This window comes from Lutjanus erythropterus, chromosome 12 (assembly GCF_056507025.1).
Source record: "Lutjanus erythropterus isolate fLutEry1 chromosome 12, fLutEry1.hap2, whole genome shotgun sequence".
Taxonomy (NCBI): domain Eukaryota; kingdom Metazoa; phylum Chordata; class Actinopteri; order Lutjaniformes; family Lutjanidae; genus Lutjanus; species Lutjanus erythropterus.
In genome coordinates, this window is record NC_139328.1 from 23,009,273 (window position 1) to 23,584,992 (window position 575,720).

Consider the following 575,720-nt stretch of genomic DNA (forward strand, 5'->3'; position numbering starts at 1 on the left):
ATGAAACCTGACCTTCAGTCGGCATGAGGGTGAGTAGATAATGACTGAAGTTTCATTTTTGGGTGAAATGTCCCTTTAGCCTTCTCATCTCCTACATTTTTCTGTTCACATTAAGTTCTTTGTTGCTCTTTATTTCCCAGTGCATATATCTTCAGAGCAGTCAAAGCTGTAACCACTGCACCTGAGTACTTGGACATGCATGTTAGGCTACACTAATAAAGAACCTTTATAGTTCTGTATTTATGACATTTTATATGAAACATTCAACATATAATCAATGATCACTTGGTTATTTTCTGGATGGTTATACACACAAAGGAAGGCTCATCAATCTGTTCATGAATCACAATAAAGAAGCCTGCTCACACATTATTACTGTTAATCACATTTAATTACACAATGTTCTCATCCTACCTGGTGCTTGTATGCAGACCAGCACTCCCAGTATCACAAAGATGGACATTGTAGAGTCTCTGTCCATTTGTTCTGCCTGACTACAGTAATGTACTCGTTCTACAGACACACCACTGGGTTAGAGGCTTGTCACAGTTACGATTTCCTGTCAAAACCACAGAAACTTTAAAAATGTTACCTCGCTCATGATGTGACCATGATTAAAATCTGTCAACAGAGGATGTGATAATGTGTCTCAACTCATCCTGTAGGCCTCTTTGTCACATCTGAATATATTTATGTTTTATTCTAGTTTCATATGTTACACCAGAGTTAGCTTGAAGATTTCTTTCACATTTGGTCCCTTGAACAAAAATTATTTAAAAGAAAAAATGACAAAGAAGGAAAAACTGTTACAATTGTGTTAATACATTATATAGAAAACTACAAAATGCTGTAGTTTGTGCTGTATATTTTATTTAGGAATTGCTTCACTTGAACATTTGAACTCATCTGTGTGAAGTCAAATTATCAAATGATAAAACAAAGTTGTGTTTTGTGACTCTATATTGTAACTGTATTTTAGCTTGTTGAAAAGAGGATGAAAAGAAGACTTCAGACAAAATATCAACCAGTTTTCAACTAGAAATTAACCATGAAATCCTGATTGGTGCTCAGTGGCATGCAAAACACAATACAACTGAATTAGCAGATAGAAATGTGTCAGGTCATCATTTAAATTATTTATTAATTACAACTCTCATTAAAGAAGAATTGAATCAAAGTTTTCTTTTAAAAAATCTTTATGCTCTAATTGTAACATCTGTGCATTATTATTATCAGGTGTTTGTCTTTCAGTCTTACCAGCATGACAGGAACAGAAAAAATCAATCTGCTTCTTGTCCTGTTCCCAGCTGACTTGGTTGCTATGGTTACAGATGATATGGTCATCCTCTACGTAGACGCTGATAGATGAAGGATGGGTTTTGATCTCTGATCTCTCTCGTCCCTCCTGAAAGCAGGTTTGGTTGTCACATCTGAAAGTGCTGCTGATGTTAGAGTCCACTGTACTACAGGTCACTGTGAGGTTACAGGAGCTGCTGGAGTTCACTGTCAGCTGAACTGGGGACACTGGATCTGGAAGAAAAGACAAAACAGGTGTGAAGGGTTTTGAAACAGGGTTCTGCTGTGTATCAACATTTGAAATGTTAAGAAACTTACCCTGAACTGTGACCTTGTATTCAGCTACAGGGATGATTTTCTCACCAGTAACTTGTGCTCTGTAATCTCCACTGTCACTGTGTTGTACATTCTTCACACACAGAGAGTAATTTTGTCTATCTATTTCAGCTCTTCCTTTATAAAGACCGTAAATTGTTGTTTTATCAACATCAGACTTTCCAATATTTTTACTGCCATTGATACTCCATGTTAAATCATAATCTTCTCCAAGAGTAACTTGTTCATTCACATACAGAAATAAATCCTTTCCTGTCTCCACAAAGACATGAGTCCCAGTGCTGAAACCTGCAAAAGAACAGATATCAAAATCATCTGTATGATCAAAGCAGCTGTAATCAATATGTTTAGGTGAACAATACATCACTTGAAGGGTGTCGCTGGTACTGACAAACACACAGAAAATTATAAGCATTTCCCTTCAGGTCGTCTTTCAGCTCATTGTTTTGGTTTTCCAGACCACTACTTTAATGTGTTCACAACTTGAAGTTCTTTACCACTCTTCTTCTAATTACTACAAATATGACAATACTACAACAGTACTATTGTTATTCCCATGCTATGCTACCTTATAATAACCATCATTAAAAAAAGGTAAATTGATAGTTCATTAAAATTTAGTTAATAGTTATTTTACTGTTAATAAACACTAATATTTTTTCTATATGCTTTGCAAACCATTTATTAAACCATTTTTCAGGAATCAACATCAGTTGCAACTTAATAGTGCCATCCAAATAATGCTTGTAGATGCTATACACGGTATTTATTAACCATTTATGTTATTAAGTATTATTAAGTATTATAAATGAATTATATGGGTAGGTTTAGAAAAAGAAAATGCTTTGGCTTAAAATAAGTATTTTACTTCAAATTTGTTATGTAAAATATTTAAGTTACATATATAAGTGACCTACCTAAACTATTCTAGACATCGCTTGCAACTTTACAATAGCTAACCAAATACTGTTTAAAGACAATTTACAAACTAATTATTAACCATTAACAAAGTATTACAAATATCTGGTCCACCTCTCTATGTAATGATTTCTTAAAGGTTTACAAATCATTTGGTAATGATTAACAAATGTTTATTATAGCGCATAAAATGTCATAATGTGTACAACAATAAAAGCTTAGTATAATCAGTGTAATTGTGATTGTCTCTTAATAGCTATGATGCAATACTTTATTTATAAAATAATTATTTTATATTACAACTAGCAATGAAGTAACATAAATTTTAGCATTACTAATAATGATTAATGAGGGTTATTATTGTGTTACAAGTACGATACAAGTCTGTTTTTCTTTTCGACTTTTTTTATTTCCACTCTGTTCCCTCTGAAAAACACTGGACTTTCTCCCACATTTCCCCCCTCTTCTGCTCCTTCTGTCCATGTGTCAAAGTGGTCTTAAACTTGTTGTCAATGGAGGTGTATATGAGGGAAAAATATAAGTCCCTTTGGACAAAAGCACCTGCCAAATGAACATAATGGGTCAAAAAAGCTCAGAGGACTTTACATCATGATAATATTCACTTCAATACGCAGTATGTTTTTTTTAAAGAGATGTCAAAAATGTGTCCAATGTGTACTTCTGTTGACTGCAACACTGAAAATTAAACCAGGCTATTTTTTACATTATATGAAGCTGAATTCCTGCTGGTGGTATGAAGAGAAAAATTTTACTTCACCACGAACCTAACAAAACTTCTTCACGTCCATCACGATATCACCTTTATGACATTACAATGTAATTTTCTGCTCTTCTCGACTGTAAATCTGGAGTAACTTTATGGTGGTCAGTTCATCAATCACAATTAAGAAACCTGCTCATGCATCATTAGTATATCTGTTAATAACATTTAAATATAAAGTGTTCTTATCCTACCTGATGCCTCTCTGCAGACCAGCAGCCCTAGTATCACAAAGATAGACATTATAGACTCTCTGTTCATTTGTTCTGTCTGACACAATGGGTGTGTTCTGTTCTGCTCCTGCAGATACACTACAGGGTTAAAGTCTTGTGACAGATGTGTTTTTCTTGTCAAAACCACATACCACGCATTTCCACATAGACCTTCCACATAAATTTTCCACATAAGCGTTCATGATCTGGTCATGATTCAGATCTGTTAATAAAGAGAGTACAATTATCTGTTACAACACATCCTGTATGCCTCTTTGTGTAATTTGAATAAATGTTAGCACTATATTTATGTTTAATTTATCCACTTGAGATGAACCAGTTTTGTATGTCATATTTGGTCCCTGTAACAAAAGCAAACCCCCCTTACAATTGTGTCAATACACTACATATAAAACTGCAAAACGCCATAGTTTGTACTGTGTATTTGTTGTTGCTCACTGCAGGTTGATGAAAACCCACTTCCCTTTTTGTAGCTCTATATTTAACACCCCTTCAGCTCACTCTGAAAAATGAAAGAAACTCATGTTAAATTGTAAATGTTCTTACCAACACTGCAGGACAAAGAAAAAGGAACCTGCAGAGACATATTCAGTAATCATTCTGTACTTGAAAACAGGAAGAAAATGAAAAGAAAGCCAAACAAAAGTTAAAAAAAAGTCTTTATGCCATATATTTAATTTGACATTTAGACATGTGTTTTTACTCACAGTCATACAAGTCACACAAGAAACTGATCCTCAGTCCATTTTATAAATGAGGATCTTGATCTTAGGTTAACTCTAGGATAGCAATAGACACATGTCATACTCTGTAAACCACACCTGCAGGAGGGGAGATTGGTGCCAAACATTACATTTCAGCACCTTAACAGATTATTTTTGCAGCCTATGTCTACCAAAGAGGAAGAGTTAAGCTGATAAACTCAATATTTCTAGTAAATCTCAGTGATTGGCCTCCTTAGTTTTCATACTTTGGCATGACAAGGTAAAATCATCATTTAACCACACAACGATCCAAACCAGGCCTTTTATAGCTGGGTTATCATAAATTTGTACTGTTTGTCTGGTCATATCAGCAACTGTGATCTCGACATAACATTACTGAGTGTCAGGATCAGTTTCCCTGTTCATGCTGCTGACACCTTACATCTGTCTCCAGTTTTGTCTTCTTAAAGACACATTTTTTCAGTTCGGCAGCTTATAGAAACTTGGTACTAGGTTCTATAACTTATTGTTGGTGCATCCCAGCACATAGCAGCTTTTAAACATTTTTCTGTTGTTTGCTAGCAAACAGAAAGTGACAAGAAACACTGTCACACGATACAAGTCAATGGAGAACCATAGATTGTTTCCCCTCTGGTGTGGGCGGGTCTTAAGTGTGCTCTGTCTCTATGGGCCGAGTTATCCCAGGGTCAACTCTTAGCATTGGGCTAATGATAACCACAACTCTAGAGTGACTAAAATGCAGGTGATCAGCTGGAGTTGTACAGCATGTAGCTATGAGCATGTGAAGCAGAGTGAGACACACTCCCAGAAAACCCTACTCATGGATAAACGAGTAGAGGAAGAAGAAGAATGCAGTTGCAAGGTGTGGTTAACTGATGATGCTTGTTTGTCTGCCTTGGATGTCACCACACACCTCTGTTGCATTTCTCTACTTCCCTATAGCCTATATGCAACTTTATCACATTTTCTCTCCAGTTAGGGCACCATATATCAGTGGTTCCGGGAACACTGACAACTCCTGACTAAGTCACATGTTTTATGGATATCTCATTTTATATTCAACGCATAACAATAACATCACAGAACAACAGATGAACTGTACAGTTAACTCAAATAGTGAACACAATAACTGCAGAAGGTTTGTGTGAAATAAATGATTTGAATGAAATTGCAGATTATTTCCTGTTCATACTGCATTGAAAATGAGTTTTCCTCATATTTTTTGGAGTGTTTACACAGAGTACAATTCTCTGTCTGTACTATGTATTTCTTTTTTAATTGTTAACAATTGTACATACTCTTTTTTTTTTTTTTGACAAATTCTGATTTTTTTTTTTCTCACTGATGCTTGGCTGTTGTTCTTTTAGCTTGTTGGCTGTTTTAACTGTTTTGACTGGTTGTTTTAACTCTTTTCTAACGTAGGATGAGGATGTTTAGCAGAGAGTGAGTTCTCTGTTAGTCTAAGTTTGTATCTTAAATAGCCATAATCTAAATTTAAAAAGTAGCAACTTAATTCAGTTACCTTCACAGAAATGGGTGAAATACTGAGATATAGATCCAATGTATGCTCAAACAAACAAACAAACAAACAAACAAACAAACAAACAAACAAACAAAAAGACTTCCTAACACAACTTAAAATCAAGATAACCTCATGCCACCCAGTGAGGCTTTGGAGACCTCTAGTGGTGTTTGGGAACCAGTCCTCTACAGCAGAGGTTGTTAACCTTCTGTAACTGCCATTATCTATTCAAATTTTATGTATTCAGTCATGTTTCCTCACCATAAGCTATTTACTAGCACAGGTTGTCTCCCATATATATCACTGGGATGTTGTGACTGGCGTGATGATTTTCATGAACTTAACTGTTCACTGAAATTCTATTTTAATTTGATGTTGTTTATTTATGTGAATTCTTGAGGACATTTAGATAATTAGTGATTACATAAATTGTTGTTGGAGATAACTGGATTATTTACTGTAATAACTGTCTTGGTTAGCTTAGCATTTTTTACTAATGTTAGCCAACACTCAGCCACTCAACCTTACAATGAAACCAGTATTCATGAACTGCAGACTGTTACCAAGGAAATATTACAGTGCACTAGCACAGTGGTGGTAACAATGATGACAACAACATAACAAGAAGAATATCACATATTTTCTTTCTCATCTTTGTCATCATGTTTTCTACCATAGAGGGCACTGTTATGGCATTTGTGGAATTAAGTTCAGCAGCTCTCAGGTCTGTTGACCAAACATGATTCAGACAAACAATTAACTGTTAATCCAAATTGTACAGTCAAGTTCACTATATTTCTCTGATGTATTCATCTTTAACCCTGTTGTAATTCATGCCTGCTTTTATTTACAGTTTATTGTATATGAAGTGGGAAGTAGTTTTGGTCACAGTATCACAACATCTGCCAGTGTTTACAGTGTGAAGAGTTTTTCTTTTGAGAATCATTTTGTTCTGATTTACAGTGAGGAGTGAGTGAGAAGAAGGCAAATCTGTCAGACAAACAATGACAGATTTTTCCTTTGATGCATCATCTGCATTTTGATGACATACAAGTCACTCATAATCTTTCCCGATCCGCAATCCAGAGACCTCAAACCCACAGAGCTGAAGAACAAATCTCTCTTTGCTTCACTCCAGGTAGGAATGCCAGCATGATGTCTTCCAACAGAATACTCAGTGTTTGCATTTATCTTGCCAACTTGCAGAGTTTTGCTGCTCTCATGTTAATCTATCTGCTGTCTTTTCAAATTCACAGAAGCTGCAGGAGTTTAAGGAAGTGCTTTAAAGGCCCAAACTCTGCCTGCCTATTTTAAAGGACCAGTGTTGGAGGCCAGACTCCTGGCCTGCCAAAGCCTGGATTTCAACCAGAACAGTTCACAGACGTGCTGGTCTGTTTATAGCCTCATCAGATGCATCTCTGCATCTAGAAGAGGCTTTAGCAGCATTAACACTGAGGAGAAATAATCTGCCAACAGTTTCCACTGATCAGCCAGGGATTTTTAGACCAGGACTCGAATAATCCATCTTCAAATAGAGGACGGATGCAACTCTGAATACATTTGCATTATAAATTGCTGATAAAATATGTACATCAACTTCCACAAGAGAAAGATTAAAGCCAGGAATCCTCATTGTCATCCATTTAATTTATTCATGCCATTTATGGTAGATTTGTAAAATATTTGTATACTTTGATATTTTGTTCTGGCTTGCAAACCTTTTTCTCATACAAGATGTCCAGAAATTCAAAACTAATGTGTTATAAAATGTTTTCTGTGACGGGTAGTAGGACAAATACAGTTTACTTTACCAGCATCAGGCAAATCAATGGTGTTATGTTCATTAAACCAGAGGAAAATGTTGCAGTGAATCTTCCCTGAAAATCAGATGTCTGATGTCTGAGATCATAACAGAGATTCTTATTTGGATCATCAGTTAAAGGGTGATCAGTGTGATTTTATGAGGCTCTCCAGATGTAAGTAGAAAGGTCAGTGTTAATTTGACTAGAGTAGGAGTTTCAGGTACTTCAGGTAAGTTTGACTTTGACCTTTAACTACAGCATCCCAGTGAGGTTATTTTCAGCACTAAAAAGTGCCTCAACATTTAATCAAAACCTGCCTCTGTTGAGCTATTTCATTTAATGAGTAAAGGGCAGAAAAGTTTTGAAGAATCACAGTACAACAGTATTAGGATTACTAACTGGGCAACTCAGGTAACTACACAGGGCTCCCCAAAGCTCCAGGCTTACCGCATATTAAGTGTTTTAATTTTTGGGTTAATTTAACTGATGATTTGTTTGTGAATGTCCTGTAGAAATTTCATTTCTCTAATTTCTCTACAACTAATTTGCAATTGAAATAAGTTTCCTATTAAAATAATGAGGAAATGTAGTTAATTAATGTATCTGGCAAATCAGAAAAATGTTTATACCCAACATATTAGTAAAATGTTCTTTGACAAAGTTTTTCCTCTTTTTTCTGACAAAATAGGGACTCTTCCAAAACAGTGTCCAGTTGTATCGAAGACAGCATTGTTCAAAACTTCAACACCCTAGGATGCCCTTTTAGTGGACAAACCTTGTTAAGTGCCCTCTACTGTGTCCTGTCAGTGGATAAAACATGATAAAATATCATTGAGGGTGCTGTTCCAGAGGCATGCCAGTGCCTCACTGCATACAGCTGGTACCCTATTTAAATACATATATAGTTTCAAAGAATAATTGCTTTGGCAGTAATTACGTTTGTCACCACTAAATAGTTTTGAAAAATTAGTAATATACAAACATAATTTCTGGGAGAAAAGGGTTGAATGAAGCACTGATAATTCGTGGTGCTTTTTAAAGATTCTATTTAAATATATCTTAAGTTAAAAGATATTGAAAGATATTCATTATTGATATGATTTACCAGCTATCAACAGCTTTCATCCAAAAAAAATTATATATATAATAAAAAGTTTGTCATTGGTAACAAGCTCCAATAATGCATATCAGTCAAACCCTAATTTGTAATCAAGTCATATCCAACTTGTCTGTCTCTCGTCTTCTGTCCCTGACCCAACAGTCCACGTCAGTACAGTTAGACCAAGGACATCTATTATGAGTCACATTATCCTCTGCATCAGTAATAAATAATTGCCTACATCCTAAATGTACTCCCTTCCCTTGCTTTCCACTCACTCAGTACTGCTCTCCAGCCACAAGATGGCGACAACATCAAGCAAGAAAACCCCCACCAACCACTTGACAACTTCTCTGCCTCGGAGACACAAAGCCAGTGACATCATCTGCGGAGGGACAGAGGGTGTGCGAAGGACAAATGTCTTGAAATGCATTACATCATTCTCCACTAATATGATAATATATCTCAGGCGCTGAGTGCAGTGCCAAGTATGAGAGGGGCCATAATCCATACAACGGCCGCTTCAAATGTGAACAAGGGGATAAAATGGAAGTGGTGGAGAAGGAGGAGGAGGAGGAGGGGTCCAGTGGAGTCGGGGGTGCAGAGCTGAAGGTTATTCCAGACATTATTCCTCAGTGAGAGCAGGAGGAGAGAGGAGACGATAATCACTATTACACACTAAGTAAAGATGAGGAAGGGAGGCTGTAATGTCTGTCTTCTGTCCTTGTCTTTCTTTTTCCTGCCATATCTGTTATTTATTTCTTGCTTTTGCTTTTTCTCCTCCCTCATTTCTCTTGTCATTCACGAGAGAGGAAAGGAGGACTGAGGAGGGACATGTTTAAAGGAGGACTGTGGAGAGACAGGAGGGCTGAGGAGAAGCAGACTGAGGTTCCACCTGGAACCATTTGCTTCTGAAGAACCCTTTTTTGAGGAAAGCCTTTGGTAAGACTATGGGTTCTATTAGGAACCCTTTTTACCCAAAGAAGCCGTTTTGGGGAAGAGTTCTTCACAAATTGATGAAATCTCTTCTATTAAGGGTTTGTCAAGGGTTTTTGGTCCATACAATAAAAGGGTTCTCTGTAGAACCCCATTGGTGGGTTCTTGATAAAACTCTTGGAATATAAAAACATTCTTGGTAGAATCCCCTCGGTTGGTTCCAGATAAAACCCTTCAAACAAAATTCTCGGTAGAACCCTGTTATTGGATTCTCAGTAGAATCAGTAGAAAGTGAGTTCTAGATGAAACCCATCTTGGTAGAACCCCCAGAATGTGCTCTAGATAAAACCCTTGGAATATAAAAAACCCTAGGTGGGTTCTTGTTGGCACCCTTAGAAGATGGAAAGGCTTTGGATAGAACATCCAGAGGATGATGAGAGGATGACTGAGGAGAAAAAGAAGAAAGGAAGAGGGAGGGAGGAATGATGAAAGAGGAAGAGAGGAGGAAAAGGTGGCAGTGATGTGAGAAGGGCTGACAACATGAGGTGTCAAAAGAGGAATGAAATGATAGTAGGAACAGCGAGAAGAGGGATAAAGAGAGAAAAAGAAGAGAAGAGAGGGCAGGGGAGGTGAAAGGGGGCAGAGGAGAGAAGGATTTAAATTATGAGAGTACAGAGACAAGACAGCGAGAAGATGTGTGAAAGGAGGACTGGGAAGAGAAAAAGGGAGGAGAAGAGAGGAGAGGAGAGGTGAGAGGAGGACTGACAACATGAGGCGAAGAGGTGAACAGAGATAAGGTGAAATGAGGAGTAAGGAGAGAAGAAGACAGGGCAGAGGAGGTGAGAGAACAACTGAGGACGTTTGACTGGAAGAGTAGAGCAGAAGAACGGGGAATGAAAGGAAAAATGCAGAGAAAAAGTGAGAGGAGGGCGACAGACAAGATGGAAATAGAGAAGACATGAGGGCAGAAGGAGAGGCGAAGGTCTGTGATGTGAAAGAAGGCGAGATGAAAGGTAAGGAGATGAGAAGAGCAGAGGTGGCAAAAGTACACACATTCTTAACTCAAGTAGAGGTACTCATAGTTGTGTGAAAAAAGACTCTTCTGAAAGTACTGATTCAACGTCTTTACTCAAGTAAGAGTGAAAACTTCAGGCTCTGAAATGTATTCAAAGTACAGAAGTAAAAAGTTGCCCTCTGAAGGACATTTCTACTGGCTGTTTCTGAGCAAAGCTAATCTCTGTTTCATCATGTTACACCCATTACATCATTTTCATTGTGTTGTGTCTTTTATGTAGTTATTTTTATCCTGTTTCCATTTTTCCAATATTTTCGCCTTATTATGTTGTTTACTGTGTTTTCATCTTGTTATGTCATTTTTGTTGTTGTTTTTGTCTGTTACATCTTTTACATTTTTATCTTGTTAGGTCATCTTCTTCTTTTTATGCATTGCTATATTGTTTTTGTCTTGTTACATTGTTTTCATCTTATTATGTCTTGATACATCACTTTGATCATGTTACATATTGTTACGTCATTTTGGTTGTGTTATGTCTTGTCACTTCTTGTCAAGTCATAGCACTTTTGATTTGTTTTTGTCTTTTATGTCAACAGCAACTAGAACTTTAGATCTGTGCCTGAACCCGACAGGACCTGATGGGACCTGACGGGTTTGGGTCAGGTTGGGCCGTATTTCTCACATATTTCATGAGCTTATATTGGTTTTGGCTGAATTATTATTATTGTTGTTGTTGTTGTTGTATTAATTTTTTTCTATCCAATTTTTTACATGGAAATTTGTTAAGAAAAAAGAAACTGCCTGAAATGCTAACAATTTCATCTAGTTATGTCATTTTTGTCTTGTTACATATTGTTACATGAGTTTCATCTTGGTACATCTTGTTACATTGTTTTCATCTTATTACATCTTGTTGTCATTTTTGTCTTGTTACATCTTTTACGTTTAGTTTTGTTATGTATTTTTACATTGTTTTCATCTCATTACGTCTTGTTATGTTGTTTTCATCTTATTAGCTGCTGTTATAGTCATATTTTGTCACATCTTTTGCAACATTTTCATCGTGTTACGTCTTCTATTGCGTTTTCGTCTTTTACTTTGTTTTCATCTTGGTAAGTCTTTTACGTTTTGTCGTTACATCTCGTTATGTCATTCACATCTTATTACAACTGGTTGTCATTTTTGTCTTGTTACATCTTTTACATTTAATCTCATTACATATTGTTACATTATTTTCATCTCATTACTTCTTGTTATGTTATTTTCATTTTATTACATTATGTGATTTTTGTCTTGGGAGGAAAGGAGAGGAGAGGAGGACCAGTGAAAGTAAAGTTGTTTAGAAAATGTTATGAGATTATTATATAGGAAAAGAAGTGACAAGGTGAGACAACAGAAAAGGAGAAAAAAGAAGAAGTGGAAAAAGAGAGCAGCAAAGCAGAACATTCAAATAATAGTAATAAAGAAATTAGGTACAGGGGCAGAAGGAAGGAGAGAAGGAGAAGGAAGGGAGAGGAAGAGGACAGACCATAAATGAGTTTAAATCAGATGAGAGACTGAGACTCCGCAGACATTTGTCTTGGTGTTGTTCTCTGAGCTGCACTGTCACACCCGGGTAAAAACACTCTATATGCTGTCATGCACGTGTGCTATACATAGACACACACTTATCCTCAACTTGAGCTGCTCGACATGAGAAACTGTCATAACAACTGTTTGGATGCCGTCATTCAAAGTTTGACCTAAATAAACAGCAGCAGGTGTGTGTAATGCACAAATTTCTGTCAAAGTAAAGAGTTGAAATCACATCCTGGAGCCTCACTTATAAAAATACAAACTATAATTTAATAAAATGAACTTACTGTAAACTAGGTGTCAGCATACACTGTAAAAAAGTTTATTTCAATAGCAATTGAAGTAATGTCACGTTTTGAATGAGTTTCTGCTTTCTGCTTTAGTGATAGCAACTTGAAATCTCACCCTGTTCTGTTAACCTGCTATTCTTACTTCAGAAAAAGTGCATCAGTAACTGTCTCTAACTTCATGATCTTTTCCAGATCTCCCAAATTATATTAAACAAACTAAAATAACACACTAAGATTTCTTTAGAAAGAACAGCTATGTTCCCTGAAGCCATACTGTAAGGTTGTTATAAGGAGTGGTCATCTTATCCTTAAGTAACGCAAATAACTGAGCTGAAAAAGTGGAAACTTTTAAGTTAATCTGCCTTAAATTGAGATTAAGGAAACATGTCAAAATTAAATACTCTTTGGCAACAATATCACAGCCGAGATATCCTCCACTGAAATTTCTATTCTGGGCTGGAATACCTGTTTTTGTTTGCCTGTTTCACTTTAAATAGAGCTCAAATCCCAAATGTTCACCAACTGAATAACTGTCTGTTTTTGAGCTGTGAGAAATCATTAATCTTGCAGAAGCTCTAGATGTTTAAAACAATTAATTGACCAATATGTTAAAAGAGTCTGGCAGTGAGACAGGCAGTCACTAAACTCCAACTCCAGAGTGTGTATTTTCTTGTTTTCAGGATAACTTTACACTGACAGACATTTGACAGTTATTTAACAGTCATTTAACAGCTGATCAACTTACAGTGTTGGACTCATTGTTGCATGTTGTTTTCAGCTCATGATGTTGTGGCCGTCCTGCGCTCCTGGGGTCTGCATAGCTTCCTGAAGTCTAGAGAGGAGGGGGTGAGGGGAAACAACTCACTTCAACCACAGATTTCACTGTTTTATATACAGTCTTTGGCTCCAACTCCAATTTTGACCACTGTACACATTTTTGCACAAGCAATTGCTACATAATGCCCCTTTAAGTTGCATTAATGTGAAATGTTGATCAGCTTTAGTAGTCTTGACTTAAAGTAATTATATTAATCTAACTTGTTAACTTGTTTTGAAAAAAACATTCATTTGCATGTGATCAACTGAAGTAATTATTTTAAGTAGGTCCCATAATTCTCTTCTTTCTGTGCAAGTCACCAAGAGAGGATGGTGACTCAGCTGCACAACTGGAAAACAAGCATATGCAAATACTGAGAGAAATCTAACTGACACCATTTTACTGAAATAAGAATTACAAGTTAAAGGAATGGGGTGTAATTTCAAGTTGTTATCCATAAAAGTAGACTGCCGCCACTAAAGCAGAAAACTGAATGACTCATTCAGATCATTACATTACTTAAACTGCTTAAAGAAGTACACTTTTTACAGTGCTTTAAATAAATGCAAAATAAAGGAGCCTTTGCTACTGTTCTTATGAAAGCCGTGTCTTCTTTTATTTTCTGTAATACTGTGGAAAAATAATTACATACATTTTGAAAAAAACAACAACAAACAGAAATCGAACAGAGAAACATGAAAATAAATGAAAATTTCAATATCTTGTATGTTTTATACTTTTTTTTTTTAATAAAAGGGATAAACAAGTACTCAAACCCAACGTGAACATAATACACGTGAACAATATATAAGGATAAAATAAAGAATTGGAGTATGGAGAATATATGCTTATTTGAACACCCACGCTGTTCCTCTCTCACCCACATGCACACCTTCACTTCAAACATGTACAAGTGCAATATGGAATCCTTCTCACTGCTCTGATCATTGTCTTCGTCTGCTCAACGACACCGAGCTGAACATCAATTAATCCTGTTCACTCGTGCAGCTGTTTCAGAGAGCAGACAGGCTCAGCAGCTGGGTGAGGGATGAGCGGACTTGCTCGCCTCCTTCCTCGTGTCCTAAGGCCATGCAATGTCTCCTTCACTCTGGTCTTACCAGCTGGCCTGCTTTATACCAGGGTTTGACTGATATGGTTTCTGTGCTGACAACGGTCAATGTATTTAAAATGTACTGTTTTATTCCAAAAACAAATATGCAGCTTTTCAGACTGAACCTTCTTGACAGGGGGGAAATGCCTTTAAAGCATCCGTTGACAAAAATGTAGATTAAACTCTGTTTGCTGTTTAAAGTTAGAATTCTTCAGATTAAAGACGTCTTTTCTGTATTTAAACATTACGAGCAAAACACTTCCCTAAAGACATTCGCAAGCACTATCTACCAAGTTTTGTTGGACTGTTTCTTAACAATGGATGAAGAAAATAAAAGCTTTTTTTAATATGTATGGTCACTCACTCTCTAGGACTGTGAGTGTTATTTGTAAAAGTTAGTATATTGGTGTTAAAAAAACATCAGTAAAAGCACAGATCAGTCTTCTCAAAAACTACTATTAATAATTACTAGTTAGTATTAGTTACTTTTTAACCGTTAATGTTTAAAGCAATAACATTTATCAATTGCATGTCTTTTTTCTAATTTTTCTCAAGTTTCCTCATTCAACACATGGCTCTGCTAGAGAAAACAAACCAAGTTAAATTAGAATTGACTAATGATTAATTAGCAATTCTTTCCTTTTTTATTGGCTTATATTCTTAACAGCAATTAACTGGTAAATGATTAATCATTAACATCCGTACTCCCAGGTCCTGTGTTGTACTGGTCAGAGATCAGGGTGACCCCTCCAATCAGATAACCTTATTGGCTACAAAGCTGCAGATGAAAGGTTTGGATATTAAATCAAATTGTACTCTACTTAATTTTGATTTTAAAAGTAACTAAGTAGTGTCCATGGTGTAATGCATACTGACATATGAGTAAAAGTGCAGACTTGAAAATAGTCATAAAAGTACAAGTAACTAGACAAATGAGTTAATTACAGTAATTTGAGTACTTGTAATTAGTAACTTACACCCTTGAATCCTGTGTGGGAAAGGTGGATGCCGTCAGTAATACTGACAGACAATATAACGAGAAGAAATTACAGTGCTGTAAAAGTGGGGATAAATATCAGAAAAATCTGAAGGATTATAACTTTAACAACAATTAGGTATAATACTGCTGTTTAACTAACTAAAAATGATCATGAAATTTCAATGCAGGTTTTTCAGACTACTGATTTAAAGCTTTGGTCAGGAGGAACCTCCATCATACCAGCAGGTGACAACATTACTGGTTGATTTCTGATATTTGTGTGAAAACAATCAGTCAAACCCTAATTTGTACAGTCCAGCTGCCCTAGCACATTTCTAATGATATGACAACACACGCGTACACGCACATGTTCACAGATGGATGCATACAGTACATGTGCATGTATAGAGACATAAACTGGTAGCTTTCGTACACACGCGCACACACATCCACGCACGCATTCAAACACTGTCACCAATGAGCATTCATACACATAAACGCGATAAACACAAATGGCTGCTGCATTTGTTTGTCTGCTCAGTTCTTTTTTTTTTCTTTTTCTTTTTTTTTGCACAGTCTTTTGGCACTCACTGAAGACTCCAAAAGGTAAAAACGGACACCGAGCCACTCGAGTCAGTCTTGGCCAGGGATGGCGCCACACAGCACAGCATGGAACAGAGCGGTTAGCTGTGGGTCTGGCCTGGTTCTAGCCTGGGTTGGCCTAGTTGAGACAGTTTTGGCTATTTGTGGCCTGGCTGAGCAGTCGCTTTGGCCACAGACGCACACACACACAACCCCTCTCTCTTATTCTCTCGGTTGATTAATCAGAGCCCCCCTATCTGATGCATACAAAATAAAGTAAGCATATAAAAGTTTAAACATACACTTTTGACCACAGGCATTTCTTCCACTGGTGATGAAACACCACAAAGTAATAACAAGAAAATAAAATTTGAAATACTGATTTTCATAGAAATAAAATGAACACTGAGGATGATGTCATGAGCTCATGAAGCTATATATTCTCTAAGAACAGACTCCCAAACCCCGAACATACACACATTAATGCAAGCTAGATTGCTATACCTACTCCATATGTTATCAGCTTGAAGAAAATTTGGAAGAAAGCTATGGGAGAAAGTTTTGCTATGTTGCAATGATGAAAAGACAGGTTCAACCTCTAAATTTGGAAGCTGGTAGGTGGCTATTAATATGACATAGTAAAGCGTGACCGCAGTGTGAGGTATGTATGGAAAAGAGGGAAAAAAAGACATGAAATAACAACCTGGGGGAGTAAATACTTCCAGATTCCCTTCTGAACTGCATATTTTTTCATTACTGAACCAAATCTAAACATCTGTTTTGCATTTTTGGCATCTATGGTGTCTTTTACATATTTATGTCTCCCCACTGTCAACAGACTGTAAGTTAAGAGGTAATGACTAAGTACCTGGATGGCCCAGTCGTGTATTTGTTGGCCTCAGTACCTCCTGTGTGTCAAATTTACTCCTTCTACACAAGGTCATAACGACATTTCAAGTCAGATGCAAAATACTGCACAGCTACAACTTTGTAAAAAGGTTGTAAAGAGGTAATAGTATGCAGTACCAAGGCTGTGATAACCATATAAATTTAAAAGGGTGCTCCATCTGCTGTTCTTCTCCCTATAACTACTCAAATGGTTTATATAGTGACCTTGGAGCTACAAGGTTCCATCTGATATTCTAATCAGAAATGGCGTGACTATAGTTTCCTGTCTGAAAGTGTTTATTCAAAACAGGGGCAATAAATACAATTTTTACTGCCCCTTAGCACAAAATTACCATAATATACTGTATCAGCGAGGGGTTGATAGGGTGGCTGATAAGTATAAAGACTCAATGATTACCTCGAGAGGTGGTGAGATTTCTGGCTTCGTGTTGCAGCCTCTGGTCTTTTGTGAAGCACCGTCTCATCTGCTATCATTTTTAACTGCTCACAAATGTAAAGCAGAGACAGAAGTGGGTAAACGTTTGTTGCATATCTTCACTTTGACTATCCAAAATAAACATTCGCCTAAGAAGAGGTAAACATGAAATCGTGATTGTTGGCAAATCGGGTTTAAAAAAAATTAGATATTTAATGTCCTTTACGAATGAAAACATGCAATGGAACCTTATAAATTCAAGCTCAGTATATGGTAAAGATTGGTGCTGCTGCTGCAGAGTCAACACATGATTGTCACCATAAAAGGTGAAGTTGTACAACGAAGAGTGCAATCCAATCCAATCCAATCCTAGTAAGGGCGGGTTCACACCTAAAGGCCAGTTCCTGAATCAAACCAGTGTGAGGATGATACAATGTATAATTTTCCAACTGGTCCAGTTTGCGTTCAAAACTCAAAACTCAAATGGAAACACAAGTCATGTGGTGGAAATGTTGTTTGATTATTGGCCGTACAATCGTTGGGCAGTAAGACAACAAACAGGCCAGTTTCTACCTGGATATTACACATCATGAGGCACCGTCTGGTTCACTTCATATTGGTGTTGGTTGGAGTGCATGTCAGCAGGCTTTAAGACAAACCATTCTCATCCCAGCTCATCACAGCAACGTTTCGTCACCACCCATCGGCATCTCATTCATTCATTCTCTCACACAGTGGCTGTATCAGATGGTTGCAGTTTGAGTGAGATTTGGAACAAAAACTGCTTGGGTAGGTTAAAGGGATAGTTCACCCAAAAATGAAAACTGAATCATTGTCTACTCACCATCATGCTGATTTAAGGTCGGGTTTAGTTTTGTAGTTGCTGGAGTTTCACAGGAAAACAGCATTGCAGAATCTCGTAACAGTGTAAGTGAATTGTAACCAATTTTCAAACATTAAAAAAAAAACTTAAAATGCCTCCATACAGCCCGTCTGGTGTACTCCAAATGTCAGTACTTCAGGAGACTTAGATTCATTGGCATTCATTGTATTCACTTGCCATTTTATGTTTTTGTTTGTTTGTTTGTTTGTTAAATAGGGAGAGGGCAAAAAACGAAGGGAAGTCTACTGGGGAAATTGTGAAGGTTGGCAAGTATTGCATAACGTTACACATCTTACAACGGGTCTCTTGGGTGAAAGTACTGTGTTCATTTGAGCCATCGATTCACTCCACCTCCCCAAATGTGAACTTCTCCCTCTCCACTACAGCGAAAGCCCACCGTGTCTCATACAACCAAGGATGGGTTTACACTGAAGTCACTTGAAAACCCAGTGTGTCAGTTTTAGCCGCTAAACAGCACCAGGTGCATCTGTGTGTGTTGCTGAGGGGTGGTGACAACACGTCAGTGTTTGATGAGCTGGGAATGAGGCCAGGCTGCGTAAGACAGCCAGTATTAAATATCTTAATAATGCAGGCGTTTCTCACTAAGTAGCAAATGTGCCACTGGTTCGCCAGTCATCAAAACAGAAAACCAATGAAAAAACACATATGATGGTATGCTTCTGTCATTGGTTGGTGATCACACCAGAAATAAACCGCTCCAGAGTTCATCTGATAACACCATGACCAACACCAGACCTTCATGGTGGACCAGAGAGAGCTTATTCACACCAACCAAAACAAACTGCTCCAAGAGGGTGAAATCTCCAGGGTTTGGTTCAGCCCAATTAAACAAGGCTGGTGTGAACCTGTCCTAACAAAATGTGAACCACTTTGGAACAAATGTTTGGACCTCAACTGTTTATCAATGATCTTACTTAAGCTTGGGTTGCTGCCTTAGACAAGTGTTCACACTGTGTGCAACATTTTAAGTAAGTGCCCAGAAGTAAAATGATCTCTGGTAGGAGTGACAATCCGGAGAACCATCTCACGTAAAATGGCCAAAACTGAATTTGTTGTGCTCACTGCTAATCAACAGCCAATCATGTGTCTGTGTTTGTCTCCCAAGAGATGTGATTTTGTACCAAAAGAAAGAAATGCAGCAGTCAAGTCTCAAACAAGTATCTTAAAAAACAATCTGGGTCAATGGTCGCAATGGAAGTCGGTAAGTAAACTGTTGGTAAGTGCTAAAATAATTTTGTATGGAAGCCAACAATGACAGGGCTTCAATTAAAAAAAATGGTTATGTCAACATCACAAGTTAATTATGCTCTTATCTCAAGATAACAAAGCTCTTTTCCTTGTGATAATGAGTTGATTTATCTTCTTCTCTCAAGACAAAAAACTGCAAAATTCTTGAGAAAATTAGATAAATTATCACAAGAAAACTGTTTTTTTCTTAAAATCACAGGAATATTATGGAGAACTCAAACATGAGAGTACGTTTCATTTGATCACACCTTATGTCAGTCTTCAAGATCACTGTCACGAGTCATCTCATTAGATGAAGATCAATATAATTTGTTTAACATTCTGACATTTTCAGCTTAGGTCATCTATGCATGCATGGCAATCCTGATCTCTGATAAATAAAAGGAAACAACCTTTTGTTTTCTTGTGATAACAGGTTGATTATCTTGTTATCTCAAGATAACCAAGCTTGTTTTCTTGAGATAACGGATCATTTAAATATGATTTTAAAAAATAATTGCAAGCATGGCTGTTCTCGGCTGCTGTAATTTTGAAAATGAAACAACTTAAGGCTTTTCTTTACCTTTGTAACTTAACTTTGATGGTTAAATCTTTGCAGTTGCACTGAACTGCTTCAGTAGGCACATCCAAAACTGTTTTTGTGAACATTTTGTAAGCTGATCGTAGTGTGAATTCGGTGTTGAGCAAGTAAGCAAACTACTAAACTGCTAAAAAAGAAAAAAAAAAAGATTTTTTCCAACGGCTGCAGATTTTTCAAGATCCTACAGTGTATAAAGACTAAAGAGACAAATCAGGTTTTCTCTCTTGGTGGAAAGAATGTGGCAGAGATTCGTGAAAACATGGGACTTGAACAGTAGCTGCATTAGTAGAGGTGAGAGTAGAGAAGCAACATTTTAAACACTGACTGAATTATGAACCTGTGCGGTTAAAGGCCAATCACATGTACCAAAGCTGACAACAGTAATGCAAAAATCTCAGACATAAAATACCACCAAATTTTCTGTTGCAGTGAACAAACCAGCATACTTACATATAAATGTACAAAGTACCATATGAGCTAGATAGAACCATCTTCATTTTGATATGTTAGACTACACTTGAACCTTCTCATTGCTCATTAAGTTCACAGCACCGCTCAAACTGAGCAGCTGCCAGTTCTCCATCCATCATTTTGAATGTCGTCGACGTTTGAAAAAGGCAGTCCAGTCAGAAGACTGGAAGTCAAAGAAAGAGTTTCACACCAAGCAGAAATATCCACCAAACAGATTCCCTCTTGCTGGATATTTATCATTTTGGAAAGAAGCTCTTCGAAATTTTCTAATTTAAGTCTACAACATCCACTTTAAAAACAGCATCCTTCGCTTTTTAAAGAAACTCAAAACGTTTCCATTAACGATCACGTCGCCACGTACACATTAAAAAGTGAGTTTCACCCAAAACGCTGAACCTTTGGTCCACAACTCCTTATAAAAATACTATAAAATGTTTCTGAATGCCTTTTTTTTTTCATACGTTTCGGTATAAATATGGAAAAAAATCTATCCTACTGTGCAAGTGAGAGAAACAAATACTTTTTGACACTTGAGGGTAGGGGAGGTATCTTTTTGTACAAATTGCAGAAATTCATCGAATGAAAAAGCGCTCCCGCCACACCTCGTTTCACAAATACTGTATACAGCATTGACCTCGAATGAAATGTTACGCGTAGAAATGTGTCATGATGATAAAAAATGAGCGATGAGGAGGAGAATGAGCATATAGAGACACTTGCTACCACTCCTTTCCTTTTTTTCTCAGATGTACAAAACTTCGTTGTCCAGAGCATCTCATCATCCACTCTTTTTACAAAAGAAGACACACCTTAATAGTTTGTGTGTGTTGGCACATAAGCATTGGCACTCTGGCCACTAACTGTACCGCTTTAAGAAGCTCTGTCCCATTTAAATCAAGGTAGATCTTGTAAGCAATGGCCACTGGGCAGTTTTTAAGTGAGGAAAAGGGATCAAAAAGTGCCAGATATATTTATAGTCCAAGCTGCCCCGTTGCTGCAATACATCGAAACAAATAAGTCTTTAAAGATCTGTGTGTGTGTGTGTGTGTGTGTGTGTGCGTGTGTGCGTTTGCAATATGTGAGAGTCAGAAAATGCAAAAACAAAAAGTGTGGATTTGCTGTGGGTCACTGTACTGCATCACACTGTATAGGTTTGTACAAGGAAATAACTTTAAAATGACCCAAATCTCCATATGCACTTATTTACAGAGATGGGGTGAGAGGGAAATGTGATGCAGGGAGATGATCCGAGAGCAAGACGAGGACCACAGGAAGAAAAAAAGGTTCCTCTGCTCCTCCTTCAGCTCCTGGCACTCTTCTCCTTCTTCTTCTTCCTGTCTTCAAAGTGCTCTCCTTCTCTTTTGTCTCTTTTCTCTTGATTGTGGCTCTCGCTGTTGCTTTCGTTGGAGCAGAAACGCTGCTCGCAACAGAGGGTCTGCGCAAACGTGTGTGAATGTCGCTTTGCATGTGTCATATGTATTGCTGCTAACTGTATTATAATGCAATGCTGCTAACTACTGTGCGTTGTTGGGATGTTTTATTGGTTCAGAAAATGAACCAGATTCCATGCACTGGATGCTATGGAAACAAAAACTGATTTGTTTATGTTTTTTTTTATATTTATTAATGTTTTTGTTTTATGTGTAATAAGTACTGCTGCTGCAAAAAGCAAGTCAAACTGTGTGTGTGTGTGTTTCTCAAACATGAGTCTGCATCCGCTGTGTGTGTCTTTGGGAATAGTCAGAGGGTGGCGATGAGTATGAGAAGCGAGTGGAGCTTCCATACTGCCCAAGCCCTGTTTCAGGACTTTGTTGTCCTGGTCCTGGCCCCGGTCCGGTCCCTTGTCCTGTTGGATACATCTCATAGGCTGGCCCTTCCTCTATGGGTGGAGCAAAGCCCATGCGGTAGCTGGGATACTGGGAGGGGTACCCATAGTTGTCATAAGCCAGTTGGGTCGTGCTGTCCAGCAGGCCACAGTCTCCGGGGTAATCTCCAGGCGACTGGAGAGCTGGGTTGGGAGGTGCTTGCTGGCTCTGTGGCGCCCTGGTGAAGGTGTTGAACTGGGCGTAGGTGGCATGGGACATCCTGGAAGGAGGACGGGGGTCATAGCAGCCTGCTCTCGAGCCTGGCACTTGGCTAGGGGGGACGGCACCGCTGGCGGCAGCCGAGGGTCCGCTGGAAGTGGCACCGGCCGGTCCGCTGCTTGGGTTCGGCGAGCGGAACTCACCCTGGTAGTGGATGGCACGGGACTGGGGGCGTGCCTCATCATGGGTGGTGGCTCGGACATTGTAGTAGCCATTGGTTGGATCCTGTGATCAGAGAGGACAAAATTAGTCTTAAGTGGTGAAGACCCCTAAACATCTGGTCTGTTATTCAGTTAGGTTGGCATGACATACGCAATGAATACAACAACAAAGGCAAATTAAAAACACTTAAAATAATAATATATTAATAAATAAAAGAAATAAAATAAACAAAAAGACAGCTGAAGTTAAATCAAGAACAAAATTCAAGAACAATTACATGCAAAGATACTGACTCAGCCAACTTGATCTAAAGGTATAGTTGTGTAATTGTATGAGGGTACTTATTGAGAATCAGTGAATTACTTTCAGTAGGTGTTGCTCAGAGGCACAGAGGACTGTCAGCATGGAAGCTAAGAAATTTATTATGTTTTCACTGCTTTACTTTGTTGTCAAACAACCTTTTATGATGGGAAACCGTAATTATACAAGCCAAATATCACTCTTTCCTCACTAACCAGGCTCCTTGAGAGAACTATGTAATTTTAGCTCACAGAACACAGGCACACATGAGTTGCTGGTCTACTGTTGCCTCAGTTGGTTAGTCTGTTTGTGTTATTGTGTGACCTAACCTTTTTAAACACCAAAGTCACACAATGACAAAATCAATGCAGCGGTGGACCAGCAACTTCTATATTCTGCAAAGTAGAATCAGTGATTTCTCCAATGGAGTTTGGTTGGTTTGGAGCAAGTGATATAACGTCACTGTTGGAAGAAGCTGTCTGATGGCAAGGAAAAGTATTGAAAATGTTAATAATATCATACACCTAAGCTGATATTAATTTTTTTTACATATGGACTTTTTTAAGGTGGCTAAATTACATGCTGCTGGTGACTCTTACCATGGCAGTACATTGCTTAGCTTCCATGCTGGTGCTTCTCTCTGTTTCTACAAACTGGGGCCTATTGACCGCCATCTATTGCAGATAATACTCTGACTATTGATAAGTACCTCATACAACCTCACACCAAATAAACTGAACGTCTCCCATTATTTCATGATTCATACTTCTCATGTTGTCTGCACTTTATATTGTCAGTCACAATACAGGCTGATATGGTCGGCGATGTTGGTGCAGTTGGTGGTGCGCCGTTCATGCTATGTCCAAAATGTCATAGTGTGTGAGTAATGCAGTGCACAGTATGATAAATATGGTTTCCAATACAAAGAGACCAGAAGCTCACCTGGGCTCACAAACCTGGAATAAAACTTCTAAACTGTTTGGTGAGCTTGTTAAAGGACAAAAGGTTTTGAGAGCTCCACTCCACTTTGGGGTTAATCATGCTCTGACCTACCAGAATTCTGCAACTGATGCATAAAGAATCACCAACATCTGGATTATGAATAATAGTGGTTTTTTTTTGTTTTTTTTTTATGAAAACCAAGCTTTTAACTCCAGTGCAAACGTTGAACCTGAGGAAAAAGTAGGAAGTGGTAATAAGCACTTCATGATGGATATGACCACAGAGTTCATGACATATGATATGTCTGTGCACCATGCAGGATTTAATGCTCAGGATGTTGCAAAAGTAAATGCCAAAATGCTGAAGTGTCTCTGTGAGCAGGCAGCCATCTCACCTTGAGCTCATACTCCTCCCTGGTGTCGCTCTCGCTCCTGATGTCCTGCTTCAGGTCCATGTCGTCTTTGAACGGCTGAGTGGAGGGAGAGAGGGAAACAGAGGGCAGAAACTAAACCATCAAACAACGAAACACACACACGGAAAGAGGGAGGGTAAGAAAGGAAAGGAGAAGGAAGAGAGGGAGGGGAGAGGAAAACAGAGTTTCAGGTTTTTCATCCCAAGAGAGTGGAAGACGAGAAACGGTTAGTCGTTTGGAAAAAAAGGTTTCGGACCGAGCTTTAAAACCGCTCCAAAAGAGCCTCGTCAATTACATTCTCCAGGACTTCCAGGTGTGAACGCTTTTCGAAAAGGAAGGAGAGTGTGTCTGTCTGTGGTAACGTCTCTTATTTCTGTGTGTGTACAAGTATTTTCAAGTGCACCAATATGTGTAATTGATATATGCCCAATCTTTTTCTCTCTGTGCTTCAATAACAGCAAGTTTGGTATGCGATGGAACCTCAGTCAACTTTCTCCTTTGCTCTCTCCTTTACTTAGATATGCTATGTGCTAGGCTCATCTATATTGAAAAAAAAATGTTGAAGATAGTGAAAATTTCTTTTTGGGGGATCTGTGAAGGCAACATATATGTAGTCACGAGTCAATACTAAGCTAAAGTTAGCAAAACGATATGTAACTTGCTAGCTGATCTACATCAATTGATAGGTAGCTGGTTACATCTGATAGCTGTTAGCTAAACATGGGCTAACTAGTCTGTGCAGATTTTCAGTCATCTTGTACCCTGTTGCCATACACACATGCTGGCATGGCTTGTCTCGGTTTGAATCGACTCCTCAGCTCAGCATAGTGGAGATTTGCTTTTTCATTCCAATGGTACTACCTGCTTGAAAGTGTGTCTTTTAACTGAATATGATCAGCTCAAGGGGAAGAGGGTCATCGCAGGTTGGCTGTGGTTGACAAGAGATCACCACAGCCCGCTTGGAGGCGGGTCAGGCTCACTTTGGCCCTACTCTGCAGAAAGTCCATCTCGGGTATGACCCTGCAGAGCTTGGCGTGTTAAAAGTGATAATGGAAATGCAAATCAGTGTGGTGTGGTTTGACTTGGTGTAGCCAAAAGAGCCAGAGGAGAGGTCCCACAGGTCACGGTATCTAGGAAGGAATATGAAGGCAACTGGACTTGCTTGAGGTTCTTGAAGACATTTCACCTGTCATCTGACAGACTTCACTAATATAAAAATATACATTAATGACCTCACAAGAGGACAAAAGTGAGCGGAGTTTCTTATTAGTCACTTAGAGTTTAAGAAGCCTTTTGGATGGGAGGTGAAACATCTTCAGGAACAACAAGCAAGTCCAGCTGCTTCAGATAGCTCCTAGAGCTAACTGACTACATCAATTATTAGCTAGCTAGTTGGCCAGCCACATGCTAACATTTTACAGGTCCCCCAGCAATATCTTTTGACCATCTTCAAAATTTGGTTTTCTTTTAAACATAAATAAGTCTAGCACATAGTAGTACAGGAGACAGTTAACTGATGTTCCACTGGATACCTTACTCAACTGTTATTGGAGCAAAAAGCAAAAAGTTGCGGGACTTAGGCAGGATCAATTTACAGAGTGAGAATGAATTTCCATTATGTCTGTTTTGTGTATTTATGCTCTTTCTTGTCCATCTTTGTACTGCTTCATCTGGGTGTATGTGCAGTCCAGTAGGAGCTTTCTTGATTTTGGCTCGAGTGTGTGCTTATTTATGATGTGCCAGAATGTGTTTTTTGTGTTTGTGTTTACAGGCCGGCTTTGTGCACACATCTCTTTTTTTACTCTGTGTATGTGTGTGTGCCTCTGTTGCCATGTTGCCCTTTGTGTCGGTGCATCTGTACATTTAAGGCCATTGACCCATACGCCTCCTCTCCACGGCCCCCGGTGACTCAGATGGGTGTCTACTCACGGAGTACATGGCCTTGACCATTCGGGTTGCCGTGGAGACGTCAGCCGCCTCCTCCTCCAGGCTGTGGGTCTCTTTGTTGACCGTCTCTACCTTGATGTCTGGTTTACCGAGGGTGACACCTCGGCGACCTGGAAGACAAACACAACCTCTGGTCATATTCTGGGTCAGTGTCAAGATGAATTATTGATTTGTTTGGTTAAAAACAGCAACCAAACAACAGCAACACTTTGTTCTGCTTAATGCTGTTTTCATCTGGCTTATTTGCCTTGTTGCTTTTATTTTCTCTCCGTTGATACTGGTTAAGCAATTTGGCAGGCTGGCAGCCTCAAAAGGCAGAAAGACGTGATAATTTGAATTTTGAGGACTTCACTATTCACTGTGTAGAAATGAGATGTCAGAAAACTGCACATTCATTTGGCATAAACATCTTCTTAGAGGCTACAAGAGTCTATAATAGAGATGAACATTTTGAAGCAGATCTTTCTATCAGGAGGCCTTATGAGTGTTGATTCTTTTTTTAATCCACACACTACTACTACTACTATAACTATGGTATTTTTCTCACGTTTTTGTGCGTAAATGACTAATGGGGGAAAACAATTTTTGAAATTGGCCCAATATTAAGGGGGACCACTGCAGTCGGTGAAACTAAGCTACAACATAGTCCTTCCGGGCAACTGTGCATTATCAAAGTACATTCACCACAAGTTCCCTACTGAATCAGCATACATTTGCTTTATTGTGAGCCAAAAGGTGATTGAATCTATAGCATTTTAAGTCTCTTTAAGACATGTACCTTGTATATAAATATGCTAGCAAATTTACATGTTTACCTCATATTTGTAAGTTCCAGAGTCACTTTTGTCATGACAGCAGTCTTATTACGTTGTACTGGTTATATTTCTGTTACACAAGTCTGAACTGAGTGCTGAGTGACACTTCATTAAAAGTGTTTTAGTTAGTGGGATACGACAGTCCAGTCCAATCAGTGGTTCCCAACCTTTTTTCCTTGTAGCCCCCGGCTTGTATCTGAGGAGAGCTGAAAAATGTGCTTAATGTGGTGTTTACAAGGTTCTAAAAAGTGCTTGCATATTGGATAAAGTGCTTGAAACTGCTTGAAATTGTAATCAGATTACTGTTTGCAAGCCAAGTCTACTTACAGACGTGAAACATTTTGAAACGTTAAATTCAATCACAAATCATATGTGATGAAGACGTAAAATTATCACTTTGTATATACATGACATTTACCACCAATAAGGTGCTGGAAAAGCTTGAAAATGAACCTTGAAAATGCTTGAAAAGTGCTTCAATTGGACTTCTGAAAAGGAGTGCAAGCCCTGAAGTTTTTGAAGAAGGATTTCAGAGCAGTGAAAGTCTTGGGGACCCCCTGAAATTTCTGGCGCCCAACTGGGGGGCCCGGATCCCAGGTTGGGAAGCAATGCTCTAAATATCTATATATTCAAATCGGAAAAGTTTGTGAGCTCCCAACTCCAAAACATAGCCAAAAATCCATTTTGGGCCAATAAAACAGATATATTTCTATTTTAAACTCTGCCTTGTGCAACCTAAAACGAAAACACTACTTATTTTAATTGATATATCCCAAGCACGGAGTAGTCAATACGTGTCAACGTGAACAATCCTCTTCCACAAGCAGAAACCTTAAAAGTAAAGATTTAAATCTGTGAAGTCTTGAGCTGCATTGCACAACAAACAGGAGACAGCTTATCTGGAGCCACAACAATGTTTGTTTGAGTTTCTATTTCCAAACGATATCTCTTCTGTAGTGGTGTTATCAGCTCTGAACCAGAAAATATACTCTTATCCCCAGAAAATCCCTCCAGGGACTCTGCCAGTCACCTTCATTGTCTTTCCTGATTCTTTATTTGCAGTGGAGCAGCTCAAAATTAAACAACTTAAAGACGCTGCACGTTCTTAGCTCCCTGCTTTGCAGAAGTGTGGTTTGTGTTCATAAAAGCTAATTGGATTGCTGCAGGCTGTAGAAATAACATATAGGAATTCATAATTTAAATACTATTCACCTTTAAATGCTCTTGTTTTCTGCTCTGTTATTTATGTACTTTATCTAGTGTACGAGCGGCATATAAATACGATTTATTTAAAAAATAATCATACAATTCCATGTCAGTTGAATGAAAAGGGAAACGTACAGTAGGCGTTTTAAGGCAGTTTGCCATATTATATGAATATTCATTAATCTCATTTGAATAAAATGCTATACAGCTGGCATATGTTCCTTTCTTCAGATGTGGAGAGGCAGAATGACGGATAGGGAGAGTGGATGAAAGAAAGACTGATAGACATATACAGTATGTGTGCGTGTGTGTGTGTGCGTGCCCTACACGCACGCACACACGCACACACACACACACACACACACACACACACACACACACACACACACACACACACACACACACACACACACACACACAGACACAGACAAGAGAACTACTGTGTGCACTCACTGCCTTTGCGTTGGCGGTAGAGGAAGAAGGCAAGCGCAAGTAGAAACATAAGCAGCAGAATGGAGGAGCCCACCGTACCACCGGCGATAATTCCCACTGGAACAATATCTGAAACAAACACAAGCAGAAAAGTGTCGGGGTTGAGGGACGGCTGCTGCCTCATTGTTACTGAAACCTGCACAGATATTATGTCATTTAAGCATAAATCCTGTTGTGTCCTACAGTAGCTTAATACCGGATCTCTGAGGACTGCTTATGATGATAAGGCATGCATGTCAGACGAGGGATAGAAACGCTGTTAAGTGTAACATGTGAGGACAAATCCAAGCTCTCTCTCTCTCTCTGTGTGTGTCTCCATCTCTCTTGAAGATGTTTTGGTAGATTTTCTGAAGCCTGCGAAATCTGACAGCTGAAAGAATAAGAGCCAGATAAGACTGACAGAGCATGAAGAAATCATTTTCTCAATGTAATGTGACGTGCCGAGTTCTCAAAATAAAATGCATAACCATCCAGAATGGACTTATAACACTCTATCTACAGTCTGTCCTCCAGCTGAGGCCGCTGCGTAATCATGTTGCTCAAGGGCACTTCAGTTTGTAAGAGAGAGAAGAGCAGCTTTCTCGGGGATTTTAAAGATGCAGTGTGGAATTTTCATTGTAAACAAACACTTCTGCTTACAGTGTGTGTTTCTCAATAAAATGCAAACATGATGAATACATTTTTTTCCTCATCAAACTTTTGCAAATCTGATTTTATCTCCACAGATGTAAGCTTAATTGGGATCATGAGGGGGGACAGTTACATCTGTCCATCTTTCATAGGCTGTATAGCGGGCTCAGTTTTCAAGCTAGTGAAGATACTGCTCCAAAGTTACCACAAATTTTGGTGTGAGAAAATCTGGTATGGCTGTTCCTTAACATCTCACCTGAGGATGGGTTCAATGGGTACCCAAGAGTCTCCCCTTTTATGGACATGGCAAATACCATGCACTTTTTAACATGTGGGATAAAGGCATTATATTCGCCTATTCTACAAATGATCTAATAGAATATTCCTGCATACCGGGGTCCCTAAACAGCATTAGAATTGCATTAATTACTACTGACTGGAAAGCTGAGACTCAAGTGTATTCATGTTTAATGATGTTTGTCCAGATAATAGCTATTTCATTGTAGTGACACCATTTTATAAAACTTGGGGACTGGGGATGATCTAATCAACTCTACATGAAAACATAAACCTTCTGAATAGCCAAAACATTCACTGGGACATGCCGACTCTGATGAATGTGAATAGACACCATCAAGTGTAAATTATTCAGAATCTCAACTTTTGTGAGCTTCTCCAAAAATGTAGATTTCTGTATCCATCAGCAGCCACTTGGTTGCTTGTAAAGTTCTAAATGAATAACAAAATATTTAAAATAAATAACTATGTTTACATCGAGAAGTTTGGACTCATCATCAAACTTTGCTGGCAGCTGTGGTGGCATTGCAGTTGGTGCTTCACTATCTCTTGCCTGGCTGAGATCGGCACTCTACTAAGTGACCTCTGTGGTTATTTATTCATTTATTTATTTTGGATTGTCTGCATTGTTAACAGGTTTTCAATGTGTACTGGCCTCAGGTAGAATTTTGCTCCGTTGCAGTACACAACTATATATTACGTCACCTGTGTGCTCATTTACATGCTTTACGGTATATCAAACAACTTGAATGTGTTTCCTATCTTTTAGAATATTTGCAGAAACTTTTCTTTAGAAACAGTAGCTCACTTAGTGAGCCTTGCACCCCATACAATGGATGTATTAAGAAAGCTGGATATCGTGTGGTGAGTTAGCCATGTTCTGGGTGGGCAACTTTGGGAACCATCAGCGCTACTAACAGAAAAAAAAAACTCACAGGGTGCCCTTACAAAACTGTGGTGGTCCTTGTGACAAATATCATTTTCCATAAAAAGTTAGCTGTCGTCAGCTGATTTGTTATTTTAAATCAGAGCAACAACTGATGACATGACATTAATAATAATCTTGATCTGTTCTTTTATGATAATAAACACTGTAAGCTGCACTCAATGACTAAGTACCTATGACATGATGACAATGTTGCACTGCCATATCATTTATTTTTCCATACCCGTCTCTTCCAGGGTGATGATCATGGTGCCGGGTCCGAAAGAGTTCCATGCGGTGCAGTTGTAGGGCGAGTGGAAGTCAGACTCCATGACGTTATTGATGGTTAGGGTGGAGAGGACGGCCCCGCCCTGAGATGGAGGTTTGCTCTGCTCCACAGTGTACCTCTCCATCAGGGTTCCCTTCTCCTTCTCCCACACGTTTTCCTTCCATGCCCAAACCTGAAACATACATTTTTAGAAAGCTTAGCTTTTTTTCGTGGATTAACAGCAGGTATTGGACGTAGGAGTTGACTCAAGCCTCATTGGGATTCCTGACATGTTGGTTTTCGGGAACTTAACCAAATTTATAAATAGAAGCAAAAAGCCAGACTGTATGAGGACATAGCCACTGTGACATCACCCATTAGTTTTGAGGCTTTGAGTTCAGCATTATGACCACTGCCACCTTGTTTTTTTGGAAACAGAAATGAGGATAGAGCTGGAGATGTGCAAGGGGTGGATCTGACTGAGAACCCCAGAACAGGACGTGGTAATGACTTGTCAAGACAAGTAGCGACACGAGGCAGCCACGCCCATGCTTTATCATCTATTTTTCTTTAAATGGCACCATAATTTACAAAATGAACATCATGCTGTACTGAAGATTTGAAACTAGTGATTGAGACTATAAACTCATTGGAAAACTGTTTACTGAAGTCATAACTCAAGTGAGAAGTACGGTCATTTTCTCAGACTTCCATACAACCTGAATTCTTTCTGCAACCAGTGGAGTTTGGGTGCATCCTTACTGTCAACTCCCTTCTTTGACCAGACAGAGTCCAAGTCCTAGGTAACTTGTGATGGGAAAATCAGGTGGACCACATACTTATCTCAGTTAACAGGATGCTTTTGCTCTAGCCTGAAGGATTTCAGTGTCTACGACCCTGAACTGGTTTCCATCTACACAGACTACATGCCTCCGGTGCTGGAGTATGCAGTCCTCATCTGGCACAGTTCCTTGACTGCAGATCGGGCTAAAAGACTGGAGAGCACGCAGAAACAGGCTTGTAAAATCATACTTGGCTAGAGATACTCAGGTTACCCAGAGGCTCTCTGCACTCTTGGATCGCGTATTCTAGCAGAGACACACATTCAACTGTGTCTTGGTTTTGCCAGAAAGCTGTTTAAGTCCACCTTCAGTGACTTGCTACCCTCCTTCAGGGAGGACCTCACAGGTCATCAGACAAGGAAGCCAACAAACTGACCATCACAAGATACTGAACTGAGAGATCATCAATCCAATCACCAGAACCATCACAGCTATAGCCTGCCCTACTCTGCCTCTGATTGGCTAGCAGTAATACTCATTGCCTTCTTTGATTGGGTTTGTTAGATTTAGGCATAAGGGGTGATTGGTTGAGGTATGGTAAGCCAGTTGGAAGCAGTGTAGATCCTTGTCCTCTTTGTCCTCCAAGGGAAAAAAAGGAAGCTGTAGCTTGTAGTAAAACAGCCATAGTGCTAATAAATGTGTTTTTTGGTCAATATTAAACTGCACATTTTAGATTGTCCTTTTCTTATGACCAGTCCAAGGCAAACCGGTGCAATAATCATGCTGTTTAATCAGCACCTCTATATGCCACACCTGTCAAGTGGATGGATTATCTTGGTGAAGGAGAAGTACACACTAACATCAAAGGAAATAATTTTGTGCACATAGAAAAAGTCTTTTGCGGTCTATTTAATGTTAATGTTTCATAGTAAGGTCTGTATGACCCTTGCTGAAAAGCAAATAAAGTAAACTAACACATACACATGGTTGGAGACAGGCCACTAGAAAACACTTTGTAGGCAAAACCAGCTCTCAGCCTCTGTGTGATCAGCCACTTAAAAGGGGTTGCATTAAAATGGTAAAGCAGGTGTACGTCAATTCGGGATTAAGGTAAGATCAAAGGCTTGGTACATCTGTACACCGACACACTTGTAAATCTATAAATCTGCTCCTAATCAACACAGCAGGAAAAGTCCTTCAAGGCAATAGCAGCTCTGTATCAGTGTGATGGAGACGCAATTTCCAATATGTTTTATTTGTTTGATTTTTATCTAAACTCCTCTCTTTACCACTGCAATCATTCCATGTCCCCTCGGGGATCAATAATGGTAATTTCACTTAATCTTATCTTATGTTGTATTAACCACACATACAGACACACACACATTATCAGAGGTAAACACTGAGTAAACAGATGGGCTGGTGTTCAGAAAGGTTACACAAGTCTGGGCAGGAAATATATTTTAAGCAAAACAAATTATATTCTCACACCTTGGTGGCTATTTTTTTTTTCCTCCTGGTGCAGTATTTGCCTAATTAAAATTTGTGCAGCAACTTTTCAGGCTGGAAAAAAAGAAATTCCTCACAAATAAATCAGAACACACACACGCACACAAACACACAGTGCGGTGTACAAGAGCGATAAAAACCCAAGCAGGTTTTTCTACTTAAAATCTGCTGAGCTAGAAATTTGAGGCTATTAAAAATGGAGCATGACGATATCAAATATACATAGAGCCATATGTTGGGCTAATGTACCTTTTAACCTGGTTTGAAAAAAATGAAAAAAGAGAGAATGTGATCAAGAGGGGATGACTGAGAAATTCAAAAAAAATATCTGCTTTTTTCCTCTAACAATCTTACATAATGCGTCTTTTCTGTCTCCACAGACTGCCTCTCAAAATCCCTTACATTCTTTCTTTATCACTTTTCCTCACAGTAATTTAGGTGCACCTCTACTGTCTATATTTCTGTCTCTCTATCTCAATTTCCCATTGCCTTTTTTTACACGCAAACACACACGCACACACACAGCATCATACTCCATATTTTATAAGTCCTTGTGTCTCTGCATTAAGCCGAGACTATAATGTCGTATCACATTATACGCTCTGAGCTCCCTGCCAGTGCAGCAGGGGGGCTGAAGCTTCCTAAAAGCTCTGATTTCTGTCATGTCGGCACTGCACAATTGGATAATTGACGCTGAAAGGTACAGAATTTCACTCTCCCTCCATCTCTCTCCCTCTCATTTCAATCTGTTTCACCCTCACACTCTTCCTCACTCATTTTAGCTGTCAAACTCAAATGTCTGCACTGGATTTATTCCCATTTTCCACCTTCTTTTTGTGATTTGTGAGCATTCTGGTATTTCCCTGGTATTTTAAGGTTTATATCACACACAATACCACTCATTTTGCAACTTCTATAATGCACAGACACTTCATATTAAACTGGAGTTTGATCAAGTATTGCACTCAGCGACTTCAAGAAAAAGCAGGAATGAAAGCCCCGCATACAGTTCTGCAGTTGAGGCACATTCAGGATTATATTCCATTACAGTTTGCTGCTGAGGCAATCTGTGTGAATGCTTTCTTTTAAAGAAGAGATGGCTGACACTTTGAGAAGAATCACTGAATTGGAACAGTTTTGGCTGGTAGGTTCAATTGATACTAAAATCAAGATGGTACGGATGCTGCACTGACTTCTTCCTGGTGACGATAACTAAATAACTGTTACTGTAAGTGATCTAAAAGCCACCATATGTAGGATTTTATGTGTGTTTTGTATCTTTCACTTTGTTCTGACTGCTTGTTTAACTAATGCAATCCTGGTAAAAATTAGTCTAAAGCCTAGATTCTCAAACTACCGGACTAGTACCACTGGTAGTACTTGAGCTCCCTCTAGTGGTACACTGAGGAATCTACTAAAATTTAAAAAATAAAGTAAATTCACTCAAAAACATCAAAATACTAACAAATTTCACATGACAATACACTGGCCTTTCTGTATTTTTTTTTTATTTCAATATCAGCCTGCTATGTAGTCACGTTCATGCACATGATGTGTGCATACGTCATTGTGATTAGTTACGAGCTAAACAGTCTTACTATGAAGGCAGTGTGGCTGTGGTTGATAGAAGTCAATGATAAATAATCTCCTTGAAAATAAACCTGCCTCCTGCATGAACTGTCTGAGAAAACTAAACTTCTGTCCTGTCCAATTTTTAAAAGTTCTTTGTCATTTCCTATGGTTGCATTGCCCTTATCAGCTACACTGCCGGCATGACTACTGGTGGTACTACTCTGTTTGTCCACATCTGTCCACACAGAGTCAGGACAGAAGCCTCCATCCATATGTGCATCTAATGTACTGTAAAAAGATTCTCAATAATACAGGATTCGAATTTTTCCCGAACAGATCTCTCACAAGAGGTCAACAGGGTCAACAAAAATATCTGCTTTTTTTCTTTCTTTTTTAAAAAAATTCCTTGCGAATCACTGAAGAATTTGACCTCTTTTGGCTTCAAATGGCATCAAAACAATATGAGTAAGAAGAACCTTTGGTTGAACTGACTGAAGCCATTTACTCATCTGTCACAAACCACCGATGAGAGGTCCCATGTAGACAAAGCTTTAAAGTTTTAAAGGGTTGCAAGACAAAAAGGTCAGAAAAAACAGCCCATTTTCCACAACCTGTTCAAGGTGGGAATGTTGGACTGTTGTTTGGCCTTGCCATCCTTTATGGACAAACACGGAGTGTGGGGGTTGTTGTTGTTCAGCCTTTGAATAAACAGTGAAGGCAGTCACAAAGACGAATCGATGTCAAAAGGGTGAGACGGCAGGATGGGACACAATGCTGTTGTGTTACACATTCACTGCTGTTCATGATTGTGTTTTATGAAAACATATTTATTCTTCAGATTTGTAAGAGCAGAGAGCAGGACAAATGAGCAGACACACATACACACACAGGCAGGCAGGAGAGAAACTCAGACCATCACACAAGGCGAAGGTCCTTTTAACTTCATTGTTGCAGAAGAAGCAACATCCTGCTTACAGTAACACATAAAAAGCTTCACTTTAGAAATTCATGAGGTTGCAGCTCTACATGTGATTAGAAAAGAGTAGAGGAGCAGTGTCACTTGTTGACCCATGCGTCACCAGTTGCGGACGCTGTTATGTTACACATTACGCCTCATTGCCTCCGGAACGCCAGCATACTGTCTAAAATCACACAATTGGGCAGCATTATGCCAGCGTCGTTTGGTTCAGTGTAAAAAAGCGAAGCTGGCGTTATGACAAGGCTTCATTATGGCAGTATTGGAGGCTCCCTGTTAAAAAGGGAAGAATGTTCTAGACTGCCTTCCCTGGAGGAGACAAAATCCGTGCCCCCCCTCTATACTCTGTATAGTCTGCCACAGCCCCTGTATTGTAGAGCCTCAAAGAGACTATATGTAAAATAACCTGAAAAACTGAATGCAATCTGTCTGTCGATGGGGAAGTCTGCTGTCAATACTATGGACAGCACCACACCAATACAAGCAACCCCCAAGTATGCCTTTGGTGTCAAGCTAGCTAAGCCACTTATTTCACCAATTTTACAGCACAAATACCCACTTAGCTATGGGTCTTTCAATAATCATCAGATAACATTAAATATTAAACACTTTATTTAAAGATTTTGACTGTGACAAAGAAGGTACTGGATCCAATTAAATATGTGCCGATCCCAAGTCTAGGAGGTCCCCGATCCTGTTCTGGCAGGATCCAGCCAAAAAACCTCAAAAAGTTCTGGAAAGGGGTATTTAATGCTGGCATGTTAGATTACCTTTTGTTCTATTGTCTGTATGATCATATCACCTATGTGTCCGTATGAGGAAAACACAAGGCATGCAAGTGAAATTATTGAACTGCTTCATTATTAATTTTCCTGCAAATGCAGTGTTAAACTCACAATTCCTGAATTGTTTTATTAAGGTTCCTAATTAACGTAACATTTATATAATATAAATATAAATATCTGCAAGGAATATACCAACAGGCTTCATCATCTATAGGCCCATAGAGTCATACAATAATGATTCCCAACCTACCTGGAAATATTGTGCTGTAGCTCAGCTGAGTCAGTTGTCAAATAGATACAACCATGGCTGGATTCCTGAACTGGCCAACCAGGCACAGACCCAGCCCAACTAGTGACCAAGGCTGGACGCAGACAATCACTACGTCAGAAAGTCACATATCTTAGATGGATTGTCAGGTTGAAATGGTGAAAATGTTTGGGAACCACTGTCTTATAAGAGCCAAGTTATGTCTTACAGGCTTGTAAGATCAGAAAAATAAAACCCATGTTGATAACACTATAAAGGATGCTGGATGGTGGCTAGAAAGAGGGTAGTAATAATGTAAGTTAGAAGGTTATGTTTGTCTATTGGCAAACAAGATAACCCAGGGATTTGTTGGACAAGTAAATAACCTTTCCTTTCAATATTTCCATATTAAGAAACACAATCTAATGTACTCATCCAAGATTCTCCAAACATTAATATAAAACACAGTAGTAATCGCGGTAACATTAGAATCATAATTTCTATCTTATCAACTGCACTCCCACATTTCAGTGGAACGTGTGTACTGTGCTATGTGTCTCCTCTTTCATTTCAGCCAAACACTCCAGCAGCTGTTTTTGATGAGTCACACCTTCCACCACAGAGGAGGAACAGATCGTTCTCACATACTCGTGACACAGTTGGAGAACAATGCCACTTGTGCCAATCGTTTTGCTAGAAACACAAGCTGAAGAGGAGGAGGTGAAAATCGTTTTGTTTTCAGGGTGGACGAGGAACTGCTGTGATCAGGATTCTGTCGGAGACAGATGCAATCTGAAAAGGTCGAGCACCTCTGCAGCAGATAACAACTTCCAAGGCTGGACTTACAATCTTATCAGGTGGGGGGGTGCTGGCAATGTAACACTTGATCTCTCCTCTCTCCCCTCTGACAGCATACTGGACTGGATCACTGGAGATGATGGGGGGACCTGAGACACAGAGACGTAAGAGGATTACTGCAACAATCATAAGGTTTGAGACGTACACGAGCATTCAGCTTGACAACACATCAACAAGTCATTACTACAGATAACCACGGAAAAGACTGGGACATTTTTCACTATACTTGACAATGAGAAAACTTAGGTCCATACGTGTAAAGCAAAGCCTGCATTTAGGATTTTTTCAGCAATTCATAGTGTTTCAGTGTTCATTGATGTCTCCCAGTTGGAAAAGCAACCAACCCAATCAGAGGTAGATGTTGCAAGCTAGGTTTTCCAGGGATTACTGGAGGGCTCTGCACGGTATGCAGGCATTACAGGATGTTTATTTGTGGTTTAGAAGACAACCACAGTGAAACAGCCAGAAAATAATGCTTTATTTCTCAGATTCACTGATCTTCTTGCTACCACTGCTCCCTCTCCTGATTCTCTCACAGCTCCCTCAAACAAACAAATGGACACAAGTCAAAGGAAGGTTCTTGTTGTCACAGCATAGACTATACGGCAGACCCAGACGTTAAAGCTAGGTACACGTAATAAACCCAGCAAGGACAACAGTTCAAAGATTACCATTACTTGCAGTGTCACATCAGAGCTGCTTTTCTCCAAAAGTTGACTGTTTCAACTTTTCACAATAGAGCCACTGCATCTTTGTCCAGCATCCCCTGTGGTCTTTACCACCACAGCCTAAACAGACTACCCCATTCAAATTAAAGTAACACCTGATGTGGTCTGAATACAGTGGGGATGTCATCATGATCCAGAACTAGAATAGAAATTCCTGTCTACTGATCAGTCAGTCTCTACTGAATTGCTAAAATAGGACCAGGTCACACCAAACTTTATGAAATAATTTCAAATTTTATGCGCTGCTTTGTAGCGGTGGTCAATTCTGGTGAAATTTGACTGTAGAATTTGCCTTCAAGCAATTGTGAATTGTCTTGCTAAAGTGACAGAAAAGGTGGATTTACTATGCTGTACTATAGACACATGGAGGGAGTGAGGCTCCATGGCTTTCTACTAAGAATCTTTCTGTCAGAAACATCAGAAAGCTGTTTTGCATGACTTTCACACTTTTGGATCTGGCTGTAGTGGATAAAAGGGTTAACCGGGCTGGAGTTTTTGGCCAATGCAGGGCTCTACCAGTACGTCAACAAGTCCAATGTAGTCAGAGGCTCATCAAGGTTTCAGCACCACATACTTTGCAAGGACGTGCCAACGCTGTCTACGTTTTGGTTTGCCCGGCCACTTTGTCAGTTGGTGAAGATTTAAGGAGAGTTTGTGAACTCCCTTTTCCTTATTGTGTTCTTGGTGAATCAGCTTTGATTTATTGAGTAATTTGCTCTCTCAGAGAGAGGGTTCTGACATTGAAACATTGGCTTTGGGCCTGTACAGGCCTGAAAAATTATCTGTTGGGTTTGGGTCAAGCTGGGGATGGAATGAATCAGACTGGGTTGGTATAAATACAAGGCTCACACAGCACTCTACTCTGAACATTTAGTGGCTTCTTCAGGTGTCAGACAGATACAGATTCATGCATGATGTACAGAGTATAGATTAAACAAACATCATGGAGGATTGTGTGGTTTATAATTCATGTTTGACACAGAAGCAGAGCTTTGCTGTGCGTAGGAAGATCTGTTCTACATGTTTTTTAGTATTTTTGTTATTAATATCAGAGTAATTGGACAGTAACTGACCGTTGACAGTGAGGGTAACCTCAGTCTCTCCCACTCCGATCCGGGGCACGATGGCCTTGCAGACATACTGGCCAGCATCAGCCTGGCTCACTGACTTCAGATACAGCTGGTTGTTGTTGCTGAGTACCTGGACACACACACACACACACACACACACACACACACACACACAAATATGAGTCTGCATAAAAAGCAGAATAGTTTTGTTAAGTGGAGAGCGAAGATAGACAGACGGGGTGAGACATTAAAAATAGGGAGGGAGTGAGTGAGAGGGGGAGATATCTATATTTAATTCATAAAACATGTTGATTTACTCAGCAGGCTCCATTAGTTTTTCCTGGAGCTTTTCTTAACTTGTTAGGCATGAATTAAAGATTTAAGATATGAAGACGGAGATTCACTTCTAATGGTCTGCTTTACAACTGAGCAAACATTTATGAAGTCTGGGTTGCAGACGTTAATATAGGCCAGGGTTGAGGTTTTCCGGGCGATTTGGCTGTAAATCCTGGAATGGGATTTACACAAACATGTTGTGTTCAGACTTTCTCTTTCTTACTGTGTAAATGTAAATACATGACATTTTAGTGGAATAAAAACGTAAGTCATATAGACATATATAAAAAATGGCTTCAAGGTCAAAGGTCAGGGGAAGGTTTGATGGTTTTTCTCACCATGTTGGAGCCCTTCTTTGTCCAGGTTAGGGTCAGAGGGGGGTTTCCAGACCACTTGCAGTTCAGGGTAACATCAGAGTCCACATCTACTGTGACTGGCCTGGGCTCCACTACCAGTATTGGGCCAACTAAAAGAGAGAACACACACATTTTTATAAATGAAATACAGACTTGGTGATCATCAAGCAGTGGTGCCCCTTTGACCTTTTGACTTCAGTTGGAAACACATCAACAAAATCTATAACATGGGTCCTGGCAGCCGTGGGTTCGGCTCTGCCCTTCCCTATCTATTAAATGCATAAAAGCCTCCCAAAAATATTTAAAAGATAAATCAATAATTTATATTATTCACGTGAATGAAAATGACAAAAATATAGCTCCACTCCACCCTGTACTGATGTGCCAGATTCACTTCAGTGGACAGAAAATAAAGCTGATGTCAAGAAATTTGACAACCTAAAAACTATAAACCAGCACCAAAGTGACAGTCAACATAAACCACCACTAGACAACACTAATAAAAGACAGCCTAAAAACACTCCTAAAAGTATCTATCGTTCACATTTTAGAACATAAACAAAGAACTTGATCCAGAAAACTCAAAACAGCACTGCATGATGGGAAATGTGTTCCATCACTATATTTTAACCGACATTACAAATTGGAGCAGGAAGCAGCACACCCTGCTCCCAGATTGCAGCATGTGGCTAAATATATTATTTAACACCTTTTCATCGAGTACCAACCTAGAGTTTAAACACGTACTGTCGGAAAAATGGACTTGGAATAAATAAATGCTTCAGGTTGCAGTTAGGCCCAGTGGGGCACAGCTGAAATGTGAGCCTGCAGGGGCCAGTGCAGACAGCACCAAATAAAATAAAGGCAGTGTGTGGGAACTAATGCTTCTGATATTCTTGCAGTCTATAAATGCACGGGGTGGACGGGAATGACTGAAACGTCTTTTCAGTATAGGGGGATTTGCAGGGATACAGTAATTCGTGACTTAAGAAGAATGTGGAACAGGGCCATAAGTGTGCATGTAGGAGGGCTAATGGTCCCTTGGAAAGTCGTCTTCTGGTGCATTTGACCCAAAGTTTTCAGGCCACCACTATGAGCAAAGTCAGGGGGCACTGCTGTCACCAAATGGCTAAAAAAACTGTCCAACAGAAAAAAAATGATTGAAACTGAAACTGTTCATCTAGCTGGAAGGAGAATAAATAACCTTTCAGTTTTAATTCTATATAATATGACATAACATTTTTCTTCTGTCCTTTTCTGATTCAGTATATTCTTCGATTCATTTGATTGTTTTATTTAACTACTTTCAGTAATAGTTGTTTTTAATACCTAGTTGTGACTACTCTTTTTACATTCTCTTATTTCATTTTTATCTTACACTGTCTATGTGCAGGCTTTGACAACAAATCCCATAATGCTTTGTTGAATTGGACTGAACTGAGAGAACAGAATATACATTAACCAGCTATTGTAAATTTATTCTGTGCAATACACGAATATAGTGTATTAACAAAGTAAATCCAGTGTGGCATTTGATCAAATACTGACAAATACAGCTACGAGAGCACACACACACACACACACACCAGAGTCCCACTCAGCTCAGGAGTGTTTGCACTCTACTCACAGTGCACGTCCACCAGGATGCTGACGTTGGTGCTTCCCACAGCGTTGAAAACTTGACAGGACACGGGCTCTGTGAAGAAGGAGTGATCCGCTGTAGTGACAAACACACTCTCTCTGGCCCCCTCCAGCAGCACGCCACCTTTTGCCCACCTGACAGAGAAACACACCTCCATTTAATGACACGTTTTTAAGCACTGCAAATCATTGTTATGTCTGTTTGTCAGCAGGTGATCTCAAAGGCATGATGGGTTTTATAATGTCTTTATAATGGATTTCCAACATTAGACTATGAGTGTTTTTATATGATCAATTAAAGCTATTAAACTAGCATTTAAGAAGCACTGATGTCAAAACCTCGTGAATGATCACAGGGAACGATTGCAAGTTAAAGAAATAAATTTCTCTCCATTTCTGTTATCCATACTGTATCTTGCCAGATATATAGCTGAGAATCATATAACCATATTGTACATCTGCCATTAGATGACATTCTAATATACGCTCAATAGGCTTAGTGCCTAAGTGCCTGGCAGTGCTCCCACACTGGGACCCTCTGGTGGAGTCTTAAACCTCAGATTAAAACCAGACCGTTAAAGTCCAGCATTTAGTGATTTCAGTGCTTCAGTGCTGTCACTTAAGATAAAAGTCAGCGTTTAATTGTTCAATACTTTCAACAATTCTGTTCTGTAAGCAGAAATTACAGTTCAGGATGGTGGATACAAGCGGACTGGAACAGAGGAAAGAAAATCTATGGGCATTAAACAGAACTGCAGTCTGGCTCCTGATGTTAGACTGCAGGTACCAAATGAAGAGACCTTCAATATCATTAAAAAGTCCATCAAATCCTGAACTGGGCATAAAGTTGCTATTATGCTGTCAAAGTGAGTAGTGACATATTGTTTGTTTGATAACAGTCCAGAGATAGATATTAAAGTAAATTCAGCTGTTATATTTAAAGACCCCTTCCAATGAAAAATATATATTAGTGGAAATATTACATGCAAAAAAACACTCAAAGCCATGGCTGAGAATTTCCATTGTGGAACTGCAGTTTACAAATGACAGTGTCAAAAATGCAGAATCAGACAGCCAGGGTTTGGGGCTTTCCATATCCATAGCTGTGGCGAAATGAGTGGGAGCTGAGTGTGGACACATGTTGGGGTATTGTGCAAGCTAAATTTCACTATCTTCAAAATGATGGAAAAAAAGTGTTTTGTTTGCAAAGTTGCAATAGGAAAAACAGTGAGCCTTCATGTATTACCAAAGGATCTGAAAATATGAAAGAAGTGGGTGCAGTTTATTCCACTCCGAGCCAAACTTCCAGAGAAAACTTAAGTGTGCAGGAGTGATTTTCTAAGAAGAACTGTTTGGAAATTTTTACCCCAAAAGAGATGGATTTTGCAACAAAACTCATTGTGAAGCCTGAGTGATGCTGTTCCATTCATTCATGCGGGGGACACAGAGAGTAGGGCATGAGCCAGCATGTTGGTCTACCCACTGGCACACAGTAAAAGTTAGCATGTATGGATGAATTACTCCTATATTACTCCCCCATTAACAACACATCCTTATACCTGTACGACAAAACAGGTTGATTACTGATTACACCCAAAACAACATAAATTACCAGCAGCAGCAGGCTTACCGGACCCTTAAGTTTAAGGTTGCAACACTATTGCAGTTTGATTAGGTTCAGGCACACAAACTACTTGGTAGGTTTAGGAAAAGATTAGATTTGGTATATAAATGATTATATAACATATGTCACGTGACATGATTGATCATCGAAGGTGAGCAGGTACGCTAGAGCTGCAGGTGAGCGGTGGAGGGGCGGGTGCGGATAGATGATGGGACTAGTTTGCATATTCATTGATCTATGCATTCTAAATGAGTAAATTCTGGTTAAAACAAAATCATCCAGACCTGTAGCCCATGATGGGAGGGTTGGCAGTGGCCTGGCAGGTGAAGGTGACTCTCTCGCCCTCCAGGACGGAGCGAGGCTCGATGGACAGTGTCACCATGGGAGGGTCTACACAGAAACAGATCCATATTCAATGTACAGCTGAAGATAAACAGAATTATAGTGTAAATGACTGCATGAAGATTGATTTCCCCCACAAATAAGTCACACAAGCTATAAACCTCACAATCAAATCTGCTGTTCCAAAACTCTCACTTCTATACAGCCCTCTGTACGAACGCAGCACTAGTTTCACATCTACTCTTACTGCAGTTATTCTGCCAGTAATTACTAATTACACTGGGCTGGAGAAACACATCAATCTTCTTGATTGAAAATTCAAACTACAGTTTCCTCGTGAGCAATCATTTCTCATTCCTTCAGGGACATGGATGAAATTCTTCTGAACGCATAAAGTTTCCGGTCTTCCGTCTGTTGAAGAAAATTAACATGTTGTGAACTGCTTCTGGAGAAAAAAGATGCCAAATCAACGCAAACAGCTAAAACAAACCTGGAACCATCCCAAGTTTGAGACAAAAACAAAGGTAAATTCATATACACAGTATATGTGTTGTTTTTCATGAATAATGACTTCAAGTTGACAAGTGTTGGGGCAGCTGATTCAAATCAGGCTGTGACAGAGAGAGAGAGGAACAGCAACATACGGTGGACGTTCAGCATAACGGTGGCTCGTTTCCCCATTGGCACCGCCGGGTTGCTGGCAACACAGGTGAAGTTGCGGCCGCTGTCAGTGTCAGCTGGTGTGATGGGCAGGTAGCTCCTGGTCGTCACCCTCTTCCTGTCTGGTAGCACCTCCTGGGAGGGAGAAAGAAATAGGACGGGATAGGAGAGGAGGTTTGAGGGTAGTATTTAGGGAGAGGAGCCGACAGAGAAAGATCAAAAGACAAAGAGGAGGAGCACAGTGGATGGGGAAGGACGAAAAGGACAAAAAAAGGAGGGAATCAGAAATTTCATAGCAGGAGTAAGAGAGAAGAGAGGGAGTAGAGAGAGAGGAGATATAAGAGTGTTACTAATGGAGCCAAGAGAGATAAAAAAAAAAATAACTACAATGAAAATAGAAACAGCAATCTGAAAAAAGAAATAAAATAAACATTTTTAGACATGATGCAGGAGAAACAGGAGTCGGAAAAATTGCTAAGCATCGTTTAAACAGAGTTTAAAGGAGACATTTTAGAGAAACCTGCGTTCTTGTACTTTATCTTCATAATACAGAAGTTTAATGTTGGCACAGGAAAATAACTGCCTACAAAATGTTCTTTCAATTAACACAAGCAATTCAGTTTTAAAACGACTCTGGACTTTGCATTCAAAATGAGAGCTGAATAAAGTAACAGAGTGAATCTAAAATGTTTCACTAATTTATCAGTTAGTGCAACTATTTTGCTGCTTTTCTCCCTTTTATATCATTGCAGTACAGATATATAGATGTTTGGGTGTTGGATAATTATTCAGACAGAAGAAGCAATTTTGAAGACATCATCTTGGGCTTTAGGAATTTGTGATGGGCATTGTTCACAGTTTTTGACATCTTCTAGATTAAAGGACCAGTCTGTAGGAATTAGTAGCACCTAGAGGTGAGATTGCAGATCGCTGTCTCATGCTCCGCTTCCAAGTGTGTAGGAGAAACTATGATCGTCCAAATAATTTTTATCCCAACTCCTCAGATACAGATGTTTTGTCACTTCCCATCAGCGCATCATACAGGCACACAAGGTAAACATTTGCAGCTGTATGAGACACTGCCAAAAAGCCTCTTATACCACATGGTTAATGTTGTCAAATGGTCATAGTTTGGGTAGGTTTAAGCACAAAAACTACTTGGGTAGGTTTAGGATAAGACCACGTTTGGGGTTACAATACATACTATACATATGTCACTGACACAACTCGAAAAACAAAAGTAACATAAATCATTAGGTAAACAATGTTTAGTTTTTCACATGGGACATGAACTTCGGTCTCCTGAGTTAAAAATCCTGTGTTTGATTGAGCCATCCATCCACCCCACCTCCTCCATGCTTGGACTTTCTTGCTCTTGTGGAAAGCCAGACATCTCAAACGGCTGTGGATGGATTTACACTGACATCACTTGAAGTGCTATTAACTGATAAATTGATGAAACATTTCAGCTTCACTCTGGTACTGCATTCAGCTTTCATTTGAGAATGAGATCGGGCCTGTTGGCCGAGAAACTTGCACAAACCGCATTTGCTTTATCGCTCTGGGCTACTGTAGAAACAGGAGCTTATTACACTAATGAAAACATACACACATATTCAAATGTAACCTCTTTGTAAACACCAACATTTTGATCAGTAACTGTAAATTAATTACATATGTTCGCTCTATAACATAGGCTACAGTTACATTTATTTTACATTTAATTACATGGAATTAGAAAAAAAATTTAAAAAAAATTGGGGATCACCTGGGGGTCCTGGAGCATACAGTCATAAATGTGCACTTCTGTTTTTTTTTCCACAGAAGGCTGCTAGAGAGCTTCAAGTGTTTTTGCAGAAAACACTTTGTGATGTCACAATGAAGTTGATCTTTTGAACTTTTGCATATAAAATGTCATCAACTCATTACTCTATCCTATTAGATATTTAGGGGATATTCTGTCATATTTATGAAATCTTGAGGTATGGCCAAAAAGTGTTTTGTAAGACCTCAGTGACCTTGACCATTGTCCTTCAGCCACCAGACCCTTATCAGTTCATTCTCGAGTCCAAGCAGACATGTCTGCCAAGTTTGAAGAAATTCCCTTATGGCGTTCTTTGTGCGGATGGATGACCTGAAAGCACACTGCCTGAGGCCACGAAAACACATTTTTCAAGTTTTCTTGTAGATTAGAAATCACAGAGGTCTTTCAGTTTACAGTCATGAATGTGTGAAAAAAAAATATTTGGCTGCTCTGTTTAAAAGTATGCAAGATGACATATGGACAGTACCTCCAGTCCCACTGATCACACACACACACACACACACACACACGCCTGGCAGAGATAACAATCTTTAGCTGCATTAGTTAGACATCTTTTCTGCACAGTACAAACATATAAACGAGTCTTGTTGGATTCTGGAGGTGGGGTGTTTTGCAAAAATCTGTCAAGAAAGTGTGTACAGCTGCCACTAGGGTGTAAATGCGTGGTCAGTAGCACAGTAACATAAGAGCAGCATGTAATATGTATGAGCATGTGTGGGGGGCATAAAACTGGCTGCAAGAGATGTAAAAACATCTGTGTTTGAGTGTGTGTGAGTCAGTGTTTGCTGTGGCTCCTCTATGCATATGAAAGCATGAGTGTGCATATGTGAGTGTGTGTGTCTGTGTGTGTTCGTGCTTGCAGGCATGATTTCATGTGTGTAGGAGAGCATACAGGAGCATGAAGACTGTGAATGTAGGAGAAAAGAGTGCAAAGTATATCACTGTTATCGTGTCACCTAGTGCAGTTCCTGCCTAAATGTGAATGTGTGTGTGTGTATGTGAAAGAGGGAGAGAGAGAGAGAGAGAGAGAGAGAGAGAGAGAGAGAGAGAGAGAGAGAGAGTGTCAGTTTCGCATGTTTCAAGTTGTGTCATGACCGTAAATCATGGAAAGTAACTGAAGTTTAAGATTTGTGTGTTCAGGATCCACATTTACTTCTCTTCTCTTGTGTGCAGACACAGTTGACAATGGTGATACAAAGTTTATTGAAGGAGTGTAATTATCTTGAAAAACGCTGAATCATTGGGATCAGGTCAAAACCGATCTGAAGAACTGATTGCGATTAAAACGTCTTTTTCAATGAATTTGTGGTTAAGCGCGTGATGTGTCAGTAGTAGGCATTATTTTACTCATGTGCCACAAGAACCTACCTGCTGTGCACTACATACTGTAGAACTTACAACTTATTATTATGTCCAATCCAAACTTTTATTCAATTTTAAACATTTTAAATGTGAAGAAAATAAAAGTACAGTTACTTTGATTCTCCCATGTTGTCATCATGATCAAACAGTTAATTCATAATTGACTTGAGGTGTTACAGTGGTTGGAGTCAACACATTGCAGCAGAGGGTGTCACTGTACGCTCACTACGCAGGTTGTGTTGGGGCCTTGCAAATTACGCACGGGCCTAAATATTTAATTTAAAATTAGTCGACTGGACTTATTACCAGGCAGCAGAGCCACAGCTCAGTCTTATACTTTATTACTTTTGACATTTTATATTTTCTAGAATTTCTTGTTTATGTTAATGTTAATGTCAATGTGTCTTAAGATTCTGTGGAAAATATTCAAGAAATACTTTTGTTTTCCTTATTCTGCTCTGTATAGATTTACTTATTCTTAGGGCCGATACATGCAAACTGTTGTAAAAGATGAAGGACTGTAGCGGGACTAGTGGTGTCAAGTATAAATTTGTGGCAATGGCAAAGTCTTTAAATGGCTCATGGGTCAGGTAGGAGAGCAGAATTTGGCAAAGAGGTCAAGACCAGCTCTGCAATGCAGCGCCAGACATAAACTGATATGATAAATGAATGAATGATGTGACACTCTCACGTCACGCTGTTGTTTCTCTCATCGAGTCTTAAAAAAGTGTTTCATTTTTGTCTAACAGATTAAACGTACAGCATGCTGGGTCTACATTGTTAACTGTGCAAGGGAAGTTTGGTAAAGTTTTGTCAAAATCCACTTTATATTTATTGACGCTTTCTATTATTTGTCTCGTCTTGGTCCAGAAATGAGTTCATGTTTTGTTTCACTAAATGTGATATCATATGTTGGTACTTTGCATTTTATTGCATTTCAGTGATGTTTATGTCCTTTCTTTGCCACTATGGAAAATAAACATTGTTTTAGCTTCGCAAATGCTTGATGTCTCCTGCCAGGTTTAAAGGCACAGAATACTGCTGCCCACTGGTCAGCAGATTACATCCTCTAATTCTTGAGCATTTAAAAGCATCATTTTATAAAAATGGTTCCCTTTCTGCTGAAATGTTATCATTTTGTCAGCCAACTGTGTCCACTGCACACTGTATTTCCCTAATGCAGGACTCCAGGAGTGATGTGAGGCCTAAGGTGTACATAGTGAATCTCCACTTCATAATGCCTCAGGCAAAACGCATAAAAACAAACAACAAACAGACTGAATGTGGCTGCTAGTGAGGAGCAGATTGCAGTTGGTGTTACAAACTCTTCTGAATTCAATAGTAGCGTGAGATTATACACGTCATTTCTATTAAATAAACTTTTAAAAAAGTTCCTTGTGTGTTTTATGTTGCATGATTTGTACATGTGTGTTTTCTGTAATCTGCATGTGTACGTGGGTGTGTGTGAGTCACCGTGGACTGGTAGGCCCCCTCCACAATGACTCCATCCTTAGTCCACTGGATGTGTGCTGCAGGCTTGGCCCCGCGGGTCACACAGGTCAGGTTGTATGGAGTCCCGGCCATCAGCAGGAGCTCCGGGGTTCCATCAACCACCGGGTCCTCAGGGGGGACTGGAGGACAGACGCACAAATCCATAAAGGTGCAAATCCACTCATGCATACAGACAAATCTACACATGTATATATGCACACACAAAGTACTCTGTGTAATATAACATCTTTCTAAGAGAAGTATGAGAAATTCTTTAATCCAAGTGTTTTCTTTTACCTCTAATACCAATCAACCCATTTAAAACCCAAAAAACATTAGCATCATATGTAAAACTAAACAGTGTTCCTTAAAAGTTCACATTATTGAAATACAGCATGGTTTTAACCAAACAACAGCAAAATGTGATGTTAAACTGTTCCACTATTTGGAGAATCAGGATGAAGTTTACACCATATAGTTGCGATATCCAAATCTGCTCTGCAAAGAAGACTCACTAAAAAACTAGTGATGGAAACCATAAACTCTATTACTCTATTATAAACTGTGTACTGCAGTAACAAATCAAGTGAGCAGTAGGCTTCCATACAATTACACTTTTTTGCAACCAGTGGAGTCACCCCCTGGTGGCCATTAGAAATGCAGGCACTTCCACACTGGCTTTATATTTCAGACCCAGAATCCCCATCCACTTCTTCTACTGTCTATGGTTATGGTTAAAGTAAGCTGGTACATTTCTCAGTGTGGATTCCTGTTCTTTCTTTGACCATATTTTTTTGTTTTTGTTGTAATATTGGCAGAATCTGTCTCCCACACCAAAGAAACGCATGAATTCTGGAAGTCGACTTGCCAAGAGAGATGAAAATTTTTCTGATGGTAACAAAGAGAAAATCCAAAGATTTTATGCAGGGATGACACATCAGTTACAGTCAGAAGTCAAGTATAGAGATACTTGAACCACGTCTGTGTGCATCCATTGTTGTGCTTTTAACCACAGTGCTCATTCATAAAGGCGCTTCTGAGTGTGAATCTCAGCCTCTCAACTCAGGAAACTCCTTCTTCACAAGGACACAACTATGAACTTGGCATTCTTTGATTTGATAATAATCTCCTGAAAAAAGTCCTTTGCTCAAACTACATGTATGGCAGTTAAAAGAGAATCTGAAAAAAATATCTGCAACCAGTTCACTTACTGAGTACATTAAGTTTGGCCCTCCTGGAGCGCAGGGCGGCCTCCGTGGCCTGACACTCGTACAGAGAGTCATCAGACAGCTCAGCGTTGGAGATCTCCAGGTTGTACTGGCCGATGTCCAGAGCCCGCAGCACACGATACCTGGGCCAGGCTGCAGGAGTCAGACACACACACACACACACACACACACACATACACACCAGGTTTACAGTCAAATAGATGGAGAGACATTAGTTGAAAACTCACTGATTCATGCGCTTGTCAGAGTTTCTGTTCTGGTTCTGCTGTAAGTCATGTGTGTTTATTTGCAGGTCAGAGAAGCCTGACAGGTTTGGAAGATGAACTTCTGGAATGCATTTTAAAAATAGTGCATCACCTGAAAAACATGACCTACTGTTTTAAAATGATTGCTGGCATGAAGGAAGAGGCACATTACGCGCTGCTATTACAGTCATGAGTCATCATAATAGCACTGCCTTCACAACTGATCTCTGTCTGAGTATAATAGCATCTTTATTTTAGAAACACTGAGTGCAGTGCTTCAGGTACACGGAAAGAGAAAACTTTATTTCAGGTTTTGGGACAAAACTTTTTTTTTTCCATCTACTGAAAAGAAAACTAGATGAAAATGGAAATTCTCAGGGGAAAGACAACTGCAGTTTTTTAGAGCCATCCATTTTAGAGCCAGATTTTTTTCCCCTATGATGTGTTTTAGGGATACACAATGTTATCAAACATCTGTCTGTCTGTCTGTCTGTCTGTCTGTCTGTCTGTCTGTCTGTCTGTCTGTATGTCTGTCTGTATGTCTGTCTGTATGTCTGTATGTCTGTCTGTATGTCTGTATGTAACCAGTTCTCTATAATCCAAGGGACATACAAAGGGAGTCCTCAGTATATTTATATCCTTGGCTGAGAAAAGATTGAGAACTACTGGCATAAGAGACACACCAAAAAAAAAAAAAAAAAAAAAAGAGGGAAATGGAAAAGAAAACCTTTGAAAACAATTATACATCTGCTTGTCATCTTCTTTTGTTTGGTGTCACTGACTGTATTTCTGTACTCTGCTGACACTTGACTTGTTTACAAGAAAAAGCAAATGTAAAAGCTCTTATGAAAATGAATAAAAGCTGAATCACAATCACATTACCTCAATCAGAGAGAGAGAGAAAAAGAGCAGCAAATGGGACATGTATTTATGTGAAAATGTCAAAGCTTTTTATCGTAACACATGGATAGCATTTAGCATTAATAGCATTTACTTCAGACATTTTGAAGACCTTTATGGGTGACGCAGAGCCCCTGGAGATGATAGCATGTCCTTTACAGAAACAACAGAGGAAGGTAATAATGAATGCAGAAGTGTGCACATGCACACACACACGCGCACACTCACACACATGCACACACACAGGGTCGTGTTTCCATTGCCTCAGAGGACAGTACACTGACTTCCATCCACTTCCTGAAGACTCTCCATATCCTCAGACCCTACCTACCATAACCCTAACCCTGATTTATGTCATGGGGAATTGAGTTTTCTCAGATTAGAAGGAGGCAACAAGCACACTACTTGCTTGGTCTCTTTTGTGGTGCAGGGAATCAAAGGACCCAGAAATGCATTTCAAAGAAAAAAGTCAAATCCTGCGCATACTTATCACCTCTGCATCAATTTATTTAAAAAGTTCCAACATTTTGTTCACAAGGACTTTTCTAAAGACTTAAATACAGCCCATAACTGCAATGTCCAATGACAAAACAAGTGACAAACAAGCATGAGAGTTCTATGACAAAACAAAATAATAAATAAATAAACAGAATAAAATGAAATAAATAATATTGATATATATATACTTACATATATGCACATACATTTACATTCATACATTGCAAACAATCAATCAATGTATTGAAAAAAACCTCACCTTACAACCTTGTTGTGAATGATAAATAAACCATCCTTGTATCCTTATTAAAATAAATTAATCAATTAAAAAGTAAAATAAAAAATAATGACAACCAATAGCCCAAAAATGACAAGTTACTAAATAAAAATAAAAATAATTATTTAATAAAAAAGTGAAAAATAATTAAAAATGAAAAGAAATAAAATAAAATAAAATAAATAATTGAATTTATAAATTAGTGGTATTTATGTATATATATGTGTGTGTGTATATACATATATGTATGTGTGTTTATATATATATATATATATACACACACACACGCATATAAGAAAGGTCACTACATACACCGGCTCTCAATAATCCAACAAAACATCAAGAAGTTCAACTACATGTCGATTAATTTGTACCATAATAGAAAAATCATCAGTGAAAAATACACACATAAGAAGTATCTAATATATCTGTGCGTCATCTGAACTTCTTAAATAAATTAATTCAAATTCGATAAGTTTGTGCTAGGGTCAACTTTTTTTTAATCTTGCCTTTTATCACATAAGAAAGACTTCACAAATGAGTGTGTAAACAGATTTATGTCCCTACAACATGAATAATACACACACACACACATACACACACGCAGCAGTACAGTCAGAGATAAACAGCTGAAGGGTTTCTCAACAAACACTGATCAAACATCGTCACATATACAACGATGCAACATCAATTCCTGTATGGCACACAAACTGCAGAACTACAGGCAGCTGCGCCGTTCCAATTACAACACCCCCTTTTCTCGCTGTTTGAACCCTCGCCTCTCAGACAAAGACATAATTGAGCGTGACGTCCCACTAGGGGGCACTCATTGATCCTCCGTGCCCAATCCTAACATGACATCATGGATTCAGATGGCAGAGGCAGGCAGGCAGGCAGTTGGGGTGCGGAGAGGAGGAGGAAGGAGGGTGGTGGGGGACAAAAGTATTAGTGGAGATTACATCATCCACTCCAGCACCTCGCAGCATAGCAACCACAGAGGTGAAAGCACCCCGGGGAGAAGGAGAAGAAGGAGGAGGAGGAGGAAGACGAACAATAAACTGCCACCACTGATGCCTGCTGGTAGTGAGTAGATGAGTGTTTTAAGTGGTTGCATTGATGTAAACATGATGCACACATGTTGGTATGCACTGGTCATATATTTAAAGGGTTTTCTTCATATTTCAACTGCATGATGTCGAGGAAAACTGTTTTTGGTGGTGAATGAATGCACATCTCCTGCATGTGATGTGTGGGTGTTCAAACTGCAGGTATAAATTTACTGCACTCCCACACTGTCATCAACAGCTGTATAAAATCATACAGGGCACAGAACCACAACCTTTTATATGTCATTTTTCATGCACCAACAACACCTTGCCAGATCAGAACAAATTAATATGATCTGTTGATACTGTTAATAAAGGCATAATATACAACATTTTTCTGAAAAACAATGTATAGACTCATATAATGACTTTCAATCATCACTTATGACCCAGTAGACATGTGGTGGTGTCTGCAGAGACCCTGCCTTCTGTCTGTATTTTCTTATTTTCTCATTATTTTGCTGTGTTTGTGACAGTTTACCAACCCAAAACATCGGTTTTTAACCCCCTGTGAACGAGACTCGAGAATTAGGCATCTTTCTGCTGTGTTTACAAACAGCTTAAATAAATCCTCCTGATTCTACCTTTAAAAACTTGAAAACTCTCCTCCATACCTGACATAAAAATGGCTTCATGTCCACAGCATAAACAAGAGAAGCAAAGAGACTGAGAGACAGCGTGTCAGGGATGAAGGAGAGGAGCTGCAGCACAGACAACTTAAGGATAAATAATGGACAGAAGGTGATGATGGATGGCTGAAAAGCAGACAAAAAGAGACAAAGAGGACAACATGTTTATCAAACGCCGGCGTGTTTGTCAGCGGGACCGTGCTCGCGAAAAGGCTACAAGGACAAAGAGAGCATTACCGACAGAAAGAGAGAAGGAGGGAGGAGGAGGAGGAAGGGATGAGAGAAGAGGAGAGGAAGAGGAATGAAAAACAATGAAGAGGGGAGCTGGGAAATACATAAAGCAAGTGATGATGGAGCTGTAGTTTGAAAGACGGGGGGGGGGGCAGGGAGACATGTTGACCTTTACTGAACCTGTGAATTTAATTGAGTTGAACGCAAGATTCCTGTCACATGTCAGATTATCACTTTTGTGCATGACTGTGCTTAGTGTGTGTGTGAGTGTGTGTGTGTGGGAGGATGTGTGTGTGTGATATGTTTGAGTGCTACGTGTAGCTCTTTGTGGATTAATTTACGGTGTGATGAGAAATGTAATGTGTGGTTTAGAGCTGAAAGGGCACAAAGTATGCAAATGCTAATGTACTGTTTTGTTGAGGACTATTAGATTGTTCCTTAAAGTAAATATCCATGACATTTTCATATATAAATATATAGTATATGTATTTTTTTCACCCTTGGTGGGAATGATTTTGAAAGCAATGAAATTAAAGCTTTGCCTAGTGTTAAAAGCATTTTCAGCCACAGTTTAATGTTTGGACGGCAAACTGTATTTCACCTGAAGTTTGTGTCCTTACAATTCAAAATTTAAAAACCAAGATGTCATAGTCCTTCTCTCAATTTGATTGACTGGTGCAGATGAGTGCAAAAGCCATTGGTGAATAAAATGTTTATCTATTGATAGGTAAAGAAAAAAAAGCAAACGGTCTCAGTCATCAGTGTTGTTTACCCGCCATAATCATGTAAACTTTTGTTTGGTGCAGCACTTAACTACAGTTCTGAGATACTTGTATTTTTCTTTAGTAATTACATTTTATGCTACTACTATTACTTCTACTCCACTACATTTCAGGGGCAATTATTGTTTTTCACAACATTTATTTTACTTTAGATACTAGTTACTTTGCAATTCCTAGTTATTCATAAAAAATGTGAAAATCTTCTCACATTGCATGTTGTTTCTCCCTGCTGCTTCTTTGATGTCTGACCTCCCTCTCCCTCCTTTCCTGATTTTTTTTTCACATCTAACTCTGTGAATAAAGGGTTAATTTCAACCAAACCAGATCTGGAGTTTGTTGTAACAATGGAAAGACAAACCAAGACAGCTTGGTGAGTTTTATTTTGTTTCTGTCAAGTTTGAACGAAGTCTTCTTCTATGATGATATAACTACTGTTTCTGGTTAAAGAAAATGCCTCTCTCTGTAGGCATAATTTCCACTATGTTGTCAGACACTTAGAAAATCAATCTGAGCTTGTCAGTGTCAAAAACAAGCACTTTTAATGGTCGTACTTTGACGGTTTGCAATTGCCCATAAAGATTACATTGCCGCCTGTTTCGCACCTGACAACTGCAGTGGTCTCCCTCAGTATTGGACCAGTTCCAAAAATTGTTGTCCCCATTAGTCACTTAGACAGATAGTCTATAAAGTCATTAAAAATAGATGTATGTTCAGCTGCAGCATTAAGGTGATGTACACATTTATGCATCAATAAATACAATCTAACAATCGACTACATAACATTACTCTGAAATGACATTCTACATAATGAGTACTTTTACTTTTTCTAGCTTATTTTTATTAGCTTTTTATTAACTTACAAGTATGCTAATACTTGTAAGTTTGCTTGAATAAAAAAATGACTTTTACTTACATGGAGTATTTTTATACATTGGTATTGTTACTTATACTTAAATACCTGTGAGAAGGGTTTGGTGATATCTGTGAGCTTGCAGACTGCAAACATCTCATATTACTCCCCCCTCTGTGTGTAGAAGAATCTACAGTAGCTGCAAAACTCCTAAAAAACACAAAAGGCTATATCCAGAGCCAGTGTTTAGTTTGTGTGTTCTGGGCTACTGTAGAAACTTGTCGGTTCAACATGGCGACCTCACTGGAAGAGGACTTGCACCCTTGATGATTCTTATTTTCAGGTGATTATACACTAATAAAAACATACTTATAAATATAATATTCAGTTTCTGCCATAATTCTGATCCCATTAAATTTTACACACTGGACCTTTAAGCTGTATTGTATAAAAGTTAAAAGTAGCCCTATCTTTACCACTTGCATCATTAAAGTGATGTACACATTTATGCATCAATAAATACAATCCTGAAATCTACCAGATAATGTTATTCTGAAATGAAACATTCTGTATAATTAGTACTTTTACTTTTTGTATTTTGAGTACACTTTGATACATATTTTTATAGTTTTTCAGTAGTATTTGCTACTTTCCTTAAAAGATGCACCACAGTTAATGACATTATATAATCTGATTCAAAAAAAGGTAACTGTAATCCATTAGAGCTGCAGATAAAAAGACGCAAATAGATACACTTAGTAAAAATGGGACGTATTAGCAGGATTACAATTTTAGAATAAAGAATGACATGGTACCATGCACAGTGCACATACAATGCAACACATCTCTACAGCAAATCATAGCTAATCTTAGGTGCCAATTCATTATCATGCTTTATTTGTGTGGAAATTTTGCCATTTTTTGGTCTTGAAGCCAATAAATCAATAAGTTGCACACAAAGAAAGAAGGAATAGTTGGACAAACATAAAACATGTTATGCTAAACGGTCCCACCATATTTTATATTGAGGTAATCCAAAAGTAATGTAAAGTAATCAGTTACATTGCTTTAATATCATGATACTTGGATTAAATTACTGACTACTTTTTTTTAATTAGTAACTGTATCAGAATACATTTCTAAAGTAATCCTCAAAACCCTGTACATCACAGGCATAGTTTTCTCTCAGCACACTTGAATTACATTATGCTTAGATTATTATGGATTTTTTGAAGAATGTCACCAAAAATAATCTGCCTTCTCCATCTTTAAGTAAAAGATCTGAGTTCTTTCTCTACTACTGCTGTCAAACTCAAGAACCTTATATAGGTCTACTGTATAATCATCCTTCAGCAAAGTTTCTCACTTGTTTTAGAGACCTCTTTTTGTCTTTTCATCTTTTCAAAGTCTGCAATAACTTCCATTACTGAAATTTTTGCCAAAACGTATCATGTGCAAAGAGTAAGAGCAGTCAGCAGCTGCAGTCATAAGATTTCAATACTGGCAGTCAGAAAGCCACAGCAGTCAAAAGCTCTGAATATTTTTGCCAAATGTGGCTAAGGTCAATGAAGAGGGACATTTATACTTTTCTTCTTCTTCTCTTCTTTTTGTACTTTGAGTTTCCTTGAACCATTTCTTGAATGAAGAAAAAAAAATCTTTGTCTGTTACGGCTTTGACCCTGTGACGCTCTTCAGTTTTGGTTCCATGTGATGTTTCCCATCTCTGAAATGAAGTGTATTCTACTGTTGCACTCACAGTAAGTCACTCGGGATGCGCGTGTCGGCTTAAAATGTAAATGCGAATGTGCGTCTGCTTTTGTCAGCAGTGTGAGGGATTTTCTCTAATTCAGCATGATATACAGGACTCATTTTTGCCCAGATTGTCACTCACACGCCTCTTGGCTCTTAACTCTCTCTCCCTCTGTTCAGTGTTCATTCCCTTAATGTTAAAAAAACCCCTACACTTTTCAGGCATAATAGCTTTTGTCAGGGTTCTTACAGTCAAAACTGAACCGAAACCGTGGCTGAGTTATTCCCCTTCTTCACTTCACTTTGATCCCTGCAGCTTGGTGAAGCTGCAAGGTTTTTTTTCTCTCTCTCTCCCGCTACAGGATTTCTCTCCCCTCCCCTCCTGTCTCCTCACCTCGGAGACCCTCTCCGATGCCGAGGGCCAGGCCATCCTTGGTCCACTGGACGATGCCGCTATAGTTGAAGACCACGCAGGACAACACCACCCGTTCTCCCAGCACCACCGACTGGTCTGCGGGCTCCTGGGAGAAGCGAATACACCACACTGCAACAGAGGGGACAGAAAGGGAAATCAATTTTAAGTTCCTTTCATTGTGACCCGGCCGTGAGCTGCCATCTTTTATTGCACTGTATCGAGCTACACAGTCCCTCTCCGGTCTTATCGACTCCGGCTTGTCCATATGGTGACTGTTGGGGTGATTTGTTATGCGTCTTTATTGTGTATAGGGTGTTTTTATTGTCCCTTTTTATTATGTGTTTTTATTGTGAGTGTGTTTTAATATAAACTCTGCCTGTGAGTGAAATTTCTCTTACGGGACAGTCAGGTTTTGAATTGAATAGCCTCCTTTTATGCAGATATGCACTCCCTGAGGGTCACAGGAAAATTTACAGATTTGGGCTTTGATGATAACCGTATGACTGCAATACAGTGGTCATGTGATGCCTCCCGCAGGGTTAAGCCCATTACAGTCATCAACGCAAATTTTATTGATTTCATCTTTATTATGTAGGTTAAATCTGTTATTCCATTGTGCAAGGCATCTATGATCAGAGGTACCCACATGGCAAGTCTGGAACACTGCCTCTGATTGGTCAAAACTCAACCCAAGGCATCATGGGATGGCCAGTGAGCAGCTAACAACCATAGACATGAAATAGAACCAAAAGCCTTTTATCCATAACATAAAACTGTTGAAAGGACACCTGCAGGTGTGAATTTTTGATACTTGGACTTGTTTATTTGTAAAAAGTACTGCTTTTTCATTGCAATCATAAACAACAAAATGTCACAGCCCTATTGTAGATTTTATTTTAGAAAATCATCCCAGTCATTTCTCTTTTTAACTGGACCCAGGCGAGTCCAAGCTCAGTGGCTCGGATTTGCATATGTGTCATTCTTCTGTGCCTTCTGCCTCTGTTTCGTCTCTTTCTTGCCCCCTTTTCAAGTTTTTCCCTGGACTTTACAGAGACTTGTGTGTGTCTCTGCGTGGGTATGTGTGAGTGAAAGTGTGTGTGTGTGCATGTGTGTGTGTGCTTGTGTAGCAAGAACATCATTGCCAAGCTGTGATACAGCCTGCTCTTTTTCATCACGCAGTACAAAGGATTTTGCTTACACACACACATTTCCTCCAGCAAAATAAGCCTTTTGGCTATTGCAGTGCCACTAAAATGCACGGATATAAAAACTACAAGTGTAGCGCCCGCATACATTAACGCTCTCGCATAAAGAGAAAGTGTCAGGTGAGGAGGCGAGGCACTAACCAGCCGCTGTTTTCAGCCGTTTGCATCATCAGGTAAAATTGTTTCATATTCCAGAGAAAGTCTTGCAAGAAGGCGCGTTAATTAAGGCAGAGAAGGAGACTGTGGAGCCTTAGATGACACATGCACACGCACGTGCACAAGCACACACACACTCAAACACTGCATTTACACAAACAGAAGCTCCCGCACACATGCAGCATCGAATCACACCCTATTTATGCACTCATACACACACACCTCACTGAGTCATTCACTCACATGCAGTTGCACACACAGCTGAGGATACTCTCTCTCTCTCACACACACACACTTCCACAGAGTTGGTGTTTGTCTTCCCGTGGGCTATTCTGTTCTTGGATCATGGTTAAAACAATCCTATTAGCTAATTAAGGCAAAACTGGTTAATAAAGCAGGCCGTGGCTCTGAGGGACACGTCTCAGCGGGATTCAACCACAAAGGTGCAAACAACAGGGAGATTTACTGATTTGTCAGGAGGATTACACGACCTGTCATGTTATTTGTGCAGAAGACTCCTTTAATGAAAACAGGAATCTCCAGACTTCACAAGAAGCACTTTGATGTTTCATCAACTTTCCTTTTGAATACCGAATCAAGGAGACAACTGCTGTGACTGCGAGCTGATAGCTGTGCTTTCTGTTTGAACTTAAAGGGAAAATCCACCTTAAAACACATCATTATTGCTGTTGTTTTGCTGTGTTTTTATGCTCATACATGAAGCAGCTGCTGTGATGTTGAAATATCATCTCTAATACAGGATAGAGTGAAGTTTTACGACAGCGCTCTCAACCATTTTTGTGTTGACTGAGATTTTACTGTCTTGGCTTCCTCACTTTAAAGGGATAGTTTGGATTATTAGTAGGGTTGTATGAGATATTTATTTATAGTCAGTGTGTTACCTACAGTAACGGTCGGCACAGCCCTAGTTTTAAAGCCTCGAGTATGTCGGTCATCGCCTTGGTTTTCTGCCTACCAGAACGCAATACTGACAAAAGTGTGGATCTCATCTCATGTATGGCAGTTTGATCTGAGCTTCGGGAAGGCTCCGTTGGAAACCAGAAACATGATAGGAGCTGCCTGGTCATGATTTTTCTGGTATTACAGCTACACAGTACACTAAAATATGTTTCTGAAAACATTTTAAGTGAGACACGGGCGATGCAGTAACATAATCTTGAAAGATGTTTGATCAGCGCAGCCTAGTTTCACAGTTTGATCTGCATTTCATGAGCCCTGTGTATTCACTGGATGAACTCAATAACAATGATTTGTTAATCACACTGTAGCCCTGCCCTAAAACATACCCAGCTTTACTGTCTGTTAACTTCAAATAGGACCATAATTTACAAAATGAACATCATGCCGTGTTGAAAAAGGCTTGAAACTAGCGATTGAGGCCATAAATCCATTAGGAAACCATTGACTGTTGAGTCCATGAATCAGGTGAGAAGTAGGGTCATTTCCTATGAGAGAACCTACAGTAGGATATAATTTTGCAGCCAAAGGAGCTGCCCCTGCTGCCCATAGAGAGAAGGCAGTTTTAAGGTACTTGCCCACTGACTTCACTTTTTGGACTTGGAAGCACTGTCTACTAATTAATATACTGTTTATTATTCCAGTATACAACCTGCCACATAAAGAAAAAGAGAATGACACACACATAGGCTCAGAAACAAATATAGGAGGCTCTTCCACTGATTGAAGACAGAGACAGAAAGACACGAGTAGGCTCAGTAACCTAATAGTAATACTGTAATAAGAATACACCATTACGCCACCATTACATTTTTCCTCTCACACAGCCCCCAGAGGCAGCTGATGTACCCAGTGGGTGCACACACCCCACTTTTGGCAACTCTGAGTTAGACAAACCTGATGAAGGTGCAGAAATACACATTTTTGTATTTCTTATCACTTGACAGGTAAAGCGATCGTGACTTTCTCAACCTGGAACTATCTACGTGTGTCTTTCTGTCTTTCAGGAGTGAAAGACAGAGGAAGTGAGACACGACAGTGAGAATGGAAACTGCAGCTGTCGAGAAGAAGAAGACGAAGAAGAAGAAGGAGCTGCTGGGATGTGATATCCTGCTGACATGAGTGATTTACATGTGGGTCATGTTATGCATGATTTATGCAAAATTAACAGCTATTACGAGCTAGCGCCCTCGTCTTCGTGTATAACTCTGTACAGAACAACGCATGTCCTCCTGGGACACACTGCGGCGTGTTATTGTGTGTGTGTCTGAGAGAGAGAGAGAGAGAGACAGAAGAGAAATAGTGACAGGAAGACAAAAAGGAGGAGACAGAGAACATTTCTGTTTTATGTTGTGATATATGAATGTGCATGGATGTGTGTATTTATCTGTGTTTATGTGTGCGTGGGTATATATTGTGCGTGTGTGTATGTGTGTGTGTGTGTGTGTGGCCTGTCAGCCTGCAGCAGGGACTCAGATCGCGGAGGAGAAAGCCGCACTGACAGAGAACAGAGATGTAATTAACCCTACGGGATACCCACCCTCCCCCTCCTCACCCCCAACAGACACACACACACACACACACACACACACACACACACACACACACACACACACACACACACACACACACACACAGTCCTGTATCTCTTCTGCCCCCCTCCATTTTCAAATTCCCTGTCTATCTCCTCTCCCATGTGCTCTTCTTTTCTCTTCCTTCCTTCTTGTCTCTCTTTCTCTTGTCTCTTCATCCACTTTCTCCTTTTCTCTTTCCAGGTTTACCCTCCTTTATGTCTCTCCTTCCCTTTCGTCCTTTTTCTTCTCTCTTCTTGCCTAACTTTGTCTGTCCTGCTGTTCTCTCCTTTGTTTCCTACTCTTTCATCCTCTCTTCCTTTCTTTCTTTTTGTGTTTTTTTCATAATACTAACTATGCAAACAGGGTTCTTCTCCATAGGAGAACCATTTTTTGCTCCTGGTAGGTTTCACTTGGAACCCTTTTAGAGGGTTCAGTCTGAACCCCCAAGGGAATCATCTAGAACCGACCCTGGGGTTCTAATAAGAGCAATCTTATACTCCAAGGCTTCATCTAGAATCCACCAACGGGTTCTACCAAGAATCCTTTTATATTCCAACTTCTTATGGGAGGTTCTACAGAGAACCCAGAACAATTTCAGCACACTCAGGGTGTTCTACCAAGAACCATTTTATACTCCAAAGGTTTCATCTACAACTCACCCAGGGAATTCTACTGAGAACCCTGTTATATCCCGAGGGTTTCATCTATAACTCATCCATGGAGTTCTGCTGAGAACCCTATTATATTCCATGGACCACAGAGTTCTACTGAGAGCTCTTTTATAGTCCATGGGTTTTATCTAGAACTCACCAAGGAGCTTCAACTTAGAACCCCCGATTCTACCAGGAACTCTTTTAGATTCCCAGGGTTTCATCTACAACCCACCAGGGAGTTCTACTGTGAACTCTTTTATATCCCAGGGTTTTCATCTAGAGCCCATGAGTTGGTTCTGCAGAGAACTCTTTTATATTCCAAGTGTTCCATCTAAAGCCCACCAGCAGGTTTTGCCAAGGATCATTTTATATTCCAGGGGTTTCATCTAGAACCCACTTAGGACTCTTTCTTCCAAAAAGTGGTCATTGGATGAAAAGGGTTCTTAATGGAACCCTTAGCCTTACAAATAACTCTCAACAAACATTTTTAAAGGGTTCTTCAGGAGGAAATGGTTCTGAGTAGATCCCTTTTAGAACCTTTATTTCATAGAGCGCAGCAAGTCTTTTACCAGCTCCTTTTCTCTGTTCACCATCTGTTTCTCTTCCTTTAGTTCTCCATCATCTCTTTTACCTAAATCTGTTTTTCTGTCATTCTTCCCACACCGTCTTCTGTCTTTTTCTATCTCTGCAGTCGTTTCTGTTTGTAAGTCTTGTCTTCCCAGCCTCCTTCTTCCTCCTCCTCCTCCTCCTCCTCTGCCTCCTCCTCCTTTCTTTCATTCTTTCTCTTCATCCTTACCGCCCTGCATCATTACCCTGAGGGATGATGTTAGGTATATCTTCTCTTCCTCTCTCTCATTGCATAATGACCCAGTGGTACAATAGACAGAGCTTCACAATAACAGCCTCTGTGTCCACACATATTACCCTTAATGTCTTTAATATCTTTTGTTCACTTGGTCTTTTTTTTTTTTCCATCAGGCTGAGCTTTATTAAACATCTTTACAAGTACTATCTAACCAACCCTTATCAATTTACACACTTTGCATTTAAGTTAAGTACACACATTGCACTGTATGATGAAATTTTCTACATATTCTATTATACATGAGCTGAAGTATTAGGATTCAGTGGGAAACACTGACTCTCTGGGAAAAGATGGGCTGTACTAGAAACTAAACTGAGTGCAGGTTCAATCCTGGGTGACTAGCAAAGTCTAACAGTGGACATGATTTTTAAGTCATAAGTCTTAATGTCTAACTTCATCACACTTTTAAAAAAAACTGACATGGGTTTAGATGTAGGCCTATGCTTCTAATTTTTAATAATAACAATTTACTCTGGTTTCTGGTCAGTTTCTCTAAATAATCTTGTAAGCCTGTTCAGGTTGGGAACATTGTTTGTGCATGACACAGTAATAAAGATTCAGTCATTTACTCCCATGGAACATATCATTAAAATGTTCACTGCCAGCGTACTTTGTTTTCCATCAAAATATCCGGTCTTGCAATTGTGACTGCAGCATTATTTCACTTTTTTATGGATACATTCAGGCACTCACAGCAGTTGGTGAAGGTTAAGGAAAGATCATGCCCTTGGTTTAAGACACATATAGTCTGCAGTGACTTGAGATTCAGTTCAAAGTATTAACTAACATTTAACCAAAACCACAAACTTTCCCCTAACCTTAACCAAAGTGCATTTATTGCCTAAAGCAAGCCACAGATGGAGGTCTGGGAGTGAACACTGGACTATAATTTATACAATCACCATAGATTCCAGTGTGCTCTACACATCCTGCTGTTTTGTTGCCCTTTAGTGCCTGACACTGTTTCTTTAGATTACTTGTCTTTGCTGCGATTAACAGAAGTGAATCTTATCAGGTAGCTGCACAACTTCCAAGCAGTTTGTAAGCTTTTAGTTGGCTAAAGGATCACAAAGAACCCTGTGAAATCCCAGAACCAACTGGGATTTCAACTGGGATTTCTAGTTGAAAACCAGTGCTTGTTCTGTTTGAATGTCAATCAGCTAAAATACAGGTGCAACTAGGAATGGGCGTGATTACTCGACTACATAATTAAACCACCACCACCCTCACTAGTCGGCACCAGAAATACTATTTAGTTCAACTATTTATCAATATTTTATTCATGCACAATCCCAGTTTATTGTTGCCTCTGGTATTATGCAGCCACCCTCCATTAGTTGGGGCTGCAGCCCCATCAGACAGCAGCCCCTATGCCACAGTGGCCCACCCAACCTCATCTCAGCAAAGTCTGACAGATGACAGCTCGTAAAAACCAGCGCGGTTTGGTAGTGTGTTGAGACAGAAAATGGAAATAAGTTTGAATGTAGGCTGGGTCCAAATAAACTTATATATAACCACTTGACAGGAGCAATGTGTGACCACATTCAGCAAAGACATGAACATTAACGTGCAAGCAGAGCAGCTGCTGCTAATGTTAGCCACACCGTGTAGCAGCATCAGCCGTAGGTAAATCATGTTGTTAACCCAGACGAGGTGATCCTTTTGGGTCTGAAAAGGTGAAGCATTTAGTGAGTTGCTCTCATGTTTTGTAGGTTAATGTGCAATGTTTGTACTGCATGGCACAACACGCATTTAAAATACAATTTGGCGATTGCCAATGGCTCTTAATACACAGTATTTTTTGGACAGCGTTTAACATGTTCAGTTAATAAGTTTTAACTGTTTTCTTACTGTTAGACTAGTCAACTAGTCAAAAATAAATTTGGCATTTAATCGAGAGGGAAGTTAGTCGCCAGGACCATCCCTAGTTATAACAACAGTTTTTTAATAATTTTGATAATTTGTTTAGTTGTAGGTTAAAAGAGAGACAATACTGATGAGTGTGAAAGTATTTCTCCAAAGTTATATTTCACTGGTAGGTAATATGGTCTACACAAAGATGTAATTTAAATGCATTTAATATTTAATATTAAACATCATAAATATGATATAGGCTGTGTGCTGCCAACAAGAAGCTTCCAGGACATCATAATGCTTCTTTATGTAAATTAAAGAAATTACCCTTCTTGCTGTAGTCTAAGGTGCATGTTTAAGTACTGGTTAAAGCTTTGACTACTCCAGGGAGATGTGGTGGATGAGTCAGTTTAACGCAGGACTTCCATGCAGGTAACTTGGGTGTAGTTTTTTAGTGAAGGTCCAAAATGACGATGGCTATTATTTGCAAAACTGGTTGAAAAATGACACTGTTGCAGATCTCAACATTCAATCAACGTCTTCACATTGTGAGAGAAAAAACTTGGAGCTATGTCTGAATGTCTTTGACCATGATCATTTAAAAAAAAGCTTACTAGCAAGAATCAAAGACTTGGCAAACTGGTATTCAGGGCAACAATTAGAATACTGATCACTCAAATCATACCTCTCTTGCATTGCTATTGTTAGAATCTGAAAATGAAAAGGAAAGAACTGAAAATGTCTTTGTAAAACACAAAAAAGTCAGTAGATTTTTTAATTTCTTGTACTTCACAGTGGGAAGTCTTGTCATATTATCAGACATGGTCACAGTATTCAGTGAAGAATGAACCCACTGTATCCAAAGAACTGGAGACCTCCAATGTGGCCACCAGAGGCCAAATACAATCTCCTGCAAGCAAATCTTTCCTGTGTAGAAATGAAAGGACAGTTTGTGAGGTTTGTAACCCTAAACTGAAGTCCTCCACACCCCGAAGCCTTCATCCTCCTAACCCCCGCCCCCAAAAACTGCCACGCTGACCCTCTCTGTGTATTCATGTCCCAGCTCTGCCTCGAGGCTACAGCTCGCTCCCATTTCAACTGCCGCACACCACTCTCAGGCAGCAGAGAGCACGCTGTGTCTCAGTGTGTGTATGTGTGTGTGAGTATTGTCCGTGTTTACACGCATGCCTGCATACATATCTGTCATTGTTGTGTTGTGTATGCCGTGTGCATATATTTGCCATTTCTGAAAAGGCAGCAAAGGGCAACGTGTGGAGAAGGAGAGTGGAAAAAAAAGGTGTTTGCACGAGAGAGAAAAGAGAGTGAAAACTGTGTGTGTGTGCGTGAGGGGGAGAAAGAGAGAGCCACACAAAGAAAGAAGAGAAAGTGAAGGAAAAGTGAAGATGGAGAGACATAGAAAGACCAGCAGAGAAAAATAAAGTCTCCTCTGTTGCTGAGTTTCTCTTCAAGTATTTTTGTGACATTTCCTGGCTTACCATTGTGCTCAGAAAGTTGAATGGAAATAGGAAGGTTCATTAAAATCATCCTTTTACAAATCCTCAGCACTGCAGAAAAAAAGTTTTGACACTTCTAAAAGTGGAAAATGTTTTTGTTGATGAGGCATTTTCTGAATAATTACTGGCACAGGTTCTGTCTCATTGCACAAGTGGTTGGAAGAAGCTTTAAACTTTTTGAACTTAAACCTGCAGTGCAGATAAATGATAAATCCATTACATTCAAGCCCTTGTCAAACATCGCAGAAAAACTAAGGAGGCTTCCAAAGAAAGTTTCTGATTAGGAGTGTTGCAGTATACTAGTACTGATGGTAACTGTGATATGTATAATTATGTAAACAATCCAGTATCTAATTAAAAAATGCTCGAAAATCATTTCTATTTCTTGAGTTTCTTGCCAGTCTCACTTTGTCTCTCTCCCCTAATATACACACACACACACACACACACACACACACACAGACACACACATACACACACACACACACACACACACACACACACACACACACACACACACGCTCACACACACAAATACCTCTTTACTCTCGATTAAGTGTGATTTCACTTTTTGTGTGTGTAGAATTTCATTTCAAAAAAAGAAAGTGATCAACAGCAAGACAAAAACAGATAACCACTGGTGTAGCAACTTGTAGTTAGGTAGAAACAGATTTAAGCCTCTTTCCAGCAGAATTGTACTCTGTATGAAATTCAGCACCTCCATTCATTTCAATTGGGATGACTGACTCGAACGTCGCAGGGGTGCAAGGGCACGAGCGAAAGAAATGCAGCGAGGCACATTACTGGCCATACATGCAAGTGAACTTTATTGGGAGATAACATTGTAACCTGAACACAGTGTTTCTACTTTTGGGTGCCCCTGAATACTACCCGTTTCAACAAATTTGCAACAGTCAAGCTGCCATTTGCAACATGAGATAAGTTGTTCCTCCATTTTGACATGTTTCATTAATCAAAACAACCACCAACAACTACCTGATACCCAGGCATGAGCATGCAAAAGCCTTTTTGGACTCTCAGTTTATGAGTCACAATCATTTGTGAAATGTGAAGTTGCCCAAATTTGGGATCAGCATGTGAGCAGTGCTCGCAAATCGCTCTGTGCCCGAGGATCTGAAACAGTGTTGTTCTACTGATGCACGTCCTTGACTTGTTTTTAACACAGCAATGACGCTGACTTATAGATGAGAGAAAATGCAAGCTGGGAAAAGTGTTGCATGAAAGAATGTCATCATATGACAGCAAAGAAAGGACAGATTAATAATAGATACAGAATGAGAGACACAATAGATGCGCATGCAAACAATGTTTCATGCATCACTGCATCTTATTAGATCTTTTGATTAATTGGTGTTTGCTATTTAAATGTTTCTGCTGTATTTGTTTTCCTTAAAGCAATGCATTAATGGCCCATTATGGTTCTGCAGTGGGGTATACAGCAGAGGACACAACACACACAAAGTTACCAGAGAAAAGTAATCTGAGTTCTGTGTCACATTACAAAGCAATGTGTCCCTCAAGTCATTTACAAACAAAGGTCAGAATACGGCGACCTGCTTGTTTCTGATTGGCCGTGAGGGACGACTGCATCATTCCTGTGGGATGATATGTTTACGGCTGCCTTGTTTATTCTAATTTTTTGGGAAAAATCATTCATGTACCATTGATGCACCCGCAGCACACAGCATGAAACTGACAGAGACAAACACGAGAGCAGACAGAGAGACAGAGGACGACTGAGTGAGACAGACACAGAGGGACAGACAGAGGGACCATAACTTTGTCACTGTGTGTCCCGGCTCGCTCCATGTTTGCTGTAAACAGAAGCTCAGTGATTTCCCAGTGTCCCCCTCGCCACCAAACACTGCTTTTATTTCCCCTCACAAACACTTCCAGCGGAACAGAGGAGCAGCGTGACGTCGACCGCCGAGGAGATGCTGAGCAAACCCAGCAGTTATTGGAAATCACACACACACATGCAGGCACGCACACACACACTTACAAGCTCAACCAGGGGCAATTACTGACGGATAGACACAGAACCACACATTCTCATACACACAGACAACAGCATACAGTCACGCAGACAACAGCGTGCATGACTCACAAGCACACAAACTAGAGACAATTACCAAACCACATACACACACTCACGTATACACACTTATTGCACATTTTTTTCACAAAAGCCTGCAGAGTTGAATGCACTCACACACAAATATACTCAATTACACTCCCAAAATCACTACGAGGGACAGCACGGCTGGATACAAACATGCCGTCATTTTCCTCCACCTACACCCACACATCCACACACACACACACACGCGCATACTGTGCAGCACAAACACATGTAAATACAGTTAAAGAGTGACATTAATGGGATAAAGTTTAAGGATCACATGTGAGCATAGCACTGCTATGTCTGTGTGCCTCCTTTTGTTAATTGAATGTTTTTAAATTTCAATGGCTTGACATATAAGATTTCTACAACCAAAACATATAGATAGTGACATAAGCATGAAGTACAATTATCGGTCATTACATGTATCTGCTGAGATCTGGAAACACAGTGTAACACGTGTGCTCAGATGTTCAGAGAGGTTTTAAATAAGCCAACAGTTTAGCTGGATATCACTAGTCTTACATCACAAGACTAATTCAAATTTGTCTTGCAGAAATGTGAATTACTCAGAACTCAGAGTTCATTTTCGATTTCCAGTGGGCGCAAACCAAAATGCCTCTGAACACAACTGGACAGAACAACACCCAATCAGATAAACAAAACATGTGACTTAGCGCTCAGTGCCACGTGCATGTTGGGGCGTTGCTTGGTCCTCTCTAAAATTAAAACAGTACACTAAAACGTGTTTCTGAAAATATATGAAGCATGAAATAGGCAACACAGTAGCAGAATCTTGATTCATATTTGATCAGCGCTGCCTAGTTTGACAGTTTATCTGAGTCTAGACTGGTGATGCTCCTCTCAGTGTTGTTTCAAACCCGTACCATATTAAATAGACAGTTGTGATTGGCCCAATATGAGCTGGAACTGGTTGAAATACGTCTGAACATGAGGGTGGCCAGAGATATATCTGCCATAGCCAAACATGACTTTGCAGATTCATCTGGTTCCCACTTTATGTTAGGGCAAAAAAGATGTTTCTACAGGAAAACTGCAGACACACAATGATAGTAAATACAGTCACTCATTTCAGGATGTGATACAGTGCCAGTACTCCCTCACTGTGTGAAACCAATTTGAATCATTTTAATGTAATGTGAGGCAAACGACTTCTGTGGTGCTAGAAACAGAGTCAGTGGCCTACCACACCTGAATAAATGTCAATGATAGTGGGAAAACAAAATTTCATAATGTGTTGATGAGGGATCAATTAAAAACATCAGGAACAATACAAATCTGGTGTTTCACCAAATTCTGTGACTCATCAGATTCTGCGCCCTGAATAGGACTTTTAGGATTAGGGTTAACTGGTAGAGGGTCCTAAGACATGTAGTGGTTGGGTCACAAAATATGATGAGTCACAGAAGTTGGTGTGAGACTAGCATATTGGATCAGTGTATTTCTATAAAGTTTGGGTTCACTTTCATTTTCTCTTCTGAATAGGTGTAGTTAACCTACAACATGTCTGATTGTTTGATTGCTTGTGTTTGTAGCTGAGTCTGACTTTTTTTTTTCAGTGAATTCACCACATTCCCAGATTCTAGCTGCTAACTTAGTGTGTGCAGTGTTATCATTGGAATGATGACCAGCACTATAAAAATACAATCCAAGTTGTGAGGTGAAAAATAATCTAAAATCCAAATAAATTGTGAGCCCTGTACTGTTTCTCCTGTATATCTAATCTGATTTTATAAATACATGTATGTATCTATGAAGATCCAGATGTAACTGACACATGTGGCACATTTCCTCACCAGTTAATTTTGAGATGTTTCACTAATCAAAAACTAATGCTACATTAGTGAGTCATATGACCATGCAAAAGATGTGTATGTAGGGCTGACACCACCTGGCCGGTTCGTCGATTGGCTGGTCGAAATGCTCTTGTCTGATCAAATAATCACTGGTCAGACAATTGGCTTGTGTTACTTATAACTGAGTTTTGGATGACAGCGTGTGTGTGCATTTTTCTCCACCAGCCAGTAACTATTCAAGCTCAATGATGGATCAATACTGGCTGTCCATGTTTTATGTTGTTTGGGTGTTTATTTTGTAGGTTAGCTACAAAGCTAGTTAACTTAGTGTTAGCATGTTACAAGGCTAATGTGGCTATTCCCACTGGCAGCGGCGATGTTGGAGAAAAGTTGTAATATTGAGGGACAGTTAAGAGAAAGTTTGTGAATGTTAAGCCTCATTTAAAGCAACAAAATAATGAGAGTAGTAGGTTGCATGCACATAACTGATGTTTCATGTTGCTTTTTGTGCTACATTAATTCAGCAAGTGTAACTTGATGAACTTGTCCTGACGGTAACAATATAGCCATGTGTCACAAAGAAATGGTCAAACTGCAGAAATGTATTTGCTTGGCAATGCTGTGCAACTTTGATTAACACCTATTTTGGCTAACAAAACCACACTGAGTTGCACTGTGGCAAACTTCATTAATCTAGATGATATAATATAGATAATCTAAATAAAATTAAGATTTTTTTCCCCATTAAGCAATTAACTGGTTTACTTCCTTAGCTTGACTACAGCCCTTCCTGCATGACTCATAAATTTATTTGTAATTTGCAAGTGACACTCGTTTGTTAAACGTGACCCAACCATCATTAAGCAGTGTTCACAATTTGCGTTTTGGAAACGGTCACACATACAAATTTACACATATAGAAGCACAAACTCATACAGAGTGGCCTTCACTCCTGCTGAACTTGAGCTTCGTAAAAGAGAACACGTTCTAATCATCACCGTACTGCACCCAACCTGATTATGCTGCTGTGGACTTCAAACAACTGGGTTGTGTTCGTTGACTCTTTTCCGGAAAGCAGGAGAGACACACACACAAACACCATGTGCACATGCTGGCAAACACACACAAAAACACACACACACACACACACTTGCAGCAATCCCTCCCCTCTCTTCCTATCTGCTTCTCCCTGCAGCTCTCTCTCAGTCTCTCTAATTGACTTCTGCTTTCTTACATTTCATTTCATCTCTTATTTCAGTTTTATTTCCCCTTTTTTTATGATCCCCTCTGTCTTCAATTATTCATACCTCTCTCTTTCTCTCTCTGATTTCTTTCCATCTGGTCCTGGTGATGTTTAATTCACCTCTTCATTTGGAGGAGGGGGGCGGCTGCTGCTGTGTGCTGTTAATTGGTTTTTAAGAGCGGTAAGTACACACACATGTACGCACACACACTTGCATTTGCACATACCCACATGTGCACTCACGCTCAAACAAACACACACACACACACACACACCCACACACACACACACACACACACACACACACACACACACACACACACACACACACACACACACACACACACTCCCCTCCCTCCGCTGTTAAAGCACACTGTACATGTCTGCTAGCATTAACATCAGCAAATGAGCACGAAGTGAAAAAGCATGTGAGAAGAGGAAGGCGATTGTGTGTGTGTGTGTGTGTGTGTGTGTGTGTGTGTGTGTGTGTGTGTGAAAGAGAGAGGGAGAGAGGGAGAGAGGGAGAGAGAGGGAGAGAAAGAGAAGATGGTGTGGGGGGGCTGGATTATGTTTGTGTGTATGTGTGTTTTTTGGTGCATGTGAGAGCGAGTGCGTATGAGTGAGCAGGTCAATGTTGTGAATGCTGCATTCGATAAAAATTAGACCAAGTGCATGGATGAGTGTGTGTGCGTGTGTGTGGTGTTGTGCTTTGTATCTTTGTGAGGACCTGCTGGACAGTTTGACCAGTCCTCACTTCCCCAACATGTTATTTGGGAGTTTAGACTTGGTTTAAGTCCAAGTTTAATATTAAAATTATGTTTGGATAAGGGTTGATGAGGTTGTGATGACTGAAGTTATGTCGATGAGGGTCCTTACAAGCATACAAGCACAAAGTGTGTGTGTTATATGGAGGCATGCAGTGGAGCGTAAACCTACCAAAACTCAATCTGAGGTTAAACCTCTTTTTAGATTTAAAATTCTTAGAACAAATTATGTAAGTTATAAACAAAGTTACGTCAATGTACTTAGGTTTGTGAGGGTAATATTTTATTTAGGGCTGTGGTGGGTGAGAAGCATCTTAGTCTCCCAAGTTTTCATTTGTCCATTAGTCACAGGAAAAAAAAACACCCCAAACTCCCTTCATGGAGCTGCGACTTGTCTGTAGGCGTGGGATGAAAGTATCAGGGGATTGTTGCCACACAGACCTTTTCTCTTTTAACACTGCAGTCACAGCACACTGCTGCTAACTGAGCTGAGGCTGCCATTAGCTAGTTAGCTCAGTTAGTGGTCCTATCAGACTGGGACACAGCCTCTGAGACCAATGGAGGCCAGTTTGATGACTGGAAATACAGTACCAAGGTGATTTACAGTAGCTCCAACCAGGACTCCAAGGACACCAAGGGATGATGAAGACACGTCGGGTTCAGGCAGGGACAGGAGAGGCGTGAGAACTGAGTTTGTAGCCATACAGAGTCTTGTGTGAAGTTATAATGTGTTGAAAAAAATTAATTAATTTTATTTGATAATAATTAATGCTTTTCAGCTTTTTTTCCAAAAAAAAATGGTCTTTTTACACAGTTATAAACACAATTACATTAAGATTCATCTGCAGTCCAACATTAATTTTTCTTTTCATCTTTATTTTTGTTTCCAAACAATTTTTGACAAAAATATACAGCTTTTAAACTGTCAGATGTTTTACTTTTTTCACCAGCTACTTGCTAACTTATGTTTTTCAGCCATGTGGGGCTGAGCAGTTAGTATACAGTGTACAGCTGCCCACTGCTGCTGCAAAACAAGGTTGAGAGTGTTGAGATTACAGCAAAATCCTAAAATCAAAACTATGAGTGGAGAGAGAGAGTCAAAAACCTATAACAAAAGTTATAAAGTTAAAATATTGCGTGGGTTCATTGCTGCAAGCAATCCCTTTCACATTAGATGCATTAATTTGATCCAACAATATAAAAATATTGATTGGTAGAGCTTTAAAGTTCTTAAAAGGCATTGTTGAAATCTCACATTATCTTTATATCTTTAAAGCCTAAAGATCTGGTCCAAATCCAAAGGTTTCCAGAGATATTAAATATGTCATCTTTAAACGCATAAAAAGTGCGTAAATGTCTCTTCAGTAACTTTTCTCCATTTCATGTATAGAGGCGGTCATAAAGAATGTGTCCTGTTTGAATATTTCACTAAAAAATGAGCAATGAAGCGCTGGGATGAGAGGATTTATGACATAGTGGAATAATGTGGAAAATGCTTTTGCTAAGTTTCTTTAACAGTGAATTTAAGAGGAAAAAATAGCACATGGGGTTCAGGCCAAACGTGTGTGTCAATGCATGACATTAAAGAGAACATATAAGTGCTTACAGTATGTGAGCAAGTGAGTGACTTCTGAGTGAATGTCTGCAAGTATCTTCTGTGTGTGTGTGTGCGTGTGTGTGTATTCTGCATTCCCAGACAACACTGCAGCCACATCATTAGCCACATCCTCTGACTCCAACCTGGACGTCGGATCAGAGGAATGGAATTAAGTCGAGAGCAGATTAGTCATTATCCAAATAACGACCTCGCTCAGCAATGGCTGTGCGATTTCCCCTTCAATAAGAATTGGTGATGTGAACTCCACTGAGGCAGAGGAGATGAGATTCTGCTGTGAAGTGAAACGGTGAAAAGAGAAATAACCTCGCTGTAGCCCTGTGAGGACACACACACAAAAAAATCCTCGGCTGCAAACAGGGACAAGAAGGACACTTTAATCTTAATGATGACGGGAGAGAGAAAAAAAAAAAATCCAAGCGGCTGCTGCTGCCACATGGACAAAATGTTCATACGGTTTAATCTAATTGTTAATAAGTTACGGTGGTAATGAGTGAATTTTCATGGAGTTACTGCAGTAACATGGCATGCACAAGAGCTGGGCTTTCTTCCAAGACCTAGAAAAGCTGGATGTAAATGTCAGGTTTTATGCTCACTGGAGTTAAAACAGAAAGGTCTGCAGGTTAAAAAAATTCTTTGTGAGGTGTTCTGCGTAAAGCGTGACCTCTGAGTGAAGAGGAACTGTACATGTTGTCTCTCTCAAGTATGATGCTCCAGTGAAGCTGCAGTCGGTGCCTTTACAGTATGCAAAGTGCATCCCATGATTTCCATTCTGAAAATGAAAGCATGAAATATCACTTACACTATCCGACACGAAAGCACGATAACAACTTGCCAAACAGAAATCAGTTGTTGAAAGTCTGTGTGGAAATTCAATTTATTTTCTTCAACGTGGCTGATGGAAACACACCTAATTTGCATTTTATTTTTCCCCCCTGCATTTCAAAAATTCACTTTAGATTCCCTTCTCTTCCCACAGCGACTGGCTGACATTTTTCTTGCAGTTCCTACACTTCTTAATGCACAGATATAATAGAGCTGCGTAGAGAGGGTGTGAAAGCTTGCCAAAGCCGTGCGTTGGAGGCCCCTTTTTTGTCAGAACTTCACAGCCGAGCAGCATTCAACATTCATAATTTCTTTTTCCTCTGATGTAAGTGCAAGATACAGATCCTGCAGACTTTGAAGATCTGATCTCGCTATCGCAAAGAATGTAAAATATGAAAAAAGGCCTTTCAGGTCTATATGTGCTAATTTGGACTCCGTCACACGCTGTATGTTTTAGATCTGGCATGTGGAGTTAAAGTTTAGGGAATCTCTGTATTCCCTGCCTAATGCTTAATTCAGCAGCACTGTGTTAAGGCAATATTTGAGAGTTTGAACCTTTCAATCATCCTAATTTTCAATGTTACGAAAAGTTAAAATAATGATCTAGCTTGCATGAGTCTGTCAAGCAAAGTTATTAAGAGACAAATTAGAACATTAGGCTGTTTCTTATGAGAAAAAACCTCAAGACGTGTGTGTTTTCCAGCTCATTCTCATTGCTAGGTTGTTGAATACTGACATTTTGCGTCTGTATGAAACTAGAGTTGCGTATCAAAACCCTTCCAGATGCCCACTGGACTCCCAACGCAGACTCATTATGGCAACACTCTCTGCATGACTCTGGCAGCAGGTAACATTAGCCTACCGTTAGTTAGTAGGTATCTGAAACACAGTTAAAATGCCAAGATAAAAGGTTTAAAGTGCAGCTGTATTTCACTCGAAAGGGTTCCAACACGACACTAAACATGCAACAAATGTTTAAAAATGAGTGAGTGTAAAGGGGGGAAGCATCTGGTGACACACAAGACGCAGTTGCAAGCAGAGGGATGTACTGTGCTTGAATGCTTGTGTGACCTCACGCCGAGCACATCAGCTGGCAGTGTGAGGGCCCCTGGACCCGACAATGAGGTGCACAGATATTAAACACTAGAAGCAACGTGTCGCAACAACTTGACATTTCTATCTATGATGGGGAGACCACTGATGATGATGACAGCAGACTTTCTTCAAGTTAGCAAACATAATATTATTTGTGCAACAGAATTGCAACTAGAATACCAACTGAAAACTATATATTTCTGTTATTAGTACTGTAGCTGCTATATAGTGTTTGTGTAGTTCAATTTTATTCATTATGTAAATGTATCAAGTGTTTTGAATCTATTATCTATATATTTAAGTATACTTTAAATGTTAATACTCAATACATTGTTCAATTTCAATTCCTTAGTGATGAAAATAAAAATGTTGTTGTTTTGTATTTCTTTTTTAGATATCCAACACTATATGAACGGCATTGGACTTTCAAATTCAATTTAAACCTTATTGTGTCAGGTGAGAAAGTCCACATATGGATGAGGTGGGGTGAATGGATGGGCCAAACAACCACTGGGCTTTCACCAATGAGCTGGTTTCTAAAGTTTTAAATTATGTAACGTTACCTGCATTATCTTACATGTGTCACATGGTTTATGTCACACACCTTTTTAACAAAAGCCATGATCTTTTCCTAAACCTAACTCTAAATCCCTAAATTTAACTAAACTGCAACTGTTTCACAATGTTAAGCAAATTAAAAAGTAGCAGCATAATGCTAGAGAGGACCTTGTGCAGCAGTATGAGATGCTGGTCATGTATTTTATGGCCTGGGATGAGAATGGATTGTGTTTTTGGTAAATGTAGTTACATCCAGTTTCAGGGTGGAAAGTGTTAGGATTTTGTCAATACTGGTATCAATACTACTTTGCATTATTTCATGCAAAAACAAAAACATGACATGCAAAGATGTGAAAAGATTCAACTTCTTCTTTTAACTGGGGCAACTGATAACTGTGGTTTTGGGCTATGGTCATCTCCTGAGCACAGGAGGAGCAGATTGTCACTATAATGAGAAAAGCTGGCCTGGTCCACCTTAAAGGTCAGTCTACTTTAAGTGAGCCTGTAGCAAATTTGTTACCAACTTCATGGCTAACTACCTTGGGTCATTAGGAGTTGTAGCAATTATTCACCAAAAAAATCCTAAACTGCTGACACACTTTACTGCTATGTTCAGAGTCCACATTAAGGCTCATTTATGCTTTCTTTACACTGGAAAATAGACATGTACGTTTTAAATGATATATCAATCACTGTCCACATACTTCCATGTATCCTTTATGTTGGCATGGATGTTAAGCAATACAGCGCTGCTCAGAGTCAACCCAGAAGAAGGGTCCAAAGTTGCTCTGAAAAAGAAGAAGAGTCAAAAGTTTCTAACAGCAAACATGGCAAGAATGGAGGAGGTTTTAATAACGTACCTCTCGAGAAATAGGCAAAAGTGGAGGCAGTATGTTGGATGAAGGTGGTCTGTATCAGTATCGGTATGCAAATATAATGCTGAGCATAAATGAGCCTTTAAAAGTCAGTGCACCTTACATGAGCCTCAGCCTCAAAGTTGTTGCTTACTTTGGAGCTAACCTTCAGGAACATGCAGGACACGGTAACTTGGCTTGAGTCTTGAGGAGTTATGGCATTTATTCACAGACAAATATACAACTATACACAACTATAGCGTCACACACATGCTCTCTCCCGACTGCACACACTAATGGCTATGTTAGAGCGAGTAATTGTTACATAAATATTGATAGCAGCATCCGTTGTACAGGAGCTATCAATATTTTGGTACTGACCAATCAGGAACTGGCAACAATTTACTACAGACTCTCCATACCCATCCCTATCCAAGGTTCCTCAGAGCTCAGCATTGTGCCATTACTGTGCTGCATTTCCCAGAGATCATCTGTCAATCTAACAGTGTTGCGGTACAGTGACTAGGCATCACAATCGTATCAGGGGACTCCTGATTTCCAACTGTTTGTCTCCAGGGGACCAGGACTCCCTTTGCCCTGATAATTAGGCTGAATTAAGTTTGTCTTTGAAAAAGGATTTTTTTTTTTAAAGCAGTCTTAGTGAAAATTGCTGCCAGGGCAGAATTAAGGTAATAGGTTGGATCACTGCACTAAATGGAAACTGTCTTTTTCTTATAGGCCTACTCTCTCTCACCATCAAGGCAGCAGTAGTGAGAAAAAAGCACAGCTGCAGCCTCTCAAAGCAAAGACAGTCTGACAGAAAGGCAGAGCTAAGACTCCTGCACAGATTTCCTGTGGATTATGTTTTATTTTCTGGTAATGGAAGTTGAGTGCTCACCACCATCTTGCTACTGTTGAGAAGCCAGAAAACCCCGACTAATCACAACAGGGAAGCATGGGTGGAGCTCAGGTGGGGCAGCCAAGCAGCAACCACCACATCTACACCCTTTTCATGCATCTACATCATCTGCATCTGAGGAAATATATAGCCTTTAGTTTTAATCAATATGGCCGTCCACACCTGCTGTCAACCATGCACTTCACTTGGACATGTGCAACTGTGAACATCATATTTTCACATAAGTAATGAACAGCAATACAGTGGCTGAACGGATCCAGTATTGACACTGACAAAGCATCAAACCTGCTGCTGATGTGGTGTGGTCGGTGTGGACAGGGTGTAAGACACCTGTAAATCAAACAAGCCTGCTGTCAAACATAGTGTTTCTCTTTAAGCCTTAAAATCTTCAGCTAATGATTCAAACTTTTTCATTGATCGTCTATCAATTACTAGACAGAAGTTCAGATTCATACCCTTACCGTCAATAGAGTAGCAGGAAGTCCCATTCAGGGGATCCCCTCTTTAAAAGATGCAGCCCATGACAGGCCTATCCATCAAGCTTGAATGTACGCTTTATATGGAGACAGTCTAGCCTTACAGAGACCAAAACTGAAGGTGCATTCAAGCATTCCTTGTCAACTCTTATTGTCAAATATTTTCATGTTTATCACTGGGATTCTCCTCCAGAACTGCTGACAAAGTAGTATATCAGTGTCAGATTTCACGTCCCAGATTTTACAGTCTGAGCTGTGATGTCTCACTTCAACACATAACAGAAAACACGTAAAGCCCTGTGATTATCTACATGGACAACAATACACTAGCACGAGCAGAGCAAACTGCTCATTTTTTTCATGAATATGAGACCTAATTTTATATCCTCAGAAATATCTTTTAACATGTATAGACAAAACGATTTATCATGAAAATAATCAGCAGTTATTTGCGGGCCTGGTGGTGACTTTTGTCTTCTTCTAGTTGGTGTTATATTCACCAGTGACTGATGATTATATGAACACAACAAGAATAAATGTGGTCATCTCATCTTCCTGTCTTTGACAGGAATGTAATAATTTTTTGCCCGGTTCATCAAGTAATTCTGTTTTTTCATACTGTAGTTTGGTTACCTCTGTCCACATTGCACATGCAGCATGTTTTTCTGTCCTGGAAGAGGGAGCCCTCCTATTTCATTTTTCCTGAGGTTTCCACTTTTTTGTTTGTTTTCTTTTCGGTGGTGTTTCCTTGTCCAAACAAAGGTTTTAAGGAGTGGAGGGTGCTGATACTACTTACTGATACAGTACTTATCTACACTCTTACTGATACTACTCACCATATTTGGTGCAAAAAACAAAGACATGAAATGAAAAGATGTAACAACATTCAACAGGTACTTTATATTTACTTTTTCAAATAAATAAATACAATATTTCCTGAGTTGCTGCATTTAGATGCATTTTCATCAAATTTAGTAAAGTGAGCTCACACATCAGCTGTTTATTCAATGTTACATAAATACCATTTGACCAGGAGCTTATCCATATCTTGGTACTGATTAGTCTTGATACCCATCCCTATAGAGTGTTATTAATGACCTGCAATGATTTGTGAGGATTACAAAGGACACAATGGTCTTTCAAATTTTTAGACAATAAGGCTCCTTTACTCTACCCTTCAGAGAGTCTTTAATATGAGGTGGCTCTTGTCAATGTGTCAGGACATTAACCGTCAAGAAATGCAGATTTTGAAGGGTGTAACCCCTAAACTGGGACACAGAATTAGCCTCCTTAATGCCAAAATTCAACAGAAATGAGACATTTCCGCATTGGCCGCAACATTACGCTGAGATGGCTGCAACTTGAGTTCTTCTTCTGTTTATTCAAAACAAACAAACAGAGAGAAAATGCATCATTTCCTGTGCCGCAGATGATTTCCCTGCAAAAAGCCAATATCACTAAACACTGAGAGTTTGGAACAGGCCCCATGAAGTGGGTTTCCCTCATGAATCATTGCTGTCGAGGCAGAACCAATGTTTGTGACCAAACCAGTCGGTCACAAGGTGTTTAACGGAGCAACCGAGGACACAAACAGACAAATACAGCAAGTGACTGTCACTCGGTCCGTCTGTCTGTCTGTCTTTTTGTTTGTCTCTCTGCTGTCTGTTTCGATTTGTATGTGGCTGTGGATCACTGCGTCTCTCTCCGTCTTTCCCTCTCCCTCTGTCACTCTCTTTCCGCTCATCCTTTTTTCAGTCTGTAGGCGTGTCTGTCGGTCTCTGTCAATCACTCCCTGCTGCTGCTGCTGTGTGTGTGTGTGTGTGTGCACGTGTGTATATGATTTTTTTTAAAACTCGTCTCCTACTGTCTTCATCTCTCTATCTCTGTGCCCTCTCCAGCTCATGTCTCCTCTCTGTTATCTTTCCCCGTCTCGCTGTCAGTCTGTCTATTTCAATCCGTCTATTTATCTGTTTATCTCGATCTGTTTTGGCTCATTTTTTTTTCTCTTCGAGGTTGTGTCGCTGTGTTTCACATGCACACACATAAACATGTAAACACACACACACACACACACACACACACACACACACACACACACACACACACACACACACCAGCCTGCCTTCCTTCTCTGGGCTCCATGGGGACATGTAAGTGGGACAAGGGGGGAGAGAACAAACAGATCAAACTTCAATCTAGGCTTTTCACTTTTTCCTCCTCCTTCTACGAACCCCCCAACCCCTGACACACACACTCAAACACACACACTCTCCTCCTCCTCCACTTCTTCTTCCCCTCCTCCTCTTCCTCAATACACCCTCTCTTCTTTGCCCAGACCCAGCAGCCTGTTTGGCAGGGTCGGCTTGTTTCAAACACACAAACACACACACAACCACTAGTATAAGTGCACGCACTCACAGAGATTGAGAGGGAGAGAAGGGGAAATATGCAAAAACTTCACAGACAAGCGCACGCACACACACACATACATAGAAACACATGATGAAAATTGCAACTACACACACATACACGACACACTGGCTTCTAAAATTGCTAATTGGCTTGTTGACAGTGAAATATTTAGAATGAAGCATGAATTATATAAAGAGACATCGATTGTATATTTGCTGTGTGAATAAAACATGAACGCTCTGTGTTTCTTCTCTCTCTTGCGTGCTTTTACATCCCCTCCTCCCTGTCTCTCAATCAAATTCATCTCAATTAAAAAAACTTTACTAACATTAGGCTTGGTCAAAAAACCAGAGTTAAGTAAATAACAAAAAATATAGATAGAAAAATGCAATGGTATTCACATGCAATAAAACTACTCATCTCTCTCAGCTCCCACATTCCCTCCACACATCCAGGTCATTGTGTCTCCGTATGTTCACACTTTCACACTTTCACACATTTGCTGACCTCACTCCAGCACTTTCTCCTTTTCTCACTTACTGCCTCCCTTACTTGCTTTCTGTTCTTTCCAGACCTGTCAACAGTTTTAGCAGTTTTCTCCTATATTTCAAAGCCTTCTCCCTGCACCTTCTCATTTTGTTGTTTCTCCCAGGGAAATCCCACAATGTGCACAGACTTCAAACTTTATTGGGAGTAATCATTAGGGTTGTGCACCGAGAACTGATTCCAAATTAGACTGATTTCCCGTTTAATTTTGATTCTGCTTATTTATTCCTAAGTCTAGTTACAAATTAAACTTTTATGATTTTGTGAAGCATAAATGCACTCACCAAAAGTAAAAAGCTAACATTAGGCTATAAAAAAAACTACACTACAGCTGTGGGACTCATCGTCACCCCCACTAGGTGATTAGTGTTTGGCGTGATGTTGTTTAACATCCGCAACAAGTACTGTTTAGCCACTTGTTAGCAAACACCTTTTTAAGACCTGTAAAAGCTTTAAAATTCAGGAGCGGGGTATTTACTGGTGTTTTTATGTCATAAAACAACATGTGAAAATAGGCTTTTGACAACAGACTTTATTTCAAGCAAACCTCATTCAACAACCTACTGACTTTGAGATAAGACAACCAGAAGTGCTAATCTGCTAATTCATCTATCTACACCTACAGACATGCAAGTTGAACAGTTATTTTCAGTTTACCTACTCAATTGTTGCTAAGTTGTTTGATTTACAGGCAAATGGCACAAATTGCGTGAGTCTTGTAACAATCACCTCAACTTAAGAAAGGCTATGTTACAAAACACTTCACATGGACAGGATATTCACTATCGTTACAGTAAAGTAGCATCAGTAAACCCCAAGCGGGTGCAAACTCTGGGCTGACGCTCTGAGTAAAACCAGGTAGCACGTGTATGAAAAAGCAGCAAAAAAGTTGCAGTAATTACTGACAAAGCCAGCAAGCCTTCACTGCCTCAGCCGATTGTACCCTTTCCCATTGACGTGGGTGTTAGCTGAAGATATGACAGGAAACGGGGAGAGAGAGAGAGAGGGGATGGCATACAGAAAAGGGCCAGAGGCTGGAATCTAACCCACAGCCACCGCTAAGGACTCGGCCTCGGTACATGCAGCGCGTGCTCTATCAACTGAGCTACATGGATGCCTGGTAGTGTTTTGTTTTTTTTGACCAGTGTAAAGGTTTTTTTTTTTATGCCAACACACCCTGAGGATTTCTCTTTTGCTATATCTTCCAAACTCCTGCATGGAGCTCAGCAGGTGCCAACAAGTTGGTGTTTTGGTATGAAGGTTTTCTATGAATACTGAATATTGTTAGGGGCACATATACCACTGTGAAGTTGTTGAAGGCAAAATGCAATGTTATTTTGGACAATAGCTCTCTACGAACTTTGTGGCAACAGTTCGGGGAAAACCCTTTCCTGTTTCAGCATGATATGCCAGGTCCATTAAGAAAAGGTTTCCCAGTTTGAAGGTGAAAAATTTGACTGGCCTGCACAGATCGCTGACCTCAACCCCATGCCAACACCTTTGGGATGAATTTGAAAGTTTCCCAACATCAGTGCACAACCTTACTAATGTGCTTGTGCCTCAATGGGAACACATCTCTGCAGCCTGGTTGTGGATATTCTTCCAAGAAAAGTGAAAGACTGTCACAGTAGCAACAGAGGACATATTTTATGTGTAGATTTTGCCTGTCTCTTATCTTTGAAACCTAATGTTTCATAAAATTGAGACTGTCCTCCAGCAAGTGCCATAAAACAACATATGTTTACGTGCAGGCCCTCTAGCAGCAGTCGTAAGCATGATGGAAACAAAAGAGGAAGTCAGGTGAAGTTATTATGGAGGCACAAAGTTTGTGCTGGGAGGAGGCTGAGATGGATTGATGTGTCGACAAACCACTGGACTTCAGCTGGTTCAGGCAATCAGCTTGGGCTGCATACACATGTGACATGCCTCACTCTCCGCAACTGTCTGCCAACCACACCTTCCCAGTTATCTTTTTAAGCTGCCCTGTCGATGCACTGCTGCCCTGGATCTATGCTCTCAGCACAAGATTAAGAGGTTAAGATGTTCACTCTTCTCTCTCCCAGTATCTCTATATAAACATATGTGCGGTAAAGACATCACTTTCTGGTTATTGTATGATATTTCTTCTTCTTCTTTTACTATTTTTCTTATCAATATTTGGTTTCTAATGTTGTTGTTCCTAAGATGAGTAGCAGCTGGTCGTTAATCACCCGAAGGTTTCTGGCTTGTATTTAATAAGGGTCACAACCACAAATGTCATAGTCACACTTAGGAAAGCTTAGGGCTGAAACACCTCAATTTTTCTGCTGCCATGTTGCAGTAAAAATGTTTAATACTAACTGACAGTTTAATTTGAACATTTTGTGGCTTTTTTTTTAGATTTGAACCAATCACACACTAAAGACATTTTGTTGAGCACAGCACTTTTTTGTTTGACTTATTTTAACCCAAACCATGATCTTCACCTTAACCTAATCAAGTAGTTTTCGTGCCTAAATCTGACCAAACCTTAACCAACATGATGTCACACCATAAAACAAATTTATTTTGATAGTTTGGAAAGCACAGACTATGTCCTGCAGATAAGGGTGTCAAATTCATAAGGATATGGACACACTTGTTGGTACAATTTTTACAAAAGTGTTTCATTTTATGTTCTATTAATTGATTAGCACAAATGATTAAGGATGTAAAAATATATCAAATACTGTGTATTACAATATTAGTATTACAATAAAAAATGTCTCAATACTGTACCAACTGAGACAATAATAAAATGTTAATTGTTTTATTTTATTCTTTTTATTTTATTTTATTTAATGGACTATTTCTGGGTTTTATTTTAAGTGTCATTTTTTAAAATATTGCAATAAATATTGTATTGGGGACTTTTATTGTGGAGTTTTTGATGTTGTTACATCACTACAAATGATTCATTTGGGAGCATGAATTCATTTGTGGACAATTTTACTTATAAAGCACAAAATCACAAGTTTGTCACAGATGGCTGTGCAGCAGACGACAGGCTCTGCCCTTAGACCCTCAATTAAAATAAGGAAAAACTCAAAAACACTCAGAAAACTCTGTCTCATTCTCTCTCCGTCTCTTTGCCTTCTAGTCTTTTTCTCTCATTTCTCCTTCCTTCGCTCTGTCTCCCTGTTTTCAATCTCTCTCCTATCTACTCCTCTTTCTCTATGTTTTCTCTCCCTCCCTCATTTCTCTGGAACAGTTTTAATTAGCCGGTAGCCTGAGGTCAACCTCTGCTCCTCCGCATTAGCACACACACATACACACACACACACACTCCCACAGACACAAACACACCAGCACACACACACATATACATATACTTTCTATGTGTGTTATGACAAGCAGAATTGATTTTCTCTACTCTATTTCAACGGCAGATATGTGCACTGATTCCTCCCTTAATGTTCAGAGAGGGGAAGGGTTTGAGCTCCCATGATGCCGAGCAGGAACATGACATGAAAAGTGTGTGTGCATTAAGATTCTGAAACCTTTGAGTGTCTGTAAGTGAGTTGTGAGTTGTTTGTGTGTATAGGTGAAAGTACATTTGAGGATCTGTGTTTATTTGAGTGAGATGTGTGTGTGTGTAGTGCATGAGTGTGTGTACCATATGTATAATGATGTGTGTGCATGCATGTGTGTGTAGACTGCAGCCCCCTGGAGGTTCTTGCGACATGCGACATTAGCAGTGACACAGAAAAGATGCATCAGTTCCATTTCTTGTTGCACACACACACACACATGCACACACTCAATTCCATCACCACCTCTTCCAAAAAAAAAAAAATCCTGGACTTCTCCAACTTGATGAATTTTTCATTTGGTTTTTTTACTCTAAAATCATCAGTGAGAGAAATCGTGTTTTTGTGACCGACTGCTGCAGGGAGAAGGGAAATGAAAGCGATCTCTGTGGAGTTGAACCGGAGGACTCACTTTTTAAAGGCGGCTCTTTGCTCCCAGACGTGGAGCTGTGGGACGACTGTGTGTATGCGCACTTTACACATGTATATGTTTTCTGAGAGTGTGTGCTCTTCTATTTGTGTGTATTCATGTGCTTTGTTGTTTGCGCACCCATACTGTAGGCTTGTTTTTCTGTGGCTGCATATCAGTAAATGGATCTGTGTCTGTCAGTGTGTGAATGCACATGGTTCTCTGTGCTCAAATATGTGTGTGTGTGTGTGTGTGTGTGTGTGTGTTTGTGTAAAAGAGATAGAGACGAAAAGAGACAGGGCAGAAGGTTCTTCATTAAACAAAGTATGAAGGAGGTGGAGGAAGATGTGGAGGAGGCAGGAGGGAGGAGTTCCCAGTCACAGGACTATCAGCAGGGAAGCAGCACCTCGAACTATCCACACACATGTGCACAGAACACACACATATACTGAACACACATACACACACTACACAAAGGAGCGCTGCAGCATCATGTGTGTCTACATGAGACAAAGAAAAAAGTGAAATGTTCCACACTGAGTCTTTTGTTTGAGAGAGAAATTTACCTTAACGAGCTGCTGCATGTTCTAATGTTAATCTGAATTAAAAATAACTCATTGTCTCGTGCTGCCTTGAGAGTAATCATTAGTGTCTGAGAAGCAGCACAAGAGAGTTGGTCTGGTTTTCAGTGTTGGAAGAGGTATCTCTGTACAGTAAAACTAGAAATAAAGAACTCAGTGACGAGTCTGGCAGGGGATACACCAATTCTTCCCATTTACTTATGTGGAGTGCGGATACTTCCAAATGCCACAAATAAAAAATGTCAGGTGATATAGCATAAAGAGCCACATATGGAGTAGCTGAAGTAGGTGAATGGCTGGGTGAAACAAACACAGGTCTTTCACACAGGTATCAAGGTTCAGGTCCTGTGGAAAACTTGTATTTTTAAGCTACATAACGTTACATGCATCACATGACTAATGAAATATACTCTTTGAATCTAAACTGATTTTTTCCTAAACCTAACCAAGTTTTTGCCTAAACCCAATCAAACTGACTGTTTAATCATGTTTATTTTTGTAACCATGACTATGGATCTGCTCTCCACAGAAGTGAGGGAAGGGATTCATGGATCATCTGCACGCGAAATTGGATGTTGGCATCTGCACTACACGCATGTGTAACAGTGTGCTATTTGTATGCAGACTGAGGAGAGTGGATTGGTATTACATTTATTTACTAGATTAAGATTCACACACGTGTGTTTTGATGAGAAAAGTTGTTCACAATAAAAATCGCACAGGGTACCTTCCTTCCATGTGTGAGCATCACTTTCATGTGCAGCTTCTCAGCTATTCTAATTGTAGCTAGTTCAGATGGGGCTGTAGGATGCTGGGTAGTTATGGCAATGCATGAGCTTGCAGCATTTGTTAGATGAAAAACCTGGAAATTTACATTTTCAAGTAAGGTACAACTACTGCAAAACTACCTGTTTTGGTTTTAAATTAGTTGTAGCCAAATCAAAGCATTCAAATTTTGTTTGAAATACATATGTTTTGGTGTCAAAATGCTATTTTCCCGTGCCCTCTTGACCTGATATACTGTAGGTTTCTTCATGATGACATATTGCTACATATAAACCACCCAGGTTCATGGAGGGGATGAGAGAGCATCAGTACTGTAACCTACCTGAAAAACCTCACAAAAACACAGATAGAGTATTCTTTTAAGTGCATCTCTTGTCCATTTCTTGTTTTAGCTACACTAAATATCAGATATCCTCCTCTGTGTCCTTTTTTACTTTTCTTTTGTACTTTGTGAAATTTCTGCTTTGTGAAAGTGAACTAAAAGTATAAAGTATAAAATATGTGACTAAAAGAAAATCTGACTCAATAAAAGCCTTTAAGAGTTGGAAAAAGTAAAATGTCAAGTTATAACACTCAACACAAAGAAGCAATCTGTGTATTCGGGTTCTGTGTTGCCTTGATCACTGCATATTGACAGTAAGTGTGCTCACATGTACTTTATCTCTTTATCTCATTTCACAAAACACTTTTTTGCCAACGCTCAAACAAACCTGTTCCAGTGTTTACCCACAAAGCCTTTCACATACAGTACACACTCAAACACACTCTCACACACTCCTAGATATCAAACGCTCAGAGATATGAATCACAAATAGCTCACTTCCTCTTGCGGCCTGAATGAGCGTCACGCTTCAATCAGAAACACCAGAATAAAGCAAAGTTTTGTTCTTTTTCTCCTTCGAACAAAACACACCGTCACAAAATCAACTGTTTGCACACTGCAGGGAGGCAACAGTGAGATCTGCCTGTGTATCATTTACTGCCTTTCAGTATGCATTTTGACAGATTGTTTGTAGTAACGTCTGGTACCAGGTTTACTTCTAAAGCTTTTTAACTCTGTGAGAAGGTAAGCCTAAGACCATTTAACCATTTTAACACCTGATTTTCACTAGAATGTTTGTCAAATTATGAAAAAAGGTCCCCCACATAGTCCATAGTTGTTCCAACACTTTACTGAAGCTCTGTGGTGCACATATTGAGTGAAGTATTAAAACCCCAAGATGCAGCATTTTTATGGCTGCAATGTTACATCAGATGCAAATATTCTTGCTGTCTTGTGCATCATTTATGCACATTTCCACAAAATTTACGCTGACATGTTTGGCAGACTTGGAAACTTCTGGATCTCCAGCAGAATTTGAAATAATTATGGGTCCATATAAGTTTGCAAACGCGGATCCACTTGCAAATGCAGCAAGTTTAGGAAGTCAAAATCCTAAATGCAAAAAGAAGCTGGCAAAAACAAACTATTATAGCCAATGAATGTTCAGAGATTAGACAGTGTATGCGTGCTAAAACACTTCAAAACCATTTACTTCTTTGGGTGAAACAAGCGGCCTCCTCTCAGACTGTGTTTCAACCAGATATCTCTGGATGCACAGAATCTGTTACAACCAGGATCACTGTGTGTCCGTGGCATTTGTTCAAGGCTTGCCTAAGTCTCATTCTGACTCATCTTGGCCCGAATCCTACTAGGAAATTGTTACTGGGCTACAGCAATGAGAAAACATCCTCTATCTCTTTTCCTCCACCTGAGCAGGAACAGCTATAGTATCAGTGCAGCTACAAGACGATGAAATGTATTTGCTGAAAAATGGCATCTCGATTCAAGGTCAGCTGACACAGGCAAATGTATTGGAAGATAACATATTTTTAGATTGAAAAAGCGAAAGAGAAATGAGCAAATGGATTCTTGTAAGATGTGGAAAACCAAACAGCTATTTACTGAAACACAACCATAGTACTATCACCACAGACAGTAAGAGCACTGTGAAGTTACCTCAACCTGAAGGCCATTGATCTGAGCGGAAATCATTTATTTGAAATGTCTCATAGATGATCCACTGTGTTGACTCACAAAGGTCATCTTGGAGCTATGGTTGTGGCCATGTTCCCAGATGAGGACATGCTCTCTCTGCCTAATTAGTACCCTAAATATCACAATGTTATTGTTGTCCACACGTTAGATTCACATTTTCATTTCCTCTGACAATTTCCAGATATTTATGAGTGGCTGAAAACAGAAAGAAATCATAGTATTGCTGCTTCCTAACATTAAAAAAGAATGTGTCTGAAAATAGACACCCACACACACCATCAACTAATTTATCAAACAAAAATTACAATTAAAGACTATTGTATATCACCATGGTATCTTCCACAGTCATTAAAGCACACCTTCATTTAGGAGTGCCTGTGAAAGCGAGGTCAGGTGATACTGTGGTCACCAAAAACCACCACTAGGTGCTGCCTAACTATCTATATTGCTTGAGATGGCCAGAATACATGCTTTGGGTTAAAATCACTTTGTTTCGCTTGGGAAACAAACCCTGGTTTTGTGTGATGAAGTCCTCTGTTTGACCCATCCTTCCACCCTGACTTACTCACTATGTGTTGCTCTTACTACATTCATCCTTTGCTTTATGGACTTATGGATCTTCATCCAAACTCTCATCTTTTCCTAAACCTAACCAAGTATAGTTTTGGTGCCTAAAAGTAACCAAACCAATCTTAACATAAACGGTGCTCTAATGAACAAGTTCCATTCTTAGCCTGTTCTCAGTACTGTGTTCTCAGCAAACAGGTATTATCCCATTCAACAGACCCAACCATCCTGCCAGGATTGTGCAATACTCGTGTAATTGTTGCATACTGCAGCATATTTACTATCCTCACCTGTATACACAGCATCCTGCAATGCCAGTTATAATGTGTATCAGAGTCCAGCATACTTATTTCTCTTAACTTGTTCTATACTTATTATTGTTAACTCGTACTGTACTTTACTATATATCACTGTATAAACTTAAGTTAGTCTTAGTTTTATCTTTTCTTGCTCCACTGCACTGTATCACCTTGTCAAATTCTTATACACTTTGTACATTTGGTGAATAAAGCAATCCTGATACTGATACCGCTCATTTTGTGTGTGTGTTCTATTTGTTTTTGGTGGATTTTTTTTCTTTTTTGCAATCAAACTCTTCATTATCAAAGTACAACTGCTTTTATGGATATTATGATGGGCACCACTACTGACCTTTTTAAAGTGAACTGGGTATTGGTCAGATGTCACAATTACATGAAATACAGTTAATGTGAATAATGTTTCTTCCTATAGAACCAATCACACAACAAATGACTTCCGTGTAGAAAACATGATGAATGTTTTCTTTTTTTTTTCACGATGTTATTTCAAAGTAGCAGTGAGATGTTGCTGTTGGTCAGATTTGGTTTATCAAAGGCGTTAGCACAGCAACACAGTGCATAAAATACAGAAACATCAGATAGATCACACCACTGTGTTTAACCTTACTTGATTAATGTAATTAATCTTTCAGCATCACAGTAACAGATGAAAATAACAGAAATAAGACTAATAAGACTTCACGTCTCCACAATTCAAATCAGATGCCTGTTATCTACCCACATTTTCGACCCACTATTGTTGTTAGTGTAACGTCATGATGATTTGGTCAAATGTTTTGTTTTGTTTGTTTGGTTTTTTTTGTAATGTCTGCACTCTTGATACATTATTTTAAACTTTGCATAGATGAATTACATATTATTCCAAAACTTTATGATGGAGAACGGCCCAGGAAACAACGACTGATTTTACATCTCATTATCAAAGAACTTTTAGCAACTTGGAGGAGCTACATGTGTACATACATGCAAACAAGTAATCACAACTAGGAAAGCCTTTTCCATGTGGACACAGAGGACAGTAAATGCACCATCAGCTTTTATCTTCTTGTGCAGCTCAGAGCTGTTTGTAAGTCTGCATCTGTGCAAGAAGAAGCTGATGGTGTGTCCATCTTAGCAATATAAATACAGTTTTCACAAGTCTATAAAGCATGTTAGTGTATGCAACTCCACTTACAGCATAAGGTTAGATTATCTAAAATAAAAAGAGAAGGAAAAGGGCACCATATCGATATTTAGCATCAGCTAATAACCTGTATTTGGGTATCAGAATGAGCAACAGGGGAGAAAAAGTACGATCCATGCATCCTTAGTTGCTTTCTACCTTGTACCTATTATTAGTTTGACTAATGTTACTAATGTAGGATGCTTAAGATTTAAACTTTTATTGACTGTACACTTCTCACGACAATGATAAAACATTTTGATATCTAGTTTCAGGCAACAAACATTTCAACACTTCTCTGTTGCATCATTACATCACACAGGCTGGTGAAAGACAGCCTTGATCTCCCGAGCAGTTTCTGAGATAAATCAGCCTTGTTTTGAGCTCACTGACCAAGCATTTCTGGAGTTGTGTACTTGCTTTTTGTAAAGACTGAATAAGCTCAACAGTTATGCAATTTTCTCAGCTCAGAAGATTTCCACAGAAAATGGCCTGCCCTCATTTTTCATGTTAAAAAAAAGACATGCACAGTCATTTTGTCCCTCTGGCCTTCCCCAGACTTTGCATTTTCCACATTGAAATGAGTGAAACAGAAAAGTTAAGTAAGCCTGGCCAGTGTTGTCTGGAATTCAGGCTATTTTTGCTTGTGACAGATGTTCCACTAGTTTTATGCACTGAAGTAATTTTCTCTTATTAGATTTCCTACATTTTAAGATATCAAAGTGGGTTTTCTTCACTTATATGTGATGGGAAAGTCTCTCCCCTTGATTATTCAAGTTTATCATAATAAAGGTCCTAAATGTATTAAATCAAAATTTCAGAAAATTTGAATTTTGGTAGATTTTAAAATGGCTCAAGTCATTTGTAAAATTAGACATAACTACTATCGGAAAGCTCCTAAAATGATGAGATAAAACCCATCATGACTTGACACGACCACGTTTAAGTGACAACAATTAAAAAAGACGTTTGACATGACGTGATGAACTTAATACTTGTTGAGCAATTTTAAAGAAAAAAACAAAAGCTCAAATTTCACTTTTACTGTTGATTTGCTTTTATAACATAGAGCAAAAGTATCCAGTACTGATTTTTTACTCAGTAGAGAAGTATCACCATTAAAATGCAGGTGCATTAATCACGATACCTCTCAGGGGCTGACATTAGTTTAGTTTGTTGTATACTCGCAACAAATTCCATGAAAACACCTACGATGTGTTAGTCCATCAATACTTTTCAACTTCCCTACCCTGTGAGTTCATGTCAAGTCCACTCATTCTCAGCATTGGCTTAACACTTTAAAAACGGGTCAAATAATGTAGTAAACAATGAATTTATTGGACTATTTTCAGCTTTGAATCAATACACATTTGGTGCTCTAGTGTGTATTTCCAGCAGCAGGACAGTCAGTTCAAAATAAACAACAACAGCCATGTTCATGGTAATGAAGAAACATGTCAAATAGTTGACTATGCTCACTGGCGTGCTTTTTGAAGCAACATTAGAGGTCTAACATCGCTTTCTAACACACAGCAAGCAAGCAAACTTGAGCAGATGGAGCATGAAAAATTGTCCTAATATACTATGAGCGATGTCGCAGAGGCGCTGCTTGTGATCGTTCCCTCTGTAAATGAGTGTCTAAGTTATTTATTCATAAGTCAGGCTTGTTTCTATATAGTTGGGGGACAGTTTACTTGTTACTCTCAATAGCTTCTCGCTTTCCTTCCAAGCCTTTTCCTTTTTTAAGGATATCCTTATAAAAAAAGGCGCTGTGGACTAGAGATGCTAATAATTAATCATAAATAATTGAATGCTTTTAAGAATTTAATCAATTAAAAAAATCAGTGGTTTTCTCACAATTTGGTTTGATCTGCAATGTTAGAATAGAAATGGTAGTAATTGTGCTCCATTTCCTTACTATTTTATTATACTGTTTGTTTAAATTGTGAATTTGTGTTACACATAACTGTGTGCAGCTAGGATTGTTTAAATGAAACTTAAACAGAAAAAGATGTGCTTTTGTATCTTATTATTAATGATTAATCAATTTTGGATTATAAACATGTTCAACTCTCAGTTAAGGAGTATACTCATAATTTGCAACTCTACTGTGTATCATATACGATTTGCCCTGTAAGTTAGTCTCTCGTCATCCATGTTGGCTGCTGAATTGAGGAGAGACAGATATGCCAAGGATCATAATATTGATATTGGCCAAAGAAATAAACTCAAAGGAAGAGCACAACACTTGCAAAGGTAGAACCAGAGCAAGTGTTTTTTTTTCAAATAAACTACACGTGGCTTATGAATCATAATCAGCATAAGTTCAATCAGAAGGACCAGTGTTATGCTTCATTCATCTTTTACTTCTCTCAGCTGACTATGGGTGTTCCCTTTTTATAATCAAATTTTGCCACGATCTCCATCAGCCAATCATACTGCTGCTGTCAAACTTTAAATCTGTCACAAGACACAAATCAAGCTCATCAAAGTCCACTCCTCATTGCTTTTAGATCTTCAGAATTGTCTTCATCTCATCACCACCGCTGCCAGACTACTCTTCTACACCTCCATCATCATGGGGACTTTACTCTTATTTTTTTACTGTCACCTCATTTAAATCGTGTTTGCTGATGCACAGAATAGATTAGGACATCTTTATTGGCAAAAACTGAAACAATCTGATGTTTGTACATTTGCATGGTTTCCAGTCAGGAAAGTAGTGTGAGTCACACAGCAATAAAATACATTGGGCTTTGACTAAGACCTAGCAGGACGAATTCATTGTTGATTTTGGGATTTCTTAACAATTACAAACAGAATATCACCAGCCTTATCTTCTCAGATCAGAGTGTGAAAGACTTTTATGTCAACTTATTATCCTTCAGCGAGAGCATTGTAAAGCCATGCAATTTCTAGATCAACACAGGCCGGTGGTAATATGAGGCTCTGCCTTGACAACTTAAGAACAAACATGGAGGCCATCAGAATGTTAAGTGCTGCCTTGTCTAACATTAACTCCATTTTCAAAGGTCAGGACCACAGTTGAGGCGGTGATGAATCGAGCACTTCATTCCTCCGCTTATAAACCCCCCTTTCTGTCTCTATCTGTCTTTATGTATGGTGGGTTAATCCCTGTCCACCCCCCTCCTCTTCTTCTCCTCTTTCTCCTCCACCTCTCCTCCTCCGTTTCCTGTATTTCTCTCTCATTTCTCTCGTTTCCTCCCCTCCCCTCCTCCTCTCTCTGTGGTTTTCTCTGGCCACTTAATGGAATGCATGGCATTTCCTCCCTCACTCCCCCCCCCCCCCCCCCCCCTCCCTGTTCTTCTCCTCCTCCTCCTCTCCTCATCCCTCTCTCCATCCTCTCTCCCCGGCCCCCACCTCCTGTAATGAAATGTAAACTTTGACATTTGTCAACTTAGTCCTCCCATCAACAATTCGCAGCGTCCGGGGGTGGAGGGTTTACTGTAGCGTGGCGTCTCCAGGCTAAAGCGCCACTCGCGGCAAGCCCTGACCCCTTCGCACTGTTCTCTCACTCTTTAGTTTATTTGATCTTTCTCTCATTCTTCTGTGTTTCCTTTGGTTCCTTAATCATGTCTCTCTTCTTTCTTTCGTTCATGCGTTCTTTGTGCTTGCGCTTTCTTTCCTTTACTTTTGTTCTACTTTGTCTCTTTCGCTCCCCTTCTGTGTTGCTTGATAATCTCCTTTTCCCTTCTTCAACCACTCTCTCCTTCTGTCTCCCTTTAATTCAATTCTCCACTGACTGATAATCTGCTTTTTCTTTTTTTTTTCTTCTTCTTCTTCCACTGAGCACCCCTCCTTCTCTTTCACTCTCTTTCATTCTCCAAGTTCATTGATAAGGTCTTTTGCCCTTTTCCTCCTCCCCCCCTCGTATTTCATATTCCAGTCCTCACAGCTTGAATCAATAGCAGTTTCGCAGCTAATTCCACAGCTCTACATCAATACCCAACGGCTCCAGTCTCCTCCATCACCCCCCTGCCTGTGCCTACTATGAATATTCAAATGCGTATTATAATAAAGTGGTTTTTCTAAATGCATTAGCACTCAGAGGGGAGGGCGGTGGACTCAATCCAAAATGAAAATTTCACCATTTTGAAGGAAGTGACAAACATGTTTTGATTCACAGAAACAAAGAAGAAGAAGATTTATTATAGGGGATGACAGGTTAATTTGGCTTTATTTAGATTATCGTCAGGGTTGCGGCCAGGATTTTAGATTTACTGAGGTCAGGAGCCCAAATCAGAATCTAAAATACTCGATCCCAGGGGGAAAATTAGTTGCATTTTTCCATTCAAGAATAGAACTATATATAACCATAGAGAAATCAGAAGAGTAGAAACAGCAATAGTTAGTATTTAAAAGAAAAATATGTACATGCTACTATTATATACAACAATATATAGAAAAACATGGAAAATAAGAAATATGTAAATATATGTATTCAATATATACATTATGCTAAAATTGGGGTAAATAAAAAGTGTGTTAGGAGGAAAAGTTTATGATTATTAGAAATTCTTTCATACTTAGTAACTAATTTAACTGTAATTCAATTATATGTTGTTTAAATTTTTATCAGCCTACATAAAAGTCTAAATGATGATGTGAAAGTCTTTTTATTTCAATTTATTTTGTCCACAGTGCAAAGAGTCTCAATGTAATTAAGTAATTTATTTCCAAAGTGCACTATAAAATTACATTTTTCTTGAAGAGATAATCTTGCATGAATAATTCCTCTTTTCTGTAGAAATCAACTTTTCTCCAGAAATATAGTTCGGGTTGTTGCATTAGAGTCGAGCAAAATTTAACGTGAATTCAAATATGCCTTCTAAACTGTTTTCTGTTTGTTTGTTTGCATGTTTAAAAAAACAGGACTCAAGAAAAACTAAAATAAATAAATATTTTTTTTCTCAAATTTGAAGATACTGAGTCTCAAATAAATACTAGAATCAGCCATAAAAAAGACACCATGTATAGTCTGTGTAACTGAACAATCTAAATAACTATTTACATTATTAAAGTCATCTAAATGTACAAAACCAACACATGACCTCAGTGTCCTCTGTGGTAGATGCAGCCCTGATTCTCTTTATTTTAAAAATGATTTCAACATGCTGTTCTGTTTTTTTTTTTTTGTTAAAACTGCAGGACAGGCAGAACAAAGCAAAGCCAGAGTGTACCACTGAGAGCTTAATGAAGTGGTTTTCTACATGCATTAGCACGCAGAGACAGGCTTCATCTCAAAAGTGAGGTTTGGAAAAACTGGCACGCACTCATACAGAGTGATTGACAGCACAAAATTTAAACAAATGATGGTAGTTATAAAGGGAGGCTAAGAATGCTGTTTTTTGTTTTTTGTTTTTTTTTATAAAACTAAAAAAATCGCAACCGTTCTAGATTTTTGATACTTAAAGGACAGCAGGTTCTCTGCAGGTACAGACACCACCACACACTTTACAGGGGGTCATAGGTCATGACTGAAAAAGATCATGTTTTTACACTCATAGAAAAGAGGGTTCCAAAACAGCTCTTCCAAGAACCATTTGCTTCTTAAGGGTTTGTCAAAGGTTCTTTGTTAGACTATGGGTTCCATTAAGAACACTTTGCATGTGAAGAACCCTTTTTGGAAGAAAGAGTTTCATCAGGGGTCCTCTGTACCATAATATAAAAGAGTTCATAGTAGAACCCCCTGGGTGGTTACTAGATGAAACCCTTGGAATATTAAAGGGTTCTTGGTGGAATCCCCTGGGTGGGTTCTTGATAGCACCATTAGAAGGTCAAAGAATTCTGGACAAACCCCCTAGAGAGGGTTGTTGAATTGCTTGAAGAACTATTCTGTCAAGTATTTTTTGTACCAGAAAATAAAAAGGTAGAACCACCTGGGTGGTTTCTTCTAAAATGGTGCTTGGTAGAACCCCTTGCGTGGGATCTAGATGAAACAATTGGAAAATAGAAGGGTTCTTGGGAGAACAACCTTTGTGTGTTCCAGACAAAACCCTTGGAACATTGAAGAGTTTCCAGTAGAACCCCCTGGGTGAGTACTGGATGAAACCATTGGAATATAAAAAGGTTCTCAGTAGAAGCCACTCTATCAAGGAGTTCTTGGTAGAACCCGTTGGGTGAGTTCTTTTTAGCACCCTTCCGAAAGTGGAAAGATTCTGGGTAGAAGACTCAGAGAGGGTTCAGGGTAGAACCATTACACCATAGAAGGGTTCTCCTACAGAACCTTTCATAGTAGGTTCTGGGTGAAAGCTTTTACAGATGGTTCTACAACTCTTTATGATGGATTGAAGGTAAAATCTTCTGAAAGGGTCCCACATTGAACCTTATATAAATGTTCTACCAGGAACCAAAAAAGGTTTTCCTACGGGGACAAGCTGAAGAACACTTTATGGTTCTAGGTAGCACCTTTATTTCTAAAAGTGTGTTTATTTTTTCTACGAAAAAAATGTTCCATATTAATACTCCGCGGGATACTGAATCTTCAGGTAAGGCTTTTCTTCCTTAAGTGTCTATGTTTTGGATAAAAATCTCACGGTGCTGAAAGGACGAACCAAAGGCCAGCCTGTACCACCACGGCCAATGACATGCCTTTCTTTCTTGCTCCTTCTTCTTTTTTCTATCCTCACACATTTTCTCTTCCTCCTTCTATCCCTCTATTCATCCCTCGCTCTCTCCCCAGCAAATCCAAAAGTTGTGTCGCCATAGCAACAGCTGCCGTCTGCGAAAATTACCTAAATCCCTCCCTTTTTTTTTCTCTGTGTGTTCCCAGTGACATTCAATGGATACTGTTTTGATGTTGGAGCACACAATCGAGTCGGGGGTGAAAGAGAGAAAAAAAAAGAAGAAGAGGGTAGAGAGGTTGATGTTAGGGGGGAACAACAGAGCAGAGCAGCAGAGCAGAAAGAGGAGAGGAGGGATTAGAGGTGGAAAAGCCTGGTGGCCAGACAGGCAGCCAGTCAGTCAGTCAGCCGGAGAGAAACTGAAAGAAAAGAATGAGACGGAAAGCAAACACAGACACGGACGGACGCGGGAAAACAGCCAGACAGACAATCACCCAGATATATGAAACAGAAAACAAATAAACAAACAAAGAAACAAAGAGTAAACAAAGAAAGGCAAGCCAAGGGCGCACAAACACCCATCAGCAGACAGACAAACAGAGAGGGAGACAGACAGAGCGAGAGACTGACCCAGTGAGACAGGGCAGCATGTGAAACAGGTAGCAGGCAGAGAGGAGACAGACATGTGTCGCCATGGTAACACTGAAACCAGTGAGTAAAGGAGAGAGGGAAAAAGAGAGGTGGTGATGATGGTGGTGGTGGTGGGGGGGGGTGGGGTTAAGAAGGAGAGAGATATAGGAAGCATGCCGTCCCCATGGTAACACAAACGGAGGGATCCTGAGAGAGGAAGCGAGGCCGACACAGACACAGACACACACAAAAAAAACAACACAAAAGGCACATTAAGAAAGTGGGAAACATCCTTCTTCATATCCCAGCATCCATCTCCAGTCTCCGTGCGGCGCTCCAACCTGATTTGCATCACTGTGTTTACGTTGTATGATGTTTTTATGAGAAGCCTGAGCTCACTTCTATGTGGCCAATTAGTGCCTCCAACATGCCATTTATGATCCTCCGACTTTGCCAGCGAGCAGCAGTTTTATCTCTGTGATGAAGAAGGCATGTAGTTGTGGAAAAACCCTGACGGATGGTGTAAATTATTACAGCTTGCAGCATTATTCTTGGTTGGATGGCGTACAAGGCAATCTGTTGTCTTATCATGTGTGTGAGACAAGGCCAGTTTCCAGGATCATGGCTGAGCCAATTCGGCAAAGACAATCACATTCAATTGAGATAAAGCCTCGGTGGAAATCATGTAGCTGGGAAACTTCCCCAGAACGCTTATCAGACACTAGTAATTACTCTTCAGCAAACACGCCAGCAGATTTGCAACTATTGTACCACTTAATCAGAGCATTGTGAAAGCAAAAAGGCTTGTGGCAGAATGTGACGAAATGAGTCAAGTTGCTTGACCTGAATGTGCTGCTGACTACAGCGACTGTCATTGCCAGGAAAAGAGTCACCAAACACAGCCTGTGGATTTACACTGAGAGCGAGTAGTAACAGGCTGGTCTCAATGAGCCTACTTTCATTGAACAGAGCAGACCACAACATGGGAAGTAGCACAGACAGCTAGCAGCTAACAGCTAACGTGCTACTCCAGTTGGCACCCACTGCTTTCGAAGCTCATCAGGAGCAGTTTACAGCTGAGCTCAGATGGAAATATAACTTTGTGGAGTATTAAAGGGACAAATTCGGATTATTTGAAGCGGGGTTATAGTCGGTGCATTATCTACATTAGATGGTCCACCTAAAAAAATCAGTATCTCTTTAAGTCTATACTGCAGGACTCAAAAATAAGGATTACCCTGTGCAAGTAAAATGCCATGTTGGGCTAGCAAATCTCACAACTCACTTGCCAGACTGGGCAAGTGATAGAAAAGTATTGAACAATAAAACTATTTTGAAAAAAACCAGTCAGATGTTTTTTGAAAAAATGTCAGAAAATGCTGTGTTTAGCCTGTCAAAAACAGCAATTTCCTGCTTTTCTCCACTTATCGTGATTTTAAACAGGGGTTTTCAAGTGACTAAGACATTTAAAGCGTTCAACTTGGATTTTGGACACTGTTCACTATTTTCTTACATTTTATAGATTTTGCATTAAACATAATAATTAACTTTAGTCTTTGTGGCTTGATAATTGCTAATAAATAAAACAGTTTGAACAGGGGTAACTAAAACATTGCACCATGTAGAAACCGCTGTTATATAAGCCAAATATCACTCTTAATGTCAACCATAGGCAAAATGAGTAACTTTACCTTGTAGAAAATGGGAGTTGCTGGTCTACTGGTGCCTCAGTCAGTTTGTTTGTGTTATTGTGTGGCTTTGGTGAATCCAAACTATACTTTTAAAACACCGCAGTCACTCAACAATACAAACAAACTAACAGATCGAGGCAGTAATAGACCAGTATCTCCTACGTTCTGCAAGGTAAAATTTTGCCTGTGGTTTTTGGTTGTTTTGGAGAGTGATATTTGGCTTATATAATGTCAGACTGCTACTCATGCTACGTCTCCAAACTGGGGCTGTGCCAATTGTCATCTACTGTAGGTGATACACTGACAATCAATAAGTACCTCATATAACCCCTCAAGTAGGCCAAACTATCACTTTAAAATGCTTTTGGACAGTTAAAGGTTAATTTGTCGCAACAGTAGTTTTTGTCTTTTATTTACAAAATACTCCATATTAACAAACTCCATCAGTATTCACAAAGCTTACACGCTCTTCAGAACACAGATTGTTACTGCAGGTACCATTGAAAATTCCCCCCTTTCCCCGACGTATTTACCATTGTGTTGGTCATTAATGCATGCTCAACTCATAATTACTATATTTCCAACAGCACTTTAAGGCAGCATAATTGCAGTGTGCGGCAGATGGCTGTTGGCTAACTGGCTTGCAGTTACGCCTAATGGCTATTTGCTATCGGTGTAAAACAGGCTAATGGTTCGCTGGCCAGCAGCTATAGCTTAAAATAGACAGCTGTCCTGTGTGGGCTCAGCCAGAATTGAAATGACTATGTGCTCCTCATTATCTGCTGCACTGAATTCACCACACAATCATTGTTCATAAAAGCAAAAGAAGAAAGTGATAAACATTTCTCTCCTGTCTGATGAGTACAGTGAGGCTACATCCAAAAAGGATAATTTATGCAGAAAAACTGGACCATGTTTATGTCTAATTAAAATGTACATTGCTCTCGGAAAATAATTATCCTTGTGAAGCTGAGTATAACAAATGTAAACCGTTAATGATTGTATATAGCATAACTGCTGTTCAAAGCCAAACTGTGTGGATGTTTATAGGCAGCATGCTCCACAAAAGACATTCATGCTGTTTTTGTCTGCAATTTTATCTTCCAACTCAAGAGGGAAAAGATGGGGAGACGGAGAATGTATATTCCTTTTCAAACAAGGAGAGTAATTACAAGGGATTAAGTAATTGCATGGGGAATAGTCAGGAAAATCTTTCGCAAAACCTTTTGTTCCAAACCCCATTAATTTCACCCTGCTCCGTCTCGTGTATAACAGCTTGACTTTGTGTGAGCGGTTTCAAAGGACAAATCTACAAGATAGCTTCTGTGCTGTTAAGAAAACAGCGACTCATGAAGGCAAAAGCACAGAGAGCTTCAGTGTGGAAAACTTAGATTCAATTGAGGCTGAAAAGTCGTGCGCCCACACTATAACTTTTACAGAGGAAGCTTTTTATGTTGGAAAAAGTTTGATGAAAGTATACTACCTTTTTAATAATTTAAAACAAAATAATTCTTAGGCTGCTGGTGTGCTTTGCAAAAACTCTTTTAACAGTATGTGTGAAAAGTATGAAACGTGTGAAAGAGTTAGTACCACTTGTTTATATGATTTTTTTTTTAGTGGCTCTTGCATCAAGGTCTAAAAAAAAGTATACTATAGTTGAATACCTGCATTTGAATTGGAATAGAAAATACCGGTATTCACATGAAATTACATGATGGTATTGTTGATGAACGCAACAACGATGACTGGTGCCGCCATGTTTGTAAAAACAACACAAAAGTACCCTCTTGGATGTCTCTGTTGTAGATAAAACATGATAAAATGCCCTCTAGTCTGCCCTTCCAGTGGACAAAACATGGTGAAGTGTCCTCTAGGGTGCCCTTACAGTGGACAAAAAGTTGTCAAAAAATGGTAAAATTATGGTGTAAAAGAAGAACACAATGCAGCGCCAAAAAGGCTGCACTTACTGAAAAATGATTTGGCATCTATGTGCCTTTAAATGGTTAAGTGGCTCTCTGTGTCATTTTATTACAGACAAATTAAAAGCATTTTAATCTAAACCAGGAATTGGAACCGTTTCACGGTGAATGCATCACAGCTTCTGCAGCGCTGTTTACCTGCCGCATACAGCCGGTGCCCTTTTTATTTTTTCGCCGCTGCCCCTCAGACAACCTGAGCCCACCACTGTTGTGCAAGGCAGTGCAAATAGAAATGAATGAGATACTTGCATGTGGAAAAAGACAGCACAGAAGCTTCAAACACAGTTCAGCTCATTTGTAGGAGCATAAAGCAAAACTCCGAATTTACTGGTCAATGGGGTGAGTAAGGACTTGAGTGACTCAGGATTCAGGAACACATCAACTTGCTTTTGTATTGACAGCGGCCAGTAAAGGTTGTTCAAACACAAAGGGAGAGCTGTTGAAACTTGCTCAGGAGAAGAATCATTCAGCAAATAGAGCACAAACCAACAGGATGACGCACATCACAACACCAGCACCTGTTTTTTTGTTTGTCTGTAAGCCCACACACCTGTGGCGTCAATCCTCATATCACCATGGACTGATACATGTCACCATATCAAGATACACTGGGATCTATCTTCCAGCACTGATGCACACCAATGGTCTGGAAAACCAGCATTTTATATCATGTTCACTCCCAAAGCTGCTGTGCCATGACTACCTCCTCTGTCTGCATGCATATCTGGTATCTAATGACAATATCATGCATGACATGCCTGGTTCATGTTTCCCTTAAGTGGACCTCAATGTCTACAGTCACCATATCATTCACAATCTTTATCATATGATGATTCCAAAACTAAAGAGTGAATATCCAGACTCAAACTAGTAGAATTTGGTCTGTTTTATGGGTTACATAAATGCTCATTTTTAAGGCTGTTCCCATTCTCAACACTTCAAAGGTGGAAGATTGGTCAGTGGCCCTATGCTTCAATCTATGACTCTGTAGGGACCCCTTCAGTGTAATTTCTGGATGCACCCCTTTAGCGCAATGTTTGTGCTGTCAAAATCAGGTGACGTAATATGAATAACAAAAAAGTCCACACATGGAGAAGGCTGGGGTGGATGGATGAGTCAAACAAAGTGGAGTCAGCTTCTATAATAACAATCACACATTTTTTAGCAGTTGGGGTGCCTAAATCTAACCAAACTATGACCACTTTATATTGTTAAAGTTAACGTGCTTATTATGTTTCTCAGCAAGCTTTATTTTGAAATTTAACCGGACTTTGTGTATCTATTGTTACTATTGACAGTGGAGTCCTGCAGTGTTGGGCAAGCTACTTGGAAAATGTAGTGAGCTCAGCTACAAGTTATTCAACATTAAATGAAGCTTCACTACACTGGAGCTACACACCAGAGAAATGTAGCAAGCTAAGCTACAATAAAATGACAAAAGTAGCTTAACTACATCAAAGCCATTTTTTTAAGCAAAAACAAAGTATCTACGTATCTGTCTGTGTTTAGTAGTATATTTATTTACCCCCTTTTTGTACTAGGAGCCATCTAAACAAATATCAGATTATTTATTTAATTGACCACAACAATTTGGTTTTGTAGAGAAGTTTGTAAAACAAAAAAACCCGCACAAGTATAATATATATAACCCAAAGTTATACTTTTCAGCTTCTCCTGTCTTCTCATTTTTTCTGCCTCTTCCTGCCTAAATTCCCCCCCCACACACACACACACACACACACACACACACACACACAGTTATATTCTTTTGCTATCAAAGGACATGTTGCTAGCTAGCACCCATGTTAGCTGCTGGTGTTTGCTGACTGAGTTGTGATGATTAGCTTAACTAGCGATTGTTGTGTTAACTTCGGGAAATACCTGAATGTGACGTCTTGGATGTTGACAGGAGCTTTCTTTTTTAGGGTTCCACAGTAAACACCGGAACGTGTAACTGTTCTGTGAGGACTCGATAAGTAACATGAACTTGTTAAGGTTTGGCCATGGAGACTCACGACACGTACATGTCTCTGTCCCCTCCTCTGCCACTGTCTCCTGTTGTGCCCGGTCCATCTTGCCCCGCTGCAACAATTCGCGGCCATTTTTCTACCCAGTCTATGGGGGGCATCAGCAGGACGGCAGGTACGTGACGTCACATGGACGAGACGCATTTAAGGTTTAGAAATGCGTGGGGAAATGTAACTTCTGTGGACGCTACCGCGTTATGTGATCACTAAAGTAGCTTTACTACTGAAAAGCTATTTGATGAAGAAAACAGCGACGTTACGACCACGTTACTGAGAAACGTAGTTAAACTAGTAACGCCGCTACTTGTAACGCCGCTACTGCCCAACACTGGAGTCCTGCATGTGCAAAACTGATGCCATAGAGTTTTGTACAGTGTCATAGATTGAAGTTCAGAGCCACTCACTGAGAGAACATGCAGTTTTGGAGTATTATCTCTTGACATAGCATATTTTCTTTATACTGTGAACATTTGCAGATTCCTTGGTCAATATTTTGCACATCCATCCTCTGCTTCAAATACTGCGCAGCTCATTTCATCTTGAAAACATATATATTTTTCAGATTTTTTTTTAAAAGACAAACTGTCTTTATTTTACAGTAGAATTCTTGCCTTTTGCATTACTTTTTTTCTTGTCTCTATATATGCTCTTATGCACTGAGATACCAGGGGAAATTCCTTGGATGTGAAAACCTACTTGGCAACAAACCAGATTCTGATTCATAATAAACTAATCTGCTCTGCTGAAAAACACATTTTATTGTGAAACAATGAGCTCGAAACTATACTATATTCAGTGTGAATGGAGGATGAAGAATTTGGATACATCCCCCCTCCTGACATGACCCATGTCCACTCTTATTTTGGATCAGCGTGTAGCTTCAGTGCTTTCGGGGGAAACAGATCGAGGCCTCTGTGGTCAGAGCTGTCTGAACTCTGGGACTCCCAATCAATCCTCTCCCTCTCTCTCTGTCTCCCCCTCTGTGTTTCTCATTGCTCACTCGCCCTCTCCACACAGTGATGGAGGTCATGTGTGGTCAAGAGCTGAGAATGGACAATCAGGCAGCAGCCAGACCCGCTATTATCACTGCAGCTCATATCTCTCCCTCTCTCTGCGGGTTCTATACAGTACAGCCATATTACCCTGCTCACTCAGTCTTTATCTCCCATTTACAACACTGAGCAATACAGCAAGGTGATTACTTTTTTTTTCTAAAGAGTAATGGAAGGGATTACTGTTGAAATTCAGTAATAAAGTAACAGTAACTAATCCTGATAATAGACTACTTTGACATTATGGTGGGAAAGCTTGTTTGTCGCCTTATCAGAACATGGATAAGAGGTATTTGATCAATTTTGTCTCAACAGTTGGTAAACTTTCATTCCAGAATCAGGAAAAACTCTAGGCTGACTGCTCATTAAACTCATTTTCTATTCCTACACATGTTAAATACAGAAGATGGCAATTATTTCTCCCAAACTGTCCCAGTCCAAAGTTTTTTTGTTTTTTTTTAAATGTATGTCTTAAATTTTCTTCAATATAGAAACAGAAAAGTCTCCTGGATTATTTAACAATACTATAAGTTTGTGTTATTGGCAGTTATCAGTTTTAATTATTTCTGAGAGAGACTTTCCTGCAGTTTGATATGGTGAGCGACTTTAAAGGGACAGTTAAACCCAAAATCAAAAATACATGATTTCTTTTCTTTTAACCCAAATAGCTATTTTTTCCATCTGGATGTCTGGATATCTGCCTTTTCTCAGATGTAATCATTGCTCAAAGCACCAATAAAAAAATTAAATATTACAAAGATGTAAAAAAAAAATAAAAACAACTGAAAAACTCAACAGCAAAGTCTCTTTCCAGAAATCATGTCCCAGTTACTCAAGATCAAAATAATCCACACATGAACAAGAGGTCACAGCTCAGCCGAGGGGGACGCACTATGACAAGCATCCGCCTCTTATGCAGGAGTAGATGCAGGCTTCCTTCTGTGCTGTGATACAGTTGCCAGGTGTGGTTTGGAAGTTCCTATACAAAACCGCTTTCAACAAAGTCTGCAGATTATTTTGAGTAGCCAGGCCATGATTTTTAGAAAGAGATGTTGCTGTTGAGCTTTTCAAACAGACTGCAAACACCACAAACCTGTGTCATCTAGTTTCATTAAATTCAAGAAAAGTCAGACATCTCTATGAACAATATCCCCAAAATTCAGCAACGCACACCAAAACAATATAGATGGAAAAATAGCACTTCAGGTAGTATGTATTTTTAAATCTTTAAATACTAGCAAATTTATGATAATTTGTTGTTGCATTTGGGAACAAAATACCATGTCAAAGTTGTAGCCTGGTTCCAGAACTCTGAATTGCCGCCCACATCTCAGATTTGTTTAGACATTCAAACAGGGCGATATCATGCCTATTTCTGCCAGCTGAAGATGCAATCAGTCAGAGTCTTGTGCAATGGATTAAGAATGGGAACATCATCTTCCTTCACAAGAATCTGGCTACAAGATGCGACCATGAAAACCAGCGATTAAAGTATAAATAAAATAAGGTGTCAAGCGATTGATTTAAGTCAGCTCACAGAACTTAAAGGTGAAGTTTAGAGGGGATTTATTGGCAGAATATGGCAGAAGTGGATATTGTCATTAGTTTATAATCACTTGAAAGTAAAATTCATTGTATTTTCATTACCTTACAGTAAGCCATTTATATCTTGGTTTGGGTCCTTTTCCATAGAGGCTGCTATGTTGCACCATCATGTTTCTACGGTAGCCCAGACCAGACAAACCAAGGGAGAGACTTTCACCTTTTTTTTGCAAATTTCATGGCCATCCTAGGTCGTCCTACATGCTTGGAACGGGAGAGTGAAACAAGCTGTATTCAGTTTGTTGCAATCTACATCCTCACTGACAGATACCATTTAATCCTGTACGCTGGTCAATTTCTTCATCACAGTTTCCCTGAGCCCAGTGCAGCACCTTAAGATTACTTCTTTTGACCAACCAATCGTCCAAAACCCAAAGACTCTTCATAACATAAATAACAAAGAAAAACAGCAAATCCTCACTTTAAGAACCTGGAACCAGCACACCAGTTGGACACTTGTTTGAAAAAAAATCTGAAACAATTAATAGCTAATCAAAATAGCTGGCAACTAATTTTCTTTCAATTAACTGATTGACTGTTCCAGTTCTACTTTGATCTTTGTGAAAAATGTAAATGTATGTAAAATGCAAAAGCTGCTACATTTGCCACCTTTGCCACTTGACTTTCTTGTTTGTTTGTTTGTTTTTTGTTTTTTTTTTTTCTTTAACACAGTGGCTCCTCTTTTGTACTGAATATTCATCCAGGAAGGGTTTTATGCCCATTGAAGCCTTGGAATTGGTCCAGTTGACAGTAACCACCTCGAAATGTTTATGCAGAAAATAATATACAAATTTTACAACCTGAAGCATGACAGTGTGAAACAACTCCTCCCACTGCTCAACTCTATAAGTAAAGTAATATAATCACTTTTTCACTGAGTAATGAGTCATTAATTAAATCTTTTAATTAACTCGCCCGACGCTGCCTGATTACCCTTCATTGTGGTCCTGTAAATTCACTCTTCCTTTGCTTATCTTGCCTTTTACATTTTCTCCCTATATATTTTTTTAAAGTTTCTCCAAGTCCTTTTTCTCCCTCTTCTTCCGTTGCCATGGTAACCTTCTCTCTCTGGTGCACCCCCACTTTCCCCTCTCTCTCGCTATCTCTCTCTCTCTCTCTCTCTCTCTCTCTCCAGCAGCTGGTTGGATGGTTGCTATAGAAACAGACTTATTTAAAAGAAGAGCTAAGAAATTATCTTTTTCTCTCGCTCTCCCCAACATGCTCGCTTTTGCACCCTTGCTTCCTCCTCTCTCTTTCACTCACCCCATCTTGCTCGCCCTCCCCCTCTTCCTCCCCACCTCCCTCTCTCTCTCCCCCTCTCTCTCTCTCGATCACAAACCAGCAGACCTCCTCTTTTATTTTCCTTTGGCCGTTGCCGTATATTGAGGATTTACACACACACACACACACACACACACACACACACACACGGACACACAAATCTGCAATCTCTCCCTTTCTTCATCTCTCTTAGCTGAGAGCTACACACACACACACACACACACACTTTTTCAATGGTCTCTCTCTCACACACTTACACAAGCATCATAGTACCTTTTTTAAGGAACATACACACACTTCTTGTTTTCTGTGACAGTTGTCTCTCTGTCTCATTCACACACACACAACTTTTGTTTTTCTTGCTCGGTGCTGGTCATGCAAGAGGGAGCCAAATAACATTCTTTCAACATAACAAATTTGTGAAAAACAAAGAGAAACAAGCAACAGTGGACAAAAACAACAACAAAAAAAAAAACTGTCAGCAGTAGTTCAGAAGGCCAAAATTAGTTGGAAAATATTGGTATATCAGATGGACATTTATCATAACACTGAAGTTGAGATGAAATGAAAAATGGCATTTTAGATCACATCTCAGGTCATATTGTGCACCTATTTAACAACATATACCAAAAAACCCCACAAAAAATCTATCTCTGTGTATTCTTAAATCAAAATCCTATCATGTTTTCTTCCTGTAAAACAAATACGACATCTGCTTAGGTATAGACTTGAAGCAGCCAGTTTCAACCAACAATATCATGACATCCACCAATGAATCATTCTTCAACATTTAGCCGCACAGAACTGACTAATTAATCAGCGCGTTATCACCCACATAGTACGTCCTCCATGTTTGTTATGACACACCCACTTTTCAACAATTCCCCCCGCTTATCCTGTTTCACTCACTCAATACAGAAGCTAGATACTTTCAAAATGCTGTTACATCTGGACTTCTACCCAAAACCAAATCCTGAAATTATTGGTTTACCTTGTGGGAACTTGACTTTTGTCTCCTGATTGGACTTGTGTCCCTGTAATGTGAGTGTACTGACTGACAAACAAAAACTAACATATATTATATCAGACATATGAATAAGTAGCTACAGTGCAATCGGTTTAATCATCTGTATAGGGTATATGTCCTCACAGCATAAAATTCAATAAGCCTTTTTTCACAGACATTTTGACATGTCACAGTAGAGAAAGCACCAACATAAACAATAAAATTAATGATGGCTGAATTCCAATTAGCTGCATCGGCGTCAGGATCATGGTATTGTGTGTTTGGCTCACTGTCACACTGTCAGGATGTACTGGGACACGTGAATAGAAAAGAACCTTCTTTCATTTATTATTTACACCCGAGCTTCTCCTGCTGTGACAAGTCAAAGTGTCTGCGGTGGAAAAGGCCTCTGAGCACACATCCCAAAAAATGTGGCGTCACACTCTCAGTCTCATCTCCTTCCCAGAACAATGACAAATCTCACTCTGACATAATCTTCACCTGTGACGCCATGACTTCATTACCGCCACGGGAGCGAGAGACAAGCAGCGTGACGTCATTGTCCTCCTTCACCACCACCATTGCGAGCTGCTCGCTTATCTCCCCTGTACCCGGGCATATCAGGCTTCACTGAGGGGAGATAGTGTCACCCTCCTCTTCCCCTCCACCACCACCACCACCTCACCCAGGCCTGCTCTCGCCTTCTCCTCTCCTCGCCTCATCGAGCCTCATCAAGCCGAGCGGAGCCCGGGGTGTTATCAGTTCCTGATAGTTATCGACTTACATTAAAACATAAGAGGGGAGAGGGAAGGAACGGGCAGATAGACAGACAGAGGGAGGATGGAAACACAAACAGAGTGGGTGGTGATGGATACCGGCTTTCATCATCTGTAATCATGTTGTCCATCTCCATCTTCAAATCGCTGCTTCTTCTTTTATCACCGTTTAAAATCCACCAAAGGAGAAGAAATAAAAGGGATAGAGGGATATATTGAGACTTCAGAGAAAAAAAAAAAGAAAACTCGGTCGTGGTGCCCACGCAATAAAATCATTTGGTTACACAAGTTCAGTTTCTGATAAGGGAAATAAGTTTGGAAAAGCCTCTGTGGGGAAGATTGGAAGGCACTAAATGTTAAATTAAGTGAAAGTGGAGCCAGTGGATACTGGGTCTGTAGGGTGTTTAAAATTAGGATTATGATCGTCACACATTTTGAAAGAGAAAGTATTAAACATTACAAACTTTTCCTTTAGCAGAAGCTTTAGTTTGGATAAGATATGCTGTCTTAATAGAATTAGTAACTGCCTGGTTACTCGAGGATGAAAGGAATGACTTGATATATAATTATATGGTAATGTATATACAGTTTATCTAGTTTAATATAATGTAATGTGGTATGACAGGGAACCCAACCTTTTTATTATACAAGTGCCAATACGATACCTAAGTTTAGTACCAGTACTTTAAGTACTTTAATGTCCTACTGTGAGAAATATAAATTCATTCTTCAGCAAAACCCTATTTTCTTATTGAACAAAAGAAAAAATGTTCTAAAATGTTAAAAGCAGTCTAAACACACTACTTTTTCTAAGATCAAACTGTCTAAACTTGGCAAAGTGTTTATTAAAATCAGTAAATATCTTATCAAAGAACAAGTAAAAATGACCAACCTGACATCTAATAACAACTTTAAGTACTTGGCAGTTTTCAACAGTTCTTTTAAGATTGTTCTTGAGGTTTATTTTGGCTTTACTTTCTATAATGTATACAAGTCTGTCCACACAGAGATATATAACTATAATAACTATATCATTTTAAAAAATAATTCTAATATATCAGCATCATGGGTTTGACATCGCAAAGTACATGATACCGTTTCAAAACAGTGATAATACTGATAACCTTACCCAATATCCAACCCTTATAATATACGATCAAAACTGTAATTGAATAATCTGTAGTCAATTAACTGTTTGATTGATGACATGAGACAGTCCATTACAATGTTACATTATGTATGGAATCAGTGAAAGTACACACACACACACACAGACACACACACAGACAGTTATCCAGCAGCATGCATAATCCAGGGCAAAGACAAAAGGGAAAACCTTGTGATAGCGATCTTGTAATGGATCAGATTGATTAAATTCACTGCGCCGGACAATTTCTCATTCTTAATCCTCAAGATGTCTCTGAATGGATTTCATGTGGGAGGCCCATTCAATTGTTCTCTCTCACCTCCACACATGAGACTCTCAGACAGCCAGCGAGCAAGCAAGAGAAAACACAGGCAGACAAAGAAACACAGAGAGGGAGAGAGGTAGAAACATAAACTACCTCCACACTAAGCTTATTTGATCTCACAGCCCTTTTTGTTGACATTTTTCCTCATATAAAAGGAAGCACTTTTATGCTTTCGGTGCTTTTATGCTTGATGTCTGCATTTCTTTGAAAGCTTATCCTTGGAGAGGGTGGCCAGTTTGGTTTCTCACTTTCCCTTCCAAAAAAGCTAAGATGGGTTACTTCCAGCCTTTTATCACTTTTATTGAATACTCATGCGGAGAAAGGAGACCCACTTTATTTATCCGTAGAGGGCTGAGGACTCTGTCGGGGGCGGAGCGTTGTGCATTGCAGCGTGCCGCTTGGAACAGCGGTGAAATATGCTGGAAATGCCTGGAAAACTCCAGGCCCTGCTCTCCCAGGAGAGCCCCATCTATAATAGGCCTGGCTGTTTCCCTCTGCTCCCTCGCTGCAACCCTCTCCACACATAAATCTCTGCTCCCCAACCCTGCTCTCCTCCTCCTTCACTCCTGTTAGTTCCCTCTCCTCCTCCTCTGTATTTCATCCTGCCCTCATCCACACTACTGCATCCCCCTTCTTCTTTCTTTCTCTGCACTCCTTCCATTAGCGCTCATTCCTCCATTTCAACTGGTCCTCAAGTCTCCTTCACTCCTCTGCCCTCTCTCCCCCTCTTCTCATCCTCTTTTCTTCTCTCATCGGATCTCTTTCTCTGTTTTCCTGCTCTTTCGCTCAAGCCCTTGCCAAACAATAAGTACGTGCACTCCTCCTTCTTCTTGTTTTTCCTCTTTTCAACATTTCTTCCATCCTCCTCTTTCACTCCTCTGTGGCCCTACTACCCAAATTTCCCTCCTGCCCTCATTCTGTTGTCTTCTTCTCTCCTTTCTCCTTGTGTTGTAGCACTTGAGATCTGTCTTGGTCTCAAGACCACTTTTTGAAGGTCTCGTTTCAGAATTGACCACAGGTTTTCTCAGTCTTTCTCGATCTTAGACACAGAAGACCACAACTGCAAGGATATCACTAAACTGTCTGTGCATTGTCTGATTTATTTGAAGACAAAACAGCATGAAAATTTCATATCACAGTTAGAGTGATTATAGCTTAATTATCACAGTTATCAATATTGTTATGGTATTGTTAAAATGTGCTGAAAATGCTGAAAAAGTACTGATCACACTGAAATAATTTTGCCATTGAAAACTTTGCAACATTTGAAACGGCATGTCCTTTGCAATGTCAGTGTTGACACAAAGCAAACCAAGGTTGCTGATGCAACTGCATCTGGGAGACTATTGCAAACTTTGGTTGACACTGGACAATAACTACCATTTTTCAAAGCATGGTAATCAAACACAGATTATGATAATTATTTGAATATGAATAGTCTGGAATTTTATCACAGTTTATCGTGAAAACAATTAGTTTTTCATCCCTAATTATCTGTTAACATTTTTAATGTGAAATGCAACCAATCACTTAACTCAATTCTAATTTTTGTCTCCGTTAACAGCTCAACTAAGTCTTCTGTAATAAAATTTGGCTATCTAAACCACAGGTCATCTGCAAAACAAAAGAAAACACACACGGTCTGTAAATTCTGCAATGCAGCACTTACTACTGGGATCAGGTCAAAGTTTTATCGGCACTTAGAAAGGAAGCGTAAGTGTCAGTGATGCAAAGAAAGCTAGCTAATTTATGATTTTTCTTGTGATAAACGACGATGAGACGCTATTCAGCTAATGTATAGTTATGTTACATCAATAGTACATACCTGTCAACATTGGGATTAGAAAATAAGGGGGGGAGAGGGCTGGTCGGTTACTGGTCAGGACCAGTCACACTGAAAACCGGTAAATTAGCATCACATATCAAATTCTGTTCCAGTCAAATTCACACACATGCGCAACAAGATGGTCACGTCACACTTGCAGAGACACAGACAGTGACCTCATAGCCACAACAACACTGGTCACAGCCACTCAAACTCAGACACATGCTTGGGCATTAGCGATAGACTTGCTGTAACCTGGAGCACTTTTGGAGAAAATGTTTATTATGAAGATCCAATTTAATTTCACATTAAAGAAAAGCTACAAAAATCTGCATGTATTCTGTCAATTATAGTTCTCAGAAAGAATGAAAATCAGAATCGGCCAAAAACAGAATCAGCAGGTCAGACCCTTAAAAAAAGAAAAGGAAATCGGCCAAGAAAATGGCATTCAGTGCATCACTAAAAATGACTGAAGCAACTGGTAAAAAAAGATTCAAGTTGAATTTTAATGAAATAAAAGTCAGCATGACAGCATCAGTGAACGCTGTTGACTTAACTGTTAATTTTCCCGACATCAATCATACTCATTCAACTTTATTTCACTCTGTATTTCTCCACTGGATCATTCACACCCCACCACCAGTGGCTCCACGCCCCCCAGTTTGGGAACCACTGCAGTAGAGGAAATGAAGCAAATACATCAAATAGGGCCAGTGGGCTATTTACGGGAAAATATTTCGGAATGACGGCAGGATCCCGGGAAAAAACAAAAGGGTTGACAGGTATGCAGCGGTAGTTCATGTCAGCTCCGACTTAAATGCTACATGTCGCGGTGTCACTCCCTCACTTGGGCGAGAGAGCTTGAGATGTGACAGCAATTGGTCACGCCTTGGTCTCGGTTTAGGTGGTCTTGACTGCAACACTGCTCTCTCCTCCATTCATGCTCCTTTCCCCCTCAAGCCAGAATTTCCTCCATCTGTCTCCACACCTCCTCTGATCTCCTTTTCGCTGCCCTCCTTTACTCATCTTCTCTCTTTCTCCCCCGTCATCCTCTTTTCTTCCCCTCTCACCTCATTTACTCCTCTATTTTCCTCTCATATCATCTGTTCCTCTTTTTTCCTGATAAATCTCTGCTCCTCAGCTCCACTCTCCTCCTTTTCCTCCTACTGCGCCTTCTTTAACTCCTTTGCCCATTTCCTACCCACATTTCTCTGTTGTCCTTATCGTTTATTCTCCTCCTCTCTTTTCATCTACTCCTCCATTCCTCGCTCCCTTGCTCTGAACTTTCTCTCCCCCTTTAGTCCTCCTGACTCATTCTTCTGCCCTCAACTACACTTCTGAATCCCCCTTCTTTTTTCTTCTGCTCTCCCTTCTATCAATGCGTGCGCCCACAGAAATCTGCTGCCCTCTTTTGCTCCTCAGCCCTGTCCTCCTCCTCCTCCTCTTTCACTCTTGTTAGCTCCCACTCCTCTAATCACCTCATTCTCTGCCTTCTTCACCCGTTTGGCCTCCTCCCACCTGAATTTCTCTCCTTTTAAACCACCACATATCTCTCTTGCACTCTTCTTCTGCCCTCCTTCCACTCTGTCCTCCTCCATTCACCTGAACTCTTCTCCTCTATTTTCCTGCTCCAACCATTCCCAGCCCTGCTCTGCTCAACCTTAACTCCTCTTAGCGCCCTCTCCTCTGCATTTCTTGCCCTCGTCCTTTCATCTTCTTATTTTCCATCATCTACTCCTTAATTTTCTTTCCGTTCTTGTTCTCTGCATGTCTTCTCCTCCTCCTCCCTCCCAGTCCACTCCTCCTCCCTCATTCAGGCTGACATATCAGCCAGATTGACGGGTGTCAGTCCTAATACCGGTCGACGCTCTCTCTTAGGATCTGCGTACTCTTCAGTCTTTCACTCCCACAAACACACACACACACACACACACATCCGCCTGAGCAGAGGAGCGAAGGGGTGAATTTGCCAATGTCGTTTTAGCAGATTACTAGATTATCGGGACATTGTAGTAAATTAGCAGCGGCTAATTGTGGTGGTTATTTTATTTATTTATTTTAATTGCTGTTCCTTGTCACCTCAGATTACGCTTCCCACGCCATAAGGATATCAGATCTGTCAGGTACTGGAGGGCTTTGGGATGAGGCCCACACACACACTTAACTCCACAGCCACCACTGTGTTGTTTGAACCTCCGCTCTGCTCTTAAACAAGGCTTGTCATGCCATTTTTAATTATCTTCATTTGAGAGTACAGCGTGTTTTATTGAAGTGGATTTTTTTTTTCAACACCCAATTAGAGCAACAGAGTCAGTCAACCTTTTATATTCGCTTTTATGGCGCGATCAGTACAGTATGGCACTAATGACCAAGGTTGGAGGGTTGATTCATCCTGAGACCACTGATGCAAGCAATGCTCATCATCAGCGGTGTTGCAGATGATAAAATCCTCCAAGAAGAAGACAAAGAACATGTTTAGTTCCTTTGCATAATGAAGAGCAGTGATTGTATAAAATCAAACTGCAGGGACCTTGTTTTTTCTCAGTTTGTTGGATTTTTAAGTCTTGATTGAGAGCGCAGGGCCACAAGGTAATTCTTACATCTGGTCTACTGACAAAAAATATTTTTTAGTGCAATTCAAAACAGGCCACTGCCCTCGGGCCTCAGACCTTCAGGCTTGACTTTTGTTTGCTGTAATTTGATTAACTGCAAATTTGTTTTTGAAATCTACCAAAATCAACAAAATTGGTACAAATCCTGAATTTTAAAATGATCTTGGCTTCTTAGTGGGCATTCAGGTGGAAAACAGCTCTGCATTTAAAGCATGCAGGCTGCACTGATAGGGACATGTTGTTCAAGGTGCTGGTGAGGCAAGGAATGATCCAAGAGGAATAATTTTACTACTCTGAAAAACCAATCCGAGTATCTCTGATTTTGACCCTGGGGGAAACAGCCACTGCTTCAGAGGCTTCCATTGTAGCCGGCCATGATCATTCTTTATGGTTTGATTAGCAACTTGAAATGCAAGTATAATGTCTATTAACAGACATTTGCACCCTTCTCTCTCTCCCCCTTCCCTGTCCTATCTTCAGCTGTCCTATCTTAATAAAGGCAAAAAGCCCAAAAAATAATCTTTAAAAGAAAATATCAGTTTTGCATTGTAGTTTTCCTGTTCACTAGAAAAAAACATTCAGATCATGATGATGTGATATTTATTCAAACAAACATGTTTTCTTCTTTTTTTTGTGTGTCAAAGTTCTCTGCGCTGGCACCCCTGCCACATTTTGGCTTCATTCATTTTTTCACGTGGGGTTATTGTTGTTACGAACTTGACCTCAAAGAAAATAAACATGTTCATACCTAAAAGATGTAACAGATCATTGCCAATGATTCGCAAAACAATATATATGACAATTGGAGAGGACCAGCAAGAGGCCTACCAGGCCCTCGACTTACTGGACCTTTGTTTTCACTTGGTTAATACTGTGAAAAGGTTGCAGTTTGGTTTAGGCACCAAAACCACTTGGTTAGGTTACGGAATCAATCATGGTTTAGGATAAAATAAGTGTGTAAATTACATAAATTAAATTATATTATAAGTGATGCAAGTAAAGTAACCTGCATAACTTGACTTCCAAAGTTAAAACAAGCCCACACTGACTTTTGGTTTTGCCTCTGCATCAACAACCAGGTTAATCCAGCCATGCAACAGTGGGTATCCCCTGCAAAATCTCCGAATCAAACAGCTGAATGAGTAAAAAATTCTACAATCACTATCTTATCTTACAGTATGCACTATATACACTAATGCATCCAGTGTTTAAAAAAGAAGCCTTGCTGTGTGAGGTTTTGCTTGTGAAATTTAATACAGAAGTGGTTCCTTATACAGAAACAATAAAGATGCTGGTGAGTTGTTGAGCATTTTCTCCAAATTTTTACATGCTGTAAATGCCACGGTTCTTACTTAACCCACAAACCCCCATCTGAGAGTATTTTTGTTGTTAGATGATTCAGAAAGGAATTACACAACGGTTTGAGGGCGGAACAGTGGAGAGCTTGAAACTAATGATCAAAGACAATCTCGTCTGTCCCTTATGTAAGTTATAGCAAGAAGAAGAAATCATTTTGGCGCTGGTCCTTCAGGTCAGCAGCATGGAAAGGAAGCTTGTGAATATGATAAGTGTCACTGTAACCTAAACTTACATTGATCATGAAACCAAATATTACGCAATGCAGCAGACTTCAGACTCTTAATGGTGACAAACCAAACTAGAAAGAAACTTTTTAAAATAGAGAAAAACTTTCTTAATGTTATTCAATGACTGTTTTGGGAAAGTTTCTTATTATTTTGAGTTGCAAACTCCATATCTATCACACACTATTTAGTATGATGTCCTTATAAAACCTGACCTCAGACTGACTTCCAGTGTCCCTGTGAAAGTTAAATTCATTACAGTATTTTTGTGGACTTCAAATCCTTGTTGCTGCCCTGGTATTTGCCCTTTGTGCCCTCAAAAAACTGACAGCACCAAAGGCCAAGTGACCTTGCCCCTAAAAAATGATGAAATTCCGGGCCTGAATTAACCTGGGATGAAGTTTTTGCCAGAAATTTACATGACGAGCTGAAAGAGCGCTTGTTTTTTCCCCGCGAAAGCGATGTGTGTGCTTCAGACCATTGAGCAGGATACAAAGTTAGAATCTCAAAAATTAAACAATCCAAAAAAAAATGTTCATGTGTGAACAATTTTAAAAGTGGAGCTGGCTTCTATTAAATATATATTTTAAGTGACAGTAATTTATTTAGAAATAATTTACTGGAGGAGATCTGTGCCCAAGGTGCTAAGTCAAAGGTTGGAATTTGATTTCCAACTGGATTCACTTTAGATTATTGAAGATGTTTTGGGTGAGAATCCAAAGAAAGTCCAGTAGGCTTTGAGTTTGCATTTCTAGACACATCTTCAGAGACCTTTCTGAGGAGCCCTGGTGCCCCTGGAGAACACTTTGGTGTAAACCTGTGCTGATGTAAACCATCAAACATTGATGGTCCAGCTGGGTTTCTGTTGAAGAAGAGACTCAAGCCAACAGGGCCTCCCTCTTTATTTCTCTCAGTGCTTCCTGAGCGCTCCTGGTCTGCCTCTGTTTATCCTCAAACATCCCCTCTTGTCAACAGATTAGGACTGAACCCCGCTGTCTCTTCCTTTCTTCGTCTCTCTCTCTGCCTCCATCTCTCTGTCTTTTGGCCTGTCTCTTTACATCTGCGCCTCAGCTCTATTCTTGTGACGGGAGAAAAGAGTGGGAGGAGGAGGAGGGGGGGAGAAAAGGGAGAAAAAGAAAGTCTGTGTGTGTGTGTATGTGTGTGAAAGAAAGAGGGGGGAGATGGGACAGGTGCTTGCAGTGCAGGAATTGCTTTGCTTGCTTTGCTTGCATGATCAGGCTGCAAAAATGTTCAGCTCAAGCAAAAGTGCTGTTCAAGAATCGACTCCCTCGCCAGTGGCCAGACCGGCGCTGGCAGCGCGGTGTCGGATCACAGCGGCAACATGCTACATCAGACCCACACGCACATATACACATACAGAGCCGAGTGGTAATTACAGGGGCCCACAGACGCGCGGTCAACCACACAGAGATGTAGTGGGCCTGTGTTAGGAAGCCAGGCACACCACTGGATTGAACAGTGAAGCAGGCTGCTCAGAGAAAAGCAGGCAGTCAGTCAGTCAGTCAGCCAGTCAGTCAGTCAGTCAGTCAGTCAGTCAGAGCTGTGAGCAGAGGAGAGCAGCCAGAGACACCTGGAAGACTCCAAACAGGCTAAACACACATTAGCCTGCAGCTGCTGCATGTAGGGGACGGATTCACTCTGATCACATTTACAGGCTTACACCAGCTCAGCAGGAGACACTCTACTGCTGCTTGCCACAGTTCTCTGCTTGGTTCCTCACTGTTCTTTACTGTTCTTTACTGTTCTGTTTCTGTTCTGTCTCTGTTCTGTCTCTGGTTCTGTTTGGATTCACTGTGATCACATTTAAAGGCTTACACCAGCTCAGCAGGAGACACTCTACTGCTGCTTGCCACAGTTCTCTGCTCCGTTCTGCACTGTTCTCTGCTGTTCTCTACTGTTCTGCTCTATTCTCTGCTCTGTTCTGTCTCTGTTCTGTCTCTGGTTCTGTTTGGATTCACTCTGATCACATTTACAGGCTTACACCGGCTCAGCAGGAGACACTCTACTGCTGCTCGCCACTGTTCTCTGCTCGGTTCTTCAGTGTTCTCTACTGTTCTGCTCTGTTCTCTGCTCTGTTCGGTTTCTGTTCTGTCTCTGGTTCTGTTTGAATTCACTGTGATCACATTTACAGGCTTACATCGGCTCAGCTGGAGACATGCTGCCACTGCTCACCACTGTTCTCTGCTGTTCTGCTCTATTTTCTGCTGTTTTCTACTCTTCTGCTCTGTTCTCCACTGTTCTCTGCTGTTCTGTCTCTGGTTCTGTTTGGATTCACTCTGATCACATTAACAGACTTACACCAGCTAAGCTGGAGACACTCTGCTGCTGCTCGACTCTGTTCTCTGCTGTGCTCTGTTTGTTCTGTGTCTGTTCTCTGCTGTTCTGTTACTCTTCTTTCTCTGTTCTCTGCTCTTCTTTGCTGTTCTGTCTATGTTCTCGGCTGTTCTGTTTTTATTCTGTCTCTGTTTTATGCTGTTCTTTGCTGTTCTGTATTTGTTCTTGGTTGTTCTGTTTCTATTCTGTCTCTGTTCTCTGCTGTTCTTTGTTTTTTTATTTCTGTTCTGTCTGTTCTCTGCTGTTCTGTTTCTGTTCCATCTCTGTTCTCGGTTGTTTATTTCTGTTCTGTGTCTGTTCTCTGCTGTTCTGTTTCTATTCTGTTTCTGCTGGGTTCTGTTCTGTTCCTTCTCCATTTGGTTCTGTTCTGCCTCTGTTCTATCTCTGTTTGGTTCTGTTCTGCTCCGTTCTCTGCTGTTGTGACCCGTTCAGGTTTCTGTTCCACACTATTTGATTCTTTTCTCCTCTGTTCTGTTTGTCTTCTCTTTCTGTTCCCTCTGTCATGTTCTGTTTCTTTTCTATTCTAATTGGTTCTTTTCTTCTTGGTTCTGTTTTTTCTGTTGTCCACTGTTTTCTTTTGTTCTGTTCTATTCAAGTCTTTGTTCTGTTTCTGTTCTGCTCTGTTTGGTTCTGTTCAGTACAGTTCTGTTTCTGCTGGTTTTGGTTTTGGTTTCATTGTGTGCTGTTCTTCTTGGTGTCTGATTTGTTTTGTTTCTGTTCTGTTTGTTTCTTCTCTGTTCCGCCCTGATTTCTTTTGTTCTGATCTGTTGAGGGTTCTGCTTGATTCTGTTTGGTTCTTTTCTATTCTGTTTGGTTCTGTTCTGTTTCTGTCCTGTCTGTCCTCTCTTTTCTCTTTTCTTTTACTCTTTCTGCTCCACTTATCATTTTGTTCTGTTTGATTCTCTATAGCTGGAATAATAATTTTACTCTCCCTGTAATCTGTTCTCTTTCATCCGATTACAACCAACACTCTCGATATCTTTAGCCCTAATTAATCTGAGCTCTTGATTGATAAATTTACATTTATCTTAATATTAACTGATTGAATCTGATACATTCTGTTCTCATCCAAACACAAATGCACCATTCTTCAAGCCAAGATGATCAAACTTTTTACTTTTTTTCATCAAGTATTTCCTACTTGCACAGTGTACTTTGACATCCGTGTTTATGAGCTGCGTTTTGGTTTACTTCCTGTCACCGCTATAGTAACATCTGCAAACTTAGTGATTTTTCATCCTTAAATTAGTGACTTTACTTTATCGTATTAAAGTGATTACCATTAATTTTGTGGCGCTTCTATGGATTCTGATAATACCCTCAGTGTCCTAGATAACCATTAGCAATGTAAGCTAGCTCGCTAGCTAGTATCATCATCCTCATTCAAACCTGACAGAAACAAAATAAAACTCACCATCTTGGCTACAATCACAATCATCAACTGTGCTTTGGTCTAAATATACCCAATACCCATATACCAAATTGTGAAAAGTGAAGTAACTTACGTAAGGATGAAAACTCACTACATTTGGAGTTGAAGGTATCATTACTATAGCATTGACGGACGTTTAAGCGGAAATGGCATATAGAGCAAAAATGTTTTCACATCCAACTTGGTAAATTTAGGGTTTATTTCAACCAAACCCTTCACGGTGTGAAAGACAGAGATGATGCTTTCGGTGAGTTTTATTTTTCATCCGTCAAGTTAGAATGAAGATGACGAGTCTAGTTAGCTAGCTAATGTTGCTAACGGTTATCCAAGACCCTGAGGTGATTATGAAAACGTTCAAAAAAATACATACAGAACAAACAGGAAATACTATCAACGATATGGACCAAGCAAACTGTTAAAAAGTGAAGTAATCAACTTAAGGATGAAAAAACAAATTTTTAGGTGAAGGCAACATTACTATAGTGTTGACAGGAGGAAAACAGACGGATGTGGATGGATGTGTCATTTTACTTTGTGCAAGTAGAGATTTTTACTAATTTTAAAGCAATAATAAAAGGTTCAATGTTAATGGGATGGGTTTTTTTCAGGACAGGGTCAGAAATTTACTTGCCCAAAGCACCTGTACAAGATTTATTATTATTTTATTAGAGATTATCAAATAATGAGAAAGACTACAGTTAATTGTCATCTTTAATCAAGGACTGCAAATGCAAATGCATTTAAAATGTCAGAAAACAGTCCAAGGTGATGTCTTCAAATGTCTTGTTTTGTCAGTCTAAAACCCAAATATCGAGTTTAATATGATCTCTATATTTGAGACGCTGATAACAGCATTTTCTGCCATTTCGCAGGAAAAATCAAAATATTTTTTTCAGGTTTACAGCCCAACACGACATTTTACTTACCCCAGGCAAGCAGGCAATACTTATTATCGCCTTAGTCTATTCTATTCTATTGTGTTCTGTTCTGTTCTGATCATGGTGGTCAGCTCTGCTCCAGCCTGGTAGCTCCTCTGACTGTCTGTCTCTGCAGATCACTGTCTGTGCTCTCATCACACCGGCGGCCTGCGGCACCGGGGACCCAGGTGCTGAGGCAGGTACACACACACACACACACACACACACACACACACACACACACACACACACACACACACAGTTGAACTGTTCACATCAGGCCACCTCAATTAATCACCTCTGCCTTTGGAGCCGTGACTGCCCTCAAACACAAACGCACACTCATCCTCTCTTTCACTGAGGTGTGTGTGTGTGTGTGTGTGTGTGTGTGTGTGTGTGTGTGTGTGCGTGCGTGTGTGTGTGTGTGTGTGTGTGTGTGTGTATGTGTGTGTGTGTGTGTGTGTGTGTGTGTGTGAGACAGAGGGCAATCTATCAAGGTGATCGATAAATAGGGGTATTAATATTAGTAATGGGGCTCTCCTCCAGTCCAGTGAATATGTATCTGTCTTTACGGTAAAATATGATTTTTTTTTTGGCACCTGCACGTTTTGCAGCGGGGACGCGCGCACGGGCACGAGCACGGGAAACTCTACCTGCATGCTGAAGAGGAGGAGGATGCACTGCTCTCTATGATCACACACACACACACACTGACTTTCTCTCAAGGGTCACTTCTTTCGCTTTACTCCACTCTCTTTCTCATACACACACACACACAGATTAAAGAAATTAACGAGCCTTGCGCGTGCGTGTGCGCGCGCACGTGTTGGAAATTGATCTAGTGTGACTCATGTTAAAGCCCGCTGGTGACCAGACATGTGTGCATTGGATCCTCGCCTCATCAATCATCCCCCCGGCTGGCAGTCTATATGCGCAGTGTGTGTATGTGTTTGTGCGCGGGCGTGCGTGTGTTTGACCCACACTGCGTTTGTTTGTGTCACCCAGATCTATCTATTCATGCGTTTCAAAGGTCACGTCAAAGCAATGTCGGGTGCAGATGCTGCACATCTCCCTCATCAACGTGAAACTGGAGGAAAATGAACGCACTGTTTGTGTGTCTGCTCCCCTAAAACCTCATTTTTCCCCCAGCGGAGCAGAGACCCTGAACACCCCACGACTCTGCTCCCTCCAGTGTAATGATGATGTCCAGGGCGGCACAAATCTATAACAACATAACACATTCACACACTCACAGAGCCAGACACAGGCTGTAGATGCGCGCACACACACACACAGCCAGCCCAGACTGAAAGACACCCACAAAGCGCACAGACGCACCAAAGAGGATAAAAAAAGGCTGAAAGGAGACAAATTTCGGGCATTGAAGAGAAACTTTCCGCTGTTGTTCAGTTGAGCTTAAATGTGTTTCAACATCTCTCACCTTGGTTCAAAGTGATCGCCAAAGTTATGATCCACAGGACTGGCATGGTTCAGCCGAGCGCATTCAGATTCCTCCCCTCAGCTCTGCTTCTCCCCCGAAGAGACACCATCAATTCCTCCCGACCGGCTGAATTTAACTGGAATCCTCTTTGAGTCATGAGAGTGAAAGAAGCCAAATTTAGAGGAAAAAATCCCGATGCCTCTCTTTTCCTTTCCTCTTTCTCTTCTTACTCGTTTCCCTGTTTCTCCCGTGCGTAAAATAAATCTGTCTCCACTTTTTTTCCTCCTCTAGTCTGCGTCTCTTTTCCTCTCTGCGCTCTGGATTCCCATTTAAACACACTGAATTCCTCTCTCTCCCCCCTCCTCTCATACAATGAGTAGCACACACCCCCTCCCTCAGCCTCCACCACCACCACCACCTCCTCCTCCACGCCTCCCCGCTCCAAATCTCCGTTTTGGACTCCACAGAGAGGAGGTGAATGGCGCCCCAGCGGCCGCAGCGAGAACTGCACTTTAAACAGGAAAACTTCAACCATTAAGTTCAGTGAGTGCACCTCTGGCACACAGAATACTTTGTAGCAGGTTATGACTGTAAATCTTTAGTGATATTTAAATATGTAGATAGTTTAGATGTGCAGCATTGAGATTAAGTAAAGGGCCAATCATATTTTTTGAGAAAATATAGACAGGTCTTCCAGGCGCCAACCTTTCTCTCTTCTTTTATTCTTCTTTTAATCAACACCAAGACACCAGTACAGTACAGTACACCCAACTTCACTCCCTCAGGGTTCTCAGAATACTTCTCCACCCACCATTTGCACATGATAGTCTCCTCTGTCCCAGTCATACCTGTCCCTCCTAACCAATGGTGAGTAGGAACTAATTAACTCATAGTCAAGTGGACATGAAGCATCAAGTTAAAATACTGCACATGAAAATATATAAATACAAAAATTGCAAAGTGCCATAAATGATTATGAAATAATAAAGGTGTTTACCAGTAAATGTAATCCTGCAAATGCATCATCACCTCCCGAGACCTGAAAGAAAAAAAGTTTTGATATTTAGGATTTTTTTTTTTTAAATTTTTTACATCATTTAAATAATTGCAATGTAAGAAACATATCACAAAAAAAAATCTCCAGAATGTTATTTATGTTTTATAGCATGTCCCTTGTTGTGGATATCAGGTCAATATTTTCCACAAAAATTACAAGACATCAATTTGGTAATGATAAATTTTCATTTGCTCTGCATATCTTTTTCATTCTTTCTCATCTGATGAATGTTGGAAATAACAGTGGTGTTTTTATTCAAAACTCTAGTGGGTAAACCTTGACAGTGAAAATCACTGAGAACACATGATATAAACACGCTTACCTGACATTAATTTTACATTGGCAGGCAGTTCTTGATCTCGGAGGCACATGCTTCTCTTTACTCACTTCACAAACATCTTCGCACAACATCCTTCTCTCCTGCACCATTTTTTAACAAAGTGCACACTGTGACCTTTTCTCTGTAGGTCTCCCAGAGGTCTGGTGGTCTGACCTGTGCTGGATCCAGCTCTTCGTAGAAGTCAGATCAAAGAAATGAAAGATGGTGCAGGGAGCTCACTTGTTCCTGCAACTTTGACATTAGATATAGACGGATCACGTGGTCACAAAGAAGAAAAGCTCTTCTGCCTCATTCAGTGTTTTTTGATTTTGGTGTGAATTGTACCTTTAATAGCTGCATCTGCATTTTAGTTTTACATGTTTAGGTCACATATGAGTTATATAACATTTACACCTTAACCAGTACCGGATTTTTGGGGCCTGTTGTGGTCTGATATTGATATACTGGTCAATATTCTTTATTTATAAATAGAAAATCCAAAAAGACCTCAGAGCAAGAACAACTAGGGTACAAATTAAAAAGAATAACATCCAGACAACTTGAATAAAGGCAAGGCAAGGCAAGGCAAGGCAAAGAGAAAGGATCAAATATACAAAAACATGCTGCCCATAAAATTAAAAAAAAAGAGAGAGAGAGCTGGAATCTCGTCTATCCTGTAGTCATTCAAATGTTGGATTTATAAACAGCATATTTAAGGTCTTTTAAATGTCTGTAGGATAATATGCAACTGCCTGAGTAACAGCCAAGGAACATTATTAAGCCTTTGCTAATGTATTAACAAACAAAAGAAATTCCAGTGTGTATTTTCTTTATGAATAAGAAAATCTTTGGTGGGCCACCCAGCACCCTGTCAGGGGTCAGATTTGGCTCATATTAGAACGACAACTAAAGCAAAAAATAACCCCAAAATATAAAGTGTACAGTACTTACAGTTACACAGGTATATTCTCAGAAGAAATCTAGCAGTGTTCACAGTTGTTGTGCTTCTTATGTAAAAATAATAAATAAATGAACACAACAGTTTCTACCAAAGTTTGAACCATTTTGGTCATTTCACATGACAGATTGCTGTAAAACTGTCCTAGTTCCCTTTTTTTCTTTTCTCACTGGTTTTGAAGTGACAAGGCAAAGCTGGATAAAAGTGATGTCAAATATTTCCATGTCCCAATAATGTGGGACAGAGGTGGGACCAAGTCATTGTTTTACACAAGTAAGTCATCTCAAGTCTTTGCACTCAAGTCCCAGATCAAGTCCCCAGTCCTAAACTTTGACTTTAATGTAAAAGTGAGTTTCCACTCTTGTTGTCCAACTGGAGCTCACTAACATGACATTGGTTCTTTATGGTTCACTCCCTGAAAAGGGCAAATTAGCTCCTGGGTCACTAATGTTACAATGTTTTACAGGGGTTAAGACATTTAAATGCCCTGGCCTGCCTCCCCACATGCAAATATTCCACCAAAACATACTACCTTTTGAATTTTTAGTGGTACTGTTCTGTATATATTTGGGTCTCTGTGCCTTTAGTGTTCCTTTAAATAAACTCTTTCTTGTTTCTTTGATCTACTATATGTTACCACTGTTATATTCCTTCACAGTTCTCGGTATTGGACTAGAATCTGACCTTACATTATCACTGTAATCTTTCCATCATGGTACTTTCCTGTAAACTAGTAGGTGTGTCATACTGTATGATTTCAAATGACATATTCCTGAACTTACAGGGAGAACTATGTGAGTGCTTTTATTCTTACAGTGACATGACTCAACACTGCAATCAACATCTTGCAAAACATACGTTTGGTGAAATAGGTATTATAATTGAAACTGTGCTATTCACCAGTCAAATGAGGTCAGCTTTGGCACTGCACACTTGTTGGCACCTACACCAGACCTGTTGTATTTTGTTCTGTTTTAACTAGATTGCATTTACTGTAACAACAGCACAGTTCAGCAAAAACAAGTCCTTTATCCTCAAACAGCTGGACAGAGTTCTGAACATCCATCTGTGTGTTGACTGTGACTTCTCACTGTATAATGAATTAGCAGCATGTGTACAGTGTAAGGCTGATTATTAACTGCCTGTACCAGTATCAACATGTGGTAACAATATTCCCCAAACCACAGTCCATACTGAAGGGGTGGAAAGATAAGAGGGATAAAAGGGAACCAGAGAGAGATCAAGAGACTCAAAGACAGAAAGACAGAAAGAAAGAAACAAAGAAAGAAAGAAAGGAAGGAAGATCAAGAAACGCTTAAGCAGATGTATTACTATATATTTTTTCTGTGAGTGATAGAAAGTATGATTTAATCATAAAATAATAATCATTATTTAGAAATAATCAGGTACCACCAACTTGAAATTTAATTGAACTCAGGGAGAACGTCAGTCAGTTTTTCTAATTTTCCATCCAAGTAACCTTTTTTGGCGTAAGGAGGAACTTTGAATTATTGCATTGTACTGCCCTCTGCTGGTCATTTAATTAAACTGCATAGTAAAAAAATGATGGGAGTGTGGCTTCTTTGAACCTGTTGATAACTTAATAGTCTCACATCCAGTGGTTATTGGTTTTGTTAGTTATTTTATCAAATCTATTATTTGTTGAAAAGATCATATTCAGAGCATTTGTACAGTCAGTAAAGAAAGAATGCTTGAAAAAAAAGGAGATATTTATCTGGGTCAATAAAATATCAGAAAATGGTGACAAATGTTGATCACTGTTTTCCAAAGCTGTTAGGAGAAGTTAGCTTTCAGGGTTTTCTGTCAGAAAGCCCTTCTTGTTTATGTTTAGGGGGGAAAAAATCATGGACAGGATTAAAATAGAAAGATCTCTGGCAGAAAGAACTGAAGGCTAACTTCTTCCAAGTACTTTCCCAAAGTTGAAGGTGATGTCCTTAAATATCTTTTGTCCACAACCAAAAAATATTCAGTTTACTGTGACGGCAGGGTAAGGAAACCAGAAAATATTCAAATCAGAAAAGCTTATTGATTATTATTATACTTACAGATTATTGAAATAGTTGGGAAATGATGAAATAGTTGACAAGTAATCACTTAATCAACCAATCATTGCAGGTACAACAAGAAAATGACTAACCCATGCAAAAAACCTATGGAAACCCGTTTGAGCCAGTGAAACAAAAAATATCCCCATAGATAAGTCGTCACGGAAATTCTGAGATATAACGTCAAAATACGTGACATAGTTCAACTTTTTATCTCATAATTCTGACTCACTATGGGGATGTTCTTTTTCTTTTGGCAGAAATGGGCTTCAGTAGAAAGCAGACTGCCCACTGGATGAACATTTTTAGTATTTTGGATCAGATCTTATTTTGAAAGTTTGTGAACAGGAAGAACCGACGACAACAGGTGAAATTAACCCAAATGCATGTTTATTGAAGTCAACAACTCAACTGGTATTTTAACAAAAAACAAATCAAACAAATACTGTATGAACATAACAGCCAACAGACACAAACCCGCCACAGCATGCGGTTGGGTCTCGTCTCGATGACATCATCAGCCATAGTACAAATTAACATACATGACAGCACTATTCTCGTGTGATATGGATATTTATTCAAAAGGAAGACTTGTCATCCAAAATAATGATTTCTAAAAACAAAGACGTTCGTTTTAGTCGCTGAAATAATAATAACAATTTTTGTGAATGCAACACATGTAAGAGTGTCTCCGGAGTCTGTTTGGGTCAATTAATACACACCTCACACTCATACACAAACACACATACACACACATATGTACAAATACACCATAGTCACAGACATCATGCCTGCCGTGCATATCCAGATATGTGTGTAGATGTGTATGTACCCAAAGTGTGTGTGCAAAGTGTGTATGGTAGTATCCAGTAAAGGCAACACTATATACATGAAATTATATAAAAATGGTTGTTGAAACAATTAAATACGCTAAAACAAAATGTCTAACCTTCAAGTTTTGGAAAATCTAATTTTAAAAAAATGATTATCAATTGAACTGAAAGCAGATAAATTTAAGATTATGCACACCTTTAACAAAACATAATTTAAAAATCAATTTGTTTATTCTAAAAAAATGAAAGGAGATGACGGGCAGCTAGTGTGCGACTGCCTGAAGAGGAGTTGGTGAGAGTCAAGTGGTGGACAGGGCAGGACAGCTCGGTCTGACTGAAGAGGGACAAGAAAAGCTGCTGTTTGCTGGCATCTGGCGACAGCTAGTCATTACTGCAATGAAATATGAGTGCGACTGACTGCATGTCCCAATTCAACGCCTCTGTACGCCTACATCGTTTTAACCTAGCAGTGGTTGAGTGAGTCCTACTTCGCCAGTTTCCTCAGTGTTGTACTGAGGAGGCGCAGCACAGACGGGTTTAAACTGGGACACGGCCTATGTTTGCAGATCAGAGAACAGCAGGGGAGGTCAGTCGGACAGACCGCCAAATCATGTCTCAGGAGAGCAGCTTGTCGGCACTTGTCATCTCCAACACTATCTACATTTCCAACCATTTCTCATGCAAGCTACATGCTAGCACATTAACTAAGACGAAGGACAGGACGATAAATTACAGGCAAATATTACAGGTCCATTAGTTTGTAAAAGACACTACACTTTGTTGAGTATGAGGCAGGTATTCATTTCTCCATTCACAGAGCAGAATTCAACTGGGGTTAAATACAAATCAAAGGTTTACTCTTCAAAGTGGACAATAAACCCTGTGAGACAAAGCCCGTCCTCTGGTCTGCAGACATGAATAAAAGCTGAATGTGTTGCAGAGCAAACATGAGATAAAGAGTGTTCTGAATTCTTCAAAATATTCATCTTGGTTGGTGCATGTCCAAACTGTCTCCAACAGAATTCAAACACTGTTTAAGACAAGTTTATAACAACATTAAAGGAATAGTTAATGTTTTTTGAAGTGGGGCTGTATGAGGTACTTATCGACAGTCGGTGGATTACCTTCAGTAGATGGCGTGGATGGTAAGCAACACGCTACTGTGAAGAGGGTCAGCAGCAAAACACATTTTAGCCACTTAAAAAAAGGTCCACCTAAAAAAAATCAATATCGGTTTATGTGTATGCTTTGTTCAGAATATTTTCACCCTGGCGTCAAACAGCCTTTTCCAACGGGAAACCACCACTATGTAAGCCAAATGTCTGACAAAATAATTTTTCCTCACAGAACACAGGAGTTGATGGTCTAAAACTGCTTCGATCACTTCGTTTGTGTGATTTTGGTGAAGCGAAACAAACCGCTGAAAACAATGAAGTCACATAATAACAACAAGCTAACAGATGGAGGCAGTGGTAGACCAGTGTCTCCTGTGTTCTGCAAGGTAAAATGACTGATTTCGCCTGTGGAGTTAATTTAAGGAGAGCAAGTTTTGTCTCATAAAACTTTGATTTCCCTTCAGGAAAGGCTGTCTGGCAACGAAGTAAAACCATGAAAATATCCTAAATACAGCGTACTCTTAAATTAATGCTGATTTTTACTGATTTTTTTTGTAAGTGGCTAAACCGGGGACATTTCGAAGGTCTCTGCTTTAGGCAATACGCTGACTATCGATAAATACACCATACAACCCCACTTCAAATACTCTAAACTATCCTTTTAATTTAGCCACCCCAAAATCCAACGGAGCTTTCTAGGAAGAAATAAGATAAAATAAAATCAAACAGCTGACCCTGCTTCAGGTCATGTTACCCTTTGTGGTATAGCTAGCTTATAGTCACACTAGCCGGGCCACTTGCTTTCAAAGCAGCTAGCTAGGTAGCAGTTAACGACAATGCGGGGAAAGGTAAGCACAATCCCTGAACGTTCCCAAAAAGGGTGTACAAAAAACTATCACAGACATAACTGTCTACGGGTAAGACTGACAACAGCAAATGGATTCTTCTCCAAAACACTCCCCAAAAAAGAAAAAGTGCTGCAGAGAGCCATCAGCGCACGCCAGCAAATCTAGAGGCGCTACTTCTACTGTACGTTTACATGAGAGAGGGAGACCAGCAAGGAGAATCGGACATCGATCAGAGATGGAGGGGGGCGGAGTGATGAGGAGAGGAGAGACTGGGTGAAGGTGGATGAGGACGCAGACGGGGTGATTGATTAAAGAATGAAAAGAAATGGACGAGCGGAGCGGAGGGAGGAAAAAAAAAGAGGACATTTAAGTTCCTAAATGACTTTCTTCAGTGTTAGTGCAGCCTAGACTCCGGCTCGGCACACTGCCCACCGAGCCAAACCTTGGCATGGGTACAGTCTGGAGCCCAGAGCCTCTTAGTTAGATTGCAATCAATTTCCACAGCCGGGCCAAGTGGAGCTTGTCAGTGCCAAGGCGAACTCCGAACCTTAATAAAACACCGTTCATTTATGGGAACCTTTTGCTAAGCTGGCGAATGATTTCTGCTCACAGTAACACACACACAGAAAAAAAACAATAACATAAAGGGATTTTTTTTTGCCAGGAAGTTTGTCATAATGCATGTAGGCAGTCCTGTTTGGCCCTGTAGTGGAAAGCAAGCAAGCATTTTCACCTCCCTGAAGCAGCGAGCTTGCCAGCTTCTTAGAGGAAGTCGTGATATCACCGCTCAACGAATTTGGCGCCAGGTGGTCTCAACGCCAAGACAAGCAGTGTTCTGTGGGGGTGGAGTCGAGTGCTGCGGGGGCCGAGTGGAAGGAGGACCAGAGCGGTCCACGTGCGCTGGGCAGTGATACTCCAGGAAAACTCCAACAAACACTTTGACACCTTTCGAAGCTGCGTTCGACCGAGGTTTTGCTACAGTTTGGTGTTTGGGAGCAGAGGACTGACAAAGAAGGGAGGAAAAATGGTGAACCTTGATGCTCGAAATCAAAATACAAGTTGCAAGTCATATTCATGGACTCCTGGACTGACAAACTGACAGACACTGCAAACCGTTAACACTGACAGTAACACACTGAGACACTGAGGAGCAAAAATCTCTCATAAGTCCCCAAAAAACAAAAGGAACAAAAGAATAAAATTAAGAAAACAGGAAGGAAAACCTCATACAAATATTTGCTGTTAAGGTTAGTTTTCATCGCAACATAGTCGTTGTTATTTTTATATTTTTTTCCCCAGATATTGATAGTTTTCGACTGCATTTCCACGCATGTAATAAAAACAGGCAGGCTTCTTTTTTAGAGTATATAAGTTACTGTAATGCAGTAACAGACTGTATGAGATACAGGAGAGAAGAGGGATAGAAGACAGAAGGTAGAGAGAGAGTGTATTTACAGCACACCAAACATTTTCTGTCAAGTAAAAAGAATGCTATATAATTCTATATATATATATATTTATATATGTATACTGGAGCCCCTTGGCTTGGTAGCGCAAGGCGGGAATGCTATTTTTGCATGAGTGTTTGCATGTCGTGTGGTGCTGCATTTGTGGGAAATCCGACGGCTCGTACCGGGGGGGTTTGTGAGGAACGCGGGGAAGAGGTTTGATGGCATAAAAAGATTAAACCATGAGAGGGGGAGATTATGTTTGTCAGTCATAATTTGCTTTGGATGGATTTCTCTGCCACTCGGATGTTTACAGAGGGATACTGCCTTGTTAAAGATGGAGAGAATGAGGACACAAACGTGAAAAGACAGAGCTGGTTTGGGTTTGAATGTCGAGGAGACATTTTTGCGAGAAGTGAAGTATCAGCTCGGGATGCCGGAATGTGAGTTACAATTTTGCTTTTTCGAGGCGCTAACAGTTAGAAATAGGATGCTTGTGTAAAAATGTGTTAATATGTCAGTCGGAAATGTTAGTAGGAGGCTTGTGTGTGTTAATCTGAGCGTCTATGAGCATTCAAGTCTATGTGAGAAGAGTTTTTCCCCAAAACTGACTCATGTATGTATGTATGTGTGTGTGTGTGTGTGTGAGAGTGTGTGTGTGTGTGTGTCTTTAAATGTGTGACTTCAGTTCGTCTCCGTATGTCAGTGCAAAATCTCACTTCCCTGTATCAATGTAAAGAGGGTAGTACCAGTTGAAGCGTTGCTTTATCCTGCCCACAGTTCCTTCTTTCCCTCCCTTCCCCACCCATCATCCCTCCAACTGAGTGAAGAACTGAAGCGTCGTGAAAACAAATGGAGGTTTTATTCCCCCTCACTCCTCCCCTCGCCTCTACTCCATGTCCTCCTCCTCCTTTCTCCTCTTCCTCCTCCTTCCCTCCACCGCTCCACGCTCTGTCTAGATGAAGTACTCCTTCTTGTCCTCTGCTCCGGAGTGGCCTCCCTCTGCGTTGATGATGGCCGTGTCGGCGTCAGGGGCGTCGTCTGAGCCCTTGGCCTCATGGGTCAGATACGTTCCTGTGGAAGAAGAGACAGAGTGGGGGGGGTGGTAAGCTGAGGCAGTAAAAGTCAAACACTGGAACTGTAAGATGGCTAAAGGCCAGCAGACAGACACTGTTATAAACAGTAGAGTGGCAAGATGTTCCCATATGATGTCTAAATGATCACTTCAGGTGTTTTTGGTAACTTTTGCTCTTTTTTTGCTTTTAATGTGAGTGAATTACTATGTTGTAAAGTTTTCTTTAGGTTGTGGCGATGTTAGGAGACACAAAGTCCTGAGGACAGCTGATGAAAAGGTGTTTATCTGGCTGCCTTTGGAGAGGTTTTATGTGAAGGTTTCTTTGTGTATAATGGGTCAGAACTAAGGCAAAAAGTCAGTTCAAGTCAATTTTTTTGTTATTACCTGACATTTCCTTGTGAACATTAATTTGATCTGCAGGTCAAGAGATGTCTACGTGTCTAGGTTAAAACTGGGCTAAATTTAGTTGAAGAGTTAAAGTTTTTAGGCATCTAGGTTACATATCATCGTTTCACCAGTATTTCAATGACTGTATTTCAATATTTAATTAAAACCTGCATCCCAGTGAAACATATAGTATAATCAGAGGCTCAGAGCAGGGTCACTCAGGTAAACTCAGTTTATTCACTTCTTTGAAATGATGTGAGAAGTTTAGTCTTCTGTTTCTGGATCAGCTGTATCCAGTTGGTGATTTGAAAGGGGATGAGGGGGGATGCCATCGTTTATATCAGCAAGTGACCAAAATACATCTCCGATGTTAAAGAAGCAATCTATAATATATTTGTTGTAATAATTCATAATACTACCATGATATGTCATCAGAGATTAAGGAAAAAAGTTAAAATATTTGCTACAATGTCCTGTTTTGAAATTTCTATTCTGAGCCATATCTTGACTTTTTCTTTGCCTGTTTCACATTAATTAGAGTTCAAATTCATGCCAAATGTTTGCTAAATGAGTCAGTGTCGGTTTATGAGTTGTAATAAATCATTAATAATCTTTTAGAAGGAGCAGATGTTTATAGCGGTTAAATTGAGTATTATGTTAATGGAGTTGGCCAGGCAGTGAGACAGGCAGTCACTGAACTGAAACTCCAGAGTGTGGATTTTCAGGATAACAGGCTTAACTTTACATTAACAGCCAGCTGACAGTTATAAACAGCAGAACAACTTACAGTGGAGCACAGGTCAGCACTCGTTATTGTCAGTTTACAATGTTGTGCCCATCTTGTGCTCCTGCCATGTTCCTACAGCCTGCCTGAGCTTCCTCAAGTCTGTAACACACAAGTGTTACATATTGCTTGTTTAATCTGCCATCCTATGCCCTCTCTCATCCCCAAGTATCCCCGAGTGCAGGGACAGAGGGTTTTTCTTGTTGAATATGTGGCCCCAACCATGGCTGGGGAAATATCAGTAGCCAAACTGTGATGTGTATTGATTAACTAACGGCGCTGTCCGTAGTTCTGAAGTGGCAGACAGATTTGTAATTCCAATTTATTCTCAGAGTCCCACAATTCTGTCATTTTTATCTTCAATCTATAATATTGTTTAAACCATAAAGCTACAAGAGTTGTTCATGAGTCAGTTAAATAGTCACCTTGGGAGTGAAATGAATTGGGTCCATCCCCCTGTTAAAAATGAACAAATCACCTACTGCCCGTATCAATCGATGAGGGGGAAACAAGGCAGGTACGCTACAGTTAAACCAGTAGGGTCTGGATCCACTCGAAGCTTCTGCCTTTTGAAAGTTTTTCCTTCCAGCTGATGCCTTACTGCTTGCTCTTCATGGGAACTATTGGCTCTCTAAATATAATATTGTAAAGAGTACAGTCTATACCTGCTTTATGCGAAAAGTGCCGCGACATAACTTCTGCTATGATTAGATGCTATACATACATAAAATTGGCTTGACTTGCCTTGACCCACCTCTGTATTCATCACTACACCCCAGAATATAATATAATTAAAAACAGTGCAGAGGTTATACATGACCTGGACATCTAAAAAGCTTTTTCTTTTCAACCAATGTTAGCTCAGTTTGAACTAAGGTGTCTAGACATCTTTTGACCTCCGTCAAGTCTTTGTCGTCCAAGCAAAACTCTCAGTAGGATTTTATTATTTGATTCTCCTGCTAAGATCAAGAGATAAACTTCATGACTCAACTTTATATTCACAATTTTGCTCATAATTATCATACTTATACTTTAAATATTGCTTTTAAAGCGAGTAGGAAAGTACTTTCTTGACCAGAGAAATACAAAATAAGCTTTATAATAATCAGTAATAATAAAGGTCCACTTTGAAACTTTTTCTGGAGCATTCAGCCACAAGTCACAGTCTTTATTACCTATTAGACCTTAACTAGCTGTAATCAAGTTGATTGAGTTGTCATCAAAAGGCTTACCAAATTAGGCATAGAGCTTTGGTCATGAAATGACAGGCGGTTGAATACAATATGGGAAGATGGTACAGATGAGGGAAACGCTTTTTAACAGCGAGGACCCTGGACAAGACGCTGAATGAGTAACAGGAAAAAAACGGTCACAGCATCGACTGGGAGGAGGTCGAAGTCATTGACCAAAAGTCAGCGCACAGCCGGAGAAAGATCAAGGAGGATGTCCACATCTGACTCCAGAGACTCTTTGAACACATCATGACCACCTGCTTCTGTAGGACCTGATTGAATTTCTATACTTAGACAGATTGGGAGATGGTGCTGAAAGCTCTGGAAAAACCTGGAAAGTGGAACCAAAGTTGAGATCATTTTGTCTACTTTCAAAGTGATTTAAACTTTGGTAAAACTTTAGAAAGCGTAGCTGTCTGGTCATTATATTGTAAGTGCCCATAATGTCTGTTGTTTCATCTGTTGCTTTTGTGCTTCAGTGGTGGGAACTACCTGCATTTACTCTCACATAATGGTAGTGAAATGACACATAATCACCAAGTTTTCATGTCCTATACAGTCCTTGTAATTCCTCACTCCTCTGTTGGCCTGCAGACTTGTACATATTCACTGCCCACACAGTGAGGAGCTTCACACACTATCATCTCCTGATCCTTCTCTGCTCTGGACAAGCGCCTTAAAGGACCAGTGTGTGCAAATGTGAAAGGCCATATAAAGACCAGTGTTTGTTTGTCTTTTCTGGACTACTGTAGAAAGAAGACGGTGCACCATGGTGGACTCCATGGAAAAAGATCCACACCTACTGTAGATATAAACGTTCTGAGGTAATAAAAACAACACAATTCTTTGGGCAGGTTAGCATTTACAAAGGCAAAACTGTCCAGAAACAAAATCTAGAAACAAGTTAGGTGGTAGTGATGTCAACAAATGGCCCAATTTCTACCAGGATATTGTGGATATCATCTTGTTCATACTCCGTAGGAACCGTGATATGAACATTTCATGACACAGCAGATATTAAAAATATGTACTAATGCAAGCATTTCTCAATTTGTTATGAGTCAAGGTTTGCCCGCTGCTTGTCTACACTTTGGTATCATGTTGCTAGTTCACCAGTCACCAAACAAGAAGAGAAAATATTTTTAATCAGTGAAATGGCTCGTACAATGGTACGCTTCTGTGATTGGTTTGAATGGCTTTCATATCAGAAATGAACATCTCATTTGACAGCGGTCTGAGACCACTCCTTCAAAGTGGACCAGAGACCGGCTGTAAGGTCCAGATCAGAGTTCTAGTCCAGCATTCACACCAACCCAACCCGTACCAAGGGGGTAAACGCTCCAGGGTTTGGTTCAACCAAACTAAACACAGTTGGTATGAACCTGTCTTACTTTCAGGTGATCATACACTAATGAAAACATGTTATTATGTTCAATTTCTGACATATTCTGCAAATAAACACAAGTAAATCTTACAGACTGGACCTGTAACCAAACAGAGGGAGTCACTAATGCAGTGACATGGACATGATCCCTCACACACCTGGCATCTGTGACCACTGGCCACCAAGCAATTCAACATACTGAACCAGCTGGAAGCACCAGAACTGGGGATTGAATCTGGTGCACTGTGGTGGTGACCAAGTGTTTATCCAGAGCATCACAGGCGTGCTGAAACATTCCTTAAAATATGTCTTAAGATATTACTCGCCCCTTGCTGGAGGAATCCTGTTCTTATGTCTCCCACTCACAGAGCAACAGAGTGACAAACTTACAATATGGCCAGGAAGCTATTATACTTCTACCGCACTCACTTTAAATCCCATATTTGACCATATAATTGAAAATATGCTGCTGAAACATCGCTGACGTCAGGAAATCTAATCTCACTGGAAGTTGTGTGAACCAAAATATATTAAAAAGGCAATGAATAAACATTCACTTATTGACATTCATTAATTTTCTTATTCGGCTTTGAGAGAAAAAGAAGTGAAGCTTATGCTTGGAATCCACTTTTAGGTATGAGTGCATTTCTGTGTGTTGCCGCATCTGTATGCATATGCATGTTTGTAAGTGTGAGATCCTGTCTCGCTACGCGTGTATCCATATTTATGCAAGTGTATCTTGCTGTACGCTCATGCATGCATGCATGAGTGTGTCCGCGTGTGTACGTGCGTCTGCGTGGGCGAGTGTGTGAGCAGTTGACCTTTGTGTCTGATGAGGTATCTGCCGAGGACGATGAGGAGGCAGAGCAGAATGAAGACGATAACGGCCACCACCCCTCCGATCACGGCGTGGTCCACCCCTGAAGAGGTCGACATGGCTGTGGGGTCTTAAGAAGAGGGCGGAGGGACGGGGAAAAGAGGGGAGAGGAGAAAAGGAAGTCATGTCGTAAAGATAAGAAAATGGGAGACATAATAAGAGGGAGGCAAGGAAAGAATGGATGAGAAAGAAAGAGACAAAGTGACAGAAAATGAGGTAGAGACAGTGAGAAATAGAGGAGGATGGAGGGACAGAGAGACAGAGATTGAGAGCACAGAGGGAGGAGGGGGTGGAGGATGAATATTGGTGGAAACGGGAGACGGATGATGAAAGGCAGCAGAAATAGAGAGAGAGAATAATGGGGAGAGTGACAGAGAGGAAAGAAAAGAAGAGGGGAGCGGAGAGGACTTGTCAATATATAATACCCAGGCACAGCAGCAAACCTTCAGAAGACAAAGACAAGGATATGAAAAAAGCCAGGCGAAAGAAAAGAGAAGGGGGCCACTGCGTCACCCTCTATTAAAAATTGTTCGTGACTAACATGCAACAGGATTCTGTGTGGTTTACAGACCCAGTCCCAATCAGTTGTAGGTACCCTCTGGGCAGAACACACTGTTGATGTCAGGTGAAATCCTTGCCCCTTCAGTCAGCTGTGGTTATTTCCATCTTTTCACTTCATCTGAAGGATTTTATGTTCCTCTAAGGATTGAGAAACCTTCACAACTCTGTTATAGAGTCTGAGGCTGGATTTAAAACCGGGGAAGATGGGCAAATACACCAGAGCCCAAGGCACCCAATGTCCAAAAGCCCCAAATTCAAAATTTCAATTAAGTCCAGAATTCAAAATTTGTCTAGTTTAATACAGCTATATGGTGGGTCCCTGATAATAACTGGAAGATACTCAAGTACATTTTCTGAAAGAATGTTTAATACATTTAGTACATTTTGCGTTTATTTAAAAATAAAGTAATTTTGTTGTATTTATTATACTAGTATGATAAAAGCTGCATGTAATAATTCATTTATATTTACACCATCTACTTTTGGCTACCAAAACAGCTTTCTATTTAAAGTATCAGATGTGCCTTTTTGCAAAAAACAAACAAACAAACAAACAAAAAATCAATTACCATTGATAATTAAGAACTGTACTGTCAAAGCATTTTGAACTGATTTAAGGAATTCAAAATATGTTAAAATTATGCTCAAAATGAAGAATAAAAATATTTGAGCATATTTTCTGAGAGCATTTTACTTTAGTAAACTTTTCTGTACTGAATATAAGAACACATTTTTTGTGTTGTATGAGTCTCTGTGTAATACATAATAATATAAAAGGGTGTAATTACAGTAAGAGTTATTACATATAATACAATTGTACAGGTCAGATAATTTAAGCTATTCAGTGCTCCCAAAATATAACACTAGTCGTTAATGTATTTAATGGGTCTGAAGCATGATCTGAAATTGAAATCAGAAATACACAACCAGTCTGTGTGTAAAATATGTAAAAAAAAAAAACATGCAAATAGTCTTTTTTTAATTGACCTGGGTATAATATATATTACTCGGTAATGAGTTATTTATTTGAGTACTGATACCCAGCCCTGCTGACACAGTTAGCAGGTGGCAACTCAGGGTTAACTTGTCAGCTTGATGCAAACATACAGTTGGATTACTTTCATTAAGTATTATGCGAGTAAAATTGTATTGTGAAATAGATATTAAAACACTTTTTAAAACTTTACTTTGGCACATTCAAAAGTATACTTGCATTTTAAAGAGAAAGTTGATTTACCTTTGCTATGAATTTAACAGCACTTCAGCTTTAAACTAATACTGACAATGAGTTTAAAAAGGTAATCAGTATATGGCACATTTTAAAGAAGCACTAAAAATACATTTAATAAAAATAAAATAGGTTACCAAGAAATGTGTTACTTTTATACTGACAAAATATGGTTGTATACTTTGTATAGTCTGTATACTAAAAGTATGTTTTTATTATGGTAAAATATACCAATTTTTCCCTTGGGTAACCTTGTGGGTAAAGTCTGTAATTCATGGCAGTGAAGCCGAAAGCTTCTTTTCCTCGTATCTGGAAAGCTGGCACTTTTTCAAGATCCAAGTTTTTCACCCAACAGCAGAGATTTTATATTTTCCCTCTCAGTTCGCCTTGCTTCAGCCACTTCAGCTACTTGCCCCTCAGACAAGAGAGCAATCTAAGGGAAATAATTTGATACATCATTTATTTCGCCTGACTTTTCCAGACCGGATCAAACGCTGGGTGTCAATTTGAAAGTCACTCAGATAGGCACAACTCAAAAGCAGCACTTCTCATACCAAAAAGACAAAAAACAGATAATGGAGGAATATAAAGGGGAAAGGGAAGAGGTGGAAAGAGACACTTGCTTGCACTTGGTGAGTGTTTGAAGGGTAAAAACCAATACTGAGGGCAAGGATTCAACCAATCAGAGGTAGAAACAGCTGGTTTAGAGAACAGGAACGTGAGAAACAGCCACTGACAACCAGACAAAACTGAAACTGAGGAAGGATGGGATACATTCCAACCAGCTGGGGCACAATGATTTTGTTCAGCGTCCAAATTTGGGGGAGAAAAGTCACATTTCAGCCAGTTTAGAGAAGTGAAGGGGCATGACAACAACCAACCAGAGGCCAGGCATACACAGAGAACAGGGAGAAGAGGGGGAAGAGAGAGGGGTGGTGCAAAGGGGAGCACCAGTCAGAATGACACACACGCACAGAAAGTCGAACACACACTCTGGCTGGCCGGCGTGGAGGTGAGAGGGGCATGCTGACGAGGCGAGACTGAGAATGAGCCCATAAATCCTGCTGTCAGCATCAAAGGAAAGCAGACAAGACCCAAGAACACCTCGAAGCCTGACCCCCCCCTCCACCCCACTACCCTCCACCCCCCCACCCACTCTCCCAGCACTCACACACACACAGAAAAACACACACATAAAGAAACACACACACAGGAAGTGGAACACTGTGTAAATGACTTGTACCACTTAGGAGGTCATGCTTGTGTGTGTGTGTGTCTGTGTGAGATAGATGTGAGTGAGTGCCTGGTGTGAATAGCGCCAAGATGAATGCAAGTGTGTGAAAGAGTGTGTGTGAGAGCTTGTGTTTTTGAGGCTGTCTGTGCATGTATGGGCAACAACAAAGCATTACGTGGGCAGGAGGAGTATGAAATATTCATCCCTCTGCTTTCAGAAGTTCAAAGTGTCCCCACACTGTTTCTTTTTTCTCCCAGAGTGACAGACAGACTAAAACAGACAGAACAGACAGAACTACAGACAGACGGCTGGACGGACAGGCAGACAGACGAAAAGTTAGAACGACAGAAAAGCCAGAACAACAGGTGACTGGTGGAAAAGTTATACCTGGACTGTTGTCTCCAGCATCTTCTGAAGTGGATGAGTAGATGGATTGTTGGATGTTTAGATGGATAGATGAGTGGATGATGGATGGATGGATGATTAGATGAGTGGAAGAGTGTGTTTTGGAGGGTTTGGGGGTTAGGGGTTATTAAAAGGAAGACAGAGGAAAAGCAGAAATAAAACATCAAACAGTTGTGACAAGGTCACACGAATGCCATTTTTCCCTTCATTGTGAGTTTCTTCAAGGGACTCCCTAAAAACTTTCACCCAGGGGTGGGGCCTTACGTCCTGCGTCACACAGATGGGGCTTTTCCATTGGTACTTTTGGCCATGCTGTGCTGTTTTGTATTCCCGTTACCATTTTAATTGTGCCGAGTCATGCCTGAGATGGACGCTATGTGTTTATTCGTTTTACAGCCGTTTCACTCAAGCTAAGCTTGTCTTCAGTTAAAAATCACACCTTCAAGCATGTAGAAATGGAAATGCAAATTCTTGCCATACTGGGCTGATGTGCCGAGTCATACTGAGTCAAGCCAAACAAGAATGTGTATGGAAAAGAGTGTGTTGTGTTTTATCAACCCACCTTTGCCTGAGCACTACAAGACGATTTTCTTTTTTGTGATTTTCGATTTATGCAGTTACACTTAGATTTTTACTCCCTGTCCTGCTGCCGCAGCTGGACTTCATTGTCTCAAATTGACAATCGTAACAAAATAACATTACTTTACTGTAATGCAGGCCTTAAAACCAGGAAAAGACAACATTCATGCCATATCATGATACCAAAAATCTAAGACGATAGTTAGTCTCATATCACAATATTTATATAATACCGATATATTGCCCAACCCTAGCTAAAATGAAACATGAATAGTGTCTTCTGTATGCCTTCATACTTGATGTGAATTAAATAAACTGATCTCATATTGTATGCGTGTATTCCAGTGTGCGGGCTGAGACAGTTTCCTACAACCACGCCCATCTGCATGAAATACAAAGATTTCAGGGAGTCCCCTTTCTTCAAATCTGTTCTTGCTGTCAGCTTTGAGTATGTGTTTGTGTTTGCATGTGTGTGAATGTGTGTGTGTAAAACAAACTCCCAATGTCTTTGACTGCTCCACAATGCAAGCACAGTTTGTGTATAGAAGAAGAAAATAGCAAAGTAGTAACTTGAATGGTGTTTGTTTTTCCACTCCATTACTAAGCTTCTCGCATCTCGTTTGTTTGCAAGTGTGTGTTAGTGCGAGTGTGTAACTCAGATGGTTTTACCTGTGAAAGTGTACACTCCGTTCAGCCGGACTGAAACTGAGGGGGTAAGGGTGGAGGAGTCAGGGGAGGAGGGGGGAGTGGCAGTGGAAGGAGCGATGCTTGTGAAGGGAGAGGAGTCGGGAGAGAGCGACAGGTCGGGGAAGAGGGCATTGGAGAGCGTGGTGGTAGAGAATTGGGGGGTGGCAGTTGCAGCGTCGGCTGTGGGAACAGGGGGAGAGTCAGGGGAGACGAGGTCGGAAGTGGAGTCAGAGCCGGAGCCGGAAATGTCAGGAGGATAGGAGGACAGGAGGGAGGGAGGAACAGATGGGTAGGTGGAAGAGACAAGGAAAGGGGAGGTGTAGTCCAGGGAGTCTGGGTCAGTGAGATCTTGGGAGGTGGAGGAGGAGAAGGAAGATGAAGTGGAGGAGTGGGAATGAGCAAGCGAAGCGCAAAAAAATGGCCATGGATCGAATGAACGGGACACATGTAAGTGAAGGGGAAGAAGCGCCAGAACGAGCAAAAGCGGTTGGATGGTAAAGTGGTTGGCGGTGGTGGTTGTGGTGGCGCAGTTGGATGAGAAAAACAAAACACCAAACAAAAACAGGAGGAAAGAAACGAAAGAAAATCAGAAGAGAAAAAAGATGGAAGTACCAGCAAAAGCCACAACAAACGACAGAAATAAAAAAACGTGATGAAGAAACGTAAAAGAAGAAGACATCCCAACTCTTCATCTACGTCAGTCCCCACCATACATCCCTCTTTCTGGCTGTCTCTCCTTCGCTTTTTGCTTTTTCTGATTACCTTGCACCAGGAGTGTGTAATCCCCCGAGCTCTTTCCAATGCCGTTGTCAGCGTGGCAGAGGTAGACGCCATTATCAGATTTGTTGAGTGTCTCAAAGCGTAAGTAAGCACCATCAACTTTGGCCATAGGGGGGAGCTCTCCATCCTTCTTCTCCCACACATAGGAGGTGGGCCTGAGAAAGAAGAGACAGAAAGAATGAGAGTCCTGAGCTGAACTGTATACTCTGCACATTTTGCAAAAAAAAAGTAACTAAAAGTGAAAATCAAAAGACGAACGAGGTGATGAGAGGAGAAGGGGGCTGTGACAAGTGCTGCAGGAGAAAGAAAAAAAAGATGAAATGATCAAGGGTGAAGTGGAGATGGAAAGGAAAAGAGAAGAAATGGTTAGAGGAGAGGAGGTTAGGCTGGGGGGGACAAAGATGGAAAAAGAAAAGATAAAAGCAGAAAACAAATGAGAGAAAGAGATGGATGTTACAGTAGGAAAACAGAGAAAGGGATGGAGCAGAGTTGTTGCAGCAGACAGTAAAAGTGGGAAAAAAAAAAGAAATGACAAAGAAAATGATGGGAGGAAGAGTGCCGCAGCTTGAAAAAGAAGAAAGGAGATTAAAAGAGATGAAGGGAGAGGAAGACAACAGAACAAAGATCAGCATTTCAAATCAGCCGGCGTTAAAAAATCCATTCTGCATAACAGATTGTGTATGAGAGAGATAGCGAGACGTGCCTTGATAAAAGAATCAATTATGTAAATGCGCGAGTCCTTAAGCGCTGTACAGTAATTACAATGATGGGGAGTCTGAATCGGGGACAGATCTGAATGGGCCGGACTGATTAATCGCTCTTCGAAATGTGAAAAAACTCTCAGCGACACCTAAGGGTGCAATACGTAAATTCATGGTGGAGGCCAGGCGGCTATTTGTGGCTGTACAGTAAATGTTAAAGGCAGGAGCAATACATCTCTTAGAACAGTGGTTCCTAACCTTTATCCTTAAAAGAAGCCTTTTTCTACCATTAAGTAAACTGACGATCCCTAAAAAAAGCAACATATTTTACGGATATTTCTTATTATATTCAATGCATAACAATAACAGCACAGAATAACTGATAAACTGTACAATTAAACCAAGTAAAGAACGCCATAACTTCAGGAGGTTTTGTGCAATTTTGAGCAGATTATTTGCTGTAGATATTGCATCAGAACTGAGTTTTCCTGATATTTTTTGAGAACGTTCTATACAGTTTTCTGTCTTTATTATTATTATTATTATTATTTTAATGTTTAACAACCATACAAACTTAATAGCCTTGTTTTTTTGACAAAGTCAGTGATTTCTTCTCCCTGACACTTCATCATTGTTCTTTTAATTCTTTAATTGTTTTAACTGCTCACTCTTCTATTGCAGGATGAGGCTGTTTAGCAGAGAGTGGAGGCTCTGTGTATCAAAGTATCAAGGTCATTTATTATCATTATTATTATTATTATTAACACAGGGTTGTACAGCAAAATGAGAACTGTAGCTCTCTCGTGCTACATACATACGCAATTAAGATAATTAATTCAATTCAAAATTGAATGAAATAAAAACAAAAAATAAAACAGTTATACATATATACAGTTATTTACATATACTGTAAATAGCAGCAACAAGGTCGTGCTTATATGATCACCACAGAGGTCCATATGACTATAAGTTGACATACATCATAGGTCAATATATAGTGTTCAGGTTGTCACCGTGCCCTTATACTGTGAGAGTTTATATGTTAAATGATCATCTTTAAAAACAACAATTTCATTCAGTTTTCCACCCAGAAATGAATGAAATGCTGAAATATAGGCCCTCTAGGGATTTAACAATACCAAACACCAAAAACTCACAGCATAATATTAATATCATTTATCACAGTATTAAAAATCAATCAGAAATGATGACTTGAAAACATTTTCTTGATAAAATAATAAATCTGATGTGTACAACATTTTTGTTTGCATAAAATTAATTTCTCCTTTCAACTTGATGTACTTTTTCTTTCCTTCTTCAATGAAATAAAATAAAAGTAGCCAGCAATGATCACAACATGTTGGAAAATTCAGATATTGATATATTAGCTAATGTTTTTTAAACAGAAGAATACATACATCCAAACAAAGCCAATACAGACATGTGACCAGTAGAGCTGTGATAGGCCGATATTTGATTGATAAATCGATCGGGCTCTAATCACAATATTCAATCCCTGAAAAATTTTGCTGGGACCCTCAGATTGGGACCCAGTCTCTTAAACCAGGCTCTGCTGGATGAATATTTTAAAATATAGCTGGATGTTTCTGAGAGGCAAAAACCTACAACAACTCTTTCTGTTTCTGCTGCTGGGCAAAATTCTCCCACTGAGCGAACACTAATGAGAAACATCGTCTGCTCCCTTGACACCTGCTGCTGAGCAAACACATGGGAGACTTACTGGGAAGCTCAAAGTTATGAATATATGTTATTTGAGGAATGTAAAACCTAACAATGCTAAAAGAATGAGCTGTAGTGTTCAGTCAGCTGTCCTGAGGCAAATAAAAAAAATGAATATTCAACCATAAAGCATTTAAAAAAAGTGTGTCTGGACCATGTCTGGATACATCGTCTGGTTACCTGCCATAGAATGTAATCAGCTGTTGTATTACACCGCCTCCAAATGCTAGATAATATGCAATTAACTGAACAATTAACTTCACATTTACAGGCTGTAACTGGTGTGGTGTTATTAAACATAACGCTCAAAAGTCAATCTCTGTTATACAGCGGGTTGTTTAAGTGCATGAAGCTGATTGGTCAGACAGTACTTAATAATTCTCCATCATGCATGTCTAAAGTCTGTGTTTTATTCTTGGCTATGAGCTCTGCTAAAGTGGAAACTTTTCAATTAGCATGCATGCATTAGTAAACACTGCACAAAAGTCATGATACGCTTGAAGACATTCTTTATTGCAATTATGGGTACTTTGGCGCTGCATATTCCTCCCTCTCGCCTCTATACTCATTATCCAGTAAAGAATTAGCCATTGGGTGTTTTTGTTAAATTATTAATATAAGAATTACTAAGTTATGTTAATGTCCAAAATCTCTGTAATCCAACACTTATTTCTGCAAAACTATCTGTCATCTGATTAGTGTTTTTACAGTTAGAGATTATCAAAGAATAAGCCTGGTGTTTTTTTGTTTTTTTTTTTAATTATTCTTGATTTCAACAAATCCCTGAAAAGACCAGCAATACATCAGTCCAACTCTCATCACTGTCTGACGTCCCTACACTGTCTGTGGCACTCTGTCTCAAGGCCACTGATTCTTACAGAAGATGGACATATTTCAAGCTCCTCTTCTCAGTTTTTATATATCAACAATGGATGAAATAACTAATCACTTGACCTGATATGGTTTTCAAAAGGACTTTTCCTAAAACCACTAGACATGAGCAAAAGTAACTTAGACAGGAGTAAATAGGGCTTTTGTCAGGGACTAGTGAGTCTTTATGGCAGCAGGACAGTGTACCTCAACTTTTAAATTCAATCAACTTAAAATTTTAAGGCATGCTGGACACTGCACTTTTGCCTTTACACTGTAAATGCCAATTTGTTCACTCAACTTAGAAGTTTAGTTTACTTTATTATTTTAGTTCATTTTTTTTTTTTAGTTCATTCAGTATTCGGGTAACACATATAGTGCGTGCTTAAGACTGTTCTTACACTGTCATAAGCATGTCATGACACCTGTCATGGATGTGAAGGAGTCTTTGTGGCAAGGTTTATGACTATTGTTATTAAGTGTCATTCATTCAATTATTTCGTTTTTAGTGCAAACTTGATGGCTTGATAGATGCCTTTGTCATGACAACTTGACATTATTAAACCTTAGTACAATGGGTTACTCTGTTATAACATTTAATGGCAACTTTATGACATATTTATAACGGTCTCATGATGGCAACTGTCAAAACTAACCACATGTGACAGTTTATTGTAATGTTAAAACATAAAGCTTTACAGTTTTCTAAGGTCAAGTTGTCATGACAAAGACATTCACAAGTTATGTTATCTTTGTTTATTGTCAAATTGTCATAACAGATTTTTTTTTCTTGGTTAAGGTCAAATCATCATAATAGAGCCATTTTTCTTGGTACATGTCAAGTTGTTATAACAAAGACATCTCAAATAATGTCAACTTTGCATTAAAAATGAAATAATTGATCAAATTATACAAAATGACAGAGATGGTTATGACAGTATAATATCAATCTTATGCACCCCCTCAAATAAAGTGTTACCAACTGTCAAAATATATTTATATATTATATCTGTTTTTAATTGGTCTTGAAATAATCAGCTTCATAAATGTCCATAAAATGAACTCATAAATCAAACCTTGTTGACCTAACATAAAAAATAAGCCAGTCTAACAAGGGATGAGTGTTTGTGTCAAGTGAACATAAGGTTCTCAAAACATTTTTGGACAGTCCTCAACATTTGTGTGAACTCTACACTAAAACAACAGATGAATTATCCAGGAACAGGTCACTGAGTGCAACTCATTTATGAGTATTAGTAGCTGCTGGAAGACACCAGAGTGGAATCAACTATACCAGGCACACAGACAGTACTTGTTGGTGGGATCAATTCATTGTTTGTTTTGTTGTTTTCATGGGATTTGTTAAGACTAAGAGAAACATACTGCAGAATATGTCTGGCCTTAACCTCTTACAGGTTACAGATTAATGTAATCCTGTTACCTGTCACCTGCTGTTTTCTAACCGTGGCTGTGACCTTGAACACATAAGGAAGCTTGCACTTACTAGGTCAAAGTTATGCAAGGCTTTTAGCTGTAAATGTGTTAAGTGAACGGTCTTAGGGAGTCTAACTTGGTTAAACGACTTCAAACGCAGAAATGTGATGCAATTGCAAGCACTCCCGGGCCCTCGCTGATCGAATAGATGGGAAATATAATAGAATGTAGAGCACGAATTCTTTTCTCTTCTATTAGAAAGCTCTTGCCGCCGGGCGTCAAGGAAACACAGTATAGAATTTGATACGGTAAGTTATTCTTTTGAACCTGACAGGATGTGACCGCGTGGAGAAAAGTGTGTATCACGGAATGGAGTGTGACGTTCATTGAGTTTGATTGGGGAGGGCAGCTCGAGGGGAGGAGAGGGATCCGAGTGGCTGGGAGTGTCGGAGGAAAGGTGTCGTTGTGGTGATTGGGTTTTGACTGACAGCTGCGGGGGCAACCTGTATCTGATTTGATTGGACACTAGCTCATCCACAAGCAGCGGTGCACATAACTGAGCACACACACACACACACACACACACACACACACACACACACACACACACACACACACACACACACACACACACACAGAATTTCTCTTGTTTGCTCTTCCTCTCTCTGTCTTAGTCATTCGCTGCTTGTCACCAAATCTTTCTGTCTCCTCTCTGCCCACGCTTTTCTCCGCTTCCCTCCACCTCTCTCTCTCCTGTCGGTTTGTTTTCCTTCCCTCTCTACCTCTCCCCTTCCCTTGTCATTTTTTTTTGCCTCGATCTCACAATTTCACTCTTCTCTTCCACCGAACCCTCATTTTTTTTTTTTTTACATACAGCCTCCGCCACTCAGCTTTTCAGACTCTTTTATCTAAACCCTCTGCATGTGCTGTGAGTTAAGTACATTTTGAGAATGGGTGATCCCGGTGGAAGCTGAACCCTTGCACTGTCTCAACCATTCTGAACCATTTATTACCATAAAAATGACTATTTGTTACATCATTTAATGGATGCTTTCAACCACAAAGTATAATGGTATCACAAATAAAAACATTCCTAGCAGAGGTGGTCCCCGTGGGAATTTAACCTCTGACCACGGCACACTGTTCACGTCTTGCTTCTCTCCTATCTATAATTTATCGACTCCCTCAATGTCTGTAAAAGCACGTACATGCGATGACAGTCACCTCCTCCCTCCCCGCCCCCATCTGTTCCACCTGCCAATCAAACTAAACGGCTAGCCTTATTCCTCACCACTGCTGTGATGAGCTGACAGAGGGGGAGAGAGGGGAGGAGAAGGGAGGGGTTGTGGTGATAGGAGAGCTGAGCAGGAGGAGGGAAAAGGTGTGGGGAGAGATAGAAGAGAGTTATAGGAAAGGACGGGGAGAAGTGGAGGAGGAGGGCAAGGAGGCGTCGTGACAAGACGGAGAGGAGCGAACGAGCCGTGAGTGACACAGCGGCCGAGAGTTACCCGATGATGGAGGGATGGAAGGAGGCAGGGATGGGAGGAGGAGAGCGAATCGATAGGGCTGGTTGGCTGGAGGTTCATCTATAATGCAGAAAGGCCAGGGGAAAGAGTGTATTTGTGTGGGCAGGATTTAAGGCGAGGGGTGCAGTTTGTTTCTCTGTGTGTGTGAGAGAGTATCAGAATAATTGTGTACACACAGTAACAGTGAACACGTCAGAGCTCGTACAAGCAGGTGTTTTCACTAACTGCACCCATGTGAGTGTTTATGTACGTGTCATGTTTGAACAAGCGAGTGCTCGCACGTGAAAGTGTCACAAATTGAACATGCTAATGTGTGATTGTTTACAAGTGTTTCTGTGTGAGTGTGTGCAGATTGTCAGTGTTACTACTTGCACATGTAGCCTGTAGGTGTGTGTGCATGTGCATTTTTGAAGGATTCTGATGCGTTTTGTGATTTTGTACCTGATGTTTAATTTGACACCTTCTCAGTAACCAAATGTGGGGGTATTTTCGTGTGTGTGCGTGCTTCTCTCAACACGTCCTCATAAATATCAGAATAGGTTGATTCCTAGTGACTCCCAAAACAACAACATTTAAGACTGTTGGAGAGTACCAGCGACAGGCATAGTGGACCTTAAAGGGGTAGTTCAGAATATTGGGTGTGGGGTTGTATGAGAGGAGAAGCAGAGAGGAGTACCAAGCTAAGGAATGAACTGTGATGGACAGGGTCAGCAACAAAATAATGGTTCAAACTCACTGAAGTCACACAATGACACAAATAAACTAAGAAATTCGGGGAGCAGGAAACTAGCAAATCCTGTGATCTGTGAGGTAAAATGACTGTTTTTGCCAATGGAGTTCAATGTTAGAGAGACTGCATTCATAGAGGCAGAGAAGAGATGATAGAAAGCCTACAAGCGCTATAGGAAAGACAGTACATAAAACCTGAATTAACTTTCCATCAAGAACAATCGTCACCAGAAAAATGTCAGCATCACTTGTATGTTTAAGTACTCAAAAATATTTATCTTGTCATGTGTGTCCTCTTCTTTATGTCTACATGTTTACATGACTGATGACAGATCTGATTGGAGCAAGGAAAGCAGCACCCAACCTGCCTTCTTTATTAGTGTCAGAGCTTCCATCAGTCCATGCTTTAATAAGAGAAAAGACAAGCCAAGTTCTTATATTTCAAGACTTGGCTTGATATAAATGATAATCTATTTAATTATGTACTCAGATTTACAAGACAGATGAATAATATTAAGAACTCACACCTGGTTCAAGTTCAAGGTGAGACATTACACTCGTACTGGTGAAGAAGAGATGATAAAAACCACTACAACCACATAAGAACAAGAGTACATAAACCCTGAATTAACTGCACATGGAGAAGGTAGCCCTCAGGGCTTGAGCCAGAAAGCAGAAATCTTTTCACCAGAAAACCTTTCTAAAACGCTAACACTTTCTAACCATGGCCACTGCCTTCCCCTAACCTCAGCCAAGCTGTTAGGGGGGTCAGTTACCTCAACTTAACCAGTCCAGGTCAGAAACAAGAGTCATATGAGTATTTTCAAAGGGCTCTGATGGATACATTTTGTTGTAAAGCTATGTGGATTTGTTGGTCCATCTGCAGTAAACAAACAGTAAACCCTTCACTGAAGCTCATTTGAGAATTGCATTTGCAAAGTTCTGCCTCTCAACAACTCTTGTGCTGGTGTGATTCTGGCAGACAGAATGTACTAAATGTACTATAAAGTCCTCCAACTCACGAATGTGAGTACAACTCAAATCATCTTAATTCACTAGTTGTTAGCACAGAGGTGAAAACCTTATCTCTGTTGCCTGAAAATGTTGGACCGTGTTGTTTAGTCCTTTTACTTATGTGCTGACAAAATGATGTTGCATAAAAGATACTGTTTGGAGGTTCTGTTTATTTAATTACTTAAAGTTGTGTTTAATACTCTGAACAGTTATAGTGAAGTCAATAAACTGAGTAATAATTGTGTCTTTGCACATGTGGAGAAAATTAAGTTGCTAATGACTGTGTATGCGTGCAAGAGTAAAATCTGCTGGGCTTGTTAAACCATATGTGTAGAGTCCAAAAACCAGGAGCCCACTATACTCAGTCTGAGTGCGCTCAGTCTTCACTCACCTTGAGGAGAACAACACCTACATCAGAATGCTGTGTGTTGGTTTCAGCTCTGCATTCAACACAATCTCGCCCATGCAGCTGATGGACAAACTGAATACTCTGGACTTCCTCACAAACAGACCTCAGACAGTTAGGACTGGCAGTCTCACCTCCCCTACTATAGTGCTCAACACCGGAGCCCCCTAGGACCGTGTGCCCAGCCCCCTGGTGTTCACCCCGTACCCCCATGACTGCAGCCCCCTGACATGGAGAAAACTCTATTGTGAAATTCACAGATGACGCCACCTTATCGGCCAGATTTCAAACAACGATGAAACTTAATATTGGGAGGAAAACAACAGTCTTGCTGAATGATGCACAGAAAACAACCTACTGCTCAACCTCTGCAGAACCAGGGAACTGATTGTTGATTTTCAGAGAAAGGAGGCAAAGACACACACCTTTGTCTACATCATTGGAGCTGAGGTGGAGAAGGTTTTAGGTCCCTGGGAATCAACACTACAGAGAACCTCACATCCTGGTGAAGATGGCTCAAAAACAGCTGTATTTCATAAGGAAACTTATGCAAAATTCCTGTGTTATGTACACCCACTCCAGCCACAGCCTGTTCACACTGCTGCCACCAGGCAGGAGATACAGAAGTGTCCGCTGCCGCACCACCAGACTGAAGAGCTGCTTTTTCCCTCAAGCAGTGAGACTGCTCAATTCATCCTCAGTAAGTTTGTTCTATATTTTCTATTTATCTCTACAATCGATTTCACTTAATCATTCAATCAGAGTGGGAACTACAACAAAATCTCTTTTTATAACCTTGTCTGACTGGCTTTGTGGGGCCAAAACGCTGATTTTGAGATATAGTTTTATGGTTAGATTAGAGGCAAGCAGAAAATGCTTTCTCCTTGACATAATTTTAGAAGGAGTTAGCTGTGGACTTTTAAGAGGGTAATGTAGAGAATAATATTCATGGGGAATGTATGATGAATTGGAAAAGGTGTATTATATGCTAATTAAAACGTCTCCAGTCAGGGGTAAATTATTTGAATGAGAATGGCTGTAGGCTGGGAGAATACGAGTCAAAAGGCCAGGCAGCAGAGACTTGTATATACCTGCCTCTCTAGGTTAGGTTTAGGTTTAGGTTTAGGTTAGGGTTAGGGTTAGATAGGAAGGGGCTGTAGAATGCATTAAGTCAATGATGGATCCAAATGAATATAGTAACACAAGTGTGTGTGAGTGTACATGCATATGAGCAGACATGAAACGTGTGTGTGTGTGTGTGTGTGTGTGTGTGTGTGTGTGTGTGTGTGTGTGTCTTACTCGGGGTTGCCGTTGCCCAAACACTGAAGATGAAACCTCTCTCCCTCTCTAGGCAGATCGGTCCCGGGCATGATGTGCACATTTGGGGTATCTGCCAAGTGGAGGACAAACATACACACGCAGACACACACACAGACAGAGACAGACACAGTATAGTTACATAACACAGGACTCATCTAACCATACCGACATGGACACAGCACCAGTAGTCTCATTCATCCCCGTCTCCATCTACTCCCGTCTGCATCCTGTAGGCGTCACCATCTCTCTGCCTCCCACAATGACATAACCCCCCTTACACAACGACATCACTCTCCCTCGGCGATGCAGTACCGCCGTCTCGCCCACAGGGTGGCAGCATCGACACAGACTGGGACGCGGCTCCATTTATAGTTTCATTTTAGATGATAACCTGCTCTTCTTATTCACAGTGACTCAACTCTGGGCGAGAGGAAGGTTAAATTCCTGTGTGGTCATTATTATAGGTAGCTAATGTGGAATTATTGGAGCAGAGATCAAACTGCAAAGGGAGGAAAATGTGGCCATACTGCCTAATAAAAGAGAAATAAAAAACAAAGCAGTTTGAGGTTTCACTTTGCATTTCCCCCTCACATCCGTCTGTCCTCTACTCACCCCTTTCTTCCCCCATCATTCTCTGTATCTCCTCTCCTCCCCCACCCCCCCATTTCCCAGTTGACTCACAATACACCCGCAGAGCCTGCTCGCTCCTCTTGTCCCCTGGGGCCAGAGAGGGATGGTCGACAGCGCAGGTGATGAGGGCGTCGTTGTCGCTGCGGCTCACCTCCAAGGTGAGCTCGCTGCTCACGTTGTAAGTGGGATCGTCTGGAACGGGCTCCACCACGTCTGGACGTCCTGAGGTGAAGAGGGACGAAAGGGGAGGGGACAGTCAAGAGGAAGGCGTCTGCATCTTAACAGGGGACTAATACAACACTACAGTAGTACTACACAGACACAACACAATACACACCAAATGTACACGGATACGAAAATACACACCAAACATAAACTAAAGCACAGGAAAAGGTTATTGTGCTGTAATTACGATGTGGTGGTTTCATGTTGCAGAACTGTACAGAACTGCAATGACCCCCATTTGTTCCCATTAAATGAAAAATGCCTTTCCTGTGCAGTTACCTTTGTGCCCCTGGGTGTTTTGTTCTGCTATCTATCACTACATGCCACATGTACTGTACGTCTAACAAAGCGTTTCCACACATTCCTAAAGCAATATCGCACATTTTCTCACTAAAAGGATCAATTTTTTCGGCAGATTCATTCACTGACGTATACAAACATTTCATCTAATAAAATGTGATCATACAGACCCTGCAGGGTTACCTTCAAGGTCAAGGACTAGCAGCAGTAATGTGGGTCTGAGGAGTGTATTTCTCTGACTTTGACAAAAAAAAAGCTGCAATTATTTGCCAATTAGTGAATCAACAGAAAATGAATCAACATTTTTTTCTAATTGATTGATGTTTTAAGCCATTAATCGAACTAAACTGCCAAACATTCGCTGGGGTCAGCTTGTCCAATGTGAGGATTTGCTGCATTTCTCTGTTTTATGTTGTAAACTGAATATCCTTGGGTTTATGGACTGTCATTCAGAAAAAAAAAAAGTGATTTGAAAACACCATTTTTGGAAAATAATGATGAGCATTTTTCTGTATTTGCTGACATATTAAAAATATCAAAGACACTTCACACCAAAATCAAAAACCCTAAACCCCAAAAACCTAACCGTTACCTGTAATGTTACTTATACTTCTAGATTGTTTTGGTGTGAGCTGCCAAGTTTTAGAGATATCAGCCATAGAGAGCTCAAAGCATTAAAAAAATAATAATTTAAGAAATTCAACAGCAATGTCTCTTGCCAGACATCATGAACCAGTAACTCAAGACAATCCACACAGCTTGTTGTGAGCAATTTCCTGTTCAAACTTTTTCTTTCTAGCAACACCTCACAGAAGGACGTGTATATCTACTCATCGGCACGAGGCTCATGTTTGTTACAACGCAAGTTGACGTCCTCCTCGGCTGAGCTGTTATCTCTCGTCCATGAGCAGATACACAATTCCTTCTGGTTCCTTTGAGCATTACGAACACCATCTAGAGTTCCATCTAGTTATATTATAATCAAGTCAGGTAAGTTTAGCATAATTTATCACCTTATTTAAAATGCTAAAATGGTAAATAGATCATTTAAGAACGGGATTTATTTATTTGTTTATAAATTTAAAATCAGTGTCAAATAAAATGGCAAGATTCTTTGTGTAGGTCCAGCATAACAAGACAGTGGTCCCATGTAGCAAACTACGTTATATTCCAGAGAAAGCAGACATCTCTGGTATCTCCAAAACTCTGCATCTCACACCAAAACAACCCAGATGGATAAATAGCACTACGGGTAAGAGGAGAAATATGTATTTTGGATTTTGGGGTGAACTGTCCCTTTAATCAAAAAGCTAATCTTCAGATGAATCACTGACAAAAATAATGGTTAGTTGAAGCCTGTTTGTTCCATTTTTCAAAATGCTGCAGTTGACTTCACATGAATTTCTTCACGTCTAAAAAGATGGAGCCTATGTAAAACCACCAGACTGTTTCAGTCTTTCAGTCTACCACAACATTCCTGTTCACGTGGAGACGTGCAAAGAGTGACAGTTTCACTTCCCTCCAACCTTCTGTAATGCAACATCAGTAAACCACATGCACCACATTCATGTTTACTAACCAGGCATGTCTGTGATGTTTCATGCTGAAGGACACCAAAGGTAAGAGAGGGAGGCTAAAGATCTAATGTTGCTAAGTCCAGCTTTCTTTGGACTCCCTCATTTGCTGTTGCTTAGGAGACAGCTTGCATTTCACATGATGTAATCCATCACCGAGGACAGACACAGAGGCAACTATACCCAAGAACACAGCTTCATTTTGGCAAACAAAGAAAATCTACAACATCTTAACGGCAAGCTGTCCCAGCCATATTTTGTTATTTGGAGTGATAAAACACGTCTGCTTTTATGGTTTAAGTTTTACGTACAATATGCACAGATTTTCATATAGACACTTTCACATTTGCTGCTGTTTCCCTTCCTCTCCTTTATTTTACATGTCTGGCAGTGTCCACAGCAGTCTGTGCAAAATAAAAAAGAGGAAGAAGAGCTGGGCAGGTGCGAATGAGTGTGTGCAGCAGCAGCAGCAGCCACTAGAGAAAGACAAAGTATGAAAGCATAAACACAGTGGAGACTGTCATCCGGAGATCGCACTCTATTGTAAGAGAAAATATCAAACTGGGTGGTCAGACCGTGAAAGTGGTTGGTGAATCTTGGAAAGTGGACCGGAACCTTATCACTTTCTCCTGACACACACACATGCACACACGCACGCATGCACACACAAGCATGGGCACATGTAGGTCAAGCTCATGAATAACAGAGGAGACAGAGATAGTGGCAGGGGAGCAGATAGGAAAACACACTCACACACGCACACTTTTTCCCCTCTATCTCACTCTTTCTCTCTCAAACACACAGATATTACAGATCCCTCCTCCTCCTCCTCCTCCTCCTCCACCACCTCCTCCTCCAGAGAACTCTTCAAATACCACTGAATCTAATGACATCTCTCTTTTTATTACCATAACCAGTCCTCTGACCCACTGAGAAAATTAGTTTACTTTCCAGGTGCATTTCAATAATCCTACGCCACTCAGAGGACTCTTTTCGTCACTGTCCTCTTCCGCTCTCTCGGCACACACAAATATAGACAGTATATCGCTTTTTATTAAAGACAATGGATCTCCCAAACCAGACCTTGGAATGAAGAAATCCTATTTGTTTACTCCTTGACTCTTGTGTACAGTATTTTCCCAATCATACAATTGAGTTTTAATAAGTTTTTCCAGCCCAAGGGGTCACGGAACATACTCATTAAGGCAAAAATAAGATGCAGTCGGTTTAAGTGTTTTTTCCCCAGACAGCAGTGATGCACATTTACTCATAATTCACATTTCCTCAGTTCATTATTAGATAATCAGGCTAGATTTGCATGTCAGCTGCTGCAAGCAGGAGCAAGAAGCCAGTCAGACCGGAAAGCAGTAACAGGTTGTGTTAAACTGGATTACATACAAGATAACAAATTCTAAAGGGCTAGTTTACCCAAATTGCAAAACCCTTTTTCATTTTTGTGTTGTTTTTTTTTTTTTTTTGGTTTGGTTTTTTTTTTGTCCAGGTTTTGAGATATTCAAGCTGAATGCAATTTTGATTGTGGCACACACAGCATATCTCCCCAGAAACAGGGTCCTCATTACTCCACAGAATCCACAGAGCAGGCTGTGAACAGTTTTTCATACCGGGGAATATTTCTCTGTTAGAAATGAGTTCCAATTATAACAGTTCTCTGTGTGTTTGGTGGATTATCCAGAGTAACCAGGAGGTTGTTTCTGGAAATAGAGGTTGTCATTTTTTAATGCTGCGAGCACCAAAAACAAAATTATATTCACCACTATTGTCTTGGGGAGCAGCAGAAATGTTGGCAACATCTCAAAACCTGGACAAATACAAGTAAAACTATCTGTATGGCTATAAGCTACTAGATATGAGTGAAATGTGTGATTTGGGTTAACCAAGCTTTAACTGTATTTAAAATAGCTATAATCATTTTATATTAAGAATAACTGTGGTTACATGGACAACACATTGGCAGTTTATCAAATTTTAAGAGGGAGAATGGATCTGATTTGTTTCATTCACCTGCAAGTCATGCACTCACTCATTATCGACATTTTTGGTTGTCTATTTTTGAAGACAGAACGGCCAGAAGGGCAGGACTGAAGGGCGGAGTGCAAATACAAATTCATTTGCTACTTCAGCACCACGGACAGCGCCGTGGGTTTCTCATTACACAGCACAGTCAGATAAAGAATCAATTAGTCAGGGAGACTAGACTAACATATTCAATGTAATGTTCATGTTTTACAGTACTATGTGAAACAGGTCACTCACAGTGATAAATAAACAACCTGACTCCATTGTATCGCTATCACTGCTCTCGTAGCATTATTTCCAGCTGCAGCAGGCAGCTGTTTTCAGGGCCAATAAACCCACTGTACACTACCTGTCCAACACCAAACATCAGACAAACACAGTTAGCAAACAGCTGGTAAACATAGTGGGAGCATTAAGCAGCTCGAGAGCCAGATATTTACCTCAGGAATTAGTGAAGACTAAAACAGAAGTGGATACAAACATGACTCCAAATGAATGATAATGCAGCTCCACTGCTGCTGGATATATAAATATTGCTAGTGCACCACAGTCGACATATATGTTTTTATGGTTCAGCTGCTTCAAAGTGGGAAAAAAATCAGTTAGTTCTGCTTTAATTTATGTGCAAAATATGAAACCTGGTCACTTAAGAAGCTGGGTCTCTACATATGAGTGGAACAGACCCTGCAACAGAAAATATTATGCAGAGCTGATGGTGAAGAGATAAAAATAAAGGTGTTAAAATGAGGGTTATTCGATGTTAAATATAAAGAAAACCCAACATAAATTATAACCAAGACATAGCACAGATATATTCTTACCTCTTTTAGAGAGCCTATCAGGTTATAAACAACTGAGAAGTGCAGCAGGTTTTAATGTAAATCAGCTTAAAGGTAGAATAAGTAGGTTTGTTAACACATCAGGAACACATCAGAAAGATAGTTGATTGCTGAGTCTCATTCCCAGGACGTCAAATACTGATGTTTTGGGTGTGCAAAGGCTAAGGCATAAGTCTGAAGTGTTCCTAGAAAAACAGCAAAATAATGGGAAAATCTGGCAGTCTATGCATTGTTTTTTGGGAAAATCCTGCAGTTTGCCTTAAAAAAAAAAAACTGTATTATTGAACAAGAGAAGGCAAAACATTGGTACTCAAGTTTCCACACATTCACTCTATGTCCTCAAGTCATCATGCATGGTCAAATTATGAAGTCAATTTTGAATTTCCTTGCCTTATCATGTGATTCTTTACTATCAAAAACAGCTCAAAAGACTATAACAGCTCACAAAAATACCAAATCATTAGAAAACCATATCATATCATCAAAGTTATGTTTTTAATGGCCAATAAATCATTAAAAATAAATATCAATATTAAATAAGTGGGAGTATGTGCAGCATTCTCCTTCTTTAATATTTAAGCTCGAGTGTATACTCCAGCACCTGCTAAAGATTTAATGGGATGCCCGTACTTTTTTATTAAAACTCCTATTCCTCGAATAAAAAGGTGGGCAAATGGCACATCCTTGAGACTAACTTCCCCCAAGGTGGTGATGTGATGCAGATGAGGTGCTGCTGCTTCCGATGCTTCAACCCTCAAGCGTACAATCCGCCATAAAATAATCATATTAGGAGAATCAAACAACTGGATGCAGCAATTACTGCGTCCAGCATGTTTGGGCCTTAAAGGCTCGAGAAGAGTGCTTGTGACCACACTGAGGGCCCTGGATTACAGCTGAAACAATTAGTGAAGGAATCGATTAGTGGATGGAACCAAAATCATTTAGTCCAATAATGAGATGTAAAATGTTGTTTTTTATAATCAAAGAAATTATGCCAGCAGGAGGAGGGTGCTTCATGTTTTTAATGTAGATTCAACAGGGTGACATCTTGTGAGACATGGATGAAGCAGTTTAGATTCATCATAAATGAATCATAGTTACCTGAGCCAGGCAAATTATTAATTACTTTTTGATCTGTGTGTGGAATAAGTGATCATTTTTCACTGTAAAAAAAATCAGACAGGGATCTAGTGGAATCAACTAATCTTTTGTCACCCACTTAAAATAAATATACACGTTTTGTTTATTTAAGTTAATTAAACTTAAAATTTCTAGTTTTGATTTTTTCCAGAACACTTTAGAACTTATAAGCATGAGTTCTTCTAACTTGAAGTCTCCTGAAGTCTACAACCATACATTCAAAAAAAAAAAAAAAATCACTGGGAGATGTTTCACATTTTGTCTTTCTACACTGAAATAAGATAACTGCTTGAAGGCAGGTCAATTTAAAAGTTTCCAATATTCCAACTCAGTTCAGTTGCTTTGGTGTGGTTTAAATATTTTTTTTTTTAGCATTTTAGCATGACTTAATGTTACCCTGACCTAATGATAGCTAGTTTTGCTCAGTGAGTTTACTAAAACTTAAATGCCACAGGTTAACTAACTCAGGTGGTCCATTTATATCTAGCATAATACATTACTTGGTCACAAAATATTATTTTGTCTTACATTTGACTTAACCTTCTTTCTAAGTAACCAAGAGAAAGTGGTGGCTCAACAGCAGTGGGAAAAATCTGGGAAAAATAATGTCACGATGTCAGAAGCACAACACTAAGAGAAACCTACATAGTAAACTTTTACTGATATAAGAACAGCAGGTTGAGGTAACAGGATGTAATTCAAAGTTGTTATAATCCACAGAAATAGACCTCCACAACTAAAGCAGAAAGCTAAGTGGTACTCATTCAGGATATTACTTCAACTACAAGTGATATACACATTTTACAGTGTATCAATGCTGGAACAAAGTACCTCCAACAGGAGTGTGAAATAAAGAACTGAATCTTTAAACTAAGAAAATGGAAAAGGAAATCAAATTTGTTTGTGATGTTCATCAGTGTGACTGAAGAGGTATTGGTTCAACTTAATATGTTAAGCTTACTGAATATTTTCTCAAGTACAAGTGAATAAATATCTCATTTATTTGACTAGAAAGGTTCATTTGTTTTGAATCATACTCATTATTACCTGAACTTGTCTTTTAAATTTCAGTCAGCTTAAAATTTTAAGCTCAGCTGAGAGTTAAAATAAATAGTTCATTTTTATAATGTTTAAGTTAGAAAACATCCTAATGCAGAAAATACAAACATTTACAGAGAAAGATTTATTACAGTGAAACTTTTTTGCAGTCTTTGCTGAGTCCTCACCATTTTATCCACAACTATTTAATCAATTTTCAAATCATTTTGAGACATTTATCAAGTAAAAATCATGAACTGGGTTCATTTCTCAGAAGCTGAAGCTATTCTCTGTTTCATATTGTTGCTGTTAGGCAAAGTAATCAAACTGAAGACCTTTTAAAATGTGACATTTACTGCTTGTCTTGAATATCTTTGTGTTTTGGACTGTTAGTAGGAGAAAACAAGTAATTTAAAGTTGTCAGTTTGGGCTCAGTTGAAGTGTGATCGGCATTTTTCCCTACATTTTGACATTTTATAGGCACACCGTCCCTCAGAAAATAAGATTTATCAATAATGAAAGTAATCACCAGTTGCAGCCCTATTCTGGACCAAAAATAACATTAAAAAAAGACCAGCTGGACCACTGTGAGAAGACGAAATGAATTAGTGAGTAAAATCTCCTTATTATTCAACAACTTTGCCAACTGAACAAGGCGCTTAACCCCCAGCTACTCCAGTGAAGCTGCTCTGTCGACAGAAGTGGAAGACTGGTTCTACTTGGCCTGTCCGAGGTGTGAAAACGTGTAACTGTGAATAGACAGTAGCAAATGGCTTAACAGCACTGTGCATACTCAGCAGAAGCCCTGCTTCCCTCCTGGATAAGGGGGGAGGCTTTAAAATAATCAAAACAGTCATCACTTTGAAGCTTAAATCGGATTACGGCCGGTGAAAGCGCTCAAGTCTGATTCGAGTGTTCATATGAGGTCATCTAATTTGGAAAGAGGTTTAATTAGTCCTGTTACTGGATTACCGGGTGAACTTAGTTGCTGGGACTGACTTCAGTTCTGTCTTACTATGTCTGTCTCTACTCAATGTCCACTGGTAGAGATGAATGGGTTCATTTACTCAAGCACTCTGGTAAAATTTTGATGTATACTGGAGTATTTGCCTTTTTTTTTACTACTTCCTTCTTTTGATATCGCTCAATTTCAGATGTTAACAATGAACTTTTTACTTAACCAAATTTATATTATAATTGAAATGGCTAATCCAAGAGAGCACCTGAGGTTAGGTGGGGAGCTGCCAACACACACTATTCATTAGGCATGCATAGCCTGTTCGAGATAACTAAATAATAAATTATTAAGCTATAAACTGCGGTTGACTTTTCAAGAAGAAAATAAAACAGGATCTAATGCAGGATTCAAAATACTCTCATGACGTGCACTGTGGTCGAAAAACTAGTTCTCTGCCGTCTAACCCACAAACAAAAATGTTCATTTTGTTCATACCTGTCATCAGGTATGTATCAGGAAAGTGACCAATCTCAATCTCCTGTGGACGACACAACATGCAGCATGTACAAAGTGATGCATTGTTATAAAAACTTCACAACTTCCTGAACGACAGCAGTATTGTTTGTGCAGGAGGAGGATGCCCATCCCTACATAGAATAGATCCCCCTAAATCTTACACACTGGTCCTTTAAGTAACTCATAAAGCAAAAAATAACAATCATTCACTGGCTCCAACTTCTCAAAATTGATGTAAAAGTGTTTCTTTTTATTTTTTATCACTTCAAAATCTAATACGATTGGGTTCTGGATGGTTGATATGACAAAACATCCAATTTAATGACATAATTTTGAGCTTTCAGAAACTGTGATGGCAATTTTTCACTATTTCCTGACATTTCATAGAATAAAAGATTATGAGATTAATCAAAAAATATGTGACAGATAAGTTGATAATGAAAATACACATTTGTTGCAGCCCTGTATTTGTTCCATTACCCAAAGTGCTGTGATTATGGTTGACTTGAATTTATTCCTTTCTAAAGAGGTTTAATTGACAAATCCAGACTGTGAGAACTGCCTCCTTTGTTAACATTTAATTTTCAAATCTCCTTTATCTTACATTGTTCTCATTTTATATCCCAAAGCTACTTCATATTCAAAGCTGCAAAAGGCAGGTGTTATATAATATATATAATTATAAAGCTATCTCAGAGGTGTCATCGTGTAAAATGAGTACTTCTACTTTTTTTACTTGAAGATTCTGAACTTTTACTTAATTGCAAATTTTAAACTTTTACTTGCAAAGATGAATTCGGCATCACACTGCTATTTTAAAGGTTTTGAACTTCCACCACAGTCTGCTTCTCAAATCTCTCTTTCTGTCTTGTCTCTTACATCACATTGCTCCATACGGACACACGCCCATGTACCCTTCGCCAACCGCCCCACGTCCTGCATTATGACAATTTGGGCCGGTATTCAGCCGGTATGGCCTTAAGTGCCACCATAAATCCCCATTATCCCCAATCCAATACATCGATGTCACTAAATGATCCACAGCCCTTTCACACAGTACAACTAATACAGTCTTCAAAGCTCTTAGCCTTTCATTCTTCTCAATTACCACTCCCTTTTCCCGCACTCTCTTGCTCTCTGTCTCCCCTCGTCCCCCCCTCCTTCCCTCTTTCTAAATCCTCTTTCCGGATTTCTCTCTCCATTTCATCAGCCTTTCCTCCTTTCCCCCCCCCTCACTCCTGTTGCGCTCTCCAGTCCCCCTCTTCTTTAAAAACTGGTCCCCCTTCGCTTCATCCTCTGCCCCCAGTCTGCGCTCCCACTCAGCCGCAAAGCCGCCGCGCTTCTTCTTCTTCTGTGGTTCTCTTAATTCCCCTCCTGCTCTCCCTTTCTCCACCAGTCTCTCTTTTCTGTTGCCTCTTTGTGACTTCCATCACTCTCTCACAGACACGCTCTCGCTTATTCACTCACTCCATCTGTTCTCTGTTTTCTCTGCAGCCGCTCACTTTCTCTCTCTCTCTCTCTCTCACACACACACACACACATGCATTCTTAGATCCTTACTAGATCCCCGTAGGTTCCTGGTAGAACCTTTTATAAAAGTTCCACTTGGAACCCTTTCAGAAAGTTATAATTGGAACCCAAAATAAAGAGATTTCAACAATCCATGAAGAACTCTTCTTTCAAAAAGGCTTCTCTGGATGAAAATGGTTCTTAATGGAACCATAAGTCTTACAACGAACCCTTGATAAACCCTTTCTTCAAAAAAAGGTTCTTTAGAGGCAAATGGTTCTGTGTTTAACCTCAGCCCTTCAGGAAGAACCCTCTTGGAACCCTTATTTTCTAAGACATGCGGTATCTGAAGTTCTACTCCATGTGATTCTGTTTTGTTAAGGTGAAAAAGGTCTCTAGGTCAAACCTCAAGGGAGTGTTAAGAATGTGGTACTTCTCGGTTTTAAGAGGTCTTCTTCATGTTGTGACCTTAAAGAATACTGTGTGTGTGGGGTTGTTTTTGTGGACTTATGGACACCCAAATGTATATAAGCCACGTTACATGACTTGTGGGCAGAGATTCATATTGGCTTCGAATCCTCTCACAGGTAAACCATGGTGCCTGATCGATACAGAACTTTTTTGTAATAAACTTTTTATTATGTAATCATCACTACTCACTAAACAACAGACACTCTGCATATGTGTCATCCTCATTCCCATCTCTCTCTGTCTCCTTTGCTTTTACTGTCAGTGAAGTTGTCAGAGGAGCAGGAGTGAGCAGCAGTCTATGGGCTCATGTTTCCAACACACACACGCACGCACACACACACACACGCACATACACTATAACTGCATGAATGAGAAGCTGTAATAATAGCACATTGACCCGTAGTGCTCTGCTGTTATGTAGTCGGAGATGAGCACTGTGTGACAGTGTGCGTGTGTGTGTATGATTATCATCTGTCCATTACCATTGTGTTAGTGTGTGTCTGTGTGTGTCGTTCCAGCAGTGACTGATTGGTGTTGTGTGGTGTCAGAGCGGCTGGGCGAGGCCTCGAACACACCATCATTCACATCCAGTTGATCTCCTTCAAATCTCTCTCTGTCTGGCTCCATTTTTCTCTGTTCTCCCGTTTTTTTAAAGGGTCAGCTCACCCAAAATTGCTAAACAGAACCAATGTCCCTGTTACTCTGGATGCAACCCTCTTGGCACACAAGACAGACGTTGATTCAGCAAAACCCTGGATTGTATTCAATGAGCGTGTTTTTTAACAGTCAGTGCCAACGTTTTTAAAAGTGTTTATTTGTGCAATATATTTGCATGGGAATTGGAAGCATTATGGCATATAAACTGCAGTAAAGGGACACTCAACAAAATTTGCACCTGGTGCTTAGTTTACTATTCATGAGGTTCTCACGCCTGTGAAAACAATTGTATATAATAAGACTTTATAATGTCTTCTGTGTCTTTTTTTAATGTCTTTAACAAAGTCTGAAAAAGTAACCTAGCTAACCTTAGAGACTTTTTAACAGATAGCTTATTATGATGTTGTCAAGTTACATCATGGGAAAGGTATGGATTCAGTGTTTTAGTGTCAGTTCCTTTGATACTTCAATTTTAACCAGTCTGTCTCTTGTGAGTCCATTAATTATATGGATGTGTTTGTTAATTTTCCAGCTAAGACAACTAAAACAGTTAGGGAAAGATTGTGGTCACACTGGAAAACGTATAAACAGGATATAAACTGAGGTCTCCTACATTACAGTCGGATGTGCTAAACACCCAACCAGCTCCTAAACCTCCACAACTTCACTTTCTTTCTTTCCACATAAAGGGCAACCCACTCTCTGCACTGCTGCTGGATGTAAATCATTAGGTGCAGATAGTCTAACATAAACATAATTCCTGCAGGATGGGACGTTTCTACAGCGGAGGTAGTTCCCATGAACTGCGGATTATCCAGAGCAGGCAAAACATTGTTTCTGGAAAGACATGTTGCTGAAAATCTTTTTAAATAAAACTTTTCAGTGTTGTTACCGCCACAAACAAAATTGGATTCACCTCCATTACATTGGATATTTGGCAGAGACCTCTAGAGACGGATATCTCACAACCTAGACAAATAAAAACCAAAACTATCTGCGTGGATGATACTATTATAGGTACAAGGAAAAACACATCTTTATTGTATTTTTGGGTGAGCTGACCCTTTAAACAAAAATCCAATCTCTTTAAAAAGCAACAATCTCTCGGCTCCTCTCTCTCCCTCCTCCCGTCTCTCTGTTTTTAGTTCAGCTGTAACAAAAAGAGCAGATAATCTGTCTTTAGGCAGGCAGCTCTCCCATTCCTCCTTCTCTTTGTAGCTTCAGTCCATTCTTTCGATTCATTTCAATCCATAATTATAGCAAACACTAACACTGCCAAGGCATCAGGACACAAGACAGGCATTTTTTGCATTACAAAGCCCGAGAGTAGCATTTTCACATCAATAAATCATTATAATATTATATCACCATATTATATTAGTGTAATTACTGTATAAAGGGCCATTGCAAAGAAGATCCACCAGTTTGATCGCTGCAGTGTACAAACAGTAGATTTGGCGGGACATCTGCTGGAGAGCTTTGCAAACAGACAGAGGGCGCTGTTCTGTCAGCACAAACAGAGCTTAAAGCTTATAGAGTTTCTGGTAATGGCAGATGGTGGAAGGAGCGAAAGGGCGACAGAAACAACACTTCCAACATGTTTGTTCTGCTCGGTAAAGCTAAACAGAAAAACCTCTGACTGATGAGGCAACAAGAAGCAGGGGGGTTTACAGGAAACATGGCAGTAATTTGGAGAAACGCCGCTGCTGCCAATACCAGTGGTGTGAGTCAGAGGCTGCCAATCGTCTCCTTGATTTTCAGTTGATCTGTAAGAAGAAAGCTGGTTAATTTGTCCTCTCATGGTATCCTAACTGCGCTCTCATTCTACCGCCTCTCTCCTTCTCTTCCCTGCTCATTTCTCCCGTTTATCTGCAACAAAAGACCAGCCAGTCTGACCTCATGCAAAGCTCTCGCTATCTCTGTTTCTCTGTTCGACCTCATCCCTTCATCCTCTCCTCCGCCCTGCCTTTTATTGCTGGATTCTGTCGTTATCCCCGGCTAGATCCGACCCACGCTATCTCGCGCTCTCTGTTGTGTCACTCCCAGTTGCAGATATGTTGCAGCTCAGCGGATGACACAAACACACACACACTTTCACAAATAAACTCACACACAAAAACAATAAAAGCAAACAGTTCCTAGCTACATGCATAGGCACTAATTTACAGGATCAGGACATGAAGGGATGATGGGATAGAAGGACACACTCGCAGCGTGTTTCTGCACTCACACACACACAAGAGCAGCATGCTCTTGCACTTGCACACGCACATATGCTCTCGCGCTTGCACACACACACACATATGCAGGCGCAGGTTTAGGACACACAGAGAGACAGCAGGCAACGTGGCAAGGACACAATACGTACACAGCAGGATCACACACACAAGCTACGTTCTCTCACACACACACACAATCAAAAACCCAAATGCTCAAATACACACTTGCAAACCCACATATACACTGATTACTGCAGGATCACACAAACACTTACTGTAAACACACAAAGAAACACAAGCGCAAACCACATCCTCGCATTCTTGTGAAATATCTTTGCAGCTACATACTCAAAAACACATACACATAACCACACCCTCGCCACACACACAGATCCAGCAGCAACAGACGCGTCAAACACACATTCTTCTGACCCCACAATGCACACAGAGCGTCCAACACACTCCCTGTGTCTCTCACCTTCCAGCTCCTGCTCTCCTCTGTACCAGCGCAGCCTGGCGGGGGGTTTACTGCCGGTACTGGTGCAGGTCAGGGTGACTTTTCCCCCCTCCTTTACGGGTTTCTCAAAGCCAAAGATCTGAGGTTTACCAGGCACACCTAGAGCGAAAGACACACACACACACACACAAAGAGTTATAGAGTTAGAAAGAGCAAGAGCAAACTTTTATGCTGCAGGGCTCACCTTGAAGCCAGAAAAAGCAAAAAAGTTCAGGGCCATTGGCAGAGCTTCTAACAGGCAGAAGTGGGAAGTAACAGAGTACGAATACTTGTTTCAGGTATCTGTACTTTGAATGAGTATTTTTCTGACAACTTTTAACATAAATATCTACACTTTCTTCTCCATCATTTTCAAGACAGTTTTGTAACTTAAGTTTTAATGCATTTGAAGGGAATTATTGCTCATTTTAATTTTGCATTGTTGCACGCCACCTTCCCAACATGAGGACTGAGTTCAACCTAAACAGATGCGACATCGAATGCATGGAAAAGACGATCACTTGGTATATCCATCAGGGCATATCGTGCACTACAGACTGGGGCTGTGATGATAATCACATTACAGTAATACCGTGGTCATGTGATGCCTACTGCAGGGTTGAGCATACTACTGTCATCACTGCAACTTTTATTTTGAAGGCTCAGTCGCATTTTGAGATCAACACTTTGATCTATTAATACACCTGAGGATCGGTCGACAGACTCAACCCAAGGCATCTTGGGCTTGTCAGTGGGTGGCTAACAACTTTTTTCAAGACAGAAAAATGGATAAATAACTACAGAAGACACTGGGTGTTGGATCTTTAGGGATTTATTTTACCACCTCTCCAAAAAAAGAGGCTGGAGTTCAAGGCTGGATTACAAAGCTTCTGAAGGGGAAGAGATCTCACTAGAAGCAACGTTATAAAAGTACAATGCTGGCATTAGCATTAGCGTAGCCTTTCCTGGTTATAATTATGCCATAGCTATTAAAGCAGTTGTGGTAAATTGCCTTTCATGGGAATGTGCTGCTTTGTCACCGTGGTAAGAAAAAAATCCACAGCCCTACAATAAATGTAATAAGATGAAAGAGACAAGAGAGGGGGATTCAACCACAGAGACAAGGTGACGATCAGTTCGCTTTTCACAGAAATAGCTGGCAGAAATGTCTTTTTACTTTTGTGTTTGGAGTACATTTAAGAGCCTGTACAGTTATTTTTCACTTTTACTTGAGTTAAGATCTGAATCAGTACTTTATTACTTACCAGTCTTTGTTTTACATTATCTACAGCGTCTGTGCTTCTACTCGAAAAAAAAAAAGTACTTTGCCAGCTCTGATAACAAGTAGCTACTGCAATTTTTTTGTTAAGTTATTGCGTATTGATATACGATATGTGATATATGATATTGAGGAAATTATTTGGTCAGTTCTGAAAGCTGTCATGGAAACTATCTAGGAGGAAAATAACGATGCAGTTACAAGGATTTGCCCCTGTAGTGGTCCAGTCATTGCACAGAGGTACAAATGTCAAGCTGTAAATGTAAAGCTTGCAGAAACATTAAACCCGCCTCTCCATCAATGTCCATCAGGGCAGGGGTAATGGAATATTTCTATGTTTTACTGAAAAGTGACCACTTATGGCTGCCCAAATAATGACTACTGTGTCTCAGGAGCAAAGGTGAAAGTAGCTTGTTTTTACAGCACCACAGAACCTTGTAGGGAGGTTAGGTTGTTAGTGTAACACTATAGAACGCTGTTTCAATCCGTTTTTCCTAGTATCATGATACCAGAGATCTCGCTGCCTACCAATCGTTGATTTCTTAATGCAAGGTAGTTGTTTGAATGGTGGCTACCAATTATGCACCTTACATTTTTTTTCGAGGACATGCCTTTCTGGACACGACGCTCTCCCACCAGTCTCCTCAGTGGTAGGCACACAACTTCTGTCACCGTCCCAATATGAAGGAATGCCCTCAGGACTTTGGATTAGTTCTGCAGAGCAGTTTTTTTTTTAACTCTCCAATTGTTTCCATCCAAACAAAAGCTTAGAGATTGTCCTCAGTCTCTATTGAGGAAGTTTTTAGAGACTGAATTGTCCCAGTTTTTTCTACCAAAATTTAACCTTGGGACCACAACCTTTAACCGACTGTGACAAGTAGTTTTTGTGCTTAACCTTAACCAAACCTCAATCATAGTGGTGGTAGATCAGAAACCAGACATGTAAAAAATCATTTATGACAGATTAGAAAGCACTGAAAAAAAGATGTCATTGTGACGACAAGGGAACCAGATCAAAGACTCATGTCAAATGTTGTTTCTGTTGACTTGTTCTGAGGTTGAGTTATAGGATTTTTTGGACAATAAAATATAGTTAGAAAAGCAGAAAAGTTCAGGGCCAATGGATGAATTTCTAACAAGTACCTACTATACATTTTTGCAAAGTTTTTGCATATCGAATTGGGGAAATTATTTGATCAGTTCTGAAAGCTCGGATGGAAACCAGCTAGGAGAAAAATAATGATGCATGCTTGCAATTATTTGCTCCGAAAGTGGTTCAGAGTTATTGCACAGAGGCACAGACATCTTTAAAACTTGTATCCACCCTGACCTTCAACAGCATCAAACCTACTCTCTCTCCATCATTGTCCATCAGGGCACGAATACTAGAATATTTCTATGTTCTTCTGACAAGTGACCCCTTAATGCTGTGCAAATACTGGCAGCTGTGTCTCTGAAGCAAAGGTGGAAGTAGCTTAATGTTATTACAGTGCCATAAAACCTTTTAGGGAGGAGGTCAGGTTGTGAGTGTAACACTGCAGAACACTGTTGGAACCTTGTTTTTCCTCCCAAGCTCAATATTGTGACTATAACTGTTCCCTAACAGTAACCCAGCAGTTTTTGTGCTTGAACCACACCTCAACCATTATGGTGGTAGATCATAAACCAACCACGTGAATCATTTCCTCAATCTGTAATGGATTTTGAAGGCACTGACAAAAGATTGTTGCCAATGACTTGTTCTGTGGTTCAGTTATATGACTTGTTAGATAATAAAATGTATCCAGAAAAAGCAATACATGTTTGGGGGAAATTGCTGAGTTTCTAATAATGTACCTATTTAAAGTTGCTGTGTATTGAATTTGAGAGATTATTTGGTCTATTCTGAAAGCTCTGATGGAAAGCAGGAGAAAAATGATGACGTAGGGTTGCAATGATTTGCCCCAAATGTAGTTTAAAGTCATTGCACTGCAGCTGAAATGTGAGGCTTCTGTGCACCCTCAACTTCCAGAAGCTTCAAACCTACTGTCTCACCATCAGTGTCCATCAGGGCAGGAGCACTAGAATATTTCTCTGCTGACAACTGACCACTTAAGGTTTCACAAATAATGACTACTGTGTCTCATATCTGCCAAAAAACCTCTTAGGGAGGAGGTCAGTTTGGAGAATGCAGTTTTAACCCTGGTTTTCCTACCATTAAGCAATGTTGTGAACACAGTCGCTCCCTAACTGTAGCCAAGTAGTTACTGAACTTAAACTTAACCACACCTCAACCATAGTGGTGGCAGATCAGAAACCTGTCATGTTAGGCACTGAAAAAAGATGTCATCAGGACAACAGGGGAACCACATAAGAAACCCACACTTCGACTGTTGTGGCTGTTGACTTATTTTGTCAGTGAGTTTATAGGACTTGTTACATAATAAAATATAAAAACAACAGGTTGCTTGTAATGTTCTTGTAAAAATCTAGAATGTTTTATGTCCAGCAACAGGAATCAAGTATTTATGTATGGTAAGTGACACTAAAAAGTCAGCTGTGACTAATGCAGAAACTAGATTTTACAATAATATAAGCAACATATATTTATTTATTGCAGATAAGTTATATCTTGCAGATACCAGATCTGCTTACTGTAAAAAGGTAAGTATCAGGCCCAATAATAATCTGGAATGAATTGTAGCACCCCTAGTTTTATGAAAATGTATGTCTTTTCATTGTTACACAAGTGGTTTGATTGTTTTTTATATCTATGAGCACTCTTAAGTACTGTGATTCTTTTTGTTACAATTCAGAATTTATATACATATATATATATATATATATATATATATATATATATATATATATAACAATAATATATATATAACACACATAATGGGAATTACTATGCAGTAATATATCACCAAACAGATCCATTTTACTTCACATACTTAACATCAAAAGACATGTGCTCATATTTTCAGGCATTTATTTCCTGTTCTGTGGAATTCAAACTTAGAATTCCTATTGAGTTTAAGAAATACAGCCAAAGACTCTTATTTTTGGCCAACATCTTATTTGAATTCGACATTTTGTATGCAGTACATTAATTATGATATACAATCTCTGGAAGTGTGTGATTTAACTTAACTTGAGTTTAAAAAAAAAGAAAAGAAAAGAAAAAGGAAACAATTGTAATGCTTAAGAATCACAATACAAATCAAATTGGCACCCAAGAATCATGATGGTACTGAATCAAGAAATAATTGTATGGTCCCAGCCCTAATGAACACTATCGATGAACTGGCCTATCAGTGAATAGGTTTTGAAATTGTGGTTCATTCCAAAAGGTTTCAGCTGATTGCAAAAATGCTATTAGCAACTAATATTTCACAGGGAAAAAAACAGGATAACATAGTAGACTCTTACTGTGTCTGCACTTCTAAATGTCTTAAGGTGAATCTGGGTAACTGAAATGTTGACCACATTTGTAGTAAGACTTGACAGAATCATACAGAAGCTGAATACAGTATAGAGACAAAACTATTGCCAAAACAAAATGATAAAATCCTTTACTAACCTATCATTCCAACAACTGCCACATATAGTAAGTATTCTACCATGAGCAGTGAAGCCCTATAAGGTAAGATGGCTGTCCGCTGAAATGAACACGGAAATGCAATTAATTCAGTGGAAAAATAATAATGCGCTATCACTTTAAAATCAGCAGCATGAGGTCTGCATTAACTCTGACGGCTTTGGCATTTTCACAATTCAAGTCAGTCTGGTAAATAATATTGTGTGACTGTTCATTCTCAGTACTTCAGGTCAGTTCAAAATGTCAAGTAAATTAAATTTTGCAAGGATTATTAAATACGACTCCCAGAATTCATTAGTAAAAAGCCAAGATGGGAGTTAGAATGATTCAGTCAGACTTAATGTTTTTTGGGGGAGAACACTGGTGCCTGGTGTGATAGTTTGCAAGACAAACCGAGAGCGACAGACGGATGAACTGAGCCAAAGGTCAGATTCTATCTGGCTTTAGCCAAGTGAGCCACCAGGGCATCCTCCCAGCCAAACCAAAATTTTATGATACTTCTTCCTCTCCCAGAGGTGTTCTTCCAGATTCCGGAACAGTCGGTTAAAATAAGGAACATTTTTCCTTAATTACTACTTTAACTGACAAGTGAAAACAACACAAGCAGGTGAAGGAATCTACACATCCACTCTGCCAAATATTTCTGAATCAACGTCTTCACCGGCACGGTCAAAGGCAAGAGTGGAGAAAATGAAACTTTTCTTGCCGTCCTCCATCTGGAGCTGCTGTGGGTGGCACTTTTCTCCACGAGTTGGTGGAAATTACTGTCATTCTGCTTTTAAAAATAATGAATATTCGGTTTGCCGTCTACCACATACTGCATCCCTGTGCATTAGTGTAAGGGAGGAGAAGGAGAGTGATGGACAGAGAAAAAGAGACATAGAACTGAAAGACTAGAAGCAGAGAGAGTTAGAGAGAAAGGTAAAGATGGAAACTGATATATATTTTCATTACAATTGACAAGGTTTCATACCAGTTATTATAATTTTTTTAAATGTGACATTTTCAGGGCAGAAAATTTCAGAAATTTCTGTTATTACAAGTATGCAGGGACTGAGGAATTAGATAGCTGAATGCTGGTTTAGCATGTTGTTAATGTGGCTATTTCCACAGGCTGGAGCGATGTCAGACTGACGTTTGATTTCACCAGGCACAATGCTTGTGATTCCACCAGCAGCGCCTTGGCATGTCCTAGAAGTGGACACTTAAAAGAAGAAACTATTTAACTAAGTAGCTTACTTCTCCATGGTAGAGCAAGGAAAGGGGCCCAAATCAACAAAATCTGTGCAACTCAACATAATCAGGCAGGCAAAATGCTCCGCTGCTGAAATGCTGCTGGTAGAATTTGCAGCTGTGTGGAGGACGGATCTGTGGCACAGATGTGCTGTGCTCAGTGGATAAAGTTGTAATATGGAGTGACAGTCAAGAGAAACTGTGCGAACATTGTAATGAGTTGGATCATTCATGTTGCATTCTGTGGAGGTTTATGGTGCAGCACTATATTAACCCAGCTAGCATTAGCTTAATTGTTCTATGGAAGTCAGTGGCTCTGCTTTGTGATCCTACATAGATAAATAGATACAAATCTGTATGTTTTGCCATATTTTGTGTTGTTTTAGTGTTTATTTTGAAGGTTAGGCTGTTGAACTTGTGGTTAGCATGTTGCATTGATTAGCATCCGTTTAGGTTACCAGGTAAAGTGCATTCAGTGCACTGTGGCAGATTTATTAAATCTAGAGATAATGTGCAATATTTTTTCCCACATTGACCAAACTGGTTAAAGAGTTGATAGAATTTAGATCAGTATTTTTTGACTACAGCCATAATAGACAGATAGACAGATAGGCGCGAGGCATTTCTTTTGTCCTGCAAACGGCCAAACGGACATGGACGTACAAATAAAAAGTGCCGTGAACTAGCCATGATATAGATCAAAAAAATAAAAATGTGGTCAATTTTTAATGTAGCAGTATTTGATGTAGTGCACTGTGTGCGGAAGCTCCCTGGCAGTAAAGTAGCATTGAATATTAATGAGGGAATAATACTGCACGTATAGAATTGGTTGGAGAAGCCCTGTCGAGACCCTTTCCCCTACAAGGAGAATAAAAGAGAATAAAGCCATTATAAATTATTCTCTGCTTAGCTCAGGAGATAGCAGAGATGCATGCCACACATTTTAACCTCACAGACACACAAGCATTTGAAAACTGACCATACTCAGCAGTTATGGGCTCATTTGTTTGTGTATGTGTCCGTCTAAAACATTGCACATGTCAAAACAAGAATGTATTGCACACATGAGCGCTTCTGTGCCAAAACTCGATATCTTTGGCTGATTTTCCCATAGGGGCTTGTGCGTTTTAGACATTTTACCATACATTTTTAATGGTTTGGCTCCCTCTCAGGGGTCATGAAATATTTATTGAACGCAGAATACAGTGTCACAGCTGTCAATTACAGCGAATAAAAAATACTTGAATCACAATTACTGCAAAATTGGAAGAAATATGGAGGAGTGATTCTCATGTTAATGTGAACGTAAAGAGCCGAAATAGACCCGCCTTCACCCTCACTTAGACACACACACATTCCCCTCCCCCTCTTACACACATACACAGACATCACATTAACATTTCAGGCGTTCTGCTCATACTGTTGTCCACAGCCACTATGTTGAATTCTTTTTTAATACACTTTTGCAGCACTGCCAAAACATTTGAATAAATATCATCAAAATGATTTATTCAAGGATGCTTTCACAGCTGCTGACTGACAAACCCCAAATTTGAGGAACAACCCTGCGGCCTTTCAGTCACAGAACAGCCGTTGTGAACATAAGCTGCCCTGCCCCACCCTAAATTTTAAAATTTCAGCATCTCTTGTTTCCACTTAGTGCATTTTCCGAGGGAATTAGGCAGAAACCCTCTGCAGCTCGGTTTTCATCCAACAATTTGTTGGCAAATTATGGCATATTGAATTAGAAAAACTGAGAGTAAATGGCATAAATTGATTTTAAAAAACTCCTCAATATCACAAGTTAGTGAGACAGCAAACTTGTCCACATTCGTCCAAATGAGGACGCAGATTTTTCGTGATCAGCACAAAGAATAACTCAATTTTGTTACACAGCGATTAAAAGTAGAATTGGATGGCCTGAATTGTTGGCCGTAAATCTGCTCACCACAACCTCCCAGGAATATCAGACCAGCTGTCTCTCCCATGCATACAGTAAGTCTCCATTGTGGTTGTATGGTCATTAGTTGGTGCATTACAGTATTGCCAAGCACATTGCTTTGTTCTCATCTTCAAGTGAAACCATGAAATACGGCCAGAATGAGCTGACACGGAGGAACAATAACAATTCGACTAATAAAAATCAGTTCTTGAAAGACTGTTTGTGGGGGTCCAAAGCCGATTAATCCCAAATCCAATCAATAAACAGGCACAACTGCCACTGACAGGAGCGGCCGCAATTTATTGCAGGCTGCAAGGAAGCGTCACACATAGGTAATAACATCCATCTCGAAGAAGATGAGTGGATCCTGTTTATCTCAACAGAAGAGTAATATGAGGTCGCAACCTTAGAGAAAGGTTAACATTATAGGGAAGGATCTGGATCGGACTGGATGAGGACATCATGAGGAATGCTGTGGAGCCATAACATTACCATGATCCACTGTTTTTGCAGCTTTATCTACACTAGGGAATAAATGTTGCATCTCTGCTTTTGCTGCATTGAATGAGTCCTGCACTGGGTCAGATACCCGCAAGCAGAGGAGCCACTGTCACTAATTTATAGCCATTTTCACTCAATATAATAGAAGAAGAAAACAGGTTGGTTTTAACCCATCTTCCTACGTTACTTTAGGCTGTTAGAAGGCTCATTATTAGAGGGTAGGTCAGCACAATTAACAAGAATTATTAACGTTAAAATACCCTGTAGTCCTGATGGTCTTTCAAATGGAGAGAATGGTACACCAAACTCCATTCTAAAAGCAGGTGTTTTATGGTAGGGCCATATTTTTACATGGTAAAAACTTTAGTTCCACCATCACAAACATTCGTTTCTGATTTGCTGGGATCTACAGGTACAATCAGTTCACATATAATTTACTTAGTAACATCATCAAGTACGATGTCATGTGTTTACCACAGAGGCACATGCACTGACTGGCCCTGTACTTTTACACCACTTGCTTTCACGAAAAGAAGGGACATGTACGGCTCTGACCACTTAGCAGGATAGACGGGAGGACATAAACAAAACCTTCCAAATGATTTGTGTCTATGTTCAAATTATTTATGACTGGAGTCAGATGGTATTAATGAAGATATATTTTAAATCACATACTTTGAAATAATTTATTGGGAAAGGGGCAACTTCATGTTTTTTAAATGTGAAGGTGGCCTTTCTCCCCTAAATTCACATCAGGCCAAGCAATAGGATGTCACTGATCCGACAGTGAGCTGCTAGCTAATACATCAAAACGGATGACATAAAGGCAAAAATAGCCAGTGCTGTATATAAGATTGTGGAAAATACATTGTTGAAGGCCAAGACAAATATTTTGGAGAAATTTGGTGTGATCAGAAACTGTGAGAATAGCATTGTCAGTCGCTTTGCTGCTCATAAAAAGTGCCAAAATTTATTAGCTTTTGATAGGTGCAATCTAGGCATATCAACAACTACAGGTGCTACACCAATTAACAGAAGTGAAGTTTAAACTCAGGTTGGGTCATGGGGTTTATATCAGCGGGTCTGGGTGGATCTGGATTTGACTTGGAGGTAACAAGTCGGTTCCACAGACACTAGAATTAGTGGACGGAACCACCATGATGACACCCATTAGTTTGTGCACTACAGTTTTGAAGCCTCATGTTTGATATTATGGGGGTTGTCATCTTGTTTTTTTGAAACCAGAGCTTGTTTCAACTGGAAATAATGGCACCATGCCTAATCACAATTTTTCTTCTATTACAGCTGAACAGTGCACTAAAATATGTGTCTGAAAATATTTTAAGTGAGTAATAGGCAAATTTGTAACAGAAGCTTGATCGATATTTGCTTAGTTTTACAGTTTGATGTCAGTTTTCAGGTGTATGTTCTAATTAACTAACTATTAACTACCTCTAACTAATTCTGCCATATATGGCCAGGTCTGATACTGAGTTTTGCAGGTGCAGTTTTGCAAAACTGGTCCTGTTTTCTAATGAGTCTTTCATAAGTCCTCTAACTTCACAGAGGTGCTCCACTTAACTGCTAGATTACCAATACTGTGCCTCATGCCAACAGGCGGCCTCTCTTAGCATGTCACACTTACAGGGTCAAACTTCCCTCTGCTCTGGGAGAGGGTAAACTCTGCAGGGTAGGTCAGGCTGACACAATGCCACAGCGGTGTTTCAAGGTGAATTTGAGGCACTTTTTCTATATTCCCTGTGTGTACTCTAAAACATTCTGGCAGAAAAAGTAGACGTTGTAAAATTGTTATAAACAACATGACAACTGAGGGGAAAATAAGAAAAGATTGTAAAAGCTTCGTATCATCCATTTAAATTTGTCACAATCCTACAGGTTTGGGAGATAAATGAGGACAGACTGCAGTCAAGCTGATTTGTACAGCCGTCAATCAGTCTCAAAGACGACATGTCAGAGTATGAAGACAAGGAAGGCAAGAGTGTCTTTCTGCACCATTAGGTCTCAGTGAGAACAGAGAGAACATGTTTAGGAAAGCCTACATAAGAAATAAACATCTGAGGAAACCTTAGGATGGGCCTCAGATAGAGTGTCCTCCTTCAAGGACAAACAGGAGGTAGGAAGGTTAGAGTTAACAGAGTAAAGACAGTTTTACTAAAATTATAATGTAAAAACAAAACAATTGATTTTTGTGTTTTTGTCAAGAAAACTGTGAAGCTGTTAGAGACACATTATTTGCACTTTCATTTCCAGGGTATATTTTCAGGTGTGGAAAAGTTGCAACCTCTGTTTTTGGCAACATCGAGATGACAGATTTTCCTCCCGTATGCACACTGTGTGAATATGTACTGTGTGTGTGTGTGTGAGTGTGTTTTGTGTGACCCACCTAGCACGGTGACGGTGGCTCGGGCGGTGCGGACTGGCATGGTGAAGATGGAGCAGGTGTACTCGCCCTCGTCGGACAGCTGCACTTCGGCAATGGTAATGGAAAGCTCGGTGGGTGTGGAGCGATGCAGCTGGATGCGGTTATCTCTCAGTGCTGCGGGCAGAAGACAAGCAGGATATCAATAATTAGAAATGTGCATATTTAATTGATTGTCTTTATGAGTTGTTTAAGGAAATTTAAGGTATTCAGTCCTTTATTTGAAGTGTTCTCTGCTGCAATGGATGTCTAACAGCAGTCATGTTTTATGTGTTGGTTTCTTTTTCTAATAAATAAGAAGCGAAAGAGGAAGAAGAGGCAAAAAAGGGGGGCATAGTATGAGTAAGGTAGAAGGGTATGAAAGACAGAAGACAGATAGAAGATAGGAGGAAGGAAATTGGCAGAGATTGGATGAAGACAGAAGAGAAGAAAACAGTGTGTGGGGGAGGTAGGAGAGGAAATATAACATAAAACACGGAAGAAAAACATGGCAAAAAGAAAAAGGGAAGGGAAGTAAACATGATGTGAGGAGAAAGAAAAAGGGAAGTGACAGAGAGATGGTGAAATCACATGAAGAGGGGAGGAAGATGAGAGACGGGAGGATAAAAAGGGGTGAGACAGTGGGAGGATGTGAAGAATGAACATGGCAAAGGTGACAAAGATATTGAAGGGATGGCAAGAAGAAAAGCTTGAAGGAAGGAGGAAAGGAGGAGTTAACAAGGGAAAGGGGAAGACAGGGAAGAACAGAAAAAAAGGGGAGGTAAACAGAAAACGGAGAAATCGGGAGAAAAGATGGTGAAAAAAAGAGGGAAGGGATGAAATGTACAGGCGAAAAGGGAGAAAGGGAAGAAAAGAATTATGCATGAGAGGATGTAGTGATGAAGAAGAGGAAGAGGAAGAAGGAGGACTGAAGGAAGGAGGAAAGTTGAGTTAGGGAATCCTAAACCAATGTCCCTGCAATGTCGCGACTGCAATTTTGCAGTTACAATGTTAACTTTAGTTACACTGCTGCTATGTTGTTGACATCAGGTCAACGTCCATTCAATGTCCTCTGCATGATGTTTCCTGTACTTTATATTCATGATGTTGCTAAAATGTTGCTAAAACATGACAGTTTACCATGGATCCCTACACAGTGTGCTTCATTCATTCATGATGCAACATTACACTTGAAATGTTACGTTGCAGTGATGTTCCTGCAACATTACAATTAAAATATTACATTGAGGCAACACTCTGCAACACTAAACTTTAAATGTTACATTGTGGCAACGTTACCGCAACATTATGTTCAAAAAATTATGTTGCAGCAACGTTCTTGCAACATCGCGCTTGAAATGTTACGTCGCAGCAGCATTGTGGTAGTATTGTGTTGCATGCAACATCCCAGCAATATTAAGTGACATTCTCACAGCATCTCCAAAAGGTGATACACTGAGACAAGATCACAGCAACTTTTAAAATAATGGACTGGCAACAACACCGGAATTTCACTTGCCCCAGTGTCACATGTCACAAAAATTATGTTGCAACTACATTTCTACAATCACTTTGTGTTGGTAGGGGATGGGTGAGAAAGTGAAGAGAGAGAGAAAATAAGTGAATTACATATAGAGGCAGCAGAGAAATGAGGAGAAAAGATGGCAAAGAAAGCAGATGGTTAAAGTGAGAAAAAGGATGAAAAGTAAAGGGGTGATGGGGAAGGAGAAAAGGAAGTACAGAGGTACACATGAGAGAAAGGAAAGAAAGGAAGTGAGGTGACAGAAAGATGGGAAGGGAGAGATCAGTGGTGACATTATGTGAAGAAGGAAGGAAGATGAGAGACAGGAAGGTAAAAAGAGATGAGACAGTGGGAGGATGGGTAGAATGAATCTGGCCAAAGGGATGGAAAAATATATAGAAAGGAGCACGAACAAGTGAAAGAAGGAGAAAAAGGGGAGTTAGAAAGGGGAGGGGTGAGAAAAAAACAGCAGAGAGATGGGGAGAAAAGGAGAAGGCAAAAGGTGAGAAAAGGGGTGAAAAGAGGAAGGAACGAGGAAAGATAAAGGAAAGACTTTGGAAGTAAAGAAACAATGAGAAGAAAAGGAGTAATAGTTGGGATGTAGGGAGAAAAATAAGGGAAGCAGGAAGAAAGGAAGAAAGCATGGGAAGGAGCGAGGATAGGGAGGGCAGAGTAAGAGGGAAAGTAAGAAAGATGATGTGCAGAATTTAAATCATGGGAAAGAAAGGTAAAATGGGAAGGAGGAGGAGAGGGAAGGAGTGGGGTGTTTAGAGAGAAAATGATGTAAGAGGGAGAGAAAGAAGGAGGAGGAAGAGAAAGTGGAGTGATGAAGATGAGGTGAGAGAGGATGGAAAAAATAGAGATGTGAGTGTGAACAAGGCAAAGAAAGACAAAGAGGAGAGCAAAAAGAGGAGATGCGAAATGAGAATGAGAGACGAAAGAAAGTGCAAGAAAAAAAAACAAAAATAAAACAGAGGATGCATAAATAGCAAGGAGAATAAGGGAGAGACAGAGAGGGATGGGTGGGGGAGGAGGGAGGCAGTGGGGAACATAAGAGAGACATAAATGGCTTTGTCATCAATGAGAAATCCAGCCATGAAAGAGGGAGAGAGAGCGCAAGCGACCAAGATAGATGATGATGATGAAATGCTACGAAATAACCGCTCGTTTCCGTGATAGCATTGACCTCTATGGTGTTTGTGCTGCGTGATTGCTGTCTGTCTTCCTGCCTCCCTATCTGCCTGTCTATCTCAATGTCTATCCGTCTATCTCTCTGCCTCAGTAGAGGCTTTTCAGCTTTGTTCTCTGGCGCCATCACACAGAGCTGATTCCCAACAAAAAAATGACTTAACATATAACAAACACAGTAAAAGAAAACAGATACCTGCAAACAAATACTGTGGTCAAGTAAAGTGAAAGGTCCGATAGATTTGTTTCCACAATCAAAGCTGTTTTGCGTTACTGTGGTACTATTCTTGTCTTATCCCAAGTCTCAACATTGAAACACGAGGAGTTGAAAATTGAGAGGACTCAGCTGAAGTACCAGCTGGCTATTTGCTAGTTTTACTAGAAGTATATGGGGGAGGCTTCTGAGAGCCTCATATGACACAAATGTGAGGGGAATCGCCACAGGTGAGTGGATGAGTAATAGACAAAATGGCCCCTTAAATTTCCTACAGAGGAACATCTCTTCACAGATGGCAATTTTGGACATTTTGAGCACATGGGGATGGAGGGTGGAGGTTGAAGTCATAGCTCTGGTGTAGATGGTTACAAGACAACCTTTGTCAGTACCTGGTTCAATTTCAGTCATCTATGCACCAGCTTGCTTTTCCACAGGCTAGGGAGCCCAAGTTGTTATGTAACTTTACACGCCTCCGGTTTCCCAGCAACACTAACTTCAAGGACTTCACACTCTGACACAATAGGTGGCGGTAATGGGTCATAACGCTGGTTGCAACACAGGATAAAAAGGGCGAAAAAAAGAAGCACAACGACTTCTGACCACTTTTTAACTACTACTAACTACTACTACTGCCTACTAAATGAAGAATCACATCTGCCATTACCAGCAGATTAATCACACTGAAGTGGATTCCAGTAAGATGTGACTGAATCACGACTGACTGCTGCTGTCTCACTCGGTGTTACTCTATATTTAGGAACCCAGTAGATTATATGACCTGCCGTGTTGGAAGATGTACTCAGATCGGGCTGCAAGTGACTGATATATTGACATGTTGCTTATGCATTAATAAATGCATTAACTCGTCAGTATTAATGAAGTACTCTGTTAAGTGTACTTAATATATCAGATACTTTACTTCGGTAAAGGATCTGAGGTCTGATGCAACGCTGGCCTGCAACCCCTCACATCGCCAAAACGCGCTACAGCAAAAGAAACACAAAGAAATAGTTCTAAATTAGGTTCTGTGTCCGAACCGGCCCTGGAACAACCATGGTAAAAAAAAAAAAAAAGGGGGGGATGGGTAAGAGACAATCAGAAAAAGAACTGTTAGCCAGCCAGCTTACTTGCTAGCTTACCCACTGATTGATTGTTTTATCAATTTGTTTTAAATCTGTTTATGTTTTATCACCAGACTAATTTGTAAATGTGATTTACCAGAGCACAAGCTCTGCAGATTTTTGGTTCCCAGGCTGTGTTTATATGTCTTGTACCAGCAGACTTTTAGTCTTTCCTGCTGTATCAACAGCAATCTTGGAACCCATCACCTATGATGACTAAGCCTCTGAGGACAACGGACAGTGATTTAAAGACAGAAACTGGTGACATTTCCACCCAGTGAAGCATTTTTTCACTAGAGGCCATGATAATGAATCGGTAGCTGTGTGCACTGCGCAAGGTAGTATACTGTTCTTTATGTTAAAATTGTAATCCTACTAATAATGTGTGTCCGTAATCTGTCTTTTTACCTGCAACTGTAATGGAATACAGTTACCTTTTTTTGGTATCCAGATTATGTAATCCTGTTACATGTAAACTGCCCAAGCCTGGCACTGACCACACCGCAGGACACTGCTGCATCACTGCAACAAACCAAGAACTTTTACCAGCGAGTTCCCGTTAGTCTTGAATAACTCATTAAGTCATCTTATCCTGAAAATCTTAAGCGCGCAGAGTGGTTGGATGAGTGCAAATGTGTGTGCAGTTTAATAGTGCCTTATGTGTTTTTTTCATATCTTATTGTTTATTTGCTTTTGTCAGTATTGAGCCACATCTGTGTCTGTTTGTCTCCTCATCCTTTTGTCTTCCTCTCTGTCTCACTATTATCTCCCTGTCTCTGCATCTCTCCATCTGTCTCTTCACCTGTCTGTCTCTATTGCACTCCCACGCACGCACATACACACATGCGTGCACACACATACACACACACGCTTCTGTTTCTCTTGATATTTTTCAGTTATTTCATCCAACACTACTTTATCTTCATGCCTTATCACTAAGCAAGGTCACTACATTTGTCTTCATGAGCTACCCTCTCCGTGTGGGTGTGTGTCTGTGGGTGTGTGTGAGGCATACGGTCACTCAAACACTCACACACTCACTCACACACACACACACTTATCCATGCCCCCTGGACTCTGCGCTCAACTATCAGTCTCCTTAATTCTCTTCCCCTCATCTCTCCTCAATCTCCCCTCCTTCTCTCACTCTTGTTCCTCTTTGTCTTTCTCTCTTACATCTCACCCATTTCTAATCTTTTCTGACTTGCGGCTTTTGTCTCTTCTTTTTTTTTTTTTGTTCTTTCTTTCTTTCATTATAAACAATGTATATTGCTTGCAAGTACAGGTATGATGGATTTTCAAAAACAATATGATATCTAGTTACGGGGGCCTATCGATCTGGAGGCCCCTAGAAATTGTACGTGCGCTTGGCACTGTTTAGCCTGCGATGTGGGCAACATAAATAGTCTGCCAATAGGTCACACTCTGCTGTTTGGCTTTTTTTTTTTCTTTGGAGGGATGTAATGAATCTCTTAGTATTGAGATGAACTGGAATATTGGAGGAGGGGTGTATGTGTGTGTGTGTGTGTGTGGTAGGGTAGAGGAGTAGTGTAGTTGCCAAGTTGAAGTCCTGTTTATTTTCTCATAGAGGATTTTAGGTGACTGATATTTGGAGCACATCCAAGTCTTGGATGGACATGAAAAACTCTAAACATCTAAGCATTACAGTTCACAATTTCTGACATTATTAGAACTTTAAAAATCAATGAAAGTTTGTGTTCTAGTCTCATCTTCTTATTCCTTCTGTTTAAAGCCAGAAAGTACAAATTCTGTCTGTATTTTTCAGCAGGCAAAAAGGTGTTCCAATTGAAATCCTCCTGGGTGAATTACCCGTACAAAAGATGAACAACTGCATAAGAAAATATGAGCATTAGGGATTATGTCCCAGAAATAATACTGATAATAAAAAAGGAAATAGGTGGCTCTTTAATAAAAAGCCAAAAGTACAAGCCTGTGTACAAACTGAAGGAAAGAAGACTCCACGACTCCCAAGGAGCACTTTGTTAAGAAACATTCAGAGCCGTATCTTACACCCAGCACATGTGCCAGTGGCACATGTGGTATTGCTATCTTTCACCAGCACAATTATCATTTTTGCCAAAAGGTCTACAAATGAAGGCAAAATGAAGGCGTGGCAGGGAGCATTTGGTATTTTGTCCACGGCGCATTGGAGTCGAAACCACTTGCACCTTAGATCAGCTAAAACCTAATCGAAGCACAAAGTCTGTGATGCAGTACGGCCATCTGCACGCGATAGCAAACGGTGTGTTTGGCTGATGCACACATACACATCTTCACAATCACAGAGTATGACTTAGTATAGTGTCTTTTGAAATTATTTTCTATCAGCAATAAAGTGTAAATATTGAAGTGAGCAGTGTGTGTGTAACTTGTGCTTGGCTCAATTGAACACACAACTCCACAACCACAAAACACCTTTCATATATGTTAAACAGTATCTGTCTAAAAGCATTCCCACTAATAAGGAATAAGTAATTATTCTAGTCTAATAAATTTCAGCAGACCTGCAAAGTGTGCATGGGATGCAATCATAGCTGCCAGATCATCTTTAACAGATCAGTAAGCATGACAGCTGGAGCAACTGTAGTGTTTGTGTCAGCATTTTATTGGGATACAGAAACAATTAAACAAATATGATCTATAACATACAAACTGTACAAGACATTATATCTGACCACGAGACTGGTCAGACCCATGGAGAAAAAGATGTGTGTGCTTCTGTCAGAGCCTGATGCTGGTTGGATATACCTGTTGGATAACACGTGTAATTTTGCACAAGCATCTCCTGTGTTCTGCAAGGAAAATTACTGTTTTTGCCAATGGAGTCTGGTGGCTTTGAAGACAGCAATATTTGGCTTAAATAATTGCAGTTTCCCATTGAACAATGCTGTCTGATCACAAGGGAAAGCAGTGAAAATACTTTAAATATAGTGTAGACATAAATTTGTATAGATTTTTTTTAGGTGGACCTATTTTTGGGTGGCTAAAATAGGTCTTGCTGGTGACCCAGCCCACAGTAGTTCATTGCTTAGCCTCCTACACTGAAACTGCTGCTTCTCCAAACTATGGAAGACTATGGATAAGCATCTCATAAGCCAATTCTGAACATCCCTTCAGGTTAAAATGTCTGAATTTGTAGAAAACTGATAAAACATACAGCAGTTCTCATCAGTTCACTTTTGGATTCTACTTTGGAAACCCCCATTAGTTGCCTTTACCACCCAATCTGCTTGGGGGAAAAAGACATCCAAAACAAACATCTGTTGTCAGACTTCACTCAGCAGGTTCCTGCATGGCACCAGGATCCCAAGGAAACCGTGATTAACGCTCAACAGATTCAGGACCGACCACAGCCCCCTCTGTATTCACAGGTGGGACAGCAGGCCAAGCCCACTGTGTACTTGTGGAGAGGAGCAAACAATGGAACACATCACTGGAGCTTGCCCTCTCCAAAGACTAAAAGGAGGATTAGTCACCCTCAATACATCAGATCAGGAGGCAACTGCACGGCTCGAGGACTTTGCATTCGTTAAACAAACAAAGTTTTGGATTCTGGGTCAATTTTGGATGAATTCAGCAACTATATAATGATGTTTTGTTCCTACTCGTAACAACGGGGCATTTTGAAATTGCTACAGTTTGCTGTAGCTGCTTTTTTTTGTGCCTCTGACTGTGTTCTTCTCCATGGCAACATCAGCTGAGGCTCATGGGTGTCGCAGTGTTTAGAGCCATCTGCTAAGCAGACAGAGAAAGTTGAAATAATTTAAGTGTTTTCAGAAACAGTAAAGCTGTCTTTTCTTCAGCAGCCAAATTTTTCAATATGGTCTGGAGCTGTTCAGCAGACAACTTTGTGTTTTAAAAGCATATTGAAAACACAGGTGCAATGCATTTATGATTGATTGATGGTAAAAGATGCTTTGTAGTTGTACTTCACTTGTTTTAACAAACCATGATGTCTTACTTAAATTTTTACTGTGAACTTCCTGAATGGTGTTTATTAATAGGACAAAAATGTCATTCTTCCTCCTGGGGCTGTATTATAGAAACTTCCTAATTTGCAGATCTTATCTGGCTGTTTGGTAACCATGGTAATTAGAGTTAGGACCTGATTTAAGGGGAAAAAAAGCCATTGGAGATGAACAGCTCCTTAAGACAATGTTTCTATCCTAACTAAAAGAGGAAAAGTATATTACACAGCCATAACTTCCCAAAATCTCATATAAGCTCTCCTAACTTTAAGATAACTGTTAAGATGTCCTAACTTTCACTTGTCCACTAGGTAGTGTTTGCTAATTCAATGAATTAAATCCAACAGAGACTGTATCAGGTAGAAAAAAAACAGACAACAACAACACAGTATCAATTGGGCTGAGTCTGTCCATTAGCTTTCATTGAGGAACTTGATTATTTTGAACGATCAATCTCAAAAAGATCACTATTTTAAAAGATAAACCTCCTCAAAAGTAAGTCTGAAGTTAATAGTGGATCATGTTTTAAATTGGAGTTTCAATTTTTGTTGCAACAGGTCAAGGTTAGTGTAAAAACTAAACACGTTTAAAATGAGTTTTAGATGGATTTTTTCTTAATTTTAAGCTAACATAATTTAAAGTCATGACTTAATCAGGTATAAAAATGAATCCCTGTTGGCAGAACCCTTAAGACTTAAGGCAGGAAGTGAAATGCCTGTGTACTGTATATTCACAAGTAAATGACATGCTTCAGAGATGGATGCTACTCAAAACCAGTGTGTAAAGATAGCAGAGCAGAGAACACAGACACACTTGAGCCTCAAGTGAGACACTCAGCTCATAGGCGACATTGCTGGCACACTGGCTGGAATGACAGCAGCTCATCTCCAGCAGCCCTATGGTGTTGTAAAATTATCAAGGAGACCCCTGTGTTTCAATGTAGAGGAATGCCGAGGATAAAAAACCCAATTAAAATGAGAATTCACAGTGAGAATAAATACTTCTGCAAACAGTATCTTCCTCCACTTCACAGTTCTAGGAGTGCACATATGTGCGAAAGCGTGAGGGGTTTCTAAGTGGTGTCAGGAGGGCGCTGAGCTGAGAAGACGGGACATTTATGTGTGTTGATTACACACCAAGTACAAGATCTGCTTATCAGTGTACAAGGCTTTTTGTACTTCAGTGTTTGGAAGTGTGTCTGCACATCTCTGCTGCTTGTGTGTGTGTGTGTGTGTGTGTGTGTGTGTGTGTGTGTGTGTGTGTGTGTGTGTGTGTGTGTGTGTGTGTGTGTGTGTGTGTGTGTGTGTGTGTTTGGCCAGATAGTGGTTCTTGTCTGCAGCTCAAACTCGAGATTCGATACTCCCCAAAGGTCTAACTGTTGATCTGGTCACAGCAGCTATTTTCGCCTACTTGTCTCCATCCTCCACCTCCTTCTCCATCCTCCTCCCTCAATCTTTCTCATGCTCTTTCAACTTCAAACATTCAGGATGAGGGGGAATTTCTCTCACAACACATACTGAGTGCACATACATATATTCCTTTTTCATCTGCCTCCTGCCTCCTTATACCTTTCCAACCAAGTTTCCACTCTGCCGAAAACTCTCTCAAATTCAAATTTGCTTTATTGGCACGATAGGGGAGAAGAAACCTGTGCTGCCAAAGCAAAAGTACATCCGTTACAGACCAATATTTTCATATTTCTGCCCATATCTCCCTCCCAGCTTCTGCATCTCTTCATCTCTCTCCTTGCCTCAACCTGAATCTGCATTTCACCTCTCCCTCCTGCCTTCCTCTCCTTCTGCCTCTTAGCTAGCTGGCAACGACATGGTAGATCAGGTTATGACACACACACCCTTAAATGTTGAAATCAAATTCTTCCCAACAAGCCTATCCTTTTTCACTTAGAAATACGTAACCATATGGAAGCTAGATGCTCTCGGCAAAATACCATTTTATCTGGACTGGAACCACAGTTACTGAGCTTGAGAGTTGCTGGTCTGATGTTTTTACATTTGGACAGAGCAAGGCAAGCACTTTCTGGTCTTTATGCTAAGCTAAGTTAACCCGCTGCTGGCTGAAGCATCATTTTTTGGTGGACAGACATGACAGTTGTATCAATATTTTTGCCTAAGAAAAAAAAATACATAAAACCATATTTCAAAATATATAAAACTACTGCTTTAACGGGAGGACTCTGGGTCCAGCTAGTTGTGGTAAGGAATTAAACTGTAGAAGAATTAAAGGAAAAATGCACACATGTTCTAGTGATGTGCCAGCAAGATGTTAATTAGTGAGCTGTAGAGGATTTTGTTTTACATTTGGATAAGGAAAACCTTGCTTGTTACGCTAAGCTAACCAATACGTTGTTTGCCAATGAATTCAGAGACAAAGTATATTACCATTGGAGAGTAGCTACCAGTGACAGGTGTACTGGACCTTTGTCATCACATATTTAACATAGTGAAAACTAGTGAAGTTTGGTTAGGTTTAGGTGCCAAACTGACTTGATTAGGTTTAGAAAAAAATCATGGTTTGGGTTAAAATAACTGTTAGTTATGAAAGTTGTGTTACATACATGTTGTGAGTTAAGTCAGTCCCTCCAGGAAGTTGCAGTGTTGTGACTGCAACAATGAATGAAAATTCAACCAATTCCTGTGGATTCTGCACAACTTTGCAATTTTGTCCAATCACAGCAACTTTTCCACAAATCTGTCCAATCATCATCGCTTCCCACAAATTCCACCAATCATAGGAGTCCCCTGAGCAAACATCATACATTTACATCTCACTGAAGAAACTCAGGGTTTTTGTGGTAACTACTTTTTGTATTTTAATTTTTTTTATTTTGTCATGGGTACTGAAAGAACACACTGTTTGTCATTGTCATTGACATTTATCAATGCTCTGTGAACTTTTATGTTCTACTTTGTCCTAGCTAGTTTGACTGAGTTTGAGCCCCAAAAAAGATTTTGTCAAGAACATGTTGCCTTTGAATTTTATTTACTTTGCAATTTTGCAATTTTTACTTGCTCCCACAATTTCATTGCAAAAAAAAAAAACACATAAAAATACTGCAACACACATCAGGTTTTTTTTTAGCAAAGCTGTCTTGAAATCATGCATTTTTGTGAAATCTTGAAGGGACTGTTAAGTATGTTACATAAACAAGTTTTGTTGATTTTGGAGGCTCTCATGGACAAAAGCAACAGTGTTCCATCGTAATAACCATAAAATATAATATAAACTGTCAAAAATAAAATGATCTAAATAAAAATCTCCCCCTGCTTCATTTTAACTTGCAAACATACTACTTCCTGTAGCTTTGCCTGAGAAAATGTAAAAGCAGACTTGGAGAATCTGACCGGGTGACAGCCATTAAGATCAACAGCCGATCTTCTCACTGATGGCCTTGTTAACTTATGTAGGTCTTAATAAGGCATCATTATTGAACTGAGACGGTTTTATAGCCAGTTAAAAAGTCCTTGTAGTGGCTTTAATTTACATATCTAACTTAAAATAACTCAGTGTTAACTTTTGGTTTCACACAGGACACTAACATCAGTCTCATGGGTCAAAGTTGTAGTGTTTGAACCTCCATCTGCCCCAACTCCTTCCCTACGCAGACTTTGTTGATTCTTCTCCCTCCATCTTTTTTTTCCCATCCAACTGTCTTTCTCCTCTCCTGCCTTGTTCTCCTGTCTTTCTTCTCCTGTCTCCCCCTCCCTTCCCCCTATCATCACTCACCCCCCTCCCTCTCATTTTGTTTTACATTTTAGGCATTTAGCTGACACTCACATCCAAAGAGACTGCCTCTCTTCTTCCTCCTCTCCCGCTCTCTCTCCCACACATGTCGCCTCCATCCTCCCATCTGTTTCTGAATATTCTCTCCAGCTCCCTAATTATCCGTCCTTTCCGACAGCTGATCTGGGTTCAGTGACCGCGGGCTTCCCTTGATCATACCGTTCCCACTGATCTAAGAGTGTCAATTGATCCTGGATCAGTGCGCCAACTATGAAACGCTTGATAAACACACACCTCTGTCTGTTTTATCCACCTCCCCCTCCTCCCTCCACCTCTTCCTACCTCTCAATCTCACTTGTCTCTCTTCCCTACCTTCAGACAGAATTAAAAAATAATCATTTACACTCTTAGAAATAAGGGGTCCAAAAGGGTTCTTCAAGGATTGTTGAAGGCATGGATGTGAAAAGATCCTCAATATTGAAATGTTTACTCAAGTTTCAAATGCTATTGTTAAATGTTACCACTTAATCAATTTATTTTACTTGTGGTCTTTTGTTTTTGTCTCATCTGTAGAATATAATTTGGTTCTTTGTAGAACCCTCAAAAAACACTGGATTATAGGTGAAATAGGGTATTTTAGATTCCCCTTGGTGGATTCTCAATGAAACCCTAAAAATATAAACATGTTCTCAATAGAACCCCATGAAAGGGCTCCAGGAGGAACTTTTATAAAGGGATCTACCAGGAGCCAAAAAGGGTTCTCCAGTGCAGACAAGCCAAAGAACCCTATATGGTTCTCGTTAGCACCTTTATTTGTAAGCGTGTAGGGGTGGCAGCCTAAATGTATGCAAAATCAACGGAAGGAGGAAAACAGAGTGAGCTGAACCTAACTTTGCCCAAGGTGGTGCAAATTGAAGCACGGAGGCATTAGTTCCAGTTGAAACTTGAGAGAAAAATGTTCCCAACGGTGTATCAGCTTCAAGCAACATGCCAATGAAATCCTGCCATGTAGTATTTACAGCAGCGAAAAATGTCCATTGGGGATTTCTGGCAAATAACACTGACCGATGACACATCCTAAGAGCTAGATTACCCAGAGAAGACACTGCTCATGCTGGCTGCTCAGCTTGGTGCAAAGGGATTAGAATGAAAAGCACAACGGAGTAAAATGCATAATGCGGAAGCATAGCTTCTTTTCTCATCTTTTCTCACCTTTATAGTAAAAAGAAGTCAAGGAAGCAATTATCATAATGGCTGTCACTATCAGCCCGCTGCTTTCAGCTGCTTTTGGTTGTCTGCGTGCCATCACATTAACTTGGCTGCTCATTTTTTAAGTCAAAGGATCAGACTAATGCAAAGTAAAGTAGGATTTTTTTCACCTCTATTCCTGATGTCTCTTGATGTCCTGTAGTGCTTTGATTTGATTGCCTTTGTTTGCCGGTGTGGTATGTGTGCGCAGCTCTTTTCATTCCTTTACAAAGACCGAAGGTCCATCCTTTGTTGTCCAAGAGGCTAGTTTAACGGAAAAGTTGTACATTCTGGGAAATGTGATTTGCTTTGTTGTCAAGAGTAGATGAGAAGATCGATACCACTCTCATATCTGTCTGTCAGATTTGAAGCTGGAGCCAGGAGATGGTTAGCTTGGATTCGAACAAAGACTAGAAACAGCAGGAAAACAGCAACCATGGATCTGTTGGAAAAAACAGTGGCTTTAAGGCTCCAGCCTTTACCTTTTTCTGTCACATCCTTGGACTTTTTCCTTCACTCCTGATATAATTACTATGGCCACTAGAGGTTGCCACCTAACAATAAATGGAAATATGAGCTGTAAAAAGCTTCGTGCACAGACGACCTATACTGAACAGTTATTCAGGGCAAGCTGGATGTGCTGGTTAGCAGGTAAACATTAGATGAAAGAGAAGAGACCTACACAATCTTCTATAAAGCCCGTGCTTCAGAACAACCTAAAGAAGGCAATATTGGACTCTTTAAAATGTTAAAAAAAAAATGCATCAAAGTTATTACTGTCTCCTTCCTTCAAGGAAAAAAATGCAGTACAAAGCCATACACACAATTACACTAATTCAGTAGCAATGTATGCATGCCTGTACTCTTTTATGTCTGGCTTATTGGTTTTATTTATCTGTCTATGAGTGAGAGGCAAAAGGCCAGTTTCTGAATCACACAGGATGTTTTTTCTTGTATTTACTTCATTAACCTCAAAAATAAATTGGATTTTTAACTTTTAATTCTTTGTACTCTTGTCCCTTTCTTCTCTCCACACTTGTCTTCCATTTCACGTGATTATTTTAGGTACACATGGAAAAATATAGGTTTCAGATGATACAAAGTGAACATGTAGAAAAAGCCTCTTTCAAGTGCTAGATTTCAAAACTCTCTCCTGCAGCCTTCCAGTCCTGTGATGGTTGTTGTTAATACATTCTCCAGAGAGCCTTCCCAGACACCAAGAAAACTTTGACTGATGCGATGTGGATCAATAGTTTTTCTGAAAATGTCAAAAAACATTTCACGCCCTGCATTTGGAGTACCGTCTGGCACTGTGTTTTGAACAGTCATTGTCAGTTTGTCTCGTTCTCGGAGAGGCTGAGAGGGGATCTTACCATCAATTTCAATATTTTCTCTGCTCGTTTCACTTAAGACTGCTTAACACTGTGCTTAGTGTGTGTTTTTTAATGAAATGATTTACGAGTTACAGTCATTTTCACCACATTTAAAGTCTGCCTACTCAATATCCTCCCACAAGGCGAGAGCTTCCCCGTCCACGCTTGTAAATCACCAGAGATCCATTACCTTGCTAAATTGTACAGAGGCAGATAGCCTGTCTGATGTCTGCTGATATGCTTTTATGGAAAGGAAGGAAGCTGCACATGACAAATAAATAAAATTATAGGCAGGGGGAAAGCTAATATACAGATTTTTTTTTTTTACTCATATTGTGAGTATCTGCATTGCTTGTCTACTTTTATTGCCTGCACACACTGTAAAATAATCATATCGGTACACTTTCTTTGTAAGTCTTGTGTGCATACTCTTGTGAAATCATACTGAATGAACAGGAGTTATAAAATAAAAAAAATGTACATACAAATATATATAAAACACATATGTATAACATGGTCCTTGCACATAAAGGAAGAGACATAAGGAAAGTGTCATGTGGTGGGGACGCAGCTGGTAACATGATTGGACTGTGGGAGTCCAGGTGTTAAGGTGGGCAGACACTTTTTCTTACCTCGTTTGATAACCTTGGTTTAGCTCCTGAATCATACAAAAGGCTTTCTGAATGTGTTTTCCCAACAGATTTTAATTTTTAATCAGGAGCAACCAACCAAAACAAACATCTTCATCTATCCTTATTTCTCCGGCTGAAAGTTAATCGTTAGTTCACAAGTGAATATGCAGCGTTCAATTTGTGCTACTGTCTCATAATCTTTAAGAACAGAGGGAACTCATTTTTATGTTATTGCATCTGTGTCATGTAATATGCATTTCAGAGGTTGTGCTCATTTTGTGAAATTGCTTTTGCGATGGCATTGGATTGAACGTTTGACTTTACTTGTGTTGGGACAGTACAGTCCACCTCTGTCCTGCTGTTGAGTCGTTTATAGATCTCAAGTATCCAGAGGGATTCATATTTCAGTTTGGCTATAATATAACTGGCCCATTAGTTGATAGCTTGTTGGCTCATAAATTAATTACAAAAAAAGTTCAGATGCTGTGTAAAAAGTTAATATTTTCAAATCATTTTCAACCCATATTCAGTGGAATACAGTACAAAGACACAATATCTAATTATTCAAATGAAAATCTTTGTTTTGTTTTTTTTATAAATATACTCTTATTCTGAATTTCATTGCATTTTGTGCATTCTGTTTTTATTTACTTTTTACACAGTGTTGCAACTTTTTGGGAATCAAGGTTGTAGCTACATTTCACTATTAAATAGATTAGAAAAGAATAAAATACAGCTTTATTGTCTACCAAAGTGGAAAAGTGTCTTTAACTCACCAAAACACATACACAGATTAAGATTAGGAAACAAATACTGTAATAGGATGTATTTTTAATTTTTTTTTTTTTTTTATGTAATTAGGCATTAGCCTGCTTGTCTGCTGTTAATCTCACATACTACTCAACCCATCAGCCTTAACTCTTTTGTGGACATTTATGACTGTATGTTCAAGGTCCTCTCGTGGTTGTAGAGATTTACACGTTTTGAAAAACCTTGAAAAACCTACATATATAACCTATACCAACTGCTGGCTCTTCACTCCTCTTAACTGACCAGTAAATCCTGCAAGTCAACAGCAACTGCTAGGCTAAAAACAAGGCTTACTTACTTGTGGTGTCGGGGAGTAACTACTTGCATGTATAAGTATAAAGTAAATTTTAATCCATTATAACCACTGAGAAACAATATGCAATTAAATTACAGTTACTAATCAAAATGTCGCTGATTACAAAGGGGTTACATCTGAATATTCTCTTTGGGTTGCCTGGTGAGATGCTCTTCTAGTTGGAGAATGAACCACGGGAGACTAGTTAAAAATATGAGTCAAGTATTTCAAGAAGGGGCGTCAAACTCAAATTCATACAGGGCTACATCAGCATTATGGTCACCCTTAAAGGCCTGTTGTAAATGTAAGATAATATAAATGCATCTATTTATTATCATATGACATAATTGCCTCTGCATTCAATTATTATTGATTTTAGTAATTAATTAATAACTAGCTGAAAACAGAAGGCTGGGTAGAATAACGGGAGGCAATGTGCATTTATTTTTTTAAAAAGGAGCAAGGCTTCAAATCCAAAATGTTTATTTGCTTAATAAAAATCAAATGATGGCATTTTAGTTGGCTGCTACTATTCATGTTACTAGCTCCAACCCCTTGACTGCAGTTCCACTGTATTGCACAAATAATGTTCTTTGCAAGCTCTTCTCAGGCCTTGACTTTGACACGTGATTTAAAGCATCAGACAGTCTATTCATTCTTTCTGTCATTTTGAAGCAAAAATGCCAATCAGTTTCTTGTTTTCCAGTCAAATGTGGATGATTTTCCTGCTTTTCTCTCTCTCTTACCAAGTTTTTTTTTTATTACCACATGGTTAAGATGGTGGAATTAATCGCAGTACAGATGGAATGGCTGTAACAACGAACCACATTCAACACCAGTGTTAACATAAAGGACATAAGTGCAAAAACGAAAAACATACAGCACACAACACCCATCCTTATGGCACCATAGACTGAGTATCTTTGAGTTCCACGCATTTAGTCAAATAAAAAAGGGAAAAAATAAGACATCACATTGTGCTCTGGGAAATTATGATGGACACTTTTCACTATTTTCTGTCATCTTCGAGACAAAATGACTAATCAACAAAATAATCAAGGTTGCCAAAGGCACCCTAGAGCATCCCTCAGAGGTCAGAGTCAAATTGAAGAATAAATCGTGAGGACCGTCTGTCAGGATCCTTATGGCTTTATCTCTTGTCCTGACAGGATACACAAGTCACTCAGCTTCGTCCGTGGTTTCCCAGTTCCTTCACTATTCTAGCAAGCTCACCCTGGGGCAGCACTTCAGATGATCAAATCATAATATCAAGTAGGATATTAGTACACTCAGAGTTTTGTAAACTATTTTCAGATTACAGACTCGCTCTGACGCTGTTGAGTCTCCTAAAAAAAAAAAAAAAAAAACTTAGACAGCCTTCATAGATGCACTTAATTAATACAAGTTATAGGCAAGGTTGTTTTGGATGAGAGCACCAGCTAAAAGCCAGATATGCTAATGTAATGTCCTTGTTTGCTTCCCTTTCTTTGTCTTCATTTCAATGTTTTGCTTTCTCTGCCTGTCTTTATCTCCCTCATGTCCATCTCTTTGTCTCAGTGTCTCTCCGTCTCCCTCGCTGTCTCCTGGTAGTCTCCCATTAACGCAGGAACCCATCTGTTTTCATGCTTTCCTAGCTGTCTAATCTCTTCTATTAGCGGCACTGGGTCTTTTTTTTTTCTCCCCTCATCCTTCCACCCATCCACTCCCACACATCCCCTCCAGGGTATCTGTGGTTCCTTAAAAGGGTCTTAAAATAAATTATCTAGAATTAAGCCCTTAAAATGTATTAAAATATCCCATATTGGCTACAGTTATCAGATCATTTGTTTTTTGCTGTGGAATGACAGGTTCCTTTTGCTCTAAATGTTCACGCTCAGATTAATACGGGACAGGATTAGCTGTACATTTTTTTTTGTCATTGTATCTGCTTTAATAAACACAACTGGGCTTTGTGTCCCTTAACAATTAATTTCCTGTTTTGCTTTATCTTTATCTGGGCAGTTATAGTTGCAGAACTCTCATTAGCTCTGCTCCACTGGAACCAGGCTGGTTGTCGGAGTTTTGTTCCTGTTTTTTTTTTTTTTTTTTAAGTTTTTCTATTCACTTCCATGTAGCTTTTTTTAAAAGTCTCTTAAATATGCCCACACTTTGTTCCCTTCTCTGTGTCTCTGTATCACCTCTTATCTGTGCAGAGCAGGGTCAAATTAAACTGGTATCATTGGCTTTCCTTGCCTGAGTAATGACAAAAGTCAGCTTGAGCTTTCGATCTACCGCCGAGAACTGGATCAGATTGATGTGACCCTGCTATTATGCAACATCAACATCAACATTTCATATAGAAGGAATGCACTGACGTCACTTTCTGACTAGAGCGTGCCCCCTCAGTGAGACTGAGTGTCAAAACATCCACAACATAGCTGCCTCTAGTCAGAGAAACTGCAAAGCTGAGAAAAACAAACTATTATCTGCTTAAATTAAAGGCAGTTAGACCGGACAGTGACTCTTATAACTTACAAAAGAAACGTGGATACATGGATACATGTGGCCAGGTTCAGGTTTCAATACCAGGAAATTACACAAAGCATATGTAATGTTACTTCATTGTTGGCCAAATTAAAGTGTGAAGGACACCATTGGATGTTCTGGTTGTATGTGGACAGGTTTGTACAGATATGTGATGCAATGTGCATTTGTATAACAAAAGGTTCAGTTACATTGAATATAAATGAAAGATGCTGAATGTTTAATTATAAGTTACATAAGAATATAGTATATAACTTAACTCTGATTTAACTCAAATAGACAACATACATGGCACAAAATGGCAACTGAAAATCCATGTTTCAGTGACTGGATTGTTCAGCTGATTGCACTACAGCTCTTTACAATTTAAAGGCTCATTTATGCCCCATTTATGCAAATAGATACGCTGTCCACATGCTTCCATGCGTCCTTTACATTGGCATAGATGTTAAGCAATAAATCCACTAAAAGGCTCTGCTCAGAGTCAAAAGTTTCTGACAGCGACATGATGCTGGAGGAGGTTGTAATAAAGAGGCAAAAGTGGAGGCAGCCCTTCAGTCATTAAATACATCACAACATTTGTACCTTTTCATTGTGTCATGTGGTCGTGTCTCACTTGAACTGTTGGCTACACTGCTACACTGTCACCATGACTTCTGGTGGTACTGTTGCTGTTTTGTCCATATCAGTAAGCATGTGCACAATTGTGCACAAATATGGACAAAATGGGTGCAGAGCATGAACAGAAGGCTCCACCCATTTCCGTATCTAGCATTAATCATAATGAGCATTTTGTGGCATTCAAGATGAATGCTACAGCTGCCACTCAGTGGGTGTAACCCACTGACTATATATTGAAATGGACAACATGAGAGCTCCCCAAAAGTAAAGCCAAAGCATCTCATTCACCCCCTGGTGGCTGGCTGCAGTACAGGTCATTAATGTTGCCTCTGCAGATTTAAAAGGAGGACATGGACCAACCGAAAACATCAAAGTACATGTCAAATAAAATTTTCCCAAAGATGTTTTCTGTAATTTAAGACAGTTATAATGATGCTGATGTTTGTTCAAGTTTTCAGTTTTATTTTTTTATCAGTTTCATGTCATCACTGACAGCGATTGAGTCAGCGGACGGGAAGTGGCGCTCAAACCCTGGTCACTACTACACAGACTCAGACTCCAAATGATGTCATCAGTGCAAGATGGCAGCACTCGTATCCAGGATATTTTTGCAGTGGGAGGAAGTGGAGTGCATTTTTTATTTATGTCAGTGGTTTCTTCCACAAAGTGCAGCATCACAGCTTTGCTTTTGATTGCTCAACTTTTTTTCACAATATTTGCAGATAAGAGGTTTTTATGAATTAAATCCAAGGTCTCTTTCCCTTCATCCTCTGCATCATTTTTACTTTGTTACTTTTCTTCTCTCTATAATGTTTTTTGTTTGTTTTTTATTGTGAAGCACTTTGTGAGTCTGCTCTTGAAAAGTGCTATAGCCTACACATAAACTTATAATTATATGTCTACCACACCCACCTACTTCATCCTCTCTGTCCATTTTCTTCACCACATTTCTTCTTTTCTTCTCCTCTCATCTTTTAGTTATTTCTCTCTCTGTCTCTTGTCTCTCTGGCTTCTGAATTTGCCTTCTCTGATCTTGCCATAGTACAGTTTCTACTCTGCAGTGTGGCGGCCATCACTGTGAGGAGTTGTCACTCATGATTTTCTTCTTCTTCTTCTATCTCTCATCATACTGTTCGTCCATCCCTCGCCCCCCCTCTCCCTCCACCCATCCATTTTTGTCAACTCTCAAAAGTCTGGTCCATGCTGTGCAGTGTTGGATCGTGGCAGAGAGGAGTCCTGATTTTCTCTCCTCTGCCATCTCTGCCTCTCTTCAATCAGCTCTCTTTCCTGTTCTAGTCTATCCTTCTTTTTCTCCTCACTCTCGTCCCTCCATCTCTTGCTGTATCGGCTCTGAAGCACACTGGCTGCACTCTGCTGTTCAGGCCAACTGCAAAGATGACTTGCTGCTCCATCTCGATCTATCATTAATAAAGTGAAGCACGGCGGACTCTTCAGTCACTCTTTTCCCTCAACTCTGCCTCACTTTTCAGATCCCACCAGTCTTTTATTTTACTTTATTAATCTGTCTGTCCTTCCTTCACCTTTCCCTTCTTGGCTGGACAATTACAGTAAACTTCCAAGCAACAATCATTTGGACTGTCATGTGTAAGAGATGGCGAAGTTCCACATCAACTCAAAGGGGCAGAACATTTTCAAAAATGACAAATTATATTGAAACAGCTTTGGAAACTGTTCAACAACATTTGTGTGACTTTGACACAGGAAACTGCCGTTTTGGTTTTCTGGCCCACAACCTAATTATTTCACTTCTTAAAGGGACAGTCCACCCAAAAGTTAATAAAACATATTTTTCCTGTAGCACAATGCATCCATCTTGATGGGTGTGAATGGTGAGCTTTAGAGATACTTCCTCCTATGAAACTTGTGACAACAAGGTCTGTGGATTATCTTAAGGAACTGGGTCGTGATTTCTGGTATTGAATTTTGAAATGTACTTTTTAGCACTTTGTGCACCTGAAACCATTCAGTCTTATATTTGAGGGAAGGTAGACATCTCTGTGGCAGATATCTCTAATGATTAAGTAAGTATTTTTGATTTTGGGGTGAACTGTCCTTTAAGTTGATGCTGGCTAACTAGCTAGGTAAATACTGATATTACAAGTTTGCTAGTGTTTTTTTTTTTTTTAATTAGCTAACTAAAACGTGGCTATATGTCACATTTACAAGCTGTCTAGCATCATTTTAAGCCATTTTCCAACCATCTTAAATCATCAAAATTTGTTTTTCTTTTCAACAGAGAAGTCTAGCACAAAGTATATCTGAGTACAGAAAACATGTAGCTGACCGAGGTTCCAAAATGGAGCATGACTGAGGAAGGGAAGTGTTTGCTAACAAAGTCACCAAAATAAGTTTCTACATTAACAAAATGTCAGTTTTGTGTTTACATTGTGTAGCCCCCAAGTGGCCAAAAATAAGTGAATGTAGGTTTAAGAAAGTACTTTTTTTATTTAAATCGTGAACTTTTCTTAATCTGACCATTATCCCTGAAGTTATTTTTGTGCCTAAACTTACTGAAAAGTTAAACAGGGCTAAGGTGCAGATCAGAAAACAGTCATATGAAAATGATTTGTAATGCTCTTTTGACTTTTCAAAGCCAAACTTATGTAGTTTGTTTACTTTAAGTGACTTTCCACTGATTTTCCAGTGAATAAATACAAGCAGCATGTATGGCTGACTGCAGGCATCATTATGGTTCTTCTTGACATTGCACTCAGTTTTCAACATCTTGTTAGAGTCAGAAAATCTTTCTTGTGTCTCCTTCCTCTATTCTCTCCATCTGCTTCTCTTCCCTCAAAAGATTTTGCCTTTAATTTACAATGTTTCTCCTCCTTCTTCCCTCTCTGTCCATTGTCATCAGTTTTTATCTTTCCTCCTGTACACAGCTCCACCCCTCCCCTATCTCCTCCTTTCTTTAAAAGCCAGGATCTTCATGCCCCCCCCCCCTTCATTCACTATCCATCTGCTGCACTTTGATGAGAAGACATGGTTGAAGGGTTGATATCTGAGCTCCCATCATCCTCCTCTCCCCTCTCTGTCTCTCAACTCTCTGCCTCCCAAAGTACAGCATCTGCTGTGCATGCTGGACCAATGCAGTGGGGACTTTCTGCTCCATCTCACCCTCCATCCTCTCCCCCTTTCCCTCATCCTCCGATTTTTCTCCAATTCCTCCTCCTGCTCCTCCTCCTCCTCTTCCAATACTCTTCTCAATTCCCTCCAAAGTAGAGGTCAGCCTTTAAGTGTTCCATCACTGCAGAGAAGAGCCTCACTTTCTATCTCTCTCTGCTCTCCACTGTAGTTGAAGCTCCATCTGGAGTAAAGACTCGCTGATCTCTCCATTTGTCCTTCCCCACCTCCCTCCCTCATCCACTCTCGCCTCTCTGTTTTCTGTTACAAGAACGTTGGCCCTCAGCAATGATAACTTCTCAGCCTGTATCCGTCCCTCCTCTCGCAATTCTTGAACTCCATCTCTCGTTCACTTCACTTCTGTTAAGTGTTGCATTAGTGGACAAGGGAGTCTTTCTATCCCTCTCCCATCCCTCCTTCCATCTGTAGCAGACTCTCCTCTTTTCACTCCAAAGTAACAAGTCTGTTGTGTGATGTTTAACTACTGAAAAGAGACAGACTACAAAAAGTTGGAGCATTTTTGGTTGTCAGACTTTAAAATTTCCTAAAAATCATTTGACTCTAACTACCATTTTGGGGGCATTTAATTCATCATGTCAAAGAAAAATGAAAACTTTTTTTAATTGCAATCAAAGTGAAGTAACGTTGCTGTCTTTATGCTCAAACCAGCTGCTGTGCATGCTCCTTTTCAGTCCTGACAATGTTTTGAACCATGGGTTTGAGCCAGCACAGTCAAAAATAATCATTAGCACCAAAGCTCCATATTTAAAATGTCAGTCCTTATTTACAGCATCAGTTTTTTCACCTTCTTTTTTCTTCAAAATACAGGGTCTGTTGTGTGATGTTGGACCAGTGCACTGATGAGTGGGAAGTCTCTCGTTTCAAAATATTATTAAAAACCGCCCTGGCTTACGTTAGGCCATCAAGTTGTACAAAATGGATTATTAAAAAGCAGAGACAGTTTCTCTTTAAAAAGTTATTGTTTGAATTGGACACACTGACGTAATTTAGCCCAGTGGACTCTTGAGGTTTATTTTTGTCCTCCGTTTTCATTCACTTCACTTTTGTCACCATACAATATTACAACATGTTGTTTGTTATTTCGGTTCCCTAATGTCTTTGTTTGGGGCTTTTTCTCTGGAACAAAGCTTTTGACCCAGTGTGTACAAAGTAATTATTAGGGCCTTGTTCAGCAAAGATGCAGTAGCAAATATCTCTATTGCAACCATGTCTCCTAAAAATTACAGTCATATGGAACTAATGCACATTAGGATTATTTTTATCAAGTTAGAACCTATTCACATATACTTATACATACAAGATACACTCAATGAAAAAAAGGTGCTTACTAGAACCACAAAGGGCTCTTCAGCTCATCCTCATATGAGAACACTTTTAAGTTCCTGGTAGAACCTTTTGTAAAGTTTTCCCTTGGTACCATTTCGGAGAGTTCAACCTAGAACCTAACATTAAGGGTTACGACTAGAACCATCTGTTAAAGGTTTCACCCAGAACTCCCTATGGGAGGTTCTTCAGAGAACCTTATTATGGTGTTAACTTAATCCTCTCTTCTATCCAGAAACCCTTCCACCTTTTAAGGGTGCTAATAAAAACATACCCCAGGGGTTCTACCAAGAACCTTTTTATATTCCAATAGTTTTGTCTAGACTGCACCCAGGGGGTTCTACAAAGAACCCTTTTATATCATGGTATGAAGAATCCTTGGAGAAAGAGTTCTTCAAGAATTTTAGCAATTCTTACAGAACTCTTTCTTCTAAAAAGGATTCTTTGGATGAAAAGGGTTCTTGATAGAACCCTTAGTCATACAAAAGAGCCCTTGACTAGCCCTTTCTTCAAAAAGGGGTTCTTTGGAAGCAAAGGGCTTGGGGTAGAACCTCAGCCTTTTAGGAGGAACCCCCTTCAGAAACCTTATTACTAAGAGTGTAGGTGTCTGATCTCAAAAGTGTAAATGCATCTAAGAAGCATTTAAGACTTAATTCCAATTTCTCACGACTCGTTTTAGCCAGATGTTGAAAAGGTGTAAATCTGTCTCTCCAAGATGCATAAATAATTTTCACTCCTCCCGACTGGAACTACATCAGTAAGCAGTCTGTAGAAGTAGCCACTACACAGTCTCTCCCTCGTGATAACAGCAGCTAAAGTGACACTAAATTACACCGAAATAAGCCGCTGTATCTGTCAACGACAGAGAGAAAAGCGGCTGCGGTAATTTCAACACATATGATGACACAGACGGCTCACCAAGCTGTTGTAGCGTTTATCTGGGTCTGGACTGGTTTTACCACTCAATGATCTGTGTAGGTGTGAGAGCACTGATCTGTATGAACGTGAGGGTGGAGTGTGAAAGAATGAAGAATATTGAACTTTTGTCTCTCTTGTAGTAAATAAATGTGATTCATTCACATGCTTGCACTAGTTTACAGAATGTTTATTAGCTCACTTGATGCTATTGCTGTTACCGTTCATTTCCGTAACTAAGTGCAGAAGTCATTCTTCTGGTCTGTAGTAGGGTCTATGTTGATTTGTAGCCTGGGAAACCATAAACGGATTGCAATCAGATTTACAATATGGCCAACAGGAATGTGCATACAGTTAGTTGAGTGTAAACAAAAGAGCATTAAACTGCATCTGGATTTTACACAGATCTGTAACATCTGAAATGACATGTGCATGGGGCCATAATCTGCAAAGACTTTTCTCTACAAATTGTCATTCCCTCCAAAACATATTTGGCAAAGAAAATTAGTCATATTTAGTATATTTTGTAGGACAAGGGCATTTAAAAGTCTGAGACGGTTGACCTCCCCTCAGACAAAGCTTTGAAAAAGGCAGTCGCCTTCCTTAGTTTATTTGCCTAGTTTCGCTCAATTCCTGGGATTCTATGAGATCACGACTATGTTATTTGATATCAAAGACACTCAACATGTGAGACAAATAGCTGAATATTGCTGTTTTACATAACTTCAGACTACAACAAATACACAGAAAAGGTCTATCCAAAGGCATTTAGTAGTTTCTGAATGCAGGAAAGTGGCAAAAACAGTACAATTCCATAATATTTTATCTCTGCGCTGTCTTTTTAATCAAATAACACACATTTAAGCTGTTCTATGTGATCTCCTTTTGATAACTAATATATAATTTTCTCATTTCCGTTCACTGAGCCTCCCCTGAAACTGTTTGGAGCCCTCCTGTGGAGGCCCACCTCCTACTTTGAAAACCTCTGCTGTAGGAAATATGATTGCACTTAGACTTTCTCGCCATCCCTTCCTCCCTCTCACCTCTCTTCTCTCCAAAGTAGAGGGTCTGCTGTGCAGTGTTGGACCACTGCAGTGAGGAGTTGTCGCTCTCAGCCACCCGGCAGGTCAGTGTCACTGTGCCCCCTACGGACACCGTCTCATCTGAGGTCACTGGCTGCAAGGGGTCGTCGTCTAGGCAACAGAAGAGAGGGAGACGGGGGAGAAAAATCATAAGACAGAGCGATAGAGAGGCAAAAGAGATGCTCATATGAAAATACAAGCAAAAATAGTAGCACACACCAACACACAAATCAGATAAACCCACAAAATGCATTACTCGCCTCGCTCCCTCTCCTTCTCTCTATCTCCCCCCGCCCATCTCTTTCTCTGCTTGTCAGATTATCTATATATCTCTATCTGTCTTTCTGAAAGCAAAGACAGAATGCACACACACACGCGGACATGCTGTCAGAGGGACAAAAAAGCAGACAAATGGCTATCTGGTTGTATGTCTGCGAGGCCAATGTAAGAGCGATGAGTCAGGAGCAGCCCTGGCACCCAGAGACTGCAAGACCTGAGGGACCAGCCAAGATGAAGAGACCACGGCAGGCAGTGGCTCTCGACAGGTCAAAGCAACAACAAGAGCACTGTCTCATACCTCTAATAGCTTTGTAACCCTCTTTTGTCAATATCTGTGTCAGTTTTTAACGCCATGCATATGTATCGGCTGGTACAGAACAAGCTCAAACGGGACAGGCATTATGGAAATGAGCAGGTCAGAGGGAAAGAGAAAGAGAATACAAATGACCCAGCATAATGAAGGGATTCGAAAGGCTGGAGCCAGAGCTGGAACACCACAAAAACCACTGAACAGTGAACCGTCTGGGTGTGTAACAGTATTCAAATTGGCTCAAATTATGGTATTTAACAGCAGCCCCTTGATAACGGGTGATGGTGCAGGCTAATTCGGCTCTTTGCATTCAGCGAGGGTGGCAGACGATTACGTGAACCAGAGCAAGAGATGTATACTAAAATACACGGGCCCCTCTTCATGGTAAGTCACGTTAAACATGGCCACTCTGGCGCTTTTACTTGAATTTAGAGGAATCAGCTAATCTTTTCCCATTAACTTAAAGGGATAGTCCATCCCAAAATCAAAAATACACATCTTTCGTCTCACAAGTAGTGCAATTTATTCATCGAGATTGTTTTGATGTGACTTGCAGATTTTTTGGAGATATCCGTCACAGAGATGTCTGCCTTCTCTTGAATATAATGGGCCTAAATGGCACTCAGCTTTTGAAAGGCAAAAGCAGTGTCTATTTTCCAGAAATCATGGCCCGGTTACTCAAGATAATCCACAGACATTGTTGTAAGTACCTTCATGTTGTAGTTCCAGTAAATTCTACCATAGAAACTAACCAAAACAGAGGAAAATATGTATGTTTGACTTTGGGGTGAACTGTCCCTTTAAGATAAATATACACGTTCTATTTATTCAAGTTAATTAGACTTAAAATTTCTAGTATTTATTATAAGAACACTTCAGAACTTATAAACATTAGTTTGTCTAACTTAAAGTATTTTGACTCGAAAGGATGGGTTGAATGATTGTATAGATTTTAAAGTTTTTAAAGACACATGGTCAACATATTAACAGACTTCCCAGCATGCATTGTGTGAGACTAGAGACCTGTCTTTTTTAAAGTTTGAAGAACATATGACAAAATGAGAAAATGCGAAAGGAGTCAAATTTGTTTGTAATGTTTGACAGTCTGTATGAAGAGTTGTTGGGTCAAATTACAATCATGAGCTTATTGAACCTGTTTTCTCAAGTAAAATTGAATTAACATTTACTTGACTAAAGAAGTAGTTTGTTTTTTTAATCATTATAAAATTACCTAAATTTGTCTGTTCAAATTCAGTCAAATTAAAATTTTAAGGCAGCGCAGACACTAACTTTTTGTAATGTTTGTGTGACTGAACAGATGTTGGTTCAACTTAATAGCTCCAGCTCATTAAACATGTTTTGTCAAGTACAACTCAATTAATATATACTGTATATTTGACCAGAAAGAAGTTTATTTGTTTTGAATCATTACAAATTGAATTCAACTTGTCTTTTCAAATTCAGTCAACTTAATAATTTCAGGCAGCCCAGACACTAACTTTAAGTTAAAACAAATAGTTTACTTTTACAGTGCAGCCATGCTTTGCGCTCCCCTCCCTTCCTGCTTGCTTTGAAACGTGCCAGCACTCGCTCAACCTAATCTCGAGCAAAACAAAAACGTGGCATAATTGATGACAAGACCAAGCCAATGGAAGGAACATCTCATAAGAAGATATGCCTCAAAGCGGTCTCCTCACCCCTGAAAATATGGCGTGTATAAATAGTTTAATTGGAACCAAATTGTCAAGCGGGAGACAGGTTTATATTCGGTGTGGAGCGTTATCACATCCTTGCACCGGCGGTGGAATTGATTTTTTTTCTGCAGGAAGAACATCTGCTTAAGTGTGCTTCTGCGGAACTCCCATCAAGACATGAAAGAGGGGGGGACACGCAAAGAGAGGATGCAGAAGAGGAGGCGAGCAAACTAACTGCATGTAGCATCAAAAACACACATTTGCACTACATGAGCTCAGAGCAGCAGGCAGGAACTGAGGGCATCTCTCCTCTGTAGTTTTAAAGTTGGACAGACAGTTCAGCATCTCAGAAAACGGAAAGTTATTAGTGCAAGAAGAAACCCCAGGTAAAAAAAAACAAGTATACTACAGGAAACTTAATTTGCAAAACTTAATATGCAATTGGGGTATTTCTCAATTTGAAAAAAAGGCATTTGATACCATTGATCACGACTTGTTAATCAAGAAACTGTGTTGAACTGGCTGAATATCTATATAGGGAACCGTCAACAGTTTGTGCAGATTGGTGAACATAAATATTCATACTTGGACATCACTTGTGAAGTCCCACAGGGGTCAGTTTTAGGGCCAAGATTGTTTGTTTTGTAAATTAATGACATATGCAAAATATCAAAAACATTGAAATTTGTGTTATTTGCAGATGACACTTCTGCTCTGGGGACAATTTACAGCAGCTTTTGGAGGTGGTCACATCAGAAATGAGCAGATTAAAAATGTGGTTTGACTCCAACAAATTATCATTAAATTTGAACAAAACCAAACTCATGCAACAAAAGTCTACATTAAGATAAACAATGTTATTATTGAAAGAGTGTATGAAAACAAATTTCTTGGTGTTGCAGTTCTGGTCTAAGCCAAACACACATACTGGATCAAAAGCATTGTATACTCTATTGTTCTCTGATATTGCCATATTTAAATTATTGTGTTGAGGTATGGGGAATCACCTGCATTACAATAAATTACAAAATTATTAAATAACTGGTAATTAAACATACCTTTGATTGTACAAGAGAAGCTAATTCACCTGATTCAATGTACACTTAAGTGTACATGACTGTGCTATTTTGAGACAGCTATAACATATTTAAGTACATCTTTTTTATATGAATACTGTATTTTAAAAAAAACAACTTTTCTTTCTACTGTAAGTATGTATTAAACCACTTTTCAGATTGGGTTAAGTCTACTTCAGTGTACTTCTTTTGTACCTGGGAAACGTAGGTCTGCTTCTGTGCTGAGATTAGACAGAGCCATAACAGCTGTCATTTCAGTATTAAAACACTCAGCACTCAGAGACTTCCAGAGCCTTTCGTGTCAGAGTCAGTCGCTCCTTTGCTCTCTGTGGTGTTTTACTGCAGCCCTGACCTTGTGGTTAGTTTTCCTAAGCACCGTGATGGCTGAGGACTGAATGTGTGGTCAAGTGCACCACGGATTAGTGTCTCTTTTAATAGCGTCTTGGGCTAATTCTTGCGGCTGATCGCAAGAGCTCTTCTACTTGGCACGAACACTTTGGGTAAATTGGCTGTCCCAGTGCATCAGTCAACAAGCCAACCACAATGAGCTGTGACAAGTTAGCCAAACTTGTGTCTTATCTTTGACTGCAACAGACTGCTGGCATTTCTGACCAAGAACAACCTGTTTGAGGCTCAGAGCGACATTTGTGCTGGTCAAACATTTTCAGTTGTTAATTTGTGACTCTTCAGCAACAACAAGCAGAATTTGGGGAGACATCTGCCTTTTAAGTGGACATATTTTTTTACAAATCTATACACCTAATATTTAGCCTAACAAAATATTTTTCTGCACTGCAACAACATTTGCTTGCCCTATCATGATATTACATTGGTATATTACTTACACTGAGTAAAATATTCAAGCCCACAATGTCATGTTTCATATGGTTTTGGCATTATATCAAATGGAGAAATTCTTGGTAAATTAGGGATCATATTATACACATTTTTTCAAAATTCTGCCTGAAATATCAAGAGTCCTTGGAAACGATGGATCTGCAACTGGAAACAACCTCAAATTAAACAAAGCTTGCTCTTGTAATAAATAATGACCCTTTGATAGATCCAGAAGACCTAAATAGGATCAAGCCCATGACAAACGTAATTTCTACATATTTGTTTCTCTTGTTATTATTTGATTATTTCAGCATATTTTATTTTCATTTCAAATTATTGATCTAGAGCAGTGGTCTGCAACCTTTGAGTTTCTCTAACTTTAACTTTTGCTATAAATTTATGTAAGGAAGAACAGTACATTATCTCAAAAGGACAGCAGAAAGTTTGTAAACTAAAACAAAAATCTATTGCAGTATGTTGTACACCAAATTTCCAAAAAGTGTTAATATTTCATCAACTAAAATAAGCATCAAAGACTGTGTCTATGGCTCGGTGTCTTTTCCTCTAAATTGTAATGGTGGCTCGTTTTCTTGAGTCTCCATAAGCTATGTTTGCCAAAAAAAGTCTTTAAGGGAAAGAGAGAACTTAATAGTTGCGGCTCCAGACAGATTTATTTCCCCCTTTTTTAGCTAATAGGTTGCAGGCCCCTGATCTAGAGCAGTGCTGGCCTGAAGGTTAGATAAGTGAGAAGCTGCCTGGAAGATAAGAGATCCAATCCACAAAGCCTGACTTTGGTAAGGCCTTTATATCCAAACTTAAAAACTCATTTGTTTGCCTTAACTTTCAATTAGTGCTTGTTTTGAAATTAGTTCAGGCCTGATATCATTATCCTTTTAGTGGGTCTGTCTCAGTCTGAATGAATCTCTTAACCTCAGCACTTACAGCCCACATTTGTTCTGCAGATGAAAGTACAACTTTCTAATAACTGCAGCATTTCTCCAACCTTGTGATTCTGTTTCTGTTCCCACATGCCTCCCAGCTGTGTGAGCTTTCCTTCTCCTCTCTTTCTACCTCATTTTTGCTCTCTTTATTTCATTATGTGGCCCGTCCTCTTCCAGGTCTCCCAGGTGAAGAGGTGGTCATATGGCCCACTTGCTACAACTGAGGTTGTTCAATGTCTACATTCTTTACATATTTTATAAACCACATGTATCTGAACGCTAGAAAAATGAAAGCTGAGAAAACTCAACATTTCATGGCAATCTGTATTTAGTTTTAAGTCCAACTCAGACTCTTAAGTTTTGAAAAAATGTTATCAACTAATGTGTTGTTGAGATAATTTACTTTTCTAAATTAGATCAACTTGAATCTTTGAGTTTTAGACACCGCCAAAAATTGTATATCAACAATTGTTGAATAAACTCATTTAAAGTCAAAGTGAATACTGGTTAATAATGTAACACTTTCAATCGCAACCATTTAATTTTCAAGCACTAAAATAATGACAAATCAGTTTCACAGATCACTGTGAACAATTTTTTGTTATGAATGCGCTGAGCGAACCAGTAAAACAAAGAGTGGACCCAAAATGCAGACTGGACAGAGGAAGCAGAGCTCAAAAAAGGATTTAATTGCAAACAAAAGGTCAAACAAACAAACAAAAGCTCAGGCTTACTTTAACAAAGTGGGTATCCTCCAAGAACGTAACAAATCCAAAAACATGAAGACACACAGACAGGGCTCAGGACATCAACGCAGGAGACAACAACAAACTCACAAAGACACCGGGAAACACAGGGACTAAATAGACTAAACTGATGAGACACAGGTGAGAAGGACAGGTGAAACACATGACAATCAAAAGGGTGGGAAACCAGACAAAGACAGGAAGTAAAACAAAGACACACAAGGGAGAACCAAGGCTACAAAATAAAACAGGAAATGTCCAACAAAATTCAAAACCATGACATTTTTGAAATACCTTTTTTGGGAAGTTTCTAAAATTCAAAAACTCAACAAGTTTATTGAAAGAAGAAAAGTAAATTATCTCAACACAAGATTACACGTCGGCAAAACTTTGTTTAGTTTATTTTAAAACTTAAGAGTTTGAGTTTGACTAATACCTCAAAAATCTAGTGAAGGCAGTTGTCACTTGACTTGACAGCACTTGTATCTTGTTCATTACCACGGCTGGAGTTCTTTCAAACCACTCATGTAATCCCCATCTACTCCAAAGGCACTCAATGGCCACAACACTGCATGTAGTAGGTTACACAAAGTTTCTAAATCAATTAATGCAATCTAATAAATAAAGGCTAATCTAACTCTTATTTAACAGGCAGCCTAAATGTTTTAAAGATAATTAAACTGCACTCTGCATTTTAAATTTAAAGCTCCACTAATGCATACAAATCACTTAATGTTGTACAGTATATGAGCAGCATGGCAGTTGCCTTGTTAACGCTATCAGTCAAATATTAATCAAATATATGTTGGGTTTAATTTAGCTGGAGCACTGTGTGGGTAGAATTTAACTGCATCTGGATAATGTATTAATCTTTTTGCAGTATTTCAAACAACTGTAAGCAGTCATGTGGTGAGATGGGTGGGGTTAGCTGCAGTGGGCATCAAAAGTTTCTGTGGTTGACAAATTTAATGAGACATCCAAACTCCCCTAATGGCACAACAACCATCCGTCGCTGGTCCCAACTGGTTTACACAAACACCACAGAGTCACTCGGCAGTCGCATATGACCCCCTATAAGCCTCAGATACAGATACAGCTGTTCTTCTTACCTTTGAAGCTACTTAAGAGCGAAGTTAAAGGGGGGGTAAATTAAGTTCAGGCAGAGTTTAAACGGTTAAGTCAGGCTAAACACCCGAGCTGCAAAAATGAAAGGAGAGACCTATCTATCCTTAGCAGACGTTAAGTTAAACACTGTGGCTTGCTCTTCTTTCTTCTCTCCTTACATTCACTCCTCCACTCCCCCCCACCTCGAGCTGTAAGCCCGAGGAAGACACGGGTATTTAAAGCAACACAATTTACACTTTTCCCTCGCTGACAACAAGGTGAGAGAACGCAGAGGTAGAAGGCTGACTGGGATAGCAAGTTGAGGGAGAGAGGGGGGGAGAAAGATGGATGGATAAGGGTATGTAGAGGAGGGTGGGCGATAAAACAAGGCGGGAAACCGAGTATGCGTGAAAAAACAAGAATGTGGGGAGAGAAGAAGCCAGTGAGACAACAGAGGAAGTGTGAGGAGCTCGAGGGCCCTCCAATTATGACAGACTCAGGAAAAATTTACAAAACAGTTTCAACACTTTTTTGAAAATAGGCTTATTTACTTTCTTTCTAAGACTTATGAGAAGATCAATATCCATTTTATGTCTGCACATTATATAAAGAGCTGCAGTCAAGTCATGCTTAACCTAGCACAAAGACTGGACACAGGTGACGAGAAAATAAACCAACAAAGTACTCACTACTCAAAGTTCTTTTGAGAAGCAACAAACACACCCTGTTTGTTTATTCAGGAACAGTAAAACTGACAATTTGTGGTTTTGGGTTGAATAACTGACTAAAACTGCACCTGAAGGGCAGATCACGTGAGCTGACAGGACTGCGTTTACATCCATGATGCTTCGTGCACAAACACAGTCAGATGTTGAACTTTTTATGTGAAGATGTCAACCATATTATCATCACCATCCCGCTGCTGTTTACATTCAACCAAATGCAAAAACAAAACTAAACAAACAAACAAAAAAACGAATGAATTATTTCCTGGGTGTGCAGGTATATATGCATTTATTTTGCTTTATATTTTTACCCTTTTTGCTTCCAGTCTGAATTGAATTAATCATCTGAAAATATGTTGTATTTTGTGTGTATTTTGAAGGAACTACAACTCTAATTTTGTCATAAAACCCTGTGTTGTATAATGATAATAAATGTCCTTGAACCCTTAAAGGCTGAGGTCCTCTCAGGGCCACTCAAATCCTAATATTTGAGGCTGCAAATTATACTCAAGAAGGTCCCACTTTGTAGTTTCAGGTCTCTGGTGTGTGTGTTAATATGGGGAGTACTGATGGAATACCTGACCACAGTTGCTCATTACCTCTTTCTCTGACTTTCTGAGTCCCCCACATCTTTCATCATGTCTACCTTCAGGTTTCTTTAGAATCAGATTTTTCTTTCTTTCTTTTTCTTTTCTTTTTAAATGAATCTTCGCACACCCTGCGTTTAGGATCAAGTCCAAAGTTTTGGACACATGAAAACATCTAATTGGAGCTATTTCTTGGCAAACAACCCATGGTTTATTATAAGAGCCAGATACCGGATTCCAAGACGACGCCCATGCATTTGAATGAAAATTGCTCACCCAGTGCATAAGCCAAAGCCTCCTGGAAGGGTTGTACAATTAGTTGATTAACTGATGACCAGAAAATGAATCAGCAACTCTTGTGAAAATTAAATTATTTTTTATGTCAGTTTTTAAACAAAAGATGTGATAGTTCAAGGTTGTCAAATGTGAGAACGTTGTTGCTATTCTTGGTCGAACATTACTGCAAATTGAATGTCTTTCGTTTTTGGAAAATTGGACATTTGACTGGCCTTGGGCTCTAGAACACTCTGAAAGGCTGTCTCACTGTTTCCTAAGATTAACTGATAACAAAAATATTCATTGGCTGCCAGCCCTGTGATTCCTCACTTCCTCACTATTTTTCTCTCTGGTCTTCCCTGCTCAGTACATAGACTTTGCTTTGGGATGATGTCATGGACATAAAAATAGATTTTCTAAGCTTTGGGAAGGTTTTGCAAATATAAAACCTTAATGAGGAGTCATGTCGGTTTTACAGACATCTCTTGTATAATGGTGCTCTGTCCTGTTAAAGGAACAGTATGTAGGATTAAGTGGCAAAATAGAAAACAGCTCATCACACCCTCCCCTTCAAGGCCCTATTTGTAACAAGTATTTATCCTAACTAGGCTACTGTAAAATATACCCTGCTTCTATTCTATTTCTGTTACTATAAATGGGACCATAATTTAAAAAATAAACATCATGCTGTCTGGAGGAAGACATGAAACTGACAACTGAGATGATAGAGTCACTAGGAAACTGTTTACTGAGGTCCTAAATCAAGTGAGAAGTAAGGTCATTTTCTCATAAGCTTACATACAATCAGACCTGTTTTTGCAACCAATTGAGTTGTCCCCATTTGGCCATTAGAAAAAAATGTAGGGTTAAGGTACTTCTGCATTGGCTTTGGCTTCACTTTTCAGACACAGAAGCTCTGTCCACTATTTATACAGTCAGAATCATAAGACATATTTAGAAATATTGAGAGGTGTTTTCTTTTTTAATTTCGCCCTCATTTTCAGTCTTTACTATAAGCAAGGCTAGGCAAGAAGTATATTTCATAAAATATGAAACTATTCCTTTAATAAAAACATCTTCCCTCACATTTCACTCCCTAAAAAGAACAAACAGTGAAAAATTCAAATCACCTTGGCCATTTCCATGTTCACCCCGTCTCTTCCTTCCTCCTCCATCTGTCTCCCTCCATCTTCTCCCCCCTCCTCCTCTCCATCTGCCCTGAAGTCCTCCTCGGTTTCCTCTCGTCCTGCCTCACCTCTTCGCCCTTCTGTCGAGCCTCGTCCTCCCCCTCCTCCTCCTCCTCCCCTATTCCCGATCAACTCATTTACTCCTTGCCATCCTTAATTCCTTCTTTCCCTCCTTTTTTTGTTCTCCCAGGGAAGCTTTACTGTGTTGCTGCTAATTAGTGCGGGTTAATGAACTTTATTTACTGTAATACAAGTGTGTGTGTGTGTGTGTGTGTGCACCACCTTCAGCATGTGGGTCTGGGCTAAGTGTGTGTGTTGCTGTGATGAGGTTATTATCCACATGCTTGTGCATGTGTTGGGTGTGTATGCGGTGTGTGTTTTAAGGTGTTTGCACCTAAGCGTGTAGGTGTAGCTGCTTTGCAAGGCGGTAATTATCAGATGTGCACATATTTTCAGGTGTGCAAGTGTGAGCTTATTATCAAAGCTTGTGTGGATCTGTTTGCATGCAAGCATGTGCGAGGTTGTGCTCATTGCAGTTGTATTTGTTTTTCAGGGAGGAATTTATCTGTTTGTGCACAAGTGTGTGGGATGAAGTATCTGTGTGATTTATGAGATGGTTTTTATCTGCATGTGGTTGAGGCTGCGTGCATGTGTGTGTTGGCGTATGTGTGTATCCACATTCTAGCGCAGCTGCACAGAGAGTATACTGTGCTATGGTGTGTGACAGACAGAGTCATGTGTCTCAGTGCTGCTGATGCTGTACACATTTGATGGGAAACTCAGCCAACAGTGTGCGGTTTGATATGGCATGGTATGATACAGGCCATTACACACACACAGAGGCATCCACTCGCGCACAGTGCAAGCATAGTGACACGCCCCCTGAGTCATACACAGGAATGTGCACGCATACACACACTTGCATAAACACATGCAGGAAGACATATTAGTCAAACAACACCCACACTTATGGAACGACATGGAAACGTAACATGAATGTGCTTAAAAATACATTAGATACAGTCAGACACATAAAGCAAACATGCAAACATATGCACACAAAGCACACAGAGGACACATTCGGAAAGACACACACCCAGAAACCTCCCCCACACCATCTATCTATGCCCAGCTGTCCCCGTCTACTACCCATCCCCCTGGGTAAGTGGGTGTGTATCTATCAATGTGTGTGTGCCCTTCTGCCCACCTCTAACCTCTTTTTTTTATCCTTCTCTCACGCCTGTTGTAAGTCAAAAAATGCCAGTGAATGCCAAGAAAAACCAAAACATCTGCAACGTGAAACCCATCCGTGCCCCCCCCATCCCATTTTCACTTTAAAACAAACACTTCTTTGGCCTGTGAAGTGTGGAACGGAGCGGGTGTAGCGAAAGGCTTTGTTTTCCGCCTGATTTTTGCGGCTTCGCAGCCTTTAATAGAGAAATGCTTGTTGCACTACTCATTCTGTTGTCCTGTCACCATCATCTGAGGGCACAGAACAAATTACTGATAATCTGTGAGGGGGGTGGGTGGGTGGGGAAGTGGAGGGGGGTTGGGATTGGGCTGTGTATTTGGGATTTAAGCACCCCCGTCTGCTGTCTTAATACAAACAAAGTCCTTAGCCCTTAGTTTTTCCCTCCAGCCCGCCTTTTTTTTTCAGGGTTTGCAGGGGATTCTGAGAGACCAAAACAGCCCCCACCCATCTCCCATAAGTACCCCCCTCCAACTACCTCCAGCAGCCCTGCTACACCACCCCTCCTCGGCTGCCTGTCAAACATAGTTAGCTCAGAGCTCAGACGATCCCTCTCCACCTCTTCGTCCTCATCCTCCACCAGCAGCTACACCCCCCCCGACACACACGCACACACACATCACTACCACCACAGCCCAGCAGTGTGTCTGCAGCAGCAGTGAGGCGCCAAGCCGACCGCCCCACCCTGCCACTGGAACAGCGCTATGAGAAAGAAAAGAGAGCGCGCGGGTTGAGAGAGAGGAGGTGGGGGGAGAGGAGGGAGAGGGGTTCAGCTTGCAGAAAAGGGCAGCAGCATCACTGCTGACAAAAGAAAAAGAATAATGATTTGCCAGGAAAAGAAAGACAGAGAGAGTTGGGGCGGTGAGGAAAGCACAGGGGAGAAACAGAGGGAAAGAGAAAGAAAGAAGGAGGGAAGGAGAGTGAGAGGTGAGCGAAGGACGTGGCAGAAATAAGCATATATAGATAGATGAGACCAATGAGGAGAGATGACAGGGTGACTTAGAAAGGGGGCGAAAAGACTGAAAGAGCATAAAAACACAATGAGAGCGAGACAGAGTGAAGCAGAACAGAGTGGAAAGACAGAAAAGTCAAAAAAAAGAAGACAGAGGATGGAAAAGGGATGCTGACAGAAGAAGTGGAGTGGAAAGAAAGTGCAACAGTGAGCGGATAAAAGTCAAAGGACAGGTTCACATCTTTTTGTAGTTTATCTTAATACAATAAGCATACTGAAAGAGTTATCGGTTCTTCTAATCATTCATCCCTCCTCTCCATATGGGTCTGAAGTGATCTTCCTCTAAGGCGATTTCACTGTAAGTGATGGGGGACAAAATCTGCTATCCTCATTCTCAAGTTCAGCTGGTTAATATAACGCGTCAGCAGCCTGAGTTAGACAAGTCAAGAGGGTATCTTCCAAAGTTTAAGTCTTTTTAGCACAAAATTCTTTTCCCATCAACATGAAACTGGCCCAGTTCAAGCACTAAATTTTGAACCGTTCAGTTTCCACCAAAACTAAACTGGTTAGGAACCTGAAAAGTTGGTTCTCAGCTGGAACCAAAGGATAGCAGGTTTTCCTTGGGAACCAAAGTGGGCATGTCATGTTCAACAGGTTGTTGTTGTGCCTCTATTCATGACATCCTTGATTACAGTGGTCCCACTCAAAACTGGTGGAAATGTGGGCTGGTTCACTGGATAGGACGAAGGATCTCGAACAGCATCAGAGTGTTTTTTTGATGGAAAAGGGCTCTTTGTGTTTCCTTGTTATGTGTTCCCGTGCTGATCTGAGGTAGGAAGGATACTACCCGGTAATTGCAGGCATGATTGGATTGCTAAGTAAGCCAGGTGGGTAACTGACTGAGGACTCCAAACCCCCAAAAGCCTCAGATTCACTGCATGTCAGCTGGTTTTTGGAATTGCAAATTATTGTTACCAATGTCAAACCCACTCAAACAAAATATCCTGTGAGGCAGGTTCTGCATAGCCCAGTGATCAAGGACCTGCAACCATATTGGACGATTCTGCAACTCACAATTATATCCAACATCAACAGTGCCAGTGCAATAAAGAGTGTATGATCATCTATGTTACATTACAATTTGATACAATACGTTATGATACGATACGATACGATACAATACGATGCGATACGATGCAAGGAATGGGTATCATTTAAAAAATTATGATACAGGCTTCATTTGATACCCTTTTTTCCTCTTAATGCGATACCCATTATGTCACTAGAAGCATTCTTGAAATAATCCTTCCACACTTGATGCATTTATATTATTATGCCACAGGTCAATCACAAGTTGCATTGAACACAAGAATGTTTGCATGATTTTGCTCACAGCCAATCACTACAAACAGTAATTTTTTATAGATCTGGGTACACAAAGGATCAATTGCACATATCGACTGGAGACGTTTCTTGGCACTGGGTGATTTTGGTTGATACCTTAAAGGTATCGAATACCAATACCCAGCCCCACAAGATACGAATCCATAAGATACGATAAAATACACTTAATTGTCCTTGGAGTGTGTCGTATTTGCAGTGACGCAGAAAGAACGGGTGTGGACGTTTGACCTTCATGCAGGAGGCCAATGTTGATGTTCACCTTGTTATTAACCAGAATCTTTCCTTAATCCCATTTTGTTGTTTCCTTGCCTTCACCATGCCATCACCATGGTTTATTTGCTGCAGATGGTGCAGAAAGTGAGAATTGTTTGCATTGAACGTAATCCGTGTTTTTGCACAATCACCCATCAATATTCTTGTCTGGTGATAAGACTTGTTCTGCATTATTTCCTGATTTTGGCACTGTCTTGTAGAGGGGAGTGTGACTGGACAAAACACCAGCAATAAACATCCATGCAGCTGTCAGAACAAAAACGCACAATTGGTTTGGCAACCTAAGACTGCTGAAACTTCATATCAACTTTAAATGAACTTCTGTGCATTTTTGGACGGACCAAGGTCAGGTTTTAGTCCGGTTTGGACGGAATTACTTCTCAGTTGAAGTATGGACAGGAGGAATATTAGAGTGACCAAAAACTCTTTAAAAAAAATCTGAACCTTATAATCAGATATGCCTTTCATACTGAGACCATTAAGCAGCTACTGTTACATCATAATTAGCTCCATAATCATCTCTGTAGTGTTGCGATACCTTGCTTGTATGGTAATGCTCTGTAAACTACTTTGGCAATTGTTCATTATTTGACAGCTGTGCCAGCTAAGCTTCTTTAAAAATGAACCGATTGGACACAGACAGAGACAAAGAGATAGTTTTGATTTTAAAGAGAGGAGCCCTTTACTGCTCCAGCATGCACACAGATCCTAAGAGCCTCACCCATCAGAAATCATCATTAGATAAGAAAAAAGAAAACTGAGCTTTATCTGTCCATCTGCACCAACACACACACACACATCAGGAAGATAAAGAGAGTGAAATCTTTAATGCCTTGGCAAATGCACTGACTGCCCCTGCCAATAGGCCACTTAAAGAAATGAGAAGTCAATTACCAGAAGTCTGCCCTTTTTACGAAGATCGCTGGACCCACTATAGGCAGCCTCAGAACCTGCACTGTCTGTCTCTCTCTCGCTTTCTGCATAGACAACACCCATCTTTCGAAAACAACAATTAACAAGAAGGCTGGAAAAAGTTTATCCTCTGTTCTAGGAAATACATGAGTGTATCACAATCACACATACACACACACACACACACACACTCTTACATAAGCATGAAATTGACGTGCACTCTGGGTGATAATTCAATATAATTGTTTGTGTTTCAGAGGAATCGTATCATGATGATGTTAGTGTTCCACCAAATTCTGTTATCTAGATTAATGATTCTCAACAAACTGTGATTAAAAAATAACAAAGTTAATTCACAAGGTTTTTTCATGTATGAAGAGTTATGTTTGATATAAAGCTTAACAGCAGGTCACAGCTGCACTGATCATTAGCTCAGGTTGTATGTGAGCAGGCAGAATGCAGTACATGTAACAGAATAATTACGATGCAAAAAAGTTAACTGTATTCCTTTAACACTAGCATACCCTTACAACGTCTGCTCCAGTGTGATCATGTCCCTTTCAGAAGCTTTGTAATCCGCACTTGAACTGCAGCTTTTATGGAAAATAAATCTGTAATGATAAATCAAACACCCAATGTATTCTCTAATTATTTATCTGTTTTCCAACATAAAAAGTTGTTGTTGTTGTTAGCATTAGTTAGCCGCCCATGAGCAATCCCAACATGTCTTGGGTTGAGTCTGTCGACCAATCAGAGGCTGTCTTCCTGTCTTGTGCGTGATAGTGCTGATCCTTAGGTGTATTGATAGATCTAAGCAAACCTTAAAAATGAAATTTGTGGTGATTGTAATAAGCTTGACACAGTAGGTATCACATGACCAGAACATTGCAGTTATGCGTCACAGAGCAGTGTCAGTTCTGTCTTCAACCTGCGAAATTGTTGTCATCATCCAAGGACTCGACTGACGGCTAATTTTATCAATACAAAAATCAAGTTAGCTAGCTAACCTGTAGATACTACTAGTACTCAAAAATATTTTAGACTGCACTTTACTTTAAGTTTGAGTGTAGTGTGAATAGCATGGGCCTCCTTAAAAAATTACATTTAGGCAATTGTGTATAACTAATGAAGAAATAACTAGAAAAACAATTAATAAACCTTACAAGTAAGATAAAACATTATAGTAGTCTAAACAATGTCACCATATTTGGTATTGAGGTGGTCCAAACGTAACAGAAAATAATCAAGATATGTTACTTTAATACTATACTAGGTTACTGACTATTAATAATTATATCAGAATACACATTTAAAGTAACCCTCCCAAAACCTGTATGTGAATTTACAAAATTTGCCAAGTCATACACTATATCCCAAGTGTGGAGAGCCTTGTGTATTTTATCTTAGTGCTGCAGTGTGGTTCAAATTTGTGGCTATCGTTTGGGGAGGGCCCTTTCCTGTTTGAACATGAAAATGCCCCTGAGCAAAAAGTACGGTCAAGTTCTTCACTTCACTTTGTGCCCCACATCAGTGTTCGACCTCACTAATGCTCTTGTGGCTGAATGGGAGTAAATCCCTTCAGGCAGGTTGAAAAGCCTTCCCAGAAGACTGCAGGATGTTATAGTAGCAGATTAATGCCCACAGTTTTGGAGTGACATGCTCAGCAATTACATAATAGAACAATGTTTACAGAACATGTCCATTCTTTTGTATGCCATTAAGTGTATATACATTTAGTTCATGATTTTTGAGCTGTTTAGAGTTTAACTACTGGTTTGAGTTGGCAGTGACATTTCTTGAGGCTAGCTGTATTTTGCTTGTCTCTCATGTTGCATGTCATCAAGGGACTGATGTCGCTGAGAGCTACTTCCTGGCTCTCATTCCACGCTGCCTCCCACACTATTTTATTTTCCACAACCATCTGGTGACCCCCAGAAATTATCTCATGACCCTCTTGGGGGTCTCGACCCCCTGATTCAGAACCACCGCTCTATAACATGCTCAGAAATATGTAACTGACACACAGAGGCAAGCAAAGTCACCACTGTCAAACTGCACAAACACATATACACACACTCTGTCACACACACACACCTATCCACTTGTAAAACCTTCCGATAACAGCAGCGACTTATGCACTAGGCAAAAGAAGGATAGGGCTCTCGATGCCCGGGGAAGGGCCGAGATTAGAAAAAGGGGAATCGTCCTAAAGCTTCAGCGACAGAGAGAGGCTGAGGAGGATGAAGGAAGAGGGGGAGAAAGAAGGAGACGGAGGGAGGGAAGGAGAGAGGGAGAGAAGGGTGAGCCAGTGAGCCAAGGGTGACGAGGGAAGATATGCTTCAAATTAAATCATTTGGAACAAAAGAGGATTGTTGCCAAGCAACCCAGCCAGAACGGGGTTACCAGGGCAACCGAGGTGACCCGAAGCTTGACCTAAGAAATGGAGTCGCCCTTGTCGTCCATCGCCACACGCACACACGTGAACACGCAGACATGCACACACTTCTGCCGCTCTCTCTTTCTCTCTGTATTGCTTCAAGGTCCATCCGACAAACGCAAACAGACAGCAGGTTTCTTCTGGAAAATGCAGAGCACAACGGAAATGTCACCCCGTGGCACAAACAAAACGCAGGGCTTTCAATCAAGAGGGCTTTTTAAAATTGAGAGAGTATGAGGTTAGGCAGCTAATGGATGACGTTAGCCAAAATCAACAGCTAGTGAAGCGCAACACATAAACTGTCCAATGTCCAAGATGAGCTTGTAGAATAAATAAATAGAGCTGTATTTTTCAGAGGGTTTTGGCAGCACTGTCTGTACACAAACACTTTTGAAATGATGGATGACGCCCAGATTCTCCTTTAGGAAGGGAAAGGATGTACAATTCTCATTTAATAGACTATTATAGAGGTTTTACAACAGAGGGCATTTACATTGAAATACCATTGCACTGTTTTCTTTTTGTCTTTAACATGAACAAAATAAAAAGACCTAGACCAATAGAGTATATCTGCAATGATTTCATAATCATTTTTAAAAACGGTTTTAAGAAAAAAAAAAAAAAGTCAAAGTTCTCTGTTTCCACTTTCTTAAATGCCAAAATATTTTCTGGTTTCTTTACTCCTCTATGACAGTTAACTGAACACCTTTGTTTGAAAGTAAAACAAAACATTTCAGGATATTTCGGGACTTTGGGAAACACTGATCAACACTGTTTACCATTTTCTGACATTTTCTAGACCAAACAACTAATTGATTAATCAAGAAAAGAATCAACAAGAAAAATTATTGTTAGTTGCACCCCTACTATAGAGTGCTGCAGGAATGAGTCTTAAAACCCAGAAGTTGGCATTTTTGCACTTTTTCCCTCATCTGTAAGTCAGTGGGTTTTTCTTTATTTGCCTGAAATGAGGTCTGTGGTTAACAATTGTTTTTTTGTAGAGGGAACCAGAGAGATGCCTCCAATATGTCATGGCTGTAGCGCTCCATAGAGACCAGATATTATCTATTTTCCTCTCAGTCTGACAGTATCATAAACTTTATATTCTGTACCATGTTGGTCCAGCTCTTCACCAGATGTACATTTACACTGTACACTTACAACCCAATGTTCTTGACGGACGGACCATTTCACCATTGCATATGTTCAGCACATTTATTCATTATTGAAGAACCTCTGACTGCATTGTACATTCAAATCTTTGACTGTATTGAGTAACAATTGTCACTGACTGAACCGGTAGCTTTTACCTGTGGCTGAAAGCACCATTGTCGGCTTAGTTGTAATTCAGAATTTGTTGCTTCCTCATTAAAAGCCTCTAAAAAGTTGTGTGCAGTGCTTGTATAGGCTAGACTTGTACTGAACTGAATGTGAGGGCTTGGACTAGCAACAGATTGAAGATGCAATTGAATTGAAGACAGGGTGCCAGAATGTGATGCGTTCACTTACTGTTGTATTTATAAGAGTGCATTTGACACGACCACTTAGCTTTGAAACTATAGACAACATAATAAATAAGTGGATGGAGCTTTTGGCTCTAAAAAGTAAAGTCAGTGCAAAAGTGCCTCAATCCTCCATTCTTTTGAATTGCCAGCAGGGTGTGACGCCGCTGGTTTCAAAAAGCAGTCCAATAGTACGGCTATGTCAAAATGACCCTGTTCTCACTTGATTTACAGTCTTGCATAGCCAGACCTCTCTTCACGGCGCCATCAGCGCAGGAGAAAGGTCTAGCTTGACAAATACACAGGCAGGACTTATACCAACACATGGCAGGACTTGAACCAGCAGTGTGCATCTGGTGAGTCAGAATACTTGATTCATTATCTCATTAAACAGTATCCAAATCTTCTATAGCAGGCTCCCAGGAATTGCGCCAGGCTTTGAAGCCACTTTGAAATGACAGCACCACCCCGTCAACCCTGTAATGACAACATCACACTGCGGCCACAAAGACTATTTCCCCATAGACTTATATTGTGAAAGAGGTGGCTTTTGTCTGTGTCACAATCCCTGCAAAATGATTCTTTTTAATATTGGGGTTTGACCGCTTTGGTTTTAAAACATTTGAAAAGTCCAGAGCAGTGGCACAATTAAATAATTAAATATGCAGAAGCTCCAGCACAGAAGTTGGCTTTATGTGGCACTGAGCATCTCTCAGGAATGAAACAAGGCCCACGTCACAAAACTCAGATCAAACTGAAAAATTAGACATTGCAGATCAAATATGAATCAAGATTCTGTTACTGCATTGCCTACTTCTTACTCTCTCTTTCTAACATGATTTAGAACCATGCCTTAGCATACTGTTGACCTGCAATACGAGAAAGATCGCAGCTTAGTGGCTGCCATTATGTGACTTGTTTCCAATAGAGCCTCCTGAAACTTTGATCAAACTGTAAAACTCAGCAGTATTCCTCAAATATGGATCAAGTTCCTGTCACTACATTGCCTATTTCTTGCCTAAAATGTTTTAGAAGGATACTGTAGCACAGTGTATAGCTATAAAATGAGAAACTTTGTGGCCAGGCAGGCCATTATTTCTTGCTGAATGGATGAGCCAAAACCAAACACTGTCCAAGTTGCAATATGTCACCCGCCAGCTTCACGCTCTTATTTGTAGAGTGCATGCTCTGATTGCAAAAAAAAGATGCAACATCCACAAGGCTTAAAAACAGTAGTCTACAATCCAGTGGGTGATGTCAAAGTTGGTTCACACTTGTCAGGAACGAATTACAAAGTCAGTGACTGTATATCTTTGAACTTAACTGAACAAAGTGATATATGATTGTCACCTCTATTGCACAGCTCTGCACCTTTCAAAAGCTGGAAGTGAGGCGCTGCATCCAACAACCTTGATATCTTTCCCAAACTGACAATCTGACAACCGCAGTCCACCTCATGCAGAGACTGACCAGACCTGTGTGCTGAGGTGATAAAGTGTGCAGGATCTGGACTTTTCTCTGACATTCATCTCTTTATTCATTCCTCACACGGCCACTTCTGTCACTTTTCATGTGCAACATCATGAATGCCTTTGAAGAGAAACTGTATAAAAGGGTGCATCGTTATCCCCATTTGTACGATTCATCACCTTGAGACTACAAAGATACACGAAAAGACAGAGCACATGGAGACAGATCAGGCAGTTAGTATGATGCAGTCAGGAGGAGGTTATAGACCCCTTTTCTCTTTTTTTTTTCTGTTGAGCAAACTAGAATTAGTGATTGTTATCACAGTGGAAGGACTGACCAGGACGTTTTTGGTGTTTTCTGTCTGTTGAGTTTAAATGAAGAGTCAATTAAACCTAGATTTTCTTTAATTAAAGAGAGAAACTTGAAATCAGAAGGTGATCTGTTGCATTTTGTCTGTTTAATAAGGAAAACAGGTGTGAGAGCAAGATGACCTTTTCATTTGATTATGTGGTCTACAACTAGTAATTTGTGTTTGCCTCCAGTTTTTCCTTGATTTGACTCCAGCTAACACTGTGACGTAACCATGTTATCAGCACTAAAACGGTCTACAATAAAAGGCTTTTGCCCCAGGTTTGAGTGCGGCCATTCAGAAAAAGGTAACACTTTTACCTCTAGATGTGGTCAGACTAATTAATTAGTTTTAACTGAAAGCCTTTGAATACACTTCACAAGAACAGCTTTTAGAGTTCCAATCACCCCTCTTAAAGACTTCTGTCAGGGCAGATTTGATCAGAAATCCATTTAAATTATTTTAGAAATCAGTCTAGCATGCGGCGTTTTAAGGCTTTGTGTTTTTTTTTTCTTCCCCGCACAATTAGAAAACTATCAGAAACTTGTCGTGAAAGTGGTACTACAAACTGTGACACTCGCAGGTGCTACTTGAAGTCCGTTTCTTTGGTAACATGTCAACTCTCCTGTCTGGCAGCTTCCACTTGAAAATCACAAATAAACGCGTCCTCTCTTCTCATCGTGTAATTGTTGCCGAGTTACATGAGACTGGATGTTCTACTGGATGTTTTTTTTGTTTGTTTGTTTTGTCTCAGGCAGACCTCGTTCCTTTCTTCTCATCTCTGTGTCTCTGACTGCTCAGCAACATGACATGAAAGGACAAAGAGTGGTTTTGGAAGTGTGTGTGTAAGCATGTGTGTGTGTGTGTGAGACAGCAGGGAGTGTGTATGGAAGTGTGTGTGTGTGTGTGTGTGTTTGTGTGTCTCCCTGGAAATAGCACAGCATGGCAAAGCAGGGTTGAGAGAAGCAGAAATGTTAATGTGGACCAAAGTTTGCAGTGTCGTGTGTGTCAGAGTGTGTGTGTTTGTGGGAATTGTTTTTCCCTTTTACTGGTAGTGTGTGTTTCTAAGTGTATTGGAATGCAGCCTTCCTTGTATCCAGGCATGTCTGTTTTCTCCAGGGACCACTTTGAGAATATGTGTGTGTCCTCCAGTGTGTGACTGTGTGACTGTGAGTGTGTGTGTGTGTGTTTGCGTGTGGCCATGTAAACCCCCCTCTCTCCTCCCCCGTCATGTCTGTAGGAATGTTTGTGTGTCTTGTAACGACGAACAGCCAGTAACGAACGCAACCTTTCAGATGGCCCCCACGGTTTGTCACTCCCAATCAAGACAATGGAGATCAATGAAAGAACATAGTGAGGGAAAGGACGATGAAGAAGATGAGGAGGAGGAGGAGAAGGGGGGGGGGGCTCGCTGCTTTTTCAACAATGGCTGCATAGACACAGACAGTGAAACAATAGTGGCTGGACAGTGGCGTTTTTTTTTTTTATGTGCGTGCACACTGAGTTGCGTGGCGGCTTCGGACATCGTTAGGGCGCCCCTCGTGGGCTAATTGACTAATTAGGGTCACTCCACGTGGTCTTAACTGACATGACCGCCAACATTGGAGATTCTGGCGGGGCCCTGTGACCATATGGTGACCCACTTGACATGAAAGATGAAATATAAGGGCAGGGCATCGTCATGCATGATGCTGGATGCAGATGTACAACTGGCTGAGATGTGGAGATTCTAGTGGCATTTTTTTCAATGTTATATTAATATCATGATAGGAGACTAGATACAGTCTTAGATATCGTTGTACCATCATACGTCAGATATGTTGTCTTTTTCCGGTCGCTCTATTACCTGCCTTTTACCCACTGGACCAGTATATCCACATTGCTAATGATTACCAAAAATTAATAACAGCAGTGTACAGGCACTCGTACACACATCTACACACACTATAAATAACATTTAAAAAACAAACCAAAAAAAAAGTATCAAGCTTAGGATAATTCATGCATACCAGTTTAAATGGGATGTAAAAAATCAGAAAAAAAGTGCAACCCAAAATTGCAACTGTGACGCACCAACCCCAACCTCAACCTCAAAATCCAAGACGGATAACAAAAAGCAAAAATGTCAATAAATATGTCAAAATGTTTAAACGATCAGAAATGCACTGACACAATAAAGTATATAAAAATAACAACAACAAAATGGCTGCTCATGCATCAACGGTCATGAAAGCTTCATTAGATGCTGTTTATTAGCACTTCTGTCTAATGTGTCTCATTAAATCAGTCATACACACAGTGCTGTCCAAAGTTTATCTGTGGACATGTTATTTTCTCTTTTTTTTTTCTCGTTTTAAGTTTAAGTTTAAGTGTCCTTATTCAACAATTAATTATTAATTAATTAATTAATCAATTAATGATTAATCATTAACATCCCTTCTCGAATGTGACGTTATTAATCAAATATAAGGGCAGGGCATCATTGTATGTGCAGGCAGTCAGAAGCAGATGTACAAGTGGCTGAGATGTGGAGATTCTAGTGGCATTCGTTTTTTCCCACGTCACAAACATGCAAATTATAATTACAATATCCAGCCTTATTCATTCTGATAAATTAATTGCCACCGAATTCAATTTCAGTGATATGAAACCATTTATCATTTTGCAGGATATCTGCTGGAAGCTCCATCAACGACCCCTGGACCCTAATGATTTTAGAAATGCGAGCACAGCGCCATACAGCGCGCTCATACACACACCCACACACACTAAAAATACATATCAAGCCCGGGATAATGCGTGATAGTGATGTTACAGTATAAGGTAAAGAATGAACTCAGGTCAGTGTAAATCATGAGACGAGGCACCACTTACATAAGATGTGATCTATTGTGCTTTCACAGAAAGCCCTGTATTATTCCTTAAAACACTTAATACAACTGGCAACCATATGACACTTTACTGTAATTTATTCAAACAACGTATTCAAACTTAATTCATAGCTGCTCAGTATTTATATTTAAGTCATGTCAGTTTCTTTAACACCACTTAAAGGACTACAGAGCACTAAAAGTAATTTTATAACCATAAAACCTTGAGCAAATCCAGAAAATCAGTTGACACATTACCCATGATTCAACGGGAGCATGGAAGCTATTTAACTGTTGTGGACAGAGTCAGCAACAAGGGATATTAGCTACTTAAAAAAGGTCCAACTAAAAAAAAAACATATCAGTTTCAGTGTACGCTACGTTTAGATTGTTTCCACTGCTTTACTTTGCCTTTTCTGACTGGAAACTGTGTTTATTCAGTCGATTATCGCTCTCAAAAACAGCCAGACTACATGGGCAAAGTCACTCATTTTATCTCGCAGGACACGGGAGTTGCTGGTCTGCCGCTGCCACGATCTGCTAGTTTGTAATTTCGGTCAGATTTAAATGCTTTAAATGTAAAAATAATTCTTAAAACACAAAACAGACGATTAATTAAAAGAATAGAATTTTAATGTAGGTATTCCAGACTGTTTTCCTGCAGCAGTGGACAGGGAGGCCCCATCATTTAGGTGGCAGCTTCACTATCTGATATGAGGTATAAAAAGGCAAATACCAGCCATATATATCATCCACTCCTTAATGTGTGCTATAAATTTGCATCATAAAGGTATATGTCAAGCTAAAAAGCCAGGTAAACACCAAAAACCCATCACTGTATCTCTGGGTATGACAAGCACAGATGCATGACGGATGTACAGTAGACTATGCAGATGTGTGTGCACTCTAGCATCAATGTCATTTGACAAACTCATGCCACCTGATTTGAAACTGTCACAGACTATGAAAAACAGCCTATTTTTTTAGATTTACCACCGTAGTGTTTCAAGTACTGTATATCTGATCAGTTTTGTAAAAGTTTTGCTGAAATTGTTTTCCTCTCTCTGTCTCTTCCCAGGTGTCTGTTTTTTAAGTTCCTCTTTTTAAAAATGTATTTCTGGGTGCTTTGGAGTGGTTGTTATCTTAAATAGGTGAAGATCAAACTCAAAAAGGTATTTTTAAGGTTTTGTTCTACCACAAACCTTCAGAACAGCCTCAGTGGTCCTTGACATAGTTTTTCCAAATCTCTAAAATCTACTGGAAGCATTCTTCTAATTAATAGCCCTTCATTTGATGCTTTAATTATGGTGGTGGAGAGCGTTGTCTAACTTGATTGAGATCTGGTGACTGCAAAGGCCAGAGCATATGAGGCACATCATTTTAATCCTTATCAAATCAGCCTGTGAGCCCTGAATGGAAGCATCTGCATTCTTTATGTTTCTGTACTCATTTATCTGTTTTTTGCCCTAATTTTACCCCCATTAGTATGCAGCACTGTACGTGCTTGCTGTAACTTACATGAACTGCCTGGCAGAGGTTATGAACCAAAGGGTAGCAACAACTTCTCCAAATTGGTTTCCAAAGCAGTTAGAAAATACTGTTGGAAAATTTGTCAGTTTTATGGTGTGACCAGTTACAGTTCAGAAAACACTGTGATTTGGGTTAAAATTACTACTTTGATGAGGTTATTGGACCTTTACCATCATGGTTACAAGAATAAACACTTGGGTAAGGGTAGGGAATGCCTGTAGCCATGGTCAGAAGACCTGGCGCCCCTGTAGCTCAGTTGCTAAGCCATGCATCCCATGTCCTGAGGCCTCCACAGCAGCCATGCTTTTGATTCCAGCCTGTGGCCCACTCGCTGCATCTCATCTCTTCTCACTTTGTCAATTGAACATTAACGTATACGTCATTTTTGGCCACTTGCTTAAACAAATGATTCTGTCATTGTTTCAAATGTAGCTTTCCAATACATGCCAGGCTCATGAAACTAAGATCAGACTGTCAACCTAGGCAGAGCTGATCAAATATCAATCAAGATTCAATTACAGTATTACCTATTTCTCGACTCACATCTGTCCAGAAACAGATTTTAGTGTACTATTTTGCAGTAATACAAGTTTGTGACCAGGTTGCCATTCTTTCCTGCTTGAAAAGGGATGAGCCAAAACCAAGCACAGCCAAACTCACAGTTCATCAGTCAACTGCAGTATTTAATATTTAATTCTTTTGAATACTGTCACTGCATACAGTACCACCCACCAGCCAGAGCATTTCGAAGTCTGGTGCATCCTCATCAGAGGCAGTCTGTTTCCAGCAAAAGAGTCGACTGTGTGCAGGAGCTCATTTCTGACCTTTTTACTGTTTGCTTATTGTCTTGTGCAGTTACCAATCAGGTCAGCAAAGATTACTTTTCATTCTGTAAAAGTTTGAAAAGGAGCAAAAACCCCTTCAGTAGCAAATGAAAATATGAGCAAAAGCTCCCACAAGGCAACCACTAGAAGCATCAAACCATGCAGATAGTTGTTCTGTCTATGAAGTTCATATTTGAGATTTCTGCTACCACCACTGGTCAGTAGAACTGAATAAAATTTTGCTTTGTTGGGCTAAAAAATTCAGCAATAAATTTGGAATGAAATAGTTGTATTACAAAATGTTCACAGTGAGGTCTATTGAACATCCAGAGTAATGGAGACACATTCCTGCAGATTTTTAAAAAAATATAAATTTTCAACACTGTGAGCAGCAAAAAAAAAAAACATTGTACCAAGGTGAAGGCAGAGGTCTCACAGACTGAACCATGAAAAAAAAAATACAAAATCTATCTGCAAGGGGGTAAATATAAACAGAGCAGGCAGTGTAGTTGCACTGGGACCCATGATGTGGGGGTGGGCATACAGAGAGAAGGCCCTCCAATAAAGAATGGGCCCTTGCAGGTGAATCAGTTTGTCATCTCAAAAATATGCCTGTGCTCAAAGAAAAAGGAAAGTTCAATTGAAGACTGTGTCATTTTTTATAAATATATTCTATATGTCCTCAAAAATACAGATCCAACAACAGATCAAGGTTTTCTGTTTTTTTCGTGATATAGTCAGTAGTAACTAGGGATGTCCCGATCCGATCACGTGATCGGAAATCGGGGCCAATCACGTGATTTTCATATGATCGGAATCGGGTGGAAATTATCAGATTTAACCTTACAAAACAACAAGCATGGCCGTGGCAATTCATCCTGAGGTACAAAGAGATCGTCAAATGGAAGGACAATGGCTTAGTTTTAATTTTTATTTAATTAAGTTCCACAACATCAATATTTATTGTTGCACAGACAGAAACAACACCGTAAACGTCACAATTTACGGCAGGCGGGGAATTCAGACAACATAATAGTAGTGAGCTGGTAGTTAGTAGGCTAACGCAGGGCAAACGTGTCACCTCGGGACAGCGAAAATGTCTGCAGTTTGGAGGTATTTTAAACTGGACAGCGAAGTGCAACAGCCCCTTGTAATGTGTGCAAACTGGGCATTTCGCGTGGTGGAAATGTGGATGTGTTCTCTTTTTTTCTTCTTCTTATTAATGCATTGCTGAAGTATCGGATCGGGACTCGGTATCGGCAGATACTCAGAATCAAATGACTCAGACTAGTAGTAACCTATGACTAAATGATATGCTTGTTCTACATAAACTAATAAAAACTATAAATTAACTGTAAAAAAAAAAAAAATCCATTAAATTACTTATTTCTTATTTTCTTTCTGATACACAGATATGCAGTGAAAAGTCAAGTACAAATTAGCTTATTTATTAGCAGATATCAAATAATAATAAAGACTAAAGTTAATTTAAAAATTAAAGTTAAAAATTTTCAATTTACTATGATAATAAACAAAGAAAAGCGAGAAATATCCATACTTGAAGACTGAAAACAGCTATTTTTTTTTGCCATTTTTGCAATGAAAAAATACTTTGTTTAAACAATTGAAATGGTGTAATAGTTTAATTTATAGTGGGCAAGCGGGCCATCCTTAATGGTTAGCCTTGAATGTGATGTGCGATACAATACGATATGACATAAAGTAGCTAGTCCAGCCAAAAAATCTCTCAAGACTGACAAGCTGACTAATTCCCTCAACTATAAAATCCATTAGATTATTAGTCACATGTCATCACATATTTATACACCAAGTGGCGAGTGTGTACGCTTCATAACTAGTAATCACTGTGCACTTGGACCCCTCATTATAGCCTACACTGGGTCCTTTGTATGTACCTTGTCATGTACACCATAGACTATCTACATGGCTAGATATGAGAGAGATGAGTCAGAAAATGTTCTTTGGTAATTTGCATGAACTGACCCTTTTCACACCCTGGTGACAATATACATAAGTACATAGAGTATGAACATCCAGTGCAGATGCTTGCACAGACACAGTGTAAGTAGTTCTTTTCTCCGGGCTGAGCTACAGTACAGCAGCACATTACTATGATATACTTATGCTCTCCATTCATACACTTAGTCATGACGCTGAATCTTATTTAATGTCACGAGCCACATTTGCCTGGAGTGGAGCCCTACAAGCTCAGCTCGGAGAGGAAAGGGCTAAAGTCATCTTTCTTTTCCCGCCGTCTCCCTCTGTTTCTGCTCTCCCTCCCTCTATATCTCTCTATCTCCTTCTCTGCTGTGATCACACCCCTCTCCCTCCCTCCCTCCCTCCCTCCCTCCCCCTCTCTTTCTCTTCCTCTCTGTCTCTCTCTGTCTATGCCTCTCTGCCTCCCTCTCTTCCCCCTCTGCAGTCAGTGAATTCCCCCGGGTTCGACAGCGGGAGACTATTACACTCACAGACGGATTCGCTCTCCTCCAATTTCTCTCTGTCCTCTTCCTCCCAGCTCTCCCCCTCTTTCATCATCCCCCTCTTCCTCTCCTTCTCCTCCTCCTCCTCCTCCTGTGCTCTCAAGCCTCTATATCCTCCCTCTTATTCACTCCCTCCATCAGAATGAATGTGTGTATTTGTGCGCTTTTGTGCACGCACGTACAGGTCTTCCACCCCCCCATCTCCCTCCTTCCCTTTCTCTTTCTCCTTCTCCTTTTCTTCAGTCAATATAATTGGCATCGCAGGAGTGCTCCCTGCAGAGTATGCTAAAACAGCAAGCACAAAAACAGAGGGAGAGCAGAGAAGGAGGCAGGAAGGGAGAGAGATGTGGATAACGGCAAAAAAGACAAAGAGAAAGCGAGAGGACAGGACAGGAAAGCAGAGAGCTTGGAAAAAGGAAGAAGAAGATGAGAAAAGGACTTAAAAGTGATGATAGGGGAGGAGATATAAATATAGAAAATAAAGGGTAAAAGGATATGTAGAAGAGAAGGAGGCAGAGAGAAAGAAAAATCAAAAAAATAAGGTGACTGAGCAAAATTAAAAAAACAAGGGAAGAGTTGAAATGAGAGCAAAATGAGTGGAAAGTGGGAATGAAAGGCAAGGAAGAAAGCACAACAGAAAAGATAACGAGAGGGATCGGGGGGAAAGAAGAACAAAAGAGAAATAAAGCAGGGAAAGCAAGGGTGAGAGCTTCAAACAAACAGTAAAAAGAAGAAAACGGAGAGGCCCAAAATAAAAGAAATTGGAATAAAACAAACAGGAGAAAAACAACAAAAAACAAAAAACAAAAAGAGCCATATACCAGTCAAATACCGCTCTCTCCAAAGCAACCAGATTCCTTTGGAAAAACATAATTTTACCTTGCAGAACACAGGAGTTGCTGAACTACTTCTATCATTTAGTTTGTGTTTTGTGTGATTCCTGTGTTTTAAAGGGTTTGTTTAGATTCAGTTCAGATTCAGTTCAGATGAGTTCAGAGGTTGACCAGCAAATCATGTGTTCTGCGAGGTAAAATAGCTGTTTTTGCCAAAGAAGTTTGGTTGAGTGAGGTTTTATGTGGCTCATTATTTGAAAAATAAGGTGTCTGAGCAAAATAAGAAAAAAGGAAGAGTTAAACTGAGAGAAGGAAATGAGGAGAAAATGGAAATGGAAAGAGGGGAGGAAAGCAAGGCAGAAAAGATAATACAAAGGGAATGAGGATGACAAGAAAAAACAAAGATAGAGGAGGGAAAAAGAGAAATAAAGCAGGGAAGGAAAGCAGGGATGAGAGCTTCAAAAAAAAGCAAGGAAACAGTAAAAAGAGGAAAACAGAGAGGCCAAAATAAAAGAAACTGGGATAAAACAGAGAGGAGAAAAACAAACAAAAGGAGAAAGAGGAAAATTAAGAGAGAAGAGGAGAAAGGAGGACACAAGCAGTAGCAGATGCAGGGAAAATAAGACAAAGGGAGACAGGGAGAAGAAAATGAGGAAGAAAAATAGGAGAGAAAAGTCTTGACCATAGCAATCAGCAACCAGGGAAACCAGAGTGCATCCATTCAGAAACCAGCCAGCCACTCAAGGCAAATTCAGCCATATATCTCCTCCCGACTAGACACACAAGTGCCAAACCACATTAGACTGCAAGACAACCATCCTGAAATAACCCAGACCTCAGTCGCAGCAGCACTCTCTCTGTCTCTGCCTCCACAGGCTCTCTGCAGGTTTCAGAGGGAATAAATTAAGATTTTTTTGAAGTTATAGGCAATATTTTACTGTAAAAGTGCATGTCGTATCAAGCTAAATCACAGATTCTTCACAGGACTCAGCAAAGAGGAGAGCCTCCCACTATTGAGACCTTTTACATTTGTCCTAATTAACCAACACGATGTCAGGAGCAGGAAATGTTCTTGGCAAACTGCACATTAATCAAAACTCAAGTGCAAGAAGCAAACACCAGCAAGATGCCACCGAGTGTCCTCTCCAGAGAAAGTGGGCTGTGCAGCCACCTGCCCGCCCACCAGCCACTCATTTGGCAGAAACGCGGGTCAGAAGAGTGCAAAGATTACTGACATTACAGTACTTACATTACCGAAGATTATGACATCACATGACTTCTTGCTAATGAGACTCGCACTAATGAGCTAATGAATCTCCCGCTGCCACTCTGGGTTGCTGAAATGAAATGTGGCCTTGTGGAGTCTAAATGTGACACATCTTGGGCTGCAACTAACCTTTGTTTTCATTATTTTAATCCATCAATTACTTTTTGATTAGTCGATCACTCATGTAAGAAATAAAATGAAGATGAATGCCCCTTACAACAACGCAGCAGGGCCTTAAAGGGATAGTTCAGGGTTTTTAAAGTTGGGCTGTATAAGATACTTCTTCATAGACAGTGTATTACCAACAGTAGATGGAGGTCGGCACGCCCCCAGTTTGGAGAAGCAGCAGGAGTACTGGTGTAGGAAGCAATGTACTGCTGTGGACAGGGTCAGCAGCAACATATATTTTAGCCACCTGAAAAAAGATCTGTTTAAGTGCATGCCATATTTAGAATATGATTACCATACCTTGCCGCCACACGGTGTTTTCTGATGGGGAACCATCATTATATAAGCCAAATATTGCTCTCTCAAAATCAACCAAACTCCATTAGCAAAATCATTCATTTTACCTTGCAGAACAGAATTGCTGATCTGCCGCTGTCTTGATTGGCGTGTTTGTTTGTTGTGTTATTGTGGGACTTTGGTTATAAAAGCAAAAGAACAGAAAAGTCACACAACGATACAAGCAAACTAAATGAAGAGGTAGTGCTAGACAAGCAACTCTTGTGGTCCGTGAGGTAAAATTTGTGTTTTGCCAACAGAGTCTGGTGGCTTTGGAGAGAGAGCGGTATTTGGCTTATAACAATGGTTTCCACTAAGAAAAGGCTGTTAGACAGCAAGGTAAAGGGGTGAAAATGTTCTAAATATAGCATATACTTGCACCAATATAGATTCTTTTTAGGTGGCAGGTTAAAATATGTTTTGCTGCTGACCCTGCTACTCCTGCTGCTTCTCCAAACTGGGGCATGCTGACTGCCATCTGCTATAGGTAATACACTGACTACCTCATATAACCCCATTTCAAAAAATCTGGATCTCTTTAAAACTGAACAAACATCAAAAACCTTACATATCCTCGCTTTCCCTCCTTCTATATCTATTTCTCTCCCATTTGCCATGCACTTATGTCGTGCTTCATACTCCTGCAACCTTGTGGCGCACGTGTCAGGTGGAACTAAGCTCTGTGGCACTTATTCTCAGTGGCTTCTCCTTGATCGACTGCAGCTTGGATTGTTCTTTTTTTTTCTGTGTTACATTAGACAAAAGCCTCTGCCAAATGAATAAATATAACTTCACAGATACAAAGCTAATAAAAGGCAACTAAATCCTTACACTTAAGAAGTTGGAACCAGCAAATGTTTTCTGATTTCACTTGACAAATCACAAAAATATCAATTGATTGTCAGATTTTAATAGATTAATTAAAGCTAAGAAATTTTCACAATAGCAATGCATCAAAGAACAGTGTGGAAGGTGTTGGGTGTAGTGAAACATATAGAATTATCAGCTGAATCTGTAGCTTTGCTGGGTGAATTTCAGCTTATTGTTTAGCTGTCAGGGCCCAAATTCACTGTTCACTCACTGCTCTCAAAGTGTCGCAGCAGGCAGCAGTTTTCAATGAAACAGTTCCAAAAAGCCACTGTACACTACCTGCTCAACACCAAACAGCAGACAGACACAGTTAGCAGCTAGCTGGTGAACAAAGTGAAGCCTTCAGCAGCTAAAGAGCCTGATATATTTCCCTCAGGAGTTGGTAGAGACCAAAAATGGAGAGAAAAAGAGAGTGAAGGGGTAACAAGTAAGGGAGACAGGTTGAGACTGTTGCTAATAAGAGGAAGAAATGTAGTGAACACATGGGATGACTTCAAATCAAAGACATAGTAAAATCAAATTAAAGTAAATTAAAAATGGAAACAAAAATAGTTACACAATGTGTGCTTGTACAGGTATCACAAGCAGGCCTGTTGCACATGAACCATTGCAGTCATGCTATTTCACAGGAGATAAAATTGCATGCTCTGTGAACTATATTGCACCACTAGATGGATTCTGTTCTGTGAGTTTATCTACTGTCGATCAGGTGTTCCCAGACTTTTTCAGCTTGAGACCCACAACAGAAATTTGGTGTCTCCCTTCGACACTACCGCCTCATCTACATTTATAAAGTGATAAAGAACACTACGGGCCGTGAGTTTTAAATCAATATGGAATGTATCCATTTCATTATAAAAGTACATCACAGCAATAATCAACTTTGCTGAGTGTAATGTTGAGTTTCTCACCACCTCATAATGAACCTGCACTTTCCACTGAAACACTACAGGGCTTTTAAATTGAAAAGTAAGAGTAACTTTAACGGGTAAAATGAGAGTGACAACCAACCTGCTCTCATCCCAGCTCATGGTTAATGTTGTGAAACGGTCGCAGTTTGGGTAGGCTTAGGCACAAAAGTAGTTGGGTAAGTTTAGGACAAGACCATGTAACTGCACTACGTTACGTTAAGTTACGTTACCAATCCACCCTACGTCCTTCATGTTTTCTCCCTTTTTATACTGCATCAAAAGCCTGGTGCATCTCATACAGCTGAGGATGAGTTTACATTCAGGTAACTTTGAACAGATTGACAGACTGTATGTAGCTGCTTGCTGTAGCTACATTAAAGGGCCAATCACACATCACATTTAATCAAAGAATGCTTGGAGTCATTGGTTCTGAGCAAAGCCATATGAACAGTCAATTTTTCCCAGATCTGGGTACAAAAAGACTGAATGCAGGTATTGTTTGACTGGAGAAGTTTTGATACTTGGTATTGGGCTATTTTGAGCAATACCTTAAGGATACTGAATACCGATATCTAGCCCTGTGTATATCTGTATCAGTGGCCGAGGGGCAGTGACAAAACATTGTTATCTGAAGAGGTGGGCATTAGGCCGGGCCATGACAACACATATTTCCCATCCTGCCTGGCCTGAATCTGTTACATCAGCTGTTTTATGATCCAAAATGCAAATGTTTCATTTTGTCAGTGTCTGCTCCATGTTATGTTCAGAACGTGGTGGCTGATGTTTGTAGCCTAATTGTCATTTTTGTAATGGTTTATATTTTTAACTATTAATGCGTTCTTGTCCCCCGTGTTGTGTGATATTAAAGGACTGATGTAGCTGAGAGCCGCAGCAGTTTATCTGAGTATATGTGACAGTATTCAGATATATCACATATATTTTGTGCACAATTGTGTTGTATATCAACAGGCAATGTGGAAAGGGCAATTTACAGAGTTTAAGAATTTATGGAAATAATACAGAAACAAATATAACTCAAATGCTGGGGTGAGCAAATTAAATAAATTTAATTTATGAAAGAACCAATGTTGTATTTGTAATCAAGTCTAAACAATTCATGTCAGCTGTAGGCAGATGTAGCATTTTGTCACTAATATGTGTGTTACTGGTAAAGAAAATACAGCATCTGTTTTTATCCCCTCATGCAAACTCTTTGTGTTGTTAGCAACCTAGCAGATTTCCTGGTAAATCTAACTTGATAGGACACTGTGTAAAATGCAGCACAGAGGCCCTTAGAGGCTGACAATCTTCCTGGTAATAGTGTCATTTGTTTATGGTAATTACTTCATTGTCAAAATGTGGCGAGGTTTTACAGATCTTGCAATGCTACAAACAGAAGACTATAAAACCGCCAAAAGCAACTTATTTGCAATGCAATACAGCTAATAAAAATTCTGAAATTATGAATGGACGGTGTAATAAAAAAGACAACACGAAATTATTTGTTAAGGAACATGAAGTCCAATTTTGTTTGCTAAAGCAGAAATAATGAATAAAACATTACACAGCCTATTGTACTGTAACCCTGGCCTGCTCTGAAATAATCTTAGAGGAGACAAGCAGGACAAAGAAACATATCATAGAGCACTGGAAAAATAAGACCTCAAATACAGACATTTCATGCATTTTCACACTTTTCAAGGCCTTAAATTTAGATTTATTTTAAGGCTTTTGCGATTTTAAAGACCCATGGATGCTCTCTCTTGCTCTGCATTTCTTATTTTCCCTGTGTCTCCTCTGACTCTCTCTTTATGTGTCTCTTTCCCTCACTACCTCTATCTAATCTTGCTTTCTGAAGCCACAGAAGCCAAAAAAAGGAGGACAGACTCTATTCTATTCAAATCCAAAGCTGGGAGAGCAGACTCAAATCCAACCCAATCGCATTTATAGCCGGGTTCCGCTCCAAATGGTAATTTGTCGACTGTCTATTGGCTTGGGCACAGGGCCTCCTGTGATTGACACTCCGACTACAACACAGCTCTAGGGAGACATGGGGGAAGGAGAAGAGGCTGACATCTTGTTGCTGTGATTATTCTGTAATTATTTGTTTTCTTTGTTTTATGATCACTATATTATTGCTGGTCCTTCAGATTCACTGGTATTTATAAAATTAAGCCATACTAGGCCTGGAGCAGTGTGGTTCTTGGGCTGCAATGTCATTCTGTCCAACTCAGTCTAATGGCAGTTCGGCAAAAATTTTCTAAATTTAATCTATTATATTAGTGTACATGGACACAAATTTTCCAATTTTTTTTCCTGACACTGACACTGTTTCATTCTGCAGTCGAATTAGCAATAATAAACATGTAATGGACTCTTTCAAAATAAATGTCTTTGGCCGCTTTAGGCTTCAAACTACTTGGTTAGGTTTAGGAGAAGATCATGTTTTGGGTTCAAATAACTACTTCCTTAAAACAATCAATTCTTACTATTGTTCTCATACAGGAACAGAACCCCAGTTTTCTGTGCGAAGGTCCTGACTCAGCTCACTTGGAACCTGCCAAAACAACTATCAAGTACTATCCAAAATGGAAAAACAAAAACAAACAAAACAAAAAGTAGAGAATCAAGTCAAGCCATACAATATAGTGGAAATGAAACTCTAAACACTAATCTCACATGGTGAACATCAGCATGTTAGCATTGTTTTTGTGAGCAGCTTAGCATGCTGATGGCAGCATTAAAAGCACTGCTATGCTTTAGTACAGCCAGATACCAACTAGATGTCTGAATAAGTCCATGTGTCATACAAAAGCACAAGAGATAAATTAAGTTCTCCATCACATCAAGTATAATGTCTAGTTTAAGGTCAGAAATAAACTCATCACATCTATTTCAAAAAGCGCCGCCTGTTTATGGCAAATAAAGGCACCTAGACAAAAGCTCCTTTTTGGTTTTATGGATGTTTCAAACTCTGAACTGAAAGATTTTACCAATGACAGTTAGCTTGGACACAGTGCTTATGGTTAGGAATTACCATCATTTCAATAAGTACATGCCTGCTGTTCAAACATATGTGTCCCGTGGTTCCTGCTAATAGGAGGCAAGAAGACTGTTTCCCAGAAGACTGACATCCTCTACTGGCCTTTCCAATTCAAATCTTGCATAAAATCTGCTGCATCGCTGTAGTTCTCTGTGGATAGATCTCTGTGCTAACACTGTCATGGTTAGGGATTCCCCCTCGGGCCACCAGTGCTCAAAAATGGATGTAGCCATGGCAGCACTTTGGGAGGAATCATCCGACAAATGGCAGGTGTTGCATCACTGTTCTATTTCTTGTTTTTAATGGATTTACTTTTCTGACAGTGAAGATGTTTGTGACTTTACTTTGAAACTGCTGTATAAATAGTTATTTTATCATACTGTCTGTCATGTCTGACACTCTGAATTATTAATATTTATCTTAGTAGTATCCAAGTGGAGCTTGAAAGGTCCTTTTTCAGTGTGTTTTCAGAAAAGAAAGAATAATATGCATGATGTTTGTCAAGTAAATGCATGTTTTTTAAAAAACCTCCCTACAGTGAGGTGCTTTTCGAATACAGCACACGAGCCCAGTGGTGTAGTCTAGTTTACTGTGGTGGGCATACTGTGATGATCCCTCCATCGACCTCGCACTGAACCGTCCTGGAGCAATATCCCATAAGCACCATCACATCCACTAATGCATACATGCATTCACAAATAATTGAGAGTATTCCAAACACTAAATATGTGTCATCAGGATAAAACCTCATGAAACTATTTATTAGAAGCAACACAAAACTTTGCCAGTCAAGGACGTTTACAGCCGGGGAGATTTAAACGCTTTGGACTCTGAGCTGATTTTCTGCTGTTCATAGTATTATTTAATGTTTATACGGTTTTGTATCTGGAAAAGCTGCATATCTTTTTTGTTTTCATGGAAATCTACTCTATAGGATTATGAGTTGAATGATTTTGAGTTATGAGCGAGTTATTGGTCACATCACGCAAACAACTGAGTTCTGTATGATCGGACAGATGAAGTTCTTGTGATGACAGTCACATCAGCAGTCTTGAGATAGAGATATCATTCATTATGCATGTATGTGTAAAAGCAGACACTAATCGAAGTATTCCTAAAATGTTGCTGATAAATAAATCATGGTACAGTGAACTACTGACATACAATCATAATATAATACAAACATAATGTATGCAAAAATTGCAGAACATTAAGGAATGGGAGTTTCTGAAGAAGAGGTTTTCATTGTGGGAGGTGGCCCACCCATCTCCAAAGAGATCATGTTTGTTATCAGACTCTTGTTCCAGGAAGTACTGTGGTATGAAGCCTGGTGCCTGGACCAGAGACAGTGTAGACCATACAGTGTCTCTGGTCATATTGGCAGCAGGGTGACATTTTGGGTGGGGGCGCGGAAACAAGCCGAGATTTCCTCTGCATTAGCCAACATTTGTTCAGTCTGCCGGCACATCTCTCAACCCGTTACTGCAAAAAATTTCTGTGTTAAAAATTCAGTCACTATCAAAACTATACTGTTACAGATCCTTGCACATTTTTACATGGGTACACGGAAATCCCAGAGCTTTCTTAAGGTCTGAATATACAACTATGTTTTAGCGTCATCTGTTTTTTCATACTTTCCTGACATTTTGCCAGGGTACAAGGTATTATGACTCCACTCCCTCAACACAGGTGGAGCTGATTGTGATGGTAACACTATTCCCACAGTTGGGAAACAACACTCAGGAGCTTTACTTTGGACTTCTGTAGCTATAGCCTTTACTCACTGACAAACTCAAACCTACACTGCACATTTACCGCCAGACTGGCAACATCACTGCTCAACTCCTCTGCTCACTGTGCCACTTGCTCTGTCAGCTAAAGTTACGCACTCACTACACAACGCCACTCTGCCCAATCAGTAGTCTGCAATGTTATCATCGGGACTAAACCCAAAATACTCCCAAACAGTGGCTGAGGCATTTTTCTTTTTAACTAGTCAGTCCTGTAATTTCCCCCAGACACCATGTTTCTCAGCTCAGTTGCACTGCTTTGTCCACCAGTAGAGAGACTGACCTCTGGTAGTACATGCTGTGAACTACAATGCATCACCTCAACATAGTCTCTCTGTGTCAGTTTAATCGAAAGAGGAGCATCTGTGTTTTTGGTGCTATTGAAAATCATACCGTTGAGGTTTTTTAATAGCCTGGTATACCATAATACCTTGATACCGCCCAAGCCTATATACTACTCAAGCAAACACGTGAATGTTCAGCTGCAGTAGTTTTGTTCATACTACTTTCTGGAGTCCACTTGAAGGACATGTTACACACATGCAGTATTCTGTAGCCTGTTGTAGAGTAACAGCCTCACAGACAAGGCATGGAAAGGTCTGCATGGTCATGACAAATTGGACTCTACATGTGCACCCTAATGATGGCAAAATTTATGTCACATGGACCCTAGAAAACCCTCACATACTGGCAGATGTGGAAAGTATCATTTTGACCTATACAGCATACACCTGCAAATGATGAGGACTATAGCTGCACAAGCCACTGTAGCTTTGTTAATCAGATATTTTGTATGGCATGTCTCAGCATTTCTTTTTACATAACTAACATGAATATTAAATAGGGTATTTATGAGTGGTTAATGGCATTATTGTATTATTGGCATGTGTGTGTGAGAGAGTAAGCCAATGACGCCATGTACAATAAATTGATCATACAAATGTTTGATAGTGTCTCACTGATTAATGCTCTGTTATCAGGTATTTCTTGATTGAAACTTAAGATGTCAAGTACGATTCAGGCGAAGCTTTCAGTTTTCATTTCAAACTGTGTGACATCAGCTGACTGAAGGGAGTTAAGTGGCTCAGCTCTGACAGGAAACTTGATAGTTTACTGAGGATGAACCAAATTGAAAGATTGACAATTAAGCAAGGGGCCAGCGTTGGCTCCTCCTGCCTTCTGTTGTCACTGCTTCGCTGTAGTAGCATGTTCTGTAACCACTGGTTACAGGGGACATATGCTGTGACAGACGTCTATTGTTTAGGGAATATGTGCCAGTCAATTTATGACATGCTGGCTGAGGCTAATCGGAAAATGCCAGTAAAAATGATTGGATTTCTGAAGATGGAATTACTGCTCGTCTTAACACGTCAGCCATTTAGCTGATGCTCTTAGACAGAGCCAAGCACAATGACTGAGCAGATACTGGAGGACTCCAGTGTCTCGGCCAAGGACACATTTACAGGACACACAGTGGGGCTCAAACATGTGATATTTCAGTTACTGTGCTGTTTCACCCAGAGCTGTAGAAGTGTGACTTGAGACTTGACTTGGACTTGAGTGCTGTGAGACTTGACTTCCTAAGAGTTTTGATTTAGTTAATTGGTACAACAGCAAATAATTACAGAGGGCAATTATTTTCCTGTTTAATTAGTCTATAAAATCTTTCTAAGAGCCCAAGGTGATGTCTTAAAATTGCTTGTTTTTCCAAGCAACAGTCCAAAGTCTAAACATATTTAGTTTACTTTCACACAGGGCTGGGTAATATTGCTTATAAAACTGTAAATAATATCACAACATTTTTAGGCTATTTTATGATATGATACAATACATATCTTGATATACATATAAAACTAGCATACAATGAGATTTTTAACAAATAATCATCAGTAATGTTGAGAAATGACTAAGTAGGTAAAGGTAAATAACAGAACATCTAGAAAAGTGTCAAGTTCAGAAAATTACATTACTTTTCTGTAATGCAGCCTTTAAAATCAGGAAAACACTTGAGTTGTATCACTATATAATGATATCCAGAATCTAAGACAATACCTAGTCTTACATCATGATGTTGATGTAATATTGATGTATTGCTCAGCCCTACTATCATGTAAGACAAGGAAAATCAACAAATCCAAGTAAGTGAGAAGCTGAAACTAGAAACTCTGTGATAATGCACATTATTATTTGGGAAAAGAAAGTTCACATCCACCTTACTTAATCACTGATCTAATGCCCTACCCATTGAGAATGTCAAATGATACAAATCAAACTCACCAGTGTTGTTCACTAACAGGTGCATTGTGGGTTTGGCTATGTTTCCTAGATTGCTTATGAACTTATGAATATATTTTTAAATAAATCACATGTCAAAATGAAATCAACTTGATGCTTTGAAGGCACAAAATCATTAGCTAATCGTTTCAACTCTGGTAGTAAGTCAGTATCAGACGTATCAGTATCAGAAAGCAGACCTCCTGAGTGTGTATGTTGTTTCCTAGTTGTGGGAACAGCATTACTATGATGATCAGCTCTGTCTATGTTAAGTGAGTACTACAGTACAGTGGAATACAGGCGAGTTGAGTAGTTTTACACAAATTTTACACAAGTTTTGCACAAATACATATCAGAAAGATATGAAGGGATGAAAAAGTAGATACTGTTCAAGCCTATCAGGTAGGCTGTGCATAGTCGCACAGCTTGAATATCTACTTATTAAGCCCATGCACTCAAGGACAGTTTAGTATTAGATAAAATTAATGCTCTAATAAGGGAGAAAGTTTCGAGTGTTGATAGTTGGCCTTTAAATTGCGACCTGTCTTCATTTTCAATTTGCTTGTGAAGACTTCCCACTTGACTTTGACTTTTCCTGAAGGACTTAAAACTTGATGGGAGAATTTGACCCCAGTACTTGACCTGCCTGATCCCAATTAAATCAAATTCTTTGTATCTTCAGCAAATGTCCTTGATTGTAAAGTTTACTGTATAACTAAATAATATTCCAAAACATTTTATATTATTTATATTATATTGAAAGGTGAACTCCATTTAAATAGTGGCAGTGTAGACTAGATTCTACAGCGGCTACACAACCTTCTATTCAATTCTTAAAATAGGATCACTTTTAACACACACACTGCACAGGTGGGTCATACCAAGTTGCCATGGTATTCATGTTTGGTCAATCAAGGTATAACAGACAACTGTACGAAGAAATGTCAGCACACAGTCATCTTGCCACCAGCATCTGACCCTATGACGTAAATGGCCCTTTCTTTTCTCCCTGTCCTTTCAAACAGAACCCCTGTAAACTGCACCACGAGGTTGATGAAACCAGGCCAGCTCTGACTCTTCCTGCCCCTGAGGGGAAAGAACCAGAAAATGTCACAGAAGCCTTCAAACGACAACAAAAAGATGCTCTCCCAGGCACGTCGCCGCACGCTGTCACAGAGTCAGGCGCGACACCTCCCATGTACAAGTCTATACACCGCCCCCTCCCTCCTGCCTGTGAAGATATCAACCTGAAAATAGCTCGGTGAAGCTGAACACTGAGCCACAATAAATAAATCACAATAATATTTAAATATTCATTGTAGAATAAGAGAACAAGCAGAAAAAAACATAAATGTGGAGGGTAAACTCCCTCTTCTTTGCTTCACAAATCAAAACAGTTTGCCTTGAGAAAGTTCGACTGCATTATCAAATTCTCCCTTCAAGGGACTCATCAAACATACAGTAGCCTGTGTAAGAGGCTGATAGTCGTCACGCCTCGGGCTGCCCGTATGAATGAACAGCAGATAAGGGCGTGTAGCTCATTAACTCAATTATATCGTTCACTTGTGCCGTCTGCTGATGTATTTCACAAATGGGATCGAATTTGCCAGTAGATATGAAGTCGTCTTCATTGACATGCAGGCCAAGGGAGAGTGATTGTGTTGTAAATATAGAGAGAGGGGGGTTTTCCATTCAGAAACTGGAGCCACGTGGACTGTTGGAGCCTCACAGCGGGAGCTTTTGTCAATAAATCTGCACTTTAAAAACACCGGTCCATTTGATGAAAAAAAGCGCGGAAAAAAAAAAGGCAGAACATTCAAAAAAGCACTCGACATGCTGTAGCACTCTCAGCGTGGAAAACGGGAGGTCTGGCGTGCTCTCCTCAATCCAGCCCCGCTGTTTGCTTTTGATAGCAAAAGTCATAATGACATTCAAGTACTCACCAAGCTGAGAAATGAAGCAGGGACAGAAGGAGAGAAAAAGAGATAGAGACAGGGAAAAAAGGGGGAGAGTGTGCATGTGCGAGCGGGAGAGTGCATGTGTGAGCTACTGTACGTGCTCGTACGAACGCGTGCTGGGGTCGGGTGAGACATAAGTTGGTCGGGTGCCAAGTGGTGAAGCTAGCTGCGGTGGAGACAGCAGTGTTCCACCGTAACCTAAGTCTGTTAATAAAGCGTGTGATTAATTCGCGCTGTGTCATTTTCCCAGGCCCCCCCCCCGCCCCCGCCCCCGCCCCCGCTCCTTCAACAGAGAGGAGCTTGAAGAGCGTTTAATTACTCAGCACTTTGCTTGCTAGGAAATGGAGCGTCCCCGGTTGGACAGTACCATATGGAAAAAAAAAAGAAGTCCGTAAGCAGTTCGGATAAAGCTACATATCAAATGCCTACAGTGTATATACAGAAGTGATGGGGAATATATATGCATTCATTGGCTGGCCTGCTAAACAAACACACTTATGCATACACACAGATAGTGAGGCGGGCACACACAATTTCTCGCCTGACAGTCAACAGCTCTGCTCACAGGGGTATTTTTGTTTAAGTAAAGGCTAGAAGGCCTTCAGACCTCTATTTGAATGTACGTTTGTGTGTGTGTGTGTGCACTTGTTGTCTTCATGCATAAACATGTACAAGTGTTCTTCTTGAATTGTTTCAGTGAGTGTGTTCGCATTTTTTTAAATGCTTGTGTGTGTCCATCTCTGCAAATCTCTGAATGTGTGTCGAGATGTATGTTTGTCCATGCATGGGTGTGCCAACATACAGTCAAGGACTTGCATGTTCATTGAACAGGGAACATGTTTAAGTCTGCGTGAGAGGGAAGCCGGCTGAAACACAGGAAGATATACTTTGTGTGTGTGTGTGTGTGTGTGTGTGTGTGTGTGTGTGTGTGTGTGTGTGTGTGTGTGTGTGTGTGTGTGCGTGTGTACCAAGGATTCTTAATAGTCTGCTTAGCAGGCTGTGAGAAAGCGAAGTGAAGGAGAGTGAATCAAAACAAGGTGCGTGTGTGTGTATTTTTTTGAGCACTCTGACAGAAGTGTGTGTGTCAGTGTGTGTAGTAGATTCTCATGCGGGGATAAGCAGCTTAGGGAAGGAGCATATTCTTTTCTAAGTAAATCTCATTAATTTTAATTAGCTGTATATTTAGCCCATACACCTGGATTGGGTGTAATTCCGTTTGTATATATAGCGACTAGTGAGCAGAGCAGGTGAAATGACTCAGGTAGCGATTATATTGCCGTAGCAGCCACGCATTTGCATAATGTCCTGTTTTTGATTGTGTCGTGCGCCTAAGGAGGATATCACAGGCAAATATGCATTCCCTTCATTTTCCTATTGCATGCTCTATGTAGCGCGCCATGGCTCGTCCTTTTAAACGTTCACCTTTTTTCTCTTGTGTTTTTTCTTCCTCCCTCGCTCCCTACGCTGTTTCTTTTCATTTTCTCTCCGGTCGGTGCACCCCATCATTAGAGTGCGCTCGCTTTTTTTTTTTTTCTTCCTACCCCTCCTCCTCCATCTCCCTGCCCTGATGCTCCCTTACTGTATGGATTTCTCTTGTTCACGTGCATGCCTCTGTCTTTCTCCCTCTGTCTCCCTCGCCCTCCCTCCTTTCCTGGGTAATCAGCTTATCCTATGTGTGTCCAAGCCTCTATGTCTGCGTTCCTCCTCTCTTTGTTTCGGATTCATTCAGCAGGGAGATTAGAGATGCCTATTTGGTGCCTTTGTTTTCAACCAGCGCGGCAGCGCTGAGTTACACCGCGCAGCAATGGCCTCGTCATAAAAAGCTCCATCCACTCATCATGTGCTCATCATACCCTGATCAGAGTCAGAGGCCAGATGGAGAATAAAGGCCAAGGCAGCACCTGTCTACTGGGAAGAGTGTGAGATTGAAGCTTCTATTTGTATCAAAGTGATTGACTGTTTGATTGATTGGCTGACCTTATTTAATGTTTAAAGGAAAGCAATATATTCACAGCATCATTCGTCACTAGAACACATGGAGGCCTCTTTCAAGACTCAAGGATAAGAGAATAAAGCCAACAAGCTTATTTTTGTGTTCATATTCTTTTCCTTCGCGAAGAGAAGAACAGGTGGGAGCAGAAGATCTTATAAAAGGGAAACGATATCGACTGGAGGTCACAATCACTGTATTCACCAGGTACAATCAAAGTATTCAAACAATGAATATATCCATTACATTAGGTGTACACCTACCTTGGTTGTGGCTTCAATGAAGAAATATAATCAACATAAATGTGGCTGCCTCGTAAGCTTAACAGATGTCCCAAAAAATTCAGGACAGTGCCGAATTACAAGCACTTGTCCCAAATCCAGAATCCTGTCTTGTTTATCCTGAAAATTAGACTAAACCCAGGTTTCGATTAGTTCCAGCCTCATACAACAGGCATTGTGTGCTTCTTTTTCCTAATGACAGCTGACTTCATGAAGAAAAATTATACTTTAAGCTTCGAGTTTTAACTTTAACATGTTTTACTGTTTTTTGACAGTAAAGTAATGTTCTGGAGGCCACGCGATTCTCACCCTGCCTTGGTGGTTGTTCCAACACATTCAAAATCATTATTGCTTTTGCCATTAGTATTTACCAGGTGGCTGACCTGTTATGTGAAAAATATATATTTAGGCTAAATAATTAAATAAACATCATATTATTATAATATTTGAGGGAGAAACATAATCAACCTAACACAACCTTAAAAGAAAATTTAAAATGTGGTGCATGGATAGAGTGCAAGAAAGATAACAGACAATTTACCCCAAGTTCTGTTTAAACATTTAGCAGTCTGACCTCATTTACACCTTGTATTAAAATGCAGTGTCTGTGTGGATATCTTGGATCAGTAAAACACATGATAATACAGCGAGTAAAAGCACATTACGAAGTGAAAGTTATGAGGTCCTTCAGACCACCTACAGAGGTGATCAAGCCTCAGCAGCCGGGAGAAAATACAGTCTACACAGTGTGTATTCACATCTTGTGGAGTAGAGTTCACAGAAGTTTAAATTCACTCCAAAGTTCAGCATCCACTCAGCTTCTCCAAAGACACCTACAGTATCGCACTCCATCCCCATCAGCTCTCACTACTTTCCCTCTTCTATAGCATTTACAGTAGTTTCAAACTGCAGCAGAAAACCACACGTCATCATTTTTGTTGCCTTCCAGGAAAGTCTCATAAAAGACGACCTTTTCTACTTCAATGAAAAGTAAATCCAGCCTCTATAGTATCAAGTCTAATGATCCAGTACCCGTCACGCTTGGTCTTCTTGACAATACAAGCTCTCAAACTGCTTCCCCGCTTTGCAAAGGGTGCATGAAAAATTTTATCCAATTACACTGCAGCCATAAATGGTGATGAAAATACATACACTAAATGCCAGGTACTGAATTAATGTAAAGGACATTTAAATGATACAAACTGCATTTTAATAGTAGATGTACTGTTTATGGGAGCTATGAGCATTCAGGCAGTGTGGTATAGTGTGATTGTGAGGCATAGGGAGTGCAGCAGTGCTGTGGAACTATAAATGAACTCCACTGAGCAGCAGCTGTGTTACAATACACAAACTTTGATAACGATGCCATCCAACAGTTACAATGCTAAATCAATATTTCAGTACACGATAAACATGCACCTGAAACAATAAAAAGTATGCTATGAATAGGAAGCAATATTCAAAACTGCTTCACTGCAATAATACACTTTTTGAATAATTTTGTTATTTCGATTTGAAGCTGCAACTTGTACTCACTTGAATCGCTCTGACAGTTAATCATTCTGTCAAATATGAAACTATCAAAAACTTCACTGCGTGCGCCAAGACAGGACACAGCTTCGAGGACTCTGTCAGTCTGCTGCTGAATCACTTTGACATTGGATCAGCTGGTAAAGCGCAAGTGCCAGATTCTGCTTCAGACTGTAGTGAATTCGCGCTAAACTGGTTTGTTTATCACAAATGATTTCTATCAAACACTCATTTATGTCACGGTTTGACATTAACCCTGGCTGATGGCCTGTAGGCACTGAATATTCCATGTAGATGGCCCTCTGTAGCTACCACGTTTAATCCTCATACTGCAAGCGAGGGTTGGGCCAAAGGGTGATGCCCTCATGATGGCTGACAGTCATTGGCCTCTGAGCCCTCTACAATTGTAACATCATGATTAAAAAGCCCTCTATATTTGCAGTAGTGTGTCATCTCAGGGTTGCCATAGAGTTATTGCCTAAGTTCCATGTGTGACATGTTGGAGAGAAAATAAAAACAAGCTTTTGCTGCAGTTCTTTGCAGCATATCTCTGTGTTGGGTTTATTATTTTCTTTGTGAACACAAGTTATAGACAAGAAGACCTGAGACAAAGACCCTTTCAGACCCAGCAATGATATCATCATCCGTCACAATGATTCACAGTGGATCATATCATGTGTCAGTTTGATAGATATTGCCCAACAATACCGAGATCGTTTGCCAACACAATGTTACAATTCCGCAAACATTTCACTTCCTTCACAACTTTCAGTTCCACAATTTATGAAAATCATCAAACATCTAAGAACGTGATGTGCTGCGCTGTGTGCCGCCAGTTTCCTCAACTAGCTGAGAAACCTAATTCGTTTTTCATTAGAAACAGTCTTCAGGATACACCGCATTGCAATTAGGGTTCCACAATGGCTGACAGTCATCAGCCATGGAGCCCTCTACCATAATGACATTGTGATTTAAAAACCTTATCTATTTGAAGTCAAGCCAAGATGCTCAGCTATATATAATGTTTCTGTGGCAGTGGTGTTTCTTTTCTGTGTGCTGCTGTTAGTTTTTTATTTGCTGTTAGAATTTTTATTTGCACTGTAGTTTCTTTGGCTTAACTTCTTCAGTATAGCTAGCTGACTAACTTTGTTTCAAGCTTCACAGGCTGCACGCAGTTCAGTTACGGACATGTGGTGGTATGGAGGCAAAGACCCTTTCGTATGTCGGATGCTCACCTGAGGATTGTGAGACAATATCATTGTCCATCACAATGTTTCACTGTGGACATTGTCACATATCGATTCAGTAATTCATGGGAAAAGAGGACAACAGTGACACAACTGTCACAGTTAGGGAAGGCTGTGTTAAGTTAGGTTAAATTGTCTTTTCTGCATTGTTTTTACATACGTTTACATTTGGGCCACCAAATGAGTATGTTGGCCATTGAATTTAGGGGTTAGGTGGCCCATAGGGCCAGTGCTTAAAAATATTAGTGTCTATCCCTCTATATTATCGAGGGGGAAAGTGACCAGGAGTACTTGCAGCAAAACAGCATGTTCACAGATATTTCAAGTAAAAATTAAATAATATATAAATTAATACATTTTGCAAGTACCAACTCTGGTTCAAGAGTGACAATGCTATGTTAGGGGTTTGATAAAACTCAGTGAACAGACGGTGATATCCTCAGCAGAAACCAGACCAGGGAGAATTCCCAAGGCAGCACACAGGTGAATTAAAATGGCTTTATGGTTGTGGTATCAGCGATAAGAACCACCCCCCCAGACATACTCCCTACCTCCAGCTGAAGTGATGGCATCATCAAAAAGAGGCAATAAACAAGAGCAACCTCTGCTCTTTCATTGGAGGACCGCCTGCGCTCAGGGGGAACCCTCAGCACTCAGACTCAATCAATACGAATGCTGCGCTTTACAGCCGCGCAGTCACGTCTTCCGGCACCCCGTCATAGCTGGAAGTTTCACACAGCGCACTGATGGGCTTCAACAAACAGATACACCTTTCCAGGAAGCCCTTGGTCTGACCAACCATGCGTCAATGACAGGATGGGTGATTTCCACCCCCGCAGCAATCAATTAAAACCTCCATCAGAGAATTCCAGCAGGTAACTGGAGAAACGGGGGGGTAAGGGTTGGGGGGTGGTGAGAGTGAGGGACCTGATCAAAGGGAAAGCCAGTTGAGCGCGGAGCGCAATAATAAGGGCTCTTGTTGTCGGAAACGAGGTGAATTAATTTATTCCAAGGCTGACGCTGTTATTGTTGTTAGGTTTGTTTAATCTGCGGTGTCTTTGTGAAGTGATGGTTTAAAGCTGACAGCTCTGCAAATGCTGGACCCCTAATTTTCTCGACCCTGAGTTGCTGCAGAGTGATGTGTCTTTTAAGAGCACCTGAGAGGAAGCTGAGTGTGTTACTGCTTTGCAAAATCTCAAGAGCACTTCTCTCTTTCAATTTCCAAATGGCATTTTCTGTTATTATGATGCTAGCAGGCGAGATTGATCTGTTCTGATGTAATCTCACATTCCCTGAGAGGGTCTGGGTGGATGAGATCTGCCTGAGATTGATGAGGTCTAATGGAGTCTTGTTTGGGTGCTCCTGATACCTTTAAGATCCAATGATACTGGTGCGCCACTGAATTCTAATTCTGCTTAATTTAGACACAAATTACTTATCAACACTTGTGCCTTGTTGAGCTGTGAGTGTCTCTTCCTGTCCCTGACGCGTGTGTAACGTTTCAGCATGTCTGAGGAGCTATATGAAGATAACATGAAGACACAGCAATGTGCATAATGTGCGATGCAAATCATCCCCAGGGCTCTAGTGCTCATGGTTGGAGCTTTGTTGGGAGTTTAATCAATCAGCCACAGCTCCTTAATTAATCGGCATGATGAACAGGAGAAATAATTGGTTTTCTGCCAGATGTGAATCTGTTGCAAACTAATGCCAGCCAATCACGATCCAATTTATAATCACAAAACTGATCTGGACGACAAAACACTTAAAGGATCAGAGAAAAATAAACATACAAGACAATGGGAGTAATATGGCTTTGGATTTAAAATCCTGATAGGACGCAGTTGCTTGCAGCTCTTCTGCATATTGTACTGAGTGCATTTTCGATGCCTAATTAGATCTATACAGTGTCAGAATCACCGTCGCTCTCAGTGATTGACATCTAGGATATGAGTTGGAATATGTTGAGTTTTTTCATCAGAAAAAATAAAAATATTGCTAATTAATTGGCATGATCAGCAAGAGAAGAATTAATTGGGCTCCTCCCCAGATGTTTCTGAAAGAATCCGCAGAAAACTAATGAGGGGTGTCTGGTTTTTCATTCAGGCAGCAGATGTCATTAACTGCAGCCTGCATTGACAATACTGATCTGGCCCAATCCAATCAGACCAGGTAACCAGTGGCTGAAACAAATGGAAAAGCACTGGAGCCAGTAAATAGCCAGGGTCGAGATTGGAAACCACTGGTTTAGCCCGATGCCAGCGGAGCCAAATGGAAAAATAGCTTAGGCCTCTTATTAATGTCACAGTGGCTAGGCGGTAATTCCCCCAGGCTCTGTGTACCTCGGCTTGTTAATGAGTCACTGCTTATCAGTCAGCCTTGTTAACAGGCAGAGGCCTCACATCCAAACCGCCTACTGCTATTGTGTACTAGCCGTACTGTGTATTAGCCAAATGTTCCCCCATCTTGGCACACAGGAAGTCAACAGTAAACAACAGCAGCACACACAGGAAGTAGGCATCGAGCCAGCGAGAAAGAGCTGGTCCGGGGGGGAAGGAGCCCATTTTGTGGCAGGATAAAGTGAACCACTGGCAGAGACACACACATGCAGAGCCCTCCCGCCTGTAAATCTTACCACACTAACGATTGGTCCACACTGCTGCTGTCCTTTAATCTTTATTCATTATTGGTCTCAGCTGGAAGCATTAGGGCTTCATTCACTTGTTCCGACCAGCAGAACTCGTCGAGGTAAATAAACTATTAGGCATGTTTCTCGTCACGAATGCAAACATCCTCCTGGGGTCTGAGATCAGGCTGCTGTGGAGTCGAGGGCCAGGTGGCTGATGGGAGGCCGCGGTGCGCTGCTCTACATGCCTGTCTGAGTGCTCCAGCGGATGGACCCTCCACACTTGACAGCAGCCCTGAGGTAACTGGGTCAACAGTACAGAACCAGGGCACAGCCGGCCAATTGCATGCCTAATCTGTGCCCTTCTGAGAGGCACTTTCCATCCGCAGCGCATGGCTGCACATCCAGCTGTGGAAATGGATATGTCAAATGGCGCGCAATTAGTGTCTCCCCGATTCGTTCACTGCCTGGTCACAGATAAATCCAGGAAAAAACAGAGTTAGTGCTGTCCTTTCCCCGACTTTGACATATATCAAATGAAGATGGGGCAATGGAAGCAGGAGAGATGGGAATCCAGGGCTGGTCAGGGATTTAAACGGCTGTGACATGCAGCCTTATGGTTGCTGTATAATAACAAAGCACATAACTCACGTGAGAAGCCTTTTTCTCTCTTTCTTTGATTGGATCATGAATAGAGACAAACAGTCTGCATGATTTTGAATCACCGCGGACTCTGATGAGCAGTCCTGCTCTCTGAAGCCTCATCTGCTCATGGATTGATTTGCTGAGCTGATCGTTTCCTGTCTGATACATAACATTGAATTATTTATGCTAAGTAGCCCCTTCTATTCCAGGGGCCTCTTAGCATGGAGATCTCCATTATAACAGTATTATCTGACAGCCTGCCCCGCCCTGCTCCATCTTCTACTTAACAGCTCTGCTGCTGTGTCACAACAACACCAATCAGACAGATCGGAGCAGATGTGAGCGATGGACCAGTGCTCTGCAGTTTACACACATTTCCTCTGAAGCTGAAACACCACTGTTTGTCACATTGCTCAAATGTCTGGAAACTATAGAACAGTGAATACAAGATTCATGTACAGTATATAGTTTCCTGTCTGCTGGATTTGTGGCATAGACCCTCTTTATTGTATGTGAGGTCCTGTAAGAGTTCCTTGTTTCCCAGCGAGAGTGTCTATAAATTGTTAGTATTTCTTGCACCAGTGCCACCAAGACAAATCCCTGTTCTACACTGATGAAAAAATTATGCATTCTTATTTGATAAATGCCTGACAAAAGTGATTCCACCGCAGAAATGCTTAGCTTTGTTTGAGTGTAATTAATATTAGTATTTGATTATGCTTTGATAGCAAAAAATGAATGACAAAAGGACCTTGACTTCTACTTAATGGTTTACAAGATGCACACAAAAACTGTTAAGCCAGCACTCCATCCCTGCTTCCCTTCTCCTCTCAATTGCACTCTTTGACGTGTTTTCTCATCTCCTAAACACTGTCAGACGTCCCAGGTTTAATTACTCTCCTTGACTGACATGATAATGTAAAACAGCGCTTAGGTGAAACCAAAGCAGGAATTGGTCATGCATGGTCAGGCCTCCCGCTAGGCACACCTTAATCAAATGTGACGTGCGTCTGAATGCGAGCCAAAATCGTTTTCGGACCCAAATAACGAACTGCTGCCTGGGTTTCAATGACGAGCAACACGGTTGGGGTCAGCACTCTGACGAGAGATTGATATTTCATCATCAGCACCTCAATCTGGAGATTGTTTGTGCATTTCTCATCTTCAACAACGTTCGGGGGCCATGACGGGCCCACATTTGCATTTGTTTAGCAGTGACCTCATCAGGGCTTCTTGGCACAGCCGGATTGTTTCTCAGTTTTTACTGCACTGACCACTGTGAGCTCACACTGACAACCCTCCACTTCCCCACATTTCATACATAAACACGCGGAAACACAAGTATGCATAATTCAAGAGAAAGCAAAAACAGCTGATGTGAATAAACGAGGTGGAGGTACAGTGAATGTGGTGCATATATTCGCATATCTGTGTGCATACACATGTACACTGTGCATGTGTCCATGCATGAGCATGCCCCATGCTCTCATAGCTGTATTAAGATTTGTGAATGTGTGTGGGTGTGCACGAGAGAGAGCAAAGGGCCTCTGAGAATCTACAGTATATTGCAAATGCAAATCAGGGAACGTCTATTGGAAGGCTTCTTTCCTGCTATATCGTCTTACGCTTCTTTGCCAAACACTCTGCGCAATTAAATCTGAACTGTAATGAGAAAATGCCAACAGGATTCTACCTGTGTCAATCAATTTTCTATGGACCGAGGGACAATCATGATGCACCTTTTTGCTTTCGGCACAGTTTGCCCTCTAAAGGTTGTATTACCAGTGGCAGCAAGTCACTTGACTGTTATGTAATTGGAAAAGCACATTGGACAGCGTATTCCTGTTCACTCGCTGCACACAGCGGGGATGATATCATTACAAAGTGCTTCTCTCATCAAATCCTCACTTACCATCCGCTCATAGCCACGCCCTGCTCATCACAGATTCAGCTTCAGCCATGACGAGTGTAATGTGTCTGCACTACAGGTGTGTGAAAAGCATGCACACTCCTGAGAAAGAACGGGATGATTACCGGTTATCTCCAGGCTGCGTGAACCTCTGACACAGATCTAAACTGTGCAGACGTGAGGCAGTCAGAGAGATGCTGAGCAGGTGAATATGAAAGAAAGAAAGTCGTGTGAGTGCATGAGTGTGCGTCTGCTTTCATGTGACTGAAGTTGCCGTGTAGAGAGGAAGGGAATGAGAAGAGGACGCCATGGAGCAAGTGAGCTACTCCAGAAGAGACCTGTGGCGCTCATGTGTGTGTGGAGGCCTGCGCCCACGTGCAAGTCACACACATTCCTCAAAAACAACGGCAGAAATTCCACTGGGGTCCGGGGAGGTGGGAGTGTCCCATGTGCTTATTAACGGCTCTTTGATTCCCTTGTCATAGTACAGGAAACAACGAAAGAGCCTCAAGTCAACAGATAAGGGGCACCGGCGAAGACAGAAAGAGAGGGTCGGGGAGGTCAGGGGCCCTGGGAGAGACAGAGAGATAGAGAGAATAGGAAGCGGACAGATAAAGAGGAAGAGAGGTGCTTACCATAGGCAACATTGCTGTGAACCGCAGCAGCGAGCAGGACTGTCAATAAGCTGACACTCCATAATGCAGAGGGGGCTGATGGGAAGGCCATGGTCGGGCGCACAGATCCGCCTGTCTCACTGAATCCTCAGGAGGGCAGAGGGAGCTCTGGAGTGTCACCTGCAGGGAGAGCAGAGCACAGATAAAGAAAACAAGCGGGGCAGTCCGGCTTGCCACTAATTGCGTCCCCTGCCATTGTTTGGCTGCCGCTGAATAAACGCTTGGCCCACCCGTTACTCACGCGTTGCTCCATGGGTATTCATCGATCTGCTTGTGTCATACCATACTGCGAGGCGATTGAGACAGGGGAGGGGGTAGATGGTGGTGATGGAGCAGGAAAAAACAGAGGGTGATGGTGCTGTGGTGTGGTGTAGAGGTGGTAATGAGATGAGGATAGGAGGAGAGGAGGGGCTTCAGATTGCTGTGAATTTATTCATGCGCCTTAACGAGCTGTGCGCATGTGGAGTGAAGGAGTGTTTTGGACAGCTCCAACTAACTCCCACTAATTAGAAATAACGCAGAGGAACATTCCCCCAGTCGGTCGTGGAAAAAAAAAGGAGGGAAAAAAGGGAAAAAAACACACAAGCAGCGTTGGAGAGATGCACCTGTCGCCCGCTGAGAATACTCGGTGCGCTTTGCACAAGACCGAAGACGTACAGACGTGCATAATAGCCGCTCTGGCACTCGTTCGCGCTCTCTCTTTGTCACACACACACACACACACACACACACACACACACACACACACACACACACACACACACACACCTTCTCTCCCTCTTTCTCTCACGCACAGTCCTTAAAATAGCAGCAGTAGCCTGCCTGCACCGAGGTGAGCCTCCGGTCCATCTCCCCTGCTCGTCAGAGAGGAGGGGAACCGAGGCTTGGATGTTGCCTGCGGGACGGGCGGGCGGTTAGGGCGGGGATAAAGGGTGGGGGGTGCATAGGATGGGATGGGATAGGGATGGGATAGGGATGTTGGGAGGGGTAGGTGTGGAGGGCTGTGCTGTGTGTTTATTGTTGCTCCAGCCCTTCCTGTTGAGCGATGGCGAGAAATGAAAACAAAACTAGAACAAGTGCATCCATGGGAAATAACGCGGACACTCACTCTGGGCGTGATTTAACACAAGTTCTTACGCTCCTGCTCTTATGGAGAGTAATAACAGTGATGATCATAATAATAACAACAATAACAGGTCGTGGTGGCCCTGCATCGCTGCGACGGACCGCGGGAGCACCACAACCTGGTTTCTAACACCTTTTCCCCGCACTTGCACGAATATCTGCCGCTGATGGGATGAGATTTAGAGACCGGGAACCTGACTGCACACGCAGCCGAGTTGTGGTGCTTTTCCTGCGAAGCGACAGAGCCGGAGAAGGGGAAGAAGGGGAGAGGAGCCGGCAACAAAACGCATTTCCAGAGTAAATTATAAAACACGCAGGGATTATACAGCTCTCTCCCTGGGCAGGCATAACGGATTACACACAAACTCACATTCACACACACAGCCACCTACCGGGAGTGCGCACACAGACACACACATTCCTGGAGACGGAAAAGCGTCACAGCCACTGACAGGTGTCTCCTGTCCGCCCTAAACAGGCTCCATCCCTACCCTGGACATATGATACAAAGTGCTAAGCAATGCACGGCAGTAACCACACACACACACCGTTATATTCCGCCTCCGGAGTCGGGTTTTTGTCTCCAATAAGGTCCCCAGTAAGGTCCCTCCTTTGATGCGCAGCAGTCGCTCGTCCGGAGCCTCCTCTCAATCTGCTTTTATCGACTTTTTTTTATATCCTCGTTCCTTCTCCTGACTCTTTGTTTTTCTTGCCTTTTTCCTCCGCTTCTCTCCCTCTCTTTCACTCTGTTTGTGTCTCTATCTCGCTCTCTCTCTCTCTCTCCACGGCTGCCGTTCACTGCAGCAAAAACAGTCTGTCTGAAAGACGAGAGGGAGGGGAGGGGACAAGGGAGGGATGGAGGGAGGGAGGGAGGGGGGGGGGTGGGGGGGGGGGGGGACGGAGGGAGGGAGGGGATTTTAATACGATTTGGCCCGTACCATCGGGATAACAGGGCCAGAGCAGGGGCCTACTGACTGAGAGCAACATGAAGGAGATGGAGTAGATAGAAGAAAGTGTGATCTCACCACACCGAAAAATCGCCATAATGTTGCTGTAATACTCCACAGAGTCTGCGATGACCTTATCGGGCTTTATGGCATTTTATTATCTCATGTGTTGGCACAGGACCGTAGGGTTTCCCCATGACAGCTCCGCTCACTTTATCTCAAGGTCTGATATTGAGTAGGTCTGGTATCCCTGGTATAGGCCTACATATCTCCTGAGATGAAGCAGCAGAGGTCATCTCCAGTTGATTGTCACAGCTCTCAGTAGTCTATGATGTGTCTTATCATCGATATTATGGAGCTATTACCCCTATCTTGCAGATAGGCCTCACTGCTATTTCCCGTAGGCCTGGTAATTTGCAATATGGTAATGATATTCTGAGTCCTTGGCCTTGTGGAGTTGTGGGACTTTTTTCTGTGTCTGTATCTGTCATATTTCCCTATAATACTGCTGCAAGCCTGTTCATTTAACGGTGGAATCTGCAGCACTGTTTGCAAACACACCACTCAAAGATGGTCCCTCTTCCTGGGCTCAGTGGACAAGGGGGGATGTAAGAGACATGGGCTGCTTGCACCCAAAGCACCCACAACTTTTAGTTCCAGGAACTACTGTTTTTTCACAGGCCTAATAATTTGCAATATGGTAATGATATTCTGACTCCTTGGCCTTGTGGAGTTGTGGGACTTTTTCTTTGTCTGTATCTGTCACATATCCCTACAACAGTGCTGCTAGCCTATTCCTTTAAAGCTCCTCCAGGGAGTTTTTAACTGGTTATAAAACAGTCTCAGTTTATTACTTATGCCTCTATATGACCTATGTAAAATAACAAGAGAAGACTAGCTACATCTGTATAGGGTTAGCCGTGTAATCGGACGAAACAAGCCTTTGTTTACATTTTCACAGGCTAGGCTACAGTGCATAGTTCATTAGTTAAAAAGAGGCAGGAGGAACTTTTTATTTAGATAATTTTATTTTTGACATATGTTTTGGTTATTATGGTGACAACAATACTGATTTTGTCCATAGGGGCCTCCAAAGTCAACAAAATATGAAAGTTCCTTGTATTAGCTTTAAAGGTGGAATATGCAGCATTGTTTGTAAACAGATCACTCAAAGCAGGCTCCTCCTCCCCGGCTCTTTGAATAAGATGAAGGACAAGAGATATAAGTAGTGTTTTCATCCAAAGTACCGACAACTTTTAGTCTACTTTTTATGTAACTGAAAGTTTCCTTTAGCTTGTTGTTGCATTTCCACTGCAGTTTAAAGAGAAGGTGTGAAAAAGTGATGGCTGTTTTTACGTACAACTCTATAATAACAATGGCATAGAACAATGATGACCCCATATAAACCGATGGACATTATTTGTGCAACACAGCAACAGCATTGCCATTTCCAAATCCCACTGGATTTAGTCCTCAAAATAAATGCTTAATAAGGTCTGTCTATGTGTTGCATGCTTTCCTCTGGAAGTCCATGCTGACATGCCAAAGCACCATGAACAAAAAACTAACTGGTTTGTGGCTGCAGACTTTTAAAAATGGTGGCTGAAGTAAATTGCTGGAAGTATTTGACCAATCATACGTGTTGAGCATTGTAAGACCCACCACCAAGGTTGATGTATTTTTGGAAAGCACTAACCCCCAGGCAGGTACTTTTTGGGGGGTAAAATAATGTCCCCAGAACTTAATTTAGACCTCGGTCCCTGATGTGGAAAGACATTGACTTGCCCCAAAGGTTCCTAGTCATGGGACAAGTTCCTGCAGTGCAAATGCAACTATAGAGTGTGAATCAAATGAAGAAGCGTCATTAGTGAGAACAAAGCAGTGAATCAGAGAAATAAAATGTTATTTTTGGAATGATTCACAGCAGTTACCTTCCGAAGCACAAATAAACAGGCCCTTGCCTTCACACAACATTGGATTTTGTGTGAGTACAATTGAAGAGATCCTCAGTCTGCACTGCCAGTGTGTGTATCGCTTTGCACTTTGACAGACAGAGCAGAAGAGAGACAGAGACTGCAATGTAACCGTTGGTCACTATGTTTTTATGATGACCAGTAGTCTAGTTTATTGTAGTAGGTATACTGTGATGTTATTGCTGGAGAGAAAATTCTGTCAAAAAATATATTATTACTTATCGTTGACATTTTTAAGTGAGCATACAGAAATCCTGGAGTTTTCTTAGTGGGTACACTGCATATACCTGCCTATCACATAGACTACGTCACTGGATCCAACTGTAGATAGAGGTAAATATGGCATTACAGCCTTTCCTCCAATATTTCCCAGTGGCCACTTGTGGGATTATAGCAAAAGATTCACCTGTGGTGCAAAAAAGATTTTCCCTGCACAAGGCCAGTGGGAGAAACACTACTGCACATATTCAGTGGGCCACAAACAGCGGAGGTAAAACCAAAAGCTAGATATTTTTTTTTCATATGCTAATATTTTGATGGCCCAAATGTAAACTTATGTAAAAATAATACAGAAAAGGCTATGTAGTGCAACTTAACACGGCCTCTGTTAACTGTGACACTTGTGTTGTCCACTTTTCCCATTAATTGTGATGTGTTTCCTGAATCTTGTTTTTCTTAGTTAGTTGAGGAAGTTGCTTGTAAGTGTCAAATTCTAGCCATCTAAATTCCTGCTTCCATTCACTCCTAAATTTATGTTGTCATTTCTCTTTTTTTTATAGTCCATCTTTTGTATATCTGGTTCCTCTGTAAGGTTTGAGTTGGGTTAGTGAAACCATACTTCAGTAGCTCTGACATTTTGGTAGCTAGCAGGTGACAAGTATTGTTTGCTGTTTTCGTAGACTGTAGAAATAAAAAGGTGCAAAGGAATCAGAATATTTCTAGAAACTGTAACACTGTGTTGATGAAAGCTCACAATTGAAGATAAAACTTGGTGGCCACTCGGGGGAACCTACATTAAATATTTGGTGGCCACAGACTAACTTTTCGTAGCTACAGTTCATCAGGCCATGGTAAATATTGAACCCTGGGCACCATCTTTGCATCTGGTATCTAGTTAGTACATCCATGCTCCCGACCTCAAAACCTGTGCACTGGCACCTAGAAACTTCCAAAAAACAGCAAAAATAATGAGAAAATAGGAACATACCGTCAGAAGGTTGGGTCTCTGCAGATACAGCCAACATCTCACACTTCTAGTGGGTCATAAGAGATGATTTAGAGTGATTGTGTTTATACATATACATTTCTTTAGGAAAATGCTGCATAGTATGCCTTTATTTACCAGTGACATCCTCTCTTATCACCTCTGAATTTGTATAACACTCTCATAATGTCTAGACATCATAATGTGTATATCCCTGGGGATGACCAGGTGTTGCATAGCTATGCTCGTAAACTTTATCATATCCTATATAGTTCTGGCATTGCATGCATCAGGCATGTTTGGGAACCAGGATCCACGGGATGCAGGAGGGAGGGGCTGGGTGGGGGGTGGATGGGGGGGTTGTTCAACTTGCCAGAGAGGATTAAGGATTAGTTTTACTGGCGGATTAGGTCTGTGTGTGGGGAGGCATGATGGGGTTAAACATGGATGGCGGCAGCCGTACGACAGCCCAATCAGTAGTGGTGGCGACAAACTGACACAAGAGAGGTGGGATTGAAGGCAATACAAAATAATAAAAGCCATGGGGAGCCGGGGAGGGGCGGTTGGAGAAAGAGCCAGGGAGTTTTTTGGGAGATCTTCAAGCAAGCAGCTGCTCTCCACACTGAAAACATAAATAGTGCTGCTCTGGGCTTCCATGATTGTAGGTTTTTCTAAAGCAAAAACTTAAGTCCACCTTCAGGGGTCCTTGAAAGAATTCCAGAAAGGTCCCCCAACACTGATTTCACCAAATTAAAAATACATAATGACTATTGCAGTCCTTTAGCATGGACACATTATAGTCTATAATTCAATACAAAACCTGCATACACAAATCTTGAGACACCATTTTCTGGCACTCTGAGTCATTTATGTTCAAAGTAAACCGGAGTCTTTATCTCTGCCTGTCTCTAAACCAAATGGGAGAGTAGAAAAGCAGCATCTGGCATCATTAAACACTTGTTATGAGGACGGAAAAGGCTTTAAATGTTTTGTTGTTGGCGCTGCATTAGAAAAGCTTTTGCTCGGCCTTAAATGAGTGGACAGCCCCAGGTGCTGAAACTCACGCGCGAACAGGCGTGCGCGCGCGCGCGTCCACTGTCGCTCACACACGCCGAGGCTGCACGCGGCGGCACTGTGTTTGATCCTGCGGTGCCTGCGTGGTGGTGGCCGTGTATAAGACCGGAACCCGTGCAATGAGCACGTAGGCTGGACGGTAATAGGCTGGTAACGAAGGCCGTGCTGTGCTGCTGCACCGGAGCTGTGGTGTCAGGCTCTTTGCCCGTTTGAAATCTGCATATTAAAGCGATGACCTTTGAGCGCTGAAACGGCTCCATGTGCAATTTCGATAAAAATTTGGTCCAGATAAACTGTGTATTAAGCCTCTATAAAATAAACACATCTCAGGAAATATATATATATATATATATATATATATATATATATATATGTATATACACAATATAAAATGTACATACACAGAAGAAATTTGCAAAATAAAATGAAAAATGATGAAAAATGTAGTTCAGTTTAAAATAAATAAGTGAGAATCTGAGAACTATCTATCTATCTATCTATCTATCTATCTATCTATCTATCTGTAGACAGATCACACTCAGCTGCATCAGCAGTTAAGCAGCTCTGATTTTTCTCTATCTCCTCTCACACAAAAATCTCCCGATTCAAAAGAGCAATAAAAAAAAACACAAAAAAATCAGAAAGATGCATTTTGAGTAAAAAATATAAATACAAATAAGTGAGAACTGCATCTCTGCATCTCTGTATCCTGCATTCGCCCATTCATCCCTCATAGATGCAGACAAAGCATCCTTGTCAGCTGCATCTTTGTTGCAGGAGCAATAAAACAGCATCTCTGCCGTTTCTTCATCACTCTATCTCCTCTCATCCAAAAAGCCACGTCATATCATCTACATCTCTGCCGGGACTCGAACCCGGAGCCTCTGGATTAGAAGTCCAGCGCGCTATTCCATTGCGCCACAGAGACTGTGACACATTTTTTTCGATCAAAAGCGGGTTTATACTCCCCCTCCCAGCCCTGTGCAGCATCCTCACCATCCCTCAGCATCAGGACCGCAGCCCTGTGGATAATAATCTGCCGCCCGGTAGGGGGTGCTGCCGCCGCGTAATCATTAAGTCCTCTTAATGCCTCAGAGAGACGGGGAGAGCCCCTGCTCTCCTTCCCCCGCTGTTTTCACTCAGGTTATCTTGTCAAAACATCATAATGGTGATATTATCAGAGCAAAACCAAAAGCTGGAACATCCTACATTGTGTATGCATCAGTAACTATGAGGCAAAGTGCTCACTCCTGGCAAGGAAAGCTCCAGTGAACAGCCCATGTTTTTATTACCTCAGTTTATTTTGACTCTGAAAATGGTGATTCACTAAAACTGTCCTTTGTTTGTCTCCTCTAAAAATAAGAAATATTTCTACTGGGTTTGGTGCGAGAGGACTGTGAGCAAATTCTCTAAAACCCTGCTGAGTCTGAGCAATTTTCCTGTCAATCACAATCAAAAACTGCAGTCCAATGGATCTGTAGCACAGATGGAAATGTGCCTGTATCATGGATTAGATTCAACATGGGAAATTATCTACATGTCAAATTCACTGCAATCAGCAAAAAAAGTTAAAAAAAAAAAAAAAAAAAGAGAGAGAGAGCCATTTTAAGTGTTTTTTCATTGTGCCTAATTTGAGATGGCAGCTGTTAAATATTAGGGATGCAAAATATTGGATTTTTGCCGACATGCAGTATGCCGATATTTTCCATTTCATTGTGTCTGACTGCGATGTATTCACCTCATTTTTCCACCTTTTTGCAATGAACATAAAGCGTCATCTATAGTAGAATTAAAGGGACAGTTCACCCCAAAAATCATAAATACACAGTTTCCCTCGTACCTGCACTGCCATTAATCCATCTAGATTGTTTTGGTGCGAAGTGCAAAATTTTGGAGATATCTGCTGTAGATATGTCTGTCTTCACTCAAATATAATGGAATAACACAGAAAAAAAATACATTTGAAATATTCAACACCACTGTCTCTTTGCAGAAACCATGGCCCGGTTACTCAAGATAAGACCTGGTTGTGAGCAGTCTCATGTACAAAACTACTTTCTGCAGTAGAGTCTACCAAAATTATGTTGTACTAGAAAGAAACACACCAAAACAATCTAGATGGATAAACAGCACTACAGACCAGGGGGAAAAATATGTATTTTGTCTGTCCTTGTAACATGTTATTATGACTACTCTTATCGTGATGGCCCATTGGTAGATGCTGACATCAAATACAGGGTTCCTACACCTTTTCCAAAGGCAAATTCAAGCACCTTTCAATGTGCATTTTCAAGCTTTTACAGCATCTTACAGCTTTGGTAAAAGACATATTATACATAAACACACACACACACACATACACACATACACTCAAAAGTATTAGGCCCTATTTCATTTCTTCATCATATTAAATCAGATGTTATTGTGTTATAAAGAACTAATATTATGTTTAAGTTGTTTTCAAAATGCGTCACTTGTCTGTAAGTACACTTGGCATCCTACATCCTTGGCATCACTCAAACAATGACTAGACAAATAAATTAAATTTCAATAAAATCCTTTTCATGCAACAAAAAAATCATTTTCAAGCCAACACTCATTAGAACAGCAATCCCCCATCATCCCATTCACTGCCACTGTTCCATCTGAGGGAACACATCAACAAAGACTGACAGATCACACCAAATGTAACCATATGTGCAGAGTGTCAAGCAAGGCTCAAGCGGAGTGGTCTTTATTTTGTGTGAAAGGCGTAAACAATTAGGTTCTCTGGCGAATTCTATTTCTGTATCCAAAAAGTAACTATTCAGTCAGAGAGCAATCTTTTATGAAAGTAATGCAATTACACTTTCAAACACTTTATCCAAAATCCAAGCTCTTTTTAAACCTTGAAAACATCATATGAAGCGTTTCCAAGGATTTCCAACACCCACAGGAACCCTGAATGCTCTTGCACACATTCGCAGTGCAAAATAAGAAAACTACTGCTGACAGGCTTTCGCTGCTGCCTATCACCCTTTGTTCTTCAAATATTCCTAATGATAGGGACAATAGCTCTTAAGATCGACAATTAAATTTTCAGTGTTGAAAAATTGTGATTTGGCTCGTCTCTGCATGACCAACACTGAGCAATTATTGCAAACACAGACTCTTGATATCAGTTTAGGACAAAAAAAACAAAACCCTCAACACTGCAAACGTACCCATGTCATGTCAAGCTGTAGTTAGACATTGTGAAGTAGTGTGGGATTATGGGAGTTGTTTTCTTCATTGTTAAACAAGCACAATTTCTGATCAAAATTTATGTGACACAACTATTGTATTAAATTGTATTAAGTTTTATTAATGACCATGTATGTAAACATTTAGGACAATGTTAGTATGTTATCATAGGTATCATGTTTTTTTGGACATTTTTAATGCAGAAATGTTATATATTCTAGCTTTAAAGCCTTTATTATCCAATATAGGTGCCAACATTATGGTACATACCTATATTAAGAGGTGTTTGTCTAGTAACTGGGCTGATGCGGCTCTGGGGAGAATATAAAACTATCAAGAGCATCAAATTAGCTCTTCACTTTTATAAGCACTGACAGTTATTGTAGAGACAGTTTGCTGTGCCCTTTATATAAAAAATGTTGATCACATGACCCACAAATAAATTTCATCAACAGCTATAAAAAGAAATGTGAGTTGACAAGCATTTTCCCTTTGAGCCACCGGTAACAAATTGATAAACCAATTTTTGTTAGAGGTGGCCACATTCTTTCTCTTGATGCATGTTCAGTTGATTTAAACAGACACATTTTCAAACCAGCTCGTTCCAAAACAGTATGGGTGCAGCCTCCTCCCCAGAACATTTACTGTTGTTTTTCTCCCCCTGTGCACTTGTTACTGTACGCTACATAAATGGAGTTGGATCTGACATTACATCACGGCTTGCTTTTATTCACACTGCAGGACAAAAGCTGTTCAGGTGCAGTGTGTAGCTCCTGTGTGGCTCAGTGGGAGGTAAGGCCTGAGGCGGGCTGCCAGTGAGGAGCCTGTTCACATACACAGCTTCCACCGCTGGGCTGCCTCTCCGCATTTCAGCCCTTCTCTTTCCTGATGTTAAAAATGTATCTGAGCAGCTGCGGCCAGGAGAAGGTAAAATATGAATGACAGCCTACAGTAAACAGCCGTGTTGCAGACACAAACACACATACCTGTGGACAAAGATAACTGGCAGGCACGCAGGTCGGGGCTGGCAATGACGGAGCACTTAGGGCAAAGAAAAATGATTAATATATTTGACGTCACTGCACAATTAGACAAATTACATCAGGATAGAACATGTAGGACACGTCTAATTTTGGCCTTCGGTTGTTGTTCACACCGAGAACGAGTGTGAAATAAACTGGGTCACATTTGCATGCACTTTGCACTCTTGCTGCATTTGATGACCCCCAAAGCTTTCCAGGGTATAATTAAATTCCAACGGACAAAACATCACAACACCTTGTCTGCATACAGCATAATATAATTCTTTATTTAATACTTTGATGAAATGGGGCCTGCAGCAGGCCAGAACAGAACATATACACAAAACTTCCACAGTGAATCCAGTCCACATTCCCCTCAACTCTCTCCTCTGCTTTTGTTTCTGCTCATCTCTTCTCGTCCTGTGCTCAGAGAAAAGCCACCACTATGGAGGTGATGATGGACAGAGCAATGACTGTGTAGCCGGTGCGGTAGACCTCTGGGATTTTGAAGCCCTTGCCAATGTCCCACCACTGATTTAAATAATAATGAGCAAATAAAGAGAAAAGAGAGAGAAGAAAATTTAGCATAGGAACAATCTGACACCATCAGCTTATAAAGCTTGGCAAATATAATATATGTTCTAGGAAATAAGTGAAATGAGCAAACATGAAAAAAAAAAAAAATGAAAAACGCATATAGATCTGTCCATGGGAGTCCAGACTAGGGATGCCACGAGAACCAATACCTTGGCAGGGTTCAACGTTAAAGTTTTGTTTTCATTGTTGGGTTAGAAATCTACTTAGACAAAGTCAATTTTTTTCCTTGCCCCTGTACAAACTGTTTTATTAGTGGTTATTAAATAACATTTAAGACCTAAGTTAACCGTCATGTTTAATCTAAAATGTCAGAAAATGGTAAAAAAAAAAAAAATGTACATCCCAGTTTTTCTGAAGTCCAAGTTGCCATCTTTAAATGCACTGTTTTGAATCAGAACCCAAAGATATTGAGTTTAACATGATAATAAATGCAAGGGATGCAATTCTTGCGGACATGACACAGACAGCATATATGCCTACAAGCATTTAAGTCTGCTGTTGCCAAAAAAAGAACAATGCCTACAAGCACAGAGGAAACAACACGTTGAAGATGGCAACAAGTGCAGCTGCGGCAATGGCTCTGCCTCAAGTCATTGAAAAAGCAGCTCATCAGGGAATAATAATACATTCACAAGAAACAGTAAAATGTCTGGAGCCACAACTGTCAAATTCTTTATTTTCCTTGGATTTAGCATCCACAGCAATCCTAGGGACACTTAAGACTACACTGGCTATGATGCACATTATAGCTGACGAAATATTTAAGTTTTTTTTTTAGTGTGTAGGCTACAAATATTTACAATCACTTCAGGCCAACAACACTGATAAATGAAAAATAAAATATTAAAGAAAAAAAAATACATATACATATGTATGTATGTATGTATGTATATATACATATATATACATATACATACAGACACACACACACATATACTTTTTTATAATTCATTTCCATATAATTTTTTGTCAAAGCCCCATGAAGCCACTGGACAGGGGCAAAATTGCCACATGAGGCTCTGGAGCCGCAGATTGCCGACCCCTTGGCTAAACGGTTCCTGTGTTTAGGCTAATGTAATGTAACCATAGCTCATTGTAGTGGGTTACTATCCTGACTCCCTACTGTTGTGTGTCATCCGTTATCAAAATATAAAGTTAGCATTTTTAATAAATATTTCCATACTAATGGTCTGTCTCCATGTCAAAATTAAACAACTGCTTGCACTCTTGAGTTCAACTTATATTCAAAATTCAGCAGCAGAAATCACTTTTGCTCTTCATCACTTTCCAGACATGGGCGACATGTTCCCCTGGCAGTCATTTGTATCAGGCTTAGTAAATAACCCCATCTGTCTTTTGTCCTAGAAGCTCAAAAGAGTCTTATTTCAGGCGGCAAAGAAAAGCAACAATAGCTGAATTTATTTGATTTCTTTTCTTTTTTCACAGTGGTACTGAATTAGGTATTAAGAACTGTGAAATTTAATTTATATTGGTATCGACTACTAAATTTCTGGTATTGTGACATCCGTAGTCCAAAAAATAAACCAAACATGATATTGGTGATGAACTACCAAAGATTATCAAATATACTTAAATATGGGAGGGAAAAGACAAACATTTGCTAAGTATATACATCAAATGAGAACTTCTTACCAAGTGGCGGATGCCATTATAGGTGTGGTACGAAACGGGGAAGGCGATGCCGAACTTGGCCAACCCAATGAGATAGGGCCCGACAGACAGCGAGTGGATCAAGTCCAGGTAGTAGGGGTAATTTCCTGGCAATACCAGCGCTGCCATCGCAAAGGCTGAGATGGCTAGACACAGACAACAGTAATGAGACCAGAGACTGGACAGGGTGTGTATGTGGATGGGTATTGGGGGAGAAAAGAGTTGTGCATCCGTGCCTCTTTGAGAGAAAGCAGTAAGTGAGAAATTAACACATGTCCAAGACCAATATGCTACTATTATTTGTCTTGGCTGGATCAGTCTAAATGAGTCACCAAATCTCCACTGACCAGTCATTTTTAAAAACCTGAATATCTCAGTTATGTAAGGACTTTTTTCCCTGATGACTAAATAAAATGAAGGTCAAACAATGGCTCTGTATCTAACAGCTCCTCATTTGCTGCCTGTTACATTGCAATGCACTGAGTATCAGTGTCTGAACTCCTCTTTCTGTGCTGCCTGGGTGATTAAAAGGCCTAATGGTAGAAGAACAGCTACTATAAGGAACTTTCATGTTGCGTTGATTCTGGATGCCCCTGTGGACAAAGCGGTAGCCACTGCCATAACCACAAAATATAACATCAAAAATTAAATTGAAAATCTAAAAATCTAAAAAAAAATTATTTAAAGAAAAATCTTCTCCTGTTTCTTTTTAACTGAAAAAGTAAACATGGGCTCTTCTAGTTGATATGTGATCTGATTTCAAGGAGAATCTGACCGGGTGGCAGCCATCAAGAATAAACTATATAGAAATTATAATTGTGTAGGTCATACAGAAACAGCAGTATTAAATCAAGACTCCTTCATAACCAACTGAAAAATGCCTTGTAGTGTGTTTAACATTATTTCCTTCTGGAAACACAGGTGTGAATCGATGTCAACTCAATAGGCAGTCTTGCACAAACTCAAACAAAAATAAGCATCCATTTCATACGCGAACAGAAAACCCTTTAAAAACATTTGAGTTTTAATTCCACATGCAAAGTAGCATTGAAACTAGCTGCAGGATATCTGAACCTTACAATAAATCAACAAAGCTCTCAGCATGTAATAGCTTTAGTCTACCAGCCCATTGCAAGAGAAAAAGAAATACTTTGGTCACTGATTAGGCACCAGTGATGTTTTTATAGAAAGATGGGGCACAGTGAGAGTTTTTAAACCGGTAGTTGAGGGTGTTGACCTGTAATGAACCCATTAACATATAAGCACAACTGGAGGTAGCTTTTACAGCATGGTACATCAAGGTCAACAGTACTGATGATGCACAACGTGACAGTAACACAGACTGAACCTTCACATGAAGCAAATGATTAAAAGCTGTTAGCAGTCCAGTGTTAGACTGGATTTTCACATGCAAAGTGTTGAATAGTATTGAACAACGTCTGTTTTATAATGCCAGTAAGTGCTCTTAGCAGAAATCAATAGCAGTGGACTAGAATGCCCTGAAGAGATTTTCAGGGTCAATCAGAAGCTGACAGCAGCAGTGGAACAAGCATTTTATATAATAATAATAAAATGAGCTGAAGGAAAAACAGATGTGTTACCTCCACTGAGCCCCACTCCAGTTCCTCTGTGTGTGATGGACATCATCATGGGGACGGACCATCTGAAACACACACACACAAAACATATAACCAATTAATTATAACAGAGGATGCCATAGCGTGGTACTTTTAAAATTTCAAATGCAAGATAAAAGACAGTTGACACTTACAGTTTAATATGCCTGCTGTTAGAAATGTATCTATCTAATCTATCAATCTATCAATATTTTGGCCAATGTTCTTTATACAGAATATAATATACAGGATTGAGAGTGTATGCATAAACACATATTTTTTGGAAGGATATCTAAAATGTGCTTATCAAATACTTAATAAAGTAATAACAGATATGTAAAAGTAGCAGGATATTTTACAGTTTAACAATAAACTTTATTGTTTATTGTTTCAGTGTTCAGGTCACTGAAACAGCAAACTCTCATTGGTATATTTAATAAATTATAAATAAAAACAAAAACTGGGCAAAAAAAAAAAAAAAAAGGCAGGATCAAATATGCATAAAATGCATAAAATGCTACCTATATAGCTAACAAATTAAAAACATTTGCATTTTATGCCGTTCAAAAGAAGTTTTCATATTGGCAGATATCGAACATCATATATAACAATACCAATATAGCTGTGATAGGCCAATAATGAATGGATAATATCAGCCAATCAATAAATTGGTCAGGCTATAATTAGAATCAGTAGATCACCCGATTAATTAAGTTAGTTGTAGGGATGCACCAATACCAATACCAGCAATGTAAGTACTTACATTGGTATCAGTGCATCTCTTCTTAGGAGTGCATGTGTCAATACAAATGCCCTGATACAAATTAGCAATAAGAGTGATCACAGATGAGACTGAAATCATACGTGAAAATAACTGAGCAAAGAGAAAAACACAAGGCACAAATTGAATAAAAATATTTTCTTTACTGCAGGTTTCAGAATTATAATAACTTCCTGACGATCAAACAAAGCCCTAACTTCATTTAGCAAATTTGTGCAATGGTGGCTTATCCTGCTGTTTTATCAGTATTAAAAAGAACACAACACTGCATGATCTAAAAATTGACTTAAACAATAATATTATTATTAACTTGGATAACGTTCTGCATATTGAGCTGAAATTACAGACCATAAGCGGAGCATATGATTCCACTTAAACAAGTGAGTCATCCACTTGATGATATTTTCTGAACAAGTCACAGACTGCACACTGCCCTGCATGTGACTTACAGTACACTACATACTTGTAAATGGTGAGATGAGGAGACATGGGTCTGTTTAGTCTGGCATTTTTGGACCAAAACTTGTTCATCTCCTCCTTAGCTGTGGTTCCCATTGGAGCAGCACTGCAGTGGAGAGAAAAACGTCATTCATAAAGCAGAAGTTCACAGTATGATGATTTACAATACATCATTTACAATTTTTTCTTGTATTTACATCATTACTATGAATTGTAACACCCGCCCTCGGTCTCTTTTACACAAGCACACATACACAACTTACTGTCTGTAGAAGACACTATAGTGTGGTCTGGAGATACAGACCCCCTGACGGACCACCGTCCTAAAGAGAGAGAGAGAAAAAAAAAGAAGTGTTAGAATTCATTTTTGTGTCTGCAGTCATATCAAAGAAAGCATATTGTATTTTGTTCACATCAAGTTTACAAATAGATCGTTTTCAAGATTGTCCCAAAACTCTGCATTGTGAGCTTAAAGATCCTTTATTAGCTCATGGCTTTTAATCAAAGACTTACAAACAGAGTTTTCTGGATGATTACATAGTTATGTAGTGAATAATGATATAAATGATGCTGTCTACATGATGCTGCAATGTAATTTGTAAGTCATATTTCTGACAGCACAATTTCTAAAACACCCATTCAATTTACTATTCTTGTGCTACGCTAAACAGATATACCTATGGATATACATATCAATAATTATATATCTGTTGATTTGTTTAAAAAATCAAGTCGTTCTAACTCAAACAGAGATCACAACAATTAGACCTGCAACAATTAATCAATTACCTGTCGACCATTACATCAATGACTGATTATATTGATAATCAATTACTCAGTTTTAGTAATTTTTCAACTCACCTTCTTAAATATGAATATCGTTTGATTTCTTAACTCTGCTAAGACAGTAAACTTAGTATCTATGGGTTGTGAGTAAAACAAAACATTTGAGGACGTCGTCTTGGGCATTGGGAAACACGGTTCGACACTTTTTCTAACACACCGACCAGTCATAGACCAAACAAGTAATCAGTCAACCGAGAAAATAAGCGACAGATTAATCAACAATGCAAAAAATCAACAACAACAACAACAACAACAACAACAATGCTACCCCCAGTTTCGAGTAATACAGGCAAACCCAAATCAATCTGATGGACAATAAGGTAAACAGATCGGGAAGGTACAGCTGCCAGTGCCTGTTTAACGTTAGTTTAATTTAAAGAAGGAATAAACTAATTTGTAGGAACAGTGTTAAACATTGGTTTGTTTAGCCTGAAGGGCGCTGTGTTTACCTTCAGAAACCATCTAAGGTCAAAGAAATGGACAAAGTTCGCCCACTTGACTTTCTACTTGGCTAATTCACTGTTGATAAAGGCACTGGCGTGACAGCTAAGTCCACTGTCAGTTAGCTTCAAGCTAAACCAGAAAGACTCAACATTCCCATTACGATGTCTATCATAACACTGGATAATTATGTTATGTGTCATACCATGGAAAGGCTACTTACAGAAAATAAAACCTTTTGAGCCTGTCATTAATGATACCCGGAGGCAAAGTTCACTCTGGTGGCTTTCATACACCCGACAAACAACTAGCATTAGCGGCTAGCTAGCGTCAGCTAGCTCTGGGTCGCACCATATTTCGGTTAGATAAGGATAATAAAAGGAAAGGTTACACTCCGTCGGACTGTCCTCAGGTCTAACGTTGTTGTGCTGTTTAAAAGTCTATTTGACATGACAACCCTGAAAGCAGACACAAAATGCGTTCCCATAGCCCCAAAAACATGTAGCACAGATGTACTGACCTTAGAAGCAGCGCCATGTTTGACAAGCAATGATCGGAAGTGACGTTAACCGGATGTTGCTATTGCTTTGAAGGGTTGTTGAGAAGGTCGAAATGAGGTGAAGACGTTTGTTGGCTGTGAGGTTGTTGGACTTATAAATCATATTACACATCAACAAATATGGGTGAGGCAGAAAAAAATGTCTATTGTCGCTCCCCTGTCCAGTTGCAGCAAACAAAAACATAAATCTTACAGATAAATTAATAATATATAAGGTTATTGTTAAATGGGACATTTCCTGAGGATTTGCATTCTGGAAGAATTTACTGAATCATCCCAATGCCTTAGCTCACAACTTAATACATTTCTATAAACCACAATATACAGATAAAAAAACAAACAAACTAGCAAAACAAACAAACAAACAAACAAAAAAAAAAAAAAAAAAAAAAAAAGAATAATTGAAGGCTCCATCTCAAACACAATAAATTCTGAAACCACATTTTTTCCCCACTGGGAAAATGTCAAAACAGCACACCTTCACTGTCAAATGAAGATCACCATAACCATAATGAAAATACAACAACAAAATTTAGATACTTATTTGAAAAGTATTTTCATTGGTGAAAATGCAATGCGACACAATTGGACACCTTTATGAAATATTTTAAAATATTTATGTCTTTAATATTTATTTTAAATATTATATGTGTTTTATGAGAACAAGTGAAGCTAGGAGTAGCTACAGTTTATATTGATGTGGTAATAGTTTCTAGGTAATCTGGTTAAAGCAGGGCTATGCTAGCTGTTCTTAGCTTACTTCCAGTAAGATAGCTGATGATACATTTAACAGAAATTATATTTGATTCAGTTTAGAAAATAAGTGTCACTGCATGTGTTGCCACGTCTGGGGAATTGTAATTAACTACTATCAATGAAATGTTAACTAATTTCTTCTCAAAACAGTACAATTAGTGTTGTCAGCTATTGAATGTCATCTGAAGAAAAAAAAGATTATTAATATTTTAAGAAAGTCACCCTTAATTTGCATATTGCATAAAACAAAAACAGCGAGAGCACATCAGGAAATCTATGACTGCTGTGTCTGCGTCCCTTGAGTGCCTCCACTCCTGTGATAATGTGTGATACTTTAAATTAGGACCCATGGCAAACATCAACTAATAAATAAATTCCATCTATTAAATATGCATAGGCAGAATTTGGTGCTTTGGATTTGGGTCCCCCAGGACTCTAAGACATTGATATTTTAAAAAGCACTAAGTAAAACAGAAAGATAAAACAGTAATGTATGAGGAACATGAGGAACAAATTGATCAACAAAATCATGAAAAATTGGAATGATAGAAGAATATCAGTAGATGGTAGTTTAAGCCCTAGTGGAGTTACTTTATTAAAGTGTATGTACACAAAACAACTCCATAAATACATATAATATAAAGGAACTGCTAAATGAAACGAGGCACTACAAAATTAATAACAAGGAAACAGTACACAAGGATATAACAAAATTAAAAAAACAAATGCTGGTAAAGCATGACAGCCCAAACCTAAACTGTTGTAACTGCACCACCAACCTTAAAGAGCCTGAGAGAAGAGAAGAGAAAAGTCAAATGATAAACTTTCAATGAGAAAAAAAAACAACTTAATGAGAAAAGTCAATGTTACTGAAAATATAGAAAAGCATGCAGCAGCTCCTACGTCCGCAATCAGTAAAAATAAATGTAGACAACAAGTATTTAAAAGCAGGGAAAAGAGCCACACACACAATCAGATGTCTACATACACTTATACAGACAGTAAACATGTATTAGGGTTTAAGGTATGATACCCAGAAGCAGCCCCAGACTGGGCTCTCAAGGGCCCTTATATTATATAAAGTATTAGAAGAGACTATGAAGGACTCAAAGTATAGTTTAGGTTGGTTACATTAGAAGTCAAACTGCTCCTAACTAATTTTTAGGGTAGTTTTGATATTGCCTTTGACTCAGCATTTAAAGTTTATGAATATATAGTTTCAACAAAGAGCTGCTTCCAGAGCTGAGAAACTTGGGAGAAAAGGCTTTGCTGTCTGTCAATTTTATCTTGACTATTTTGACAGTAAGATAACGAGTGTCCAGGAAATAGAAGACATAAGGACATGCATAATGAATGAAATCAGGAAAATATGAGCATGAGCAGAGCCTGACTGACACAACTTTTTTGACGTGGGTATGGAGAATTGTGACCAACATATCTATTAAGCGGGACATTTTATTTATATTTATATTTTGGACTGCAGTTTCTTGTTACTGAACTTATCGGCTGGCTGCTGCTAATGATGTATCTGTTATAAGCTAATATTGACTAATATATCTGCCCTTGCTGATCGATCTGTAGCATCGCTTAGGCAGCAGTAGTCTAAAGGTTAGAGAATCAGAGCTGGAGGTCACTGGTTCAATCCCTGGACCAGCTGGATAAATCTGGGTGGAGAAAGTGAAAAAACAGTGCTTGCCTCTCTCTTATTACCTCCCCCGAGTTGAACAAGGCCCTTAACCCCAGCTGCCACAGGGGAGCTTCTCAGTGGCCAGGAGATCAGATCAGACTGTGGTTCTACTGGGCAGCTTCCAGGTGTGAATGTGTTTGAATGTGATCAGGGTGTTCCTGCAAAATAGAGGCTTCCTCTCAGTGGAATAAATAAACCATTGTGTTGCATCAACTGATACACATAAAATACAAATCCAGGTCTAATTTGAATTTAGAGCCACTGAGGTTGTGATGTGACTGAAAATGCCTGACAGTGTCACATTTAGTAAGGGTAATTCATGGTAAATATAATAATATGTTGTACGAAAAACATTACAGTCATGGGCAATGTGATACCCTACATGTTAAAACTGACAAATTTAAAGCCACAGTTCACCTCTAAATTAAAAATATATTTTCCTCCTATTTGTAGTGCTATTCAGCCATCTAGATAGTTTTGGTGTGAGTTGTTGATTTCTGGGAATATCTGCCATAGAGATGTCTGCTTTCTCTCCAGTATAATGGAACTTAGCGGCACTCAGGTTGTGGTGCTCAAAAGGCCAAAAAATACATTTTAAAAAACCTAAACAGCGATGTTTCTCTGGTGAAATCATGACCTAATTACTAGAGATAATCCACAGACCTTGCTGTGAGCAGTTTCATGTAGGAACTTGTCTTTCCGCAGCAGAATCTACCAGAACTTTGTTCTTTCAGAGGAGTGCCATCTTGTTCCATTATGATGGAGAGAAGGCCAACATGTCTACAGCTGATATCTACAAACCTCTGTAACTTGCACAAAACAATCTAGATGGATAAAATAGCCCTACAGGCCAGATGAAAAATAAGTATTTTGATTTTAGGGTGAACTGTCCAGGATTTTTTGTAAACACACCATTCAAAGTTGGCCTCTCCTCCCCAGTACAATAAACTAGAGATGGAGACCCAAAGAATGGAGTGAGGGAGTGCCATCAGTGAGAACAAAGCAGTGAACCAAAGAAATAAAATATTATTTTCTGATTGTTTTCCGGCTGTTATGTTCTAATACCTGGGCCACACTAGCTGCGTGTACAAGTGGCTCACATACCTGTAGTGAACACAGACAACGTTGCTGCTGTGGTGCTGCTCCTGCCACACCTATCTTTCTACATTGAGATTGCAAAAGAGTTTTGATGAGAAGGAAGGAGCTGTAACCACAAAGGAGTATAATTTATTTCCCCTCATTCAAAGAGAGAGCTGGGGGGAGGGAGAGAGAAAGAGAGAAGAGTGAAAGAAAAAGGGATTGCACTGGAAAAACACTGCCATTCACCTGATTTTTTCATTTGACATTCTACAAATATAGACATTAGACTACAAACTGTAGTGAAATGTGACATGTGGATGTCATGTGGTATGATGGTGATTTGACTATCAAGAGATCATTCTTCCTGTCTAATTTTGCAGAGAAACATGCATGTCACAGAAAAAATAACTAAATAATCTCTAGATGAAGCGTAGCTGTAGCTGTGCTGCTCACGCAGCCAGTGTGGCCCCGGTGCACAAATAAATTAAACAAGTTGTGCGTGAATACAGCTGAAGTTATCCTCTCTGCTCTGACTGTGTGTGTGTGTATGTGTAAAACTCTTTCTGCAGCTCTCACACTCAGACAGCAGAGGAGATATACGTAGAATCTGACTTGAAAACCTGGACACTGTGTTGGCTGAGGGTTGCAAACTACTGCCAAAAAGGCTGAAAACCTGAAACTGGAAAATATGTCCCAAACACAGCAAGTGATTTGTGCAATAACAGCAATAAGGAACGATACCGAAAAAGGAATATGTTGGAATACATTTTATTTGGTACATTTCACATGATGAACAACATTTGGTATTCCTCTACAGCCAAACAGGCCATGATACATCACTTTGGTAACAGTTTATGTAAGGCACATAGGTGTACATTACCATTGTTCTGCTGGAAATGTTTTCAGAGAAAACAAAAAGGAAAAAACTCAAAGCACAATCAAAAGCCTATTTTCAGCAGTATTTTTTATGATAATCAGATTTGTGAACTGATCCATGCAATATTACAACTGACAGACACACACAGAGCTCTACCCTCACAGGCACACACAAACACACACACTCACACACACACTCCCGCAGACACACAATTCAAACTGACATTTTCTGAATGTTAATAATATGTCTCCTGCTCCACCCAACCTGGAAGAGAGGAAGAGAGAGACAGAGAGAGAAAAGGGGAGAGTGTCAGAGACCCAAATGACAGGCGAGCAGTCCTCATAATATTCTTTTGTATCGCTCTATTTGTATTCATCTCGTCGCCTTTGTCTCTGTACATTTCCAAATGAATCCCCTTATAACTCTAAGACTCTGATCAGCAGCCCGTGACACACAGATTAACAGAAATGATTAACTGTCACGATAAATTGTATTTGTCTCCTCATGTCTTGCCCCTCTCAGCTGAAACGCCATGGCAATGAACAGATTTTGAGCTATTGTAGTATGTCTGTATCATGTATATGATCTTTGGAGCATATCTCAAGAGTCTTCATCAGCCTGCTTTAATTTCCTTTTCTCATCATATGCTCGTGTTTCTGTTGGTGTTGGACAGGTATAATCTGCTTCTTGCTGCCAGTTTTACATATGTTCACTGAGTTGTCAGTGAACATATGTAAGTCTATAAACAGATTGCTAACCTACATGTGAGACATTTCACATGCTGCACACTGATAAAGACTTTTACCTTCAGGCCAAAAGAACAACAACTATGACTGGGCTGCACTAAGATGAATATAATCTAAAATAAGAATCAGAAATTAACAAAAGATTAATAAGAAATAAGCAGAGCTCTGTTGCACAATTCAAACTCTCTGTTTAGTATATCCAAGTTTATGGATGTAAATCAAAACTAAATAGAGTTAGGCCAGAGATATACTTTCCTCTAATTAAATGTTCACATATGCATCCCTACAAATCATGGCTGCCACGTATATTCTGTGTCCACTTGGAGCGGTGGTTGTGCACGTCCTTGGAAACTGCATATGCAAATGTGTGGTTAAACAGCAAGTATATCTCCGGCCTAAATTAGTATGGAGGTGCTTGTTAACCCAATTAAAGCGTTAACTTGGTTTCTAGCTAGCTAAAAAGTTAACAAAAATTACAAGGTTTGTTAGCTAGCTAAAAAGTTACATTGTTTAAGTTTCATTTAATTAAGTTTGACAAGGCAGGGTACACAATCACCAGCTAGCTTCCTAAAGAGTTACCAAATGTTACATTGTTTGGTAGCTAGCTGAAAAGTTAACAAAAAAGTTACACTGTCTGCTAGCTATCTTACAAGTTTGTTAGCCTAGCTAGCCTACTCGTGATAGCTTAGCAAGCTCAACTTCTCCTCCTTTTCACCTTTGTTGGCTGAGTTAATGGAGCAATGTGTCAAAATAATAGAGGATTTAAAATACAGATGAGAAGTTTAAAGAGAGGTTTGAATGTAATCTTTCTTAATTTTAAGATAGTTTTAAAGGTTAATGCAGCATAATCTAAACTAATCAGGATTAAAAATAATTCTTGTTGTTGCAACTCAGATGTCCTTGCAGTAATCTATGATCATATTTCTTCACTGCTTCTATAAACAAAATTGGAGGTGGCTTATGTCTCCACCCCTGTCTGTTTGGGAGCAAGATCTATTAAAGGAATTTGGTTGAAATCTAGTGCAGATGCAGCCGCTTGGCCCAAGGATCAGATCAGATTAGATTTCAGTGGTGATGTGGATGTCTGATTGTCAGCATTTTATGCTCCATTAATCAAATAAAATTCCTGAGCAAACTGCCAGACAGCAGTGCATTTACATGCTACTTTGTCAGAAATCAAACCTGGAAGACAAACAGTAGTCAGTGAAGTGTTGCAGAAGCTGCAGCTTTGTAAGATGGAAAATTGTTCAGCATTGAGTGGTATACTGGATGCTGCATTGCTGTGGGTTATGCTTTTTTGTGGTGAGAGCTAGGCTCGATAACAACTTTTAAATGAAAATGATTATAGATCCTGCTTTGTAATACATGTAAAAATGGGAATGACCGCAATGAAATCTGTCAGAAAAAAAAACTATGCAAATTGAAACCCACATACCCACATTTTCAAAATGACAAAAAACTCAAGCTTACATGCTTTGTCAGTAATGAGCTATAATTGCTGGCAGCATTGTTTTGAAAAATTGATACCTGCTCTTCCCTTTTTGAGCTCAGTTCAGAACTGTTCAAAGTTTTTATCTAATTTTTTTCGTGCTTGTTTGTTCTGAGTGACATTGAACTTGCGCTCTTGCATGTCACCATCTGTCAAACACTTGCTGCGATCCTTCAGGTCAGATCAGCAGAGCAGAGCTGTGGCTACTTTGTCAATCAATGTGTCTTTAAGGAGTGGACAGTGTATTCTTTTAGGATGTGTATTTCTTTTTTTTTTACAAGGATAGTAGGAAGGCTGAGAGAGGTACAAAGGATGGACGAGAAAGGGTCTTGATAGAAAATGGCACACGTGGCTCTGGAGAGGGGTGTCAATCACTACGCCATCACTTGCCAATTTTTTTCTTTGAGCTTATTAACAAGACAAAGAAGGTTGAAACCTTTTAATCTTGGTCTCTCTTAATAACTGCTTACCTCCAGGGTGCCTCCTCAGAATGAATTTACGGACCTCATCATAAACGAAGATGAGAAGACTGTATGGGAAGGCACAGAACCACCACAGGGTCCTGAGAGGAAGAGAAAGGGAGCAGAATGGGGCGGGAGGATGGATAGAGAAGCAGTGAGTCACAGGCAAAGTGCAAATTGTTAAATTCATTGCAGTCATTTTTGAATATTAAGGATAACAACGTGGTGTTTAAGAAGATCACAGACTTCATTTAAAGTCGAGAGTGACAGGCTAATGGCAGCCTATTAGGTATTTAAGAGGTTATTTTTCGGTTCGGTGGAGATATGCATATGCAGGGCGTACTTCAGGGGGTACATGCGCAAGGCGACGTCCATTCCAGGGCAGTAGGAGAGGAAGGCTGCCAGAGCGGTCTCAACAAAGAGGCCAAAGATCAGGATTCTGTTCCTGTTGAACAGGGAAAAAAGAGTACATCAGAGACAAGAAAAGGTTTAGACCAAGGATACTCAAGTTGCTTTGCCTGAGGGCTACTTTTGCAAAGTGTAAAAAATGGAGGCCAGGAGTAAGTTAATAAACAAACATTAATGATGAAGTTATTTTTAACTGCTATTCTGAAGTACACAACTGTGATATTACACCAGATCCTTACCCTGCTATTTTGGACAGCACCCATCACCTTATACCTCTATCCCATTTGCAACATAAAACAATACAATATGGCGTGGTTATTGCAAAAAGGAATATTTTATGGCTTTGGAAAAGTGATGATGTGTCTGTGCCTGAAGACTGATACAGTGTTTCTCTTGGCTCTGCAACATTTGCTAGATGCTAAAATTTGCTAAAATGTGGCACCTATTTTTGTCTTATCTATCGAGTATGGCCAAAAGTGTCTGTGTAAATGTACGTGTGTTTGAGCATATAGGTGTTTAGATAGTGTATGTTGGTATATGTACTGCATATGTTTCTCTTTGTCAGTGTAACATATATTTTGCTTATTGTTGTACTGATATGCATCATAAAAGAGCAGGATTGTTTTGGTTTATTTTTTTCTTTTGTGTAGCTTTGTTTTTGTCTGTTTTACCTTCGACCGTATGGGATGTGTTATTCCTTTGTAGTTGTGCTGCTTATTTATAAATAAAATGAATAAAATATCAAAATGTAATAATAATTATAAAGTTATTTATCAGCTAAGATTATAAATAAAATTTTGCTGTGGTGCTAGCAGACAGGAACACTGCATTGGACCTGCCATGCTTTGACTCATGATGAGGTCTCATATTGGCAAATTTGCATACAGCAATTTTTTTTGTAAAATAAAGGCAAATTCATCTGACCATTTTTCATTGAATTGCCTATTTTCCACATTTGCATTCATTCCTTACTCATCTTTGCAAAGAGTCAAATCTGAATGCAGCAGCCTCACACAGGTCAGCTGTACAAAGAAATCAAGTGTCACCACAGGCAGAAGTTAAAGGGGAAACGGGGGACATCTGGAAAAAACAGTGTGAATCAATTTATTTTCATTTTTAATTTAAAACTGTCACAGCAGAGAGAGAGAGAGAGGAGTGTGCGAATATGGACACAAATGTCAACATGACTTAAAAACTGCAGCTGATCATGCAGCATGACATGTATGAACTATACTACAGACTGGAGTCTGTGTTACAGTGAGAAACAGACAGATTGATCCACATAACATCAGGCTTGGGAGTAATGGATTACATGTAAAAGGATTGTTTTATCTTTTTGCCCATTCATTGAAGAGATAAAGTCCACAGAAGTCCAGTATGTCTTACACTGAAACTGGTTTAATAATACTTGGTGAAGGAGAATGAAGGCATAATCAGTACACGCTTTATCCTCATGTTCCCTTCAATTCTGGAGTTTGGTCCTCCGCAATAGTTTTTAAACATTCACAGATAAGGTCATGATGAACCTATGCCAAATAAGGTCAGACCCAAAAGACTGACAGCATGTAGAATTACCCAAACACAGGAAGTATGAATGCCCAAGTGTGAGACCACAACTTAGCACCCTTTCCTCCCATTTCTTGCAGGATCAGTGTAATGATGCCAGTTATGTCCGCTCCGTTCAGAGTGACAAGACAAATAAGTCTCTGACCTCAGCCACCATAGCAACACAATCAAATTGTTCCCTTGTTTATCTGAAAGGAGAAGACAGCTGCATCTTCTGTTTAGAAGAAAGACAATATGTCTGTTAAAATTAGTGTGGATCTCTCAGTGACTCCAAGATCTTAGTCCGATACCTAAAATTGGAAATTCCCTAACAAGAATTTACGTAATTGGGATGTAAGAAAAAGGTAACTATTCCATTTGCAGTTACAAAAAAATAGGACGTAATCAGATCATAGTTACATTCAGTAAAAATTGGGATATTAATAGGATTACATTTTTAAATTACATTTTAAAATATAGAGCGATATACTGCCACGTGCAGTGTGCACACATTACAACACTTCACAAGTCTCAACATCAGTCTGGTCTAAGTCAAACCAGCTAATCTGACAGTAAGAAAATTCTTTATCCCTTGAAAAAATGCTTTCATTAGGTGAAAATTTCACCATTATCTTGTCTAAACATCTAATTTAAAGAAACATTCACAAGTAAGACTAGTGTTAATGTTAGTTACACTGACAAACTGTTAACTGTTAAGATTAGCTACCAAACTAAAGGCTTTAGCTACACAGACTAACTGATAATGATAGCTACATATGTTTTGTGCTCTGATTGGTTGTAATTCATGTTTTGTTACTCTGATTGGTTTCAGGTCACGTATCATTGTTTAGATTAGTTGTAGGTCTATCCAATTTCTTCCACAGGCATTTTGATCTGCTCCTGTTGAAAATGCCCTTTGGAAATCCAAAATGAACTGAGAGCTTCCAGACTTGTGTTCATATGCAAATGAGTCTGGTGATGCCAGGCTAGGTGAATCTGCCTTTCTAACCACTTTAATTCACGATCTGATTTCACATCAGTCTATCCAGGCTTTATTCCAGCCCTTCTCCCTGCCTCACTTACTTCATGCCCTGCTGGAAGAGGGAGTTCCTCCTGGTCTTGCAGATGATAAGATCGGCCCACTGGACGACCACGATGCTGACAAAGAAGCTGGTGTGGCAGGTGAATTCAATGATCTTCCTCTGCTCGTAGGTCTGCCAGGACGAAACACACATTCTTTTTGTTCTCGCATGAGTGGGAATATTCAAAGGGGTGTGCTGGTTTGTTGTTGTCCCTGCTCCTTACCCACTGCTGCCCATAGCTGTCCTCCAGGTCATTGAATTCACGGTCATCCCACTTGATGCGGACGCCAACCAGATCTGCTGGGCGGAAGCCATTCTCAGCCAAAATCACAAAATAGGTGAAAAAACCACCAAGAGCCTGGATCATCCCTGGAAACAAAAAATGTGAAGTGGATCAATGACACATCTATTCATATATTCTCATAATTCTTAGTAAGGGTTACCTAAACATTATATTTTAGATTTTAATTATAGAGAAAATAGGCACAAATTTCAGTTATTTTAGTCATTTTAGTACAAAATAATATTAAAGGGATGGTTCAGATTTTTTGACACAGAGTTGTATGAGGTACTTATCCATAGTATACTGGACCAGAATTTTACTCATCTGTTGTATCACAGCACGGTGTGGCAATATGAGCAATGTTTTTACAGAACAAGTAGGAAAATAACAGGATTTATAGATAATAGGCATCTTTAGAGCATCTTTAGACAAAAGATATTTTGACAAACAGTAGCACTAATAATACCAACAGCTCAATATTTTTCTAGCACATTTTTACAGGAATTATTCCAAAATATGACAAATAAATTGACAGTCTTAGTCCACCTGGTGTTTTTCTTTTAATAATAGCATCTCAAAAACAGCACCAGTGATTAAATCTTCTTTCCTCTGTCCTCCACAATGTTGCTATTTTGTAAGTAAATGGCTCCAGACAGCTGAAGACAGCAATAATAGCCGATAGTGAGTTTTAATTCCATGTTGGAAAATTTGTTTTGTCAGTGTGGGCGTAACATTTTTAACATGATGGACGTCTTATTTTAGAGCTTAAGTCGTCACATATACCGAACCTGCACAAATACTGATCAGGGATTGAGATGATGATGATCAATCATCTCATTCACCATGTTGTTAAATTAAATCCTTGCACCAGGTCAGTGTTTTTGTTGATGGATGTCAACATCTTCTTCTGCTGATAAGAAATCTGGTTGCATCTCTTTCCTGGATGCTGTTACTTTTATTTGTCTTCTCTGGTGTTTGTTTATAAGGCTGGAAGTTTTTCTCTACTCTCACCTTCACTGTTTGTCACTCTAAATCAGATCATCAGTTAAATGTTCAGGACTTCAAGCTGTAATGTCAGAACAGCGGCTTGTAAATGTGATTTGATGTGACCTGCAAAAGTTTGGCCCCAGTGGTGCTCATCTTGGAAGAATTATGGGAGTCGATGCGAGTTGCCGGCTGTTTTGAGCATGTTCAGCTTTAAATTGTCATCCAATGAAGCCCTGCCATATTTTGACCTATTTAACAGCCTATGAAATTGGGCCAGCCTTTGATTTTCACTATTCCCAAACCATATAAAACCAGAGATAAAAAGCGTGCATTCAAGTGAGGTTCCAACCAGTGAAACATGACCAAGATTAAGTAAAAAATAGTCGCACCCTCTGCTCTCAAATTGCTGTAAATGTCACGACAATTAGAAGGAAATTGTTGGACTCACTCCTGACTGTCTGCTCACCTCTGGATCTATTTACTTTAACTGTACATACCTAAACATTTACAAAGGCTGTAAGAAATTCCAGAACTTCTGATAAATGTCAATATTTAATGTTTTCATGCCTATGATGTTTATTATAACCATAACTTTACAGCAAGAGGCCTGTCACAGTGAGACAGGTTTAAGAGATGAGGTACCAACAGGTTATAAGCATTGACAGTATAATAGTAAACACAGCCACAGTGACATCTCCCATTGGCTTATGGACTGTTTGAAGCCTGGAGTTTGAGATTATGGGGAAGCCAGCTCATATGCTTTGCAGGAAAGAATGGCAGCCCGCCTGGTCACCATCTTTCTCATAGTACAACTAAACAGAGCACCAAAATATATTTCTAAAGTTAAAAATAATCTCATGAAACACTTTTGAATAGTTGATTTCAATACAATTAGCTAACTAGTTTGGTATTTTTCTAAATTATAAATGTTTTCTAGATTACATCAAGTGGGAAGTGTTGTTACTACATTTGCATCTTTGTATCTTATCTTATCTTGGTATCATTTTCTTGCTGGATATTAATTTGGTGTGTTGTTTCACTTTTTCCTCTGGCACTGGCTGACTACATGAATGCTTATTGATATGCTGGAGGAGAAAGCATGATGTCCTGCCTACTCAAAAGAGATCAATGCATCATTTCAAATTCTTTTCAAGAAGCTTGATCCAGTGAGCCTCCAGAAAGTTTCACCTAAGAAAGGGAAGTCCAGACCCACAAAAGATCCTGCGATAGTGATCATTTTAACTCAAACCATGATCGTTCTTTAACTGTAACCAGGTTGTTTTTGTTCCTAAACCTACCCATATCCTAACCACAGCATTGCTACATTATAAAACATAATTATTTTGTAAACTAAACTAACTAAACTTTGCAAATCTTGTCTTCTAGGCCAGACTTCACCACCTTGTCACAGTCTTTGTCATATTACAGCTAGACAGTTCTCTAAGCTATGTTTTTTGAAAAAAAAAAATCATACTTTTAAATTTTTTGGTCACTGTATCGTATTAGACTCAATACTGGATATTAGAAAGAATGCAGATTTAAGGCACGTCCACATAAGCTTTACTTTTAAGACAGGAAAACTCTGTCCACTTCTTGTTCCACTGTCTACGTTTATGAGCCACAAGAGAACAAACCTATCTGTCCGTAGGCCATGCTGATGAGACGTTCATTGACCAGCTTGTCTGATTTGGGGTTCCTTGGCTGGCGTTTCATGATGTCGCTCTCAGCTGTCTCGTAGGCCAATGAGATAGCTGGTACCTAGAGGGGAATGGGCAGATAGCAGAGAATTAGCTCACTTCATACAGCGTGTACAACAAATGTGCAGGAATTTGTCTTTGTGGCAACAGTACAAAGGCATGATGACAGCGCCAGGCACGGTGTACCTGAAGACGTATCACTATTAATGTAATTCAGCATTCAATCACCATGAAGAAGGAGAAAAGACAGAAAAAAGGCAAGGAAAGGGAAAAAGGAGGCAGTGACAGTGACAGACAGAGAGGCGGGGAGAGGAGACAAGAGCAGAGAGACTGATTTCAAGACTCTCATAAAATAGGGAGGTAGAAAGGTCCCTGTAATAAAGATCTTATATTGGCTGGTTTTACCAGGTAAGCAACAGAGCAATATGTGTGACTTAGGGCAGGATATCTCTGCGACTTAGGTGGGATTTCAGGTGGGGACTTGGCACTGTGTGAAACTCAACACCAGCTCTGCGGTCGACAAATCCAGTTTGTTTTGGTGTTACACTCCCCTGACCCACAGCTGTTGAGAAAGACAAGTAGAGGGAAAAGGATGTGACTACGTCTGGCATTGATTTTTTTACACCTCTGAAAGTGTGTGTATGTGTGATGGTGTGCATCATCCAAATTCCAATGTTGAAGCATTCTTAAGTGTGCCACATCGCACTTTGATAAACATCTTTTGCAGCCATCCTTTTCCACATGGCAGTGCTTGCTAAAAATAATCATAGCAGACTCCAAGTGCAGCTTGTCACTGCTAAATCTCAGCAGAGCCCTCGAGCCTGTTGCCTGGAGTTGAACTAAGCTGTTAACAAGCTGTTAACAACCTCACCAGCAGACATGGGAAATTTGTAGTTTTACTCATGTACTGTACTATAAAACACTTTTCAGGTACTTTATTGAATATATAACTATTTTCATTTTCGGGTCCCACTCTTCAAAGCAGACATCCAGCTGTTCACTCCACCAGCGGTTATTAAATACACGCAGACATGCTACTTTGAAGGGAAGGGTTTTTATATGCAAAGCAGGTCCACAAATTAGGTGCTTTTAAACTTCAATCATCACATCTTTAAAGAGAAATCCAGTCAATAAAGACTGCACCATCCCTGTGATCTCAGACAGTTAAGTAAATATTTGTCAACATGAACAAATCTGTCCTGCTGCTAGAAAACCAAACAAGTTCATCTTTGATGTCACCTGAGTAAAATAATTGGAAATACTTTATTATTATGTGAGCAACCTGCTGCCATCTTTAACCTGTAGAGAAATGCTTGGCTGGCAGTTGAATATGAGACCAATATCATGCATGTACCTCATTTCTTGTAAAATGTTTGCTTGTTTGCTCACCAGGATGTATGAAAGCCAGTTTCAGCTGCATGCTACAATCTTGTGTCTGAGAGCAGGAAAAATTAAAGTTAAAGTAATGAACACAAGTGAACATGTCCTTTGAATATATTCATCCTGTGCTTCCTTTTCTTTTGCAATGATGGATTACGCCCCTCAGGCAAGCAGCGTGCCAGCAACTCTTTTTGTTGCTGCTGGAAATACAATGGAGAGACTGGCATCTGGAAATGGCAGAGCTGTGAAATGTAAATCTGTATGTGAGCGTCACCCGGTCTTTGTTCTGCTTGAACAAATGGACGTCGGCAGTGAGCCAAAAGCGAATTTCTCCCACCGACAGAAAGAACAAATTAAACCAGACGTTTTGTTCTTTTTACCTCCAGGCACTCATATTTGACACCAGTATTAACACTGGTTTCCTTAATGTCACCTTTAGCTTGCCTGTAGCTATGCAACATGCTAACAATTAGCATCACTTCTTTAGGAAGAAACACTACAGCAAGTCGACAATTAGCTTTGAGCGTTGAAAGTGCTTTGGAATATCCATTTCTAAAACCGTATGTTTGGTTGTTATGACCTTCAGTGAAACTCCTGTAAATTGAGTGTGTAGAGAGAAATGAAAGTTGGAGTGTAACAGTTCACCAATATCAATCCATTTTATGTCAAAGCTATGACTACATTGTTTTGTAGATCCCCGGATCAATCTAAATGTTCCATGAACAGGTTGCAGCTGCACATGTAAATGCAGCAGCTGGCAGGGTTGGGGAGTAACAGATTATATGTAACATCTGGATATAAAAAGGTAACTGTATTCTATCACATTTTCAGATAAAAAAAAGATGTAATCAAAAAAAAAAAAATCAAATGAAACAGTAGAAATCGGACTCAGGCTTGGACTGTTGTGCCCACACAGAGAGAGCTGCTCCACAACATCCTGGATCAGGCTGATTGCACTTTGAGTTGACAGGACGCAACACACAAGATTCCAGCTGGATGAGGGGAGGAGGACTCTGTTTTTACATGGGTGATGCTTTGTGCACAAACACAGTCAAAGTTGATGGATAGTGTCTCCCCAGTGTTTAACTTTTAATGTGATGATGTTGACCATAGTATCTTCACCATCTTGTTCCTGCTGTTTACATTCAACCTGATGCAAAAGAATTAATTCCTCTGTGTATATGTATATATGTATGTAAGTATTTAATTTTGTTGTATATTTTTACTCTATTGCATTTTGAATGTAATTATCAGTATATATGTTGTATTTTGCATGTATAGTGAAGGAACCACACCTCTAATTTTGTTGTACAACTCTGTGTTGTATAATGATAATAAATGACAATGACTGTATGAAAACCTGTAACTGGGTGACAACAGGTCTGTGGATGTTTGTACAGTTAGAAAAACCAAGAACATGCAAGACAAAGACAAATACTGAACACTTTTTCCAGCCACAACTTAGCAAGGTCTAAGGTAATCACAGCATCTATCACCCATCTATCAGGACGCGCGACCTTCCAGTGTAGTTGAGAGGGATGGCTTTTATGACATGGTAAACAAATGTTAAGAACTGTATGAGAGTCTATCACATCAGACCAAATTGTTCTGTATCATCGCTGAATTGCATCATAGCTCTTGTAGCTACATACGTATTGGATCATCTTATAAAGAAGAGATGCACACCCCTTCTAAAAAGCTATAATTTTTCAAATACAAACACTAGAAACCAGCATCCCAAAGCCCAGGAGGAAAGTGAGATGTGATCAGCAGTTAGTACATCATACACTTAAAGCACAATACAGGCTTGGCAGCAGTCAATATTAAGTGGTCATTTTTCAGAAAGTTAGTCAAAACTATTGAGTGAGATAATGAGATAATAAAGGGAAACTATAGTGGGCTCATCTACAATGGGATTGGCAGACTGAACAAAGTGAGGCTGTTCCCCAGTGTTTACCATGTCAGTGCCCAGGTCGATGCAGAGGATGGTGACAGTTCCCAGCGGAAGAGGTACACTAGCGATGATGAAGAGGAGGAAAGGCGAGATCTCTGGGATGTTGCTGGTCAGTGTATAAGCAATGGACTTCTTCAAGTTGTCAAAGATGAGACGACCTGCAGCAATCAGAAACACATGAATAAAAAATAGTTCCTCGGAGGGATGCAATATTCGTGTATATAGATATATTATTAATACCAGGATATGTGATTAGATTTTGGATGGGATATTAGTTAAATAATACCAAGGTACAGTTTGAATGTTGTTTTTTTCTGATGCTATGGGCTTCATCATGCTCGGCTGAATTTTCCAGACTCACTAAAATATAAATTGATTGACTCTGGCTACTTCGTCAGCATATCCACATTACTAATGGTTTTTCTCAGGTCATATTAGCAACCCCTACTTTAAATTCAATATCAGTCTCTGTGGGAAGACAAATCTGAAGTCTGTCAAAGAAACTCAGTGACCTATGTATTTCTTCTGTGGACCCAGATGTCACCAGTTCAAAACTAGAGACTTGAATGTAAGTCAAGATGTAATGTGCTGATGTCCTCATGTTTGTGACTGCAGTCTGACTCTAGTCCAAGTCACAAGTCTCAGCTCTCCAGCTCTTTTAAATACTGTGTGAAATCAATATCACATTTTCAATTTTTAGGTATTTCATAAAAAAAATATCTCCAGTCTCTATTGCTACATGAAAAAAGAGCATGCTGGCAGAATTTTTAATAAGTTTTTTAAATCTCCTTTTCCCTTTGTTTCTCTGACTTGCTTTGTTTCCTCTTTGTTTCTATCTTTGCTTCCCCTCCTCTTATCACTTCCTTATTTCATTCTTCCATTCTGTCACCCTGTCTCATTTTTTCCCCTCTCTGTCATTGCCCCTCGACACTCACCCTCTTCTACTCCAGTGACGATTGAGGCGAAGTTGTCGTCCAGCAGGATCATGTCAGCCGCCTGCTTGGACACATCAGAGCCGGCGATCCCCATGGCAACACCGATGTCGGCTTTCTTTAGGGCCGGGGAGTCGTTCACACCATCGCCCGTCACAGCCACGATCGCCCCCTGCACCCACAAGGACCGGCGAACAAAAAGTGTCAAAAAGAGAAAGATAAGTACCATGATTTAAGCCTTTCTCTCTGCACTCGCCGCTCTTTCCCCCTCCCCTTCTGTCTTAATAATGTCTTTTCAAAGCAGCTCTGGGGAGATTAAATGAAAAATGGAATTGAGTTGCAATCATTCAGTCACACGGAGTGAGAGTGAGTGAGTCAGGGTGAATTGTAGCATGACCTCAATATACGGGCAAGTGTGCAAGTGAATACACACGTCTATTTTCAACATTTCACACAGAAAAGCTGAGCACATACACTGTTAGAAATAAGGGTTCTTCCTGAAGGGCTGCGGTTCTACACAGAACCATTTGTCTCTGAAGAACCCTTCTTTGAAGAAAGGGTTATCCAGGGGTTCTTGTAAGACTAAGAGTTCCAAGAGAACACTTTTCATACAATAAACCTTTTCTGGAAGAAAGGATTTCAACAATCCTTGAAAAACTCTTTCATCAAGGGTTTGAACCATTATTTAAAATTGTTCATGGTAGAAACTCCTGGATGGGTTCTAGATAAAATCCCTTGTAATATAAAAGGGTTCTCAGCAGAACCACCTCAGTGGGTTCTAGATAAAATCCTTGGAATACAAAAGGGTTCTTGGCAGAACCCCTTGGTGGGTTGAAGATAAAACCCTTACAAACTGGATAGGATCTGAATAAAATCCCCAGACAAGGCTGTGGGTGTGAGCAGTAGATAAAAGGGTTCTTTGTAGAACCTCTCACGTAGGCCTTTTCCACCAACAGAACATCCTGTGTGGGTTCTAGATGAAACCCTTGGAATACAAAAAAAGTTTCTCAGTAAAACCCTGGATGAGTTCTACATGAAGACCCTGGAAATATAAAAGGGTCCCCGATAGTACCCCCTGAGTAGGTTCTAAATGACTCAAATGGAGGGGTTTTGAACTGGGTGGAACAAGTCCTTTACCATCAACAGAGAACCCTGTTTGGCTTCTAGTTGAAACCCTTAAAGTGTAATAGGGCTCTTGATAGAACCACCTGTTGGGGTTTTTGTTAGCACTCTTAGAAGGTGGAAAGACTCTAGATAAAACCTCCAGAGAGGATTCTGGATTGAACCATTACACAATATAAAAGTTCTCCTTTAGAACCTGACTGGGTGAAAGGTGTCACAGATGCTTCTAGGTACAAGATTTTTGTTGGGCTGAAGGTGAAACTCTCTGAAAAGGGTACAAGTGGAACCTTTAGAAAAGATTCTTCAAAGGGTTCTCCTATGGGGACAAGTGGAAGAACACCGTTCTAGTTCGCACTTTTATTGTGTGTTCATCACTACATCCATGTTATAAGATTTTTTATAAGGGTTTAATAGTTAATCATATGCTTTACAGACACACACTTGTATTCAACCATTTACTCACAAATGGACCTCCATAGCAACACACAAACAAGCAAACACACACACATGCACACACGCACAAAAGCCTGTATTCATCCATTCAACCACCTGCACTTACAAGTGGCTCAAACGCACTCATGCACACATAAACAGTTACACACACAGTAAACAGTATTCAGCCTTAAATGGCAAGTGCACACACACACATGCGCACGCACACACACACACCTGCATTCAACCATACCTCCACACTTACACACACATTCAAGCATTCACCCGGACTTCATCACAAACACACACACACTTACATTCAACCATTTGCACACACAAAACTCTATTCAGCTGCTCTCTAAAAAGGCCCAAACACACACACACACACACACACACACACACACACACACACACACACACACACACTGTCTCTCTCTCACACACACACACACACCCATACACACTCCTCTCCTGTCCATTGACCTGTCTCTGGCAGCCCTCCACTATGATGAGCTTCTGCTGAGGAGAGGTGCGAGCGAACACTATCTCAGTGTGGTTCCTCAGCAGGTCGTCCAGGTATTCGGAGCTCATGTCCTTTAGGTCCGAGCCGTGCACTACACAAGCCTTGGCATCTCTGGAAAACACACACACAAACACAAACACAGTGAGGAGTCAGTGGTACTGGGGGCAATTATGCAAAGGGGGGCACTGACATTTTCTTTCTTTCTCCTCAAGTTTGTCTTTCTGTCTCTTTCTCACACACAAACTCACACACACACTCCACTGGCAGAAAACATACACTTTTTAATGTTTTCTGTCTTTAAGGAGCAGTTTGACATTTTGGTAAAAAACACTTATTAGCACACTTGGAGGAGAAGATCAATACTGCTCTCATATCTGTCAGTTCAAAATAAAACTTGAGCCAAACTGTTAGCTTAGCTTAGCACAGGGCTTCTCAAAGTTTTCATGAATGAGTGCCAGTTTAGGGAGCCAGCATATGATTGTCAGCTGCACAGGAAAATCCAACTTGTTGTAGGATTTGTGATAAAATAAGATAATCCTTTATTAGTCCCACAACTGGGAAATTTGCAGCGGATAGCAAAACAGAAAGGAGCATCAATAAACACAATAAATGGGTAAGTAAACAAGCAAGACAAACAACAGGAAGTGTAAAAAATAGGAAACAATTTAAACAAAGGACATATAAAAAATAGGAACAATAAAAAAAGTGTTATTATGACAAAATAGGGACAATATAAACAATAGGGAATATAAAAATGGGAATAAGACTCATTATGGCATTTAAAGTTCTCTTAAAGACAAAATAAATGTTTAATTGTTTTTATCATATATGTCTTGCTCTATTTGTCACTTATGCACCGGTGTCTGGCCCGGCAGCCTCAATCTCCGTCTGTCTTCTGCTTCTGAGCCACTGACAGAGGCAAAGGCAAACTTGCATTAAGCATGTGCAGATAGCGCTGCCAGCTCTTGCTTCTGCCATCTCTTCACATTGCATTGCGGTATACGGGAGAAATAACAGGGTAAACTGTCTATGCAAATGTGTTAAAATCATGATAGTAACCCTTCTCAATTGATTCCTCATGCCAGCATTACATAAAAAATTGTTCCACTTGTCTCTGTATGATGTGCAGTTGTTCAAAAAAAATCCAAGATGCCTGCAAAGATGGACATCAAATGGACCCTTGTGACAATATTTCAAGTTAGGGACATCAAAAAGTGTTTAAAAGTAAGTTAGAGATGTTCCCATAGGGTGTATGGGGACCCCACCTTCCTACTAGACTACAACACAGAACATGACAGAACGTGGGTCCTTTCTACAAGTTGTCATGCCTAACCTGACAGACGATTGTTAGGGGGGTTCAGTTTAACACAGTACCTGAGTGTTACATTAAATGTAGGCTATTGAAGGTTAAAGTGCTGAATTGGACCACACATAATGAAAATATAATGCATGCATTTCGTTTCAGGTTTGGAGGCCACACAAATATTTCTGAGGTCTGCAACTGGCCCGTAGGCCACACTCTGAGAAACTACGGCTGAGCATAAAGATTGGAAATAGGGGAAACAGCTGGCCCAGTTCTGTCTGAAGGTAACAAAATCCACCTGCCAGAAACTCTGACTTTAATTAGCTTTAATTAATATGTTGCTTTACTGTTTAATGTGTACAAAAAACAAATCGTAAACACAGTAATTTGTGGTTTAACAGGGTAATACGTGCCAGACTGTTTCTTGGCAGAGCCCAATCCTGGAGTCGTCCCCTATCTGTTTAATACAGTCATTCTGATTTTCCTTATTGTGTCTTTACTGCTGTTATTTCTATCTACTCTAGTCTGTGTACATGGCATCTAGTTTCCTTAAAGGGATAGTTTCCATCATATGAAGTGAAGACATTTTCTTCTTTGTTGAATGTTTGCAAAGTCAACTCTGTGCATAACAAGTCACTTTTTCAGAGCAGATCTCTCTCTGTTGACTGAGTCACCTCCAGGTAGCATGTGAACACAGATGTGAAGGTATCGCGAGATCTCGTATATCTCGTGTCACGTCGTTTGGGCGAGAGCCTGTGTACCTGCTTCAGGCGCGTGCACGCAGATCCAGTCTGAGAGGCTACAGTTGTCATTTAGGCTAAAAATGTGGTGTAAATGGCGTCTTTTTGGGTCAAATTTTAATGTTGCAGCTTACAGACACTTGGATTACACCACACGAGCAGTGTGGAGACATTTTGTGTTTTGTTTTTTTTTGTTTTTTTTTTACATTTTAAAACTGGTCACCATTCACTTCAATTGTACTGGATTTGGCTGCAACACTGTTTTCTGCTGAAGCTCCAGGAGTGTTTTGTGAACTGGAGATCTTCACCCATCCTCACATCAGCACAGGGGTGAATAGATATTGAGTGAAGCGTCATTTTTGGGTGAACTATCGCTCTAAGGAGTTTGTTTGCTGTGGAGAGAGCAATATTTGGCTTACATAACAGCAGTTTACTGTCACAACAAACTGTCTGACAGCAAGGTAAAGTGGTGGAAATATTCTACATACAGTGGACACTTAAAGTGGTATTGATTTTTTTAGGTGGCTAAAACACATTTTGTTGCTGACCCTGTCCACTGCAATACAAAGCTTAGCTTTTGTGCTGTGTCCTTCTCTGCTTCTACAAACTGCGGAGTGGGGGGTGTTAACCACCATCTACTGTGGGTAATACACTGATAAATACCTCATACAACCCCACTTCAAATAATCTAAACTATCCCTTTAAAAAAATAAGATATAATGTGATCATTAGTGAGCTACAGAGGTGCTAGTATAGGTGGACTCTGTTACCTCAGGACAGAGCAAGCTAGTTGTTGTCCTCTGTTTCCAATCTCGTTTCATATTCAGCAGATAGATCTGAGTGTGCTATTAATCTTCTCGTTTAACTCTTGAATAAACACATTTCCCAAAATGTTGAACTGTGTTTTTTAAACCCACACACGACCTTGCAAGCACACACATCCTGTAGACACATCACTGCCCACACACTCTAACATAGACACACTCACACAAGAAGTTCGTCTTAGATGCTTGGGCACACAGCCTAAACCTCTTCTGACACGCACACACACACACACACACACACACACACACACACACACACACACACACACACACACACACCTGGGGTTAACTTGGCTCAGAGGGATATTCAGTCTCTCAGCGATGTCCTCAACCGTTTCGTTGCCCTCAGAGATGATGCCCACACCTTTAGCAATGGCCTTGGCTGTGATAGGGTGGTCTCCCGTTACCATGATCACCTGATGGCAGACAGATGGTCCAATAAATCTCTGTGCATTATCACGTTAAACCCCTCTGTATCTCATCTGTATGTCATGTGTCACAGCATGTTTGAGCTACAGTGCAGTCTAGGCTTTTAGTCATCCAAATATGTTGTGTAGTTACAGTGGAAAAGAATGGGACTATTAGGGGTTAAGGGTTAAATTTCCTTTAAAAGAAATCTTGTCTAGTGTGTCCCCATAGGTCAAACAGTGGAACTGTTACAAAATCAGGGGCTGTGACCAAAAGCAAGAGCAGCACACGTCTTTGGTCACTGTATTCTACATAGGCTGGTTAATATGTAATAATACAAATACTTAAAAAAAAACTTTTTTTCACTTTCTGCCTGAAAAACTAATGCAAGGCCACATACTGTTATATACAGAGGAATGAATGTATGGAATTGCCTGCCATCAGAAATGACATATTTAAGCAATAAAAGAAGTTTAAGAAACGTTTAATGGGACAGATCATCAGCCCCTCTTCAAATGACATGCTTTGCTATATAATATCTGACTAATAATCATTATTAAGGACCTTTGGTCATGTAACATTTTATTTGACTTTATTTTCTCAGTCACTGTACATGCTGTTTTTAGTGGTACTACGATTACTTTTGAGCGGTATCAAATAATCTGTGACTTACTGACGGGTTTTAGATATAGTTTAGGGATGATATTGCTGTCATTAGTAGTTTTAATGGTGTTGATGTGTTATTTGTTTTTTGTAGTTTTTTTGTTCTCCTTTTGCTTTGGATTTGTAATTGCTCTATATTATGATGTAATGTTTTGTAATGTTTACTTGTGTGCAGGAAGAGTAGCTGGTGCTTTGGCAGTGGCTAATGGGGATCCAAATAAATAAATAAAAATAAATCAACTCCTGGTACTTAGCAACAGGTTAACAATGTCATATGACTAGTTTCAGGCAGTTTATTTTCATTTCTCTTCCAGTTACACTAGTTTCAGTGTTATAGCTTGAGTGTGACTTACAAGCTGCTTCTTGTCCTGAAAACGCATATTGTCTTTTTTTTTTTTTTTGTAATCATCCAAATAAAAAACTGTCAGAAGAAGACCTGACGAAAAAACTCTCTTCTTATTTTCAATGGTAAATCAAGTTTATTTCCTACAGACACGGCTGTACACAATACAACATTTCCATCAGTCATGATGAAGAAAATAAATTTAATATCCACACAGTCTTTCAAGAACTCACTTCTATTTGACAAGTTATTTGTTATCCTGCTTTTGTGTCAGATGGTGTAAGTGATATTTTACCAAAGCTACACTTTGAAGTTTAACCATTGTTATCTATATACAGTAGGGGAGATATCTTTATAAGCCTTTTTCGGATATGCATATATATATAGAAATATATATATGTACACACACACATATATTGTTGGCTCACATTGGGTCATCTTATCATTTTTGGAGAAGGTACAAAAATTGTAACCTAAAAAGTTGTTTTTATCCTAATCCTTGCCTTAACCAAAAGATTAAACATACAAGACACCTCACGTCTGATTGCGACTTCAAACAAAGATGATTTTTTACTTACTGATCATCGATTTACATACACTTTTTACTCCTTGTATTGCTGGCATGGTTGCAATTTCCCTTCAGATTTTCAAATGAATTTTACCTCACTGTAGATAAAATCTGAACAACCCAACATAATACTGGAAACCTGTAGAACTAAATAGTGCTAAAACCATATTGACCTTTAAATGGACTAAATCATGTCCAACAACAGAAATCTACTCAGATGGTGGGTCTGTGTTCTGACATTAATGTATCTTGCGGCCTAAGTGGCTTACAAGGCAGATTATCAATGTACATAGTGCGTGACCAAATATACAAATTATAGGAAAACATGAAGAGGATATTCTGTACACCTTCATCTCTGATATGCATTAGATAAAAACTTATTGTATGTGTGTACTAAAAGCTGAAGTGTGCACTGCTACATCCTGCAAAACTGCACCTATCCGGGTGAAATGCCAAGTTTTTCAGGAGTCCCTACCACATACAGTAAAATCAGCTCTCTGCATTCAACCTAATAGTTTTGATTGGATGGCAGCCACTGAGCCAGCTCCAGCTGTAAGCCACTGCCTTTGGCCGTGGCCTTTTGCTTTTGGCCATGGGCACTGACAGAGGAAATTAACCTAACAGAGATGGCACCTGGAGGAAACCCATGCAAGCACTGGGGCAACATGCAAACTCCACAAAGAAAGACCCTGCGCAGATGGGATTCAAGCCCAGGACCTTTCTCCTGTGAGGCAGCAGTACTAACCACTGATCCACCATGTGGCCTGAGCTTATGTGCTTTAATCACATAAATGACAATAGAACAAACTGCATAATACTGTTGTTGCTTTCTACTGTTTTCTAGTCATTGATCCATGTTGTTCAATGTTTTGTTTTTCTTTTTTCTGTCACATGTTCTTGAGTACTCATTAAAGCCCTATACAAATAAAATGTCTTATTATTATTATTATTATTACTACTATTACTATTATTATTATTATTATTATTATTATTATTATTATTATTATTATTATTATTATTATTATTATTATGAGTTTCAATTTCAGTTTCTCCAAAACCACACATAAGACAAAGGTATGTAAAGTCACATGAGGTCAATGCTCTGGTAGTTTGGGGTTGTACTTGAACTGCATCCATACAAACCACAAGGAATTTCTTATTTTCAATATGTGGTCTATCACACCTTAACCTTAAATTAAGCAATAATGAGCCATACGGAGTAAATCCCCAAAACCATTATAATCTGCAGCGAGACACAGGAGGAATGAAGGTGCAATAAAGACAGAGCACTATATATTGCACTAAAGCCTTTGGACTGATGCAGTGGACCGAGGAGGCACATTGCACTGAAACGTTAGTACTTCATCCGTTAAAAAGTAATTAAAGCAACAGAGCCGTGTTCTCCAGTTTCCTCCTGGGCTCAGCTATAAGGAAATACACCGGATTTGTACAGGTGTGTAAATCTGTATGTATAGAATTGAGTTTTCCCAACTCAGTCAGACAATACACCTACAGCACAAGACTTTATATCTCATCTATTTAGCAGCTATATAAAGCATGTTGACATACCACTGTCACAGCTAGTAAAATTATATCATCTGCATAGAATAAAAAAAACAATCATATCAACCACTTTATATCTCAGTTTAATTTTGAGTTTAGATGTGTAATCATTTCTATATCATAAATAATGACCTAAGAGAGCACATGTCAGTGTTTTTTAGTTTTAACTCATCTAAGCCTCTATTTTCCCACTCAAAAGACATCTATAAAATGTCGCTCTGGCTCGATCAAGTCTTGCTTGTGCATTACAATATGTAATATAGCCTGTATGATGTCAATATTTTGCTTTCCTTAACCATTTTTTAAAATCATTTAAGTTCCCCTTCAGGCATGTTTTAAAATATGCCACTTTGCTATGATTAATATATTGTTTCACATTGTTTTCCCATGTAAAAGGTAAAAAAAAAAACTCTGAAAAAGGAGCTCATTCTCCCTCATTGAGAGATTCTGGATCTGGCCTCATGCCGTGCCGACCACCACGGCTTATACAACGTTGACCACTGAGAGAGCAGCTCACATCAAGATGGCTAGCGTTTGTGTTAGAGGAAACATCAAAAAGATTCAGCAGTACATGTTTTTGGTCTCTTTTCCTTGGTGTTCGTGCTTCTACCACTGGTAACTAGGCCACATAATTAAACAGGTTCTTTTTTGTCTGTTTTTATGATTAGGAGTCTGCAGTATTTTATTTTCAACACTGACCAGCTTCTCTATGCCAGAAGTGGGAGGTTGGTGAGAAATTGTTGCTTTGGAACTAAAGCTGGGTTTTATTTAAAAAATTGCTATACCAGTGCCAGTGATACCTCTACCAACAGAGTATTTCATTCGATTTTTCTTCATTAAGATAGCCTGCAGTGACTGTCCACCAGTAAAACTATATAAATAGCATTGTTCTTTCTAGATCTCAGTACCAAAAGGATTGAATGCAGGTATTATTTGATTGGAAAAGTTTTGATCCTACTTGGTACGAGGTTATTTCAATCACTACCTTAAAGGTACTGAGACCTGAAACCCAGCCCTGCTTCAGACAGATCTTTGATATGTATTTGCAATATTAGGCTATCTTGGCTCAATTGCTGATTTTCTACGGGCTCAAACAGCACAATGAAGATCCCATAAAGAATTGAGCAAAACTAAAGCTTTTTCCAACCTCTGTGTGAGCGCAGGCCCACAGTCACGTGACTTCCTGTCACGCTTGATCTGTCCTGCGCAGCTTGACACAGAATCCACCAAAAAGAGATGTATGGATGTATTCTCCACAGAGTCAAGCTGCAAGAGACAGGCTGCGTCACTGCTGGTGGAATCACAACCACTGTCTACAAGGGCCACATTTAGCTCTATCAGCCGTGGCACAGCTGGAATGCGGCACAGTCATGCACGGTGGAAGACTCAGACTCAGTCTGTTGTGCACCAAAATCGGCTCCTATCAGACGCATCATAATAGTTAATGTAGTTTGCATCTTTTAATTGTTTATGTTTTTTTGTTAGCTTGTAACTGGCAGTGGCTGACACAGCTAAGGCTAACTCTCACTCACTGTAGTGACAAGTCAGCTCTGCGCTGGAGGTTTTAGGTTTGCTGCTTGCATATTAGACAGCAATTGGCACTCAGATTTGTTTAATACCACGTTATGTTTGAAGAAGTGCATAGACATCTTCCTCTTCAGCAAAGGAATGTGAAAACACCTCGCTAGTGACGAATTTTGCACCAATACAAGTAAGTATAGTCAAGGCCTGACATTTAAGGGGAGGTACACATGAGAAAAAACATTTTTGAGTTGAGAAGATCATTAAATAAAGCTGTAACAGCATGACACAGACATGCAGGAGTGCAGTTGTACAAGCATTACATGTAGGTGCAAAGCTCCTGTCCACATTCCTAACTACACATGTATTTAAATAGACACCCAGGAAGATATTTGTCAAGTCAAGAAATACATGGCATGATTTAGAGTCAATACCATGTCTCAGTCAAAAAGAGCTGATATTAGAAACTATACTCCATCTTAGAAAACTTTGCGATTTTAAAATTTTATCAGTTGTTTCATTATTATTATTATTTTTTTTAGCCTTTTAAGCATAAACTCCTCAAACAGTAACATCTTCACTCACTTCTGCCTTCAGTTCATTCTTTAAGGCAATTCAAAAATCCATTATCAAGGGAAACATGATAACTACTGTACCTGAAATTAAATGTGCAAAATCTCTTTCCCATATTTGTAATACTTCCCCCCAAAATGAGAACCACTCATTCTACTCATTATCCTTTTTTATCACTGGTGGAAGTTGTTTAACCTTCCTGCGGCCCGGCTTATTACTTTTCTTGGAAAACATCTGCTCTGTGTGTATTTGCAGTTGATTAATTTTTAATGAAAATTTGTAATAAATGTACTGAATCTGCATTTTATAAAAAGGAACCTTTTCTAAAAATTGATGTGGGAATATACTCAGTTCATCTTTTATCGCCTGTCGTCGCTTTTCCAATTTCACATTGACAATTTGATTTTTGCTGTTCTCAAGATTTTGTCATTTCTGATTTGGGAGAGATACATGTACAGCCCCTGTTAATTTGGCTGGCCTTATTTTTCTGTGTTTGCACAGAATATATTATTAACAGCTTCCTCTAAGCAGCAGAACTTCATTTATCCATCGATTATCATCTATCAGGGCCCCTTGGAGTGATCAGTTGCCATTTGGACTGTATTTTGTGATTTGTAAAAACATTTGACATGCAAATCCCTTCTCTAAAAAGCCCAATAAATGAATCCCCCCCAGAAAAGGCTTTTCAGGAACTACAATGAAGGTTGAATCCATGGAACCAATTACCTTGATACCAGCAGAGCGGCATTTACCCACTGCGTCAGGCACAGCGGCACGTGGTGGATCAATCATGGAGATGAGACCCAGGAAGCAGAGCTTCTCGGTGGGGAAGTTCATGTCGTCGCAGTCGAAGGTATATCCTCGAGGGAACTGGGATGAAGACAGATTCAAGTGGCAGAAGCCTGCAAGAGAGGAGGGGATCAGTGAGGTGATTGTTCATAACTGACTGAAAGTATACTGAAGCTGTTGTGAAAAAAAAAAAAAACTTGTTGTTTTGTTGCTTTGACAACTACTGACAAGTTTTCATGACCGTAAGGATATTTCAAGTTCAAGATGTCAAGTTAAAATAAGGATGCCCTGGTGTATTTTGGCTGCAGCTGGTTACAGTAAAACACTACAAAGACGTGTAAATATGAAAGAGGTCTGAAGGTCCTCACAGACACCCACAGAAAATATATTGTCCTCTGGCTGCAGTGATCCTTTAACTTACAGCATGCATACAAATCATTTTTTAATTTTAGATGTAGATTTGGAGTTTGCAGGTCTGAAACACAAATTGAATCAGACACTTTTATTAATTAATGATCCACAGCCCTTGAAATGTGTACCTCTCGAATCCCCATCGAGCAAAGCAAAACAAAAACGCTTCAGATGAGGAACCAGGCTCAGTCTAAAAAGCAGAGAAATCTTTCTTTGTCACACAAAAAGAATCCCGACCCATCATCATCATCACCTAAGGCATAACTGAGATTTAATAATTTACATGATTTCAGGAGTTTCACTCCAAATATGGCACTGTTCCACACTTCAGTGTGGAATAGTGACACCCACTCTAACAAAATGATGATAGCAAATAATTATTACCTATGGCACTTTTTAAAAGATGCCAGGAAACTTTTTTCCTTGGTTGTCAAAATGATGACATTTACAGAGTCTGGATGCTAAACACTTAAGAGATACTGAAAGCTGAACTTCAGGGTAATGTTTTTTTCATCTAAAATGTGTATATGGTATTTTACAAGGAAAAATGTTATTTCATGTACAAACTATATTACAGTTAAGTGCAGAGTTTGACCTGAATTAAATTATCAGTCCATTAACAGCTCATTATCTATACAAGATTACATATTAAAATCACAAAACCCATATTTCTAACATCTTGTGTAACAATAGTAACTTCAGCTTTAATTCCACATGAGCCTATTACAATTCATTTTAAAGTGAAAGTTTACCTACAGTCAATGGCGGTCAATGTGACCCCAGTTTGGAGAAGCAGCAGGAGTACTGGAGTAGGAAGCTGCGCAATGTAATGCTATGGACAGGGTCAGCAACAAAACATATTTTAGCCACCTGAAAAATTCTATATCAGTTTAAATATTTGCTATATTTTGAATATTTTTACCACTTTATCTTGCCATCGTATAGCCTTGTCTGACCAGGAAGCCAAATAACGTCCTCTCCAAACAAACTGACTTGTATGTATTTCTCTAAACCAGTCAAAATCCTCTTTGGTGGTGCTAAACCCAGGATGCAGCGATGTTGCCCCTGCAAAATAGAAACTTGTTTTGGTGGAACATTTGGACAGGGGGAGGCGAACACTGGCATTAAAATGTCCAAAACCACCACAAAACAAAAGGCAGCAGCTTGTAGCTTCATTACGTTCGTACCGTTAGCGACCCAGGTGCTAATTTGCCATTTTCAGCATGTAGCTTGCTGTTTCGGAGTTTGCTGTTGTTTCCCAGGGATTTTTGAAAAAAAGAAAAAAAAAAACAGCTAGCAGGTGCTGTGCTGCCGCCTGAAACAAGCGACCAATGGCAGGCTTATACCCACAACATACATCTGGTGAGTCAAACTACTGCTGACCCTGTCCACAGTATATTTGTTAACTTCTGTGCTGGTACTCCTCTCTGCTTCTCCAAACTGGGGGTGTGTCACCCGCTATCTACAGTTCATAATACACAATGGATAAGTACCTCATACAATCCCACTTCAAAAAAGTTCAAATTCCTTTAAGACTGCAGTACTAAAATCTTCTCCTTTGTATAAACTGTTGCAATAAAACCATTCCACACTTTTATGGGGACATATGGCCAAACTACCTTGTTTACCAAGGAGATTATAAAAGGTGAGTGCTGTGTCCAACTGCTTCTATTCCCAAACAGGCTGCTAATAGCTGGAGCCGTGAAACATACCAAGCACTCTCTCTCCCAGTCCTCCCAGCTCCATGTAGGCATTCTGGAAAGCATCTCTCCAGTTTTCATCAAGTGGATGTTCCTGGCCGTGCATCATAATGGTGCTGCATCTGTCAAACAATCATCAATTATATTTTTACTACTGCTAAAAATATCATCTCAGTCTCTATGACAACTGTGTTAACAAACTGCTGTAAAGGAAACCGAAGCTAAAGATCAATCATTAATGTTTGAACACCAGGCTGGTGAACAATGATCCCTCATTCAGTAAAATTTATGAAAAGCTTTGTTTGTACTTTTTAAAAAGAAAGTAATTTGTGATACATCATAACATAATTTGAATGGCGCCTACAATAAATTAAGCTGCATTATGAGTCTGTTTTGTACAATGGCCACACTTGGCGTGCACTTAGGTTAAGCAGGGGCATTTGATCTGACTGAAAGGACAAGTGGATGAGTGTTTGGGCTGATCATAAGCGAAACTGGGCCAGACTTGTGCCAACACTGATGTGACATTATACACAGTGTGGCAATATGGCAAAAAAATAAGCATGATAGTGTCTCATTTGGGCAATTTTTAAAAAGTTTAAAAATTGGCTATTTGAGGGCATAGCAGGAGAGAGCAGTAATAATCTCTCTGAAACTAAACTCAAATTGTCACTTTGTTAGTACAAAGATTGATCCTTCTCCACTGGAAGACTCCTCTTGAGAAACTTGAGAATTACACGGCTCCTCTGATGACTCTGAGAGAATTTGGAAATCATTTATGAATCATATTAGGGATATGCTTTAACCGCCGTTTTCCTGACTATAACTTCAAATTAGAGTTGCAAGTTTTGTGCATTTTTCTTAACCGATAGTTGAACACGTTATCAATGATTGATTAATCCTTAAACATTAATAAGATACAAAACAGACGTCTCTTTCACAGTTTTTGAATAATTCTAGCTGCACATTAATTATGTGAAACATTCATTCAAAAAACACAATTTAAACAGAATAATAAAACAATAAGGCTTTCACTCGAAATGGCTGCTCTTGTCTGCCTGAAAACCTGTGAGCTCCAGAGAAACGTTGCACAAAACATACATTATCAGTGAAAATATTTTCAGTTCAGTAATTAACAGCAATTAATTGATTGAAGATTAATCATTAGCATCCCTAATCTCCCAGACTTTTGATTTTTTTTTTCTAATTCATATGACTAATACTGGAAGTTTGACTCTATTCTTGACATTTCCATTTTATTCTTGATTCTTGAAATGAAAAATTTAAGATAACTTGAGATAAGATAAGAATTCTGCCATTTGCTCAAAAAATTACAGTAACATGAGAATAACAATAGAATATTAAATATAAAGTTAAATATATAAAGTGTTTAAGAATACTGGCAAAAATCCAGTACCTAATAGAATAACAATGGAAGTAAGAGAAGTTAAGTACGGAAGTAAGCTAAAATAGAAAAAGTAGTATTGGCAAGTACATTGAAAAGTAACACTGGCAGTGGCAAGTCAAAAAAAGTTATATTGCACCAGATAATAAACGTAAAGTAGCATGATATTAAAAAAAAAAACTATGATATCAAAAATCTTTCTGTTCTCATTTTTTCCTCTTACGCCTGTCCCTAAATCTCTCCTGCAGGACAGTGTAGTCTTTCCAGAGGATTTGTTAACAATAAAAAACAGGAGAGGACAGGACAGTGTATTTTTTCTCACTATAATCCCTGGAACAGAAGGAATAGGTAAATGAAAAACAAGAAAAAGAATGTTGTGCTACTTGTGAGACACATAATCGATCCATTATTGATTAACCAACCTGTCCAAGATTCTCTCCGGCGCGCCCTTCATGACCAGAATATGACCGGAGGGATTGTCCTCTGCCTCATGGATAGAGAGCTTGACAAAAAGGCAGGAGGAAAGGAAAAATGGTGAGGATATAACATTTAAAATGCGACGGTTTTAGTCAGAAAAAGACTCAAGACAGACACGCTCCTCAGTAATACTCAACAATGAATTTCACGTTCGTGACAGCAATCATTTTTTTTAGCTGCTGTTGTCATAGTTTTCCAAGTGTTTTGAAACAGAGTGCACATTGTGAGTCATATGTATTGCCTATGTTGAAAGAGCATTCATTCACACTCTCAAATGTATTCCAGTGGCGTTACACTTTGCATTAGACATTCCCCCACACAAACACACACACACACGCACACATACAAGCACACACACGACCCCAGGTAATTTGTATCTGAGTCACAGCATATCTAATCTCCGAAAACCAGAGCAAAATTGCTTTTTTTCCCCCCTTCAACACAGACGTTCCTATTTTAAGTCAGGGTACAGGTGTACAAAAAACATGCAGGAAGTCCTTTGTTTGCTTCAGCATCACTGTTGTGTTATTCATACGCTGGTTCAAATCTCCAGACAGGATGGAAAAGACGGGATGTAGAAAAGAGAAACAATCCTGCTGCCTTAATTGCTGCAGCGCCCTTGAGCAAGGTGTTAGAGCTCATTGCGATGACTTTTCACAGTTCAGTATTACCTTTTAATTTTAATTTGACTCCCACATGATGTAATAAAGCATGAAGCTTGACTTACGAGTGCCATTTGTGACTTGTAGTGTACAGTAAGATAGGACAAAATGGCAGTAACACCCATGAAATTATACTTTTGTTGTTGTTGTTGTTGTTTATGTAAATTCTGTCTATGAAGGAAGTATTCACTTGGAGCTTTTGTGGCTTTGCCAAAGCAATATGTAAGAATTGCAAGATTTTAGCCACCTGTCAAATTCATACTCGAAATGAAAAGTGGGCACCATATCATCACAGCAGCTGCTAACTGTAGCTGCTGTTAGCTAGCTGAGGTGGACAGTAACAAAGTACAAATACTTTGTTCCTTAAGAAGAATTTCAGGACACTTTACAGAACTTACTTTTCTGATAATGTTTTACTTTTACTCTCTACATTTTAACACCGATATCTGTTTTCTTTTCCTTATATTTTCAAAAAAAAAAAGTACTTCAGTTTAAATGCACTGGAAAGTTTAAATACACTGGTGTATCCATCAGTGTATATATCACGAATGACAGATATAACAAGATGAGACAGACAAGAGGGGGCTGCAAAGAAAAGGCTCAATTCGGTTAGCTTTGCACAAAAACAGCTGGTACAAACGGCCTTCAGAGAGTGATTTTTTTACTTTTAGACTTTAAGTACAATTCAGTCTGCGCTTTTTCACTGCAACTTCAGTAGGAATGAATTGAATCAGTACTTCTACTTTCACCAGTCTTTTTTGTACTTCTATTTGAGTAAAGAATGTGTGCACTTCTGCCACCTCTGGTAGTTAGCTCAGTTAGCCGTGCAGCCAGAACCGATCCTATTAGCTGATTCTACCGAGACTGGAAGCTCAGAGCACCAGGGGAGTTTTGGTGTTTACACCTCTGGCAGAGGAGCTTTGGTCCTCGGAGAGGAGGAAGTTTCCAGGCCCCGGGCGAGGAGCACGCAGCAGGGAATGCTGCTCTTTGTCTGCAATGGAGGACTTCTGCAACGCAACTTGACAATGTGATTGTTTGGAGGGTGAAATGATGGATCTCTATTTCTCATGCTCCCACGCTGACGTTGGCTGACACCCACGTCGTTACCATAACAACCCAAACTGATATGTCAGTGATGTCTGGACACACAATACAAATAACGGTGCCAGTCTGTCATAAAGATCTGAAATAAATCTGATTTGCCTGCAGTCCAAACAAAGTCTTAAGTCTTAAAGAGAAACTTGGATTCAGGAAGTGAATGGTTGCATTTCTCAGTTTAATACTAAAAACACCAGGTCTTCTCACCTAACCCCTCCTAAAACTTACTGATCTTCTCGCCAGAGTCAGTTCAAATAAAAAGGATTTCTGTGCACTGAAAGGCAGCAACAGATCATCCTCGAAGCAGCCAAAACGAACCATTTTGTGATCCACATTTATCCTTCTATCATAAATAACGCACATCACAACACTGCAACATCTTCGCTGCAGCTAAAAGAAGTGTTGTGCTTGTGGCCTGTTTGTTGGGCAGCTTCCAAGTTTAAATGTGTGCACCAGTGTGAATGTAAAGCAGGTTGTCGCTGTGAAAGAGCATGCATGTTCAGGCTGCCTTACCCGGATAGAAAAGGTTAAAAATGAATATGCATGATTCACTCAGAGCATCTAAAAAATGTTTTCCAAGTCTTGGAAAAAACGTCTTTGAAAACACCATAATAATGTCAGGTTAAGGAGCACAAACAGGACATACATACATTTATGGAAAATACATTACTAAGGTCAAACTTTTAACTAACAGAAACTTCCCCAGTTGATTGCTTACATTATTTTTTGTGTGACAAGTTTTCTGAAATGTTATGTTAAAAAAATGCAAATTATGTTCTATCTAATTCAATAGGCACTAATTTTCACGCATTTCCAGAAAAGAAATTGAACATTGGTAAAGCCAGGTTCAAAATTCTTGTTTCATGTTGCTGACTCATTAGAATGAACAGAAAATAGTGTCATCAAAACATTTTAAATAATTATTTTTTTTAGATATAAAATGATATATAAATCAGACTATGAAAAATATATGAACAAATTCCTCTGTAAAATAAAAACCCTTCAGATCATAGACAAAAATAAAACTGGAAAGTTTGTGTTATAGATGTGGATATTCTGCTTTAGAGAATGAGACATAGCAAGTTTTGAGACAACGGTGTTTAAAGATAGGTATTGTAAACTATTGTAAGCTTTTGCAAGAACGTACAGGTGAACAGGGTAAAAAAAATAATTCCCCAGGTAATTACTTGTATAAGACAGTTATTTTTTGTACTACGCATTTTCTGATTTTTTTATGTTAAAGTATGCAAATTAGGCACTATCTAGTTGAATACGCACTGATCTGCATACATTTCCACAACAGATATCTAAACACAGGTAAAGCTGGGTTCAACATCCTTGTTTCATTTTGCTGACATGTTACAGTCAGAAGTTTTAAAGAGGGAATTTTTTTTCAGCACTCCTAAAAAACAGAGAATACTGTCAATGGCCATTAAAAAGAATAATTTTTGCATTGTTTTTAGGAATTAGATGTCTTATATTTCAGGCTATGGATGATAGATAAAAGCTGCTCTGTAAAAACCTTCAAAATACAGATAGGAATAAAAGTTTGGTCTATGTAAGTGCTACCGAAAAAAATTAAAAATAATTGCAAATTACTTTCATGGTAAATGTTTTAAAGATATGGTGTTTAAAACTATGCACTGAATATTTTAAGTCCTTACACACTACACTACACAAAAAATTGTATTTGTAATGGGAAAGGATGGTATAAAATGCACAGCCGCCATGAATTAAGTTGCAAGTGGTCTATAAATGGATGTTGGGATTTCATTGTAGACTTGCATCAGCAGCGCTTCCAGCTCAAAGCCATGATGCAACATTAATCCAGTACCTGGTACTTGTTGGTGGAGTTGAAGGGGATTTCTGCCACTTTGGGGTTTCTGGCTCTCATGTCACGAACACTCCCACAGCACAGCTCGATGCATTTCAACAGAGCTGACTCTGATGCGTCCCCCGCTGTCTCCCTCTGGGGAAACACACACACACAGCCGAGCATTAACACAGTCACTCACATATGCATATTGAGAAATGAGTGTTGTCTGTCTCCCTGCCTGTGTTTATCACACTGTGATGGAAGAAGAGCTCTAACTGATTAAAGCAGCACCTGAGAGGACTTTCTTTACTTCCCTTATGGCTCTCATTTATAATGCAGATGGCCGAGTATCATCTGAATATCACCAACGCTTGTAATCTGGCTGCAATATTGTTTTTAGAGTTGCGTAAAAATTTAATGTAAAAGTAATGAAAGTGCTAAACGTAGCTGCCTTATTCAGTTCAGGAAATGAATAATAATTTGATTAAAACAGCTCATTTTTCTCCTGGAAAAAGCAATGCTGATTGGTCAGCCACGTGAGCAGTTTCCAAGGTTTCTTTTTGTTTTAGCTGCGACCAGCACCTCTATAGATCGCTCTGTTGGTCAGTCGACAAAAAATCTCCACCCTTTAGTGGAGATTTTTTGCCTTAGGAGGCTAAAATTGCATGGTGATCAGGTGTGTCTATGTGTGTGTGTGTGTGTGTGTGTGTCTATGTGTGTGTGTGAAGGTGTGTGTTTGTGTCCATGCCAATTGGCTAAAAGGGAGCATGGCAAAAGAAGTGGCCAATCACAAGAAGGGGCGTTCCTCTTAAATAGATTCACAGACTTGTGCAAGATTTAGCAGAAAGGCTGGTCATGAGTCAAAGGACAGCTGATTAACTGTTCACGCCAAATGGGAAAAGGGGGAGCGGCAGTGGAAGTGGCTTATAACAAAAAGGCACATAACTTCCAAATGGATTTGTGTAATATGACCAAACTCATGAACCATTTGTCGTAGACTTTTGTGTGTGGCATCATTGCACTCAGTAGAGTTCCTTTTATATTAGTGACTTAAGACATGCCCCCTAAAATTTAGCCACGCCCCCATATCTCACAAATGGTTTGTCATACATACTGGCAGCAGATGTCACTGGACTTGTCAGAGCATTTCTTTTTTCCACTGGTATGATTTAGTCTCACTCCTTACTCCTTGCTTCCACCAGGCAGGTCGTGCCTGCACTGCAGGTTTGATCCATCCATCTATCATGAGCAAGTAGGCTATGTAGTTAAAAAGTTTCTTTTTTGTCTGTTTTTATTATCAGGATTCTGCACAGGGTATTTTATTTTGAAAACTGACCAATTTGCTTGATCTGCTCTGCGTGGGTTGATGCAACATCTATCAAAAATAGACTTGATTGTTGTGTAGAATAGTGTAGAATGGCTGCACTCAGCTCCACAGTGACACAGCTTAGCCTGATGGAAATTAAGCCATTATACTTTAGCCACAATGGTCAAGTGCTTATGTATGGATGCGTGTGCATGCATGTGTCACAATAGCTGGTCGTAGCTATTGCAAATTTGTGCTTGTTTTTACACATAAATACATAATAATATAAATGTAACTCAAATCACTGCATTTAGCCTTGTTGAAATAAAGCTTGTCTTCCTTCTATTGCACATCCTTTCATTTAATTTAATTTTTATTTATTTTGGGGTTTTTTTAACAAACGATATGACACACATTCATTTAACCATAAAAAATCTGTTCCTTATAACACAGTCTCCTTAGTAGCCCAGTGGTTATTTTGGTTAAACCAGGTGTCTGTGTGATAACATGCCTAATCCATTCTGATCACACTGCCCTTAATCATCTATTTATTTTCTATTTGGATTTTTATAGGGTATATATAGAGTCTCTGTCATGTAGATTTCATAAATAGTTTTTGACAAATCTTCTAATGTTGCAAGGATTCTTAAAGGCATTTTTTAAGGATGGGTGCAAAAGGTTTTGGATATGAAAAGTTCACATTAGGTTGAAATATATTGTTGGACAAACACATTAGACCACTGCCTATTGGCAATAATCAATAACAAAGTGGTTGCTAAGGTTGTAGCAAACAAGTAAATCTATGCTTGAAGGAATTATGAAGGAGTTATATACAATATATAAGGTCCAGCCTGAGCACAGATGGTGTGGAAGTCTTTTTTTTTACAATGCTCAGAATTGAATTATCCCCTGTCTAGATGCACGTTGCTGTACTATTTGTTTTTGTGGTTTTTGCAGGTTTATCAGCTTCAACTTGTGTGACAGAGTTGCTTGTGTGGAGCTTGGATCATTTATGAGAAAATTCTCCTGTGATAACCCGTAAAATCCCCTGCGATAAAAATTCATGCAATGCAATTCATCCCGCTCTTGGAGCCAATTTATTAAAATCCATGCTGAACTGATTGACCTGACGCCCAATATACCAACGGGGGCCGAACCAATACAAGAGATTTCTCTTTGTTCCTGTTTATTCATTCATGAACAACCGCAAAACAAGGACACGCACTCTGCAAGATTTGTCCTTGTTTGTGCCTTTTCATGAATGAATAAATAGACCAAGGAAATTCCATTTCTCTGTTTTTCCGGGTGCAGACAGGGACTTGTTCTGGTAATGGTAGTAGAGCTTGGGCCTTGACTGCTGTGTTTGAGTGCTGTCAAGAGATATGGCTGTTACTTAATGCAGGGAGGAAGCCTGGGCACGTCGAGGTGCCGAGAAGCTGCAGCGCCAGGCTCTGCTCCCACCGGAGTCAAGAGGCTCTAATCCCTGTCGCTGAGAGCCACACAGAGAATTTCTTCAGGTCAATGTAGCACAGGTTGGAGGATAGCGGCCGGTAGAACACTGCACTAACACTATTGACTTACCCACCCAGCAGTGTGTGTGTTTGTGTATCAGTGTGGGGGAGTTATTTCCAGGGGTGCATTGGATTATCCACTGTGAGCATGTGTTTATGTGTGAGAGGGAGGTAATCGTGTGAGCCGGTGTGCATGTACTGCACCTGTGTCAAGTGGTATTGACAAATTATTTTTATGGGTTGTTTTTTACCCACTGGGTGCCATGTGGGTGAGAATCGATTGGCCACAGAAGAGAATACAAAGTACATTTACTCAAGTACTGTGTTCATGTACAATTTAGAAGTACTTTACTTGTGCATATTTACTTATAATATGATACTGTATATAATATCGTACTATTTGCTCCACTACATTCATTTGACAGCTGTAGTTGCTTCCTACATTATTTAACAAAAAACATACAATCATTTATAAAATATGATGCATTATTATAAAGTGTTTCATATACTCATTGTTATACTGCATACATTATCAATGGTGGAATGTAACTAAGTACGTTTATTCAAGTACTGTACCACAATTTTAATAAGATTTCCAGATTTCCATTCAGGGGGTAGATTGCACTTTTAATTTCAATACATTCACTACTAGCCTGGGAACCAGATGAATCTGTGTGCTCATACTTCATTTGTACTAGCAAATATATCAGACCACCCTCCCATTGAAGCAGATTTCTACTCATCATGGATTTCTTCAGGCGAATCACAAACTTTTATTCGATGTTGGGTGGGTTCAATCACTGAAAGAGGAGCGTCACCAATCCAGATTTATAAGGTCACAAGCACAACATACCGAGCTCAGGACACCAGTATAAAACTGTCAAACTAGAAGGTGTGGATGAAATATGAATCAAAATTCATTGCCTATTTCTTGCCTCAGATGTTTTCAGAAACACATTTTCATGAGTTTGCTATTTAAAAAACTGACCTGACTGCCATTTTTTTCCTGTTTGAAAGCCAATCAAGCACCATCCCAACCAGCATGTGCCACTCAAGCGCTAGGTCACAAGTTTTATCACTCTGACTGGTTGTAGGTGGATCCCATTGGCAGAGGCAATTTTATCTGTGCCTGTTAAATGGGAAATTGAAAATAAGGCGAGAGATTCACATTTGTGAATTAGACTGGTGATGCCAGCCTTTTCAGATAAAGATGTTGGATACAATCCCATACCATCACTTAATAAACTAAAACACATCATTATACACTAGACTATACAACTGTATGTGAGGTAGTTAAAATGAGCTCAAACTCAACCAGGTGCAACATTAAAATGCTGTTTAGATGGTATAAAATATGATAATATAACACTGATAAGGGGCTAATGAGGTGCATAATGAATCATTTTGCTCCTAATACTGAAACACATTATGCTGCACATACTTCTGGACTTTTACTAAAAAATTATCAAAGATGTTCTATGTAACAAGATAATACATTGCATTTATCCTGATTTATCTGTGTGAAAAATACCATTTACGTGTCAGAATGTTCAGAAGATATGTGGCTTGTGAAAAATGGGTCCAAAATTTAATTCAGTGACAATGGGGTGAAAGAATAGGTCACTGTTCTCCCACTGGTTTGATTAGACTTGGGATCTGCTACTACTCACCTAGAATGGCGGGGCAGTATTGAAGCCTGACACAGATACAGGAAACAACTTTAATGTGTGCGGTCTCTTTTCAAAAATTTCGTTTCCGGTAATATTTTGAATTAAAGCATTTGCTTTATAATGCATGCTTTTTAATGAGTTTTTTTTTCCCAGTGTGGTATTACTACTTGTACTGAAGTCACAGGTCTGAATATTTCCTCACTGCCCAGAGTTAGTCAGTATAATTTCCTTCATTTCCATCAGTTAAAAGGTTAAAATGTTGCTTGCATTAGTAATAAAAGTGCTAACATGCATAATGAATTTGTTTACTTCTACTGTAAAATGTTTGCACGGTATGATGTTAATGCTACTGTTCATATTTTGCTGCATTTTAAATTAAAGATAAAGGCTGATGTTATTTTATCCTTCTAATGATAGCAATAAAACCCTGAAGACACACAAACAACAGTGGGTTTAACTTTTGAAAAGATGTATTCCTCAAGCTGTGCCCATTGCAGTAAAACAACATGTCACCCAAGTGTAAAGGTATGGCTCCTTTGTGTTTATATTTAGACTTAGATAGTAGTGAAGTTACGTGCCATGAAGGAATAAACTATATCAAACTATATCATTAATTGTTTTCAGTCTTGTCATGGGATAGACACAATTGAGAGCTGAAAATCCACCCATTTCAAGTACATTTAAATACAAATTTTACTATGAATTTAATTAAAATGGAGTATTTCTCCTACTTTACTTCAGTAAATTATCTGAATACTTCTTCCACCACTGCTTCTTTTTGACTGACAGGTTACCTGACACCGTCCTGATGCTGTTAACTTCACCCAACCGGCAAAACACGTAGGCAAAATCATGTCTTATGAATAATGTGCATGCATTATTTGATTCTAATCTGTAAAAGCCTGCTCATAACGTCCTTGGATTAAACTAAACCTGTCATACCCCATTCCTTTAGAGACTAGAGATAATTCATGAGACGGAAACATCAATGCAAAGCTTTGTGAAGCTGCTGTTTGTGTCTGTGTGTGGTGGAGGGTTATACCATCACAACGGAAAGGTCCTCCTGTCCGGCTTTGAAATCAGCTCTGTTGCACAGGCCGGCCACGCGAGACAGAGCGATCCAAGTAACAGAGCTCTTGTCAAAACCGGAACCTGAGAGAATAGCAGAGGGAGCTGTGTTAGACTTTTTTTTAAAAGTAGGGCTCATGCAGTATTTATGTCACCGACTTAACTCTCGGTTCACAGAGGAGCACTGGACATTGTTGCTAAATAACAGAGGTCAGTTAAGTTGAGCAATCATGTTTTCCATGTGATTTTTCAATTCCCCAGCTTTAAAAATAGCATTCATTTTTAACAAGAATGTCTCAAAAAATAAAAGCTATTTGGAAAATTTCTGGTATCAAAATTTCATCCCTCCCACCCAAGTCGTACTGAAAATGACCCTCACTCTGCTGCCGGCGCCTACATCCATTTTTCATTTTGGTCTCGACTCTCTGGAGTGGTCACTGTCACTGTTATTGTGAAAACAGAATATGATAGCATCACACAACAGACCGTACACAGTGGCAAACTGTGGCTGGAGTTGTTGAACTTGACAAAACGAAGTACAAAAGGCTCCGAAACCTGCAACGACTGCAAAAAAGAGTCTGGTCTCCTGAAAACTGAACACACTGTCTTTTCTTTCAGCACTTGCACTTTTTCAGCAGTTGCATTTTACAGTACACATATCAGACGTAACAAGCTGTACTTTGTACCAAAATTAGACAAAAACTAGGAATAATATGTTGTTTATAAGACAGTATTAGATCCTTATCAGACTTTCTTATAGAGTAATTAGGGACACATTACAACAGAATTGCACTGTAAACTAAAGTGTATTATTTCCCACTGTTAGATCCTTATTAGAAATTTTTGGAAGGTTATTATGGACAAATCAAACCTGAACTGTACTGTAAACTAAAACTTGTTGTTTCTTACTATTAGACCCTTATTATACTTTATTACAGGCTAATTAGGGACACATTACCAAAGAACTTCACTGTAAACGACACTGTATTATTTCCCACTGTTAGACCCTTATTAGTCTTTCATAGAGGGTAAAATAGATCTGTACTGTAAACTTAAGTGAAATCACATATCTGCTATTTCTCCATTTAAAAACCATATATTTTGTCTGCTGTGACTGCGCTTGGAGTGGATTTATTACAACGCTGTAGGCAGATGATGTGATTTGATCGAAGAAGTAGGCATTAGCCTTGGCTACTCTGTCAGTTGTATGGGACCAGTCAAAGAAGGTGTGTCTCAAGTAGCAGATTACAAATTACCCACTCAGAAAGTCTAATAAGGGTCTAACAATGGGCCTACTAAACAATACTTTCTAATAAAGAACGTTATTTCTAGTTTTTCTCTAATTCGATAGAAAGTACAGGTTGTTAAGTCTTATTAGTGTACTGTAAAATAAAGTGTGACTGTTCCAGCTGTATGGCCTTTGGCTGCACTGCTGGCTACTTTTTGTATTATTGCACAATCATCTGACTCAATACGCAATGGTATGCAGAAAGCTCCTGTTTATTTATTATTTTTCTTCCAAACCTTTTGGTTTTTGCTAAAAGCTTATTTGAAATTTGGCTCGATTTGTGGCTGTTTGGTAGGAGACAGGAATCTGATTGGTTCCGCAGCAGCAGCCTTGCCCAGGAACTCTGGGAAAAGACGTGTTTTGTAGCTGAGGGTTGTGCCGCCCACTGCATACCGCTGCTCAATTAATCCAAGTGGCAGTGCGAAAAAGCAATGTTGGTTGGCGGCGTGAACATTGGACAGATGAATTCCGGCAGGTGGTCACACTCCCTCTCTGCATTCCCACACACTCTCTATCTCCCCTTTATATCTCCCATCTTTCCTCCAAGCTCTCTCTTTTCTTTTTCCTCCTCCTCCCTTTCTTTTCCCCACCTCTCTCTGTCTTACCCGTCTGGTCCTCTGTGGTGTCAGCCTCGTGGATCTGGTTGTCGAACCACATGTGGGCCACGGTCATGCGGTTCTGGGTCAGCGTGCCCGTCTTGTCGGAGCAGATGGTGGAGGTGGAGCCGAGAGTCTCTACGGCCTCCAGGTTCTTCACCAGACAGTTCTTCTTGGCCATTCGCTTGGCAGTGAGAGTCAGACACACCTGGGAGGACGGCGGGTGGGAGAGAAAAAGGAAGGGGGTGGTGAGGTGAGAAGGAGGGAGGCAGGCGGAGAGGATGGATGATTGTTAGTCGACGAAGGGGGAGAGCATGTGTACGCACTGGTGCATTCAAGTGTTTGTGCATGTGAAACCATGCGTGCTCCAGGTGCCTTACAGCGTATTAGTGTGTAGGTGTGTGTGCATGTGTGTGCTGCTCACCGCATACTGCTGGTTGGCTGGTTAACAGCAGGTGCACAGGCACATAAAAATACAATGAACAGACACATTCCATATGTTGTAAGAGACACATCAGCACACATTAATTCAAGCTGACCACATTACTCAAATAGCAACAAATGCAGTGCAAACCCACACAAACATTTCCCCACATGACTTGTGATGTGTTTAAAGCAAAAACAACCAAAGAAACCAGTCACTGGAAGTTAATTTATTTTCTGGGACCAGTGAAATGTCGACTGATGGCATTTCAAATGCCAGCTGGCATCCACCTCAGCTCACACTTTGTTTATTGTTGCAGAAAAAGTTAGATGCACTTCAGCATTGAGCGACTCCAACAGTCAGTAATAAATCACCTGCTTTGCTGTGTTCTGTAGCATCATTAGAGCTACAGCTAACATTCACTGAGGGTAAATTTGAGGGAGGAAAGCACAGGTGTAACTAATAGCATTGAAGGTGGCTTTGTTCCATTTAGGTGTGCCAACAAGCCACGACAGTGAGCCAGCAGGCACAATATCAGGGCTTTAGAACTGGCATGCTCAAAGCTGCACTAATCAATATTTTTATGTTAACAATAGATCAAATTACTGCATGTAATGAAGAAACAGCTGCTCAAGACAACAAACCATAGAGAATTAAAACCCAATTCTACATTTTTCCACTTAGTTCTACAGAGTGTTAAGCCTCTTTTAGCTCATTATTTTGGTTTTCAGGCCCACAAACTCCAATTTCATGATCCCCATTTTCAGCAGCATTAGGCACATGGATGTATTACTGAACAGACCAAATGGACACAAGGCATCACAGGGACCATGAGAGTCTATTTGAAGTGACTGTTGTCTTTGCAAAAGTCAATCATGTGACTACAAAGAGATAAAACGACAAAAGTACTATAGAGAGGTATAAAACTACCACAAGGAGACAAAAATTACCACAAAGAGACACAAAAGTACCACAAACATGACACAAAATGACTACAGAGACAAAACAAACTATAAAAGAAGCATAAAGCTATCACAGGGAGACAAAATCAACTATTAGGAGGCACAAAAGTACCACAAAGAGATAAAAAATTACTATTAGGAGACATAAAACTGCTGCAAAGAGACATAAAATTGCTACAAAGAGACACAAATCAACTACAAAAAGACACAAAACACCTTAAAAGGAACACAAAAATACCACATAGAGAAACAAGACAACTACAGGCATTGTGTGTCTGGGTGCGCTTCCTGTAAGATGGGGTGGGAGGCCTTTAACATGTTTTGTGCACAGAGGCCGGTTGTCTCATAATTCATCTATGTTCAGTCAGCTGTTTTCTGCAAAAATCTCATTAAGCCGTGTAAACTACCAGCAGTTAATGACTAGCTGGTGAAGGTCATACATCAAGCAGCCAAAGAACAAGATTTTTTTTACCAACTGTTGGTTGAGACCAAAACAAAATTAAAAGGATAGAGGATATTAGATGTATACTTTCTGGGTGGCTAGAAACACTGATTTCAAAAAGTCTAGACAGCAAAAAAAAAAACAAAAAAAAAACAAAACATGTGACATGCCATTTCTGCAAATTTAATCCAAGCCACATATGGAGGCAGTTTTGAGTAGCAATTCCACTCGGATTTCTATAGATGTCTCTCAGTTCAGCTGTTCAAACTGGATTTCAAAGTAAACTCCCTTCTTCCAAACTCCTTTAGCATTAGTCGTACTGTGACACTCGATGACAAAGTCAAATTCAGAATGAGGTGAGGAGGTGCATCAGAGCAGTTGAGCATAGCGTTGGAGGACAACGGAGAGTTTGTCTGGTGGAGTTTTGCGCCACAACATAACAGCGTGATTGTTTGGAGGGTGAGATGACAGATTTACATTTGCTTTGGAGTTGAAAAACCTTGTCACCAGACATAGTTATCTTAGCAGCTCATGCAGATGGGTTGGTGACGTCTGCACACACACATCTGATTTGATCATTTGCAAATAACAGTGTGGACAGTCTGTCTGAAAGATCTGATATGAGAAACAGATCTGACGTTTCAGTTCCTGGTTTTCCCGCGTCCTTCGATTACCCACACCTGTGTCTCATTAACTCGTCCATCACTAATTTTGCCAGCAGTCAACCCTGTATATATAGCTGTTCCTGTTACTCTGCCAGGTTGTCTTCTTTTGTCTTCAAGAGTTCATCACTTCCCATTTTTTTTCCATTGTTTGCTCCCATAGTTTTTGACTTTGGTCTGTTTATTGGATTTTTATTGCCATCTCTGTACTGGCATCCTGTTTATGACTACCTACCTCTTCAGCAAAGACTTTGCCTTTCTGAACTTTAACTCATATCCTGTGTGGTTCTCTGCACCAACATTTTATAAGGTTATAATAAGTCAGATGTGTTATTTTAAGCTTGTTTCTGCACACCCGGGTGTCAAAAAAACCAATGAATGCAGCTTTAAATGGCCTACAACCATCACCAATCTTATTAGTTACACCTGTGTTTAATAGGACCACTGTCAGAAAGATCTATACTCTGCACACATCCTAATCATACTGTATAAATGTAACCAAAAGCTGCCCTGCTACCAAATGTACACAAATACAAATCAAGTCACACCCTCCTATAACCCACCATCTCCACACAGCTCATTATTACAGCTCTATTTTTTTTTTTTTTTTTTTTTTTTAAAAAGATAATAAAAAGATTTATAATTACCATTTACAACACAAACACTCTTTAACCTTTTTGTTTGTTGTTGTTGTTGCAGTAATTTATAACCTTTCCCCATGGTGCTGTTCACAACTCCCAGCAGCACATTATGACCTGTCCTTGCTACAAGGGGACCTTGTTTACTGTAAACTGAAGTGCACATTGTCTTTTTGCAACAGAAACAAGATAAGCATGTACAGGAACATAAAATGATAAAGAGCGTTTAAAAAATGATTAGTAAATCAGTATAAAGTCCACCAATCATCTCTAAAATCGGTAAAAACTTTATATGATGAGCAGCTCTCATAAAACACACACGGTACTCACAGTGACAGTAGCCAACAGTCCCTCAGGCACATTCGCCACGATGATGCCAATGAGGAAGATGACGGCTTCCAGCCAGGTGTAACCCAGGATGAGTGACAGGATGAAGAAGGATACGCCCAGGAAGACAGCCACACCTGTGATGATGTGGATGAAATGCTCGATCTCTATGTTGATGGGCGTACGCCGGACCTCAAGCTCTGACGCCAGCGTGGCGATGCGACCCATCACTGTTCGGTCACCGGTGGCAATCACGATGCCCCGGGCCGTACCTGAGAGGGAGGGTGAGTCACTGTTAGTCTCTCTGGATAAAAGATTCAGTTGGCAGTCAAGCAGCCATTGTTTTTGTCTTACTGCTTTAGTGAAATGTTTATCTGATTCTCAGATCAATATGCAAAGAGACAAATGACTGTTAACAGTGTGTGAGACACCGTAGGAGTCGAGTGGTGTATTTTGTAAACAGGAAAGAGGCTTGATAGGGAGGTGATAGCTGGATAAGAAGTTGTGATGGATGGAGGTGGATTACAGGTGTTTGGCCAGTGATTAATGGTTGGTTGGACTGAACAGATGCTGCACTGAGTGAGTGAGAAAAGAACCGGAATCACCTAAAATACAACAAATGTAATCCACAGATGTGGCTGGCAGCAGTTTTACAGGGACTATTTTATCAGTAGAAAGTAGTTCCAATTAAAACTGCTCAAAGGGAGATATTGTTTAGTCCAATTCCCAACATAATGTGTTGGTAAAGCATCTCAAGCACAGCAGAATAATGAGAAAATAAGAAGGCACAGGTGGAGGGCAGGGTCTCTGTGGATGCAGGCGCTACCACACACTTCTGGTGGGTCGTGAGTGACGACTGAGAGGGATTATCTTCGTATGAGTCTATGCATTGTTTTTAGGGGAAATTCTGCCTTCAAAGTGCCTTTAAATTCCTCACAAAAAGTAAGGTAATTTATTCATTTTCAAAATTATTAGCATCTTGTTGTCCAGACCACCCATGTTTTCTCCTCACGTGATGGAGTCACATGAAATCTGGTTGTAAATTCTGTCACAGTAGGTGGGAAAAAGTTGAAATACTTTAAATGAAGGAACAGAGGAAGAGGTTGGATGCACTTCCAACTACTCACAAGAACTGCAGGCCTTTTGACATGGATGAAGATGCAGTTGGTGCTGAAACACACTTGTCCATGTGCTCCAGTGTTTTTGGACTTATTTTAATTACAGCAATTTGAGTAGTTGTAATTAGTTACTTCCAGATTTCCCTGATTATGAGTATTATTAGACTTAAAGGACCAGTGTGTAGGATTTAGTGGCATCTAGTGGTGAGCTAGACTGCAAACATGTCACCCCACCCTCCCTTTCCTAATGGGAGAAAATGAAAGGCCACATCTAGAGCCAGTATTTGGCTTGTCCATTCTCAGCTATTGAAACATGGCAGTGCAAGCCCCTCATGCCCTGTAGATGTAAATGATTCAATCTAAGGTGAGTAAAACACAATTATTTGATTATTTTATTTTATTTTAAATATTAAATACCATTTTTGCCATATTCTTCTAATAGATGCCTGTAAACATTACACACTGGACCTCTAAAATTAACATTTTTTTCCAGAATGAATGTACAGCATCTTGGAAACAAACTTTATATGCAACATAGATTAGAAGTTAGATGTAGATGTTGCTGAAGTAGCAGATTCTAATGTAAGAAGCCCATTGAAATCCTTACTGCGTAACTGTTCGATGATTGATAGAAACTGAAATACCAACTGAAATCCCTATGGATTGACACTCATTAATAATCTTTATGCATTCAAAATTCACTAACTACATAGTGGATGTGATGGGATGGAGGAATGCCTGCTCTGATAAATCATACACTGAAACACACTCATGGATGAGTGAGCAATGCAAAACTGTGTTGATGTCCAGATGGCTGAAGAAGAAAGACATTTAGAAGCGATAAGAGACAATCTTGGCCAGATGTGGCCTACTGACCCTCGACACAGTTGGTGGAAAAGAAGCAGATGTTGCGGGTCTCCAGAGGATTTTCGTGTGTGAACTCTGGGGAGCGAGTCTGAGGCTCAGATTCTCCCGTCAGAGACGAGTTGTCCACCTTCACAGGGAGAGAGAGCAACAGAGAATAGCGTTACCCAGATAGACTCGGGGACAGACACAGGAGAGGAGCAGAGGAGGTGAGACTGACAGGGTGGAAATGAGAGAAGCAGCACTGATCAGCAACAAGTGCAAGGATGTAACACTTGTCACGTCAAAACTGTCTTGTCTCTCGCTGATTTTTCACACGTTCCACTACAGGTGAAGGAATGTATACCACTGATCACCACAGTCTCATTACGCTGCTTCAAACTCCAGTGAGATCAATTGGAAAATGAAAGCTGGTGGAACTAAAAGGGTGATATTATGGAGAAATTTTCACCCTTCAGCAACATTAAGTATGCAGAAAGAGATAAAAATGTCACTAATTAAGACAGTCACTATGTTTACATGCATTTTTTTCCTTATTCTGAAACAAACAAAACTCCTACTGAGCAGTTTGCATGATTAATGAAAATTAATCTTCCCCTAATATTCCAGATTATGGACGTTTCTTTGGTTCAAAATAGTTTTTTTTCCCCCAAGGTTTCCACCGGCAGACTTGTTTGATCATGTAAACACAGCCTCCCTTTTTCATTTGTGTAATCACCTTCTTGAAAAGGTCTGCATTGGTGATATTTGCGCATATCCAAAAACCTGCTGATATCCAAGTCTTTCATAATATTTAAAAGTAGGTGTGTGTCTCCCTCCAATCAATTTACAGCACAGAGTTGACTGTAAACAGGCGCAAACGGCAGTAGAAACTCCAGCTGAGATGCATAGTCTAAATTTGCACGTCCAAACAATGCTCCTAAAACCAGAATAATATTGAGTAATGTCTTAATCAGAATATGCTCCACTCAGAGTAAGGCCTAATTCATAATATTGAAGTGGAATACGATGTTAGCCCTGCGATGAACTGGCGACTTGTCCAGGGTGAACCCCGCCTCTCGCCCAATGTCAGCTGAGATAGGCTCCAGTAGCCCTGCGACCCTTACGGACTAAGCGGTTACAGAAAATGAATGAATGAATGAATACGATGTTTACATGGCCTGTGTCACATACATGTATCAAATAATAGTGGAAAATTAGTGTGCATACTGTGCAATATTTGATGCAGGTGAATTTTAACTTCAGTGTGCAAAATCAGTGCTTCATTCAGGTGTATTATCATCATTCTATGTGCAATATTAATATTCCCTCTGTGCAAAGGTGTTAATTCAACTGTTGGATCCATTTATATTGTGCATACTGTTCCTATTTTTATATTTCTGCTTGTTTAAATTGTTCATATTTTTATTTTATGAATTTTTTGTTCACATCCTCTTGCTTGTATTTTTAGATTTCATTTTATATTTTTATTGATGATGCTTTATATTTTTGCAATCCACTTTGCTGCCGTAACACTGAAAATTTCCCTGTCGTGAGACTTATAAAGGATTATTTCTTCTCATCTTATCTGGTGACCCTCCAGCCTTCCCTGCAGCACCATGAGCAGGTTACCATTTTTGATTCCAAGTGAAATGTCTCAGCAACTACTGGATGGATTGGAAATTTGCTACAAACATTCATGTGATACAAGGATGTACAGAATTAACTTCAGTAATCCTATGACTTTTCATCAGGCCAAGTCTTCACCCAATACTTTGTGTATGACGAAAATACCTGCAAAACCAATAATACTTCCATCAGCCTGTGCTGTACTTTGTTTTAGTGCTGATTTAATGGCATCTAGAGGTGAGCTCGTAGATTGCACCCAACTGAATTCTGTTCACCTCACTCTCCCCTTCCAAATGTGTAGGAGTACCTATGGTGGCTGTGAAACTTGTGAAATACACTAAAGGACATATCTGGAGCTAGTGTTTGGTTTGTCCATTCTGGGCTACTGTAGAAACTTGGCTGTCCAACATGGCTGCTTCTGTGAAAGGGGACCCATGCCCTCTGTAGATAAACAGCTCATTCATAGATAGCAAAAACAAAATTATCAATATTTTCACATGATTATACACTAACCCATTTAATCCTGAATTTTTGCCAAACATGAAAGTATCCTAATCTTTTGTCCTTAGTAACCATTTGAAATAATCACTCATTTGTAATTTTTTAAATATTTTTATAGAAAAGTAGGTAAACAACTGGGTTTTATGGTCAGTCACAATAGTGACCGGTGGGATAATGTGTAGACTGATATTAAATGATTTCTCCAAAGCAGTCATCAAAAATATCAACCCAGTTACTAAAACATTTACATCTCATTCACTGGCAGTATGTGGGGTACAGCTAGAATGCTCTATCACGTGGTTTCTTAAAGTGTGACCCGTGGGCTAATTGCAGCCTTCAGAAATATCCAGGTAACTGGAGCAAGGTCGTATCCAGGTTTCTGAAACCAGAAGTAAGGTCTTATCCAGGTTTGTGAAACCAGAGGTAAAGTCTTAACCAGGGGTAACCTGGGGTAAAGTTGTATTCATGTTTCTGAAACCAGGGGTAAGATCTTATCCAGGTTACCCCAGTTTCAGAAACTTGGATAAGATCTTACCCCTGGATACCAGGTTAAGATTGTAACCAGTTTTGTGAAACCAGAATAAGCTGTTTACATACACAAAACACAGATAGTCCAAAAACCCCTTTAGACGCAGGATACTTGTGAGCATGTGAACACACTCAAGCCCTTCTAAAGTGCATGGGTCAAAGCACAAGGTGAAAGGGCTTTAATTTATTCAAGACATGTCCAAATCTGAAAGATTGTTAACAGCACCTTGCTATATACCTAAATACACTGTCTTATCCCACCGGCCACTATTGTTGCCGTCAACATGTTTACTCATTCTGTGACCACACTGAACAAAGTGGAGTAATTACAAATGCATATATCAATACTAGACACCTTAAAGATAATGTCTACCAAATATGTTTGTCCTGTCTTTATGTTAACATACTTTAATAACCTTTTGTTTGCAGGTTTTGATGCAGCCATCTTATTCATATGGTGCATTCATGAAATAAACATCATGTCATGTGACAGTTTACACTAAACATGTGACACTGCACATATTTCATGGGGACTTGCATTGATACATCATTCACTAATATTTTTAGAGCCTTATAACTGAACAAGTTTTTTACAGCCACTATTGTGATCGATGGGGTTAAATGTGCTAATGAAAAAATCCTCTGATATATCCCCCTAACTCTTAAACACTGGACCTATAAAATTGATGAACATGATAAACAGTAATTGATTAAAAAGTATTGAAAGAATTAAAGTTGAAAATAAAAAGTAAACAGCAAATCAGCTGAGCTACTGTAATCCCACACAGACCTGCAGGCTCCCCTGGGCTGAGCCCATAGCTCCCCTCCCCTACCTTGCATCCGCTAGAGGAGATCACTCGAAGGTCAGCTGGGATGCGGTCTCCCCCTTTGATCTCCACCAGATCTCCCAGCACCACAAGCTCAGCATTGATTTGCATCTTCTCCCCCTCCCGGATCACCAGCGCTTGCTGGCATGGGCAAAAAGGAAGAGAGAGATGAGGAGGCAGAGGGAGTACGAGGAAGGGAGAGAGAGTTTGGGAACAGAGAGAGGATTTAGTCAGAGCAAGAGAGAGAAGTGCGATAAAAAAAAAAGTGCCAGAGGGTGTAGAGGTATGTGAAAGGGAGAGATAGAGAGAGGAAAGGGAGAAAGAGGAAGAAGACAGGTAGGGAAAAAGGAGACAAGGAGCGAGTGAAAACAGCCTAAATAGATTAAAGAATTAGGCAATCGAAGTGCTAGAGGTGGATAACGCGAGGGGAGTTTTTATGCAAACACACTCACAATCCGAAGTTGGCTCAAACATTTATTCTTCCTTTGTGCAAGCTTATTAGGTTTCCACTCAGTGAGTGTGTAAGCCCTACTTGAGGGACGGCTTATTGATTCAGAAAGCTCTAAGACTACACCAAACACCAAATGCATCAACTTACCTGTGGCACCATTTTTTTGAAGGAGTCCATGATACGGGAGCTCTTGGCCTCTTGGAAGTAGGAGAAACAGCCGGTGATGATGACCACGGCTGCCAGCACCACACCCAGATAGAGCTGAAACGGGGACAAACCCAAGCCACAGGGGGGAGTCTATGTCATTATCAACTTAGTTTGGTTCATGTAAGGCATTTTTTAAGTGCAGGAAAAGGGGATTTACAAACCTCGAAAAGGTTTTAAAACAGCAAACCCTTCAATTCACCGTGCAAGAGACAAGTTAAGAGCGAGGAAACCTGGGGAAGCTCTCAGTCTTAGTGGAAGATTTAAAAGGAAGAGTCGTCCTCAAGCTGAATTCTCGTGTACTATTCCTGTCATCTTTGACGGCTCATTCAATGTTAGTCCAAGTGAACATCTGTCTCCCAAACCCAGAAAAACCAAGAACTGACACTCTGATCTGCAAGGCCACCAAGAGACACTTTCTGAACTGGAGCCTGGCTCTGCAGACTAAAGCATGGAACATTTATGGGCCATTCCACCGAATCAGTGCCAGAATAGTGTATGCAGAAATATGCATGAAAAGTACTTTTATAATACATTATATTATCAAGCAGAATGTCCTGCACTTTGCCCTAATGGGAAATATTAAGATGTGTGATGTAAAATCTTAATAAAAACTACCTAGAACAGGATCTACTCATAACTTTTGGGGGAAATTCTTAGAGGTGCATCGCTAGAAGAAACTCTTTGTACTAGGAAGCTTTATGAATATGGCCCCAGATCATAAATTCATAATTTGTTGGTTAAAATACACATCTTAGTTGCGTCTCCAGATTTTCATTCAGTCTTGTAACCCTTACACATTTCCATTTCCACATACACATTGACTTTGTGTATTTTTGATCACGTCATAAGTGTGACTGAGAGTTTCAATCTCATCGTTCAGTCTTGTTACATAAATCATTTCTTACATGTTATGTAAGGGATTTTTTAAAATATAGTTTGGACAAACCACTTGAAGGTGCAAAGTGTTCTCATGCTATTAGTATATAGATATCATGTGGCTACATATCAGGTATTTGCTAATGCTGTGCTAAAAACTCAGTCCTGTTAACTTTTTGTCCTCAATTAGAAACTTTGTAATAGGTAAAAAAAAAATGGCATGAGATTGACCATTGCACCCCTTGAATGGTTAAACGTGTTATTGGATGCATTTCTGAAACAAGGTAAAGAAAGCAGTTACAACATGCAAGTGGTACTGATTTGGTGGAATAGTCCTTTTTTTCTGGTGTATGTTATGTTATTTTCAGTGAACATTTTCAGTTCTACCAGTGAAAAAGCTGTTATGACTCAAGCTCTCACTGATGCAAACAAGACAGCGAGACACTTTGGATGAAAGCATCTGCCACCAGCTGGTGTACTGAATGTCCTGGACTCCTGGAAAACAAAATTCTTAAACCCTGAAAAGTTGCCTTTTTCGAAAGGTGCTGCTTTCATTTGACAGCAACAACAGAATGTTTTGCCTTTTTTTTTTTACACTTGAATGCTTTTTTTTTTTTTTTTTTTTTTTACTGTAGCAGTGCAAACTCTTCTGAACCAGGAAATACATCTGTATCCTCAGAAAATCACTTGTCAGTGTTTACAACATTTGCCTCCAATTCAGTGTGCAGGTTGCAGCTCCTTTTTGGGCAGATTTGAAGCTCAGCTTTTGTGCCTCTCCCTGCTTCAGGAAACATTTGCACTCGTTCACCACCTGTACAGAAGTGTAGAAGCAGCATCTGTCCAGGCAGGTGACACATTTTAATCTACTTAAATTTAGAGTTTTGATTTGCCCAAAACTATGGGTTAATCCCACACAAATTGCAGAATAAACAGACTGAAGGGATTTTGTGTCCTCAGTGTGGTCTGAATGAGAGAAAAATAAGTCTTAAGGAATCAGGTCTTGCTAAAAAATAATAAAAATGCCTTAGTACAGGATATTTGTGAGGAAAAAAGGGATGAACCTCATACAATTTACAACAGAAAATCTGATAAATATTTATTATGCATGAAAGTCTCCTCTGTAACATATAAAAGGTTCTAAGAGATCTAAGTGGTGGTTCAAACGTGTTTCATAACCTTAACCTGGTGCCATTTTTTATTTCTTAAAATAATAATTTAAATCATATATATATTTTAAATATCACTTTTATATTAATCAACTAATCAACATAAATATAGGCAATGATGATGATGATGAATATAAATATATTAGCTTTTCAGTACAACTTGTTTTTACTACAAAGATACTGAAAGAAAACTAATCCACTCAGTCATGTTGACCATTATGCATCTAAGGATGAAAGGGCTAGTTTGTCTTATTTGAAGCAGAGTTGTGTGAGGTATTTATCCATTGTCAGTGTGTTCTGGGAGGTAAAGTAACTGATTTTGCCGACGGAGACTGGTTGTGATATTTGGCTTCTTTAATGGCCGTTTCCTGTCAGCAAAGGCTGTCTGACAACACGTTGAAAATGTTCTCATTACAGTGTACACTTTAACTGATATTGATACCTTTTGTTCATTGCTTAGCTCCCTGTAAGTATACACTGACTTTTAGGACCTCATACAACTCTGCTTCAAATAATCCAAATCATCCCTTTGAGAATTTCCTTTTACACATTCACTGTCCTGCATCCATCTCTGTGTCTCATGTAAAATGCAGTTTCTGGTTGATTGTGGACAGCACTGAACTTTTGCATACATAAATCATTTTTTTTTTTTAACATAAACGCAATGAGAAATTGTGGCATCACAGATTTCAGTATTTTTCATAACTTTCTCCCACTTGGATTTCTTAAGACCTTTGATATGTTATAAAAGACATATTCATGAGACTACAGAGAACAGTTGAAAGAGTTTCCGTTGCAGTTTGTGTGGGATCATGTCGTATAATGCCTGCGCTATTAAAGGAAGACTGCAAATATGAATTTTAAAATACGGTAGTACGTTCATTGTGCAAGTTCAGCAGCACTTTCAGGAGCCTGTGAATGCTCAAACATTTTCTCAAACAGAACAAGACAATGCATTCTTTCAGCTCGTACATATCCATAAAAATAATGAAAATTAAGTTTTAATCCAACAACAGCAATGTGTAAAGTTCTGTTAGGGTGGATTTTCATCTTAAATAACTGCTTGTACATTATGCAAAGGCTCAAAGTGCCAAAGCTGCAGGCAGTCAGGGCTTTGAAGTAGCTCACCAGAGCATCCAGCTGTACATACTCAGTACTGAATGTAGAGATTAAATCGTGAGGAGATTAAAGTTATCACGTGTGTGCATGTGCGTGTGTCTATCTACTGTATGTCACTGTATATTATGCAACGGCTTAATGCTTGTCTGGGGTTTGGAGAGCGCTGAATGATGATTGCATAATGACTCAGAGCCATAAAGTGCAGTATGGATGGCTGCTTGGCTCCATTTGATCAGCGGTTGGTCTGAGTATTTATCCGCACTAATGCCAGGAATGATGCCAGTGTCAGCGGTTGTTTTTACGTCACACTCTCTGATGGGAAGGTGGGGGGGCCTCTGTGTTTATTTGTAATTCTATACTAAGGAGGACACAATCCTGGAGTGTTTTAATGGGTTTAAATGCGTTTTATGTGTTTTTCCTTCTATTTAAATGCCCTTAAGTGTCACTCTTTTTCCCCTCGCTGTCTTTACTTTACACATTTCCTTTAGTGAACACTGGCTCTGTGTTGGTTTGTGTGACCTAATTGTGTTTCCATTTTGGCCCAGACTCACGGAAAGAAGATTTAGATCTCAAGAGGCCATCCTGGTTCAGTAAAGGTCATTTTAAAAAAAAGAAGAAGAAGAAGAAGGGTAAGGAAAATCCAGCAAAATTAAGTATTGTCATTCTTGCCTCTTGTTTGAAGTTAAGTTTAGGATTTTTTTTTTAAATTAGGACACACATGTGCATTTGTGTCCATACATTAACATGTGTTTCAGCTTTGTAATAATTTGATAATACTGTTTCTTTGATGCTCAGTGGAATTAGGACATTGTCTTACTGACAGATGGTGTGATCATATTGAGTTATCACTTGATAAAATTCTGTGGTCCAAATTAATGACTCTGCATAAATTATAATTAAAAACAAATGAGTCATTTAAGATTTGTTTTACTTGGAATATTTATCTTCCTCAGAAAAAAATTCTCACATAGCTCAGGATAATATCAAACAGGCTCCATCATACGCAGTTATAAAGAGGCACTGGGATTAAATTCTCCCTCATGCATTAAATGTCATTTAGAAATTGGACACGTGTACATGAATACAATGGGCTGCTAAATGCACAAATTAGGTTACAATATTCTTTAATATTCAAATAAAATATTTAAGTATTTAGTTCCCTTTGTTCATGTTTAGCTGATTTTTTAACAGCATGCTATATGTAAAAAATGTATGTTAAAACTACAACTACTAAGAACTTTAATATTTTGTCAAATTTGGAGGCGCTTGTGGAAAAAAGCAGTTTCCACTGTGATAACCACAAATTGAAGCATCAAAAATGGTCTCAATAAAAATCTCATCATCCATCTCATGTACTATTCATTGTGACTTGGCCTGTGAAAATGTAAGACCAAGAAAGAGCTAATCCTCTTGCAGATGGTCCTGTTAACTTATGTAGGTCATATAGAGGCATCAGTTATAAGTGAGTGAGATTGTTTCATAACCAGTTAAAAACTCCCTGTCATAGCTTTACATGTTAACTCTAAATGGAAAGTGAGCTAAATATTCAGAATATATCAGCTAGAAACTTGTTACCAAATTTTTTACATTCCACACCCAATATAATACAAAGTACGAAAGACAAAGTGTTCACTTTGATCAGATATGATTTGTAGTTTTCACCCTTTTTTTAACTGTCTAAAATGAAGACAGTGCAAAAATGCAAAACTAAAAGGAATATTGTTAAACACAGCTGGACAGATCCTTGACTCAATTTCAGGATTTTTAAAGATGTTCCTTCAGTGAAAGATTGCTTTGGAGAAAATGACCTACTATGTCCTAAAATGAGAATATCAAGAGACTAATCAAGATATAACCAGTCACAGAGGAGGGCCCCTCTGGGCTGGACTTCCTTCTGCTTAACTAACAACCCTGGAACTGACTGTGGCTCAAATTACTTAAATCAGCAATTTGATTCAGAACCTCAAGAAAAAGATGAAAAAAAGGGTTTGTTTTGCACATGTGAAGAGTTTCGTTTGATGTAGGGATGTCATGATATCTGATTTTCATTACATGTTTATCATGGTCAAAATAATTCATGATAACAATATTATGGTGTTTGTGTTGTTTTGCTCACAATAAAAAAAAAACTGTTTTTCAATGAGTGGGAGTATTTAGTATGCTTTTGATCCTTACTATGACCATGCATCTGATATATTGATCAAGATTTGGAGGTGGTAAGGAGGTGGAGTGAGACTCTTTAACCGTAACTATACAAAAGTAAACAAAGAGTGCAATTACACTTAATTGATAATGAAAAGGTGTGTGTGTGTGTGTGTGTGTGTGTGTGTGTGTGTGTGTGTGTGTGTGTGTGTGTGTGTGTGTGTGTGTGTGTAGAAGGCAGGAGACAAAGGGAGGATAGAAAAAAACCCCAGAAATGATAGGATGAGGATGAGGAGAGGATATAGTGTGTCAAATGTGCAGGAGTATTTACACAGTATTATCATATGTGTATTATTAATGTGATATCAATATATTTATTTTTTAAATATCACAGTTTTCATCAATACAGGTAAATTGCGACACCCCTAGTTTGATGAAAAAACTAAGAACTCGGTGATTTACATTTTAACTCTGATCGTTTTATATGTGATTTTGCATATATGTATCATATTGTAATGTATATTTTGATATGGAGAAAATATTATTATTTATATTGTGATATTGGACACAACTACAAGCAAGCAACATCCCCCAAATTACAGAGATAATTCTTGTATTAATATAATAATACTACATCAACCACATGTCATTAAACACCCCAGTATACCATCAATACATACCTGTGACACAATACATTATACTGTGTTTTTGCTGCTTTAAACCCTCGTTAGTTGTTATGTTATTTTTAATTGTATTTCATACTTTATATAACTTAGATTCTGTTGCTGATATTTTATATCATTCCTGTTTTATTTATTCTTTGTAAATATGTGTGAGTCTTATACACAAATGCACCATTTGAGGGTAAAGCAACTGCAGTTCTTAAATCTTGAATTTTTACCAGTTTAGATTAGATTTATGTTTAAGATTGGAATTTGAACTGTGTGTGTTTATTTTGTCTGCTTGCATATGTAAACCTCCACCTTGAAAATACAGATAAATATATCGGAGCATACAGGTGGAACTGTTTGTGTTTGCATGCGTATGACCCTGTTTGTGTCTGCTGTAGCTGTCTTTGTGTACCTGCTCCTCTGCCTGTGTGTGATTAATATGTAAGGTGTGTGCTGGTACACATGCGTGCATGTTTTACAAGCAGTTTCTCACATTGTCATTGGGCACCTCGTCCTCTGTGGCCACCTGGATGCTGTAGGCCAGGAAGCAGAGGATGGCACCGATCCAGAGCAGGATGGAGAAGCCGCCGAACAGCTGACGGCAGAACTTGACCCACTCTGGGGTGGTGGGGGGAGGGGTCAGTGCATTTGGACCGTCCCTGGCCAGAATCTCCACAGCTCTGGCGTTGGTCAGGCCCTGAGGGAGAGCAATTTTTAGGAATGAATGTCTTTCTGCATGCACCGGGAATCTTATTACAACACAACGGCCCCTTTTTCACCACGGCTTAAAAAGCAATTTTACTGCTATAGTTGCAGAACATCAAGTATTCCTGCCTGGCCTATTTAACGCCCCAAGTATAATAAACTGGGTGACTCCTCTCATCTAAGGTTTAATGCCACAGAACTGTTGAATGTAACTTCATTGATTTTTTTTCTGATTTTATGCCTAATAGTATCAATGTCCGGTTTACAGAAAATCCATGTAAAAGCCTGAAATACTATCATTTAATTACACTGGACAAACTCTCTTTCATAGTGTAGCAAGATTTTAATGTTTTTTACAGCTGAGAAATATTTTTGGAGCACCACAGCTTATATTTTTTCAAACACTAATCTTTAAAAGATCAAATCAGTTTCACTACAGCTGCAATGTCAAACTTAGGGTATGCAGCAAATGTGGTTACAGCGCAAAGACTTTTGTGTTGTGTTTGTATCTGCCTGTTTATGGGATTGTAAGAGCTGTTGCATCAAAGTGTGTATGATTGTCTGTGTGTGTGTGATTGAGGGATTAAAGATGAATGAGGCTCGAGGCGAGCTAGGGAGGCCGCGGTGGATCTAACTTGACCAAAGTAACACTCGGTCTCGGTCTGGATGTTGCCTTCCAGTACAGGCAGGCAGAGATTACATCTCTATGGCAGATATGACAGCAACTCTTTGTTGTGTGTGACTTGTGTGCAAGTGTGCATGTGTAAATGAGAGTACTTGTGTTTGTGTGTCATTACCCGTGTGAGGTCCACTCCGTAGCGTTTTCCTAGATCATCCAGAGGTATTTTGTGATCGTCCTGCAGGGATAAAATGTTAAATTTTTATTTGTGCTTCAGTGGAACAGAAACAGTAAACAGAGTCATAGTCATTATAATTGGCCAGAAACATTAAAAGGAATAATCCAGATTTTTTGACGTAGGGTTGAATGAGGTACTTATCCATAGACAGCGTGTTACCTACAGTCGATGGTGGAGAAGCAGCAGAGGTAATGTAGTTGGAAATTTCACAATGTACTGCTGTGGACAGGGTCACCAACAAAACATAGCAACCTAAAAACAGACCCTCCTAAAAAACAAATCAATATAAGATTATGTGTACGCTACATTTAGAATATTTTCCATGCATTACTTTGCCACCTGACAGCCACTTTTGACAAAAAACTGCAGCCAAATATTGTTTTCTCTCTCTCAACCAGACTCCATTGGTGAAATCAGTAATTTTACCCTGCAGAACACAGGAGTTTCTGGTCTACTGCTGCTTTAGTCAGTTAGTATGTTTGTGTTATTGTGTGACTTTTGGGAGTCCGAACTTAACTATTAAAACATAGAAGTCACACAATAACACAAATAAACAAACTAACTGAGGCAGCCGTAGACCAGCAACTACTGTGTTCTATAAGGTAAAATGACTGATTTTGCCAGTGGAGTTTTGTGGCTTTGGAGAGAGCAATATCTGATTTAAATAACATGCAAAAAAGCTGTCTGACAGCAAGGTAAAGCTGCGAAAATCTTCTAAAGGTTACATACTTTTAAACTGCTATTGATTTATTTAGACTGAACTTTTTTTGAGGGCTAACATTAATTTGCTGCTGACCCACAGCAGTACATTGCTTAGCTTCCTGCACCAGTAATCCACCTAATGTAGGTAATACACCTACTATGAATAAGTACCTCATATAACTCCACTTCACATAATCCGAACTATTCCTTTAAAGGGAATTAGTCTTTGATATATCGCAAATGGGAAGCTATTATTTCACAGCAATGCATTCAGCGTTCTGCTATGTGAACTCAGTCTGGCTGCAGCAGTAATGGGAAGTTTAATAACTGACCAGGGTAATGGTCAAATACATCGTCCATCTCACTGAAAAAATACTTTATTCTCTGTGTCTGACATGGATTCAGTAGTTTTATAAATATGATTCATTCCTCATGACAGATCAAACAGGTCAAAGAGTGATGTCCACTCCCCTGCATCTCCAAGTAGGTCTGAGCTAGAGGTGAGCAAACTGTCTGTTTTCCAGGTAAAAATAGAAAGTAAACCAGCTTCAGTCATTAATTTTATCATTTCTTCACATTTATGCATGATGTGCTTTTGCTATTCTGTATGATACTGTGCCTTAAAAAGGAGACATGCTTTGATTCTTGGAGGTGGTACTGTATATAGCTGGAGCCTTCTGGAGAGGAGACCTCCTTACATTAAGTAGAAACAGATGTTTAAGATAGAAGAAGAAGGCTTATCTCACAAGTCTGGGACACGTGAGACTGATCAACCTATACGTCCAACAGTGACGTCAGTGTACAACTAAAAACAAAATCGGTTGTTGGCTGCTACGTGGCTTCAGCCAAGTAGCTGAAAGTTAATTAAAGGGACAGTGCACTCCAAAATCAAAAGTGCACATTTTTCCTCTTACCTTGAATTCTGTTTATCCAATAGTAGATAGTTTTGGTGTGAACTGCAGAGTTTTGCTGGTATTGGTATTTGGTGGTACATAATGATGCCTGCCTTCTCTTGAATACAACTCAACCAGATGTCATTTGGCTTGTGGGGCTCAAAGGTCAAGAAAATACCACCAACTGTATCACTGCACTAGCGAGGTCAGTGGTGCTAATGTTGCAGCCAGGGTCCAAAATTAACTTTTTGGTTGCCAATAGCAGGTCAACTGTGAAAATTTATATTTACATTTACATTTACATTTACATTTACTGGGCATAAAACTATATCACACATTATTTGACTTAAAACACTGCAGTACACACTTTTGTTTTGAGCTGGCTTGATTTGATTCACTGACATCACTATAGGTGATGGAGAGTGAAAATAAATGCATATTAAAGCATGTCAAAATCTAAGGAAAGCAACGACAAAAACTTGTTGAATGTTTAACAGTGACATAGGCAAGTCAGTTAAACACAATAATTGCGTTTGCAATTCTGCAATAAACACTTATAAGTAACTCATAAGGCTTCAGTTGTTAACAAGTTTCTAATAAGTGCTTGTAAATGTTTTATAACAAGCAAGTTTATTATGCTATTATCAACTTTTAAATCATCTTTAAACAATTATTAATGTTAATAAGTTATAATTAGTTCATGCTTAGGGCCTTATTACATACACAACACTTACTACAGGCACCATGATATAAAGTGGTACCTATTTTTGTTTTTGGAGGTGAACTGTCCCTTTAACTTTTGGCAGAAAGCCCAATAGCATGTTAGTTCTTAATTTTGGAAAACTATTAAAGCTGATATTTTTGCCTTGTCTCTGAGACCCATCCCTTTGATTTCTTATACCAAGATTTGTCTTTCTTATTATTGCACAACAATACTTTTAATCCCCATCAATTCTATATTTTATGTGTCCTGAGTGTTTGCATCAACTATCCACAACAAAGTGTGGCCCATTAAAAGCTGTATAAAAATCCATCCTCTGTTGTTTGGTGGCTAGAGCTGTAACAATTAGTCAACTAATTGGTTACTTTTCAAACAAAAATATCAAACTATGCTGGTTATAACTTCTCACATGTGAGGATTTGCTGTCTTTCTTTGCATTTATGGCAGTAAATGAAGAGTCTTCAGGTTTGGGACTACAGATTGGACAAAAGAAGTAATTTAAAGATGTCACTTTGGGCTCTAGGAAATTGTGATGAGCATTTTTCACAATTTTATGATATTTTATAGACTATACAAGTCACTGATTGATTGTAATAACTGGCAGATTAATAGTTAATAAAAAAATAATCATTAGTTGCAGCCCTGTTGGTGGTATATTTGTGTTGTTATTCCTGTGCAACTGGCACTTCGAGATATTTCCACTGTAGCTAAAATAGTTTGGTACAAAAAATTCAGCTACCAGCTGTCAAGGATGGTGTCAACCCACAGAATGAAGGTTACTTTCTTCATTCAAAGATAAGACAGGAAGAATTTTCTCACCAACAGTGGTCTCATGGGACCACAATGAAATGTAGCTCCAAGTGATTTGGCCACAATCACTGCCATGCCCCACTGTTCACAAAACAGTTTGCCACTTTATTTATATGCCCCCACACCCTGTATTGATCAGCCATTGTCTGGTGGTTGTTTATAGGATTTCTGGGACAAAACATGCAGGAAATCACAAACTGAAGAAGCTGAAGAAGAAACCGATGAAAATAAAACACATCGCTTAATCACAAAACTGCTCGTAAGTGTTGACAGTATCCGAGGAATTCTTCTCTTTAATCAGTCACAGGCCGACTTGATAATTGACAAGAGCTGCTTTATCAGAGATACTGCGTGCAGCAAAAGCTACCCCAGTTTTCATGGGCATCGCTTGGCTGCGTTTTGACAGCACCTCAAAGAGCTACAGCTCTGCACAAGACAAAAACTCTGCACTACACTGCTGGTGGCCCACAAATTATTCAGTATCTTTCTGAGTACAAAGAAGAGCAGCCAGAGGGTGGTAGAACAGATAGGAGAGGACAGACTGGCTTAGAAGTCATCTACAACTGACTACACTAAGCAGCTTGGATTGCCATTTTGTTTACGGGCCACTGTTTTCATTTATGGCCCTGTTAAATAACCTGGTGTCTTCGGCGTAACGTTATTTGGGGATCGTTTGGGAGCAGCAGCAATGGAATCAATCACTGTGCCCAGTGAGTGTGGGTTGGGGCGGTGACAGCTTGTTTTTCTTACCAAGGCCACCTCCTTCTTCAGCTCATCCAAGTCCCTGTCCTTCTTCTTCCTCTTCCCTCCATTCTCGGCACCACACTGGAGGGAAAAAGACAGAGAGAGATTACCACACATCAGGGGCCGTATTAGAGAAACCTCCTATCTTAAGTCTTAAAGGAGCAATATGCAACAACTGTGCATCTGAAAATGAGTACTGCAGTCCAAATAGCGAGTGTGAGCCATATACTGTATATTAAATAGGATGACTATTTTATATACAGTGTGTGGGTGAAGTGAATCCTATACTATAAGTTGATAAGTTGATCAGAGCTTGACTTCTGTGACTGCCTGCCAGATTCCATTAACATATTCCTGTTACAAACATCTACTCCTTCTAAAAGATTATTAATAATTTGTTACAACTCATAACCAGACACTAACTCATTCAGTGAACATCTGACATTAATTTGAAGTGTAATTAATGTGAAATGGGCAAATAATAACACAAGTTACGGGCCGGAATATAAATTTCAAAGGAGGACGCTGCAGCAGCATTGCTGTCCAAAAAGCAAGTATTTCAACTCAGCATTTTTCCTTAATTTCTGATGACATATCATGGTAATATTATGATTTATTACCATAAATATATTGCAGATTTCTCCTTTAAGTTAAGATAGAAAGGATAATACAAAAGTTACTGTTGACTACTTTAAGCAAAAACTACCTTTAGTTACTGTTTATTTAACCACTACAGGTGTAAATGTGAAAATCAGGACAGTTTAATGGTTATCCTAAAGTTAGAAGAGATTATTTAAGAAGTTGGGAAGTTAAGATGTTTGTATAATACACTTATACTAAGATAGGAAGTGAGATAAAAGCACCCCAACTTCCCGAAATCATCATTAAACACTTTTCCAACTGTAGTAGCTAACGTACTAACTGGCTACAGCAATGGTAGCCTTTCCTAACAGTAGCTGGTAATGTTTCCTTTAGTGGTAACCATCCTTATTCAAATGGAACTCATGAACTCTAATTGCGACACGGAAGAACATCAGAACAGAAAACTTTTGAACACAACATGAGGGGGCCGTTTACATGAGCTCATGTGGTAAACATGACCCCATCTGAACGCACCATTAGACCCGATTTTAAGAAAAAGGCTGTTACAGATGAACAGTTTCTATAAGTCGATGTTCCTAAGTTAAGATAGCAACATTGACTGTTCATCTATAATGGCTTTTTTCTCTAAAATCAGGTCTAATCCTAATTAGCATGGTTGCCAAACAGCTAAGATAGGATCTGCAAGCTAGGAAGTTTTATGTAATATGGCCCCAGGCCCACAGGCTATCATCCCAAACCTCCACAGGAAGGAAGCAGGAATAGTCACATGCTTGTAGCCACATTGTGTCTTAGCCATTTACATTCACAGCCACATATTACAACATCAGTGAGAGCACAATGGACTTTGTGTACACTGGTTCATTTCAATCTCCCGGCACTATTGGCAAAACCATTCACTGAATATGGAGGAGAAAATATTTTTTTCTCCAAGCGCGAGTCCCTCATTTGTGCGAGCGAGCGAGAGCGTGTGTGTGTCATGAAGAGTTGGAAGAATGGTGCATCATGGAAATCATCTGCCGCTGTCAGTCTGCTCTTAGCAGCACGTGTGCATGTCAGTGACGGAAGGAGCATACACAGAGAGAATGAGCGAGAGGAGAGCGTGAGCAAGTGACACAGTGAAAAAGTAATCAAAAAAGAACCAAAGAGGGAGCACAGAGCCGGTGGAGTGCCTGAAATGTGTCTGGCATAGCAATTTCCCCCCACTGTGCGTGAGGAAGATTACCAGCCTGTCCTCCCATAAAGCTAAATGGAATGGGCCTGATGGAGAGAATAAAAACAAAATTACGTAATTACCCAAGTAAACAGCAAGCCGGGAACAAAACTTATTGAGGAGAAAAGCCATCATCCTGAGATGTTACTGTCTTAAGAAAAAAAAAAAAAGAGGAGCATTGTGACGCTAGGATATCAAGCCCTGCAGACGTGGTTAGTAATCTCAGTATTTTTCCATGATGCATGTCCATGCCATATGGTGTTACTGTACATAATCTACAGTAGGAACACATGTTCGTCCATTTAGTTATGAAAGAAATGAGTTGACTGTAATAATAAAAAAGAAATGGTGATAAGAAAAGCAGTTTGTGCAAGTTTTTTTTTTAAATTAAGAGAACTCACCCCTTTCCCCATGCTGGACGTCCACACGTTGGTAGGTTATAATGTGAAGGACAGTGCTCAGGGGCCCTCCACAGCTGAAGCCTCCCACCCCCCACTTGTGGAATACACTAGTGGCTTTTTTTGGGCCTGGCACCCCCGCACAAAACACCCAGTTCCCTCTCTTCAGAGTAACCTGAGCCATACCCCCCCACTACCACCACCCCTCCCCACTACTCCACTCCTGCACCCAGAAATCCCCACCACCACCACAACACCACACACACCTGCTCAATATGTCCCTCCACACAACACGCACATGCTCCCATGAAGAACAGCCCATCAATCACTGCTGTCAGCACAACAAATGAAACCTACGCTCACGCTTACACACAACATGCAGTATTTACAGCTAACGTGATAATGAGGGACCAATAGCGGCCCTCGAGATTCATCACGAAAAGGAAGCGGTGAATACGGCTGTTTGGATTCCGAGCACAGACCGAATCCTCAGGTCTGTTCTGCAAATAAATCCTGTGATAAACTGTTGAATCATTTGTGAATTGATCCTCAAAGATGAATTGTTAACATTATTTTTATTCTTCCGGAGGACAAAAGGGACTGGAGCACACCAATTAATCTGAAGTGCTCCAGTCCCTTTTGTCCTCAAGCACCTAATTCAGCTGCATTTTAAAGGAAGATGCGCAGAGAGCCCTGTTTCTATTATCTTTATTCTTTCCCTCTGCTTGAATTCAAAGTGACTCGTGGCCAATACAACCGCTAGTAGCTTAAAGTCCGACATATTTACAACATAAGGTGGGTCATCACCACTGCGCCCACACAACAGATGCAGCCAATGATCCTGTGTCAGATAAGTACCAAATGTCTTCTCACTAGTCACTACAGGCTGGTTGCCAACACTTTTAGAGTTGTTTTTACAATTGCAATGCTTACTCCTGTATGAGCTGTATACTTTGATGTATGTATGAGCCCCTGTACTGTGCTCCCTTTCAAGGTTTCAAGATTTTTTTCTCCCACTGAAGGGATTTTTCAAGGATAGCTTATGTCTGCTTGCTTTGGCTGTCCTCATCACTGGAGTTTAGCATTTATTTGTGGCAAAAAGATAAAGTTTGTATGGATAATTCATGTTGAAGATGGTTAATTTACAGAGTAAAATACTGTCGCCTCTTTTTAACTATAGTGTGAGAAAAGTCTGAGAAGTTATCAAACAGATCAATAAAACCACCATGGATCAAGAGGTGAGGGAATGAGGAAGCTAAAGGGAGGCTGTATAACATTTTAAAGAAGAAATAATACAATCTTCCACTTGCAAAATAAGTTGAATATAAAACGCACCATTTCTCAACGCAATACACTCAGGTACGTACAGCCTCTAAACCCAGCTAAAGTTACTTTTATCTTAAGTTTGATATTGAATAATAACAGAGTTGGAACCAAGTCAGCCTTTGAGTTTTGAGTTCTAAACATAACAGTGAATTTCCAGCTTCATTGAGTTACACAGTTATTTGGCTATTAAGCTGACATTAACTAGCATTAACTTGCTAACTGTAATTAGCTTCAACCTGCCGTTCTTTGTGCAACTTCAAATGTGAAACAAGGTCAGAGGTTGTTTTATTTCCATCTGGAATTTTTGATATTAACGATTTGTGTACTGCTATTCCTTTTTGTTGAACACCTTGTAGTTTGTGTTGAAGAACAAAATTATTTTTGGTATCATTTTTTTTCCAACTGGAATTAAGTAATGTAACACTGCATCACTGCTGTGGATCAACTGGATCAAACAAAATCTGATCTGGGGAGTTGAGTGTCAACTTGCTTGGAATTTGTTTGTTTGGAAATGAAGGGAAATTAAACTAATTAATTAGTTCTGGGCTACTGTAGAATAAGGTGACCAGATTCCTTGAATGAAAAATTTGGATATTTTTACAACGGCAGTCTCTTTTCTGTTGGTAAACATTTGACATTTTGTGGGTAGTTAGGTGGTGGCAGAAAATTCCCATAACATGTTAGCTAACATAGCAAGCAAGTTTTGTTGAATTGTTTCTTAACTATGGCTGAAGAAAATCTGAGTTTTTCTGAATATGTACGGTTACTCACTCTCCAGGACCACGAGTGTCACATTAACCAGTGGGACCAGACTGGCTGATCCAAACACACTCAGTCATTGGATGGACAATCTTGCTACAGCTGCCATAAGGTTGAGTGATTGGACGAATAGCTGATTCCATCGATTTGTTTTTTTCTTTTGTGGGGGGATCATTTTTATTTTGCTAATTTAATGGTCTGCAGAGTGACAGGCACTGCTCCAGCTCAGGATGCTGCTGTTGGCCAGAGGACGGTGCACTGAGCCTGTAGGACCAGGCTGGTTTTATACCTAATGTGGTGAATTAAGTATTAATTTCAACCAAACCAGAGATGGTGATTGTTATAACAAGGGAAAGACTGATGAAGATTTTTTTTTTTCTGTCTGACAAGTTAATATGAAGTATTTTATGGAGTTAAAGAGGCAATTAAATATCGCCTTAGTTCTGTAAAAGAGAGAAACTTGAATTCAGAAGGTGATTGATTGTATTTCGCTGTTTAATAAGGAAAATAGATTTAAGAATAATTCCTTCTTAACATCTTGTGAGATCATTTTGTTCATTTTGTCATGCTTGCACACTTCTCACAGCTTATGTCTTTGTTTATTGTTTTGTTTCTTGTTTTGTTTTTTGGCTGGCAGTAACATCTGGTACGTGGTAAAAACACAGCAAGATGACATTTTAGCTTTTTGGCCCATCTTCATTGCTCAGCTTCATTTCACAAAACTCCTCATGGCCAAGTTTCCCCAATAGGTTTTCAGAGTTCAAAAAAAGAGCGCTACAACTAATGCGAACATGTGGTTAGTGGAAGAAGAGTGACATGACACTGTGATAGTGAGCAGCCCCCTCTGTCGGCCAATTTGAGCATAATGCGAAAGACGTCAACTTGAACGCTTTGCTGCTCAGTCCTTCGTGCCACATAAAAAATCTATTCACTTTGGGGGATGTTTTTGAAACACAGGTACAGCTCCAGCTGTGGACTGGAATACAGGGATGTCTGGTCACCCTGCTTGTGGATCTGTGACAGCACGACATGGCGGACTCCATGGAAGGTTATTCTATTTCTGCGATATTCTGCCAATACATCTCCCTAAATCTTGCATGCTATACTTCCAAAGCCCCTTCATGTAGGCACATGTCTAAGTTTTGAAAATTTCTTACAATCAATCTGCTGGTAATCGGTTGGTGACCTGTTTTGAGGAATTGTGAGGTTGTGATTACGCTTGTTCAAGTGTTCAAGTGGTTAAGTTGTGAGTCACTGCTAGGCAACGGCAACTGTCCGTACAGAAGCCACAGAGGCTAACAATTTAGGTTAGCTAGTTAGCGAGCGGGTAACTTAATGCAGGGAAATGTAAGAGCATCGGCTGATGAAAAGATGAGGTCATTGGGATTTATCAACATTTTCCTCAGACATATAAAATTATGAAGAAAAATTAAACATATTAACTTACCATCCACCGAAAAATGAACTTCCATGACCTCCACCATTTCTGCAAACATCAGCAAACATGTCAACACTTGTCAGCTCCGAGCTTTCAGAAAATTTCCACTCTGGCTTGACTCGGGTGACTCCAAGCGGTAGCATCAAACAGACGCTGTGGCAGACAGTAATGCTCTCAGCACCTCGGCCAGACATTCAGGTGCTGTAGCTCAGCAGGTCAGTGGGCATCAGCTGAAGACGGTGGTTGTACTGTGTGTGTGTCTAACTGTCTGAATATGAAGCAGAGCATTTATGAAAAGGTTATGTATGCTCACTGGACCCAGCCGCGAGTTAAGTCAGAAAAAATTAGGTCTCTCTGAAAATTATACCTCATTTTGTCAGCCTGTAAAATGAGAAAAGGTTGTAAATGGTCAGTCAGCGTTTATTTTCAGTTCATCATCATTACTTTTTGGTAGTTGAGTAACAAAGGGCTGCATGAGGTGAAACCTTTTCACCTGCTGCCTTTGAAGCAGAAGTTTCAAAGTTTAATTCCAAAAATGAAACAGCTGGTGCTTTTTTAGCATTAAGTACTTTGTAAAAATGTTATTATTTATGCAAATGCATTAAGATAGCTAATGAAGTTGGTGCTATTCCATCAATAGCTTTGCTTTCATGCCATTTTCAAATGGTGGGTAGCTCATTTTGGAGGGACTTTCTTCTTTTGAAAAGTTCATGAAAGTATATCTTGGCACAATGCTCTAGGACTTTGAACTGAAAGAAAGAAAGAAGAGTAGACATTTTCAGCTGGGTTTACTGTGTCTTCTGTTGACGACAGCTGCGCTTGGGGCTTTTATTTTTATTTACGTTCTCTTTACAACATATTATACAGAGTCATCAAAAGTTGTTAGTGCTCTGGAATTATCACAAGCATTAAAATAAATGTAAAAAAACGTAAGAAGCTCCAGTCATTTTCAAATAAAGGAAGGTTATGGTGCAACTATGACTAATACAGTTCATGATACATACAAAACACTTTTTAAAAGGCATTTTAATGCTGTCTGTCTTATGTCAGGTGTCTGTGTGGCTTTGCGGAAAAAGAAGAAAACATTCTAACTGATCCATGTGACTGGATAGTTAAACAGCGACTAGTGAAACAGATCTCCAGTTATAAAGATGTAGATTTTTAGCACCTCCATTCCCGTTATGAATTTTAAAGGAACATTCAAGTCTACTATCCACCCTGCATATCAAGCACGCAGATCGCAATCCATCTTTGGCTCAGGGTTGGGGAAGGAGCACCTTTAAAAGAAAGCTCTGGGGGGAAGAGCAGGCCCTATCTGTAGCGATACATATGGATTTTTGGCTTGGCTTAACACGCCAGATAAGTCCTCTTCCTCCCAAAGCTTTCTCCCACAGCAAGCACCTTCCTCCCCCTCTTTTTTTTTTCTCCCCAGCCACACTTCGCTGAATCTGAGGCTAAACCGAACCCTTATCCACCCCTCATCTTCTCTCTGACACCACACGACAACCTCGATTTCCCTTCGTCTCGGAAAAAAACGTGCACTAAAAAGAGACAGCCACACAGTACCTTCAATAACACACAAGGTCAGAAATATAATGACATATTCCATCGAATGCTATTACATTTCTTTCCCTCTTACATGTGCAAACATGTCAAAAATGTCTCAGAAAACATTATTTGCTTTACTTAGGGTGACATACTGTCATTTTTTGCTTTATATCAAATTTAACACACATATACATAAAACACGCGTCGTATTTGCGACCAGAAGGGAGCTAGCTGGATTAAAAGTTTCTTTTTGGCGTCTTCAGTGAGAACTAAAGGCGGATTTCTGCCCATGTGTTTGTTTCCCTCGCCAGTGGGGGGCAGAGGAGAGCATTTTGGGATTCGAACCAGCAGAAAAAAGACAGTACAGGGGTCGGAGGGAAGGAGGGCCGGCAGGGGGACATGCCTCTCAGGAGGGGGGTGTTCTGAAGGGCAAGTGAGAGGGCATTCGTTGATCATTGGACAGGACCGAGGGAGGGGAGAGAGATGTCCATCACAGAGTTTGGGAAAGAGAAGAAGAAGAAGGACGAGGAGGACAGAAGAGAGGAGCAGAGCATTGAGCTGTAGGCCTGGCAGTCAGATAAGGAGAGGCTTAAAGAGTGGAGTGGATTGTGTAGAGGCCTTTTCTGTGGGGGAATAATGCAGTGCAGAGTCACTAGACGACAGGAAGAGGAAGAGATAAAGGAGGCCAAAGACGTAAAGAACAGAGAAAGGGGTTTGGAGGGAGGAGATGAATCCCAAGATGGGAGCAAAGATGAAGAGGACTGAAGACAGCAGAGAGGAGTGAGGGAGATGTAGAGAGAGATATCTCATTACCAGCACGTGCTAAAATAATTAGCCCTGGGTTGGCGAGGAGGAGAAACATGCATGCGGATTAACTGGACCTTAAAATAACTCGAGAGCACAGAAGCTGCACCTTTTCCCGGTAAGCCCCTTTGTCAGGCTCCTGAGAGCGTCCGCCAGCCCTCGGGGGGGCCGTGACGTCATGCCAGGTTGTCAGTCGCCGGCCGGCCGTCGAGTCAACAGCGGACAGCCTCATAACAGCACAGCAGGCTCTCCCCCCACACATACACCCACCCTGCCTTGCTTCTGTCTCCTCCTCCCCTGTTGGCTGAAAAATGTGCAGCTGTTACAGTAAGCCTGTACGCTCTTATACGGCCAGAAATAGCCCCCTTTAGCCAGGGCAGGGACACAGCGACAACCTCCATTAGCTCAAATGTGAGAGGATTGAATCACCCCGAGCTCGAGGGCTTGAACCTCTATCTACGCCGGCTGAGAGCAGGAATCATATTTCTCTCCCACTATCACTCTCCTCTCCTTCTCTGTCTCTCTTTTTCTCCATCTGAAGTCCAGAGTGCACTCGCAGCCCTGCTCAGTGTGTGTGTGTATGTGTGTGTGTGTGTGTGTGAGTATGTGTGTGTGTGTGTCTGTGTGATTGAGTCGTAAACATTAAGGGGGGGAAGATTCAGGGGAGGCTAAACACAGAGGGATGTCTTTCGAGTTCCTCTTAAGGATGTTATGTGCATAGTTAGGCCTTAAACAGTTTTACAGTTTGCCCAAATGAGTGCATACAGGGTCTCTGATGAGACGTCGTAAAAATTATTTGACACCGTTGCCGCTGATATAGGAGAACTATTCTTACAGCCAGTGCTGTCTTGAAAGAGTAGAGATAATAGGGAATAATGGGGGTTGCATCAGGCTGGGCAGAAAAGGAGGGAGCAGACTAGAGGAGTGGAGGCAGTCATGGAGAAGTCAGACCTTTATCTATAGGAGAAAGAGAAAAGGAAGAGAAGAGAGAAGAGGAGAGGAGAAACAGGATAGAGCAGTTAGCATATAAATCACTTCTGTAATTTGAATTAACAAGAAAGGCAGGAAATTCACAGTGAAAGAGGAAGAAATGGGATAGGAGAGGAGGAAGAGTGAAGATCAGTGTGAGAGAGGGGAGAAAGTTAGCTTTTTGACACGGCGCCTCCAACAAAAAAAAAAAAAAAGCAAAAAAAAAAAAGCAAATTGGCTTGTCCCCGCAGCTTGGGCTTCGTGATGCGTATCGGACGCACTTGGAGAAAGCATTTTCGCTGGATGGGATCACAATGAAAGGAACCAGAAAGGCAAAACCCGGGGAGCAGCTTTTTAGATTTTGTTATCAAACCTAGCCGTCTTAGGGTCTCGCTTCAAATGGCATATCTTATGACCTGACAAAAGTACTTGGGGTGCCAGCTGGTGTAAGAGATTATCACGACATCTTAGATCTCAGCCCATATAGCTGCGTCTACAGTCATCAGCCTGTGACAGGAGCAGATATGATTTGACTCATTTATTCAGGGACTCAGGTTGGCGTTTGGGGTGGGTGTAAAGTAGGTTTGTGGTGTAAACTCTCCTGCTGTCTGCTCCTGTTGACTTCCCACTCTCTTATCCTCGAGGGCACCCTCCCCCCTGCCTCCCCTGTCTCCCTATTGGTCTATTTTTTAAAGGTGAGCTGATTGGCGAGGTTGGAGAGGAAGCCAAGTGGTTTGAACCTCCTCAACCCTGCGCCCTCACTGCCGGGCCCCTCCTCCCCATTTTTGCGGGTCATCTCCAGCTCGATGGTCATCAGCACCCGGCCCTCCCCTCCACCCCCCACCTTCTCTGTCTTTCTGACTATGGTTCGCTGCTGTTGGTTGGGCTGGGACTTCGCCACCGCCTGGCGCACGGGCTGGAGCAGCCGGCCGACGAGCCCGCCCCAGCCCCTCCCCGTATCCTATTTCTTATCCTTGCGTGACTCCTGCTTCTTCTTTTCCGAGGCGGCCGCCTTCACCTTGGAGGGGTCGGCGGGAGGCACGGGGCCCTGTGGGGGAGGAGGGAGAAGGGGTCGGGGGGAGAACAGGGGAGGAGAGTCACTTCAGGAGGAAAGGAGCGTGAGGGAGACAGAAAGAGAGTGAGGAGGGAGGGGAGGAGTGGTGAGATGGGTGCATTAGAGATGATGAGAGGATGAGAGATGGGGTTAGCAGGACGGGTGGAGCTGTGTGAAGAGGAGAGAAGAAAACATTTAGGAGGAGGAGGAGGTGAGAGTCAGACATACAGAGAGACAGAGAAGGGGGAGGAAGGAGAGAGACAGTCCTTTTAGGGGAGGGGGTAGCAAGTGAGGGGGGGCGGTGTCCAGAGCTGTAAGGGGGTGACAAAACAGGTAACCATGCGTTAGGATGGGACACAGTGGCAGGCAGGCTCCATACACCTGTGACAACTGAGAGACAATTGATCAATAACACACACACACACACACATACACACACACTGTAGTAGACTGGTGTCATATTGGGATTCAGCTATTTTAGATACTGACTGATCGAACATCTTTAAATTTGATCATGCTTACAAACAAAATATTGATTCTTTTTCTTCAGTGTCATTCTCATGCCCAGTGAGTATAATGCCACTTGACTATATGACGACATTTACAATATAAATGATTTATAAATGGTTTATGATTAAGTCATTAATTAGGTTATAAATAAATTATAAATCATTAATAAGTAGTTATGTAAGGCTACAGTGAGCAGGTCATTATTTTAAAATAAATCCTGACAAAATAATAAATAAAAAAAAATATTTCATTGATTTAAAAATGATATTATTGCTCCTCCAGAGTCTATAATTAGAAATGAAGCCATAGCAATGATCTGTTCCTCATTGCAATGGCACAGGAATAGAATTCTATAACACAGTTATTCATACATCGATGTGGAGCCTTATTGTGAAGTTTACAATCCATCACCATTCATTATTGACTTATGTCATATTGACAACTGTGATGATAATAATAAGGAAGTCTGCTTATGACTTGCTGAAAAACATCAAGGAAAACAATAATTTTTTTTACTGTATGAATCTGGTAATCTGGCTATTAAGACATGCTGATGGTGGTTAAATGCTAATAACTTATTTATTAATAAGTATATGATGAAGCTGACAGGTATAAATGCTGCTGATGGAGAAAACTCAGCTCAATAAGTAATGAGATCAGAGACTTAACAGTCCAGATAAATGTGGACTCACTCTTTGACAAGCAACAGGTCACTGTTGCATTTTGTATCTTATGTGTTGCAACAGCTTATTAATGATTCATAAAATCCTTACAACCTTATTATAAACCATTAATAATTTACAAGTGTAGTCTTATAGTTAAGTGGTACCATAAGAGTTAAGTTAGCAACTTGTAGATAAAAATGTTAAAACTATTAGTACAGTTGGCTAAAAAAAAAAGTTACTTTTTTTGGGTTACATTTTAACTGTTGTTTAAATAATTTCACTTCCTGCATTTCATCATGAACAACACAACCTAGATAGTTTACAACACACAAAATTCCTAACCTCATTTGAATAATTCAAGTTTGCCCTTTTTCATGTTTGAAATGAAGTTGCTCTTGCTTTTGAGGCTATTTTTTACCCTCCGATTTAGTGTCATCCTAATGATAATGTTATTGTTATTCAAATTTTGTTCAGTTTTTCTTGTGTCTTTCTTTCTTTCTTGGGTTTCTGTGCATAAATTTTCTGAATACATGAATTTTGAAAATACAATGTCTTGTCAGGAACCTCTTGAAAACAAGACGACGCATGTCTTGGGGCTTATCACCCTGTTGACAGTAAAATTTGTTCCAAACTTTTACCTTTCAGCCAAATTTACACTTCCCATTAATGCTGACTGTCCTGCAAATCAACATGTTCTTGCATACTGGGTCTCTGACACATTCAGACTTGTAGGATAACACACAAATAAATGAAAAGGAGAAAAAATAATGAAATTGTTTAAAGGCTAACTGCACAAGGCATGATGCTCCATCACATTCAGAGACAAACTACATGGAATTATTGTTTACAAATCATATAATTTAACTTTACAGGGAAATAAAATTCATTTTAATAGATCTTCTAAGCCATTTCACTGTGGTCATGGTCAGGAATGGACCTACTTGACTGTTTATGTGATATTTTTCAGCAAACGCCAACATAAGCCTCAAATATTCATCTAACTATTTTATATAATTCAGCCATTCACTCCCACTCATTCTGTATATTGTCTGTGCAGTGTCTAAAAACATCTCTGAGGAGAAATCTATAAAAGGAAGAGGAGGAGGGAGGAAGAAAAAAGGAAGAAGTAAAGTGCGGCTTCACTTGAGTACAACAAATCCATCAGGAAGGAACTGGACAGAGTGGAGATAAGGTCAAGGTAACACTTAACTTTACAATAGCTGCATGCCAGTGCATTAACCTGTGCGTTAACCTATTGAAAAGTATCACAAGTGCACGATAATGCTCTGATGGAGCTTAATGAAACTTCAGCCATACAGTAGCTAATGGTTTGCACAATACTTTTGTACTTTTAACGCTCTTCCACAGGCTGAACTACAGGCCAGAGCACTGTTGTCAAGTATTACTGAGGACAGACAGAGTGAGCATTAAAGGGATAGTTTGGATTATTTGTTGAGGAGTCATATGAGGTACTTATAGATGGCGATGTATTACCCGCAGTAGATGGCGGCCTGCATGCCGTCAGCCACTCTAAGATTCCTAACTGGTTGTAAACCCTTCACACATGCCATCATTATCTGTGCACAGAACTTTGCACTGGTATACCTTTATTTATAAATCCACACTTGGACAGCTGCCCACTTATTTATTCGCTTGCATGTCATGTAAACAGTCCTGTCATAACCTTTGCTCCCAGGGCTTCATTATTCTGTCTCTACTCCCTCAGTCTGTACAGATTTTGTGTAAAAAAGCCATCTACTCCACCCCCTCAACCTGGAACACACTGCGGTGGGAACTGAAGCTGTCTGGCGTGATTCTCCGAGGGGATGTTTAAACTACTTTTACGAGGTATAGAGAGTGTCTGTGGGGGTTTGCTCGTGTTTATAGTATTCAGTTCTGATTATTTTGGCATTTTCGCACTTATTTCATATTTTGTGTTTTGTTTGTTTCTGTTTTGAATGTCTGGATATTGCTGCTGTGTTTGGACCAGGTCTCTCTTGAAAATGAGACAGTGTCTCAAAGAGATTACATCTCTAAATAAAGGTTAAATAATAAATAAATAAAAATAGAATATTTTCATCTTACATTGCCATCAGACAGCCTTTTCTAATGGGATACCGCTGTTATATAAGCCAAATACAACTCTCTTCAAAGCAACCTCCACAGACAAAATCAATCATTCTAACTCTCGATTTTTCATCTATTACTGCCACGATCTGTTAGTTTGTGTTATTATGTGACTTTGGTATTTTAAAAGGTTAGTTCAGGTTTATCGAAGTCACACAATAACACAAACAAACAAACAAGCGATCAACACAGGGATAGACCAGAAACTATGTCCTGCAAGGTAAAATTACTGATATCCCCAATGGAGGCTGGTTGGTTTGGAGAGAGTGATACTTGGCAGTTAAAATATTCTGAATATAGCACACACTTAAAAATGTTTGGGTAGGAGCACTGCCTGGACACAAAATGAGTTTATTTTAGGTGCTCTTTGGTCAGGGACATGTGTACACCAAAATCACAAAAGAACTCCAAGGCACTCTCTTTTAAAACAATTAAAATGCCTTTATTGTCACAGCATGGTCATATTAGACCTTAAAACAAACATCATCAAATCTTTGTCAGGGAGTCAAACAGATCAAACGGTACAAAAGATTCCTAATGGTGGAACACCACTCTAAAAATGCCTTTTGTTCCATTTGATGTGTTTTACTCACTCACAAAGGCTTGATGCCAAAATGTGTCAGAGTTTGTTTGTTTTAGCGTCTAACATGACCATGCCATGACAATAAAGACATTTTAGAGTGCCTTGGGGTGTTTATACCGTATGTTTAAACTGGAAATTTTTTAAGAGGATAAGACATTTTGTTGTGACCATGTCCACAGCAGTACATTACTCCTGTGCTGATACTCATCTCTGCTGGACGTGTCGACCTCCATCTACTGTAGGTAACACGCTAAATATCCATATGCACCTCATACATACCTACATCCATCAAATAACCCAAATGATCTCTTTAAGCATGCTGGATCTGAATTGTGGAGACTGAAATAGTTTCTCCAATACATCAAGTTAGTCAACAGTGGAAAGTACACTGGAGGCTGCTTCTACCCACTGAAGCTTCGACTAATAATACCCCACTGATTGCATTAGAAAATTTATCATCTTTAATTATGCTCCGTGCAAAAGCAGCACACACTCTGATAAGACAGCAATCGAGGCGTGCGCCGCGACTACCATCCGGCGTGACGGGGGCAGCTGCGCGGCCCATCCGGTGTCATTACTTTCAATCATACTTACATTCTCTCATACATCATTGCATTGTTTACCATTATGCATCCCACGGCAGACTCAGTTTTTGTTGCACTGTATTGCAGAGCTCCCACGCTAATGACGGGGCTGCCTCGTAAACACACTCGAGCCTGCTTAGGCAGAACCACCCTTGTTACATGGGGTCTGCACACACTTCAAAGGAAATGTGGGTACAGTGGTGGAATAGGAGGGGAGACTGGCAGGGAGGCAGATAGGTGGGTAAGTGTCTGCGTCCCCCTCTGCATACTAAAAAGAGAGAGACGGGGACAGGTGAGGTGGGAGATTGAGAGGTAGATGAAGAGTGAGAGGTAGTGATTTTCTGTCCAGAACCGAAGCTGATCAGAACCCAGAAGACCTGAGGAGGGAGAGGAGAGAAACTGGGGAAGGAGTCAATGAGGAGGAGGAAGATGAGGGACGATCGACAGAGAGTAAAAAGGGAAGAGGAGAGGGGGAATTACAGACAGATAGATGCTTCTCATGGTCAGCGAGGAAGTCAAAGGCACGGAGAGGTGGAGGGGGGGGGGTGGTTGCGACTGAGGAGAGGGGAGACAGGGGACTGGATAAAAGGAATGCGAATGAGGGAAGGAGGGAGTGGAGTAAAGTGAAGTGAGGGAGGGAGGGTGGGAGGCAATTGGGGGATGGAAAGAAGAAGAATGGGCGGGTTGTGCATGTGTGTGTGCGAGAGAGCTCAGATCGATACCGAGTGCACTCAATTATCATTCCAGTACAGTACGTGTGTGTGTGTTCGTTCCTGTGAGCTTTCTTCTGTGTGTGGCTGCGGGGTAAACTCCTCTCCCACAACTCCACCTAATGGGGAGTAGCACACACCACAGGGTTCCTTTGTCTCTGTGTGTCTCACCCACTCCCCCTCCTCACCCACTCACAGCCTTTTGGAGATTTGTAGTGCAAGCCAAGCAAACAGAAAGTAACGAAGATGGTGAGGCCGATACAAAATTGTGTAGTGTCAGCAGAGCCTCCTAATAAGGGCTATTTGATCAAACAACCACTTATGAGCGCGCTATAAAATCCCATGAGTCCACTGTGTGCGGCATAGCTTCAAGAGAGGATGGAAAAAAATAAAAACAAATAAAAAAAACGAGGGAGCGTGAGCTGTTTTTTGCTGGATATTTCTCTTCCAAGCCAAGACTTGCAGGAGAGTAACTGTAAATGACAACATTGTCAAATATTTCAGTGTCCTTTTGGCGGCGAGTTATTTATTCATATATGCACTGTCACCCGCCGCAGGCACTTGAGAGCAACTGACTGCAGCTCAAGAGCAACCTGACAATCATACGACAGTAGAAAGGAAAGAAGAAGACAGAAGAAGGAAGAGGGGCTCCGGGGAGATGAGAATGAGCGTGCTCCTTGTTTGAGGTAGGAGGAAGGGTTGGCCCTCGCTGCTGTCGCCCCCTAGGTTTGAGCCAGGGGGGCAAGATGGCGCACCCCTAACTGCCAGCAGCCACCAAATGACTCTGTCGCTGTTACACTTATTATAGGTTAGTCAAGATTCACCAAAGCCTCATGATGACACAATGGTGATGTAAACTCATGTTATAAATCCTTATGAACATATATTTAATGAATATAACAGAATAAACTATGACCTCTCTCTATGCATTTTACAGCATAGTTGTATTGAGCAGCCATTTTATTTATTTGAAGTTGTGAAGAGTCTTCTTAATGCTCATCAAAATAGATATTTTTAAACCAAAATTCTTATTTGGCTTTGATTCAGAAGGGCTATGGAGTTGAAATGTTATAGTTAAGAAACATCTCATAGCAATATCATTTAAAAACACATATATAGAAAATTTACCAGTGCCCCGCCTTTTTTAACCAGGAAGTGAGACAAGGGTCCTTAGGGCATTGCTTAACCTTTTTTTTATGCCTGATTCAAAGATGATTATAATAGCACATTTTACACCTCTGTTATCAGTAGGTATTGTAGATTTTGAAGGCTTTTAACATATTTTTTTATTGAAGTTGTGAATTTTTGTCAGGGATAACTGACAATTAATAATTTCAGTTATTTAATATTTGTTCTTTTGTTGTTGTTTTGTCTTCTCATGAATAAACACTATATAACTGACTGCAGCTCAAGAGCAACCTGACATATGACAGTAGTGGGGAAAAGAAGGAGACAGAAGGAAGAAGAGGGGCTCCAGGGAGATGAGTATGAGCACGCTTCTTGTTTGAGGTAGGAGGAAGGGTTGGCCCTCACCACTGTTGCCCTCTGGGTTTGAGCCACGAGGGCAAGACGGCGCACTCATAACTGGCAGCAGATGCTGCTGCTGCCTCGTCTTTACATTAGCTTATACCTGCGGCTAAATGACTCGTTGTCACAGTTACACCCTTGATCTCCTGCCTCTGATATCTTTGCATGCCTCTTGTTTAAAAGCCGATTTTTGATTTAGGAAAACGCCTTGAACTCGAGTCCCTTGACTTCCCTTTTTTCCATTATCAGCATGCAAAGCGTACAGTCAATTACAATACACCCCCGCAACCATCCAGCCCCCACATTACCACAGAGTAATCAAACAGAACTTGCCCTGGTGGCTTGTATTCACAAAAGAATACAAGCCACCAAAATGTCTGATTAATCCACCACTTGAGGCTATCACACTCCCATGAGGGATAGAGGAAAAAAAAATACCCCAAATCCTTGGCGTGCAGCAGTGTAAAACCACTGATAACAGCCCAGACCATAATAGGCCCAGTGATTTTCATTTGACTCCCAGTGAGCAAAATCAGCAGCTCCCGTCCATTTTCCCACTGCGAGCAAATCACAGTCTCCATTCAATACAGCAATAGCATTAGGGCCGTGACATGGCCTCGGCCATTTCACAGTCGCTGGTTTGATTTTTGCCCCGTGGCTGTTTACTTTCGCTGTGCTGTTTGGCCCCCCTGCAGGAGCTGAAGGAGGGGTGAGGACCACAAAGAAAAGAGAGAGGAGGAACGGTGCGGGGCTTTAAAGCACCTCAAACGCTGAGATGGCACTGGAATTTTAACAGCTTGAACACTGTTATTAGTGTTCGCCGGGCAGAGTTTGAATGACATGTTATTTTGTTGTTGATATGTTGCTTCAGGGAGGAGCCGGCTAAGTGTGCGGACACATTGGAGCAGCTTGGACTGGCATTGGGGGAATGCGATTATGAAACTGTGCCGTTATGCACTGTCATGTTGGATGTGTGCTATTGTGCAGCTGCACTGCCACAGAATGGATGAATATTCCCTCTGACAACACGCGTCCTGAGCCGAACAAACATTCAACCACTGAATGCTATTGTAATCTCTCCAAAAGGACGTCAGTTTACGATTTAACGCCTGAATATGACAGCAAACTGAGCTGTTGCATTTCTGTTGTCAGCTGGGTGTGTACATGCAATGGGGTGTGTGAGGAAAGGAGGAAGAGGAGGGAGAAGAAGAGGAGGGGATGAGGAGGAAGGAGAGGAGGGAACTTGCCTGTCTCTGCTGTGATCCCTCTTTCTTTTTCTTGCCATGTTTGCTGGAGGGGACAAAAGAAAGACAATGTCAGGATGTCGAATCTATCTCTCCCTCCAGTGGTCACAGGGCAGCATTGCCTGGCAGCCATCATCATAAAGAGAACATCAACTTAATCTACTGGCTCTGTCTCAAACACAGCCCCCAGGTGCTGGATGCGTCGAGCTCTCATAAGATTGGATAGGTATAAGCAAGATGATGGATCCATCATCTTCATGATCTAGTGGATTATCCACCTGGAAACCTTCGCTTCACCACTTTTAATCATCTTGCTTTGGACCTATGCTGCACTGTTTATAGATTAAATCTAAATGAGAGATCATTATCTGTCTCTTTCCAGCTGACTAACTTGAAATCTAAACCTCGCACGCCTAACCAAATCAAATCGTGGCACAGCAGCTATGCCAGCTTGGCCACGCAGGTGTCAGTGCCAGGGATGGGCTCCGGCCTCAGCTCCAGTCCCTGGCACAGACACGCCTGGCAGAGCACCACCGGCCACAGGCCGGTCACTGACCTGACGCTGAGGCTGAAGACGCGGCGCGCCACCAGGAACCTCATCAGGTAGTAGATGACCACAATGAGCACCAGTAAGCCCAACACCACCCCGATGATGGCTCCTGTGATCACACCAGCCTGGATGGGCACTGTGGGTGGAGGAGAGGAGTGTTAGAAGTCTGATGGTAATAAAGGAAGAAGAGTATGAAGGTATGTGACAGAGAGAAGTATTCAGGAGAAAAAGGAAGGTACAAAGTAAGTGAAACCTTAAAGGGATAGTTCAGATTATTTGAAGTGGGGTTGCATGAGGTACTTATCAATACTTAATGTGTTACCTACAGGAGACGACGATCGACACGCCCCCAGTTTGGAGGTAAGCAATGTGTCCCTGCAGCTAAATGACTCACTGTCACTGTTACACCTTTGATCTCCTGCCTCTGATAATTTTGCATGGCTCTCGTTTAAAAGCTGATTTTGATTTAGGAAAATGCCTTGAACTCAAGTCCCTTGACTTCCCTTTTTCTCTGTTATCAAGCAGGCAAAGTGGCTACAATACGCCCCCGCAACCATCCAGCCCCCACTTTCTCATGGAGTAATCAAACAGAACTTGCAATGTAGACTGGTGTGGACAGGGTAAACAACTAAATGTATTTTAGCCACAAAAAGGTCCATCTAAAAAAAATAATGAATTATACACTATATTTAGCATATTTTCATAGCTTCATAGCCTTTTCTGACAGGAAACTGCCATTTTAAAAGCCAAATATCACTCTTTCTCTCTTAACCATTCTCAGTTGGCAGAATTACTAATTTTACCTTGCAGAATGCAGGCGTTGCTGTTCCACCACTGCCTCAATCTGTTAGTCTGACTTTCACTAAAGTCACATAATAACATAAACAAACCAACAGACCGAGGCAGCGGTAGCAACCCCTGTGTTCTGTGACGTAAAATGACAGATTTTGCCAATGGAGTCTGGTTGAGAGAGCAATATTTTGCTTATATAACATCATTCCCACCAGAAAAGGCTGGTGGGAAGCAAGGTAATGCAATGAAAATTGTCTAAATATAGCATAAACTTAAACTGATACCCTTTTTAGGTGGTTAAAATACATTGTCCTCCTGACCCTGTCAACACCATGTACTGCAAGTAATACACTTACAGTTGATAAATACCTCATACAACCACTCTTCAAATAATCTGAACTAACCCTTTAAAGCAGTGAGAAGGAAAGAAAAGATGGTGTCATTGGTGGTGGAAAAGGAAAGGGAAAGGGAAAGAACAACGCAAAGCTGGCAGGAAGAGATGAGAGCAAGAAGAGCAAAAGTAAGATAAAGGTTGAATGAAAGATGAAGAATACAGGTGCAGTCGAGGCAGAGAAGGAGGTGTAGAGGTGGAGAGATAAGGTGGGATAAAGGTGAGAGCAGTGATGGAGGGAGAAGGTTGGGGGGGAAGAGAGAAGACGAGAAAGTGGAAGACATTGGAAAAGGGGAAAGAACGAAGAAATGGGAGGAGAAGGCAAGGAGGAGGGGGAGAAAAGAAGTGAAAGGGGGGGAGCGATAGCAATCTCAAATAGAGAGAGAGATAAAATTGTAATTGATTTCATTTAACGGGAGGTGCGAGGAATTCTAAACAAGGCAGTGCAACCACGACTGGTCTGAACACAGAACTTGCTTTAGTCTGATGCACAGCGTAAATTGAGATTAATTTCAGAGTTTGGAATGATTATAACAACAATTGAGAACAGTTGGCTTCTGACGAAAAAAATCCACCAAAATATGCCATATGGGCTCAGTGGAAAGCTAATGAGCAGACACAGATGTAAGACAATACACGCATTAGACTTTACATACTGTGGGAATTTGATTTTCCTGAGAAGCCTCCCAGCAAGACTCATTTTACCCCCTCCCGACTCACCCTTCTCAAAGACCAGCAGGCGGACGCTGGAGGGCCGGCCCACTATGTCAGGGGGGTTCTTGGCATCACAGGTGAAAGTGCCGTTGTCGCTGAACTCCAGGTTCTTGAGCAGGATGGAGCCATCGCGGCGGGCCGGGTTCCCCACAAACTCCAGACGGTCCCTGAAGGGGCCCTTGTTGTCGACGTAGGGGACACCACCGGTGTAGTGGAAGATCTGAGAGGACAGAGGAGATTACACTGTTTGTGCATGTGGTGTTGTTGAGAGTACCTACTGCAGTCATACAAATGTATTTTGCATTTACATTGCCTTTTTGTGGAGCTTCATTGATTGTTGCACCCTGTAGTGGTTGACTTGGTATTTTATGGTCATGTGATCATGACAAAACTGTTGGAGTCTCCACCAACAAGCAGGGTTGGGTGTCAAATCACAATACCTTTTTTTTTTAAGTATGAATTGAATGAAATAACTCTGTAGCACAGAGTACTGAACCCTGTCAAACACTAAATAAATAAGTAAACACTTTATTTATAAAGCACCTCTCAAGACCACAGCTACAAGGTGCTGCAAATGTTGCAGGACATATAATAGTAAAAACAAAAAATCAACAACAATAAATAAACTACCTAGTGGGCAAACACATATTAAAGGATAAAACACTAATAAAGTAACAGTAAAAACAACAAAGCAACAGAAACAATAGGCAAAAACAGCAAAATTACCACATGTCATAACACAAAGTACTCATGGAATAAATTAGTTTTTAGCAGAATTTTAAAAAGTTTATATGTCAAACTTTTAAGCAAACAGCTCCAGCTCTGTGACACTCTGCACGAACTCTGGACTCACAGGACTTTAATAGAGACTGAGGACAGTCTCCAAGCTTTCGTTGTTAAAACTAGGTGGAAACTATTAAGAGCTTTCATAGAAAACGTCCATTACAGAACCAAACCAATGTCTTTAGGGCAGCCCCACATATCGTGTGTTTACTTCTGAGTAGAATGGGGGGAGAGTATCATCTCCTTGAGCTGCACTCACGCCCGTTCAAGCTACTATGCATTTAGAAATCTCCAAACTAAAGAAGGCAACAGGATCTCTGACTGTTAGTTATCATAAGACTACACAAACTCCTGGGGGAAATTTTCTGACTTTATAGCAGCTAATCGCTTGAATATGTACAGCTGCAGGTTGCTATCTTTGTCTCTCTGCCTTTTGTTCTTTAGCATGTAGAATACAGTGTTGTTGTTGTTTTTCCTGAAACAGCAGCCTTTTGCAGCTGAAATGATGATATGAGATCACTGAGAGTGAACCAAAGTGGTAAAATGCAGGCTGGAAAACCAAAACAATGAGCTGAAAGACACTTTTTGGAGTTGAGATAAGCAATAGAGTCAGTTATTACACATTATACCCATTTGATCCATTGTTAATCTAAAATATTGTTTAGAGCCACGTTGAGTCAAAAACTTTGCCAATTTTAGACGATTTTATTTTAAATTCTTGTGTGTAAGTATGTGCGCAATTTGTTGTGTAGTTGATTCGACATCGCTATCCTTAAATTTAATTATAACTAAAGGAATTGGTCCCAGTCCAGTCACTCTGCAATGTCAGTCCATTATTCACAACCTCTGTGTGTTCCTGTCACACAGAGGTTGTGAATAGTGATGGTTTTTTGATTCCAGTTTTAATAACCAGCTGCAATATCGCATCAACCCTTCACTATAGCAAAAATATACACAACCTTGTCAAAATGGGTCAGACACAGTCAGTACCGACCAGTGACGGTAAAGTTAGCACTTTTGAATATTATTATTTCTGGCATTGATATTGATATTTCATCCATTGCCAAGGTCCCTGTGTCTGATCATTTTTCTGTCTTTTAATACCACACTTTTGACATTAAATGACTGTACGGAAACTGTTGTTGTGAAGCCCAATATTAACAGTGAAGCTACTGAAAGATTTTCAAACCTGGTGAATACCTTTCCTCCATCCATGAATGGCCTAGCTGACAACCTTGTAGATGATTTTAATAATGAATTAAGATTATTACCAGACACTATTGCTCATGAACTAACAAATAAAAGGCATGTAATCCACCAATCACCGTGGAAAACTGCTGCAATTTGACATTTTAATTTATTAACCCCAGAGTGCCTTTTTCCACAACTGACAGTCTCTTAAATCCTTCCCCTGCTCCCAGTCTTCAAAAAAATAGCTCTTCAACTCGTAATTGTGAGAAATTTACTTAATTTTTTAGAGAAAAATACTTTCAATTAGAGCTAGTATTGTGAATGCAGATACTTGTACTTTTACAAGTAAATTTTCAAGTCAGCACTTTAACTCATACTTAAATATGTGTTACACACTGAATCTGCTTAGTTACTTTTAAACCCACAGTTTAGTACTGAGTACAATTTGAATCAATATCCAAACCTGTCGTCTGCATTTAGAAGCCAGGTGATCTGATCAGAAATGAATCAGTGAGAACATAAAAACGAAAAATAAGACAAAATGCTGTGGGGAAAAAAAAACGTGCTTCGTATCTCATAAATTATTCATCAGTTATTAGCATTTTCACCCATCGGTTCAGGAAAACGCACAAAATTTGTAACCCTAGTTTGGAGAGTTGATGTGTAACTAACACTCTGAGTGGTGTTTGAGATGAATACTTTGTACTTAAGTATATTTCTAACACCCGTACTTTTACTTGAGTAATATTTTAGCAGTGAAACAGTACTTTTTGTTTGTGTCTGTTTAAATCCTGCTCCCATCGTCTCTCCCAAGAAACAACAAGCACAATAAATTCCTCTCTTAATTCAGGCATCTTCCCTACAGCTTTCAAGGCCTCAGTGGTTAAACTCATCCTCAAGAAATCCAACCTAGATTACTCAGAGCTTAGCAATTACAGATCCATTTCTAGCCTAAGTAAACTTTTAGAGAAACTTGTTATTAATCAATTACTTGGTCATTTAACCAACAACTGCATTTTAGAAAAGCTCCAATCTGGTTATTGAGCAAACCACAGCACAGAGACATACCTACTGAAAGTTGTAAATGAATTAAGAATGATTGTTGATGCGAACAGTGTGGCTGTCCTCCTACCCTTAGACTTCAGTGCGACGTTTCATACAATCGACCCCAAAATTTTAATTGAGTTGACAAATGGTTGGGTTTTTCTGACCATGTACTACCCTGGTTTTAGTCTTATTTAACTAGTAGACAGGTTTTTTTGTCAGTTTAGGTGATCATGTATCACAGACTCATTGTATGGAATATTCTTGTACCTTTTATCATTATGCTTCCACTTGGAAACATAAATCACCACTGTGCCAATTACTGTTTTTATGCTGACGACACACAACTCTTCATTTCTGTCTCCCGGTGCACTGCACACACCTGTCTTACTGAAATATATGTTTGGATGAGCAAAGAACTTTTGAACGCTAAATGATGATAAAACTGATGTTCATTTAATTGGACCAGACACGGGATGAGAAAAGTTGCACTCCTGCAATTCTGATTTAAATGCAGTTCTCATCTTAACAACATTATTAAAACTTCCTTTTTTAATTTTAGAAAAAATATTGCTAAAGTTAGGCCCTTATTAACTCTTGTTGATGCTTTTATATCTAGTCATTGAGAGTACTGCAGTTTGCTTTTTACTGGCCTACCCAAAATGTCAATAAAGAAACTACAGCTTGTGCAAAATGCTGCGGCCAGAGTTTTAACCAAAACGAAGAAAGCTGATCACATACTGCTTCTTAAAACTCTACACTGGTTACCTGTCTCTTTTAGAATTGATTTTGAAGTTCTTTTACTCGTTTATAAAACTTTGAATGACCTTGCTCCTCCATACATCAAAGATCTTCTTTCATCACGTCACTGAGGTCCTCCACTGCTTTCTTTTTAAATGCCCCTTATCTGTCCCACAAATGTAGGGGTGCCTTCTATTCTTATGCCCCTAAACTGTGGAACTCATTGCCTTTGGACATTAGCTAGGTAAACTCTCAGTTTTAAGAGGAAAGTAAACACCTATCTTTTTAGTCTAGCGTTTAATTGTTAAATTGAGAGTAATGTTATAACCTAGGTTTTTTAAGCTTCAATCATTTCTTTATGTTATTCTTTTTCTCTATGTTCCTTTTACTTAATTCTAATAACTTTCATTTTATTGTTGTATTGTTGTGATTTTATTCCTGCATTTTTATTTGATTTTATTTGTTTGTATTTTTATCGTTCTTTGCTTGTCTTTATTTATTTCCACTTGTGGATTTGCACTTCGGGCCACATGTGTATGAAATGTGTTATATAAATAAAGCTGAGTTGAGTTAAGTTAATGTTAAATGCTGGTTAATTCTAAAACTAACTACATTCAGCGCAGGCATGTGGACTTTAACCTGCAAGGAGAGCAAGCTGCTGGTGCTAGAACTGCTAACGTTAGCTGCATTTGGAAAACCAATATGTCATCATTTACAGCCCCCAAGTGTTAGACTCAACTAGTCTAAGTTGTTTTAATTAACGGTGAAATTAGTTGTTAAAGAACATCCCTTTAAACTATTGTTTAAAGCAGTCAAAATCTTGCCAATTCTACTTTGAATTATACATATTTGAAATAAAAACTAATTTAATCTAATGTAATCTAAAAATGAGGTACTGTAAAAAGTATTGTTCTAGGATTATACAAAAACTCAGGACTGTAGGACTGTCCGCGCGAGTATTGATTCTGAACAATACCCAGCCCTACCGAAAGGTCTTCTACAATGGCAGACAGACTAAAAGCTAATTGATTTTTGGGGGGAAGCCTAAATGGGCAGAGATGCTGATGCCCCAGACTCCACAAGGTCAAACTTTGTTATTGCGGTAAACGATTAATTAAAATTTTCAACACATGTTTAATTGAGGTTTTAAGGCCTGTGAAACTCAAATGAAAGCCATTCATTAATTATACACAGTTTTTTACATCATGTAACATGACATCTTATAAGGAAAAATGCAGCATGAAAACAGACATATGAAACTGTAAATCTGTCCAGGCGGGTGAAAAATTGAACGACACAAGATAAGTAGAAAAAAAAGAGGAGAGAAATCTAGTTTCAAAGTGAGGGCACTGCAGGAGACGGATGAAAGCAAAGGAGGTGAGGGGAGGAGATAATGAGAGAGGAGGGGAGGGACAAAGGAGGCAGGGCTGGGGAGGAGGAGATTAAGGAAGGTGGACAGAGGGAGGCGCAGTCAGGATGGGGAGATAGAGAGATTAGAGAGATGGCAGGACGATAAGAGCAGGGAGAATGAAATTAAAGAGCAGGAGGCCGGTGAGGCAGCAAGAGGAGCAAGTTTCTGTGTGCTTGTTGTTTCCTTCTTTGAGTAGAGAGATGAATACTTCGCTCGAGTGTATGATGACATTTTAGATACTCACAGTATTCATCAGATTAAACCAGGAGTCCTTTTTGATGATTTTTAAGTATCCTGTTCAGTGAGAGTGCTTGAAAAAAATTACTCAAAATTTATGAATTTGTCCATCCTGTGGTGAAAATGAGTCATGTTTAAATCCAGAGATCCTGATATTAACTGATATTAACTGTCCAACTTACTGATGGCAAAAGTGTAATGTAATGGATTGCAGTCTGGAATGATGTGAGGCACTCTGATAATACAGCAAATGAAAAAAAATACTACATTCATTAATGAATGTGAATTTGTTACTTTACATTTTCATCATCAGTAAGTTGGACAGACAGTGTTTGTTTTATTTTTGTCTCATTTTTGGCTCCATCCTTGAGCACCTTATCTTTTCATCTTTTGTATTGCCAATACTACTTTATTTTGCAGCTCTCACCATGTTTATCTTCAAAGTTTTCCTCTAACCTATACAGCTTTTTTTTTTTTTTTAATCAATCTACTCTGTAAACATGAAAGAGAAAACTCAAAATTTCAAGACAACTGACTGCAATAGTTTTTTTTTTATTCTTTGCTTTGATTCCAACTCAGACTCTTCAGAAAGTTTTAACAACTTCAAAATCTTTTGGTGTGATAGTTTCTTTTAGTTTTCACCATAAACCCCCAAAAAAGTATTTTAAAAAAATATTAAGTAAACCCATTAAAGTGAAAGTGAATAATGGTGAATATTTTTATATTTTCATTTGGACTCATTACTAAAGGTTCACACTGCACTGTGACCCATTTTTGTAAGATCTTTTTTTTAAGTTTCTGAAACTCAAAGATTCAAGTTTATCTAAGGAAGATTTCAACTAAAGATTATAGGACAGCAAAACTTTTTTTTTTAGTTTATTTTAGATCTTTAGAGTTGGATTTGGACTTAAAATCTATTGCAGTAAGTTGCCTTGAAACTTTGAGTTGTCTCAACTTTTTTTCTACAGTGTAAATTGTTTTGGTGTGAGCTGGTGGGTTGTAGTGCTCAAAGCGTCTAAAAATACATTTAAAAAACTCAACAGTAACGTCTTATTCAAGAAATCATGACCCGGTTATTCAAAATAATCAAAACACCTTGTTGTGAGCGGTTACATGTAGATTTTTGGGGTGAACTGTCCCTTTAAAGCTGCACAAACCGATTTTGCAAGATAACTTGTTTTTTGCTGTTGTTGTTGTTTTTGATAGTTTAAAGGACTTGTCTACCCACAGATCATGTCATGTGACATCAGTCCACCACCCCCTCCTGTTCCCCTTCGTGCCTGGTAGGGGCAGCGATGGTGAAAACAAAAAAGGCTTTTGGCAGAAGACGTTGCCATTGTTGGTGAGTGTACATTTTGATTTCTGCACAAGAACTTTTTGTATTTCCCTTTTAAATATTTATTTAAAGCGTCTTGTATGTGAAACAAAAGTTTAAGGAGTACACAATATCAGAATTTAATTTAGGAAAATAAGGATATAACAATATATCAAATATCACAATGTCTCAATACCACACTGTGAAAATATCTCCTGTGATATACAATGGTTAATTATTTTATTTGATTATTTTTTAAACTACCACAGATGGCTGACTTGTTTTAGTTTTGCAACTGTACATGCATAATTTCAGCATTCATTGCCAAAGACAATTCAAGTCAATCTTTTGCATCTCGGGTCATGGCTGACTTCTTTATATTATTTAAGACGGAAAGCAGAAGTACTGAAAGTTAAAAGGAAAGATGAATTTTATGTGAACAAAAAAGGATGTGCATGTATTTCATTATTGTGATAAATATCACATCATAGACTTTTTTTATTGTGGTATAATTGTACCCTTAGTTTTTGGTATTGTTAACATACCTATGAGAATCTTCACCAACTAGTCATTAATGGTGTCTGTCTGCTGTGTGGTGCTGGACAGGCAGCGTACGACAGGCTTATCAGAACTTTTTCACTGAGAACAGCTGTCTGTTGCAGCTGGAAATGACGCTGATGAGGGACTGAGAGCGAATCAAAACAGCAAAGTTGTAGATTGTAAAACCAAATCAATGAGCTGAAAGAATTTTTTTGTAGAACTTACAGCATACAGTATGTACAGCTTTAACGAGGTTGAATTTTTATAGAGATTTATTGATTGCTTTGTGATATTTAAGTAATGCAACTTAAAAAAATAACTAACTTCACAATTCAATCAATTTTTCAGATATATCAAGATCATATTTAAGACATTTTAGGAATTAAAATTCAGGTGATTGATTTTAGACTTTTTCTAAGGACCTGTAGAAACCCTGCTATAGTTTGTGTGTGTGTGTGAGCTTGTGCATTACAGAAATGCTGTCCCGGGAGCCATCGGGTCTGTACGTCCAGGAGAAGGTGACGTCCTCGGAGGTCCAGCGCCAGGAGAAGAAAGAACAAGACAGCCGGACGTCGGCGCCCACCAGAGCGTGGCGCTCCCAGCCAGTGTAAATCACTATGGCCTGGGACTGTTCAGGCACTGGGAGACACAAAAATCACCAGATTAAAATATTGCGGCATGACTTTAGTTTAATATTGCCTTTAATATTGCCTTGGACTACATAGTCTGACAACCAGTTGTGGCGGAAAATGATCAGAAGTGCAACATGCAAAAGCTTTTTGTTGGAGACAGCCAAAACAAAACCATGCATGCTCAGCTGTCTGCATGATTAGACATAAAAATACACTCGTCTGCAAAACACTGATTGACACGATCCTTGTTTTGTTATACTTTTGATGGAAACACACTGTATTTACTGTCATTTTTCTTGAATCACTCCATTCCTGAACATTTCTCACTGCCTACTGTGATCACAACACATACAAAGCATCACTCACATTACCCTTTTCTCCTTGACATCAATCAAATAAATCCCAAATACTTACATATGCACCCAGACACACACAGATAAACTGCACATTTAGTGGTGTCAGATCCATCATTGACTCAGAAATGCACTCAGTAAATATTTGGATTATACGGGCATGTTGGTGCTAGTCTCTAAAAGTCAAAGGGGAACATCATTTTCTCCATTAATATGGATTATGTTGGCTTAATCATGGGCACTGTTTATGCTTGAATAATATTTAATGATCGATGTTAATTTGGTTTTGGCTGCAAAATCAATATTTTACTTCCCTGGAAAATGCACTCAGCATCTCAAACAACCACCGAAGCTGTGGGAGCCGCACACCCCTGCCACTCTAACATCAGCTGGAATAACATCATTTCTGTATTGTTCAGTTTCACTTAAAACATGCGAATGAGGCCACCACGAGTCGTCGTATTCTCACAGCTGCATTCTCGCACTAATGTCCCTTAAGTGTTCTGGAGCTTTCTGCCTCTTTTAACACCCGGAGAGTAAAGTTCACAGCTTTCACTGCGAGCATCCTTGAGAGCGAATGCCGTTAGTGCAGCCAGCCCCCGCACAACTCGTCAATGAAATCACGCCTGACATTTTTAATTAAAATTCTGACAAAAAAAAAGTGCAAATATCTGATGGGAGGGGAGCAGGGAAAGCAGTCTGAGAGGGGGGAAAAATGCTGTCAAAACTCTCAGTTTAGAAGTCATAACATTAGTGCTCTTTAACTTGGCAAGCTTAGAGACACCTGCTTTGTAAGAGCAGCACAGATCCTCTTATGAAGCACGAGCCGTTTATCATAACACACCTGAGGAAGAACAGGTCTCCTAATGGCTTTAAATTCAATCAATAAATATTAAGACATTCATTAAAATGCTTTAGTTTAGTGTTAAGCCAGTGGAGAGGGAGATATTACATTTCAGTGAAAGATCAATTAAATTAATTCCTAAGCCCATTGACCCTGTTTTATTATCAAGTCCATCAGTTTTAAGCGAAGCACTGGAGGAGAAAAAACAGAAAAAGCCCTTGTCTTTATATCCTCATTTAACCTTTAACCCCACATCAGTGCAAAGATAATTTCTACATCTTCAGTTTCAATGGATGAAATTTTGCTTTTGAGACCTCATCAAAACAAAAAAAACGTAACAAAAAGTTCAGAGCAAATCCATTCTTTCTTTTGTTTTTCGTTTTTTTACCTATTCCCAAGAGGACAACCGACGCCAGCGCCAAAAACGTCAACATGGTTTCTGGCTTCTACGGAGCTCCCAAAAGACTGATGCCGCCGCCGCTGCTGCTGCTGCTGCTGCTGCAGACCTGACAGGAGTCAAGTCAAGAAGAGTCCCACCGCTGTGGAGGGAGGAGGAGAAAGAAAGAAAGACAGAAGAGCGGAGGGGTGCAGGATGCCAGGACAGAGGGCAACAACAGGACAACAACAGAAAACCCACTGTCCCTTGGTTTATACCCAACCACACCCCTCAGCCCAGGCCCGGCCCGTCCCATTCCTCCTCTCCACACCCTCCCACCATCACCACCAACCCCTCTCCTGTCATTTCTCTCCATTTCAGCCCCTCATTGAAACAAATTACACATATTATCGTCTGAAGTGGAGGAAAAACGCAGGCGAAAAGGCACCTGTGCTGTACAGTGATGCTGGTGAATTAATTGTGTAAACAATGGGCGACTTGGGGCAAATTTGCAAAAACTCAGTGCAGCATTTCCACCATGATGAATGTAATGTGTTAGATTACACCCTCACTGTGATGTGATTGCGCTGAGAGGGGATGCTAATCAATGCTTGGCATGTTAACACGAGGGAGGGCGTGTGTGATGGGAATCATGACCATCTGCATGTGATCGCGGCTCATATGTAAATATTACAGCACATGAGGCTGTCTCGGCCTGTTTACAGTGCAGGAGGAGGGGATCCTGCAGCGGCGAGGTCATCCCAGTGCTCTCTCCTCCGTCCCCATCCCTCACCCTGGACTTTCACCGCAGTCTGAGGCCAGCGGCCCACAAACAAAGCCGCGACTCTTTGCTCTCTATGTCCTCCCTCTCTCCAGATTCCTGTCGTTTGCTGACGTCTAGCACTCAGAGACAATGGAGAGAGAGGGGGACAGGGGCTGACTAGTGTGTTTGCCCGTCTGTCAATGGCGCTTTCTTCCTCTGCGGCCTCTCCCTTCTCTTTCTTTCTCCCAGCCTCATTCTCTCCTCTTGCCTGGACAAAGCTGCGTATTCAAAGTGCAGCGCCCACTCCTCACTTTTCCAGTAACACAGACAGCGAGAGTGTGGGGAGAGACCTGCTATATATAGATGGGTTGATGCGAGGACAAGACGAGATGCATGCACAAGACATGAGTTGAAGACAGCAGGGAGAAAATGAGAAAAGAGCCGGAGGTGTGAATGAGCGGACACGCTGGAGTGGAATTTCTGCAAAGAAGCTTCATTTCTGAAGGCCTCATTCCATCATTTTGTCACTTGTCATAAATATGCATTCATTTAGCCGCTGGCGTTGTAATAGTGAGTACATGCACAAATTAATGGTCTGCAGTACTCCTGCAGCTCCAGCAAACACACAAGCTGGATTCACTTATTCTCAACATTGAGTGCAAGTCAGACCAGTCATGATTTGACTCCTCCTCTTCCCCCCTTCGGTTTAGGGAAGGTGTATATGATGAGAGCGAAAGAAGAGGAGGCCCTCGACAAGGACGTCCACTCTATCCACTTCAAATCGTTATTTCATTGAGCCTACTTACCCAGCTTTACTGCACTCTCAGAAACAAGGGTTCCAAAAGGGCTGAGGTTCTACTCAGAACCATTTTTGAATAAAGGGTCCATCAAGGGTTCATTGTAAGACTAAGGGCTCCATTCAGAACTCTTTTCATCCAAAAAAAAAAACTTTCTTTGGAAGAAACAGTTCATCAAGCATTGTTGAAATCCTTGAAGAACTGTTTGTTGAGGGTTCGCCATGGGTTCTCCATACCATGACAAAAAAGGTCTCTTGGTAGAATCCCCTGTGTGGGTTCCAGACAAACCCTTGGAAAATAAAGGGTTCTCAGTAGAACCCCTTTGGTAGGATCTTGTTAGCACCTCTTTTGAATAAAGGGTTCATCAACGGTTCATGGTACGGATTGTTGAAATCCTTGAATAACTCTTCCATCAAGGGTTCTAAAGGGTTCTTTGCACCATAATATAAAGGAATATGTAGAACTCTCTGATTGATTCTAGATGAAACCCTTAAAAAAAAACCCATGGATGAGTTCTTGTTAGCACCCTTTTTTTGAATAAAAGGTTTGTCAAGGATTCTTGTTGGCATAATATAATAAGGTTCTTGCTGGGACACCCTAGGAGGGTTCTGGATAAAACTAAAAACGTTCTTGCCGGAATCCCGTCAGTGAGTTCTTTGTAGCACCCTTAGAATGTGGGAAGTTTCTTCTGGGTAGAATGTTTCACAGAGTTATACCCCTTCATGATGGGTACGAAGAGGAGCTATCTGAATGGTTTACACATAACAAAAGGTTCTACGAGGAACCAAAAAGGGTTTGTCTATGGTTCTAGTTAACACCTTTATTTTTAAGAGTGTATGTAAAACCATCTCAGCGAGTGCTCTTGGCCGAGACAGCAGCAGAGCGTTTAGCGACAGATCGACTTTTGCTTACATTTGAGACCACGGCATAAATTCTTGCCACTTGTGATAAATCGCAACCGCTCATTCATCTTAACACCTCAAATACCCCACTGACGGATCAGCCGAACAAAATGGACCATCTGCCAACTTGTTGGCGCCATCGACTGTCTAAGCTCTGGCTTGAATGTCTAAATCGCGACATCCTTAACAATTATGGCAGATCCTGCCTTCAGGCCCCGGAGAAACAGGGGGATTCTTTATGAGCCTGGCAGGTGCAGAACATGGCAAGCTCCCAAACTCGTCAGCAGCGAGTGACGGTAGCAGCAGCAGCAGCAATGGCTGAGCTTGGCAGGGAGAAACTGTATCACATATAGAGCGAGGGCCTCCCATTCCTTCAGCTGGCAGTGGTATAGCACACTAATGTAGGAGAGAGGAGAGCTTATCTGCAGCTAAATTATACAGCGAGGAGAGGTGGAGGAGAGGTACCAGGGAGAAACAGACAGAGAAACTCGAACCGTACAGCCATTTAGAGATTTTCACTAAATTATACATGAGTCCTCAGCTGCACTTTAGTGATATTGAGGTGGACAAGGCTTCATATCAATTGGTGTTATTAGAGATGACTGAATACGCAAAGTACCGCAGGCTTCAGCCACTGTGTGAATGAAACCATCTCAACTGTCTGCCTGTATAACTCATCGAGCTCCTTTTCACGGGTTGAGACAGTGGCCTCAGTTGCATTCGGTGGGGGCATGTCATTAGACACCCGTACAAATTTACAGAGCATATTTTCTTGTGATATTGTAATTTTCTTTGACGTAGAATTATTTCCAATGGGACAGGGGGAAAAAACATACCAAACGCACATTCAAAAGACCAGGGATAATCAGAGTCTGGGAAAGCATCCCGAGCTGGAGATGTTAGGGGCTCTTGTCAGCTGCATCCATGTCTAATTTTTCTGCAATGTTGAGTATGTTTGTCACAGCTCTGAGTGCAGCCGTGATCACAAGGCGGGCTGGCAGATGTGCAGAAGGGGAATGTCTTTTTCTAAATGTGGAGGGCTTCTCTCTGTGAATGGAGAGCGCCTTCGAGATTGGACTGCTGGAGGGCTTCTTGCTGGTCAAGACGGAAAAAAGACTAGGAGAGACAGAGGAGATACACACCACAGAGGCTGGTTCACACAAAGGTCATAAGACTAATGACTGTCAACAATGAACCAATGGAGTGCACTGCAGTCTTACCCCCTTAAGCACAAGCCTCTCAGTGTGGGCCAAAGTGAAGCGCTGACAAGTGGGGAACAACAACTGCCGCCATCATAAACCAATCATAAAGTGGTCTCGTAAACGACTAGATCGGCTCACAGTTTTGCTGCAGGGGTTGGATAATCAAGCGAAACATTTCCATAACCAAATAAGGCAAATGAGCCATGGCGAGCAATTGGCCAGAAAACTGTCAAAAGTTAAGGCTAGAAGGCAGGATTAAATATAAATACAGCAGTGTTATGCCATCTAGGTTTTCTAATACGATGCAGGTTAAAACCCTGCTGACTAAAAAAAGATCTAGAAAAGGAAACTGCCACAAATATGACTCAAAAGCCTCTGTATACATTTACTATCTCAAGCATATAGAACAATGATCCTCAGTGAGGGGTATTTGTATCCCAGGAGGCAACACTGCAGTTGCTTGGGGGGGTACATGGAAAGATCGTGGAACAGCTAGGATTAGGGTACTTTGAAAAAATAGAAATTCCAATTTGAATTAAAGGGTGCTTTCCATGGATGTATTAAGGAGAACTGGATACAGCATTGGAGGCGGGCTTCTGTTCATTCCTATGACAGCTGTTCAGCAGTGCATGAAACCAACTTCCAAGCCAGATCTTTGGTTATACCTCTACATTGTACAGACCATATAGCAAGTGCTACCATGGCTCATTTTGTTTTACTGCATTGTTTCTGTTTGGTTTGGATCAAACTGGAAAATCTAAAAGTCAAGACCACACCTGAACATTACTTGCTAAGGGTATGAAAATTAAGAGTTGAAACAAACAAAATGTAATGGATAACTGTTTGAAATAAATGGTGGCAATCGAAGTTGTGTTGTGGTGACACAAGTCTATTTACATATCATGTTATGTTGTATCGTATATGCTTAACTTAACTGAATTAAAGCACTATGTGGGTTTCTAAACAAATATACTGCAAGGGACTGCAGAAACAATAATGTCAGGCACAGTAGTAGTCCCCCAAGTTTCCAGCAAATATCTCAGAGGAAGATACTCTAATACAACCAAATATGGCCTCCTGGTAAAACAGAAATGCATATAGCTACATTCATCTAAAACATAACACCTTTAAATTTGCCTCAAGTCAGGCATATTCCAATGTGGCACTATTGTTTCCAGACTTGGTGGGAGGTTCTTTCAGAAAACAAAGTGGTGGCTTATCGCAAGCAACAGAGCATGTAATAAAAGAGCTTTCTGGAGTTGAATTAAGTTAATCTCCGGAGGCAACTCAGGATTTATCTGTTTTATGCTTGTAACCCTTTCACATCAGACTTTGCTCAACTAGACTACGTTCCTCCAAGTGTTTTGAGGTTCCAGAAAGAACTTTTTAGGGTATTTTTGACTAAGAGTTGGCAAGACTCCAGATGTTTCCTGAGCCAACAGTTGGTTTCTTTTAACTATGACCATGATACTTCATTACCTTAACCAAGTATTTACATGGTCCCTAACCCTCACCAACTTGTTTTCAGTCATGCTAGCAGCAGGGTTGTAGGGATGGCAATGCAAGTCTATTGGTTGGTCACATACAGAATCACTTGGATGGATGGATGGATGGATGGATGGATGGATGGATGGATGGATGGTCTGGATTGATGGCCATCAAAGTTTGTACAAGCATTCATGGTCCCAAGAGGATAAATCACACTACTTTAGTGGTTGGCAGACTTTTCATCTAGTGACACTGGCAGGTCAATCTTTCAGTTTAGGCTAGGCTGATAAAAACTAAATTTTAATAAATTTTGTAAACAAGACTTACGAAACTAAAATTTTCTTAATTAATAAGACTTAGACTTTGCATGGCCTGGCCCATGTATATCAAAGTTGTTGAGGCCCTATTCTAACTGTTCCGATGATATGATCAAGGCCTTTTATCTGTTTCCTGTTCCCATTTTGAATCCAGAGGTGACTGTGCTCTGGGGATTGTGGTTTGTTGTAAGAAGCTGCTGAAAACTCATTTCTGTAGGTTAGCCTTTTTCCAATTCTCTCTCTTTGCTTTTAGTTTTGTTTAGTTTGGTTATGTGCTTTATTTTTTTTGTGTAGGTGTTTATGTATGTGTAAATACATTAAACTTTTAGTTTTATTTATGACAAAATATCTGCAAAACTAATGACATTCCCATCAACCTCAGCTGTCCTTTGTATTTTGTGCTAATTACCAAATATTAGCATGCCCATGTGTAAGAGCCAGTTCCTTAGTTTGTATTAATTCCTATTCCTTCATTTATATATTGGCCATGTTATATTGTGTGTGTGGTGTGTGTGTGGTGTGTGTGTGGTGTGTGTGTGGTGTGTGTGTGGTGGCCCTGAACAGAAAGATCCTGCAGTTTGGTGTTTGGCTGACTGGAAAAGCATGCAATCTTCAGGGCTTGTGCAACTTGCACATGTCTTGCTTTCTTGCTTATTTTGCATGTTTTCTGTACCGTAACAGTTTAGTAGAAATACCATTTAGTTTATATTCATTATTTTTATGCAATTATAAAAGCAAGGAGCAAGTAAATAAACTGTATCTACTTTAAAACGCACCTGAGCATTACAATTTTCTCAAGCAAACACAAGTGTTTATTGATCTCAGCGAGCCCAAGAGTGACCTGCACAGATGGATTTTAACAAGAGCCCATGATCACTACACAATGTTTGTATTTACCTCAAAGCACCTGTGTCTCACTTCAACCTGACCAATGCTTAACCAATGGACAGTCAGACAACACTGTTTCTATGCTGCGATGGTGAGTTTTAACAGCTTTTGAAGGCACTTTGAGTGATAGCCTCCCGATAGGCGGGCGCTCTGGAGGACATTTATAAACGCTTCATTTTCTCATTTAACTTGGAGGACCCGTTGGCTCAGTTGCACACAACTTGTTCTGGTTAAACTGAGCTGATGAAGTGCCCTGATGAGTCACACAGCGCGCACAATCCTGTACTGTCTCTTATGCTGAGGACCTAAGACCCTGTTAGAGTGGAGACTGGAGGACGAGGGAAATCATATAAAGGGCCCAAAAAAGCGGGGGCCTGACATCATCAAATCCGAAAGGTTACTGGCCAACGCTTGGCGCTCCTGCTCAAGAAAAACACTATTGATATTCTGTGGGTTCGGCCAGGGACAATGGCAGGGCCTGTCCCTCCCTCTCTCCCTCATAGCCTGGCATGGCAGAGATGTCACAGAGAGCACCAAACAAATGGATGGAGGGATAGAAAGGGATGGAGGGATGGGGAGGAGGAGGAGGTGGAGGAGAACAAACGCATTGTTCTCAGGGTGGAGAAAGGGGTATTGTGAAAAAGACAGATAGCTTATGTGGGAGAATGGGGTGGGGGAAGAAGAGAGGGGCACAAAAGGACAGAGAAAGGTGAAACCTGGCATTTTTTTTTTTTTTTTATAGATGCCACCGTTTTTTCTTTGCAGTTAGTAATCCATAACGCTGCTTTAGGGGACAGTTCCTAAAACTTTGAAGAGGAACAAAGCAGAGAGTTTCAACACAGAAAAGCTATCTTCAGCTTTGCTTTTCATCTGTCACAACAGCAGAGATCAGTTTTGAGTAGAGGTGGGAAGTAACTAAGTACAAATTCTTAGTTACTGTACTTAACTTAAAGTATTTATCTTTCTGAGAACTTTTTTCCTTTTACTTACTACATTTTAACACAAATATCTGTACTTTCTGCTCCTTACTTTTCAAAACTGATTTGTTACTTTAGTTTCAATGCATGTAAGCGGAATTCAGTAACTCAAATCAGTTATTGATTATTTATATTTTGGATCATTGCATGCCGCCTTCCCAACACCAACACAGATTTCAACCTAAATGGATGAGACAATAAAACATAGACAAGATGATTCCTTGATGTTTCCATCGTGGCACATCATGCACAAAGGCACAACAAGACGAAAGCAACTTAACAAGATGAAAAAGATGTAACAGGACGAAAACTGTGTTAGATGTACCAAGATGACAACGATGTAAAAGACACAACAAGATGAAAAAGACATAACCAAAGAGAAATTGCATAATTGAAGTAACAAGAGTAAAATTACATTAAAGACCTAATATGCTCAGTTGGTAGAGCGTGAGCCCCATGTACTGAGGCTATTAGTCCTCTGCAGCGGCCACCAGTTTGACTCCCGCCTACGACCCATTTGCTGCGTGTCATCCCCTCTCCCTGCCCTCTTTCCTTTCATATCTTCAGCTGTCCTTTTCAAAGACAAAAGGCAAAAAGCACCAAAAAATAATCTAAAAAAGATGGAATGATTAAAACCGTAACACGATGAAAATTACATTGGATATAACATCACGTGAACAACAAAAATTGGTGTTAAAAATGTAACAAGACCAAGAACAAAAAAAGACATAAGTTGAAAAAGGCCTAAAAAACGGAAAAGGCAAAAAAAAAAAAAAGCCATAAGATAGTAACAAAAACTATGTATCAAGATGAAAATGACCTAAAACACAGCAAAACAAAAAGACAGAAGACATATGACAAAAATTCTATAAAAAAAAAAAAAAGTAACATGTAGAAAACAACAAAAATGACGTGAAAGACATAAGAGAAAAGATGAAAAAGTCGTAACAAGACAAAGAAGACATAACGATGAAACAGACAGAGGGAGACTTAAATGCAGAGAAACACTGAGGTTCAGTTAGCTTTGCACAGAAAACAGCTGGTAGAAATGTTTTATCTTTTTACTCTGAATACATTTCAGAGCCTTAAGTTTTCACTTTTACTTGACTAACAAAGTTGAATCTATACTTTTTTTTTTTTTACTACAGTCTTGTTTTTTTTACACAAGTATCTGTGCTTCTACTTGAGAAAAAAAGAATGTGTGTACTTTTGCCAGCTCTATTTTAGAGGGCATTTCTTTTCAATGATGCTCCACACCCCCCAGCTGTTTCTTAACATGTAGTGAAGCACAGTTCAGCCGAGGCGGCGAGCAGGTAGGTTTGCGACTGCAGCTTCCCCTGCGGGACCTGGTGTGAACGGGTGACTTGATGTGAACTAACAGCACAGCTGTTTGAACATGGGCTACGACCTCAGTGGAGATGGAGTCCGCTGTGCTGCAATGCCCTGCAGGCGTGTGATGTGCGCCAGCTGCCCCCCTTCGTAAACATCAGTGACACATAACACACACACACACAAACACGGCCAGTTAACCAGGCACGCACTCTTTTTTTTTTCCCCACAGAGATGTTAAAAACAACCCCTTTCACATGCACACAAAAGACGACACAAATACAGAAATGTCTTGGCGTGCAGGCACTTACACTCAAAACAACGATTCAGAGACTTTCATGCCTTTCCACTTACACTATCACACGTATACAAATTAGGCAGAGACAACGCTCGCCACAGTCAACCTTCAGAGTAATTCACAACAAAAGCCAGGATCATACAGCACACACAATATGGAATTGAATTCATTACATATTTGCATTTTCAATATTTCATGCTCTGTTGCCTGTTTGATTTCCATTAGGGCCTTTTCCATCCCTCACACTCGCTGTTTCAAGCCCACTTCTAAAGCAACAGTACTGCTGACGACTGGCATTTGAAATTCAGATTTTAGTAACACCATCAATTCCCTTGTTTTTATTCAAAAAATAGCAGAGATGTGATGATGATATTCAAGATAAGTGTCAGATGGACCCAGAGTAGTGTGCAGGAGAAGATGTATTTAAAGTGCAAACAAGAGAAAAAGGAAAAACACATTAAAATCTTCACGAGGGGCTGGAAGTGAATGAAAACTGATGAAAAAATAAGAGTATGGTACAGATAAACAGCAGAGGCAGACGAAAAGGGCATTTTCAGGCCAATTTCCATGATTATACCACCACAATGGTGTCCTTCTCAAACTCCCCTTCAGCAGACACAGGACACAGCCCACACACACAAATAATAGGCAACCAGCAGTCGGGCAGTGTGCATACTTGCATATCGAGACGGCATAACAAACAGTGTCCTTAGAAGCTCTCAGTATAGGAAATACAGACCACTCTGCATGTGAACACAGGGACAATAGTATGCCACATGCAGACTGAGTCACCACTCAGTGGCAAAATCTTAGACGTGATGTAAAATTGCATACTTGATGCCTCCTTGCAGCCACAAGAATGCCAACCTACTAACGCTTGTGATATATTTCCTGCTTTACATTGTGTGCAGCACAACCTCCTACTGCTGCACTGTCAATTTATTTGTATAGTAGCAATTCAAAACCCAATCTAAGGGCACTTTTCACACAGAGCAGGTCTAGACTGTATACTCTAAAATATTTACAGAGACACAATAGTTCCCACGAAGAGCAAGCACAAGGCGACAGTGGCGAGGAAACGCATCATTTTAACAGGCACAAATCTTGATCAGAACCAGACTTTGGTGGTCAGCCATCTGCTGCGACAAGTGTGGAGTAATGTATTACTGATCACCATGGATGGAAATGGATTATATGTAATCTGGATTACAGAATCAAATTACAAAAATAAAACTATAATCATCCTAGATTACATTTGAAAAATGTTTAATTATAGTTATACTGTAGTAAAATTGTGCCCGACATAAGTTTCTCCTCTGAAGTTGCCAGTTTTGTCAATGGTGTCTTTTTTTTTATTGCATGGCTTTAAAGATTCTGATTGGTCAGTTGCAGTATTCTAAGATTTTTTTTTTTCTTTATAGGAGACTGTTGCTATGAAAAACAGGCCATGAACATGATGTACAGTGAGCAGGTCATTATTAATTAAATAAACCCCTTCAGGGTAATTCAAGACCCTGTTGGAGTTTATTTCACAATAATGACCTGTTTACTGTCCATTATCCCTTGCTCCCTTTTTAAAATCTTGATTCATTACGAACAATCATTCTCATTCTCTTTTATTTACACTGGAAATGGTAGATGAGCATTTGGAGTGTGTGAGTTTAAGTTACGTAAAAGTCCTCCATGGGGCCCTTAGCTGAAAAACAGCAGCGACAAAAAAATTACACAAAAGAAACAGCATCCCACATGTTACAGAATACTCACAATAACAATTTGTATCAGCACTGACTTTGTTAAGGTCCTTTGATTTGACCATCTATAAATACTAAATATGCAAATGCATAAGTATGTTGATGGAACTCAGATTTTTGTGGCAGGGTCCATTTTTTAGAATAAGGTCCAACATTTTCAGTGTTTGGTTTTGAAGAAAGTAATGCAAAACTATTTACATTACTTTTTTTTGTAATCCAATAAATTACAGTACTAATTAGAACAAATGCCCTGTTAGGTGTATTCAGAAACTGAGTACATTTCAAGATAATCTGACCCAACCCTGCTGATCACCTGGTACACGTCCTTAGAGATCAAAACGAGACCAAGAGACTACAGTCATGTTAGCAGCTGTGAGGCTGCAGGTACAGTGGTGTTTTAAGCTAAATCCTAAAGTCAGCAGTCAATGACACTGTTAGCATGACACTACCTTGTCTTACATGTCCTCTCTTGCACACAGCAAATTCTCAATAAAATTCAAAATGTTGCAGCCAGACTTTTTACCATGTCCAACAGGAGAAAACACATCTCACTGGTTTTAAAATCCTTTTTAAGGCTCATAGATGGTTACGTTCCAGAATATATATAACTCTGAGGGCCCTGAAGGGGACTCGGTGGGAAGCGGGCCTCTGCAGGGGGTCTACAGAGAGTTTCAGGAGAGGCTCAATGAATGGAAATGGAAAAAAAATACATTAGTTATAAAAAGGAGATCATATAGAGTATCCAAAATGTGTGTGATTTGGTTAAAGAGGTATTTCAGAGATAAAATATTAAGATTTTTTTCCCCACTTCCCCAGAGTCAGAAACTATGGATGCTTTTAGACAGAGTGTTTTTATTTATTTGGTGTAGTCTGAAGCTGTCAAACAGAAACATTAGGCTGTCTTGGATAAACTGTTGCATGTCTATGGGATCAAATAACAATGAAAGAATGAATGAACATAATGAAAACACTTATGAATATTATATTCAATTTCTGCCACATTCTGCTCATAAATCCCTGTAAATCTTTCACACTGGATGTTAAGTCTGATAGAGGGTTACCTTCTCCAACGAGTCGGGTCATCACTCAGTCAAACCTTAAAACTAAAGATGACCAGGTATTTGATACTCCCCCCTTGATTTTTATTGATTTTAAATTTTTATTATGTTTTGTTTTTATGATATTTTAACTGTTCCTATTGCCTTTATTAAAAAAGACTATACAAAGTGCTATATAGATAAAGGTATTACAGTATTAAGATCTTATTTAACATGTTTCCATGCTAACAGCGGAGGTTGATTGGAATGTCATTACAAGCTGGTGGGAAGGCATCCAAAATCTTGAGATACCCATAGCGGAGGTAGAACAAAGCAAAACAATGTTTTTCATATTTTCTAAAAGTCTCCCACATATGAAATAGATTAAAGTGTAAAAATATTTTACTGCAAAGGTTGTTGAATTGATAGATATTGTGACACAACCCATAAAAAAAAGTTTTTTTTCGATTTGTGCAATTGCTGGATGGTGGGAATTATTGAAGTGTGACACATCAAAGGCCTTGAATACTTGACACTTATTTTTTTCCCCCACCTGTACTCTGCCTCTGATGGACTAGTACTCACTGCCTCTTCTGGTTAGGTTGGTTATAGAGGCTGTTCCATATGGATGTAAATACAGGTGTACCTTGAGATTTCGGCTTGCCCTTCGGTGTGCTTTGTGGCCAGAAAGTTTGAGAACCACTGATCTAGAGGTTTAAAAAAAAGCAGAGGATATGAATATCTTAATGCAGTGAGAAAATACAGTACTACAAACAGATGGCAAGTACAATAAGCATGAATATAAAAGAAGCTCTATGATTAATGTGTTTATTTACTTTGAGGCAACTTTGGCTGAGATAGTCACAGAAACACCAAGCAGGGTTTGCTGGAAAGGTATGAATTATATTTGAAAACACAAAACCTACAAAAGATATGATTTTATGACTGATATTTAGCTACCGTGACCAAAGTGCAGAGCATATCCACTCTAAATTTTGCACATTACCTGGATGTACTCAGATCAGTTCTGACCAGGCTGCACAGCTTGCATTCATGTTTATTAGTTCCATGTTGGTTTCATTTTGTAGATGCTGGATTGTGATTAGTAGTTTCCCCAAAATACATTTAAAAGCAAGACTGAAAAATGCAACTTTAATAAAAACATAAAGCAGTTTGAAGACCTTAAGATTTTTAAGGCCACATTATTGGATCTGAAGACTTTTTAAGACATCATAAACCCTGTTACAGGAGTTTATTTGCAGTGATATGAGATGTTGGCAGTCCAACAGTTCTTTGTACTTTCAGTGTAGCCCTGTTGCCCTTATATGTGCACCTCAAATTCTCAAGCAGTCAGCGCCTGCGTGTCAATGTCACCTAAACACTTCCTGCACATTTCCCTCTACTTTGTATTTAATGTGATTCTGAGTTGCTTACGACTCACACAGACAAAAGCACAAACACATCGCAAACCCTAAGTGGTCCAATCTCTGTCGCAGGCACACTCACATCCTCTCACACAGCGTCACTGTGCAGAAAACTCTCAAAATCCTCTTTGCTTCCTCATGAAATAACCGCCGCCGTCCTTGGCTCCTACACTGACCCCCTCCACACATCTCCAACAGTCTTTGATTGATTCAGGCTGGACAGTTAGTGGATTTCCATCATCTAATGCAAGCTGTGAGTGCTTCTCTTTTGTCCTGCTGTTTGAGCAACTGTCAGCCACCGCGTCTTTTTCTACTTCTAATAACGTTTCGGGCAGCCGGCAATCTCCTTGGCTTGTCCTCTTATTACCACACATGCTGAATGCACTTCACCGGTGCTTTTTTTGGAGTGCTCGAGCTGAAATCAGGCCAGCTCAAAGTATTGGTATGCCGCCCATACATTTCATGTTTTGCTGGGTGGTTTTGCACAGTGAATTTTTGATAGGGATCTATTACCAGCAGGTCTGCTGTAACTGCAGAGTCGATTCGGAATTTATGTGCACCATATGCGGCAAGATGTTTATGCAATTTTGCCTCTGAAAGGGAAATCGTTGTCGATAAATCAATACCACAAATGACAGCATGGTTAAAAGTGGCGAGAGCCTTTATTTCCATTCAACATTACAAAAAGACAGAAGCTATTTACAATTATTTCGAAATTGCCATTATTTATTATTCTTGCAGCTGACCGCAGACAATCAGTAGTAGTCCTCTGGGTCAGCTTTCTCCCCCTGGTTCTGAATCTGCTGCTGCTTCTTGTACAAATCAGCGATCTGCAGAGGAGATGGACGGAGATTTAGAGGAAGAGAGATATCGAGAGAGAAAAAGAGAGAGGAGAGGGTTCGCATGAGAGAGCATGCATGAAAGAGAGAAGGCAGGAGGGAGGGGGAGAAGATCATGAAGTCAGGTCAGTAACATGAAGAGGAGAAGCTAAAAATAAGTTTGATTATTCATATCCCGGGCTTTGAAGTCGGTGACTCCCAGCTGCTGACTGGGAGACAGAGGTGGTGTTCACTTGAGCTCATCAGGGTTTGGGAGCGTGGGGGTGGAGGGCGGGACAATGAATAATGTGTGAACAGCAGGCCCACCCAGAAACAGCAGTATCAGTACCAGTGCAGCAGGGTGGCACAGTGAGGAGGAAAACAATGAAACTCCACATTATTTCTCCTTCAAAGAATCAAGGTAAAAAAAATGCTTTGATGCTCAAGCTGAACCTGACTGGGTTCAAACCGGTTCAAGTTCAACGTTTTCTTCATTCCCTCAGACTTGAATGATGTCAGGTTTAATTCAAATTGTCTCCTAAATCACACAAGGTGAGACGTTGTGTTGTGCATCCACACAGAAGTATCATTTAAATGCAGCTGATGTTCCAACCTGACTCCCAACTGACTCCACAGTTAACAGGTGGCTGCGACTTCAAGTCAGTGGAAATTCACATTATCAAGACGATTCTGACCTTATAAAAGTTACACGGGTTTAGGCTCCAGTTTAAAAAAAAATCAAGGCTTTTTTGGATGTTTTGGGCCTCTTAAAAACTCAAAATTCTGTGCTGCATGCTGTTATACAACAACGATCAATGCTTGGATTTACTTATCAGTCAGTCAGAGTTTGTACATTCAGGGTAACTCTCCATGCTTGTGACAGTGGCAGGCATGACTTAACCCCACCGCCATCCAATAAAAAACGAATTTTTATTCTGGCTAACAAACAGACATAAAAGCTAAACCTCTGACATTAGGTAATTGATTTTGGACACGGATACATACATTTTGGTGCATACAGCTATTAGCGTTTACTGTGATGCCAAAATTTAGTTAGATAAGCCCAGGGATTTAAAATACATTTAGGGAACTTTGTGAAATCAAAATGAGAGAATTATTCTCAGTATTAACAATCGGGCTACCTAATCAGAAATACAATAAAATTGTCAAATGGCCAAGTTCAATATTCAAATCACAGAAACAGAACCAAATCAGTTTTTTAAAAATAAAAAAGTAAAAATGTGTGAGAAAACAGTACTGCAGTGCTGCATAGATGACCTGACCTGACCAAACTGTGGAGCCCTAATTAACACTTAAAAAACATCAAATTAACTCTGAATCTTATCAAGCTAAATTCACAAACATTCCTCAGTATTAGCTGCTCAATTGTAACAACCCAATGTGTTCTGGTCACCTGTGATTAGGGACTGACAACAGTGCTGGCGCATCACTGGTATCGAACGAGAGGATTAAAAACGAAATCTCGTATCAGCCTGAAATTAAATTTCTAATAAGACAGCGTTTCCAGTGCTGCAACAGGAACATCAGCCACTGTGAATTGATTTTCTATTTTTAGAGCTGTTAGCCCCTTTCTCAGTTATGTCTAAAAGGGAACCCTTGATTCGCAAAACTCTTGTGAGATTTCTACTTTTTCCTGTTAAAATGACCACTCCTGTGATCTCAGTCTGTGAACAGCAGATCGTTGCACACTCTGCTGTGTTTTCCACACACAGACATTATTTGGGCATGTTACAGTGCATATTTTGTGACCCATTTTGCTATTTTTTTTAATTTTGTACCTGTCTGAAAGAGCAAAACCATGTGCAACTGAATAATGGAGAATTTCCCCTCACCCTCTCCCTCTCTCAGTGTTACAGACCAAATGATTAAAAAATTAGTCGAAAACATGGTTGAAAGATTAATCGATTATAAAAAGTAATGATCAGCTTGTGGGATTAAGGAAAGGCCAATATATAATATATATAGGCCAATACTATAAGAGTTCAGCAAAAAATTAAATGAACACATCTGAGTTTTGAGCACACAACTCAATTCAAGTTAAATTTGACTTGTATAGCCCAACCTTACAAATTACAATTTGCCTTCGGCGGCTTAACAATCTACTCAGTGTGTGACACTGTGAGTAAAAAAAACAAACAAAAAAACAAACATAAACAGTAATATCTGATTGAGAGTAGCAGCATTTGAGGGAATTATAGTTTTTTTAATTCATAAATTGAAATAACTGATTATTTTTAGAACCGAAATGTTGAATGACTTAATTGCAACTATTTTGATAATCTTTGAAACATTTAAGAAAAAAGGCCAAATATGTGCTGGATTCCGCCTCTCTAATGTGTGATTTTTGATCGATTTTTATTCTCTTACAGAAAATTACACATATTTGGCTTTTGGACAGTTGATGTTGACTGGGATTGGATTGGGAAGATGTCGCATTGGGTTTTAGAAAATATATGTGACATTTTAAACCATTTTTTGTGAGTTTTATAGGTCAAATGATTTATTGATTCATTGTTAAGGCCAAAGTCTTTTTATTTCAAGAGAAAACTGAAGGGGTCAGTTAGTTTCTAGAAGGTATTCTATATTATGAACAATAACAGTGATGTGTGCATTGACTTGTAACTCAGGCTGGTTGAATCATAAATAAAAGATGTGCAGGTGGGTGAGCAGGCAGGTCAGAGAGAAGCAAGTAAACAGTGTTTCTGAATAAATAAAATCATCTTAAAGTCATTGAAACTTATGTTATGTCTTTGGCAAAACTTCTCGTCCCTGTGCCGATCACGGAGTCCACTCATGCTCAGAGCTAAAATAAGATTAAGAATAAGAAGATTTGTTAATGAAAGGAACCACAGCTTGGTGCGTTTGTTGTTGGACGGTTGAGTTTGCGTCGATTCAGGTGACGTACAGCTGACCTGCATATCCCTACTGTACAATATAATCCCCCACTGTGTGTTTCCCAGACCCCACCAGTGATCTCCAGAGGTTTACTTGACTGTTATACAGCTTTGTTCATGGCACGGAGGGAGGCAACTACATAAACCCTGCCAGTATTAAAGAGGATCGTCCTTGCAGTGTTCTTCACCCTCAAATTTTTACAGGACAGCTCTCTTGTGAGGTGACCATGATGATGATGATGCAGCATCTCTATACAGCACTTCAAGCAACACGGTCAAACAAACAGATGATTGAATTCTTACTGATTTACAGTCATTATTATATGACACAAGGACGACTTGTTTGACCTCCTGGGCCTCCACACACACTCCAAAGACGTGTATCTGACGTTATTCTGTATTGCACCCTCAGTACAGGTGATGTGATGTACCTGAGCTCCAGTTGTGGCGTCCTCGGGCTTCTTATCGTCTCTGATCCTGAGGAAGCGGGGGAACCTCAGAGAAATGCCTTTTTCTGGATCCACCTGAGGGCAGACAGATTGACACAGTCACAGTCAGTACACAGCCACTGTTTGTCCTTTTTGCTACCGGTGCTGTACTGATCTCCTACATGTGGTGAATAAATGTTTTAAGCAATTAAAATCCACATTAGTCCAAGGTTTTAAAACATCAAAGATTGAATGATTTTTAAACCTTTCAGTTCTGGGACAAAAGTTCTTCCATTTATCGGGCTCTCAAATTCTCTTATTACCCTCAAATATGAATGCTTTGCACTTTTTTTTTTTATTTTTAGAAGATCCAGGGCTGCTTGAGAACTAAAAAATGTTGGATGTGAATAATTACATTCAAGGTTTTGGATGTATTATATGATGTAGACAAGTTCAAATTCAAAATACATTTTATTAACATTCTGAATCTGTCAAAAATGACAGCTCACTACAGAACAACAAGGTGCTGGCAGCATACTCTTTTATATCTGAAGCTTCTATTGAGATTTTCTAATAAAGCTGAGAAGGTCTGTAATCACCATAAAAATCCTCACAAACTCTTGAATTTAAAGTTATTGTAATAAAGTCTGTTTTTTTACTAAATCAGCTTTCTTTAATGAACATAACTAAGTTTTGTCAACATAAATGTAATTTGTGGTGTTGTTAGTCTGTTGCAAGGACTGACCTGTGCACACTGGTATGTGCCTGCTTCTGTATGCAGCCAGCAAGAGAGCAAACGCTTCTGACCACAGCGAAAAATGTTGTTTTTAAAAAGAAAATACACAAATAAATTTTGTTTTGCTGGCTAAAAACACATTATGAATTTTGGAAACAAGTACATGCATCTTGTTTCAATAAGTTTTGATTCTTGGACGTTACAATGGTCAGGAAATATTAGGAAAGTTTGGATCACAAATGTTGGAAACAATCACTGGCTGTACACAGCCACCAATAGATTCTCATTCTACAAATAGTTCAATACTTATAATAATAATCAGTCCTACTCTGTATCTGAAACTGTGCAGAAATGCCAGATTTAAACACAAGTAACCTTTACTCAAAGTCAAACTATGTCTTTATTGTCTCTTCTCCCAGTAAGGAGAAAGGGACACAACCATGTTGCTTGGATCACCATAACAACACATAAGGAGGGGTTACAACCAAGACTGATAGCTCATTTACTCACATTGATCAAGGCTATTGATATATTGACTGACAGCAGCATACACTCATCAGTTTAAGCCTCACTTCCGCAGTGAGGACTGATATCATTGACAAGTTGTGATCAATTGGGAATCTTTGTCCCTGTTGCTTCCATAAAACATCTGTATGAGTAAGAATGGCTACTTTATGAAGCCTGCTGCTTTTTAAAAAGTTTTTTTTGACCCTGATTCAGTGGTGGTGCTTCTTTCAATGTAACTTCTATTGAGTTTTTAAGGGAATGTATTTCTACATTTTGTGTTTGGATGTGCATATTTTGCCTTTTGCATGCAAAAAGTAGACAGTAGGGTTGCAGTGAAATACCAATTTCACTGCAATAATATTGAATTCTACCATATTACTTTGTTTGGCAGGACAAAGTATTTTCTGAAATTATGATAAAGCATTTGCTCAATCAAAGAAACCCTCCATTTTTAGTCTTTTAAGGGTCATTGTAATTGTTAATAATAAGTTAACTTTAAGACTTTTTAAACCCTCTGTAAACCATTATGAATCCAATTAAAAACTTATTTCACATCCATACTGGAAACAAGTATATGCACAGTTTGCAGTTTGTAATTGTTAGTGTGATGATCAATAGCTTGCAATTATATTCCTAAAAACACATTTTAAAAAAAGAAACTTAAGTTAAATTCAACTTTATAACAGTAACCAAAATTATATTTAAGACCTTAAAGGCCTAAAACTCTGTGTTTTAGACCCACAGAAACCCTTTATGTAAAACCAGATACTTGTTGTACTGTGAAAATCTCATGCCATTTCAATCTTAGCAGACATTAATTTTCTGAATTTTTTGGTGTCGTCGTGCTAACGGCCTGAGATGACTAGGATCCAGCGTCTCACATATGTAGAACTGTAGTGTTGAATTTTCCTGTCAAATGTTTGCCTTCTGAAGTTGTTTCTTTTCTGGCTTTAAATCACTGTTTACACCAACTATTATAAGAAAAAAAAACACTGTTACATGAGGTTTAAAGCCATATAAAGTAATCTGACAAATTACCTGGTGGATGATGATATGTCAAGTGCAGATAATACTAATCCTCTTAGCAAGAGGTTCTTTTGTTTACAAGAACTTGTTCAGCTATCTCAAATTCAAGTGTTTAAAAGTAAAACTGTAAAATGAACCATGAAATACAACACCTCTTTAAACATTTAAACTCAGACTTAATACAGTAAAAACATGCAAAACTCTTGTCCGTCTTCCTATAAATGTTTCCAGATAGAATTCATTTATCTCAGTGCAATTTTACTTTAGCTGTGGTTAAAATGTGAGCTGTATACTGTTAATGTTTATGTGCACTGAGGGACTTGTCCAGCATTCAGCCAAACCGCCGGTAATAAACAAGTATCTGTTCCATTAAATCCAGCATCTTTTACAGCATTTTTAATAACTCAATTAAGAGGCGCTAATTGTGACTTTTCATTGCAGGCAACAGACCATAACGGGCAGAATTTATCAGTGAAAACACACGGGGGAGGATTAACACGCTGAACTGACCATTCCCATGGCAGCCTTGTAGACTGGAGACAGCGACAGGTCGGCGCACTTCACCTCCCAAACCTGCACGGCGTCCAGCCACACGTCGGGCTCTGCTGATGGGTCGAAGCGGTAGTAGGCGCGGGGCTTGGGCAGAATGTGCTCCTAGAGAACAAAGAACAGATAATGATCAGTTTTATTATAGCTTATATTAAATGTTTTTATGTGTGTGTGAAATACAACCATTATTCCAAAAAGGTTTGGATGTCGTGGAAAACATAAAAACAGGTGCTCTTGATGTATCTTGCATCGCATAATCTACTACATGTTTTCAACAAGAGACATGTCTGGAGTGCAGACAGGTCAGTCTAGTATCTGAACTCTTTTATTATGAAGTCACACTTCTGTAACACATGCAGGATGTAGTGATGAAATGAGCATACCTTTGAGCATTCATGGGGCCTTCACAGATGTGACAGTTATCTATGATACCATGGGCACTGACATCAAACCCATACCCAGATGTTGGCTCTTGAAGTTTGTGCAGGTAACAAGTGACTTCCAAAAACAATCTGAAGTGTGGACTTCATGGCAGAGTCTTAACTTGCATTTGTAGATGCAGTGCCAAACTGTGTTTACTGACAACGGTTTTCCAAAGTATTCCTAAGACCGTGTAGTATCTTTTATACAATCACGTAGGTTTTTAATACAGTACAGCCTGTGGGGTTAAAAGTCATGAGCATTCAATGTCTCCGGCCTTGTCCCTTATGTACAGAGATCTTTCACTTTTATGAATTGTAGATTGTGAAATCTCTAAATTCATGATGAGTTTTGGGCTGGGAAATGCTGTAGTATTGGATTATTTGCTCATGCAGTTTTCCACGAAGTGGTGAACCTCACCCATTCCTTGCTTGTGAATGAATGAGCTTTTCAAAGACGTTTGTTTAATACCTTAATCATGAACCCATCACCTGTTAAATTAACCAGTTTACCTGTTGAATGTTCCAAACAGGTGATTTTTAAGCATTTCACAGCTTTCTCAGTCTTTTGTTGCCCGTGTCCCAACTTTTTTGAAATGTGTTTCAGGCATCACCATTGAGAGTGACAGTATATATATTTTTTTAAAAAGTTTGAACATTAAATTTTGTTTTTGTATTGTATTCAATTTAATAAAGTCTGTTTTTATTTCTGTTTTACACAATGTCCCAACTGTTTTGGAATTGGGGCTTTAAAAAAAAAAAAAGCCCATAATAAGTTTCCAGAGCCTAAAGTGATGTGACAAAACTGAAAGATGTTGAGAAGATATAAATGAGAAAAGTAGCAAATCCTCAGGTTTTGAAATCTAAACACATATTATATAGTGCAGATACATACAGAGAGAAAAAATAGGTCAATGCATTCACAGAGACCCTGATAAAGAGACAGTGACAGAGTGGCTCTGGTTGCCCTGCTGAATCCTGCTGCTGCCTCACAATCACCTCCCAGGAGACTGCACAGAGTTTGAACGCTCTCATATTCAAATGATACCAGCTCACCCGAGGGGCAACATGAGACGGTGACTTCTAAACCACATTATCATACACCTACATTAAAGATTTCAGTCAGAAACAGCTTGATATACATGGTTTTGTTACCAGATATTCACCTCTTAAGGTTAAAAAAAAAATCCTAAAACCTTTCAGCTGAGCTCAGGTCTCCAAACTGTTCTTGTTCTGTAAGCAAAGCAAGAAAACTGTCAACTTCTAAAATATTTAATAGTTCCTTTTTAACTTTGACGCGAGCAATCATTCTGTCAGCGTAGGTGTCACAATTCTACAAAATAATACCCCTCTTGTTTTTTGGCGTCAAACAACCATTTCAGTACATGTGACTCTGAAACTGTGTGATGTTAACCAGACTGCCGCAGTGGCCACAGAACTGGGTCAGAGTTAAGTAATGCTGGGAAAAAGAAGGCTCCAGCAGTAGTGCTGCTGGTTTTCTCACACGCATTATTTATACTGTAGGCATTCAAGTGACACTCTGATATGGAGTGAATTACAATGAGTGAGCTGGTAGGCGTGTAGAGTCTTATAAAACACTGCTTCTGCTTATAGACACGAGTTAGAGACGCATCTTTATACTTTATTTGACAGGTCGGGGATCAGATAGACGTGGTTGATCCACATTAAATCTAGACTCTTAGAGAAATACAATAATGCAAATGAACACATCATCTAGAAAATTAGAACGTGTAGGAGCCTTTCACTTATATGCAGATATTTGTGTGATTCATATATATACACAACGAGATTTATTTAAAGGTACAGTAATTGATTTTGGACAAAAATAGTTGACTGTTGAGTCTCATTCCCAGGTTTTCAAGTACTTGCTTTTTGGGAATATCGGCTATCTTACTGACCTGTGATTGGCCCAAGTCTCCTGGCACAAGCTAGATTTTCTAAAGCTTGAAAATAGAGCCAAGAGGAGGTGCAGAAGTCTTTTCTTTAGACCGCTTGAATTACAATATGCTTAAAGATTATTATGAAACTTTGGCCCGACAAAAATAACACCGCCTACCACAGTTTTAAGGAGAGCAATTATAATCAAGTTCAGGCGTCGTTTCTGGTGGACAATAATAAACGGGATAAAAAGGTCTGAGTTCTTGTTGGTGGGTAAAAACTCACGATTTTATAACAAAGGCAAATCCAACAGCAGCGACCACTCTGTGACCTCTTTAGTGACCCAAAATGCTCGCCACAGAATGTACCCTGATAGTTTACAAGTAAATTCTACGTTAATACGTGGTGCACACTGGAGGAATTTCAAATCTTGACTTAAAAATGTGGATAACAGACATAAGAACAGATTTAACACATTTTTAATATTTTTATCATAAGAACATGTATATTCAATGTTTCCCCTACCTCCTGCTCCCCTGAAAGAATTACAGTATTTTATTTACGTTAGGCCATTTATCTAATGTATGTGCGATTGTTTCATTTCAGTACAGCATGAGAGCCTTAACTAGATTCAGTCATGCTATTTCTCTCTTCTCTGTTTCACCATAACCAGCAGAGGAGAAATGTTGGTGCTGGTTTCAAACAGATTCAGTATTGAACAACCCACTAATACACTAACAGATTTGGTGTGTTTTAGCTGTTTAGCTATGCAGTTAACACACCAGTCATTTTGTTTTAATGAAAACTCAACTTCTTTTCCCCTGGTATTCTTCACCATTGTTTTGGAAGAAAGTAAAAATGGAAGTAACAGACAAACGTGTTAAAACTGACACATTTTCTTTGTAAATAATTGCTGTGAGATGCATCTAATTCATGCTGATTTGAAGAGTGGTACGGATTCTGAAAAAGTGAAGTATGCAATAAATATTCTGTGGCTAAGTTTGAGAACAGATTTTGGTGTGGTGGTAGCTGGTAGAATGAGAACGCTCACCCCTGGACAGCTCACTCTCACTGGCAATTGCAGGTTTCTGCTCGATATTCCATCACTGTTTCTTTCACATGACAGGATTTTGAAATCCGGGAGACTCCACTACATTAAAACATTAAGATTTTGTGTATAGACTGCTCACACTACGGGATCATTTGGACAGATATCCTGTTCAGATCAGCCTTGAATCAGTAACACCCTTGCACCCTCGTCAGGAGGAGCGAATCAGCCCCAGTAGATGCCCAGGTATCCTCTAGTGTTGAACAATAATACAACCTGGGTCTTAATTAACCTATATAAAGATTATTCTCTTTGGCCAGCAGCTCAAAGGGAGCAATCTTTCTTCTTCTTGTTGATGGTAAAGTTTAAATGTGCACAGAAGTGCAGAGTTTGTTTTGAACAGCACTTAAAAAGAGCATGATTTGTGAATAAAACCTGTATTTCTGTAACAGAGGAAAAACTGAAGAGCAGCAGAATGATGAGTGTGACACTGTTACTGTGCTAATGGAAGTGATGAATAACACTGTCACAATGCATAATACTGGCTGTATCAAGGCCACTGCTTGAGAATTTACAGTATTTCATAGTTTTGGCCGTCATTTCTATCAGTAATAAGAACATTTCACTCACCAAGTTAATATCCAAGATCAAGGAAAACATCCCAAAAAAAGACGTGCGGCAGGGAAGCAAACAAGAGCAGAAAGGCTTCAAGGTTAGCCATCTTAATTTAGAAGAAAAAATGAAGGTGAACCATAAAGTTACGACCAAAACCTGTCGTTGTAAACATCCATCACAGGTAACAGACTGACCTCCTGGTTTAACTTTGATCAACTGTGCTTGCTGCAGTTGTGTCTCGATACATGGCTGCAACAAAAGTGGTTCTTTCTGTGGAAGTCTGTCGTAGAAATGCTGCCACAATCCCAAATCTCAGCTATTTACCTGGTGAGCACAACATTATCACACCCAACAGAAATGATGGACAAGAAAGAGCAAAAATAAGACCCTGTTTAGTTTGGAACATTTTCACATCTAACACAGTGATTTAACGGTTGGCTGAGTTTAACTTTGTTTCTCTAAAGTTTTAAGTGTGTTTTAAGATGGTGTTGACTTTGTAAAACAGCTGTTTCTTTTTATCTACAAGGTCAGTCTGTTGGGATCCTTTCCATAATGTTGGCAGAGACTAGAGTTAACAATCTGAGCCTGTCAGTGGGAAAACAAGCGCTCTGGGTGGACGTACTTTGACGGTTTACAATTGCCCATAAGGATTACATTGCAGCCTGTTTCACAGATGAAGGCTGCTGCGGTCTCCATCAATACTGAAACGATTTCAAAAATCATTGTACTCATTAGTCATTTAGACACAAACACATCAGAAAATAGGTTGAAAATACAAAAGTGGGTAACTTTCAGCTGCTTGTTTAGTCCAATCAACAAAAAATAATCCAAAAATTACTAAAAGACTGAAAAACTAGCAAATATTTATATCTGAGAGGCTGGTTCCAGCACTTTTGCTCAATATCAAAATAGCTGCTTTTTGATTTTCTGTCTAATTGCGGCAGCTCAAGTGTAGTCACAGCCTCATGTTACCAAACCCAACAAAAAATACAACCAGCTCCACACACTGTGTTATGTAGCTTGTGAACTGAAAAGAAAAAAGAGCCCTGGTTTTAGATCAAGTAACAGAATAAACATCGGAACAGGAAAAAAAAGGGGGGATCTGTGTGTCCCTCGTTACAGCACAGCACCTCACCACCCGGAGGAGTGTGAACACAGCCAATTGTCTCCGTGTCTGGAGTCCCATTGGCCTGAAGCACTGCAACCAAAGCAACACGACCGCAGCAGCAGCTCGCCTTAATTCACCATCCATCACTTTCAGATGGAGGGCTTCATTACAAAGCACTACAGTACAAGCTGTATTGGTCTGGGGGAGAAAAAAAAATGTAACACCGCCCTCTCAATCACTGTTTCACTTCGATTCTGCACCGTGCAGCAGTTTGTACCACACAGTCTAAACCCTTAACCTTTAAAACATTACTTTAAGGTTATTTGAACACACCACCCCAGTGTGCGCACCAGGCTTGTACAGTGAATACAATCTCACAATTAGACACTTTCATAAACAGATGGCTGCATTTTTAAAAACCTCTTATTTCTGTAAAAGACGGTCTAAATTTAGCTGATAAAAGTCAACAGAGTACTCAAATGGATTGTGACTCTCACAACAGCTATCGTTTTCAGAGAGCAGTTGTCAATTTCTTCAAATGCCGCTGCTCTGCTGCTCTGGAACGAACCTCTTCAAATGTAAATTGAAAAAGCAATTCATTACCTGACGTCAAAGCACGCCTGCACACACGGTTAGTCCAAATGCAGATTTTGTGTTGGAGAAACAGAAGTAGTTTATGATCTTTGTCCAATATTTTCTAAGAAGGAACTACATTCATATAAGCAAAAACATGTGTTTTAAAGGTGAAATCTGGAATATATATCAGAGCTGAAGGAAACATGCCAAGTTGAAACACTACTGCTGGTGTGCTCCTTTGAAATTTCAATTCCAGTCCATACCTTATGTTATGGTTCGCCCGTTAGTTTAATTAGAGCTCCGTGTTCGCTGGATGAGAAAGTGTCTCTTTATGAGTTGTTAGAAATCCTTAATAATCTTTTAGAATGAGTAGACGTTTATAACAGTTAAATTGAGCTGTATGTTAATGGAGTGTGGCAGGTAGTAAGGCAGGCAGACACCAAACTCCAACTCAAGAGTTGTATTTTCACACTGCCACTGCACAAACTGGTTTGTTTTTTTAGCGGTTACTAAATAAGAACAAAGGCGTAAGTTAACTGCCATGTTTAATCTTAGGCTTTCATGTCTATTAAATGTCAGAAAACAGCAAAGAATGTCCATCCCAGTTTTTCAAAGTACAAGATGATGTCTTTTAATGTCTTGTTTTGTCTAAAACCAAAGACAATCAGTTTATTTGATATATTAAATGGAGAAAAGTGGGAAATCTCTATATTTGAGAGGCTAAAAACAGCATTTTCTGCTATTTTTGCATAAAAAATGACTTAAAGCTGTTTTGATTATCCATTAATCCTAAAATAGTTTAATTCTTTTTTACCACTTGATAGACCATTTGATAGATTTACTAGGTTGACATAGTATTTTACTTGCTCTGCAAGTGAGTAATCCCACTCAACATGATTGTTACATATTGCTCCTTTAGAGCCAAATTATTGATATTTCTGTCATTTCTTTGGGTAATATATGGGACACTCAGAATAGTAGTCTATGTGGACAAGCCTTTGGGGAAAAACATATTTCCTTGTTATACCTGAGCTTATTTCTATGGCCTTAAAATGGTAGCTGCAGGTGTCTCTACCATGACTACAGCATTTGAGTTGTATTTTATAAGTATATTTATGCAGTGGTCATCTCATTTTGGTCTGAAAATCTCAATTTATATCTGAATAAATGAAGAATTAAATGAGGGAATGGTTATTTGTTGAACAAAAAAGGCCCCAAGGACCTCAGCCACACTCATTCAGGCTCTTTTAACCTCAGAAACGACCCTGATGCGGTTTTAAAATGAAGTGCTTACAGCTGCAGAATGTTAAAGACTTAAGTTATGATTTTTTTTTAAATGAAGGCATCAGTGTGGGGAAACAAGTGTTGAAGTTGTGTTTTTTCTGAGGTAGTGAGTGCAACCGTCACGCTGTGCCACTTTACCTTTAAGAACTTGTAATGCTGCTCCAGATCTTCATCCTTGAAGCCTGTCCCGATCTGCAAGAGACGAGAGGAGATAAGAAAGACACACACACTCAGATATACACATACACATATTCCCTCGTGGTGAGACAGCAGATATTTGGCAGCAAGCGGCAAAACACAGAACAGCAAGCAAAACCTCCCCCTCTACACCACGAGCGCCTTGTCTGCCTGCTTCGCCTGAAGCGTCATGTCACCTCTCAAAAGACCCAAACCCGCTGAGACACGAGAATCACCTAGCGGGCTGACATGCACAGAAGGGGAAAGAAAAAAGCCTGATGTATCATGCAAATATAGCATTTTCCAGCTCAGATATATTCTAAAAGGTCTATTCTGCAGGTGTCCAAAAGCAGCTTTATGTTTCTAGAGCCTGCAGTCACCACAGGAAGGTTTAGAGGCGCTTCATTCACTGTGGCACCGTCATGGGCTCAGTTTTATCTTCCTGGCCAGGCCAAGTCCTCTTTAAAGCCAACTGTGGTGCATTTAGGAGTAATATGAAAGAGCTATTTCACTCCATATACAGCAAATAACCATGTTAGTGCCTTTTCTTTGTGTAGGAAAGAGAAACACGACGACATAATCAGAGCCCTGTATCAGCTTGATTAAATCAATACAGGTGTGTGCGCATGCGTGTGTGTTAGCTAACATTACTAAAAGAGAGAGAATTGTTTATTTTGAGGAGTTTCAAGATATTTTTCTACACATCCTTTTATCAATTTTTAGAAAAAAGGTTCTAACTTTCAAAACACACATATACAGAGGTACAGGTCAGATGGGCTTTAATGCAAGTACGTTAAAATCAGCACAGCTTTTTGTATTTGCAAGTTTTGCACATATGGTTTACTATATTTCTCTCATACCTTTGTCAAAAAGGATTTTATGCCTCGTATAAAACGGGAGTTGCTGGTCTACTGCTGCCTCGATCCACAGCAAGTAACATTAGTTGTGATCTGAACTAACGTAAAGCACGCAGTGACACAAACAAGCCAATCAAGGCAGAGGCAGACCAACAACTCCTGTGTTTTAGGAGGTTAAATTGCTATTTTTGTCAAAGAAGTCCAGTGACTATGAAAACAACAGATGGTGACTTCAGTTCCCCATCAGAGAGGACTGTCTGACGGCTAAGTAAAGCAGTGAAAATGTTTTAAGTGTAGACTTTGGTGGATTAAAAACATTTTGCCGCTGACCCTGTCCACAGCAGTACATTGCTTAGCTTCAATGCTGGTAGTCCTGAGGGAGTAAATGTGATCAATCACAACAACACAGTCTTGAAAAATGATCTTAACAGCAAAATTAGCTGTTCTTTGAACAAGATTTTCTAACACTTATGAAGGTTTATTTTCACTCAGATTTCTGTGGATGCTTAATGAGACACTAAACTTTGATATCATATATGCAGTTCTACTATTTCAAGCCAAATTTCCATAGGCTTCAATTTTGTCAAACACGGATGCACTGATAAGTTTGGAATGTCTTAACAAGTAAAAAAAAATAAAAGTCATAATTTAGATCAGGAAATGTATGATCAAAGCAGAAGGAGGGTACTACTCAAAGTATTGACATTATATATCCAGCCCTACAGAGAGAACAGAGAAGAAACATTTCAAACGTTGTTTGCAATTTCATTTCTTGTTATCCAGACTGCAGTTTCTGCTGCGTGTGAATGGACGATGTTGGACAATTTGTTTTTTGAATATGTTTCCTCATTTTTCTTCTTTGAAACTAGCACTCGTACAAGCCTGCTGCTCCAAGTCATTCCTGTCTCCCATAATATCAAGCTACAGACATACATAAAAGCCAATTCCCCATAAATAAATTAATTCAGGTTAGCTGATGTGGGATTTAATCTGATGTTTCCACCGTCTTTAATATAACAGTATGTCAGTACCAATAATAACCAACTATCTAATGAATGAGTCATTTGTGTGTCCATGCGATACTTATGAATTTAAAGTAATGTTGTGAGTCCAAATAACAAGATGTTGCTGTGACTGCAAACTAATTGTCTTTTCCGTTTCATTAGTGTTCCTCGTTCTCTGTTCGGGGAGTCGATATGAACTGTGTCTGAGTGGACTTCACAATAGCAGCAACAGTGCTGCTCCTGGGTCTGCTGAGGACTCGTAGCTCGCTCAAGGACATTTCAGCAGGACGTATAGCTGAGATTACGTTTGGGAAATGGAAATGTGGGTTAAATTCTGCTTTTAGCTACAAAAAAGCTTCTCAAACTGAGGGTTCCTGAAGTTTACCATGTCAAGGACAACAAGATTATTTTTTTATGGGTTTTTGCCTTTGTTTCACGGCTGACATTGAAGACTGAAAGAGAAAAAGACAGATGACAAGCAGCACACAGGAACCTCTGGTGCTGCAGTCACATGATACACACCCTAAACCACCAGACAGTCAAGATGTGACACCAACACCTTTTATTAAACTAATTTTATACCATTTATGTCTAGAGATTTCTCCCCTGTTAATTACTCAAATCACCAGTTCTGTCATATTTTCAGTTAAAGGCCACAGATGTTTATGAAGTGCAATTCTGTTTCCATGATGCAAACCAACAACACATTTGTTCAGATAAGACAAAATAAACAAAACCCACATAATCTTTTGTCTCTGTCAAGCCTTTCACTGTTGTGACAGTGTCAGCAATGTTCACTTAACTCTGCAGAGAGTCAGCCACTGATGGAAGAGATTTTTTTTATGTAAAAGTAGCAATACCACAGTAAAACAATACTCCAAAAAAGTTCTGCCATTAAAACATAAGTAGCATAGCAGCAATATACCTGAAGAATTACAAGTCAAAGCACTAATCTAAAAAAGGATAGAATCTCTGTCTAGGTGCAGTGGTTAGCACTGCTGCCTCACAGCAAGAAGGTCCTGAGGGCCTTTCTGTGTGGAGCTTGCATGTTCTCCCCGTGTCTGCGTGGGTTTTCTCCGTGTTCTCTGGCTTCCTCCCACAGTCCAAAGACATGCATTCTAGGTTAATTGGTGACTCTAAACTGCCCGTAGGTGTGAATGTGAGTGGTTGTCTGTCTATGCGTCAGCCCTGCGATGAACTGGTGACTTGTCCAGGGTGAACCCCGCCTCTTGCCCAATGTCAGCTGGGATAGGCTCCAGCAGCCCGCGACCCTTACGGAATAAGCGGTTACAGAAAATGAATGAATGAATGTCTGTGTGTATGACTGTCCTTCGGATATCTTGTGAACCCTTCATCTGATCTACTTCACACTTTGCAGGTATATTGCTGAGGATCCAAGGCAGTGTGTGTGTGACGAATTTGGTGCAATTTGTCCAAATGGTGGTGCTACAACAACACATTATATTTTGGCCTGTAACTTTTGAAAATATTCATTAGTTGCAGCCCTATTCCACACAGTTTTGCAGTAGCTGGCCCTCAGGCATGCTTAAACTGATGTGGGCAGACCTTTACAAAAAGTGTCATACCTCCACAACACTTTGCTCTATTCCAACCACATTTGGCAGAAAAGTTTAGATATGATGAGGGACCATGACAAATTTGGTGCTATTTGGCCAACTGATGGCGCTGTAATAGCTTCATCTCACTTTAAAGGAAGGAATCTATCTGCACCTACCGGCTTTACTGCTGATAGGTACAGATAGAGTCCAGTGTCGAGTGTGAAGTCGATCAGATGAGCGGTTCAATGCTGCAAGCAACGCTTCTTGGAGGCAAGCAAGCAGCCAGCACTCAGAATAGACACACTTTCACAACGGCCACCAATCACAGTGGTACATTTAGGCACATCTAACTGTAATGTTATTACTGACTCATTATAAGATAAGCAGCTTTTTAATGTTGTATAAACTTTTTATAGTGTTCGCTAGTTTAATTTATAACAATGCATATTTTATAAAGTGATTATGTGTACCTTCAGATCCATATGAAACTGATTTCAATCATTCCAAAAGTGACTTGTAACAAAAGATAACTGTCAGATAAATGTAGTTAAGTAAAAAGTAAATTTTTTCTCTCTTTTCTTGTCATTCCACCACTTCATTATGAAATAAACTGACTGTGGTTCTTGTTCTTGAACACCGGAGGCCTGTATGTACTTTCTGAATATTACTTAAGTTCCTGTGTATGGGGGAGGTGATGCACCAACACAACTTTAAGAACAAGGTGTAACTGCCAAGTTATCCACACATATACACAGATAGGAATACCAGCCAGGACACTGCAGAATGAAAATTCTACTCCATCTTAAATTAGCCAAGATCTGAGCTGAAAGTGTGAATAACAAAGTTAATAAAATTTGGTATGATTGGTGTGATCGGTATGATGCATGATTGGATGCACACTGACTGAGAGGCATGACTGAATCCTTGCATTCTGCAGCTCAGTCAGCGTTTGTTTAGAACTGTTAGTTCATATATAATGCTTAAAAAATACTCTTAGAAAAATATCTAAAAACTGAAGGGCTCCCAAATACCAGAGCTAGCAGCTATCCAAGCAAAGGAAGGTTAATATGAAAATCAATGACAGACAAAAGAAAAAAACAAAAACAAAACATGAGCTCTTCAACTGACGTTTTTCCACAGCAAGTTGTGTCTTCTCTTGTGCAAGTCAAACACAACATCCAGCCTTGCCTCACTTATCCAAGGAAGTCATCTCAAGTGTGAAAAACACTCTCCAATGAGATTTTATTTATAGAAGAAATAGTGAGAACAGAGAAAAACCACCAGCACTGCCTGAAGGAGTTAACACAGGGATCTAATGGGTGCTTTAACCTCCGTCTGCACCAGTGGAGCTGCTCAGTGGCCAACAGCAGAACTCAGCGGTTATGCCAGCGAGCTCCCAGGTGTGCATGTGTGTAAATATGTGGATGTGTAGCAGGCGGTGCTGGGAAAAGCGTGTGCGCTCACTAAATCCCTTTTCCATGGATGTAGACATAAAAGTTACAGAGGGAAAGAAAATGGAGATGGAAGGTTTTTGCAGGATGGAAGAGAGACAAACTTTATGCTCACACTCCAGCTTGTTCAGGCTTTCATTATCCCCAAAACACACAAACATAGATACATATACACACACAAGTGGTCACGCATGCTGCAATACATGCTTACCACTTATCCTAAGATGCACTCAGTCACACCTCCACACATACTTGTAGACACATTAAGATTTTCCTCCAACTCAGATTTTAGGGGAAAAGTGACAGTTCAAAAGCACACACACAAATGCAGAGCAACCACACACACATATACACACAATAAACAACAAACACACCAAAACACTCAGCACAAACATAAAAACACCCTGCAGCACAAACACACCAAAAACAGACGTGAACAGAAAACACTCAACACTATATCGCTCATAAATACAAAGATCTGAAAACATTTTGCAAAAAAAAAGAAAAAAGAAAAACAAACAAGCTGTCAAACAAATCGCTATGTTACAACATGCCAACTTGGAGCTGAAATTTGTTCAGACTATTAACACATTTTTATCAGTCTTGCCTGCCAAAGGTTACATGTTTAAATACATGAACCGCCGGAGGGTAAATTACATAGATTAACATTTTGTACTTCAGAATTAAATTGCTGCCTGAAAATGTTGATGCACATGTCGATGCCAATATAAAAAAATAAAATCTGTGGAGGTGTTTAATTCTGGTATTTTTGGCCTGGCCAACTCCAGAAATTCATTGCCATTTAGAACATTTGTATGTGAATTACTCCCCTGCTATTATTCAGATTGGAAGAAAAAGAAAGTGAATAACAGTATGTCGGTGAGTGTGAGCCTTGATATTGATAACAATAATGCAGCCACATTGAAACAACTCTTTTGTCCAAAAGTTACAGTGATGTCAAAACTCCAGAGTCACTTGTAGTATCAATAATAACTCTTATGAAGGTCACAAGCCAGAACGTGTTAGACTCACAGTGAACTTGTTATTGACTCTGTACTACAGGTGTTGTTTTATTGTAAGGGTTTATGACGGGTTTGAATGTGCTTGTAAAAAGCAGATTCATCTGACAGACCGTATTATATGAATTTTGGGTACTTTCCGTAAATCTTGGAAGACGATCCGTCACACTGGCGGGTAAATGTTTGCACCAAAATAGTCCTGTAATAAGAACTATGCTGAGAGTCTTGGCTGCGATTTGGTGTCCTTTACAAGCATGCTGCTTCTGTCCTTTGCTGTCTGTGTCAAAGGAGAGGGGCTTCATGGTGCTTTCAGGTGCACCTCGTAAATTCAAATATATACTCGAGTGGCCACAAACACTGCTTAAAATGGGATTTTTTTTTTTTTTTTTCATAATTTTCCTTTGTTGAAAAACAAATCTGTCATTACTTTGTTGTTGTTTCACTATAGCCTGTTCAATAAGTAGATACTAAAATCATGATAATGCATATGGGCAAATTTAAAAAACCCTATTTAAATTTTTTCTTTTCTTTTTTCAAATCTAAGAATTAGGGATGATAATGGTCATTAAGAATTTGATTGATCAAGTGAAATTTAAACTTTTACTATCAAATACAGATCTGGAATTTACCATATTTTTATAAGCACACTTCACATGTTATCTGATATTCAAGTATGTGTTTAATAAGCAAATTATTTAATTTTTGATTAACAGTCAATTTATTGATTGTTACAAATGATTGATTAAGGAAAATGTTTATAGTGGTTCCATCTTGTCAGCGCATTTCAAAGCGTCCAGCAGCAAACAAGTGGCCAAACTCTGCAGTGTGCAGTTTTCCTTTGATGTGTGTGAATATTCCTGATCTATTTTTCCAATCAAGGCAATACAAATGACTGTGGCACAAACACTGCGGAGTCTGTGCACGCAGTGGGTGTGGATGAGCAAAAGAGAGAAAGCAAAAAACAGAGTGCCAAGGATTAAAGTTTAGCAGGGAAGCTGGGCTAGTGGCAGTGAATGTACAGTTTTCCCACAAATAAACACTGCAGAAGAAGTTCAAGAAGTTGCTGTGTCTTGCTTCCAAGCTGCTGGATAAAGTGCAGAAAGAGTCTATGGGATTATGAACCAGAGCAGAATGAGCTACTGTCTGGCTGAGGAGCACAGTCTGCTCTGCCCAGGTCACAAAACTGGATAAATAATAAACTGATAATAACTGAAATTAATAATGGATAGAATATGTTTTTGGTGCCTTTTAAGTTGGCACCAGCCTCACGTTTACTCGCATAATGTCAAAAAAATAAACACTTCAGGTCAGGTTCACGAGGTGCAGCTGGGATGCAAGATGCATTTCTTTTGCATGAGATACGCAAATGTGATACAAGGTTATAAGAAATTTTTGAACTTACAAACCTTGTTTGCACCTTTAACTCTTCAGGAAAAATAAATCAGGAATTTTTTTCTGCCATAATCATTAATATTTTGTAAAAAAATATTTTGTAAATAAAATAAACCATGAACCCCATTTTCTGCATTGTATCGAACCATATATTGGATGTATCGTTCTAAAACATGCACTGTACAAACACACACCTTGCAGACGGACTGGAACTCCTCGTTGTCCTCGTCGTAGCAGGCCAGCAGGAAGCCCCCATAGGTGCCCGTCCTCTTGCCTTTTCCCAGGTAGGCACCAATCACACACAGGTCCACTGTGTCGCCCACCCCCTCCAGGTAATCCTTCTTCAGCTGAGGTGAGGATAACAGTGTATGAAAGAGACATTACTGTATATGTCATTATTACGGATGTAACAATATCTCATGGTACAGTGAAGAAATGTGAATAAAATGCATCTAACAAAATGGGCTCAATTATGCCTCTAAAAAGGTACTAACAATCTTTACATAAATTAAATGCCAGAGGCAACAATTAAATGTCACTTATTAGAAATGTTAACTGTCAGAGGTCTAAAAACTGCAGCCTGAAAATCTTGACAAGCTAATAGTCTTAAAAATGTTCTTGTCTCCAGAAATCTGAAATCAATTTCTATAAAAATGTTTAAACCAATGGGTGTTATTAATTGAGGCGTTTGTAAAATATTACTCTGCCAACTTAAGAGATTTGCTCTTTACCCCTAAAGACTCATCATTTTTTTTACGCTACTTTGTTTAAGCTCCTCTGCAAAAAAAAAAAATATTTTTTACACTTAAAAAGATACTATTATTTGTATTTTGCAGTAAATGACCAAGACAGTTACATGTTAAGACTTTTTAATGCCACTGTTTATTTTTGTTGAACAAATGGGATTTAAAATATGTACTCCTCTGAATAAATATACATATTGCCAGTTCAAAATTGTAAGTAAAAATGACAATAACTGTTTGAGTTACACAGCATTTGTTTGCATATCTTTGAGAGACAAAAATTTAAATATTTGTTAAGATATTAAGCTGTCTGAAATGAGGCTATATGAAGAAAGAATGCAGATTTCTATGCTGAAAATTATTTATGTGTCTGCCTCATTACTGTGGTTAAGTGTTATAGTTTATACATAGCTTTAAATAAATAGGTAAATGCCATCCTGTCTCATTTAGCCCACAGACAGTCAATTGTCATTATGAATATAATCAACTTCCAAGTGTAGACTGGAATGATGGTTGCCCCATCACTGTTTACAGCTCATCTTTTGCCCAAATATCAGTGGAGTGGGACAACTGTTTGCCAGGCAATGTTTTTACAGGTTAGCCAACTAGCTAGCTCCTCCATGCCATCCAGACAGACACTACAGTGGTCAACAGCGAACAAGGTTTATGAACACGAATTAAAAAAAAAAAAAAAAACTAGGGATGCACTGATACCACTTTTTTCAGACCCAGTGCAAAGTATTTACATTTGGGTACTTTCAGATACCGAGTACTTGATAATGACATTACAGTTCTTAGAATGACTTTAAAAACACGTTTTATTTTCATCAGATATTCCTCACTTTCTAAATGTAACAAATTGTTGTTGCCATTTTCCGCTTGTAGTGTAATCGTAGTTACTGTACACACATTCCTGGGTGATTTGTATTAAGTTACTGACAGGTATGAGTGCAACAGTTGAGTTTTGACCCTGCTGTGAACGTGAAAGAGTGAAGTTTGGTGTACTGTACTGTCAGGCCATCTTGGTGAAGACTTTACATGGACTATTAAATAATTTTATGGACAGCTTTTCCTGGTATTTTAAGTTGGACAGACCTTTACAGCATGTCGCTGGAGTCATTAGTAGTTGATGTACAGTGAGTCTCTCACTGAAAATGACGGTGCGACCAAGAAAAGAGGGTTAGCATTAGCCTAACTGCTTGAACTCTGCGTCATGTTGGTTCTTTAGATGTTTTATCAAATTGCTTGTATTAAAACAGATACTCTGCGTAATGTGTCATCAGGTGTGGTGGTATCGGAGTAGTTTTATGAGTACATGAACACAGTATCGGACCAATACCCGATTCTGGTGTTGTCAAAGGTGCATTATCAAATTCTCATTGGTCAGACAGCCCGTGATGTTACATTAATAAGGAGAGAAGCACTTCTTAATCCATTACTGGGGCGGGACAAATGCAGACCAGATTTATTTGATTTTTGACAGCCTATTTATTGAACTTTTACTTGGCTCTAAACTAACTGACACCATTTCAGTGAAGCAGCACAAATTGTTACATCAGCCTCCAGCCAGAAAAGACAGATAAACTGAGAGGATAAAAAAAAAATGTATTTTTGATAGCAACCGGTGTGCAGATTTCTTCCACCACACCGCTTTCTTAACAAGTGCTGGCTGGTAACATTTAAATCTAATTTAAAACTTCAAACCTGAAAGTTTTGCAATTTTTCTATTTTGCTGTAGTGTTGATTTTGTAGGTTATCATGTTGAATTTAGCGCTAGTTGTAATACTGAGAGACAATTAAGAGAAACTGTAAACGTTAAGCCTCATTTGAAGCAAGTAAATGAGCTGCGAGCCAGCTGGTTCTGCTGGGTTTCTGTTGCTGCTGTGTGTGTATTTACTTGATAGAAATGCCCTGAAGGTAATGATATAGCTACATGTGAAATCTGCACACATTTAGGTTGTAGGTAGAGCGCACTCTTTGCACTGTGGACAATTTAATTAATGTAGAGATAACGTGCTGATATTTTTCCCCCATCGATCAAGTGACTGGTTGAAGATTAGGGAAAACTTTGGTCAACCAAGATTTTCTTTTGGTTGTTATAAGTAAATGTGACAATCTGAATCTTTCTAAATGACCCACAGCCACCCTGTGAAAAAGTAACATGTGGCACTTACAGTGAAGTAAATTAAAACCTATATACAGTCAGTGTTTCATAAATGTGCTCACTTCTATGCATTTAAGTCACAAGAAAATAATAGTTTTTCAATTGTGAGGCACACGTGTTGTTGTTGGGATCAGTGTGGGTGAGTTACTACTATGTCACACACCTTGAGCCAGTTATGAGAACGTTTGGCAATTTCATAGGTGGCATCCTTCTCCAGAGTCTTCACCATCAGCCCCTCGCAGGAGTCTGAACACACAAGCACACACATTAATACACCAAAACACGATTCTCGTCGTGCAGAAAGGAAATTAACAGATTATCTTTCAGATACATGGGAGGTCTTTGTCTCCTTCTGAGACACACACAAACACAAAGGTTCAAAGAGAGGCAGTAGACAAGGACACAAGCATATAACTCATTCACACACACGTAACACACACGGGGACACACATTTCTATGTTCTTTCTCAAATATAGAGTCAGTCAAACACACACACAAGACACAAGAAAACTCAATTACACAATTCACAGATTCTGTCTCTGTATTTGCCCGTATGGGTGCAACAAACAACATACAGGCCAAACAAAGAGACAGCAGGCAGGGAGGCAACAAGTACACAACTACTACACACACACCCTTCACACAATTTACACATGAAGGCAGCAAGCAAGGGCACAAATGAAATGAAATGCACACGCAGCACACCCACACACAAAAAAGGTTCAAGACGCACAGGGACAGCAGGCAGGGAAACAAGAACACACACACAAAAAGTTCAAGACAAAACAAGTAAGAAAGTCTGTCTCCATCTCTCACACACACACAAACACACACACACACACACCTCGGACAGACTGCTCCAGGAACTCGGCGATGGTGTCAGTGTTGTCAGAGTCGATGGATCGGGCGAACACAAACTCTCCCTCCACCTCTGAGAAGCTTTCTTTCAGCAGAGCCCGACGCCGACACAACGGCTGTCGCACCAGGGACTACACACGCACAAACACACACACACACATCGTTACAAATGGCAAAACTGGGTATCATTACAACCATTTCCTCTTCATAGCTCGGAGCCTTGCAATGACAAGGATGAAATGCAACCCACACACACACAAACAAACACACAGAGTGTACTCACAGATACACAGTCACGACAGCTTTGGACACACATACAAACACCCACACGTGCACAAACACACATACTGTACAGTCTCAAACCAGCAGAACACACAGCCTTGGTTGTACACAATCACTAAGAGCAGGTTTTCAACCACCTGCTGCACATTTGTGAGCTTTTTGAATTAGTGCATTTAAAGATAATGAATGAAACAGCCTCAAATTCTCTAAAATACCTTAAAACAAGTCAAACACTTTGGCAACTTTTTGCTCTAAATATGTAGGTGAGTTTCCATGTCTGCAGATGCACGTTGTTCCTGCTAATGATGATGACTGCTTCGGCTTCCTCTTTTTTCATGTTTAGGGCTACAACCAACAATTATTTTCATTCTCAATTAATCTGCTGATCTTTACAATTAATCTATTAGTTGTTTGGTCCATAAAATGTGAGAAAATAGGAAAAACATTTGATCACGGTCTTCAAAGTCCAAGGAGGCATCCTCAAATGTCATGTTTTGTCCACAATCCAAAGATATTCAGTTTACTGTCATAGTCAGGGCTTCATTCAACACCTTTTTTCAACAGTGAAAACACTTGCAATGATTGGCTGCGAGCAGTTCGAGACTACATGGTACAGGGTTATTTTAATTAATACCTTAATGTACTGGGTATCGATACCCAGCCCTACTGAACTTTGATTAATCATTACATCAAATTTAAGCAATGTGCCTGTATTTGAAGCCTTCTACAGTACGAGTATCTTCAGGGATATGTTTCGCTACTTTCTGACATTTTATAGATCAAATCAATCAAACAAGAAAATATCTGACAGATTAATCAATAATTAAAGCAAGTCATATTTATGTACCTAGCACGTTCTTCCAAATGCAGCACTTAGTTTATTTGGTTGCACGTAATAAGCAGTACTTGGTATCAATTAGACAAAAACTAGAAATATGTTATTTAGATCATTGTTATACCCCAGTTAGACACTATACATCTAATGCTAAATTGTAAGACATAACAAGCCATACTTTGAATGAAATTAGTCAAAAACTAGAAAAGATGTTCTTTATGACTGTATACAAGTCTTTATTAGACCCTTATTTGACTTTAGAGGGTAATTAGAGACAGCATAAACTGTGTATTATTTCCCACTGTACAGTTCTGTTGTAATGTGTCCCTAATTACCCTCTAATAAAGTCTAACAAGGGTCAAATACTGTCTAATAAAGAACATTATTTTCTAGTTTAATTTGATAAAACAGTAGGGCTTATTACATCTTATTAGTCCACTGTAAAATGAAGTGCAACCATTTATTTTGCTCATTTAAATTACATCTGTGGCTATAAATATAAACATATGTATTTTAACTTTTTCCTGCTTAATGTGCTGTTTTTTTACAATATGGATGCAGTCTGAAACTAAAAAAAAACCCTGTATTATGTTAAATGTTAACTCCTCCTCTGGTCTGCCAAATTCCCAAAAATAGCACTGAGGACATGACCTTGATGTCCTCAGTGGTAGCTATAGTCCTGCTGCAGCCCCTAATGGTCAGCTGGGTGTTGATGTGGATGGTTCTGTGAGGGGAAGCATGAAAGAGCCCTTTGCAGGCCACCAATACAGTTAGCAGGGGTGAGGACTGCAGTGCACAAGGAATTTCACACTCGAAATTTGCTGAAGACAGATGTAATCAATTAAAAACAAACAAATGCCTGAATTAAAAAAAGGGCAACCACTCAAAAGAAGACAAAGTATGTGTGTACAGACACAAATTAATTCATAACATTTACATAATGCCATATTAGGTGGGAAGCAGCAATGAAATGGCACAACTTAAGAGTCACTGGTGCTCTTTTAATTCTATAATTTTGTTTCCGTCCACTTGGGAGAAGTCACATAGCATTGGCTGATGGAAACATTCAGTCATTTGCATTTTCTTTAGCTGACTTTTAGGAAATTAGCTTAACAAATGTATTATTTAGATGGAATCATACATACTCTCAATCCCACACACACTGTCAAAATTACCACCCACAAAACAGCCTTAAAAAGGCACCAACTCGCTCTCTCATACACACAGACTCAGAGACAGTCCCAGACACACACACTCAGACACACTCCGCTGGAATTACAATGAGCGTTACAATCATTATCTAGTTACGGCCTCCAGTAGCACCATCATTGGCATTCAGGGACGCTGTTGGCATCTCAGTGGGGCAACGAGCACACGGGCGCGCTCGCAAACAATAAACACGCACACACACCACGTTTTTTTTAAATGACAACGGCAGCACTGAGAGAAATCACTGGGTAATATTTTCCTCATCAGCAGCAGCAGCAGCATCAGGGCCTTACCTCACCGTTGAGATAGAGGAGGTCAAAGGCGTACACACACACTTGGACTTTGATCTCCGCGGCATCCACGTCCTGCAGAGAGGCATCAACGCACACACACAGACAAATAAATTTAAATATTTTTCCCTTGACAAAAATATGCAAATAGACGCATCTTATTCACAAATCACTACATCCAACCTTGGGACTTGTTACAAAGAGCCTCTTTGATTTTTCCCCTGTTCATCTTGAAAGTTAACCACCTTCCTGCCTCCTCCTCTACCTTTTAACAGCATCACACCTCCTAGTTGTCTCCCTCCCGCTCTTCCTGCTCCTTGACTCACTTCACTCACCTCACCTGCTTTTCCATCTCTCACCTCTCTTACACTTCATCCTGTTTATTCCACTCCTGTTTGAACCTGTCAGTCTGTAATGTCTCAGCTCTGCCTTATTAGGTCATTTCCTCCATGACCCTGAAGTAAAATTCCAGGACTTTTCCATAACTGTGCTAATGCAACGTTGAATGCCAAAACTGTGTTCTTTTAATTCTGTGCTATCCGTTAATCCATTACTATATCTGTGTGTTCCTCTTTTTTAGCTACAAGATCATTTCAAACCGGTTTTACCATTAAAACTTAATGATGCTGTGTACAGTTTTTCCACCACAAGTAGCTCTACAGAGCAAAGTTTAGCCAGGTGGATGGTGGGGATGATGATGCTCTTGATGTGAAGACAGAACAATATCAGGTGATGGCAGGTGTTTGCTAGTTCTTTTGTTTTTTAGTTTTGTTTTTCTGACTTCCCATGTGACTGTAATGCCTTTAAACCTAACGTATGTCATTTAAACATTTTGATGCTCAAGGTGTAGCCAACTTCAAATTCATTATCTTCAACAAGCTTAAACCAAAGACTAAAACTGTTGTTTTGCTGCAGTGTGGTCAACACAGTTTTTTCAGCATACACATTTAAAAGCAGAACTGAAATTATTGTAACTTTATAAAAGTAAAACCTCATAGTCCAATCAGTTTTTAAAACCTCAAGATGAAATCCCATGTAGGACATTTTAAGGCCTAAAAGTCAAATCATTGGATTTTAGACTTTTTAAGGACCAGCAGTAACTGAAGAAACACACCACTGCACCAACAACGGGAAGGGAGAAAAAGACTAGTAGCAATTAACAGGGACGTAAACAATGTAGGTTCAAAATGATCAAAAGAGTAATTTCTGTAAATGTTTTATCAGAAAGAAAAAAAACTCTCCAAAGGTCAACTTTAAGAAAGGCCATTAAAAATATTAATTTGTAAATGAGCTGCCAGGAAACATTTGTAGATATTTCAAACCAAAAGCAATCAGCTACTGTATCCAAACAGAATTTGCTGCAGCAGAAAAAGCTGTGAAACCCAAATCTCTTTGGAAAACTTATTAAATCTTGTTAGCTTTAGTACCTAACTCTAAAATAACTACAACTCAAAGATGTACAATTACCTTTTGCCAGCAGGGAAGACAGAAAAACTAGTTTTTAGAGGCCACCTAATTTATGTTCACAACCTGCACCTACAACCTGAAAATAGGCAGCAAAAAGTATGACATGTACCTTAACTGTATTGGACACATTCAACTAACAGTTTAAGAATAAGGGGCCAGAGATCTGTATGTTTTCCACCGGTCAAATCTGGCCATTTTGCAGACTGACACCGTGTCCTAACTGAATACATGTGTCTAACCATCCTGTCACATCAAACACTTTCCGTCCACACTGTATCTGTTAAATATGCACTTTGAACAAGTTTGAATTAGCATTTGATTACATGACAGTCTTTCTTGCATGAAAATTATCAGTACTGACCGACTTCTTCTGTAACAGCACTGCATGCAAATTGTTGACAAAAAGGAGAAAAAATAAGAAATTATTATTTAAAAAATATTAAAAAATATTATTATGTGCCTAGGATCTTTAAGTCCTTTTTGTCTTGGCATTGCAAGAGATACCAAGTATCTTTTTTAAAACTAGCATTGTATCAAAGTTTCAAGTTCTGCTATCACGGCTCCTCTAATTTAAATATTCTTTACAGAAATGACACACATTATAGCCACTAAAAATAAATAAAAACCAGGCATCTGACAAACGTTCAGCTTAAAATGGTGTGCTGTATCACGCTACACAGTGTTGCATCGCTCACATCCAGCAAGAACACTCCAACATAAAACAACGCATTAAATGACTGATGGCGTCGTATTCAGTTAGGACATGGTGTGAGAATTGGATCTCCAAACAGAACCAGCCATTAAAACCCATCTCAAAATAATATCTCAAAATCACCTACCAATCCTCTGTAAATGTAGGTAATATTTATATTATTTGTATATGCACCCATTGAGAAATATGGGTTTTAGAATAAGCAGTATTCATGCTTTTTTTGAATGGGTGAAAAATATCAGATTAAGCTGACTTGTGTTAGCTGATGTTTTTCATAATTTAACAAAATTTTATTAGTAAAATACATTGTTATTCGAGGTACAATGATCTGTTTTTGTAAAATGCAATCTAACTACACTGATCATGAAGTAGGCAAGTTTTGTTGTTTGATTCGGTTAGCTAGGTGGAAGTAACACATGGCAGTTACTGGGTGTAAATATTTAGTGTCAACTAATCCATACAAAATGAATGTTTTTTGTGGAGCTATACGTTTGAATTTAGTGATGCATAAATGTCCACTTAAATTATAATTAGGATGTACTAACAGCTGGATCATCCGGCTCATAATGTCCTTTGAACAAACACCAACATTTGATGATATTCCACAACTTCCATGGAAAGAGAGGAAAGAGATGTGATCAATAACAGAATGCAAAATAAAATGCCTCTGCAGTCTTCAAACCTGAACGATTCCCCTCCTGATTTATCCGTCTTCTCCTTCATTCTCCTTTTCACTCCCTCATTACTTTCCCCTCCGCCCATTAATGATGTTTAATTAGTCTGTATCGGGTTTCATCTCCTCGTCTGAAATATTTCATTTCAGCAAGAACGCTCATGGTCCTAAAACAGTGGCAATGTTGTTACAAAATGCCAGAAGCAAAGTACAATCAGTTTGTGCATCAAACCGTCATTACAAATAATCATGATTTCATAGTGGCGGTAACAGTATCCGGCAAAAAATCATCAGGATAATCATTTTCAGGCATTTTCATCATCCTGTTTGCCATATTTGCACTCTCATTTCTCCTCTCCTAATTTACAAAGAGGTCATCATGCATGCAAAAAGATGAGGTAAAGGGAGCCGTTTCACTCTAATGTGATTGGTGTGGTGGAATAAGGCCGTTATTCTGATCAAAACTGAAAAAACACCTCGCTGGCATTTGCAATCTCAGACCCCCTCCTCTCTCCTCGATCCATTTGACTCTTCTGTCTCATACTTATCAATCTCTCCCTCTTTCTGTCTGCTCCTTCTTCGTCCATCTCCCTCCGTCCGCCGGATCATTTCACTCCATTATCTGCCTCTCCTCTACCTTCTGGTCTTTATCTCTGTCTTGTTTTTCCTCTTCAACCTTTCCACTTCTGTCTTCACTCATCGTCTCCTACTTTCTACCCTTTTAACACCCATCTCGTACTTTAATATAGTCCTCTCTGTCCATACCTTTCTCTTACGGGTGGTGAGGACCTGGAAGGGCTGGATCTGTTTCTTCTCACGATCCCAGGCCACAGCCTCTGAGTCCAGGACGCAGGAGACCACAGAGTCCTTCTTCACCTTTTTAAGGAATGATGAAAATACAGAAAAAGGGAAATAGAAATTAGAAATGAGAACACAAGGGAGTTAACAATACCAAGAAATCATTGTACGATAATACCATATTAAGTCCATGATACGATGCTAAAACTTTTCAAACTCAATTAAATACGGGACAAACACAAATTATTTAATGTTTAAACTGATAAACATAATTGTTTTTTGAAATAAACACTGAATTTGATGCCTCTAACACATTTAAAAAAAAAAGTCTGAGAAACAAAAGACTGGGAAAGTTGGTAACAAGTGTCAGAATCATGATTGGGTATTAAAAGGGCATCTGTCAAAGGCTCATTCAGAAAACATGAAAAACTGTGTGGGCAAATACTCCAACAGTTTAAGAAGAACATTTTTCAACACAACACTGCAGGAATTTAATTTCACCATCTGCAATCCAAAATATCATTAAAAGTTTCAGAGACTCTGGAGAAATTTCTGCATGTAAGGAGCAAGGTTGAAAACACTGAATTTATGTAACCTTTGACCGATCAAATGGCACTGCATTGAAGAAACACAAAATTATATGTAAGATACTACGTGCACTCTGGAGCACTGGAAAATCATTGTCGCTGCATCTGCAAATGCAAGTGAAGGCTCTATTGACCAATGCAAAAGTCATATCAATAACATCCAGAGAAGCTGCTGAATTCTCTGGGTCTGAGCTCATTGCAAGATGACCTGACGCAAAGTGGAAAAGCGCGCTGTGGTCTGATGAGTCTGCAATTCAGATTGTTTTCAGAAGTCATGGTATTATGGGTAACTGTCACATCTGTGAAGGCTCCATTAATGCTGAGAGGTACATACAGGTTTTGGAGCAACATATGCTGCAATCCAGATGGTGTCTTTTTCAGAGACATCCAAGACAAAGACACATTCTGCTTGTGTTACAACAGTGCAGCTTCGTAATAAAAGAGCTCAGTTACTAGGCTGGCCTGCCTGCAGTCCAGACCCGTCTCCCATTTTTTGCACTTCATAATGGACTATACAGAGAGCCTGGACTGCTGAGCACCTGAAGTTATATATCAATCATGAATGAGAAAGAATTTCCCTTTTACAAATTTCAAAATTTGAACAAGTGTCCTCAGTTCCCAAAAACTTACTAAGGGTTAAAAGAAAAGGTGATGTGTCACAGTGATTAATATTGCAGGCACCAAATTCAGGATGAATGTATATTTACAAAAACAGTTAAGTTAATCAGTTTGAAAATTAAATATCTTGTCTTCATATTGTATTCAATTGAATATAGGTTGATAAGTTTTTGCAAATCACTGCATCCTGTCTTTACTTAAGTTTTACACAATGTCCCTACTTTGTTGTAGACTTTCAGTCTGGTATCAACACATTCTGTTATTGCATTATCACAATTTTTGATATATTATTACATCTTATAAGGACATAAGATACTTTATTCAGTAGAAAGACATAAGGAGGGCTTTTCAAGACAAAAAATGTCACATGATGTTATTTGCCAATATGCATATAAGCAACATCTGCTGTAGCAGTCAGAGGCTTTTCTCAAAGTTTCATTGAACTAAATCTAACAAACTTGGAGATTTAAACTCTGTGCATGACTTAACTTGGAGCTCTTAAAAGGCATGGATACAGGCAATCAAATTGAAGTTGTGTTCAGGCTGTTTCAAGACCTTCAGCTGCCCTCAATTTGTTGCCAAATGCTTTGGAAGTCAACACATTAACATTTTTTTCCACACTACATTTATCGCTCCCCTTGAGTAGGCATGTCTACTGCTACCGTCTCTTATCCTCAACCAGTTACCAAAGTGTTAAACACACCCCCTCATTCTTTTGGTTGGATGCCCACGTTGTGCCAAAAGCAAAATGCTTCACCAAGAGACGTTTTGCAGTTTTTCTTCTCACTTTGTTTGTTTTTTCATTTCTGCATCAACTAAAAGGTTTTGGCAGCTGATATTTCCCTGCACAGGAAAAACACTGACAGGGTTTAGGCTGGGGATAAACCATCTATGGGCAGATTATATCGACTATCATTGCTGATTTTCAAGATCAGAAGGAGTGGCTGCTAATTATCTGAGCCACCAAATCCTGTGTGTGGAGCTTAGGGATGTTAATCTCTTGCGTCCTGGTCGATTTAGGGCCACCAGGTTGCTTTTATTTACAGCCTGAACCAGACGGAAAGCAGAGCGACAAGTTAAATCTTAAAGGTGATCAGGGAGCCAATCAGAGTCAAGAGTAAGAGACACATTAGAGCTAACAGGTTGTTTGGAAATCGTCAGATATATAAAATATAACCAGCTAAACTCAAAAGGTCATTAGGCTAAGTAATGCATTAATTGCCAATTAATGCATTTGTATTAATATTGATGTGTTAATGAATTAATATTAATTCAGAATTAGAAGCATTAAGGCACTATGGTAGCTTCGGGAAAATCAGTTTTTTCTCATTAATATGCAAAATAATGCAGCAAGGTGCTGTAAAATCTAATCAGACCATCTCCTCTATGCAGTGTTGGTGTGAAGTTTCATACGGGCTTTGTTCATTTTATTGTGTTCATGAGAATCTGTCAACATACACAGACACATTCATGACAGCATGTAAGGACTATGGGCGCATATTTTAATTTAAGGAATTTCTTTCATCTATTGTCTGCCACGGTAATGATCAACAATTGATTTCCTTGATGAAAGCTTCATTCAAACAACTGACATGGGCTATTTTTACAGCATAATCATGGTAAATTAAAGGTCATAAATTAAGAGTCACGCATTGAATAAATAAGACAATTGTTTCAAGCTGAGATTGAATAAAATGAAATGACGCCATCACTTAAAAATGGGCGCGTCTTTCTCACGGCATGCAAATGAAGCACAAGCAGACAATTTTTTCACGCTGTTCAACTGTTTCTTCGCCCAGGAGCTTACACTTCAGGAAGAGGTAATGGTGAGAAAGAGAGGCGAGAGACAGCAAAGGAGAGAGGTAAAGGCAAGAAATACAAAACAGGTTAAAGAGTGCAGAGGGAGTGAGGGGATGGGAGAGGAGCAAGAGAGAAAAGACAGATAAAAAAAAGTAAAAGAAACAGTTTTAAAAAAGGGAGGGAGATGTGTGGGAAAGGAGTGTGAAAGCCAAACGGTGAGAAGGGAGATGGGGATAAAGAAGAAGCAAAAACAAAACATGTGAGAGAAGAAGCGAAGACAGCAGTCAGGAGCATCGACAGAGTGAATGTGTAAGGTGTGTAGAGGGAGAGAAGACGAGTATAAGAGGCAGAGAGACAGACCAAAAAGGTAAAATTGCAGACAGGCTGAATCAAAGCACTGAAAAAAGATGAGAGGAGGAAAGAGACAAGAGCGAGAAGAGAGGAGAAAGGAAGGTGAAAGGAGAGTAGCGAGTAGTGAGGGACCGAACAGGTTATCATCAAGAAGTAATGAGGAAGAAAGGAGGCAGAAATGATTAGACGAAGAGAGATGTGAGAGAGACAGGTGGACAGAGAGAAGAGACAAAGGTCAGAGTGAGAGACAAAGAGCCATCATGTAGCTTTTAAAGTTCTGAAAAGAAAAAAAGAAGTGAAAATGAAAATCAGCGTGAGAGAAACGTGACAGGGCAGATGTGAAAAGATGAGATCTGCGGTGTGCAAGAGAAAGAACGCTCGACTAAGATGAAAAGAGGGGGCGAGGAGCACTGAAAAGTAAACTTTTCACATGCTGTCATGACCTAATACTGTTTGTCAATAGCTGGAAAGGACAGGGAGGGAGGGTTACTTGCAGTGAGCTGAGCCGTGAGCAACCACAACCATTCATGTCATGCTGGCACAGAACTATTGGTTTGCCACAGGACTGAAGGGCAAGATAAAAGAAGCCTTTTACCTTGATGTGTTGGAGGTGTGCTGGTTCACACAGACTGTGGTATGAGCATCTCTTCAAATCTCACCATAGCAGTTCCTTATTTTACCATCCCTCCTTGCAATATTTAAAGCTCATCCACTGACCAAATAGCGCTGAATACCTCCATTTCTTATTTTGAAGACGATGATGAAACCATTACATTTCCTACAGCTATTTCACAATAAAAGCCTCCCAGTGGTTTGCCATCGGAAAGGTTGCTCTTTAGCATTTTTTGGTGTGTTTTCATATCTTAATTAAAAAAGATGATAGAGGAGAGATGACAGGAAAGGAGAAGAGAGGGAGATGGACAATGACTTGCAACTAAGATTCCTGACCAGCAGCGTCAAACAATGTTTTTGCACTGGTGTGATCAAACAAGTGTGTCAGGAATCTACTTGCCCAGAGAAAATTTCTACTGGCCTCGCCACGGATTTTAATTGCAATTACAATTTCAAGCATTTTACAATATTTTTCCAATAATTATGTCCTTTGAAAAAAAAAGTCTCCACAATGCAAGGAATGTCCTTTTTGCATTTCAACTCATGAGTTGTTTAGGAATGACTGACATTGAAGTACATGAAGTAATCAACTTTGCCCATGTCTGTACTCACTCTATTTTCACTTCACTCTCATTTTCACTCAGACAAAGAGCAGAGTGAAGTCTTAAAAGTGGCAGCACTTATAGTGCAAACATTTCAAAAAATATATTTTTTAAAAGCATTTTCTAGCACTGGCCCATTTGGGCAACTGGCTGATTGTATTTACTGGCCTAACTGGCCCTGTGCCATCAGGCAATCTCTACTGTTGTACCCTGATGACCAGGCACTAACTGAGGATGTTCATGGTCTGTGGCTTGAGTGCCCCACCAGTAAAAAGCTTTTACAGTTTCTGCGGAATTCAGCAACTTAAATTTAGGACCATTTACAAGCTTTTTAAGACTGTTATGACAGCAATTTAAGCACAAAGATTTTAACTATGTCAGAACCAGGGAGTGTGGTTTGAAACAGCTCTTCTATATCCTCACTGCTCCTGAGTTGCAGGAGTTGATGTTAGCACAAAGTGGGTCCATGTTGGATTTGCTTTGTAGTGATTACAGCATGATCAATACACATTCCTCCAAAAAAGCCATTTAAGTGAGACTGAAGTCAATGCAACTTTGAAAATTAATGTCAACTTCATAATCCAATCAATGTTTAAGAGCTGTTGGTGGCCAGGTAATTCAGTTGGAAGAGCATTTTCCCCATGCCCTGAGTCTGAGTCCTCTGCACTCCCGTCTGTGGCCCTTTGCTGCATGTCATCCCCAGCTCTCTTTCTCCCCCATTCCTGTTTTCATAAAAGCCCAAAAAATATATTAAAAAACAAACTTAAGACCTATCAAAATCATACTGAAGACTTTAAGACTTTTTAAGGGCCTGTGGGATCTCTGTTTTAATGTAAAGCAGCAAATGTTAGGTCTGCAGTATCACTAACTTCATACAGCCGTGATAATGCTGTAGAAACAATCTCTAAGCCAAAAAATAGACATATTTATGGAATGGAAGCCCCAGCTTGGTTCCCCGCAGCCACAACAGCATGGTTCAGTGCTATTATCTTGTGGTGTCAGGCCACAGTGGTGAGATGAAAGAATACTGTACTGTCAACTAATTGGTCACTTTGCTTTGACCTGCAGTTGCAGCCTCCCAGTCTGGACATTTTTTTTTCCTCTTCCTCATTTTTGCCTAAGTTTGAAAATGAGAGACTAGAGTACCCAGGCAGCTTATTCATAAACTACTACTTCCTCACTCCACCACTTACAAGCGTGTAGAAGAACCTACACAGACCACGCCATTTGCAAATAAAGCAAATGGCCATATCTAGAGCCAGTGTTTGGTTTGGCCTGCAGAAAAAAGATGATAGTGCAACATGGCAGCCTCCATGGAAGCTCTCTGTAGATATCAACCGCTCATTTTAGAGTATCGAAAACACATCGATTCTTATTTTCAGACAATTACACATTAATGGATACTCAGTAAATGGAAAAATTACTGAAATCGCAAAATGGCCAAGTGCAATATCCAAATCACAGACGCGACAATTTTTTAACAGCATCATAATGAAGCACCGTAGTGATGCAGAGAAGAATCGGCTTACAAATCTTGTTCTCAAGATGTAAGAAAACACGTTTGTTTGGTTCAGACCCCAACAAATGTCACATTATCATGATTTTGTTTTTTTCATTGAAAATTAAAAAGAAAAAAAATAATTCGCGCTAATCTTGAATCATACTGCAATCGCAATATTGCTGAAAAGAGATCTTTTTACCATATTTTGCAGCCCTACAACAGATTTATGAATAGTATATTCCATTTCTGCCATAATCTGCCAATAAATCCCCATAAATCTTACACACTGGACGCTGAAAGTCTCATCTGTGTTAATTCATGAAAACCTTGACGATGCAGTCTGATGGATAAAACACCACGATTTCCTGTAACTGTCCTCACTTTTGGTTTGTTTTTCAGCTTAGAAGAGTTCTAACAGTAGTAATAAATGAGAATTGTCCACTAAGGATGGGTTTGACCTGAGAAACTACAGGCACAGTAGATGCAATTATGTGAAACAGATTGCTGAATTTGTTTTGAGAAACAAGCTGTTCTTATTCTTTTTTTCTGAATGAAAACACTGAGAGAAATTCAGTGCAGGAGAAGCGCACCTATTTCCTTTTATAATCACAAGTTATAAAGTACGTCTTAATAAATTCTAGCAAAGGGACCCATCAGTAAAATGCTCTGACTATTTTCAGAATTGATTCGATTCATTAGCTTGCCCTGATAGGCCAGACAGGAATTCCTTTTAATATTATTGACGTCTGAATAACAGCTGTGTGCTTCGCACAATCTTGAAAACAACAACACTGAATGAGATAGGAGAGAGTGGAGACTTCATTGCGGGTCCTTACTAAAGCAGAAAAACACACTCAGCAGGTGTCGAGGTAGTGAACGCGCTCAGATAACCCCAGGCCAACTGCCAAAGCTTCAGGTACTGGTGATCTCTTTCTCTCTCCCCATGCGAAGCAGAAGCTCCGCTAATTTGGTAAGCCTCCCCACAGCTGCGATTTTAATTTTAACGACCAGTGTTTTTACCATATATTAAAGAGATTAAGCTGGTTCAAAATTTCCTTCCTTGGTAGACACCTCTTTAAATTACAAAATAAGGAAAAAATTGAATGGCCAATAGCAGTTCTTGATGACTGAAGGAGGACAAGAGGACATTGAAGGGTAAGGACAAGCAAAGGAACAAATAAACTTTGAAGAGGCGTTTCAAACTGAGACAGACCAAGGCAGAAAGGAGGAGTGGGCACAGAGAAACCAGACAAATGAGTGATAGGATGAGAAAAAGAGACAAAATGAAAGAGATCGAGCAAGATAAATGTGTGCAGTTGTTATCTGCACTGCTGTAAAAGCCCTCATTTGACAATCATGGCTCAGCCGACTCTGCTCTCTCCCAGGGGCTAAGCTGCAGCCGTTCTGTGTGTTCGAGTGTTTTACCTTGGGAATGCGAGAGATGATATCAGGGTATTTGGTGGTGTTGTCTTCCTGGTTGCGGCTGAAAATTCGAACCTCGCCATTTTCCAGAATGTGAATCTGTGGGGGAAAAGCAAACACTATACAATAAATAAAAAAGAATGGAGACAAACTGTTCTTGAACTGGTCGCTGTTCTTATAATAAGTGAGAGCTCCAATTTTTTGATTAACTCTGATGGATGGATGTGTGAATTATACATGTACTGTAGTAAAAGAACAACTGCCAATTAAAACATTGGTTACATGAAATTAAATTTACTGCCTACAGTTCTGTCTGATGAGATGGTCACTGTGTCATATTGGGCAATCATGAGGTCATAAAAATCTTGCTGTGACTTGGCCGAGAGACATGGCAGAATACCAGCTGGAGCCCGACCAATCAAAGCTTGCTGTCTTTAATGACTTGCGTGAGGTACATGAGTAATTACAATTAGTAGGGACTTCACTGTGTTGCCTGACAGCAACAACAGCAATTGTTTCTGTAGGTAAGTGCTGTTCTCTGACATCTTCAGTGCAACTGTTTTATCCAACCAACAGCTCAAAACCCAAACATATTAAGTTCACTTTCACATAATACAAAGAAAAACAGTAAACCTGAAAACCTTACAATGCCATTTTTGCTCGAAAAGTTAGTTAAAGTGTTGATCAATTAGTTAATTATAGAGGAGGAGAATGCTGAAAGAAACAGTTGGCCAATGGCAGGCTTATTTCAAAGCCTGGTCAATCTATTCTTTCTCTGGCTATTTGAAGGTTAGGTTCACTAATAATGAGAATCATATTACACAGTTGTCACCATCTTATCATCAGTTTTAGTCCTGTCATCCTCAGCTATGCATTTCCTTATATGTTATGTCATTTAATTTTATGTCCATTCTTATGTGACTTTTATTCATTATTGTCATTATTACATATTCTCTTCTCAGTCATGTGCGCAGTATTTGTTATCATGTTCCTCCTTTGTAGCACATTAACTTCACAAAATGTGATATTTTATTCCATTTTAAGGTCCGTTTTTATCACTTTGCCTCGAACAAGAAAAAATTTGCTAATTTCTTTTTCTATTGATCAATGAGCATCATTTGTGATGAATAAACTCATAAAAAAGGACTCACACAATCACTTACTTGACTAAATTATACACTTCCATGAATGCATACAAAGCTATTTTGATTCATCACATGCACACACACAGAAATACACTTTCATATGGCTACTCACAAAATCTGAGCACTAAGACACACACAGAGGGAGTGTTTCACTGAGTTGATGTATCATGAGTCCCTCTGCTGGCAGTTCGAGGTAATGTCCACTGCAGTGAGACCAGGGTGGAGGTGGGGAGTGAGGGGTGGGGTGGTATAGAGAAGAGAAGGAGGACGTCATGTGGCTCGCTTGCTTGCTCCGTCTCCATCCTCCCTCCTTTTCTGTTTCTGTTTCTCTCTCTCTCTCTCTCTCTCTGCTCATCTCTCGTCTTCTTAATTCAACTCAGTTCAAAGCCACTTTATTGGCATGACTGTCCAAAATTAACAATACAGCTGGAGGGGTTTACATTACAATCTCTCTCTTGCTGTGTCTCTTTATGTCTCTCTGTCGAAAATTTCCTCAGCCCTGCTGCTGTCTCCCCCTTGTGTCTTCGTTTTCCTCTCCCTTTTATGTGTCTCGCCTTCACCGTTTCTAGCCTCTTCCCTCACCTCTCTCCCATCTCCCACCACCCCTCCTCCGCCTTCTCTCCGGTCCACAATGGCAGAAGTAGCTTGCTCTGCCTACAGGCCCAGGGCAAAAGCAGCACTACTGTTTATCTTAAAAAGAATAGGCACGCACACACACACACACACACTGTACCAAAACACCATGCATGTGGAAACGCAGTCAAGTGAGCACACAGCGGGAGTCACAGAGCAGCAATACCTCACACTCAAACAACACAGCCGAAAGGTATATGCATACTAAATTCAGCAGGCATATGTTCCCTGCCAAACGCAAGACAAACAAACAGTTGCACTCTGTCACTTCGCCACCTACATGCACACAGACATGCAAAACTCACCTGCGCACGCTCTCCGTCGTATTTGTACTCGCAGGTGAACGCCGCCTCATCGAACTTCTTCATCACCTCGCCAACACCTTTGGTGGGGTGAGCCAACATGGGTCTCAGCGGCACGCCTAGGAGAAGAAAGGTGATGAAAGGTGACGAAAGAATTGGAAGATGCAAACTAAAAACAGTGGGACAGCAAAGCAACCAAAAAAAAATATACATAGTCATGCATTTTTCATGAATCATAAACAGTTGAGAAACTAATTGTGAGTTTGCCCAGGAGAAGTTTGCCGCCACTTTCTGGTGCATGTGATGATTAGGAAGGGTAGGGTTGTCGCTAACGGGCCTCCAGGCAGATCTCAGTTCCGTTGTGCAAAAAAAAAAAAAAAAAAAAAACCCCAGGAGCTGTGAAATTCACTTCACTGACACATTACCCACATGACACATGAGCATCACACCCACAACTGCTTCTGTGACAAAATCACAGTCGAAATTAGTTTGTTTGTACTCTCATTTGGCCGTAATATGAAAGTTCTGACTCACATCCCCCTGGGCTGCGCTGCTAAAGTTAATCTTAAAAAGAAGCAGAGGAGTGATATAACAAAATATATCAACAAATTCCTTTAATTGCAGCTTACAGAGCCAGATATGAGAGGACAGTAACATTTTGTCCAAACTGGCCAAAAATTGAGCCGTTCCTTTGACTAGAACAGAACAGCCATCTGAATAAACGATTGTTTACCTGCCAAAATAACTGCTAGATTTGTGAACTGACCAAAAAGGGCCAATTTAGTTTCCTAATTTAGTAGCGTTCAGATGGTGGCTGGTATTAATTTCCCACCTTGTTGCCAAGTTCCCTTATCACAAATAGCTTGACAACAGTGTAATTGGGAGCTAATCCTTAGTTTAGTAGTATCTTTTATCTTTCCGTGATAAATGACTCAACTAAAATAACTGACTCACCTCCACTGAACAGATCAATAAACACACACACCAGTCACAGTTTGGGACCTTATAGCCTTTCCGCCTCCTGATTGGTTGCTTACCTGGAGTGAGTTTGCAATGATTGGGTAGCTCGTCTATGCCCTCTTTTAGCAGAACAGGGATGAGGACGTCGTAATTGGGCATCTCGCTGGACGGCGGAGCGTGGGGAGTGAGTGGGAGATGAGGCGGCGTGTTTGGGAAGAGAAACAAAAAAAAGAGAAGAAAAGAAAAATCAATATCACCCAAAATGAAAGTGAGCAGAATAAGCGAGGCAGAATGAGGGACAGGGCTTAAGGGGGATGAAGCATTGTAGTGATGCCGAGGAGAGACTGCAAAGTGGAAAAAAACGAGGGGGGTTTGATTAGGCTTCAGTTACCAGTAAGTCTGTTTGAGAATGAGACTCTTCTCTTCGATCCAGGCCCGCCTGCTCTCAGCGCTCATCCCCTTCCCTGCGTCGAGCACAGCAGGAGGGAAACCTATAAGGAAGGAGGGAAAAAATGCATTTCAAACAGATCTGTGTAAGTGTTTGAACATTTGTATGACCCAACATTTGTTGGATGAAAGTTCAGAGGCACTTCAAAGGGCAGGAAATATATACAAGCTGTACAGCAGGGGAATAACTTGTGAACAGCTGCACCACACCAGTGTTTTCTACAATACTAGATGAAGTTAATCTACAGATCAAACTCAACAGGGACAGTTCACCCAAAAATCAAAAATACGTGTTTTTCCTCTTGCATGTAGTGTTGTGTACCCATAGAGCTGCAATGATTTATTGATTATTAATCTCATCACCAACTATTTTAATGATAAATTAAATCAGTTTCTGTAATTAAAAAAAAAAATTAGCATGTCACCTTGGGCTTGTTAAACAGTGATCAACATTTTTAACCATGTTCTGACATTTTATAGACCAAACAACTAACTGCTTAATCAAGAAGATAATTAAGATTAGATTAGATGAATCACAATAAAAATAATTCTTAGTTTATCCAACTAGATTGTTATTTTGTGAGCTGCTGAGTTTTGGAGATGTCTGCCTTCTCTCAAATATAATGGAACTAAATGGCACTGTCAATGGCAATGTAGAAACGACTTTCTTTTTGCAGTAGAATCTACAGGAACTACTTTTTCCACTAAAAGGAAAGCAGTTTCTGCATGAAAAAGCTCACAACACAGTCTGTGGATTATCTTGAGTAACCAGGTCAAGATTTCTTGAAAGAGACATTTCTGCTGAGTTTTTCAAATATATTTTTGGGAACTTTGAGCACCAAAAGCCGAGCGCCACTTAGCTCCATTCTATTGGACAGAAAGCAGACATTTCTATGGCGATTATCTTGAAAACTCTGCAACTCACACCTCTTACCTGTAGCGCTATTTATCCAGCTAGAGTGTCACGTTGTGAGCAGCCGAGTTCTGGAGATATCAGCTGCAGAGTTGTCTGCCTTTTCTCAAATATAATGGAACTAAATGGCACTCAGCTTGTGGTCCCCTAAGTGCCAAAAAATACACCTGTACTCAACAGCAATGTCCCTTCCCAGAAAACACGACTAGGTTACTCAAGATTATGCACAGACCTTGTTGGGGGAGTTTCATGTTGGAACTACTTTCTTTTGGCAGGAGAGTCTATTGGAACTATTTCTTTCTACTAGAAATAATGTAGGTCCTTTATAAAGTGCTCACAACAAGGTCTGTTGATTATCTTGAGTAAATGGGTCGTGATATCTGGAAAACAACATTGCTGCTTTGCTTTTCAAACATATTTTTTGCCTATTTGAGCAACATAAGCTGAGTGCCATTTAGTTCCATTATATTTGAGAGGAAGCAGACATTTCTTCAGCTGATATCTAGACATCTCACACCAAAACAATCTAGGTGGATAAACAGCACTATAGGCCAGAGGATTAATATGCATGTTTGATTTTAAAGTGAACTATCCCTTTAAGTCCCTCTGTGGTTGAAATGGTCAAGATAATATAAGCTTGAAGGGCAAATGAATGACTGTTTCCCAGTTCAACATTAATAATTACAATATATTTAAAATACACCTGAATACTAATTTATTAAAATAAATTATTCATTGTAATGATCCACTTCAGCCCTACAAAGAATTTGCTCTACGTTGACCTGCCTGATTAAATAATGGTTAAATAAATAAATAAAAATGTTAAGAAAAACATTTCCAGACCGGACCACAGATCAATGCAAATTTCCCCACTGAGCCTCTGGTCTAATTGACTCTTATTAAAGCATACCTCCAGTCGCGAGTAGGCCACGAATACTAATAAGTCAGGGCTGAATTTATTTTAATTTAGTGTAGGTGGTGTTGGTGAGAGCAGGTCAGATCTGTGCTGAGAGCAGGTGGTGAGAGAAGGGCTGGAAAAACTTCCTCCAGAAGAGATGAAATCAGCAGCATATTAGTGTGTCAACCTCATGCGCCCAATTACATTCCTAAAGCTGCTTATTTTTGTTGGGTTTTTTTTCTTCAACATACTTTGGAGAAGTGCATAACCAAATGTGTTTGCACATTAACTGTTTCAAATATCATCTATAGCAGTTCTAATGAATGCAAAGAATATTTTAACACTGTTTTAATAAGCATTCTATAAATAAAAGCCATTATTACTTGCTATAACACCCCACCTTCCTCTCCTTTGGTGTGACCTTACAAATTGCTTTCTAATTAAATTTTATGAGGGACAATTACATCATTACAGAAGCATCTCATTAACAGAACAAATAAAAAAGTCTGCAAACTTAAATTAAAATAAGGAAACTGGGTAAAATACCAGCTTTTCCAGAGATGGAAGAAAAAATCCATAGTCCTCGATCTGTGCAAAAATATATTTCAAAGCTCATCTGACAATAATACAAGGTTTCAACAGACTGAGTTACACAAATAAGCTGGTTATCTTCCAAACTTAAGCTTTTTTTTCAGTGAAAAACACCCTCTTTGTGTTTTTACAGTGTTCACTGGCTGGTGGGGATTGTGAAAGAAAAACAGAGATTCTGTACTTACGAAAACGAACTTTGGAAGGTACGAGCCTCTCTAATTCAAACTGTTCAAGCAGGACTGGGCAGTATGGCCTATAATATATATATATTACTGTATAATATGAAGCATGGACATTATGGGTATATATCATGATGTATGCGTTGTTGTTAAATATCAATATAAATGCTTCTGAAGGGGTAAAGACCTGGTAATCAAACTGCATGGCAGCTATAACTGTAGTCTTTTCTCAAGTAAAAGGTTTAAGAATTACTACCCTGTGTAACCACTGTAATCCAACATTATTTGCAAAAAAATCAGATGCACCGGTCTTTTTACCAACTCCTTCTCCTCTTTTGTGTGCACTGCAGTGGATTGTTATAAACAAGCTAAAACCAACACTGTTTGTATACAGCCAAACTGTTAAACTTAGTTTGCCACAAATCTTTAAATTTGGCAAAGCTCTGACGTTATCTGTTCTTTTAACATTTTTGTGTAATTTATTATCATTCCGCTGCAGCCACTCTCTTACTCTTTGGGTCGAGCCTGATCTCCTGCGCAAACACACACAAGGAGCAAAGTCAGCAGAGAGACCTCAGTGAAGTGAACACACTTGAACAAGAAAGAAAGCAATATTTTTATCTGCTCTGTCCGCAGTCTCTCATCCACCACCACTATATTTTACACAAGCACAGCACGCTAGCTTGACTGTGCAACGCTTTGAGCCATTTCTTTGTTTCTAAAGAAAACGTAATCAGCTCTCATGTCTTCTAGACAATTAGCTGGCGCAGGCTGATGACATCAAATCTTGAGAAAATTGACTCCAAGGGGCTCTAGGCTATTCGTAGAGATGGAATGATTACAGCAACCAAAAACTTCTTTAATGTCTCTATGGGCACCTGAGTATTATTTTAAGATAGACTTAGTGTAGAAATTGTGAGCCCATCCTTTAAAATTCAAGATTACCTTGTCCAGGGGGGGTCAGGCACACAGCCTGGCTCAGTGCAGATAGGACACTCAGTTCAGCCAGGCCGATCCTCAGCTTCCCAGCCAGGGACCTGTCCATCAAAACCATAAGACCAGCAGCTGTCAGCGCCCATTTGCACCCACTGTCCATGACAACAGCTACACGCTTCAACATACACACAAGGAATTAAGAAGCCACACCTTTGTGTCTATATACATGCAGGTGTGTGTGTGTGTGTGTGTGTGTGTGTGTGTGTGTGTGTAGTCACACATGCAGCCGAGCCTGAATGTGTATGTGTGTGAGAGTGTTATTTTACCTGACTATGTAGCGGGCCTCGGAAAAGCGGCATGCCACAAAGAGGCCTTTGATGATGTCGATTTTCTTATTCATGGCCTGAGGCAGGCGGGAGGAAATTGAGATTCACAGAAGAGGAGCGAGGAGAGACAGAATGCAAAAAGACTGAGGTCACCAGCGAGTACAAACTCCATGTTCAATCCAAAGTGCAAGAAAAAAAAAAAAGACCCAGCAGCAACGGGGATGAAAAAGGAACTAATTGCTTGAGAGATTCCAGCCAGGTGACGACTTATTCAAGGACTGAAAAATTACCCTCTTCCCTCTGAAGAAGACAAATAAACTAACAATTGCTTGTTCGATACACAATCATGTTAACATTTCCTTTCTTTTCCCTCCCTGAACCCAATACACAGAGGCAAATAGAGTGAAAACAATATTTGCGCAGGACTGCTTTTCCCTAATGAAAATGTTATTCTGTGGCTCACCGAGTTCCCACTCATGCTGGCAATTTCCTTCAATTTCCTGAACACGCCCCCTGCTGTCAGACTGGCCGGTTGGAACATCATGCGCTGGTTGCTACGGGAACTCTCGGCCACAAGGCCCAAATCTCCTTTCTCCTGTGCCTCTGCCTTGATTTTGTCCAATTGTCGCCCTGGAAACAAGAGCGAGACGGTAAATAGCAGCCGTCTCGCCGGTTGATGAGCGAAGAAGGGTGGCATTAGCAGTTAGGCTGGGAATGACAAGCAAGTGTTTGGGTGCAACAGAATGTGTGTGTGTGTGTGTGTGTGTGTGTGTGTGTGTGTGTGTCTTACCAGTTGCTTGAGCAACAGCTTTCATCAGCACCGTCTCTCCAACGCCAAGCTCCATCCCCAGGTGGGCAGGCCCCAGCTGGTTCAAACAGAGGTACACACAGCACAGCAGGTCATCTGGAAAAATTACACACACACACATTTTATTACACAAAAACACACACATTTGGACAGAAAAACACAAACACACAAATACAGGCCTACAAAGAGGAGGACACACTAGGGCTGGGCAATATGGGTTATTAACAATCTCAATATTTTTAGGCTCTTCTGCGATATACAATGTATATCATGATATACAAAATCTCTATAAAATAAAACCATAACTCCTTAAATAATGCAAACAGTACAGCCGGGTGATATGGACCAAATCAAACATTAAATATGATATTTTCATTGTAGGGATGAGTATTGCTGGTCTGATTTTTGATAACAATCATCAATGTGGATAAAATGATTAAGTGGGTAAAGGAGAATAATAGAACAGTTAGAGCAGTCTGACGAGTTCAGAAAATGACATCACTTTACTGTGATGCAGTTTTTAAAACCAGGAAATGCCATATCACAATATAACAATAACCAAAATCTAAAATGATATGTAGTCTCATATCACAGTATTATTTTGATATATTGCCCATGATCTTTCTGACTTTTTTTTCTTTATCTAAAAAGTATACTGTTCAGTCAGATAGCAAATTATCAAAGTAATGCAATTACAACTTCCAAACAAGTTTAAGCATCTTATCCATTTGTTTTCTCCAAGAAGCACAAGAAGCACTTGTATGAACTCTGAATCAGGGTAGAAAATCAGCACCAGTCACCTGACAAATGCTGGTGGCAAAATATGAAATGGGCTGGTAGATTTCAGACACAAAATATTAATTAATATAATATTAATAATTATTTTCTATTGAATGGCTGCTGAATTTGAACTTATCTTTGTCAATGTTCACCTTTTGAAAAGTTAATTTCCCACCATGCCCTGAATATTGCAGGGATGACTGCTGATGCTTTCAAATAATTAGATTTTTGCTAAATAATCAGCAGCAATGTGGATATGATGACTAAGTTCAGAAAATCACTTCACTGTAATACAGCATTTAAAACAAGGACAAAACTTATGCCAATATCCAAACTGTAACATAATATCTAGTCTCATATCGCAATAAAATATTGATATTATCCAGTACTAGGACAGACACAACCAAACACATGTACAGACACACTCGTACAGACTCAGAAACACACTCAAAAGACACGCCAAACACACACAGACATGCTAAGACAAACACCAACCAAAAAAGCAGAGGCACATACACACACACAGAGCAACACTTCAACACAAACACACACATCATCGGAATCCCACAGGTATATGCTCGCACACACACAGCCCAATACACACATTTCAATGAACTGACTCATCCTCCCACTTTTATGTGCAACCTGGCTTCATCATCATCTCCTTGATAGAGTGGCTGGCAGCCAGCTGCCTGTGTAGCTACATCAGCATGCATTATGGGAGAGATAAAATACCATTTACCTGGAGAGAGCAGCAGCACGGAGCGAAACAGGTTCGACAGCGTCTCGATGTTTCTCAGCCTAGGAAATGACAACGGGATTGCTTTGAGACAAGGAAGACGAGTTAAATGAATTTTAAAGCCATCCTGTAAATACCAGGAGGCAAGAAATGAGATTTGTCTGGGGGTTTTAATCGGTAATGGAAGCTGGGGAGGCAGATGAACAGTTCATTTATGAAACGCTATACATCAACTACAGCAGGAGGGGAAAGCACAAGTCATCAAAGGGAAGTTTGTCATTCAATACCCTCAAAAGCACATCTGTTAAGTGTTTTCAATTTGTTGGTAAGAGACTTAAGGCACAAGTCATCCTTCAAATTATATGATCTGGACTCCAAAGGCTAAGAATCATGTGCATTTCCATCACCAAATCTACATTTTGGTTTTTTTTTGTTTGTTTGTTTCTAGTAATTTTTTAGCTTATGAGTTGAAAAATAAGTCATCAGCCAAGTTTCCAATAAAGTTGCAGAGAATAAAAGCTGAAACCAGCATTAAATTAAGCCCAAGTGTAAAAAAAAATATATTAAAATACATTCTTAAGCATTCCTAGAAAGTGACCTAATTGTAGAATTCCTTCATGTTCCCTACCCTCCCAAAGAAAATTAATCCAATTTCTCACTTTCCCTGGCTGGAACACACTTCTCTAATTATATTCCAGAAATTCCCAGCAGGAAACTTAGTCAAAGCTGAGTGGTAATTTTGTGAAAATGCTTTGGTATTTACTATATCCTTTGAACAGAGTAGCGATCACTTTCTTCTAAATGGTGTTTAACTCATTCTGGGATTTAAAAAAACAAAAAAAAACAAAAAAAAAAAAAACAAACACACTCAAACACCTTTTCCTCCATATGGAGCTCTTACCTGCCGGAGTCCTCTTCAATCTTCTCAAAGGTGCGAGCCACCGCCAAGTACGGCACTCTGGAGGGTGATGAGCATGTAGTTAGCAGGCGAAGCATCCACGCTGACAGATTTTTACATTTGCAGCGTTTAGCTGACTCAGCTGTTCAGAGCAACTAGCAATTAGTGCAACAGTTGAATGAGCTTTGATTCTGTGTTATCAAAACTGCATGAACGTAACAAGGGGGACAAAGGTCAGAGCCTCTGTGATGGGAAAACCGGTTCCTTACAATGACAACTGATATGCCAAATATAAAATGTATCATGTCCCATATGAGGGGGAGGGCAGGACAAACAGCCTTGAAAAGAGAAATGTTCTGGAGAGCTTTGCACAGATGAATCATGGGGGATTTAACACTATACAGGGCAGCAAAGCAAAAGGGTTTCGTTTACAATATGAGAAAATTTGGGACCAAAACCTACACCAATACCTTTGTGCCAACTTTTCATTAGTAGTGAAGGTTATGATTAAAAAATTGTACTAAATTGGTCTCATGTGGCATACCTATTTAAACTGATAATGTGTAACTAATTTATTTCACATAAATATTTGAAAAGAACTGTTTTATTTTACAATAGTTTGTGACCCAGTAACTCCAAATTAATACCAAACATTATTTTTACATTTTACATCATTTTGTTATATTTGTACTTAATTAAAATTCAACATTTGTTGATCAACCTGTTGGTATCTCTTCAGTGGTCACATTGTAAAGTTTTTTTTCCTTCATTATTCTTGATTTGCCTTTTATCAAAAATAGAATCAGAAGAATGAAATGTGCACAGAAATAATGCACAAAGATATAATAAATAATGCACTCAAAATCTGCAACTGAGTGATTCTTTTTATCTCTTTGTTTCATCTTAATATAAAATGTGAATCCCTGGTAGAGTAAGTGGGTCAGAAATCTACTAGCCAAAAGTCAATTTTTATTTGCCCCAATACAAACTGATTCATTTATTAGCAGTTATCAATAACACTAAAGATAATTGTCATGTTTAATCTAAGGGTGCATCGTCTATAAAATGTCAGAAAATAATGAAAAATGTCCATCACAGTTTTCCAAAGCCCAAGATGATGTCTTAAAATGTCTTGTTTTGACAAAATCCAAAGATATATTATTTATTATTATAATTACTTTAACAATTAATTGATTATCAAAATAGTTTACTAGTTAGACAAGTGAGTTGCCAGATTTATTTGCCAACTTGTCAATTTTATTTGCCCTGGGCAAGCCTAATTATCAAGCCTTGCTTATGTACACTTTGGTCTGTCAAATTGTGATTTTTGACACTAAGCAAACTGTGCACATGGTGCACGTCATACATGAACTGGTTTTGCATATTTCTCTCAAAAATATCCAGGGATAATCCTGAATTATGAGACTCTTTTTCTGACTAATATGTAGCAGCAGGAGTGTAGCAGCAGGTTAAAACACACAGAACATGACTGTACACAGTAGTTGACCTGACTGTAAGCAACACCATGGCCTCGATGTAAAATGCCATGATTTTTCCATGACTTTCCATTACAAAGTCAGAGCACTTTCCTGGTCTGAAAAAATGATTCCCTCTGAGTTTCTTAATGTTTAACAGAGAAAACCAGGGCAGTTCAACCACAGTTTGGCTCAGAGGTGAAAATAAAAACACTATACAAATATGACTGTCATCACTGTTGGGTGAAAACCTTTTTTTCTCAAAGGGCTGGTGACTGTTTTTGTATATGTATTTTTTTGCTTTTATTTGACTGTCAAAAGTAAAGAGTGAAAATAAATATAAGCAGAGAAAAAGCCATCTAGTTCCAGATTCTCTGTAGTGAAGGTTTGCCTCTTTTCTTTATTTCATGTGAGAGTAAACTGATTATTTTGGGGTTATGGACTGTCAGTCAGGCAAAACAAGCACTGAAGAACTGAAGATGTGACCCCACTTTCAGACACTATGAGGGACATTTTTCACTTTTTTCTAACAATTCATTGAAATTAACTGTTATGTGCAGCCCTTGAAATAAGTGAGTTTCCATTTCGGCACACAGTATTTGAGATTAAGAGGTGAATAGGCTGAGTCAAAGTGGGCTGGATCAAAACTACATCAATTTAATCCTGTTTGCCAGACATAAGCTGTAAGTGTAACAATGCTACAGGAACACTTACTACTATTTATGAGAGTCTAATGAGGTCAAAATTTTTATGAGGTTCAATACTATCACAATACTTGGGTGCCAATTCGTGATTGTGATTCAATATTACAATTTTTCTATCCTTCTTAACACTAGACCAAGTGGGAAAGGTTGAATTAAACACTAAGAGACTGAATATCATGACTGATATTTCCAAAAACAATGTTAATCACCTGTCTGTCAGACTTATTTCAGCATCAATGTAGTAAATAAAGTACTTTTTGAAATAAAAGTTAACTGTTCCTGCTATTCAAGCTAGTGCCATAAGAAAATAATAAACAAAAAAGGATGTTATGCCAGAATTAGTAGAGGTTTTAGTTTTGACCCTTTGAGGTTGGAGGTTGTGGAGGTCAGTGTGGAGGTTGGAGCCAGTTAGCAAAGGCAATTCAGCCGTTATTTGTTTGTTTCCAGAGATCAGAGGAAATATATGGCTTAAAGTCTGAGTACACACATTGTTTTATAAAAAGCATCTAGTAAAATTATCTGTATAAATCTGTTAAAATAAATCTGTTTGTTAAGATAATATTACACAGACAACAATGTTAATTCCCATTAGCACATCAATGGGAATTTCCACTATGTGTTAACATCAAGCCAACAGACCAAGCACTGATTAACTATATAAGTTTAAAATAATCTATTCAGCAATCAAAAAATCTACTCTGGAATTGTAAAAATAAAGAATGACAATTCTTAAGAGAATCTCTTTTCTTCCACCTCTAATAGTTAGCCAGGTAACAAAACAAAAAAATCCAATGTTCACCAAAGTTGTGCATAGGTGATCATCCAAGTGATTTTCTTAAGAAGAAGAGTGATCGTGTACTTACTAGCTATGCAAGTAATAGCTATAGGATGGGGAAATGAGAAGAAACAAAGTATGAATCAGTATTTTAAGGATCTATCAGCATGTGTTGCTTTGGAAAAGCTAACATGCATTAATAAAGGAAAACTTGGATTTTTTTTTTTTTGAAAATATCAGGGGGAGCCTCATGGAGCAAAGACTGGCCTGGTACTTGTGCGGGGCAACTGGAAAAAGTTTATAAAGTGTAGTAGCCCATGTGATCTTAGAGTTTTTCATTATACAAGCATAGGGTTGCTGATTTGGTGGTTTGCTATATTTACCACCAAATCTTACCATTTTAATAATAGTTCAACCCAAATAAAAATATTGGAAAAAAGTGGGCTGGACTTACTTTTGGCCCTGCTTCCAACAGGCATGATCCACGGGATGGTAGTTGGGCCGGGATGGATTGTAGTCTGTTTGTCCTGAGCTTGACTCACTGAAGAAAAACACAGCGAGAAAAACAGTAAATTAAGAGCCTAACTGAATGATGGTGACAGCTGTGGTGACAATCCCTGAAGCCAACTCAGATCTCTTTGTAGACAGAAAGTCATGCACGCCATTATCATAACAATGAGATATTCTGAAGTGTAATGAGTCTTTCTAAGGATGTTTTCAAAGCTTCACCGGTTACTTCAAACTGGAGGAAGCTGAACTACAGGAAAGTTCACCTCAAAAGAAAAACACCCGTACTGGTAAAGAAAAAAGTTAAATGCATTCATTAGAAGAGTGTTTCCCACGTCAGCAATGGTATATGCTAATTTACTCTTGCAAAAAAGAGATTCAGATGGTTAAAAAGTTTTTTTTTACTGCAGTATATGCAACATATGTTATGTTTTCTTTTCCTCACACAAGGTGTAAAAAACAAGTCGAATGGTTGAATTCATTAAAATGAGAGGCACTCTGCCGGTGAAGCATCTTTTGTCTACGACGCCGATCACTCCCACACCGTCATACACAAGGCAGTGATAAAAAAATAAATAGTAGGATGAAAAATGCATTTCCTTACTTCTAGAGCTAAAAATAGTGTGTGACTGGAAAAGCTAACATGACCTCAAAATGACAAAGCAGTAATACGCTGCTGCAGTTGCTGCTAGTGATTTATTTACATGCATTGAAAGCCCTGCTTCATCTGTGACACGCTCAGATAATGTGATGTTATAGTAATAATAATGAACACAGAAACTGATTGACTTAAAGCACCTGAGAGCACATACCTTCAGCTGAGGCTATACAATTGTCCTGTTTTAATAATAAATACCACCTCATGGCTGTATGACTCCATTACATTTAAATTCATGTATGTCCAGCTTCATATGATGCATGGAAAAAGGTATTAAATGTAGTTTTTGGGAAGATGGAAGCAGTTGCAATATTGCTGTTTAATTCCAGTGAGAAACTTTTTTTTGTTATGAAGGTGTATAGAAAACTCCTCTTAGAATTTGTGTCAAATTTTGTCATAATTACAGGGTTGCTACACCTTTACATTTAATGCACTAAAATGAAACTATCAAACATTTTATCAAAATACTTATTGCTATTGACGGAGTGTCTACTGCTGATAGATATGGCTATTGTTTTATCACCCTGGTCAAGTTTCTCTCATCCAAGAGTTTTAACTAAACCTGATTTCTGGGCCAAGGACTTAAATTTCCACGCATTTAGTGCACCAAAGTAGTAATGTTTCAAGCAGGTCAAAGGTTAAGGACAGCACAACATGTGGACAGACACACAGAAGAATAGAAATGGGTAGATAAGGCATCTGGCCCAACAAGCCTGAGCTGTCTGTAACTTCCTGTTATAGTCTGCCTTACCCTTTTGCGTCTTTGCTCTCCTCCACTGAAGTCTTCTTCTCTGGACTCGTCTTTTTCTCTCCTTCACTCTTCTCTAGTTTCTCTGTCTTTACTGCAGCTTTTCTGGGAGCTATTAAAAAAAAACAAATAAAGGGGAAGGTGAGTGTGGAGCAGGGGTTGGGGCAGAACAATATTTTGCTGTCTTTTCTAACTGATAAAAGCATAGCACATTTACGGACACATTTTTTTTGTGCAAGCACAGAGCTATGCAAATTCCTCCTCACCAAAGAAACTGCTGATGGGGGCTTTCTTGGGCGGCTCCTTATCTTTCTGCTCTTTTGCCTCTTTCTGCTTTTCTGCTGTTTGACTTTTTGGGCTCCCTTCTCCCTCTCGCCTGTCCTTTTCAACCACCTCCTTCTTGGCAACGGCAGGCCTTTTCTCATCATCCGTCTTCTCCTTTGCTTCATTTTTCTTTACCGCCCCCTCAGCTTTTTCTTCTTTCTCATCAGAGCTCTTTTTCCCCGCCCGTTCCTCCTCCCTGGCCTTCTCTCCTTCCCCTTTCTTCTTCTTCTTCTTCTCCACCTCCTCATCTGGGTTGTTAGCCTCGGTCACTGCTTTTTCAACTTCTTCTTCCTTTGCTCCCTCCTCCATGGGTTCACCGGGGTTCCCTACACAGGGTGAGACAGAAAGGGAGTACAGTCATTGAAGAGATAAATGCCAGCAGGTTGACTGAGGGCGACCCGGTTTATTTGTGAGCCCACGTTTGAAGATGGTTTTCAACATAACAGCCTTTTTCAATAAATGCCGCAGGTTATATTTTTGAGGTTTCCTTTTCACCCGAGAGTCAGGTAAAGGAGAAATTACTATTGACAAACTTGTAGCACCGAGTCCTGGCGGACGGAGCTGGGGTCATGATACTGTCTGAGCAAAGAGCCTGACATGAAACTTTAATTTTCTCATCCACAAGCTGAAATGACTGGGGAATCCAGCAGTTACTTTTGGTACTTCACTGCCCATTTTAGAAAAGAGAGGAGCCATTTTCCTGTCTGCTGTGCAACTGTAGGTACACATGCTCCTAAAAAAAAAAAAAAAAAACCCTACCAGCTCTCAAAGTGCTGACGGTGGGAAAACTGAATTTTTGCTGCCGGCTTTTGCACACTTTATTGTAATTTTGGCCTGAATAAGACATAATTTAAATACGTGGGCAAACAGATTAGGCAAAGCCATCGTTGGACGGTGTAAACTTCCAAGACAGCTTCTCAATGATGGGGAAAACATAGGATAAAAAATCCTAACAAATGGCAAAGATGTAAAAGTGAAACCTCATCACAGAGCAGGGATCCTACGGCTTGCTTTGAAATGAAACTTTTTCCATCCATAACTAAATTTCTCAAGCCTAACTAAGAGATTTGGCAGATGTTGTGGCATCCGAAGAGAAAGATCAATCAATGACTGATGAGGGCCACAGGTTGCAGACCCCTGTCTTAGCTGGACAAAGCATTGTTTCCTGAACAAAACACATGAGCTGCATCATTTGATGTTAGAGCTGCAACTAGCTACTATTTTCATCAATCTGATTATTCGTTTCTATTAATCCATTAACTGTTTAATTTAAAAAAAAATAAGAAAATAAAGAAAGACTCCTCTCACAATTTCCCAGAGCCCAAGATTTCTACAAATTGCTTGTTGCTTTGGACCAACAGTCCAAATCTTGTTAACTCACAATTTAACAAAAGGAAAAGCAACAAACCCTCACATTTGAGAAGCTGGAACCAAAGAATGTTTGGCATTTTTTTCTTGATAATTGACTCACACAATTAACTGACTATCACATTTGTTGCCAATACATTTTATGTTTATTAACTGCTGATTAATTAATTCATAATTTCATCTCTACTTCAGCATCTACTAATGCCCATAGCTCATACCAAACATGTCAAACAGAGCAAGAAGTGAATTTGACAAAACTACTGCTTTTCTGCCACGTTAATGCACAACAAAAAGCAACGACAAGCAACACTTTTCAGTGACCAACCCAATTTAAAATAGTTTGGAGGTTTTCTGGCCTGCATGTGCAGTAGTGTGGATGAAACTGGGACTTGTGTCTTGAAGGGTACATGTTAACACTGACAGTGGGGCATTTCCATGTTTTGTTTTCTTCTCTTCCCTCTGGACTTTTTCCTGTGTCCTCATCAACTGTACAACAGCATACAGAGTTAGACTACACTACATTAGTCTTTTCTTTTATATATTCTATTTTTTTATTCATGTTAATGTGGATACTGACTTATCTTAAGATCACACACAAAATATTTCATTCTATAAATATTGTTTTTGTGCCTCATTCTGTTCTCTATAGGTTTATTTATTTTCTGACCGACAGATGGGGCAAACTGTTTTAAAGGAGGAGGGGCTGAGGTGGAAGCATCTGGGTGTCAGGTGTGATTCTGTGGCAAATGGTTTACATGGCTCTCTGGTCAGTTAGGAGGGCCTCTTGGCAGAATTTTGCTTAGGACCCCATGGAGGTCAGGACCAGCTCTGACAGAGTACTTGATGTGTGTTTTTGAACCAAAATCCCCTGTAAGACCACCTGCTCCCATTAAGCCCATTTAACTGTGTTTTGAAAGGGGATTTTCTACTCTTTGACCTGTGATATTGCATGGGTCTATTAATTGATATTATTCCACAGTGTTTTTAAATGTGTTTTTCCATTGCTTTAAATTTACTAGCTGAAATGCAGCATGCATTTGTTAAGCAACATTTATCCTACTAATAATCTTCTCATTAAAATACATAAACATGTGCTATATTTGTTGGTTTGTTTTGTTTTTTCCTATGTATCCAAGGTGGTTGGTGAACTTCCCAACTCTGAAAATCCTAGAAAGTCTCCAATTCATTTTCCATTCTCACCATGACTCTCCAGCCCTGTGCAGGAGCTTAACAGTACTCTGTTATCAGACTTGTAGCAGAGGTGAAGGCGTACCTGGGCTGCTGGCACTGCTCTCCACACGGGGTCGTTTGTTTTGCTGACCCTGCTCTTCCTTGGCCTCGGCCTCCTCCTTCTGACTCTCGCTGCTGGTCCTGCTCTCATCAAGCTTCCTCTTTGGGAACATCTTCCTCGCTGCACACGTCAGGACGGGCATCAAATTAAAAAGGAGGAGGGGGAGAAAAAAAAAAAAAAAGTGAGAGGCATCCCAACTGAAATCATGACATGATCAAACAGAAAGAGAATGTGAAGATGAAAACAGGACGAGTCTGCTCCCTTACTGCAGATGTAGGGCAGCGAAAAAAAGAGAATCAGATACGTACTTTGCTAATGAAAACACTAATTCCATCCTGAAAGATATTATGCAGCACAGCCGCTTAGGGTTCCAGTGTAATTTCCTCTGTAATTTTATGCAGCAGTGGTGCTCGAGGGTAATTTTAGTTATGGTTCCACATCCGCCTTTGTTTTGGTCCTTGTTAGGGTTCTAGCACAGGTAGCACTGCTGATGTTTTTCTTCTACATATTATAATGAAAGCATTAATCCAGGACATTAACAATGCAATTTCTGGTCAAATTAGAGTGTTCCTTTAATGTGATGTTTTCTCCAGTGGTGGCAGGCAGGGCGCTTACTGTGGCAACGCACCACTGCTGAAAGCAAACACTGCAGTCATCAAACGGAAAGAGAATGGGATGATGAAAAGAGAATGAGCCGCTTTCCTGCTGCAAAAGTAGGATGAAGGAAAACAAAGTGAGAAAGGAGGTGCTTCCCAAATGAAAACAAAGCTGCGATGCAAGAAAACTGTGTAGCTCTAAGTAGCTTAAATTGTCTGTTCTGCCTGCGAATCCAACATTTCTGGTGTGACATGAAAAATACAGCAAGTACAAAGCTCCACTTAAAATCACTTGCCTATTCTCTTTCATGCTAAATGCAGATAGTTAACGCAGATCTCATTTAGAATTTACAGATAATGAACATGTATGGTAGAGAAACAGCAGCAGCTTTCTTTCGCTCTCATGTTGCATGTGTGAAATGTTCAATCCATCCTGTACAGGCTGCAGCTATAAAATAATCATCACTACAGATGTTTGTGCTGTTTTTTAAGAAGTTACCAAAGCCTGCAAACCAAAATGGAGCCATACAAAACACTGACAATAAGCTACAATAATAAGGCGACTTGCTCTGCTGGTTCCATTAACACCAAGTCAGCAGAAGCTATACATCGCGAGACAATGCAGAAATAATGTTATTATTATCACAATGCAAATACAGGCAGAAAAATAATGATATAGGCTCAAGGAGTGTGTACCCGTGGTTCAGCAGACAATCTTGTCTACCAGTTGTCAGTCAAAAAGGTTGAGACCTTTACAGAGTGTCAAGAGAAAAGTGAAACAAAGAGCGGAGAGTGTGTTTTAGCTGTTTCTGGTGAACAAACTTCTCAAGCATACAGTTTGTGATAAATGTCTTGTTTTTCCCTCATTGTGAAATAATGAGTATTTGGAGCCATTAGGCTCCTGCTAACAAGTAATCAAGAGAAATAGCTCAAGGCAGAAAAAAAACTATCAATCCTCAGCTGGTGTCAAAGTTCAAAAATGCAGCAAACTTTGGAGAAAAAGTCGAGAAGCACAGAGGAGAGAAATAAACTGAAAGAAATAATGTAAGAATATATCTAACTTGATACCGACCAGTCTTGCGTTTTACAATCCCAGAGGGGGAGATGGAGTTCGGGGTGCTGGGGGTCCCAGGAGAAGCCGAAGAGGCTGGGGTGGCTGGAGTGGCTGGGGTTACAGGGGTGGCTAAGGCAGGTGGAGGAGACAGAGGGGTAGGAACGGCCTTAAACACATCGTCCTTCTGAAAAAGACAAGCAGTGTTGATGTTAGTGATGATACCAGTGAGAGGCAGCATAAACAAAAACTTAAATGGCTAGAGTTACTGCAGACCATAGTATTGATTTGAGGAGATTTCTTTTTTTTTTAAATCAATTTCAGGGTTGCTACACCTTCTCCACAGTCAAACTGAAGCACTTTTAAGACACCTTACAGCTGTGGTAAATTACATATTTACAGGCACATATTATTCATCACAACAAATCAGATGTTACTGTGCTATAGACAACCAAACTTGTTTTTTATCTCTAAAAAGTAGGGCGGCAACTAACAATTCATTATCAGTTAATTATCGATCATTTTTTCAATTAATCAATAAGTTCTCTGCTCCATAGGATGTCAAAAAAATTGTAAAAATGTTGATTACTGTTTCCGAGAGCCCAAGATGACATCATCAAAAATCTTGTTTTGATATATCAACCCAAAGATACTGAGTTTACTGTCACAGTGGATCAAAGAAACCAAAAATTATAACAACAAAAATAATAATAACAGCTAGTTGGCAATGGATTTAATAGTTGATGGGTAATCAATGAATTGACTAACTGTTGCAGCTCTTCTAAAAAGCAAATTGTTCAGTCAGATAGCAATTAATTATGAAATTAATGCAATTACAATTTCAAGTATTTTAAAGTACTGCACCCGAAATCGAAGCACTTTTCAAACCTTGAAAACATAAAATTTTAAAAGTGTTTAAGGATTTCCAGCCCAAGTACAAAGTACAAATCCTGCGATTTTAAATCAACATCCTGTTGGCCGCAGCTAAAAATGTAAAGGCAGGAAGTGACAGGAACAGCTGCCCAGCTGTCTAAAACAATACAATCTGGATCACTGTGAACTGTTTGCATCGCTCATCCTTGATGTGGCATCTTCTGTCAAAAAGAGGACAGCTTATTTGTTTATGGACTGTCAATGGAAAGTCGAGCGATGGCCTGTCAACATGAAACAGCTAAAGCAAAATAAAGAAAAGAAGAAACAGCCGAAGCCATCGATCTAGGAGGCAAAGTATCTAAGAGTATCACAAAGTGTTGGAAAAAATACTGTGAACACTGTGCGGCACACACCTCCATCAGTGAGGAAACAAGTTTGTTGGTCAATGAAGCGCATCGTTTAGAGAGGGCTGCTCGGAGAAAAGAAAAATCAGAGAAGGCAGGAAGCACTGTAGCAGACAGGCTGGCAACCACTTCTAAAAGTCAGTGTTGAGGCCTGTACTCCACATGAAATGTCTCAGTATTCCCCATTAATCATTGTTGTAGAGTCGTTCTTGCGTGAACTAAAATGCATTAGTAAGTATACAGTTCTACCTGAGCACTGCGACAAACAGTGGGTATTCACGTACTGAAAAGTTGTTACCTATGGGGGTAATTCTGCAGCTGCCAGGGGGTACAAGGAAAAAAGTAAGTTTATTTGAAAAAATAAAATTATGGAGGCATAATTTCAGAATTTTGCTGATATGACAATATTTTCCCACTACTTTTTGGCCCACTGCTGATACCAAGTCATGCAGATATTAAGATTATAGTAATAATTAAAGTATTATAGGTATAATAATTAAGATATTAATATACCTACTCTTACCGTGATGACCACATAAAATATAAAGCTGTTCAAACTGTAAACATTCAATGGGCAAAATAAGAAAAGCACTGATGCCTGTTTGTCTTTGTTTTTCACAAATTTGTCATAATGATCAGATGGAAAGGCCGAAATCGAATTGAATTGACTTCTTAATTTCAACAACTGAATCAAAAGGCAGAATCAGTGATTCTCCAAGTAGGTTCTGGAAAGTCGTATCAACAAGTCTTGAGGAAAAAACGGCACAGATATTATTGTGCATACCTACATAAAATAACTAAATCTTTTTTTATATATATATATATATCCAAACTGATGCTGATCTGTAGTATACTGTCATAATAACCAATCAACTACCAGCTACAAAAGGTCACCTACATAGGACACTCCTTGAAGACCACATGCTTTATAATTCAGATCATAAAAACTAGAGATCAAGAAAATAATTTAAAATGGAGCCAAAAGTATGGGATAAATGGCTGAAATATCCAGCTTCTGTCAGTCCAAGTGGTAGTAGTATGAATTTGAACCAGAATACAAAAAAACAAACCTCAACATCAACATTGTTTTGTCTTTGATTGAAAAAATGGATTGAAATCAAAAGCAGAATTGGCGACTCCCAGTATTACTGCCTGTTCACCCCACCTATTTGTTTGCATCAAAAACACAATAAAACAACAAAAAGACGACACAGCATAGTTGTCACCTGCAGCTGCACTGTCTGACAATGTAACTGACCACCAGTGATGTGTTCATCTTTACAAATCAGGACTCCATCAGAGATAAAAAAAAAAATTTTTTAGAAGTGAATCTAATGCCGACCTTAAAATTAAAGGTCAAATTGAACCCTGGATTCTTGAAACCCTTATATAATGGTGTCTACTTTTATATATCCAGTAGTGTTAAATAACATCTACTTTAAAATCTGTTAAATTTAACACATTTGGGACTTGACAGGTGGTGCCGATGAGGAGTTATTTGGGCTCATCTGATGAGCTGTGGAAGTATATCAGACAAAAAAGTTTGGGAAACCCCTTCTGACTATTTCCCTTCGCTGTGAACCTTAAAAGTAAGTGAATTTGTGCCAGAAATCCTGATTTCTAAATTGTCAGAAAATTCATCAACAACAACTCTCCTAATTTATGAAGATACCTTTACTCTGCATGAATTTGCCAAGTTGTGATTAAGCCTTCCAATTCCCCAGAAGATTTGGGAGCCATGAGGACCTCTGCTTGTGCTGGGCCTTTTTCACATTTCGTTTTAACTTCAATACACCAACAATTAATCCAAAAAAACTCATCACTGAATCACTTAATAATCACTGCTGAAAATAATCATTAGTTGCCGCTCTGCATTTATCTCTGGTGGAGCTGCACTGTGGCCAAAAGTAAAAGAGTGCATTTATTATTATTACTATTAGCATTTATACCTAATCACAAAAAATATGTAATAAGTGTAACCATATGAAAGTGATGCACGGTGGGTCATGCTGACAAACACCATGTACTGGCCACAATCTCTTCCCTCAATGAACAAATAATGACTAATTCCTGACATATTACAAACAAAATAAAGGGAGCTGTTAAGAGAAGTGTTTATCAAACAACAGGTGGCTGAGCGACAGCCAGAGCCAATAATCAGGTCTTTTCATTATGTGGCTTATTGACAAATGCATTCAACATGGTGATTCACCATACAATTACTGTGCCTTTGTGAAACAGTGTTTTTCCCAACCACTGAATAAACAATAGGCACTGATACGCCTACAGAGCTCTAACAGTATTATTATTTTCAGTTCGGGCAGGTTATGTGGATGGAGAACATTTGATGGGTTACACACTGTTTCAATGACATTTACACCGCACAAGGAAAAAAGAAGCCTACTGGTGAGTGGTATTTTATAATTATAACATCAGACAGTCATTATGTAAAAGTATGACTGCTTTCTTTCCCATCACAATGATGTCCCATGAGACTGTCAGTTTGTTTTTTTTGCACAAATGTCACTGTTGAATTCAATGATTCAGATAGACTCTGATGTCTGAATAAGGAAGTGTAAGCTGCCTTTTACCCTTTCAGGAGCTTCTTTGTCTCCTTGTCCCTTTGTGGCGACTTGTTCTTTAACCGCCGGTGCCTCGTCATCGTCACTGTCCAGGATCTGACGGCTGCGTTTGGCAACCTTCTTGATGGGTGAATCTGCTTCCTGCACACCATTCTGCACCTTCAGAGGGCTTTTGGCAGGTCTGTAGGCAAGGACAGACACACAGGTGAGACACTATGTAATTCAAATAAATAAAGCCATAAGCTTTGTGTATATATAAAAGCATTCAAAAGAGCAGACAAGGTGCTATATCAAGTATTTTAGAAAGGAATAAATTTAATTGCAAAAGCTATTAAAAAAAACAGATATAAAATCAAGGCAAGAGTCATAAAAGAGAGGTCAAAGCGATGATGAAAAGATCATTACATAAAGATGTAGTGTATTAAAGCGAGTTTTAAGACACACTTTAAAGATGGTACAGTCTGGAGATAATGAACACTATCATCAAAGCAGCTCAGAGATGAGAAACAGAAGTTATCGGCTCTTTTGATAATAACTACTGGCCACAAAAAGTGTTACCAAGCAACAGAGATCCATGATTCAGAGTGATTCAAAGATAACTGCCCATACTCCAACTGTCAGTGGGGTCTCAACACAAAAGTGTTTGAAAATTACATGACGCATTGATATGGTTTTCTATTCCTCTCAGGCATATTGGCCATTTTAATTCCCATTTCTCTCCTACAAATGCAGGTACTGTATTTCCAAATATTAAGTTGTGACATTGCCATTATTTTTGCTCATGTGGCAGCTGTAATAAGCAGCATAGCCCTTCAAAAAAGTTCACAAATCTTCAATTCCTCAAACATCCTAACATTGTTAAGTCTGAACAGAACAGGAAGACAACCAGTGGGTTCAGTCGAGAAGGAAGATCTGAGTTTTAAACACCAGCAGCAACAAATTCAATGTTAAAAAAAAAGAAAAAACACAATTTTCTTCTGTAAGTCATTTATATGGGTATGTATGAGGTTTTCAATGGCCTATGCCAATATATAATCAAAACAAAGAACAGTGTTGCAAAATTCCAAATTCCATGCACATTGCAATTTAATATACATAGATATTGTTATTAATTAACAATGAAAAATGAAAAATACATCACAATATTGGTATTTAATGGAGAGTGGGGCAAAACATGTCAGAACCTACTTAATTTAAACACATTATTCTATACATGATAACATAATGTATATTCAACGCTAGTCAATACTGGTTTTAGATAAAAGAAATGTGGGAGAAACAACGAACTTTTTCACTTTGCCAAAACTCACAAGGAGCTCTAACATTTCACAGCAGCCATTCTGACAAGGCTGCCTGCACATGTGTCTACAAACATCTATTGTTTATCGGCTTTCTAAGTGTGGGCATCTGCCAACACCAATTCTTTCAAAATGCCAAATAATCGTGCTTGTTAATCAGCCTATCACCATTTCCTGCAGACCTTGACATAAACTTTTGGAGTTACATGATGGACTTCTGCACATCTTAGATAATATATAACTTAATTTATCCCGAGGGAAACTGCTGTGCAGCAGTTGCAGTAAAAAGTAGGAAGGTATAAATGCAAATATATAATACCAATAGAAAGCTGCAAGTACAAAAATATCAATAAACACATACCGAACCTAAAATATAAACAATGCCAACAAAACAAACAAAGTCAACAGTAAGAATCACAAATGGTCACAACTGAAGTTACTTTTTCCTGCGTAGCATAAAGATGCAGTATATATGAGAAGTGGCATAAAGTAATGCGTGTACACTATTAAATCTGAAGTACAGTTAACTGTATACTGTATGCATTATTTATAAAGAAGGTACTTCGGAAACATTACAGACTGACTCCATTGGTATTGGTATCACTTTAAGAGTACTGGCATCGTATTTTTTTAAACAATACCCAGCCCTAGCCCTAATAGCTATGTATGTAAACAATCTCAAGTACAGGTAAATGTATATGGTTAATACAAATGTTGAATGATTATGTCCATGAAATTGTATGTCACATCTCAATCAAGGTGCAAAGATGATCTTTTTGTTCCCTGGCCAAATGTTTAGTGAATGTTCAAATTTACCAAGCCCCAATAGATTACCATTGTTTTCTGGCCAGTAAACTTCAAATTTTACTTCTGTTTGGCTTGTGGATGGTGCTAATATTGTGCTCTGGTTCATCAGGTGGGTACAGTAAACCTTTGCATATATGTATTTAAAAAAAAGTCCCATTCCTTGTGTATGTGCCTACAAAGAAAAACTTACTTCTTGACTGGTTCATCTACAGTTTTCCTCTGCACATCCTTGTCCTTGCTCTTGGGCTGAAAGAAGGATCTGATGGAGGAGGACAAGCAGACAGAAAACAGTTAATGGGCTGGTGGGTGTTAAATGCATGTGATCAGAGTCAAACAAAAGTAATACAGTGAATCATCAAAACAGTGTATTTTAACCACTGAAAACACAGCTGGTTTCACTGTAATTTCAGGCGAACATGCTGGTAGGTTAGTCACGTACAAAGAGAAGTTAACAGCTCAAATACAGATTACCATCTTGCTAACTTAGCAGACACAGGAAGCCTCATATAACATTAACGCTAGCCAGTCTTACAGTACCTCTATCTTGCTGCTTGGGTCATATACCCTTCCCTTGTCGTATCAAACGGTCAAAGTTTAGGCCAAAGGGACGACACATTCGTCGGATCATTTATCTGATAAGGAGTTTGGTGTCTGACTCCACTGTTGGAGCACAAAGTGGATCTTTTTTTTTTTTTACCAAAACAGACGTTGCTGACAAATGAATGCTAAAGCTAACTTACAGGCAGTGCAGTCAACACTGAATTCCGGTAGTTAGCTGACGTTACGCTTTCCTGCAGTCACTTTCAGACCCCTACAAAGAACTTACACTACACTGAACTAGCTTACAACTTACTTAAAGCTAATACAGCTTCAGACGTCACCAAGCTAACTCAACGCTACCACCAATAGAGAGCTAAGTAGAAACCACTCCTGGTTATCAACTGTGTACTTACGAGATGCTCCGCTGCATGTTGGCTTCAAACTCTTCCTTCACCTGATACTAAATTAAGACTAAAAGTTAGTTTAAATCACTTGTGCGACATTCACACACAGAAACACCAGCTCCCGCGCTGCACAATGACAATACTTGGAATATTCGGCGCCAAAATTGCATCTCAGCCAAAGATCGTCAACAGAGAAGAGGAGTCACTCGTTAGCCAGAATCTGCTGAGCAGTTTTCCTTTCTGCAGACGTGTCCGTTAATGTGTCATCTTAATTATGGGTAAATATCGCATTCAATCATGTAAAGAGAAAACCTTAAAGCCCCGTTAACATGGTTCAAGGAATGTTATTATAATGGTGAAATTTCATACCCATAAATGTAAATTTAAAGTTTGTAGGCCTTTCTTTATCTTCGTTGGTCACAAATGCAAGCAATACAGTTATTGAAAAAGACTGAACCAAAAATCAGTTAAAACTATAGCACCTGGTATGTTGGGAAAAAAATGTATAGGTATTTTATCTATTATTTTCTGTTGATTCTAGTAAACCCTAGCGTTATATATAATCTTTGTTTTTCATTTTTGTTTTCCTTGTATGTAAATATGTATGTATTTCTTTTTTGTGATGCCCTTTGTGTTGTGGAGGCTACATGTAGATTCTTTTCTCATAAAAAATACAGGGAGAATAGAACCATACTGGTAGTTTAAACATAATTTCTATATGGAGTAATATGCAGTTGAAGTCACCAAATAAAGATTTTTAAAAAAGAAAAAGACCGAGTAAAGCCTAAAATAGCTCCAAAAACATGGATCTCTATCTGTCACTTTTCCCAGTAAACTGATTTGAATGTATGATGCCTAAAAAATATCACAGAGTGACTCCTCTGTATGTTTCTTCACATCTCAGCTGTGACTCTCTCCCGGGAAAAACTGTGTTTAGAGAACTTTGTGGATGGCAAAAGATGCCACTGCCCCCTGCTGTGTGGGAGTGGTCACTGCAGCCCCCAGCGGCTGGTCCTGATGCTGCCGTCAGAAGAAGAGATGAAAGCGGCTTTCATGAAAATTTCACAGTGCCTGTTTGAATGCATCATTTATGCAGCTCTTATTATTTTCATGAAGCCCAGAGAAGGAGGGCGAGGAATGCAAGACAAACAGCTGAATAATGTAAGTTGAGTGCACTGCTTTATTTACTCAAACACAAGTGCCATGTTGTTAATTGTTTACAAGTGCAATTCCCCTACTGTGGCGTGAAATGCTGACAAAAGAAAAGCAGCTTCCTCAACATTTCTATCAAAAAAAAAAAAGCACTCTCACGCACATCATGGTCCAACTGAATAAATACAAAGTCAAAGTATCACAGGCTTGTGAATAATAAACTGAAGTACAATGAGCTAAAAGAGGGAGAATTTGAAAGATTTGAGGAGGGAAAGCAGTCCATCTGTTGTGGTTTGTTCCTCTTCTTCACTCTCGCTCCCCCATCTGTGCATCAGTCCCAGCCCTCCTCTCCTCTCCTTGAGTTTCAATCTGCTTCATTCCACCAAACAGGCTCCGACTGATGTGGTTCAGATCCCACCCTGCAGGGCTCTTGAGGGGCCAGCCAGTAGCGCTGACGTGGAGGGCCGAGGCCAGAGGTGGAGGGAGGCCCGACTCCCTCAGCTCCCTCAGGCTGGCCCCTGGACGGCCAGGGGCGGAGATGAAGGGGAAGTGGCTGTGGAGGGCGCGGGGCGTAGGGATGGGCTTGGGGAGGCAGCATGGGAGCAAGAAGGGGTAAGGGACTGGCTGGACTGCTGTCAGGACAACACACAGAGAGAGAAACATCAATCACACAAAATAATTTGTCACAAGTTTTATGATGCCAGACAGAGGTAGAAATGTAGACAGCTGCTCTGAGGTACATGATACTGAATAAAAGAACAAAAAACAAATCTTGAATGTGAAAGTTCATTCTTGACCTCGATAGTTTGGAAAAAAAACAAACAAACAAAACAATTAACACAATTACTACTTTTGTCCCGAGTTTCAAAATGAGTTTCTTCATTCAACAAACTCTGGGAAGCAGAGGAAAACTGTGAGATGTGGTTGAAAACTATGGAAAACAAAAGTAAGGGACAAAGTTGTATTTTATTTATGGGATTCCAACCAATAAATTCTAAATAATAAACCTGCTATATTACAGTTTTCTAGGTGCGAGGTAGTAGAGATTTTTTTTATTGGTGTTGACTTTCAAAAATACCACCATCACATCCCAGATGGTTGAATTCATTAATTGTGAAAAATCCCAGAATTTGTTTTCAAGGTCAAGATTGAACTCCAGTCCTGCATTATTTTCCATCGCACATGTCTTGTTTCACCTTGAAATAGAAGAAATCAAACGAGTGAGACACAGCAGGAGAGCAGTTTCCTTTTGACTTGAACTCAAAGAAACTTCAGCACTGATGAAATCTGCAGAATCTGAACGTTAAAGTGTGAGTTATGCGATGTCAATCCGAGTGAACATGAAGGAGGATGGAAAAGTCTTGGGGTTTCCTGTATATTTTAACAGAAGAGGCAGACGAAAAGCATTCTGATATCAGTCCAACTAAAACTGCACTTACTGGTCTAACAGAATACTTAATCAAGAGGCCTACAAAGATACCAGTGTTGAATTGATCCTACTAACAAGCACTGACTGTGTAGACAAGGCCTGATGTATCTTCTTCCTCTGTACCACAGAGTTCAACTATTGTCCTAAAAATATTAAAAACACACCAATGCGCTGGGTGCCATGTTGCTTTATTACCAGCAATCCAAAAACATCCTGCTGCTGCTATAAATACCTATCACATCCTCACTCTCAATGCAAATATGGTAGCTTGGTCGGAGCCCCTGTGCTTCAAACTATCACGCTGTAGGTATCCCTCTAGCATCATTTCTGGAGCCCCCTCTCTTGTGTTGTGTTTGATTTACCATCACAGTCAGGTGATGAGGTACAGGGAGCAAGAAGGACTGCATATGGAGGAGGTGGGATGGATGGATTGGTCAAACAAATGTGTAAAACCACGTTACATTACGTGACTTGATGTGACACGTTACGTTATATTACAAGAGACACACTGTGCCAGTTTGCACACAGCAGCCGTAACTTCACTGTTTAAAACTATCAGGATTGTTACGATCTGATAATTAATGTTCAACACATCCAAAAGGTCTCACACAAAGTCACAGTTCGTATAGTGAAACTGACTGAAGTAACTCAGAGTATTAATCTTGCCTTCCATCGGAGCTGTGTAAAAATTATTTCCTCTCAGGAGTTTCCTCTGCCCTGTCTGTTATTACTACAGTTTTTAGTTTAGCTTAAATATTAATGGTATCTGCTGCAGTTGGATTACTGTGCACATGGAAATGAAACTGAAAGAAACCTCTGTGATCATTAAACCATCGCTTAAATAATGTTGGGAAGCACCAGCTTCTTTTATTATGTGTTGTACTGTCTTTAATCATTTACTTTAATGCTAAGAGAGGCTGCTGTCAGTAATTAACCTGTAGTAAGGTTTCCATGTGCACTGCAATGTCACAGCAGTCGTCCTTCTGCGCCTCAGATTGTGCAAAAGCACACAGTAAGGACAGGTGGAGACGCTCCATCAGACTTCGCTACCTGCAGCCCAGCCGCTGTTAATCATGATGTTGATTTTTAAGATGTGACCCACCAGGCCTCCAGGTCGCCTGCAGTGCCTACATCACTACATGTGGCTCATTTCAGCATCTCTGCTCACTTCTCCAACTTGCTGAATCTGTCTTTTAAATAGCAATGTGCCAGAAGCAGACGTGCCTGGCTCTCTTAAAGATGAGACGACACTCATTTATGTAATGTCCAAAATGAACATATGAGGAATTAAGAGACTAAATACAACCTCTTTGCAACTTCCTTTGTGTCCAGATTATGCACTGTTTAAAAAGCAAAGTAGAAATGGCCCCTGCGCCATGCACTTTGGACCATGCGCTAACAAATCATAGATCCAAAATCTGTTTATTTCTAGCAGAATCTCTCATGTAGGTGGTCTCCTCCACTCTCAGACTACAGATAAAATAAACACAGGAACAATAAAACCAGAATAACTGGCCTTTTCCAGTTGTAACAGACACACTGTGGGACTTGTTTGGCCCCTGTAGATGAATCACTGATGGGTATGTTCTTACCTCTGTCCATCACTGAGCCTGCTCCTCCACACAGAGGAACACCAGCCTCAGCGGGGAGGAGAGGGAAGGGAAGGGGGCCGCTCTGTACCAGCTGGAGGGTGGACGGATGGAGGATGAGATGGGAGGATGGTTGAAATGAGAACATGGACATTTAAAAACAATACAGTCTGACGCTGGCAATGTGCACAAAACATGAAGAACAGCAGATGAAGTTTTGGATCTATTTCTTATGTGATGTAGTTGAGAGGAAGACAAAAAGTTGAAGAAGCACTTTGGAAGATTAAGACATTAATCAACTTAATAGCAGGAAGGTGTTCTTGATGTTTTGTACACTGTTGGCCTCGTTTAAAATTAAAATATGGTTAAAAAAAAAAAAAGAAAACTTAATCACAATAAGAGTTTTATTCCAAACTGAGGTGGTATTTTTAAATAGACTGCACTTATACAGCACTTCTCTGCCGTAACAGACACAGCACCTCCCTACTAATCCCAACTCTTACAGAATTAATCATTATAATTAAACAAAGTATGGTGCTTTCTAAAGGATATGAGGTAACCTAAGCCCTCAGTTTGCCTGTGAACGTTTAACACACTGACTCTCCTCTATTAGAGTCAATTTCATATTAAATGATAAAGCTTTAATAATGATTTCTATTTGAGTCAGCTGGTTTTATATTAAATGATAAAGCCGAAATAACTGTTTCTATTATAGTCGGTCCACTTTTAAGTATTAAATAATACAGTTGAGGTAATTATTTCTATTTCAAGTTTTTTTGTTTTTTTTTTTTGGAATAAAACTCTTCTTAAAGGACTATACCCATGTTTTGGAAAACTGATCAAGCTGCAACTTAAAGAGCAACTTTGGTATTTTTCAACCAGGACCCTATTTCCCCATGTTTTTGTGTCTAGGGGACTAATTGGTCGAGTGTTGAGCGAGGACACTGCAACCATCAGCCAGTCGAAACAGACTGCAATGTAATCGTTATGTTAACATTTTTGTCGCTGACAGACTCGGACTGTTACTGTCGTGTTTGGCGACATCATGGAAGGGATCCCTCGAGAGACAGACCTTTTTGTTAAAGACTGAGGTCCTTTTGTTTGAGCAAAAACAGCTGCTTTATTGCTCTTGCCAAAGCCACCAGACTCCATTTATAGAGACAGAAACAAAATAAAACTCACCAAATGATAGGGCTTGTCTTTCTACTTTTCCAGCTATTAAAATATATAGAAATGGACGACATGACAGTTCCCTAAAAGTGAGGCCAAAACATCTCAATCGCCCCCTGGTGGCTGGCTGCAGTATTTGTCATAAATCCTACCCCCTCCATTTTAGTAGAGGGGTCATTTTAGGTAGTTCTTATGTATGTTCAAGTGTTCATTTTAATTAGTTATTTGATTTGATGAAAATGTCACCAGTGTAAGATGGCAGTGCCCATATCTGTGATATTTTGGCTTCATTTTTGTACATTGGGAAGAAGTGGAGACTTGTTGTCCATCTTTATTTATGTCAGTAGTTCCAACAATCATCAACGCTGCTTTGGTCTAAATAAACCCTTAATTCACTGAGGTAGATGTGAAAATACAGGAAGAGCAACAAGAGGGAGGACAGACAACAGAGAACAGCGAGGAGAAACATTGTGTAAAACCAACCATAATTTTTCATCAAACAAGGTGAATTAAGGGTTTATTTCAACCAAACCAAAGTGGCTGATTGTTGGATCAATGGACAGAGCCAAGACATCTTTGGTGAGTTTAATTTTGTTTCTGACAAGTTTGAATAAAGTGTGTTTTAGGATGATAAAATTACTGTGTCTGTAAATGGAGTCTGGTGGATTTGTCAAGAGTGATAAATCAGCTGTTTCTTGTTAAATATAAATGATCTTACTGTTAAACACTGTTAAGTCATAAGTGGAAAAACATGGATGCTACTGAGGATAAGGTATGTTCTATACAGATTTTGTTTGTTGAATATCTGGCTTATTATCAGGGTTAATGCTATTCAGTAACTTTTCAAATTAACCCAGGTCACTTTGTGTGGACTGCAACTAATGGTTACATCCTAAATATCATGTTACAAATTATGTTAGCAAAAAATGTATATGTGATAAGTGAATTAATAATAAGTTATAAGCCAAACATTTGTTTATGATGTGTGTATATGATGTGAACAGGCACAATTTTTTTCAGACGTTCTCGTGGAGGCATTCACGTGAATTTTCCCTATTAGGAACTCATTTTTATTAATCCAACACCACATTACACAATTATTACTAAAGTCTTTCATCTCCATTAGTCATTTAGACAAAAAAAAAAGCCAAAAAACATGGGAAAATAGGGTCCAGGATGAAAAATCCCTAAGTTACTCTTTAAGCGACACGAAAATTTGTCTCCCAGAGACAGAAAAAAAATTTTTTAATCATTTTATATAAAAAGTAATGTAACTTAGAAGCCAGTTTTCCAGACGGTTTAGTCCTTTAAGTTGTGAAATGAGATGTGAAGACCTGGTGATGACCTGATGGCCGGGTGGTGGTGGTGCTGGGTGTCCTGGGTAGTTGACCAGGATGAGTTTGCTGAAGTTGAACTTGTAGGTGAATCTTTTCCCTTTGGTCTTGTGCAGGATGCGTTTGTTGTAGTAGTATCTGGAAGTAAAATCTGTGTCAGACTATACTTTGACTGTGTGTGTTCGTACCAGATGTGTGTGTGAGTTCATGCCAGGCTGTAATGTCTATATGGTATGCACTCATGTTCCTGTAGGGCACTTTAGATAAAAGTGCTTCCCAAATGGCATGTATTGCATCTGTGGGCATTTTAGATTTAAAATTTTAATTTGACAACATATGTTGGTGAGGAGAACATTTTATTTACGGCCTCAGCCTGAGGGAGAAGCTGCGCAGAACAGGAAGATTGCACACATTCACCGCTCAAGGAGTGCAACCCAGAGGTGTTTCTGTGTGTGTGAATATGCTACATGAAGTCAAAGACTTTACTCGCATCACCTGAGTGCCCGGCTGAGCTTGTCGTAGTTCATGTGTGGTTTGCCCTTCCTCTCCCCCCACAGCCTGGCCAGCCTCTCGGGGTCCCGGATGACAAACTCGCCCCACTCCCCTCCCCAGCCGATGGCCCCACCCTCACCCCGCCCCAGCAGCTCCAGCAGGAAGTGCCACAGCTGGACCTGTCTGGATCCAGGCGACCAGGCTGGTTTGTAGGCCCAGTCAGGGAACAGCACTGCTGGAGAGACATGGGGAAGTCTTGTAAATGACTGGGAAGTCACTCATATGCTGCTTATTTCTTATGAATGAAAGATGAGGCGGTGGTGTGGTATTAATGAGTTCCTGCCTGTAAGTTTATTTATTCATTTGTTTGTCAGTTGCAAACTCAGTCTCGGGAAACTACAAAAACAATTTTGATGAAGCCTGGGGTCGTTATCTAGCCGCAACGTCCAGGGCTGAAAAATGAAGCCAAAGCAGGAAGTGCCAAAAACTGCAGTTCCTCCAATGGCCACTTGAGGTTGACTCCTAAAGCAAGTCAGTCCCCACAGACCCCCATATTAAAATGCTCAACTAAACAGCAGAAATAAACATGTTTTCAGCCTGGTACGAAACACGGTTTTGGTCTCTGTAGCTAATTTCCCTGTTCATGACAACTGTACAGGAGTGATTTTTATATAACTCAGTTACCAGCATGGCCACTTTGAGTGTCAGGTGAGTACCATCACAGGTGTCCAGCTGCTAAACCCTCCATTTGACCACCTCAGCTCCACTCATGTTCAACATTTTTGGGATTAGCCAGGAGTTAGCAGAGTCACTCCTTGGTTCCATTGGGTATGTCATGTCAGGGACACGATTTTGATCTGTCCCACTCACCAGCGTTTCAGAAACCGAGCATTTCCTCTCCTGATTATGATGATTGGCTTAGATTTAGTTGATTTACTTATTTTTCCTTGACTTTTGTGCTTCTACCATGGGTATATACAAATAATTTCTTTTCTGTTTACATGTGGTGTTTTATTTTGAAAAAAGATAATCTATGCAGTTTCTGTGTCTGACTTCTTGCCTGTTCGATCTGCTCTGTGCTGATGACATGGCATCAATCTAAAATAGACTGGACATACGTCCTTCTCAGAGCTAAGTGGAGAGTCCCTGTTCTGTTGATTTATTCTGTCCCATCTCAAAAATGCTCCTGTACCATGAACTAATAGCAGAGTCTCCATTTTTTGATTATAAAGAGGGCTAAATGTACTATAAGAATATGGGAACATGCTTGATACTCTAATATAACATCTTTATTCAAGATTTCAGGGGTAGAGTATTTCAATAAACCGATATATTTTATCACATAATGATCCTACAACAGAATCATTTTATAATACACCACCACCACTACTGTACTCTGCTGTAAGAATAATGGGAGCATGTTGAAATAACCACTAAGTAGCACACCTCAGTAGGTAGCACATATTGTCAGAACACCGCTTCTGGGACACGCTGTTACTGGTGGAATCACAAGCTTTGTGTAGAAAAGCCAAACACAATGCAGCCGTGCCCCGTGGAGTCAAGCCGTGCCAAGATTAGGACTGACAGAACCAGCACACTGAAAGATTCACAGCAGCTCTTCAGATACCTGAGAGCTGACATCACAGACACTGTGTCCACTATTTATTATGCAGGCTATGCTGGTTAAGCATTTCTGTGTTGTAGTGCAGCAAATTTTGTTACTTTTGATCAGGGTTAGCCGTTTCCTCCTGTTTCCAGTCTTTATGCTGAGCTAAGCTAACCAGCTGCTGGCTGTGGCTTCATATCGACTGTACAGACGTGAGTGGTGTCACTTTTCTCAACTAACTAACTAACTAACTAACTCCATGAACTTTTCCATAAATGTTCAACTATTCTGGTAGAGTAGTGCTGAGTGGTATTTGTATGTTGTATATAACAAAGATCCTTGGTCAGACTCAGACTGGAGACAGAGCGCCTCAGTGTTTCCACTGATGTACTTGGACTGATAAAGTATATATAAATTAGGAATTAAAATTCACCTCATCATTACCAGCTTCGTCATTGAGGTGATGAACACATCAGTAATTATAATATAAATATATTATATACTTGTTATGTCGCATTACCATCAGGCAGAAACCTTGTATGTCCAAATCTGTTACTTTTCAGGACCAAAAAAAACTTAGGAGCTCTTTTTAATACTTTTAAATGGGCTGTAAAACCCACAGACAGACATAAAGGGTGACCAAAGGGTGTCAATACTTATACTTTTTGTACACAGTGTTATTTACAAGATAAGTTCTTCCACCTCTGCTGATGAATCTGAGGTATGATACATCAGTACATTGTTCCAAAATAAAGCATCTCTATCAGAGTAACCCCAGTAAAGTAAAAATGATTTGCTTTATGTCGATGTACTCTGTTATTTTGTGCCTCAGATGTCTGTTGAGTCACTGGTTTGAGCTCCAACCAGACTGATGTGCTGAGATTCCTTCATCCTTATCCTGCGTTCATTGTTTTTTTTTTTTTTTTGTACATTTTCTCATTAATTTGTTTGCATAGCAACGCATCTCAAATTGCTATTTACTATTTATTCAGTGCTGACAAAACGTGGGAAAATGAATTATTTCACTACTCAAAATTAGCAATTACCATGTTTTTTGAAGCAGAGAAGTTTGTGAATAATTGTTTGAACAAGAAGTGTCACGCAAAACATTATGTGGGGCCATGAGAGGACATGTGTAATTATTTCTTCCATTATCTTTGCTAGTGATCATGAAACTTTGTTTTCCTGTGAGCACAAACTAATCACTGCTTCACTATGAGAAAACTATTTCAAGCTCATTCTGTGAGATCACAACATGATTATTTGTTACCAAGTTTCAAGTTTCTCACAGCAAACCAGATATTCTTCATTTAGACATGACCTTTTAAAAAATGAGTTCATACAATCCATATCCTGCTCTTTAATCAAAGCTCCTCGAACAAACCTGGAATTTGAAATAAAAAATATTGTATCTCATGTCTGAATGACAGAGGTGTGTACTCGAGTCTTGAGTCGGACAAATGTCACTAATTAGTTGACTTTAGACTCAACCTGACAAATAAGCTTACTCATAATTACCCATAATTATTATCATTGGTAACACTTGTGTTTGTCTTACTATTTCATGTCATCATCTCATCATCAGACATCATCTGAGCTGCAGGAGAAAACCATGAAGAACTGACGTTAAGTTGCTAAGCTCCAGTTGGAAAAAAAAATCCTACCAAACATAATTTGTTTGTGTACAAAACCTATGCGGTGGGCAACAAAAATAGAACTGCAGTACACAAAATGTGTGAGTCAAAATTTGGACAGAGACACAACAACTTCCAGCTTTGTTTGACATTTGAATTTGTACAGAGAACGATAAGTTAAGGTTAATAATGACATGGAAGCTAGAACTCAAGCTAAACTAGAAACCTATGTTATATTAACAATATAGCTACTATTTATCTTATTATAACATGAAACATTTCATTTTAGAACAAGCTAAATAGTACACTGTTGTAAAAGGAAAAGTTTCTTGTCATAATGTGATAAGTTTGTATGTTGTAATAATGTGAAAATATCTTGTTATAATAATAAACTTTTCATGTCATAATGTGAAATTGATCCTACAACTGCACAGACACTGGCTCAAGTTTACAGCATTCATATCCAGGATATTTTGGTTTTATTTTAGTCCAGTGGGAGGAAGTGGAGACATGTCAGCCCATGATCAAAATAAAGAAAATTTACAGTATCTGTTATTGTAAGGGCAACTTACAATATCTGTTTCTAATTATCAAAGAGGAGGACTGTATCATTTGGCAACAATGACATGTTGTCTGTTGCTCTGTTTTTCACAGTTTTCACATTTTTCTGTGCAAGCAGGTGCACAATACAAAGCATAAATATATAACTCCTACACAAATGACAACCCACTCACATGTAAATACATAACTGAGCACATGCCAAAAAATAAGACTTACTTCTACTCCAGTAAGGCGATGAAACGTGTCCTACTGAAGAGCTGCAGCTGCACTGCATCTGAAAACACACCACAGAACAAAATCTGATTTAAAAAAAAAAAAACTACTTAATATCTTCTTCATCACTGTGATCATCATCAGATTGGAGTTAGAGAGGCAAGACAAGAGTGAAAGCTGCTTAAAATAAATATTAATTATCCATCATGTGGTGTTAAATTAGCCATCACAACAAAGCACAGATGTAACTGATTACAGCAGCATGTGCTCTCACTATCACTTAGAAAATTAAATCATCTTCACAAACATCAATTTAAAGTCAAATCTAAAGACTCTCCAGACTGTATATTGCATCAATATCAGTATAATTGTAAATAAATATAAGGTCATAATGTGCTTGAAATTACATTTACTAATTCAAAAGCTGATTTGTGATTAGTGTGAAAGCATCATTTTCCCTGCAGACACTGTTTAGTATTTTCGATATTTTTCTCCAATTTCATCCCACAAACACACACACATCATCCGCCCACAGACACAATGACCTTCCCGGGCGATTCAGAGCGGCAGCAACACCCACCATCTTCCCTGGAAGGCTGAAAACTCATCTCTTCAAGAAGTACTTCACATAACCCTTTTCCCCTGCTGAATGATGTCTCCTCTGCTATAAGCCCTCTTCCACGGGCTGTAATATCCTCTTATCTTGGAGCAACAAAAAAACGATGTCTCCCCCCTTTAGCTCTTATTTTATTTCCCTCTTCCCGTGCAGCACTCACACTCACACATGGTCATTGCAGGCAGGGTCACAGGGACATTATCAGGGAAATAGGAGAGCTGAGGCAAAGGCATTTTACTTTTAGGGCAAAAACAGGCTCCAAAATTGTCTGCAAAAGCACAAAACTAATTAAAATGTGAGAAACAATAAAAAATACAATCATTCTGAAAGAGGGTTGCAAACACAGAAGAGTAAAATGCAATGGCACTCTGTAATTTCATACAAACTTTGACTCTGACATTTGTAGCCTTCCCAATTTATTGGTTTGTTTGTTGGTCAACTACAAATTAAAGCTTCCTCTAACTGGATGAGAGCATCAGCTACGTGCCTAAACATGCAAATGGAAATCCACCATCGAATTAATGACAGCCAGAATGCTACAATCAAGAATAAAAAGTAAAAATCATCATGCCAGTCAAGCAGGAGGTCAACAAAGAGGGCATTGTTTAAAAGTACGCAAGTAATTTAACTAATCACTTACAAGAACTCTCCTTACAATCATCTTGTTTACAAAGCGCAAGCTAATTAAAGACCCCTGTGTAAGTGTAATAATAATAACTCATTTGGTCCTGTTACCTTGATTGGAGCAGGAGTGGGAAAGAAAAAAAAAAAAAAGCTTCGTTAGATGAATGAACAATGATCAGTTTGTCTGCCGGTCCTCGTCAAGTCTGAGAGGACTGAAGGATGGATGGATGGACCGAATCTTAAACCCTCTATCTCATCTCACCCTCAAACCACACACACTCCCACCTCCCCCCTCTCTGTCTCCAACAACAACATCCCTCCCTCTGTCCCCCAGCCCACAATTAGACAGACTAGGTCAAAATTAAAGTTCTCATGCTGATTAATTGACGTCTTACTGGGGCTGCTTTCGCACGTTTTCTGTTGATTGACAAATCAATTACATGCCAATTCTACTCAGCACTCAGCTACAACTTAGAATTATTTTATTATTAATTCATCTATTCATTATTTTCTAAATTAATCAATTAGTTGTTTAGTCTATAAAATGTCAGAAAATGGTGAATAATGTCAATCACTGTTTCCCATATTCCACAGTGATGTCCTCAAATGTCTTATTTTGTCCACAACCCAAAGATGTTCAGTGTACTATCATAGAGGAGTAAAGAAACCAGAGAATCATAACATTTGAGAAGCTGGCATCAGATATTTTTGGCTTTCCTTTCTTATGAATTTCTCAAACTAATTAATCAATCAAAAGAGTTTGTGATGAATGTAATAGTTCACAAATTAAAAATGTGTCTTTAAAAGTGTCTCAACTTTAAAAACAACATATCACAAATTACCAGAAATTGTTTTCTTGGACGTTGTGATGATCCACCACAATTTTGATAAGCAATAAATATCTTGATGAGTTTATTATCATCTGTGTCAAAGAAAAGCAGCAAATCTTTACATTTGCGGCAGCAAAACCAGTCAATGTTTTGGTGTTTTTTTCAAGCAAAAAATTCTAAATTATTCACTCATTATCAGAAGAGTCACTAATTAATTTTCCCTGAGTTAACTAATCACTAAATACACTAACTGTTCCAACTCTATTTATCATTGAAGTCATTAATCAACCAAAAAATAAATAAAAATGCTTTGATTCTATAGATTCCCAAATGTGATAATTTGCTGCTTTTTTGTTTTAAATAGAGGTTCATTTCTGCTAATGTGATTAAAAAAAAAGACCTTGTAAGTCGTGATAATGAGAAATTTTCTTTAAATAATGACTTAGTAATAATGAGTTAGACTATCTAGAGTTAGAGTTTGCCTATCTGAGAACAATGCAAAACTTTCTCAGGATAAAGACTTAGACACTAACTGATTATTTTGAGATACTGAGTCATTATTTTCACATTGAAAATGTAATATTTTGAGGTTTTTAACTGCAGGATGCACAAAATATGCAATTTAATGATGCCAACTCTGACTCAAAAGAAATACGAAGGGCACTTTTCACTTTTTCTTGACATTTTATTGACTAAACAAGTAATTAATTTATCCAGAAAGGCAAATGAGAAATTAATTAATTTAGAAACTCCAGCGGGACGCTCGGAGTTGTTTGTCAGTGGAGATGAGTGTAGGTCAACTGCTGCTATTATCCAGAGGTTAAAGGGAAACAGTAAAATAGGTTTGGATCGCCATCATTACAAGGTGGAGAATAAGGGGTCACACCTGAAAAGAAGCACCAGGGAAAAGGGAAAAATAAGCTGTGAGGAAATAGGTGAAGGTGCTTTAATACACTGAGGATTGGTGCGTATTACAGTGAGCCGAGGGGGAAGATATGATTGAGCGGAGTGAAGGTGACTGAAGGTTTTCTCCTCACTGAATCAAATAGGTGATGAACTCAATACCAGAGCCACACTTAACTCCACTACAGCTGCTTTCCACTCGACAGGCGTGACCTTGGCCAAGGTCAACAGGCTGTTCAATACTCTGCCACACCGGCTCAGGAGGCTGGTAGAGGCGGAGGAGGCGGCGGTGGTGAGACAATTTTGTTCGAGCGGGAGTCCAACAAGCTGTCCCTCAAGTACTCCAGTCTCAAGTACTTGTCTCACTGCAGTGAAGCTGACTGAGGGGGAAATTCTACAGCTGAAAAGTAAAATGATAGAGCTGAAAAAGCTGCAAATGGGCCTTAATAAATAATAAATACATAATTGATAAATAATTGATTAAACTGAAAATATTGTAATTTTACATTCAAAAGTGGTTTGATAGATGGAAAACCACATGTACATGAAAAGGGCAAGATAGGGACAGAGAAAGTAAAAAGTAAGAGTCGGACAAAATAGGGTGAATTTATAACTTCATCAGCAATTAAATTTAATTTTTCTTAAGTTAAATAGATTTCATGACAGTAATCATAATGAGGCACACGACAATATAGTTTATCATGATCTCATGGAATAGAGTAGCAAGCAACTTTGAGGACATTTTGCAAGTTATTTCTACACATTTTAACTTTTTGCATGTCATATTTGGAGTTCTGGACATGATAACAATAGTCAGGTGACCTTTGTTATCATGGTAATCATTTTTGTGGTTAATATAGTAAAACAGTCTTAATTTTTCTACGTTTAGGCAGTTAAACTACTTGGTTAGGTTGGGGAAAAGATCATGGTTTGGGGTACGTATGTGATTTAAGCTTAGTATGTTACATGACTTACATAATGAAGTTAAAATAACTAAACATAGAGTTTTGACTTTACACTGGAAACAAACTGTGGTTTCCTGGGTGACAGGCTTTATACTACATCACCTGACATTTTCTTCATTATGACAGTCATGTGTAAAATGAAGACCTAAAATGACCTAATTGGTGTGTTATTGTGAGACCAGGTTGAATAACTCAATACATTTTTAGGAGAAAGTGTAATAAGAGGAAATAATATGTCTATTGAAGTGGTTTATTTTTAGTGATCAAAATCTGTTAGTACTAAAGAGTATTAAAAACTTTCAAGCACCAAGAGTTGGCAGAAAATGTGTGAACAAATTTGGAATGTTGTTTACTTATTCTTTGACTAAATATTTCCCTATTTAAATCAGAATATTGGCAATTTTACACCATTTTATTTCGGCAAAGTTGTTAGAGAGCTGCTTCTATTTAGAAAGCAAATTCCATCTGTGCTCTGTCCAGGTTTTTCATATGTAAACTCCCACTCAGCTGCTTGCAAAACACAGTGATGTAGGTTACAGTGCTGATGCCCTCCGTTCCACTCCCTCAACCAGTGGGGTTTATATGTAACAGAGTCAACCTGCATAAACCTATGTCAGGTAAAATGGGTAAACCTTTTTAGAAGAGCTTGGGAAAATAGCATTTTGATGCTAAAACATATGTACTTTGACCAAAATTTGATTCTTTGGATTTGAATAAATAATTCCATATGTATTCACAACTGGGAAGCTAAGGAGTATATTAAATATTTTGGGAAATATATTTATATATTATATTAGATGAGAAGATTGATATCACTCTCTGGTATGTACGGTAAACATGAAGCTACCACAAGCAAGGCAGTTAGCCTAGCATAGCATAAAGTCTGGAAACAGAGGGGGAAACAGCTGACCTAGCTCTGTCCAAAGGTAATAACATCCACCTGTTTGCACTCAGAAATATTACTGATTGACACAATATATCTGATTTGTCAAATTTATACAAAAACCAAAGCGCAAAAAAGACAACTTGTAGTTTTACTGGGTATGTTATGCACTGCAGCCTCACCAGAAAAATGAGCAAGCATCTTATTCTTTCATCATGTTACTCTTGTCTTGTGATGTATATAATGAACCTTTTTTAACCCCAACCATGATCTTTTTTTAAACCTACATGGTTTTTATTACTAAACCTAACCAAACTGTAACCATGTTGCAACGTAAACCACATGTCATGTGACTTATGCCACGTAGTTAATATGCAGTTTAGGGAGTAATTGACCTGTTTTGTCATGTGAGTGTGAGGATGTGTTGGTTGGATTAGGTTTTAGCTGGTTGCCTGGCAACCTCACGGACAGAGGACGACTGGACAGAGACAGGCTAGCTGTTTCTTTCTGTAATGTTAGTATTTATCTCATCTAACTCTTGGCAAGAAAGGAAATGATCACATTTCCCAAAATGCAAAATAATTTCTTTAATGTTCAGATATCTTAAATTTGTTTTGGTATTGCTGCTGAATCCCTGTTATCAGATCCACACTGGTATGAGAAATTGAAAATGATACCTCTTGATCAGATAACAGGTGAAAACAATAATACGTAGATAAATGGAATCTGAAAGCCTGCTTTACAAAGTGATTTCAGTAAGATGTGGGTTACAAGATCACTCTGGAATATTTAACCCAAACAAAGCGCTTTGCCGCTCTGTTTGTAGTTGGATTAACTGTGATTTACTACTGCAGCACGGAGGGAGGACAAGAAGCTCACAGCAGCAGCAGCAATCCAGTTAGGCTTATGATATACATCCATCCCTATATATTCCCCCCCCCGGAACACACACACACACACACACACACACACACACACACACACACACACACACACACACACACACACACACACACACTTATCGTCCCTCAGATGTGATAGCTGACACCGGAGGCTTTTAATTCCAGTGTAAATACAAATACTCTCCCAGACAGCTATCAATTATGCATGCTGCTAATTGAGTTGAATGTTGTGCTTTTAGCAGCCCGGGGACCCTGGGTCACACGCAAAGAGCCTGAAACTAAACACACATGCACACACACACACACGCACATTTGCACTTATACTGATGCAGACTTTTATTTATATCGTGCAGCCTCTAGCCTCTAACTTAAACCTTAATAGACCGTAACATTGATTTTGCATGTTTTAGCTCATTTCCAACACATTAAGAATACTTAATATTACTGATGATGTTTACACCCTGTGGTTTAAATGAATTTTCATATGGTATGAAAATTAATTGGCAGACTCCTGCAACATACTAGAGTTATATAATCCATCAAAGTAAACATTCAGCCTGCATTAATTTTTTATGCTTATTATTGTTGTAAGGTATCGGTTGCAATCAAGCTGTATTACCATGTAAGAATACAGGAATTATGATAGATAAAAAATTGCAGATTTGTGATGGATCTTCGCTGTGATGGATTACTTAAGTCACAGTTTTCCTGATAGTACAAATATTATAATATGCAGCCTGCTTTGGAAACTACACAGTCAGCTAAAACTTGCAAAAACACTGGTATACTCATTTAATCCTTAATATAAGCTTAATTTTAACCTTAACCCTAAAAACCAAGTCTTAAAGGCCCATAAGACCACTCAGAACCAGAAACTGAGCCCCCCTCACTTAGTCTTGTCCTTTTTATTACTTTATTCAGCCTTTTGTTTTTCCTGTAAAAGTGACATGTTTGTCACATTTTAAATTATCTTATATTAGCAAACTACTAGCGAACTAGCTAGTTAATCTTAGTAAAATGCTAGCTAAAGATTTGTAATTAGAAAGAATACACACACAGAAGTCATCTAAGTGACGTCTTCTTCCCTTCAAAAACTGATGTTTGCCACTGAAGCTGCGATGCTTATGTGTTTTTGTACCTGGGTGTTGTCACACTTACTCACTCTGTCTCCTCCCGGCTGATAAAAGCACTAGGAGTCACTGGATAAAATACTTTAGAAAAGATGTCACAAGGCACAGCAAGATTGATGTTGATCATGTAAATTGTGTGAGAGATGTTGTTCACTGAGCTGATTCCCACAAACTAAACCAAACTATGACAAACTGTGACTTTCTTTACTTGTAAAAAAATATCTTTTGATTGACAAACATCATATGTCTAATTTTAGGCACCTTACAAATGGAATAAAAAAAAATGTGTCTCTTGCCATGGACTACTATTCATATATTTTCTGAATTTAGGTCCCATGAGACACACTGGAAGGGAAGTGACTTAGACTGTCTATTGGAACACAGAGCAAAAAGGGGAAGGACTCTTTGTGTACAGAGTAAACAGATTATATTAAATGTTCATAACTGAACTTTAGAGGTTCAGGTGATCAGACTTGTTAAATTTGGATAAAGTCAGGCTAGCTGTTTACCCCCTGCTACCTGCTCCCCAGGTATAGCTCCATAATAAATAGCAAAAATGAGAATGGTATCCTCCTCTGAAACTGAATGAACTTATTTCTCAAAATGTCAAACTATTTCTTCAATCACCTTTTTTATTATGAAATAGGTCCCAGAGGTTCTACACAAATATATGTTATATGCCTAAAGAAGTATTTTCACACGTTTGATATTTAACAATACTATAATAAAAGAAAAATCTGATGACAGCTGTGGTGTTTTTTGCTTATGTTGCCATGGAGACACCACACTGTTAATCAAATCTAATCAAACCACAACCACAGGTGTGTTAAACATTAATTTATAACTGAGACAGTTTTTTTTTCCTTTATTATTATTTTTTATCCACAAATATGTAATGTTATAAAGATTCGGAAACAAGTTTTTAAATTGGCAAATTATTAATAATCTTGGAAGCAGCAGTTGACGAAACAACTCTAATATAAGAGACATTTGCTCAGTGGTTTTGGATGTTTCATGATCTTCATCACCAGGAGGAAAATTACTCAGGTGTCACTGGAAGGCAGATATTCAAACTTTCCACTGTTCTGAGCACCTTAAAGGGGATAGACTGGCTTTTTTTTTTGAAGTAGTCATTCATCATCAGTGTTTCACCTACAATAGATGGCGGTTGACACGCCCCAGAAGCACACAGGCCTGGTGTAGGAAGCTAAGCAATGTAGTGCTGTGGACAGGGTCAGCAGCAAAATGTATTTTCGCCCCCTAAAACAAACCTCAGTACCAGTTTTAACTGTACACTATATTTAGAATATTTTCACTGCTTTACTTTAATGTCAGACAGCCTTTTCCAACAGGAAACCACTTAAACCACCACCATTTTGACTGTGGTGGCCCAAGTGGCATGTGACATGATGTACATTAATGTACAATTTCTCATAACAAATTTAATTACTAACATTACAGTGTCTTACATTGGTATGTTTAATAGTTTTATTTAAATGATAAATAGCCCTACCAGAGTGGCACTGTACACATACATTGTAAACATTATGCACATTTAAAAATACTCATGAAACAGTTGATTCAAAGTAAGGTCCCGCCTCTAACACTAACAAAAAAAAACAGCAGCAGTAGACCAGAAACTTCTGTTTTTACTGATTTTGCCAAAGGAGTCTGGTGGCTTTGGAAAGAGTGATATTTGTCTTTAATAACAGCAGGTTCCCATTGAAAAAGGCTGTCTGACAACAAGGTAAGGCGGTGAAATTACTCTAAATATAGTGTACACTTGAACTGATATTGTTTTTTGTTTTTTAAGGTGGACTTTTTTAAGGTGGCTATAATACATTTTACTGCTGACCCTGTCTACACCAGCACACTGCTTAGGCTCCTATACTGGTACTGCTGGTGTTTCTCCAAACAAACTGCTAGTAATACAAAAGTATCTCATAAAACTTCACTTCACAAACTATCCCTTTAAGGACTTCTCGTCTATTTGGGCTTCAAACTTGGGTCTGACAGTTTTATTCTTGACCTTGGAAATAACAACTGACAAAACAGCCAACATCGAAGGTCCAATTACTTGATTGTTCTGGAGTTTTCAACTGTCCTCTTTCACACAGTCGTTCATCAGCAGCTGTTCAGTTGTAAAGTTGTACAACAAGTTGCCTTAATTGGTTGCATGACATTCAACAGTTTCATGACAAATGAACAAACTTTGCTGATCAAAACCACTGTGCTGCACTGCACTGTAAAAAAAAATTCCAACTCAATTACTCAACCTTTGTGTGTTACTTAAGTTTGCTGAGTATAAGTGCAATATTAGCCTGACTTAATATTTGCTTGACTTAACGATAGTCGGTTTGGTTCAGTGATTTCAAGAAAATGCAATTTGACCAATTCAGGTGGCCCATATATCTATCATAATGCATTGTTTGATCACAAAATCTAATTTTCTTTATAGACTTAACTTCTGAGTCACTAAGACAAAACATTGGTGTAACTGCAGTTTCCCCCCTGGAAAAATCTGGAAAAGACATGGACGTCATGATGTCACCAAGAAAAACCCACCTGATGCACTTTTACAGAAATAAAAGTAGCACGTTAAGGAAAGGGTGTGATTTCAAGTTGCTATAATCCACAAAAATTGACTGCCATCACTGAAGCAGGAAGTTAAATGAGATTCATTCGAAACATTTCATGACTTCAACCACTAATGAAATACACCTCCACAGTATCAAACTCAAAACAAACAAAAAAAATAATAACTTTGCGGTTTATTTTTAGTGAACTATGCAGCAATCAAGCCTCAAGAAATGAGTACAGCAGTCCAAATACTGAGTGGGAGCCATAGACTGTATATTAAATAGGTTGTAATCCTGTTTAATACAATCCATGGTTGAAGCGAGTTGTTTCCTCCTGCCCCCTCCTCCCCAGACTCAGGCAGCTCAGGCAGGCTGCAGGAACACAAGACAAGCACAACATTGAAAACTGGCAGTAACTAGCGAGGACAAGTCAATTGTCTGTCAATGCAAAGTTCAGCCTGTTACACTGAAAACAAAAGCCCACTGCTCTGAAAATACGCACTCCAAAGTTTGAGTTCAGTGACTGCCTGTCTTACTGCCTGTCAGACTCCATTAACATATTGTTCAGTTCAACTGTGATAAACATCTGCTCCTTCTAAAAGATTACTGGTTTCTTATGACTCCTAAACAGACACTAACTCATTCAACAAACTTTTGGCATTAATATTAAATCTAATTTATGTGAAACAGACAAGCAAAAACAGTTATTCCAGCTCAGAGTAGAATTTTCAAAGAGGGAAACTGTTGCGCTGTTGTCATAAAAGAGAATAATTCAACTTAAGATATTTCCCTGATCTCTGATTTTATGATTTATAACAGTAAATATATTACAGAAGGGTTTCAAATTCAAAAATATAGACAGTTGCCTTGAAATTATGAGTGTTTACAGTGTGTTGAAAGCACCAGAATGTGGATCTTAAATTGTGTGGAGATTATTTTGCCACTTTTCCACACTTTTCCATGTGGTCTAACCCTCTAACAACCTTCTGAAGCAGTGAGGAGCAGCAAAATCTTTACAATACTTTCCAAAAATGTTTCCAATCTCAACCAGCAAAACTCCAATTGGTCCACTCGAAGATAGAAACACAATAGAAGACACCACTGCTGCTGATAGATTTACACAAACACATCATTGTCCAGACATTCAAAACACACACACACACACACACACACATACACACACGGACAACAAAGAAAGAAGCCTCACAGTGAGTATAAAAGCTGACAGTTTGGAAATTGAGCCTTCGGACTGATGGAGCCGCCCAGGCAGCATCCAGAACCGGCTGACAGAAGGAGAGATTTAAACAAACGGGCTGAATATTGAGGCGGGCTGCGTTGTCAGGGGAATATTACTGTAAAGATGTAATATAAACACAGAATTGTAAGACGAAGAAAACCCTCTGCAGTGTTTCTGTGCACAGATATTAGCCCAGTCTATCACCAACTACAGAGGAAGCTGCAGAGGCAGAAGAAAAAACAAATATAATGAAGGACTTGTGCCTGGGTGTAATAAAACTTCACATTCCCTGAGGGGCAATTTAGGTAAAAACGGGTTCAGAGACAGGAATTTGCTTTCCATCGAGATCCTCTTTTTTTTTTTTTTTTTTCCTCTTTCTCTACTCTCCTTCAGCGAGTGGCATTATCTCCTCTGTGTGTGTGTGTTTGTGTGTGGATAGAGGAGGATGAGGATGAGGAGCGAGTGGAGGGGGGGTTAAGTCTGGATTTGATCCCCACTAAAAGGACTGTTTGTTTTACAGCTGACGACCCTGGAGTTTAATCTGGTGCTTAGCTGCCTGCTCAATCTCTCCTCTCCTTCGCGACCCCCCCACTGCATCCTCTCATCCTCCCTCTCATTCCCCCTTCATCTCTCTCTTTCTCACTCACTCAATCGTATCATCCTCTCGCAGCGAGTTAACCCCCCCCCCATCCTCACCGCCACCGCCGCCGCCACCACCTCTCCATCATCCTCCTCTCTCCTCTTGTCATCTCCTTATTTTCCTCCTCTCTTTATTTGCAGGAGCCAGGAGCGGTTGTTCACGATTTACATTTAACTGGATCCATCAGGTTGTGTGTTATGCGTAAAATTAAGCGCTGTTACATCATACAGTACAGTGGGTGCGTGTGTGTGCGTGTGTGGGAGGACGGGAAAGAGTGTATTGATGGTTTCAGGCCCTGAAATGTGTCCACGCATGTGTGTGAGGGCCTCTAAATGTGTGTGCGTATGAGAGACAGGAGGACAATAGTGAGAGTGTATGTTAAACAGGATGATGGTGTTGCAGCAGATGAGGGTCATGCTCCGAGACTTAAGGGTCAAATCCTGTTAGAAGTAAGAGGGATCAAGGCTTTAGGCGAGGCGCTGCCTTTTTCACTGCTGCAATATTCACTGACACTGTGCAAGAGGAGCTCTGCGAGTGTGTGTGAGAGACATTCAGAGTGTGTGTCTGTGGAAAATCTTAAACTTAAAACCTCTTAGTTTGATTTGGTTGAGCTCAGTTAATAATGTAAGCAAGAAAACAGAGTAGAAAATTATTTATTGTATCAAGGTAGACTCTTTGAGATGTATCATAAGGAGGGTTGCAAATGGTACAGCACTTTCCTTAATCGACCATTTGGAACACTAACGATCAATTAATCAATTAATCGTTATTAAATTATTATACTATAATAATAATAATAAAAAAAATTATTATACTATAATTATATTATATTATTATATATATTATATTATTATACCCCCCCATCAAAACTTTTTTTCCACAACATATCACAAATTCCCTGACAGCATTACATAACCTGTGAAACATATATAAATATGTAGACCTGCAATGACTAATCGATTATTCATCAATTATTAAATTAATTGTCAACTAATTTGGTAATCCATTAGTGGTTTGGAGTTATTATTTTTAAAGAAAAAAAGTCAAAATTCTCAGATTTCAGCTTCTTAAACTTAAATACTTTCTGTTTTGTTTTTGACATCAAATACCGACGTTTTGGGGTGGTAAAGTGTCCCGAGCACAGTGAAAACATGAGGAAAATAGAAAATACAGGCAGAGGGCAGAGTCTCTGAAGATACGCCCACCACCATGCACTTCTAGTGGATCATAAATGATGATTGAGAGGGAAAATATTGCAGATTATACCTTTAATCTGTTAACTAATACAGATTAGTAAAAGTAGCGCTATCAAACTGTAAAAACACTCTGCTAGAAGCAAAAACTATAGATGAATAATGCTGCTTCAACACCAGGGAAGGTGTTCGACCACTATTTACTGGAAAGGCTTCAGAGAGAAGCTGATGAAAGACTGAAGGAAAACCAGGCTGGCATCAGGAGTGGAAGATGTTGTGGAGACCAAATTGCCTCCCTCAGGATTATCATCTAGCGAGCCAATCCGTTTTCACTGATTTTGAAAAGGCATTCGGCAGTGCTGATTGTGAGACACGCTGGAAACTGATGGCGCACTATGACCTCCGACCAAAGTTCATCAGCATCATGAAGAGCACCAACCGATGAAATGTGGAGTCCTTCATGATGGATGCCTATCAGAGGCCTTCGAGGTCCTGACTGGTGTGTGTTTGCTCTCATTCTTCCTCTTCCTCTTCTACATAGACTGGATCACGAACCAGAAAGTAACCAACATCAGCAGAACCAGCATACAGTGGAGCCTGACCGAACAGCTACAGGATCTAGATCTGACACATAGATGCAGGAAAAATCACACAAAATATAAATAACTGCTGCTACAAGTGATAAACACAACCAACTAGAGAAGTTAGAGAGCTTTACATATCTTGAGAGCATACTTGCCGTGAACAGCGGGACAGAAGATGTCAAAGCCAAGAGCAGTATTCAACAAATCCATTGACAATGACCACCCAAATACTGGACGACCGCTGCCTCTGACACCTCCTGGGAGAGCACTGGCCAGACACCATCACCAACACCGGCCTGTGAGGGCAAATTTCAAATTAGGAGAAGGAAATGGAGTTGGATAGGTCACACACTCAGGAGACAAAATAAATCAATCACTTAGCAGACATTAACATGGAACCTGCAAGGCAAGACGATCTCCAGGGTAGCTTTAAACTATGGCTGACAGATGCATCTATTAATGTTTCCCTCTGAAATGTGTTGCAGTAAAAAGAAAAGTACAATAAAAATATAGAAAATATAATCTTAAGTTCATGTGCCTGAAATGATACCTGAGTTAAAGCTACATTCCACCACAGGTGATTACATTTCATTACAGTACAGTCGTTTGGCAGAGACACATTTGTTCAAATCACACAACTGGGACCTATTTGGGGTTTAAGTGTCTTGTTCGAGGACACTTCAAAATATGGCCCCAATTAACGGACAACCTGCTCCACCATCTGAGGTACAAACACCCAACTGATGATATGATTATGTAGAGATGTCCAAACTACTGATTACTTACAAAAGAAATAAAAAATGTGAAAAGAATGAGACTTAAGATAAAATATGACATAAAGAGGTGACCAAAGAACCTGATAACAAACACTAGTATGATGAAAGAAGGAAAAAGAAAATATGAGGACAATGTCTGTATATAGTTTTGTGCATGTGTGTAAAGTTTGTCATGTACCATTAATATTTGTATGTGTTTGTTTGAGAAACTGTGTGGATGTTTGGAAAAAGCAAGAATACAAGAAAGTAGTTCCATGCAAAGTATGTAGTTTCTGTTGCTATGGCGTTTCTCTCACTTGAAAATAACAAAAGACATAGTTTGATGATGTTGTGAAGTAGCAAGGGATCATGGTAGTTGTTTTTTCATTTTTAAACAACCATCATTGCTGATGAAAATCTTTCTCATGTGACTCAGAAACCATCAATTCGATTCCATTTTATTTTTTAGCGCTAATTCACAACTGTGTGATCTCAAGGCAATTTTAATAACGAGCAGGTCTAGACCATACTCTTTATAGAGCTGATAGTTCCCACGAAGAGCACCTTTGCACTTTAGCTGACTTTATGTTTCGTCTGACTTGATCGATAGATATAATATGATATCATCTGCATAACAGTGAAAGTTTATGAAGCGTTTCTCTGCAATATTGCTTAAAAGAAGCATAGAAAGACTGAATAGACTTGTCGAACTCCACAACTAACTTTGATGAGCATGAATGATTTATTTCATCACTTCATGATTAAATCATGTTAGGAAAAAGTAATGTATTAAAGTTTTATTCATTTTATTACGTTTAGTGATGTTTGCCAAATTCCTTCTTCACTGTCTGGCATATACATCATGTTTCGCAGGAAATTACAACTAGAATGGGTAAAGGGGATACAACGCCATCGATAGGCAACAAATGAAAATAAACCATTACCTTGAATTTAAAATAATTACAGATTTGTCTGAGCTTGAACGTTGTTGGGAATATTTATGATAGCACAAGTGGACAACTCAACAAAATATATAACATAGGTCTGGTTAATTTTAAACATATTAATGTGAAAATGTTGCATATTATATCTTTAAAGGACTAGTTTGCATTTAGCTGTAAATTGTATCCAAATGAATACTGCTTGCCATGCTCTCCTTTTCTAAGCATTTAGGACAAAGTATGGTGGCCTATCAAAAACACAACATTTCTTGTTTTGAGGTGGTTATACACTATTGTACACTAAGAAAAACATACTTCTGAATATTATCCCATTTCTGCCATATTCTGCCAAGAGATCCCTGTAAATCTTACAGACTGGACCTTTAAGATAAGTATATAAAGCTGTTAATAAAAAGGAGGAGGATAATAAGTAAGAAAAAAAAACATAATTTCTGCTCAGCCTTAATTCAACTTCATATTTTGTCACACACTCTAGTACTTTATTAGGCTGTGCTTTCTCTTTGAATTTTGGCATCAGAAACACATGTATCATCCAAAATAAAATCTAGATGGTGCAAAAGCCATTAGCATCCAAACGCTTGGTTTGTTTTTATTGCTGCATTTTTAAAGGCTCTGCTTAATGAGTGGTTTAACCAACTGGCAATTAGCAAAAGGTGCAAAAAGCATTGTCTGCATTCATGAAAATCTTTTGTAGCATAGTACATCAGAGGTGGGAAGTAATGAAGTACAAATACTTTGTTACTGTACTTAAGTAAATTCTTCAGGTATCTGTAATTTACTTAAATTATTTTTTTCTGAAACATATTTACGTTTACTAACTACATTTAACGCCAATGTCTGTACTCTACTTACCACATTTGAAATGTGGAATGAAAAATTAAAATGAAAAATGGCGTAAAAGACATAACAAGATGAAAACGATGTAACGAGATGAAAACAATGTAAAAGACGTAACAAGACAAAAGCAACATAATGAGACAAAAATATTATGGAAAAGATGCAAATAACGTATTGGGACAAAACCATGTAAAATATGTAACAAGACAAAAATTATATAATAAGACAAAAACAACATAAGACAAAAGTGACATAACAAGATGAAAAATGAGTCAAAAAAAATGAAAAACAATGTAAAAGCTGTAACAAGACAATAAATGACGCGAAGTACTTAAAACAAAAGAAACATAACATGATAAAAAAGATGTTAACAAGATGAAAATGACGTAACAAAATGAGAAAAGATGTAGAATATGTAACAAAAGTGACAAAAAAAATGATGTAAAAGACGTAACAAGATGAAAGCTATGTACCAAAATGAAAAACAGCGTAACATGCTAACAAAACAAAACAGACAAGAAAGGGAGAAAAGGTGAGGTTCAGGAACTTTGCACAGAGGCAGCCAGTAGAACACAGGGACACTTTTTCTTTTATACTTTTTACTTGAGTAAAGAAGTTTTATCAGTACTTCTACCTTTTACCAATCTTTTTTTTTTACACAAAAGAATGTGTGTACTTTTGCCACCTCTGCAGTACATACACTGGCTGACACAGTGAATGTAGTGGTGACCGTCATGACGTAAGAAAGGCACAAATAAGACAACAAAGATTTACACTGAATTAGATTTTCTTCTTCCTCCTCTTTGTCTCATAGCATTTTATGAATCTCACATCAGCTGAATTGTCACTGAAGTATCTCACAAGGGAAAACTATCAAGATGGCAAAGCGAGAACAAAAGTGGAGAGCAGAGATGGCAACGTTCCCTAAGGAGGTAAAACTGTATAATATCATGAATGAAAAATGAAGTCAATAAAAATGACAATAAAATGGACCTGAAGCACTATGAGTAGGAGTGTGTGAGTCCATATGAGAATGAGGCTGAGTGTGTGTGTTTGCAGTGTTACAGAATGACGGCCTGCTAATGTCTTCTCATTTAAAAGCAGAAGGGTATGGGACCAATTGTATTCCTCACGTCCTGGGCTTTTGTTTTTCCTCCTCCACTCTCTGGTCTCTCAGCCTCCCTGGTTCGTGCCGCTCTCCAGGGATCTGTGGTTTCTGAAAGGTTTCTCAATGTCCTTAATCCCTCCATCTCTTTGTGTCCAGGCAAAAAATATATCCGCATGAAACTCAAGAGGCCGACAGGGGCCAAGACGTGTGAGAAAAAAGACGAGCTTCTTTCCAGCCATTTGTGGGAATAGACAAAAAAGAGAGTGCTGCTCTTTTTTATTTTAAATAAAGAAAAAACAATTTGGTGTCCTTTTTTAAAGAGCTGCACAAAGCTTTAAATTTGTGGTTCTAAAATTGGAGTCCTTCAGGTTCAACAAAAAAGAGAAATGGTTTGGTCTCACACATTTTAATAACTAGGAATTATCCCAATTAAGAGAGTGGATGACAGCTTTAATCATAGGTTTCTGTTATCAACATTATCCACAAAACTACTCAGTATCAGACAGTTGTTGTTTTAAAAATTAACAGATCTGAAAACCAAGAGAGACGGAGGGTTGTGTCTGTTACGGGGTCTGTGGAAAGATGCTGAATATGAGTAGCCTACATCAGTAATTCCAAATAAGGGGTACTTGTATCTCAGGGGTAGTTGGGGAGAATCGGTGCGAATTGGTGGAGCAGCCCAGATAATCTGAAAAAACAGGAATTATAATTTGATTAAAAAATATATCCACATAATTTGTGTTAGGATGAAAATAAACAGACAAATAGGGCTAAATTGTCTTTTGATAGCATCAAATAACTTATAAAAACCAAACTAATGAAAAAATGAACAGTTGAACAAACATCAGCGTGATAAGAACTACCTACATCTTTGGGAAAAATTGATTTGACTTATACTTGGATGTTTTAGTTTGGATCATGTTCTACCTATTAACACTGGGGAGGCGTGATTTATAACCTATACTGAAGCCAGCCACCAGAGGGCATAGCTAAAAAATAGTTGGAAAAGTTAGTTAAAAGTATTGGATACACAGTTGAAACAGCTAAAAGTCGTGGATAAATTATTGAAACAGTTTGCGAAAAGTAATGGACGTAGGGTTGTAAAAGTTCACTAGAAGTACTGGTTAAACAGATGAAAATATTAAAGGTGGTTGAAACAGTTAGCTGAACACCATGGATAAAGAGTTGAAAAAGTTTTCTAAAAGCACTGGATAAATAGTTGAAACTGAATTGCCTGAAAACTTTTGCTGATGGAACATAATTAATACCGTTAGCTGGAGTAAACAGTTGAAATAGTTAATTAAATGTAAGCTGGGTTGAAATAGCTTAGACTATCTTCATTAAATGTTTCAACAGATAAAATAATGGATAAATGGTTGGAAAAGCGTTAGTTAAGTATCATGGAACAGTCAAAAGAGAAAATCTAGTTAAATAAATGGTTAATAGGTAGGTTTACTGTAATGGATAAACGGCTGAACGTTATCTTGCATATTTTATAAATAGTTGAAAATAGCTAGAAGTAATTGATATATGGTAGAAATACATCGGCCTGGCTGAAAGAAATACGTTTGAAATCATTAGCTAGTGATGGGACAGATGAAATACATGGCCAAAAAACTAATGGATAAATGGTTGAAACAAGTTGAAAGAGTCATAGATAGTTTACATGTTGAGCTAAATGGTTAAAGGCCCCAGCTTCTGTATCTCCAGGTGGTAGTGAAATGGTTGTAGTAATGCAAACTTGGCCAAACTAACCAGAATATTAAACATTTCAACTTATAAAGTGTTAAGACAACATTCAGTTCAAAGTGCTTCAAAATAACATACTGAAAACATGACTGTAATGTCAATCCAGGGCTCATCTGATCAGTGGGGTTACATCAGGGTGGAAAATGCCGGTGCACACATCTAAACCCAGTATGGTGCAGGTGCAAGACAAAAGCTGCATACAAAATCAAGAAACAGAGAGCTGCTCCACACGCCAAGTATTGCAGCCTTCCAAAACATTTATGATGCAACAGTTTAACCTTCAAGATCTTCGTCAGGCAGGTTTACCTCAAGAGTTGCGTCACTGAATTACAGGATTTTCTTACATTAATATTTGATGTTACCTCTACTTTAAGTCAAGCTGGGACTGATGTATGTACTTTTACCCCCAAACATTATAAAAAATGAGAGTTAATTAAAACGAATTGACATTCATGCAAATATCAGATCCTGTGCTTGTAAATAAAATCAACTCAAGGTTTTTGTACATCATCATGTCTTTATTTGTGTGTAAACAAACTCTGAAAAGAGCATCAGCCAGGTTCTTGATATTGGCATTAACATGATTGATTTCTTTTGCAGTCATGGATAAAACATGATCACTCCACTGCTAAGAAGGCCTTATTAAACAAGTCATGTCATCTTAAATTTTGTCCCACAATCTTTTTTTTTTTCCAAACTTGATTCCACCAAAGTTTTGCACTGACCATAACTTGAAACTGGAAAATCATTGTATCGATTTCAAAAAAAGGAAAAAACAATTGCCCTTGGTCCAGTCTTGGAAAAGGTGAAATAATATCACTCCTTAACAGACTTTTCTGACAATAAATAAGATTTTAGGACTTGATGAATGACTTATTTGTTAAAGGAGCCTTTTTTTCAGCGTGTATAATAAATAACATGACACCATATGAACTGTCCGCGACCTCAGTTCAGTCTATCAAGGTAACTTCATCTCATCTTTACTTGGTGTATGCAGTGTTTCTCACTACTGTATAAGGTGCTGGGTGTGTGTGTGTGTTTGTGTTTGTGTGCGAGAGAAAAAGAGATGTCATTGCTTGGGAATGTGATGTTTTGTTGGTGTGTGAGTATGTTGATGTGTTTAAGATTTGGACACGACCGGGTGTCCAGAGGCTTATTAGGTTAGTAGTTCATCAAATCATTAAATATGTAACAGGTGAAGAGTTGCAAAAATAACCTTCTTAAAAACAACAAGTAAAACATCCGCAGCGATCACAGCAGTAGTGTTAAGCTCGGAGTGCAACATAATTCGCTTAGTCACTTCCATTGTACATAAACGACAAATATATTTACAATCAGAACAAAAATTACATAATTCATAAAACAAAAGTAATGTTACCACATTCAGAACCACAGAAGAGTCATTGTGGGACCTACACTGAGTGAGAATGTATAGTGTAGTGTTTGTTTGTGTTACTGACCTATTCTGACACATGAAGCTTTGTGTAGTAGGCAGAGCTTTCCTCCTTTACAAATATTCCACTGGCCTTAAGGTGAATGGTCCAGACTGCAACCATCGGTAAGGAAAGCTCAGGACCAGCCCCCGTCTTCAAAGACAAAAACTGGACATATTTTCACTGCGAATGGCCCCAAATGAAATCAAAATGCTGGAAGGTAGTTTGCCATTGTTCTTGTTTTTTTTCCCTTATGGGCACCAGAAAACCTTGTGTCTGTGCAGGACAGCAGAGAGAAATGTATTTTTAAAAGTCTGTCAACAGCTTTCATTACTTTTGTAGCTTCTAACTGAATCTCTGTGGCTTCGAGTTAAGTTTCTCTCCTGCGTCGCTGTTTATACGTTGAAGGTTATCAGCTTTATTTTACTGTTTCATGTTCACTTCCAGCTGTATAGTTACTGCTCGTGAAAACCCCACACTTCCTGATTTTACTGCTTCATAAATGCCTTTAGGTAACAAAATAATGGGGGATTTTTATTGTGAAGAATCAGGATCAGGAGCAGGAGCTTTAAAAATCTGAAACATTGTGTTTTTTTTAGGCTTACTGTTGTTTGCTTTCACAGAACCTGAACCTCAGTTAGCAAAACACAGACGGGCCTCAAAAATTCAGGTCTTAGTCTTACTCTCCTGAGACAAACATGGTGCAGTTTGTATGAAGGAAAACTAATTCCAAAACACACCTCTTACTCACACGTTTTTGGGGGATATAAGGAGGCAGATATTGATGCTGTAACAGCAAATGGGTCTGGTTGTTTTTTCTTTAATATTTTTGGTCTGTTTCAGGAGGCAGACCAAAGCAAAATCAACTGAGGTCAAAGCAAAGAGACGAATGCAATAATGTAAACCTGTCTGTTGAAAATGGGAGGGTGGATAAAGCCTCATTTAGCCATTTATGATATATCAACTGGAGACGGAAGTTGGCATAGAGGTATAATGGGAAAATATATAATAAAAATATAAAACGATTTAAAAAGTGGCTATAGTTTGGATGTAAGAAAAAGAAAGCTGTAGAAGTTGCTACACTCTTATGGGAGCAGAATAAAACATCCATACTTTTAATGCAAAGCGGCATGCATGTCACTTTTTCTCCACTAAGAACAACAGTATGGAGAAAATCTGTTTGCAGGTCTGTCTTTGAAGAGGGAGGCTGGGATGCCTTTGACAAACTGGTTTCTGAGCTGTTGAAACTCTGAAAGAGCATCCTCCTTTTGTTGTGTGCCGGTATGCATTCATGTAGCTGTGTATGTATGCACGTGTGCATGTGTTCGAGTTTGTGTGTGTGTGTGTGTGTGTTGAATCCTTCTATCACACATCCTTTTAAGGCTTTCAAGCTGCTTTGGATCAAAGTCAGTCCCAGGGGATAATTCAGCATAAACATTGAGTTCAGAAACATCATAGCCTACCTTCACGTACTGCTGAATCCAATTTTTCAGACATTTCAACACCTACTTGATCTTTTGATTCACAAAAGGAGGCCGATGTCCCTCCAGCCAATCACCTTCTACTGGCATCGCTTCGTTAGCTTCATCTGACTTCATCGCCGCTTTTTACAAAATAATTTCTCAGTTTTAAAAAATGTTAAATGCTAAACCTAATGTCAAATTAGGATTGGAGGAGGGAGTGACCCCCAAAACGAAAACGAGGGCAATATTCACATCTAAGATTTAACCTTAAGCCCTCATCTTTAGAGGTTGCTGGAGTGCAACAGATGTGCCACAGACTGAATCCAAAATTTATAAACAGCGCAGGGGGAAAGAGAAGAAGAGAAATTGTTATAATGTTAAAATGAACCCCACACTGGCCACGAGATTAGAACAGATAAACAGTACATTAGGCTATACGCGTCATCATAATTACCGATAGATATATAGCAGTCGCAGCCACCGCCATCCAGTTTTAGAAACACATTTGACTAAAAGGGAAGGAACAGGAGGAGGAGGATTTCTTTCTGGAGTTGGATTTAAATAAATATTCTGTTTTTGTGTGTTTTTCTTTTTCTTTAAAGCCATCTTTCCTCCTGCCTGGTGGGTTGGGTGGGAAGAAGAAGGTGCGGCAGAGTGGGAGGGGGCTCTATGTGAAGTTCTGGAGAGGCTGGCTGACCCTCATGCAGGCCCAGTAGAAGGCCCGAGCCAGGGTGACGAGAACCAGGAGCAGCAGCACAGCCCATGAGGCGTAGATCCCCTGGTAGGTCTGAGCCTTCACCCACGTCCCAGCCTGAAGAGAGACAGAGGGAAGTTTCAGAAAATCAGATGTTGCTGAAAAGGTTTTTTAAGGGAATTAAAAGCACATTGCGAGTGTCTGATGATGATTAGAACGAGCGAGCTCGAGTCCAATCAGGCTGAATGGAAAGAAACAGTGAATTAAAGCTACAATTAGACTTGAAAATGTGCTGTGCATTCATTACGTTACCCATTTATGCAGTTGCAATCTGTGCAAAATTTCAGCTAAATATCAAAAGTTTTTATAGTTAAAGGGATAGTTCTGATCATTTGAAGTGGGGCTGTATGAGCTACATATCGACAGGCGGTGTAATACCTACAGGAGATGCTTTGGAGTGCATCAGTCAACATGAAGGTGAGTAGATAATGACTGAATTTTCATTTTTGGGTGAACTAACCCTTTAAAGCTACTAAAAGGAACTATTATATTGATTTTAGACCAGTAGTGTCTCCACTGTAATAACCACATTATAACGTCAAAAATAAAAATAAATCTAAATAAAAATCTCCTGCTTCTTTTTAACTGATGAACATACTAAACACTGTAACTTTGTGAAAGCAGATGAAGTGAATCTGTGTTTACATTTTTCCAGCCAGAGAATCCAACCTGGTTTTATTAAGAATAGCTGCATAGAAACAGACTTCTTGCTGATGGTCTTGCTTTCTTCTGCAGGTCATTTAGGAGCAACACTATGAAATTGTGACTTCTCATTACCAGTTAAAAACACCTTGCAGTAGCTTTAAAAATGGCTCTGGTATTTTTTTAATGATGTGATGTAACAGATGATTCCATTCTGTAATGGCTCTGTAAATTACAGTAGATTTTAGGAGATATTCAGATGGTTATGTCTGTTGCTGATGGACACCCCTTGGTCAGAAAAGTACAGGGGCTTCTTGACATTTAAGACGGTCCTGAAAAAGATCAGAAGACTGCATTGTAGTCTTTTCTGTATAGTAGGCCATTAAAGATTGCTGTGCATTTGATTAATACTGAACATTAGAATTTAACAGGGGAACTAATCTGGTGGCTTTTTTTTAACAGATCTTTCTTAGCTGCAGATGTACCTCATACAACCCCACTTCAATTAATTCAAACTATCCCTTTAAAATATGAACCAGTCTGGTTTTTATAACAGCATTACATTTTTCTTAGCAAATACAGACTCTCTTGTGAGCGATTTTCATACAAAACAGACTGAAACCTTCAGTGCCCTTTATATATCCACAGTCCTTGATTAATCCACCTGCGCCAGACTGATGCTGAATTTTACTGAATGAAATGCACAAATTTTCATGGAAGAGCACATATTCAGTACTTAAGAGTGACTGAGGGGTAAGAGAGAAAATAGCTTTCCCATCAAGTATTAAGTGTGCAGCTGCTCAGAAGAAAATTATTTAATGAAGATGGCAAAAGTGACTTTGAGAGAACCCACAGGGATTTTCTGAGAATATGGAAATATGAATTCTTGTTTCAAAGTCACAACAGCAGAGCAAAGCTAATATGGGTATAACAAGTCAAAAGGAAATTATGAGACTTGATTCAGGAAGCATTCTTTCATCATATATATTGTTAGACTGCTCTTATGAATGTCATAAATTAGACTTCCAGATAAGGTGTTGTGTATGTTAAACTATATTCTAACCGAAAGCGAGAATCCAACTATTGTGTTGCATGGCATAATCTCTGTCCCTAAAATATGCACCTCTGTCACGTAATCAAACCACGTACTCAGGATGAGAAATTAAGATCAGCCACCTGCCAAATTCTGCTAAAATATTAAAGTGGCTGGTAGATTTCAGACACAAAATAATGATGATGAATGGTAAATTAGAACATTTACCTGTCAGTGGCTGATGAATGTTTATATTTTAAAAAGTTATTTTCCCACTGTGCACATACCTATCAGCTTTGAGCTCCAGATCAGACTACAGACGTGAATAAGTACTTGCTATCTTCCTACATTTGGAAATCATTTTTAATTCACTTTCAAATTCAGGACCACACATTAAAACATACAAACATATCCTGTCACCTACACTTCCCACACCTCTCCCACATCTTCTCTTTATCCACCACCACATGCAGCTCACATAACCTACATGTATTTCATGGCTTCAGAAAGTAATGGTGAATAAAGTAAATGTGGCAATAAAATCATAAAAACAAGAAATAACAACAGCATGACACATAACGCATAATAAAGCAGAGTACAGTAGGGGTAGACAAGTAACAGTGTCCAAAATTAGCACATTTATACAGTTTCTGAAATACAGATGAACTTGCTAAAAAATAGGCGATTGACCCTTGTCTTTGTCTTTTATCTTATGTGCGCTGGAAAGCTGGGACTGAATTCATATTTGTTCAGGAGAGCAGAGAGAAAGGAGTTTTTGTGTCTGGGTTCAGCTCAACACTTCTGTAGCTTCTTACTGAATCTCTGTGGTTTGATCTCTATTTGTACTTTCAGGTATCTGCTTTATTTTACAGTTTCATGTTCACTTTCAGCTGGATAAGAGCGCCAAGTTACTCCTGATAAAAACAAAAAGGGGTGAAAATAGCATGTCCACCTGGTGTCAAGTTTACAATGCTGCCAATCAAAGGTGGATCCAATAAATACCCATGAGTACTGCAGAGCCATTTGACCCAGAAGTGAATGCCATCTATATCCTTTCCCACTACAGACAAAAGCCAGTTGTTTGTGGGTGTTAGTTTTTTGTCCAGTGTAAAAGGGGCTTAATATTGCACAAAAATATAACATAATTCTATTTTACACAGGTCTCCACCATTTATCAAGTTTGAGTTTTAAATGTAAGTAATCGTTTCCATAAAGCACAAATCCCGTAGTTTTCATAACCATATCGCATGAGTAGGAGTTTCTGCATCTAGCCAGTGAAAAGTAATACACTAAGTTTGTACTTTATAAAGAGAAAATGTTGAGAAATTCATGTTGTGATATTTCTTCACTGAAAATGACATACAATATAGCCCGCAGAAAGTAGGTTGCTATTAGTGATGGTATGGTACAGATACCTCATTTTATATTCATAAAATCGACCATTTTGCAGCATTTTCAACACAAGCAATAGGAACAAATTAAAACAGGGCAGCTAACAAAAATTCAGCACAAAATAGCACTTCATTGCTCATGGCCAGTTAGGACATTGACATAGAAAATGATGCATTTATGATGCAGTTATGACACTTCTCCTAACATCCTCATAACATTCATTCTCCTAACCATGAGGTGATCAAAAGAAGTTCATGTGGGCTGGAAAATATCAAATATGCTTCAAAGAAACATACCTCAGCTTTAATGAATTTCTTCCCTCTTCTATAAATGATAATTTAAGTTTTAATGATTGGAGCTGCTCTCAGGGACCTTAACATTTTAACTGGCATCTCTCAGCTCATGCTGCTGAGGTGGAAACACACCACAGCTCCACAACGTTACAGCTGTTATGGGGATGAATCTCCTTAACTACCCACAACTCTTAACTACCTTCAAGCGCTGTGAAACCGCTGCCTCCTTATTCCTAATTAAATGCAGCCTGGAAATGAAGTTTGATCTGGGTTGTTGCCAGTAACATTTATTGATGTAATGTAGAGATTAACCTGTCAAATCCTGTGCTCTTGTGCCATTCTTCTAATTAAAACAACCGGTTTTTATTAAACCTGCTCCCATGCTGTTACATTTATTGCCACTACACTGGCATTATGTAATGCTGTCAATACAACATATTTATTGTCTGCACACAGCTTCTCCATGCTGGCAGTCAGGCACATACGCATCCTGTGTTCAGTGTGTCTATACTGCCCGGCGCCATTTCATGCTCATCTTGCACCCTCTGCTGTTTATAAAGCAGAATGTATCAACTACCCTGTTCTCTCTGTGTATCCATGTTTATATTTAAGCATCCAGCGCCCCTTTTACTTTCTACTTCATGTATATAAAATAATGATCTAGAAGCCAGAGATTAGTCTGCTCATGCACTCGTACATGAACCATTTAAATACGAGCAACAACTAAAAATATAAAAATATAAAATGCATTGTAACCCTTCCATGGTTACATGCACATACAATATCAGAGAATAACAGAAGCTCAAAACTAGCCATGAATTATATAATCTGTTCTGCTATTGAGTGGGTGTTGAAGCTGGTGTTGCAATCTGAACACTGCTTACAGTTAAAAGTAGGTTTGTGCTATATCTCACTGACAAATAGAGGCCTGTCACAGAGTGTCTGGAGAGCAGCAGCTGCGAGGTGAACACCCTCCATGTTAAACAAGCAACAACAAAAAGAGAGATTGGAATTGTTCTGCTTTTTCCTACCAGCTTTGGTTTGTCTGGAACTGTTAAGACTTGACATTATAAACTAAAAAGAGAGGACAGATTTAGAGAAGTTGAGACAATAGTTTAACAACGTTTCTGTCATTTTCAGACAATAAAAATAGTTAATTCCAACCAGCCAGCTATTGATAATGTCTTATTAATACTGGAAAGGTCTCCATCTGGTGGCGTCCACTCACCATCAACCCGGCGGTGGAGATGCTGAATAGCAAGCAGAGTAGAAAACACCACAAGCTTCGCCTCCGGGGATACCTCTGACCAATGGAGGAGCTGAAGGACCAACAGTGGAGAAAAATAATTATAAAATGAAATTAATTACAACACAATGATATGATCTCGTGTTTTTCTTTCACAGCAGGAATTAGGACTTGTCATAGTAGGATTACTGATCATATTAATCTATTCTGTGACACAATACCAGGCCCCAGAAACTGAAGCAGCTACATGGAATTCAGCCATTCCCTATATTGGCAACTGGATCAATATATCAATTTAACATTCAATGATACAATAATACTGATGAAAAGTGAAAACATCAATCTATATCGTCAACTTTGAGACACACCTTTATTTTGAAAATCACATGGCATGCCTGCATCATGTCAATGTCTGGAAGAGTTCAGTCATATAACTTGGTTGCTTTTGGGAGTTGACATAAATGCGACTGAACAAATATATCATATCATGGTGAAACGTATGATTTACAGCCCAATCACAGAAAATCAGAATTGTTAGATCGGTCATTAAAAAAAAAAAAAAAAAATCAGAATTGGCCAAGAAAATTACAATCTGTATATCTGTAGTTTGTATATTTTGGGGATGTATACACTCTTGCTGAAAGTGCTAGGCTGAGATGATACATGAACGATGGTGGTGATTTGGACTGGGTATTATTTAAAAAACTACAATATCAGTACCCTTAAAGTGGTAAGGATAGCACTGTACTTCTTTCAATTCCTTTTTGAAGTTTCTTATTTATGAAGAACATTTGTGGTGATTGGCGGCAAACAAAACCATAAAAATACTCTTTTTTCTAGATCTGAGCACAAAAAGGACTGGTTGAAAGTATCACTTCACTGGAGAAGTGTTGATGCTACTTGGTACTGGGTTATTTCAAGTACTGATAGCCAGCCCTAGTGATGATAGAGCTGCAGAAATTCAACTGTAAGCAGCACCTGTCCAGGTTCAATCCAACTTCTGGAGTCTGATGACTAAAGCTGTTTATAAAGACTGTCACGGCACACCTGTGTATTGCATAAAACATAACTGACACAGCTCTTTGCAACACCTTGGGAGGTAAAATACTGCTGAGGATAAAAGCAAGGCAACCTGATGCTTTGTGTGAGAGATTCGAGAAACGTGCCTCTAAGGGCAGCAAACACAAACAAACTGCAGTATCAAACTGTAACATCACAGATTTTCCATACTTGAAATAATAATAGGAGAATCTACAGAATTGATACAGCAGATCACATCTGATTATACCAGCTATTTCCTGTCCCTAAAGTCCCATAACTTTGCTCACCGAGTTAAGAAGCTTATGCAGATAGATCATATAGGAAATATGGTTTGCAGCAAATTTCAAGGAAAATCCTGAGGAACTAAATCTTGCGGATCAGAAAACCCATGATATTATGAGACGAATGTAAACATAGTGAGGAAACTCTGTTGCAGCACTTGTTAGAGACAAAGTTGCACAAATTGGTTTGATTCACAAAGTGTGTGTCCTGTCCTTAAGAAAGACCATGAGGCCGCTCACTCACTCTTTCTATTTTTTACTCAGTAAAAGCTTCAGCTGGATGCCTGAAGATGTAAATCTACACTGTAAATGTACAGTGAGAATCAGATGATGGATGAATTGCTTATAGCTACTTACACTTTCCTGCAGTGTGGGCACCTGGCCAGCGTCCGGTCTGTGAACTCTGTCCACTGGAATTAAAGAGAAAGACATGTGACTTTCAGCTTCAGCTGAAATCCAACGTGTTTTTGTCAAATTATTAGCGGTGGTGATGACAAAACTTCTAAGCAGCGGTATTATATTACATGTATTTAAGATGGACCTCCATTCTAACATAAAATACCAGTTATTTTGCAGCTGATTACACCTGGCTATGGATTCATAATCAGAAATGTGTTACTTTCTATCAAAAGGCAATGTAAAATAGTGTAAAATAGATTGTTTAAAAAAAAAAAAATAAAGCTGTGCAGGAAATAGAAAAGTGAAAATACATGAAAGGTGTTAAAGGTGCAAAGTCCTCGACTGCATTTGGAATTAGAGATTTATTTGATGTGTTTGTCCCGGCCACAAGGTTTTTATTTTAGTGACCTGATCGGAGGCGTTGGAATGACTAATGGAAGTGTGAAGGGCCCAGTATGATGAGGGTTGTTGCCATCTAACTGACTGGAGTGTCAAGATCAAACCTGCGCATTGCAGTAAAACAGCTGACTAATACATTACCCGTCTTTAAAATCTGTAAAATGCTAGAGAAAAAAGTAAAACCTGCCAAAGAAACTTTCACTGACTTAACGGTGATGACTTCAAACTAGGGCTACTTCAGCAATTATTTTCAATGTTGATTAATTTGTATTTATATTTGTAATATTTTCTCAATAAATCAAGTAGTTTGGTCTACAAAATGCCAGAAAAAGTTGAAAAATGTTGATGAGTGTTTGCCAAAGCTCAAAATGATAACCTCAGATGTCTTGTTTGTTGTTTGTCAGCAACCTAAACAGGTTCAGTTTGCCATCACAGAGCTTTTCTTCCTTCAGAAATTACTTAAAATGATTAATCGATTATGAAAATAGCTTATGTTTAGTTGATAACTAACTTTTCCCCCCTCACCAATGCAATATTAAACTTTCAATTATATAAAATGGAGAAAAGCAACACTCCTCACACTTGAAACTTTGGAGGCAGCAAGTATTGAATGAATTACCTTCACACATTTTCTGTCGATTGACAAATCAATTACATGGAAATTCTACTCAGCACTCAGCTGCACTGATCACTGATCACTGTTTCTCAAAGCCCAAAATGACAACCTCAAATGTCTTGTTTTGTCCACAATGCAAAGATATTCAGTTTACTCAGAGAGGAGTAAAGAAATCAGAAAATATTCACCTTTAAGAAGCTTTTTTTTTTTTTTTTTTTTTTTTACTTTTTTCCATTATTGTTTCTATTTCCATTTGCCTGATTAATCAAGTGGGACAGAAACACACCTGCCCAAAGTCAAGTTTTACTGTCAATTGTTTTACTTGATAGCAGTTATCAAATAACAACAAAGACTTCAGATTATTGTTGTGCTTAATCTGGGGCTGCAATGTTCAAGCGAAAAATGTCCATCTCAGTTTCTTATAGTCCATGGTGATGTCTTTAAATATTTTGGTTTGTCAGTCTAAAATCCAAAGATATTTGGTTTAATATAATAAACTGAGAAAAACAGGAAACATCCATTTCTGAGAGGCTGGAAACAGCAATTTCTGCAATATTTTCATGAGAAGTTACTTTAATCATTAATCAGTTATCAAAATAGTTTAAGTCTTTCGACACTTCAACACTAACATTTGCTGGTTTCAGCTTCTCAAATTTGAGGAGTGCAGGACTCAACAATAAAGACTGCCCGCTTGCCTGGCACAAGTAAAATGCCATGCCAGGCATGTAAATCTAGCATCTCACTTATCCAACATTATCTACTGCTGATTCATTTTCTTTTGATTGACCAATTGATTAGATGGCAATTGTGCTCAGCACTAAATGCAAATCTGCACTGATGGGGCTACTACTTTGACTGCAAGTAAGTTTCTTATGGAGGCAACGTACAACTTAATGATGAATTCCTTGTCAAATTACAGATGGTCTTTAAATTGAACTGTGGATTTAAACACGCCTGCTGCTGCATTAATGGATTGATGACATATTTTAAGCAATTTAAGACAACCAATCACAGTTCTCTTGCCAAACAGCCGCAGCATGCCAGCCAAAAAATGAGGACGAAAAATCATCTTCTTTCAGGGTGTTGACATTTATTCCCTCCCTAACACTGGGTTGTGATACATTTGTAAACCCTGCAGAGCAGAATGCATTGTGCATGCTGTACATTATTCTTGTTCTGAAAAAACATTCTGTATGGGAGGCACAGAGAACATTATCACCAGATCTGCGACAAAAGGATCACTGCGACGCCACCCAGGGCAGAGATTTGTATTTTCAATCAGCGGCCCTGTCTTTAAGCAGGTAGGAAAGGTCCGACTGAATGCTAAACACCCCGAACCATCCATCTAACCTCTTTTATAACTCTATTCTTCTCTTTCTCCGACTCTGCCGTGCTCGTCTCTTCCACCATATATCCAAAATATCTTTAGCTGTCCCACACATTGTTAAGGAGCAGTAAGTTAAAATTTCACTTCCCCTTTAGCACAAAATGGTCCAAATATATCAGCAGAGAGTTGATAGGGTTATTGATCCACACCGGTAACTCAACATTTACTTGGCCTGGCGCTATGATGTTTGGGCTTTTCAATAATTCACTTTTCTGGCTGTGCTACACTAAGTTTCACAAACACACCTCACAGGCCTTCTGAAACTGTCACAAGATATTTCTGCTACAAAATGATGATAAAAGATTAGCTCGAAAGCCAAAAACAAAAACGCCCAAACAGTTTTATTATTCAGTCGTTTTGCAGAGTAATGCATCACCGCTTCATAAACATTTTTATTGGATCTTGGCTCTCAACAGTGAAGGTGATCTTATTGGTTATGTCTTTCTCAGGGAGCGTGGAGAGGTGGGGACCTGTGCCAGACACATAATAAATAAATGATTACTGATTTTGTAATTCCTGGTGATTATCACAGAGCTTGATAAGGGCAATCAATTAATGGATTTTTAAATAAAACCTACAATTGCCACCAATGTGAGGGTCAAATTATTATTTTTTAAATCTGCTCTGAAAATCATAGCAGTCTTTCGGCCTGATTGTATTGTATTTCTTTTGTTTTGGAGATGAAACAGAATGACAATTTTATATCATAACTATAGAGAGCAAAATTTTCATTATCATCATGGTTTTGTTAAAATGCACAGAAAATGTTCAAATAGTACTGATAGATACACAGAAATCATCTGAGCAAGTTTCATATTGAAAACCTCCCTTGATTTTAAACGGCACATTGTTGTTTACAATGTTTTCAAACAAATGACCATTACATGCTCCAACTTTATAAGCGCAACTTTAACTTCATAATTAAATTTTTAAGACCTGTCAAAGTCATATTCAAGACATTTTAAGGACCTGCAAAAAACCTGCATCTGGCAGACTGTTGCAGACTTTGGTTGATGGTGGACAGATTTTCAAAATGCAGTAATCATTTAATGATAATGGTAATACTAACCATCAGGAATTTTATCATGGTTTATTGTGCGTCTAATATGCAATAAGCCAACTTCGACGAGTCTAACCCTCTTTAGCCACACCATTCTTGAGACAACCAGTGCGCAAAGCTTCATCTGTGCTGGCTGGGATCAGGACTAAAACCAAAAGACATTTTTCTTTTTTTAATAGTCCCATAATGTTATCCCTACCATTCACAGTCATCATCTTTCTCAGCTCAGCTGCCTGTTCTAACAGTAAAGACTGACCTCTGGTGTCCATGCTGTGCACTACAATACATCCCCTCAATACACCATCTCTGGATCAGTTTAATGGAAAGGGGAGAGTATTTATGACAGCATTGAAAATTACACCTTCAGAATTTCTAAATACAGTTATACTGCATACTCTGGCAAACAGTAAAACCTTGATACTGAGAGCTTAGTAATCTTTTCTGTATTTTAGCAATATATCTTAAAACCTTTGATAGGAATCCCATGACATTTAGTAGACATATACAGTAGGTTAAAGCTGGAGTAGGTATTTCATTTTTGGCATCGTTGAACAGAAGTTCCACAGTAACCTTTATGAATAATATAATTCAAGGGGTCTAAGAAAAAACTAGACTTCTGCTCTTCTTCTTGGCTCTGTTTTCAGGCCTGAGAAAATCTAGCTCGTGACTGGAGACTTTGGCCAGTTTACAGTCTACAGTTTAGTAAGTAATTGATCATTCATTCCCAGCACTTTGGGGGAAAAGGGTATTTGACAACACAAAGTTCCTCCAGAAACATTTAGCGCACCCTTAAGAGAAAATTAATGTTTTAAAAAAAAAAAAAGGTCAGAGGTCTAGGAAATGAAACATTTAATGAGGCCCTGTGTGTAAAACCAGCTGTAATTGATATATTATGGCCTCTAAATATACCCCAGTTAGAAAGTGTATGTTTATACTCAAACACATACCTGCATACACAAGAAGTAAGATATAAGAAGTACTATAGTAGAATAAGAATAAGTAGAATAAGAAGTACTATCATTTTAGATTCTGAGAACATAAAAGTCAACAGTTGCATGGAACAATGAGTTTTATCATCAATTCTGAAACTACTTTGATCTACAACCCTGATTTCTCAAAGGTTGGGACATTGAGCGAAATTGAAATAAAAACTGAATACAATGATTTGCAAATCTTTTTCAACCTTGGCCAGCTCCATTGGCTGAATGAAGACTATGAGATGCAAATGAAAGCCCCAAAAGCAAAGAAGTAGACCTTTCAAGATCAGATTATTTTGTTATATGTACTGCGACAGGTCAAGAATTTCCATAATGGAATTTTAAGGAGCAGAGAGAGTGTTTTACCAGGAAGGTGTTGCTGCAGTGTCCACAAGAGACTCGGGCTCCAGCTGGCTGGGGGTCAGGACTGGCTGGACCAGGATGAACTGGACCCAAATTAATTATCCTCTTACTAGAAAGAGACAGAAACACAAAGTAAACATTCACAACACAAATGTCTCAAGATATTATCCAGTGTTCGGTGCAAGCTAATAAATCACTGCCTGATGATGTGAGCAACTATCTCATTCTGATGGTGTGGACAGGCTGATGGCTTCACAGTCCACTTATTACCACTGACTGTGCTCTTCTTCAACTATCTTCCTCAGAGAACTAAAGTAGCTCAGAATCAGTGATCAAACAGCAGCACAGAGAGATGTGTCTAGTTTATTCTGCATGTCTGGTTTGAATGCAAAACAGTGACACTGGAGTAAAAAGTCAGTAGGGTGATTTCATGTAGGAAAAATATGCAACCTTTTGGCATCATTTTAACTAAACAGGTAACCTTCGTATAACTAATAAAACAAAAAAGTGAACAGTTTCATACAGAATCCCACAAGTCACCTATGAAGGTACAAGTTTGTTGTTTTTCTGCCAACAAATGTTAGCATCTGTGATTCAAAATCCACCATCCAGAGACAATATTTTTAAGGAAAGTTAAAACTGAAACCTGTTATACGAATAAGACTCCTGCTTTGTTCCTGAGGAATGATATGTCAAAGCAAATTACTGGTTAAAGGGTAACTTGTGGAATATTTATATAATTTATTTATAACGTTCAGGCAAACCTGAATTAGCCTCCAGTCTTTCCTTATGATCTGACGCATGAATTATGTGTTTCAGATCTTTATGACAAGAGATTTTGTGATGTACAGTTTAAAATTAAACACATTTACACATTTAGCAGCAGAGAAATAACCAAAAAAGAAAAAAAGATGGCTAAAAATGTTGCTCTTGCACATTTTATGCCTCAGGCATAAACAAGGAATCTTATCTGTCTTACCAATTACACTAGGCTGTAGCAGCCTGATGTTCAGATGAGCTGCCAAAGCCATAAATTTTCACTGACTGACATCAGCCTTGTGATTTTTATACAGCACATTGGTGTCTGTTTGGCCTATTAAATGTTGTTTTTTTTTAAGTCGCTTTTTGTTGAGCTAATTTTCTGACAGAAACTTTACTTTCTCAAACTGTGTTTGAACTTTCAGCAACCTAGTAATGTTTTCTTGATGCACCGGACACAAGAGACATTTACTATAATTCATGGGAGAGGCTAGTGAGCTCATTCTGCTGTCTGATATTATAATATGAATGAATCTGCTATGTGTGGATTTGGTTAGTAGCTCCTCTGCAGGAAAATACATAATTAAAGCAGCTCAGTGTTTCCCCCAGGATTTTTTTTTCCAGCAGCAGTGCTGAAATGCGTTGAGTTTTATTTTGCACCGGCCTGCCACAAGATACTTTGCTCATCTGCTGATATGAGAAGGGCTTTAGACACATTTTGTGCACAGTTGTAGACATCAAATTACGTTTAATAAAGTGCTTTAAGAGACCCACCCAGACAGCCTATGTCCTGTGGCTCATTTTGCTCCTCCTCCTCCTCCTCCTCCTCCTCCTCTTCTCGTTCCATATTTTCCTGCCTTACCTGTGCTACCTGTCATTTTGTTTAATAATGAAATACATTAATGTTTGAAACTTACAATAATGAAATTAAATAACTCCTGCTTTTTTTTTTTAAACAGGGATTACATTTTGAAAAAATGTATGTGTGTGTGCTATGTAGTCTATGCCAGATTGGTCGACAATTACATTCAAATATTAATTCTAATAAATGAGTTAATATATGTTTGAATTTCTGTTAGCTGTTTAATGAACATGTATTGAAAAAAAATATTGAGAATTATGTTCATGTCATAGCACTCACACCAAAAACGAATCATTAGGCTTACATTAATTTTTAATGGAAAGCTAATCGTCGGTGCAGGATTGAAAAGGAGTTTCATATTCTCTGAATGAGTACAACGTTCATGAACCAATGACCAGATCAGATTATTACAAACAGGAGAAGTCATGCTTGGAGGAAACTCATGGAGATATTCAATGTGAAATTTGACAGCGATTTGATGTAATGTAATGGCAAAGTCATTGCTGAACAGTGTGAGTGAGTTAGCATTGAGTGGATTTGAGCATTTTTGGATAATTAGTGGTCTTTAAGATACCTGCACTGGGTTGCACCAGCTATGTGCAAGTTCTTTACTAAGTTGGGGCATAAAGTCAACATAAAAGGCTCAGTAACTACTTGTTAGTTTGTATCTAAATCAGCTACTAAAATTGTTTGCAACACGAATACTTAAGGCACAACTAATTTGGACCTAACGTCATAACTAACCTGTTGATTCCACTGGGCACGGCACATCTGCACCATTCTCCACACAGCTGCAGGCCCCACCAACAGCATTTCAGAAGCAGAGCATCGTGGTGGCCTGATTATGTTGACTTGCTAAAATTTTGTTGATTTGGTCTTTCCTTGTTTTTTAGGCTTCTACCATGGATAAGTAGGCTATATAGTTTCTTTTTTGTCTGTTTTTATGATCGCAAGACTGCACAGGGTCTTTTATTTTAAAAATTGACCAGATTTTCTATGGTGTTTCTGTGTCTGACCTCCTGCCCACTCAATCTGCCCTGTGCAGATTGACGAGACATCCATCAAAAATAGACCTGGTGCGGATTTGTTGCTGCTGGAATCAGAAGTATTGTGTAGAATGGCCACGATCAGATCCAGAGGACATGGCGCAGCAGTGCCTGGTGGAATCAAGCCATAAGGCAAGTGGCCAATCAACAATCAAAGATAGAGTTCCATCATCATGTTGACCATTTTAGCTTTTTGGCTGGGATGAACCATTTGGCATCCTAGCCCATTGCAGTAAACAAGGTTGATACTACTACATCATACCAATAAATTAAGTCTCTACTGGATTACTGTGTTGCAAAATGGCAGCAATTAATGAAAAAAAAAATATGCTGTGTGGCAGAAAAACTGCTGTTTTACCATTAGTAAGCATAATTTTGTAATATTTTAAGATTTAAACCTACCTTAGGGGTATGTGTAACTACTTAGTGTTTATGTAGAGTTAACTTGGAACTCATCTCCATGGTGCAGCCACTTTTATTTTAGTAATCCATAAATCTCACCCTAGTAATCATTTAGGTTTTAACTAGGGTAAGATTAAACTGAACTACTGATCCTTTTAATATGTGTTAAAATTCACACTTTGTAATGTGAATTTTGAAAAGTGCTCTATAAATAAAGATTATTATTATTATTATTATTATTAAATATCTCTAATAATGCAGTTAGTTAAATAACAGAGGGGACCCCCTTTCATAAAGAGGAGTGGTCGACCTTTGGACTGTTCCATCTTGACTCCATGTCTTTGCTGAACTTCACTGTAATAACTTAGATATCAGAGCCTTGGTTGCTACCAGCAGCCCTTTCCAATTACCAATAACCCATAAGAAACCGCAAAACTGTGGCAGTGTCTGAGAGTGTTCAATTTATAATCCTCACTTGTCCCCGACTCTGGCTGCTTAAAGTAGAGATAGCAAGTTTACTGCATTTGGGGAGATTTTTATATAGCAGGGGAGATTTTTATATAGCAGCAGCACTAATCATTTAGCAGCTCTGTGCTGCTGCTGCTGCTGCTGCTGCATATAGTGGAAACACTGCAGCTACATGTAACATGAATTTTGTGATGTTTTTTTTTTTAGTTAGATTGAAAGTGAAACCCTCAACATAATCCTCATTCCTGAATAAAACCTGTCCCGACACAACCCTTACTGTATATGACCCATACAGGCACGTCTTTTAAATATGGACAATAGTGCTGAGGTGAAACACATGATGTGGCTGTTCTAATGAGGCTGTTATTTCCTCATCCAGCTCGCTGAGCACTGCATGTAAACTGTGCTGGGAGCACAGCCTTAATTGAGGGACTGCTGCTCCCACTGCACCTTGTTTCCTCTGCTTCACTTCTCTCTCACATAGACACACTGTGAACTTGCAATCTTACAATAGTGAGCATACACACACACACACACACACAGAGAAAGAATTTCGCACCAATATGGTCGGGGACAGGCGATCCTCTGGGAGGTGACTTTGCAGATGAGCAGACAGTTGCAGGGGCAGCGAACGTACTTCTTCCCTGCTGGGGCATTCTTAATGGGCTGCAGAGGGAGACAGAGACACGCAGGAGGAAGAGATAAGAAGACAGTAGAACAACGCATTAGAATAGGAGTAGATAACAAGCCAATTATTCTTGATGGACGAGAATTAACCAAAACTACGTGAGGGAGAGAGGTATTCTAGGAGACAGCCTACTGAAAGGGCTGCACTGCAGTTGTAGGCAGAGAACCAAAATACTGTTGGTGCTTTATTGTCTCTAACAGATCAGGAGCTGAGTCTTGTGGTCGACATGACAAATCAGAAATAAATAGGTGATTTGAACTAAACCAAGCATCAAGTCCTCACTGTTTGCAGAAAGTACATATATATTGCAAGGGGAAAAGAGACTAAAGGCCTTGTAGAGGCCTTCGAAACAACAGGTTTATCTAGCACTGCTTCAGACTTAAATATCATTATAGAGGGAGATACAGCTAAAGTCTTCAAAATTGTTTAGGCCCCAGAATTGGATAGGATTCAAAGTTAAAATTATCATGCAATAACATGTTTATTTATTTTATAAAAGTCTTCAAAGTTCAACAAATAATACTTGAATTTTAAATCTAAAACAGTTAATAGTTAATGTCCTAATCTAACAATCTGTAACTCTTAATAGATACATATATGTGTGTATCTATGAGCATTTACATTGACAGAACCCATACTGACACCAATCAAACATATGTCACCCACATGGCACCCATTAACGTTGGAAACTAGTTCTCTTCTTATTTTATTTTGCCTTTATTTAACCAGGCATATCATCAAGAACTAGAAATTCTTATTTACAATACATGACAGTTGTGTCAAGGTGGTCAGTCAGAGATGGTAAGATGAAACAACTGGCTGCTACTGCAACAAATTAAGTTGATGAAAAACAACAAACACCTGTAAGGAAATATACAGTAATAAGGAGTATCTTAAATATGGCTTATATATGGCCTATTCTGTGTTGACATGATGCAAACACTTTTAATGCATGTCTAATGTATTTCTAATACATTTCCCTTGTGTCATTCCTTCACATAACTAGTATTAGTGTATTAGTGTGGAGAAAATGGGTTATGTCAAATAATTCCAAGGGACATACATAAGAGGGTCCCCAGCATATTTTCTATCTTGTCCAGGGTCCTTGGCTGAGAAAAAAACACTGAGATCCTCTGAACCTCTTTAAAACAAAAACCCACCCAATTTTCCTACTTAAAAAGAGACCCATTACAATTGTGTTAAAACTACTCTGAGAACCAACTAACCGAAGACTTGTCAAATTAAAGGCTCTAAAATAAAAATTTAAAAGATTTGGTTGACTTTAAAATTAGTCAAACCATGATCAGAACATCAGTATGATCTGAGAGGTATTTTTATGTTAAAAAAAAAAAAAAACATTTGTGAGGACCATCGCCAAATTAGACTGCAAATATGGCATTTGTTTACTGTAACATTAAACAAATGCTTAAAAGTAAGGCACTGACCAATTATGAAAACAGGATGACAGAAGGACAGAGGATAGGAACTTACAGGATGCAAGTTAGCTTTTGTTTTTGTATTGTTTTGTCTTTATTTTAATTGTTTTTTGTGTCTGTTTTATTGTTGTTTGATCTTACCTTGTTAAATATGATGTGTTGTTAAAGGGGTAGGCGTTACAAGCTGTAGCTTCAGCCTACATCTTTTTTTCAGACTGCAGATTGAATTTCTAAATTATGTTGTCTTATTTTATTGTGCTGCTCTCAAGTGTGGTATTTTAGTATCCGCCAATTTTTTAAGAACTTATATGTGTTTACACATAGAAATTTGTAGATGTATACATCTGAACTAATTTCTATTTGCAGACTGAAATGAATTCTAAACTTAGTTGCACTTTCTAGGCTCCTACTGTATATCTGAAGACCTTTGTTGCTGTACTTAGAATTCACATCATATACACGATACTTCTACAAAACTGATTTGACTTATGCCACAATCATTTAATTGTTATCTTATAAAAGCCATAATGTATGAGTGTGTTATAACAACCAGGCAGGTATATGTCTTGTTGGTACAACCCACTTTCTATCATCTCTCTCGGTCACATAATACTACAGGCCAGAATTGGTTGTCAAGGACATTGTTTGAGCTCACTCAGTGAATGGAAACTTTAATCTGTGTTTCACACAAGTACAGCGATAGGAATCACACACACACCTTCCTCTGGGCTTAATAGAACATCCTGCTGTCTGTCCTGCTGATGGTTCTCTCCACTGCATCATTAAACTCTGACTAACCAGATCAGACTGAGCCCTGCGAGTTTCCTCCTCCATTATCAATTTCACTTACAACAGCTGTGGGAGTCAAAGTTTGTATCCGCACTGCAGGGAGGGAGGTAATGATAGGGAGTAAAAACTAATATTACAAGCAATCATTACACAGCGGATTGCCTATTTTCAGTCACCTTTAATCATCAACATTGTCATTTACTGTAGAGATGTGTCAGCATTAACATTTATATTAATTTGGTGCAGTCCAATACAACAATCCTGCAATAAATACTGCCGTCAGGAAGGTTATAATGTTCAGTTTTTGCTCAGGTTGTTTCAGAGAAATGTTGATTTAACCGTGTGGTCATTTTGGAGACCACGGTTTGTGTTGCTATTGAACTGCTGTGCATTATAATGACGAGTTTCTATGATTATTTTATTATCTATTATTTAGGCCATTGTTGTAACTAAATCTATTAACTCAACCATAGATTCTCAAATAGTGGTACAGTGGTACTTATGCTCCCTCTAGTGGTACACTGAGGAATCCCAGAAGACTTAAAAAAATAAAAATAAATTAATTTAAAAACACTGATTTTAGGAAATGTTCATTTTCAGTCCAGGTGTTCTGATGAATATGTTTGGTATCTTGATGTGCTGGTTGCTTCATGAACCCACCACAATACAGGAGTGGATAGATATAGTAAATGACATTTATGTTCTGGAAAAGATTACTTTTTCCTTCCATCTTAAGTAGGACTGCAATAATTATTTTCATACTTTATTAAATGTGAATATTTTCTCCTTTCTTCACTCTATCTTTGGGTTGTGGACAAAACAAGACAACATTAAGATGTCACAAGAGGACATGATCTTAGGCTTCGGGAAATGGTTATTGACATTTTTCACCATTTTCTGACATTTTCTAGGCAGAACAACTATTAATCAAGAAAATATGGGACTGAATAATCAACTGCAATCAGAGAATTGTGCCTTTTTTATTTAAGAAATTACTCAAACTGATTAATCAATTATCAAAATAGTTAACAATTAATTAATTAATATTAAATCGTTGCAGATTTGGTCTTAGGAAAAATGTCTTCATTAAATACTATATCAAATAGGTCAAATATATAAACAGATTTTGTGGTGGTACTGAATAACTGACCATGTTACATTGTTTTGAGTAAACCTCAAATAGTCTTAAAAAAAAAAAGAAAAAAAAAATCTAACTTAAACTCTGAGACACAGGGTGGGAAATTAACCTTGTAAAATGTGAACATCTACTAGCTCTTGGCAGATAAATGTTCAAATTCACCAGCCACTGCATAGTAAATCATTATTTTGTGTCTGAGATCTACTAGCCGCTTTCATATTTTACCAACATTGACCTGCTGTTAATTCCCCTTCCTGGAGACAGGTGAAATGCCATTTAAAATAGGTTTTGTCTTTCCTGTAATATATTTGTTTTAGTATCAGCCTGCTATGTGGTCACGTTCATGCACATAGCACATGCATAGCTCATCCATGATTAGATGATTATTGTAAACTATATTACAAGGTCAATATGTTGCTTCACAAGTTCAGTATGGGTTCTGTCAATGTAAAGCTTTTTTTGATCCTTCTGCACACCTGTGCATATAGCTCATCTTCGGTGCAGCTACAGGAAAAGTAGTTATACAGAGGCTCACTGTGGCTTACAATGATGCAGTGAGGTTGCTGCTTCAGGTTCCCAGATGGCCGAATGCCAGCCAACTGTTTGTTCTCTGGTGTTCCCACCTGTGAGGCACTTCAAGACATGTGATGTACAATTTCATGTGTCACTTTGATGAGTCAGAAAACAGCGCCATAGAGACTTAAACCAAAAGCCCTTGGAAGAGCTGCTCATATAGGCCCAGAAAACACTGATAAAATAGCCTACATAGGGTCTGTTAAAATTAAAAGATGAATTTCTGTGCTTTTATTTTGTTAAACATAACAACCGAGGCTCAACAATAAAGCTTTCCCACTGCAAGTAAAATGCAAAGTGGTAAAAAATGCTGTTTTCAGTCTCTTGAAGATGGAAAACAATTTGTAAAGGGGCAAGTAATACTGACTTCAGGCAAGTAGTTTCCTTACTCACATACTACAACCAGACAAGTGAAAGAACCTGAACACAGTGCTGGTACAAAAAAAAGTTACTGAACACTGTCTGGTCTTGCTGCAAGCCACATTTCAGAGAGGACAATAAAGACTGAACTGAACAGAGGTTTTGACTGAGCACTTAGATCATTTTTTAAAAAGCTTTAGTACTTTCAATACTATAATTAACTGTTTTAAACACATAACATTGAGTATTAAAGTATCAATACTTCTGACAACCTTACTATGGACCCTATTATGAGTCTGAATTTAAGTTTGAATTTAATTTTCTTTATTACTAAAGCTAATAGAAGGAACTTTTATATTTTGTTGAGTTTGGAGACCCCTGTGAACAGAAACGGCAGCTTTTCCACTGCAATAACCACAAAATCTGATTTGAAAACAAATGAAAAAAATAAAAATCTCTTCCTGCGTCTTTTTAACCGACTAACAAATTACTCACTGTAACTTTGCCGTGGAAAATGCAAACACCGGCTTGTTTCATCTTTCAAGGACAATCTGACCCAGTGGCAGGCATTAAGAACAACTATATAGAAATAGCCAATGTTCTCGCCGATGGTCTGGTCAACGTACGTTGATCATATAGAGGTGCCAGTAGTAAACTGAGATAATTTCATAACCAATTAAGAACTCCTTGTAGTAGCCTGAACTAAGTTTTGCAACTTTGTATCTGACATGTCTGTTTATAATAATTGCCTCTGCGATCTCAGTCTATCCCGTGTTGCTGCTCTGCTTATAACCATTAACTGCAATAGACAGTGTTTGACACGGAAATCTGTGGCAGTGAAACAACAATTTATATTGTTTACTTCCAACTACTTATATCAAATATCATCCCACCTCAACTGTCCAATTACATCTGAGTTAGAAAAAATTATTTTGTCAGAATTCGCCTAATTTATTAGCCTAATTAACAAAGGGAGACAGACCCAAAGAAGTTAACACAACTAAAGACCCTGTTGATCAAACCTACCAAATAATAATTGTTGTCCCACACATATTACAGTTACATATTTTCCCTCCTGTCCACACTCCTGCACAAATCTTTGGATCTGAGCCAATACAGGTTTTAAGATATCTATATGATGCAAACACCATCTGTAATGCCAATGATTCATCTTGCACATCTAGACTAAATTTAGCCTAAATGTAACCTCATCTGTATGTTATATCAGGATGCAGCTAGCAGTCTATATTCATGTAGCCTGGACATATTTCTCTACTCATGCATATGCTTCCTCCATCTGTAAATTGCTCATATTGCCAATTGGTACATCTGGACATATTTTCTCTTCCATCTGCACACCGATCTGCATAACTAGTGATGCACACTCATGGAGCCACCGACAGTGATAGTTGTTAAAAATTATATGCTGCTTTATTTCTCTCTCCAATTGTCCAAATAATTTAGATACTTTTCTCTGTGGGACTTTTTTCCTCAAAGAAATTATTTAAACTTGATAAGTAAATTTGCCTTCACATGTTTTCAATCTTTCGTGAATCAATAATGTAGAAGTGCAACATTTGATTATTTGTTGTTGTGTCTTGTCACACCTGAGCAATTACAGTACATTATTTAGTTACAGTCTAAACTAAATACCTTCTCAAATCAGTCCATGTCAGAAATTTTTTAGAAGAAGACATTTCTGATTAGGAAGAAGCAGTACGTCGTATGAATGTACAGGCAACTTATTTACAATATTTGACTGGTGATGCTAAATTATTATTCAATTTAATGGCATGGTTAAATAAAGTCCAATTTATTCTGACCACTGGCATTAATAAACACTTACATGTGCTTTTAGTCTATTTGTCTAATTGATGGACCCACAATGAGCATGCAAAAAGATATGTTTAGTGCTGCATCATGACAAGACTGTGCTGGAATTCCTAAAATCAACAAGGCAAAATGGATAAGAACATGGGTGAGGAGCGACAGTTTAGCTTCGACTTCTACAAGTGTTAAATATTTGTATCATATATATTTGGAAGAGGACTTGTATCATCTTTACAGTCTCAAGTTTCAATTTGATTGTTTGGTGCCAATTTAAGTTTAAATGCCATCGCACTCACCTGACCAAACCAACCAGATTAAATATATAAACACTTTATGTTTTGATGTTTAATGAACTAAATTACAGCAGTTAGGAGGCTGTGTGTCCCTTGCTATGAAAAGTAAAAATTTATACAGACTGCCCATCATTATAATCAAATTCACTGATGTTCTCATGATGTTTAAATATTATTGACTGTACATTTAAAGAGTTGGTTCACACAGGAACTACTTTCTACCAAAGACGGCCAAAAATGTTTTAATGGGGATTATAGGGACTATTAGTGGCCTCACTGTAAGCTCTGTGGATTAGTAATGAGGATAATAATTTTGTAAATAGATGCTGTTGGATTTTTTTTTTTTTTTTTTGCTTTTAGCAGCACTGTATTGAGGCAGAAACCAAAGAGACACATATCTATTATCTGGCATTTTGAAATGATCTGCATCAGCCGATGCCAGGTCTCACAAAGCCGATAAAGAAATTCAGTGTGGCTGCAACAACTTTGAAAAAACAACTAAATTACAAATATTAAGACTGATATTGCAATTTGCGATATTCTCAGGAATAATCATTTTTAGAGCAACAGTTTTTAACTTAATTTTTTTTAACTTAAAATGGACAGACATTGACTTTCTGAAAATTGAAAGTTGCAGTGGGCCATATTATGTTATTATATATTTTCCATGTCTGTGAAGCAACCCCCACACAATTTATTTTAACCAACGGTCTGTGTGTGCTACATGTGGCTGCACAGATTCCTCCAGAAACCTACCGTAGCTTCATTGCAAACCCCGCACTTCACCACGTGTTGGTGGATCTTTCCCTCCACAGAGATCAGGCTCTGACACACCCTGCAGCTGATAACAGGGGCGCTGCCACTCTCCGGGGAGGTGAGAGGAGAGTAGGGCGGAGGGTCCTCCCCTAGGAGCACTGAAGGCTGAGTGGGGCTAGGGAACGGAGGGAAGTCTGCACAGGGAGGGAGACAAGGAAGGGAAAGAATGATAAATACAAAAGTAATACGAACAGTGGCAAATGAATGGATTGTTGAGGGAACAACACAGTCACAAGAGCTGCGCAATGGACTGAGAAAAAGAGCCTCAATTCTCATGACAAGAAGCCCATTAAGTTACGATTAACAAGATAATAAGATTTGGTCTCGAGTTCAACTGAAAGGAGCTTTAGAAGAAAAACACTCCTGGAATGTGGAGCGGGTTAGTTACAACAAATAAGAGTGTTAGTATGTGTAAGAGACATGAAGAAATGAGAGAAATAATGATTAAGTAAATGGGACAGTTTCATCTATCGGATGCAGCATACAGCACTATAAGGTAGTAAAAAGTATCAATACTTCAATATCACGTTTAAAACAATACTAATGTTCAATAGTATCGAAGAACGTCAGTTCTAAGGCTCCAAGTAACAAATACGTTCATTGTTGATTCATTTGTTGATTAGTTTCTTATTTAATTAATTAGCTATTTGATCCATAAAAAAAAAAACAAGGTCCAAGGTTACATCCTTAAATGTCTTGTTTTGTCCACATCCCAAAGATATTCAGTTTATTATCATAGAGGACTAAAGAAACCATGACATTTTTTTATATTTAAGAAGCAAGAATCTGAGAACTTTAATGTTTCTGTCCTTTAATTGCATCTGAATTTATAAAAATTCAACTTTTAAAAAGTTATATACAAGTAAAGGACAGTGTGCAAGAGTTGTTGCTTCTCTTGCCCATGGATTTTCCTTCTACATGCTTGTCTAGAAGCATAAGACTTTACTTTGACTTTTATTTCTTAAAATGTCTCAAACCGGTTAATTGATTATCCAAATAGTTGGCGATAAATTTAGTGGGTGACAAGTAATCAATTAATTGGAGCAGCTATGATCAGTTCAGTCTTTATTTTTTATTTTCTTTATCTTTTTATCTGTAATCTGGCTTGCAGCCTGGTAAAAAAACAGACAGTGTTCAGTTATTTTTTCTGTAATACCACCATGTGCAGGGTATACATTTTAAAAAAGAAAAAAGTAAAGTGTAAAGCTAATTCTTCTTTTTGCCATGGTATCGAAATAAGTATCAAGTATTTTTTTTATATTAGTGTATAACTCTGGTATAGTGACAACCCTACAGTACTACCTGCTGTACATTTCTATCGAACAGGGTGAATGACAGTGTTTAACACAATAAGGAGCCATATCTCATGCTTTTTCCAATACTGGATTTAGACACGGTCCCGTCTTACGTGAGCTGCCATTGGCTGCAGTCTCTCTTGCAGCATCCCTCAGCAACCTCCATACTGGCTGTCTCATGTGTCAATCATATCAGGTGTTCCTCAGATGCTAGCTAGCTCAATGGTACAGTTATCTAGCTTGTGAGTGCAGTGCGCAACATTCAGTTGTTGAAATGCATGCAACAATATGTATTAGGAAGCATGAATAAAACGTTTCTCAGTGATAATACCAGTGAGCTGCAGACCTGAGGCTTTGCCGATAGTTTGCCGGTGCTAAGAAGGGCTAGCTAGCCGGCTAACTGAACGGTTGCTAGGTTAGCTAGTTGGCAAATTCCCTCAGCCTCAGTCCCACGTCGTGATTGTTTAACTACACAGTTTATCCCCAGGACATGTTAATAAAAGAAATACTCATTATATCCTGCACAGACACGGTCACGACAGGCTGTTTCTTTGTCACTGTCACCGCTGAGCTAGCAGGCTGAGCAGAATGCTCAGTCAGAGGAGGCTAACGTAAGCTAGGCTAGCTGAAGGTGGAGGAGAGAGCTCCATGGATACTCACTCTGTGGTTTGTTGGGCACACAGTAAGGTGCTGCACCGGGAGACACCCCGCCGTTACCGCTGCCGAGAGCACCATCTCCCAGATCTGATAGTAACGGGGACCTCTCGCCGTCCGCCATACCGAGAGCGAGGCGTGGAAGGGGGGAGAGTGGGAGCGTGAATGCAGACTGATACGGTGTTGTATTGTTGTGTCGGAAATGCAGGCGTCACATGATCACACCACCACCGCCGCCGCCGCCGCTGCTGCTGCGGTAACGATGCTCGGAGGTGTGGCACCGACTGCACAGTGCACACACCCAGCAGGGATGCCCTCATACACTAACTACTACACTAATTTAAAAATATGTTTTTTTAATTATTTTTTAACAACACTACTTCATGTGTATAACTTTGCTGTACTGTAGTGACAATATGCAACTTTTATCTCAACCCTTCACAAAACCTATGATTTTTTTTTCTTGCATTCACCCTCATGCCAGTTGAGACTCAGGTTTAGTTTTTATAGCCCACAAAACACTGCTGAGTTTCACAGAAAAACTGTGCTGCACAATCTCCCAAACAAGTGAATGAAGTGAATGGTGACCAGTTTTCAAAATGTACAAAAACAACAGAAAAATGCCTCCATACTGCTTGTCTGGTGTAATCCAAGTCTCCTAAAGCCCAAACATGCTAAATTGACTTCAATTCACACCAAGTTTGTAGTCTAAATCTTCACGGTATGAGCTTGGAGCCACATCCATGTGCATGTGCACGGTCTGAACTGGGTATGTGTGGTGTGGCAGTGTGCAAACAGTATGTCAGGACTTAATCTGACTCAGTGGATGCACGCTGCTGGTATATGCCCTGCCACTGGTCACTTGCTTCTGCTAGTCCCCGGTAAACAAGAACTTCAACCTGCAATCCACACAGTGAAAACGGCAAATAAGTGCCTGGGACACTAATGGTATGAATGTCAACAAACTAACGGCTGTTACCTTTTCTTTTGCAGTGATGTTGTTGTTTTAATGCCAGAGCTTGCCTCAGTGCGCAAATGTTCCACCAAAACAAGTTCTCCCTTGACAATATTTTGCAGCAGCACCATCACTGCATCCTGGATTTAGCGCTGCCCAAGGCGATTGTGATTGGTTTAAAGAAATGCAAACAAGGCAGGGCATTTTTTTTCCCTATAGCAGAATGTGTATGACTTGAGCCAGACCTTTCTCCAGCGCTGAGCACTGTGGAGAGAGGTCTGACTATGTGAGACCACACCAGATGAGCAATGTGGTGGCATTTTATGTTTTGAGTTTTTTGGGGGGTTGTTTTTCACATTTGGAAACTGGTCACCACTCACTTCCTTCCACTTCCGTTTGGGAGACTTGGCACCCCTGTTTTCCTGTGAAACTCCAGCAGTGTTTTGCAGACTAAGAAAATAAGCCTGACCTTAAGTCGACATGAGGGTGAGTAAAAAATTAATGAATTTTCATTTTTGGGTGAACTATCCCTTTAAAATTTTAACAACCAGACTTTAAAGATGTCTGCTTTTCCTTTTAACACTGGGCAGCCTCACTGAATCAGGCAGAGGTAAGGGTACTTAAAGGGACAGTTCACCCCAAATGAAAAATGCATATTTTCCCCTGGCCTGTAGTGATATTCATCCATTTAAATTTTTGCAGTTTTGGAGATATTTGCATAGAGAGGTCTGCCCTCTGTCCAGTGTAATGGGAGTAGATGGCACTTGGCTTGTGGTGCTCAAAGCACCAAAAAATGCATTTGAAAACCCACTGACCTTGTTATTAGAAGTGTCATTTAGGAACTACTTTTTCTCAGCAGCAGAATTGTCTGGAACTACTTTAGAATCTACTGGGACTACTGAACTTTCCATAAACAAAGTAGCTCGTATGTGAAACTGGTCAAAACCAGGTGTGTGGATTGTCTAGAGTAACTGGGTTATGATTTCTGGAAAGAGACAATGCGACTGAATTTTTCAAATGTAATTTTTTTGTGCTTTGAGCACCACACGCCAAGTGCCATTTAGTCCCATTATATTGGAGCGACAGCAGACATTTCTATAGCATATATCTCCAAAACTCTGGAACTCACACCAAAAACAGATAGGTAGCACTACTGACCAGGGCAAAATGTGTATTTTTGATTTGGGGACAAATTGTCCCTTTAAATGTGGGGTTACTTTTGTGTCGTTAGTATGCACTCAAGATAAAATAATCAGATTATTACTGCATGATACTGTACATTTTAATCACATATTTATAATATTCCTACATTTTACTTACTCAGATATTAAGATGTTGCTGCCCTGAAACAATTAAAAGGAGAATAGTATATCTTTACAGAAGCAATACCTGATAGTATATCTTAACACAATGCTTACTTGTGTGGCCATGCTGAAAAAGCTGGTCACCTGTAGTGGATTGATCACTGCCATCAACTCTTATTTTGCAAAAAAAAACTTGCCTCAAATTGCTCATTTATGAAGACTAAGTATTTTTGAATTCAACTTAATTTGTGGTGTCCATATAGGCACTGAAATGACCAGTACCTATACAATGGAAACTTCAAAGCAATCTTTTGTGCAAAGCAGTCCAAAGTTCAGCTGACACTAATGAAGTCTCAGTAGTGAGCGAGCCAAATCAAGTGGGCATCTTCCCAAAGAAAAGGCACAATTAGTCACCACTAACTCTTTCGACATACATATTGGCATGTGAGTATTGGGATGAGTGGGACAAGCTGATTGCAATCTGCAAGTTCACTGCTGGATGTCACTAAATCCTAAAAACTTGGTCTTTAAATACTGCCCACTATTTTAAATATCAGTTTGCTATGGCAAGTATTATGTGCATTATGATTATACCATTCATAATAAAGGTGTCAACCTAAAATAACAGATGAAGTTTACCTGGGTTTACCTCTACAACTATATAGGGTTATCCGATTATAAAGCAGTCACACAATTTTAATACTCATAGAATCAGTGTGGGGACAGGGAGATATTGTAACATGCGGCCGTTGTATCACACTGAATTCCTGTCCTCCACATTTTTTGAGCATCTGTACTTTACTTGAGTATTTGTTTTTTTGGAAACTTCTGACTTTCACTCCACTACATTTCAAAGACAGATATTGTACTTTTGACTCCACTACATTTCTAGGAAGGTTGTTGTTACTTTTCGACTAATCTTTGAAGTCAGCTGTTGGTGTTTTTTCTTTTCTAAAATGCAATTGGTCACATGCTGTGTTCCTCACAGAAGGAAACCAATCACAGCAGCTCCTCTCAAATGGGATTGATGTAAAAGTGGAAATGCGTCATCCAGGCGCTCTCTGTAACAAGAACAAGCAAGTTCTCCCTCTTTCATTCAAACAAAAAGCGGTAATGGTGACGGCAGGAGAAAGACAAAATGAAATCTCAAGATGTTATTATAATTATTAATTATTCCAGGTAGCATTTAAAGTTGGATTGTTTTAATTGGGATGAAAAATACCACATAATTCATGTATATACTGCCTCTGAAGACAGAAAGAAATCTCAGTTATTTAACAGACTTGGAGAACTCCTTACAGTCAGCTTCAATCTAATTTCATGATGTGATTTTAATACAGTTACATCAGAAAATGACAACAGCTGTCCTTTTTGTTTTTGATTGTATTTCTATTCTAAATGTTTTATAGGTGTTTCTATAGGCTTTGTGTAGCAGAGTGGTTCTACAAGCATCAGTGCATCATTAGATGGTTTCAGAGAGTTACAAGGTTCTGTAAATGCATCATGAAAACAATACAGCATGTATTGATATTAGAAAATGTACTTTGTAATTTGTACTTTTGAATACTTCAGTATTTTAAAAACATATACTTTTCAGTACTAGTATTTTTAAAAGCAAGAACCCTAGTACTTTAACTAAAGTAAAATTTTGACTGAGCAACTTTCACTTGTAGTTGAGTAATGTTTGACCAGGAGTATCTATACGTGGACTCAAGTACTGGGGTTGAGTACTTTGTCCACCACTGGTTATTTGTTAAAAATTAACATGAGTAAAGTATGCTAATATATGTGTTCCTACCTAGCATATGAGAGTTTATGACGATTGCAAGATTGGGGGCAATTGTAATACAGTGTTAGAATTGTGCTGACATACTTTTTTGTCAGAAAACAAAATCTCAATGTAAAAATACTTTTAACCCTAATAATTTAAATGTAGTTATCACTGGACTAGTTGCTGGGTCTGCAAACATAGAAATCGACTTTTTTCTTTGAATACATACAGTGTATGAAACTGACACCATATACAAAAAAATACAAAGAGTTTTTAACAGGTTATGAAACAGTCTTGATTTATTAGTGATACCACTATATGACCTACATAAGTATACAATTGCTCCCAATGTCCCCTATAAATCAACACTGAAAAAAATGACAGAAAACAAAAGAAAAAACAAAAAGATTATGCATGTTGATCATTTCTCTTTCTTTGACTTTTAAATACTATGGTTGTACTGTTAAATCTTCTGAACACTTGTCAGGTGTTGTAATTTATTCTCTCTTATTGCATGTTGATAAAATCCATGTCTCGATTCATCAGTAGAGTCACCTCCAGTTCCTCCCTCTCACTGAAGAACTGAGCTTTCCCCCGGCGGCTGTGGACTGGATGTGGGAGATGAAGACCCAGTTTACTGAAGAGAGGACAGAAGATATGGTACAGAGACGGTGGAGGCATAAGGGAGAGTGTGTACATATAAGAGAGGAGGATGTAACAGCGGTGTGAAACAGCAATCAAAGCTCAGATCATGATGTGAACCTCTGATTAAAAGGAAATGTCTGGAAGTTAGAGCTTTCGGTCTGAACTGCTGCTGCCCTGTCTTTAGAGGATTCAAAAATGAAAGAGAACATTTTCAAAGCATCCCTTACTATTTTGGTGTCCGTAGATCAAGGAACTTTTCTGTTACATCCAGGACCACATCTGTTGTTTTCGTGTCAGGGAGTTTGATTTTCACCTAAGGGTGGGAAAAAGTCAGTTTCTTTAATACTGTACACTGTGTACACTTTAATCTTCACCTTTATTCAGACAGGACACAACTGTTTCACATGTATTGTGTTATCCAGGTTATGTGATTTTCTCTCTGTCGTTAATATTCGGTGCCTTTTCACTTTTTATGCGGGGTCTGATAAAAGTCTGAAAAACTGTCAAAGGCTGTAAAAGAACAGAAATTTCTCATCAATGGAAGGCATTGAAGAAAGATTTGCAAAACACTGTAAAACTCAGAATTTCAAGGTCACTATCTCCACAGAAAGAAATCATCTTTTGAATCAAAGTCAACAAACTAAATTTGGAAAATATTTTTTAAATGTTTTGCTGATGTATTATCTTTACTGAGATATTTTACTTTTCTTCTGAGATAAAATTGAACTTGAAAGTGAATATTGGTTAATAATTTGATGACAAATTGGATTCACCACTCACTGTCAACAATTTTTGAAGAGTCAAGTTTATCTAAAGAAGAAAAGTAAATTATCATAAGAAAAAGGTTTTATTTTTTAACATTTTTTCTTTACAGTCTATAATTTATTTGTCCACAAAAAGTTTCAAAATGTTTGTTGAGTCTGACTTGTATGGAAGCCCTGAGAGGCAATCTAATTTCTAAATTGTCCTATCACTAAATAGTTTGCTCTCACATATGGGTGAAAAAAGGGGTTTAGTGAAAAAAGGATTTTGGCAAGACAGCCTTTATAAGTTACCTGTCACCTGTTTTGGCAGGTAATTTTTTTTGTCAGGATAATTCTTCTAAAGCCAGTGTGTGACAGAAAAGTGTGTGATAGAAAAACGATTCTGTCAAAAAAAACCCCTCTGTTTTTAAGTCATAAATACAGGATGGAAAACCAGACCTTACACCAGAATAAGAAAATAGATGATGAGAATACATTCATCATTTACTTCTCAGAGCTTCTATAGAACAGCCCACACATTCTTTATCTATTCTGTTATCTTGCCTGATTTTATGTCTCTTGCTACGAATCAAAAAGGAACATTGAGTGAAGTTTAAAAATCCTGTGACGGTCGATAAATTACCAGCATGGCTTCACAGCACATGGAGGACGGGTCCTTTCTGCTCAAGCCCAAGAACACATCCTCTGTCCCCACACTCTGCTTCAGGATTATTTCATACCTGAAAACAAAAGCACAAAAATTAAACACACACTTATGCAGAGATAGACGATAATCAATACAGTATTCATCTCTCTAAAAAGCATTGAGACAACATCAACAGGACAAACAGTGAACAGAAAGAAGCAGGCGTAAGTGAGCGTCAGCTGAAGTCACTGGAGAGTTGAAAATGTAGTATCCAGATGTGATAAACACTTTTCCCTCATATTTCTATAATTAATCTATAGGAGAAGGGTTCTTAATTAGAAAGTTGTGAGTTAAACCTTAACATGGGGCATTGAGGCTTTTTGGTTTAAAGGCTCAAATAAACTCAGGAAGTGAGAATGAGGGCTTTTTGAATCCAGTGGAAAGTATGGTAAATGAATTTTAAAAATGACTGAAGAGGAGAACTCTGCTTTTCACAGTGTTTGAACACTAATGTGAAGCCTTCTGCCTGTAACTTATGCAGGATTTTTATTCAAATTGATCTTTTGAGAGCTTAATCATAAAAGTTGTTCAACTCTGCTTTCTTCAGCTAAGAAATATCTGAAAAAATAAGTAGTTTCTATCTTAATCATTCATGCTTTTATTTCATCAAATAACTCAAATTCCCTTTGTTCTGGTCTTCGTCAAAAAGCCATCTCTTGCTACCAAATTGTTCAAAATGCAGCCACTGGGCTTTTAGTCAACTCCAGAAGCGGAGACCACATTACTGCCATCCTTGTTTCTCTTCACTGGCTGCCTGTAGGTTTTAGAATTGATTTTAAGATTCTTTTGCTGACTTTTAAAGCTCTGCAGGGCCTAGGACACAATATATTTCTAACTTAGTTGCCCTCATGAACTGGTATGCAACTCAAGATCAGCCTTAGGAGTAACAGATTACATGTAAACTGTATTCAATTGCAGTTACAGATAAAAAAGATATAATCAGATTACAAATACATCGAGATTTACAAATACGATTTAGGTTCAATCAACATTTTCACGATTTTTTTGACATTTCATGGTCCAAACAACTGACAAATGACAAAATAATCACTCGACTGGTCAATGATGAAAACAATCGTTCGTTGCAGCCCTAAACACACTATATTAGGCCAAACAGTTTCACTATATTTTGTACTGAGGTAATCCAAAAGTAATGTTGTCTTTGCTTTTACAAATAACCTGTACCAATAATCCTGCCTTCTTTTAATTCTTTAATGTTTTACTTGTAAGCTCTGTTTGAAAAGAACTTTATAACTATATTTTGAAAGGTGCTATATAAAAAAGAAAAAGTTTTACTCAGGTTGTGGACGCAGATCAGCAAGGTCATCATACTGAGAGCCCTCAGCCACCTCTTCCTCGCTCCAGATATCTTTGGTGTTCTTCTTCACATAGGCAGCTGACACTAAATACACACACACACACACACACACACACACACACACACACAGAAATTCTGTTTGTACCTTTCTTCGGCCATCTGAGTTACTATAACGACTTAAGAGATATTTTTTGCATATATTTGCAAGAAATATAAAGCACCACCTTGTTCATCTTGTTTGGGTGGAGGCCCAACGTGTCCAGGACCCAGCCGTGCACAAGCTGTCACACTCTGTTAAGATTAAGTGATGTTACTGCAAGCCAAGGGTGAGTTTGGGCCAGTGGTGGAAAATAATAAGGTAAATTTACTCAAATGCTGTCCTTAAAGGTATAATCTGCAACACTTTCCTTAAAAAAACAATGTGTAGATGCATATTGCACAACCCCCTTCAGTCATCTCTTATAGCCCAGTAGAAGTGTGTGGTGGTGTCTGTATGTATCTCTGGTATTTGACATCCTAATACATTTACGAACATCTCGGACAAATCCTACTGACTCTCTCTTTGAGTACTATTATGAGGTACTTCTACTTTAACTAAACTAAATGAGCGATGAAAATCAGGGCAGACTAAATGGGGATCAGTTCACCTCTGACTTTACAGTATCTTACTTTAAACTCGTCTTCTTCGTCATCCTCCTGCTGCTCAGTTGATAACAGGTCAGACAGAGCCCGTAGGTTCTGAACGGAAGATACTTCAAGACACTCCATTCAGAACAGGAACAAACTTACGATGTTTGTAATTATAAACAAATCAACAACGAGCTTTAGTACTCCCTTGAAACCACAGCAAGAGAATACTTAGTTACTTAATAAACAAAAACTAGCGTTAGCCTCAATAACATAGCACTCTTGCTAACCAAACGTGAGAACTGTTGCTGTTGACGCTTTCCGTTTCCCTGGAGACGACCAGGCTTTCTGGCTGCCATGGGAACCAGTGACATCACATATAGGGAAAAAAAAACGTCGGACAAATGAATGAATGAATGAATGCATGTGATAAATGAAAACTAGAGAGGCAGATCATTTTAAAATAAGGCCTTTAACCTAAATACGGACGTTACAGAGACGTTACTGGCAGGAGACAAAGTGTAGTAAGCACAAGCCAATAATAACCCGGTAAAAAAAAAAAAAAAACGACGCAAAACAACAAATCACCTTAAAAAAAATACACCATTTAAGTAAAAATTGCTATTTAAAAATATAAGTGTATGTGCATAGTATGACTGCAAACAAAGTCCATCTCAAAGTATTAAATACTGATGCATTTTAATAATGGAGGTGGTTTAAGTCGAGCCTTTTGAGTACTGTATGCCTACTTAATATACAGTTAAATCTATATGTCATGTCTTATAAAAAAAAAAAGATCTTGTTTAGTATTTAAAACTTAATCTGCAAAGTAGCTGTGAAATAAAGGAAGCAGAGCAAAGACTACATTATTTCCCAATCAAATGCAATTTAAAAGAAGATATAAATGTTTATAAAATGGAAATACTTAAATATAAGTACCAAACAGCAACGAGTCCTCATATTTTCCACCATTAGGTGTTATATATAATTAAATAATATCTTAATTCTTAATATACATTTACATTTAATCAATAATCACTTGCAAATAAAAATATATGCTGTTATGTTTTTTCTTTTTTTTGCTTTGTCTCGTTTATCTAGTTTTTAGTCTGGATTATTAGATTATTATATTTATGATCTTTGCTTTAAAACAAGTTTTATTTTATTCTTTGTTTTGTCTTTATATTGGATTTTATCTATAGGTTCTTTCACTGTATTACACTTGCTCAACCTTATTAGTTATTATATTATTATTATTGTTATTAAATAAATCAAATGTATTTTTTTTCATAATTTAAAATATATCTAATATATTAAATTATTCTAAAATTATAAACTGACTACGATAAATGAAAGAAGTTGTGAAATTTTGTGTAAATACGTGGGTCAAAATGTATTATTTATTGTTTCATGCTATTATTATCTTATTATTATAACATAGCAAAACCCTTCGGCTACATCGGTTTGTCATTTATCATTTAAACACTTTTAATCGCACCAACCTGTTTGACAGATAATATGCAAATTAAGTTTTGTGACTGACTGAATGTCAAAGACAGAAATAGCTTGTTTGATGTTTGTGCTTTCAACCGTAGTAAAAACTTTTGTCAAAAGTCAACTGAGAGGTGGCGTGATTATCACTTCGAGTTGTAGTCATGTCCCTCCTCGGCCACCGTAGTAGTGAATGCATGGCCCGCAGGGATCATGTTGAAGGTGACAGGTAGTGCCATGCCGGTGGGAACTCTCAGTTTGTTGCCGATCACCGTCTCTGCTGCTGCCGGAGGAGACGGGGAGAAAGAACCGACTGCCGCTCCGTTACTCCGGGATGAACTGTCTCTGTACACCGCTCCTCAGCAGCAGACAGCCCGGTATGTGGAGCCTGAAGCGGGTCAGCTGGAGGAGACTGTCGCCACCGTCAGGAAGTTTGTAACACCATACACGGATTGGTGTCAGGACACCTACAACAAAATTAAACCCAAAGTTCAGAGTGTCGTCCAGTGTGGGAACGACACTTACACCTACCTGAAGGACCCGCCGAAGGAATTCTATCCCCGGGCGGGAGTCATCGGCTTCGCCGGTGTCCTGGGGCTCTTTCTGGCCAGAGGCTCCCGGATTAAGAAGCTGATCTACCCGGCGGGCCTGATGACCGTGAGCGCCTCCCTCTACTACCCGGAACAGGCTGCGGCCATCGCAAAGTCAACTGGAGACTCCGTGTACGACCGGGCCGTGCGGGGCTACGCTGCCGTGGAGAAGATCCTGTACAACCCGAGCAAACCTGAGAAGGACTCGGAGACTAAACCCTGAGGACCCAAGTGCGCCTCGGCAACAACTCGGCAATAAAAGAAATCAGCATTTCCTCCACGTGTGCTATCTAGACAGGCTCTAACCTGTGTGACTTTCTCATGCCCACTTTTTGCACTAAGCTTCACATGTAACTCAGGCAGGGCATGGCCTGTCACAAGGGCTTTGCTGCTTAAACGATTTACTGCTGCTTCTGATTTGAATGTATATTTATGTAGAGATTTAATAAAAAATCATCTGTCTTACATTTAAAATTTTTATGACATTTTGTTGGTTTTAAACTGTCAAGTGTTAGGACCTTATTTCTGTCTTCAGTAGTGTTAAAACTTAAATTGACATGCATACAAATCAGCAACTAAAAAAATAAATCAAAATAAGTATTCAGCAATCATTTCTATCAGTTGTCAAGGAAAAACGTACTTTTTTTTGCTTCACATGTAACTCAGCCTAGGTATGGCCTGTCACAAGGGCTTCACAATGTTACTTAATTTATTTCTGGTATATATATTTATGTAGAAATCTAATAAAAACCAACTGTCTCATATTAAAATCGTAAGACATTTGTCATTTTTCTAGCAAAACTTTAATTTTTTAAGAAGGGCTGTGCAACTTGACTGATTCACTTCTGCTTCAGATTTGAATGTATATGTATGTAGAGATTAATGAAAAATCAACTCTTACATTTAAAAGCTTCTGACATTTAAAGACATCTGTTGTTTTGAAACTCGTTGACATCCTAATTGTATTTTCAGTAGTGTTAAGACTCACAAGTGAGATGAATACAACTCATATTTATGTATGTAGACATTAATTGAAATAAACTACATGAAAAACAATCTTAAGATATTTGCTGGTGTTGGACTGTCAAATGCTGTTGCCTTAATTCTGTCTTAAGCCCTGTGACAGTTCACTCCTAAATTAAAAATAAAGTTCACACCAGTGTTGAACTGGTAAATAAGTGAAACATGTCTTTGCATTTTGGTTATTTTCCTCCAAACCTGTACTTTAATCGTGGTCAGCACCTCTCCAACACTGGTGTGTGTTCCTCTTTCCTACTCAAACATTAAGGCTGCACTGCAAAGAGTTAACAGCAGTAAATGTGAGCTGTCTAATATGTGACTCTGGAACATTTATTCAAAAAGCCAAATTACATTAGCAATATGACCAAGAGAACCATCTTGCATTATCTGTTACAATAGTATTACCAAGAACAATGTCTGGAAGGCGAGGGTGAACACTGCATGACTGTTTAATGTTTTTATTCTGAGCAGTCAAAAAAAGTATACAAAAATTAAATATGAATCACTTTGCAGAAAACCCCTCAGAGCAGCACCAGCTTCTCATTTAGAGCGATCTGTGCTTGGGTGAGGTTAGACAGGTAGGTCACCATCAACAGGTCCTGCAACGAAGAAAAAGAGTGTTTGATTGTTGTTACAGTCATATCCAGAGTGACAAAAAGTCTAAAGCTCATTCAACAGAGTTAAAAGCAAACAAACATGAAGGACTACATGTTCAGAAAGACAAATGCTCAGTAAGGAAGTATCAGACAAGAGGAGCCAAGAGAGCACTAACAAAGTGTAATTAAATGTTTCCTCTAATCAATGGGAGTGTGCCAATGTGTGGAAAAACAAGCCCGAGTGCAGCAAGTGAACAATGAATGGGAGGCTGAAGGAGATGCACTAAAATCCACTGAGGAAAAACAACCATCGGAAAACAGTTGTTTATATGAGAAATTCTAGTACGTGCAATATTCTAGCTGCTGAGTAGGACTTACATTGATGTTGGAATTGAGCATGTTCTCAAAGTCCTCTGCTGAGATGGTGGGCACCTTGTTGACCAGGTCCATCAGGAAGCGTCCCACGCTGTTGTCCGCTGTCACTTTGCCAGACTGAGACAGATCGAACAGCATTACTTTTATAGCCTCTATAAGTGTTAAACTGATAACCGTACAAATGATCTCTAGAGACACAACAGATTGATACGAAGTGGAACAGCAGGAGGAGAACCAGGAAAAATACAAGCTGGAGGTCTGTCTTTTGTTACTCTGTACTAGGGGTGTAACAAACAGTACACAAAATTCATAGTTTGGTACTTAACTTGGTTTTCAGGTTATGGTTCGGTACATTTTCAACACAACAGGGAAAACAAAAGACATGTTGAAAATAGTACAAATACTTTACAGTGCTTCGCATCATGATACCAGACTATCAGAGATCCTGCCGCCTGCCAATCATGTTGGGATTCATACATGCAAAATAGTTTCTTCAATGATGGCGAGAGAGTTTTCATGGACATGTCTTATCAGAAACAACACTCTTCAGTAGTAAACACAGAATGACAGCACCCCAATATGAAGAGCATCCTAAAGACTCTGGATTGTTTCTACAAAGCAGGTGTTTTTAAACTCTCAGATTGTCCTCGGTCTCCAACAAGTGAAACTGACTTGTGAGTCTATACAGCGCTTCCATCTTTTATTCTTCAGACTGAATATGATCACATCCCAACTCTTGTAAAGCATTAGTCATTGCTTTAGTCTGAATCTACAGCAAGAGGCTGCCAGACCAATGTGACAAGAAACTGTGTGGCTGCAATATTAAATTATGTGCTTCTACAGACAAACTTGACTTCAGTTTAACAAAGTCAACACACAGTTTGACACTAATTTATGTTCATTTTAAATGTAACTGGGACTTAACTGTAACTGGGAGCTGCGACATGAGCTTGACAACCAGGACAGCGCTGACTACCATGCTACTGTTGATACACAACAGCTGGTGCACTGCCAAAATGCCCTGGGTAAAACTCCTGTTCTAGAATTTGTTCCACATGTGCGAGTAGTAGATATAAATAGACTTTTTTCCCCACAGTTTGGGTCACAGGACATGACAAACAAAGTTTTAACCTTACACTCCTATTCTGACTGGAGTCACACCATCATTCCAATTGCTTTTAACACTCACCAGCACATCCTCAATGTAAGCAAGCACAGTAGTCAGCATGTCCTGTATCCTGGCTGCAGAGCCAGCCACCTGGGACAGATCAGAGGTCAGCCCCTTGGTGCGACTTGGAGTGACACGTGTCCTCTGTAGAAGGTCCACTGTAACAAACAGGTGGATCGTTAGTGTACGGTATGACAACTAAGACGCAAGTACTGAGTCAGAATTAGAAAGAGTTAGTTATATTTGCTGTAAAATATACAACAAGCAATAACCAAGTTGACTTTCCATTGACATGAACACCATGAAGTCATTTTAGACACTGATTAAAATATTTTTCCCTATGACAAACTGGAAAAAAAATTCATGATCACATATATTTAGTCATTAAGTATTTATTTCTCAACTGTCATCTTGATTTATTCTTTGTATCCTTACCGCCTATCCTCTCAGTGTCATAGTAGACATACTTGACAGTCAAGGGGGTGAACATCACACCGACTGTCTTTCCTGGCACACCCATCTGTGCACTGTGTAGCAGATAAAAAAGTTTAGTCAAACACACACTCTCGGTCTAGTAGCTGATCGCATAAAAAGTCAACGACAGGGTGATCAGCCGACCTGACGTAAGCACGGATGTTCATCTTGCCACTCTGCAATGCTGTGTCCATGGTCAGGTGAATGGGGTTGGAGGCCTCACGGCTGTAGTACTCGTGGATAAGCACTGAGTGTTCTGTGATGTCAAAGCCTGTGGCATACCTGTGAGGACAGATCTCAGTGTGATGAGAAAAAAAGATTTCCAATTCAATCTTTTAAATTCTAAATTTAATCGACTGACGCACCATCCAATGATGACCTCGGTGGGTGACACCCTCTTGTGGAGCTCGTACATATTCTTAGCAAACTCCATGTCCACGGCAACCTGTTGGCAAAGAGAATGTATGTTCTCTCATTTACAGTGCAACATGAGGCATCCATCTAGGTTTAAAAATGGACAGATGTTCAATTTCTTCAAAATGTATTATCTGTAAAGAACTAGTGTTCTCTCTCATTTATACGATAACTACCACCCCCTTATAAAACTTCCCACAAGGATGACTCAGTTGTGAAAGAGACCTGTGGGAATTATACAGGTTTTGTGCAGATGATACAAAATGTCCAATGGTAAATGTCACTATCTTGCAGGACTTTTTCAAAGATTTTTTTTATGCAATTCCAAGTGATAACCAATAAACATCAGGGCTGACAGTGGAAAACTTATACTATATTAAACTGAAATTATGGCTGATAAATATCAACTATAATATGTGATGTGACATAAATCACACCGTTTAAAATTGGATTCTTAGTTAAAATGCTCTATAATAACCAAAGCAAGTTTGTGATCTCTTCTGAATGCACTTTACTTTAAGAAATGAATCAACATTTAAAGAAATATAAGAATCCTTGTTTTTGTCCCAATGGTGATGTCACTTAGATCTGGTTTGGTTAAAGTTATGGAATATCAAAAACACCCACCGTTGATCATAACTAACTATATCAACAAAATGTTCAATAAGAGTAAATTTATTGAAAAATTAATTAATTTCTTATCTACCTCTTTTGTCCATATAGTGTTTGTTTTATGTGTAAATAATATGATTTAGCCGCAGTAGCATTTTCCACAATAATGAAGCTCATTCATTAACCCAACGTCATTATGAGAATAAAATGGTATTACGACATACCTCATCCTCAGACTCATTGTGGGGGACAGAGAAGCAGTTGGTCACCTCAATAGAGTGCTTGTCAATAGTACCTGAGGACAAACGTTAAAAAAGAGGCATTGTTATTTAGCTAACCGTCCTCCTGTTGTTAGCTAGAGCTAGCTAACAAAAGGGGCTCGAATCATCAACACTGGCTATAACAACATCCTGTTGGCTACGTTTCCCATTAGTACAAAAGTAATAAGAAAACGTGAGATGCGTTGATACATAGTTTAACTACATCTATATACATCTGTATTATCGTTTGAACGGACAGCCAGCTGTTACGAGTGATGATGCTAACTGTTTTGGGTAGCTAACAGTGAGGCTAATGCTAACCAGATGTAGGTTAGGTGGTCGTTTCTAGAAGGGAACCCCAGACCGGAGAAGCTATCACGCGAGTGATGGATAATAAAGAATTCACGATATTTCTCTTACCAAACCCAAGTGTTTCCTGTCATTAAACCTACCCAGATTTTAACCACTGCGTTGTAACACTGTGAAACAGAATTAGTTTGTAAGAACTGTATTTTCAAGACACAACGCACCCAAATCTCGCAAGAGTTATGCAAATCTAAGGTTCCCTTCCAAACCCGACCGTCAGCCAGCTACTACTGGATTGAAGTGAACCAGCATGCGTTAGCAGGGAAGCTAAAGTCTGCCAGCTAGCCATCACCTGTCTCGTCAGAAGGCGGTCCACCCAGCAGAAGATAAATATGTCAAGTTTGTACTCACCCAACAAGGTTCCGATCACACGACTCGCTCCCTCATTTCTCCGCTCGTACGAGTCGCAGATAGAAGCGAGAACGACGGGGTGAATTTTCACCACTGGCCCGTACACCGACATCTTGGAAGAAGAGGCCCGATCACCGGCTCCACTGAAAACATATACTGCCACCTAGAGGCCGGCGGCCGAATAACGGTTAATGAATATGACGCTAATTATAATCAAGTGACTGATACCATTGATAATACAAAGCAGCGTATGATTGGATCTGATATCATTAATAAAAAGGGGTCTACACATTTTGTTCATCAGCTTGTAAGGAGTATGGTCTGATATTTTCGTTTTTGGAGAGCCAAAAATACAGATACATTTTCATTCAAAGGAAATAATATATTAAAAAGAAAATCAAACTGAGCTATATTATACTATTATTACTATCATGAATTTATGTTAACTTTAAATATGAGATATTTATGTTATTATACTATCATAACGTCAAAAAAGGCCTCTCGTCTCCATATTCACATCTGTGTGCAGATGCTGTGCGTCTGACAGTGTGTGCAGAGGAGGGAGATGCCTGCTGTCCCTTCTGTTGTGGAAATGAGAAGTGTGTGAGGCGGGCAGGGTTGATAGGGGCTGGGCTCATGACAGCATCCTCCGCCGCTCAGTGGCTCCACACCTGACTGACTCCATCAGATGCACAGATGATGGAGCTCTCCGTGCCGCTGCCGGGTTATCCTGTTGCCACCATTTCGTATGTCCACCGCACACCGACACATGTTCTACAGATGCCGAAATAACAATTTTTCTTGTTTGTTTTTTTGTGAGTGATTATTCAGTGGACGGGCTGTTCGCGTTTTATTTATGGTGAACGCTGAGGTCGGATCGAGGTGGTCTTTTGTTTTCCTGGAAAAAATCGCACCGGAGCGGACTGATGCTGCGTCGCTGGTAAACACCAGAAATGGGTGTCATTGAACCAATCGCGGTTCGTTTTTGGACCAGATTTTCGTTTTTCTCATGAATAGACATCTGTCCGTTCCAGCTCTGATACATCTACAAGTTGCTCCACTGAGCAGGTAAGATTTTTCTGACATCAATCCTCAAGCTTAGCCTGTCGGTTTGTGGAGCCTATTGGCTGCCTAACAGACACCCTTTAACAGAGGCTATTTCTGATCCATCCATCAGGCGTAGTGCGTCATCTTGATTGTCACCATCGGTCTCCTCTTGCGTCCACCCGCCAGTTGTCCAAATGGACGCACATCAGCCAAGGCTACAGAGGACTAGGACTCCATTTTATTTCAGAGACACACCACGTCTCACAGTCCACATGCATATTTAACTCAGTTTCTTACTTATGTGGGACTTATGTAAGAAATCACAGCAGGCCTGTAGCATAAATCTACCACGTTTAACGGAGCTGTGAGTGCACTTCTACAACAAACACACTCATGCATGAACCACACAGTCCAAAAAATGTCCAGATTCTCTAATTTCAGTTTCTCAAGTGTGATTATTTTCTGTTTTTTCTATGACAGCAAACCGAGTTGGATTGTGGACAAAACAAGACATTCAAGGACATCACTTTAGGCTTAAGGAGACTAAACCTTCCTAAACCTTTTATGATATTTTATGCACAAAAAAATAATCTTTAATCTTTTTTTTTTTTTTTTTTAGGCAAAAATGCCCAAATTCTCTGATATGAGCTTCTTAAGTGTGTATATTTCTGTTTCTTTAGTCCACTGTGACAGTAACCTTAATATCTTTGGGTTGTTGACAAAACAAGACACCTGAGAATGTCACCTTGGGCTTTGAGAAACAGTGATCAATATTTTCTGGATGAAACAACAGATCAAATCAATGACATTATTGACAGATTAATCAAAAGTGAAAATAATAGGGTGCTCCCATAGCTCAGCTGGTAGAGAGTTTGCCCCATGTACTGAGGCTGTTGGTCCTCTGCGGTGGTTGCTGGGTCAATTCTCGCCTGTGGCTTATTTGCTGCATGTCAGTCCCCCTCTCTCTACCCTCATTCGTGTCATATCTTCAGCTGTCCCTTATCCAAATAAAGGCAAAAGCCCAAAAAATAATCTTAAAAAAAAAGTGAAAATAATAGTCAGTTGCACCTATCCCAAACAAGCTTTATGAAACACGCAAAACAGTTGAACTGGCTTTAATGTGCATGTGCAACACTGTGCAAGATTAGACTCTTTTGCTGAAAAATAATGCACATTTATTCTCCCTTCATGTCTAATTCGAATGACAAACAGCCAGGGCTGGGTATCAGTTTGAAATACCTTTAAGGTATCGAGCAAAATAACCCACTACCAAGTAGTATTTAACTTCTCCAGTCAAACAATGGCTGCATTTGCTCTTTTTCGTACCCAGATCTTAAAAATGATTATTTGTATGGTTTTGCTTGGAGTCAATCACTGCAAGTGTTCTTTGATTTAATGTGAAATGTGATTGGTCCCCTACCACAGCAGCTACAACCCATAAAGTCTGTGTTGTGGTGAGTGTGGTGTATTTGATGTATATGTATAAAATGCAGACAATTTCATTCACATGATGGGTATTGAATAAAACAGGAAAAAAAGTCAAAGGAAGTACTCTAATGGTATCGGTATCACTTTATGGGTATATGTATTGTTACTGGTATCATCATTTTTAAATGATAATCAACCCTAAACAAAAAAACCCTTAAGATCAACCCTAACATTGTGATTTACTTCCTCATTTTTTTACATATTTTATCTTTAAAAGAGATGAAGTGATGAAACAGGCAGAGACAGGAAGTCAAATCTGTGTGGCATAGAACCTGCAGGCAATTCATAGATTCATATGGACATAATCCCTTTTAATCATCACTTATGACCCATAAGAAGTGTGTATCTGACAGATAGAGGTGCAAAAAACCTCTTATTTCTTTTCAAAAATCATTTGTCAGTGAATTACTGTGACAGATCATTGTGTTCTTCTCTTTTATTCCAGGCTTCAGTCAAGCAAACAAATGGTCCAATCAATAGCCGCTAGACAGAGTCTGCCATAGGGAGGATATCAATAACACACTAATACACTCAAGACACACACGAACGCTCAGGCCATGGCCCTGGAGAACTCGGTCTTCCCCTCTCGCCCAGACTCCCTCTCGCTCCCTGTGGAAGAGAAGGGGGAAGGGGAAGAAGAAGTGGAAGTGGCCACCGAGGCCACCGCCTCCACCGGAGTCTTCAACCTATCGGAGGAGCTGGGCCACGTCGTCACCACAGAGACGGCGCCGTCCCCTCAGGTCAACAGGTTGTTCCAGGCCAAGCTGGCCGAGCGCGAGGCCAAAGCTAATCAGTGCAGGAAGAAGGCCCAGGGGACAGAGAAGGAGAGGGGACGATTTGGGTGGGGTGAGTTACTCTGCATGGCCTATTTAACGATGAAATTAATGTTTCATAAATGTTACGGCTGCTTTCTGTTCACTTCATTCAGGCGTGGAGAAAACTGGATGGTCTCAAGGACATCATGTCTGACTCCTTTAACTCCTCCAGAGACTGGGGGCTGTTGACAGATTCTAGAGTCTGGATCACCCTCCTTCTTCTCTCTGACTCTCTTACAATAGTCATGATTCTCCTCTAATTTGGACCGTGCTGCAGTGCTACATCCCTCAGTGATTTTGACAGTCTTGCACACCTTTTTTCATTAAGCTTCTTCAGTGGCTCTGCTCTTTGTTTGCTCTGGTTTCTTTCCTCTTCACTGTACGTCTTCATTTCTACATAAAAAAAAAAAATCAACCCTAAAACCTAAAAACACTGTTTGGACATTCAAGGTTTTTGGGTAAGGTTACCTGCCAGAAGCACAGAACAGGACAAATTTAATAACTGAGCCAAAATGGACCTTTCAAAGACAAAAACATAAATGACTACATTTACATGAACAAAATATTTAGCCCTTATTCTGAAAAAAGACAATGCTCCTACTAAGCTGTGTACATCCTGCTGTGAATCCACTAATATTACCTTTTACATCCATCCATCTATCCATCCATCCAGTTATAGCTGGAGTTTCTTGAGCCAGGTTGCTTCTTTGCATCGAAATAGTATTTTTCCACTAATGGTGGACTTGTTTGATGGTATGAACACAACCTCCCTCTTTCATTCCGTCAACCAACTTCTCGCAAAGGTCAGCAATGTGATATTTGCATATATTCAACCTACTGAGATCCAGATCTTTCATAATATTTAAAAGCAGGTGTGTTTCTTTTTCTGACCAGGAATGTGGGCTTCTCTTTTTTTGCATGCATCCGTACCACGGCCTTTCAAACTGAGCTGAACCATAAAAATAGGCAAGAGGCCTTGCATTGCAAGCTGTGGCAAAAATCCCAATTGAGATGCATATTCTAAATGTGCTCTTATGTCTCCAAAGAATGCTCCTAAAACCTGAATAATATCAGCTTATCTCATATGTCTCAATTGGAAAATGCTCCATTGAGAATAAGGCCTAATTAAGAATATCTAAGTGAAGTATGCTGTATATATCAAATAGATAAAGGTCAGAATATTGTCATATTCTGAATAATGGTGGAAAATTAATGTGCATGTAAATGTGTCCATCTGCAATAAAAAGGCTTTTTACATTAAAAAAAAGTATTTACAGTTAAGCTACAGTGGACCCTTTAAAGTCAAAAGCATCAACAGCAGATGTCAAGTTAGGTTTCACTTTCTCAAAGAGCAAGAACTTTATTTCAAGATCCTTCAACTGACACCCAAATATCAACATACAGCATGAGATGCATCTAGAAAAGGCAGAGGGACTGACATTTTGGGCTAAACTATTCATTTCATTTTTACAATTAAGCTACAGTTGGCCTTTCAAATTCAAAACCATCAATGGCAGATGCCAAGTTTTGTGTCACTTGATCAAAGAGCAAAGACTTTATTTCAAGAGTGATACATTTGCATCATAATGTCATCATACAGCAAGCCTAGTAAAGGCAGAGAGACTGACATTTTTGGTTGAACTATCCCTTTAAACCTTAGGATATTACTCTATAGGTTGAGTAGGATGCACGCTGATTGATATCCATTGTTGTCATCAACAGTTTTGCATCCTACATGTGTCATAATCTCAGTTCTGGCTGGGTGCACCCACGATAAAAAGGCTTTTTACACGAAAAACATCAGTTGCCTTCAGGGTTGTACAGTAACTAAAGTCCGATGTTGTAGCTTTTCTTCTCTGAGTGTTTGATGACGTTGTCCTGTCGTACTTCATCTTCTCTCTTTTCCTCACCTGTCTGTTTTCATTTCTGTTATCCCTTCTTCAGCAGCCTGATTTTCCTCTGAGCCACACGCCATCTCTCTAAGTAGTTCTGTCCCCTGGCACCTTCCTCTGTTTATCCTCCAGTGTCTCGACGTGCCTCAATTCAGCTCGCTTCCTCTGACTGCAGTCAGACTTGCATCTTCAAATAGCTAAAGTTTTATGAAATTTAAAAAGCCAGCCTTGTATGCATCTTTGAAAATTTCTAAGGTCTTTTAAAAGGGTCTCTTGGAACCGACAACAGGGTTATGAAACCAGAAACCTATGCAGACTCGTCTTTAACCTTGTTCTGAGCCGCAAAACTCATGCTGCATGTGTTTTTCACAAGAGCAAGATCTACTATTTTCCAGCCTCACATATTCTATTTTCTGTCTCAAACTTCTGTAACCAAATCGTACTGCTTCTCCTCCCTCCTTCCCCTGTTTCACATGATGCCCCACTGCCCCGTCTCTTCACCAGCTCGGACTCGTCGTAAGAGACAGCGCTATGTGGAGAAGAATGGTCGCTGTAACGTGCAGCACGGTAACATGCGAGAAACTTACCGCTACCTGACTGACATCTTCACCACTCTGGTGGACCTCAACTGGCGCTGCTCCCTCTTTGTCTTCGTCATGGCCTACGCTGTCACATGGCTCTTCTTCGGGGCCATCTGGTACCTCATAGCCTATTGTAGGTAAGACTGTTGAGCGACAGGGTGGAAAAAGTTGATTTATTTAGTTCTGAAAACGAAAAAAAATAACAAATGACTGCCTCTAGCCCAAAATGCTAAGAGTATTTCAGAGTTGTAATTTTTACCCATAGTGGCAAATCTGTATTACAAAGAACGGGACTTTCCTCACTTGTTTGCTTTCTTGTAACCTTCTCCTCCTTGCTACTTAAAGGAATAGTTTCACATTTTGGAAAATGCACTTATTTTTTAGCCTGCCAAAACTTAGATGAGAAGATTGATACCACTCTCATGTTTATACGGTAAATATAAAACTACAGTAGATGATTATCTTAGCTTTGTTTAATCCATACAAAATCTGAACTAAACTACAATAAAAAACTATACAAGATCTATTGTGTTAACTGGCAGAGGTGTGGACTCACTCACTCACATGACTTGAACTCAAGTCAGACTCAGGTCACAGATTTGACTATTTTAGACTTGACTTGATAAATTCAAAAAAGACTTGCAACTTGACTTGGACTTTAACAACAATGATTTTGTTAACAGCTTAAGAGTCCGTGGTGGGCAAAACCAGTCTAACTGTCTTCACTTGTTCCCAGTCTTTGTGCTAAGCTAAGCAAACTGCGACTTGGCTATAGCTTCATGTTTTGTGGTATTCATTGAGTATATTTAGTGCTTTGCATCTTTTCATCAAACTTTCAGCAAGAAGGAAAATAACAGAGCTGCAATGATTCATCAATTAGTTATCAACTGCTAAATTAATCACGGTAAAAAAAATCTTATAAATCTCTGATTTCAGCTTTTCAAATGTGAATATTTTCTGGTTTCTTAAGTCCTCCATGACAGTTAACTGAATATATTTGGGTTGTGGACAAAACAAACCCTTTGAGTGTCACCTTGGGCTTTGGGAAACACTGTTCAACATTTTTCACTATTTTCTCTCTTTATGGACCAAACAACCAATCGATTAATTGAGAAAGTACTTGACAGATTAATTGTTAATGAAACTAATCATTAGTTGCAACCCTAGCGAATAATGTTTTCCAAAATGTTAAGCTGGTCCTTTAATGAAACCATCACAAGGCCACATTTTTAACTCCTCAAAGATGGAGGATGATGCTGCAAGTGAGTGACCAGCATTGCAAGACATTTCTGCAACGAAGACAAAAAAAAAATATATGTATTTCAGCCAAAAAAGCTGATGACTAAGCAGTATTAATATTACCATGGATTTCATCATGATGTGTTACCTCTTCACAAGATGTGTCTGCTGGATCCCGGCTCTAATTAGCTAACGTATTTGTCTCATAAAATCTTGCCCTCTTTATATCAATTACAGGCCACCTTAAAGCCGTGCCAGAGAACTGTCGGTGTTGCTGCAATTCCTTGGTCACCAACACAGGTCAATAAAAGTCATAGATTAAATAAATGACTTAACACCACTTTCATTAATTAGCCCTTCCTCTCTGGCTGGAGCGGTGTTAATCAGGGACATTAGGCTGTGTAGTGAGTAGTTTGAAAGAAATTCTGCAGACTCTTAGTGGCACTGGACTGAAAAACCAGCAGATGTAGTGAAGACGCTGTATGTGATGATATATGATGGGAACGGCAGGTTTTTGCAGCATCGAGAAAAAGTGACAGCATGAACGTTAATGGCTGATACGAGGATGGGATTACTTCTTATTCATTATCAGAATGAGCTGAGAGGAGACTGTAAATATGAAGTCAGAGATGAGTAGTCATACATATATTTCCGCACCTCCATTCTTAAAATATAAATCTTCTCGCTCTCTGTCTATTTTTCCCTCTTGACACCCACTCTGTCACCCTCCACCCATCCCTTCCTCACACGTTCTCCTGCTTTTCCTCTGAAGGGGTGATCTGGACCATCTGGAGGATGAGACGTGGACGCCGTGCGTCAACAATGTCAACGGCTTCATCTCAGCCTTCCTCTTCTCCATCGAGACAGAGACCACCATTGGCTACGGCCACCGCGTCATCACCGACCAGTGTCCAGTGGGCACCATGCTGCTGCTACTGCAAGCTATACTGGGCTCAATGGTCAATGCCTTCATGGTGAGCACCAGGACTGGTACATGGCTGAGAGATGGGAAAATCATATTCACTGGTAGATAGTAATAGCAAAAATCATCAGACTGAATATTTTGCAGGTGTTATGTATTATGACTGATATTATTAATAGATTTTGTGTTAATTTGAGGAGAATTAATTATTTTTAATTTTTATTATATAGTTTGGATTATCTGAAGTGAGGTTGTATGTGGTACTCATCAGTACAACAACAAAACTCAACAAACTAAACCCAAACTATCCCTCTAAATCTTGGAGACTTTCATGTCCAGAGGAAAATCTAAATCAAATTTCCATATTTTCTTATGAAACATAAAAATACAGGACATATAACTAGTTTAAATCTATTATTATAGTATATTCTAAGAATGAAACATCATCTGAAATTCATGTAATGACTTTTGTGACTACTTTTGTAATAATTACTGTATTTCAGTTATTTTTGCACCTCTGGTGATTGTCAAACCTTTTACAACACACCTGGATAACTTCTTAATCAAATCTCCAGATGGTCCAGTTTTGTTTGGCAAAATACCTGTCTTTCTGAAAACCTAAATGAGCTACAATGTACAGAAAAGTAGATGTAAACGTGACCGGAGTGAGTCTGTTTAGAAGGAGGCCTCTTGTCAGTTCACGTGCATCAAATAAGAAAGTAAATATATAATTTTTTATTACTATGCAGACGAAATGACACTAATTCAGTGCAGATGGTATGCGTCCTGAAAGAGAAACATGCTGATGAAGCTCTATTTTTTCCACGAAGTAAGCACTCTTTTGATGAGGATGAATCCACACGCTGACGTTGAGGTAGAATCATGTTTATGCATGTTTGCGAGCTGGAAACAAGCCATCTTACAACTAAACTGATAAAATGTGGGCTGTTTTACAATGCATATAAAAAAATGACTGAGTCCAGGGTTAATTCAAGTGTCACAACCGTTTTTGAACATTGAAAACTGGAGAAAGAAAGCTCTATTGGTTTTCACTATTCACAATGAATGTTTGCAACTGTACAGTCTGTGTTAATCATGATAAACAAGAGAAGTTATTCATTTCCCAAACATCCACTGCTTTTCAAGTTATTCCAAATATCTGTGCTTTTTGTCCCCCCTCCGTCTGTCTTTGAGTCTGTTTCACCGCTCCTTTAACCTTTAAACCTCACCTCCGTCCTCTCTGTCCAGGTCGGCTGCATGTTTGTGAAGATCTCACAGCCCAACAAACGGGCAGAGACGCTGGTGTTCTCCAAACACGCTGTCATCTCTCTGAGAGACGACAAGCTCTGTCTGATGTTCAGGGTGGGTGACCTGCGGAGCTCCCACATCGTAGGGGCCAACATGAGGGCCAAGCTCATCAAGTCCAAACAGACTCAGGAGGGTGAGACTACCAGAATACAGAGAGTACATGACAGTACTGGTACATTTTTACTCACTGAGGCTGGGTTGCACCAGTAAGGACACATTTTTAACCCTGATAATTGTTTGATTTAAATTATGTTGCACCAGCTTTAAAACTATCTTGAAAAAAAAAAAAAAACTATTAAAACTTTCTTTAAACCTAAGTTGAGTTTTGACTCTAAATCAAAACTTAATTCCATTGCGTCAAAACTTTACACTTACACAATTTAAAATGTGATCCAATATTAACTTTAAACTAACAGTGAAGGAGGGTTAACTTTTAAAATGGTGACCTTTTTGAGATAGATTGAGCAAAATAATCAAGTTTCTCAAAGAAAGTAAGTCTTTTATCCTAACTATAGTATTTTTTAATCTTCTTATTTGGCCATATTTACTTTGGCAAACAAGTTTTTCCTCAAAGAAACGTTTTGCTAACTATTTAGCTAGCTAGCAAACAATGTAACATTTTATGTTAACTTTTTAGCTGATTAACAAACAATGTAATGTTTTGTTAACATTTTAGTTAACTATCAAACATTGTAGTGTTTTGTTTACTTTTTAGGTAATTATGACAGCAAGCATCTCTATATTGATCAAACTCTATTTAATTTTGTTTTCCATGAATTAAGTGGGAGAGATTAGTTTTTAATTGTGCAGCTGAGCTCTGCTGAATTAAAAATCTGGATTCAGTAATTTTAAACAGTCTTGCTAAACTCTGATTAGACCTAATCTTAGATTAAATTAGTCTTTGTTGGGGCAACCCAGTCTAACAATACTAATGTGACTAAAACAGCCACAACCCCTACTACAACAACAACTTTACCTCTACAAGTACCAGAAGTAGTAGAGGAGGGAATCTTGTTTCTTGACATATATATATTATAAAATGATTAATTATTCTCCTTTCACTTCAGCAGATTTTGTACTCAAATTCTTTTAGATAACAGAGTAGGCACTGGTTAAGCAGGCAATTTGTGCAAAGGCATGTAGAGAAAGAAAAGCACTCATCTAACGTCTCTCTCATCTGTTCCCTTTTTCTCACCTCCCATTTTCTTGTTTCCTCCAGGTGAGTTCATCCCACTGGATCAGACAGACATCAGCGTGGGCTTCGAGACAGGTGATGATCGTCTCTTCCTGGTCTCGCCACTGGTGATCTCCCACGAGATAGATGCACACTCGCCCTTCTGGGACATGTCACAGGCCCAGCTGGAGAAGGAGGACTTTGAGATCGTGGTCATCCTTGAGGGAATGGTGGAGGCAACTGGTAAGGAATGGGTTAAATATAATAATGTGTAAAGCAATAATGTGTAAACGCAAACAGCAGAATGATCCATCTGTCCCCAGTGCTCCATTCTCACAGCTGATTAGTGTTATCTAAAAATATCATACAGAGGGAAGTTGGTCAACTAGAAAGCAATCTTTAAAATTAAGCAGTTAACTGGGGCCCTATTATTATTATTATTCATTTCTTTTCTTTTCTTTTTATTTTTTTTTAACGTATTTTGAAGTGTAAATCCAAAGTTTTAGAATTGCTCCTGCAGATAGTCTCAGTCAGCATCTGAGAAACAGGCTGCAGTGGTTGCATCGTAATCCTCAGGGGTGTTTTAAAGAGATAGTTTGGATCAGAACAAACACATTAAAACATAAAGCCACACAATGACACAAACAAACTAACCAATCAAGGCAGCGGTAGACCAGACTGTAAATAAAGATGGCCGACACATATTCATTTTCTCCTACTGTACAAAACTCAACTATCATAACCTCAAATAATCAATTAAAATCAAACTGATCAGAAAAATGAGCACTTTGAACGTACAACCTAAAATGACAGAAACCATCTTTGGGAAAAACTTATTTGATGTGTACTTTTTAGATTGTAGGTTTTAGCTTCACTTTTAGGGTGCTGACATGTTGTCCATCTTTATACAGTGAATGTGGTAAACCAGCAGCTCCTGTGTTCTCCTGGTAAAAGTACTGTTTTGTCACTTGGTGGCACTGAAGACAGCAATATATTGTTTTCTGTTTCTGATGAAACATGTTGTCAGACACTTAGAATAACAATCTGAGCCTGTTAGTGGCAAAAACAAGCACTTTTAGTGGGCATACTCTGACAGGGCATAATTTGTTTTGCTTGTTTTGTGGCCAAAACCTTTTGTACCTATTAGTTATTTAGGCCACAAAATGTAGAAAAAAGGGCCCAGGTTTAAAAATACCAGAACTCCCCTTTAAGTCTAGTGGTTTTGTGCACTATAATGCTAAAACAGATAAAACAGTCCCAAAATGCAACATAAAAATAACTGAGCAGGAATATATTTGAATGTTTGCATAATGAACTAAAAGCAAAAAAAAAAAAATCAAAGTACAGTTAATGAACATATTTTTACTCACTGGAAACAAAAATAAATGTAGCTATATTCAGCTGATGATCATTACATTTTAAATTTATTATCCAGGTCATATAAATAATACTATTAACAATATTTTATTACTCAAGAGTTTTATATGATTGATTGTTGGGGAAAAATGTTATCAAATATAACAGCTTAACAGCATTGTATTGTATGGGAAATAATACCTTGCAGTTTAATTTAACTGTAAAGTTCTAATGGCTTCCATGTTGTAAATGCATGTTTGGCTGCAACAAGAATTGAGCATTAGGAAATTAATCTTGCAGATCCATACGACTATATGATATTACAGTAATACCATCACTGTTTTACCGAAAGCAAACCCTGTCCAAAATTGTCCATTAGAAAATGAAATTCCCCTTCCAGGATGTCTCAGTTTATATCTGCAGTTTTTTTGTTTGAGCGCTCTCCATCTCATCTCTGTCTGTCAGGAAGCTTTTAGAGCATTATGATGTTGTGATTACGGGGGAAATATACATATATACTTATATAAGTGAAGGTGTTATATAACCAGGAACAACACTGGAGAGTCATCACTGTAGCCAGTGATCTTCTGAAGACGTGGAGGTTTTTGTGTTCTTATACTTTATGTTCTCATCACTTAACTGATGACTAAAAGAGCAGTCTTTTAGTCAGGGTGCATCAGACAACACTCATCTTCCCTTGAGCAAGGCACTGACGCCTCATGGAGACAAACTCACTGTTAGTCACTCCTGATAAATCATCAGTTAAATGCCGAAAAATACAAACGCATCAAAACATTTGCTCTGGCTTCAGATTTAAACACATTTCAGTCTTTATTTCCGAAGCTCAAAACACCCACAGACTCATGACGTTTTACACCAAATTTATCAAAACTTTAAAGGGACAGTTCAGATTATTTTAAGAGAGGGCCGGGGCTATCTGGCTCATAATACAACCATTTCCTGTCAGAAATGGCTGTATGATGGCAAGGTAAAGCATTGAAAATGTTCTTAATATAGCACATACTGATTTTTTAGGTGACTGTGGATAAGTACCTAATACAACCCATTCTAACAAATCTGAACTATTCCTTAAAGAGGTCTGGATTTACAGTATATCAAGTGGGAAAATCATTCATATCAGCTGGGCAACATTTTGCTCATAGCTCCCCTCTGAGATGACACATTTAGGAGCAGCCATGTTACATTTATGGTTGTATTTCATGTTACCGTCTGCACTGACTTGCACTTGTCTCACCATCTGAAAACTACAAAATCCAAACAAGAATAAACAGAGTCTGGCAGGAACAAGTCACCAGGTACCTGTCCCCCTGGAGGGATTTGGACAGGTCATGTTTATCTTTATCCCCCCTTCTCATATCGCCTTATGTCAAATTCACTCTCAGAGGATAATGTACTCAACTGTTCCTTACTGTTTGGCAGGAATTCAGTGTATCAGAGCTATTCATGATGCGTCTCCATGAGCTAAAGGTGGCCTCTCTGCCTACTCCAAATATCGATTCCCTCTGTCAGACCGCTGTGGAGAGTTACAAAGAAGTAGCCGTAGCAGCCATGCCTGCAGAGAATATTCATATAAAGACAAGCAAACGTCTATGCCTCACAGATGTTGTGAGACATGATGAACTTCTGTACTCATCAGTATGCTATTGTTTGTGTGTGTACAGGGATGACGTGCCAGGCGAGGAGCTCCTATTTAGCGGAGGAGGTGTTGTGGGGTCACCGGTTCAGCCCGATGATGTCACTGGCAGAGGGCTTCTTTGATGTTGATTATGGAGCCTTTCACCACACATTTGAGGTAACATCTTTTGAAAGTGGAGTAATAAAGACAAACTACAGGCTAATATACATGTAGGGGTGTTTTATTTGATAACCTGGGTGAGTTGTCTCGTATGAAATAGGGATCAAACCAGCCAGCTCATGGCAATTAAGGACTTGCCCCTGTACAAATTGTTTTATTCATTAGTGGTTACCAAATGTAACAACAAAAACTAATGCTATAATAATGTTTTTCTAGGGCTGTTTTTTTAAGTCCAAGGTGATGCCTTTTGTCAGTCCGAAACCCTAAGTTATTCAGTTAAATATGATAATAAATAAAGTGAGTTGCCAGATTTACTTGCCTGACATGACATTTTACTTGCCCAGGGCAAGTGGACAACCCTTGTTGTTGAGTTCTGATGTGTGGTCAAAAAAACACAAAAAAAAAATCCAAAGCAGTCTCTTTTCAAACAATTAAAATGCCGCCACTGTCATGAATTGGTCATGTTGAACCTTAAACTGACTCTGACGCGTTTCGGCATCAAGAGATCATCAGGGAGTCAAATGAAGGCTTGTCGAAGGTTTGAGTTTGTGTTCAGGTCCAACCTGACCATGCTGTGACAATAAAGGCATTTCTATTCTTTTAAAAGAGTGTCTTGGAATTGTTTGTGATTTTTGACTACACATGTATTCCTATCCAAAGAGTCCAGGAAGTACTCCTACCCAACCACTTCTGGATATTGGCAACATCTGTTGAAATCCTGTTTACAGGAGCACAGATATAGACTACGTAACATCAAGTTCAGATATTAGCAGTATTGTTACAGTGGAGGTTAGAGGCAGAAACTATTTTAAACATGAACAGAAATGTCAGACATTTTTTATCAATTTAACAATTCATCCGAAGGAACATACCAGTTCTTCAGCTGACAATAAACAAGATGGTAACTGCAAATGTTTCAGTGAGGAAAACTCTTGCTGTTATCCCTATTCCTGTCTCCACCTACATGTGCTGTATAAACAACAGCTGAATTCTCACACTTGTTCTCTTGGGGTTGTTTAAAGGCATGCTGGGAAATAGAGGAAGTCTAACTTAAGTGTTTATTTCATGGTTATTTTGGTAGGGACAAATAAGCCTACACAGCATGGACCGGTGCCACCCACCATTAACACCATAACACGTGCCTATCCTGAGATGAGCTTTCATACAAATTTACAGAACTCAACAGGAAAACACACACAAAACAACAACAATACACTCCAAATCTAATAAAAAGCACCTGATAGCAATGACTACTTGTTTGACCTTTCTTCAAAACTGTTATTATCCTGTTCATGCTGCAGTATATTGAAGAGGTGCACAATACAACTGGCCATGTGATCTAAGGGGGTTGAAAATGCATGTTTCATATGAGCTACCACCAGCAGCAGGTTAGCTTAGTTTAGTGTAAAGACTAGACACAGGTTCAAACAACTAGCCTGGCTCTGTTCAAAAATAACAAAATCCTCTGACCAGCACCTCTAAAGCTCACTAGCTAACATATTATATCTCATTTGTTTAATCCAGGGATCAGCAATCAGCTATCAAAAGAGCCATTTTTGGCCCAAAAAAAGTAAACTGTTAAATTTTCTGTTTTCCTTTTCTGGATTTGGTATTATTTTAGTTAACATTATATCATAAAAAGGTTTTTGTTTTTTTTATTGGGCATATAGGCAACACTTTTGGAGAATACAGGAATCACTTAAGACCTACAAAAATGATAAATTAAAGTTAAAAAAGAGCCATTATTAAATTACATATTATGTTTTGTCAAAGCCACTGGAGAGGGGTCACAGGTGACTGCTCTCTGGTTTAATCCGTTTAAAAACTGAAATGTAAAAACTCATGAGGTTTAAGGCAGAGACTAATTCTTGGACAGAAGCAGTGACATCCAGCGTAGAGTTCAGGAAAACTCTGCTCCCATAAACTATAAGGTGTCATTTTTTCACATTTCAGTTTTTGGACACATATACAAAATATTAAATTGTGATCTTAAAAGTTGTTTGATTTTAGTCATGTTTCCACAGCAGGAAATTCTCCAGACTATAAACCTTTGTTTGTATTTGGTGCATTTCCACTACAGGCACCATGGTCTAAGTTTGGTTTCGGGGACATTATTTTACCCTCCAAGAAGTCCCTGGGTCTGAACATTTCTGATTGGCTAATTGTGCTTCAACACACCAACATGGAGTTAGAGAAGAAAGCAAACCACAGATGGACCGAGGTCGATCATTGTATAGTGGTGCACAGAAATTACATATAAAAACAGCCATTGCTTTTTTCATATGTCAGCAGACCAATTGGCTAATCTTCACATTGTCCTTAGATCACACTGGAAACGCAGACAACAATCTGATTAAGGAACATTTTAGTATTAGTTGCCACCACATTAGTTGATTGACAAGTAGTTCCTTGACTAAGTTCCGGGTACTTTGGGTGGAAATGTGGATTTTGTTACCTTTAGACAGTTGCAGGCTTGCTGTTTCCACCTGCTATACTAAGCTGACAGAACTGATATAAATTTTCTCAGCAAGTAAAAAATAGCATTTTCCAAAATGCAGAAATATTTCTTTCGCTAAAATATAACTCTGAGAATGGGGCTTTTTTTTGCCCATGTTGCTAATCTTCATCATGTTTCCCCTCCTTCAAGGTGGACACGCCCTCGTGCTCAGCCCGAGAGCTCTCATTGGCTGCAGCCAGACTCGACGCTCACCTCTACTGGTCCATCTCCAGCAGGCTGGATGAAGAACCCACTCTGACCAATCAGGCGGCCAAGCAGCCGGACAGCGGCTCGGCCAACAGCAAAGGAGGGGAGCCGACCTTCATCGTCGGGGAGATGACCGACATCCAGGAGCAAACGGGACTGGGCGAGCTGAACGGCAGCGTCGCCACCGACCAGTCCGAATCAGAGGCCTAGAACAGAGAATGTTTACAAAGACCTTCAGTATATCACCACCACAGCACAGTTAGTGTTCGCAGACCTTTTCTTTCAAGGCAAATAAGTAGTTTCATGAAGCTCAGTTCTACAATATATGCCATATCTTATGTTACCATATGAAGATTTATTTCTTGATATATTTGTCTTTTATTTCTATGTTGATCTTTGTTACAAGTGTACTGTATGTGTGATATCTCTTCGATTTGTTGTGTTAGATCCAATCACCCTTGCCTATATCTACATTTAAATGATAATACTATGCTTCAGGTGGGGTCAACAATAGTATATCCTGTGGACCAAGGCTGAAATTTAAACAGATAGAAGTAATGTGTCTTGCTGGGCAGAAAGACGAGGTGGTTGTTTGTGCACATTTTGTGGGATTGTTCACATTTAAAATAGGTACAGTGCATAGACGCTTTATTTTCACCTGCGCATGAGTATCACTAGATGGTATTGAGATATAGACTGAAATTGTAGTGACCTAAAATTTCTTTAGATGCAAAGATTGTTCTAAGGTTTATTGTACACCAATCAGGTGTTAACAGGGTGGTAACACCAGCCCACAGACGCAGGTATACTTGCCTACTCTGTTAAAAAACTTCATTTGGCATCAAGCCGTCATTTCATTTGGTGCTAGAAAAATGTTTGAAAAATCTATTTGGCTGACAAAAATATTATAAAAGTGGCCTATGAACTGTGGCCAGTGGACAACAATGCTATTATCCTGCTCTGGGTGTAAATTCATAACTTGGAGGCACACAGTATTATGTCTGTTGAAGAGTAACTTAACATTAGGCTGAAAAGCAGTGTTTTGCAGCACCAGCACCAGCACCACTGTTGGGTGTGGTCAGAAATGCGCCGCTGGGAGAAGATAGCCTTCAAGGCCATAGATATATATACATAGATGCCATTCTGGCCTTTTGATTGTACGTCAACATTGCTGCCATCTGGGAATAGGCAAGACTAGCCTGTATCTTGTTATATCTCGTTTTGCTTGTTTGTTTGTTTGACAGCCTTGCGTGGTCCAATATGGCGGCAACGTTGGCGTATTGCAACAGGCCAAAGTGGTCAATGCAGCATCTACATATGTCTATGTCTATGTTCTTGGTTAGGTTTAAGGGGAAACATACATGGGAGAAGTTAGCCTCTGTCAGAAATGTTGCTATTTTAACACCAAATCGTGATTTTCTCCCCTAAACCATACCCAAGAAGACATTTTGGTCAGAAAGCCTTGGAGGCTAACTTCTCCCAACAGCAGGAAAAATATGGTTTGGGTAAAAATAGCAAGATTTCTACCAAAAAGCCCCGAAGACTCATTTCTCTCATGTTGCGTCTGTAACCACACCCAACAGTGATATCAGCAGGTACAGTATATCACTGCAGTGAGGTGAGAAGTTAAATTAAATTAAAGTCTCGAGCAGAAACAGGTTTTTCAGGATGTGTTAAGTTACTCTCTGATAACTTTAATATGAATTTGCTGACATTCCTAACTGCACTTTCACATTGTGGTGACTAGGGTATCTATCTAAAACCTTTAACATAGAGACAGGTTAACACTCGAGGGTGTCTGTGGTTTCGTTTCACATACAGTGTGTGTAGCACAAGGATAATCTATCTTTTGTCCCCAGCCAAGTAGAAATTAAAAGCACAACAGTGTCCTGCTCAGTTCAGCCCAAACTCCTGCTTCTGCTGCTGCGTATATATGTGGCCATTTTTACTTGATGTTTTTAATATTTAGTATAACACATCTGTTAGAATTAATAAACTGCAGTATATTCCAGACCAACTGTGTCAGATTGTGTGATATTCTGTGGAGGGACTACACACATAAATGTATGCTATATTTACATTCTGTACTGTGCAAAGTAAAGCTTTGAAACTGCTGTTCAGGAGTATAGCTTCAATTAAACTGAGGTGAGATTAAATATTTGGTAAAGACAAAAGACCAGTATGATTGAAAGATTTGTACTTGGTCCTGAAAATAGGCTTAATGCTACAATACATAATATTACAGGTGATGGAATACATCTTAAATATACAGTATACATTTGTCTGCTCTCTCTCTTAGAGTACTATAATTATACTACAACTACTATACCTACTATACTATACTATATACTGCAGTCTAACAATATAAGAACTGTGTTGAAATGAATTAATCAAGCACTACGCTACAGTAGCCTACGCGTTCAAGGCACTTACACTTCATTTGAGAATTTATTATAATTTATTATGTCACTATAGTTTTACCTCATTCCAGTTCAGAGGGAAATATTGTGCTCCACTACTTAAACAAATGATGACTAGTTATTTGGCAGGTTAAGATTTTATGCTGAAAATGAATCTCTTGAATCTGGTAAGATTTTTATGTTATGTTATGTTAAAGTAGCCAGAGCACAATAAAAACATAGTCTGTGATTCAGAATTTTTTTATGTTTCTGCGCCAGCGACAGTTGTGGCCACAGACTTCATGTTTTTTTGGGTCATCCCACTGAATGCAATATCTTAAGTATACCTTGAGGGAATTTCTTCAGACTTGACAAAAATGACCATATAGACTATTCTTTTCTGACTGAGTGACTTCTAGTTTTTTCTATGTTGTGAACCACTGGACTAAACCAGCAAACTGCATATAAAGTAGTTAAAACGAGCTCCACCTTGAGGAGCTACAACAGTAAAATGCTGCTTACCACTCATTGTTGGATCAGTATTAATAATTATGTCACTTATATATCAGTAACATGTGCCAATTTTCTGCAAATGAGCACTGTAATAGAGTATTTTTACATGTTGGTGTTGGTACTTTTACTCAAGGAAAGGAGCTAAATACTTCTCACACCAGTGATTTTATACAGCTTTTAAATAGGCCTATAGCTGGGTATTTCAGTGTGCCGCATGTTTTAAAAGCTGATCATATCTTTCCAAGTAAAATCTAAATATGACAAGTAAATAGCAGCTGTAACCATTAAACACATTTACTGCAGTAAAATGTACATTTATCTCTGAAATGTACTGGTGGGGTACAAGTACAAAGTAGCAAGTAAAAGTACTTGATGATGATTTACCTCACAGAAGAGTAACTATTTTAAAAAGTATGATAATTTGCTCAGACACAAGCTTAGGTGGCCTTAATGCATTAAAAAACACACACTTTTGTTTTTATTTCAGTCACTCAGTGATTACATTGTAGATTACTATTTGACTAATGGTCCATATTAAACTTTTCATCTTGTATAAAGCACCACAAGCACAACGCATCTCATTATAAATTCAGGGCTGTATGTCAGCACCAGGAGAAGTCAGCATATTGGGTTACTAGGCAGAATCTCTGCTTAAAAAAAAAAAAAAGAAACGAAATGTCTTTCTCTGTCTTGGCTGCTAGATGGCGATAAAGATCCCATACTTCTCCCTCCAGCCAGTCACACAGCCCTATTGGTGTGTAATGAGATGGGGTCCCCTTCTCAGCTGTCTCCTAGGCAACCGGGGCTGGGGACAGGGAGAGGGCAGAGTGTGTGCATGTGTGTGTGTTTATGTGAATGTGTGTGTGTGTTAATGTGTTTGAACTGGACCTTCACAACTGATGGAGGAGTTTGTGAGGATTGTCAGAGGACTGATGTGATGTTATTGTTTGATATTTGTGTAAGAATGGGTGATGATGATGCACAGCAGTGACCTTCAGCTGAAAAAGAAAGGATGCCCTTGACATTGAAAAATAAGTCATGAAGGATAATGACTTTTTTTTTATCTATCACAATAAAATACGAGAAATATGAATTTTAGTATCCAAATAAGTCCTTTTTTGGTCACAAAATGAAATGGGAAAGACTGAAGCATCAATGTATGTTTTATAGAGTCCTCTCTAGAAAGAAATAGTTAGACCTTGTTGCCTTTAGCTTTCCCCTCATGTTGAGATGTCATCACCATTGTGTTTGGGAGTGAAAGGCTAAGTGCAAGTTTAATAGTTTCTAGTGATTTTCAACTCACCCCACAGTTGAACCCCATGTGCCATTTCCAAGTTCTAATTATGATTTTAATGAGAGGCTGTTTTGCATGATCCCTGCTGAGCTGAAATCAATGTTTCTCTTCATGGAAGGACATCATGACAGTCTTGTTTCAGTCTAGGGAGAGAGAGAGAGGAGAGGCAAGGAAGATTTTAAAAATAAAAGAAATGAAATATAACCTCCACACTGACCAACAATTTCCCCAAGACAAATAGAAAACTTTATGCAAAATGAGGCTTTTAAACCAGTTTCTGAAGTGCACAAAACTCCTCACACAAAACCCAATCATAGTAAACATTAAAAGCTGTGGTAACACTTTCTATGAAGGACATGTCTATCATGCAAATGACATTACAATGCCTTCATAAGGCTTCATACAACTCTTTATAAATATTTATAACCATGCATGGCATCTTACAACAATTCCTACTAACCCTATACAGTGCTGTCATTTAAAGCTGACAGTCACACTATAGTGCAGAGGTGGACTCAAGTCACATGACTTAATAAATATGTGCATTTTTCTAGATACCGAGAGAAATTATGTTTTGTGTCATGGTTTGGGATTCTGGTTGGTTGTTTCCTGTTTTATTTTGATAGTTTCTGTTCCTCCCTCATGTGTTTTGGTTTTACTTCCTGTCTTTGTCTGTGTTCCCTCCCCTTGTGATCTCTGATTGTTTTCACCTGTTCCTGATTGCCCTCACCTGTGTCTTGTTTTCCTTCCCCTTCCTAGTGTATTTAATCCTGTGTCTTGTCCTCTTCCTTTGTCGGTTCATTGTTTCTGTCACTCTCGCGTCTCGTCTCCGTCTTGGTCAGTGTTTCCCAGTGTTTTCGGATTTATGGATTTTTGGTTTTGTTCCTCCCTACCTGTTTTTGGATTCACCCTCGTCATTCATGTAAGCTTATGTTTGGTTTTTTGTTCATTAAATACCTTTTGAAGTCTACCCCCTGCCTCCTGTGTCTGCATTTGGGTCCTCCACTTAGTCAGACATAACATTTTGTTTTTTGAAACATGATTGGGTGATTTCTCGTGCAATACATGTAAATGTGGCAACCTAATGCAGACCAGCAGAAGCCACCAGGCTGCAGGTCATGGAGGGCTTGTCTGAAAGTTATAAAATTTGTATTCAAGGATCATGTTGTTGATGATGGCAGTAAGAAGAGAAGACAACAGCGGCTTACAGAGGTTTGCAGCTCAAAATTCAGTGACATGACCACAACAACATCCAGTTTCATCTGGCATCACAAAATCTACAAAAAAAGGTAAGCGAATGTGTCTTTTTAGCTAACTTATAGGCTGGTCAAATGTTTGCGAGAAAGCTAATGTAAAGTTTAAGCTATAGACTTGTCTTCTAATTGATTATGGTCTTCAGATAATGTATAGGACGATCAGAGGACTGATTAAGGGCAGTATAACCACTTAAACTATGCAGTTAACTACTTGTGACTTGCTTTAAGACTTGAGACTTGCTTGTAATTTGTACACGTGATTTACTCCCACCTCTAATATAGTGTGTTACTGATGGTTTTAAGACATTATTCCCTGTAAGAAACAGTAGAACAGAACAGTTCTCTATGTGTCTTTATAACTGGCTAAAGTCATGGTTGTTATAATGTGCTGTGTAACTCAGATTCTTTTTTCAGCCACTGTTGTCACTTTGGCATGGAGCTGTAAAGGATTATTATTAGCTGAACTTATAATACATTCCACTATGATGTTTTTTAAGGTATACATAACTGCTCTATATACAGTAAAATATAAATGAAAACCTAAGGCACTGACAATTGAATCTGCAGCTTCCCTCAGCTCTACAGAGCAACAGGCAGCTGTTTCTAGTCAAAAAAAAATCTCAGATAAATCCAATGTACACTACCTGTCCAGCACAAAACAACTGACAGACGGAGTTGGCAACTAGCTGATAGTCAGAGGATCATTCAGCAGCCAAAGACACAGTCTCTGGTTGCATAAACTACCTTAAGTTTCAAACTTAAGTTTGTTTCTTGTGCAAAATATTTCCCTAAGCTGAGGGGTTTATTTAGGAGCGCTGCATAAAGCCTCTTAGGTTGTCTCCTTGTCTGAGTCTTCAGGCTTTCACGGTAGTTACTGTCATAATACAGTACATGTGCACTTCAGTTGACATGGTTACGCTTCACTCATATCATCATCCTTTAATGTTACTTGACAGCATTATTGTGAGTGTTGGCTTGCTTCTCCAAAACGGACAACAGAGATAATACAAAAAGAAAGAGAAAGCCAAACTGGACAGGATGGGAATGTTGTTCTGCTCAAAGAATATGGAAAGTGCAAGCACATAATCCAAAGTAAATTTAACCAAGCTGCCATAACAAATACGCACAAGAAGATGTGGCAAGAATTAACTGCAAGAATCTGTGTGAGAAATCCTGCTGTGAAATGAATCGTAGATTAAGTCATCAAGAAATATGAAAACATTACCGCGTCAGCAACAAAGCAGATGGCAACACATTGATAGAAAAAGACAAAAACTGGTGGGTTTTAAAAAAAATGATATAGCTAATGTTAATATATTAGACAGGGAAGAATCAGACTAGCAAAGATGTTCCCTGGATTAGATGAGACCTGCTCCATCCTGTCATCAAAACGAGGTCACTCTGTACCATTTGTTTTGGAGCTGCCCAAGTGTTGTACCATTCTGGTCAGCCATCTTTGAAACATTCTCTACTACTTGATGTAATGAGATACATCCCGCCCAAGGAACCACATTATTTGGAGTAGTTCCTGGAGTGTTTGCACTTGCAGGCGCACAGGGCGATGCTTTAGCCTTTCTGTCATTATTGGCACAACGTTTAGTGTTCATTCACCAGAAATCTTCCGAAACACCACACCATCATACAGTAACAAAAAAACAGTGGAAAGTGTTAGGGCACCTCTTAAGCTTAAAAAACCTAGATACTACACTAAAGTCTGGAAGCCTTTCCTATCTTACTTTAAACAAAATTTTACATCCAAACTGTGTTCCCTGAACCTCTGTCCCCCAAACCCACCGTGTATGTCTATTTGTGCACTGACCTTAGAATACCATGGTGAGCTGTGATGTTGTTTGCTGTGTTACATGTTGTGATGAAAATGAATATGTTGGAAAAGGTCAATAAAAAGATTTCAAAATAAATATATAAGACAGAGTCATGCTAATGTTTGACCAGCCAGCCACAAAGCTGCTAGTGCAAACTAATGGGTCAAATCTATACTTTCTAACAAGCTGCGCATTGCTGGCAAACCCTTGAATCACCACAGAGACCTTACAACACCAAGGAAATCCTTACGGCAATTTTTTAGATTTTTCTAGAGCTGAGATGATTGGTTGACTAATTGGCTAGTCAATTAAAAGAAAATTAGTTGCCAAATTTTGATAATTGATTAACTGTTTGTTATTTTTTAAGCAAAAATATCAAATATTTGCTGGCTCCAGACAGTCAATTGTCATTTGTCATTTATGATAGCAAGTGAAGAGTGTTTGGATTTTGGACTGTTGGTTGGACAAAAGAAGCAGTCCTATTTTTTTTAAGGCATCCTTAGATTAAATTTTAAGGGCAACCTTAGCCTAAGCGGTTTCGTACACCTTGGCACAGATATTTCTTTCAGGAGTTAGTAGAGACCAAAATAGAGCTAGAAGAAGATGCCATCATCACAGCTGTAAATGAATGCTGGGGTCGCTCCGTGTTTGCTGGGGGTGTAAATAAGCATCTGTTTGCTAACATCTTAACACACGTGATGTCGTCATGTCAGTGTTGTGTTTACAGCTTGTTGCACTGCTCCCCAGTGGGAAAAACATGCACTTTCTGTTTAAAACAAATGTGAACAGAACAACCCATGATGGAAAGACAAAAATAAGGAAAGCATGTCTATACAGTAACTGTCTGTCCTGATGCAGTAAAACCAGCACCTGGAATGGCCAAAGAATTGTTTTCAGATTCAGGTATGGATATTACTTCATGTTCTAGATCACAGTCCTGTGACTGATTGCTTTTCCTGCTCCTTTAAAAGTCCATATTAATGACCGTTTCCTTACTTCAGGCCTCCACTATAACTCTGTAACACCAACCACCGCCGTTCCTTAAGTCTCAAACAACCTCGCCAGATCTTTGCTCCCTCTGTACCACTGCTGGGGAAAAAAAGCAGCAACACCTCCTGTATGTGTAATAAGTTCAATCTAAAGTGAGATATTCACCTCCAGGTAACAGCTGCTCTAAGAATAAGCACAATCAAAGCACAACATTCAGTCAATGTATGGAGTTGTTTAATGTGAAGCTAAAAAGTCCTCGATTGTCAGATCTCAACTATTTCCTGTAAGTTCACCATCTAATACCTCACTTTCACATTTGTGTAGTAAAGTCAAATTTCTTTCACATGTGTGTGAGCCCTTTAGTCGATTATTTTAAAAGCAGTAAATTAGAATCAAAGGCCTCCACAGAGTAAAAGTCAGCCTGCCATGTGAAGTAGAGCAGAGCTGATATGCGTGTTAGACCGCCCACTGTAGCATGCAGCAGGCTGCATGACGGGCCGTGGAAATGGCAGAGTAATTTTTCGTCTGCAATGACATGAATCTACATCACACACTACCACGGCAGGCAGATATAAACCCCAGACTGTTTCTAAATATGGCTCACATTAGGTCACGTCTCTGCCGAGGGCAGGTGTAAAAGTGACCGAGATCAAACTCTGATCAGAGCAAGTTTTACTCTACATCAAGATCAAGAAGAAGATCCAATCTGCTGACGATGGGAAGCAAACATTAATTTAATTATCTGTTTTTTTTTTTGTCCTACTAGTGTAATAAAGTTGAGACAACATCCACCTAAAGACAAGTTAGACTGAATTTCAGCACAGGACAAAGAGACATCAACTAAATAACATAGGTGAACAACAATGAAAGCGTATTTAAACTTTTTCAACAAATTTAAAAGGTAAAACTGGATTAATTCATTGGCATATTAAGGCCATTGTAGAGGTGGAAAAAATACGGAGGTGGGAGAGAGAAAAAAATGTATATATAAAATTTAACACAAAAATTTGTGTATTCACTAAGATTAAAGTGGCAAATTCACAAGAAAAAACTCACAAAGTTACAAGAAAAACCTCAAATATTCTCTGAGATTATAAAGTCATAAATTTGCCCCAAACAATCAAAGATTCTCTGAGATTTAAGTCACAAATCTACATGACAAAAAAGAAAAATAGTGTGTTTTTTGTGAAGGAACCAGAAATTACTGAGCTGGTAATCAGAAAAAAAAGATTAAGGTCACAAATTTACAAGAAAAAGCTCAAATATTATTTGAGATTAAAGTCACAAATTTACCAGATAAAGCTACCAGCTATCATCCAAATCAGAAGCCTATGTCATTTTGCGTATAACATAGATGTTTGGATGTGGTGAGAGCTTAGGAGCATCAGAAGCCACAAGGCAATGGACAGTTGCATGGACACTGCCAGATACATCTATAGGCAATTCAAATGCCTATAATCTGATTAGATAGGTCTGTTGTGTTTTTCCTCTCAAGATTATGACTTAAATTTTGGAAGTTTGGGAGTTTTCTCTTGGAATATCACTCTCTCCTCAGGCTCCATAATTTACACAACACTAAAATGACCCTAATACGCCATCATAGATTAGAGCTAAACAAGCAGCTAATTAATAATTCAGTGTCTCTCGGGTAAAAATATTCTACCAATATTGACCCATTCTGTGCTCAGACCAGAGTGGGATCTTCACTTCCCTTTTGGGCAGCCGTTCTAAAAAAGAGGGACTCAAGTACTATAAGGTACATGAGCGTCCACCAAATGACATGTTATGTTGCCATAGAGATGGGTATTGCTGGCAGTGCCTTGACAGTGTGACAGGAAGCTGGAGAAGAGCTGATACAGTGGTCTGTGTTCAGCAGGTACTCCAGGCTGACAGCTTTTAAGATGACAGCCAACATGAGGCCAGTGCATCGAGTCGAGTGGTGGAATTTAGGTTTTTGAAAATTCTGTACGAGCTGAGACAAATTTATTTACTCGAGGTGTAACAATGCATTGATTCTGAGTCTGTATACTGATTTTTATGCAACATGTATCTATATCGCAAACTGTACTGTTCGATACGGCTGAACTGTATAGAAATAAACTCTCAAACATCTGCATTAGAGCGGGAACAAAGTTGATTAATCAATGGAAAGAAAACTATTTGCTGTTTTATTCATTTTTCAAACAAAAGTATCAAACATCTGCTGGTTTCAGCTTCTTAAATTGTAAGGATTTGCTGCTTTTATTTTTTATTTATGGTAGAAAATTTTAACAAAATTAAAAAAAGTAAATGTATACTACTAAACATCAGTCAAACATCTATGTTTACATTATATACAGTTACACAAATCTATAATTAAACACAACACCTTCTACCATAGTTATACTACAGACGCAGTTCCTTTTGTTAGTTTTTTTTTTTTTTTTTTGGCAGAATGTGAACGTTGTACAGTGTCCAGTTAAAATTTAGGGGAAATAAGACCTTTCTCAGATATACTTTTGCAGGGTTTGATCTTCCAGTTAAAGATCAGTTCTGAAGAAAGCTGGCGATTGTTGAGTTTCATTCCCAGGTCATCAAATACCAACTACTTTACCGACCTGTGATTGACCAAATTCTCCTGTCACAAGCTAGACTGTCTAAAGCCTGAAAACAGAGTCAAGAACAGGAACAGAGGTCTATTTTTCTCTCAGACCACTTGAATTACATTATCCTTAAAGATTATGCCGAATTATGCCAAACTTACCCTGTCTATCCCAGCTTTAATGAACTATCAATGAATTATTACGGTTTAGCATGGTATCAGTTGAAGTGGCTAAATAAATTTGATAAATGATTTGCAAAAAGAAAGTAGATCCATGAAGTTATAGAGGTCATCCCGAAGTTGATGAAATTTCCCTTTTGTTGACTGAAGTGTGTCTCAACAAAACACTGACCATTTAGTAAAAACTTCCCAGACTTAATTAATTAAAGGTAAAATCACATTTCTACATTAAAATACCTAAAAATGTCTGGATCTGTGTTATATACTTTGCTGAATTAGACACTCTCAGTATCCTAAATGTTTCCAACAATGTTCAACCCCAGAGAAATACACAATTTCCAGGTAACAGTGCGTTTCATTTGTGAATTAAACACCAGATGATACGTCAGAAAGTGAGGAAGAAAGTTGGCAAACGTGACTTAAGTGGGCGAATAAAACTTCAAACATTACCTCGTCCATTAATACAATTTGTGCCTGAGACACATCAGATAGATTTCCACCCGCAATGGTGGATGGTTAACAGTGAGGATAGCAACTCCCATGAGCCCATGCTACTTTACGACATCATTAAGGTCAAAGTCATTTGCTATTGTTTTGACTGGGAGACCCCTAGTGGCAGAAGATACATACTGTTCATTTAACACCTTGCTTAGAAAATTGGATTTAACATATGTAAGTGCTGCTGACTGGGTAAAACTATTCTCCACCAACTATTCCAATATCACTCATTCAAGTAAGTAAATCATAATTATCACTTAACTGAAAAATCTGACACTTGTTATGTAGATGTCCAGTCAGTGTTGATTGTAATCATGGATGGATCCTGGATAAAGGAAATCAAACAAAGTAAACATGCATGGTTCCAAGTTGTAGTGACAAAACACTGTCGTGCTCAACTACGTGACAACTAATGATGAATATAGAATTTGATGCTCTCACAAACAGGTATAGTGACAACAAACACATGTTCCTAGGCATCGTTTTTCAGTCATATATTTCTGTCTCAGTGATAAGTGGTTTGGGAAGTACAGGAGAAAACTAACTGAAATCCAGTTTGATCTACAATAAAGATAACTACAGTTGGTTGAATATATGCTGTTAAGTTTGATGTGCGATAATAGTGTGAAATGTGCGGCCAGTCCAGCCAGGCTGACTGTAGATTGTAGCGTCAGCCCACTTGGCTCTGACCCATGCATGGTTTCCACATTCAGCTTTAGTGAAGACGTAGACTTGGACGAATCTGAGATGAAAATCAGCTGCTATTAGCAGCGCTCAAGTTAACTTTGGGCCAATGTCAGCCAGTTGAGTCAGTATCAAGAGTCGTGTGTGTGTGTGTGTCCAAAACTACAATCAGCATAACCAGCAGGAAAATCAGTTACGTTAAAGTAGCAATATACAGCAATTGCATGCACAAAAATGAGTCCTGCAGGCCTAATAGCAACTTGAAGCCATAGAGGATATTAAATATGTTGAAATCATGTTTACTATAAGATCTAAGGTTGAATTGGACTGTTTCCCCTGGCCCCCTCCTCCTCAGAGTCAGGGAAGCTCAGCCAGTTTGCAAGAACACTGCAAGACGGAAAGACAGCCGCAACATTGTCAACTGACAATAAGAAGTGACAGTGAGTCCTACACTATAAGTCGATCAGCTGTTTATAACTGTCAGCTGTCTGTCTATGTAAAGCTAAGTACATTATCATGAAAACAAAAGCCCTCTGCTCTGAAAATACACACCCTGGACCTTGATTTAAATGGGTGTCTGTCTCACTGCCTGCCAGACTCCTCAACACATTGCTCAATTTAACCTTATAACCATCTACTCCTACAGGGTTTGTAATTGTAATTTCTTATGACTCATAAACAGACACTTGATCATTCATCAAATATTCAGCAAGAATATGAAGTCTAATTAACATGAAATGGGCAAACAAAAAGTTATTCTGGCCCAGAAAATAAATTTCAAAGGGGGAAATTGCAGCAGTAGTGATGTTGTTGGATAGGCTAGGATTTCAATTTAGCATGTTTCCTTAATCTGATGATATATTATGGTCATTTTATGATTTATTACAGAAAATATGTTACAGATATCTCCTTTGAGTCCAGGCTTTGCTGTGAGATAATATCATTTCCATGTCAATGGAACATTTTATAAATAACTACTTATACGCAGTTTTCTCCTTAAGTCACACTTAAAATCAAAACTGATCATAAGTATGTTTTATAATTGAGGCTCCAGGACTATTGCCTTTCATAAATCATTCCTATTTGAAACTGCTCACGAAAAGGTAACACAGTACACAGTTCAGTGTGCAGAAGTTTATGTCGATGTTTTTACCTGAGATGTTCCTGCGACTGACCAGTCCCTGACCCCTGAGACTGTCTGTGCAGAGGGAGTTCTGTTGATTTAATTGAATAGTTGATTGATGAGACATTGCTGTTGAGTTCTTCAAATGCCATTTTTTAGCACTTAGAGCCAAGTGTCATCTAGTTCCGGTTATATTTGAGAGAAGATAGACATCTCTATGACTGATATCTCCAGAACCCGGCAACTCACACCAAAACGATCTAGATGGATAAAAAGCACTACAGCACAGAGAAGAAATATGTATATTTGAGCTTGAAGTGAACTGTCTCTTTAACTTGTTTATCTGCTCAGTAGTCAGCAGCCACTGGCCATCCAAAACTGGTTGCACTGGGCAGCTCCCAGATGAGGATGCATGTCAAGTCTGTGAATAAGTGAAATAGTGAAAGGGTGTCTCATTCTTTCAGGGACCCCTAAGGTCAGGCTTGGACACTTTGTCATCAGTGAGTGGATCTCTGGACGTGAGCGTTGCCCCGTCACTCCTCAGAACGAGGAGGGATCCCTCAGAGTGCAGCATGTCACAGTTGGCACAGGAAGGCCTGAGCCCAGCACATTTAATTAGCCAAGCTGTCTTGGCATTGGATGGGAGGGGGGACACACACAGTGACGAGTCATCAACATCACCAAGGGCGCGGTGCTGCTCGCTGCCATACTGCTCATCTAAAAACTTAACAGGATGGGAAAGAGACGCATGGGCGTTTATGTAGAAATTTGTCCCTGGGAGTCTGAGTTTTTACTGGAACATCAGCTGAGTGGTGCAGCAGTGACTGACCTTTCTTGTAGAAACACATAAGGTGTGTCCCTGTCAGGTTTTAATGTAAGAGACACTCAGACCTCACTGCTCCACATGTGTGTAGTTACCATTCAAGTCAATATGCCAGATTGAATGAAAAAAAAAGACTGTTGCTATGAAAAAAAAGCAAAGTTAGGAGAAACAGTTTGGAAGAAACCATTCTGACATCCCTCTCTGTAGCTGCCTGCATGTGAGGAGCCCACCCCACCTCAGCTGTAGTGAGGAGAGCCCAGTCCAGGCAGCCAGCAACCAGCGCGTCTCTGCCTACCAATAGGCATGCTCGGCTCAGGCTCTGTGCAGTGCTCTCAGTCTCAGCAGCTAAAGCTGGGCGCAGGGGAACTGCGACGGCCGCGCCAAGCATCTTCCCAGGTATGCGTCTCTCTGCTACGCCCTTTTCGGTTTTGCACTGTTGAGGCATCTTTGCTGCATGCTGTTTCCCCCCACTCTGCCGACACTGGCTTATTTCTAGGGAGGGGTTGCTGTTGTGTCTTTTTTTTTTTTTTTTTTTTCCTCCCTGTGTACCTCACGTAGCCTCCACGGTAGCGCAGGGCAGCGGGTCTTGGTAAACACTCACAGTCAGCGCGGAGAAGACGCATCTGTAAAACCTGCTGGTTATCCGCGCGTCAACTTGCACACACCTCAAAATGTTCGCCCTTCGACAGATCCGAGCCGCCGCCGCCGCCGCCGCTGCTGCTGGTGGCGGAGGAGAGGCGGGGATGTGCGCTCCTCGCCGCTGCGCTGCGTGCTTTTCTTGGGCAAAAAAAATTTGCAACGAGGTTATGATTTGACCAAGCGGCTTTCATCTAAACATGACCGCTGAGCGCATTTTCAACTTGTGCGTGCAGGTAGAGGGTGTTTTTCACTGGTAGGCGCTGGACTTGCGGCACAGGGCGAAGCAGGTATTGGGAGCTGATTTGAAAAATCATTTCATAGCAGTCAATTTAATGTAGGCTGTGCCATATAACACTGCAGTAGGATATAGGAGGGCTATAGTAGGTCATACTCTGCCCATGCATGGACAGATATCCTACAACAGTGATTTATTATTGATAGCTGTGTGTTATGATACAAGAGATCTATTTCACATCATTATTCATTCATACAGTGAGTTATCATCCAGGGAGAATGATGCTGAGGGAGATGTTTTCCACATAATCGGGTAGTTAAAACACAAAGTGCTCTTAATTATAAACTTGAGCTTTAAATGAGTTCATATAAGCATGTTTTTCATGATTAGCCTGGTGTGTGCTGCTCTGTTTTCCCTGTCACTAGGTAAGATGTAGGTACACTCCCTTAGCAGTTAGGGTGGTGCTGCCTGCTAGTGCTGATGTGTTACAGTGGCCACTACCTGTGCATGCAGTCTGCAAGGCCTGGCTGTACATTGGGGGCCTCCCTCCCCTCAGCTCCTGGAGGGGTGGTGGTCAATAAAACTGCGTTTCTCAAACTTTAAAGTAAATGTAGACTATAAGTTGAAGTTTTTAGGGTGGCGCAGGAAAGTCATGAATGAAAGCTCCTCACATAAAAATTGATTTATGTTTCCAAAAGCTGTAATTATCAGCTAATGAATGACCTCAACAGCAACTTTTAGGACCCTTGACCTTATTGTTAGTTCTCCACACACACGAAACCCACATATCTCTCAGCATATCCATAATGTGCATGTAAAAATCTGACTGTGAAGTAATTATTAATGGTACTTTTGTTGTTGCTATGCAAAAAAAAGCCTCATGTGCTATATTTCCACTGCAATCATTTGAAGCTATGACCTTGTCAAAAAGGGCCACCATGTGTCTGGTTTGCTCTGGTTCTTCCTGCGTTTAAAGGAAGCTACTTTTCTATATGAGTTCATCTTCACTGGTCATGACTGCTCTTGGATTTGGCTAATTCAAGAAGCCCTTGAGTTGATTTTTGCTGCATTTACCACATTCACTCCACTTGAGAGAGCCAGGAATAGTTGGAGGACTTATACATCAGAAGCCCTGATTTGAACACGCTGATTTTTTAAAATGTTATTTTAGAGTCTGCTCGGGCTTTGTCTAGTCAGTGAAGTTGTAATGACATTCATAAACTGGATAATCCGTTTAAACATGTGTTGTCCTTGAAAATGTGGTTACACAGATATTGTGGTCCTAAGGTGAAGATGTTCTGCTGAGCATTTTACATCTGGATAGTGTAAATTATCTCCAGGCTCAGTGCAAAGTGTTAACAGTGAGTCATACAGTATGAAATAAGCTCCCAGGCCAGAGGCAACTCCTAACTGCAAAGTGGACAAAGTTATGGAGTGAGAAATGTTAAGGTCACCTTAAGGTCAAGGGACGAGGAGGGGTTTTTTACAAATTATTTGAGGGAAATGGTCCTTTATACAGTCAGTATTTGGCATCGCTGATGTAAACAGAGTAAAAGATTTCTTTACTGACAGATTTCTTGGTTTAGGTCAACATTCTTTTTTCAATGGGTTTCTATAGAGCTGCAGCTATCAGTTATTTTAATTGTTGATTAATCTGTAAGTTTCTCGATTAATCAATTAATTGTTTGGTGTATAAAATGGTAAGAAAACATTGATCAGTGTTTTCCAAAGCCCAAGATGACCTTTCTGTCCACAACCCAAAAGTATCCAGTTTACTGTCATGGAGGAGTAAAGAAACCAGATAATATTCACATTTAACTGGCTAGAATCAGAGAATTTTGACTGTTTTCTCTAAAAACTACTCAAACCGATTAACGAATTATCAAAATAGTTGGTGATTAGTTTAATAGTTGACAAATGATCAATTAATCATTGCAGGTCTATTGTATGTAGCTGCAACAATCAGGCAAAAGTAAATGAATCAGCAACTACTTAAATAATCTATTAATCATTTTCATGCAAAATTCCAAATATTTTTTGGTTCCAGCTTCTTAGATTTTCTGATTGTTTTCATCACATATGATTAGAGATGAGTATCATTAGGATTTTATTGTTATTGATACTGATACTGCTTATCAATTTGTCAATGCTCTTACTCGCCATAACTGGGGGCACAACATAGATACATGACAAGAAAATATGTGAAAAGATTCAACAGTTATTTTATTGTTACTTCTTTGCAAAATTATCAGGTTTAATTGTCACACGAGTTGGTGTAGTTAGCTGCATTTTTATTGAGTTTAGTAAAGTGAGCCCACACTTTTGAACGTTTTGCCCGGTCAGATGTTTATGTAACGTTACATAAATACAAACAACAGTATCGTTTGCCTTGGAGCTTAACAATATTTCAGTGCTGGCCTGTACCAGTTTAGTACCAGTTCTTGATACACATCCTTTTACATAACAGTAACTAAAATATGCCCTAGTTTTGGCTGGTTGAACAAAACAAGTAGTGTAGGGATGTCAGTCGGGGCTCCGGAAAGTTGTGATGGGAATTCTTCATTATTTTCATACACTAAATGATTATGAAACTAATCAATAATGAATTGAATGATTAGTTGTCAAACTCTATCAGTATTAACAGAAGTTGTAGGTTTAATTTAATGCCTTATTTTGTTATAATTTTGTGAAATATAAGGTTATGTTTATTTTATCATTAGCAGTGGTGTCACAATGTCAATAATAAATTGAAACCTGTGATATTTTCCATACTTTTTTCTTCTCTCCACTGCCGCCTACTATGGGGCATCTAAAACACGTCTAGAGAAAAAAACACAAAGAGTTGCTTACCAGCCGTAATTTTGTACTTGATACCATATAGAAACTGAAAATGTAAATGACAGTTGTCAGGGTATAAAACCAGTGATCAAGACTTGATAGTCAAATATAGTATAGCCAAGACATGTTTAAATTGAAAAATTTTAATCTACCATTTTTTCCCCACAATTAATTGTTTAGTCTGTAAAGCAACAAAAAACCAACAGTTTGATATTTGAACTTGAAAAATGACTGAAACAATTAATTGATTATCAAAACAGTTATCATATCAGTTTACTGATTCCAGCAACAACAACAACAAAAAAACAAATTACAGCAACAAACTAGGATTATTATATCTAATTTTTTTTAAAGTGAATATCATTTGAATTGCATTGTACTATCATGAGGTATTCATTAGGTTTTGTATCGAAAAGAACAGCAAATTCTGTTTTAATTGTTTTTTAATCTTACCCTAGGGACAGAAGCAAGTCTCATATAAGATTATTTAGGTGTATTAATTATTCATTTAGATTACGCTTGATCCTGGTAAAGTAACAATATGAAATCAGTGCATTTTGTTCATATACAGAGGAAACATAATAATACACTGCAATAACAGGTACACCGCCTTGGTAAACTTTCAGTCAACTTTTAAGTCTATGTTATTGGTCTATTAGTAGATATTAATCTGTCTGTATATCTATAGATAGTCAAGTTTCAGAATGAAATACTTCTCTGTTCAGTCACATGACCTCCACCCCTGATATAAACTGTAATCTGTAATGGAAAATCAGCTGATTGAGTATTGTAGTTTCAGTTAAAAATGAATAAAGGTGTTTGCTGTGAACAATTTTGGCAAAGTGTCACCCTAACTTAAAGTGAGAAGTGGTTTGTAAGTCTATTCTAACACTTACGTCTTTGATTCAACGCTGTTCTTGTCCTTTAAGTGACACCTCCATAATGGAAAATGAATAGCGAGCCACTATTCAAGTCCAAACATGATTAGCCAAAATGCTAATGTGTGCAAAGCCTTTGATCACTGTGTTACTGTTTTATAAGCCATCCACTGTCATCTCCAGGCAGGACAGACTGTTATAGCCACTAATTAATATATCAGACAGGCAGGGCTGCTTCTGCATTCACATACACACACACACAGCAGAAAGACTCATCCCATGAAACTTTTAGCCTGTGTTCAAGCACGACAGTATTCTCTTTTAACCTACTTTAAATACTGAAATTAACGGTTGATTAATCAATTGACAGGAAATCAATCATGAACTGTTTTGATGCTGATGGTTTAAAGAGAAAATTCATCACTTTTCATGTGGATGTCCAGTCAGTGATGATAATAAATGTAGTCAATTGAACCAATAAGTTCCTCAGTGCATGCTTTGTTAGTCAGTTCTACTGCTGCAAAGTCTGTTGTACTTTCTGCACCAGTGATGTCACAGTGATGTCATTGGTGTTAAGGAAGAACAACAGGCTATTTTAACTTAGATTTCTGTTCACCGCCTCTGGGGAGGCAGAGGGTGTGCTTGCTCAGTATTTTGTCATTTAATTCTCTGTTTTAACCAACAGAGTAATAGCTATGGGCTCGGGTGGTGATACACAGAAACATGGGCGTGGAAATCAGAAGATCGCACACATTGCATCCTGGTACATGTGGGCGGCATAGCTTTGCAAGCAGGAGAACTCAGCTTTCTTGGTCAGTGTAGCATATAAAAAGAATTTATTGCGTCAATTAATTACATTTAGCATCAATTTGGTTGGATATCCACATGAAAAGTAGTGAATTTTCCCTTTAAGTCATTTTTTTGAAGCATATGTGCCAAACATTTCAAAGTTCGCAGTTTGAAATGAAGATTTGATGCTTTTGTAATTGTAAACTGATCTTTTCGCACTAGACTGTTGGCTGAACAAACAAAATCAACAATTTGATGACATTACTTTGGGCTTTAGGAAATTGTTTTTTTCTCTACCATTTTTTTCTTTGACATTTCACAGGTAACTAAAATAGTAATCAGCAGCTTGATTTTAGTTGCAGTGCTAGACATATTTTGAAAATATAGCATTTGCAATTTTTTGCCAAACACTTAATTTAATCTGCTTTATGTAGTGTTTAAGACAGAATGACTACAAGACCTACAACAATTGGTTGATTTGTTGTTTGAAAGAAAATTAATCACCAACTCTTCTGATCATCAATTCACCTTTTAAGTAACTTGCACAATGTTTGCTGGTGCCACTTTTGTAAATGTAAGCTTTAGTTACTTTTTTTGTCATTTATGACAGTTGATTGAAAAAAAAAATAGCTCCTAACTATTTTGGTCAATAATTATTTTTCATTTCATTTGTCAAACATAAATGTCAAACATTTGCTGATCCCAGTCAAGAGTCTTTGGGTTTTGGACTGCTGGTTGGACAAAAGAAACAATTTGAGGATGTCACTTCAGGCTCTTGGAAAATGTGATGAGCATTTTTCACACTTGTGTAACATTTTAAAGATGGTTATGCATGAAAGTAAATGAAAGAATTAATGAAAGATTAATCAAAAATGAAAGTAACTGTTAGTAGCAATGATTACAATTGTACTGAAAAAAACCTTCAAAAAATATTGTTTGAAGTTTATCAGATTTAGTTATGTCTACGCTTGCTGTGGTGGCCTGGAAAGTTTTGGTTTGACTGGTTTTAGAATAAGATTCATAGATTAAATAAAAATAAATAAATAAATACAATGACAAGGTACTTATATAAAGATATACAAACATATTTTTTCTTCAATAAGACAATTAAATCATGAATCTAAATATTACGACAAGTAGGGATCGTCTTATAATACGCCATGAAATCTTAAGTAAAGACGAAAAGACCAAGGTTCATACAAGTTAGTTTTAATTTCAACTTAAATTTTGCTTTCTTTTCAGTTCTTTTTACACTTATGTTTCATGTTCATTTCCATTTTTTGTTAACGCTGCAAGTTAGACTTCAACTTTAAAAAGGTTTTTATGATTCAGGAGCTGAATCACTTTAATTACATGTAATAAATGCACCATCTTTTTTCCTGATGCCATTACAAGAGAAGAAATATTGGCAGCTTGCGAACTGGCAACATAGCACAGAGAGAAAGAGCTGTATAGATTATGTAGAGTCATTTGTATTGAATATTTCTTTTTCCCTTACAGAATGGTATTAATATATGATGCAAACTATACTGGAGGAGATTCATTTAAGAGTATCTGACACAGACTGTTAGCATGATGAGGTATTTAATCTCTTAATCTCTTTAATGTTGAAGAATTACTTTGTAGTTTCTGTTAATATATGCAGTTATTCTTGTCCACTGTTCTTGTCTAAGTATTGCATTGTCCACATGAATAGATTAGTGCAGCTGTCCAAATGCTGCTCTGAGTGTCTAGAGAACAATAACTGTGATTGTATTGACTGATGACGAATGTTCTACCTAGACCCTGCTTGTGTTTAGGTTAAATCACATTTTCTAATGTATTTATCCCAGACAAAGGGTAGAGAAATCATTATGTAGTCAGTGGTTTAATGGATAGGAACAACTCTAAATTTAGCAATTCTTACATTGCACAATGGTTGTTAGACAATTCAGAAAGATGAAGGATGTCTTTGGGAAGAAGAAAGGGTGTGGTTTGGGAAAGAACTGTCAGAATCAGCTGAACTACCAAGCGAGAATAAAAATATGGGGTCATAAATTCTGCAGTGTGTACTTTAAAAACTTAAGATGTACATTCCAGAGTTGTCCTCTGAGACAATAATGTGTGCACTACAGACCGTGTTATGTTTAGCACATGTTCATGTTTAATTTAGATCACTTACTGAGCTTTCAACATAGAACATGCTGAAAGAGTAATACATTTAGCAAAGCAACACAAACATCTGCATTTTCTGACATCAGCTATAGCGTGTTGAAAATGACACATCTTTGATTTAGGCGCATGCAGAAATAATTTGCTCACATGTTACCTCTTCCCTCCCCTGTCCTTTCCTTAGTGATGGCCTCTGCTGAGCAGCCGTGCTCCAGCTTCCACCAGCAGCACTGCGCATAAGGCAACACACCCACCTTTGCCCTCCTGCCCAGAAGTGAGAGAGACACCACCATGTACAGTGTGGAGGACCTCCTCATTTCGCACGGATATAAATTGCCCAAGAGCGGTCCTCCGTCTGCCACGCCTTATGACAAGCGCCCTGCTGATTGCCAGCGTGAACTTGTGGACAACAGGGCTGGCCGGGGGACACTGAACGGGTATGAGGCGGACCGGGGGGCATCTATCACAGGCATCTATGGCAGCAGGCAGGCATTGGTGAAGGGCTACCCCGCCACAGACAACGAGAGCGGGGAAAGGAACCAAAGGAGAAAAGAAGCCGGTATCGGTATCCTAGGTGACGCTCAGCCCTTGGGTGATTCTCTTGCCACAGATAGTGGGTGAGTGTTTTTTTTTTCCCCCTCTCTCTTTTGCGATCCCCCACACCCTTTACCTACCCTTTTTTTTCCCTCTCCCCTCCTTCTCACTGGGGCCCTTCGGTATTGCATGCAAAACTGAGTCTGCACTGCGCAGGGTTTTTTTTTTTTCCTCCTCTTCCCTTTCCCCTCCTTCCAGAGCTGCAGAACACTGTGGCTGCAGCAGCACCACTGACACATCTTATGCTGGGATATGAGGAATTATGAAAGGTGCCTTTGCTCTCATTTGAGTTGTTTACATGCCTGCACAGAGGTGGCTTGTGTCTCTGTGGAGCCCACCCATACTGGTGTCATCTCCACAGTCTTCACCAGGCAGGCAGGCAGATGTAAACAGCAGCACTAGACGGTGAGCAAACTGAGGAGGACTGAACATGCCTCAAGACAGGCGCGTAATCACTCCACTGTAAACACTGGCACACTGAATCACGCCCAGCACGTGCTCTGTGATGTAAGCATGTTGCTGGGCAAGTGTGCACAGCGCGGCTCCCCTCAGCCATACAGTAGCATATGCTGCTGAGGATGATACATTGACATTGCTGCTTAAATGAATGAGTACAGTGACTAACACAGTCACTTAGTGCAGTGCAGATACAAGATGAGGCTAATTGGTAATTGTAATTCATTCATTTAGTTCTCTTTTTTTATTTTTCAGAGAGGATATTTGACAAATGTATATTGTAATATGTATTTATGATACATTTTATGATGAGATTTTTATTTGATTTTTATGGAACTGCTAACAGCAAATCACAGCCTTTTGTAGCTGTATCATAAATATGAATCAACTAGCCTGAGAAACTACAATTATTGATTTATTTCATTTTAAGATCTAATGGTTACATTTGAATTTCAACAAGGATTTCAAATCCACACTCCCTCGTTCCATTATAACTGACTATCATTGGGGGTCGATTAAAACATGCTTGGATGTGACTGATGAACTACGGAAATTCATGTTTATCACGGTGTTTCTTCTGCTTCATTCAGTGGTGAGGAAGAAAATTATCACGACTGCTTGAGAAAATCAGAACTTTTAAAATTACAGTGTAATTTAACAAAATGACCCTTCTGAAGACAAAGAACTGAAGCTCTGTTTTTTAGACTTAATCTGTTATGATTACGTATGCTATTGCTGAGATAATTGTTTTGGCAGTGCAACATGCATCACAGCCATATCCTGCACATAAGAGGTAAATATGGGACCATAACTAAAATCATCTCCAGGCAGCACTGCTTTATCATACTACAGTGGAACCATTGGTTTGAACCTGCCAACAGTCACCCGTCACACACTTGCCATTTTATGTTAAATTCAGCAAGCTTTTTTAAATTTATCCTAATGTTGGTGTAATATTACATATTCACCCTAGCAACAATCAAAAAGGCCCTCTCCTTCTGATTTTCTCCTGAAGTGTGTTTTATTGGGAAGCAGACTGCTTTAAAACTTTATTGTTACTCAGTCATAATGTATTTCCTATACAGTTTGATCCTGCTAATTGAGTTATGTGATCAATCAAATGGAGGGAAAGAGCTTTTGCTTTCTTGTCACATCAGGTAATGGGATGTTTTCGCTTAGACTTTCTTTAAGAGCCACAGTTGCTGTCCAGATGACCAAGTTCCAAGATAAGGTCAGCACAATTTAATATGCAGATCATATTGCAGTAGCATCACAATTTCATGGTTTCTTCAAGGGACTTCGAAGCCGCTGACTTAAGCACTTCTGTCTCATATGTGCTGGCTCTCCTTGATTAAGTTGCGTTGGAAAGCCAATACTGCCAAAGACAAAACACATGCTTGAGACTGGCATAGACATGTCACTTCTAATTTTTGGCACTTATTAAATCTCAAAACAGTGCTGGTACTTTATTATATTATCATAGAAAATGAGATACTCATTTTGATTCTTATTTATTTGGGAAAGTCTGTTTATTGATTAATGCAGTGGTTCTCAAACTTTTCCTGGCATGGCCCACTTCAGAAGCTGGAAAAAAATTCATGCTCCACATCCTGCATTTTTTAAAAATCATTTATCATTTTATCACTAACAATAATTGGGGAAGCAACTAATAAAACAAGGATCCACATAAAATTTTAGTTAAATTAATGTCAACTCAGTAGCATCAGCAAATTCTTGTTCATTTGTTTTTCCTATATAACTCATATTTATTCGTTTCACTACACATTTTTCTTGTGGTCATACCCCTCACACCCCTCCTGCAGTAGCTCTATGTTCCACTGGTGAGGCCCACCCGACAGATTGAGAACCATTGGTTTAATATATCAGTAGTTTCTTTTAGTGTTTCTTTTAAACTATGGAATACTAGCAATCTGTTAGTCATATAACCCTTTCAGACACTATTCTTTTGAGCAGCAATGATTAGTCAATTAATTGATTTGTCGATGGAAAGAAAGTTAATTGCCAACTATTTTTTCAAGCAGTTAATAATTTCAGTTGTCATTTTTCAACATTTGCTGGTTCCAGCTTCTTAAATGTGAGAATCTGCTGCTTTTCCTTGCCATTTATGAGAGTAAATGAAGAGTGTTTTGAACTGTTGGTTGGAGAAATGAAGCAGTTTGAAGACATCACTTTGGGCTCTGGGAAATTTCTAACATTTTTTTTGACATTTTATAGATGACATGATTCATCAATTAATCCTGAAAATAATAAGCAGATTAAATGATAATGAAAATAATCATTAGATGCAGCCCTACTATTCTGTGTTTATGTGTCTGTCTAAACATGCCAGATGTCCACCTCACTCTTCTTCTGTAACAATGTGAATGTCTTTTTCACTCTGATCTTTTTGGTCTTTGCAGGTTCTATGATGTTCCGAGTTTGACTTATTCAGAGCCGCTGAGCTATGATGAGAGGGATGTTTCCTACTGGCGAAGGCGAGGCCAGGACTTCAGTATCCTTCTGGACTATGCTGATGGCAGGGAGTTGAGGGCCTCTGCTGGCGCATGGAGGCCACAGGCCTTGATTACAGCAGAGGAACACAGAGCGGAGAGGCAAGCGCAGCAGCTATGGGAGGACATTTCCTGGCTAAGGGACCTGGACGCAGCCCCTGGTCAGCTAAGGGTGACTGGGGAAAGGAAGTGCCAGAGCCTCGGTACAGAGGAGTGGAGGCCTGCTGTGGGCCTGGGAAGGCAGCTGTCAGATGGGGATGGGGACAGGTGGGCACAGGACCAGTACCGCCTGAGGACACCAGAGGGTTTTTTTCACCCTAGAACTAAAGCAAAGTCTCAGTCTCTCCCCAGAGTTTTATCACCTGATGGAGCTGGCAGAGAGCTCATTCCATCCAGGCCTAGCCTACCTGATAGACAGAGGATAAACAGTACTCTCTTCTCTGGGCCCTATAGTAGGTATATCTATAGTGGTGCTGTTGTCAGGGACCGGTGGGGTAGGAATTCTGGGCCAAGCAGCCATGTTGCACTTTTACCAAAGCCCAGGTTCAGCAGGCCTTTAAAGCCTCCGTCATATGAGATTCACCAGCAGACTAGGGGTAGCGCAGAAATGCTTGCTATAGACCAGGGTGCCAAACAAAAAGAAAGGCCGATCTATTATCCAAGGGGAGGGGACCTGAGACAAGACTATTACGCACAACACTCTGCCATCTCTGGAATGGAGCCTCCTGGCTACATCCCACCCCCGTCTTATAAAAGAGCCCCACCCCCAAGATCAGTTTCAATCAACCGCAATGAAATGGCAAACCTAAGATGGAGGGCGGAAGCTCTGCAGATGCCCAGCTCAGATCCTGGCAGGTGGTTTTCCAGACAGGCAAGTGCATCATGGCTGGAACATTATGGAGATCGTGCTGCATCCTATCGAAAACAGGTACATTCTGGACATGAGATAAAGTCTCATTCTGAAGAACAACCAGGTCATGCCCGACAATTACCCACTGAAGACCCAAGAGTGAAGCAAATCTCAGGAGGGCCTAGCGGAAGTTCTCTCACTGACTCAGACAAGATCCGTAACATCAACAAAGAGACTCCGCCCGCTAAGATTTTAGGACAATCTACACATGATAGTGCCTTTCCTCCCCAACAGGGGCCAGCTCTCAATACTGACAGCCGCAAAACAGCTCTCACTGACAACGACAGCAGTAATCGATGGTGCAACAGGGGAATTAAAAAAAGTGACAGTGTAGCTTCTGAAAACCGTAGTCAATTTTTTCCTTCATCTATTCTGGGTAAACCACCACCACCACCATGCAAGCCGGCTGACCAGGGTGTCTCTGAAACTGTGACAGAAGTAAAAAAGGTGGAACAACCTGAGCCAGCAGCAGAGAAAGACAAATCCAAGAATCTCAAAAAGAGACTTAGTGAGACAATTTTTTGTTTGGTGTCTGTCCCTGTTACTCCACAGCTCACTGGGACAATCCGTGATCAGAATAACAACAATGAGAAGTCACCAGACCCAGCGGATAGTCCTAGTGACAACAAAACTGGCCATTTAACAAACCAAAGTCTCCAAAGCACATCTTCAGCTGAAGCTGAGCTGCAAGCACTAACTGGTAGCATAGCGAGCAGCAAAACAAGCAGTAGAGCGAGCAGCAAAATGTTTAAAAAATTACCCTGTCGACCCCCTAAGATAAACCATTACAAGGAGATGAAACTGTCGGGATCATGGCCTGCAAACCAGTATAGAGACCAAGAGACACAAACTAGCCCAGAGGCCCGAAAACCTGCCCCTGAAAACAAGGAAGCACAACAAGACCCTGTCCCTCCTGGCACTGAGGTCCCTCCTGATAGCAGCGGTGTAGTGGGCACTGCCTTCAGTTTTCCTATAAAGGGAGTGAAGAGCCTGAAACTGTCAAGCAACAGCGCCTTCTCCCTGACATCCACCTTCTCCAACCAGCTGAATAAGAGCACAGCTCAGCAGCCAGCAGTACCACCCTCAGGAAATGCAGAGGAGACCAAACCAGCAGCAAAGAGTGGGCAGGAGGCATTTGAACAGTTCCTGCTGAAACCGGCCAGCCAGCGACCATGGGATGCTGTCAAAGAGCTGGAGACCATCAAAAAAGAGGTCCAGGATCAACAGCAGCAACAGAGCAGCAAACAGCCAAGCGTGGACAAGTGCATAGAGGACCTCAACGAGGCCTACAAAGACATCTTGGAGCTAGGCACTGCCAGCAATAAAGTCCCAAATGGTTCTGTTCAAATCCCTGAGCGTATCAAAATCCGATTGACATCAGAACCTCTCAACAAGCCCAGCAGCCTTAGGCGCAGTGCAGTAAGCTGGTCTGTTGACCCAGAATACAGGGAAGTCAAGAGCGCCTTCTCCAGGCCTGCAACAAAGTCGGTAACCTTCAGCAAGCAGCTTAGGGAGGAGCTGCCTGTCCCACCTCGGGAGACAGGCTTCAGAGAATACAGGGTTGTTGCGCATCTTTCGCGCAGACGGAGCAATGACGGCAGGACAGTGAAACTAGACCTGCCAGATGAGCCTATTGAGACACCACTTTGTGACTTCAGTCCGACAACGCACACTGCAGCGGCTGAGGTGCCGTGGGCAGATAGACAGCCCATGCAGGATGCCTCTACGCTCACTAGTCCTCCTGATTATGAGGACATTTGCCAGACTTTGCGTCAGTCTAGAGATCCAGTGGATGCCAATAAAGGGTCCGCAGGCAATTTTAAACCTAATGACGCAGAGCCTCTTCAAGATCTTGGTGTGGAATCAGAGGAGGAGTGCCCTATTTGTAAAAGAGAGATGGAGAATCAGATGAGACAGGGCCCATTGCCTCCACTTCATGAGGAGAACAGCTCGGACAGCTCGGCCAATCAAAGCAGTCCACCACAATGCGCTGCGTTAGAAAGTCCAGCAGAAGACACAAAAACAGAGGAGCCAAAAGACTCGAGTTTGAATCAGTCAGGGTCTGACCTGTGTGCTGAAACAAGGGAGCAGCATTCGTTGACGCAGGAAAACATGGCAGGGGGTGAAAAAACAGATAATGCTCAAGCAGAAAACTTGGACAATTTGTGCACAGTTAATTCTGCTGAGAGCATACCAGCGGATGGAGCTACAGAGGACAGTACATCCACAATATTAGCAAATGACGTGCCTGTAGACCCCCAAGTCACAGAGGAACAGAGTGGTAGTGACACAGTAAGTAAGGAAGTAGAAGTAGGAAAGAAAGAAGCCATTACAGGAGAAACACCTGAAGGCAGTGCAGACAAACAGACAGATGAAATGAAAAGTGAGTGTGAGGGGCAACACAGTGCAGTGCCTGATGACAAGCAGCAGCAAGAAAAGAAGCCATTTGCTGTCCCAGAGCATAGACTTGGTTTACGGACTCATCTGGGGCGAGACCACCCAGGGTTACCAGAGTTTCCACCAGAGAGACTGCCACTTTCAGTTCCCCCAAACCTAGACCGCAGGCTGTCTCTTAGCTTGGAGGGGGAGAGGAGGAGCAGGGGCCCCTCCCACAGAATGGAAGCATTGCAGACAAAGCTGGCTATTTCTCCAGGTCGGGTGGCAGTTGAGCGCCTCGCCCGGATGAGGGAGGTGGACGTTATGTATCGAATGAGGCGCCTCAGCATCAGGAGTACTGACTCTGGGGAGGGAGAGGCAGAGACAGAGGGGGAGAGCAAGGACGAACAAGAGGAGGAGCCCCTTCCTGCTCCTCTGACAGACAAGGAGAATGATCAAGAGGTCACCCATTCACAGCAGGTCTCTGAGGAGACAGTGTTGCAAGATGAGCAGGAGTCATCTCTCTCAGGTAAGATAAAAAAATTGTGAAATGTTGGTTAAGTATAGAAAACTGTACAGCTTTACCCACATTTTCAAATTGTCAAGGGTAACATTCAAAGTAAAACATTTATTTCTCTTGTGTTTTTTTTTTGGTCCTAACAGATTCAGTAGACTACAGAATCAAAAACCGAAAGGAAAATACCAGTGGAATTATTTAAAATATTTGCTCAATGCATCATACAATTTCACTGTCCCTATCCACAGATTTATTATGCATGCTTCAGGGTGACTGCAGACTAAACCATGAGTGAATCTGACAATTCCTTTTAAATGCTGACAAATGTGTGGGTAAAGATTGCTCAACTTGAAAATCAGAATGTTTATAGGTATTGATAGGAAGTGATAAGCATATGGCCAAAAAAGCAAAGTTAAATTTTTGTCCACCGGCCAAATAGCTAGTGAATGTTCAAATTTTACCAGCCACAAAATAAATTACCATTGTTGTTTTGTCTGGTGAGTGAAGCATATTTGCATATTTTACCTGCATTTAGCTGGTGGAGGGCAATTTTGTGACCTGAATATGGATATTTAGAAAATTGAACCATTGTTTGCTTCTTGGGCCAATTTGACAAAAAATGGTTCAGGTTTTATTCTGTAGGAGAGACAATAAATTGTGTTAAGAGAGATGGCTGGAATCATATTTATGTACTATTCTTTCATACTTTGGGTATTTCCATCACCAATCTTAAAAACTCAAAGTTACACCAAAAGTAGAAAATTGTCCCCTGTAAGGAAGGGAGCACGCCAGCATGCATATGAATATCTGGTTCATTTAACTCTGGAGGTTGCATGTTACCTGTCACTGGGACCTGCTGTGAAAGACATCTCCACAAGATGGTGTCAGTGCCCAAAGATAGTGCAAGTCTTCTGCCCTCCTCACAGAATCTGGATCCATTAAACATAGGACTGACATTTATGTCACTAGAATAAATAGAATAAATACAAAACATACTTAGACACATATTACTGTCCTGTCAAAAGGGAATTATTTTCCACTGTGATAGATACTGCTGTTCTTGTCAATCCATCTTCACTTTAGATATCTTAGATGAATTTTATAATATAGTATTAGATATAAATTACAAACAAGCTGCTTGAAATAACTGAACAAATAACACAATAAAATGTTTACTTTCAGTTGATATAGATAATTATTGATAATTACTAATGATCTATTTTTTATAAAGACCAGGGGAGAAATGATAAATTTAACCACCTTACTTTGAATATAACCACTTTGTTTATCAAAGCATACAAATAATAGATTAAATAAACTATTACCTATTACTATAACCTGTCTTTTTTAAAATTAATAATTTCCTCACTGTTTGCACTAATTTTCTCACTCCACATCCACTCTATATATTCAGTTTACTGTTACTGAGGAGTAAAGAAACCAGAAAATATTCACATTTTATAAGCTGAAATCACAGAATTTTGACATTTTTGTAATGAAAGTATGATGATTAATCAATCATCAAAATAGTTGTCAATTATGTTAATGTTCGATTAATAATCAATTACCTGATTAGTACTTGCAGCTCTACAGAATTGTACGCTAGATGATGTCATACATGCAACGATGACTTCTATCACCATCAGCTGCGTTTTTATGGTTTTGCTTATTTTTTACAGAAATATCAAGGTATGAAGGTATGAGAAAATAGATACCGCATAATAAGCTGTTTATGAGCCATATTTGTCATGTGCTTTGGCAGTTTACATTTAATGCATTTGAGTGAAACAAATGAATGTTTGATCAATTTGCCTATTGCTACTGATGATAGATATCATTATTGTTTTATTACTCAGGCCTAATTAAAAATGCACTTTTTCTGAATGAACATTTTTCTTCTTTACGTCCCAGAACCCCATGATCCCAGCCAAGTGGAGACAGTGTAGAAAGACTGCGTCCATCATCTCCATCTGAGGTTTTTAGCTCCAACACTGTGACCTGGCTGCCTACTAGAATGCCTTCATCTCATCTTGACACTGAAATGGCCTTCTTGTCCGACAAGAGCATTGTGTACACCCTCACCCTCGGCGCTGCGTTGACTACTAAGAGTGCTGTTCCACTGCCAAAGGGAGGTGCCCCCTTTAAGTCGTGGGGCAACTTCCACCCTGAATCCCTCCCCAGCCTTCCCAAACTGACTTCCCACTACCCCATCAGTCCTCCATCCCCAAGCCCATCCTCTTATAGGGTTCCCACTAGTTAGTCTTCTTGTAGCGGCTTGTCCTTTCTATTCTATCCTCCCTATGCTTTTCTCATTGGCAGACATTATGCAATTCTGTCGTGCATACTAGAACTTCTAAAATGTCCATAGTGAATACAGTCGAGACATTTTTTGCATACTGAAAGAATCTTGTTTGTTTACGGGCGAGCTGTTAAGGATATGAATGTAAGCATTTATGTTTAACCTAGCGTAGATATAGAAGGGTTATTGTCACAAACCTGTTCTGTTGCATTTAAAACTACACCAAAATAAACTGCGTATTTGATTGTCGTGGTAAGGCGACAGCTGTTTTAGAACTGGACATCACTGTCTCTGGCTCAAGAACTGTTTTGATTTTCAGACGAGATCAATCAGCCTTTCTTTTTTAAAAGTTTTAATGACATTGTGCCCTGTCTCATTGCTTTTGTACACACTGCAACCATAATCCATAGAGCTCTTCAATGAAGAGTGTCTCTGCACCACATGACATGCTAGATCAGTGACCTATTATACGATACATTGGTTCTACGCTGGAGTGGAAGAGTTGCCTTTTTTAACCAGAGGTGTGTTAGTCCCCTGATCAATCCGATGTATAGCTCCTATTTCCAGGTAATTTCAGGAAGCAATAAAGGCACGGATTGAGTTAATGTGGTTATTGGCAACTTTCATTAAAATTAAAGATGGATATAGGGATATAGAACAACAACAAAAAAAAGATACGTAGAGCAATATTGTTGTACAAACAGCTCAGTGGTTTAGTGGAGCTACCTGTAGGAACCATTGTCAGGAGTTTTAATGTGAAACGTGTCATTGAAATCATATTACAGGGATATGGAATCGTGTCAGGGTATATGGGCGCTTAACATGGGGTGGGTGCTTTACTTCATGATATATATCAATGTTCATACATCTGTATCGCAAAGAGACAACATTTCACGGAATATTTATTTTTCTTATCATCGAATTGTTAATCAGTTTGCATAATGTACAAAATAAAGTATATTTTAAATATTTTAAGAGATATTTTGTATTTAACCATGAAATTTTATTTCACCACACTTATATCAAGCTGAAAGTATCATATGTCTGTATAGTATCATATTGAGAGTATACATAATTTTCTAGTGCTTTAAAATCTAAGAGAGTGATTTAAGAAGGGATGGCCCTGTGGTGTGCCTTGATCACACGATTCGGTTTCAGTGAGCGATAGGGTTCATCAGTGGCAGAGTTGACGGGATGGAAATTTTTTGATTGTGCCATGATTTCCTATTTGATAGTGCTTTTTCATATGCTAACAAAGTCAATGTTGGACGCTCCTTGTGATATTTGATACATCAGTCCATCTCAGCTGTGTTTCCTCCGTTGGTGGTCAGACATGACCTGTCTTATTTTTGTCTTTGTGTCTTCCGGTTCAAATCATGTATTGTTCTGTTGTTGTTTATGGGAAACATGTTTAAAAATAAAATTGGGATTTTTTTTTCTTTTCCTTCCTTCCTTCCACCCTCCCTTTCTTCTTTCCCCCCTCCCCCTAACTTCCTCTTTTCTTTCTCTGTTTCATTCATTCCACCGAGTGTTCGTTTTGTGTAAATTGTTCTGCTGTCCCTAATACTTATTGCACTAAAAGGATACAACGCAGTTTGCTGTTTTTGGCTGAAAGCCATGTATTTGCAAAGAGTATGAAAAAAAAGTTGTTTTTTAAATAAGTACAGGGGTTTTTAATAAATTTTGAATCATAACCTAAAACCTAAATAATGATTTAAAAAAAATCTTGCAAAGAATCTTGCAAAAGTTTGCAGTTACGTGGTTTTTCAACAACAGCAGCACTGCATTGGTGTAACGTATCAACAACAGGCTTATAGGACTCCACCACTGTTTAATCACTCATTTAGTATCACTTAATTGTTATGTAGCATTTTACAGTTGTAGCATTTTATCAACTCAGACCTTTGTCTCAGTATTTCAAACATTTCTTGTAAATTTGGAAAAAATCATGTCGCCTTATTATGTGTGCATTACATTATACTCCAGGCAATGCCAAATACTAACGTACTAAGCACTGTTTCATACCTTAGGTTTTTACAAACAACTTACTGTTCTGCCATGCCTCTGGCTGGAGAGGTGCAGTAGCATTGTGGATAGTTTCTGCTCTTCATGCTGTTTATCTGTAGGAACATTGAATCAAAACTGTGAAATTCAAATTCTACAAAAAGCATCATATTTAAAATTACAGGATGAGATTCAGTGTTTCAAGACAAGCCCATAGTCAGCATCACAGGGAGGACAAGCTGGCACGCCCATAATTACTAATACATCTCATGTTCAATTCATTTTGAAGACTGAAAGGCATTGCCTCGGTCTTGTGTGTAAACTGCCCCTGACAACATTTAAATAGCTATTTCAGTACATACGCCCCCCCAATAATTGGCATGTCAGGTACACTTGAACATAGTGTCATTTGACTTTTTGTACTGCAGGTTATGTGCAACATGAAGTAATTATGCACACTTGTAATATTTTCTATTTTCATATGAGATTTAAGTGCTTTTTGTACTCACTGACATCTTTTTTTCTTCCTTGCATGAAATGCAAGAGAGAGGAGGAAAAAAAATGTTTTTCATAAAATATATTTGCATTTGGTACTCCAATAGTAAAACCGGTGGGCAAAACATTATGTTTCATAATTTAATTTACAAAACTATGCCAAGTATTTAAAAGCTATTTTTAGAGTAAATCAAAAGAGAACTCATTCATTTTTTCCTTTAAGACATGCCTTTATCTTTGTATCTATAAATATGAGCATAATCCATAGTCATATGATTGTGCTACTGTTGTATGATACTGCAGTCTGATTCATAAATAAACTCTTTGCATGAAATGAAAGTGTTTGTGATTAATTGTCGAGGGGCCATCTACATGAATCACGTATGGAGTGGACACAAGGAAGCAAGACAAACATCAGTAGTCAACAGCAAGTTCAGCAAGAACCCTGTCATAAGCATAAATGTTTCATTTTCAAATGAAACTCCCATTAGAGTTGACTACTATTCTTTAAGTATTATTAAGGCAATAGAAAAAGCGTGTATGTGCACAATTATGTGTGTGTTTTCACACATGTACACTTGTGTACTGGCAATTTCAGCCCAATTACCCTGCCAGACTGTCACACTGAGCTCCACTTGCTCAATCAAAGTGTTGGCAAAGACAATACTTGAGCTGAACCTTGTAAAAACCTCCCAGCATGCTCTCTGAGGCTTGGATGTCATCCATCCTCAGACACCGTTCAAATTCCTCTGTGTGCCATCTTTTTCTAAAAGGAGAGTGAAAAGTCTGATTAGTATTTCCTCTGATGTGATACTTCATTGATCCCTATATAGATGCGTTTTCTTTTCACTGACATCTGAATACTCTGCTTTTAGGCAGTAGTAGTTAACATATTTAAGATGCAATATTTAGCAAGATTATGTCTGCATAATACTGAAAAGGCAATAATTGAATATATGTTCTGAGAAGGTAAACAAGTACATATTGCTTTCTTTAGTTTAGATTCTTCTTTCTTTTAATTTTAGCTTTATGAATGCTCATCACTGTTAAGTGTCATTCAGTCAAGAGACCTTTTTCACAGCAGCCATATTGATATTAAATAGCAGGATAAACACATGTGTTGTGTGTGATATTAATTAAGGTCCTATAACATTTAGTGTAGCAGAGCTTTTGCAGTGAGCCAACATGCACAAACAGCAGCACCCTGACTCAGTTTGCGCTGGATGGAAAGGAGCTTAATTAGTATCACTGGTCAAACCCGCCTTTACCTGATAATTTCATGTCAAGATGGCTGATATGCAAAGTCTTAGCATGCCAACTTTAAGCTGGCATAACTGACCTAATGGCACTTAATGACAACAAAAGTAATCATGATAGGTGTTTTCATGTTATTGTTATAACAGTGCCACGTCAGACTTATACACACTCCTTAACTTACCCTCAATTCTTTATAAATGATACCTGTTCATACAATATCATACTTCAGCCTACATAATTAATTTGTTCCTATATAAACACACATGGCCCAAAGTAAATTAAAAGTTAAAAATAACCACATAACAGTTAATGAATAAAACTTTTTTAAGGCAGCCATAATGATATGAAATAGTAACAGAGTAAACAAAAGTGTTACCAGTGTTAGTAACTAAGGTCCTGTTTCATTTAGTGTAGAAGACACTGATTCTCTGTTTATCCTACTTCATGTAAAAATGGCTGCTATGAAAAAGGTCAATACCGCTTGCAAAGAACTACAGTACTGCTTGAAAGAATAATTCTAATACTTATACCTTCACAAGCCTATTAGCAATGTCATTTAAAATATATATGTATTGAATCTTTCCCTTTTTAATTTATTTAACATCACCTGTTAGCTATCAGGTAGAAACAGCTAACAGGTAGAGACTCGCTAACTTACTTAATGTGTGCTGCCAGTCTACCAGCTTGGCTTGACGGAAAAACAACAGCAAAAATAGGTAAGAGGCTTTCATTCAGTATAATTACACATTTTTAAAACTTTAAAGAATGAGTTTTCCCTTAGTAGCGTAACTGCAACACCTAGCTCTAATAGCAATAGTTAAGCTAGCTGAGTTATAGTGAAATTAGCTTAGGGTTAGGCTAGTTAAGATAATGTTATTAGCTTACTGGACTCTTTTTTTCAAACAATAATTTTCCCCAATAGGTTTTATTGTGGTGTATAATATTCTTACCTGTGCTGTTAACCATAATGCAGAACAGATGGTCTTAAAAACTCAAATTAGTTTCGGCCATTAAACGTTTCCCATTTGCCACAATAAGCAGGCTAAAGCTGAAGCAGCTCAAAATAGTAATTTATGTTAACGTTAACATGCAACATGGCCGTTTGTATGCCTTGATAACCTCTTCTTCCTCAGCTAAAACTCTTTAACTATTTACCTGTTCTATTTTGACTGAAAATAATAGTCCTAAAAACACACTGAAGCTTCAATTACTGATAGTATACGTGGTATGGGCATCTGGAGGCTCAGAACAAACATGAAATCACAAGCATGGCTAGTAAAATTATTGGCAATAATCCCTTTTTAAAGTATTCATAACACTGCCCTCAAGCAGAATCCACAGAACCTCTGTAGCAACCAAGAATATTTATAAAAAGTCTTTCATACCAAATCCCAGTCCTCAAAATGAAACAGTCCCTCTGCCATTAAACTCCAGCTGTCCCTCCATTACAGCTGCCTCAGTCTCCAAGCCAGACCAGTCCACAGTAAGTAAACTACATATCTGCCTTTACTGTACACCTGTCAAACTTGCCTGCCTCTGTTACTTGGGGAATAAGTAACACCACTAATGACAGTTGTCCTCTTTCTCCACTCCTCACGCACACATAGACTACATTCTCAACTGTACCACACCCTTGGAAGATTGAAGTGAAAGGATAAGTACTTTTTTTGTCATTTAAATTTGTTTGTTTAAGTACCTGTAGTGGATATAGACACTCAGTGAGCTGCATATACTGTTTTGCACTTCTTTTCCACAAGATGGAGCTAAACTGTTATAATACAACAGCAAAAAAAAAAAACAGTTTTCTCTCCACCACAGGATGTGAAAGTAGAGGATGCCTAAGGTAAGTAACATAACTTTTCTAAATGAATGGAAGTTAATTAATTCATTAAGTGGCTTTGGGTTTTTCACACCATGTACCACCTCATAAAATATTTGCTTTTCAAGTACCACAGATACAACCAATATTATATTACAGTAGTGTAATTTGAACTCTAATTAACTTGAGATAGGCATATTAATTACAACATATTAATTGCTGATGACATAATATATGACATGTTTTTAGATTAATTTATTTTATTATTTCAGATTCCTCTGTTTACAACCAGAGGGAGCTTGTGTGCATGTCATAGTTTGCTGGTGTGTTTCATTTGAACTGGGAAGTCAGAATTTCTGAGTTCCCAGTTGGAAATTTCA

General features: G+C 39.4%; 14 protein-coding genes and 1 non-coding gene across 22 annotated transcripts in view; 3 read left to right on the forward strand and 12 right to left on the reverse strand.

The window, feature by feature from the left end:
• Positions 1-3,660, reverse strand: part of LOC146318016 (uncharacterized) — a 9,650-nt gene extending 5,990 nt beyond the window's left edge. Inside the window, exons 1-3 of the mRNA XM_084732996.1 lie at positions 3,526-3,660; positions 1,615-1,920; positions 415-1,530 (exon numbers count right to left, since the gene is read on the reverse strand). Of these exons, the coding sequence (XP_084589122.1) occupies positions 415-481 (67 nt within the window). The 5' untranslated portion in view covers positions 482-1,530; positions 1,615-1,920; positions 3,526-3,660. The remainder of the gene's footprint in view (positions 1-414; positions 1,531-1,614; positions 1,921-3,525) is intronic.
• A 17,933-nt stretch (positions 3,661-21,593) lies between these two features.
• Positions 21,594-124,184, reverse strand: kirrel1b (kirre like nephrin family adhesion molecule 1b). Its single transcript, XM_084732899.1, has 15 exons — positions 123,842-124,184; positions 58,079-58,228; positions 50,400-50,549; positions 49,171-49,328; positions 44,495-44,645; positions 43,793-43,898; positions 41,871-42,019; positions 40,226-40,353; positions 39,555-39,681; positions 37,742-37,842; positions 31,001-31,217; positions 28,866-28,973; positions 26,374-26,501; positions 24,427-24,501; positions 21,594-22,853 (listed from the first exon to the last, which is right to left on the reverse strand). Exons 1-15 carry the CDS (start codon positions 123,885-123,887, stop codon positions 22,242-22,244), a joined length of 2,406 nt encoding a protein of 801 aa, XP_084589025.1. The 5' UTR covers positions 123,888-124,184; the 3' UTR covers positions 21,594-22,241.
• Positions 124,185-130,607: 6,423 nt separating this feature from the next.
• Positions 130,608-259,089, reverse strand: cadm3 (cell adhesion molecule 3). Of its 4 annotated transcripts, none has more exons than XM_084731644.1 (12): positions 258,827-259,089; positions 257,115-257,273; positions 204,728-204,877; positions 178,987-179,139; positions 168,030-168,167; positions 154,120-154,290; positions 153,418-153,508; positions 143,681-143,853; positions 142,901-143,266; positions 141,635-141,655; positions 138,169-138,294; positions 130,608-133,559 (listed from the first exon to the last, which is right to left on the reverse strand). In XM_084731644.1, the coding sequence occupies exons 2-12, from the start codon at positions 257,203-257,205 to the stop codon at positions 133,441-133,443; spliced, it is 1,599 nt and encodes a 532-aa protein (XP_084587770.1). In that variant the 5' UTR covers positions 257,206-257,273; positions 258,827-259,089; the 3' UTR covers positions 130,608-133,440. The 4 variants fall into 4 exon arrangements, with proteins under 4 accessions (XP_084587770.1, XP_084587769.1, XP_084587771.1 ...); XM_084731643.1 differs by having other exon boundaries at positions 141,635-141,658; XM_084731645.1 differs by lacking the exon at positions 142,901-143,266 and having other exon boundaries at positions 141,635-141,658.
• Positions 259,090-264,330: 5,241 nt separating this feature from the next.
• Positions 264,331-264,404, reverse strand: trnar-ucu (transfer RNA arginine (anticodon UCU)). Its single transcript has one exon. It is a non-coding gene; the product is annotated as a tRNA-Arg (tRNA).
• Positions 264,405-267,986: 3,582 nt separating this feature from the next.
• On the reverse strand, positions 267,987-274,717 carry sdhc (succinate dehydrogenase complex, subunit C, integral membrane protein). The gene is made up of 6 exons (XM_084732837.1): positions 274,652-274,717; positions 273,108-273,167; positions 272,849-272,950; positions 271,590-271,651; positions 269,971-270,134; positions 267,987-268,251 (listed from the first exon to the last, which is right to left on the reverse strand). The coding sequence occupies exons 1-6, from the start codon at positions 274,666-274,668 to the stop codon at positions 268,147-268,149; spliced, it is 510 nt and encodes a 169-aa protein (XP_084588963.1). The 5' UTR covers positions 274,669-274,717; the 3' UTR covers positions 267,987-268,146.
• A 4,248-nt stretch (positions 274,718-278,965) lies between these two features.
• Positions 278,966-341,745, reverse strand: atp1a2a (ATPase Na+/K+ transporting subunit alpha 2a). Its single transcript, XM_084733252.1, has 24 exons — positions 341,614-341,745; positions 339,406-339,480; positions 335,470-335,529; positions 334,461-334,664; positions 327,934-328,047; positions 327,342-327,476; positions 323,884-324,001; positions 321,893-322,161; positions 318,444-318,642; positions 316,525-316,634; positions 311,014-311,148; positions 307,365-307,444; positions 305,550-305,659; positions 303,364-303,539; positions 297,278-297,414; positions 294,092-294,242; positions 292,058-292,226; positions 291,126-291,280; positions 287,726-287,849; positions 285,045-285,190; positions 284,823-284,953; positions 282,130-282,231; positions 281,796-281,887; positions 278,966-279,354 (listed from the first exon to the last, which is right to left on the reverse strand). Exons 1-24 carry the CDS (start codon positions 341,623-341,625, stop codon positions 279,326-279,328), a joined length of 3,033 nt encoding a protein of 1,010 aa, XP_084589378.1. The 5' UTR covers positions 341,626-341,745; the 3' UTR covers positions 278,966-279,325.
• A 4,171-nt stretch (positions 341,746-345,916) lies between these two features.
• On the reverse strand, positions 345,917-369,624 carry mpz (myelin protein zero). Of its 4 annotated transcripts, XM_084731617.1 has the most exons (7): positions 369,385-369,624; positions 367,640-367,806; positions 359,912-360,125; positions 358,015-358,144; positions 357,462-357,504; positions 349,473-349,502; positions 345,917-348,442 (listed from the first exon to the last, which is right to left on the reverse strand). In XM_084731617.1, exons 1-7 carry the CDS (start codon positions 369,428-369,430, stop codon positions 348,431-348,433), a joined length of 642 nt encoding a protein of 213 aa, XP_084587743.1. In that variant the 5' UTR covers positions 369,431-369,624; the 3' UTR covers positions 345,917-348,430. The 4 variants fall into 4 exon arrangements, with proteins under 4 accessions (XP_084587743.1, XP_084587741.1, XP_084587744.1 ...); XM_084731615.1 differs by having other exon boundaries at positions 345,917-349,502; XM_084731618.1 differs by lacking the exon at positions 349,473-349,502 and having other exon boundaries at positions 369,385-369,623.
• Positions 369,625-383,188: 13,564 nt separating this feature from the next.
• lig1 (ligase I, DNA, ATP-dependent) lies at positions 383,189-448,591 on the reverse strand. The gene is made up of 27 exons (XM_084732257.1): positions 448,426-448,591; positions 447,663-447,731; positions 445,377-445,548; positions 441,530-441,695; positions 439,844-439,981; positions 437,145-437,528; positions 436,882-436,990; positions 435,420-435,506; positions 432,015-432,071; positions 431,117-431,175; positions 429,577-429,690; positions 429,250-429,416; positions 428,787-428,863; positions 428,470-428,561; positions 424,888-424,987; positions 424,574-424,659; positions 423,540-423,655; positions 421,460-421,555; positions 413,931-414,041; positions 410,317-410,388; positions 407,684-407,828; positions 407,003-407,085; positions 404,127-404,279; positions 396,612-396,665; positions 389,486-389,629; positions 386,710-386,802; positions 383,189-383,375 (listed from the first exon to the last, which is right to left on the reverse strand). Exons 1-27 carry the CDS (start codon positions 448,440-448,442, stop codon positions 383,301-383,303), a joined length of 3,036 nt encoding a protein of 1,011 aa, XP_084588383.1. The 5' UTR covers positions 448,443-448,591; the 3' UTR covers positions 383,189-383,300.
• Positions 448,592-449,620: 1,029 nt separating this feature from the next.
• LOC146318024 (ETS translocation variant 3-like protein) lies at positions 449,621-459,657 on the reverse strand. The gene is made up of 5 exons (XM_084732894.1): positions 459,600-459,657; positions 455,586-455,817; positions 455,102-455,228; positions 452,590-452,680; positions 449,621-450,200 (listed from the first exon to the last, which is right to left on the reverse strand). The coding sequence occupies exons 1-5, from the start codon at positions 459,655-459,657 to the stop codon at positions 449,875-449,877; spliced, it is 834 nt and encodes a 277-aa protein (XP_084589020.1). The 3' UTR covers positions 449,621-449,874.
• Positions 459,658-478,590: 18,933 nt separating this feature from the next.
• On the reverse strand, positions 478,591-506,513 carry pip4p1a (phosphatidylinositol-4,5-bisphosphate 4-phosphatase 1a). Its single transcript, XM_084732114.1, has 7 exons — positions 506,288-506,513; positions 504,273-504,466; positions 496,969-497,075; positions 492,876-492,981; positions 488,029-488,081; positions 486,332-486,422; positions 478,591-481,800 (listed from the first exon to the last, which is right to left on the reverse strand). The coding sequence occupies exons 1-7, from the start codon at positions 506,403-506,405 to the stop codon at positions 481,657-481,659; spliced, it is 813 nt and encodes a 270-aa protein (XP_084588240.1). The 5' UTR covers positions 506,406-506,513; the 3' UTR covers positions 478,591-481,656.
• A 4,079-nt stretch (positions 506,514-510,592) lies between these two features.
• dnaaf6 (dynein axonemal assembly factor 6) lies at positions 510,593-514,904 on the reverse strand. The gene is made up of 6 exons (XM_084732430.1): positions 514,393-514,904; positions 513,948-514,014; positions 513,702-513,807; positions 512,343-512,439; positions 511,184-511,269; positions 510,593-510,948 (listed from the first exon to the last, which is right to left on the reverse strand). The coding sequence occupies exons 1-6, from the start codon at positions 514,489-514,491 to the stop codon at positions 510,819-510,821; spliced, it is 585 nt and encodes a 194-aa protein (XP_084588556.1). The 5' UTR covers positions 514,492-514,904; the 3' UTR covers positions 510,593-510,818.
• Positions 514,905-516,005: 1,101 nt separating this feature from the next.
• On the forward strand, positions 516,006-517,069 carry LOC146318027 (MICOS complex subunit MIC26-like). Its single transcript, XM_084732188.1, has one exon. It carries the CDS (start codon positions 516,055-516,057, stop codon positions 516,652-516,654), a length of 600 nt encoding a protein of 199 aa, XP_084588314.1. The 5' UTR covers positions 516,006-516,054; the 3' UTR covers positions 516,655-517,069.
• An 813-nt stretch (positions 517,070-517,882) lies between these two features.
• On the reverse strand, positions 517,883-522,225 carry eif3f (eukaryotic translation initiation factor 3, subunit F). The gene is made up of 8 exons (XM_084731390.1): positions 522,068-522,225; positions 521,315-521,385; positions 520,430-520,509; positions 520,209-520,346; positions 520,026-520,117; positions 519,612-519,748; positions 518,426-518,539; positions 517,883-518,050 (listed from the first exon to the last, which is right to left on the reverse strand). Exons 1-8 carry the CDS (start codon positions 522,177-522,179, stop codon positions 517,973-517,975), a joined length of 822 nt encoding a protein of 273 aa, XP_084587516.1. The 5' UTR covers positions 522,180-522,225; the 3' UTR covers positions 517,883-517,972.
• A 430-nt stretch (positions 522,226-522,655) lies between these two features.
• On the forward strand, positions 522,656-540,426 carry kcnj9 (potassium inwardly rectifying channel subfamily J member 9). Of its 2 annotated transcripts, XM_084731389.1 has the most exons (9): positions 522,656-523,135; positions 523,245-523,478; positions 525,048-525,448; positions 527,814-528,027; positions 529,902-530,103; positions 531,300-531,492; positions 532,579-532,776; positions 535,572-535,702; positions 538,353-540,426. In XM_084731389.1, exons 3-9 carry the CDS (start codon positions 525,160-525,162, stop codon positions 538,617-538,619), a joined length of 1,494 nt encoding a protein of 497 aa, XP_084587515.1. In that variant the 5' UTR covers positions 522,656-523,135; positions 523,245-523,478; positions 525,048-525,159; the 3' UTR covers positions 538,620-540,426. The 2 variants fall into 2 exon arrangements, with proteins under 2 accessions (XP_084587515.1, XP_084587514.1); XM_084731388.1 differs by lacking the exon at positions 523,245-523,478.
• Positions 540,427-552,839: 12,413 nt separating this feature from the next.
• On the forward strand, positions 552,840-572,603 carry jcadb (junctional cadherin 5 associated b). The gene is made up of 4 exons (XM_084733115.1): positions 552,840-552,969; positions 560,288-560,720; positions 563,574-567,478; positions 569,378-572,603. Exons 2-4 carry the CDS (start codon positions 560,395-560,397, stop codon positions 569,410-569,412), a joined length of 4,266 nt encoding a protein of 1,421 aa, XP_084589241.1. The 5' UTR covers positions 552,840-552,969; positions 560,288-560,394; the 3' UTR covers positions 569,413-572,603.
• The last annotated feature ends 3,117 nt before the right edge of the window (positions 572,604-575,720 follow it).

Bases quoted from the DNA above. Each gene is read 5' to 3' on its own strand.
- LOC146318027 (XM_084732188.1), top strand. From the start codon at position 516,055: ATGTTGAAGGTGACAGGTAGTGCCATGCCGGTGGGAACTCTCAGTTTG.
- lig1 (XM_084732257.1), bottom strand. The intron at 445,549-447,662 runs GTAAGTTTTTCT...CCTTGCCTACAG, and splicing joins GTAGATGAACCAGTCAAGAA to ACCTGCCAAAAGCCCTCTGA. The intron at 383,376-386,709 runs GTACATCACATC...TCTCCTCTGCAG, and splicing joins ACGCCACAACTGGAGCTCAG to ATCGCTGATTTGTACAAGAA.
- pip4p1a (XM_084732114.1), bottom strand. From the start codon at position 506,405: ATGGCGGACGGCGAGAGGTCCCCGTTACTATCAGATCTGGGAGATGGT. The intron at 488,082-492,875 runs GTAAAACACTCT...CTTTAATTCCAG, and splicing joins ACTGCAGCAACACCTTCCTG to TGGACAGAGTTCACAGACCG. The intron at 486,423-488,028 runs GTAAGTAGCTAT...TTGGTCCTTCAG, and splicing joins TGCCCACACTGCAGGAAAGT to CTCCTCCATTGGTCAGAGGT.
- cadm3 (XM_084731643.1), bottom strand. From the start codon at position 257,205: ATGGCCTTCCCATCAGCCCCCTCTGCATTATGGAGTGTCAGCTTATTG. The intron at 143,854-153,417 runs GTAAGACACACA...CTTCTTTCTCAG, and splicing joins TTGGGCAACGGCAACCCCGA to GCCCACCTCCTATGTGTGGG. The intron at 133,560-138,168 runs GTCAACTGCTCA...CTTCTTCCACAG, and splicing joins ATACCTCATCAGACACAAAG to GAACGTATCTGACCCATGAG.
- kirrel1b (XM_084732899.1), bottom strand. From the start codon at position 123,887: ATGCCAGTCCTGTGGATCATAACTTTGGCGATCACTTTGAACCAAG. The intron at 49,329-50,399 runs GTAAGTGAACTG...TCTGTCCTCCAG, and splicing joins GGCCAAACTTAATGTACTCA to TCCCCCCTGAGGACCCGGTG. The intron at 37,843-39,554 runs GTCAGTTACTGT...TCTGTGTCTCAG, and splicing joins GGTTACCCTCACTGTCAACG to GTCCCCCCATCATCTCCAGT.
- mpz (XM_084731615.1), bottom strand. From the start codon at position 369,430: ATGTTGACGTTTTTGGCGCTGGCGTCGGTTGTCCTCTTGGGAATAG. The intron at 358,145-359,911 runs GTGAGTCGGGAG...CTCCACCCACAG, and splicing joins CCTGCTGGTCTTTGAGAAGG to TGCCCATCCAGGCTGGTGTG. The intron at 349,503-357,461 runs GCAAGTTCCCTC...CCTCCCCCACAG, and splicing joins AGGGATCACAGCAGAGACAG to GGCCCCGTGCCTCCCGCCGA.
- jcadb (XM_084733115.1), top strand. From the start codon at position 560,395: ATGTACAGTGTGGAGGACCTCCTCATTTCGCACGGATATAAATTGCCC. The intron at 560,721-563,573 runs GTGAGTGTTTTT...TGGTCTTTGCAG, and splicing joins TCTCTTGCCACAGATAGTGG to GTTCTATGATGTTCCGAGTT. The intron at 567,479-569,377 runs GTAAGATAAAAA...TTTACGTCCCAG, and splicing joins GCAGGAGTCATCTCTCTCAG to AACCCCATGATCCCAGCCAA.
- sdhc (XM_084732837.1), bottom strand. The intron at 272,951-273,107 runs GTAAGTTGTGTA...TCTCCACTGCAG, and splicing joins TATAGTGTCTTCTACAGACA to TGCTGCTCCAATGGGAACCA. The intron at 271,652-272,848 runs GTATGTAGTGTA...TGTGTGTTTCAG, and splicing joins CCTCATCTCACCATTTACAA to ATGGTCCGTCCCCATGATGA.
- eif3f (XM_084731390.1), bottom strand. From the start codon at position 522,179: ATGTCGGTGTACGGGCCAGTGGTGAAAATTCACCCCGTCGTTCTCGCT. The intron at 521,386-522,067 runs GTGAGTACAAAC...GTTTGTCCTCAG, and splicing joins TGTGATCGGAACCTTGTTGG to GTACTATTGACAAGCACTCT. The intron at 520,510-521,314 runs GTATGTCGTAAT...CTTTGCCAACAG, and splicing joins ACAATGAGTCTGAGGATGAG to GTTGCCGTGGACATGGAGTT.
- atp1a2a (XM_084733252.1), bottom strand. The intron at 334,665-335,469 runs GTAATGACACAC...GCTCTCCCTCAG, and splicing joins ACGGAGTGGACCTCACACGG to GGCCTGACCAACGCCAGAGC. The intron at 327,477-327,933 runs GTAAGTTGATGC...TGCCCATGCCAG, and splicing joins TCAAAAAAATGGTGCCACAG to CAAGCGCTGGTGATCCGGGA.
- LOC146318024 (XM_084732894.1), bottom strand. From the start codon at position 459,657: ATGCAGTGCAGCTGCAGCTCTTCAGTAGGACACGTTTCATCGCCTTAC. The intron at 455,818-459,599 runs GTAAGTCTTATT...ATGTCTCTCCAG, and splicing joins ATCGCCTTACTGGAGTAGAA to CAGTGCTGTTCCCTGACTGG. The intron at 455,229-455,585 runs GTGATGCGAGTA...TTTTACTTCCAG, and splicing joins AAGCTCAGCCGGGCACTCAG to ATACTACTACAACAAACGCA.
- dnaaf6 (XM_084732430.1), bottom strand. From the start codon at position 514,491: ATGGAGTGTCTTGAAGTATCTTCCGTTCAGAACCTACGGGCTCTGTCT. The intron at 513,808-513,947 runs GTGGTGCTTTAT...GTGTGTATTTAG, and splicing joins ACCCAAACAAGATGAACAAG to TGTCAGCTGCCTATGTGAAG. The intron at 511,270-512,342 runs GTAATTTATCGA...TCCCACCCTTAG, and splicing joins TGTGCTGTGAAGCCATGCTG to GTGAAAATCAAACTCCCTGA.
- kcnj9 (XM_084731389.1), top strand. From the start codon at position 525,160: ATGGCCCTGGAGAACTCGGTCTTCCCCTCTCGCCCAGACTCCCTCTCG. The intron at 528,028-529,901 runs GTAAGACTGTTG...TTTCCTCTGAAG, and splicing joins TACCTCATAGCCTATTGTAG to GGGTGATCTGGACCATCTGG. The intron at 535,703-538,352 runs GTAACATCTTTT...CCCTCCTTCAAG, and splicing joins CCTTTCACCACACATTTGAG to GTGGACACGCCCTCGTGCTC.